Source organism: Stegodyphus dumicola, chromosome 2, assembly GCF_044657685.1.
Source record: "Stegodyphus dumicola isolate Sdum_Otavi_A_Nest chromosome 2, ASM4465768v1".
Classification (NCBI taxonomy): domain Eukaryota; kingdom Metazoa; phylum Arthropoda; class Arachnida; order Araneae; family Eresidae; genus Stegodyphus; species Stegodyphus dumicola.
The window spans coordinates 171,541,524-172,118,239 of NC_140769.1; the positions used below are offsets into that span (position 1 = coordinate 171,541,524).

Here is a 576,716-nt window from a genome sequence, read left to right on the forward strand (position 1 = left end):
ACAATGCATGGCTAATTTTGCAATCCTGTAATATGTCTTAATCAGATTTTTCAAAACAGATTTTTTACCTTGATATCGTTCTCAAGTAAGGAACTGAAGATTAGAAACGAAGAGTTCAAAACATAGTCATTCAAAATTAACAGGAATTTGTATTAGCAAACGTAAATATCATTAGTCATTTTTGACTCGTTGGCGTGTAAGAACAGAAAATACATTTTCACATAACAAAAGAAAGCATTCAGAGGGAAAAGAGTAAACCCTTTCTTTATGTTATACTATTAATCATTATAGGAATGCAAGTCCTCTTTGAGATAGAATGGAATGAAATGAAACACAAATGAAAATATTTTAGAGTAAGCAGAATCAGATCAAATAAGATCTGTAAGCCACTTCTATGACGACATTTTTTAAATGTGTTCTGCTATATATCACATTATAATGCAGGGGTGGCCAAGCTCCTTAATAGTTCGAGCCATTTTTCAAAATTTGAAATTTTTCGCGAGCCGCAATTAAATACGTATTTAAAAGGTATGCAAGAAAGATATTAAATTTTTTTACAGAAATTATATTTATTAAAATCATATAAATAAAAGTACAAAATATGCGCATATAATTTAAATATTAAAAATTAAACACATTTATTTTACTTTTCTTGCTAATTCTTTAAAATTTGGTGAATAATTGGTGACTGCACTTCTCGGTAATTCTTTGAGATGCTGGTTAGTTAATACTGATCGGTGTTTGGATTTCACGAATTTTAAAGTGGAATAAAATGAATTACATAAGTCCGTTGTTCCGAATATTGAAATAATTCGACAAGCAGATTTTTTTAATTCAGGACACTTCGACTCTGGTACAAATTTCCAAAATTCAGTAATCGGCGTCGATTTATATTTTAATTGTAGAGCTTGATTTTCTTGCATCTCTATTAATTCTAATTCTCCAGATGCTTTTTGGGTCATAATTACATTGGAAATGGAAAACTCACCTTGAATTTTGTTAATTTCAAATGGATTTAGAAAAAAATGAAGGGTCGATGGATGAAAATGAAATTTGTTACAACGTTGCACTTAGTCTTTCATATTTGTTTCTGTAATTTAAAAGACATTTTGAAACACATACGGAACTATAATAATTTTTTAAAATATAATAACACAAAAATGAAAAGGGAACTGGAGTACATTTATCGAGAGCCACAAATAATTCTTCAAAGAGCCGCATGTGGCTCGGGAGTCGCGGGGTTGGCCACCCCTGTTATAATGTAAAATCATAAGTTCTTGTTGTATTGGCATACAATGAATGGCATACGTCGAACAAACAAACGAATCGCTTTGTTTGGGATTTTCTTATTCAAATATTCTCTTCATTTAAACACAGAATATATAATACATGCGATAAAATATACCAATATATGAAGTAAATATAAAAATGCACGGAGAAAATGACACATGCTCAACTCACTTACTATTAATTTATCCACTCATTGTTTGTAGCATTCTTCATTTGTTGATGAGCGCCACTGTATTAGAACGAAAGATACAGATACTGATTCATAGCACAAAAGCATGCATGAAACATAATCATACTACTGAATTGTTCTGTGCCATATATACAGTTACTGTCTAATACAATTTCTGACTTACAAACAAATACTGAATTGTACAAACCAAGCTTAGTGTACTGTGTGTGTAATCTGATTACTTTGTGTGAAATTTGGACATGGCGTGTGTTAGTTCACACTGAACAAGTCATACTTTGCTTACATACATGATACAGATGATAATTGATAAACATAATAGATAAACATACTGATTCATAATTAGCATACATAATACATAATAGATAAACATGCTGATTCATAATAAACATACATAATAAGTAGTAGATAAACATACATAATACATAATAAACATACTGATTCAAACCTTTAGGACGACAAAACCGTCGTCTTAACGAAGCTTAAACCGATAACCAACTCAGTAGCAGGGAGTTGTAGCAGAGTAACCGATCAGCGCTAGTTGCCAAAGGCTCTCACTCGAACGCAACAGTTCTGAGCTTAAATACATCAACTGATTTCATCTTGGTGGTAGAAAATAAAAGTGAAAAGAGAGATAAAGGCAAAATAATAACACATTAAAAAGCATAAAACTACATTCTGAGACAAGAAATAATCGATTTCAAAATTTCTTAAGACGATGTACAGAATTTCATGAAAGCAACTTTTGTAAGGGTTCCGTAAAAACAAAATTTAACTTTTTCGATGATTTTACTAGAGTGAAAACTCAATTAATGAATATTTATAAAGCATAAATTAACTAAAATTAAAATTTCCAAGCCATGATGGAGTAAAATTACCGAACGCATAATTAATAAACATTTTCAAGGTGCCAACTGCAAATTTATTATGAATGCATTACTTTAATCCAAAGAAATTTTTTCTTCTTAGCGCTTTGCTAAATTTGCTCTCAGCTCTTTAAACTTGTGTTGGAAAACAATATGGAAAGTGGCATAAATTAGTAAATTCGTTCTTAGAATTTTTTTTAATTGAGCGAGAAATGTTTCTCTTTACCAAATAAAACATACCAAATATTTGATTTTAATTAGTCAAGCATAATTTCCACAGCATGAAAATTGTATTAAAAAGTCACATTTTTATTTTTATGTAGACCTATCACTCACAGAACTCCCACTAAAAGTTTTCTTAATGGCAATTTTTACTGCCATAGTTGTAGGATAACTAACTGTTCTAGTCTACTAAAACAATTTATTTACGAAAAATTATAATTTTGTATTAAAATTTGTCCCTAGGTAATTGTACATGTGAATGAAATATGTACTAAATTTTTATTGCAGTCTTCGTTAAAATTAAATTCTGTGTTCTACGGAACTTTGGGAGAGCTATCAGTTTAATGAAATACATCCTTAGTGGATTTGGAAACGCTGTCTCATTTTCAGATTCAATCTTATCTCGATCTAGGCGCTTCGTCAACGTCCATGTAAGTCACGGTCTTCAATTCTTGTCTTCAGATTCCTTGCGTAACACAGTTAAATAAATAAATAACCGTCACCCTGTTGGATCATTATCAAATCTCGGATGAATTACATCAGGAAATATGCTACACTGAATATACTGATCATGAAGATATAGAAATTTTCATAGAATAAAGGTGTTTTTCGTTTCACGCCTTTTATTATCTTAAAAATTGAATGATAAATATCCAGAAAACACAGGATGATCCAAAAGTCAATAAACTTTAAGAAAAATCCGTAATTCAGTCATTTACCCCACACATTGATACAGTTATCTCAGAATGCGTAAGAAAACGAATTTATTTATTCTTTAGCCGAACTTTATTAAGAAAAATTTTAATTGCATAGCTGCATCTACTTTAGAATTTAATTAAGCGTATAACGCGCAGCATAAAAAATTCAGTTTAAGGGAACTACAAAGGAGAAAACATTTAAGGAGACCTATGAGCCTGTTCTTGTTTACAAGAAGTGATAGTATTTCTGAATCTGTTTTGCACTCTTTAATTCATAAAGGTAACCCTGCGGTTAATTTGTTTCGGTATTTAGATATTAGACAGAGACATTGGAAAAATCCCGACATATAGGATGACAATGCATTTAGAGCTGCAACAGACAGTTTTAAATATTCATTTCGAACTTTAAGCCAAAACATTTATTACTTCAAACTTTCTGAAAACAAATTTTGATTCTCATTCAGATGATAACTCAGTTACTAACATTGGTTTTCAACAGCTTCTTTTATGTATTTATATGTGTTATAATTATATTTTTTTTTGTCGGACGGAAAAGAAAGGAAAAATTAAAAAAGAGGCTGGAATGTAGTTTAAATTCTGGCAAGAAAGTATTTAATATTGATATTATTGATCCACATACATAAATGTATTTGGTAGAGTAAAAATCCTTTCCTCATTTCAATATAATGAATATTGAATCTTGTAGGAAGAATAAAGCTAATTTTTCAGAATAAACAATATACTTTTATTTAAATTTTAAAACAGAACCAAAAAAAAATAAATACTGCAGCTCTAAACTATCAAAATTTTAAACTGTTAACTACTGCAGTTAAAACTCTTACAACTATTAAAATATATTAAAAAATCTTCAACTCTCTAAAACAAAATATATATAAAAATCTTTCGAATCCTCTTCTTGTTGCCACACCGTAAAATGCAAGTTCTTGTCCTATTATTTATATTTCACGTTCTCTTTAAGTCACGATCTTCACAAGTCATGATCTTTACAAGTCACGATCTTTACAAGTCTCCCCACAAGAAGCACATTCGTCACCGTAGAGACAATGTTGCTCAGAGTTCATTGAGAGAGAAAGAGTTAACAGCTAACCTTGACAAAGCATCAGCATTCCCATGTGAACTTCCTTTGCGGTATGTCACAGTCATGTTATACCGTTGTAACGCTAAGGCCCAACGAGGCAGTTTAGCACCATGAGGGGCGCTTTGGGTCAAGTAGGTGAGGGGATTGTGATCAGACACAATCTGCACTTTGGCACCGAAAATCCATGTGTCAAATTTTTTCAAGGCTTCGATGACACAAAATGCTTCTCGTTCGATGGTTGACCATCGTTGTTGACAGGGCGTTAATTTCTTGCTGAAAAATGCTATGGGCATTTCTTTGCCATGTTCGTCGTTTTGAGCTAAACACGCTCCAATTGCGAAAGCAGATGCATCCGTATAGAGTTGAAAGGGCTTGCTGATGTCCGGAGTATGCAGAGATGGCATTTTAATCAACTCTTCTTTAAGTTTGTTAAAAGCTGCTTCTTTTTCAGAGTCCCATGGAATATTATTTGGAACACTCTTCTTTGTAAGGTTTGTTAGAGGTAAAACAATCTCAGAAAAATTTGGGATATAATCCCTATAGTAGCTTGCTAGCCCTAAAAGACTCCTGACTTCTTTTTTAGTGATAGGCTTAGACAGATTTCTGATGACTTCTACTTTCTCAGGATCTGGAGAGTGAGTGCCAGAACCTATTACATGTCCTAGAAACTTCACGTGGCTCTTTCCGAAATCACACTTTTCTAGATTTGCGGTTAGACCTGCGCTTCTCAGTGTCTGAAACACTTGGTCGATGTGATAGAGGTGGCCTTCCCAAGTTTCAGAAAATATTGCCACATCATCAATATATGAACGGCAGTAGTTCTTATGGTTTGCAAGCACCTTATCCATCGATTTTTGGAAGGTACTTCCAGCATTTTTCAAACCGAAAGGGAGAACTTTCCATTGGTAATGGCCGGAATGAGTGATAAATGCTGTGTAGGGTTTAGCTTCTTCTTTCATAGGAATTTGCCAATATCCCTTGGTTAAATCGAGAACTGTTATGAATTTGGCTTTCCCTATTTCGAATAGTAAATCTTTAGCAATCTTCATCGGATAGGCGTCCGGAATTGTGAAGCTATTTAAAAGCCTGAAGTCTATGCACAGTCTAACGCCGCCATTCTTTTTTGCAACACATACTATAGGATGTGCCCAGTTACTGTCACTGGGTTCTATAAGATCCCATTCTAACAGTTCTTTAACTTGACGATCGACTTCCTCTTGAAGTGAAACAGGAACACGGTAGGGCCTCAATCTTTTCGGATTACATCCTTCTGTAACCTTGATGTCATGACCATCAACATTGGCTTGACCAGGTTTGCTACTGAAAACATCTACATAAGATTTTAGTACTTTAAATAGTCCTTCCCGTTGGTAATATTTTAAGTCACCTTTCGAATTTTGTAAATGGGTCCAGATATCATCAGCAGATTTATTCATAAGATCTGCTGGTGCATAGTGGATATCTCCAAACTCTTCATCTTGGTTAAAAATGATACCAACGTGATCTACACGAGCAATATATGGCCTTAACTTATTTATATGGAGTTCCCTAATACTTCCGTTTTCCATTTCGATTTTGGCAGAGTGTGGCCTGGTAAGTTTGATCACGGTAGCTGGTCCTTGCCACGTGTTGAGCAATTTATGTGATGATGATGGCATTAACACGAGGACTTTGTCCCCAACATTGAAAGTCTTTTCTTGAGAACGTAAATTGTATCTTGAAGTGTACTCTTCTTGAGATATTTTGGAATTTGCTGATGCAATGTCATGAGCTTTTCTTAATTTTTCTAAAAGGTCTTGTAGATAATTTTCAATTGAACGGGAAGCTGTAACTGGAATGCTACGTTCACCTGTCCATATTTCTTTCAGCAAAGATAATGGTCCTGGTGGTATTCTTCCATATACCATCTGGAAGGGAGACAAACCAGTGGTGCTATGTGGCACTTCTCTGTAGGCAAACAGGAGATAGGGAAGATTCAAATCCCAGTTTCTGCCATGTTCTTGGATATTTTTGTTCATCATCTCTTTTAAGGTTCTATTCCAACGCTCGACAGCACCCATACTCTCGGGGTGCCCTGGAGTGGAGAATCGTGGAGACACACCAAGTAAGTTCTCAAAGGCTCGGGTGAGTTTGGCTGTGAAATTAGTTCCCTGGTCGGAACAAATCACTTTTGGAAATCCAGTTTGAGTAAAAAACCTCATCAAAACGTTGCATGTTGTTTTCGCACTTATGTCTTTGACGGGGGTGGCTTCTGCCCATCTGGTGCATAGGTCAACTGCACATATCACAAACCGATGACCTCTCCTGGATGGAGGTTCTAATGGCCCGATACAATCCACGCTCCATACTTCAAAGGGTGTTTCCGGCCTAACAATAGGTTGAATTGGGATTCGATCTTTGTACGTAACTGTTCTCCTCAATTGGCATTCTTTACAACTTTCACAGAATTTTTTAACATCTTGCTTAATAGTAGGCCAAAAGAATGAGTACTTGATTCGTTGAATTGTCTTTTTCTCACCGAGGTGGCCGGCAAGAGGGATTTCATGTGCCATTCTTAGGACTTCCCTTCTTTTTTCTAAAGGTAATACAACTTGCTTAATGTTTTCACCACAGATATATTCGGAATGAAGTAATATGCCATCATCGAAAGTATATGAATTTTGATTTTTATTTGCCCATTCAAAGCATTTTTTCAGAGTTTCGTCTTGTTCTTGATGTGTCTTGAATTCTAGTCTTACCTTGTTCGTTGTTTTCAGAGACTCTATGTTTTCTTGGGAAATCTGATTAACAACAGCCAAATTTGTAGTAATGTCTTCAACTGGTGAGGGTTTATCATCTGTCTCTTTGTACTCTAAGAGGGATGCATCCCAATGACGATCACAGTTCCACAGTTCGATATTTCCACAGAGTGTTTCATAAGCTGAAGAAATCAATAGCAAGTCGGTAACTAGCTTTTTTGAAACAGCACACTTAATGGACACTCTACCGTGAAAATCATCGTCAATTTTCATCTGGAAAATCTTTAGTGGAGTAATTTCGTTTTCACCAAAAGAAGAAGATATCTCTATTTTACTTTCTCCTTCGCAAGGTATGTTGTCTACCAATTTCTCACGGACTACTGAAATTTGTGCTCCCGTGTCATTTAGAATAATATCTCCACATTTAACTTTGACCAGTTTTAATTCATCTATGTTTCTAGATACGTCTACTGATTTTGAGACAGGAATAGAGATCTTGGCAGTTAGCACTTCTGGTTTTTCTTTTTCTGTAAGGGGTGCTTGTGTTTGTATTAAGTTGTTTTGTGCTGTTACAGAAGCACTTCTTGGTATCCGATTTTTGGTACATAACTTAGATGTATGACCTTCTTTTCCACAATTATAGCAAGTTAGTTTGAAACTAGGCTTTTGTGGTTCGTCACTCTTACGGGATGGGTACACTCTTGGCGTGTTTTCAGCGGACAGCGATTTATTTCTGAAAGCTCTTTCTGGAAGAGGAGAATGAGGTTGCCATTTTTTATTAGTTCTGTCTGCTGATGGATTACCACCAGTCCGTTTTGAGATATTACGAACACTGTCATATTCGTCAAGTTTATCAGCTAATTTGGTTGGAGAAACGAACTTCGCCCAGTCGTCCAGAAGATGGTCTCTTACTTCATAGGGTACTCTTTTCTTAATTTGGTCAGTAATAATCAAGTCTTTTAACGCGGCAAAATTTGTGATTTCAAGACCATTGATCCATTCTTCAAAATAACTTGTAATTTCGTAGCAAAAATCTCTCCATGATTTTTCAGCGCTCTTTTGGTGCATCACAAATTTTTTTCTAAAGCTTTCAGGATTTAATTTAAATCTCTTCAATAAAATGGCCTTAATGTACTCATAATCTTCAAAATTTTCTTCAGATTCCCTACCAATTAATTGAATGATTTCAGATGGCATTAAAGTCAATAAACATGAAACCCAATCTTTAGGATTAATCTTTGTCCTTTTAGCTTGTCTTTCAAATAAGGATAAATAAATCACAATATCATCGTGTCTTAAATTGAATTTGGGAATAAGCTTAATTAAATCAAAATTATGATGTCCATTTTCATTTGTTGGTGGAGTTTGTGTTAGTCGAACACGAGATTCAATTTCGAGTTTCCTCAATTCAAACTCCATTTGCTCTCTTTTCTGCTGTGCTTCTAATTCTTCTTTCCTTCGCCTTTCCTCAAGCTCTTCTTTCTCCTTTCTTCGCTGTTCCTCAATCTCTTCTTTTTCCTTTCTTCGCTGTTCCTCAATCTCTTCTTTCTCCTTTCTTCGCTGTTCCTCAATCTCTTCTTTTTCCTTTCTTCGCTGTTCCTCAATCTCTTCTTTCTCCTTTCTTCGCTGTTCCTCTTCTTTTCTTTCCCTCTCTTCAATAATCGTTAAAAACACTTCTTTAGCAAATGCTTCATCATATGTATCACTTTGAATTATTTCATTTTTTATCGCCACGATTTTCATACTTGGATCTACTTGAATTTCTAATTCAGCAGCTAAAGCCAGCAAATCCTCTTTTTTCCCACGTCCCATAAAAGCCATGTCTCGATTTTATTCAGCCAATAGACTCTTAGTTTTATGAAAAGCTATTTTTTTTTCTTTTCTTTTTCTATTTAAATATAATTCACAATGAATTTAATTTTATTCGACACGAAAATCAATCAGTAGAATCAATACTTAATGTGTTGTTCACCTACTCTGACGAGTCAAATGAAATTACATTTGAACACTGGCGTATTCATTACTTTGACAAGTAAATAAACTAAGATTCCGGAATCAATACTTAATGTGTTGTTCACCTACTCTGGCGAGTCAAACGAAATTACATTTGAACACTGGCGTATTCATTACTTTGACAAGTAAATAAACTAAGATTCCATGACGGAAACAATAATTAACTTTTCATAATCTTAATTAATTATTTTACGTTTACTAGGTAAATTGAGCTCTCACCTGAGTTATTTTGGTTCATAATTATATGCGGGGAAACTCCGATCCTGTCGACTGCGCCAGTAAAAATCCTTTCCTCATTTCAATATAATGAATATTGAATCTTGTAGGAAGAATAAAGCTAATTTTTCAGAATAAACAAAATACTTTTATTTAAATTTTAAAACAGAACCAAAAAAAAAAAATAAATACTGCAGCTCTAAACTATCAAAATTTTAAACTGTTAACTACTGCAGTTAAAACTCTTACAACTATTAAAATATATTAAAAAATCTTCAACTCTCTAAAACAAAATATATATAAAAATCTTTCGAATCCTCTTCTTGTTGCCACACCGTAAAATGCAAGTTCTTGTCCTATTATTTATATTTCACGTTCTCTTTAAGTCACGATCTTCACAAGTCATGATCTTTACAAGTCACAATCTTTACAGGTAGTATTCCCTTTGATTTGCATACTGGTGGTAGTATTCCCAATGATTTGCATACTGCTTTCATCTATCTTCATACTGAAATCGAAGTTTTTGATAACTGTAATGACCATAGCCAGGTGGCATAATTTACAAGTGCACATCAGTATCGCCACTGAGGGAGGGGTTTAAAAATGGACCAATGAGCTTCTATTACTCTTGTGACGCCAACTCTTTGAAACTGTGCATATTGTTGCATACGTTTTATTTTACATTCGTTTCGTTTTTATAAATAAATAATGTCTAAATGCTGCTATCATTTTAGCTGAAAATCTCGCAGTGCTTTCATTTTTTAAGTTTATTTAATCGTCAACATTTCACTTATCCCGCACTGAAATAATAATTAACATTAATAATTAATTAATAGTGATAATACGCCACGAACATTTATAATTAATGTACGTGGCTTATTATCGCTCTTTGTATCGGAAAATGACTCAAGCTACAATTAGCCTAGAATATTATGCATTTACTAACAGTTGTGGATTAAGAGAATTTAAGTTAATAATTTTTTATTGACCTGAGAATAACTGGAAGTGTTACAATGAATTTAATATTTTATTATCCCATTGTTTGCATTGCTTTGATTATGAAAGTGTAAGATTCAAAATATATATTGTGAATAATCCGGTTATACCTGCTGTTTACATTAAAAGTTATATATGAATAAATGAAACATATTCGTTGTGAATAAGATAAATTCATTCTGTTTGAAGAGTACTTCTTATGCAGGCAACACATTTAAGACTAAATAGTTATTAATGTGAAACTGAACATACTAAGTGCGTATAAATTTAAATTAGGTAAGTTCAATTTGAATAAAACTAGGCATTGGAGCATAAAAGAATGCTGGTAATACATCTTTAAATAATATGAATTCAGAGCTCCAAAAAACCATTTCATGCTGGCTTTACTTATTTACGTAACGACATAAATACATCTGATAATGATCTATTTGATAATGACCCATCATTACACGCACTGATATGGATAAAAAAAGCTGCGAATTTTGATTTTGGAATAGAGATGGCTAATAAAATTTCTAAATAAATAAGATAAAATAGATAATATAAAGATAGATAAAATAAAGAGAAAAAGATAAAGAGTAAATAATAAAGACGAACGGAATAATTGGTAAAATAGTTAAATTAACGATTTGTTGCTGACTAATTCACATAATGTCACAAATACCTTTGACAACAATACAATTGATTTATAGTACACTGATAACGAAGGTAAGGATTTTCATTTTGATCTTGAATCAGGGAAGGATAAAGAATTTTCTAATGTTGCTAGTAGCAATATTTTCGCTGAAAAGAATGCTGGTTAAAAATTCTTTCAGGAGGATGAATTAAGAGCATGAATAGTTGCAATAAAATAATTGATGCGTACTTGACTGATTCACGTATAAGTCCTTTGATAATGATACAACTGGTTTACAATATACTGAAAACGAATATAAATGTTATGTCAGATCCTGGAACAGGGATGAGAAATTAATGTTCTAAGATACTGATTCCCGTATTGGCGCAAATCTATTCCATTATGACACATCCAATCTAATAAAGAACTCCATATCACTCTAACAACGAAGGTAAAGCTGTTGATTCTGATTTTGGAACAGAGATGGCGATCGAATTTTCTAAGATTGTTAGAGCAAACAATGGCGCAATAAAACATCCTTAAAGAGTATGAATGAATTCAGCTTTTAAAGTTTCAATAAATCACGGGATAGTGTCTTTTTATTCACATATTGACGTAAATGTTTTTGATAATGATCCAATTTATTTACATTACAGCGGTAATGAAGCTAAACCTGTGGTTTCTGTCTCTGGAATCGAGATAGCTATTGAATTTTTAAAGAATGTTAGAACAAATAATGACGAAAACATTTTGAATCAGAATGAATTCAATTTGGATAGCTGCAATAAACCATTTAAACCTTACATTACTGATCCAAGAATTGACATAAATGTTTTTGGATAATGATCCCTTGAATTTACATTACACTGATTCACATGGTAAATTCTGATTTTGGAATCGAGATGACTAATGAATTTTCTAAAGCTATTAGAGTAAATAATGGAGCAGAACAGAATATTTGTGAAAAGAACATTAAATAGTACGAATTCAGCTTGAGTAGTTGCATTACCCATTTATTGCTGACTTTTCCAATTCACATAATGACAGAAATGTCTTTGGCTACGATACAATAATACAATTGATTTACAATATACTGATAGCGAAGATAAATGTTTTAATTTTGATCTGTAATCAGAGAAGGATAATGAATTTTCTAATGTTGTCAGTCGCAATATTGCTGGAATGAATTCTGGTGAATATATCTTTAAACAAGATTTAATTCATCTTGGATATTTGCAATAAAATAATTAATGAGGACTTGATTGTTTCACGTATAATTATCCAGTTGATTTACAATACTGATAACGAATTTAAATGTTCTTAAATCGGATCTTCGAGCAGGGCTGAAAAATTAATTTTCTAAGATCGTTAGTGCAAATTAGGGAGCAGAAATCAGTGCTTTTGAAAACAACGTTAAATACGATGAATTCAACTTGCATGCAGACATTAAACCATTTGGTGCTGATTTCGCTGATGCACGTAATGACACAAATGCATCTGACGATAGTGATTGCCTTACAGTACCTTGTTAACGAATGTAAAGCTGGTGGTTGAGATGGATAATAAATTTTTTAAAGTTGTTAATGTAAACAATTTGGCAGAAAGAATATTGGTGAGAATTTCTTTAAGCAGAATGAATTCAGCTTGGATAGTGGCAAAAATATTCGATTTTGATTTTACTGATTCATATATTGGCATAAATCCATTCGATTATGATCAAATTGAATTATATCACATTATATATATATATATATATATAAAGAAGATTGAAAGAGATGGCGATTGAATTTTCTAGCATTAGTATTGTTAGAGAAAACAATGCTACAATAAAGCATCTTTTAAGAGTATGAATTCAGCTTGGATAGTTGCAATAAACCATTTCATACTGACTTTATTGATATAGATGTTTTTGATAATGATCCAATTGATTTCCATTACGGTGATAACGAAGCTAAAACTGTGCATTGTGTCTTTGTAATAGAGATAGGTATGGAATTGTTTAAGAAAGTTAGAACAAATAATGGAGTAGAAAAAGATGCTGCTGAAATCATCCTTGAACAGTAGGAATTTAGCTTGGGTGTTTTCATTAAACCATTTGATGCTGACTTAATTGATTCACATAATAACATAAATGCGTTTTGACGATGATGCAATTGATTTACATTAAACTGCTACTGATGAGCAAGTTGTTGTCGTTTCTGATCTTGAAATGAGATGGAAGATTATTTTTCTAAGACTGTTAATACAAAGTATCATAGGAAAATGAGTTCCACTAAGGACCGTTATTAATTGTTTTGAATTTGCATTTAAGAATAAAGCAATACGTATACTAGAGATGGAAACGAAGAAAGATGAAGTTGAACCCCTAAGAGATCAGAAAATTCCACAGAAGAAGCTGTAGTGCGTGTTTTTTATAGCAAGTATAATTTTAAAATACCTTACAATATAAATGAAGCAGTCGCATTTCATCGTGGAGCAATGTATCTTTATTCATTCCTAGAGATACAGATGGAGGAGAGGTGGAACTTTCGAAAACAGTTATTTTATTTTTTAGTCGAAAATGTATAAGGAATAATTTCAGTCAACGGAACAAGCTTATAAAAGTAAATCTTGTAAAGATTCAACGGGACAACCTCTTCACGGAACAAAATTGTATTATTTAAAACATTAGATTCCATTTATACATATTCATATTTAAGCATTACATTCACATTTCAACAAACATTATATACGAGGATAGTTAGATTCTATTGGTTTATAAATGCTTTGGTAATCTGTTCTGCAAACAAAATGTAAGTATCACTTCTGTCTATTATACTGGGTTCTGATGTTTCTGTTTGAGATACTACGTAAATACCTTTACAAGATTTACTTTTAGCGTCGTCATATAGTAGCTACAGTTCAACGCTTTGTTCATATATGAATAGTTTTAGAGAGACTTTTATCAGATCTAATTCAGAATGGTTATATTCTAAAGGAGGTAAAATTTAATTTTCAGTCAGTAAGGTTTTCTTCCTAAGTTCGTTTTCAGAATTTAACTCATCTGTTTATCTGTTGAGCCTAGATTTTCTGTTATTCTAGAAGTTGCTTTTTAACACGAGTTCGTTTATAATATGAATATGAAATTCTTCATTTCGTTTTGCTTCGTCAAACAATAAATCTGTTTTGTTGCCTGCGTTCCTTCATCTAATGAATCTCTCAAGATTACAGCCTTTATTATTATATAACCAAATTTACATTCAAACTCTACCTCAGCCAAAGATAAGCACCCTGGATATTCTTCCAAAGGTGATCGTATCCACACAGTTTCACTCGTGTATATGAAAGGTTTCACACACACTCACACAAACACACATATATATATATTATATATATGTATATATATATGTATATATATTGTACTTACAGTCTAAGTACAGGTATTTCATAATTATTTACTTCACCTAGGCTGGTGTATGGAGACATAATATTCTTAAAACTATTTTTGGAAATTCCATTTGAGGCTACATTTTCAAAATTCCTCTCGAGTTTATCACACTAAGGTCGGAGATAAGAGCAGTATCTGCATTCATAATAACGAGGTTGTCTCTGTTATTCAAAAATCCTTTTCATGAACCTTATTAGCAAATTCAGTTTTAATTGCAAGCTTAGTATGAAAATATTTTGAGATTTCTTTAGCTTTGCATCTACTGTGATAGCTACTTTGCATTCTGTTTCCATTTTTTTTACTCGTTTGGAATTTTACACCCTGCTTTCTATGATTTTCCTTCTTAAAGTTTTGTTTAATATTGATATACTCGTCTAGGTTTTTCGCTAGGTTGAGGGAGGGTTTAGGGATGAGGTTTAAAACTCATCCCTAAACCCTCCCTCAATTTTACTGGAATTTTATATTTAATTTGCTCGCTAAATATTCAGTCTTTCAGATTCCAAAATATTTTAATTTCTAAATCTTCATTTCACTCCAAAACATATACGTATTTTTCAAGACTTTTCAGAAGTCTTTTGATTTTGACAAAAGCACTATTTCGTCTTTTTGGTATTAAGTTTATGCTCTTTTAATTATAGATTTTCCACATAATCATACTTAGTTGCACCCTCCAGTTCTGTTCCAGTTCATCTTTTTTTCATCAATATCTGGAGTAATTTGTGACACCTGGATTTTATTGCTCTATTCTGCTATATTCGCAGGTGTCTTCTAGCTCGTACTTCTTGATTTTGCAAATCAAGCAGCTTCAAATTACTCTGAATGTTCTTTTCACTTTTCAAACTGTTGCCACCAAATACTATCGCCCTGTATTATATTTGAGGAAATTAAATAATGAAAAATCTGCGTAAATGTATGTATGTTTCTTGCATTGTGATAAAACAACGGTACCTAGAGCCATCCAATTTTGAATGACGTAATCCTACTGCGAATATGGGCATATGAAAGCCCAAATTTGGAACTCTGAATTTAATTTATTATCGATTTCATATTTTGTAAAACTTTATGAATTTTTAATTAACAAACTGAAAGATTTCGAAACGAGCGATGGCAACGTTGTACAGAAAAAAAAAATTATCCAAAGCGCGTGAGACTGCGTATCGGAAATTCTAAATATATGCTCAATTTAAAATTATTTTGTGATATTGCTGTTGAACTGAATTTTATAGTTTAAGTGCAAAGAGTATGATAATAAATAAATAAAGGTAACACACAAAACGTTAAAAAAACGCTTCTCTGGACGTAATTTAAAACCTGAAATCTTTCAGATATTTTTTTAACTTTTCATAATATTTTTTTTTTTATTTCTGGGACCCTAGTAGTGAGTGGCACACCTTCGCGTAATTCTTCAATATTTGTATTAAATCTTATTTTCTCCTTTGGCAAGAAAAGACATTGTTGAAATAGAAAATTCTTGGATTGCGTATCAAAATTTATTTTCAGATGCAGTTAGTCAATATTTAAAAGTTCGAATCAACTTGCACAATCTAGCAATTTATTATTTTTATTGTTATGAATACAGAGCAGCTTCTTATATGCCCAGAACTCGATAAAGAGTCTCAGAAATGGGGTGAAATAAGTAAACTATACTGGAATGCCAGAGCTTTCATGAACTCTTTGTAAAGACTAAATCTCTTATATTCCTTTCCTTGTTGTTTAAATTTTTATCTTTTTACTCTTGTTCCCATGTTCATTTGTTCTTTTTCTTTCTTTAAATGTTTGTTATTTTTGTTATATATTCTAGCCCTTGTGTGATACTTGAGCTATTTTTTATGTTTGGATTGATCCTTCTTGTAAAGCCATATGTAACAACAACCACATTAATATTATTACGCAAAATAAATATATTTGTAAAATTAGAAATTCAAATAAGACACAAAATATATTCAAAGAAAACTGTCACGCTAGTTACATTGCAATAAAACGTCCAATAAAAACTCTGGCAAGATTACTGTTAATAAATGAACATTAGAGTAATTAAAAAAAGCTTCTAACTTACTTCACCCAACAAAGTTCTTGATAAGATATCTAACACAAGACTTAAATGGATACCAAAATGGGTATCTTCTGATATTATATAGTAAATCTGCCGCTCTAATGCAAAAGCTCACGTTTATTCATACAACAAAATACTTTTGTGATATGGAACTAATACAGGAGCTCAAATTTGAAAATCGAATTATTTCACTACTGACATAATAAATTTGCCACTCTAACACGAGAACTCAAATTTGAAAAAGAACACTCTGAACAAATTAATAAATTTGACATTTTAATACAAAAGCTCAGATTTAGAATATCACATTATTAGTTGAATTCAGTTAGGAGATGAAAAATTTTTATTAAAATTGTCAGCCTTTTCATTAAAAGACCATTACTCCCGCTTCCTGCATTCCTTTTATATTTAAACACGAAGATTGGTTTACATTTCCGATCCCACCGCTACCACCAGATGCCTTTTAGTCTGCAGTGAAGTGTTTAAGGCAATTTCATCATTTTGGTCGAACATCAAATTTTTATTTTTCACACAAAAACCTAAGACATTTCCAATGCGAGGAGCTTTAAGCGCTAGAATTTTTAAATTTCTCGCTGCATATTTATATGGCAGCGTAGCAACGTAAAGACGTTTTACAATAAGCATATTTCATCTTAGACACATCTGATATTTCATATAATTTAACAGCTGTTAATAGCCTGTCTTAAATACTAGTGGAAACAAATTAATTTAATTTCGATACTCACCATCCAACAACTGAAGTAAATGTTGAAGACTACTGACACTGAAGCATCAAGTCACAGGCTTCAAACAAAGAAATATTGAATCATCTAGGAATGATTTATGTACCACAACTTGTCTAATATTGTAGAGTCATTGGGTTGTTTTCGAAGCAAGAGACATGAAAAATGAGCAATGAACTCCACAGGACTCGAAACTGGACCTCTCGAATACGTGCTAACCGTTACACCACGAAGGCATTCAACAAGGAGGGAGAAAATACCTTATAATATTTTTAAGCAATTCTTTTGTGCCATAAATAGCCTTGATCTTCAGGTAGATTCCAATAACAGTGCAACGAACAGTTCTGATTCAAACTTATTTTTAAGCAATTCCTTTGTGCCATAAAGGCAGATCATAAAGCTGATTAATAATAATAAAGTGTGCCAGTTATGAAGAACAGAAAATGGTACAACGGTTTTCATTCCTCTTACGTCTTCTAGCATGGAGACAGAAGGAAATATCTTTCAGGATTTTCATTTATGCTCCCATGACAAGACTATGATACCAACATTAAATATTTTTTGACTGCGTCACATTTGGAACAAGAATCGGACCAGTATGTGTCTGCTCACATTCATCGTTTCAGTTTTAATCCCACAGGGCTTTGGAACACAAAACTTTAGCAGCAGGACTCAAGTCAAAAAGACTAAGATTCAAAAACTTGCCAACAAACGAATAACTTTTATTCATCATCATATCACCTGGCACGAATTGAACACCCTAAATGTTTAGAACTGCGATGTTTTTTCCTTGCTTTCTTTTCTCTCACGATGACTTTTACGGCGAAGTTTTCGCCTTGCGTTGTTTTCGAAGTTTTCATTGTGTTGTTGGCAATGTTTTCGTTCGCGATATTGTTGCTGCAATGTTTTCGGCGGGCACTGTTTCGTTAGCGCTATTGAGACAGATGCGTTTTGACAACGTCGCTAGTCACGGTTGTTTCCTAAATTTCATTGTTTTCATGGCCTCAGTTTTTCCGTCTCAGACTTTTGCCTGAAAATAAGGGCAAGAAAACAGGAAACCATACATAAATCACAAAAAACATAAAACGGGTAAGCAATTTTCACACACTGGAGTGAAAGAAACTTCATGGTCTTTAACTTTATACCTTGTATAATCATATCATAATCAAAAATGGTTAGATGAATGCCTTGTTACTTCCTTCTACGAAGAAAAAAGGAAGTATTGTAATCGCGAAAAATGTCGGGTATCATATTTCAACGAAAATATCCAATTTGAGCGCTATCGAATGCAATTTAACGATGTTTTTGCGTGACATCCGTACGTAAGGACAGAATAACCGACTATTTTTTCCAAAAAATGTTATAAAACTGATTTAAAATGAATTCTGAAGCGATGTTTTCGTGGCATCTGTACCTGGTGTTTGTCGTGGCGAACATAGTTATGTGAGATACATACGTACGCACGGTATGTATGTATGTATCTCACATAACTCAAAAAACGAGTAGCCTCAAAACGTCAAAATTTTGTACATAGGACTGCTATAACATGAAGATGTGCATTTCCCATTTTGGTTGCAATCGATCGCACCAAATGTATGTAAATATATGTATATAAATATATATATATATATATATATATATATATATATATATATATATATATCTACTCTGTTACTCGGCTGAGTGAGCTCAGTTTCTTTGTTCTTATATGTTTGTAAATTCGTCATCTTTTGCTTTAAAAATGATTGAATTATGCTGTTCTGATTAAGATTTTTATGCCTTTAGTTAACCTGCATGCAATAATTATAGAATTATCAACAATTTAAAAGCTTTTCTAAGTGTGGCTAAGCCTACTTTTTGATTAGCATGGCAGCCATATTTGTTTACATTTGAAACATAGCAGAATAGTGGATTTGTTGCCAATCTAGAGAAATTAAGCTTCGCAACAACAAAGTAATGTCTTCTTCTATTAAGGCAAATTAATTAATGCTTAATTCATTCTCGAATTATTATTTAAGTTATTAGCCGGTTTTTGCTTAGAAACTGTAATTTTAATTGTAAAAAGTTTTTTTTAACTGCTTTAACTGTACTTGGTGTTTTATGTTTTTCTATATCTTTCAATTTTCAATGGAAAAATTTTGAATTTTTAAGCATTTTTGCCTTGCCGATAGGTGAGAATTGAATTAATTAGGAGAGCATGCGCATTAGGTAAGCGGTGCTGAATCGTCTGCGAAAAACTGTTTCTTTTTTATTTGTTTAATTTTTTTTATACATCGTTTTTGATTTATTATAGTAGTTGAATAGAATATGTGGTAATTCCTTCAGATGATACAATTTTTGTGCACTCTGAGTTATAAAATGAATGAGTTGTTAAGTGAAAGTAGCGCCGAAGTGTCGCTATGATAAATAAATATATTGAACTTAAAAGAGTGCATTTATTCTATTGTGGTTTATGCACTATCCACGAAGTAGATTGAACTTAAAATTCATTAACTGTTTATTCAATATGTTTAAATTAAAAGCAGGAAAATTTCGCATAATTTAATATTCCGTACAGGGAAGTCATGGGGTGTACATATCAGATATTTTTTATACAAAAGAAACCGAGACTAAATGTGGAGCCAAAAAAGTGACTTTGATTTGGTAAAAATGAATATTTCGAGCATACTAATCGTAACTCATTATTTTGTTTTCCCTTTTTACAATTATTTTCCTAATTAAAATATTTTTAGTATTTCTTTATTATAATTCACTTTTTATCATAATTTTATTTTTTGCTTTCTTTTTTTTATCTACATTTTTATGTTTTCCTTTTGCTTAATTATTACTTTTTATTATATTCCATTTTTATTTTTTATTTCTTTTTATTTTTAGTTACACATTCATTATCATTACTACTATTATTATTTTATGTGTGAAATTAGCTTTATTATTTTTTGTTTTTTGTTATATTTAACCCATTAGTTAACACTTTTTTTCTATGTTTATTTCTAAAATGTTTAGGCTTTTTTCAAGATTAAAATAAATTGCTGATTGTTAATAATTGTTGTTGATAAAATAAACTGTGTACAACTAATACTTCCGGCCTGTAATTAAAATTTATTTACTCATCTCTTCTTTTTCTTTTTATTGAGTTTTTAATTCATTTATTATTTAATATTATTATTGTATACTTTATTACTTCCTTTACTTCGTAAAGGAAGTATTGTAATCCCGAAAAATTCTGGGTACCATATTTCAATGAAAATATCTATTTTTAATGCTATCGAAAGTAATTTAACGATGTCGTTGCTTGACATCTGTGCGTAAGGATAGAATAAAGGACTCGTTTTCACCAAACGAATTATAAAACTGATTTAAAGCGGATTCGGAAGAGATTTTTTTTTTCATGGCGTCTCTACGTACGTACGTATGTATGTATTTCGCATGACTCAAAAACGAATAGCCTCAGAACGTTGAAATTTTGTATGTGGGACTGCTATAACATGTAGATGTGCACCTCTCTTTTTCGTTACAATCGACTGCACCAAAAGTTTATAAATATATGCATATATGTATCTACTCTGTTACTCGGCTCAGTGATCTCAGTTTCTTTATTCTTATACGTTTGTAAATTGTGCATTTTTTGCTTTAAAATGATTGAATTATGTGGTTCTTATCTTCCTGTTAAGGTTTTTATGTCTTTAGTTAACCTGCATGTTGTAGTTGTAAAATTATCAACAATTTAAAAATTGTTAAATGCGGCTAATCCTACTTTTTTTTACCAGAGCAGCCACATTTGTTTACATTTGAAACTTAGCAGAGTAGTGGATCTGTTGCCAATCTAGAGAAACTAAGCTTCGTAACAAGAAAGTAACGTCTCCTTTTATTATTGCGAATTAAATTATGCTTAATCAGTTCTGGAGTTATCATTTAAGTTATTAAATTAGGCTATATATTGACTCAGCATAGCGTCCACAACAAATTAAGTCCACTTTTACCTCTTCAGTGTCTTTTGCGGAGCGAGACCAAATATCAGTTTTGCGCACCGAAAAATCTGTATTCTTGCCCGCTGGCCAAATTGCTTGTTTTTGCGTAGAAACTGTAATTTTAATTGTAAAAATTGTTTTTTAATGGTTTTAACTGTATTCGGTGTTTTATGTTTTTTATATTTTTCACTTTTAATATAAATATTTTGAGTTGCGTATCTTTGACTTATCTCGAAGTGAGACTGAATTAATTGAATGAGAAATATATCTCTAATGAAATTGGAGGAAATAAGTTTAAATGAAATGCAGAAAAAATGCGTAGAATTTAATATTCCGTACAAGAAAGTCATCTGGTTGTTAGATCATGCAGTAACCTTCTTTAATGTTTTGGAATTTTGTTTCTTATTTTCCATGTTAATAATTTGAAGTGCACGACGAAATATATGTCCCATGAACTTCGAGTCATCTTACATGAATTCGAATTTTATCTACAATCACTTCAAAAAATTAGTCTGAATAAAAATTTAAGGGAAACACTGCTCTCAAGACAAATAAAAGGTATTTATTTTTCAGAGATTTCATGCACTTTTATCTATTGAAATATAAGATAAGGGTAGTATACCGTTTTACTTTATATTAGTACTTTAAAAATGTTAAAAAAAAGATAAAAGAAAAACTTCAGACTTCCAAAGAGTTTTGCCATTGATTTTATGATGCCTTACTTTTTACGCTAATTTCACAAACTTTTAAATTATGCATTCAAAAAATTTTTTTGTTAGAAAGAAAGTAACTTAAAATGAAAATTAGCACTTTCATTGAATGTATCACAGCATGACATTCATCTTGACATTTAAAACACAGCAGGTTCTCATTTTGTTGCCCTTTTTTTCCTCTTCCATTTTCGCAAAAAAAGTGACTTAAGTCAGAACTCCATATACCTTTCTTTTTCTTCATACTCTAAACATTTCGTATAGTGTCATGAAAATAGTTAACTTTTAACAAGGCAACAGTTAGACTGCTTAACTTTTAATAAGACATAGTTAAATTTTATCAAAATAAGATAAAGAACACTCTCCCAAGGAATATGGTAATTACGCTTCCTTCGCAGAGTATATTAAACCAATAAATTCTCAACATTATGATACTTATTTAATGTTTTGCGACATCAGCCTTTTAAGTCCTCAGAGTAAACGCAGAATAATGAAACAATGAACAGTTATGGATCATGTAGAAAAATATTGCATGGATTTTGTATTATTTAGCTATTTTAGTAGAATTTGTAATTAAAATTGCTTTATATTCCCGTGCAGCTCAGCACGAGACTTATTTGAAGAGAAAACTACGCCGAAAAAATTAAAATGTAGGAGCACGTGGCATTTAACATTTTAATAAATAGATATCTCGCAATTGTACTTTTTTGCTTTCCACAAACCTCGAGAAAATACCAGAATGTTCTCGTGCATGATTAAAAAGTTTATAAAAGCGGAGAAAACATCTCAGTTCAGCTGTTTACTTAGTTCTTGTTGTTGATGGTAGCTAATTCGTGGTGAGATCGGATTAGCTTTCTCTGCTTTGAATTGAGTTCTGTTAAACTTTTTAGTAGTTTAAAATATATCTACTGTGAGATAGTGCGATATTGTACGAATATCTCTGAGGAAATTTCGGCATTTTGTTTTATTTGTTGCGATAATAATAAATTTTATTCACTTTTCATCGGACTTGGGCATTCAATTTATTACGAACACGTACGCACGCAACAATATAATGCTATCTTATGGCAAATTAGATAATTTCCATGTTTTTCTCCGGGATTCGGATTTGCGCCCTTTGGAATCGCAGCTGGCTCCCCTAACCATTATACCGTCTCAGCGGCTGAAAGCAAGTCTGATATTTTTAATCTGTAAAAGTAATTCCTTAAAATATCTTCAAAATACGGCATTATGCCGAAAAAAACCATTAAAGTTAGTAGAAAAGAAATGTCATTTAAAAAATGCAAACGTTAAAACAACGGGGAAAGCAAATTGGTTTCATTTAATACTTTTAAGTTTTGCTAACAGTCCTTTGTAAAATTAAAAATAATCTTCAATATTTTAATAATCGTTTCTATTTGATTTAAATTCCTCTTCGGATCATTTTATAAAACGTAATTTGTAAAATTTTCATTAATGTTTATGTCAGTGCCATTTGATAATTGTTACTTATTCGCAGCAGATGATATTTCATTACAGTATTTTAATTTTACAAAAGGTATTAAAAGTTAAATTTCTTGTTTTCTGATGCATTCATGAAGTGAAATTATGAGATATCAGCTTCATCACATTACAAATGAGCTTCCCGCGAAAATTAAAACTTATATCCTTACTGATGGAAACATTAAAATAAATATAACACTGTTAAATGTGTGCTGTCAATAAATTTATAGAGTATTAGTTTTAGAATATTAATTGAATAGTTATGCATTTAGATCACAGGGCTCGTTTCGATACAAATGTTATTAAAAGAAATCTGAAAGGTTTCAGATTTTAAATTACGTTCAAAGGGGCGCTTTTTTAACGTTTTGTATGTCACCTTTATTTATTAAATATCATGTTCTTCGCACTTGAACTATAAATTTCAGTTCAATAACAATATCGCAAAATACTTTTAAAATGAGCCTATCTTTAGAATTTCCGATACGCAGTTCCGTGTACTGGAAATAAAAAGGTCATTGCTCGCTTTCAAATCGTTGAGTTTGTTACTCAAAAATTTGTTAAAGTTTTACAAAATATGAACTCGATCATAAAACAAATTCCAAATTTCAAATTTGGGCTTCCACATGCCTATATTCGCAGCAGGATTACGTCCATCAAAATTCGATGGCTCTGTGTACCGTTGTTTTATCACAATGCGAGAAATACACGTACATTTATACAAATTTTTCTTTATTTAATTTCTTCAGATATATAATGCAGGACTCTAACATTTGGTGGCAGCAGTTTGAAAAGTGAAACGACATTTATAGTGATTCAACGCAAAATCGCAAAACGAAAACAAAGTCCTTCAGGAACAAAGCCCCTTTGGACTAAATAGTACACTTTTCTACTGGCATGAGCACAAAAATATTGCTTTTTACTGCCTTCTATTAAATCTTTCTGAAAAAGAATCAAATACAATTAAAAGCATGAAATGTTTGGAATTTTGCAAATGTGCTACGATATGAAATCAGCACGTAAAAATAGGTATTGATTATTTGAATTGATAAGTATATGACAAGTTGTAGGACTACTTAAAGATAAAATATTTTATCATTTTTTAAGCAATGCTTTTAATAAAACGCCAATCCATTGCATTGTTCAAATAGCCATGTTTTATGCTTCTTAAATCTGAGAAATATACAAATGTAGTGTTAATAGAATACATATTTGAGATGTAAAATTTGCAAATATAGGATACAGATTGCACCAGAAATCACCAGATGTTTTAGAAACACACAAAAATTAACAGTTTATTATTTGATAGTACAGTTTACATCAAAATTCATGTCATAAATTCGAACTTCTGTGAGGGAAGGGGCGGGAAGAAAAATATTTAGTTGAAATTTTGTTTAATAAATAGTCATTCTAGTCCTCAGAGAGATTGCTATTTAAATGCTGTGTAGTTGCTTCAGTTTCACATTGGAAAGTATTCAAAGTGTTCACTATTACGGCAAATTTATTTCTTTAACCGTATAAACATATCTTACTCTGATGCACTGAGCATATCTGCGTCTTTGAATACGACTTCGCAGTGGTTTGAATTGTTCAGATTTGCTAAAGATGATGGAATGATGGTGTACAGAGAGATTCAAAGTAATTTTACAACCAAATACCCATGGGCATCAAGGCCGGCAAAATTAAGGAGAGCAAAGACTTGATTGAGGAATTAGTCACTCAGTAAACGGAATAAATTCTTTTGTGAGAAGTTGCTTAAGAGGACTCCTATAAACATTAAGAATTAATGACATAAATGTTGCTGTAAACCCATCCTCCTGTGACAACTCATAAATTTTATTAATTTTTAAAAATGTCTCGTAACTTTTGGTGCACGCTGTTTAAACCTGTTTTGACCGATCATATTACACTGATGCTGAATACAGTATTTAAGAATATGCATTCTAAACTAAGATTTTTAAAAAGTTTCCAAATTATATATTGTGAAAAAAATAATGCTAAAACAACACATATTTCGACATCAAAGTTTTAAAAAGAAATATAATTAATTTTAAACATAAGATAAATCTTAAAATTCTTTATTTTAAACTAAATAGTTTGCAAATTCTCCTGACGTGAAGAATTTGAACAAATTGAGAGTGATAATTTTGATTCTGTTATTTATCATAAGATATTAATAATGGATGGTATACTGGAATTTGCTTTTGCGTGTTTTAATTCCTGTTTCGAGTATAGCGACTTAATTTTTTTAGCGAGTACAGTAATTGTTACTTTACTAAAATTAATCTACAAACAAAATTACTAATAATTACTACAAAATCCGAAGCGTGTTAAAGACAAGTAATCAATAAAAATCAAAAAATATTTTACATTGATGCGGTATGGAGAGTGCGCCTTGACATCGACAATGAATGCTTAGACATCGAACAAATCTTGTTTTGAAATACATTATACTGTATCACAGTACACTGAAATTCGGTTTGATACATTTTGATTTCTTTTTCAAAATTTCAAACGTTCAAACGCAGAATTCGAATACTTTCACATTATTATTTTTCGTATGATATGGAAAGTTGAATCATGCGCATGGAAAGTTGAAATGTGTGTAAAGAAATGACACACTGTGATCAGTTAAATTTACAAAATACTCACAGTTGTTTTAGAATGTTAATTAAGTCTAAGAAATTTACATTTAATTTAGCTACGTTAATATAAAAGAGATTTAATGTGCTGATTTAATTATACTGTTATTTAGCATTAGAAATTAAGAAACATGATTCCCAGTTATAATTTTTCGGAAATAAATAGCAAAAGTTTGAAGGCGAGCCCTCACATTTTCACACCGAACTCGATGACTATCTTAAATTTTATAACAAAAAGAAACATGTATTGTAAGGATCTTAAGTTTTACTAACGTTTATTTTATTTTAAATCTTTACTATCACTTCTTATTTTCTACTTCCGGCCAGAATTAAGCGTGAAGGAGTTTATGCAAAGTTGTCTGGCGAACGCCAAGTATTTAAGTGTGGCCTTTTTGCCAAGAGAGAGAGAGGAAGCAGTGAGTTCGAAGCAGGCCGCTTACCTTAGAAGTTACGCAGTTGCTATTTGCCTTCCAGGCCCGAGGTTTTAATCCTCTTGATAAATTAAACGTATTGTAGTGTTGTTCACAGTCTCTGTGCTACATACGCTTCCTGTTATTATAAGGCCAATCTTACACGTGTATTATTCTAAAGTTAAATTTGAGTTTAGTTTTATTTTTAATATCTTTTACGTTATACCCCGAGTGGAGGGTCATTGTATTCCGAAGTACGGAAGTCATTGTATATAAAGAAAAAAATAAAGGGTTTTGTATACCCTTCGTCTGTATCCTGTCTACTTACTACAATTAGTGAACATAGCTTTAGTAAGCTCTCTGTTCTAGTCAGGTCATTGTATGTTTCCGAAGAAGGTTAGAAGAAACATTGAACCTGATAGTGGCGCCCGACGAAGAATAACCATGGCCGAGTTTCAGGAAGAACCTGTGCTGCCTGCAGAAACGGCTCAGAATCCAGAAATGCCAGCTGCCGCCCTGGAAGGATTTGGGTACATCGTCCAGGCCATGCGCGCTTCGATGAAACCAGAAGCAACATTTAACGGAAACTCACCGGTAACCAGTTTTTTGGAAAAATTGGATGACCACTTCATGCTCTACCCCGTGCACGAGTTTCAGAAAGTTACCTTAGCTACCAGCGCTTTGAGGGGCCAAGCGCTTAACTGGTTCAAATGTATCGGCAGAAGTCTCTTGGGTCAAGCAGGAAGTCCCACCTATACTTACGAGAATTTCAAGACTGCCCTACTAAAAGCCTTCCCTGTTGTAAGGGATCGTGCGAAATTAGAAACAGAACTTTTCAGTATATATCAACAAAGAATGGAAAACTTCTCGAGCTTTATTTTAAGAAAAATTCACGTTTTCAAGCTCTTGTATGGAAACCGTCCGGATCCTGAAATAATTCAAGTGATTTTGCCGAGGTTACTACCCCAAGTGCAAGACTTTATTGAATTACGAAATCCGACTACACTGGAAAAGTTATTTGAGCTAGCAATGCAGTTTGAAAGTAGAAGAACGGCGGACGTCGAAAGAAGACGCCAATATCAACAGCGAAACCAATTTGGTACGCCAAGACGACAGCAAACTCAAGCATACGGCTACGGAGAAAAAGCGAATCAGTGGGCAAGGAAACCCGAGCATTCAAAAACAGCCGGCGAACGTCGACAGTTCAATAGCAACCCAGGAAAAAAGTCTCAAGGCCAGTGGAGAAAGAAGGAAAGCACCGAAAGGAAAAATAATTTAAACTAAAACGGATTTCTGCTGACGAGAGGGTGCGGAAATCCGAAGGCCACGAAAACCCCTCTTCCTACAAGTTAAATACAGTAATGGTGAAAAATTTAACTCTTCCGAAGATTGAAGTCTTGGTAAATAATATCCCGGCCACCGCACTCCTGGATACCGGCGCGCAGTGTTCCTGTGTGGCAGAAGTCTTTTTTAGAAAGTATTTTCGCAAATACCGCATATATAATGCGGATAATACAACAGTATTAGCGGCGCAAGGAGAACAATGTAAGTGCGTAGGTAAAGTACCTTTGTACATCCGTATCAAGGACGAACAAGTAAAGGTGATGTTTTTTATAGTAAAGAATTTGCAAGCAAATTTAATCCTAGGAATAGACTTTCTTTCAGACGCACAAGCTACACTGGATTTTAATGCAGCGTCCCTTAAGCTGACGATGAAACCAGTGCGTGTAGAAAAGGTTGAACCGCCAAGGTTAAATCTTGACCACCTGCCTAATGACGAGCAAGATAGAATCTGACAAGTGGTAAGTGAATTTGCTTCCTTATTTAGTGATATTCCAGGATTTACCCAGGTTACTAACCATAGTATTGACACCGGAGATGCATTGCCGGTTCGTCAAAAACCATACCGGTATGATAAGAATAAGGAAAAAATTATAGAATGGCATATTACCGATATGCTACGTAAAAAGATCATAACGCCTATCTCAAGTAGTTATGCTAGTCCGGTGGTTTTATGTAAGAAAAATAATGATTATCCTTTGGAGCATCCAAAAAGGTGGAGATTCGCTATTGATTACCGTAAATTAAATTCCATAACGAAATATCCGGTATATCCGTTACCGATCATAGAAGAAATTTTAAGGAACATAAAATCAACCAAATTCATGACGACTTTAGACTTAACGAATGGTTATTTTCAAATAGGGGTCAGGCCTGAGGACGTGCCTAAGACTGCTTTTATAACCACGTCTGGCAATTATGCATTTTTGCGTATGCCGTTTGGCCTTTCAGGGGCCCCGGCAACATTTCAGCGATGCATGGACATTGTGTTAAGACCTGTTCTTGGAAAGTCCACATTTATCTATTTAGACGATATCATTATTACTAGTGATAATCTAGACCGACATGTACAGGATTTAAGACAGGTGTTTTCTTTATTAAATGAGGCCGGTCTAAAAGTTAATGTCGAAAAATGCAAATTTGCAGCCCCTGAATTAAAATATTTAGGTTACAAAATATCGCAAAAAGGGATCGAGACAGATGAATCAAAAATAATCGCTGTACAAAAGTATCCGACTCCAAACACGGCAAAGAAGCTCTCTTCTTTTCTAGGACTTTGTTCATATTATAGGTCCTTTATAAAAGATTTTGCGGCTATCGCTGAGCCATTGTTAAAACTAAAAAGGAAAAAGGCAAGATTCTCGTGGACGGCTGAAGCCAATAGTGCTTTCGAAAAATTAAAACAAGCATTAACGCAAGCCCCTGTGTTGAAATTTCCTGAAAAGGATGAAAATTTAGAAATTTCAGCGGATGCTTCGGATTATGCGGTAGGAGCGGTACTTTCGCAAAATCAGCAGCCCGTGGCATTTTTTAGCCGAACTTTAAATCAAACACAAAGAAACTATTCCGCGACCGAGAGAGAGGCACTTGCAGTTCTGTTAGCAGTGCAAAAGTTCCGAGTCTATTTTGGAAAGGCGCCGACAACAGTATATTCTGATCATGCGGCGGTAACTAGATTGTACTCAGGGAAAAATTTATCCCCAAGGTTAATAAGATGGGCACTCAAGCTGCAAGAATATAATCTGGTAATCAAGCATACCCCCGGAAAGGAAAATATCGTAGCAGATGCCCTATCACGAATTAAATTAGACGAACAGGGTAATACCGTAAAAGTTGCAATGCTGACAGCGTGTACAATAAATTCCCGAGAAACTGTAATAACCGAACTGGGTAAGGATCCTGAGTTTGGAAGTATTTATGAGTATTTGAAGGATCCTGAAAATTTTAGCCACCAAGATATTGTGGCGATAAGAAATAGGGCGGCCCATTACGAACTAATAGATGGTCTATTATTCTACACAAAAACTACGAATTCCAACAACGAATTTCGACCTGTTATCCCAGCTAGTCTTAGATTAAATATCCTGCAAGAGCTCCATGACAGCCCTTTAGCTTCTCATGCTGGTATTCGAAAAACTACTCAACGCGTACGCGAGGCAGTCTACTTTCCTGAATTGCAAAAGTTAACAAGGGCGTATGTCCAGTCCTGCCCAACATGTCAAGCCGTTAATTATATTAATTTCCGCCCGGCCGGGTTTCTAAATAGTATTAAATCCGAATTTCCAAATGAAATAATCGGCATCGATTTATTGGGCCCTTTCCCAAAAAGTCAGTTAAACAAAAGTCGCTATCTCCTTGTTATAGTTGATCATTTTAGTACATGGACCGAAATTGTTCCCTTAAAACGAGCCTCCGCGAAATTAGTTACCGATTCTATTTTAAATAAATATATTTTAAAATACGGGGCGCCCCTAAAAGTTATATCGGATAATGGTCCTCAATTTGTAAGTAATATATTTGAAGACATGTGCCAAAAACTGGGCATACGTCATTTAAAAATGGTCCCGTATCGGCCGCAATCAAATATAGCGGAACGGGTCAACAGAAATATAGTGAAAATTATCCGTAGTTATGTTAAAAATTTTCATAAAAGCTGGGATAACTATGTCAATGAATTTGCTTTCGCCCTTAGGACCGCAAGACATGATACAACGGGCAAAACTCCTGCTGATTTATTTCTAGGCAGAAAGGTTATAACACCGTTAGATAAACTATTTTATGTGCAACAAAGAGCCCCAGAATTTAAAATGGGTGATATAGAAAAACTAATAAAAGAAGCAAAAAAGAATACGGAAGTAGCACAAAGAAAACAAAAACTGTATTATGACTTGAAACGACGGGGAGTAACTTATAAAGTAGGGGATGAAGTACTAAAAATTAAGCATTCACTTTCTTCAGCACCAGAAGATAAAACTGCCAAATTTTTTCCACGCTTTGAAGGACCATAGGTTATAGAAAAAATAACTCACGCTGTTGTAGTGTTAAAGGCAAGAAATGGTGAAACCTGTTTCGCAAATATTGATCAAATTAAACCCTACTTCGATCGTAATAAAATGAAAATCTTTTCAGATCTTTTGCAGGATCCGGTACGGCAGACACCGCAGGTACAAGTTCCAGAGGTGGGAAAACGACAAGTACAAGGGCAAGCCAATGAGAGACAGAAGCAAGTGAAAAGAAAATTGCCCCGCGGAAAAACTGAAGGTAAAAAGAAAAAGAAGCCGTTCCACCGTCCAGAAAACAGAGTTCACGAACACCCCAAGAATGAAGAAGGGAGAAGGACGACGTATGTGGAAAGGACCGGGAGAAAGGACGGCAACTATAACCCGGCGGTGAAACGGAAGATGGACTCATCCGACAGAACTCTCCGCAGCAAAAGTCGCCGAACTGCGGAAGGGCCATCAGCGGCGGAGGTAAAAGTACAAGAAAAATTTGAACGGCCAACAACGAGGTCCAAGCAGGATCACGACAGAAGTTTCCCGGTTCCACCAAGACCAGCTGCCTTCAAACGACCAAGACCACAAGCAGAGCACAAAAGGAAGGTGTTCAAGGGTGGCCGTAGTGGTGAAAAACGGAAGCTTCCAGAGGAAAGCACTGAAGGGCGAGCCCGTACAAGAAGGAGGATCAACCAAGCTACTGTCTGCTATACCTTTAAAGACTGGGCCCAGAAAAGGATGTCTGAATATTACAAAGATAAGTAAAATTTTATGTTACTTTACAAACTTAAGTTAATCTTTCATTCTTACTGCAAGTGGCAGATTTCAAGAAGTTTTACCTCATGCGAGGTCTACCTTTATCGCCAAAAGGGCGAGAAATGAGTTGCGACCGATTTTCTTATTATGTTTTTCAATTACTCGCGCGTAAAACTAAAGTTGATGTATAATAGCGTTGTGTAAAGACTTAAATATTGTAAAAAGTTATTGTATAAATTTTATTTAAAACATTCTAGCAAGAAAGAAGTTTTAGTCTGAAAGACTTTTTGAAATGTAGTATTATTTCAATGTAGAAAGAATTGGCACTTGCTTTGAAAAGAATAGAAGTTAACAATGTACTACTAATGTATGTTTTCAAATCTGTAAAATCAACGGCATGTTGATATGTTCTTATATACATGTGAACTGTTATTTTAAATGTTAAGAAATACCGTGATATGGTAAAAGTGAAAGTAATGTTAAAAATTTGTTATTCGTGTGACTGTAAAGATTAAATCATGGTGAATATGTGTTAAAGGTTGAATGATGTAGTTAGGCTCTCTGACGCTACACTTTAGAGTTAGCCACTTTCAGAATAGTACCTCAGGGTCGAGAGTTGAAATTAGGGTGTGTTAAGAGGTCTCGTATGTTGAATTTTAACACGTTAGTGTTTTGATTGTAGGAGGAAGTGTGGCACACGTAGACAGAAACACATTCGTGTTTGGTGTTCTTTTACAACACATGTCAGAGAGCACGGGGAGAGATAATTAAAATAGTCATGAATGAAATAAGAATGTTAAGAGAAGTATATTGTATATGTTATTTGCAATGTCATTCTGTAACATTTCATTAAACTAGTTTTCCTTCCAGATCTCTGGAAGGAACCAGAATTGAATAAAGCTCCTGGTTAGATGCAGTACAGATGAAAAAAAAAGAGATTGTTGTAGATCCTGGGAGCTGCTATTGTAACAAATTTCTTTCTTTTAAATTTTCTAGTTTCTAGCGAAGCATTTTTTTGTAAAAGGTTGGCCTCGCGTTAGATTTTAGAGCTAAAAGTTTTCAACAAGGTCGTTTTAGACCTCAGTTTCAAACTAATTAACTCTGGCGGGAAGTATGTAAGGATCTTAAGTTTTACTAACGTTTATTTTATTTTAAATCTTTACTATCACTTCTTATTTTCTACTTCCGGCCAGAATTAAGCGTGAAGGAGTTTATGCAAAGTTGTCTGGCGAACGCCAAGTATTTAAGTGTGGCCTTTTTGCCAAGAGAGAGAGAGGAAGCAGTGAGTTCGAAGCAGGCCGCTTACCTTAGAAGTTACGCAGTTGCTATTTGCCTTCCAGGCCCGAGGTTTTAATCCTCTTGATAAATTAAACGTATTGTAGTGTTCACAGTCTCTGTGCTACATACGCTTCCTGTTATTATAAGGCCAATCTTACACGTGTATTATTCTAAAGTTAAATTTGAGTTTAGTTTTATTTTTAATATCTTTTACGTTATACCCCGAGTGGAGGGTCATTGTATTCCGAAGTACGGAAGTCATTGTATATAAAGAAAAAAATAAAGGGTTTTGTATACCCTTCGTCTGTATCCTGTCTACTTACTACAATTAGTGAACATAGCTTTAGTAAGCTCTCTGTTCTAGTCAGGTCATTGTATGTTTCCGAAGAAGGTTAGAAGAAACATTGAACCTGATAGTATGATAGCGTAATTTACTCAAACAGCATCCATATTTATTGAAATTCATACTTTTGTATATAATTACTCATAAATTTAGTTCTCGCTTTTTTCTATGTTCATTAGAATCACCTGAAGAAAATGAGAAAAACACTGTAAGATGCAGTGCTATATTTATTTTCCCTAATCATACATATATTCTACTTATTTCAATAACACGCAGTGTTATTCACTAAACGGATGCGCAATGCCTTATTACCATAACTGAATCATGTAATAACAGCACGGTTTATAACACTTTCTCTCCAAAAAATCTTCCTCCCGGCATGGGTCTCAATAGTTGGATTTGATGTTACTCCTGCGTAGGTTTCCAACTAGTTGGATTCGTTTTCTGTCAAAGACACCCTACTGTTCAAGCCTGTGGGGTATCATCTAAAAGGAAAGTGTGTTAGTGGACTTGTAATTGGATTCTGAAGATCATTCGCAGTTAAATGACGATTACGGGTTCGTAATATCGGTGCGATTGTGCTGAACACTCCTGTCTTTTTCCATCATTTTCCCTTTATGAAAAGCACGAACAGCCTTAACATACGTCAGTCAATATAATGAAAAATGCTAATAGATTTTTAGATGCTCTATGTAATTGTTCCTGTCAGAGACTAAAGCAGTTGCGGAACTATGGAATTTTACGAATAACTTTTGCGCCACCCAACCGGTATAGCAGTTAGTGACCGAAACGCCATCGTATGGATATCTCTGCACCAATCAGAGTTATGCCCATGCGACGGAAAAAGAATCTACCATATACCGCCGGCGGCATTCATTGAATCAATGATAGTAATATTACAATAATCCATATGAAAAAAAAATATACATTAGTTAATCGTCACATTGTCATGGATAGGATCTATGCTGTGGAGAGTGGAACTTATATTATATATTAGCCAGTCTCTAAACTTATATGTTTACTTCAATACGTCATAATTTCGTGTTCTTATCAGTTACACATCTAATGATTTGTGTCCATACTATTGTTGCAGTTATCCACAGAGTAGGGCAGTCACATCAGCTCAGGCAGTTGATAGTTCCATAGCCCAAAGTTTATGATGTTGTGTAGACTATTCTATGTTCATATAAACTGGATTCTAAGTTAACTTTTGATAAATTCGAAGTACACTTTTGTTAAGTTCATTATTCACGTAAACACTGGTCCACTTCGATGCATTATAAAATCGTGTCCTTAGCAGTCTGCACACCTCATTATGTGTGTCCATAGCAATTTGTATACTGTATCGCAGTTATCCACAAAGCAATCAAGAAATTGCAGCTGGGGAATTCGTAGTAATATGTACACTATTTTAATATTATCCACAGAACGATGGGCACAGGCTCGAATCCCGGAGAAGCCATGGTTGTAACTGTCCGTCCTTGGTCGCCTACTAGTGCTTCTATAATAAAAAGGCTTCCACTTCCGGCCTTTGTAGTGGCGCAAGGCTAACGGCTATTGAATAAAGCGCTCGGCCATTAAAAAAAACCTTATAACTTCGAAATTATCGTTTCATAGATATTGCATGTATTCAGATAGATGCCTAAAGTCCATTCATATTTCCATAAATAATTTAGAACATCAATATACGGAAACATTTATTGGTTTATTTAAATTATTATTTTCATTTGAAAGTTTAGATTTTCTATATTTTCATTACAGTTACTGGCAAGCCCGATTTGAAGTTCTAACATATATGAAAATCGTCTTTCATCGGTTATATTATTGTTTTAAAGTGCCCCTATGACATCATTTCTAGCAATATAACTTTCTAAATGCTTCGATTTTCAGCAAAATCTAAAAATCAGTTAGTGTCGGATTAGAAGAAGGTCGTAGTCTTTTTAAATAGTGCTGTTCTTTGGGTCATAATGGATAGGATTTTGACCTTCACTGTTGCCAATATTCATTGACAACTGTGTCTGTTGCGCCAGAAGACAGACTATCCAACCATTTGAAAGAATTTAACAAAATCTCTTTTTAAATTATTTCTAAAAATTCAAATGCGTATCTGTATCTCTCTGCCTACCTATAAGCTCAGGATGCAAAACATGTTCTGTCTAAATTAACAAGAAATAAATTCTAGATCTTTGTATGAAATCTAATTTTGAGGGCCTGTTGTGACAGAGATGTTTTTCTAGGTATAACAGAATAATAATTTTAAATATTTTAACATAATTTATCTAAAACTTACCGCCATGCATTTGTCTACTGGAAAAAGCTCCTCTTAAGTCTGGTTTATTGTCAAAATTGTGCTCTTAAATTATTACTGTTGATAATTTTTTCAATTTATTACAAGTTTGAAGTGACATAAGAAATGTTTCGTAACGCGGGAAGTGCTAATGAGCATTTTTTGCAAGGTTTAACCTCTACTCGATTGTTTGTATTGATAAGGGATAAAAAAAGTCATACTTAATTTAATTTCTTCCCACTCATAACTAGGTTGTGCCAGTCTTGGCAAACGAGTATGTTTGTCACAGACACAACATGTAAATGCATTTTCAAGAAGGAGTATTGAATAATTACTGTGTGGTGATGAATAATCAGCAGTCATTCATGAATATTAAATAATTACAGTCTAAATAATTTCTAAATCCTAATATGCATAACACTTTTAAGAAATGCTGCTTTGTATAGGATAGAAGAGATACTCAGATACACACGGTAATTTTTCAGATTATGTTTTAAATTAAAGGAAGTAAATTTTAATTTATTATAATGTACTCGTTTAAATGTAATCCGTTAAAAACGTAATTTTGTTTTGAAATTAAATTCTTTTTTTTTAGTTTCAGGTTTCTGTAGCAAATAGTAATCCAAGTAGTGAAAATATTTTTAACTAAATATTTATAACTAATAGAAATAGTGCATGCAGGAATAAATAATTTCTAGAATTTGTCATGTATTTACTTGAAATTCTTATTGTAAAGAATTTTGTATATATGTAAATAATTTTAAGGAATTTTTATATGAAACTGTAATACCTTTCGTATAATGTAACATGAAATACTTAAAAAGAAAAGCTGAGCTGGAAAAATAAGGTTACAGAGGCAAGCCTATTTAACATAGAGGTAAATGGCTATCTTGCTAAATTGGCGGTAAATCGCCAAGTTGGCGATAATTTCTGTTTCCAAATTTGGCGAGATCTCCAAAAGTCGCCGAACTAGGTGACATTTTGGTGCGGTTCCTGTCTAAAATGTAATTGGTAATGTAACTGAATAACTGAAATGAATCCTTACATGTAACTGTAAATGTATCCTGGTCTTATATGTAACTTTAACTGTATAAACCTTCCAGTAATTTCGAGAAATGGAAGGTAGTCCTTATACTTTATGACTCTTCAGACAAATGTTTCCTTTTTTCTTTTATAAGCATTTCCTATATTTTCTGAGTTTCTTGTCTGTCTAGCTTCTTTCACCACGCAATTGTTAGTTTGTCGCTACTTGGAATATACTACAAAAGCTAGAAAACAACAGTGATGATTACAGTAATAATAATAGTAGAGCCGAGTAAATATCGATGTAATCGAATCTGAAGAATCGTGTAAATATCTATCTGTCCAAACATATTAAAAGCTTTTATTTGTTTTAGTAGAAGAAAATTGTTAAAGTTTACAAATTAAAATTTTAAAAATTAAATATTGTCACAATTCTGTATCACGGATAACTTTGTATCAAATTTTTCAATTGATGAATTCCTCATGAAGAAGAGAAAGCAAGCGTCTGTCATAGCCAAGGCCTTTGGCATCGTACAAGAAGTATGACTTTGCCTGTTCCGTCCCAGTTTTGAAGGAGGATCGCCTGGGTATGAATCCGAGGATTTTTGAACTCTCCTCCTCCTACCACCAGCAATACGAGAGGACTTTCTGTCGATAGTATTTTAAGTGCCTCTACGCTGAAAAGACAGTATAAATTTGAAAACATTCATTATTCTCCGCGATTCAAAGTTGGGACCACATCTATGGCAGGTGATACGTCAACAGTTTATTAACGGTTTAACACAAAATGTTTACAGAGTTAATTTCTAGTTTATTAAGGATATTAATCAAGAATCAAATGGAGAGTATTATGAATATTAATAAAGAATAAGGTTGAGATTATTTTTCATTATTTAAACATAATAGCTAGTCATATTTGTGCAGAGAATCTTAAATTCTCCTTCCCCTTATTTATTTTTCACATCAATAAATTTAATAAAAACGTTATTAAGTTTATTAAAGACATAAAACTGGAAAAGAAAATTTATTTTGAATTTAAATTATCGAATTAAAATTGACACATCGTCTGAAATCCCATTGTTCCAGAGACTAGAGACAAAAGAGCGTGTGAGATAACATCTGAAAATTATCACATTTCATAAATTTCTGTATGCTTTGAATTCCAGCTCTAATCGAAATATGTATTGTGTTTATTCAATATAACGTTGTCTGATTGAAATTTTCTTCTTTAATGTATTACGAACATGATTTATTATTGTAGACAAAACAAAAAGAAGAGTGGACTAGGAATGCCATTTGCATTGTATTAAGATTAATGGAGTTTAAAATGGAATGATAATACTCCTCTCCTCAGGTATCTTCTTTTATGAAATAAAGGCAGCATTATGAATATTTTTCGCACTTCTAGGATAATTACAAGTTAAATTTTGCAATTATGCAAATTATTGCTGTTCGAATGATTCTTGTGATAGCGAACGAAATAGAGGGCGAATATAACTCCTTTAAAATAAGTTTTCTCATAATCTTAAAAATAAGTTTTGATGGTGCAAGGAATCATTGCATTTTTCCCGTATATTCTATTACAGTTCAGTGGTTAGGAACCCAATTAGCATTGGTAGATTCTTGGTTTAAATCGCGGCTAGTTTAGTTTATTTGGTTATGGCAAAGCATGCGAAGGCTGTCTGCCTAAGAGGAGACATAACTTCTTGGTAGAACTTCTAAGGGAAGCTGGCTTGTATTCACGTTACGCATCGTGAAAATTAATAAAACATTCATACAGCCAGCTTATTCATTTGGAATCTAACCCTAAGTCGTGCTACCAGTGTTCGGTATCTTAAATGCTCGGTTGTTAGAGGGCGTTTTAAATTCAAGTAAGCGCGCTGTGTATTTTTGGGGGTTTCTTGTTTCTAAAAAGGCTAGTATTCTGAATAGCGATGCCAGAAATAAAATGATGTGGACATTAATTCGTCATCATCTGGATTTGGTCGGCAGGGTATCTCGCCTCTCCTCATTTGGCTTTTAACTCCTTCACATCCAAGTCGCCCAAAACGCCCGACCATTCAGATATCGTCGGGTCTCCTTTGAACGCCTGAATCATTTTCTACCTAGTGCTTTCCCTCGTCACGTTAATGCATTGCTCATTGCTTTCGGGAGTTGTTCAAAGGCATGCCAATCATTCTTTAGAAGCGAGTAAAAGTAGTTCTGTTACTTAAATACACCTTTCTTTTCCTTTGTTTGCTCTCGTTGATGCCCGAAATTGCAGTCGTGTCCCAAGCGAAAATTGCATGGAAGTTGTCGCTTTACTTATCTAGGTTATTGTTAGCGCTGTAGCATTCTACTTATCAATGGGGTTGGAAATCCATTCCGACAAAAATACATACATATGAGTGTTTCAGATGTTTGAGTGAAATAGATTTTGGCCTCTACCGATGCGAAAGAGCTAAGTATGAGAGAATGTAAGGAATAATTGAATTCCGTCTCGCCTATGTTAACGATGCAGAAGATTAGTGCATCCAGCAAGTACTGTAAGATCCGTGGTTCAAATCTCTGCGAGAGCACAGCTGATTTTTCGCGTTTCCCCTTCCCGGAATATCTAGCAATATCTGCAGCATCTTTTAATATCAGAATACATTTAAAAGTATCTCTATTCATACGCTAAACTCGGCTAAATGGAAACTATGAGCATTAAAACTAATTTTCTTTGTAAACACGAAAATTTTAAAAATAACTTGTAGAGACATTATGTTTGTCTTTTTTTGAAAGCAGGAGAGATGAAAATGAGCAATGCTCTTGCCGGGGCACGAACCATTGACCTCTCGAATATGCGCCGAGCGTGCTGACCACTACACCATGAAGGCATGCTAAGAAGGTGAGAGAAATACCTTCTACACTTATATAATTTTTTTACAGTTACATAGTGCAAAAGTCTTGTAATACACAGAACTATGGTGTTAGTAGAAGCAAATTCAACAGCACTGCGAACGGAAAAGAAGCTTCTATTCTGCAAACTAACAGATTTCTACTTCAGGGCATTTTAAGAGGAAATGAATATTTAAAGCAGCAGCATGTGATACAGGATATCGAGAAATACCTTTATGAATGCAGAAATGCATAACGCAGAAAGGAAGCGGTCTATTGAAATGCGGTTTGCGGTGAAATAATAGAATAACTGAAAAAGGTTTGTTTAGAGCAGATGTTTCTAACAGTGCTGAAAGTAAAGAAAAAGCGTGATGTGCATTGTGGTTAACTGACATAAATTTGGTTAAAATTGCTGAAAAATTGTGTCTCAGTTCAGATGCTTAATGGTATCATCGCAATTTATGCTTAGATACAAAAATTTAAAGACACTGGACGATTTTATCATCGAATAATGATAATTCCTTATTGGCATTTGCTCACTTTATCAAAAACGTTGCAATATATTGTATAGAAAACTGTATTAATCTGCCAAAATCCTTAGACACTTTATGTTTAGCTAAACAAGTCAATGTAGAAGTTTATTGAAACTACCTCTAATAATTTTAGCTTTAGTATTAAGAATTTTTTTAATAAAAAGCTTTTTAAGTGATTTTGTATTCTTTCACCAAAAGGTGCGTTTAAGTGCATTGCTTAACAAGTTTTATTACGTTATAATAAACAGCTCGGTCATTTATTCTGAACACTTTTCGTCTGTAAGGTCTATATTTCCCATGACTTTAGTATCTGTTTCTAATATTGAGTGATTGTCTATCAGTAGCTAGACTGACATTCTACATAGAGTTTTTCCCCCCCTCCGTGTGTAACATAAATTTTTAGCAAGTGTCTATTAGAAATGCTTGTACTAAGCCGTATTAGTCCTTCAAACAGACAACTGTAGCAATCATTGTCATTTATGCAATATAAACAAACTATTCTAACTGCGAAGCGGCTCACCAGTGGCAGAGCGGTGAAGTCGCTGAACACTGGTAGTTCAGTCCGAGGTTCAAATCCCGCGAACGGGCTGGCTGCATGGGCATTTTCGTATATTTCGGCATTATTAAAGTGTATAGGAGCAAGTTTTCCTTAGAATGCTCTCCACGAAAGCATCCCTCCCTTTAGGCAGATAGCCCTCAAGTATTTTGCCATTATCTAATAAACCAAGCCAAAGTAACTGCGATGCTATTAATTTCTAGAATAATTAATCATTAGGTCGATAATTTGATAATATTTACAATAGCAAAACTCATGCTCAGGGAGCTCACAGTATTGTGTACAATGTAAAAAATAAAATAGGTATACTCAGTAAACAGATATATCTGCCGCATCAACACATGAAAAGAATTAGCTTAGAAATTTTAATTCTAATGCTTAGTTTATACTAAGAAAGAGATAATTGATAATTATTTCTCAAATTTAAAGTAAATAGTCCATCATATTTTCCTGAATCTGGATAAAATATTATTATATTTCTCTTTTAAATTTTTCTTCACATTTTTCTTGGAGTACTCCTTTTATAAGGTATTTCTCCCGATTTCTTAGCATGCATTCGTAGTGTAGTGGGCAGCACGCTCGACGCGTATTCGAGAGGCCCATGGTTCAAGTCCCGGCGAAGATTTTTCATATCTCCTACTTCGAAATAATCTATCTCTACAGTGGTGCCCGAACTAAAAGGTGGTGAATGATGATTCTTCACCACCAGGATTTGGCGATTGGGTTCCCCCAAGCCCCAGTCGCCCTTTAAAAGGGGGAGTACGTAAGGTATTTCTCCCGCCTTCTTAGCATGCCTTCGTAGTGTAGTGGTCAGCACGTTCGACGCGCATTTGAGAGGCCCGTGGTTTAAGTCCTGGCGAAGACGTCGCTTATTTTTTATGACTTCTGCTCAAAAAAAAAAAAAAATCCTAATGTCTCTACAATTTCAGTTATGATTCCAAATCAAAGTACAACATAAACATAATAACTCGAAGTACCTTAATTTATAGAATTTCTTTTACAGACTTCAGTGCATCTAAAGAAAATAAATGAATGATTATCCGTTCATCGTAACTGTATTTCCTAATTCATTTAAATAAATATTTTGTCTGTGTTTTGTAATATACCGTCAAGCGAATGCTTTGAGATGGTTACACAGTGAATGTTTTGAGTCAAATTATTGGGTAAAGTGACTGTTTCGAGGCATTTAAGATAAATAAATAATGAATCTGAGAGTTAGCTCAACGGCATATCTTCATATCATTATTCTTGAGAGAAAGATCCTTCACTGCAACGTTCGTGCACTTAAGTATCTCAACAAAAGTACACCCCATAGCCCAATGAACAGAAAAAGTTAACAACAAAGAAAGGGAAGACAATAAAACTCAGCCTGTTTATATTGCATTTCCGCCTCCGAAACACAGACAGTCACAAAAACCTACATAATGAATGACTTTGATACTTCGCATCAATGAGAGCCTGGCTATTATAAAAAGGATTACAACCTCAGACTCTGCAATTAAAAGGACTTTAATAGAGGAACACATGCTCATTTTTTATTTCTAATTTTGCAGATCCTTATTCGCGGATCTAATAAAACTTTCATTACCCTACCATTAAATATTATCGGAAGAAACTATCAGAATCGTGGCGGCAGTTAATTTGAGATATTGAGCTTGTCTGCCTTTTCAGGACTCTTGCGATCTTGTTCCATCACGCCTTCTGTAGAAATAGCTGTAATGGCTATATTGTAGTTGCTATAAATTGCTTCTGGATAATTCCTTTTTTGGAAGTCTGAAGATAGTTGTCGAAGAATCTGAAAAAAGAAATTAGGTTTTATCACGACATAAAGTAAGAGAAATAAAATAATTGCTAGAAATCAGACATTAAATTACATTTGTCGAAACTCAAAGAAAGCAATTCTAAACACTGCTTGAGAATTTTTACATTTGTTTACTACTTCCTTTTCAAATGACTTATAAATTAAAATTTTATGGTTGGAAAATGTTTTTTTTTTCCTATCTTGCTAATCATATTACTATAAGCGCAGTGATCATCTTGTGAAATGGTGGATTTCTTGATTTCACTCATCTTTTTCTCTAAAATTCCCTGAAATTCACTCATTCAGGTTCTGAAATTGTCAAGCCAGTTACTCAAATTTCTTACTTTAATAACCATCTAAAATTTCTGCAAAAATATACGTGAAAATTCCTAATTCCAAAATATTTTCTTTAATTCCTAGTTTTTCAATTTCCCATATACGAGTAAAAGCGTCGCGTTCTTCATAATACTCATCATCATCCTAGAAAAAAATCTCTTTATTAAAAAACTACTTATCACTACTTATCTGAATGACCTGGTCTTGAAATTCTCCCTAATTTTAAGATTACATTTTACGCGGGTAGAAAAACTTTAAAATTATAAATAGCAGGCGCATTTTAAAGTAAATGTAAAATTAGTGGAAAAATGTATTTCGAATTCGAATTTCAAGCATAATAATCATCATAAAAACACTTGCTTGCATTAATGTAATTCCTAATGAGAGGCATAAATAGTAGAAATGACGCAAATGATCCTCACAAAAGCTTACAAAATATTTATGAATGTATTTAGTCAATTCAAATACGCTCTAATTATATTTTTGGTGAAATTTACTCAAAAAATATATTTTTGCTTGAGAGTATTTTTTTTTTTAATTTCCAGTGGCTAGGCAAAAATTTACAGAGAACCAAAATCTTATAAACACAGGTTACAAACGATAGAACTAAAAACAAAAAGACCGAAGTCATTGCCTAAAGAGCGTTCTTACCTTCCAGTATCTCGACTCTTCTGTAAGACCACGAATAGCCCCACATCGAAGCAGGCGACCACTGTTCATTTCTTCTCCAAATTCAAAAAGTGGGAAAATAGGATCGCTCAAAATGCCTATGCGGTGCATGGCGTGCAATCATGAGAAGTTACTATTCTCATAATGTCCATAGACAATCATGGCAAATAGGTGAGCGGCAATCATGTCCTATAGACAGACTAAAAGTCGCAACTGTATTGCGTCTTGGTCTGTGGGGACTGAGAGAGGGACTTAACATTATCCAACTTTTTAAGGCTGTACGAGTCTGAAGATCTCGTAAGGTATTAGATGTAAATAAATTTCTTAAAATCAGTTTAATCCTCCAAAAAGGAATGGCTGTATTAGAATGTTGTAGTAAGATAGCACCTCCTTTTGTAAGGAAGTCTGCTTGTTCATTGCTCCAAAGACCACAATGGGCAGGCAGGCACTGGAGAACGATTTGTTTTCCCTTTAAAGTGAGAGTTCTTAGGAATTCTTGACATTGCAAAATTGCAGGTGTTAATGGGTGTTCAACACAGCTAATTGATTGAATCGCTAAGTGAGAATCAGAAAAAATGACTGCATTTTCAAGCATGTAATGGATATAATAATTGCTTTAGGCTATACATATGGCTACTACGTCACGATCAAAGGAGGCATAAAACGAAAAAAGATTCGAAAACACAGACCAGCCCTAACTTTAAAATGACAGTCAAGCTAAGAACCATCAGTAAAAATGTGCGGCCACTGAGTAGGTGGATATCTAGACGAAATGGTCTCCAAAATGACATTTAAAAACGCTTGGTGCAACATCTCTCTTTCTATGGATGGTTTCCACCAGGTATAGCCTTATTTCGACATTAATCACCCCCAAAGGGTTTTTGGTTGTCAAGAGTTGTTATATATTACCTAGAATCTCAAGATGTTTCTCAATATTTTGTTTTGATCTGTTTGAGAATATACGTAATTACTTTGAGAGGAACACGCTGTTTTTTGAAATTCCGGGATGTATGCCTTCGAAGAGAAGGCATTGTTCGGGAAATTTTTGCAAGTGATGTTTTAATCATTGAATATACCTAAATTCATTTAAATTAAATTATTGTTTTTAGTAAAATAAAAATGCCTTTCTATTTAATTCAATATTTTAGCCTTTACCTAAAAGTTCACTGAGGGAATTAGTTGATTGATTCACTGTTATAAATTTAGTAAAAGATCTGGCATATCTGAAATAAACAGTGGTGTATTTTTTAGAAAATAGATTTAAAAATATTAATTAATTTTATCACAAATATATAATTTTATCACAAATATATAATTTTATCACAAATATATAATTTTATCACAAATATATAATTTTATCACAAATAATATGAATTACAAATAATTTTGAAATAAGATTTGAATACACATATAAAACTATTATTATTATTTGGGGGAACGAAGGAGTAAAATATTATATTTCAAATATGTGAAATTACTAATTATTAATAGCTTTACGCATAAACAAATGAGTCTCATAACCTTTATTTACGAACGAAATGAAAAGAGTATAAATGAAAATTATAGTGTAATATTATGCTACAAAAAGAGTTCCCTCCTTTTTTTACGATGTAATATTCCTGCACTTAACATATACTGGGAAGAGATCTGTGTTTCAAAGACGTTCGGTGATGTTTACCGTCCGTAACGCTGAGAGGATCACATTAAAGAAATTTTGTCAGCTTTCAAAGGATAAACAACAATATAATCTGAAGAAATGACCTAAGCAAATCTGAGGCTAATTACTTCTAAATTATGAAATAATACGTTATCACTTTAATAGAATTATTTCTTTTGTTTTGAAAATATTAAATTTTCATATAGGCTTACATATTACTAAGATTTGGTTAAGTGCATTTAAAAGCAAGTTGCGCCCAACCTGGATAGTGATTAGCGATGCTGATTACAGTACGATGGGCCCGGATTCGAATCCCGGAGAAGGCATGAATGGTTGAGGTAAATATGCGTGAGCCGAAAGCCCTCTCGAGAGGTCGATGGTAGAGGAAGTTGGTGGTTGGGAGTGAGAGACTCTAGGATCCGTTCCCCGGAGTGCTCTCCATCTAAATTGGGCGTAGAACTGAAGAGAATTGGGAGTGGAAATCGAACTGTCGGCTGTATGGTGCTCAAGGCTCTTGCAAACGACATCTTGCACGCTTTGTCACTTTGTAAACATTTTCTGATGTTACCGTCAGAGCAGTAAGATAAGTCACAAAGACAACAACAAAAGCAGGTTACATGTGTTTCTATTCATGTTACTAAATAATGAAGAAATTAAATTAAAACTGGTTTGTGAAAGAGCTTAAATGTTCTACTCTACAATCCGAAAGAATTTTAACCATTATGACATTTTTCATCCAGGAAAAAATAACTTTCAAGATTATTTCTTTGATTTTTTAATATATTTCTCCCTGCTGGATTTCCAGAATAATATTTTTCAGAAAATGTTTTTCAATGTTCAGATTTTACTGACAGATTTTATATAAAACGGTAACTTTATATAAATTCCAAAATCGTTGTGCTCATTATTTATGTGGCAGACACATGAAAATCAGACTTGATCGAAAATGCGATAGCTAGATTTAATTAGACAAAAGAAGTGTCTTCTTCGCTTTTCCAACCATAGAACTGATGCTTATTCTTTATTTTTTTTAAAAATTTGGTACTTGAACCTTTGTTTTGATTTGTACTTAAAATTATACTGTACTTAAAATTATGTTATAAGGAATAATCCTTAAAATAAGAAAAAAGAACGTGAGGGATATCAAATTTATTTGTAGAAGTTAGGCTCTGAAATAATTGAATAAATATAGCAGGAATTCTTTACGTTAGCTTGTGAGAAAAAGGGAGGAAACTATAGCTATGTCATCTTTCCTTTTCCATAGAATATATACAAAAGAGGTATAATTTTGTCAGAATCAAGAACTTCAGCTAGCTTCATATAAAGTCAAAATTAAGTATCAAAGATAAGTAAGTAGTAATTCCATAATTTTATTTATATATTGATTTAATTTTGCTCACCTATAAAAACAAAAAGGGGACTCACCAACGGACTAACGATAAAGCCACTGCATGCTACTTGTTCGACTCGAATCCAAATCCTTGGGAGTTTTCGCGGTTTTTCCCATGAGTAACGTAAATACGAGAGAGAATTTCTTTTAGAGTTTGTACAAATATGAGTATTATTTTAGAAAGTTCTTCTGGAAGGCATCCCTCCCCTTAGGCAGATGGCCCTCGAGTGCTTTGCCTTAATCTAAATTGCTTTACCGAATCAATGAAAATACTAAGTCTCTCAGATGATATAAATTACTTAAAGAAAAGGTTTACATGTTTGTAATACTTCTTTCATCAGAGACCCAAAATTGTTTGTATAAATACAAAACAAGATTTTATAAGGGATTAAAAATTTTATTCTGTTTATACAATAAATTATTTTTTCTGACTGGGAATTAGAAAAGCTGCTCTTGAACTATAAGTGTCTCTTGATTCTATATACTGTTTTAACATAAAACATAATGTGAATTATCCCAGCAATTGAAATTAATTGATATTTTCTATGCATTTTGTGGAATTCAGGTAAAATGAATACATATGTTTTATAAATAGAACTTTTACTCTAATTTATTTTGTTAAATAATTGTGCAATCATACATAACCTCATTTATAGCACATAAAACTGAAAGTACGACTTTATAACCCCAATGTAATGATAAATGTGATGACACAATGCTCAATTTGTTCTTCTTAAACTGAAATATTGTTATATAATTCCAGGCCAGGCATATACAAATTTCTTATCATACTAAAGAAAAGAAATAGATTCATAAATTCAGTTAAGTGGATATCTTAGGAAAGAGAACATGCGGTCCTTTATTTTAAAAATAATGTCACGCTATTTAAAAATAAATAAACGTCAATTTGAAGAGCTGAAGGCACATACAAAGTAATCATCATTAAACAAACATACAAATATGAGTATTATTAATTAAAGAAAGAGGCCATTTCCAATTACCACAATCACTCTTAATCCTCTATTAATCACCAATCAAAAAGTTCCTCCGATATACATTCAGATTGGACATGACCGGAGTGAAGATGGACGTGATCGAGGGAGCGAGCATCATGGATTCTGGACACGAATTGGCCGTGTCATTCATTGTGAAGTCTAGGAGCACGCGCTTTTAAGAGACCATAAACACCTGGATTACACGGTGCGCCATGGCATCTAGTAACCTCCGATGAATACTTAAGTAAGAATCCCATTTGAGTAAACGTCGATTTCCCCAAGGGCTGTACAAGTGATGACTGTGTCAAGAGGTTTTTATTAGATCTCCCTTTTATTTTGAAGCTTCAGTGCTTTGCGGCCATTCAGCATCTCTTTGTGCGGCTTTTCAACCGCATCAGCTTCAATGGCTATTAATCGGTTAGTGATGCCAAACTCCTCAAGAAGCAAAGAATAAAAGTCTTGATTTAGGGTGTGGTAATCGATCGCTTTTACTGACTCTTCACACATTTTTAGTCGAATTTTATTGTATTTACGGAAATATTTTACATAAAAGTTTTGTGTTTGATAACCCTTATTCTTCACTATTTTTCCACACCGTAGTTACAAAAAATAAAGCTTTTTTAGTAGTGGAAGAGGTCTTCTATTCCATTCCTATTGAACAGCTTTCCGAAGTCCAAGGAGGATTGTAAGTCCACGTTTGGACAATCCGCTTTTTGAAAGTCCAGAAGTTCCCAAATTCGCGGGGGATACGTTAGAATATTTAGTAGCGATCTGAGTGAAGGGTAGAGGCTTGATACCCGTTTCTTATTTCATTTTCTCCAGGAAATTAACAGTGGATTTTAACGTGTGACTGCTTCCTTTGCCTTGATGCAGTTCTACTGTTATGACACTGTGGATAAAGAGGTATTTCATATTTGAAAGTTAGGTATAATATATGTTCCTGATAATATGCGAAATTTACCTTAATGGCTTTCTGCACACTCTTTAAGTTTTATTTGTTTTTATATCAAAATCCAACAACAATCATATCACTTTGGAAAACTATCTTTACATTCTTTGAATCATGTTCTAAGATTTTTCTTCTCTTTGATGATAATAAATTTATCTCTTTTTATTGCGGTCATTTAAATATATCCAAGATTCATCATTCATTCAAATACGCGTCGAGTGTGCTACCATTACACCACGCAGGCATGCAAAAACTTTAGAAGCACTTTTCCGACGAACTTTAAAAAAACGAGTCAATGAATTAGTGACACAAACCTAGAAGGTTAAGTAATCACACATGTAACGGAAGTATAATTGAAATACTTTTGATGATTAATATCTTAGCCGATGCATCAAACGAAAAAAAAATTACAACTTCTGCAGACAGCAAATGCTATTACGTATGCCTAGACATAATGAAGAATCTCAAGTATGTCTCTCTCTATATATATATAGAATTTTTTCTAATCCTTTTTTCTGAGAAGATAATCGATCAGCAGATTGTTTTCTATTCTAACATACCAAAACAGGAACCAAATCGACAGTCAGTCAGACAATTTTCAGGTACTTACTTAGGAAATAATTTGTTTTCTGGCCTTGTCTTCATGCGTAGTCCACAATCTGTCAGTCACCGACCGACTGTGGTTTCATCTTTTAAACTGAATTGATCTGATGTTTCTGTAACGGGCCATACCTCCGGAGTGAGTTAAGTTAAATAGGGAAAATGGCAATTAAAAGGACGCAGTAAACGAAATCTTTAATTAGCCAATTCACCTTACAGTTTTTGAAAGAAGAACAAGAAGAAAGAAAGAAATAAGTAACATTTTTTAAAACAAATACTACCCTTACGCACAAGATAAAACTCCGAAGAAAAGAAATAGCTTAGCAAACACTAACATGTAAAACTAGAGAGGAAACAAGAAAAAGAAATAAAAATAAAAATGAAAAATAAATAAAAAAAAATACCTTACAACATAGCTTGCAAACACTGTTTGCTTGCGGCAAAATATTTTCTTGGAGCTAAGCGAGAGTTTTCTTCCTGGCTGGTATTTCCAGTGAAAAAAAATCACAAAAACACAAATGCGGCATGCCTCATCCAATGCCGTAGTCAGCATCGTTTATAAACGCTCATTTACTGTATTGCAACATTTCTACTGTAAATTATGTAAACAAAGGAAATTCTACATGTTTTGCTAAATAAGATAGATCATACATGTTGAGAGACATATAGCAATAGATAGAGATTATGGAGAAAATAAGTAGACAAGAATAGATGAATATAACAAATCTAGTATGAAGTTCAGAGATAGATGTGTGTATCTAGTATATATTCAAGAGACATATGAGAAAGATGGGTATATTTTCACGTTGCACTAACTAGAAAATCTGGTATGAAGCTGAGACAGATGTGCATATGTAGTACGTACTTACAAAATAGATGAGGCAGAGAAATAGACTTTCAAACTGCTGTAATAAAGACATAGTGCTCATTTTGAGAAATAAAGAATATTGGAACAAAAGACAAATAATATAAGAAAATAAATGGAAAAGGTCATATGAAGGTGCATATATAGTACATAGTTGAAGAGGCAATTGAGATGAACGTTGCAAATCTCAACTGTATTGTAAATATGCGGTTTACTGCGTTGAGACATTAGGTTATTTCTAAGCAGGAGAGATGAAAAATGAGCAATGCGATCGCCGGGGCTCGAACCACGTACCTCTCGTATACGCGTCGAGCGTGCTGACCACTACACCACGAAGGCATGCTAAGAAGGCGTGAGGAATATCTCATATACTCCTTCTTTCAAAGAGCGACTGGGGATTAGAGGCCCAGTCGCCAAATCCAGGTGGTGGAGAATCATCATCCGCCACCTTTTTTAGTTCGGGCTCCATTGTAGACATTAAGTTATTTATATGCAGGAGAGATGAAAAATGAGCAATACCCTCGTCGGGACTCGAACCACGGACCTTTTGTATACGCGTCGGGCATGCTGACCACTGCACCACAAAGGCATGCTCTGAAGGCGGGAGAAACACCTTATAACTGTAAACGTAAACTGTGAACGTTGCACAGTAATAAGTCTAGCACTCTTGTATTCGCAAATGCATATTTTTGACTACAACGTAACAGTGCTTAGTGATAGGAACTTTCATATGCAAACTAAATTAAAGAAATCATCAAGTTCTAAATAGCTCATTGAACTGAGCCTTAAAAAGGTGTACAATTAATACTGTAATTAGTAAAGTGTATAGTGAAATATGTACTGTTAAATTAACTGTATGAATTGCTGCACTGTATTAATTAATTGGAAGATTGTTTAAGAACTGTACTGTTATATGTTGGCTGCAATATATCATATTTGAAGATAATTTATAATGTTCAATGTTAGGTAACTACTTAAATTTATCTATGACTCAGTCATTATGTAGAGTCACTATGTTTATATTAAAAACTACATCCCTCTGTGAAATTCACCTCTTGTGCTTGATCCTTTCTGGAGTTACACCGTCAGATTTTCAGTCTCCTGTGGATGTAGTCGGTAGCTGCTTATTAGGCAATAGTTTTGACAGGTCTCACTAAGCGAGCTAAGTGTAATGTAAGATAACTGTTTATGATGTATACAGTTATCACGTGTATGTTGAAAATTATGCCTCCATTGTGAAATTCTTCTGTTATACTTGCCTCTTTTTAGACAGATTGTCAACCTCTTTTGAATTTAGTCGGTAGTGTCTGTTAAACAGTACTGTTCACAGGGTTCAGCGAGCTGAAATGTTTCAGCATGTGGAGCAACTGTCTTTTTGACAAACAAATGTGAGGAAACGACCTGTCAGCCTTTGGATATCATATACAATCTTGATCTATGTCGAAAATACCAAAAATGATAAATGTGAATTTAGAAGTTAAATTGCTTCACTTCGCAAGCATTAAAGTGTATTAAGAATAGAAATTTCTGTAAGCAGGTGGGCTGATATAGAGACGAGGCTACTAATACACTAAACAAGGTATCATATAAAGGTATTTCACAGAAACAACAAAAATGCACAACTTGACATTTGTTCAAATCGTATGAGGAAAGTTTTTGTAGACAAAGAGAAATGTGGATACCAAGGAAAATGGTTAGCTGCTTATTTTCTGATAACTAGCGCAAGAAAATAATATTTTTTAATTTTCCTGCAATCCTTTTGAGCGTAAGATCATCCAAATGATATACTCTGGTTATCACTAATTAAGAAAAAATCACAAAAATGACGATTACTCAAAAAGGTATATGTAAAATTTAATGAAACTGAAAACAACACAGTATACAACACAGTAAATAAAAAGCATATTTTCAGCGTATACAACACAGTATACAACACAGTAAGGAATAAAATTACTTGAATAGAAATTACCAGACAATTATGGTGTTATAGAAATTATCATATGTATAAAATGAAAAAATTGGGTGTGTTAGTTTGGTACAGGAAAATCATTTTCAATATTTCAATATGGAGTTTATCTGCCCTAGAAGCAATACAGCACATACAACGATGTGTGATGCTGTGAATTATACGGTCTTTCAATTCTGTAGGAAGTTGAGTCATTGCTCTTTCAAAGCATTTGCAAGCAAGATAAGGGTCTGAAGAAGAGGACTAGGAGCAGTAATACATCTTCCCAAATCATTCCAAACATGCTAAATAGGATTCGGGTCCGGAGATCGAGCTGGCCACTCCATGCGCTTAATTATTTGCCGTTAAACATAATCATCCACGATACGAACCCTATGCGGTCTAGCGTTGTAGTCCTGTAACAGGAAATCATCACCTAGTATTGTCCCGGCATAAGTGCCCACACGGAGATCTGCGCGTCCACCCAAAGAGATACCACCCCCAAACACAAACACTGCCTCCTCCGTATGCATCTCTTTCACAAGATGATAACGGGTTCCAAGTTCTCTCCATATTAAGTAACGCGTATTATCGCTTTGAAAGCTAAACCTGGACTCATGCATAAATACAACAACCCGCCACTGATAGATATGTTGACGTGCCCACCTGAAACGTTTCATTTCATGACGTGACGTCAGCCGCACGCAAATAACTGGTCGTTTCGGATACAGAGCTCCTCCGTGAAGCCATCCACGCACAGTTGATGCTGACACCACCCTTCTGGTGGCTGAAGCAAGGTAGGATCTGAGTTCAGTCGGAGGAGAGGTTCTATTCCCTCGTGCGCATAGCAACAATTTTCGGTCATCAGGGCTCGTGGTAGCGGTTGGTTGTACTTGGCGGAACCTCTTGGATGCTAAAGCTGTGGTTAGAAGTTCTCGACAAAGTCACAGGACTTACATTTAGCCATCTGGCCACTTCTCTCTGACTTTGTCCTGCCTGTCTCGTAATTTTCCATCGCAGTTCTTCTGTCAAATGATGCCTGTATTTCATTGTTATGAATTAGCTATCCCAGATTTCTTTTCTCAGTATCACAGCGAAATTTATAGGCTTTCTCTCAAATATGCAATTTTATGCTTCTCGCAGATGACATATTCCGATTGTAGCGCCACTAATCTGCATATTACAGTTTTACTCAACAACTCTTATTTTACAACATGTTCAAATTTTATACAGATTGGCGTATTTTAGCTATTTTTATGATTTTTCCTTAATTTTTGGAAACTAATGTATTTAAGGCAAGAGAAAAATTGTAAATTTATTTTCTCCTTCTTAGAATTTGGGACATATGCAGTTCATTGATAGTACTAATTTAAATTTTATCTGTTTTCGAGCTACCATGTGATTCCCTTCTCAAAATAATTACAAATTTTCATATTCTTAAAATTATTACTGCGCATATTTTAACTCTGAAAGCGAAATTAGTTGATTTGTCAGCCTGCAAATAATTTGGATACCGAACTTTATCCTTAAGTTAGGGATACTCACCTATATTCATGCATTGAAACATATTTAAAATTGCACTCACCCTTTGCTGAATTCTTTGAAGCAATATAATTATACTCGTGGCGTTTTAGTGTATTGAAAACAAAAACTTCGAAGTTTTTATGTTTTTTTAATTGTTTTTCTGTCTAGATGGTGCGTCCTAAAAATACACATTTTATCCAAGCTTTTTCTTGCTGTGTAATGCCGTATCTGTTGCAGAGAAAAGGATAAGAGTTACTATTTTGAAGACAAGCAGTTTTGTACTTGAAAGCTCTGTAAATCATGGGCTTTTAATATTTTCAGGACATAACGAAGTTATGCTGCATTTTAGATCATGACATTATTTTAGAATCGTGAATTTTAGACTTACGACAAACTTGCTCAATTTATACCGGGTGTTCAAGATAATAAACTTATTTTACAAAGTACATCTTTAGTAGAAATACTTCTGAACACGTTTTTATCTTTGATTAATGTACGTAAACAAAACAATGGGTGAAAAAGACAAAATAAAACGGTAAACAAAGGCATTCATCTATAAGTTTAATCCCTTCGCATCGTGTGAAGCAGCATCGCCAACACTCCTCACGTTCCTCACGTACGCGAAATCCTCTTCTCTATTTCACGGCCCGTGCGTTGTCCGATCCAAAGCAAACCAAATACGATCTCCCTTTCCCCTGCCCAAGCATCAGCTAGTGATCATTGTAGGTCCAGATTCTCTCTCGTATCGGATTTATCTCCGTCAGCTTAGCTGTGCTATCAGATCCAGAGGTAACATTCTGTCACATAGCTTCTAGGGTTTACACGTATTGAAATTCATCTCAGCAAACTCAGAGCGGAACGAAGTATCCTCTTTATGAGGCTCTGTCACCAGACGACCCTAGATTTTTCTGTTATTTTCATTTTCCATTTTTGCTTTTGACGAGGCTGAGTTTCAGATGACATGATACAATGACAATTGAGTTATTGGAAAGTGCTTGTCATTCACATTAATGACAACACGGAAGGCGTTGAATATAATTGATCGATAAGGATTTTGATAAGGAAGGTAATTTGAATTAAGTGATTAATTTTAATTGCTTTTCCTCTATAATATGACGGATTTTATTTCTTACTGGCATGTTTCGTGAAGTTGGAAAAAAATTTCTTTTAAATTTAAAATTTTCTATTACGTTTAAACAATTTAGAGAGATTAACCCTTTCATTATCAAGCTTTTTGACACCTTTATTTTACTTAGTGGGATATTTTTAGTTAGAATACCCCGCTTGGTAATGCAGTGGTTAACAGTAACTTAACAAAGCTTATAACCGAATAAAGTTTGCTCAAAAGAAAGGAAAACTGAGAAAATATACGAAGGAGAAAAAAATAAATATTTATATTATTTTAGGTATGTTTCTTGATAAATGTGGACTTCAAATGAAGATGAATTCCGACTGTCTCCTTGATACATAGTTAACGCACAGTATATAACAGAGTCATTGTGTATAAAATAGACTTGTCTACAAGGACTATAGTACATAACATAGACTTGTATGAAAATAACACATAAACAATAAAAAAGGAAAAACATTTCATTATTAAAAATAAAAACAAATTCTTTTTGTACGGCGGGGGCACTAGACATTTTTAGGCTTTCGCCACTACTAAAATGTGAAGCGGTTGTCATTTAATTATGGAGACAGCAAATAGGCAACTACCATTACCCCCATGAAGGGACAAATAATTTACATCCATGCCTTTGCCGGGATTCGAACCCGGGCTCTTTGATAGCGCAGCAGGCGATCCTAACTACTATACAGACTGTACGGCTCTTCTGCAACTAGGTTTTTATCATAAACTTAATAAGGCTGTTCAGTGTTTTTTCCATGAAGTGCAACCTTCTGTGATACAGTTAATTACGTAACTACAATGAAGGAAAAAATTAATTGTAATTGAATTTAAAACTTATATGTATAGATATTGTCACATGTGTAAATAAAACTTTCCTATTTGCATTGCAATTAAAAATTGTTCCATGGGAGGTTTCTGCCATGTATTTCTTCTACAACATTATGGTATAACAGCCAGTAGTATTTCCTTAACATTCATTCAGAATCCTTGAAAATTTTCCTTCACCAGTTTTGTATCTTTACGGAAACTGCTCATCTCTGATTGTATCTAAGTAAACAGGAAAATATTTTGTAGTGAACACATACACATACTTTGTTGTCGAATATGTTTTAACATCATTCCTAATTCCTAACATAAGCTTAATTTTAATTCATACTACTAAATGGAAATATTCTTGATCCTGATCATTTACTAAATGTACGAAATATATTTGTCATGTCAATTGCAACTTCATGTTATCGTGGCTTAAGTGTGAAAGATCCCTACATACAGCAGACTACTTTTGTAAGGATTTTTACACTGAAACTAAGAACATAATATCACTCTTTTCGTTAAGTTTCTCTAGGATAAAATGAGTGGTGGTAAAAGCTGTATAATTCATGAAAATCACTAAAAAAATCACTAACAAAAACAATTCTTCTAAATAAAGTAACTTAAAAATAATAATAATAGCAAAGAAGGAAGCAAGTCTTAAATTTATTAAAAAAATAATTACATTATTTTAGTTATATGTAAACCAATGCAAATTTAGCATATAGTAATTTAAAAAATACCTGCAAATAGTAATTTAAAAAAAATAAGTAAATCTGTAAAAGCATCTAATATAAAGAAATATGCTTCGTGTTAAAAACATGTAACGAGGCAGAGAAAATGTGATTGCGTATTGGAAATCAGCAGAACAAATCCTTTTAATTTCGTCTATTTTTGCTCTGAAGGGTTTTGACTGTTGACCATTGAAATCTGCTGTCTACATAGCTGATACCATTGCCGCAGAAAGTATCTTACATAATAAAATAGCAACACTGTATCTGAAAAATATCTAAACATTTAAGTTCAATAAAATTCTGAATAACAGTAAATAAAAATGAAGAAAATAACACGAATTTTATGATCCAATAACGAATTAAATAATTTTAAGGTTAAATATGTTCTCCTCTAGTATAGTAGAAAAAGTTGAAATATAATTGTAAATTTTTTATGCAAAGTGATGGGAAGTTTGCAGCTCAAGTTAAAATGACTGTATATCTCCAGCTGCAATATCTTCGTCTCATTTAATTTATACTTTCTAGAAGGGGGTATATAGATTAAAAGTATTACACAAATTTGCTGGTTATGTTTTATAAACTGTTGTCCTATTCTCCATTCGAATTAAACGTTTTATACGTAACTCAAAAGACCATTACGTTTTCCTTCATCTTCGTCATATTTCAGTTAGAATCATTTGCCCTCAGGAAAAAGGAGAAGAGGCGGAAATTAAAAAAAAAGTTTGCTTTTATAACTTAAAAATAATATTCAGCATATCATATAAAAATTTATGAGTTGTGTATCACAGGAACAAATTTCCAAGAATACGAAGTAAGAACAGTAGTATCTATATATTTATGTACATAAAATACATATTAATTAAAAAATGAAAATAAATTTAATTTACTTTAAACTATTTGTATTTAGAAACAGCTTTACTATTTTTAATGATGTTAATACATAGCTGTTAGTCTTTGAAACTCTACTTGCGGTTTTTGCCTCCTGAATTACTCCTGAATTTTAACTTGAGACTCATTGCGAGAAGAAATGTGGCAATAATGGCATATAAGCTTGCATGAAGCATAAAAAATCTATTTTCTGCGAAGTGTCTTATAATGAATCTTGACACTATATAAGACTAACATGCTACATCTGCAAAGAATTAGGATATTTCTTCCAAGTAGTCTTGATATCTAACGGTATAAGTGGATTTCGATTCGAGAGAATTTCATGAAATTTCCGTATTCTAATCGTAGAAGATATATTGTTTATTTTTAATTATATCTCTTATATAATTTCCTTATTTATATTTGATGGCAAAACTAAACATCGTGGACTCTAATTCATCACTAGCTCGGAATCGTTGGCTTGGGGTCCTCCTTCTGTAATCAACTTCAGGTTTCGGGAAGGGGAAAAATGAAGATAGTTCTACTATCTATTCTCAAAGTGTAATGATCAATACCTGTATTCAGTTATTTGAAAATATCATGGTCAATTCTATATAAGATGCTATTTATTTTTTTCTGTTTCTAGCTCCCAAAAATCTTCTTTTCTTGGTAAATCTCAACTAAGAATTACGTACAGATGTTACAAAATATAGAGACATTTGAAACGAAATATAGAGATATGAAAGACAAAATATTAGAATAAAATGGATACAGAAACAACTGAAGCTATAGATCTTAATGTAACATAAAATGATACAAAGATTTGATAAGCAGATAAAAGTTAACAGTTTGAATGTGCAAACATCCAGGTGATGCTAATGTAGTAAAAGGATGCACATTTATAATGTAAAGGTTTATGCAAGCGTTTATGCGCAATATATGATTAGAGATGTAGTCAGAAATGTGTATTGTGAGAATTCGAGGCAGATAGAAAAAATATAAATTCTTATCAAAAGATAAATCGCAGAAAGTGATGCAACGATGTATAGAAAAAGAGAGATATAGCTTGAAACATAAAAACATTGATCCGCGAACTTTTCAAAGTATGAAAATACGAAGATCTAAATCTAGCTACGTACATGTAAATAGAGATTAGTTTCTTCACCTGAGTAGGGCATAGCTATATGAAAGAAAAAACGAAACGCGGACACACGAGTTAGAATAAGAGAGATATACATCGTTAGATACAGAACAAGGGGCAAAGTAAGTAGAGATGGCTAGATAACATGCGCACATCGAGTACGTAGCTAACAGGTATTTGAAATTGATATGCATATCTACTATGTAGTTAAAGGATAGATGAAATAGAGAATCAGATTTGCATTGAAATATTATGCATGTTGAGAGATATACAGCGATAGATAGAGATTACGAGACAAATAAATAGACAAGGGTACATGAATATACAAATCTAGTACGAAACTGAGAGAAAGATGTGCATATCTAGTCCATAATTAGGGGAACAGGGGAGTAGCTTTTAATATTGCGCTAACTGAGACATATTGTTCATGTTGCATCTACGTGTATCAGAGAGAGTATGCAAAAAGTAAGTACGGATAGATGAATGTGCATATCTAGTTCGTGGATAAGAGATTTGTAGATAAGAGACAGCTGTATATTCTATAACGCGGCTAAGAAATAGATGAGGCGGGAGAAATACATTATCACGTTGTGCCGTTAAGATGTGTTTAGCATATCGAACGATAGGCAGGAACAGATAGAAAATATGAGAAAATAAGTGGAGAAGAATAGATGAATGTTTGTGTCTAGCACATAGTTTGGAGATAGAGGGGTAAATATAGATTCAAAGGAGAATAAAAACAAAGAACCTTCTTCGTTTTATGTAACAATTTTACCCAAATAATATACCTTCCCTTTTACAGGAAATAATAATATTTTTTCTTGAAATGTTTTCGTTACAGTATACTGAGCTTTTAACGATAGATAATTAGAAACTTTAATTTTTGCTGTCAAATTCTGTTATGTGTTGTAAATCACGTACCGTAACTCAAAATAAATATGCTTTTATAGCAACTGTCTGTGATGTCAATGCGAAAAATGAAATAATGCCCACAGCGATGTTTAGCAGGAAAGGAATATAATTTCACGCAAATTACTGCAACTAATTTACTGAGGTGTCACATGTCCACCGGCTTCCGCTGCGTAACTTCACTACTACGCAAACCTTGCTGGGAAACATCCTGCAGACAGATGTCCAAAACGTGAAAACGAAAAAAAGAAAGAAAACAGAATTGATCCGTAAGCCCAGAGTAGCTGTACGTTATTAATCAAAAACAAACCTCAACCAAAAGGCAATAGAGAGGAAGTAACCCAAATCGTTCTGCAAGAAAAATAAAGGGGAAATGACGAAGTAGGGGTGGGGGTGGAAGGGAAATAAAAATTACCATTTCAAAACGGAGGAGTGAACGGATGGACAACAATGGCTAGAGTCGACTCCAATCGCAGATCACGTACATTTTAATGACCCCGACTTGAAGCAAAACATTAAAATAAAAGCAAGGAAAAATCATTCTTTTTCGTACTGTGATAGGTAGTTTTAACTCTAACCACGCCTCTGCACGTCCAGCGCTAATGAAAGCAGAGAGTACAATGTCGCATGCACATCCGGAGACTGTCGCCAATGATAGACACGTATAATGCACTGTTGGGGGATGAATTGTTTGGGGGAGCACCCCGCCTTAGCGTGTTGTAATTACCTGCGTCATCCATTGTTAACCCCGATGGGAATTGGACGATTATGAAGGGGGTATTGAAAAAAGTTTGAGGGGACTCAGGGATGCGTAGTAGGCAACGGTTAGACACGGCTGGAAAGCGTAGTAGTTGGACGACCGGCAGAAGAAAAACGGTATAAGTCATAAAATTCAGAATCTTTTCTCTATTATATACAATATGGTAATCCATCCACGTACTTGACGAAAAGTACTTCACGTACTTGTAAAGACAGCGTTTAAGATTCCGATTGAGATTTTGATGGAACACGAACCATTTATTTTCTCGTAACTCACATAAAGACGTTTTGTCATCGTAATGAACTAGCATTTCACTTACTTTTATGATATGTTCCAAGAACATATTTGTTCGTTTTGGAGTATCTTTTTTTCTTCTTATAAGCTGCAAATTCGAATATTCAATAGTTCGTAAATGTGAGAAGGTACGGGATTCATTATGATGAGTCAAATGTTTTAAGAGTGCGTGCCTAATTGTAATATTCCTTTTCAGAAAGTAGGTCAATGACGGTTTTTAGAAATTCGGAAAAAGGTGTAAGTTTCTGTAGTTGGAAAATTACAAAAGAAATGTATGCCCCAAATTTAAAGTAGTTCCAAGGGGTTTTAAGCATTCTTAAAGTAAGATTTGTTTGATGGTTTTTATAGCATCATATAATAAAATTATTTTTGAATATATTCCTGTATGTTGAAAACAAATTGCTAAGATTCGTCTCTCTCCTTACCGCATGGCTTTGTGGTGTTATTAGAAAACACGTTCAGCAAGCAATTGGAAGGTCCGGGGTTCGAATCCCGGTGATGGTATTGCATGTTCTCCACATCTCTTGCTCCAAAATAAAATACCTAATCACTCTACAAGTAACGCCCAAACTAAAAAAGGATGGTGGGCCATAATTCATTACTGCCAATGTTTGGCAACTGGATCCCTTCCCCAGTATCCCTCTAAGTACAGGAGGATGTAAAGTTGTTTGCCTCTTTGCCGGTATCTTCGTGGTGTAACCGGAAAGCACGTCTGGCTATCAAACTTAAAGTCTGGAATTCGAGTCACGGCAAGGGCATTACATATTTTTACAACTCCTACCCCCCCAAAAAAAAATTCCTTGGAAAATTATTAAAACATTTTTCTACTACTATAACAAGATAAAAATATACCTGAAACTATTTTTTCGCGTTCACAGTATAACATTCTCTCTTTGGGTATTCATATATTGTATTTATATTTATTTATAATGCTATTCATTCAAGAATTAATACAGCCCTTTGTGAGTTGGTTCAATCAGTGCATTAGTAAAAAAAAAAAAAAAAAGTTACTTTATTTTTTTATGTCATGCAAACAATTAATCCTATTGCTTTGTTGTCTTTATGTTAATTAATCCTATTGCTTTGTTAATTAATCCTATTGCTTTGTTAATTAATCCTATTGCTTTGTTGTCTTTATGTTAATTAATCCTATTGCTTTGTTAATTAATCCTATTGCTTTGTTGTCTTTATGTTAATTAATCCTATTGCTTTGTTAATTAATCCTATTGCTTTGTTGTCTTTATGTTAATTAATCCTATTGCTTTGTTAATTAATCCTATTGCTTTGTTGTCTTTATGTTAATTTAATGTTTATTTCAATTAAATAAAATCCTTTAAGAATTTTTGCTTACATACCTTTTAGTGCAATAACGTATCAGATATAATTTAAGTTAACTTAGACACAATTTAAAATTCGTTACTTTTTATTTGAGCCATAAATGCTGGCTATTCTGTAAGCACGAAAACCACCTTCTGTTAAACTTTTATCTGAGTTAAAAGGGTCTTTTATATTCTCCATACGTTTCAGTCGTAAATTAAAGACATAGTGATAAATCAAGTTAGTCTTAGAGTTCTCGTTTTTGCTGCCAAAGAAGCCGAAATTCTAGAAGAGACCACATAAGAAATTATTAATTATTTTAGTTGTTGGCATGACCATGATATTAGGAAGTTCTCCATCTATAGATATTCTGCTGGTATCATTTTTAAAAGTAGAATCTTAAAAGCGAGATATTTACTCTGAGGTCGATTCCGGTTATTTATTATGGAAAGCACTTGATAAATACTTACTTTAGTACATATGCATTCGTGGGTGATTTCCTAAGGGCAATTGGTTTGCATTCATGTTCTACGTAAAAATCACAAAATCCCTATGCAGTTCAGATGATTACATTGAATTGCAAAAGAGAGTTCTTGTCGTTCACACTACGAGTAAGTCTAGGTTACTGAACTCAGACACGTAGCAACTTAGTAACATTTTGTTAGTTCTACTTAAAATAGTAGTAGAGTAATTATTATGATGTATTTCTTAACAGAAATATAAGGATACAGATATTCGTATAATCTATTTCTAGATATTAAGAATACAGATATTCTTATAATCTATAAATAGATATTCTTATAAATATAGATATAGAGATGATATAGATATACAGATACATATTTATGATAATATCAGCTATCGCAGACTTTACAAAATTGAGTATGATAGGCGGAATATCATATATTTTCCCCATTAGGTACTATTAGTGCTGTTGTGATAAAAGGCGAGATTTCAAGAAATATAAAACATAAAATAAATCGATTCGCTTAACCATTATTAGACATTTTCAGTACATATTAATCCGATAGACTTCAGCTCTGTACTATTAGCGCTCAAGATTATTGTGCAAGAATACTCATGATACAAAGTCTATTTCAATATTTCAATGTTCATGAAATTCTTTTATGCAACTGAAGTACTTGTCCTCGAAATAATATTATAATTATGACGCAGTTTGTGGACATGCAGCATAAGCTTCTCTTTTGCGTATATGGAATGCAAGCTAAAGAGAGCGGAAGCGCATTGCAGAAGCCTGTAGGCACTTTATTTTCTACATTTCAAACCAACCACTTTATTATTATGTGTCAATTTGATGAATAGTAATCTTTAACGTGACTTTTCAAAACTACATTGCTTTAAGAGAACTACACATTAATAGTATTACCGTAATGATTTATAATTTATTTATGTAAAAAATGGGCATGCAAATTTAACTGTAACTGAATTAGTAACCATAATGCGCCGTCTAGAATAGCGCGCAGATGAGTAAGAGCAACGATGGCGTATGCTGACAGGTAATGACGGTACGATTCTTCTTCTTTTCCTTTTAGCGCAAAGGTGCAATTTGCCCACACTTTTTAAATTGTTGCCACCAAATATTAGAACCCTGTATTATATTTCAAGAAATTAAATATTGGAGAATCTGCATAAATGTATGTATCTTTCTCGCATTGTGTTGAAACAACGGTATCTCGAGCCATCAAATTTTCAATGACGTACATCTTCACCCGACAATGGGCATTTGGAGGCCCAACTTTCGAATTCGGAATTTGTTTTATTATCTATTTTATATTTTGTAAAGCAGTTATGAGTTTTTGATTAAGAAATTCAGCCATTTCAAAGCGAGCAATGACAACAATGTAAGTACAAAAAAACAATTTTATTTCCGGCGAGTGAGACTCTGTATCGGAAATTCTAAAGATATGCTCATTTTAAAATTATTTTGTGATATTGCTGTTGAATTGAATTTTATGGTTTAAGTGCGAAGAACATGATATTTAATAAATAAAGGTAACACACAAAACGTTAAAAAACGCTTCTTTGGACGTAATCTAAAATCTGAAAGCTTATAGACACATTAGGTTAATTGGAACCAGGAGAGATAAAAAATGAGCAACGCCCTCGCCAGGAATCGAACGACGGATCTCTGGAATACGCGCCCAGCGTGCTGCTCACTACACTACGAAGGCATCTTATAAGCTTTGAGATTTTGTTTTCTTTTTTTTAATCACTTTTAATTCTCGTAAATAAATCTTAGTTTAGTAATAACTTGATAGTTAATGATGTTTTTCCCAAATTTAGAACACGCTTATCTCATAACAGTCACGTGACAGCTTGAGTTTAATCAATGAAATTGAAATTTGCATTTTCTTTTCTAAATCATTCATTTCATTAGGCTGGGTATCGAAATGTTTCAAGTATCCCTTAAATTGAAAAGGTCCCAAAAGATCAGCAGCTCAAATTTGTTGTAAAGGCAACTGTCAGAGAAGAACGCTCCTCATTATTCTTTCATGTAGTTTGATAATCTTTAATATTATCTCTGTTTCAAGTTTCATTGTAAATTTTATTAACTTACGCCATTTTTCCTAAGAATTGTCAGCTTTTATAGTTACGGACATACGATAGGATTTTTATTTATTGATTCTCCCATATCTATGCTCATTTATTTCGTTGCGCATGAGCGGTTGGAGCTTGGTTTTATTATTATTATTATTATTATCATTATTATTTCACGCTGAGTACGCAGAGAATGAAAAGTAATTATTTGGTAATTTAGCAGAATCTCCTCTACGCATACGTTACCACTGTTGCGGAACGGTTATGTTGTTCAATCCAACCAATCGGAATGACACTGACGGCAGCGGGTTGGATTGTTTAAGAATGGGACAGCAATTGGAAATGAAGTTAGCATAGAAAGATATTAATAATTGCGTATATTACAGACATTACACGCGTGTAATAAAGGAATAAATGCTTCGATTATCCAAAGATCTTCAATTCTTAACGTACAACCGAATACCTGGGTTAAAAGCTTTGTTTCTGGAAAAATGTCGTTTTCAGTGAGTTGATTGTGCATTTTGTTTTTCTCAGTTTCAAACAGCACAAGACCTTTCAAATTTCAAACGTACATGATAAATCTAAGATATATTTTAAGCTATTTATAAAAGATTTTTATAAAAGTTTTCAATGCATTTCCAAGTACGTTCGTAGTTTAATTATCGAATGCTCCCTCTCAGTTAACCTAACAATTAGAAGCTATTCGTGTGATAGGCCTCTAAAGGGTTTTGTCTCAAATAATTTACGCAGCTCTATTGTTCCAAGGATTTTTAACAAACCATCAAAAGAAATCAGTTCTATTGTCTTATTTTCAACATTCATTTAATTAATAATTATTCTTAAAGCGTGGAACTAATTAAACAAAGAAAAGGGAAATATTAATCACATAGAAATAATAAAAACTAATTAAATAAAGCATACGTATTTATTTTTTTTACTTTTATTTTCTATTCATATTGTTTGCTACACTTAAGGTGAGAAATGTTCATTTTCAAGGAGCATCTTTTCTGTAATAAGCATCGAAAATGTAAAATCTCGTATGAGCAGATAAATGAAGACTGTAACTATACAGTTATGTAGTTTGTAAAAACACATGGATGGAGTCAGCTGTACTGTAAGAGAAAGCGATTAATATTATGTGACCTGAATATATAAGAATTGTTATATATGAAATTTACTTTGCCCACTTCTGTTTCTCTCCCGCTCCCTCATTATTTACTGAGCAGGGAAAAGTCTAAATACACTTTATAAGGTGTTTTCTCCTTCCTTCCGTGTAACGGTAGCACCGAGGGCACGTATTCGAGAGGTCTAGGTTCGAATCCTGGCGACGGTATTGCTCATTATTCACATTTCCAGTTTATATATATATAAACCTAATGACTCTGCAACGTTTCTTTTTCTTTTTTTTTTTTTTTTTTTTTTTTTTTTTTTTTCCAGAGCATCGATTTGCAAATTCATGATTTTCAAGTAGTAATGAGGAAAGATAAAGATGTAAGATTTTGATAATGTCTAAGGTTTATTTGATAATGTAAGCTTTGGTAATTATTTGATAAATAATTGGTGGAAGGTAAATATCCAAATACTTGCCACCTTGGTTGCATTTAAGTAAACCGTACTGTGCAGCGAATGTAAATTAAAATCCTTTCTCTTAATTGGCCCAAACGCAAATGACTGTGCCTGGTAAGTATCGCCAATGTCATCCGTATGCAGTATTTCCTTCGATTTGTTTTCGGTAAGTAATAATGTTAGAATAAAAAACTCTTATGTTCTTTTCTTTGTTTATGGAATAAATCCGTTAGGAGAGTTATGAATTAAGCAGCCTGGAACGCTGACTGTTTCCTTCTTATTCTCTTATTTAATTTTTACGCCTTAATTATTAAACAACAATATGCTTTAATGCTCTGTTATTAATATGTTTCAATAAAACAATAATAAAGTACATAAAAAACTAACGTTATAAAATAAAACTTTTTTTTTTTCATATGATATACCAATATCAATCACAGCTAACTATGTATTTTTATATAAAAATATTTTTTTCATAATGCTTTTCACTAAAATGATGTAACTTAAAAAAATGTTATATCTTTTATTTCATCTTATTAGCCTATAGAATGCTGTTATTTATCTTATAAGACTTACCGAAATGTCTTTAAAAATTGTCTCTAGCAGACTGATTGCTCTAGCAAAAATTGTCTGTAGCAAAGCTTTGATAATGGTTCCGTAATATTTGGAATTCAAAACCTGATTTGGCAGTGTTAAGTAGCGGTAATACGAGTTTGGTTGATGTTGTTAAAAGATATCTGCTACAGAGGAAAGAAGCACTTTCTTTTAAATTCCCGATAGGGTTTTTAAAGTTTAAACCTACACAATCAAGTAACATATACCAAGTTTTCTGAGCATTGGTAGTACTGACCGATAATTAGATGGCCAACAAAACAAGACGAATTGACTTCGTACACTTTAAATAATGTTGGATCAAGGTGCTCTGTTGTCCAATAAACCTGCTGTTTCATATATTTATTATTCATTTAAAGAATCACTTTGAATTGCAGAACTTTGATATTCATATATTTCTTACTAGTGATTTCAAAAAGCTCGATAACTTCTGTTTAACGGTTCCAGAAGCGTGACAGTATATAATTACCTTAAGTCTTTTGCAAATTTAATGCGAAAAGCAGTCTTACAAACATGGTCTAATAAAACATGTTATCTGGCAAAACATTATTACCGCACAGTGAAGGCAGCAACCGCTACGAATTTCTTAGTGATGAATAAGAATCTTTGTAGACAACGACCATAGAATCTGCCTAAATATTTAGTTGAATATCTAAGGTCTTTTATTCCTCCTCACCGCGTGCCTTGTAGTCTAATTGAATGACAGCTGGACTTAAAAGCTCAGATTTTGAATCCCTGGAATACGCGTCCAGCATGCAGACCACCACACTACGAAGACAGTCTAAGAAGACGGGAGAAATACCTTATAGGGTTACTACACATTTTTCATGTTTCCTTCTAAGAAGTATATTATCTAATGTCTCTATGAACAGAAGGAAAATTTTTCTTCAGTAAGATTTCAAGTATAATCGAAGAAAGTAAAACTCATCGACAAGATCATGTTGTTTATCGATCGGAGGCTTCCCTTATGATGAAGAAGAATTTCTCTAAGAAGCTAATACGAAATATTATTTCTTGTTATGTATATAATTTTATGAGTTGCATATGTTTAAGTTACACGTTTGGCTTTTACAATACAATCACTGTAAATCTAGACTCTCTAAACGGTACGTGGTTAGAAATTCACTTAATAAAAATATGTCCCTTAACGGCATTCCACATGTTTTCTCTCCATATCATCACATACTAAACAGAAACGGGTATTTGTGAGAATTTAAAAATACAGAAATTAAAATTTCTGGTTTTATAATCTTCTTCCATATTTCTCATTCTATATTCAAGTTGTGCAAGTTTTATACTATAGAAAATATTAGTTTTTTTCTATTACTATCAAAAAATCGGTTTGGGTTTTAAAATAGAAATATGCATGAATGTAAAAAATGAAATAACGCTTATTATTTTTAATTAATGCTTCAAGTGACAGTTGTCTTAAGTGACTAATTTGAATAGAAATCAAACTGAAATTGTTGAAATTTTAATTACAATTTATTCTCTGACTCCAGTTTTTTTCTGGACCTACACAGGCTGTTCGCACATTTTTAGACGATATTTATTGCTATTACGGAAATATTTTACCTAAACGTTTTATGTTTTAAATGTTCTTTTTGATAACTATTATTCTTCACTATCTTTGTACACCATAAGTTTCAAGACAATAAAGCCTTTTTGTAATATCGGAAGAGGTATTTTATGCCATTGCTTTCGAACGGCTTTCCAAAGTCTAAGGGGATTGTAGGTCGGCGTTTGGACGTTGTTTGAAAGTCCAAAAGTACATAAATCGGTGAATGATACCTCAAGAGAATTAGTAAGGATATGAGTGAAGGGTATGGTCTTGGTAACCGTTTCTTGTTCCACTTTTTCCAGAAAACTAATAGTAGATTTTGAAGTGTCGCTTTTTGTTTTGTCTTAATGCAGTTCTACTGAATAATCACACTGTGGGTATTTCATATTTGAAATTGGATATAAAATATGTTTTTGATAATACAAGTATGTGGCGTTGATCTTAACATTTTCTCCACTCTCTTTATTTTTAGTTTGCCCTTATATGAAAAACCAACAACAATTATAAATCTCTTAAAAAACGTTTTTTAAATTCATTGAATCGCGTTTTAAGATTTTTTGTTCTCTTTAATGGCAATAAATGCACCTCTTTTTATTCCAGTCTTTTAAGTATACCCAAGATTCATTTATTGTGACAACATATTCCCATTTTTATCCGGATAAGTACTTCTCATAATTCTGCAGTGCGTGATGCGTTCGGCGATATGTCGTGGAGAAAAACGATCCACTTTAGATTTTTTGCCTTCTTAAGATTCAAATCAGCATTAATAACTTTATTTACAGTTGATAGTGAGCATTTTAAAAATTGTGCAGCTGTCCTTTGACTTCGTGGATTTTCTTTTAACATTAAAGATTTTACTTTATAAGGTAATTCTCATGCCTTCTTAGCGTGCTTTCGTGGTGTGGGGGGTCTGCACGCTGGGTGCGTATCCTAGAGGTCCGTGGTTCGATTCCTGGCGAAGGTGTTGCTCATTTTTCCTTTCTTCCCGTTTAAAAAATAACCTAATCACTCTACAGTGGCGCCCGAACTAAAAGGGTGACGGATGATAATTCTCCACACTCAGAATTTGACGGTTGGGTCCCCTAAACACCCAAGTCGCCCTTTAAAAGAGGGGAGTATATTAGGTATTCCTCCCGCCTTCTTAGCGTGCCTTCGTGATGTGATGGTCTGCACGCTAGGCGCATATTCCAGAGGTCCATGGTTCGATTACCGGCGAAAACGTTGTTCATTTTTCAATCTCTCTTGCTTTCAAAAAATCCTAATGTCTCTACAACTTTTACAATGTTCGAAACATTATACTCTTCGTTAGATAGGTATTTGGAACGATATTTTCACTTGAAGCTAAATTTTGACTTTTTTTTTTTTTTTTTTTTTTTTTTCATTGTTGTCGACAACATTACCTATCGTAGGTTTAGATCTCGAAAAACCATGTCTTTCACATAAAGTTAAGTTTTTTAATAACAAGATATTAATTATTTTCGTCGGAAACAACAAAAATGTAGCCTTCCATCCACTTTTTCTTTAAAAGCGACATTTATACTTTCAAAAATATAGCAGTTAAAAAACCGTTCCAACCAGACGATGTTTTTTACAGCAAAGCAAAGTCGTCCAAAAATGTGCGAACCGCCTTTATAAAGGGTTATAAGACCAAATTTTTGGATGAAATGTTTTCCGTAATCACTCCTAAATACTGTACTTTAAACATGATCTATCTATCCTATTCTATTCATATTAGATAATGCCCAAGACATCTTATGTTCTAGCTCAAAAATGAACTGAAACTTTGCTTTAAAATACTATCAAAATGTATCACTTATATCAAAACGTTATATCTTTTCTTTTCATTAAAAAAATTTCACCAGACTCTTAATGACTACCTTTCTTCATTTCTTGTTTTAAAGAAAGCACGAAGAAACGAAACAATAAAATGGCAAAATGGTAATTTATTTTACCTTCTTTGCATGCATGATGAATGAATATTAATAACTTGTCACGAAAAGTCACTTGTCAGCATTTTCTCTCACAGTGACATGTTCTTCTGTCATTCTCATCTCAGTGAGTTGAGACTTCAGATAAATTTACTTTAACGAGTATATGGTAATATATCGATGGAAAATAGATAGATATGACATCCTGTAGTAATTATTTTTCTAGATTTCACATTTTCCATTGAAAGGATAGTAAAGATTTTGATCTTAGAATCGACGTCCCATCCTTATCTGTAATGATATTCAGTTTTTGTCTTTTATCTAATCTCAGTCGGGAAACAACCTGTACTTTAATGAAGATGAAAGCCTTTAATGGAAGTTTGGAGCTACTATAAGTGTAGGTAGATTTCCTAGTTAATATTCAATGACTGATACATGATAAATTATGCAATCATTTAATAAAGCTATCCTTATCACTTTTATTTGCTAAGAGAGGGATGAAAGCAATTGGAAATGGTGGGAAAAAAACGATCTCCATGTATCAAAGTACAAATAGAACAATTTACCCGAGGTTTCGTTGTATACATATTTCTACCTTTACAGAATTCTTGTCATCTGCCTCTTTCTTGGAAACTGCTATGGAATTAAAAAATAGGAAAATTAATTATTATTGCTTTCCTTTAAAAATATACCAGAAAACAGGCTACCGTATGGAGTACATATTGGTTAACAGAAATTCATAGCAGCAGGAGAAAATGATGGATGTTCAGTAGCCTCTCGACTTACGTAATTTTAAAGTTACGTAAGTGCGCGTAGGGAATAGCATTCAAACTAAATTAAAAATTGGGACAACATAAACAATTTCTTCTTTTCCTCAACATATAGTTCTTGCATTCAAACAAAATTTGCGCTGTTATTTTAGTCACTTGTTTGTTATTAATCTACCATTAAAATCACTAAACCACTAAATCGAATGACTTTTTAATTAATAAAAAACAAAAGGTTTTCAATTACTTTTGAGAAAAGATGAAAATAAATTTTATGTCTAAAGACAAGAAAATTATATTGTTACATATTTTGTATATATGTAAATAATGTTAGTAAAATTATATGAAATTGCTGTATCTCTTGTAAATGTAACATAAAAGGCCCCAGAAATATGAAGCGTTGCCAGAAAGATAGTATTACAAAAGTAAGCCCATTTAACATTGAGGTAAATAGCTATCTCGCTAAATGGGCAATATAGGCTTGTCTCACGAAATAGGCGAGACAAGGTGGAGATGGTTTTGATGACTAATTTTTGTCTCGAATTTGGCGAAAGATCGCCAAAACTCTCCAAACCTGGAGACCATTTAACGACATTTTGGTCCGATACCTATATATCTGTAACTGGTCCGACGTGTATGTAACTGTAACTGTATGTGCGTTTCAGCAATTTCGAGAAATCGAAGGTACTGGAAATTTCTCGGAATACGGGGAAAAACTTTATTCAGAGAGAACACCAGTTTTTTTTGTTTTAGTTCAGAGTAGAATTCATAGTTATCTCAGAATGTTTAGTTGAGAGATCCCTCTACGAACTTATGTATTTGAGGCCTTTTATATCTGTCTTTTTATCTTGTGTTTAGCGTTTATAGTAATTTAAAGTGGTAACTACTGATTGTGCTCTGTCATACTAAGAACTATTATGAAAAGTTCCAGAACTGTAAAGTGGTTTTTGGAAAAAATATAATTTACCAAGCTGCCATCGGTTCTATGTGCATTCAGTCTATTATGGACCCGTACGCGCGTAACAATATCAACAATAGCTATGTATATAAAGCCCTATTTCTAAAGTGAATAAGGAAAGCTAAACTTTGCATTCTTAAGATATAACAGTTAGAGTGAGATTGAACGGCATAGCCATTGCTATTATTCGGCTTAGTTTTCAAAGATGGATCAAATGTTCTCCCGCTGGATCGAGCATGTATCACAAAAATGATTATCTATACAAAGAGTATTCTATACACTACTAGACATCTAGGTCTTTTAAATGTTTGCAAGACCTGCATCACAGGCACAAACAGTATATCTAAATTTAGTGCTGGACGGCTTGAATGATTCAAGAGGCATGCAAATCTGCACAGTACTAAAGTAACGGATGATACAACAAATAATTTTCGGGTACTGTGAAGATTAATAGGCAACAAGTAATCTGCACAGTACTAAAGTAACGGATGAAGCAACAAATAATTTCCGAGTACTGTGCAGATTAATAGGCAACAAGTAATCTGCACAGTACTAAAGTAACGGATGAACCAACAAACAATTTTCGGGTACTGTTCAGATTAATAGGCAACAAAAAATCTGCAAAGTACTAAAATAACGGATGAAGCAACAAATAATTTTCGCGTACTGTTATGATTAATCAACAAGTAATCTGCAAAAAACTAAAGGAATGGATGAAGGATCATCTGGAAGTAAATTTCTGGAACTTCTGGAAGAAATAGTTGAGGAAGAAGAGTATTTACCTGAGCAGATGTTTGCTGTTGACGAAACGATTTGAAGAGGATACCAACATGAATATCTATTGCAAAAGAGGAACGTTCTGTTGTATTCAAGGTCGCAAATGATTGAATCACTATTATGAAAAGCGGCAATATTTCAGGAGACCGGAAAGTTAAACCAGTTGGTCAGTGAACAGCATTTCTCTTCACAATGATCCACCTTCCGTATCTCACGAGGGAGTCTGTTGTTGTAGTTAAACTTTATTTCATTAGGAAATAAGGTTTTCCTAATTAACAGTTTTCCTAATTAAACTTTATTTCATTAGGAAAGTATTATTTTAGTTAGCTTTTGCATTATTTTATGTGTATTTTATACTTTTATAATTTATATCCTGGAAAAATCCCTTGTATCAGTATGTTCCTGGAAACAAATTAGAGTGAGTGATTTTCTCGCTTTCTTCTTCCTTTTCAGTTACCTAGCAATGAAAAGTTTTCGAGAGAATTTCGTTCTCAAATCAAATTTTTGGAATTTTCTGATTATCGTCAAAAGGAAGTCCATAAAAATCTAAAAGCTTGTGTTATTGAATTAACTATAGACAGAGAATAAGGTCTGTGTAGGAAACGCGCCAAATAACTCCATCTGATTTGAAGTTGTAAACTTTTTTCCTTGTAAACATTTATTTAATTCTGACATTTTTTTCTCTTTTAAATTCCTGAAGATACTTAGAATAATGTTTTTTAAATAAGTCTACCTTCTTAAGTCTTCGATTAAAACATTTTTCTCAAGTTGCGCAGATATGTCCAAAATGTAAAATGTGTATTGTTCAGAGAAGGGGAGAAATAGGGCAAGCTATTTTTTTTTCAAATATCTAATATACGAATTAACTCGTTAGAAATACCAAATTAAAGTAGCAGTAGCATGTATTTTGCAGATAGTTTTCAGACAATACTAGGCATAGGTTAAGGTTACATATAAAGAGCTTACCAGTGCAACTGCATTTAAATTTTGCAGTCGGGAACGTGTCCATGCAGTAAACATAATGCCGGAGCCGGAGGTGTTCCAAATTTCATTCATTTCCTTTTTTATGGCAACTTTAGGTTGTGTTCCGCTATCGAGGTTCATTAACCAGCAGACCTGCTAGATTACCATTCCCCAGAAATATTGCCATTCTAAGCTCCGTAAAAAAGTTATTTTTCAGACTGTAGTAGTACCCTGCTGAACTAGGTGAAACCTTAGTATACGGTACGGCTTTTACTGTTGCCAACACCAAAATGACGATCAAACTTTATCGCTTCTCTAATTTTGCCAAATTTCGTGTGTACCGTATACTAGGATTAAACCCTGTAGGATATCTGTGCGACTTAAAATCCGGATATGAATGCGGAAATCTGTGCGATTTACAATAAATCAATGCACGTCTTAAAAATTGATATCCTTAATTTATCTTTAATAATGCCTGCGAAAGATGTAATTTATAAAAGAGTGTTACATCGTATACGACAATAAACCGTTTAAAATTCTTGGAAAACAAACTTTTCCAGGTATTTACGTATTATCGCAATCACCTTAGGAAAAGTCGACAGCTTTTCAGAACTCGCTCATAATACAACTACGTACGTAACGGTGCTTTATGTAACCATATCCATTGTGAGTCGCAATCCAAAAATTCCTTGAATCATGTTTCCTTCTGTAAAATAGCGCCAAACTGCGCCAAACTGATTGCGCTAATATGAAAGTACCCTTTTCCAATCTACATAAATGAAGAAGAGTGTCTGCGTGTTTATCTTTCACGCACATTACAATCTTATTCCAACCTTGAAATTTGGTACACTTGGCCTTCGAAACAAAAGGACTGTTTATATAAGATCACTGTTCACTGTGTCACTGTTTATATAAGATTTCTCAAAAACCACTTCACGGGGAAAGCACTCCTTATATGCATATATTTTTGGCTAATTTAACGAATTTTTGATTCAAAACTCAGCAATTTAAAAGCTTTGTGTTGCCTCTCTACAAAGCGTAAGATATTTGTTTTTCTAATTTAATCGGAAAACTTATCGATATAAAAAGAAGTGTGTTGCCACTCAGAGAAAACGCAATATATTTATTTGTCTTTCTAATTTAATAAACGAATTCAGGAATTTAAGAGAAATGTGTTGCCACTGCTCAAACTAAAATATTTTTAAGTGTATTATCATTCATTAAAGGGTTAAGATATTTAATTTTTCTTTGAAATTTATTCTGTTATTAATTAACAAATTAAGCGATTAAAAAGCAATAAATGAAGATTAATTTCAGTTAATTATTAATTACTTGCTGCCAACAATAAATCCAAATCCCTCCATGGGATTAACTGTGGCCGTCGAGACTTCTGACGTTGAGGGAATCACACTAAATATTGAAGTTTCCTGTGACATAGTTCTTCTTATTGTTCGGGAGCCAATATAGATTCTCACATTTTTTAGGTAGAATAGCATAACCTAGCGAGATCTAAAAGAGTGCATGAGGAATTATCCTCAGGTCTTAGTTACGACCAAAAAAATCACAAGAAAAATGTAAAGAACTCTTTATTCATTCAAGATAATTTTCCAGATAGCCCCACTTGCTCGTACGCAAAGACAAACACTTCTGACTTAACTCAAAACAGGTAACGATGAACTTAAAATGTAGTACGTTTAACCTAGCGGTACACAGGATAATTTAAAACAGGATAATATTATGGTTTGTAAGCAGCAACAATATATTACTCGCGTGTGTTTTTTCCTCTTTATTATTTCTTATCTTACCATGAAATGTAATAGAAACAACCAACGGTATGCGCTGCCTATGTGTCGGCGAATGAGCAAGATGGCTGCATTTGGAATAGTGTAACAGTGGAATTAGTTTTTTCAATTGAGTATTATAAAATATAACGCTCTTTCTTTTTATTGTATTTTAATTTATATATATATATATATCGTATTTATTTTCTTGTTTCATTTAATATGGTTTCTGGTCTTGCTTGCGCCTATAGCTAGCTCAAATACACTAAATTTCTCCGTATCGCCACACTTCTGATCCGTAGTTTTTCGGTTTCTTTTTCCACATTCATAAGTAACAAATGAATGTTCAAGAATGCTCAAACGTTCGTAACGAAACATGGCAAACACCATTTTTTAAAATTATTCTTCACAATAAGTTAGTATCACATAATTCATATTGTTAATAAATGTCCAGCCGCGGTGAGGTAGCTTCTCCTCAAAGCAGGTTTAGGGTTGCCAGAAAATGAGAAAGGAAGACAGAGTTGTGATACTTGGCGAGAAATCGCCCATTTTGCGACAAAATTGATGACATGCCATTGACGGATGGAGAACTATCTGGAAGGAATTCTTACTGGTTTAGCACAGAATGTTCTCGAACACAAGCCAAAAGCTATATAAACCCTGCTGGTAAGCGGAGAGTTAGAGAGCCTAGTCGAGTCAGTTACTATTCAGTGAGCAAGTGTCTCGTAATCTATGTCGATTGTAAACATGATTTGAGCTATCTTGAATAATATTGGCTAATAATTTGTGTTTTGATACTTCATCAAATGTTGTCGTTAATCACTCCAAATCCAAAAACCTGTAGGTAAAGAAGAAACGTAACAAGATTTACAAAACTCTCTTGGGAGATATAATACATGATGAGGACACATATGTTGTAACTATTCATTGTACGCTTAAGCTCATTTGCTAATAGGTGATTTTCTGGTTGTCTTCTTTTTATCTACCATTAGGTCCTCCTGTTCTTTTTTTAACTACGTTTAATTAGGACCTTTTCTTTTTTTCCTCCTATCTTTTTTACATTGCCTTTCAAACCGCATAAAAAATGCGAAATTTTCTTTCTTGCTCTGAAAAACGAAATTATCCGCTGTATATATTCTTTTCCTTCGCACTTAAGTTTGATTTTTCGCCCTGGCTGGCGAAAGACTTAGAAGGGGCAAAGCAAGATACCCGTTGTTTAATGAAGATAGTCCGTTTGATTGTGCGTTTGTTATTTATACAAATCTACCCCTTTATTCTGATCTTGAGGAAGTTTTGCACAGACCTTCAAAACAAGAGGAAGGTCACTTTCTACATAATATTTAGAAAATCACTTCAAGAGGTCTCCAGTTTTTATACAAAGATAGGTTTTGTGAGAAATAAATTAACTTTTAATTCAGAACTCGGGGATATAACCGCTTTTTGCTACCACTCTCCGAAGAGTAAGATATTTATATTTCAAATTTAATCAGAAAATAAGCGATATTAAAGAAATGTGCTACCAGTCGGGAAAACGCAATATATATATATATATATATATATATATTTAATAAAAAAACTCCGTGTTTTTAAGGAAACATGTTGCCACTGCCCTAATTAAAATATTTTCCTGTTACACACGTCTTTGCTTTGTCGTTCAGCGAAACGTAAGTCATTGAATTTTGCTTTCAAATTTTTTCAGTTTTTAAACTACAAATTAAGCAACTGAAAAGCAATGAACAAGGATTAGCTTAATAACTATGAACAACTAGCTGTACCCTTGCAATGAAACTAGCTGAAGTCATTAAAATCATCAATAATATGAAAAGATGAGTATTGGACTGCTTGTGTGTGTAATTCACACAGTTTTATTTCGAGCTTGACAAATTTTTGCACATTTGACCTTCAAAACAAGAAGGGTACTGTTTATATAAAATTTCGAAAATCCTCGCCATGGGTTCCAACCTTAAGGCGCATATATTAACTAGAACGTTGAACTGACAACATATATCTTAGGTTCACTACCCCGCTGTTGCGTTTCCCCTATTAGTTCTTACCATAACCGCTAGATGGCGCCGCGTTCGTTTACTCATTAGAACAGAGTAGAACCTAAAGAAGAATTTAGGTATACTCTGTGAAAATTTCTAAAACAGTAAAGAAATCGGTCAAAGTGGATAGTGGTTTTCTGGAAGCCGATTTCCAAAAAATGACATAACCGATAACAAAGCAAGTATTAGTTCTACTAAAACTGTTACATGGCTCCGTGTTAATTCTACACTGTTCTACAGTCATATTTGAGCAAACGTTTCTCTAATTCACCTTGAATTAAAATAGGAGAAAAATCATTCTCTGCCTGAAATTTCGAAAAAAACTACTCCCAATCCCTTAATGCTTGTCTTCACTTTGCGTAGCTCGGGCAACGACGAGTACTTCAGCTAGCAAGAAATTAAGGAAAATAGTTTAGCCTTTCTTATAAAAAATCCTGTTATTATTATTATTATAACATGGCTTAATACTGAAATACAAATCAGACATTGCACATGATACTGTACATAAATGTTTTTGTACTATTCAGATCAGAAGCAGTTTTCAACGCGCTCTAATGTCTCTGATCTTTGTTTGGTAATCGATTTCGCACCCTTCGCACGGTTAGCCGATTTAAGAACATCTTTGTTTTTCACACAGTGAACATCATCGTTTTCGGCATATGATATGCAGTAATTAAGTTTAAGATACGCATGTTATCTTCATACTTTTCAACGAACACTTTTTCACCTCCATGGGTGATTCTAATTTTCTTCTTTGCTTGAATCTTCCCTTAAATATCCTAAGAATGAGAGTTTTTTTGTAAACTCTTTAAAAAAGTTATTGTTAAAAAAATTTACAAAACATTCACGCAAAAGAAGAAAAGTCACGGGGAAGGTTGTTTCCTGAATAGTAGCAACAGGCGTTTTGACGCTCCTGAACAGTCGTAGCACTTTTTGAAAGAGGTAAACAAAGAGGTTGTTCTTCAGCCCTTCTTTCTTTTGTTTTCTCATTTTTGGGGGTTTATGTTTTTAAAGAAATATGGGGAAAACAATTCTGCAGAATTTGTTTTCGCCCCTGAGAAAAGGAGGACTTGTGTCTAATTTTCAGAATCGATAAGGATATTCAAAATCTAAACCAAAAACTAAGGTTGCTTTTTAAGCTAATTTTAAATGTTTTGCTAAAATTCGAAAACAACATGACGACATAATTCTTTCTTGGCAACTTTTTATACATTATTGACAATTTTTGTACTCTATTTGATTTTATTTGACGGCTTTATCTCTTATTTTGTAACTTTACTTCAGATAGAAAAATTATGCGATAGAATTTTGATGACACTAAATGAATTGTTGATGACAATAAAGATACACTTTCCATTTTTTTATGTGTAAATGGGCGGAATTTCGGTAATTCGATAACAATATCCGAATGATAACGTTGATCGCGATCACATAAGCGGTGCCTCTTCTATATCAAAGCGGACGTATGCCAAATTTAACTTTGTATACCTAACAGTAACATTTGATGATTTGTATAAAAGTTTGTACTATTATTATGATTAAAAATGATGTTTATTGTGCTACATATTTCGTATCCTGGGACAGAACAATCTTTTGAGGCTCCGCAGAAACAAAAGTTTTATTATGATAAGTTTTAAAATTTAAAAAAATGCTAATAATGTTTTTCGTATTAATTTGCCTTGCAATTTATGAAAGGATGTACCTTTGGTACACAGGGTGTCCCATAAATGTTGCGATAAACTTCTGGCGGAAGTAGAGCACATCATAAGAATTAGGAATTACATAGGAACCCCTTCTCAGAAAGTCAATGTATGCCGCCAGGGAGTGTTGTACAGGAGAGTCCTAGTGGAAAGTGAGGATTGCCTCATTCGAGCGGTAGGCACCATACGAAGAGCGTGGAACGCTATATGAACGGAGAGCTTGTGAATATGTGGCTCCAACATGATGGGGCGCCTGCTTATTTTGGACTGGATGTTCGTAGCCATTTGAACAGATCATTCCCGCATCGATGGATTGGACTTGGTGGACCGGTTCTCTGGCCTCCCCGCTTTATTTATTTTTTATCGAGCCTTGATTTCGTTTTCTGGGGAGCCACATCAAAAGTGTCGTGTATCACGATCCTTTTGTGTCTGAAATGGATCTCGTGGCAAGACTCGCCTGCGCATCTGCTACAATCAAAGAAACTGCCGGTGTGTTTGAACATGTCCAACAATAAATGGTTCGTCGGTGTCAGGCATGTTTGATGTCTGATGGTGTAAACTTGTAATATTCAAGCTGTCGTACACCATCTGTAGTAATATTCAATAAAATGTTTTAAATTTATCTCTCAATTGTTTCCTTTCCCATCTTCTACCTCTGCTACCATTTACGGGCATGGGTTCCCATGAAATTCTTAATCCTTATGATGTGCTCTACCTCCAGAAGTTTGTCGCAACATTTACGGCCCACCTTGTATAACACGATACTCACAGGGTTGCTGCGAACTGGTCTTGTTCTAATAGGTTGTGTGAACAAAGCTGGAAATTTAAAATTTAATTGAAAGCAAACACTCCTAGAAAAATCTAGAAGAAAGTAATTTATATAATATAAATTTAGGTATATTATAATAAATTTATGTATATTAGAGTAAAGCAATGTACTTCCAAATACATTTGATCAAAAAGTGTTTTTTCAATTTTTTTGGCATACGGGTGTGAAAAGATTACAGAGAAACAGGGTACATTTCTTACGGATAAATATAATATGTTAAGAAGAAAAGAAAAAGTCCAAAATGCCGTATGAATCTTTTATTCTTTATCTCCAAATCCATAAGCATAGAGATAAGCACAGCTAAACAACTGGAGTTGTGTTAGAAGAAATTAGGGAAAATTCATCAACTGGGACAAAACTTAGGAATATATAATAGCATACATGTAAGCTTAGCTGAACAACTGGAGTTCTATTTACCATGTATAAAAAAAGACCCTACATTGCAAAATGTTAGAGTAAAAAAAAAGATATGCCATGGAAACGCAAATGAACGAAAATAGTATTTCTCTCTTAAATACACTGAGCATAGGAACTAAATTTTTACAAAAGAAAAATTAGAAGATGAGGTTATTTTGATAAAAGAAAACGCTCTCTTTTAATAATGCTTTGCAGTGACAAAGAAGCAGAAATAAGCGATCGTTATTTAGCAACAATATATAATTTTATTCTATTAATTTATTATGGCTATTTTTAATAAAATATTTTAAATAGTTTCAATTAGAAAATGTAGTTTAGTAAATTTTTAGCCTGTTTTCTTCTACTAATTCCTTGCTTCGTATACTAAATTTTCAGATTATTTTAAAAATAGAACGATCATATGCTACAAATTTTATAAGAAAGATCGCACATGCTGCCCGCAGGACACATGTACGATCCTGAAAACATGTAAAGGGTAGAAATTGTTTTAATAAAATAAAAATATATTAATTACATTTTAAATATTGCTTACTAAATATTTTTCGAAAGATACATAAATAATAATAATAATAATATCGCAAAGGAAAATTTCAAAATTTTATATATTTTCTACCTGAAATATAAAATTAGGTATTTGGAAGACATTTTTGCTAGTTACGCTTTGTAATAAAAATATATTTATAGCTTAATATTACATTTTTACACTGACAATTATTTAAATAAGTTTAAACAAGTTTATTCAATCGTTAAAAAACTTTGTTTAATTTAATCTAAAAGTAAACAAATTATGAAAACTTTCAAATTTTCCATAGAAGATTTACTAAGTGGAACAAAACTTTGGAACAAATAACAACAACATAGAGAGCCATGTTTATTTCATTTTTCTTATAAATAAAAACACATATATTTGTATGTAAATAATTATAAATTTAGTTATTTTTCCTTACAACATGATTCTTGATGAAGTTTCGATTCTGCTAAAATTTGTAGCCTTGGACAGAAATTACTAGAAATGTTCTTCATCATGGATTGCAGATGCTCTTCGGTCAATCGGTTTTCTTATTATTAGTTTTCAAGTATGAAAAAACGTTATTCACACGTAAATGTATTCCCGAATAAAGAATTATTCTTAGATCAAAAATTCGTATCTGATTTATTTTTTAAGAAGTACGAATAAAAGTTAACAAAATCTGTATCTTCAAAACTTTGGATAAGATTTAAACCTCAGTCTAAATAATTTAGCTCTGTTGATAGCTGTTCTAATTTACTCAAGTTAGTTTTTGATGTTAGTGAAATTAATATAAATTCGGAATTCAAATAATTAAAATTCTGAAATCTTTGTAACACTGTATTTGCAACAAAATCACAATTGAAACGTATTTGTGGGCCTCATAAACTGCTTCGGGGTCCGCCAGTTTTAGACCGCTGGCATAAGCCATAATAAATTCAATGAGACCTAGCTCATAAAACATCAAACATAATACATCTAACAGAACTTTCCTAAGTACATTCCAGATATTTTATACTTATTAATAACATTATTTATCTATCATAGGATTATAGAATTAATATCGTCTTTTGAAACTTTCTGAAAGTTCAAAATCAGCAAAATTTCAAAGGCGATATCAATCCTATAATCCTTTCATTTATAACTTCCGACCTACACGCTACTTAAAAAGGTTTTCCAAATAGGTTATTAGGCCCAATTAAATCTTCCAAAGGTGGACACTACACTCTCATTACCTATCTCTGCGGAACAAACTACTAAGAGAAAGCTGTTATCTTTGTTGCCGGACAAAAAGTTGAGACTTTAAAAAGAAAAAAAGAACAAACGCTGTTTCTTTCTAAGCATCTATGAGAGTTAAAACTGTTTTTTACGGTATGTTGGAACAGATACGTGCTTCTGACACCAGGTGTTCAAATCGAAGATCTCAGCTGCCCAACTTTAAGACTCGGACGTGCTTCGAGTGTTCGATGGCCTTTTTTGATCAGAATATCTCTATATGCCCGTTAGCAATAATTCATCTATTAGGCTCGGCGTAAACCATCCGGTTCTAAAGATGCAGTGAAAGAAAGAAGTGGAGAGGACACAGTCTTTAACCCGAGGAGAAACGGCCAAAGTCACGTAGATGCCATTTTCAACGTCGCCCGAACTTAGGCCAAAGAGGGCGACAGTTTTGGGGGGTTTAGAACAAATCAAATTGTCGTTTGTCGCGCATGATGGGTTAGAGAATTATTATGCTATTGACTTGCTGTCATGTTACTTTGGTCTCTCCGCCGGCGGCTTTCCCTAATAATGGATAGTGTATTGATAAATAGTCTAAAAGCTTCTTAGTACACATAATATTGAAACTATGTATTTTGTAGATGCAATATACAAAATTTGAGCTAAGGGAAAAGTGACGTATTTCATGAAAACACTTTACAAAATGTCATGATATGAGTAAATGTAATGCATGATAAGTCTGTACCGCTTAAAATAAGATTGCAATGTATATTCCGTTAGACCTCAAAAAATTATCCGTGAAAGAAAAATGTAGTAAATTACGTTACGGAATTCTTGTTGTGTAGAGAAAGAAATTTTACAGTTACCAATGCTTATTTTCTTCAAAATTTACAAATATATCGCTGATTCTTGTTGTTTGACGTGCTGTGTTAACCTAAATTACTAATGGTTATTTTTGTTTATTTTCAACTCTCACCATTATTAGCCATATCAAAGAACTATATCAGTTTTGATGTACTTATCAGTAGAGTTTGATTAAATGTTAACAAGGAAGAACTCCTTTAACCAAGATTAAGTATTTTTAGGACAAGACATGATTTCCATCGACTAAAGGCAAATATTCCTCGAAATTTACGAGCGAATACGTTTCTGTTTATGCTTGAATAAAAATAAAATATAATTGAATATGAAATAAATGTGTTGATAGACGGATTAATGAACTTTTTTTATAGAATCCAATGGAAATTCCTACGGTACATATCAATATGTTTACAGAATACTTCAGCATATTCAGTGTGATGCTGACATTGTATTTCCAGGAGAATTATTATAAATATAGCTACTTCTGTTTTTAAATGGTATAAAGTTTTAAACTTTTATTAAATTTTGATGACTTTTTAAAAACTTACAATACTAATATTCCACCGTATCATAGAAATAAGCTCCAACGGCAGTCGAGGGGTTAATACCGCTGATTACTGGTAGTTCAGGATTTAAACCCACACAAATGTCTGCATGTATGATTAATTTTTATGGTTTTCCCCACGCGTTTCCCCATGCGAGAGAGTTTCCTTTAGAAAGCTTTCCCTGGAGACATTTCTCATTTTAGGCAGATAGCCTTCTAATGCTTGTAATACTTCGAGTGCAATAGAAGAGAACTTTTTTAATTTTATCACTGAACCAGATCATCTTCGTTTGATCATTGAACCAGATAAGTAGGGTCATAAGAAACTTGAATAATTTAATTAACATGATTTTATTTAATTTTGATTCCCCCAGAAGCCGAGTGTTTAAGACAGCTGAAAGCTGGTAATTCGACCCAGGTCTGAAGCTAATCAAACGGTCTTACTGCACAGATGCATTTCGTGGGTTTCTCCAGGTATAACGTGAATATGAGTCAGTTTGCCTCATGGAGTTTGCCTCAAGTCCTTCATGGAGGGCATCCTTTCTGTTAAACAGATATCCCTTCTGTGTTTTGTCACATCCAAATAACCTATTCAATACTACTTTAATTTTCAGGATTCTGCTATAATTTTATTTAAACGATCTGCAATAAAAAAGCATTCACATCATAAGGTTTCTTAGGTTGGTATGTTCAAGAACATTTCAGACGTCTCCACTTTCAATATACTATACGAAATATATTTCAAACCTGTTGCATTATCGACCACCTACTCAAAAAATGATCGTAGTTCTATCAAATAAAATATGAAAAAAGTAGACTTTCAGACTATGATAATTTGACTACATTTCATCTTTTAGTAAAAATAATAGGAAATTGAAATATTTGGACGGCCTTCTTCTAAGAATGTCAAAATTCAAAAGTTGTTTCTTATTCTCCTAAAGATTCTTCAAGGAAAGATACTTGGCATAATTGACCCCGAAGAGACTCATGGCTATTTATGCCCAATTTAAATCCCGTTAATATAAAAAAAGTTTACCTGAAATAAAGAAAGTGCCGAATTGCATCTATTTAAGGACGGCAGAAAATTAGATAAAATCAAAATTTGAAACGTTAGCAATATTGCAAATGATAATTTGAAAGTTGTTCTTATAGTTAATATTATCTTAGAATCATAATTATAAATTTTTGTGCATGTTCTTGTTATGTAACAGTAGCACGTAAATCCGTGGTTAGAATCCCGGCGAGGGTATAGATGATTTTTTTCGCATTTTCTGCTCAGAAGGTCCTATAAAGATAGCTCTATAAAGATAAATTTAAAAAAAATATATATATTCAACACGGAAGATTGCCCGTAACAATACTTTGCTAAATCACAAAACATTTTAATAATGCTATCTCTGGTAATTTTGAGCTTATTTGATCAGATTTTCTTTGCTTTCTTTAAAAAAGGACTTTTTTGATTGATAATTGTCTTGGGAAAGGTTTTCACAAAAAATTACATAAATAAACTGAAGATTATCACGACATTAGGACCGATTTGTCTATATGCTTGCCTTATTTGGTGCATTCTTTAAATTGAAGCTATATGTATTCACGATAAATTTAGTCGTGCAATGTTCTTCAACAAAGCTTAAAATGCTACATTTGAAAAACGCTAACCAAATCCAAGCAATCAAAAATATGATGTTGCTAAAATATATTGGATGTTTAATTGTGAATAATAATATATAAATAATATGGCTTATTTTTCCGCATTTTTGAAAATTACTTTCGATGTATGAAATTAGCAAAGATTTCATTATACTATACTTACGTACATAGTTTATTATATTTTCATAAGTTATTTCGATGAACTTTCTAAAACAGTATAAACAGCTTTTACTGTAACGTTTATAAAAAGCCGCTGTATTGATGCAGTAATAAAAAAAGCATGATTCCTTAGAGAAGGACCCTGTTTCAAGCAGTAGGTAAGGCATGAAATTTTTGAGTGTGGAGTCTATGCGGAACCAGGTCACTTAAATTCTGTTTATTTCGCTAAGAGGGAAAAGGCGCAAAAGACCCTTAGTTTCCCCTGTAGCTAACATAACATGTACTTTATGTATCAGATCATTTGATTTCTGTATAAACAGGGTTTTTTTAATTAATTTTATTATTGGCACTTCTCATAGCCATCTGTAGCTAAATCTATCTGCTGAAATAACACCAAATTTAGTAGGGGGACTAATAACGACATGGGGAAAAACATTCAATGAAAACAATTAGTTCCGAAAGTCGTCGATAGGAGAAATGTTACAGTCTACATAACTGAGAATTATATAAATGAATAAAAAAGAAGAAATTTCAGTGCAACACCGCTTTAATGCAGTGAACGAACTGCCCCAAAGGGTTATAGAGATGATACATCAGTACACCATCTCATTTTATTTACTAAAACCACTTCTTCGGCAAGGACATAAGCCTCTTTATGGACCACACATTGCATCCTGTTCACAACATTCTCGATGGTCGAACGTAGCATGTCACCAGGAAAACTCAGCATAGCAGATGATATGTTGACCTATAAGGTCGTCAAGGTTGAGACCTCACTAAGACAAACCTTAATACCTCACTAAGACAAACTTCAAATAACATTACAGGAAAAAGTCACATGAGAAGCAAGGCGGTTATGTAGGGGGGAAAAGAGACTTATGATCTTTTTTTCTGTAAAGGGATGGTACAGCATCTTCTGTATCGATAGATTTATGTGCGATAGGCCTCCATCCTGCGTAAAAGTTGCTTGATCCAGCAACTGCGTCTTCTGAAGCTGTGCAATGACAAAACTAGTCAGCATATCATGGTCATCTTTGTGTGAAACGATACAAGTCTACGGTCCTCTCAGAGCAATATTTTCAAAAACGAATGATCTGATGTTGAAATCTGCTGTGAAGCCACATCAAACAGTTGCTTCTGATGAAGGCAATGGGATTTCCTGAATTGCATGGAATTGTTCAGATGCCCAGATTGTAGAATTGCGAGTGTTAATAATCCTATTTAGGTGAGAGTGGACCACATTTTTCCAGAGAATTCTCTACGGCCCAAAATCGTCGACCTACATCCTCTCAAGAAATGTCAGATGTACCTGTTTATCATAATCGTTGCGTTTTAATTCCTGTACGCGGCTTATCTTGTACGGTTAGAAGCGGAGAACTTTCCATAAGATTTTTTCATTTTGTATTTTCAAATATTATCTGCCTTTCAAGCTAATTTTCATCTGTACAGACTACAATTTCCCGAAACTTTCCTGCATCGGCGACTTTCTGAACTATTTTTTTCACATTTCTTCATTAAGTTCCCTAACGAATATGGTGGCATTCTATCTGATAGATAGAGCTAAGAATGCTCTGGATATGTGGGGGGGGGGGAGTACCGTATTTAACAATTTGAGTACGGCAATAATGTAATTGCTCTCGGTTTATCAATGTATGTATTATTCTTCATTTTCTTCAAAAGGACTTCTTATTTAATTAACTTCTTGCTTCCAGTCAATTAATATAGTGCCTTGAAGCAAATTTTCTAATATATATCATAGCTATCTATGTGACGTTTAAATTTTCTTTCTCAGTATTACTTTTTCGAGTTTCAAATTGGTAGATGTTGATTAAAAATTTATTTATTTTAATGAAATTAAGATTTGATGTCTATGTAAGTTAACGCTAACGTTGATTTTATGTAACGTAATTTTAAGAATAATTCGTGTACCTGCATATTTATGTAATATTACTTGGAAACATAATATTTATATTCATCTAACTCTCATGATATATAAAATTTATCATAATATACGTGCAAATTATAAATATTATAGTTATAACACTGTAACTTGTAACAAATACACATCAATAAATTCCGATAATTGACATCAAAGCTAAAAGTTTATAAAATGGCACATAATATTTATTTAATGCAAAGATGTTCTTTGTTAAAGCTTCGACTTAGTTGGATAAACGTATAATGTCAGCATTGGTCCTAACATGAGCTGTATATGCATACAGAGATTTGTTCTGAAGCATCAAAGTATGACTAATGATAGAATTCAAGGTAAGATCAAAGCAATCAATATACAAAGTAAGGATATGTAAAATCAAATCGCCTAAAGTATGCTTAAAGCATTGATATTTTCCTGCATAAAGGTATGGTAGATTAAATTACAAAATTAAAAAAAATCGTCATGCTTCTAGCCGTATTTTCTGATACATTTTATATTTTCTAATTACATGGTTCTGAAATCCAGGTGCTTATGCATCATAAACATTCAGAGAAAACACTGTTTCAGTTGAAGCATATGATTGTAATTTATATCAATGTATGTATGGATGTGTATGTATACATATGACTGTAGGTTATTCAACGTATATTAAAATAATTATGCTTATTTACAGAATGATTATACGTAGCATTAATACGTCTTTTTCATATGTTAGTGAAAAGCATAGTACAGCTGCTGCCTGAGGATATAGGAACGAATCCGGAACTCTAAATTAAGCATGCAGATTATCTGGTGATACATCATTTCTTTTCAAGCCTGGTTAAATACCTTCTCTGTAACCGCATGTGGAGGACTGCGTAGGCATTTTGATCTCGCATCTTTTCCTGCAATTAAACATTGTAAAATGGAATTAAAGACCAATTACGCAGCATTCTTATATTCTCCAATAATTACATTAAATGATTTAAATATTCATGAGCAGCTCATTTTGTCATTTATAACGCTTTTGTCAAAGAAAACTACGAGAGAAATACTTTAGTTTACAGCGGAAATTTATTTCTTCGTGTAATTCATTTTTTACAGCATATTTATTCTCATATGCCTGAGGATATGTATTTCTGGTGACAAGATGTGAGTTAACAGAATGTGAGTGCTAAAATTGGAGAATTGGTATTTTGCTTGTGGCTCGATTACTGAGAATTGTTGTTGTTGTTGTCGTGTCCATATTACATGGAACAATGGTTGCCAGAGCTACTCCGAAGAGAGGTTGGACTTCTATTTTCCACCCCCAATTTTGAGAAAGAGCACCCCGAGGGGGAGATCCGGGGGTCTCCCACCCCTTTGCACTCCCACCAATCCACACGAGAGAACTTTCGGCTCGCAGCATATTTAGAGTGCCGCCATGCCGCACCGACACTTTACATTTACAAACATCCATGTCTTCTCTGGGATCCGAACCCAGGCCCTTCGGTACCGTAGTAGGCTTTCCTAACTACTTGCGTTCAATTAGCAATTACATGACGTATTTCCTCACTGGTCATGGGCCCTTTCCTTCATACCTCTGCCGCTTTGGCTTGAGAGAGAATGGTAACTGGGAATGTGGGGAGGAGGGTCATCCAGATCATTTTGTGTTCTCTTGCCCACACACAGCACTTAACAGCCTCAAGCAACCAGGAGCCAGATTCTGGCCAAATTGGTTCCAGAATCTACAAAGTAACAGAGTTGCCCAGCGGAAACTGAAAACAATAATTGACTACTGTACTAGCAATTACTCTTCTGACACTGGAAGATAGTAGTCATAAAATATAAGCTAGTTCAATATGTCAGCAACAGAGTATGTGATATGTATGTTCAATATTTAATTTTGTATTTATGCTGTGCCAGGTTCTCATACATATAGTTCGTACTGTATCTGAATGCTGTAATGTATCTGTACATGTTTATATCTTTTATTTATGGTACCTAATTTATACTAAGGATCACGCGTACCTCAATGGCACGCTTCTTGTAAACTTTAACTATCATGATAACGTATATGTATGGGTGTATATATCAATATGAGTGAGAGTATGTATACTTTTATTTGTTTCGGAATATATATGTATACAGATATGTATATATCTGTATATGAGTTTGTATTTATATGTATATACATATATTTTGATTGCACTCTTCTTCAAGTGCCTTATATGCATATGTATATCTCTTTTTTGCCTTTTATAAATGTCGTCTGCTCAGCCGGGGCTGCCCAGGGCTGCGGCCTGGTAGCTAGTGGTTGACTCCCGCCGAGTTGGTAACCAATTCTGCATGGATATATCTATACCTGGGTCGGAAGCCAACTCAGCAGTTTACTTCCCTAACTACTCTAACGTCCGGGCGACGATTACTGAGAATTGGTCTGTATAAATTACCATTTTCAGAATTTTCCCTCAGCGTAAAACTACTGTTTCACTTAGCAACTTTGTAAGCAACAAAGTACTTGGAGCAACGTTTATTTACCCATCTGTTAAGTTGCTCTCAAGCAATGATTCTCCGAAACAGCAATTAGAGGAAAGAAAGATAATCTTAGTAGTGTTTAACTATATCAACAGCGTTTTTTGACAATGCTTTATTATTATGCCATCCGAAAACTTTTTTGAGAGGCTGAATTGCGCAAAAATTTGTAGATTCTGATAAGGCCGGTTTTACTATGTGCAGCACAAACCAGTTTCCTTTGAAAGTTTTCTACGAAAATATTCTTTCCTAAGCTAGAAAATCCTGAAATGCTTGACTATAGATGCCAGTCTTGCTTACTTGAATGCAAACCTTACGCAACGCAGCATTAAGTTACCGTTAAAAGTTCTTATTTTAATTTCAGTTTTCAGCTCATATAAAAAAGGGAAATTGTAGCTGAAAGAGAAAGTTAGGATATTAAGAAAGGAATCTTACATTAACAGCCAGAATTTATCTTTTGGTTCATTATTTACATCTTTCAGATATAATCGTATGCACAGCATATCAAATAAAACGCATAATTTATAAGACTTTTCTCTCTCTCTCTCTCTTTTACATAATCTGTTGTAAACATAGAAAGCTACCTTTATTTTTTGGTACATTTCATTATTTTAGATCTCTGTTAGACTGATAAATACATTTGTATAAGGCCGACACTTGACATTCTACGCATTTTTTAACATAACCAAAATTATCTCAACCAACCAGTTTTTGGACGTAAACCGATAAACGTAACCAAAATTTAAAAAAGAAATACTTCAGAATCGTGCAATAAGTACCTTGTGAAAGTAAAAGATTCTTCTAATGTATTGAAATTTTAAATCAAAAATATGTGAATTGTCTTTTAGAAAACATTCTGAATTAATTAAGGAATTTGATTATTTAAATTATTTTTTAAATATTTCTGTTTGATGGTTTCCTCCTTCTTTTCTCCTTAACCTACCTAGGATTATGCAAATATAACGGGCATCAAGATATGATATAGCAAGTTCTTTTGCTGTTTTTACTTTGGGATGAGTTCTGATTCTGCATCTGTGTGTAAACACATTTAGTGATTAACAAAGCAATTTGACACTGTATGTTAACACATTTAAAGAAAGAGTGAACATTACTATCAGTTGTAAAAACAATACCCTAGTTTAGAGAATGAGAAAATTTTGATTTAGTTATCAATCCCTTTGACAAATCCAAGGGAATTAAATTTAGTTTGAATTTTGCTGTGGTAACTATGTTGAGACTCTGAGAGCTCCAGTGACATCTTTATTTACTCGTAACTTAATTCTACGCTTCTTCCTGCCCAAATTGTGAATTTCATTTTATTTGCATGATCTTTATTTTAGTAGATTATGCCTATTGAAGATATCTTCAGAAGCGGTGTTATCTTAATATCTCTAGTTAATAATGATCCTTAACACACTTCTTAAATTGTGATAGTCAAGTGGAGGGTAAGGTATTTTCACCCTCCTTTCTGCATGTCTTCGTAGTGTGACGATAGCACACTAGGTGCGTGTTCGAGAGGTCCAGGTTTGGAGTCCCGTCAAGGGCATTGCTCATTTTTTATCTGCTCCTGCTCAAAATAACCTAACGAATCTGCAGTGGAGACCGAACTAATAGGTAGTGAGTGAAGATTATTCACCACCAGGATTTGGTGATTGGGCCCCCTTAATCTCCAGTTGTATTTTAAAAGGAGAAGTATATAAGGTTTAAAATGCATGAAGCCATCCGAGAAGACAGCCACTCCCAGTCAACTCAGAGAGATTGAAATGTTTCACAAGCACAAAATGAGAACTCAAGCACAGCGGTGGACGGCATTGCATCCACCGAAAAGAACAAATTTACAGGTAAGACATCGTCTGTCCCTCAGCATTGACCAAGGGGGAGTCCATCTCCCAAGAACAACCTGCAAAATCAAACTATGTAACACCCCCACAACCAAGGAAAAGGCAAGACAGTACCAGTAAGGTCCCTGCCGAGCTCGAACCTACCACCGAATAAACGACAGCTCTAGTCCTTGTGAAGACAATTTATTTACTCTAGGAGTGGAGTGTATTTTCTCCCTCCTTTCTACATGCCTTCGCTGTGAAACGGTAGCACACTCGGCACGTATTCGAGAGGTCAAGCTTCGAGTCTCGTCGAGGGCACTGCTTATTTTTCACATCTCCTGCTTTAAAAAAATTCTAGTGACTCTACAATATTGCAATGAGTAATTTCAGTTACAGCAGAGCTTTCAAAAGCATCATCATGCTCCTACACATATTTTTAACCAGCAATTAACTTTCAGATTATTATAACGTTGTGCTATTTTTCTTTCAGAGCGTAATGAAAGCACTTTCTGTTCCAATAACGCGGAAATAAATAATAATAATAATAATAAAGAAAAGAATTCTCTCAAAAACACAGAAAATTAGCAGAGGAAACGGATAAATAAACGTATTTCTCAATATTTTATCTCTAAAGAACAGAAAGGCATCCTCCAAAAGGAATCGGATGTAGCCAAGAGCGAAATTTCATTTAGTAAGAAATGAATGAATACAAGGGTCAATGCCCAACTTCAGACTGACTACGGAAATCAAGGATCTTCTGAAGAAGTGGACATTAGATCAATTCTATATTTCTTAAAGTGTAAATTATACAATTAGAAAGAAGAAAATATCCAATTATCAGCTAAGCAGCGTCATCCAGAAAATCTGATTAGTCCAATGAGAACTGCATGCAGTACTTTGGAACCATCTTGATCTCTTTAGATCAAAGTAAATAAAGAAGTTGATAACTTTAGATAAGGTCTAAACCAACTTCTTTAGATAAGATCTGAACTTCTATTTCATGCAACTTCTTAAGGTGTGAACTTATTCCTGCACCTCCCATAAATTTGACAGTAGATACGTAGGATGGGTGGAGGACAACTGAACCTTCAGCCTTCAGTGGCAAATTGTGAAAAGACTAAGCTAACTAGGAAACAGTGGGAGTGATATCATGTACAGTTTGTTGAAGTATATTTCATTGTTAATAAATTAGTAAATTTTAGCATTTCAGATACTGCCAATTTTTGATAAATTTTATGAAATACTTTTATGATGTTTCATGTTTTGGACCATTCTGAAACCAATTTTAAAATATCTGAATTCATCAAAATTATTTCCTTAGTAACCCATGGGAAACAGTGTCTGGCAAAATGAACACCATCTCGAAATGGATTGCGTTAATTATATAAGGCACCCTTTATAATTAGTATAGTAAAATAAAATTCCATTCTAAAACCAAATTTAAGGTTGTAGAGACATTAGGTTATTTGGAAGCAGGAGACTTGAAAAATGAGCAACGCCTTCGCCGGGAAACGAACCATGGATCTTTTGAATATGCGTCCAGCCTGCAGATCACCACTGGGAAAGGCACGCTAAGAAGTGATCGCCACAAAGGCACGCTAAGAAGGAGGAAGAAATGCCTTATATACTCTCCATTTTAAAGGGCGACTGGGGTTTTTTTTAGAAGACCCAGTCACCAAATCCTGGGTGGGGTAATCATCATCCATCACCCTTTTAGTTCAAGGGCCGCTGTGGAGACATTAGGTTATTTGGAAGCAGGAGATTTGAAAAATGAGCAACGTCTTAGCCGGGAATCGAACCACGGAATTGTGGAATACGCGCCCAGCGTGCAGACCATGACACCCCGAAGACACATTAAGAATGCGGGAGAAATGCCTTATAAAGTATTCGAACTGATCGAAATTATTTTCATAATAACCCATGGGAAATAGTGTCAGGCATAATGAACACCATCTGGGAATGGATTGCGTTTATATAAGGCACCATTTACAGTTAGTATTGTAAAATAAAATTCCATTCTAAAACCAGTTTTAAGGTTTGAAGTAAGTAATTTATGGTCTAATTTGAAAAATAACAGTATAACTTATTCATTATATTGTTAAATTAAAATATAACGATTCTCAAAAATATACGTGAAGGAGGCATGCATATGTGTTCTTTCTGCTTCTTGCATAGCAAGCATATTAATTTATGTTACACGTTGGAATATTACACTTTATAACTAGTGATATTTATCAAACAGTAATGGAATGTACGTACTTGCTAAGTTACATTTAATTTAAACTGCTTATAATATTCATTGATAGATTTGCAGTTTTCTCTTACTGCCTGATTGTGTACGTTATGGCTTGCATTTCATTCCCAACAGTTTAGGTTAGGAATCCTCCGTAACTGAAGTTTTTTGAGGGAAAATAAACGTGACAATATATGAAATTTTAGTATCACGTGATAAAACACATTGAAACACTGACCTCTAGGAATGCAGTGATGTTAGGTCACTGTCAAGTGAATTTGGCTTCGGTGACCTGACCTCAATGGAAATCTGCTTCTGACTGTGAAGTGCGCATTCGCTTCTTGAAGCACGCAATGGTCATCTGAAAGCACTTTGAAATGCATTCTAAAATACTTGTTATGACAGCTATTAAAATAACAATGAAAGCGTAAACAACTAACTCCTTTCACTTCATCGTTATAATGCATTCAACGCTGTTTTTACGATTGTACTAGAACTGACTTCCCTTTAGTGTCGTTAATATCGTTGCAATTCCAAGGCGGTAATAACACGGTTTATTTTCTAAAAAATAATACTTGTTAAAATTATATGCTGATATTATGCAATAAACATGCTTCTGTGCTCATTAGTTGTTTTTAATAAGGCAGCGAGGGTTAACGTGCTTCTGCTGTTAGTATTCTTTATAGGAATTATGTGAAAATTTATGACGCATTCTTAAATTTTAAAACATGTTTAGGAAGTGTTTAAGATACTTGAGTACAAACTAACACAATAAAAATATTATATTCTTTGGTTTCGTAGAAAATAAAACTTATTTTATTTCTTACTAAAGCTATCAGAAGTAGCATATCTATTGTATATTTTAACGTTAAGTCGATGGAATTGTTAGAAGAGTTTCTCATTTTGCTTTAGCTGCCTCTTGTAATGTTTATGTTTTACAATTGTTTGTATTTATTTCAGGTAATCATCTTATAGACTGACTACAAGTTTTTGAAGCAGAAGAGGTGAAAAATGAGCAATGCCTTCGCCGGGACTTGAACCTGAACTCTCGAATACACGCTGAGTGTGCTACCGTTACACCACGAAGGCATGCAGAAAGGACGGACAAAATATCTTATATATATATATATATATACCTCTCTTTCAAAAGGCGACTGGTGGTCAGGAGACCTAGTCGCCAAATCCTGGAGGTGAAGAATCATCCACCACATGTTTTAGTTTGGGTGCCACTATACTGCCATTAGGCTTTTTTTTTGGGGGGGGGGAGCAGGAGAAGTAAAAAATGAGCAATGCTCTCGCCGGGACTCGAACCTGGATTTCTCGAATACGTGTCGGGGGTGCTACTGTAACACAACAAATTCATGCAGAAAGGAGGGAGAAAATATCTTATAATCTGCAGTTTTAGTTTATCTATTCTGTGTCTCTTTCACTTCTGAAACTTATCCATTTTTAGCAGAGTTCTCAAACCAATTGCAAACAAATGAAGAAATTCAAAGTACAAATCAATATGAAATTTATTGCTGGCTTCAGTTTCGTAGGAATTCAGTTCGTTTTACTGTTAATAGGTCCAGTAGAAATTGTATAATAGAAGCGGAAGTGCTCGATTGGAAGAGCGAAGTGGAAATCACAGCAGTTTTCCTACAACTCTGACCATTGAGAAGTTTGAAGTTGTATTCTCTTGATTAATGATGAAAAAGACATTTTAATCTAAATTCATTATTTTGATTCTTTAACACTATCAGAAATTGATTATGGTTACCTCTTTCAGAGTTCTTTACATTATGGTAGCAACATTGTATATTTAAAAATAACATTTATACTTATCATGATTTTATCATAAGTCAAATAAATCAGCAGAGATAAAAATCTGAATTTCGTATTTATATCATTTCTTATGGCAGAGACGATTTAAACTAAAAATTTAAAAATCCCTGTCTTATCGAGAACCTTATACAAGGCGTTAAACTATCATCTTCATAACAGAAGTTTATCCACACTTAATAACAAGAAGAATTAAGACCTATTATTTAATTAAGCTTTTTGACCCCCACCAAAGCAAAAGGTTTTTCAACAGAAGCAGTCTTCAGCACTTTAGAAGAAACTGTAAACTTTTTCACTGAAAGTATTTCTTCATCATAACGATGACGATTAATTATAATTATAATCAACACACGATGATTTCAATTATTCAAAATCTGCTAAAGCTTTAAAATTATGAAGCATAGTTGAGGAAATACAGAATGAAAATATCATTAAAAATAATATATGTGCAATTTTTTGCTAATTTTTAAAACAATATTCATTAACGAAATGGAAAACTCTGTTAAAATATTATATCTAAAATGTGTAAAAATAATTACAGATTGCTTTTAAATTTTACTGCATTAAACTTTTCATATAAAAAACAGTTCAAATGTACTCTAATTTTATTCAACTGTTCGAATAACTGAATATTCAAATTTCTTCAATGTTCGAATATTTTGTTCAAGCATTATAAACAAATTTTAAAAAATACATGTCCCTGAAAACAAATTCAATTTATTCAAAAATAGTGTATGCTTAATGAGTATTATATACAGGGCCTTATTCTCAGGAATTTTTATAATTATCTTCAAGTACTTTAAAGATAAGTTTTTTAAACATAATACTGATGCCAAATATTAATCTTTAAAATTATTCTGTGTCTTTAGTTTAGTTTTAATTTTAATGCGTAACATAACATTTTTGTTAATTTAGGAATACATATTTTAAAGCTGTAATTATATTATAACAATTCTTCAGTAATCGCGTGGCATACACTTTCATATGGATTTCCACTTAAGAACTTACCAGATAATCCTAAGAATAGTTATTTTGAATATAGTTATTATTATTAATATTATTATTATTATTATTATTATACTTAGAATAAGCATCGTAAACTTTTAATTACTTGCAAATCCTTTTCACAAATTTCAGGTCATTCCTTTGTTAGTAGGGTAGCTCTTTGCAGAAACATATCTATTCATGAAATCCCAGAAATACAGTTTGCACTTTAAACAGTACTGAAAACTTAACACTTGCCATTAAATTCCGTTAGTATAAATGGACAAAATGTTAAGTATACGACAGAAATTCCGGTCTTCTTTCCACCGTACAAAATTCCATGTTTTGTCATTATTATCTGAAGTAAAAATTTTCAAAAAAATTACCATAGCAGGGCAGGAATAACAATCAGAATTTGTTAATCTTAACTAATTTCTTTTCAAAAAACAGCGCTGAATTTATCAAATATTTCATGTGTCTTTGAACGAAATATAACGTAATGTGAACAGAGAAAATACGTGCATCTCGCGTACAGGTCTATCTCCATATGATGGCGCTTAGAAACAATACGCCTAAATCTCACCTACTCAGAATGGCTAAATAAAAATAAAACCCCTCCATTCCGATCCTTGAAGACTGGATCCGAATATTGATCAAAACTCAACAACTGTTATGAATGCGAACAGGATGATAGTACATAATAAACAGATAAAATCCAATTATAGGCTTAATGTGCTATGCGTAATACTAAAGGATAGGGAAAGTAAAAACATTATCCTTTCTCCATTACTACATCATCTCTATAAAACCCAATTACTGCTTTTTAAACCTCAAGTTCAAGTGATTTTTATTGTATCTGTTGCGGTAGTTGGGGTCAGTCAGTAAAGGTAACGGCCGTTATGTAGGGATAGCACGTAGATGCTCTGTGCGTAGAATTCCATCAAGGCTTTTTGTTTTATTTATTTTTTTAATATGCTTCTTCATACGCTCTTCTCGTGATGATGATCAGAGAAGCTGACCATTTACCGACGTGATCTGCAGCATACTTGTTAGTAGGGTTTAGTTTCCATATAGCTACTGGGCTTAAGGCAGTCATGTATTAGTAATCAAGACCTGTTACGTTTACTTTTTTTCCTTTGGTTGTTTCTTTATATGGAGTCTGTGCTTGCTTCCGATTGTGGCACTTGGCCTCAGCACGTACGGCTGGAATGCCAGAAAGCCGATGTACGTGCATCAAATGTTGAAAATGTATTTGAGATTTTTTTTTTCCTTTCACTTGCTGTTGATAAGCGATTTGGTGTTTTGATACTAAATTGGAGATCGATACTTCATTGATACTTTATTACATTTTGAGTTTCTAGGGCAGTAACTACAGATTTTTAATATGCTCTTGAAAATAACTTTTAATTTGAATATTTATAGCAGAAAAAATTTTTAAGTAGTTTTGTTCCTTAACAAATTTTTAACAACAGATTTTTTATATATATACTAGAAAATTAACTTTTAATCTGGAAAATCTGTTAAATTAATTTTATTAATATTAATATAAGAATGTCTTTTTATATTTTATTTTAATTAGGCTTTTCATGTTCATATTCTCCTACCGAATTTCAAGTGCATTTTATTTTATAATAAAATCTCTGTTGTCGTAATTGAGAATACTCGAGTGTGCAAATATATGAGGCAGGACGTAGTTACTATTTACGCTCTCAGATCTCGGCCAAAATTCCACCTGAATTAGATTTTTACTTAACATTAACATTCAGTAAATGATTAAGATTTTCCGTTCAACGGGGACATTTCTAATTTCTGATCAACAGCTTTTTTATTAATTGCATCGCAATCAGTAATTGTCCTCATTTTTTCTCTCTATAAATCTAAAGTGGTAATCTTTTACACTTCTCATTTATTTGAAACTTGACCTTTCTATGATTTATTCACAAAGTTAATGAAACGTCTATTTATAAATTCAAAAATTTCTAACGTAGCTGTGTGCTACCAAAAGTTCGTTTAACCTTCAACATGGATACTCTTACAGAAGAAGATAATACTGCCCTCCAAATGAGATATACAGTATTATTTAATTTTTTAAAAATTATTTACATATACCTTGTGTAGAGAAATTAGGTTATTTCGAATCAGGAGAGATGAAAAATGAGCAATGCCCTCCCCGGGACCCGAACCACGTACCTCTCGAATACGCGTCGAGCGTGCTGACCACTACACTACGAAGTCATGCTAAGAAGGCGGGAGAAATACCTTATATACTTCCCATATTAAACTGACTGCAGCAACGCCACCAGTGATCGAAGACGCATCTGGGATGTGTGAAAGGACGACCATGCTCGAGGAATGCATGTTAGACGAGTAATGGGCTGTGATACATTTTCTATGTTAATCCACTTCCAGAGACAAGGACTGTATATGACAACTGTATCATGCTGCGATGTAATGTTGTAGCTTGGAGAAACATTGAATCAATTCGCCGAAAACCATTCAGGATTACAGAGTCACAGCGTGTTGTCTATCACAGATTTGTAAGTATGATAGTGTTACAACTTTATGATACCATTTGAAAACCTCATGATTATGTCTTGTCTGCCAAAAGCAGTTTGTAACTTCTGATCGTTCTTCATTTTTCTTGGTATAGTTCGACCGTCTCAAGCGCAACCCTGGTTGGCATTCTGCCAAAACACATAGAAAGGGGAGTATTACTTGCTGCGACGTGAAAGGTCTTGTCTTCTCCGGAAAGAGCTATGATGGAGGGAAAGAAAGTCCTCATCCTTCCATCATATTTTGGGAATAATTCGGTCCGAATGCCGCATGCGTGTTTGCGCTCATGGTTGCGGAAGAAGTGGTCGAACTATACTATTGCTGCAGAGACTGAAATATTTTAAATTTAATTTAAAATTTAGTGTGGCTATATAGGGTTGGCTTTATGAAAACAATTCCTGCATTGTTAATAGAAGAATTCTCTGAAAATCTAACTTCTGATATTTTCTGTAAAACAAAATTTCCAGTTAAAAAATATTCATTATGTTGATTTAGAAATGAAATATTCTGCATACTTACATGTAAAGTTTCAGAGATATTCATAATAAATATTCCAAGCTACTAATATGGTAAGATGCAAATTTTAAAAATTCAATAATTAATAAGAAAAAGGAGCAGCGCTTTTTTGAGATTTTATTTATTTATTTTTTTAGTTATCTTTATTCCTCCCCACCTACAAATACTCCGTGCATTTATTCTTGGAAGTCTTAAATTACATCAGTAACAGTCATAAAAAACTTGAACCAATTTATAAACATTTTTCTTGAATTTTGCATGATGGAAACCCTTATTTTATTTTTATAGTATCCTACTGTACAATGTGCTGAATTAAGCAACATTTTCTATACTTTTAGAAGCTTTGTAAGGATCAAAACCAAGGAAATAAAGCTTGAAACCGCTGTTTTCGGAGTCTTAATAAAAGGAGCGCAATTCTTTACAGTCATTAATTTAGGTTCACAAAATGTTTATTAAATTTGCACGTTTTGCATATGCTGCTGTAAACTCTCTCTCTCTGCCTTTAGACTCAAGTGGACTCAAGAGTTTTGCGTTTATTTATACTTTAATTCATGTGCATTCTGACGGAGGTTGATGAAAGAATAAGTGAATGTACAGCGAAAATAATAAGGTAAGTAGATTAATTAACGTAAAACCTTATAAACGTGCTTTCGCTAATATGCAAGTTCAGATTCTAAGCAAAAAGCTTCATCTTTCCTTTTTTAAACCTCTCTCGTCAGTCTTTCATTCGAAATATCTATATTTCTTAATATAATAAAAGTTCAGAATCAAATGATATGTTTCGAACTTAGAAATAAAGGTCTAAAGAAAAAAAAATTTGTATATTCGCCTAATGTTTTGAAAGTTATTAGAATTGTAATGTATCTTGTCGTCTTGCTACGGAAGAAAGTTCTGTTGGTTTTTGAACTGCTGTAATAAAAGAATACATACACACACGCACAAAAAAAGAAAAAGGCAAATAAAAAATGAAAAAAAAAAAAAAAAAGAAACAAAGAAAAAAAAAAAAAAAGAAAAAAGAAAAAGGTGCTCTATGTCACAACCAGTAATGCTACCTATCTATCAATCATTGCAAACCAATCAGTCCCTGAGGGGGCACATCAGTGAATGCAAACCAATCAGTCCCTCAGTGAGAAATGTACTTCGAATGGTAGCCGCACTGTCCTAGTCACTTAAGAATTAAAATCGTCGCGAGTATTGAATTAACCGTCAGATCCTTCTCAGCATTCTTATAACGTAACTTACTTTGTAATCATGCTATCATGCTATCATGAGATTTGGTTCTGAATGCATTCCAATAATTTTCGTTTATTCTTATACGACTTTTACAAATATCTGTTATATTTTTCATCAGTTTTTCGGTTTATAAATTCTATAAACCGACCTTCTTGCTCATCTTATATATGTAGTGGTACTCCATTGATATTTACATTAGTTATATAGCATTTATGTCATTTAGTTTGTTTTATGTAAATTACTCATAAATAGATCATATATTTTATTAATATGCTTGTGGATGTGATGCTTTCATTGCTTATTCTGGTATATAGCAGGAAATTATCCTGCTATTGCCAGATCAACCAATGAATCCCATTTGAGACTTAAATTTTATCTTATCTCACTCAATCCCACTTGAGCCACATGGGCCCTCTTAAAGGTTCTTCACAACTGTATCACCATTAAAGATGAGAGCAAACTGGTTGGTATTAATATGCACAGAATTCTCTTTTCTTTTATAACTGAAAAAGCAGAGTTTCAATCAAGATTTAAGCATCGTTTGTTTCAGAAGATGGCACTTTTCATTTCATTTCTAGGCTCAGCTTAAGTATTGTATTATCTACAAAATATTTTTCCATAACATGTAGCTCATAAGGTTCAATAAACACAAACTAGAAATTTAGAGCAAAATTTACTCCATAACTTCCCTCAAATAATTAATCCTACATAATGTGGGATTTTATTAATATTTTTTTCCCAATGGCAGGCTCTGGCCATTTGTAAGTGTTGGTCAGTACAAGGTCGGAAGCAGTGGTGACTATTTTTTAGAACACCTAATAGGTGGGCCATCATTGCTTCCTATGTAGGGACGGACAAATTACATCGCTGTCTTCTCCGGGATTCGAACCAGAGTCCTTCGGTATGGCAGTCAGAGTTACTAATCATTTTGCCGTCTGGGCGGCATATTATTAACGTAAATGTGTGTTAAATAACCATGCACGTGTAGGAAACCTGCAATATGACACAGTTGTTAGAGACTTTTAAAAAATTCCGTGTCGTGCTAATTAGTGTTACATGAATCAAAGAACTAATATAAAAGTCAAGATTAGTTTCCCCCCCTAAAAAAAGAAGTGTTATATTTTTTTATTTTGTAGTTAAAAGAAATGTGTTTATTAATACAGTAATGGACAAAAATGTTAGGTATTAATATTACAAAATGTTTCATTATGAAACGGCATTAAGCGATGATGTTTTCTTTTTGAAGAAATATCCTCTTCTCAGCTTTTTTTTTTCAGCTACATCTTGACTTCTGTGCTGCACCTTTTGAAGAACACTTATTAATTATTTTTGAATTTTTACTTTTATCAGATTCATCTCATAATTTTTTATATGCACGAGCAAAATAATAAATTTTGTGCTTCTTTTAGAGAAAAAATCTTCGTTTAGAAAATATACCACCAACTGTTCCACTAAGTGCAACACAATTAATTGCTTTTTTACCCGAGCCTTTTAATTTCCTCCTGATAATGGTTACTCTCAGCGTTAAATTGTATGCCCTCTGAGGTCAAAATATTGACAGTTCTGCAGAGATATTCTTCTATGAGTTTTCTTAGTCGAGCATGTGAGAGGGAAACGATGTTTAGGAAATGACAGTCAGATTTCCTTCATCTACAGTGACACTGAGTCAGAGTGACAATCAGTGTGATTAGACAATGATTTCTCCAATACCCGAACCGTGTTACAGTGAATTCATACTGAAAGAATGCCATAACATGTATGGGAGCTGCACTTGTATATTATATTTAGTATTAAAAAGTTATATAGTCGTAAAACTAATAAAGGTAAAATGTATTATATATCGTTACATTGTTTTCATATCCATCAATTTATTACAATGATAAATAATACATAATTATGATTTAATAGACTATAAAATATTTATACCAATCTGATTGAAAATAACTTTAAAAATAGACGCTGGGCAAGTCTGAATTTCCGTACAGAGTATTAAAGCAGATGAAGACAGTGTGCACGATTTTAGTAGTACAACCTGAAGCACTTGAAATAGAAATAAAGCTTCGCAAATTATAACTTATTTTAGACACTGTCAAATACATTTAAAATTTCATGAATGTATGTGAACTGTAGGAAACGTGTTTTTATTCATAAAGCATTAAAGAGATTGTAGAGTTATTATATTATTTTGAAGCAGGAGACATGCAAAATGAGCAATGCCCTCGCGGAGACTCCAACCCGAACCTCTCAAATACGCTCTGAGTGCGCTACCGTTACACCACGAAGGCATGCAGAAAGGAGGGAGAAAATTCCTTATATGTTCCCCTTTTAAAGGCCGAATAGGGATTAAGGGACCCAGTCGCCAAATCCTGTTGGTGAAGAATCATCATCCACCACCTTTTAGTTCAGGATCCACTTTAGATTCATTAGGTTCTTTAGAACCAGGAGATGCAAAAAATCAGCAGTGGCCTCGCCTAGACTCGAACCTGGACCTCTCGAATACGCGCCGAGTATACTATCGTTACACTATGAAGGCATGCAGAAGAAAGTACCATATAAAGTGTAACTAAAAAAAGGCATTAAAATAAAAATTAACTTTTATGCTTTTCCTATCTGTTAAATGATGCAAAAGCTCTTTTTTTACACCAAGTGCTATCGCGTGATCTCAGCTAAATAAAGAAATAATTACTGAATCAGCACATGCGTATGCAGCGTATTTATTGAATCAATATCCATCGTCATCCATAGTTTAATGTGCCTTTCCCCAGAAGGAAAATTTTGAAAATTAAGGAATAAATTATCTTTAAATTACATGCTTGCAGCAAGCGAGTACGAGCTTTTAGACGTGGACTGGCAACGAAAAGGAATATTGCCAAAGAAAGACAGTACTGTCAAAGGAAGATAGTATTGCCAAGGAAAGACAGTACTCCCAAGGGAAGACAGTACTGCCCATGAAAACGGTTGCTGTTTTCCTTGACTAAAGAAAAGAAGTATCCCTAAACGAAGAGAGTACTATCAAGGGAAGACAGTTCTCCCAAGGGAAGGTAGTACTGCCCATGAAAAAGGATGCTTTTTTTTGGGGGGGGATCAGGTCCGATGATGTGTCGAAGTATCCATACGTGTTTCTGGCTCATGTTTTATTACTTAAGGCACTGAAGGAAAAAACATAATTTTTATTGTTTTACATACAGTTGAAACTTCATGTAATAGTATGCAATACAATATAGCGTTTTTGAATGCTATATCATTTCTTGCGTATTGGGTTGAGCATTCATGATTCATAGTTTTGCTTGCATAAAAGACAGACCGAAAGTACATTCAATGTGCAATGAACCTAGAATTTTAACATGCGTAATGTGTTACCGTACTAATTAGCAGTATGATTTGTCAGTCAAACTATTTTCATAATTTACGATTTAAAAGGTACTTTGTTTTATGTCAGCTTGTTTATGTAGAACTTGTTTTATGTATGTCAGCTTGTTTTAGAAGTAATATTAAGTATTATACAGGGCTTCACGAAACCGCACGTGAGATCATGGAATTGTAATCATGGATCATTGAGATCATGGAATTTGTAAAATTTGGAAATAAGTGTTTCAAATCAACTGTATTTGTATTGAAACTTAACGAACTGACAAATGAAGCATGTTTGTGTATTAAGTTATTGGCTCTTTTCCAGAAATTCACAAATGCGTTCAGAACACGAAAATTTTTCAGATATCTTCTGAGAAAGTACGTACCGACTTAAAGCACAAAGAGACAAATTATATTTCCAGGAGAATACTGCAATTCATTTCGAAGTCTTAGTTTCAAATACAAGTCTGAAGTCCGATGTCTTTATTTGTGAGCCATCCCCTTCCGCAGACGCTTCGAGATGGCAGTCGAATAGCTTCGATCATGAAGCAATAAATCATCAATAATTAGTACCTCCAAACCGATCATTTTGATCTCTCTGGAACGGGAAATAAAATATTCCTTTCTTCTCAGCCTTTTGTTGCTCCACTAGTTGAATGACTTGATTCTTTTGCTGTCCCCCCTTTTCCTAGTCCAATTTGCAGCTCTCTGTGGTCTCTTCAATGGGTTCACAGGGTTGCACGGAGTTCTGCATGTAGCAAAAATTAATTGGGGCGTCAAAATTAATAATAAGCAGAATACTGCAGTTGTTTATGAAACAAAAGTAACTGGAAAGCAACTTCTTGTGGCTCGTAGTTTAATGATTATTAAATTTATTGCCATCGCTTTTTATTAATATTTGTCCTATGACAGTAGTTCTAGACATAAGCGGGAATACTTTTGCCATCATTTCATGTGGCAATTTTCGTTAAATTTCATATTACAAGATGTTTAATGAAATATGCTTATTGGAAAAGAATTTGATTTTAATCAAATTTTGCCTTTCTTTTAATGAAGAGCGAAGAAATTTTATTGAGCAGCGGAAAGAAACAAAATCTGAAAGGTTTCAGATTTTATATTATGCCCAAAGGGGCTTTTTTTAACATCTTTTGTGTGTTACATTTATTTATTAAATATCATGTTCTTCGCATTAAAACTATAAAATTCAATTAAACAGCAATATCGCAAAATAATTTTAAAAAAGCATATCTTTAGAATTTCCGATACGCGGTGTCGCGCACTGAGTTAAAAATAGTTTTTTTTTCCGTGGAGTGTTGCCATTGCTCGCTATGAAATCGTTCAGTTTCTTAATTAAAAACTCATAAATGCTTTATAAAATATGAATAGATAATAAAACAAATTATGAATTACAAATTTGGGCTTCCAAATGACCATATTCGGGTGGAGACGTACGTTATTCAAAATATGTTGGCTCTAGGACCGTCGTTTTATCACAATACGAGAAATATATATACATTTATTTGGATTCTTCATTATTTAATTTCTTTAAATATAATACAGGGCGATAATATTTAGTGGTAACAATTTGAAAAGTGAAACGCCCAAAACGAAATTAATATCCCTTCTGGGCTAACGCTGTAATTTTAGACTCTGAAATAATTTTAATAGCCTTAGTTTGTGAATTAATATAGTATTACGAACTTACATTAAACAGACATTATTACACGAAAACATGCAAATATTTCTACATTAAGTAATTCAAAAGCCGCAATGGAAGCACAAACGGTCATGCGCAGAGGGAGTTCCTTTGCGGAATGATGAAGATTAAAAATAAGTTTACAATAAAAAAAAGAAAAAAGAAAGAAAGAAAAGAAAAGAAAAAGAAAATCTGAAAGGTTTCAGATTTTAAATTACGTCCAAATGTTTTTTTTTTTTTCCCCTTTTGTATGTTACCTTAATTTATTAAATATCACGCTCTTCGCACTTAAGCCTTAAAATTCAGTTCAAGAGCAATATCGCAAAATAGTTTTAAATTGAGCGCACCTTTAGAATTTCCGATACAGAGTCTCGCGCTCTGGAGATAATTTTTTTTCCCCTGTACAACGTTGCCATTGCTCGCTTTGAAATCCTTGAATTTGTTAATCAAAAATTCGTTAAAGTTTTACGAAATTTTAAATCATAATAAAACAAATTCCAAATTTCAAATTTGGTCTTCCAGATGCCGATATTCGCAATGGGATTACTTCATTCAAAATTCGATGGTTCTATGTACCGTTGTTTTATCACAATGCGAGAAATATACATACATTTATGCAGATTTTTCATCATTTAATTTCTTCAAATAGAGTGCAGAACTCTAACATTTGGAGGCAACAGTTCGAAAAGTGAAACGGACATTTATAATGAACCAACGCCAAATCGCAAAACGAAAACAATAGTCCTTCAGGAACAAAGCCCCTTTGGACTAAAAACTTTAAAAAGTTAGCAGTTTTTCAAGAATCTAAACGTTACCTTTCTAACAAAATTAATTACAGAGTTATAAGCTATTTGATTAGAAATAAAATTAATATAGTGCAGTTGTACCTCGAATATCGGGCGTAATCCTTTCCGTAAAGGCTTTCGTTATGCTCGATTGGTTATTAGGTGTTAGCTGTAATCTGTTCCCATGAGCAGTCGAAAATCGCGAAATATCGTAAAAAAAAATACACAGAATATTAAAAGAATCATCATTGCTCGAATGCTAGGTATTGGTCAACTATTAGCCATATAAATATTTCCAAGTACTATGCATGTAAACGTTTGCATTACTAATAATTAGCAAATCAATAACTATGCAAAATTTTTGTACAGTTCTCACGATTTTATATAGTGTCTGTAGGGTTTTTTTTGTTCTTTCTGAATCTTTCGAATTATTCACTGAAGGTAGAAGGCTCAGCTTCCTTTAGCTTCTTGCAAATTTACTTTTGATTCCTTGGTCTTTCCAGGCTTCCAGGTTTTGATTTTTTTTTTTTTTTTTTTTTTTTGTTAAAGCTTTAGGGGTGCCAATAAATCAATAAATTCGAAACTCACTTTTTGTCCGTATCACTTTTGCATCCAATTTACTTTTCAAATTGTTACCACTAAATGTTATTTATTCCCATGTTTTATTTCTTAAAAAATATGATGTGGCCCCCACATCGTATCTTTTATGGTTTATTAAATTATACACATTTTCATGATGCATTTCATTTCATTTTCTGCTACATAAATTTATTTCCTCGAGTTTCATTAGAGATATATTCCTCATTCAGTTAATTCAGTTCTCAATTCAGCTATTTATGTATGTTCTTCGCGCTGAGGAAAAACGACACCACCGACTTGAAGCCATCAGCTCATTTTAATATTCATAATCTCCACCCAAATATTTGCACCTTGAAGCCTGAATTTTGAATTTGTATTTGTATTTTATTTATTGAATGTTTCCTACAAATTAAAAATTTAACAAACTTGGCGATCTGAAAGCGAGAGTTCGAAATATGTATTTCGTGAATGTAAGATCTTTGAACTTTAATCAACAAACTCTGCTATTTGAAAGCAGTGTGTTGTCACTGCTGGAAATAAAATGCTTTTACTTTTCATACTGCAGCATGTTGCCAGACAATAAAACTTAAGATATTTAACTTTCAGGTTTAATCTGTAAGGTTACTGAGTAACAAACTAAGCGATTTAAAAGCAATACAAGTTTCAGAATATTTTTCTGCTTCTTAATGTGATAATTTTAAATAAAATTACATTAAAATTCTGAGGCATCTTATCAGAAATATAAAATATTTTTTGAAATTACATTAACTAGACTCACTGAAGTCATTATATCCCTTTTTTCAAGATACTTATTTTAGGGTGCTGACCCTGCAAGTAGCTGTGTATGGCAGCCTCTATCGGGAATTCTACAAACACAAAATATTCTAAAAACATGCTTTTTTAAAATTTATTGTGATTTTGAGGCTGTATTTTAAGTGACTTAATTGCTAAGATCATGATATTTAATAAATGTAGGTAAACACCCAAAAGGCTAATAATAAGAAGACGAAAAAGGAGTCCTGTTAGTAAGAAAACTTGTATGCATATGGTGACTTGAGAAACAATTGGAAACATAGAAAAATGTATGGCAACACTTAGCATTGTATAGGGAATAGTAAACATATGCTCCTATGCTGCTTTTAAAATTTTATGATTTTACTGAACTGTATGTGGCGTAAATGCGAAGAAAGAGATGCTTAAAAATACAGATAAAAAGATTTAAAAAAAAACTTGTGTTACAAAGAGTGAGTCCAAAATCAGGCTGGTAACCTGCAATGCTCAATGAGAGCATAAAAAACCTTACCAAACTATCTGGTGCGTAGCTCAAATCTGAATCCTTCCAAATTTTCTTTCTTTCTTTCTTTTTTTACTTCATATGGTTTAAGAGTTGTTTTTGCCTCAAATAGCTCTCACGATACATGCTCTTCATATTAAGTATAACGTATAATATTTATTTTAACATAATTCAATATTAACATTAAAAATGATAAATAAGTATCATTTTAATCTGTGGAATGGAAATTTTATCTTGAAACCTCTATTTTTAACGTGACTAACACCTACTGTTTGAAGAATTTCTATATTAAAATAATGTTTCATGATTCAATTCAGTAAGGTATCAATATTTTTCACATAAATGTGAAACCAATTTCTGTCTCCGCACGCAGTCACGTTTATAATAAATAATATTACTACAGTGCACGAAGACCATCTAGTTAATTATATTCTGGCAACATTTCAACTTCTTTAATATGTCCTCAGGCTTAAATTACCTCTAAAAATACGCATAAGTAACTTTCTTAACATCCAGAATAAATTAGACAACATTAGTATTTTGAGTTTTGCCCTATTATCGTAAAAAATAATATGAAAAATATCCACCGCTTAATTTTTCCTTTCTTCATTTACGGTTAATTTACTGTAGCGCCGTGACCATCATGCTGAACAGAGATGTTAATGTAAAGTTAATGATTTGTGTGCTAGCGTGAATGGTTAATGTTCTCATTAAAGCCAAAACTCTAAGTTTGCACGCATGGATCCGTTGAAAAGCATACCTGATTGCGACTGTTTGAAAAATTTGTATGCGATGGAGTTTCTGTGATAATGTTTCACGGGCTCCCCTTAGCTGTGCAATAATGTGATGGATTCCGCATTGGCGTGTTGCCTTGATGTGTGCAAGTATTAATGTATTGTTTGCTTTGATTTTTTCCAAGCTTATCTCATGATAATGCGAGTACAACGCCACAGATAAAATCTATGTAAATAGAAAAACAGTGCCGGAAATTAAACTACGGCTTCTGGTTTCAGAACGAACTGATCTCTGAGATTTATACAAGCTATACATAAATACGCCGGAGATAAATAACATGTTTTCGCAGTTATTTATAGGTGGGCATTCTTGAATGGTAATTAAATCCAAATAAGAACCGGTGCTAAAACTTCTGTGCATCCGGAAAACTTGACTATAAATTAATTTTAAAATGAAAAATTTGAAAAATGATAATAAACTGAATATACTACCAATTGTAGAACTGGTTCTACAATTGGAATACATTGTCTGAAATTAAAGCAACTGCTACTTTAAGTAGCTTTAACGAAATTGTGGCATTTCAACGCTGTGGAATCTAATCTTTAACAAGACTGGCTTCTAGAAAATAATGATCTCATGATACGAGTGGATGCTCTCGGTGTCACTGTAGATAGTCTCCCTGTTTGAGTTCAATTCAAAGTTTATTAAAAAGCTGTGTGGAATGTTTTAACGATAAAAATTTAAATAATGCCTGTTTTTTCATTGCCATTATTTTACGCATATTCAGCTGTATGTCACTCATGTCTCATTCACATAATTTGAGGTTCCAGTGCATAATTTTAGACTATCACATAAGACAGGATTGCGTTTCTTTATCAAAAGAATAAACAAAGAAATATTTGAAATTTGTGTAGTGAGCCTGTATGCCAGAAGACTCAAACCGCCACCGAATGTTTGACACATCGAACTAAAGGATTCGTCGTCGTTGTCAATAAATGGATTTTGTCTTTACGAATGTTTTTGGAAAAAACAATTATATATAACGCAAAACTTCGATATAAAATAAATAAATGATAAAAATAATATAGGAAATAAAAGAAATTAAATTATAGGAACTAAAATTGTCCGTCATTCCAATTTGACATTCTACAATTTTCATTGGTTTAAAAATATTGATATATTCTTCACAACCAGAAAATGATTAATATGAACAACGTATGTTTTTTAATAAATTACCTATACGAACAGGAAACAAGGTGAAGTACAGCAAAATGACTTATAACTATATTTCAAGTCAAATAGTATTTTCATAAAATAAACGCAATTAAGCAGAGAATGCATTTACTTCATTAATTTCAGAAGTTATAAAATAATTTACTAAATAAAATATTATTGTTTGTTATTTTTTTCATCATCACAAGCTCTCCAGTGGTTGAGTGAATTGAACCACTGAACACAGATGTTTGTCTCGAATTCTGTACTCAGCAAACAAGTTGTCTGCATCATTAAACTGCTTCCTCCCATGTGTAACATGAATACAAATCACTTTCCCTTCAATAGCGCTCCATGAAAATCTTCCTTACGTTGGAGGGATAGCCATAGTTTGATTGCCCTTAATAAGGTAATCAATCAACTAACGTTACCATAATTTGCATTATACTGATTAAACAACATCTGTTATCATAAGTGAAATGGTTTTCAGTTTTACTCAAAATTCATAATCACTATTTCAGAACACAATGGACTATTCAAAGCTACTACTGTACTGAATTATAAAATACCTTTGATAATCTACCTGATGTAACAGATTCGTTTTACACATACGTTTAAGATTTCTGCCCACTGCTGCAGGACATCTGGTATCAGGTTCCAGAAGATCTGATGGAACTATTCTTTTTAACAGACAGACAGTAGACCTCTTCATCAGTTAATTAAATGTGGCAACATTTGGGCACTAGCAACCTTTCCGTATTAATTAACTGAAAACAAATGGAAATTTGTTTGCTGGCAAATAAAGATCCTGTTTTGTCCAACGTTATCAGAGAATTTCCACTGTGGTTAGAACAAGGGGCAGGTTTTTTTCTTTTTCCTATCTTTAAAATCTGGTCCCTGTGGTAATAATTTCGCGATTTAGAGCAGCATCTTATTAGGTTGTAGACACATTAGGTTATTTCGAAGCAGGAGTCATGAAAAAGGAGCAATGCCCTCGTCGAGACTCGAACCATGGACCTCTAGATACGCGCCGAGTGTGCTGACCACTGCACCACGAAGGCATGCTAAGAAGTCGGGAAGAATATCTTATAAGGTAGACATGCGGAGCTGTAGGTATAGGCATAAGATAGTAGCCCCTCCTTAAAAACATAATGAATGATATTTAGAATTAGGAAAAATTCATTCCTAGATTGACACTGAATTCACAGAAAAGCTTTGTGTATTTTGAGGGAAAATGGATTCTATGTTCTGCAAGAAGCAAAATACTCTGCGTTTGAAATATAAACATCACTTAAATAAAAAAAAAGTAAAAATAAATTAAAAAAATATAGGTAAAATAAACGAAAATTGATTTTTTAACTTTGTCTGCTAAACAGAAAGTAATGGAAAATTACACGCTTAAGCATTTTAAGTTTATGCATTTGGGCATACAAATTTTACCAAATTAAAATTTAAAAACACACAATTATAAATTTAAAAATGCAAAGGAAATGCTACAGATTTCGGACCCAACTGAACCAATCAGGAATCCCATTCCTGCTTTCAGTAATATCCCATTCATGCTTTCAATAATACCCCATTCATGCTTTCAATACCGTCGCTCATATGATCCTTTTCAAAATTTTGAAAAAATTCAAAAGCTTAAAAAGCAAATTTTACGATATTGTTTATGGAATTCATTACGCAGTTAAATCAAGCAACAAATTATGTGAAATAATAATTTTTGTTTCAATGTACTTAAATAAGCAGCCATCATTAATAATTCCTAAGCATTCATAACTAATAAACTCTAAAATAATTATCAGTCATTGATAATAATAAATCTCTCAAGAAATAATTTGTTATTGATATTAATAAATCTCCTTAACTTAAATAACAGCCTGTATATGTTACTAATAAATGATCTTTAACGCCAAAGGAATATCTTGTTAAGTAATATAATAGACCCGAATTCCTTTTCGATTATGGATTAAATTTCAAGTATTCATTTAAGAATAATTATTGTATACCCTTTCTCCCATAAGTAAGAATGATAAATTACTACTGAGAAATGACAGTGATTCAGCATCTGCAAACATAGTATCAAACTCTGGCAAAAAATGAAGCAAGTACAACGGAAAAAAGTAACCCGTTAATAAATTAAGTCGCACTGCCTCGTTGACTGAGAAAACGCACCAGGTGCCAAGCATTTTTTATCCAGGTCAAGAATAATTCCTCTGATATAATCGGAAAAATTCGCCGCCAACCCAGCTGCCTTCGCGTTTGTGTTAATGGGGTAGATTAAGGATGGCCGCTTAAGTCAATGGCCATATAAAGGAGTCAGCTGGCGTTTTAGAACGGGTCTTTGATCCCAGATCGATGCTACTGGTCAAACGTCTTCAAAGGAAAAAGACTTCTTTTTTGAAGAATGGTACTGTGCTCTGTACTGGGCGGAATTTTTGTCAATGCATCGACGGAGCTAAAATGAAGAACAGACCTCACCCATTGTTAAACCCAGTTCAACGAAATTGCGCTGAATAATGAAAACTGCTAATAATACGGAACTGACAGCATTCTGTATTTAATCACAAATTAAATTATTGCAAAATAAGTCTAGAACTAGAGGAATAATACCGTCTGAAAATGAGAAATTTCACCCCCCTACAAGCGCCTTTCTGAAGTTGGGTTTCCAGGATCCTAGGCTTCATCAAAAAATTGCTAGTTACTTCGAAAGCTAGAGAATGAATAAGGGCAAAAACATTTATTAGCCAGCGATCAAAAGATTATTCTGCACTGAAGTATATAATGCATAACGTTAAAGTACCTTTTATGAATTAAAACACTGGTGCAAATGCTTATAAGAAATTATCTTAAAATGCGTAATTAATACATATTAATATTAATGATTATAATTAATATATATTAATATCCATAATGATAAGTGATCATTAAAATTAAATTTATAATATATTTAATTTATGTAATTTATAATATAACCAATTTATATTTGATATGAATCATATAAATATAAAGCGTGATATTTAATCATTTATTCTTAAAGATGAACCAAGAAATCACAAATATAAATTAAATTAAGAGGATATGTTTTTAGAATCATCCTACACTCTTTACTACTCACCCACAAAAAGAAACTGAAAATAAAAGGAAAATATAGCAGCAGTAACCAAAATAAATAATAATTTTGTGGCTAACTTAACACGGAATTTTTTGAGTTGTATGTATGGAAACTACTAGAGCCGTGCATGACTGCATGGTGGAGAGATAGCCATAGTTTGATTGCCCTTAATCAGGTAATCAATCAACTAACGTCACCATAATTTGCATTACACTGATTAAACAACATCTATTATCACAAGTGAAAAGGTTTTCAGTTTCATTCAAAATTCATAATCACTATTTCAGAACACAATGGTCTACTCAAAGCTACTACTGCAGTGAATCATAAAATATCTTTGATAATCTACCTGATGTAACACATTCGTTTTATACATACGTTTAAGATTTCTGCCCAATGCTGCTGGACATCTGGTATCAGGTTCCACGCTGCACAGAAGATCTGATGGAACTATTCGTTTTAACAGACAGGCAGTAGACCTCTTCATCAGTAAATTAAATGTGGCAACATTTAGGCATTGGCAACCTTTCCGTATTAATTAACTGAAGACAAATGGAAATTTGTTTGGTAATTTTGCCAGTAATCCAAATATTACTGGAAAAATTACGTCACTCTTCATTCATGAGATCTAACTGCACTGCGTACAGAAATTTTGAGCATAAATTCATTATTGCACTTTTTCTGCTAGTATTCTATTAGGATGAGTTCTGGAGAAACGTTTGGCTGATTGTTGCATTACGAAATTATCCTTCGTGTTTCCTTTAATTCTGTTAAATGAAGTGATGGAAATTGCTTTATTTTCCCATGAAAGTGAAGCTCTATCACGGAAAAAATTTTTCCTCTATACATCAAACAGCCGAGTAGAATGTTTAAAAACATTCATTGTAACATCTTTTTTTATTCTATCACTAGCTTCTTCCTTATGATTTGTGGTAACTTCTCAGCTTTGCTATATCAATACTTTTTCTAAGTAATATAGGAAGTGGAAGCCGCATCATTTTAATACTAGATTAAATGTGTTTTGAAGCAGGAAGTTTGAACCTATCCTCATCTGCTAAAATATGCACTTCTATTTAAACGTTTCCTTGAAAATCATGCCCTGTGCTTGAAATTTTCGGTAACTGATTCAGGCCACTAGAAAGAGCTATCATAAACTACACAGAAGAAATACATAAATTAAATTATCTGGGATAATATATTTTATGCTGCAGTGCAAACAGTCAAAGAAATTTGGACCATTCAGAGAAATGCTGCGTTTTGGTATGATGTACAGATGAAACCAATGAAATGCTAATGAACATTTAATTAGGGGAAATAATGCTCAAACGCTAGGTATTTCCATATACGCAGTTTATATAAAGAGACGCTTTTGGTTACTGGCTGACTGTCTTTTAATCCTATATTTCTGCACAAAGTAATCACTAAATAATATAATTAAATGGTATAATCACTAAATGATGTTTCTGAGATCTGATTAAATTGTGGAGGCCCACCAGTGGGCGAGCAATAAAGTCGCTACACATTGGTAGTTCGGTCTGAGGCTCGAATCCCGCGAGCAGACTGGCTACATGGGGGGCTTTCGTTGTTTTCCCCATGTTTTATGTGCATACGAGCCAGTTCTCCCTAGAAAGTGCTTCATAAAGGCATCCCAGACAGTCCTCGACACTTTGCCATATAATCACATAACCCAAAACAAAACTGATGAAATTTTGGTTTTTAAATGTAAAATTCCACACGAAAATGTCAGCTTCTGATACTCCCAGTTTCATATTGGATATTGCAGGAAATTGAGTCAAAGGCACAAAGTAAGAGGGTAACTTTTGAATTATACGAAATACCATTTATTCGTGGCCTTTCGGGAGCTTTAAGGTTTCAGGGCAAAATCCATAATGCTTGGAGGGTTGAATTAGACACTCATTTTGTCCAGTTAGGGTTAAGTTAAATACTTCTTATGTCAATTGATCCATGGAGCTAACTCCTTGATAAGCATTTCATTAAGAGATTCTATTAATTGCGTAGCCAATGCACCGAATGAGGAAAATTTTAATTAGTCCAAAGTATGTCTTATATGAAATAAAAGAAAAAAGATCGCAATCCCCTTTAAGTATTATCACTGTAACTTAAAAAATCTAAAATGTTTTCCCAAATTAGATTTTTCTAGTTTACTTATGTTTCAATATTGTATCAGGTTCAATGTTCCTTCTAACCTTCTTCGGGAACATGCAAGGACCTGACTCGGAACAGAGAGCTTACTAAAGCTATGTTCACTAATTGTGGGAAATAGACAGGATACACAAGAAGGGTATACAAAACCCTTTATTTTTCTCTATTTACAAAGACTTCCGTACTTCGGAATACACAGACCCGCTACTCGGGGTCTAACGTAAAAATATAAAAATAGAACTAAACTCTAATTTAACTTTGAAATAATAAACGTGGAAGATTGGCCTTATATTACTTACATATTGAGGACCATTATCCGATATAACTTTTAGGGGCGCCCCGTATTTTAAAATATATTTATTTAAAATAAAATCAGTAACTAATTTCGCGGAGGCTCGTTTTAAGGGAACAATTTCGGTCCATTTACTAAAATGATCAACCATAACAAGGAGATAGCGACTTTTATTTAACTGACTTTTTGGGAAAGGGCCCAATAAATCGATGCCAATTATTTCATTTGGAAATTCGGATTTAATACTATTTAGAAACCCGGCCGGGCGGAAATTAATATAATTAACTGTTTGACATGTTGGGCAGGACTGGACATACGCCCTTGTTAACTTTTGCAGTTCAGGAAAGTAGACTACCTCGCGTACGCGTTGGATAGTTTTTCGAATACCAGCATGAGAAGCTAAAGGGCTGTCATGGAGCTCCTGCAGGATATTTAATCTAAGACTAGCTGGGATAACAGGTCGAAATTCGTTGTTTGAATTCGTAGTTTTTGTATAAAATAATAGACCATCTATTAGTTCGTAATGGGCCGCCCTATTTCTTATCGCCACAATATCTTGGTGGCTAAAATTTTCAGTATCCTTCAAATACTCATAAATGCTTCCAAACTCAGGATCCTTACCCAGTTCGGTTATTACAGTTTCTCGGGAATTTATTGTAAATGCTGTAAGCATTGTCACCTTTACGGTATTACCTTGTTCGTCTATTTTAATTCTTGATAGGGCATCTGCTACGATATTTTCCTTTCCGGGGGTATGCTTGATTACCAGATTATATTCTTGCAGCTTGAGTGCCCGTCTTATTAACCTTGGGGATAAATTTTTCCCTGAGTACAATCTAGTTACCGCTGCATGATCAGAGTACACTGTTATTGGTGCCTTTCCAAAATAAACTCGGAACTTTTGCACTGCTAACAGAACTGCAAGTGCCTCTCTCTCGGTCGCGGAATAGTTTCTTTGTGTTTGATTTAAAGTTCGGCTAAAAATTGCCACGGGCTGCTGATTTTGCGAAAGTACCGCTCCTACCGCATAATCCGAAGCATCCGCTGAAATTTCTAAATTCTCATCCTTTTCAGGAAATTTCAACACAGGGGCTTGCGTTAATGCTTGTTTTAATTTTTCGAAAGCACTATTGGCTTCGGCCGTCCACGAGAATCTTGCCTTTTTCCTTTTTAATTTTAACAATGGCTCAGCGATAGCTGCAAAATCTTTTATAAAGGACCTATAATATGAACAAAGTCCTAGAAAAGAAGAGAGCTTCTTTGCCGTGTTTGGAGTCGGATACTTTTGTACAGCGATTATTTTTGATTCGTCTGTCTCTATTCCTTTCTGAGATATTTTGTAACCTAAATATTTTAATTCAGGGGCTGCAAATTTGCACTTTTCGACATTAACTTTTAGACCGGCCTCATTTAATAAAGAAAACACCTGTCTTAAATCCTGTACATGTTGGTCGAGATTATCACTAGTAATAATGATATCGTCTAAATAGATAAATGTGGACTTTCCAAGAACAGGTCTTAACACAATGTCCATGCATCGCTGAAATGTTGCCGGGGCCCCTGAAAGGCCAAACGGCATACGCAAAAATGCATAAGTGCCAGACTTGGTTATAAAAGCAGTCTTAGGCACGTCCTCAGGCCTAACCCCTATTTGAAAATAACCAGTCGTTAAGTCTAAAGTCGTCATAAATTTGGTTGATTTTATGTTCCTTAGAATTTCTTCAATGATCGGTAACGGATATACCGGATATTTAGTTATGGAGTTTAATTTACGGTAATCAATAGCGAATCTCCACCTTTTTGGATGCGTCAAAGGATAGTCATTATTTTTCTTACATAAAACCACCGGGCTAGCATAACTACTTGAGATGGGCGTTATGATCTTTTTACGTAGCATATCGGTAATATGCCATTCTATAATTTTTTCCTTATTCTTATCATACCGGTATGGTTTTTGGCGAACTGGCATTGCATCTCCGGTGTCAATACTATGGTTAGTAACCTGAGTAAATCCTGGAATATCACTAAATAACGAAGCAAATTCACTTACCACTTGTCGGATTCTTCCTTTCATTAGGGAGGTGGTCAAGTTTTAACATCGGCGGTTCAGCCTTTTCAGCACGAACTGGTTTCATTGTCAGCTTAAGGGACGCTTCATTAAAATCCAGTGTTGCTTGTGCGTCTGAAAGAAAATCTATTCCTAAGATTATATGTGCTTGCAGATTCTTTACTATAAAAAACATCACCTTTACTTGTTCGTCCTTGATACGGATATACAACGGTACTTTACCTATGCACTTACATTTTTCTCCTTGCGCCGCTAACACTGTCGTATTATTCGAATTATATATGCGGTATTTGCGAAAATACTTCCTAAAAAAATCTTCTGCCACACAGGAACACTGCGCGCCTGTATCCAGGAGTGCGGTGGCTGAACACTTCAATCTTCGGAAGAGTCAAATTTTTCACCATTACTGTATTTAACTTGTAGGAAGAGGGGTTTTCGTGGCCTTCGGATTTCCGCACCCTCCCGTCAGCAGAAATCCGTTTTAGTTTAAATCCTTTTTTGTTTCCATGCTTTCCTTCTTTTTCCACTGGCCTTGAGACTTTTTTCCTGGGTTGCTATTGAACTGTCGACGTTCGCCGGCTGTTTTTGAATGCTCGGGTTTCCTTGCCCACTGATTCGCTTTTTCTCCGTAGCCGTATGCTTGAGTTTGCTGTAGTCTTGGCGTACCAAATTGGTTTCGCTGTTGATATTGGCGTCTTCTTTCGACGTCCGCCGTTCTTCTACTTTCAAACTGGATTGCTAGCTCAAATAACTTTTCCAGTGTAGTCGGATTTCTTAATTCAATAAAGTCTTGCACTTGGGGCAGTAACCTCGGCAAAATCACTTGAATTATTTCAGGATCCGGACGGTTTCCATACAAGAGCTTGAAGACGTGAATTTTTCTTAAAATAAAGCTTGAGAGGTTTTCGATTCTTTGTTGATATATACTAAAAAGTTCCGTTTCTAATTTCGCACGATCCCTTACAACAGGGAAGGCTTTTAGTAGGGCAGTCTTGAAATTCTCGTAAGTATAGGTGGGACTTCCTGCTTGACCCAAGAGACTTCTGCCTATACATTTGAACCAGTTAAGCGCTTGGCCCCTCAAAGCGCTGGTAGCTAAGGTAACTTTTTGAAACTCGTGCACGGGGTAGAGCATGAAGTGGTCATCCAATTTTTCCAAAAAAGTGGTTACCGGTGAGTTTCCATTAAATGTTGCTTCTGGTTTCATCGAAGCGCGCATGGTCTGGACGATGTAACCAAATCCTTCCAGGGCGGCAGCTGGCATTTCTGGATTCTGAGCCGTTTCTGCAGGCAGCACAGGTTCTTCTTGAAACTCGGCCATGGTTATCCTTCTTCGTTGGGCGCCACTATCAGGTTCAATGTTCCTTCTAACCTTCTTCGGGAACATGCAAGGACCTGACTCGGAACAGAGAGCTTACTAAAGCTATCTTCAACAATTGTGGGAAGTAGACAGGATACACAAGAAGGGTATACAAAACCCTTTATTTTTCTCTATTTACAAAGACTTCCGTACTTCGGAATACACAGACCCGCTACTCGGGGTCTAACGTAAAAATATAAAAATAGAACTAAACTCTAATTTAACTTTGAAATAATAAACGTGGAAGATTGGCCTTATATTAACAGGAAGCGTATGTAGTACAGAGAACTGTGAACACTACAATACGTTTAAAAGTTATCAAGAGGATTAAAACCTCTGGCCTGGAAGGCAACAAGCAACTGCGTAACTTCTAAGGTAAGCGGCCTGCTTCGACTCACTGCTTCCTCTCTGTCGCTTGGCAAAAAGCCACAACTTAAATACTTGGCGTTCGCCAGACAAACTTTGCATAAAAACCTTAACGCTTATAATTCTGGCCGGAAGTAGAAAATAAGAAGTGGTAGTAAAGATTTAAAATAAAATAAACGTTAGTAAAACTTAAGATCCTTACAACTGTACCTCGGAAAAAAAAAGAGCTTGAATACAATAGAAAGTATTTTTATTATTATTATTATGTGATATTATTTACATATAAAAAAATATTAAGGTATTGAATGACACAAATAATCATTACAAGACAAATTTCTCACAAAATTCATGATTTAGAAAATTCATATAGCAGTTACAAATGAATTTCGTGATACATATATGATCTCAGATTAAATTATTACATATTTTTGAGTAACATGATTAATATCATTGATAGTGAGAAATAAAATTCCTTTGCAACAAATATTTCGAAGGAACGTATAATTTGTCATTTGAAGAATTCAAATTGTTCTTCGAATTTCTATACTCGATTAAGTTCTTAAACGTCAAGATAAAAATTAACCATATCAGATAAATCTATGTAATGTGTGTAAAAGTGGTGCTTAGGTTTTCAGAACTTGAGACAATTTGCAGTATCTCAAGTTGACAATGATACGTATGTACTAATACATAGATTGAAGTGTTAAAAAACTACATATCTAACTTGTAATGTGCAAATGTTGGAGGTACACTATAGGTATTCACTAACGTGTAGTTCCTCCTTTAGAGATAATATTATGGTTATAGCATGACATCAGCTGAACGAAGTCTTGGAATCATTGTCAGGATGTATCACCAGGATATTCTATAGCTATTCATCGCGTAGCTTTGGTTGTTGTTGTCACTGCAATGCCGTCTACATTGTATCATATAATTACGTAGCAGAGTCTAAATTTTGCAATAGAGATCTGATGTTCAATAGAATGTTCATTTGGTCAATTCTGTATCACAGAGATGGGGATTTATTTTTGCTAGTACCAACGTTTTTCACAGAAAAAAGTAAAAGTTCATGAAAGTGTGTAAATGGTCTTCTGTGATATGTGTGTTATATTACTAGTAGTTTTTTACGCATTCTAACAGAACATATTCAACTTCATGAAAAAACGCCATTGTGCCAACAGAATGAATTCATAGCCTTATGTGGCTTCGTGCACATATGACCTTTTCCATATGCTCGAAAACGATGGAAACAAATATTTGTTCTATCAGATTACATGATTCCAGTCATTCGCTTTTCAGCGATAATATTTTCTGCTTACAGCGAAATGAACCGAAAATGTAATGTCATCATTGATTCTTACTTTAATCGACAACTGGCAAATCACATGAAATGTGGTCTATAATGAACAATCCGATAGATGCTGGTTTTAGGTCATCTTAAAAATTGAATTAATTCTTTAAATGTTCCATGTTTTCAGAATTACTCGAATCGGTTCCATTCCTGCTCCACTTGAGGACATCCACTATCGTAGTTGTAAATCACATTCGATTATTCACGAAATGCTGTAAAATTTATCCGTAATTTCCATGCCATTACCAAATCATTATTATAGTTTTCTGTGAAACGTCAGAGTGTTTGGCATCTCAGAGATAACGCCTCAAATCTGCCCCTTGTTCATTTGAACAGTGACAGAGCGTCCAAGAGTAACATGGCTATTTCTCTTTCCAGTTTCCACTCTTTCAACAGGTTACCTGCATGGACTTCTCTCCAGTTGCCAGTGCTTGAAAAAGTTGGTTGCATGAACTTTCCGTCGATTTTCTCATGTACTTAGGTAATTATTAATCATTTTCTTTAGAAAAATGTTCTACAAAGTTTTCACAGTCAAATAGCCTTTATGCATTTTGTCATAATCAAATAATATATCATATTCTTTATTAAAAGATAATAATCATCTACACATCATTGTCTATCAAATACCCAGCATTCGTCTGTGATCTGAATATTTAAAAAATTAAAGCAAAGCGGCGCCTAATATTTTGATACTTAATATGTTTGTAAAGCTTGTCTGGGTCTGATTTATGACGATTTATAATGCATGCCTGATTTGAATGACGTTTTTATGAAGCTACATGAACTTTTTTTCATGGAGGTTCATAAAAATGAGTATTGTCAATGAAAATAATGAATATCATAGAGTGTTCAACAAAAATGATGACTGTAAAAGTAATATATTAAGATTAAAACAAAACTTTAGAAGATATTTAAATTTCAGACATAGATAGCATAAAACGTCGTAAATGAATACTGAAATCAAAAGTTTTCATTAATTTGTGAGCACATTGATAAATAGCTTCATTATCAAAAAGAATATTCGTTAATCATTATAATACGGTACTTGCCAACATAGATGTAACTATAATTTTTCCTTTTAAGCGTAAAACAGTTTGACCATCATATCTTGATTTTTAGGTTCATTGAAACATATTTGCTTTATTTCCAAAGTCGGGTATTCGTTAAGGTTGGGCATTTACATCTTTTAATTACCTTTTTATATAAAATAACTCCAATAAATTAAATTTATACGTGTAAGAGCATATTATATGCTCCCTTTTTCTTTATAACGCCTTAAAATTACAGTCACATTAAATATCGTCACTTTAAGTCACTTACTGAATGAAATTAATTTGTATTCTAATACTACATTTTAAGGTAACGAATGAAATTACCAATAAATGTACATGGAGTTCTCTGAGGCAAAGCATTTCTCAATAATTGCCCCATTTTCTTAGATTTCTTTGATGACGTAGCCCGGAAAATACTTTAACGCTATACTTTCACATAAAACACAGAAATTTCCAAATAACATGCATAAAAATGTTCTTCAGCTTTAATATCATATAAAATTAAATAGCAGATTGGCATTATTTATTCATAAATATTTTTATGGTAAGCTGCCATAAAAATATTTATGAATTTCAAGAAAATTGCAAGGCCTGTTTTGTTTAAGTAATTATTCTGGTACAAAGCATTTCGGGGAAAATCCCAAGTTGAATGAAATAATATTAATATAAAGATATATCTGTTTGAATATAGCGAAGTTTATCTCATACTTCTGGAAATATTAGTTATCAAATCTTCAAGTTAACCTGTTCCTACTAGTGACATAATTAGTAAGGTGTAAGTAAATGTATTTCCTGCTGTTGACAATATAAAACTTTTTGTCAGAAAGAAGAAACCCCAACCAGAAAATGCAAAAGCTTTTTCATGTTTTGAAATGTAAAGATGAGAAATTTCTTCCGCTTTTGCTCTTTTACACAAGCGAATATAACTTTTCAGAGCTATTTCGTTTTGAAACTTAGCAATTTCGTCAGCTTCTTGAACATGAGCCGCTGTTATCGACACAGCCATAAATAAAGCTAAAGAATATATACCATCCATGAGAATCCTGTAGTTCACTCCATATTCAATTGTAATTATTGCAAGGGATTTAAAAATTTTCAAAATTTCACTGAACACCAGTAAGAAAATTGGCAGAGAAAGAATATTTCTAAGTGCTTTTAGAGCTTGAATAATTAACTCGTATTCCTCGAAATACCTTTCCACCAAAACTAAGTTGAAGTTCTCATTGATATGCGCCATTCGCATATTGTAAGCATTTAGAAGTTTTATTGCATTCCAACATACATTTATGAAAAGAATTGCAAAATACGTTGAGAATGTACAAGAAAACGTATAGCGAACAGTTAATATAATGTAAAGTGCTACAGAATTGCAACTATTTATAAAAGAAAATTTAGTGATGTCCTCAAGAAAGAACAATTTCAACGCTTTTTGGCATTGTCTGTTGTTCAATAGATAAATCCTTGCTAAACCATAAATGTAACTGTATAAAATGATAACAATAATCAACATATTAAATGTGGTTGTTGATACTTGAATGCCTAGCCTATGTCCTTTTTGGTTCAGTTTCTTTATTATGAGAAATATTTGATCTCTTTTTTTGCGAAGATTGCACCATAAAATAAATACAATTACATCTATTAATAAATGAGAGTATTTAAGTACTTTTTTCCCTGTATTCTCATTTGCAATGATGCCTAACGTGAAAATGGTATGAATAAGAACTAAAATCCATATTATAGTAGTACACTTTTGATATACGTCAAAAGCTAAAACATTCACGTTAGTTTTCCGTTCATAAAAATCTATTCCAAAGGCAAACATGATCTTCATCATCAATGATGAAAATAAATGTTTTTTCTTATGCGATTTTCTGAAAACGCGACCTTGACTTTCCATATTTCCGAAACTGGTTCTTATAGCATGATTGAATTGTCGCCTTTCAAAACAAAACATGTTATGTTTTGAAAATACAACATAAAATCTATATTAAGATCTTGTGTTATGGATAAAATTTTCTATTTTTAGAACTGTTAGACAAAATGAAACACATAAAATAAATCTGTGTAATACTTAAATCAATTTGAAGCAGATAGTTAGCTAGAATTTTTTATCTTCTATGAAGTTCTTATAGTTTTCTAGTAAACAGATTTAAAATGAATTTAACAGCAGCTTAGATAAAATACAAAATAATGCGTTAAAAAATTGTAAAAAGCACATTTTTCTCATTCGTATTATAAGATTATGCTTAAATTTTAAAAAATAAATTAGATTAATATTTGGTATAAGGTTAAAACCCCAATACCTGTATCATAAATTAATATCTATCAAATGACTGAAAAATAAAAATCGTAGATATCACAAAAATATTTAAAGATTTGTTGAGTGTAAATATAAGGGAGGTGTCAAATAAGAAGATGTTTAGAAAAGTTCAGTTCATTAAAGATTTAGGCAGCTTGTTTCAAGATAATAGTTCGCTGAACTGAAAATTTACATCCATACACATAGTAGAAGACTTAGACTATTTTCTTGTATTTTTTCTACAGAAATGTAAAGTTTACATTAAACTACAATAACTTTTGAATTTCAATAAAAATAATTTTTCTTCACCATCGTGGACACATTTTTCACGTGCAGTTTTTAAAGCAGATATGCGTGAGTTCAGATTAGATAATTGACAAAAAATGACTTAATAATAATAAGGCAAAATATTCTTAAGAGTATTTAAAATATATGGATATAGCAAAAATTATTTTACTACGAACATTAAACCAACATCACGTGTTACAGGTAAGCAAAGCCTTTCGTATGACACAAGAAGTTCGTATAATGACATGCAAATATTCTGATGAAAGTTAACATAGACAAATAAATTTTTAATCTAAAAATTTGATAATTAAAGAAGTATGTAATGATTTACGTAATAAAAAATGAAGAAAACAATCTTCTAATGACGTCTATATTAAAAGTGATTTAACTTACGCTTTTAAAATGATATTTTGTTTTTCACTATATAAAATACACGGGTATGGAAACTAAATAACAACTAATGAATGTTTATGAGTATTGTGAACTCTTAGGCGAGGACTCGAATATTTTAAATATTGTGTACTGTATGTGCATGGGTCGTCTTCGTATTGTAACTATATGGGATCAATGCTTTGAAATCGAAGTGTAGAGGAAAATTGGCCAGTACAGTAACGCCAATATAGTATGCTCATTCGCAATCAATAGCAGTAATTATTTTTCAAGCAATAGTTTACATTTCTTGATTAAAATCAGCTTTTTCCGAACGATAGCAATAATTTACTTTTAGTAGGAAATTTAACTTCCAATCAAATGACGTGATTACATTATACTAATTTGAAATAATACAGTGTTTAGTTTCCAGTCACTGAAATCTTTTTTACAGCAGATACAACAATACTGAATTTTGAAATGTCAAAACTTTCACAAATCGCACACATTTACAAAACTTAATAACAAATGATCCTTTAAAACTTGCTGCTTTGTTTTCATGTGACGGGGAAGAATTTTCAAGTAATTCTCATAGTTGTAGCTGTATATTCATAATTCAATTCATGTACTATAATGGCATTTTTGAGGTAATTGGATTAAGCTATTGAGCTTACTTGAGACAACGGCTCGGAGATTTTTCTTAGAGCTCCTACTTCTTGAATAACTAGCAAGAAAAAAAAATCCTCTAAACAATATAAAAATATGCCGAAAATCCTATTTTCTAAAGTCAAATCTGCTAGAGCTCTTGGTTGTTGCTAGCTTTCTTAGTTATTACTTTTTCATGTGATTTTAGAGCAACAAATAACAATTACAGATTTTGTCATCATGCAAGAAATTCTGGAATTGAAAAAGCTTTCAAAATATGAGCAGCTAATTGGGTATTAGTGAGAATAAAAGGTTCATTGTCCGCATAAATGTTGAAAGTATCGAAAATTAAAAAGCAATGATTTTTTTTTCAGCCATGAATTATTACGCTAAATATGCTGTCTAAGTAATTGCATATCTACATAATGATATTTTTGTTAGATTACGTGTTTATCTACTTAGAAAAACTGAGAACCAATAAAAATAACACATTAAGATAAAAAAAAAGTTTATAAACGCATTTGAAAGTGAAATTATTATTGTTTCCATTTCTAAAAATGTTTTTTCTTGTAAGTGATATTAAAATCAATATATTGATTTCAAATAAATTAAATTAACATTTCTTGTTTATCTCATTTTTATAAATCGCGGGTAAAATCATGTATCGCGGGTTTGGATGTTTTAGAGTTTATACTTTTATAGTTTGAACTTTCCAGTTAACATCCTCTTGCCTGCTCAGCCAGAGTTTAATTCCGGCTTTAACCATGTTCGCTAGCCGACATTAAAAGTGCTCCGTTAGTTATTTGAGTCACTTTTCGTAGACCATTTTGAGCAGTCTCCGACTTCAATACTTTAATTTAAATTTCAATGTATGTTGTTTTAAATACTCGCAAGTGGCGGAGTTTTTTTTAAACCAGAAGTGGTACCTTCTTTAAATTTAAAGAGTAAATAAGTTTCTACATAAGTCTACAAACTAAAATCAGATATTGCTATGAAATATAGGTGCAGGGAAAGAGTACATCAGATGAAGGCGATAATAGACCACTAAGTGCAAAAGCAATGTTCCATGCAAAAGCAGTTTTCCTGAATTTGCCATAACGTGTTTCTCTTATGTCTTGTTATACTTGTATTAATCAGTTATTCAAATAAAAGTCTGTATCATGATTTTACGAGGCAAAGAATCAAATACCATACCTCTCTTAATTACAAAAACTTGGTGGCCAATATCTTCCTAGTAGACTTCTGTGTTCTTAAATTATAGATTCGAGGAAATCCATTACGCTGAGATCATGTCGTCTTTTTTCCTGTTTTGAATATCGACTGCTGTAGTCCATTTCTGGAAGGAAACGAATTGGATTCAATTTCATTCAGTTAGATTTTGTGGTCAGCTCTTTAGCTAACATTCGATCATTTCTTTTATGTAATGTTATTATGCAATTCTAGAATCTTCATTTGGTTCCTTTTTATAGTTTCTTCCGTCAGCTATTTGTTTTGAAAATTTACCGCAATCGCCAATACATTCTAGCAAAAATGCTTCTGTGAAACCTATAGAATTAGAGAAGTTTTGAAATAAGCTGATAAGCTGAAATAAGCTTTTATACATAACTAAGGCAGATAATGCTTTTGGTTCAAAAATTCGATAGGAAGTTTTTAATGAATGAGAACAACGAAGGAAAAAAAAGAACACAATAGATGTTTTCAAGGAGAATACCGTAATTGCATATTTTTTTATTCAATTCTATTTTAAAGAGTACACCAAATACCATTTCATTATTTAAAACGGCATTTTTTTTTCACAGATGTCCTAAAAAACAATGTTACAAAAGCATTTTTGAATTACCCTTTTTTTTTCAACTGTCTTTGTAGACCCGTACGAATTAGTACGAATGAATAACCATTATGATATATTAAAAAATGGTGAAAACAAATTGACTTATAATAAATTATCGGGATTCTGTTCAAAATTACCATATTTATTGCAAGAAATGGCGAAGACACGTAACAAATTTGAGAACAGAAGTAATAATCATCTAAATACCTTTCCGGGAGTCTAACAAATACGGTTCCTTTGAACATAAGCTTGTTTTTAATACTCAATATTTTCTGAAAGAGCCAATAGTTTTTAATTAAATTCTGCAAAATGTCTCTAAAATGGCATAATATGCTGATTTAAATCATTTGCCAATTACTGTACACTTAAAATAAATGAAAATTGGAAAAAGGAAGGGAAGCTGTTTTACTCGGTTACTACTCATTAGTACGTATATTTCTTCCTTCAAAAAAACTTTACTGCTCGTTTAAAAACTAAATAAATAAAATTTAAAAAAAAAACTTATATTACGCTCAAAGGGGCCTTTTTCATTTACATGCAAGGATACCTTTCGAGACCATTTGGCCTAATGTTCTTTGTGTTAAAAATATTTTAAATCAGCCTAACTTTAGAATTTCCGATAACATCGCACGGTGGAGATAAAAATGTTTTTTTCCTGTACAGTATTGCCATTGCTCGCTTTGGAATTTCGGGTTTGGTAATAAAAAATTCGTTAAAGTTCTATAAAATATGAAACAGAGTATAAAACAAATTCGAAATTCAAAATTCAGGTGTCAAGGTGCCCATATTCGAGAGCAGGATTACGTTATTCAAAATTTGATGGCTCTAGGTACCGCTGTTTTTTTCGCAATGGAAAAGCATACATTTATGCAGACTCTTAATTCTTTAATTTATTTAAATATAATACAGGGCAATAATATTTGGAGGCAACAATTTGAAAAGTGATTTAGACTTTTATAGCGATTCAACGTAAAATCCCGTTTTGAGACTAATAGTCCTTCGGGCTAACGATCCTTTGGTTTAATGAAAAATAAAAAAAGTTGATATGTACACCACATGACTTCCTTGTGTGGAATATTAAATTATATGCATTTTTTCTTGCATTCCATTTAAACTTATTGGATTGAATTAAATCTGCTTCGTCGATAGTGCATAAACCACAATAGAATAAATGCACTCTTTAAAATTCACTATATTTACCACAGCGACATTCGCTAGGTGCACTTAACAGCGTTACATCTCATTCATACTACAACTCAGAGTGCCCAACAATTATATCACCTTAAGAATTACCACATGTTCCATTCAAATACCATAATAAATCTAAAACGATGTATAGTACAAGAAATTAAACAAATAAAAAAGAAACAAATTAATTAATAACAAATCAAAATTCACTATATTTGTTTAGTATAGCGACAATCTGGCGCTAGATTCACTTAACAGCGTCATATTTCGTTCATATTATGATTCAGAATGCACAAAATTTATATCATCTGAAGAATTATCTAACCGTTGCCCCATATTCTATTCAAATACTATAATAAATCTAGAACGATGCTTAAAAGAAATTAAGCGAACAAAACAAAAAAGAAACAGTTTTCACAGACGATTGAGTATTTCTCATTCAATTCAGTTCTCACTTCGTGACAAGGCAAAATACATAAAAACTCAAAATATCTATATTAAAAATTAAACACTTTTTTCCTCGAAAAATTCCAGAAAGGATTAAGCATGATTTAATTCGCAATAATAAATGAAGGCATTACCTTTGTTGTTGCGAAGCTTAGTCTCTTTAGATTGGCAACAAATCTACTATTCTGCTGTTTCAAATGTAAACAAAAATGTCCGCAATGTTATATAAAAATTAGGCTTAACCGCACTTAAAAAGCTTTTACATTGTTGGTTATTGTACAAATATTGCTTGCAGATTTACTAAAGGCATAAAAATTTTAACCGGAAGATAAGAACAATATAATTCAATCATTTTTGAAGCAAAAAATGCACAATTTACAAACATATAAGAGTAACGAAACTGAGATCACTGAGCCGGGTAACAGAGTGGATATATATATAAATATATTTATATACGTTTGGTGCAGCCGATAGCAACCAAAATACGAGGTGCACATCTACATGTCATAGCAGTCCTATATACAAAATTTCAACGTTTTGAGGCTAATAGTTTTTGAGTTATGCGAGATACGTACGTACGTACGTACAGATGCCACGAAAAATTCTATTCAGAATTCATTTTAAACCAGTTTTATAATTTTTTTGGAGGAAAAGAGTCTTTTATTCTGTCCTTACGCGCAGATGTTATGCAAAAACATCGTTAAATTGCATTCGATAGCCGTCAAAAATGGATACTTTCGTTGAAATATCATGTTCTTCGGAGCTAAATCAAATAAAATTCAAATCAATAGCAATAACACAAAATATTTGGAAATATCATACCTTTAGAATTTCTGACCAAAAAATCTCGCAAGCTGGAGATAAAAGTGTGTTTTTTGTACAGTGTTGTCCATTGCGTGCTTTGAAATCGTCAAGTTTGTTAATCAAAAATTCATTAAAGCTTTACAAAATATGAAATAGATAATAAAATAAATTTGAAATTCAAAATTCGGGCGTCCAGGTGCTCATGTTCGGATGGAGGATTACGTTATTTAAAATTTGATGGCTTTAGGTCCAGTTGCTTTTTTACAATGCGGAAAACATACATACATTCATGCAGATTCTTCATTGTTTATTTTCTTTAAATATAATACAGGGCGATAACATTTGGTGGCAACAATTTAAAAAGTCATTTTCTGTTTATAATGAAACTCCGCGAAATAGCGTTTTGAGATTAATAGCCCTTCTGGGCTAAAAAGAAAAAAAAATCTGAAAACTTTCAGATTTTAATTACACCCAAAGGGGCGTTTTTTAGCCTAAAGGAGCGGTATTCCAGAATGGCTATTAGGGAAATATCAAATATAAATATCAATATTTGCCAATTTTTGTTGTCGCAGGGATAATAAATGTAGTGTAGCATAATTTAGCTTAGTAAACCAAAAATGTTAACAGGTTTCATTGACGTATTTAGAAAATACGTTGAGTATGGTTTTAAAGGTGTTTCCTGTTTTTAATTTTATGCGTTTTGTGAAACTATTCTTTAAACCGGAAATGAATGTATATATTTTTGCTCACTTTAAACTGAAAAAATACTATACAATCAATTTAAAATATGTTTCAAAAGGCAATGATTTAGCTTTTAAAAAGTATATTATAAATAACATGTTAAATCAAAACAGCTTCCAAGGTCGATAACCCAAATTTCGTTTGCAGAGAGAAGAAAAAAATCCCATCTTGGAAGCCAAATGCTTGTTGATGATTGAAGAGCTAAAGGTGAAGGATATCTTCCGTCCTTGCACCTCCAGAACCGAGTGAAGCATTTCAATACCATTTTTTTTCCTCCAGCTACTTTATCAATCCTTTTCTTTTTCATGATATTACTGAAAGCTTTAGAAAAGGAACTATATAGCGAATGGCAGTGACGATTGTAGGGTGCAGGACTTTTCAAATCAAAGCATTAAACTTTTTGTATTTTTTTTCCAAAAAATTTATTAAAATACCTACCTTGAAAATTTTATTTTGTCCTATTTAGTGATTAATAAAAACTAATAAGCCCTCCATATATTCACATGAATCAAATAATCGAACACATAAAATTCGCTACAGTATGAATTGCACGAGAATGAGAATAGAAGAATTAAAAAGTAGAGAATAAACCCAATTTTAAAGTTGCACATGAATTTTGAGAGTTGGAGATTAAGATCTTTATTAGCCCAAAAGGTCTATTATTCCCGAAACGGGATTTGGCTTCGTTTCACTTTAAGCGACTGAATCACTTTTAAAATTATTGCCATGAAATATTATCGCCCTGCTTTACTTTTAAAGAAATTAAACTAAAAAGAATCTGCATAAATGTATGTATATTTCTCGCCCTATGAAAAAAGGTCTGTACCTAAAGCTGTCAAATTTTAAATAACGTAATCCTCCATCCGAATACGGGCACCTGGAAGACCAGATTTTGAATGTCGAATTTTCCTATATCATATTTTCTAAAATTTTAATGAGTTTTTAACAAACTCAAAGATTTGAAAGCGAGCAGTAGCAACACTGTACGGATTAAAGCACTGTTATCTCCAGGGAGCGAGATTGCATATCAGAAGTTCTAAAGATATATTGTTTTAAAATATTTTGTGATTTTGCTAGTCAACTGAATGTTATGTAAGTGCGAAGAAAATGATATTTAATTAATTAATTTAACACATAAAACTTTAATATTAGAAATACACACGCAAAAAAAGGTGTTTTGCAAGACATCTTACCGAGAAAATATGCCAAACTAAGAAAAGACTCAACAAAATAGTAAAATGTATGCCAACATTTAACACTTCATTGGGAATTCTAAACACACCCTGCTTTTAAAATTTTCTTAATTTTGCAGTTGAATTGTATATGGCGTAAATTCGAAGAAAATGAAGTTTAATAATAAAGCTAAAAAGACTAAAACAAATGGGTTAGCAGGAGTGAGTGCAACAGTAGACTGGTAGACTGCGAGCTCAGCGAGAGCACAAAAAAACCTTAACAAACCCTTTTGTGCGACCGTTAAAATCTGAGACCTTTCAGATTTTTTAAAACTGTTTTATTTTAGAACGTAATTCAAACATTTTACAATAATGAGCTGTAATGATTGTAGGAACATTAGGTTATTTCAAAGCAGAAGAAGAGAAAAATCAGCAATGCCCTCGGCGGGACTCGAAGTACGGACCTCTCGAATACGCGCCGAGTGTGCTGATCATTACACTACGAAGGCATGCTAAGAAGGCGGGAGAAATGCCTCGCATACTCCCCCTTTTAAAGGTCGACTGGAGCTTAGTAGACACAATCGCCAAATACTGGTGGTGGAGAATTATCATCCACCACCCTTTTTTAGTTGCGGCGGCCGCTGTAGAAACATTAGGTTATTTAGAAGGAGGAGAAGAGAAAAATGAGCAATGCGCTCTCCGGGACTTGAACCACGGACCGCTCCAGTATGCGTCAAGCGTGCTGACCACTACACCACGAAGGCATCCTAAGAGGGCGGGAGAAATACCTTAAAAGATAACAAAATAAATCAAGTTTTGAAAATTAATTAAAATATTTACCATACACAATGTTTCAGATGAAACCAATGCTACACTGATTAATAAATATTGATCAGCAGAGTGATCAGCATCGCACAGATTTTCTCTTTGCGCCTTTTCTAATATAAGATTATGAAACAATTACTGTTAAAATTACTACTAAATTTATAGTTCTAACTAGAGCAGGTACTAATGTAACGGTATTTGTCGGACTATTTCAGATGTATAATATTTTCTAGACATTTTACTTTCTAATGAAATTAGTCGGTCTTAATTTAGAGCAAAGCACGCACATGCGCGATGGTTATCTATCACAGAAGAATAGACAGCTTTTTTTTTTTTTTTCGATTTTTTTTCCCTCTTCAACAAATCAGTGTTCAGTTTTCCTATTAAAAGACCTACACAATTTTTTCTTTTTAACTTTATTTACTAAATAACGCTTTCTACGTTCTTTCACAACATAAAATTCAACAACAAAATTCAACAACACTGTACGGATTAAAGCACTGTTATCTCCAGGGAGCGAGATTGCATTCTTTGAAATCTATTGATTATTTTGTCCTTGCAGTAACAAAATAATCAATAGATTTCAAAAGCAGCATATCGTTAGAATTCCAGCTCGAAGTGTTGCCGAGTTCTATTTTTTTAAATATTTGCTATATTATTTCCTTAAATATAATATATAGCAATAACAGAAGGGGTACTTTTACGGAAGATTTTCTAAGGTAAACGGGTTCGTATTTTCACTACACATAAGGAAAGTCACGACGAATACTCCCATGTTAGCTTGTTCTTTTGGATGCAAGCTCAAATCGAATTTCCATTTTTGACGGTCTTTTCCTCTTAACTCAGTAACTGGTAGTTGTCTTCTGATAAAGCTTATATTATAAAAATTCGGTTCTGAGAATAATTGACTCATATTTAATTGATTTTAGAAGAGTCAATGGCAACATTCTACAGTGACAGTAACATGAATGGAAGAAAGAGCCCGTGGAAATTAAAGTGATTTTTCGAAAACACGTTCTTTTCCAGAAGGGAGTAAGGTCAATACACAGCTCGACTGATGTTGCTAACCAAACTCAAGAGAATATACTATCATTAACCGAAACTGCAGTCTTGATATTATTTCTGAAAGAACATGAAATAGTGCTTCAAAGTTTTTGTATAAAACAGGTTGATTACGATTAGTAGAATTTTTCTTGCGATGCTGAAAATAAATTACAAAATAAAAAAAACAGTTTTAGAGCATTTTAATGCTATTTAATCCTGCAATGTAATAAACAGTTTTTATGAAAAACATATTCAATTTACAGATAAAGTATCGAGTATAATAAACAAAAATCGATTTTTTTTAAATTTAATATCTAAAAAAACTTAAAAAGGGAAGAAATTAAGTATAAATCAAGTTCTAATTCAAACTGTAGAACCATTAGGATTTCTGAAGCATGAGCAATGCCGTCGCCGAACCCCGAACCCCGAACCTGAACTTCTAGAATACGAACCGACTGTGCTAACGTTACACCACAAATGCACGCAAAAAGGAAATTATTAAATTTTAGACTTTATATAAGCTGTTCTGGAATGACAAGCAAGGAAGTAATGATATTATTTCCTTAATTCCTATTACAGGAAGATATTTAATTTTTTTTTTTTCATCTACACAGCTGGCCATTAAAATTGCAACACTATGAAGGAAAGCAAAAGTTGCCATCCCTGGCAGCTAAAACAGCCCTTAACCGGTTAGGTAGGGAGCCAAACTGGGCTTGGATGACAGAAATGGGCAAGTCATTCCATACTGCTTCAAGTTTATACCACACTTCATGAACCATATTAGCTGCAGAGGGGTGGCTGACCAGGCTCTCATCAGCAACCCATGACCAGATGTTTTCAATGAGGGACAGATCTGGAGATCGTGCAGCCAAGGCAAGCAGTCGAATACCCTGAATATCGACGAAGGTCAGAACACGACGCGCAACATGCGGTCTTGCGTTATCTTGTTGGAAGATGGCGTTTGGCAGGCCTTAAAGATAGGGCACAACCATTGTTAGAAATGATCTGCGTTCTGCGTTCAAATTATCGTCTATCCGAACTAGATATGTATGTGTCGTGTACCCAATGGGTGCCCAAACCATCACACCAGGTGCAGGGCCCTTATGTCGATATCGAATGTGAGCAGGCAACATGCAGTCTCCTCGGCGACTCCAGACACCTGTCTGGCCATCAGAATACTTTTTTTTACTTTTACACTGCTAAGGAGGACTACTGACCGGGAACAAGTCCTTGCAGTATGATGTCCGCCCTGCAGACATTTATTAAGTCTAAATTAAAAAAAAAAAAGAGTACAGAGTCACATCTAGATAGGGAATACAAAGGACTACCTTGAATACATATGACATTCCTGATAGTATAGGTTACAAAAAAAATAATAAATAAAAAAAATACTTAGAAGTACAAAGCTGCATTGATACAAAACTGGTAAAGGTAAAACAAAAACAGTAAAATTTAAGACTAACATTGGAATTTCAACCTGCAGTTATACATCACACTGACTTACTATTATACACTTACTATAATTCCGCACATTACAACATATTATGCAATATATTACTATAATACTGAAAAACACACTAACATAGTAAAACTGATACTACAAATAAAACACACTATATACACTGCTCGTATCAGAAAAGTACACACTGACATAGTAAAGCTGATACTACAAATAAAACACAACATATACACTGCTCGTATCAGAAAAGTAGACAATTCTGTACATGATGCTGTACTGTAACGCTAAAACTAAAGAACACTAGACAATAACCTTTGGAAACAGTCACAGTGAAATTAGGAATATAATATATTGTAGCAGAGTTAGAATACGAGTCATTTCAAACATTAAATCCAGCAAAATATTTCAATACATATTTACAAAGTTCTACAACCAAGAAAGTCTGGTTCAATACTACTATTATACATCACATTTACTTATCATTATACGACCCTAAACTATTATACTCCACATTAATAGAAAAAATTATACAAGATACTTAATGGAATACTGTATATACACTGAAATAAAATGGCGAATACTACAAAATAACAATCAATATACAATGTGCTTATCAGAAAGTTGGTTCTGCGGCCACGAATATTTGTTATAAACTGTTGCATTTTGCACAATACTAGAAACTGTTACAAAACATTTGCACACAATATTTCATGGTACTAGCCGAGAGCTCTATATATGTATTTACTATTATACCGCAAACTTAATTTAAAAACATAATACAACGCACTTACTACTTAACAGGTCAATACACTAAGACAATATGTAAATTGAAATACACAGAATGCAATACAAAAATTAAGTAAACACAATAAAATTTAAAGATTAATAATGGATAGAAGCGACACTGAAGTACAAATATACAGACATTGATTGTGGTAATCTGCATCTAGGAGGTAACATGTTCCAGCAAAGTTATTCATGTACTGCACTAAACATGGCTGTCATGCATATACGTAACATAGGTACAATGGCATGCCATTAGTCTCTGAAATTGTCCTAATTTCAGTAGTTGAATATTATCGTATATAATAAGATACCAAATTTGTAAGGTAAGAATTATGAAAGTTGTTGGTAAAGAATTGCCTGCTGTAGCTGCTGTTGACACCGCTTCTGTTCAACAGAATTCACGAGCCCAAATGTCCATTACTCACAAATGGCCATCAGAATACTGCACGCAGAACCGGAACTCGTCTGAAAAGACGACATCCTGTCACTCCTGTATCCAGCTTTGTCGTTTGGAGCACCAGAGCGTTCGTCTCTCTCTATGCTGGATTGTCAAGGGAAGCCAAATTAATGGACGCGGTGCTGATAGTCCACGCTGTTGCAAAAGTCAACACACCGTAGAAGCGGATACTGGGCATGCTACAAACATGCCCATTTCTTGATTAATGGTCCGTGATGTGGTTGTAGAGTTTTGCAGGGTTGACATCACAATACGTCTGTTCTCTCGGGCTTTAATCATGGGAGGGCACAGAGATCCTGCATGCCGTTCTGTATCACCCTCAGACACCCACTGATTGCATATTCGCATGACAGTGGTTGGATGTCGACCAGTGCTACGGGCGATATCACGGAACGGCAATCCACACTCTAGATAGGCAACGATCTTACCTTGATCGAATTCCGACGCTTACTGGTAAGTATTTCTTATTATTATTCGATACATAACACGATGTTCTGAGCAAACTCAGACCTTATAAAGCGCTTTCAGAATGCGAAATCCACTATAACGTTTTCTTTTTGCAGTGCTGAAGATGTCGTCTGTCCCTCCTGCGTCGTCTAAGCTTGGGATATGCTGAAATACTAATCATTTGCATATCCCAAGCTCTTCTTCCCTTCGAGTGATTTTGACGTTCGTCAAATCATTCCTTCTTGGTGTTGCAATTTTAATGGCCAGCAGCGTATATACATAAATTGTTAGAATTCTTCCTACGTAAAAACTTTACTATCAGTTCTCTGTATTCTTCATAAATATATAGTCTTGAAAATATTTTCATATTTTATTCACTCTTAAATGTGGATATGAAGATCAATAAACGAATTCCATTCATTTGGAATTATCGAGTGGTACTCACAATGTCATTTTAAATATATTGTTTTTTTTTTTTTTTTTTTTTTTTTTTTTTCAGATCAGCTTATGGTATATTAAGTATGATATTTCTTTTAATGGACAATTATATTATGATTTTATAAGATGGTTAATTAGGCTTGGATAAATGCTTGACTATTTTCTTCACAGCGGGTAAACAAGCTGCATATTTGCAACTTGATTGCCTGCTGTGAAGAAAACAATGTTAATCGTAATAATCATAATAAACACTGAACCCTAATAAAACCAGGAGGGTAGGCTAAACGGGAAATTTCTGAAGAGTCGTTTTTACCCTCAAATAAAACGGAAGCAAAAGAACATGAAAACACAGAGTAAATAAGCTAAAAGTTATTTTATTTAATGAAATATTGAAACAAGCTATAGAAGGAAAAAGAAAGTTCCTGTGTTTGAAGCAAGATAATATTAAACGTATAATAAAGTATTCTTTCATGAAGTTACAGAAATATGTCCCATCCGGTACAATAAGTCTTATACAAATTAAACTAGACAGGATGATTCTTTACATCCTATACAAAGTTCTGGAAGGGTAGATAGTAATGCAAAGTTCATGCTTATGTGCAAAGCGATACAAAAGAACTTTACCAAACTTTAAAAATTACAATATTAAGATGTTCACAAAGAAGGTGTTCGAAATTTCGGCAATCATTTGAAAAACGAGCCTGATATTAGCTCTGCATATAATGGCGGAAGTATATAAGTATTTGATATGAATCGCAGACTGCCGCGGGAGCTGTGCAGATGCGTACGTTAAAATCCTACTTTTTAATGGGTATTTTAGTCTCAGTCCTAATATATGACAGCAGAAAATACATCCTGAGAGAATATGCCAAACAATGGTGCAAGCCAATGAATTGAATCATCAACCCTAATCCAATGCAGTCCAGATGTCGCACTTAAATATTCCAGAAAGTCATGGTTTAAGTTGTCTCGGGCCCCATCATGGTGGAATGACATATCATGCCGCAGGGACTATTGAGACCCAATAGTTGCTGGTTATTCAACTGATAGGACAAAATTTCGTCTAAAAAAATTTTGTAACATCGCCCATCCAAAGGATGAGGTAAACGATATGAGTCTGTTAACTATGAAACCTCAAATGCTTGACAAAACACTGACAGCTAACTTGTGTTATGTTACACATGTTCGTGTAGCATGGGGATTCTCCATAGCCCATACATACGTAAAGTTGAATCATTCCCTGGTGAAACATGTCTCGTCTGGGAATAACAGGTAAGCCTGTAAAGGGGATTCTATCACACTCTTCTTCGGATACATTGTGCAAAATCAATTTCTACAAATAATCATTAGGCTATACTCACTGCTCGTGAAATGGGGACAACAGGTTCGTGTTCAGAATCTTCTAGAATGGTTGCTTAATGAAGATAGAAGCCAGTAGCAGTTGCTCATGTGCTGGTTCGTGAAATGTTTTATGCATGACAAAGCATCATCTCTTTGTTATCATCCTTGATCTGTGCCGTTCATCCTTGATACGTCTCTTGGAAGAACCCGTTTCGCGTAATATGTGATGTTGTTGTGCAAATAGATATCTTGCTGTGGTTCCTAGTATGCCAGAAGTAGTCCTTCCGATATAGTAGAGTATTTTTAATAGCTCTCCCTATACAGGCAAATAACGGCTCGTTCGTTACAATTAGCCGCTTCATATTCAGCTCCAGATACATATCTGATAATTCCGTATCGTATAACTCTCTATCTTACTACCTCTGCGGCGTTGTCGAAGGCAGTTTTCCTTCGCGGACTTCTTACTCTTCCTCAACACTTCTTTTCTTTGTTGCGTTTAGATTACATTTCCGACCTTCCTTAGTATCTGATTCTGATTCGCATATTAATAATCTGCCTTTTTTGTACACGTTACATCGAACCAACCCGTCTGTCAAAAATTAAACAAAAGCAATATACTTATAGCTTTACTTACAATAAGCGGATCATAGTAAATTCTATTAATACGTAAAAAAACTGGAAAGAAGTATATTAGAGTGATACGTTATAAGATGTAATTTATCATAGCAAAAATTTATTACAGAATACTATAGTTGCATTATTACCGTATGTGCATATGAAATACCCATTTTTATTACAATACAATGAAATTGCATGTTCTTATAACAACAGTATAAGTCGTTACTCCTTTATAATATGTAGTATATACTAGTAAAATTTATTACAGAATGCTACATTTACATTAATACCGTACGAGCATAGAAGGTACACATTTACTCTGAAATACATTGAAACTGCATGTCACTTATAAGAAGAGTATTAAAGTACAAATCGTTACTGACGTAATACATTACATAAAGATATGCATGCTCTCACTATGCATTAAAAATAACAAAAATAAAAGCACGTTATTACAATTTCATTAACAGACATAAAATGAATTTCAGATTCAAAAACTATATTTAATTTTGATTTTAATAGAAACAGAACCTAACAGAACTATGAAGCATACTATTAAGCTCAGGCGTTATAATTTATAAATGAATTCAGTTTCATCTGAAATAAGACTACAAACTAATAGTGAAATTTTATATAGTGGAAAATATATATTTTATGAAGTGTAAAGCATTCTTCAAGAGTCTTTTAATACCAAGATTTTCTGTTAAATAGCTTTTTAGTATAAAGATTTTCTGCTGAATTTTTAAGCAGATAACCGGATGGTAAGATTATAATAAAAATACAGTACAGTAAAACCCCACTTAACGCGGGGGTTACGTTATATGAAAGTAGGGCTTTATACGAATAATGATGATAATCATCATGTAAATAATGAGGTTAGGGGAAAACGGGTATAAAAGTTAAAAAAACTATCCAAGTATTCTGTTATTTAATTTCATTAAATACGTTTTTTATTAAAAAAATTATTTCTTACAAATATTGAAAGATAACAAATAAATAGATATAAATAAATAATATTTTATGTTACAAGGTATTTCTCCCACTTCCCTAGCGTGCCTTCGCGGTGTAACGGTAGCACGCTGGGCCGGTATTCCAGAGGTCCGTGGTTCGATTGCCGGCGAGGGCGGTTGCTCATTTTTCATCTCTCCGGCCTCAAAAAAAAAGTCCTAATGACTCTACAAGTGGAGCTCGAACTAAAAGGGTTGTGGATGATGATTCTCCGCACCCAGGATTTGGCGACTAGGTCCCCTAAAACCCTAGTCGCCCTTTAAAAAGGGGAGTATATAAGGTATTTCTCCCACTTCCCTAGCGTGGCTTCGTGGTGTAACGGTAGCACGCTGGGCCGGTATTCCAGAGGTCCGTGGTTCGATCCCCGGCGAGGGCGGTTGCTCATTTTACATCTCTCCGCCCTCCAAAAAACTTCTAATGACTCTACAATGTCACCATTTATATTTTAGATCATTCAGATTTTTCTGCACTTCCAATGTTTTGTATTTTTATCAAGAATGTGTCTACTATTTATTTGCATTTTTCTTTTGCGCTCCGTAAGAAGATGTCAATAAGAGGACAAGGCATTCATGACACTTGTCTTGCCTCTAAACTCCAATCAAAATCAGCTTCATTTTCAATAAATAAATCCATAATTTCCGTTATGGAAGCTAAACCGGTTTTTAGAAATGCCTTTTTGCTCTTCTTCAGAATAGCTATTTTTAATATTTTTGTGTTCTTGAAAGCAAAAACAAAAAATGGATATCTATAAAAAGTAGAAAAAATTCGAAAGGATGTAAATGATCTAAATCATAAAATCATAGAAGAGAAAAAAATAATTAAATTGACAGCCCTTCCTTCTAATGCACATAAAGGAAAATATCCAAATTGGATTTGGTCGCGTTTAGTTATTCTTTCTATGTATAAGCTGAAACTTTTTTCACTGATTTCTGTTTAGTATATCTTTTCCAATGGAACTCAGAATAATGGAATTTCTGGTTTTTTCAGAGATTTTTTTTAAAACCGAAATGCTTACCATTTTCATAAATATTTTCATTTATATTGAATATATATATGAATCTTTACTTTTTTTCTGAGGGAAAAGTATGAATTCATTTTGTCGTAGGCAGTACGAATATTTCTGCTTTGAAAAATTTCGCATCATTACACATAATAGCATTTTCTTCCTAATAAGCTGCATTAATAAGTAACAAACAAATATTTTATTATACATTTTAGGTTTCATAAAATCTTGCGTTGAATATTAATTAAAAAATATGCATCCACTCATTATGAAAACTCATGGCAATCATATGTTTTGTAAATTATAAAAACTTATCCGTCCAACGATTCTTTCATATACTGCTATCCTAAATCAAGATGTTTTTCATAAATAATATGCTTGAAATACCTGCTAAGAATTTGTATTTTAAAATTTTCTAATACATTGCTATTTGAGCACATACACTGATTTAAAAGAAAGCATAGCTTTTCTTAATTTGCTCATAAAAAATTAGATTTAAAGAAAATCAGAAATCCCACAGTCCACATTGGTCTTATAAATTAAAACTTTTCAGCCATTTTTCCTGTTACCAACTTATTGGTTCTAAATGTGTTACTTGTAACACATAATTCAAGTTACTTGTAACAAAATCTTGTAATATAATTAACAGTTAAAAGGATTGTTCCGATAAAAGAAGTGTTCCGGTTCTCTTCATCCATTTATTACATTGAAACAAGTAAGAGTAAATGATATATTTAAATAAGATATAACATTTATTGAAAAACGAAAAGATGCCATTTGTGTTAATTATAGTGAATAAGTAGGCTGAAAATGAAAAAATTAATTAGGTTATATTGCTTACCTCACGAAGCTAATTCTATATCTACGCATGATAGGAATGTAGTAGAAAGTTAAATGTATTAATATCATTAAGGTACACTGATAATGTAAAATTCGTGTACGTGTATATAATACCATAATATGCACAGGTGTAGTAACAGTATGTTATATTTGTTAATAAAATTAATGTGCAAGCTTTTAAAAAATTAATGTGCAATTATTTATTCATGATAATAATACATATCTGTAAGTAAAAGTAACCCGCATTTAAAGTATCGAGATAATATTGTTTTTCCGTCATTAATGTTTATCAATTGTCATAACCAACAAAGTATTCGAGAGTACGCTACCGAAAGTAGATAATATAAAATCTTTCGTAATATAAAAAAAATTTTAAACCCTGATAGAAGGAATGGCTCATGCGGTCTTAAGAGCCGAACAAGTACATCTTCATTTATTCTCTCCGCTTTTAAGGAACGAAGATAATTCTTGAACATCATTTCATTTTCTGATTTTGCTGCAACATCAGCTTCATTCACCTTTGCGCAAGTCAGGCAAACAGTCAGAAAAGAAATTAAGGCTCGGAAACCAACAAGGATTGCCTCGAAGGTAAAGCCATCATGAGAATGACCCTTGAACTTTGCAGTAGTGCTGAACATATCTATGACGTCTCCAGTGACCAACAGAAAAATAGGATAAGATAAAGTACTTTCTAGAACATTCAAGCATTTAAGAACTGACTCGTAATCATCAATAAATTTTTCGATATGTATTAAATCGATGTTTTTTGCCTTTTGGGCGATTCTCTCCTTGTAAGCAGTTAGAATTTTAACAGCAAACCAACAAAGATTGATGCAAAGTGCAGCAAAGCAAGCAGGGAAGGCATAAACAAATATACTTCTTCTAGCTGCAGCTAATGTACGAACTATGGTATGACTGCAAGTATCATTGCCAGTCATAAGTCGAAGAGTGTGAAATGTAAGATACTTGGCGCACAGTTCACTGCTCATTGATGATGTACCGTATATACTCGCGTATAAGTCTATACCGCGTATAAGTCGACCCCCCCCACTTCGACATAAAAAATTCGTAGAAAATGAGAAACCCGCGTATAAGTCGACCCCCCACTTCCGAAATCGATCGAGAAACTTCGAAAAAAATTTTTTAAGTACTACATTTATTCAAAATCATCTGAGAAAAAAAGTAAATATACGATAAAAAATACCTTGGTAAATAAAAAAAAAATCAAAATCCTTCAACGTCTGATTCATGGTCAGATTCGCCAAAAATTTCATAGAACTCTTCTGTCGTCATTGGCTCGTCATCATACATATTTTCAGTCTCGAACTCTGTATTGTTACAATCACTACTACAGCCTTCGTCGTCATTTTCACTTTCAAAAACAGTATCATCTTCCGTGCCGTCTAGTTCTTTGCTAATCATTTTTTAAATGATTTTATAATCATTCAGAGGGTATTTCGCAGGCATTCGCATTTTTCAGGGGCAAAAGCATAAAAATTTCCAAAAGTGTGCACAATTTTGGCCATCACTGTAGTTCGTAACATAATTTAAGTCATAAAATTACTTCAAGTAAGTGACTTATTTGATAAGTCGTCCAATTCGAGTGCGGGAAAAAAAACTGCATTATACAAAGAAATTTTTGAACTTCCGATTCTTTTAATTTTTTATGGCCCCGCGTATAAGTCGACGCCTCCCCCCACTTTGAAGTCTTTTTTTTTGCCCAAAATATCTCGACTTATAAGCGGGTATATACGGTAAGTGCTAATACATAAAAAGGGCAAAATATAAAGGCTGTAAAAGACGTTATTTTTACAACAGTAGTTGAAAACTGACTTCGAAATTCATAACCTATGCGACTCATTTTATCAATTAATGCATAAATGTTTTTACCTCTTCTACGGAGGCTACGCCATAAAGCAAAAACAATTAAATCCATTATCCTTGCAGCATAATTAAGTCAGGTATTTTTCATCAGTTTTTATTGCAAGCATAATCATCGCTGCAATAACATAAAGAAAAAATGAAATCCAAAGTAAGGCAATGCATAGTAGGTAAGTCGCGAAATTACTTTCTCTCTAACTTTCTCGCAAATATCTGTACCTGAAACATACATAATCGTAATAATCGGAGAAAGTATGTTTCTGTATATTTTTGACTCAACATTTATTTTCTTTTTAATACCATCTTCACTTGTCTTCTTGGCGTTCAGAGACAAATTCTTGGAGCCGTACATTTTATGCTCCATTTCTTCCGATAATTCAGAGAAACGAATCATATTTTCCACTCTCTGAAAAATGTCCGAAATTTTGATTTTCCTTTTCTCAAAGATAAAAATTATTTCATTATATATGCTGAGTATGTGCGAAATTATACATATAGCTACGTATTATTTATTATGTATGTAAATATACTTCGATTGCTTCTAATCTATAATTCTAATTTCTAAATTTCCAAATGTTCAAACTCAGAGGTGAACATTAAAATACACGAGTTTTAAAGATTACTATTACTTTGCCTAAAATAATGAAAGGAAGCATTACTTATATTATAATTAACTAATAACTTAATTTGCATTAATATGGGTTACTGATCTGCATATGAAAAGGTATACATACGCTAAAACATTAGTAATATAACAGAAATTAGGGTTAAGACAAATTCTGATCTGTACAAGTCAAATCACTATTCAAATTATCCAGTAACTTTATTCTCGGATCAAATCATACTATACTTTTATTATATTGCATAATTTTATGCAAAGTCAAGCATTGATTACGATTTGACATAGGAAACATCAACATACGGCTTTCGTATGTTTGGAAAATCATAGCACAGTTCACCAAATATTTTTAATGTAATTGAAGGAATGAAAAATTGTTTTTCCTGCGATTATAACTGAAGAAATTACAACTCCAATTCAGACAGTATTACAAACTGATATGCTAATCATATCTTCATATCAATCCAAATTAGACAGTTCAATGCAGACATTTTTACAGCATCATTTTTATTCAATAGTTATCACGTGTAAATTTTAATTTCTTATTCATATAAGATCACATAAAATCACATGAAAAACTGCATAAAGAATTAAATGCAAAACTAATCGTAAATTTGAAAAACACGATGACCTGTCTATATGTCAAATTATCCTGCTCTTAAAAATGACTTACGCTTCTCGAAAACAAAATTTACATACTAAAGAGAGATATATTAAATAATTAAAAAGTCAGATAAATCGCAAAGTATAAATCGTAAAATATACAAAACCCATACAGTAGCATACATTCAATATACTTTCAGTAATCTCTCTTAAGCTTATATTTAATATTCTACGTTGTTGTCAACAGCGTTGTTGAGAAATATTTACAATGATGCTTTCGTGAAGTATAATGATGAATTCTGGTATAGAGAAAAAGCCAGATTTTAAATTCTGTCAACCTTTCCCTGAACATCCCTTTTAAAACCCTGCTCATTAAATAAACTCTCTTTTCATTTATTGAAGGTTGCACAAGAGAATTTCATTAAAAGAATAAATATGCGAATAGAATGCTTTAGCAAAATGCATAAAATATATAGTATTATTATACACTTTTAACAGACTAATTTCCATAAAAATTATGTTGTTTTCATGCCTTATTGAAACAAGCAGTGAACAATTAAACAAGTATTTCAGTTTTATGGAGTTCCATACATCATACAGTCGCGTGCTTGTATAACGTGTTTAATAAATTCACAAAGATTAAACTCCGAGATTAAATGTGAATAAATGAATTTGAAACTCTTTTCAGATATTTAAATATATTATTTTCAGATTCGAATCTCCAATATCCTAAACAATGGGAAGTACATTTCTATGGAACTTTTTAGAAGGCAGAATTGAGTAAAATGAAAAATTCAGTTCTTCCCTAAATAATTAGAACAATGATTAAGTCAAACGTAGTAAATCTAGTTAAAGTTGTTAAGGTTGCTTTATACTCAGTTTGACGAAAATATATTTTTCAATGTATAATAAAAGCAGCCGCCCAACCCGTATAGTGGTTAGCGTCGCCGACTGCCGTGCCGAAGTGCCCGAGTTCGAATCCCGGAGAAGGCATGGGTGTTTGTAAATGTACAGTGTGGGTGCGGCATGGCGGCACTCTAAATATGCGGCGAACCGAAAGTCCTCTTGTGTGGTTTGGTGGAAGGGGAGAGGGGAGAGGGGTGGGAGACCCTCAGGCCCGTCCTTCCGGGGTGCTCTCCTTCAAGGTTGGGGGCGGAAGAGCTAAATCGCATTGTCACCTGTAAAGTGCTCAAATCTGTTGCCAAAGACAGAGGCGTATCTTGCTCCTTGCCACGAGGTGGCAGACTCATCGATCATTTAAATCTCTCACTGTAGAGGTGTTGCCATATGGTAGACCGATATTGCCCTCACAAGAAGAAACAGAAGACACACACATTTAGCCAAGCCTTACACGTGGTTCAATCCACGTCTTCGGTTTCAGGCTAACAGTCAGCTGTTAATAACTAGCATACAGTCCACATCAACAGTTATTCAAAAGGGCATATATTATTTTAAGCCGATCAGTTTGTCACCCTACTTATAGTGCAGTTTTAATATTACTTTAAAAAATATATTAAAGATTTTTTTTCTTTCAAGAATAACAGTTTTAGAAATTAAAGCTGCGCCATTATTTCAGCGAAAAATAGCGAGAACTTCAACATCTCAGATCGCATGGAAGATTAATGTATATATATTATATACTATAATATATATATTATAAATATAGTATTATATACTATAATTCATCGTATCGAACGTAAAATGGTGCAAAATGGTGAAAGACTCAAAACAGAAATTTCTGGTGATAAGAAGGAAAAAACTAATGTAAAGAGCTGACGAAAATAACTTTTTTTCCTCCTCCTAATTTTAGCAATTAGGTATAGTTAATTTACGAATTAAACTGCTCTTGAAATATGAAACACCGATGGTATAAATCGTGAAAAATAACATCTATAAAGAGTCAGATTAAAGAACCAATGATTCAGAAATAGATATTTTATTTTTCCACCTCTCTTATTTTCTGCATTCAGTTTTATTAAATGCACGTCTTCCGCTAATCCATTATTCTTTAAAACATTTCCTTTCGCTAGCGATTATCATTCTAGGTAATTAGATCGTTGAGTTCTAATCTTCCTAATGTACAGTGCATATTACACGATACCTGTTGTTTTCGATAAATTATCTCCTTTTAATACTTTATAAGGTATTTCTCCCGCCTTCTTAGCATGCCTTTATAGTGTAGTGGTCTGTACGCTCGGCGCGTATCGAAAGTATCTTATCGCGCGTATTTGATCTCTCTACAACTTATTAGCATAAGTAAATTTCTGGGATTTATTCTTCAAATAAAATCTAAAAATCCCAAAATACACATATATCTTACATCATTTCTTTGAGTTTAGGGAGCTCAAGTATACTTTTAAACAAAATTTGCTTATAAAAATTTTTATAGCTATTTTAAAACAGTCTGAATGAGCAGAAGTCTGGCGTTCAAAAACGTGCTTGTTTTGCTTCTCAGCAATGTAAGATATAATTTTTGCTATACATTTTAGCTTATAATCCATCACATCGAAACATTATAAATAAAAAAACTTTCATAAACACTTAAAATAACAAATTGATGAAACGAAGGACAAATTACGATAACACGCTAACATTACTTGTTTTTCTAACTTTCCCCCTTATCGACGTATTTAATGCATGCTAAATAATTCATAATTAATGTAAATTAATAATTACTGTGAAAGGAAATTGATCTACTCAGATAAAATGTATTTAAATTTATGCGAAAGCAATTAAAACTACTTAATAATAAATAAATTTTGCTACAGAATAAATTACAGAAAATAAAATATTATAATAATATCAGTTAATGATGCTTAGTACTAATTATGCAAAAAGAAAAAAATTAATAATTAATGAAAAAGCGACATGCTAACATTGCTTAATAGAATTTTAAAAAGGGGGAAAAAATCTAATATTATATTGATATTCAGTTACAGTAAATCTTTATACATTTAACGAATGATTGGCAAGAATCTCAAGAAATGCGCAAATGTCAATGCTAAATTTTGAAGTTAGTTTTCACCCGATTTTTTTTATAATAGCATTCAAAGGCGTATTATCTTTATAAAAGGTTCAGTGAATTTTTTATTTCTTAAATCTAATCCTCTGAAAGTGAAAAAGTGTTTCCCAGAAAATAAGAGAAATATTTATTTTCAAAAAGCTTTTTTTTTTAATTGATAAATGAATGTCTTAACAACAGTTTGTTATGCTTAATAAGTTAAATGCAATTAAATTGTTTAAGAAAACTTTATGAGCTATATTATTAAAAAGTTAATGTCCGTTAGAATGTGAGTTCGTCGCAATTAGGAAAGACGATATCACCTGGATTCATGAAATATGAAATACATGCAGTCCTGCACCCGAACACATGAACCTGGAAATCCAAATTTAAAACTTCATTTCTTTTATTTTATGTTTTGTGAGAATTCAAAGAATTTTATATTAATATGACTCATTCGTATATTTTATCTTACGCACATAGTTTAATGGTGTAGGTGTCTCTGAAGACGCGAGAAATTAAAATTTGAAAATTTCACTGAATAAAAGTCCGAAGCACCAAAAAAGTTATGTTTAGAGCCGTTTATTGGTAGCTTTATTAGTGAATAATATGTAGCCTTTTTTAGCCCAAACGACGTTAGCCCAGAAGGGCTATTAATTTCGTTTTGGCATTTTGCGTTGATTCACTATAAACGGCGAATCACTTTTTTATATTGTTGCCACCAAATATTAGAAACCTGTATTATATTTAAAGAAATTAAATAATGAAGAATCTGCATAAATGCATGTATGTTTCTAGCAGTGGCATAAATCAACGGTACCTAGAGTAATGAAATTTTTAATAATGTGCGTTTCCACCCGAATATGAGCATCTGGAAGTCCAAATTTTGAATTTTGAATTTGTTTTATTATCTGTATCAAAGTTTGTAAAACTTTAACGAATTTCTGCTTATCAAACTGAACGATTTTAAAGCAAACAATTGCAATATCGTACGGAAAAAAGAAAAAGAAAAAAAAAAAAAAAAATAAATAACAATCTCCAGCGGGCGAAACTGTGTATCGGAAATTCTAAACATATGCTCAATTTAAAATTATTTTGCGGTATTGCTCTTGAATCGAATTTTGTGGTTTAAGTGCCAAGAATGTGATATTTAATAAATTTGTTTTTTTTTTAACAAAACGTTAAAAAAACGTCCTTTGGGCGTAATGTAAATCTGAAAGCTTTCAGGATTTTTTGTTTTGTTTTGCTTTGCTTTGCTTTGGTTTTTTAATATTTCTTTTTGTTTATTTGAAGTAATTTACTGACATTACTTTATTTTTCAGTACAATAGGTTACTTTATTTTTCAGTACAATAGGTTACTTTATTTTTCACCACATAAAAACACCTTATTGTTCAACAATTAAATAAGGTTAAAGTAATACAGAAGAACTTATTTCTTTGCTTCAGATCTCAACTATATTTAAGCTATTTTTGTATATTATTCTGTTTTCTCTACAATCTGGTGCTATAGCTTAAACATGGATTGTCATATTTTCCCTTTTTACTTCCTTGTACGAAGTAAAAAGGAAGTATTGTAATCGCGAAAAGTTTCAGGCAGCATATTTCAACGAAAATATCCATTTTGACCGCTATAGAATGCAATTTAACGATGTTTTTCCGTGATATCTGTACGTAAGGACAGAATAAAATACTCTTTTCCTTCAAAAAAATTATAAAACTGCTTTAAAATTAATTCTGAAGAGAATTTTTCCTGACGTCTGTACGAACGTATGTACGTGCGTACGTACGTATCTCGCATAACTCAAAAACGAGTAGCCTCAGAACGTTGAAATTTTGTATATAGGACTGCTATAACATGTAGATGTACACCTCGTATTTTGGTTGCAATCGGCCGCACCAAACGTATATAAATATATTTATATATATATCCACTCTGTTACCCGGCTCAGTGATCTCAGTTTCTTTACTCTTATATGTTTGTAAATTGTACATTTAATGACTGAATTATGTTGTTTTTATCTTCCGGTTAAGGATTTTATGCCTTTAGTAAATCTGCGTGCAATATTTTTAGAATTATCAGCAATTTTAAAGTTGTTTAACTGCCGCTAAGCCTGTTTTTAATGGCGGCCATTGATGTTTACATTTGAAACAGGAGACTAGTGGATTTGCTGCCAATCTAGAGACACTTAGCTTCGCAACAACAAAGATAACGCATTCATTTATTATTGCCAATTAAATCATGCTTAATTCTTTCTGGAATTTTTTCGAGGAAATAAGTGTTTGAGATTTACTTCGTAATTTTTAATATAGATATTTTGAGTTTTTATGTATTTTTGCCTTCTCGAGAAGTGAGAACTGAATTAATTAAATGAGAAATACTCAATCGTCTGTGAAAAACTTTTTTTTTTTTTTTGTTTTTTTTGTTTGCTTAATTTCTTTTATACATCATTCTAGCTTTATTATAGTATTTGAATAGAACATGTGGCAACGATTAGATAATTCTATTCTTTAAATGATATAAATTTTGTGCATTATGAGTTATAATATGAACGAAATATATACGTTAACTGTTATATAATTATTGGATTATATAACAGTTAACTTAGTTTCCGTTATATAATTATTATATAAGTTAACTGTTATATAATTATTAATACTGTTAAGTGGATCTAGCGCCAGATCGTCGCTAGTAAACAAATACTAGAGTGAATTTTAAAGAATGCATTTATTCTATTGTGGTTTATGCGCTGTCGGCGAAGTAGATTTAATTCAATCCAATAAGTTTAAATGAAATGCAAGAAAAAATGCGTATAATTTAATATTCCAATACAAGGAAGTCATGTGGTGTACACATCAGATTTTTCTTTATATTGAGAAATTTGACTATAATTGGATACAATAGTCGTTCTGTAGCAATCATCAACTCTGTTATTTCTTTGTAATCTTGCCAATAAACACTATCTTGAGCTGAACTAAAATTTTATTCTTGCCTAATGTTACTGAAAAATAGCAATGCAACTGCAAGCTGTATCCAAAGGAAATCATGAACAAACTATAATTACTACATGAATCCCAGGAGAAAAGAAGTCTTAACATTTGGAATGAATGTCTTCTACTATTTCCGCTGTTTTTAATCTTTAATGACTTATGCCAAAGCGACAGCTATTTGCCTGCTACTGGAGATCTTCGTGGAAGACCTTTTAAAAGAAAATAGCTCGTATTCATGTTATACAAGGCCAAAATCGTATAAGCTCTAGCAATCGAGATGATTTATGAGAATCCTATTGTGAAAGTTCAGCAGTTCTGATCCATTGGTCACTGTAGCCATGTACCCGTGGTGTCCGGATGTGTGAATGGGAGTGCAGGTGTTTTCCCTCCCTGTGCACTGAAATTTGTTTGTCAACCAAAACTGAAGATCATCGTTTTAGTTTGCGTAGAAAAAGTTTTTTGCATTCAGAGAGAGAAATCTAAAATAATAAAAGTAAGATTTTTTTTAGATTAAAACGTTACCCAAATAAATTCAAATAAAGTAAATTACGTAAATTAAATTAATAAAATTGGAAAATCCGGAAGACCTGTAAAAAATATGGAAATAATGTTTGCCGTGATGGATCATTTATCTGAGACTCCATATTCTGAGATGTAGGAGAGTGCAACGTAGAAGGTTCGATTTATTTCATTATGACATAGCTCTCAAAAGCTATCTGCCCAAGCGGAGGAAGGCATTCCTGGAGAAAGTTTTACGGACAACAGGCTTGTACACACGTTACACATAATGAGTAAAACCACGAAAACCCCCATGCAGTAGCCCATTCGCCGCGACTGGAACCCCAGACCGAGGTACCACTGTTCTGCGACTTTACCGCTCGGCCGCTGGTGGGCCTACAACGCAGAAGAGAGAGGATAATTATTTGAATCCATTACGTTGTAGAGAAGCTAGGTTATTTTGAAGCAGGAGACATGAAAAATGAGCAATGCCTTCGCCGGGACCCGAAACTCGGACCTCTCGAATACGTGCCGAGCGCGCTGACCATTACACTACGGAAGCATGTTAAGAAGGCGGGAGAAATACCTCATATACTCGCCCTTTAAAGGGCGACTGGGGATTAGGGCACCCAATCACCAAATCCTGGTGGTGGAGAATCATCATCCACCACCTTTTTTAGTTCGGTCGCCACTGTAGAGACATTAAGATTTTTGATGGTGAGAAACTTGAAAAACGAGTAGTGCTCTCGCCAGGACTCGAACCCTGGATCTCTCGAATACGCACCGAGTATGCTGGCCGCTACACCACGAAGGCATAGTAAAAAGGCGGGAGAAATTCTTTATAAGGTATCTAAATGCTCAGTTTTTTTTTTATTATTCATTGGCAGAAGTCGAGATCTGATATCTCTTCTAACTAATGTGAAAAACTGAAATACGACAACTTTGCTAGATAACTTAAGCTAGCACACATCTTTTCTTCTACACTTTCTTAGGAAATGACAATATCATTCAGAAATGGACTTAATATTTCAGTGTGAGTGAGTTAAACACTGAGCACAGAGCTCTTTTTTTTTTTTTTTTTTTTTTTTTTTTGGTATCCTAGTACCTGACTCTGTGAACTTTACAAAAGAATTACCAAAAATCCAAAATCCAAAGAACAATTCTACAAATCAGAGAATTAATTACATTACCGTACTCCCTTCGGTGTACAAACAGAACATATGGCTTTTACGTCACTGGCAACGCCAGTCCTTTATAACTTTTCTTAGGTTCTTATTCTATTTAAAACTCCTCTTATTTACATAGCTGGTAAAAGCAGACCTAATAGTAGGAATGTAAGATAGATTTTAACATGAGCAAGATGTGTTAAATAAAATAATCTTTTTAAGTAGTCAGTTATTTTCGTGACATTTGCATTCATATTTGTTTAAAAAGGGTATAATATTTTAAGCTGCAATCAATTTTATAATAGATTTAATAAATTTTAATTCAAGCAAATGCGGCAACATCACTTGCAGCAGAAAAAAAAAAAAAAAAAAAATTATTAACTTTCAAGCGGCATAAGTCAGATTGCCTTTATATCACTACATTGAAATCAGGAGAAGAAAAATAAATAAACATTTAATTAACTGTTATAATAGCTCTTCATCATGTAAGAACCCTTTGTCCATCTGCGTCTGCCCACGTGCCTCTCTCGATATCCTAGACTTGCCCTAATTAAGCTCGTCGAGAGAATTTTCTCTGCCACTCAACTCCGCACGAAACCGGAACGGCTCTACTTGTCCTCCACCCTCCCTTTCGCTCACGGTAGGGGGTCAAAAGGTTCCCCAGGGGTTGCTACCTATCATCTTTGATACTTCTAGTTATTTTTTGTCTCCTGTCATACCTCCCATTTCGAGTTCAGGTATATGGTTTAGATGGTTCCGGGCTGTAGTTGAAAGCACCCTACACCAAGTACAACGGCAAAGTAAATAATATTGCTTTTTTAAATGTTGCTCCGGATTCGGTCAGTGGGAGGATCCAGGGCTGGCTCGAATGCCTCATACGGGTAATTTAAAGTTTTTACTAGCATAGTATTGAGCAGGTAGGGAGTGATCCACTAATGGGATTCTCTATGACATTTAACATATATACAAAACACATTTTTTTTTTTTTTTTTTTTTTTTTTTTTTAAATTTTGGGCAAAGTACGGATTACGTAAGAAACATTAATCAGTGCGAATTTGTAGGTTATGTTGGAAGATAATTGTTGGGTGCTATTATTACCAGCATTAAAAATGGCATTTGATTTGTTTAAGCTAAATTATTTGTATACTGATTACTCCGCATGGGGACTACTTACTTACTCTCTAAGGTAACCGACAGCAAACTTTAATCCATCACCAGTTCCGAACACTGGGGAGAAGAGGGAATCAATGGCTTAAATTCCTTGGTTATTTATTAGCTTAACCGATGAATGACGCTACATAACAAAGAAATATGTTTCAAGAAGGATACGTTTTGCATTAGAGATAAAATATGCAGAGAAAAAATTATATTAATATTTACTGTAGCACGCCCTGGGGGAAAAAAATTGAAATGCCAGCGATTAAAAATACATTTTCCAAATAATTTAGGATTTCATAGGATATTATTTCCGATTTTCTGTTATTTATCTGAAAAATAGGAAAATTGCAATTTCGGGGCAATAAATTCCCAAATGAGTAGAATCAAGTTCAAATTAAATAATGCTAAATGAATTAATGTTGTCTACATTATTTAAATTTGTCATAACATCTATGTTTCTTTAATTGTAAATATAATTAATTTCTAGGTTTGCTTCTTTAAGTAATAATTTCTAATGTTCTTTAGAAATTTAAAATTTAAGAAATAATAACTGGTTCAAACTTAGAATAAATTAATAAATAGCTAAAATACGATTATGAAAAAGCACTTTTTATTTCCTCCCATTAAAGAATTGGATTTGTATGACATCACATAGACACGGTGAAATATATAGTGCAAGTGTACCGTCATGTAAAGTCACATACCTCAAACACAGAAAGCAGGATACTCGACATCTATGAAGCATAATAACAGCTACTGTTATGTGCAAAGCTAGTGGCCTAATAGACTCGAAAAACGGCGTAGTCATCGCTACTGAAACCAATATGCAAGCATGCCCGAAGTCTAGAAGAATAGGAGAGTGTTGATGACACGACGCTAAGTGCAGATTCCCGGTACCACTGAATTCAGACACAAACGCTGGCTGAAAAGGTTTTTCAGGAATGTTTAGTAAGCTCCTGTAAATGAAAAAGCTTTCAGTCAGTATTATGACTGTGAACCAAACAACCTCCAATTAAGTTTGTAAACGTATCGCAAATCAACTAGTAGTATCACTAGTAAGATCTACTACATAATCAAGCCTGATGGGGCAATACGATGCGCTTCACATTCTGAAGCAGATGTTTTATGACAGCACCTGTGAGAACCGATAAGAGTTGGAAATCTCAAGCAAAAACGTCACTTTCATAACCATACCGTAACTACTATTCTCAGAGATCCTGACTAAGTTGCAGTGAGTTTTCCTCAATGAATCAGGATTTTTACTCCAGTGAGTGAGTATCAGGTCTAACGCTTGAGAACAGACGTTCAGACATGATTGTAAGACATCAGAAGCCAATAGTTTCAGTGATATGATCTGAGCATTCTTTCATGGCATATCTGGATTTAAGGATACCCTTAAGGTCATGGCATCTCAATTTAATTTTGTAAGGGTTTTTTGCTTTACTTAAAGTATTTTAAGAAAAAAAAATGAGAAAAATTTCAGACATCAGATAGTAAAAAAAACTTCAACTGCTTATTGAAATTACCTTCATTTTAATTAAATATTGTTTAACTATAAAAGAAAACTTAGTATTAAGTATGAAAGGCGTGTTATCACAAGCAACTGAAAACGAATTTCGAAAATTACAATTGCTTAATAACCAACTTAGTAAAGAATGAAGTGTGATAAAATGGGTTATCTTTTTTATAAATTCCCTGTATTGAGACAGTGTGGAAAGTGTACAGCAGGTTTTCAAGCGTTTCATTCCTAAACTGTGGTTGTTCTTTCATTTGATGGTTATTCATTAAACTGAATATGCTTTTATAGAATCTACTGGGTCCAAATAATGTCCCATTTTGATTGCTACTTCCGTAATAACAGCAAATTGGCTCATTTTAGTTAATTAACTCCGCAAGTTTTCTTGATGTAGCAGCCTTTTTAAAGAACTTAGTCATATTTAGCTTACTTATGAAATCACATATTTTCAACGCCATAAATGGGAAACCAGTCCTTAAAATTACAAATGGGAGTTCTGAGTTTCGCTGTTAAAAAAAACCTCTGAAAAAAGTAAAGAATAGCAATTTTATCTTCAAGTTTCGTTAATCTTGAATTGGATTCCAAACTGATATCAAGCAAGACGTAAATAACTCTGCTTTCTATTATTTCTTCATCCTGCTTACCAATAGTAGACAGACAGCATTATATTAAAGACCATTACTGATTGATCCCATGTTCGATTCTAAGTGAACGAGATGACTGTATGTAGCTTTCACAGTTTTTTTTTTTTTTTTTTTTTTTTTCCAACACATATCTTTGTTTTTTTTTCCCTTTTGTTACAAATTAACAAATTAGCCTCTTCTATTAAAAATGATTTGTTTTCTATACAGAGTTCTTGAATGTTGAAGGGAAAACCAAGATTATTATAGTAAAAATTTTGAATTATTAATTTTTTTCTTGAAACTTAAGACAGCTCATTCATATTTTACCTTATTTATCTCAGATTTAGACTATCAAAGTATGAAAAAATGTCATAGACAAGATATTTTTCTTGATGTAATCTGTAATTTTGAGTTGATATGAATTTGAAAATTGTTTTTTAAGACATGATTCCTCTTTTGATAAGAGAAATATTTCTCAGATTTCGCACTATTTTTAACATGTGGCCAATCCGCAGCCACCTCGCAATGTTATACAAAAGCCCACATAAAAATTAAGAACTAAGATCCTTTAGAAAACTTGCAGGTTTCTTTCCTAAGAGTTGATTTTGCTTCAATAAGTTGGTTAGTTCTTTGATTTTAATTAGTCACAGCTTCCTTTATACGCGCCATAGCTGTCCTCTATCATTAAGTGCTGACAATTTTGACGGAAAGGAATTTTGAAATATCAATAAACATGAGTACTTCAGCAGTTTATTTATAAAAGATTTATAAAAGCATTATATTTTTATCGTAGCCGGAAGCATGAAAAATCAACAGTGCCTTCTCCAGGATTCGAAGCCCGGACTTCCCGAATGCCAAACGGACGTACTTGCAAATTCATCTGGGGAAAACAAATATTTTATGAAAATATTGTTGCGAAAGAACCAGATGCGGTAAGATAGCTTCCCCGCAAAGCGGTGTTAAAGTTGCCAAAAAGTGGCAGAGAAAACAGGGTTTATCATATTTGGCGCGAAATCGCAAATTTTGCCACAAAATTAAATATATGCCGTAGACGGAGAGAAACATTCTAGAACGCGTTCTTAGCTGTTTTCCTTGGAAATGTTCTCGAAGATAGCTTATGCCGTGCTTGTACGCGGATAGAACAGTATCTTGAATTCAGTAATGTAGTAGTGACTTGAGTTCGCAGATTAGCTTGAGAGCGATCGACCGTGTCGGGAGCTGTACTTTAGTGTTTTGTCTTGAAACTGTTTTCACCGTTATAGCCTGAAGGTTGTGTTGCTGACTATTTTATCGTCTTTATAGTAGATTTTGGACAACTGTAAACATGTCTTTGGAACTTTCATGTCTAATACTGGCGAATAAACTGAGTTTTGATTTTTTATAAATTGTTGTGAATTACTCCAAATCCTCGAAAGAAATGTCGTTTTTCAATTTCAGGATGTCTTTATCTTTAGAGTTTAATGCATTCAATGTTTCTCAAGTTAAGCAAGAAAACAGAAATCATATTTTTACATAGAAGCTAGGAAACTTTTGAACAGGCTACAGTACATTTTTCTTGACCTGAGATTTTTCCACGTGTCACTGAGTCTTTATGCATGTGGTTATTGTATGATACTGAGTTTTCTTTTGAGAAAGAAGGAGCCAGAAAGAAATCTGAGCTGCTTGTGCTGTTTTGGGTGTTGTTCTTCCAAAGCGGCATGCTTTGCTAAAGATATAAATACTTCATTTGCGTTTGTCTTCAAGGGAAGTTTTCTATATCTATTTTTAGTTTATTGCATGGCTTAAATATATTTTAATAATACAAAATTAAACATGTTGTAAGAAATTGCTTATTTTTATCTAATCAGTTGTTTTTATACTAAGCAGTTTTACTGTCCTTCTCCCTTTCCATTTCCTGAATGCTAATTTTAGTTCGCGTGTATTCAAATAGTGTAAAAAGAGATAGCGTTTAAGGGAAGGTTTTTAGATTGTTTAATCAGAGCGTTTTAAGTCTGCTGAAGGCTACGTTACTAGCTGATTTCTAGATAGCGTTCCTGTCTTCGGCATTGCTTTATTCTTGCCCATAGTGCTTGTCACACTGGTGTAGGTTTGAGAAAACTTACAAGTTAATCATTTCTTCATAGCCTTTGGCTAACTTAAGACTTAGACTATGAGTTATGCCATAAATGCTGGCTGATTTGTAAGCACAATAAGTACCTTCTGTTAAATCATTCTGAGTTCTAAATAAAGAGTCTTTTACACCTTTCGTAAGTTCTGTTTGATCTTAGACATAGCAATAATCGTTTACACGTCTATTCAAGGATTTGTCACAAGTTACACTTAGTTGCAGGCACAATACTTGCAACATTACTCTCCCACTAGCAGTATAACAAGATAACGTAACACGCTTTTAAGGTAACACGCAAACAAACAATAAGCAATATGATTAAGGAAATCAGCAAACTCGTTATGAAATATAAGTTTATAGCCACTTCGGAATACAGGAAAACTTACAAACTACGTCATCTGGAAGCTTCCAGTGGAGAAGTCTTCGAGAAAATTATTGATTGTTGATGGTTTCCCATTTCCTTGGAAGAAATTTGCTGTATGTAGAAATATCTTCTTAATGTTATTGCATTTCGTACATTTCACTGCGAGATATTCCAGATAAGATAAACGATATAAATTAATAGAGTTATGAAGAATTTTTAAGAAACCAATGAAATCTACATTTTTATATATTATAGAAACAACTCAATTAGTTCGGAAACCTATAATTTTATTAAGTAGTACACCATAATTGTTTAATATTTTATTAAGTATTATCGATATTGTTATGGAATTGAATCTGAAAGTTCTATTTAATAAAAACTGGCTTTGCTGGCATTTAAGTAACATTACCAGAAACTATTTTCATTTGATTTCAAATTGTTTTCTTTTGGAGATTTTCTTAATTGGAATCAATTTTAATAGATTAAATTTGATATAAACTAAAATGGAGAGAATACATATTAATCATGAAGGAAAAAATAGTAAAATTTCAAATTTTTAAATAGCGAAACAAAATGAAAAACATAAGTAGAGCTATTTTTCTTTACGCTTGACTGGCAGTGTCTATTGTGAAAACTATAAAAAAGGATGATGGAACAACATGCGGCTGTAGAAAAACAGTAGCTGAGATTCGAAAGTTCTTTTAAAACAAACTCTCAGGTCACGAAGATTTCGCTATTCAGAAATAATAGTTTAGATTAACATTCACGAGAAAGGTGAGGACCAGAATATGGGGATCACTTCTAGACTGAAATCAGTAAATTCCCTATACACGAATTCAATAGCTAAATAATACGTTTTGTTTTCGCCAGGGCAAATTAAAACTATACGTATTAGATAAGAAGTGAGGTTATTCAATTTGGGGCGCGCTTCGTATATATTTCTCCTGTCTGTCATTCAAACGGCTAATTTCTAAAATTTATAATATAACATCTTTAGAGGCAATACATCATGCAGCTGGATTAGTTTGCTTTTGCTCATTACTTTGGCTATCAAGGCAATAAGAAGTCTCGAATTAAAAAGCTTATCGAAGTTCGATATATAATATTACAACATATGAATACAGTATAACTATATACAGTAGGAGTTACGTTTTTAGGCTAAAGAGTCATAGTTACGCCACATAGAATGTGTAAATAAAGTACCATCGTCTTCCTAAACGATATGTTAGTCATAAAAGCTGCTCTGGGAAGTGGTCCAAAGAACTTTTGTTGCATTAATGGTCATAAAAGTGAATTTTCATCAATTTTTTATGCTATAATAAAACTGTCCTATTTAGCACAGAAGATTTACTCTAAGTAACTACTTTTTATTCTAAGACGCGGCCACTTCGGTTGTAGAGACATTAGGTACTTTTTGAAAGCAGGAGTGATGAAAAATGAGCAACGCCTTCGCCAGGAATTGAACCACGGACCTCTGGAATACGCACCCAGCGTGCAGGCCACTATACCACGAAGGCACGCTAAGAAGGCCGGAGAAATACCTTTCAAAGGTTATCACATTTTGTGCCCAGCAAGTCATTTAGAAGGATAATTTTTTGTTACGTGTAGTTAAGGTTGTGCTCTTTGGACAGGTAAACGAAGCTCACACCGTATTCAGTAGTACTGTCTTTCATTCATGGCTAAATTCCTAAAACAACATTATGAATTTTTAAAAGAATCCCCCTGATGTTTCCTTTATTTGCTTAATTATGCACATCGAGCTGTAACCGAAATGTTCTACAATACATCTCTGCCAAACCATCGATGACGAAAAGAATGCAATCATGTCCTCGGGACACCCACCAAGCACCCGTCACTCCTCTTCAAAATCTCGGCGGGAGATCCAACACCAGCTATTATTAAAATAAAAAACATTGAAAAGTTTTGAAAGATAAAAAGGTAAGATAGGTTGGGTTCCACCATATACGACGAGCATTCCTGATAGCGCGGAACATCACCGACACGATCGCGGGGGTGGCCAAGAAAGGAAAGAAGAGGAGGGGGTTGCTTACAGGGTTGTGATCTTTGAAGTCGCTTAGTAACGGTTGTGAAGAAGAGCTGATGTTATTTTTTTTTTCCTTGTTCGTTAACCTTGGAGCTACCAAAATTGTCTGAAGGTTGTTGAGGAAATTTCTTCGGAAATATTCCTTTGTGCAATTTCCTCTGGAATTCTTGAGTTCCACCCTAGTGAAAGGTAACCCTCTCATGTGGTTTCTAAAGGGAGAAGGATATGGTCCCCTAAACCAGGTCATCCTAATCTGATTAATTTTTTTTTAAATAAAAAGTTTGTTACTTTGAAATAACAGGAAGTAAAAGCTGTAAAAATGAAATTTAATTTTCGACAAGAGCATAGGTTACAATGTGTAGTTCATAATTCTAAATTAAGACTGACAAGAACATGGGTTATGGATATAGCTTAAAATTGATTCTGAAATATGACGTTGAAATTTGACATTTTACAAAAAATAAGTTAAGATCCTACGATTGAGAAGGAATGTTATAAGAAAACATATCCACACGTTCCAGAAATATAGTGTGGAATACGCTTCTGAATCGTTCAGGCAATGTCTTTACTCACTAGGTATCACGGGCTTAATCTCTACATATAATAAAAGAAAGAGTCTGTGTGTCTTCTCGTTCGTGCTGCGCGTAAGCTAATAGAGCAGGGCTAGAAATTTGGTATATAGGGACATCTAGACAAGAGTCAGTGCACCTCGAAGCGACTTTTTCCAAATTCGAATCAGATTTTTTTTTATTTTATCTTTTCGATTTTATCGCAATATTTTGAATAGTTTCATTCTTTTAGAGATGGGGTTTTGGCAACAGTTTTTCATTCAATTGTATACTGCACTGCTGACTGTTGAAAATCAGCACTGCTGCCACTTGGAAAAATGAGGGCGATAATTATGTGCAGTTTTTAAATTTAATGTTTATCTTGGATACTGAGCGTTTGTTGAGAGAAAGCAACGGGAAGTTGATTAATTTATTTATTAGGATAATTAATATTTGTAATAAGGTATATTGCTTATTTCATTGTAATTTTGTTATATGTAATACATTTTTTTTTAAATTTGTGTGGATTTTTTTATGAAGTTGTTCTGTAGAGTAAAATTCTGTGCAGTTTTTAAATTTAACGTTTGGCCCTTCAGGCATTTTTCCGGTACATTTAAAAGCCAGATGAAGGCTGGCAGCGTAGCTGCTAGTCTGAGATATTTTGAATAAAATTTAATGTTTTTACTGAGCGAGTATCATAGATGCAATCCAAGAAATTCGGTTGATTCATTATGTTCGGTATTCAGTCCATCATATTTTTGCTTGCCTACAGTTTCGTGAATGCACACAGACTTGATGAGATTGAATGCACGCAGATTTGAGGAGAGCTTGATAAAATTTATTTTACCAAAAGGAACACTTCACAGAAACAGTCATACAGCTCTTCACAGTATCATATAGTACAATGAGTAATTACACTTCAAACTCAAAGAACGTTAAACCCAACGCAATGCAAAGCGTGATCTAAACTAACAACTACTAGTGAGAGCAGATGCTCTTTGCGGTTTTATACAGTTTTTCCCCAGCCGTTGAGAAATCTCTAGTGCATTTCTTGAAATTAATGGAAGGTATATAAGGTTAAAGTTACATCTAAGTGCCAGATACGGCTACAGTTACATATATAGATTAATTACATATATTCAATGTTACAATATCCTTTACAAATATAAAGGCGCCAGACCAGAATATCGCCAAATAGTCTCCAAGTTTGGCGACTTTTGGCGACTTTTTTCCAAATTTGGCAATAAAAATTAGTTTAAATTTTGGCAATAAAAAAGCAAATTTTCAAATTTGGCAATAAAAAAAGCATCGCTAACTTGGCGATATCTCGCCAAATTAGCGAGATAGCCATTTACCCAATGTTAAGTAGACTTGCTGCAGTATCCTTACTTTTCCTGCATGGCCTCTTTAGATTTCCATATTATATTATAAAAAATTGCTTTAATTTCACATATAATTCCCTACATATAAACAAAATTCCTAACATTATATAATAAAATAACTCAGCATTGTGACAAATTTGTATAATTTATATTTTTGCAGCATTTTGGTGCTTTCGTAGAGCTTGAAAGTAAAATAATAATAATACAAATGCATCTGCTATAAAATTATCGATATAATGTCATTCCATATGTGTTTAATATAAAATCACATGTAAATAATGCGCTCGAAAAGCAACGCGACTAGTTAAAGTTATGAGGTATTTTCGCCCTTGTTTTCGAGTACTTTCTTGGTGTAATTGAAAGCACACTCGACGCGGTTCGGGAGGTTCGCAGTTCGAATCCTGGCGAGAACACAGGTGATTTCTTCAGATTTCTGACATCGGAAAATTCTAAAAAACTGTAAGTGGCAACCTAACTAAAAGGTGGTGGACGATAATACTTCATCACTAGGATTTGGCAATTAAGTTCCCGAATCCCCAATCGTCCTTTAAAAGGTATTTTCTCCTTCCTTTCCGCATGCCTTCGTGGTGTAACCGGAGTACGTTCGACGCGTATTCGGAAGGTCAATTTACACTACGAAGGTTCAGCACATTTTTCTCATTCCTGTATCGATATAACTTAATGACTGTATAGTTTTGAAACACTAGCTTCAAGAAAAGTTTCTACTTCAAGTCATTTAGAGCACCGGTCGTCAACCCTTAGAACTTCACGGACCACCACGTATATAACTTTATATTTGGCGGACCACTAATATGATTTCCAAAAAAAAAAAAAAAAAAAAGGTAAATGCATTTATACAATAATAATCAGCAAACTACACATATTTCGTTCACACTGAAAAATTACATGAAAAGTACAAAAATTTTATTTTTTTTGTACAGAAAGCTTCACATTTCCATATCACTGAAAAGGAACATCACGAAAAGCAAGAACAAAGCGGCAAAAGCAAAAGCGGCAAAATCAATAAACTGATAGGGTTATGCCGCCAGTTTTTAACTATTATAAACATAATAATCATCGCTTACTCAACAATGGCGCCATCGATCAACAGTTAGACAAAATAAAAACGTAAACTTCCAGTGATGCAATTATAAACAAGAATGTGGATGAACCATCTGCATTCTTGTTTATAATTGCGTCACGTTCCATCCATAAAACTTCATCAAGTTGTCTATTGACACGGATTAAAATTGTGTTATTAACGACTACAATAGCATATGTTTGTAATTCAAAAGGAAAGAGAATTCCAGTTCGGGCAATATTGATAACAGCAGCATATCCATGGATGCCAACTCTCACTTTTAAATGTCGCTAGATACACCTGCAAAAGTAGCTAAAAAGTCGCTAAATTCAGAAGGAATTTCGCTGAAAGTAGTAGCTAAAATGTTTTAAAAATTATAATTCATATTCCGTAATATGTTTAGTTACTGGTCATTTTTTAACTGAATTTGCATAAAAGTATTGTTACGGATTTGGTAATTAAATAGCTAATGTTAGTAGAATTGTAAATAAAATTGTTTTATTCCCCGTTCAGTGAAGCCCGTGACGAATATTAAAAGAAAGCTAAGCCGGAAAATTAAAAATACAAGAGCACGTGCATTTAACATTTAATAAATATCTCTTTTTGATTTCGAGAAATTGCTAGAACAATCTCGCGCGTGATTTAAAAAGCTTATAAAAAGGAGGAAAACCTCTCAGTTCAGTTAGTTGTTGTTTTAAAACTTTGTTCAGAAAACTTCTCTTGTTGACTGTAGCTAATTCGCGGATTAGCTCTCTTTAACTGTGTGGGATTCTCACTTGCGTATTTCTCAGATACTGTAGAAAGTAAATAATCTTAAGAACTAGTAAGCGAATAATCGCTTGAGTTCGTGCAACAAAAAACAACAAGATGGAAGGGTAAATAACCTTTTATTATTCAAATAAGATTTAATAGTACTCCGTCTTGGAGTGTACAGTAAAAGCCGGCACTTGGACTTGAAGTTAAGAGACTAAGAAGTAAACTAAAACTAATCTAAACTAAAAAAAAAAAAAAAAGAGAGAGATAGCTGAAGCTATCAAAATTTTAACGTAGTTGACCCCTTAAACACGATATGACTGCGAAGCTATCAAGGGCCTGAGTACGGCCGAGCGTAATAACAGCTTTGATAGAGAGTAGCCGAAAAGGCGGACGCGCTCTAATCAGAAACTCTAATTCTCTGTAACTCAGCAAGTAGAGCGTCGCAGTTAAATACCGCTCCTCCTCATTATATATTCAGATGTGATTCTAAAACTACGTTCTGGGCGAAAGCAAGTAAGTTGAAGTTAATCGACAGGAAAGAAGTTTAACTCAAAATTTAACTGTTAATAAAATTAACAACTGTTTTGAATTAAGTTCTTTTGAACATTTGAGTAGTTCTTTTGAACATTTGAAAGAAGTTTAACTCAAAATTTAACTGTTAATAAAATTAACAACTGTTTTGAATTAAGTTCTTTTGAACATTTGAGTAGTTAAAAGATAACTACAGTGGGATAGTGTAATACTGAACCAATATCTGAGGAAAATTTAAACAATTTGCTTTATTTGTTGTGATAATAATAAATTTTGTTCATTTTTCATTGAACTTGTGCATTCAATTTGTAACGAACCCGTCCGCACGCAACAATATAAATAATGTCCCGATTTTTCTGCGGACCAGCAAAACGTTATCACGGACCACCGGTTGGCGACCGCTGATTTAGAGCTCCATGTCTTAAAGCTATAGTAACAGTGTGGTTATGCCGAAAATTAGGACGTTAAATGACATTAATGGAAATTCGTGTAATTTTACAAAATTTTAGTACTCTAGAAACAGAAATGTAAATAGTGAGCTCATTGTTAGGATACGCCTGATATTCAAGAAACTGCAAAATTCTCAGAACAGTAATTTTCATATACACTGTAAAATGATACTGCTATTAATCGTAATTCAGAGATAATCTAAAAACGTATGCTTAACAAATTCAATACTCGAATGTTAAAACCGTATAGTTTCTGTTATTATGCATTTGTGGCCCTAAACCTTATATATTCTGCAGTTAGAAATTGAATTTAAATTGAGTATTCATCCTAACGGTTAATTACAGAATAATTATAGTTTCTTTGGGAATTATCAACATTTGCAGCTATTTATCTGTTAGCAGAAACACAAGTCCATTGAATCAAACACACATTTATTTAGCTACTTCTGAAGATTTATAGATAAAAAGATGCTAACACAAACTAAAACGATTTCCTTATCGTTACACAAACTTCAAGATGAAGCTACTTGCTATGGCGTTATGATTTAAATTATTTAAAACAAGATCCTAAATTGAAAGGCTTATGGTTAAGAATAACTTCCTACTGTTAAACAATACCGTCTGTCATTAAATTAGCACACTGTTCTAGTCTGAATGAAGACAAGAGTTAGAAAGAGTTAGAAAGGATAGGATAGCATTTAATCAAAATCAGATTGTTAGTAAAATATAAGGATAATTATTACAGCAGTCCTGAAGCAATTTAACAGGACATTCCTGGAAAGCAAAATATAGCTGTTTTTCAAATGCCATCAATTTTCCTATGAAGATAGCAATCTTAAAAACATGCCCATGGTCGTTGATTATGTTGTCTCTAAAAGGAATAATATTCTCTTCATTGGTCAAGGACGACAAGCCTTGAAGATATACGTGTCAAACTCTACATTCTGCAACAATAACTAGATATATCCCCCAATATAAATAAATACTGAGCCAAGAGTTAGAAAGGATAGGAGAGAATTTAACCCAAATCAGGCTCTTAGGAAAACTTAGGGATAATTGTCACAGCAGTCCTGGAACAATGTAACAGGACAGTCCTGGAATTGTCCTGGAAAGTAAAATATAGCTGTCTTCATGGGCCACCATTTTTCTCTATTACGATAACAATCTTAAAAATATGCCCTTAATCGTTGATTATGATGTCTCTGAAACATGAACCATATTCTGTTCATTGGTCAAGGACGACAAGCCTTGAAGACGTGTCGAACTCTACATTCTGCAACAATAACTAGATATATCCCCCAACAGGCAACAGGTCTGAGAATTCGAAGAAGCTAATACAAAATAAGGACACATATTATATTTCACGAATATGAATTTCATCACTTTAGTAATTGATGCAATCTGTATTCTAGAAACATATAAAGGAAGATTCTAAATGAAAACAGAACATGTATTTCTTATAAACTGTTTGGATCTGCATTCCAGATTTTATCATTTTAGACAATCTTTCCTCTTTCGCACAGTTTTATCGCTACAAATATGTGACACATTAAATATTTCGAAAAGAAGAGTTCAGGGTAAATATAAATCATAAATTATGGCGCAAAATTCCTTGAATAAGTAGTAAAAATTCCGTTTTCGTTTGACACTGATTTCAGATGGGGAAATTATGAATAATATATACCTGTTTTATTCGACAGAAGAGCTTATACCTTCATTATGATGCATGGGGCAAAGGAACTGATACTCTGACCCGAAATACTAATTTGCTTCTGCAAAGTGGAAAAAAAGAAGTAATAATACATATTTGGTTAAAACTAGGATAAAACGAGGGATGAATTCTGGCATATTTTCGATTGAAATCATCTCTAAGTAAAGGCTGAATTTTTCCAGTTGTTAAAAATCATCTGTGGTATGTCGCCCTGCAACGCTGCTATATATTTTTGGTTACAGCCGAAAATATCGCGGCAAAAACATCGCTGACTAAAACGTCGCGGAGAAAACAACGCAAGGCGAAAACGTCGTGATACAAAACATCGTGGGAGAATACATCGTAGTTCTAAAACATCGTGATACAAAACATCGTCCAAAATAAAGAGGTTAAAAAATTTCGCAGTTTAAAAACATCGTCGTCGAAAATATCGTGGTAAAAAATAAAGTATCTACAAATCATCGCATGGCGATAACATCGCAGACATGCGTTTTCAGGCTTTAATAATTGTAAATGGATATTTCCATAATGATTTATGAGCGCAAGATGGAAAGAAGGATAATCTTTACTTTCATATTTTTTATTAACTAATAAATTTTTGCTGAAAAAGTAAGAAGGAAATTTAAGCATAGAAAATTAAAGCAACTTACAGCACTTAATAGAACTTTAAATTGACATAGTTAACTAACAAAGATCATTAATAAATCATTTTTTATAAAGTTTTATCGTCCTGCGATGATTTATCGATACTTTATTTTTTACAGCGATATTTTCGACGACGATGTTTTTAAACTGCGAAGTTTTTTAACCGCTTTATTTTCGACGACGATATTTTGTACCACGATGTTTTAGAACTGCGATATTTTCTCTTTGCGATGTTTTCTCCCACGATGTTTTCTAGCACGATGTTTTCGCCTTGCGTTGTTTTCTCCGCGACGTTTTCGCCGCGATGATTTTGCCGCGATGTTATCGGCGGACACCATATTTTTCCTTCATGTGTCTTGGTAAGTTTGCCTTTGAACAAAACAAGAGTTTAATTAATGTTCCCTGCGCTTCACACACACAAATTTTTAATTCATCTCCTTGCAAAATCTTTAATTAATCTTCCACGCGTCCTGGCAGGTGATCAGTCTAAGAGTGCTGCTGTTCAGTAAAGCTTAAGATCATTGATTTTATCTTTCAAATTTCATCAGTTTGTAATTTCTTAGTAAAATAAGTGATTTAAAAATAATAAATTCATTTCTTACCAATATGTATTCATATTTCGGAGTCAGACAAGCTTTTAGCGAAGTTTAAAAAATTATTATGTAACGTTGTGTATTCTTTGCTAACATAAAATACACGCGGCGTTGAAAAGACTGTTTAAGTGAATTATCATTAAATCTTTTAAAGTACTACAAATTCAGGAGAAGGGTATAGTAACTCAAATTTTTATTAACTTTAACCCTTTATTAACTCAAAGTTTAACAGATAGCACTAATTGGTGCTTAGGGAAACCAACACATTTGGGTTTAAATGAAAAGACAATGGATTAACTTAAAATTTATGAAGTTTAAATATAGCATAACGGCGTCACAGTTTAATTGGCGCGCAAGCTGGCTGTGACCGAAGTCGGCGTAAACAAGCTTAATGGCAAGAATAACTCAACACCGCAGAATTCTAATCAAAGTTAACAACGTGGTCTTCAAGCATGTAGAACACGCTCTGATTTCACCCTCTAAAACTGCCCTTTAAATGTTTTCTTCTTTCTACCTAATTTGCATCTTGGCAGGAAAATGAAATTACGCTTGACAGGAAAGTCATTTAACTTAAAATAACGGGCTAGAAAATTAAAATGATCCCTACAACTTGATTTTTACTGGCAAGTATTTCACAACCAAACACATAAATATTTAGCTTTTTCGCACATAGTCTAGCAAATAGCCGCTTTTAAAGTGTTGCTATGTAACGTTTAATTTAGCTTTCTATTTATAATTACTTAATAAGCATAAGCAGTAAGAGAAATTCACGGAAATCGTAACAATTTGAAACTTCGTTTTATTTTTTTAATCATGCACATAGCTGATGCGATTTAATTTATTAAATTGACAATTTTTATGATTAAGCATAGAACGCATTTAACTGATGCTTGTGGCATAATCTGTAATTAATTAAAAAAAAAAAGCTTCTAATGCCACATACTACGTATTGTATATTCAAAATAGAATCTCTCCCCCCCCCCCAGATCTGTGAAGTAAGTGAAGAACTTTAAGGGCAAGATATTTGAAATTCTCAAATCTTAAATGAGTATTTTACCTTTAATTATATGGACGCCACACGAGTTCCTTTCACGCCCTGTTCTTTCAATAATAATAATAAACTAAAATTAAACATTATTAGATATTTAAGACAATAAACTGACACTAAATATGGTTAGTTATTTATTGTTAAACTACATATATAAACTCTTATTATGTGAGTAGCTAAATTTCGTTATTGGCCGAAAATTAATTTTTTTTAAATTTGACATTGCCAAAACATAATTATTTTCGTCATTTAAAATACTTCTGAAATTGGAATAATTGGAACTATATGACTATATGAACTATATGACTATATGATCAACGATTTGGAAAACAAAAGACGGGTAAGGTCTTTTAAACCGGGTAAAAGGGTGACTTTTGGTACAGCTGACTGTAACATAAAAAGAAAGTGTACACCTAGATGTTATAGCAGCCCCACATACAAAATTTCGGCGTTCTACAGCTAATCTAAAAGAAAGTGTACACTTAAATGTTATAGCAGTCCCATATACAAAATTTCGACGCTCTACAGCTAATCGTTTTGAGCTAAGCGAGGCACCTACTTACAAATGTAAGTACATACTTCACGAAACAATCCCTTTTGAATTCATTCTACAACCCGTTTCGGAAAAAAGAGTCCTTAATTCTGTCAGTAGGTATTACTCAGACTGAAGAGGTAGTCTCCGACGTGAGGAAGTCTTCAGCCACCAAAACAGAGAACGTCAGTAGGTACAGATGTCACAGAAAAAATCGTTCATATGGATTCGTGTACGGTCAAAATGGTTATTTCTTTTATAGTACTTCCATTACTTCGTACAAGGAAGTACAAATCAATATCGAAGATGAAGAAAGAGTACTAAATTAAATACTTCCAGATTTCAGAGAAAACAAGCTTTAAAAAATTTCTTAAATATTCATGTTGTAGAGACATCAGGTATTTTCGAAGCAGGAGAGATGAAAAGTTAGCAACCACCTTCGCCGGGAATCGAACCGCGAACGTCTGGAATACCGGCTCATTATGCAAACCACTACACTACGAATTCTCGCCAAGAAGGTGGGAGAAATGCCTTATAATATTATCTAATTTTTACGAAGTATGTTACAAGCTCTAGAAATCTACGCATACGAAATTACTTGAAGCGTCTGAAATCATATTCGCTTTATTATAATTAATCAAGAAAAGAACCCTTACATTTGTGTTTTACTCAGTGTGAAGATGGGGAATAAAAAGAAAACTACATCTCATGTTACATCAACTCTCATCAGCAGCCCGCTGATCTCTGATCCTTGTATCTTTATTCAGTCGTGTCCACAAAGGTGATGACAGCCTTTTAAAAGTTCAACAAGGTCATCATGCTTTACTACGTGACCAGCCGAAAACCATCAACAAGCTCTGAACGCTACTGCATAAATCCTAACTTCTTCCACTAATTAACGAACAGCTCATCCCCGTCCATCGATAAAAACTAGCCATATCTCTGGTCACATCCTGGGAGGGAGAAACTGAAAGGGGAGAATTCTACCACACCCGGATAAATAAGAATCAGAGCCAAGCGGATGTAACCCCATACCAAATCTCTTTTCAAACTCCTTTTTACGATATCTTGCTGACAGCAGACCAGATGATATTCATAAATGGATAAGAAAGGCAAAAAGAAGAAAACAGTGGCTATATCACCTGCTCACACGCTACACAATTATACGACAGTTAAAAACCATCCCTATAGGCTATAGAGGAAAAATAGTTTCGATGAGTGTATAACGGGGTTCTGAGCTTTTACATAAGATTATCAACTGCCATTATATTGCCCACTTCCGCTGGAGAGACCTCATTAACATTCTATGCACCGACCCGAGATTGAAGATGGTTTTTGTTGGTGGACTTCCTCTGTACGTGATGGGGGAAAAAGTGAAATTGAACTTGTGATTAGAGACACTAGGGAGTTTGCTGAACTAAGAGATACACGTGCGAGTTGGGAGTCATTTATTTGCCAAAAATATAAAAATTTATATTTATTTAAAAGCTGAAGTAAAATTCAATAGCAACTAGAGAATATTGTTGCGTGCGTACGGGTTCGTTATGAAATGAATGCACAAGTCCGATGAAAAATGAACAAAAATTTATTATTATCACAACAAAAATGCTTAAATTTTCTCAAATTATCATGCAGTATTACAATATCTCACAGTAGTTATCTTTTAACTACTCAAATGTCCAATAGAACGTAATTCAAAACAGCTAAGGAACGCTAATCCGCGAATTCGCTACAATCAACAACAGTAGTTTTCGAAACAACAACAAACTAAGCAACTACTACAAACTGAGATGTTTTCCTCCTTTTATAAGATTTTAAAATCACGCGCTAGAATTTTCCAGTACTTTCTCGAAATCAAAAAGAGATATTTATTTATTTAACGCACGCGCTCTTGTATTTTTAATTTTTCCGGCTTAGCTTTCTTTTAATATTCGTCACGCGCTGCACTGCGCGAGAAATAAAACCATTTAATTTATAATTGAACTAGCATTAGCTTTTTAAATACCAAATTCGTAACAATATGTTAAGAAACACACCATACTTCATTTGAAATCTGAAACAACAACGAACAAAATACAGTTAATTAAATGATTTTAAAATGAACTGGAGAACTTTTGAATGCATAAGCATAAAAAAGACCTACCAATTATATTTATATCGCTAATACTGTTTTAATTTTAAATATTCTACATTGACGGAAAAGCAAGAAAGTCGGAGAACTTCTTTAAACATAAAAGTTCGGGCTAATTTATAAAAAATGGCACGAAAGCAGCTATTTTATAAATTATTATGAGTCAAATTACATTACATATGTGATATAATACTATTCGATATTCAGCCATCTTTGCATGGTCATATTCTTAAATCTTATGTAAATAATGTAGAAGTGATATGTAATATTTTGTAAGGAATATACTTGTAGCATTGGGATTTGGATTTATTAGATTAAGGCAATGTATATTACAGCTATTTGTCAAAGGCAAGAGATGCCTTCGTAGAGGACTTTCCAAAGAGAACTGGCTCGCATTAATCTTCTGATAGTTATCAGGAGAACTCAGCTCACATTCCACTTGCACAGCGCCCATACAGCTAGGTCGTTCACCAGGACTTGAACTTCGGTTTAACTGCCAGTGTTTAGAGGCGATATCCACTCGGTCTCTGGTGTCCATGCATCATTGGGTTAATACATATAATAACAAAATAATCATCCTTCAAGCATGCAAGTTGCTCCTTATTAAAAAAGCAGTCATAAAATAACGTTTCTCTCCACTTGTATAACATGAATATATGTGAATTTTCCTAAGAACATCCTCCATGAAGATAGCCATCACTTGCCGATAGCCCTCGCGAACTTTGCTTTATTTTAAAACAAACAAATCAGATCTATAACCAGCAATATTTCATAGTCTGCCGAGACTATGGGAATGTTGCTGAAAAAGTCTACCACCAACTTAAAAGGAAATTTAGTCTGAGATAAATTCAGAAGTATTCACTGTCGGAAATTTAATTTTGTAGAAGAATATACAGACCAAGAACAAAAAAAAACTGAATCTTCATTAATAAATCAGATACATTTAATTAAATATACGAAAGTGCAAAATCGTGCATTTGATGATTTCGATTTACATAGAAAATTATGTAGTTTCAGTCAATTGTGTCCAAAAGCATTTTGGTTTGTCTCGGCTTTTAAGAAGTCTATCCGTCTAGAACCAATTATTTCTAATTTTTAATTTAATATGAAAGAAGTGGTTTCTTTCATTTAGTCATTTAGATACTTTATATGATTCTGATTATTCTGTTATAATGACTCCTAGCATGCCAAAGGTTATTATATGGAGAACTCAATATAATTACACAAGCTATTCGCAAATTTTTTAGATGATTCTACTTTCCTGTAAAAAAAATCTTCTGTTTCGATTTGTTTTTAACTGCAACTATATTTTTAAAGTATAAACTATCTTCTACTACTTGACAGTTTTGTTTTCATGCAAAATGCCGCTTTAAAAGAAGAAACGGAAGGAAGGCTATGTTTGTGTTCTTTCGGAGGAAAATCATTCGTATCTAGTTATTAAAAAACGTTGTGAAAGCCGTGGGTTTTCGCTACCTAAAACTACGATAGGTAATGCTGTCAACAACAAAGGAAACAAACGCCAAAATTTAGCTTCAAGTGAAAAAATTGGTCCAAATACGTATCAAAGGAAAAAAAACGGAATGTTTCGAATGTGGCAAAAGTAAAATCTTTGATGTTAAAATGAAATCCGTTAAGTGAAAGGACAGTTGCAATATCATAAAATGCTCAATTTCAACTGTAAACAAAGTGATTAAAGCTGATTTGAATCTTAAAAAGGTGGAAAAATATAATGTGCATCGTCTTTCTCCACGACATATCGCTGAACGCAGAACGCGTTGCAGAATTCTTCATGAGAAACAATTATTCGGACAAAAATGGAAAAATGTTGTCGCAATAGACGAATCTTGGGTGTGGTTAAATGTCTGCAAAAAATAAAGATTAATTTATTATCATCAGTTTGGAGAAAAAAATCTTAAATCATGGCTCAAAGAATCTAAAGAAAGTTTTTCTAAGAGATTTGTGATTGTTGCTGTTTTTCATATAATAGAAAATTAAAAATAAAGAGAGTGGAGAAAAATGTTAAAATCAACTCCACATATTATCCAAAACATATTTTATACCTAATTTTCAAATATGAAATGCCTTCTTTTTACACACAGTAGAACTGCATCAAGACAAAACACGCAGCGACGTGTCAAAATCTACTGTTCATTTCCTTGAAAATATAGAACAAGAAACGGGTCTCAAAACCATTCCCTTCACTCATATCCCTACTAAATTTCCTGATGTATCACCAATATATTTTTGCGCTTTTTGACTTTTAAAAAGCGGGTTGTCCAAATGTCAACCTACAACCTCTTTAGCCTTTGAAAGGCTGTTAGAGAACAATGGGATAAAATACCTCTTCCGATACTACAAAAGGCTTCGAAACTAGGGTGTACCAAGAGAGCGAAGAATAAGGGTTATCAAACAGAATATTCAAAATATAAAAATTTTAGGTAAAATATTTCTGCAATTATAATAAAAAACGTATAAAATTTGTGCAAACAGCCTCTGTGAAAGGGATTTAATATCCCTATAATTCCCTATAATATCCCTATATATATTGCTGAATAGCAGGTAGAATGAATGACGATTCTAATTTAATAGGTTAGAGTTTACTGCTTTCAGCAATATACATATAGGTACATGTAATGTTGTAAAAATGTCGGCTGTGTAGATAGATGTTGAAGCATGCATAGAAGATCCAAAATGAACAGCAAACTTGGCAACAGAGGAGATTTAAAATTCATTTTTACTTCAATTGACATTTACGCCCACAAATGACTACACTAAGCGAGCCTAAATTATCCAGAGCATTTACATTTTTGATAGCTTTCCGTTATGAAGAAAGCAACAAACAGCAATTTAGCTTGGCCGAGAAGCAGAAGGAAAGTGCGATGCCTACGCGACAAAATTTTAATTCAGAATGGGTTAGTTCCGATTTCGATTTCATTTTGATTGGATAATTATTGAAATTTTAAATTTTCTATTGGTGGTTCAAGGTTTATGTGACTTATTTTCATCAGAGGTACATGCAAAGGTCACAGGATATAGATAAATCTAAAAATGACGCAGTCCGTAAACGTTTATCATAAACTATTACTATTTTTAGAATAGAAAAGGGAAATACCCAAATTAAAATGAAGAATTAAGGAACTATCGAAAATTTAAGTTAGGTTGATTCACATATATTTTTACCTTATATATATATATATGCACTGCTGGCCATTAAAATTGCAATACCGTGAAGGAAAGCAAATACAAAAAAAGATATTTATTACACGTAAAACAGTATGGCATGAAGACAAAAATGATTAAATTTGTAAGTATTTTGGAGGTTTAGAGGGGTGGGAAATTAGTAGAAACAGCTGCCACCCTTGGTAGCTAAAACGGCTCTTACTCCATCAGGTACGGAGTCAAATTGGGTTTGGATGACATAAATAGGCAATTCAATAATAACAGAAACATAATAATAGGCTAAAAATTAAAAATACTTTTTTAAACCCATCCTGCGCTATGGTTGCAAGATTGAAGTAGAATAAACTTAAAGCATCTAGAGTTGATATTAAATTGGAATCAAAAGCAAAGCAATCCCTCAACAATATTAATAATTTCAATCGTGTATAAGAGGTTTAACACAATATCATATTTATATATATATATAAGAAATGTCATGAAGACGGACAGGTTTTTTTTTTTTTTTTTTTTTTTTTTTTTTTTTTTTTGTTTTTGTTTTTTCAAGCATTACTCACGTTTTTAATCTGCTTGTAAGTTTAAAAAAAAACGAAATCACTTAAATTCGGTTCAGTAATTTTAAATAATCATTTACTGGATTTAAAATCTATGTTGATTGAACTGTAATCTGGACTCTAAATTACAAAGCAAATGGGACTGTAATGAGTAATGTAAATGTGATGAGTTTTGTTTTTTAGAATGTGGACTATAAATTCAGACTTAAATTTATTAGTTTAACTGGACCTTGCAGGCAGAAAAACATTCAAATTCTATGAGATAATCAATATAAGCACCAAAGTCATATACTTATCTTGAGCAAATTTCATTTCAAAAGAAAATGAAGACAACTTGTATTTTTGCAAACACTGAGAACGAAAGAACACTTTAAGTTCTTCAAATTCGAAATTATTACTTTATAAAATCTGGCAATTCAAAGGTAGTTTTCAAATAAATTTTTAATTAAAGATTCTTAAAGATTTATAAATACTTTTTCCTCAAATTGATTTGAATTCGTTCAACTTTTTTCTCCTTTCCCTTTATTTTGTTTAGCATAAATGTTTTTCAACTCACATTCATGCCGGGGCGTTTTGAGTGAATTTTAAGTATACTTAATTCTTAGAGGAATTTTAAATAAATATGCTTCGCATTGTTAAACATCTTGGGAAATATTATGTGCTACTAAAACAACTGAAAAAAGACAAAGTTGCGATTATATAATTTGTAGGATTCCCCACTGTGTAATTCTAAGTTACTGTGTAGAGTCTTTAGGTTAATTGGAACAAGAAAAAATGAAAAATATGCAACCACCTTCGCCGGGAATCGAACCACGGGCCTCTAGAATACCGGCCTAGCGTGCTACTGTTACACCACGAAGGCACGCTAGAGAAGTGGGAGAAATACCTTATATACTCCCCTTTTTAAAGGGCGACTAGGGTTTTAGGGGACTTAGTCGCCAAATCCTGGGTGCTGAGAATCATCATCCACAACCCTTTTAGTTCGGGCGCCACTTGTAGAGTCATTAGGTTAATTGGAAGCAGACAAGATGAAAAATATGCAAACGCCTTCCCCGGGAATCGAACCACGGACATCTGGAATACCGGCCCAGCGTGCTATCGTTACACCACGAAGGCACGCTAGGGAAGTGGGAGAAATACCTTATAACTGTTGGAAGTGAAGAATCTTAAGAACTGATAAGCGAATAATCGCTTGAGTTCGTATGACAGGAAACAACAAGATAAAAGTTTAAAATAGCCCTTTATTATTCCAACTAAAGTTTAACAAAACTCCGTCTTGGAGTTGTACAATACTCGGGCTTGAACTTAAGAAACTAAGAATTAAACTAAACTAATCTCAACTAAAGAGATATAGCCGAAGCTGTCAAAATTTTAACAGAGTTAGCTAACGGTAATTGACTGCAAAGCTATCAAGGGCCTAAAGTACGGCCGAGCGTAATAATAGCTTACGAGATAGTAGTCTAAAAAGGCAGAAGCGTGCAGCCAAAATATCTTGTATCTCACTCACTAAGACTGTAGAACTTCGCGGTTATATATCGCTCTTCCTAATTAACATTCAAACGTGCTTCTAAAACTATGCTCTGGCCCGAAGTGGTAAGTTGAAGTAAAAATCGATAGGAAAGGAAGTTTAAATCAAAATTTAACTGTTAATAAAATTACCATAGTCCTTACAAATTAAAGAGCTAAAATTGTATTTTAATAATAAAACCATATTCTCAATTTTTAAATAATATATATGTATGAAACTTATTATTATATGTAAATGAGAACTACTAGAAATAGTATAGACTTTAGCCTTTTTTTTCCTTTTAACTCAAAATTTTTTTTAACTACAGGAAGAATTTAAATGCTTGTATTTTTAAAGGCACTTGATTATTTCTGATACATATTTTTTGTCCTACCGCACGAAAAGCTCTAGGAAAGTAAGAAGATAAGGAAATTATAAATATTAGCAAAATTTATAATTACATCATGAGGGAAAAATTATATATAATGGATTGGATACCAAACTAAAACTATTTCTTTTATAAAACTGAGAAAAAACTGAGAATGTATATATATATATACATCAAATACATTAGTTATTCGACTTAGATCTATTTTATCTAAATTAAAAACAAAATGACACTTTTTGTAATTTTAATTGTGGAAGCTCCACTTCCTACTGAATGAAGACTTTAGTTGTTATGCCGATGGTTTCAATTAAGAGAAAAAATATGGTTTCTAATTTTGAAAAAATACCATAAAGTTTATTGAAATTTGGTGTGAATGTAGGCATATATGAGACAGTAGTCTGTACAGTATAATACCCACACGTGAGCGTGAACAATCTTATGAGGGAATTCCAAAGTGACATGGCAACATGCATATAAAATGAGCCCATTGGGGTTTATGGTCATCTCTAGCAGACACACAAGTTCCACAGCGAGACGTTATAATGTTAATGGGAAAACTGATGAGCTACTCTCACAATTTCAGTTATTCTCGTATCGAAGCAATTTTCAACTCATAAATGGAACTCGGAGACTATTCTCAAACTGCAGTTGCTCATCCAAGACCATCCCATACATGTTCAGTCCGATTCAAGTTTGAAGATATTACTGTCCTATATGTACGCCAAAATCCTCTCTTTGAAATCCTCTTCCATTTGAGCACTGAATGATCGAGCATCCATGAAAAGGAACTGAAAGTAGTTGAGTCAAGCATCATTCATCCATTGTGCTGTAAAATCTCGTTTTTATACCTCTGAGAAGTCATAGAGTTTATGTGAAGCACATGAAATGACGTGCGATCAAATGACGCCTGCCCAGATCATCACATTGCAGCTAGCAATCATTTATCCCTCTCTGTGATATTGCAGGAACAGTATTGTGTACCTTGTTTCCCATTCATGAAGTCACATCGGAAATTAGTGTCTAACTTGAATCTAGATTCGTCACTGAAGAGAATTTCGATACATCATAAGACCAAATATTTTTGGCTCTGTGTTTAAAGTTGATGTTCTCTGCCTCATGCCAGACGCGTTCTGTTGTGTGAAAGTGTGAGCGGCATGCAAGCAGCAAGCCTTCTAGCAAAGGCCCTCTCTCTTGAATTTTGGGTGAAATAGTAAACCTTTGAAACTAATGAAACTAAAGTTCCAATCGTACTAATGACTTCAAGAGAGAGTTGTGTGGTTGTAGCATCCTCAGGCAGTTGTCTGAAAATGCCAGTTACCAAACTTCACTGCGCGTCATGGCTGATACGCTTGCTTTGGACTTCTGGATCTGGAAGTGGTCTTGCAGCCAAAATCTGAATGTGCCCTGCTCCCAGCATATATCAACCCTCCTATAGGGCAGAAGCGTTAATAAATACTGCTTATAAAGCGTCAGAAATTCCATCAACTGAGCATTAATGGCTACTCTTTCTACATAGCTGCTTATGAAATTCAACAAAAGTTTACAGCAAACGCTGTGATAACGCCTATGCATATGAACCAAGTAGGAATGGAACAAAAGCTCGCTTTTATACCTAAGATTACCTCAGCGTCTGCTACATTTGTAAAATCAATATTTATTCTACTACTGTTGAAAAGGTTACTGTTTTACCGTATACATTTCGATTTTAATTGAGTATTTGTTCAGAAATTCTAAACGCAAAGCATGTTAATCCTCTTATTTTTGAATTACAGCATACGTACGAACAAAAGAACTGAAATCCTATATTTGACAACAATTAAGGCTGTAAAGGATGCTTATTTTTCAAGCAGCATACAGCAGCTTAAATACGAACTGCTACAAAATATTACGTTAGTAGTTTAATGGAGTCTGTTGGGCGTTCGAATACTTAAATGTGCTTAAGAAGAAAATAAGTGAAAATACGAGTCCTTATTCTCGCAGATAAATACGCTTCTCCTTTTCACTTGTTACTACCCCAGTAGATGATTTGACAGCTATGGACACTTTCACCGTCATAGCCTTTAAAGCGCAAAAGGGAGTCACATTTGTAAACACTTCCCGCGGAAAACACGTATAACACTTTCATATCAAGGTGTCTAAAATAGGTAAACATTGTATGAAAGGTAATAAAGTAGAGGTGACATTGTGTAAAAGGTAATAAAGTTACAAAATTAAGAAAGTAGAGGCTTTTGAGCACAAAATTCAGGTATTTTTACTTAAATTAGGCAGATGGTATTTCAAATTTAATACTTTCTAGACAAGAAAGAAGAAAAACGTAAAACGTCCGTAACATGAAACACGGAATGATTTGCATCTAAAAGACATTCATGTTCTCAATTAAGGGTAATTAAATAAATTAATACAATCCAGTCTATCTTTGACTGAAGCTAGATAAAGAAGCATGCAAACAGAAAGTAAGTAAATTTGTACGACTGATTTAATACGACTTCAGTTCCGCCCTCAATTTTGAAGGAGAGCACCCCGGCAGAGGGAACGAGTCCTAGTATTTTAGTGCTGCTGAAACCATACTAATGCAAGTCGACAGCAAAATATCCAACAGAATATGAAGCAAATGAGAAGACATGGTAAACTGCAAAATACAAAAGTAAAATAGTAAGATATGTTTGTTTATGTGATTATGGCGAAGGCTCAAGAACTATCTGCCTAAAGAGAGGGGTGCCTTCATGGAGGACTTTTAAGGTAAATTGGCTCATATACACATTACACATGAAGAAAACCACGAAAGCGACTACGCAGCCAGCCCGTTTGGCGAGATTCAAACCTCGAACCGAACTACCAGTACTCAGCGACTTTACCGTCGGCGAGCGTAAGTAGGGCATGAAAAACATTTTGATAAGAAATTGTCTATCATTCGCTGTCTCATAAAAAAGTGATAATACTTAAACAATTTTGAAAGCTATAGCCTTCACCTACGTGAGCAATGAAAAAGTGCAAAACCAAACACGAAATACAAATTTCGCTGAAAAATTAAATAATAATTCGCAGCTATGAGAAAAGGTAAACAACTGTAAGTTACTAATTAACTAAAAAAGAGCAAAAACTCTGCTTCTAAACATGTAGAAACCAATCACAGAATGTATATATTTCTTCTGTATAAACATATATCAAAATATACATGTAACATAAAAATATGTAAACCAAAATTCTAACTTAAATTTTCAATAGCTTCTTGACGTTTCATCTTAATTTTAATATTTTCTTTTTCTGTTTTAAAAATAGTAACTGCTTATAATAAACGTCTTTAAATTTTGTCCTTTCAAAGCTGATAGTCACCATCATATGACTTTTACATAACGTTTGTGACGTAAATGGTATGGACGTAAATGGTGATTGTGAATTGAAACTCAATCAGTCAATAATAATTTTAGATAATTATTAATTAGCCGGTCAAAATATTATCGAAATCTAAACTGAATCATTCTAAATTAAGATTTTGTCCAAGACAAACCATACTTCACTTCAGCATATTTTGCTCACAAGATCTACCAACACTTTCTCTTTTCAAAATTGTTTTTTCAAAATATAACGCTACCGATTTAAGTCAACGGAAAAGGATGCCTAATTTTTTTTGTTGGCCTGTTGAAATGCTTTGTCAACTAAATAAAAAAAGTAATAATTAAATTTGCCGAATTTGCAAAGCTTATTCTTCTTCACGGATCGACATCTACGCTATCAACATTTCTAAATGCATATATATTTAATGCTTTGCGATTAAAAAACGTTACTGTAAAATATGTAGAAAATATGTTTTTGTTTTAAAATATTTAATCTTAAATAAAAATGCTTTATTCCAGGAACAGATGTTTAGAATTTGTTATTATTTTGGTTTGTTGCGACAGAAAAAGAAACAAATTTCAAAAGAACATGACATTTTATTTTTCTTCTTCTGTCTTTGTAAGTTATTTTAATCAACTTCTTTAATTTAAATTAATACAATTTAAGTGAATGAAAATATAACGCTGATTTTAGCACTGTACAATCCATCCAGATAATCAATAAAACATCTAGGAAAGAAAATGCACAATTGGAAAAGTCCTTGTATTAACACAGTTCAAGATATAATGTTTCTGATTTTTACGCGACCCCTTTGTGGTCAATTCTATCGGTAGTTCTCACTCGAAGGGAAAATAGCCACTGGCAATCACCCCACTAATTCGATTCTCTGATTACCAAGTCAAGTTTCGAAGGAAGTCGTCATTATGCTATTTAGAAGATTCCTAACTCTTTCTTCCTCCGCAAGAGAATGCTGGAAAAAAGACTTCTTTTACGCAGACTTCATGACACGTCTCCATCGTCTTATTTTATTTACTTCTACTGTTTTTTCCTAAGCTCATTTCTAAACCATTCAAGGCCGAATTGATGCCTGGTAATTCCTTACATTATGGTGACAGTTAGGAAGGATTGAATCTACTCTATCCGTTAGCGTTATTTTTCTTGTGCTCATCGATAAATTGAGCCAAGCCGAATGTCCGGAGATCATTAGTGTTATCGTGGGAACAGGTTGATTTTTCACACGATTAAGATGATGGGAAACTGGAGTTCGTTAAATTTTTACCTTCTGATTGCGCAAGATATCGAGCGGATGTAAACAAAGTATACAGTTGACCCTTGAGGAATGTGAGTTTAAATTGCTCGGTTGAGCTTACCACGCGCAATTATTTTTTTAATAAATATACATTGAAAAATAGTTTAGACACTTGTATCAGTTGGAAAACCTCGTAAAGGAAAGCATTATAACAGCCATATTAAAATGCAGTTAGATATATCATAAAGCGTAACTATGATACTGATCTATTTCATCATTTACTTCCATAAAATATGAGAAATTACATTACATAAACCTTTTCACTCTTGATGCTTAATATCTGTATTATTTATCATCATTTAAAACAATATAATAGTAAGGTAGCAATACGCTGTTATCTTCACTTTGTGATATCATATTGTTGTGGTTTTTTTTTTTTTTTTTTTTTTTTTTTCTTTTCTGACACAAGTTGTTACGTTATTTTCTTCTTTCACGTTCGTACGGGGTTCGTGAGCATTTGGAGTGAATAACGACGACAGCATTTGATGGAATTTCTAAACACACTTTATTTACCAATATTAATCAGGACAGCTCCAAAACACATTTACAGTCGCCTAAAATCTAATATAAACACGCTGACACAATCAGCGACACAGCCTTTACAACTTCGCTGCAAAGCACCAGAGTACAGCTCCCGACTCTGCTCAGTCGTTCCCAGAGCTTAACATATTCTTTTGACGATGCACTAACCGCGATACACTAAAAGACTCTTCGATGCACTCGAGGACCGACTCGGCACTCGCTGCCCGGCTGTCAACTCGAGACTAACTATCTCGCACTCTAGACGAGGCACTAACTGACTGCGGACCAGCAAGGTTCATATACTAGCTTTTGGCTTGTGTTCGAGAACCTTCTGGGCTAAACCGTAAGAATGCGTTCCAGAAAGGTCTCCATCCGTCCATGGCATATCGCCAATTTTTGTCGCCAAATATCGCCAAATGGGGCTTTGCGTTGAAGCCATCTTACCGCGCCTGTACATTTGGTAACAATATAAAGCAACATTTTATTGATATAGGTATAAACATCGGGTATTTCATTCGAAACAGAGAATGTAAATTTAGATATGCACTAAATACCACACTACCTTGCAAAAATCTGCTATATATTACAAATCTCGTACTATCCCTTGTAGAGTCATTAGGTTCATTGGAAGCAGAAAAGATGAAAAATATGCAACCGCCTTCGCCGGGAATCGAACCACGGACCTCTGGAATACCGGGCCAGCGTGCTACCGTTATACCAAGAAGGCACGCTAGGGAAGTAGTAGAAATACCTTATACCCTTTTCCTTATAATGAATCACTTTCTTTAGCCTATTTAGTAAGAATACAGTATTTCAATATTTTTGTTAATAGAGTACTTTAATTATCAGTAAGGTTTTCGTACAACAATAAACTATTGATAGTTCAATTTCTGAAGAGTCGCCGATTTAGCAAATGGAAAGTTTGCGGTAATTCTGCAACAAGCCAGTTTGTCAGCTAGCCAGTCAACAAGCCATGGCCTGTCAATGATTGAAGCTGACCATTGAACATTGGTAGCTAGATTTGGGTTCGAATACTGGCGAATGGGCAGGCTACATGAGCGTTTTAAGTGTTTTCCTAGTGTATAACATCAAAACGAAAAAAATTTCAGTACAGAATATTTAACGAGGGCATCCCTTACTTCAATACAGTAGTTCTCAATTTTTTGACTAACGCGTACCATCTGAACATAAATTGAAAACCCTTAGTACCACCAGTACAAAGTACTACTACCAACACAACTCTTGAACAAAGCTCAGATCGCATAAATTTACGAATGTTAGGGGGAAACCTCAATCAAGACGTTGGGGTTTTAATTTTTGAATTTAATGTTGAAAATACTTTTAATTTTGCGTACCACCTATTTTTCTCTTTCGTACCAGCAGTGGTACACGTACCACCGGCTGAGAACCCCTGCTTTAATAGATAGCCGTCGTGTACCTTATAATCTGTGAGATAAGAAGACAATTGTTAGTGCTATTTAGCAAATCTCATTTTCTCGCTTTTCTATGCCACAGTCTAGCATTTCTCTTGATACTTCAAACTGCTTAATTATTAATTTATTGAAATGATGGCAAAATGGTAGATGAGCAAGAACACATAAGTATTTAATCACTAATGAAGAATTTATTTCTTAAGTTGTCAGGGTAATATTATTTAGTATTGTCCAATCATGAAATTTTTATATGATGAATTTGTCTTCTTTTCAAATTCTATAAATTTTCTATATTTCTATGTGCCCTCTTAATTCTCGCAATTACTGCGAATTCTTTTTACACTTATACTGTATTTAAATTATCAATATAAATAAAATCGCAAGATTGCTTCTAGTAAAAGAAGTCAGATATCGTTTCGACCCAAAATATCTTCTTTGTAAAGGGAAAGACAGGCCAAATTCATAATAAAATTCTTTTACTTTTTAGTGTCATAGCCGGACTGCGAAACGAAAGAAAACTAAAGCTCTTGAAAATGGGCTAGCTCTCCGAAATCTTAGTTTAGTTGAGGTTGTGAAAGCAAAAATCGCAAAGAAAAATTAAAGTGCGCCTTCATTAATGCACGAAAGATAAGAAAACAAAGGGAGCATATTGTCATAAATTAAAATTAAGCTTCTATGCAAAAATTTTACATGGCCTCGTTTACCTGCAGAGACTCGAGCAAGTGATAATTAATGTCCTTAACTGGTATAATCATTAATTTTCCAGGCATACTTGTATGTTTTATATTTTTTAAAATATTATTTATTATTAAAATATTATTATCAATGCATACTACATTATTTTATTTTCCATTATGGTTTCATTATTTTTTATTATCTTCTTATTGCTATTCGAGCATTTTTAGTTTAATTATTGATATTTCGAGTTTTCTGATATTTGCTTTTGTTTCACCAGCAATTGGAAACTTTGTAGCACTTTCTCTGATATATAATATTGCTGAAATTAAATTGTGATATAATATATTTTGTTGCCTTAAGAAATTAAATTAAACTTATTCCTAACTCTTTGATAAACAGCATTCTTTATAGCAGTGATATTCAATTATAAGGGTCGCGACTCTTAGACTGAATATCAAATTTTATCAAAGTTATAAAAATTTACATAAAACAATACTAATTTAAACTTCAAAAACTAGACTGTGCCCAAGTAAGACAAACGGCTACAGCAAGATATTATGTATGAAATGTATAAATATGACAAGTCTCTAATGTAAAAAGATTTTAGATGTGTGCTAACAGGTATATTAGTTCAAGCCTAAATGGGGTACCTTTCTGAAAATCAGAACTCATTACGGCTCTCGTCTGTTAGTATATATCACCGGTAGAAGTTCTGTCTTAATTAGTTTCCATCGTATGCGATGCAGTGAGCCGCCCAGACATGGTATAGTGGATAGGGGAGGTTAACCGCTGAGTTGGCTTCCTACCCAGGTATAGATATATCCATGCAGAATTGGTTACCAACTCGGCGGTAGTCAACCACTAGCTACCAGGCCGCAGCCCTGGGCAGCCCTGGCTGAGCAGACGACATTTATAAAGTGCAAAAAAGAGATATACATGTCCATGCAAAGCACTTGAAGAAGAGTACAACAATGTCCAAAGAAATATATACATGCGCATACAAGGCACTTAAAGAAGAGTACAATCAAAATATATGTATATACATATAAATACAAACTCATATACATATATATATACACACTTACAAACATAGATATTCCGAAACAAATAAAAGTATACATACTCTCATATTGATATATACACCCATACATAAACGTTATCATCATAGTTAAAGTTTACAAGAAGCGTGCCATTGAGGTACGCGTGATCCTTAGTATAAATTAGGTACCATAAATAAAAGATATAAACATGTACAGATACATTACAGCATTCAGATACAGTATGAACTTTATGTATGAGAACCTGGCACAGCATAAATACAAAATTACATATTGAACATACATATCACATACTCTGTTGCTGACGTATTGAACTAGCTTATATTTTATGACTACTATCTTCCAGTGTCAGAAGAGTAATTGCTAGTACAGTAGTCAATTGTTGTTTTCAGTTTCCGCTGGGCAACTCTGTTACTTTGTAGATTCTGGAACCAATTTGGCCAGAATCTGGCTCTTGGTTGCTTGAGGCTGTTAAGTGCTGTGTGTGGACAGGAGAACACAAAATGATCTGGATGACCCTCCTCCCCACATTCACAGTTACCATTCTCTCTCAAGCCAATGCGGCAGAGGTATGAAGGAAAGGGCCCATGACCAGTGAGGAAATACGTCATGTAATTGCTATTAGTTTGGATTGTTGTCTTGACCTTGGCAATGAGATTGTAAACACCTCTCCCTGTGGAGGCTTGATCCCAACGTTCTTGCATATTCTTAGGAGCTGATGGAATGCCCGACTCTTTAGGTACGAGACTGGCCTAAGGGTCGGGACTTCTCGCAAAGTGGATGAATCCGCTACTTCCTTTGCGACAGCATCTGCTCTCTCATTTCCTTCTATTCGCGTATGAGCGGGCACCCAGATGAGTGAGGGTCTTTGCGAAGCAGGCATGTAGGTTAGAATGTCTCTAATGCTGCTGACGATAGTGCTGCGAGAACGAATTCCAGTTAACGCAGCGAGGCTTGAGGCTGAGTCTGTGTAGATGATATTGGGCGTTGTCGGATTGTTCTTCAGGTGAAGAAGAGCTGATCTGATTACTATGAGCTCCGCCTGAAAGACAGAGTTTTCAGAAGCGAACTTTCTTATCCACTCATACGTTAAAGCTCCTCCAGAAAGTACACAGAATCCGCTTCCCGTGTCCCCTGAAATTTTAGAGCCATCAGTGGAAACACCATTTACAAATCCCGAGTCCTGTGTTCTATTAAAGTAGATAGTGTCCACAAGGTTATTTTTAGCAGGGTGGCAGGGAGCTTAGTGGATAGGGGAGCCTACTGCGATAACGAAGAGCCCGGGTTCGAATCCCGAAGAAGACGTGGATGCTTGTAAATGTATACTGTCTTTGCGGCATGGGATCACTCTAATTACATATCGAGAAAAAAGTTGTCTGGAGAGGTTAATGGTAGGGGAAGAGGTGTGGGAGACCCTCGGACCCCCCTGGTGTTCTCAAATTGTGGAGGAACTGAGTGATGTCATTCAGTCACCTGTATGGTGCTATGCTGTATCCACGGTACAAATAAAAAGGTAAATACTATTGGCACAGAGATTAATCAGCTGAAACTTAATATCAGTTTTCGAAAGCCTCCAAACTTTTTTCTGTATTATTTATGAATTAGGTTAATTCTCCGCAAGAGCATCTTTGCTCATTCGCAAATAATCCTCTACGGTCTGCAGAAATCAATTAACCAGACCATCAAAAGTCACGAAAGAGCTCAGCTTTGAAGATTCAAATAGAAGAATTATATTGATCATGCGAAGATTTCAGTCTGTAACTAAAAGTAGTAAAATTAAATGTAGTAAAGCTAGTGAAATTTAAATGTTTACATAGATGTACTCCTTTTCCGAAGCATAAAATATAACATAATGTCTTGTATTTATAACAAATGGAAACCATTGCCCAACATATCCAGTAAAATAACAAGTAAAGAAAAGAAAAATCTAATTTTCGCACACTGATGTGAAAACATCCCACATCAAAGCCATCTAAACGGACTATTTCTTGCAAGACAAAAGCCTGCTTTGTCGAGGAACTGAACGACCATTAGAGAGCCTACCCGATAGCTGTCCACTTTTTGATGGATTATGATTGAATCCTTTTCATTCCTCTTGGTTCAGTCTGATGATGCTACAGACAGACCTCCTGCACTCCTTGCTCACAATGGGACCAGGGAGATGTCACGTTACATTTCCACCTGCGTAGTGAGGGATAGTTTAAATAACAGAGAACGGCCAGAATGAGGTCTTGCTGATGGGTATTTTCCTTCTTGTTTTGACCACAGAGTTGAAAAAAATATAAGTTTCTTTTTCTTTCTTTGGCTGAAAAAGTGGTGAGAAATTGAGATTTGTAAATGTCAGTATTGGATAATGGGCTGTGGTATACCGCTGGGGATCAGATTAAGAGGTTATGCAATGTAATTCGGTTCTTGATATGTAGCAATGGCAAAAATCTTGTTAGAACGGCATAGCTTGTTTACATTGTGGAAAAAGATTTGACTACCATTCTGCTTGTAATCGTATGAATAAGTAATAAATTCAGCTGGACCTAACTTGCGCAATACAGCACTGGTAAGTTCTAAAATCATATTTCGTTGCTCTTGTTACAACAACAACGTTACCTTGAGTTGAGAACGGATATAACTTCCATCTCAGTACATAAATCCTATTATGATAGTGGGAAATCGCTTTGTATATTTCATTCTGAAAAGCAGAAATGAATGTAAATTTCATTGAAAGACTTTTCGTCACTTATTGGACAGTTGTCCTATATAATGTACAAATCAGCTTGAATGTTTAATCAATAAAAAACGCAATAACTTTATCCACCTGTCTTATTTTAGTCCATACTAGGTAGTTATTTAACAGAAAGTGTAGAACCTTTGGCAATCTATAAATAAATAATTAGGTGGGAAAAATGTGTTCAAAAATGTGTTGATATTAACATGATTCACAATGCAGGAAATTCAATACTGTGTAATTAAACAATCACAAATAAGAGTTATATTACACAAGGCAAGTGAAGACACATATATGCATCAATTCTCAATGTTGATGTGCCTTACAAAATAAATTTTCGCTGATAGTTATTTACGAAAATTACAATTACATGTAAAAGCTGCAGTAAAAAAATTTCAAAGGCCTCAAACTTAAACTATTACTCAAAAGGATTTGTTAAGATTTTTTATGCTCTCCCTAAGCTCAGAGATTACTAGTATGCCGTTGCATTCACTCTTGCACTCCTACTTTTTGGCTTTTTGGCTCTATTATCAAGTATCATTTTCTTCGCACTTATGCCATATACAGTTCAACATTAAAATCACAAAAGTTTTAAAACATCATAGCAACATACGTTTAGAAAACCGATGTTAAGTTTAGCATACCCTTTTTTTAATCCAAGGCCCAGAAGGCCTGTTAGTTTCGAAACGGCATTTTGCGCTGTTTCACTATACATGTCTGTTTGTCTCTTGCACTGTAGAAAAACGACGGTACCTAGATCCACTAAATTTTGAATAACGTAATCCTCTACCCGAACACGAGCATCTTCGAAGCACGAATTTTAAATTTATCTTATTATCTATTTCATATTTTGTAAAACTTTAACGAGTTTTTGCTTAACAAACTTAACGATTTCAAAGCGAGCAATGGTAACATTGTACGAAAAATAGTATTTTTATCTCCAGGGTGCGAGACTGTCTATCGGAAATTGTAAAGCTATACTGTTTTTAAATATTTTGTGTTATTGCTGTTGAACTGAATTTTATGTGGTTGAAGTGCGAAGAACAATATATATAATAAGTAAAGGTAACACAAAAAAAGAAGCCCCTTAGGGCGTAATATAAAATATGAAAGCTTTCAGATTCAGTTGAACAGTGAAATTCAGTTGAACAGTGAAATCACAAAATGTTTAAAAACAAAATATCTTTATTATTTTCGATAGACAAGTCACACACGCTGGAGCTAAAAATGTTTTATTCCGTACAGCGTTGCCACTGCTAGCTTTCAAATCGTTAAGTTTTTTAATCAGTAATTTATTTAAAAGTTTTACAAAATATGAAATATTAAATTCGAAATTCAAAATTCGAACTTTCAGTGCACAACACTAAATGAAGTACTACGTTATTTAAAATTTGATTGCTCTAGGAACCATTGTTTCTTCACAGTGGGAGGAAGATACAAACAGACATGATTCTTCATTATTTAGGTAATAATGTTTGGTGGTAATAATTGGAAAAGTGATATAGCCGTTCAAAAAGGTCTATATAAAACCCCGTTTTGAGAGTAATAATCCATTTGGGCTAACGGCCCTTTTGGCCTAACCACTATTTTAAAGTAAATAAGAATATTTGTGTACATTAGTAATATGCTCTAAGATTTCACGCTTGTATTTGGAGCCGTAGATAATAGCGAACGCTGCATATAACAGGACATTCGTGTAACACAGGAAGTTACTGTTAGGGTTAATTGTTAAGTTCTGTATTTTAGGGTTATGTTCATTTGTACTAACAGCTGTTTTAATTTTTGAAACTTTTCTGAATTCTCTTATTCTCCTCTCGCCTTTCCTCGCCAGGGTGCAAATTAAGTAGGTGAGAGAGAATATTTAAACGGTTGAAACGAGAAGGTTAGACTGAGTGTGATTTCGCTAGTGAAGGATGATTCTTGATGGAACATTGCCTTTTTGCTCCGAAAGGTATATAATTTGTAGTTTATCCGTATGCGTCTGTATGGTAGGTATGAATGTTCGTCTTCTTTTAGGACTATTCGAGTGGTTAGAACAAAGCTTGGTAATATTCGTTTAAACTACCCATGTAAGGTATTTCTCCCTCCTTCCTAGCGTAACTTCGTGGTGTAGAGGTCAGCACACTGAGCAGGTATTTCAGAGGTTCGTGGTTCGATTCCCGGCGAAAGTGGTTGCTAATTTTTCATCTCTCCGGCTTTTCCTATTAGCCTAATGTCTCTATACCCATTTTTGTCTCCTCCCAAATTAAGTAAAGTCGCTGAAGACTGGTATTCGGTCCGAGGTTCGAATCTCGCGAACGGGCTTGCTGCATGGGCGTTTTCAGCCACTTTCTTTTTACAAAGTTCTCCACGCCCTCCCCTTAGGCAGATAGCCCTAGTGTGCTTTACCATAATTAAATAAACCAAATCAAACCAACCCAAATTAAGTGCCTTTTTTAGATTTTTGCGGTTTTCTGCATATATAACATGAATATGAAACAGTTTTCCTTATAAAATTTTCCACGAAGGTAAATCTTTTCGAGCTAATAATATACCTTGGGTGTTTGACCACAATCAGTTCCAAATGGCTTATGAACCGCGAAAAGCACATACAAGTTCTTGTTAAATAATAAATAGACTTATATCTGTATAACTTAATATACATATACATATAATTATATCTGAAACATAAATATGCAATGATATTATATAGAAACTTTATGTTTAAAATAAAAACTACTACACGACGCACACTACGTTTTAAAATCATTTTCACGTTGTAACGAACTATTTTTGTTAAATTCATGTTACTTCTGAAAAATCTATCTGCAGTCATATTAAGGTTTCTTCTTTACAAAAGTAAATTTAATTTCTTTCAAAATCATGTAACAATCACTTTTAGAAACATCAAACTTAAGTTTAAAAGAATGACGACTATATGGACAAAGACGGTTTGTGATTTTTTTTCTTTCGTACATGATATTCTAGGATGGCATGGATATCTAGAAAAAGAAAAAAAAGAAAATACAGACAACGAATATATCTCGTGCCCCGAAACCAAAAATGAAATCTCACCAAGATGCCGAGTCATGTCCCGCCATAAAAATGCATGTAGGCTTTTTTTACCAGAACTCGCTTATGAATATCTTTTCAATATGACACGATTGACTTTTACTTAGAAATTGGAAACTGTAAAAAAAATTATATGTCTATTCTACCACAGTAGCACAAGCTAATTCAAATGACTGACCTAATTTTAGATGAGCATAAGACCTGAAGTCGCGTTAATCATGAATTTATTTGATATAATACCAAATATAATATTTGATATAAAATCTCCAAATCTCCGAGTTTTAGATATATAACCAAAAAGAGATTATCTCTACTGTTCTCTTGCGTCAAAAATCTGCAAAATGTTTTTTTAATACAGTTACATAACAGAAGGCCATACATGTACAATAAGTTTTAAAATATAAATAAATAATCCTGTTAACTATATGGATTTGATCTACGATTCACTAATCACATTGGTGGAATCATCAGTTCCAGTGAATAGGATAAGTGTAAAGGTACAGTGACCGCATGATTACAGTATGTGGCTGCAAAGGTAAAACGATTTAATAATAGCTGGCTCTTAGGTCACCAAACCACGCACCTTTTGATATTTTTCCTTTCAGATTGATTATATTGAGGATGCTGTAGTTGTATCATACGTGCCTGCACTCCTGCATGTGCTCCAAATCTGTTGGAGAAATTGCAGTAATTAAGCAACCGGAGGAATTAAGAATTTGATTGCACTTTGTACATTATTCATACAATTAAAAAAGATCCACATACTTGCTAGTAAATTTTTGACGGTTTCTCTTTTCCATTTCACATCAGCTATCATATATTATTCACATTACTCATGCTAATTTTTTATGTTATTTACATTATACATCACTTGGTAAATTTCAGAAGATAAATCATTTGAAAAACCTAAATTTGGGACGTAAAGTTAGGCAAACATCAGCCTTACTTTTGCGTTTATTTTGTAGAAAAATATATCAGTTTTGAAGAAATCTATTAACGAGGTGCTTCTTCTTCAAGACCAAAAAGTATTCATCGTTTACTGAAGAGCTTAAAGCGAAATGAATAATCGAAAAAAATTAAACTAACGTAAAATCATCGATCGCGCAAAATAGAAGCGTTAAAAAGGAAATATCAGAAACTAATAACTTAATTTTTTTTTTTATTTCTTCAAAATTTTGACCGGAATTATTTTTATGAATTAAAAAAGGTGGAATTCTGTGAGCGTGGAAGATGTTTAGAAAATCGAATTTATCAAATGAAGATGTTTTCTGAAAAATTTTAGTGAAACTAAAAGCAAAGCACGTTTCAAGGATCAGAGTGTGTGTGTGTGTGTGTGTGTGATTATGGCAAAGCCTCGAGGGCTATCTGCCTAAGAGGAGGGATGCCCTCGCGGAGGACTTTCTAAGGTAAACTGGCTCGTATACACGTTACACATGGGGAAAACCACGAAAACGCCCATGCAGCCAGCCCGTTCGCGGGATTCGAACCTCGGACCGAACTACCAGTGTTCAGCGACTTTACCGCTCGGCCGCTGGTGGGCCTAAATTAGCAATCAAGGATCAGAGATGATAAGCTATGGAAGATTATTTACTTTTGCCTTTTGGACATAAGATTCACGTCTTTTAAAGCAGAATCTAAATGCATGACGTGCTTAAAGAACGCTATAAATTCCCCAAAGATTAAAATTTGATGAGGTGTTTAAGGACTGAAGAAAGACTTTTATTAATAGGTGATTTATAAAAAAGAACTGGACAATTCAACTCCTGAGAAGTGCTTTTTTTTTCAACTTTAGAGTGAAAAATTAGGATGATAGTAAAATATTGCTGTCAGCATAAATGGCAATAAAATTTTCTTTGATAGCATAACTTTATTATAATAGTAAGAAGAAAAGTATTTAAAAAATATATCAAAAACATGTAAAAAATAGTTTCTCTCAGCAGCAACCTGTTTCAAATAACAAAAGCGTCTAAGATCAAATTACGGGCCATTGGGGTTAAAACCTGCAATGCGTCATAAACACGAGAATAAAATGAAGCCTTTTGTCTGTTTATTTGTCTAGCTTTGAAATCAGTTATTACATGTAATTAGGATGTCAAAGAAAAACAAAAGAGGTTCAGAAATTCAGTTTCAATTGTGGACTTATTTATTGGATCAATAGAATTCGTAACAGAAAAAGCATTTGTTAAATTCTCTTTTTTGAAATCAAAAAGTGCAATAGGCCCATACTTGTTTAATTCCTTTGATTTGTGATAGAATTATTTTGGAAAACAACAAAGTAAGTTTAATAAAGCAAATTCATTCCTCAATTTCAGGGTGAATTTACAGAGCCTGGGTCTGAAATATTTTTAACACTAGTAAACTGGAATATTAAGTGAAACGCAAATCATCATTAAAAAATGTAGATTGAAACTAAGTAAAAGTTTCGAGTATATTAACAAAACCAAATTAGTTTTTGATAGAACGCTAGAGTAAATTTAGTAATAATATTTTTAGCTGCATTCTCAAAATTAAAAGGTATAAGAAGCTTTGGAGTTCCTGTTTCGTGAAATGTTGAACAGGTGGAATTATTATACAGTTGGTTTTATTATTATATACTAGTTTGAACATGTTGCCTAATTTTATGATTGACACAGGCGTATATCTCCGATATAATCTATATTTCGTAATCAGATGGGTACACATTACTAGCCATGAGACAACGTCGCTCCCACGTAGAATTTTAATAACCTCGCGACTTTGATAAAATTTATTGATTATGGTTGGGGGAAGCTGACAAATTTTCTCTTAGCTGACAGAATAAGTAAATTCCAATGAAAAGCATTGTTAATGGGTATTATTTATTTGAACGTTTTCCATAAATCAATCTAAGACGAATAATGATACTGTCATTAATTAAAAAGACTCAAAATATAAAATGAAACCTTGTTATATTAGCATAACTTTAAATAATAAGGAATTATTAATAAAGAACTATTGTCTAATTGCCATACAATTAGGAACCGGTTAAACAGAATAAAATAAAAAAATCTCCAATGTAATAAATAATATTTCTGACGAAACAGCAGCTGAGTGTCTGCTGAATGCGCAATAATTTACATCGGATAATAAGAAGAAGCAAATAAGTCAATCAACTAAATGACAATATAACATTGCGATATCCGTCAACTTTTTTATTGCATGTGCATAGTATTCCAAATGGCTTGGAATAACCGCAGTAATTGAAATAATTAATCATCTCCTTTTATGCTTTAATCATCAACAAAACAGTTCTTTGTCTAGCGAATGAAATTCTTTTTTTAAAACATAGAATATTTTTGCAACATGCGCTGTAGGTATATTCGGGCTTGTGCGAGAGCATAAAAGCAATTTCGGAACGCCCTTCTGGGCAGTTGCGTTATCCCACAGGTAAACGCAATTAAAACTCTGAACAATTTATTCATTGCAAAGTACAATTCGAAGAAGTGACTGCCATAAAGATAACTTAGTCATAAAAGTTTGAATAATTAATAGAATTATTTACACAACGGTTGATCAAATAGTGGGCGTGGCAATCGTTAAGTCGCGTTTTGACATTTACAAATTTCGTCGGCACATTTCCTCAGTTTTAATTGGATACTTTCAATTCTGTAACCCGTAATCAAAGTTTTCATGATAATAGTAAACAAGAAGTTCGTTTCCACACTTAATGCAGAAATCGTGTTCTAGCTGACCTTGGAAATGTTTTTGCGGTATTTTAGCACATGTTATGTACTCTTAGAAACTAAATATATTCAGATGAAATTCACTCAGTTCAAGAACTATTGTCATTCACGAATACATATGCATAAATAGTCAGTACAAAAGTGATCAGAGTCAATTCATAAAATTTCGTAAACTCTGTTTTAAATGGTACTTTGCAAAAATAATTGTAAGCTAATTTTACGAATTCTATAAATAAATTTTAAGGTAATATACATTACGTAAGATTTCAAATTAAGTGTTTTAAAATAGCATGAAGATTAATTTTAATTTAAATAAACTTGTATTGAGGAAGTTTCGCATCTGATTGATTTCTTATAAAAATACTGAGCAGAATATGTATCAGAAATAGAATTTTAATACACAAACATGTTACAAAATAAATAACAATTGAATCAAAAATTAACTAAAATCATTTAGTTTAAAAACAGTTGCACATGATTTAAGTCATAAAATGTAAATCATTAATTTAAATTGTATTGGAGTGTCTTCTGTAATCTTTTGTAAAGGCACACTATCTACCAGATAAAAGAAAATCCGTTTGTGTGTTCACTAATAGGGATTAAATTATTCAGATTATGACAAAGCACGCAGGGGTTATCTGCCTAAGGAAAGGAGTTCCTTCATGGAGGGCTTTCTAAGGCAAACTGATTCGTTTTCTTTACGTACCGCTAAAGCCACGAAGATTTCCATGCAGACCTATTCACCGTGATTTTCATGGATCCAGTAGTTAGGAGAGCAATGGAAGGTTTAATTCTTCCTTCCAAGTCCTACTAAGCATTGCGGGAGCAAGCCCGGTGAGTGTTTCATCCTCAGTTTGGTCTCGAGGGCGGGAACATGAGTTCATAGCGGCTTAATTGGTAAGAACATCGCAGTTTTGTTTTCAGAGAATAGGCTAATTGCGTGGGTTTTTCATAGTTTTCTTATGTGTAACACGACTATAAGGTATTTACTGTTACAAGGCGAGCCATAAAGGGACCATCCCTGGCATTCTTTGACTTTATTATATTCTCAAGACGATAACTAATGAAAATTCTTTTTGCTCATATAGTTTACTGCTTAATAACTAGCAGTTGATTCTTGATTAAGACTAAGCAGTTTTAACTCCATGGGTACGACGCATAAATAATATGGCTTCAATAGTTCTCTGTATAATTAATAGCATATATGTCTCTATTAAAAATATGTATACTTTTTCAAATAGTAACTTCTTTTAATTTTAAGTACATTTGGCTCATTCTTATCAAAAACCGTTTGCATGCCAATTATTTTTAATATATGTATTTAAATGCGGTATGTTTTTCAAGTATATATGTGAAACTGTGTGTATATATATATATATGTGTGTGTGTGTATCCTTTCTTGCTAAATAAATTTAAGGGACTTTCACATTTTTAAAATTTAAATGCCTCTTTATGAATGCTTAGAAAATTATAACAAATATATATCACAGTAGAGTAAGAGCAATTTAATTATTAATGCTATTTAAATTTTCTTCATAATTCATTTCCTCTCCCCTCCCCTTTTTCATTTACCAAGGGTGTCTGAATGTGCTAAATTTTATGAATCTGATATGCAACTCACGATTAATATTTTCGTATAAGATTTTGGCAATGAAAAGATTATCTTCTTAGAAAACAGAAAACATTTGTTATTCAGTTTAAAAACTGAAAAAAAGTGGTTAAAAATGCTTTTTTTTTTTTTTTTTTTTTTTTTGGTTGTTGTTGTTGTTGTTTTCAAAGTTTCTTTACTGTGCTTTCAATCATTAGTGATTTCCGCCTAAATTATGATTTTCAGTAATTAAATTCACCAAATTCACACAGAAAAGTATCAAGTTATACTTTTCTGTATTTACTTTCGTAATCATTTACTTGTGAACTCATAGAAAGACTGATAAAAATCTCTCAGTGCATATGTGCAATGTGCTCTTTGCACACAAATGTGAAAATCCAAAACGAACTTTCTACAAAAGCATTTTCATGAGTACAAAGCTTCTATACTATTAAAAATCTATTGGTGTCTGTTTGTTTGTTAATTTCTTTGTTTGTGTGGGGCATTATCTATTCCGGAACGGCGGGGAGTTGTGTGTCGAGAGAGGTATCCCTGGTTTCCAAAATTCCATATAACGCCATTTCGCCCATTGTCATCCTTGTACGACTTTAATTGCTGAGATATCAATTAAAACTTTGAAAAAACTAATTCTCGCCTTCATTTTTCCGAGTCTCTCGCGCTGGAGATAGAAATCTGTTTTACTTCGAAAGGTGTTGCCAATGCTAGCTTTCAAATAGCAGAGTTTGTTAATAAAACGTTTTTAAGCTTTACAAAATATGAAATAAAAATAGCATTGTCAAACATTAAATACATTATTATTATATAAGTTCATGTTCTGACATTGAAGAAAGCACGCGATTTCATGTAACGTCAATGTATATCGAAAATATTTCGTTATTGTCAGCATTTTAAATAAATAGTTCTTGTTGGCAACTTTTTTTGTTTCGGATTAAGAATTAATAGTTAATTTTTTTTTTTTCAGTTTTTCAGAGCATAGAATTTATAAATCTTGCTTTGGCTGTAGCCTGGCTAGTATTGATTTAATGTTTGACATAGAAGTATAAACAATCTGTATCCCTTTGTAACGAAAAAAAATATATAAGTGAAAATAGCCAAGAAATAAATATAAATGTTAAAGCCAAGAAAAACATACAGTGTTGATTTCTTTCTCGTTAGTAATAAAGCTCTTTATCTTCTCCTCTCCTTCCCCCCCTTTTTTTTTACTTTCAATTCAATATATAGCTCGCACAGTAAGAACTTTAATCACTACTTAAATAATTAAAATGCCAAAATGGCAAAAAAGTAAAAAAAAAAAAAAAAAAAAAGACAGGAAAAACAAAAACACAGTAACACTTTTTAATAGCCTTTCAGATTTTATGCCAGAGAAATACAGAGAAAACGTTCTGTGAACATTTTTTAAAAAGACATCAATAGTGACTTACTTCATTCTGCTCATAACTTAGTTAAAAGTGAGCAATAATCGCAAAATAAGAAAAACTGAATGCCTCAGGTCTTTCTACAAAAGCGACGCCTGGCGTGATTTCCAACAGTTTCTCAAACAGTCGTGACCCACGACGACCGCTAAATGAACACTCTAAGAAATGAAGAGACCAGTTTCTTTATTATAAAAGCCGAAATCTTTATTACACTGTTAATTACGAGCAGACGCGTATAAAAAATTTTCTTGCCAAAAATTGAGAAATGCTCGCCGTTTGGTTACAATATACCAAACGCGAGAATTGCCTGAGTCTTTTGTTATTATTAAACTCGGCACAAAAGGAAGGAGGACACAGTGTAACCATCAAGCGCAACAAAGCCTTAATTCTGGAAATGTGATTTGTGACTATTGGAGTACAATAGAAATAGATTACACGCTTATGCCGTAAAAGAAGGTTTTTATTATTTATTTATTTTTTTATAGTGCTCAGTTTCAACAATTTATTTTCATTTTCTTCTCCTCCCCTCGCTTTTTGCTATCATTTTTGTGTGTAAAAGGAAATGTATGTGCCACCATACATATATTTTAAATATATAAATTCTGAAAAAATCCTTCATGAGCTTATGAAAATAAAAATAACTAGGTTTCACTAATTTTTTATGAATTTTAATATTTATTTTAAGTCACACATAGATGAAGAATTCGACGCTAATTTAATATAAATGTATAACAAAGTGCTTAAGATGTAAAATATCATACGAACATTTCGTTATTCTGTTAAAAAAACACCTTATCCTTTCAATAAAAGTAATATCTTACGTTGTCAGTAGAAGTATATTATGTTGTCAGTTTATGACATTAAATCGTTATAGCTGAATAAAATTAATTAAATCTGTATTCGAATAGAATTTACATTTTGAAAGTTGTAAAATTTATTTCGGTATTTTTTACAGTAAAATTGTACAAAATAAAAACTATAAGAATATAAAATCTCTGTTAGCATTTAGACAAATTAAAGAAAAGAGAAATACATAAAAGGAAATACCTAAGAGGCTTCCAATCTGCATATTATTCAAAAACTTTGTCATAAGCTATTTATATTGCAAACAGTATGTACACAAGAAGTAGACTTCGAAATTTTGCAGTTGACGATTATATGATCTTGAAAAACTTATTCATTTACGACACGCATGATATAAAATAAAAATTGTTAAAAAAGATGAAATATATCAAAAAGAGCTTTCAGATTTTATATTACGCCCAATTTTTCATCTTGCCTGCTTCCAAATAATCCTAATGTCTCTACACCCTGTTCTCTTATTCGGTGATGTGACAGTGCTAATGCAGTCCTTTCTATCTGTCAGTCCGTCCGTCCTGCATTCATAGATTTGATATTCTCATGATTCATCCATTATGAACACTAATATCTCGAAATGCTAATCTGCAGTCATTATAAGCCACAGTTCTTCCTCTGTTAAACTCACTCTTGCTGGAATAACTGCCATATTTTCGATAAAGTATACTGAAGTTTTCCACGCAAAAGAACAGCGAAAAAATACACAGTTCTAGTACTTAAAATAATAAAAATATGCTGTGATATAATACATTTAGATAGAATTGTGGACGAAAGCCTTGCCTTAGATAATTCTAATAAGGAGCCTTACAAGTACGTAATCTTACGTAAAGGTCCCATGACATGTTCGAGAAGAAGGCTCATTTCGCATTTGCTAGATGCTGTGCAAGTGCATAGCTCAGTTGAACCGTTACTTGTTCCGGCAAATAATGTCTTAAAGGCTGGTAATTCTGATGTCCAAACTAGTGTATTTTTAAGTAGGAAACTACAAGAAATGTATTTAAAACCGTCGATTATAATTTTGCTTATGTGCCCTGATGGACGACCTTAATAAGCGAGGCGACAAAATTAAGCTTCTGAGGGTACATGATTTATTAGCGGGTGAAGTTTTCAAGAAAAGACGAGGAGATAAGATAAAAGGGGAAGACTATTGTCTCATGAACAGCAAGGTAGTCAGTGAGGTGAAAAATGACAAAAACCAAAAGAGTAACGCCACGCGTGAAGTAAATTACAAAATATACAATGCGGAACGAAAATAAAGTTACAAATATTTAGAATACATAAATTCAGATTCTAAAAAGAGAATTAAATAAACTATATATAAGATAAATAAGATATATAGGATAAAAAATATATTAGATAAATAAGGTGTATAACAGATTATTTACGAGCTCCTGCAACTCAATGCAACTACTCGGCTGGAGTCCCATCTGAGAACCCCCATATTAAACAAGCTCTAGTAGTTCAGCAAAAGTCGCCTTGGGTAACACAAAACCATTAGCAAGCCCCTGAGTCTCACAACGAGGTCATACAAATTTCTAAAGTCACACCTACCGCAATTTCGAGCCGGGCCGAACTGATCTCCACCCCCTATTCTCGGCGCTACTTGTACCGGCGTGACCTATTCGCTTGGAAGTTTGACTGGTCATCTAAATACTCCCGCTTATACTACGCGGGCTACCCGTCACCGAGGCCATTACCCAGCACACTCGTCGTACCGAACTATTTGTGCCATGGGCTCTAGGTCTTACGCCATACCCTGGATCTGACTGTAATGAAATGATCGTCCCAAAGTTCTAGAATCACCAAACTCATGAATTTTATACTCCCGGGGCCGAAACTGCCTGGGTACAGATCCTAGCTAGTAGCTTCACAGAGTTTTTTTCCTCGACTCCGGGAGAGATAATAAAGTGTATAAGATAAAAAATAAATTGCGTATAAGATAATCGAATAAGAAAGCGATGATGGTAAATCGAGCAAGAAGTAACTAAATATAAGTCAACAGATGAGGAAACTTGGTAAGTGGCTTGAAACAGTCTGCATTTTCTCCATTTTGTATTTTTTTAAGCGGCGTTTGCACTGCAATGCTAATAATTTTCATATCCCATTGATGCCTAAGTGTGGTGCAAATTTCAAGATTTTTGAATGCTTTCTTCATAGTAATACACTTTGGATGCCCCTCAATGTACCTGAATTCGTTGTATTTTCAAAGTTCATATTTCACGGAGAAAGACAGGGCACTTTCATTCCGATGTAAAACACATTTCAAATATTATTTGATATGTGTTTTATAAGTACATGCATGTTCCATTATATACACCTTACAGTGGAGGTAAGTATTGGATGAGCACTCCTGGTGATTTTGTACATGCAACTGGCAATAGAATAACTAAACGTTATGGCATTTGTTGGTAATTCTTGCCTTGGGAGCAAATAAAAGAAAACACTTTTATGTTTCCTTGTTGCATTTTAATATTGGCTTTGTTCTCTCAATTTTAATATTGTACTCGAAGTAAGCGTCCGTTAAAAGTACTCATTTGCTTAGATACCGGTTACTATATGCTCAACTTGATTATAGGAACTCCATCTTTCTTGAATTATTATTTGATGGGCTATTCAGCATTATTAGGGAATATGTTTTAGCCCATTTCATGTGTTCTCTTACATAAAAATATAATCAACATGTGTAGTGCAATTCTTTTATAAAGCGCAGAAAGAATGGTCAGATATTTATTTACCGGCATAAATCATTCATTCATTTTGAAAAGCATATTTTCAAACGTATTACAAAAAGATATATTGAAACAGCCACAAACTTACCAAGTTTGTATTGTGTATTCCAGGTGGCAGTACGAGTCCATTATCTTTCAGATCGGGTGCGGCAGTGTGGTAGTACAAGGATAGTACCTGTCGAAAATGGATGGAAAGCGAGAATAAAGTTTTTGTGTGTTTGAATATGCCAGATGTTTGTCTGTTATCACTGTGCAGCGCGTTTTCAAAAGATATTATGGAAAAAAACGGCAGCAACGGGTAAGCAAAGCCCTTTTGCAGTGGTATCCGCAATTCAAGGATACTAGTTGCTTGTGTAAAGGGAAAAGCGCCGGTCGACCAAAAGTATCAGAAGAAATAGTAGAGAGAGTGAGGGATAATTTTCCTGCATAGTCCAAAAACCTCAACGTCCTGGGTGAGCCATGAACTTGGAGTACCACAGAAAACTGTGTGGAAGATTTTGCGTCAATGCTTTCATTTCAAACCGTATCGTGTGTAGCTCCTGCAACAATTAAAGCCAGAGGATTATGCCCGTCGACAAGAGTTTTGCCTTAATATGCAGGAAGCATTAAAGAACGAAGATTTTTCCGCCAAGTTGATATTCAGCGATTAAGTAACATTCCATTCCACTTATGCGGGATTGTGAATCGTCATAATGTGCGATTCTGGGACACAGAAAATTCACGTGGAGTCATGACAACTGAAAGAGATCGCCAGAGGTGAATGTTTTCTGTGCAATGTCACAAACAAAGATGTATGGACCGTTTTTCTTCGCTGAGCAAACTGTTACCGGTTCATGTTACCTGGATATGTTGCAGTTGTGGCTGTTCCCACAACTCAGTGCTGACCTAAGGGATTTTGTCTTCAACAAGACGGGGCATCCCATCATTGGCACATCCCATGTTATAACTACCTAAACGATGAACGGCATCACTGGATTGGGCGTATTGGTCAGAATGACCTAGCTGTGTCCCCCTGGCCTCCCAGATCCCTTAATTTAACGCTCTGCGACTTCTTCCTGTGGGGTAGTCAAGGACCTTGTTTACATACCTCCACTACCGCAATCCTTAGTCGAGCTCAAAGAGTGCATCAGTGCTGCAGTGCAGACAATTAACAGGACGATGCTATAAAATATATGGAATGAGCTCGATTATCATCTGGACGTGTGTCGTGTCACAAAAGGGGCACATATTGAACATTTGTACAGGGGTGTATAAATTCATTTTGAAAAGCATATTTTCAAACGTATTATTTGATATGTGTTATATATAAGTTTGTGGTTCTTTTCATATATCTCTCATGTGTGTATGTGTAATACTTTTGGGAATATAGCCTTTTGAAAATGAATGAATCATTTATGCTAGCCCTGTATTACATTTTTGACCCTATTTGATCATTTGAGCTTGATTTATTTCTCTGATATATTTATTGACAGAATTTTCATTATTCCATTTATAAATCTTGAATTTAAATATTGTCTGGAGATTGCGATTGAAGAGATAGCCCCCCTGCTCATATTAAGTTAGTATTCGGCAATAATTTTTAAAGTTTTAAAATTTAAACTTTGAGCATTGACAGCTCCCAAATATTTTAATTTTAATTTTTCAATTTTCTTCTTTTGATTCCTATAGTTGCATTTTTATATAATATAAAGTGTTGCAAATAATTAATAATCTAATTAGTTTTTCAATATATATCTTAGTCTTATTTCCTGTTGGTACGTTTTAATAAAAAAAAATTTTGGAATATATCATTATTAATCCATTGACAATAAATAAAAAAGCTTGTAAGACCCACATTAAGAGCTTATGCTATTACTCAGTTGTTATCTGAATGAAAATTTTTACATTGAGAGTGATTTGCTGTATAAACACAGTGACACAAAAGCTTAATAAAATAAATATAATTAAGTAATGATCGAATGATCTGAGGTTTTCTTTTTTTCTACCAAAAAAAAGAAAGTCTCAGGTATTTCAATGCCATCTATCTCAGATTAATGCTCATCTGGTGAGAAAAAAGATGATAATTTAGTATATACTTTCAATTGCATTTAACTATGAACGAATACTTTTGCAAACATTTTTTGTGTGTGTGTATGTGTGTGTATGTTACATTCATTTTAAATGTGAGTGTAAATTGACGCGTCTAAAGACAATTTATATACACCGCTTCGTATCTAAATCTCTATATCAATATACTTTATATAAGATTACACATAAGATTTATAGTATATTATATACTACGTCAAATAAAAATAAGCATATTACCCGTGTGACAGCATCTGACAGTGTAAATTTACGATATATATTTATTTTTATTATCCAAAAATATCACAGTAACTTTCCCCCGCTTATCATCTGTGCTCTTAATTAAAACTCAAATTACCTATCACATTTCCGGATATTAGATCACAGTTTTGACATTTTGTCTAATATCGCCATCTGGTGGACGTTCGCTGTACTATTAATTAATCACGAAAGGTTTTTATTACCCGCCGTTTGAAACATAAAAGAACGAAAAGTTTTTCAAAGATAAAACAATTTCCATTGTAACTCTGGACTCAGTCTGAGATTATTTCCCGAGTAATCTTGAAGTGGGGGGAAAATAAAAAGCAATTAACCTGTAGGGTGGCGTTGAGCACGCTAAGAGTTGCTATATTTTATACGCTATTAACCTTTGATCTTTTAGAAAGTGATGGTGGAAGAAAATGTTTTTGTAGGTTTTGGATTTATGAAGTGAAATAATTTTTCGGAAGCAAAATGTCGTGGAATGTTTTTTGTAATCCTTTGAAGTTCTTTTTTAATGCTGTTTGAATCATTCTCACACGTTTCACACACATTTTTCGAATTCTAAATTAATTATTTAACATTGATGTGATGGTATATTTGGTTAAAAAATAACCATGAGAAGAGTTACATAGAGATAATATATGGAAGATTGAAATATATATTGAATAAATTTAATTAAAAGCGCTTTTCTGATATTGCAAGTATTCCATGAATAATCTAATTTTTACCTTTATGCGGCTGCATATGAGGACGCATAAAATATTTTAATTAAAATAAAAAAAAACAATATTAAACCTTTGAACACTAGTGATTCGACGCAGGTTGAAATTCCGGCGAATAGGGTGTTTGCATGAAAGTTTTTCTAGTTTTCCCCATGCCTTTCGTAAATAAAAATCTGCTTTCCTCGTGATTTGTTTCGCAGTAGCTCGTCTTCCGTTAAGCAAATAGCTCTAATGTTTTTTATAAGCTAATAAATTAAAGCAATGAATTTAAAAAATAAGTAGATTTTAAATGTCAGAGGTAATTTTGTGGTAATTTTTAAACATTTTCCACTTTCCGAACTGTTTTAACCGTTAGCGTCACGTTAATACGTTAAAATACTAGATCATTTAGCATTTTTCAGCCTGAGTAGTGTTGCAGTTGCACGAGATATTTATTTTATACACCACATCTCAAATAGCCTGTTTCAAAGTATTGCCCTTAGATTTGGCATACGATCTTTAACTTCTTCCTAAATAATTAATAATTTATCTGCTAACATGATTTTAAATGCGTTTAAATTGTATTGTATCTAAATGGTAAATTTTATGAACATTTGCAGCATTACTGGAATTAATAAAAAATGTTTATAACATCACATATTATGTATGGTACAGAAGCTTTCGGTTCTAAACGTGTTTCCAAATAAAGAACAGCTTTTTAAAATTTTTCTGCCCGATATGTCTGACTATAAAGATTAGTAGACCTTAATTAATATTTCCTATTTTTATTAATGATTTGTCCTAATGCTTATGCTTAGACTGAAATGTAATTCGATTTTTATTTTATTTTATAAACATAGAAATGAAGTAAATCTAGAATATTAATACCTCTCAGAATAATACGGAATTTCATTTTTAAAATACGTATTTCGGAACTGACAAAAATTGAAAGTCTGTACTCTGAAGATGCATTCTACAGAGCATTAAAAGTATCCGTTACTGATAATATCCGCTGCAATGTTAAACATTCGTGTCCCACAATGCACGACCGGTTAAGCAAATTTAATGTAGATGGGCTATTTCCATCATGGAAATGCAACTTTAATGGCTAATAGTTTATTTAAATAATAATCATGTAGTAATAGCTTGTGCTGCAGGTATTTAGATATAATTTCTATTTAATTGTTAAAACATTAAGCCTGCAAATATTTATCCGGAAAGAGAATTTTCTGTTTCCAGGCCTATTTTGTTTTATTTTACTAAAAATTAAATGGTATGGCATTAGATAATTTGGGTACCTTTCAAGCATGCATATTAATACACGGAAAAAAGTTAAAAATCACATAAAATCTATTTTACTTATTTTTTTCGAGTATATTTGAAACGCATATTGATTAATAAAGAGTTTGTATAAGATGTATAATACTCTTTTTTCTAATATTAAATGTTAAGTAATTGCAAGTGTTTCATAGTTGAACCTTCAAGAGTTCTATTTTTTACAGGATGATATAAAACGCTTTTTGGTTTTTGTTTTTTAAAGAAAAATACTAGCAAAGGAAAGTTTTATTTTATTTTCTCATTACAACTACATGTCCATCTTTACCAATATTACCAGTAAAACAAATACCTATTTTCGATATTATCGGCAATGGGCAATAACGCTAACACTGTTCTACATGAAAGTCCTCCCCGCCAAAGTATCGTGTTATTTGGATAATTTCTATCTGTTTTCAAATTGTTGTATCACATAGCAAAATCTAGAAAATATCAGCAACATTTCCTAAGCCTACTGAGTGGCGACAATTTGTTAACTCTTCGAAGACAAGTCTAAAAGCAGTTCTATTGTTTAATGGAAACGAACAACCATCTGTTTCCGTGGGTCACGCTGTAAATATGAGAGAAATGTACGCGAACATGCATGTATTACTTCAAAACATAAATTACGAAGACCATAAATGGAATATCTGTGCCGATCTAAAAGTTGTTGCACTGTTTACAGGACTGAAGAGTAGCAATACTGAGCTGGCTTACAGGACTGAAGAGTGGAAGAGTGGCTATTGTTACGAAATGTACAAGCGCGGTAAGATGGCTTCCCCGTAAAGCAGAAGGTTGCCATAAAATGGCAAAGAAGGGCAGGGTTGCCACATTTAGGGAGATATCGCCCATTTGGCGACATTTGGCGACAAAATTGGTGATTTACCACGGACGGTTGGAGAACCTTCTGGAACGAATTCTTACCGGTTTAGCCCAGAATGTTCCCGAACACAAGACGATCCATAGTCAGTTAGTGTGTGTCTCTCATCGAGAGTGCGTCTCAGTGTGTGTGCCTTGTCTAGCGAGCTGATAGTCATTGAGCGAGTGTCTCGAAGTCTAGCGCCGAGTTGGTCGTCGAATGCATCGATCTTTTAGTGCATCGTCGAGTTTTGTCTTAAACTGTTCTGAGTCGAGAGCTATACTCTTGTATATCGTCGAGTGCATCGCGTGGAGAATCTCGAGAGTACGTGGAGTTCCGAGAACGACCAAGCAGAGTTGGGAGCTGTACTCGGGTGTTTTTCAGTGAAGCTGTCTCCACCGATATAACCTGATAAACGGAAGGCTGTGTCGCTGATTGTGTAAGCGTGTTTATAGTAGTTTTTCGACGACTGTAATGTGATTTTGCAGCTGTCCTGATTAGTACTGGGTAAATAAAGTGTGTTGCGATACTTCATCAAGTGTCGTCCTTATTCATTCCAAATCTACGAACCCCGTACGAACGTGAAAGAAGGAAATAACGTAACAACTGGTGTCAGAAGGAAGAAGATAACGTAACACTATAGATATTGTTGTTTTTTCCGCGAATGGGACAGCAGAGCCAGAAACCAACATTATATTGTTAAGGAATGGCCGTTACATGAAGATAGGGTGCCTGGTCTTCAAAGGGAACCAAAGCTTGAAGAAGGACTGTTCCCTGGACCGCAAATATGAGAAGTTTTAAAAGATGAAAATTTTGAAACTACTCTTTCAAGAAAAGAAAATAGGGAGTGGACTGCCTTCAAAAATTTATGTAGCAACTTCCTACGTAGCAAGAAAATGGATAACTACAAAAATATAGTTAAAGAATTTATCTAATCTTACAAGCCGTTACAGCATGTCATTTAAGCTGCATTTTCTTCACTCCCATTTGGATTTATACACTGACAATTTAGATGCAGTTTCAGAAAACACACGTCGAAAGATTTCACCAACAAATTTCTCAAAAGGAGAAGCATTATTGTAGAAAATGGACCCCAAACATGTGAGCGGACTACTTACTATTGAACCTTCAAACGCGAAACCGATCCAGGCGAATACAAGCGCAAAAAGGCAAAAAACAAGCTAATTTTTTTTTATTTTATTATACTTTTTTCAATACAAATTTAAGTATATTTTAGATTTCCTATAGTTTGGGTTTCTCATATTTTATATTATTCTTCCCTTCTATGAAACTTACAGATGATAGGTAAAAACTGAGCTCATATTTGAATTCAACACATTACAGTAGACATAACAACGCAAAAGAAAATATGAGGAAGCTGCAAAAAGTTTTAAAATGCAGAACAGTGTAATTTGCGGCCCTTATGGCGAACGTCGCAAGGCATCAGATATCGGTGCCCCAGGGCGATACACTGCTTATTAGTTTTGACATAGCAGCTTATCAAACATTACTTATAATTTGTCTAATCTATAGATGGTTCGAGAGTAAAGTGCTTACGGGTTTTTATTTCCTTAAATATTAGTGTGAGACATACACGTCCAGTCACAGAAATTTTTTAAATAAAGCAAAGAGTTTTACAGAAATAGTTTTATGGTGCGTTGGTTTTGTAAAATTAAGTGTAACATTTCATACAGGTTCCACATAATGAATATTCCTAAGTTACTCTTCATGTTTTAGTGAGTTAAAAACGAAAAGACCCTTACCTGCGGAATTCATAAAAATATGGTATAAAGTGCTTTGCTAATGAGATTTTTGTGGGTGTGGAACGAATGGGGAAGTTTGTTTCTAGATACGAGGAATTCGCTATACGACCTCAATGCTTGAACGAATTAAACTCGTATCTCGAGGTTCCACTGTAATGAATATCGGCCAAAACCGATTCATCCTTCTCCTGCAACGTCCTCGGCTTCCCATTCGATCCCGTTTCCCATTCTCCCATAAGCCTGCAAATATTGCCCTCTAGCTGTCACCGTTCGCATTTTCAGACACAAATTCCTGTGTAAATCTTGTTTGTTAAGGTATGACAGACCAGTATGTTAAGTTTTTGGCAACGACATTTTAAGACAACCTGTATAAAATACTACTGTAAGTATACAATACTGCCTAAAGTATTTTAGGAGGCATCCAATTTCTTAACTTTGAAAATATTAATTACAAATACACGCTGGTCGAGGTCTAGATTTCCAATTTATTAGCACTTGTTTTAGAGAACGTTTCTTATATGTATGTGTATGATTTGTGAAATGCAATAAATCAAAACTCTAACAGTTTGATACTGTGTCCATTGTTGTTTTGTAATCAAAGCAGAAAATGAAAATATCTTGAATTAAATAAAATACAGAATGTTACACTTTATCAAACTAATCTCTACTGCATATCTCATATTTTCTAGATAATACATTAAGCATTAAAAAATCTGAATTGCGAAATTACGAGCATAAAAGTAATTACTTTAGTTTGATAACACTCGTTACTGCCAGGGTTATAATTATGCCTCACTAAGAGGAACTGAATATTTTTCCTTCTTGGAAAAAAATAATAGTAATAATAGCCCAGACAAAATGATAAAGAACGGAGAAGATGAATAACTATTACAGTACTTCAGGTTTTAGAACTGACAAAATACTGAAAACTGTTAATAGCCTTTATTCAAACTATTATACAGAAAATTACATGTGTTTAATTATTAAATGCATGGAAACTATCATTTCCAACATGAAGATGTTTCTTAACCGTAATATTTATTGGCTTTATGGTAAACTTTTTCTGTTTATCATAAGCCATTACTGTATTTTAAAAAAATCCTTAATTCGAATTTTAAGCTTGTGACCGTTTTCCAACCAGCAGTGAGCTCTGGTTATGATATTTATAAGCCATCAGAAAGGGCGTTGATGGGCAGGTATAGCATGCTCCCATTTTTATAACTAAATTTGTACGGGGATAAAACTGAACAGTCCTGAAGAGTACTAAACGTAGCAAATTTGCTGAAAGTAGAATGCAGTAGATTTTAAGCAACGACTTATGAAGCAGAATCTGTTCCCAAGGAGGCCTAACATGTGTTTAAATCCTCATCATAAGAGACTGAAGGTGTCTTTTAGATACACGATCAAATAGTCTTCCTGATTATACGCAACTAATGCATATTTTTTAGTGCATTACGGTGGACTAAACCAAATTATAATGTTAGATAGATTAGGTGCATTGAATGATTGTGGATTTAACATCTTTGCAACTTGCAATGAATTTATCAAAACGTAACCCTATCGTATTTCAATTAACAACCATATTTTTATTTTATTATGAATATTCTTTTCTTTGATATAGTCAGAAAATAGTAATTCAGTCGCTATTAAAGTTACTTTAGTGTTTGGAAACCAGATGGCATGATATAAAACTAAACATCTCGTCAATCACTTAACCAATACATTTTCATTGTCTAAGATTTTAAAACTTTTAACCTTTACTGGTGAGAAAATGAGCAATAAAGAGCAACAGAACACCCGAGTAGGAACAAATTTCAAAATGGCATTTTTACATTCCACCGAAGTTCACTCAACTTGATCATAACGACTTTTTCCCGCCTTTTCTTTTTGGAAATCAGTAGGCGGTCTATGGATGGGCCATTCTATAAAATTTTACTGTCAATAAGTGACTGTGGTAGGGGACAAAACAATAAATCATCTCGTTTACTACTTAATCCTGCACGGCGATAATAAAGGTTCGACACAGGCTGTCACTTAACCGAGTAGTAAGATGTTACAAAAGAACAATGTCTTATCATACTTGGGTGGAACGGTTGCCCATCACATTCTTGTAGTAAACTAAATCATTACTTAAAACTATTGTGCTATCTGAGGTAAATTGTGCTTCAGAATTGCGGAAGCTAGAATAGAATGAAAGATGCCACTTACTAAAACCTAACATTATGAAAATGACTAAACAATTCAACTCAAATATTTTGATTTTTCGATATATTTCTTTCAAATTCTATAATTAATATATTAAATTTGTTTTGATGGTTATAGTCATTTTTGGAGCATGACTTGATTTGCGGTCTGGTTAAACTGAAAAAGAAGAAGCTGTTGTAAAGTATTTTCTCTCTCCTTGCTACGTTGCTTCGAGGTGTACGTGGAAAGCACGTCCGGCTAGAATCGTAAAATCCAAAGTTCGAAGCGGGAGAATGGCATTGCACATTTTTCATGTGTATTCCTTCGATATCCTAATAGACTCTAGACTATTACGTTAATGATTAGTCACAAGTTAGATTTTTAAAGGACTGTTTCAATACATTAGCCATCAATTTGCAAACTTCATGTTGTGCAGATTTTGAAATACGTTGTATAATTTGTGTCTCAAAAAATGCAACTGAAGTGATTTTCAGAGTTTTTCGCTGCATGGTGTTATGAAAACGCTTCTAAAACTTTAAAACGTACCATAAACTCTTAATTTTTTTTAAAATTAGGGTATGGAACTTCAGAATGTTTTTAAATTTTTCATACTTTAGAAAATGAGTTATTGCTTATATTTTACTCTCGAAAACTCAATAAATAATACTTTTAATCAACACTTTATTTTCAAAATAAACGTGGGAATTAGCGTATTTTTTAATTTAAGTATATAATTTATAACTAATAATTTATAACTATTCTTATAATTTAACTATTACGTTTATAAATATTATAATTTAACCATATAAAGTATTATTGAAAAGATGTCTTTTTTAAGACATTTATATTTACTTTTTAAAAGTATGACGCTTTTGCTATAATTCAGAATTATTCCTTCTTTCTGGTACTTAAGACATCTTTCTTTTCCAGTAAAAGAAAACCCCTTTTTGAAAAAAGAGTACTTTTGCTTACGTAAATAAGTAATACTGCCGTACTAATAAATGTTTTATAATTTTAATAAAATATAAAGAAGATAAGAGAATACTTTAAAATCAAAGGTCACACGAAACAAAAATTGTTTCTGGCATAAAAATATCAGCGTCTAGTGACTACTTACCTTGTCTTTGAGAAGATGATTAAAATTTACCAATGTTCTTCTAGAATAAAAGGAGCAGGTATCTTCGAATATTAAAAACCGGAATTTGTTACAAGAACATGAAATTATCATCAGTAGGGCTGGGCAGACTGTATTGTTGGACCCAGGTCAGAATATGTTCATTTTCAAGCATATAATTTTTGTCTGCAGATAATTATTTAGCCTCACACACAATCAGATCTTTGTGACGTTGGGATGAAGTAGAAACATTGCAAAAATGGAAGTTGTACCTACCAAATATTCACCAAATTGTACTTAGTTGGCATCTTCATATAGAAGGGAGAGTTTGAAGGAGCACACACACATCTAACATTCTAATACATACAATTAAATATATATACGATATATATAGATAGAGAGAGATGTCGCGCAGTGATAATATTCTTGTTTGTAGTAAAATAAAATCATAAGATCAAATTCTAAGCAAAATCCTGATCTTTACAAACGGTAGTTAATTCTTATCGGCCTTTTGGAAACTTAGAATAATTATAAAATTTACCCCCTTTTTTTTAAAATCAAGTTCTTACATTTTCTCATCATTTCGTTCGATATCGTTTCAATATATGTGCAAATGCAGGTGTTCGCAAGTGGAGCCCAAAACGATACTGTTGTTATTGTTGTTGCTTATGCTCACTTGTCTGACGTAGTCAGTCCAAGTCCACGAAAATTCTCGTGGTAAGGAGCGCTAGAATACGCCTGCCGTTGGCAACAGACTTGAGCACCATTCAGGTGGCAATACGATTTAGCTCAGTTCCTCCCACAATTTTGATCGAGAACACTCCGGGGGACGGGTTCGAGGGTTTCCTACCCCTCTCCCCTTCCACCAAACCACAGGATAGTACTTTCGGCTATCCGCATATTTGGAGTGCCGCACCGACGCTATATATTTACAAACAATCATGCCTTCTCAGGATTCGAAACCCAGCTTTTTGGCCCGGAAGTCAGCCATCCTCACCACTATACCGTTGGGGCGTCCAAAAGGATACTGAAAGTATTAAATTTTAGTTTATTTTTGCTGTCTTCTTCGGTCGTGCCATGGCTTACAGGCTTATTTTTCCTCCTTAAATTACAGTCCATCGTTATCCATCATTCTTTTCCTTTCTTTTTTTTCTTGTTTAATATAGTATTATAAACAACGTAATAATGTAGTATAATGTACATTTCACTGAAATGTTTCGAATTTTGAACTTAGGTAATTTTAGTAGAATTATAAGTAAAATTGTATTTTTCCGTGCGATGTAGCACGAGACAAATTTTAAGAGAAAGCTTTGCCGGAAAAGTAAAAATGCAGAGGCAAGTACATTTAACATTGTGTAAATGGGTATCTCGTAATTTGACGAGATATCGCGAAGCTAACAACGGTTTAGTGACTAATTTTGTCGTCAATCGCCAAATGTCACCACATTTAGCAACCCCTTGGCGACATTTTGGTCCGGTCCCTGTATCCCTGTAATATGTACTGAAATAGAATAAATGTAATTGACCGCTATGTTAGCTGTAATGGTAATTACACACACACTCTTACTGCTTTCCAGTAATTTTTAGAAGCAGAAAGTAGTAGAAATATCTCGCGGCCGGTTTAAAACCATTTAAAGCCGAAGAGAGAGGCCTCTCAGTTGTTTAGTTATCCGGCTGTTATTATTGTTGCGAATTCAGGGTCAGATCGGATTAGCTTTTTCTTTTGATATGCTTTGCATTGCGTTGTGTTTAACTTTCTAAGTAGTTTGAAGGTAACTGCTGGTTGCTATACTGTAAACACTCATACAAATCATTTCTGTGGAAAATTCCAGAGTTTTGAAATATTTCTTTTGATAAAAATAGCTTTTTATTAATCTATTATCGGACTTGTGCGTTCAATCTATTATGAACCCATACGCACGCAACAATACGTCTAGTAATTTATATAGTGTATATTTAATAATGTATAAAGTGTATATTTAAAAATATCCACTATATATATTTAAATATATACATAGTGTCTTTTTAATAATGTATATAGTGTATATTTAAGAATGCTTTTGATTGTGTGTAATTTTACAGATATAACTTGCACTTGTGCCATAACCTAATTTTCGGAAGCTTTCTTTACTGCGACTATTTTATAAAAGTATATTAATTTGGGTGATTGTAAAAGAAATTAATCTTCATCATTGAGCTGTGAGTATTTACTTATTGCTATTATAAGTATCACTATTATTACCATCTCAACCTATGCAGGCCCACCAGCGGCCGAGCGGTAAAGTTGCTGAGTACTGGTAGTTCGGTTCGAGATGCGAATCCCGTGAACAGACTGGCTGCATCGGCGTTTTCGTGATTTTCCCCATGTGTAACGTGCATACGAACTAGTTTCCTTAGAAAGGCATCCACGAAGCTTAGCCACGAAGATACTCTTCCCTTTGGCAGATAGCCCTCGAGGCTTTGCCTTAATCACCTAAACCAAACCGAACACAACCTATGTAAGAATTCATTAACGTCGGCAGCTCATGCATGTTCTTGATTTGTCTCTGACTGCATTGCAACCAGCCCAAATTTTGGCGACACATCTGCAGACCATTCACTTTTATTATACCATAATCATTTATTAGGAAATCTTTAATGTAACGTCGTTTCTTCAATTAATAACTGCTCAGAATTACACACTGCAAATAAAATTTAATAAAAAAGTTTAATTCTTTTAAAGTTATATTTTTATAAGCTATTTCTTAATATTGTCCCTTTATGTCATATGCCATCTTAATGTATTTTAATAATAATTTCGTTACACGTCTGTGTATTATATGTTATATCAAGCATTAGTTATGTAAGGATGATAAAGGAAGTTGAAAAATGTTTTTGAATACTATTCATTTCTTAAAAATAAATTAACAGACTTTGCTTTGGTTAGCCTTATTGTCAATATGAAATCGTTTTGAATATTTCATCCAAAAAAAAAGGGGAATACAGCATATTTTTATGTCATTTATAAATAGTTCAAATCCAGAAGTTGAGGAAATAGAGAAGAGATTATTATTTATTTATTCGTCCCCTCCAGTCTGCATATAAAATCAGCTTTGATTGATTCATTTAATTTATCTTTATGGTTGAGGAAGTTTTAAACTGGTCTCGGGTGTTTTTATTTGCAATTTTCGTCCATCTAAACCAAGAATATAGCAAAGAAAAGTGACTGTGAAAAATCCTTTGCCGACGTTATAAAAATGAGGTCCTGCTCCTACTCTAAAAAAGTTACTTCAGCTCCGCATTAATGAAGATACTCTTCTAAATATTTAGAATACTTCAACCGCCTACTGGAAGCATTAAACCTCCTCCAAATAAATGAAGGCCCGAAGGAACAAACCGAACCCAAAACCTTCACCTATGATGACGCGGGCCATAAATAAAAGTTGAAGCCGAAAATAAAGTATGTTGGACGCCAACTTGGAGGTCAAATCCGAGTACTTGGACTTAATGTAAAAGATCGTTCCTTAGCTGTAATGAAACAAGGTGGAACGAGTCTCTGACACTTGGCTCTTAAATCTGGAGAAATATATCACTGTGAGAGATTATGCTGGTACTTGGCCTTATAAGGAAGTTTCGGAGAATAAGGGTTTGGAAGTTGGATCTACTGCAAAATCCTTAATTTGATTTTTCTCATTAATCATAAAAATCTAAGAATTATTGTTCCCTTTTGAATGTGGTAGTTTTGTTTCTAAGACCCTAACATACAATACTACAAAAAGCTACAGATACTCAATGTTGCCAAAATTGAGTGTCTTTATAAACTTTTATCTAGGGATTGTTTTTGGTGAACTATTAAAGGATTTTTTATTGGATTGGCAACACTTTTGTAAATACCAGTATCTTGAAAATATATTTCTCTTATCTGGATTTAAAGACTTAATTTATTAGATTAAATCTTTTCTGGATTTAAAGACTTAATGTGATAGACTTAATGACTAACTTTCTGGATTTAAAGACTAAGAAACAGCGGACACAGCTTTCTTTAGCTCTTGCAGCTCGAAAACCAAGAACTAGTTCCGAAGGTTGCCCTTGGATTAATAATGTTTTTCTCGATCAACCGCTTGTATTCAAATGAACTGAAAAATGGATGTTGTTCCATGTTGAACTGTATATTCCTCTGATATTTTATGGTATTTGAAAATTATACTAAGCAATACTCATTTTTCTAATTTTTAACATTCCAGTTATTTTATAAATCGATAATCCTTTCTATAACTACTGTTAATCTTTTGTTTTGGACCACTTTTCATTCTCACATGCCTTCTTATTCCAAATGCAGAGTAAATCGGAGTTTTGTACTTTAAAACACTTAAATTTTATTACACTGTAAAACTATGAATTTAACTATGAACCATCAATTTATGAAAAATTTCTCTGTCTGAAGTTTTTGATCTCAGACTTTGCTTTTTGGTGATTAAAGTTGTAAAATAATTAGGCTATTTTGATGCTGGGCACGTGAAAAATAAGCAATGCTCTCGCCGGGATTCTAACCTGGACCTCTCGAATACAAGTGTGTATCTCGAATGCCAAGTGTGCTACCGTTACACCACGAAGGCATGCCGGAAGGAGGGAGGAAATGCATTATAAGGTAAAATAACGATGCAAGTTTTACATAACCTTTCGATTCTCTATCTTAATTAGTGTAATATGAAACTGATCTTTAAGGAAATAATTTTTACCATTATATGAAGAAAAGATGTCTCACCAACTTCTATATTTTTTGTTGTATGGTATCCATATACTTTCTGGACTGAGTTTCATTTCTAACATTTTTTTATTCTTTTATTTTTCTCTAATATTTTTGTAAATTGTAAATTTCTGATCGCATTTTTAGTGTTATAAGATTTTTATTTCTGAAATTCATGTGCATTCACATAAACCGATAACTAATCTTTTTCCTGAAAAAAAAAACTTAAAACAAAAACAATTAAACTAATTCATACAAAATATGAATTTAAGTTTCTAGCGTTACAAATGATGCTATATTTTTTTTTCAAAAACATCATCCAGCCAGTCTGTTCCGAGTCTTCTCAAATTATTTATCAAACATCCCTCCATTCTTATGCACTCCAACTACAGTCTATGGACCACACCTCTGAAAGAATCGGTAGTTCATCTTAAGATTTATTAATATCCGTCCAACCAAATAAATAAATGAAAAAAGAAAAAAAAAATGAAAACACCCCAGTACATCTCAGATCTTGAGTTTATGATTCAGATCATAAATCTGAGAGCACGAGCGCTTATTTTAAAAGGCATTTAATGTTTCTTAATTTGACGTAATTGTCCAAAGCTCTGAAGATCTAATAAATCTGAAGAATCTGCAGCATGAGAGTTACTTTCTTTTATACTTAAATCTCATTGTTGGCAGGAAGCGATATAGAGCAAATTCGGGTGTGGTGCATTTGGGAGTTAGAAAGGCAACTGGTGAGCCCTGGATCTGAATTAGCGTTATCTTAATTTTGTTGTAGCTATGTAAATTATCAATAATATGGGTATACCCTTCTGATTTAGAAGGTTGCAACCTCGCTAAAATAAGCAACAGAACATGCTCGTTTGCTTTGAAGCCTTCACTTCATTTGCTTGAAGACGTCACTTGACAAGTACGTTTCGGAATGTAGGATACTTCTCAGTCACTTGGGAAACTCATAAATATTATGTAAAAAGATACTTATTGAGAATTCTGTATTATATTTGTGAGGAATAATAAATTTTATAACAGCGTTAAAAGTGGATTGCTTACAGCTATTCATAAATCTGTTGATTTTTATGTTTGCATCGCCTTCTTATATTGCAATGAAATTGTTTGATTTCAGGCGAATATGAAACTAATTTCAGCTCTATTCATTAAAATGCATTCCAAGTCAAGCCAGTTTTTGAATATTTGTGCCTTTGTTTTAACAATTCTGATGTGGAGACCACATGATTTCCTTTTACAGCCTATTAAATTATACTTTTTGTGTGTTTTTTGTTTTTTGATGCACTTCGTTTAAACGTATTTCCTCGATTTCATTAGAGATACATTTCCCATTTAATTAATTCAGTTTCCACTTCACGACAAGGCAAAAATATATAAAAACTCAGAACATCTTCATTAAAAATTGAAAACTATGGAAAAGCATAAAACAATAAATACAGTTAAAACAGTTAAAAAAAAAACAATTTTTACAGTTAAAATTAGACTTTCTACGTAAAAGCAAGCAACTCAGCAAGTAGACAAGAAGGCAGATTTTTCAAAACTAAAGGTTTAGGTTTGATCCCACTCGGGAGAAAGACGCTGAAGGTGCAGAAACTGACTTAATTCACTATTCTACTAAGTTTCAAATGTAAAAAAATGGCAGTTCGTTAGGCTTACCTTGCCATTTAAACTTTTAAATTGTTGATAATTCTACAACTACTGTATCAGATTAATTAATGGCATAAAAACCTTAACTGCAACATAGAAACACATAATTCAATCATTTTTAAAGCCAAAAATCTGTGCCAGGCCGCCGTTATTTCTTTTCGGATGGAAAAAGTTTCAGAGACATTGGTGTATATCATATATCATTTATAATTGCTCTTACTGAATAATTATGAAAGACACTAAACTGTAAATTCACAATCTTTAAAAAATCTCTATTTATTTTAGTTAACACCACAATATCTCTTCAATATGTAATTCAGTACCGTTAGCGTCTCCGACTGCTGTGCGGACGGGCCCGGGTTCGAATCCCGGAGAGGGCATGGATGTTTGTAAATGTATACTGTCTCGCCCTACCCGGGGGCTCTCCATCAAAAATGGGGCGGAACTGAGCTAAACGCACTGTCACCTGTAATTAACCTGTAGCCTGTAAAGTGTTTAAGGCTGTTGCCAATGACAGGCGTAAATTTGCGCTCCTTGTCACGAAGGATTATCGTGTGCCTGGGCTGACTATAGGTCAGACAAGTGAGCATTACAAACAACAACTCAGTCAAGAATAGTTGTAGAAGCCAATACATTTTTTTTCAGTTTGAAACGAACAACAAAGCCGAAAGAGAAGGCAGTAAAACGCTAATTTATACTAGTAGTTTTTCTGCTATAAAAAACTCAGCTTCAAAATATCCTACTAAAATACGTCTAATTAACGATTCAGATGTGCTCAAAACCCAACATACGATTTTAAACTTTATGAGACTATAAATTAAACTTCCCGCCATTAATTTCGAAAATTTATGTTCTTTAAATTATAAATTATGCAAACTCTTCAATAATAATCAGTGCTGGAGTTATTTTCATTGCTTTCAAAGTGCAACTCCTTGTTTATTATTGAATGTTTAGAACATTTCTTTTGCGTTTAGTTACTTTTTCTTTCATTCCATCATAAATCTACCGTATTAATTTTTGTTAATCATGTTTGTTGTTATCTCTTTACTCTTATTTATAATTTTCCTACTCTCAATATCTAAATACAATTTTGTGTCTTAAGTGGAATCCAAATGTCCATAACAAATCACAGCTTTTCAAGTTGATGTCTTCCTTGTCATATTAAACCATTTTTATTAAAGTAGGCTTAATAATTTTAAACTTTTAAACTTCCTTTCTTTCTGCCTTCCTACTCTTCGCCTTGATGAAAGTAGAGAAAATGGAATTAAAAAGTCCCATTTACCAATTCTATAAATTCTTAGTTACATAATTGCAGTACATAGGCGTTGCACACTTAAAATAATAAAGGGTTATATGCGATAGGGAGAATATTAGCTGTCATTCGACTCAATTTTGATTCTACTTGATTTTGCCTTACATAATTTTTGAGTTAATTAAGAAAAGTTTCCAAGCGATTTATCTTAGACTTATGATACCTGGAGGAGCAAGAAATGGTTTTAGCAATTGATTAGACAGACGCCTTGCTAGGTTTGATAGCAAATAAGTTGTTTTACCATTCGCTTGAGACCAGTTTTATCCTCTGCATATGATTTCCTGAAGCTTATTTGTGTTTTGCGTGTTGTTTTTAGACGGCTATGTAAAGCTATTACAGTATGCTTTTAACTCAATTAAACTGCAACTAAATCTTTAGTTTGCAAGTTCATGTCTATTATACCTGTTCGATTCTGAAGTGGAGTGAATTCTCTGGTGCCCCATGCCCTTTAACTTGCATAATATACGTAACGTATTGGGTTTGTAGAGACATTAGGTTTTTTCAAGCAGGAGACGTGAAAAATGAGCAATGTCCTGGACTTCTCGAATATGCGCCGAGTGTGCTAACCGTTACACCACGAAGGCGGGCTGGAAGGAGACAGAAAATACGGTAGACTCCCGATTATCCGCGCCTGCCGCACAAAGTCTCTCTTTCTCTTTTTTTTTTTTTTTTTTACAGGCGTAAAGCAAAGAAAATAAAAATGGTCACAAAACTGAGCGAAACGTTCAATTTGCTAACATCGTGCTTATTTATAGCAAAAATATCCCAGGCCTTCTCGGAACCTTCCCCTCTGATGAGTAAGTGATTTTTTACTCACCCTTGCAGTGCCCGCTCCCCCGCCATCTCTTGTCTTACTGACACGTCCACTTCCTCCCACTCGCCATTGTTAGTTTAAGCCTGATGGTGTTTGCGAAACGGTCGGAGTTAATTTCTTATCTCTTATTGTGCTTAGTGCTTGTGCTTTTTGGTTTCGTTTTGTGTTTTTCGTTACCGATTTAAAATGTCAGGAAAACGAAAGAAGGTTGTGTTGACGATTGTGCAAAAACTAGAATTAATTTCCAAAGTAGCAAACGGCGCTACAAGGCAGCAGATGGAAATGGAATATCGAAAACAACAGTGCGTGACATTCTAAAGCAAAAAGACAAACTGGTGAACTTTGCATCAATGTCGGACAGTGCTTCCGCAATGAAAACGCGAAAAACTATGAAGGCTTCTACCTTTGATGAGCTAGACACGGCATTGACAGAGTGGTTAGCTCAAGTTCGAAAAGAGGGTACTCCTGTAAATGGTCCTATCATTTCGGCGAAGGCAAAAAACTTTTTTGAGTTGTTAGGCCTGAAAGGAAATTTTGATGCGTCTTCTGGCTGGTTGACGCGTTTTAAGCAGAGAAATTGAACTTCATGGGGAGAAACTTAGTGGTGACCAACAAGCAGCCGACGATTTCCACCATGAATTTGAAGAATTTGTTTTAAAAGAAGAGCTATCTTTTGTTACAATGCCGATGAATCGGGACTTTTGTGGAAATGTCTTCCCACTCTCACTTTAGCATTTGAAAGTGAAAGTAAAGTGGCGGGTCATAAAAGCAGCAAGGAAAGGATCACTATCATGTCTTGCAGCAACGCTACCGGTGGACATAGACGTGTTGTCATTGGAAAGTAAAAAAAAAAAAAAAAAAGAGAGAGAGAGAGAGATTTTTCAAAGGCACAAGAATAGAAAATTTGCCCGTTGATTACTTTAACCAAAAAAAAAAGGATGGATGAACCGAAAAATTTTTCAAGAATGGTTCAAAAAAATCTTTGTTCTTCAAGTGCGTAAACATCTTAAATCGAAAAACCTGCTTGTAAAAGCTGTGCTATTGATCGAAAACGCATCTTCTCAAAGAGCAACAAGCGTGCTAAAGTTTTTTGATGGACAAATTTTTGCAAAGTTTCTCCCTCCAGACGTTACTGCGCTAATCCAACTCATGGACCAAGGAGTCATTGCAACAATGAAGAGAACATACCCAACCAAGCTACTAATGACCAAAATTGAAGAAGGTTATGATCTGAAAGAGTTTTGGAAACACTACACAATCTTGGAAGCATCTACGACATTGCATCTGCATGTGACTCAGTGAAACCGTCAACCCTCATAAAATTATGGAGAAAACTCATGCCTAATGTTGAAGCCAACAACAACCTAACCCCTTTGAGTTGTGAAGAAGAGAATGAAGATGTAGACACGCCCACGGCAACTCTTGCCGATATGGTGAAAACAGTTCCGGGTGGTGAGACCGTCGATGCTGAAAACATTAACGAGTGGTTGGAGTGTGACGTCAACGAACCTGGCTTCGAAAGCTTGACAGATGACGAAATTGTGAAAAAAGCAAGGGGAGAGACCGAGAATGAGGGTCAGCGAAGTGAAGGCGAAGAAGAGCCCACTGTGCAGATGCAGAAGACTCACGAATGGGCTTTGCAACAAGTCGACGGACTGCTGAGCTATTTGGAAGAACAAGACGACGCGGAGTTGGCAGAGAAACTTATGCTACGAAAAATGCAATCTCGGATCAAGAGAAAATGCTTCCAAAGCAAGAAGCAAACACAAATGACTGATTTCTTCAAAAAGGTGTAGTTTTACAGTTATGCTTTTGTAATTACATAACACAATACAGTATTAAAACTACATACGTATTAATTTTTCTGTGTATCCTTGACGCCTCTCGTAAGTATACAAAGCACTTTTCTGTTTTCATTAACAAAGTGCATTTTAGTTTAGTTTTGAGTGATATACTAAAATATTAAGCGTTAGTTAAACATTTTCTGCTATTTATTTTACGTTTTATTGTACATAAAACAATTTTTCAAAGTTGGAATGACTGTTTTCTCTTTTGCTATACTCGTTTTTAGCTTTTTTCGGCTTATCCGCAATTTTTGTTGTTTGCGGCGGCCACACCACCCAATTCCGCGGATAATCAGGAGTGTACTGTACCTTATATACCTTATACATACTCCGGCGTGGCCTGTTGACCAACTTGTTCGGTTAGGTGGGTCGGGTCACGCCCATTTCTTTCAAAGGGCACTGGGGATTAGGGGACCATATCGCCAAAGATGGTACGTGATGAAGAATCATCATGCACCATCTTTGTTTTCTAGTTCGAGCGCCACTGTAGAGTCATTAGGATTTTTTTTTTTAAAGCAGGAGACGTGAAAAATGAGCAATGTCCTCACTGTGACTCGAACCTGGACCTCTCGAATACGCGCCAAGTGGGCTAACCGTTACACCACGAAGTTATGTTCGAAGGAAATATCTTAACCGTTACACCACGAAGCATGTTCTGAATTGTTCTGTATACAGGATTTTACATTTTGGTGAATTTATCGTATCATTATCTACTAGTTTACGTTCGTAGATGGTACACATTTTACTTAAAAAGAAGTTTTTTGAATCTTGAATTGCTATCTTGAAATGACGTTTCTCATTTAACCTTTTTCGGTTTACTTACTGCTTGATTTTTATTATTTTTAAGGCCAATAACTTAATTTTATTGATTTCTGCCAGGAGCAACTTATTTTTTGTTGCTAGAAAGGAACATCTGAAGAGAGCTGAACCTTCTAATTGTATAAGGTAAGAAAACTAATAAAATATCCCATACTGATGCATATCCACATCACTCGCTTGGAAAACAAAGTCTAATGAATGACTTTGTTTCATCTCGTAAGCCTTTTTTTCACAGCTTCTGAGTTAGCCGACAGTTCTTAACAAGATAAAACATTCAGATGGCGAAAACGAAAAGTGGTATAACAAATGTTATAATAGATAAAACTACCTCTCTGAATTATCCCAATCTAGTCAATGGGCGTCATTCTGGCCACTGAAGACGCGATTTGTATTTTTAACTTCTTCATTTTTTTCTCCAGTTAGATCTATAATTTCCTTCTCTGTCATTTTTAATCCTGCTGGATGATTTATAAACCCTTTCAAAAATGCTTAAGAAAGTGTCATATCGCGAACCGGATCGAAGATCAGATTATGATAGATATGCAGGTAAAGGAGGAAAAAGAAAACTCCCTATTTGACTGCTTTTTGTGAAATGTGATTTGAATCACTTCCTGCCAAAGTAATCATTTTATGTTCTTTTTATTGTTTTATTTTCAATACAGCAGCAACATTTTTTGAATCACTTCAAACTGGTATTTTAATAAAATGTTTCGTTAACTTAATGTTGTTTTTTAGAATTCTTTCAAATGTTTGTTTTCGAATCCTTCTAAAAATGTACTGTTTTAGGATCCCCAATGAACGCTTTACAAAGGCCCGCGGTTTAGACTGTCTTCCGATGTAATTAAATTCAACATATTTGACATGTAATTTATTTAACAATGTTTCACGTACTAAAGGTAGAATTTTTATCCTTTATATAATTATATATAGAAAGTAATATAAAATATATTGTTTACTTTCACATTGTTTGGAAATTATACGTCTTATGTTACTTGCGTTACGTTACTTTTTACTACGGTTTTTTTTTTTTTTTTTTTTTTTTTGATAGTGTATTTAAAAATTTACAGAATTACCGGTTCGCATTTCGATAACTTCCAGTTTTCAACAGTTGTTTTTAGGTTGTAAAAAAAGGTGAATTCCTCTATATTTTTGTTTAACTACAGACGTGAACAAATTATTAGAAGTCTAAGAAAAATAATTTTTAAATTATCTGACTTAACGAGACTTTTAGGTTCTCAGTATCTCAAGTTTCAACACACGGCGACTCAGTACTCTTGGAGTATTTCTGAATGTACACATGACAGTAGCCAACTCATGGCATGCGCGTGCTACGCATGTGTTTCAGAATCATAGATCATGAATCAACCACATTTGGAAGAGCATAAGCTAAATATGTTTCGTCGGTTTTAAAACTTTTAATATTAGCCATATAAATTTTTGTTTTCTTCCTCACAAAATTTCTTGTTTCTTATCAAATGCTTATTTTTATTATTAATTGGGAATACAACATTATCTCTGAGCTGTAAAAATACCCCAACGAACGCTTTTCATCAAGTCATAAAAATCGCCGCCAATGAACTGGAGATTTTTCTCAGAAGTGCGGATAGTTAGAAAGTACTGATTTAGTTTATTAAACTAAAAAATTTCAATATATTAACCATAACTTAATAAGTAGTTTACCGAAACACATTTTTTTCTGAACATTAAAAATGCAGCAACTCTTTCACATTATTTTTAGTTAAAAGATTAAAAACATTTCACACAAAGCATGAAAAGACAATTTTATTTTCAAAATATGAGACTCATGCTTGAGGCAAAAACCTTGCTTTAAATACATTGATCTATTTGTCTCATAGTTTCTTCTAATAGCATATAACTGTAACAGGCTTTGCTCGTCATAGTCCAGAGCATGACTGACGTTGGGTGCTTTACAAAATTCTGCAGAATGTACTCTACTTAGGAGCTTATCGCAGTGTTTCTCAATTAATAGAGACAATTAGTTCGTCATTAAAACCATATCTGAAAATAATTAATCTCATTTCCCTGATTTTTTTGCTAAGAAAATATCCAAGAATATTAAAAAATAAAATTTTTTAAAGTTATTAAAAGTACAGGAGATTAAATAAATTAAATAATAATCATTCAAATATAGTAAAATATCAATGATGTTTCACTGACTTAAGTGCATTCTGTAATGGTTAAATAGCAAAAGCTATTTTTTATCTTTAACCTTCTTGCTGACCAACATCAGTCATGTCAGTGTAGCTGTGTTCGAGCTTTTGGCGCTAAAGGGTTACTTTAATCGTCAAAATCTTACCACGTTAAAAAAATATTAATATTGGATTTTTAAGTACACAGCTATTTATCTTGAAATGTGTGCAGACAGTTAATAGCATTATGTGTTGGATGAATCTAGATGGATTGCTTATATTTGCATTTCAATAAATTTCTAAATCCTCTAAACTGTATTTGAACCTACTTCTGAATACAGTTTTATACAGATATATAGCTACGTATAATATGAAATTTTATCTTACGTATAATATAAATTTATACGTATAAAAATAATATAATGATATAATCTTATACGTATAATATAAAAGTTTATCTATCAAATCTGAACATTGTAATTAAAATTTCAAGAAAATCTGATGAATTGTGTAAACACTGTGTCTGTATAAAATAGTCAATTTTTAGAACTAAATTTGAAATCATATGAAAATTTCGACTTATCACTTTTCATTGCTTTAATTAGAATTATGAATATTATAGATGCAGGACTGCTTAAAAAAATAAATCATAGAAAACTAAGTGAATTTTTTTTGGAATGAACTTAAGTTTCGAAATATGAAAGGAAGAATCAAGTAAGTTTAATAAAAAAGTAAATTTCATCAAGTAAATTTCATCAAGAATCAAGTAAATTTCATCTTATAACTAGCTTATGCCTTTACGTAGCAGATGCATCAGCGACAGCTTTCAAATTAATAATTATACTTTACATCCCCCAATGTCGATGAGAAGAAAATTGTTTCCGGCCTTTATTTTCCCATGATTTCTATGTTTTCCAGATTAATCTAATAAATGTTAAAAAGCATAAGGAATCACAAAGAGTTTATGATGCGGATTGTCTAAAGTTATTATACTGCAATCTTCCTAGCAACAAAAAAATACACATGTTAGAGATGACGCGAGAAAAACATGCAGAAATATAATTAAATAGGGTAAAAGAAGGACAACAGACACATAATATTCCATTAAAATAAAAATTTTACAGAATTTTATGTTACATATATTTGTTACATATGTTCCTAAATGACATTCTCTGAAAAATGTTAATTTTGCGCATTTCTCTACAGTAACTAATAGAAATAAAGTTAAAATTTGGAATAATTATATGTTTTATTTGCTTTCATAATAGCAATTTTACTTAAAACATCAGTCAGTGTTTCATTATTTTAATAATTTATTTATAATATATATTACCTTGTTTCTTTAACAACTTTTGGATAGTGTCATCCGAAAGATGTCAGGCTTATGTAAATTTAGTTAATATCATCGGACAAACAATTTGCCAAAAGTGCAAATCAGTGGTCTAAAATTTACTTGAATACATGGAACTTCAGCTCTTTTAAGCAACTGAAGTTTCAATTGCATATCTGCTAATATGGACTACGTTTGTGCGGTAGAATGTCAGACCTTTCGGCGTACTCGGGTAACTTGTCTTTTTTTCAATCCGAGTGACGTCTTTAAAGAAGAATCAATGAAATGAGTTTTCTTCACATTGCAGCGAAACTCATGATAATGAAACAGTTCTGATTACAATTTGGAGACAAGTAGAAGATAATTACTGTTTGGACTGAAGCACCAAGGCAAATATTCAACGCATAAATCAACAAATATGACGTCAGGTAGTATCAGCCTTTACAATTCACAGCTGACACCATTCCGTGAGGTATACTGAGAACTAAAATCAAATACTGAAAGCAGACAGTTTTGCATTGAATGGTTGAGGTAGGTTTGTATTCAAGCATTCTTTTCAAAGATTGCCAGTAAATAACATTACATCTGAACGCTTGTAGTAGTGTTGCTTCAGGTTTAACGTAAAGTCATGAAAACTACAGTTGAGCCTGCTGTAACAGTTATTATTAATTATGCTGTGATAACTGTGTTGACCTTTCTGTAGCCACTGGACATCACACAGCTCGTCAGGGTTCAGTCATGCTGTGGTGTGCCATCAGCATCAAAGTAATATGTATGTAAAACAAATACAGTGATGCCAAAATGATGATTATGAGGTATTACATACTACTGCACTCAGTGTATAAAATTATGCTTTCAGAAAAAAAAAATAAGCATGGCCACCTCAAGCTAACATCAAGGAGACATTATTCGTTAAGTGTCTCAATGATTCCCTAGGCAACACGAATCGCAGACTTCGACAATCAAGAACTTGTGAAACGAGATTGTTCTTCAAGTGAATGTTTTACAATTACCAAGTTTTTCTTATTTTTTTATGGTGTTATGTCTAATCTGTGCGCATTTAACAAGATACTTAAATGCAGATATTGTGAGAATAATACAAGTATTACAGATATCTGTGCGCTCGTCTGTCAAGGAAAACTTTCAAAGCCTATAGTTATTTATTCATAATGTGCATATTATTTATTCATAAATGTAATAATTTTCTTCCGTATAGTTTACCTAATTGCAAGTTCAAAACGTACAGTCATTAAACCATGTATGACATACCATACTAACATGTCTCCTCAGTATACTCAGTTTAATATTCACTAAGCTTGCTTAAGCACTTCAAATCTTATTTCTAATCCTTCTAAGATTTATAAATTTTCAGTTAGAAAGATTACAACAGATTCTATCATCTCTAACAAAAACAACATGTATGTTGTAGAAAACAAAACAAAATACACACAAATAATGAGATAAAAAGTCCTGTAAAAAATTTTTATTAGGCAAAATAACAAAACAACTGATATTTATCAAGTGTACATAATTCGTTAAACGTGAAGCGATGACAAAATAGCTACAACAGGACATACAAGATTTCCAACATTATATAAAAACTCCCCACCAAAAATAACTACCAATTTAAGAAAAACTAACACGAAGCAACAAATATATATGGGTTATATCTGATAAAAGAATAGGTGTAATATGAATGAGAATGAAATTCTGAAAACAAAAAATTTACACAATACCATGAAAATGAAAAGAAAGTTCGCTACGTGTAACTTTAATAAAAATTGATTATGAAATATGTATATTTCCGATGTAGTTTTTTATACATACGATACGGTGTTCATGACTAGAATTCCAGAATCGTTTGTGGTGAACTGGTGCATGAAAAATGCATAAAATACATGAAAAATGTACAATGAATATGTTTTTACAATGTGTAAAATTTTACAATGTTTTTATTTCAAAAATAATTTAGACAGTGTTTTATACGCACATTTCCGTTCTTTTTTGAGAATTCATTACTATTGACTTCTGAAATCAACAATTAAAAAAAATTATCATCACTGATGAAGCATATTTCAGTCGCAGATGAAATTCTTTATAAAATGTCAAATTCGTTGTCTTCATAAAATATCTTAAGGTTAATTAATACATATGTATAAATTTAAAAAAAATCTGCAACTTTAAAGCAAAAATCTGTTAAAACAAAAATTTAAGATTCAAAGAAATTACTTTATTATTCGCAAGTCAGAATTACACTGATTACGACACAGACGGAACAATGGTTAATGCATCTTCGTTTTTCGAAAATAAAGAAACACATCCACTAAAGGAGTTATAACAATTTACACTACATATTTCCTTCATTAATGTTCTGTGTTTTATTATTAATTTGTTACTGATTTATAAATCATCTTTTTTTTTTTTTTTTTTTAAATTTCTGTTTTCATTCAACATTTGGACGTAATAAAATTATTGTTAGCATGACAAGACCCAAATTTCTGTAATTTCCAACTAAGCACGATTATTTTATGCAAACATTCTTTTAAAGACAAAATTATTAGTTTCTTTTTTAATCTACACATCCAAACATGTATTTATTAATTATATAAAATACAAGTTAACTGTATATATCGATAATGACTGATTATTCAAATTAAAGTATCTCTGAAAGTTCTTAAATTATTTTAAGCATTAAAAAATAAATTTCATTATGGGCTAATTTGCATATACTTACTTAGTTTTAAAACTGTATACAGTATTAAAAATGCAAATGTTAATAAAACATGCAGTAATTAAAGCTCCATAAACATATAGTCTAAAATGATAAAAAAGCATCATAATGGAAGTTCTTCAGAATATCCCAAAATAGCAAAGAAGATACGGGAAGTAGTTGCGTTTATTTTAATAATTCGAACTAATTTACCAGAAATCTGATAATTTACTAGTTGACAGTGAACGAAACAAATAATACCTTAGGCTCTTGCAATAATTATCATGATAATTAAGCAAAGCTGGATAGTAAAATGTTGATTTATATAAAAAAGCAAACTTAAAAATAACTTGAAAATAAATTAAAAAATTTAGAAATTTCTAATGTTATCTAGTTTTCTAATATTATAACTGTTCATTAACATTAAAATCTATAATACCAGTAAATTATCGCTGAACTAATTTAAAATAATGTAAATTATTTTAATTTAAATAATTTATTTATTTCATAAAAGTTTAAATATTATATTCAAATGTCCTCTTAAATTATTTTTATTTTGAATTGTAAAATAAGCTAATTTTGAGTTTTTTTACATTTGTTTATTAAAATGAGCTAAGTTTAAACAGTGCGTTCATAATAGAATATTAATAATTTCTAGTTTGTAAGTTTCGAATTTTGTAACTATTTTAAGAATTTGCAATCAATCTTAAAACAAGAAGTTGAAAATATTTTTGAAAACGTTCAACTAGTCTTCCATAGCTGAAATATTATAAAGTAAATTTATTTAAGTTATTAATATTTCCGTCAGAATACAACTTTTCAAATATGAAGCTGTACAACTCTTCAAGCATGAAATCGATAGGAAAAGAAATTAGTTTTACAGAAATATTAAAATTATGCTTACATTCTTAGCATAGTTATCGAAATAAATTATACACGCAAAAAAATCATTAATAAACAAAAACATTGCATTTTAAACAAATGTAAATTATTCCTTAAAAGTGGAAAATTTGCCAAAATTTTATAGCATTTTAAATATTTCAAAAGTAAATGAATTTAAAATGCTAACGTTAGAAAATTTTAATGCACTTTACATGTTTGAGAAATAAATGAGTTTAAAACGCTTTTAATTTACTAATTTATGAAAGAGTAAAATGATTAATACAATTAGCTTTAGAACTACGAATATTATTTTTAAATAAATAATTTAGAGAAACACGGAACATTTCAAAAATTATTTTATATATTCTCACGAAATCTAAATAAAAAAGCAAACTTGCAATTTTAAATGCAATACTCTACTCTTCTTTGTTTATACATTAAATCAATATGTAGAGGAATAAATAATTTATAAATTATCAATTAGTATATTCAGAAATTCAATTTTTTTAACTCCATTAGTGCTGTATAAGAACTTTCTGATTTCTACCGCCTTTTCAGACAATAATATTTAATCATCTATTTATTTTAAACATAAGATGTTATTATATTTAGCGCAATTCATAATAAAAAAATTTAAATTCTATTTCATTATTAAATGCAGTATATAGTAAACAGAATAAACAAAATTATATGAAAATTTTAAATTTAAATTTTTAAGCAGTATTTTGATTCATTACAAAAGAAATAAAAAATACCTGAAAGTTTCGAGACATGAAAAATTACAAGCACATACACATAAGTGACGCATTAAAAATGTTATATACAACTCTTATTCGGACGGTTTGTTGTAAAAGAAATTATATATTTTTACAGATTTTAATATTTAAAATACTTCAAACCGGCGGTGGTCCATGAATATAGCGGAATTGGGGCGTCAACGAAAAATTGAAATTATTTAACATATCGCAGCAATTTGGCTCCAGATACCAAGCAATACAATACAGTAGAACCAGGGCAAAATGCACAGGAACAGCAACACGGATAACTCGCCAAAACCGAGATGGTCTGCTGCTGGTGACGTTGACATCCTCCATTGAGCTGTCAGGTAGATGGTCAGCTGCCATTTTGAAATCGGTCGCATCGTCACAGGTTTCGTAGCTTTCTGACTGGAGCGCGTCTTCGAAGTGGTCATCTGCACCGTCCTCAACTGATACGGAGGAGTTCGGATGATCAACACTACAATTGGAAACAAAATTAGACTTTTACAATAGGTTACAATTTAAATACTTTATATTTTTTATAAAATACGAAGATAATAATTAGTGGTTACAGTTTATGACATAGCTTCAAACTACTGCATTCTATAACACTTGTAAGAAAATGAAGGTGACCTCTTAGGACCTAATCGGGTTGGGAAACGTTTCGAGCAACTCGCAGCTGCAAGAAACCGAACTGGATAACCATTCGTATGCAAAAGACAAAATTATTAGTCATTATTTAATCCGTAGGATGACAGTGACGTTAATTTTGGATGATCTTTACATTTTCTCTTCACTCAGTAATTAAGTTGCTGAGAGCAAACGTCCTCCCGGGGGTCAATTGGGAGGCAACTCCCGGAGTTCTGGCTAGGACCCCAACCTACACTGACTCGACTTCTAGGGTAAAATTAACAGTCCTCAAAGTGACTAGAACCATTGTTTATTCGGTGGCAAGTTTAGGGTCGGCAGAGACCATATGGTACTGTCTTGTTTGCCCCTTGGTTGTGAAGACGTTACATAGTCAGATGTCGAAGGTTGTCTTTGGGGGTTTGGCTGCCTTTGGTCAATACTGGAGAAGGTCGATGTCTTACTTTGTTCTCTTTGATTTTACGTGGATGCGCTGCCGTCCATGATAGACTTGAGTACATAACCCAGACTGTGTGAAACAAAATGGTCCTCCTGGGTTCACCCGGGGTTAGTCCTCCTTGGATCGCCTCTAGGGTTGGGACTGGTTAATTGTGTAAGGCGGCTTAAATGCTAGCCAGGTCAGGGTACCCCTTCCTCCTAGTGTATTGTGAGCAGTCATTAATTGCGAACTACAACTTTGATCCCAAAACATAAATTTGAGGCTAGAACCTAGTTATTCGAGATGTTTCCATGGGTCCGCATTACGTCCAAAGAAAATAATCAAGCGCTTTTATGCGCCTGGATGTACTGGGAGTACACCATATGCGCAGTCGCATGTTCGCATAGAATACATACTTGCGCATGCATAGTTAACAAAGTAATTGCAACTAATGTATTAATAAAACCAATAAATTAAGTTAGTGAATTAGATAATGAATAGACAGCTGATGTTAAACTATAAATGCGTAGGATTAATTCTTGAAATCTTTCAGGTATATGAATCTACGATGATCTAATCTCTACGACTGTTAAGAATTATTACCATCTATGTCAACAGCTGAAGTGATTTCGCACACTCACATACCAACAACATTCTTTTAAATCACATCATCTGCCACAATTTCCCACAATGCAAATTGTTTCAGAATGACCAAAAAAAAAAAAAAAAAAAAAAAAAAATGTTTTAGCTTGTACGAAGTAAAGGAAGTATTGTAACCACGGAAAATTCCGAGTATCATATTTCAACGAAAATATCCATTTTTACTACTATCGAATGCAATTTAACGATGTTTTTGCGTAATATCTGTGCGTAAGGACAGAATAAACGAATCTTTTCCCCAAAAGAAATTCTAAGACTGATTTATAATGAATTCAGGAGAGATTTTTTTTTTCGTGGCGTCTGTACATATATGTATCTCGCATAACTCAAAAATGAGTAGCCTCAGTTATTCTTATCTTCTGGTTAAAGTTTTTATATCTTTAGTTAATCTGCATGCAATAGTTGTAGAATTATCAACAATTTAAAAGTTGTTTAAGTGCGGCTAAGCCTACTTTTTAACCATAGCAGCCATATTTGTTTACATTTGAAACTTAGGATAATAGTGAATTAAGTCTTTCTGCACTTTCAGCGTCTTTTTGATGAGTGGGACCAAAAGGAACTTCCAGTTTTGTGCACCGATAAATCTGCCTTCTTGCCTGCTGGCCGAATTGCCTGTTTTTGTGTAGAAACTCTAATTTTAATTGTAAAAATTGTTTTTAATTCTTTTAACTGCATTTGGTGTTTTATGTATTTCTATATCTTTCAATTTTTAATGAAGATATTTTGAGTTTTTATTTATTTTTGCTTTGCCGCGAAGTGAGAACTGAATTAATTGAATGGGAAATATATCTCTAATGAAATTCGAGGAAATTTTTTTGCTTTGTTTTTTAAGTTCATGATTTATTACAATTATCATTATTATCGTTTGTTTGTATATGTACTGTCATCTATCATGGCTCAGTCAGAGATCTGGAGAACTAAAAATTTAGCTTCATGAAGTCCCCAGACCATTAATATGTCATTATTCTCCAACTCATATATGCAATACCTGCGAATTCCTTACAAAAGCATTTTATAAATCTACATAATATTAAACCTTTGGATAATGACCCAATGGACTCATATCAATGATCACATGCTGTCATTCGTTGCAGTTATCGTCAAGAATAATGAGGTCTCAAGGCTATTTCAAGGAGGAATAAAAAAAATTCCCAAGTTCCCTATTTGAAATCATATGATTGAGTCCCACGAGTCTCATTATGTGCAAGGTATTTAGAAACACTCCCGCTGTTCGATGGAAGTGATCACATTTAATTTATACACTCAATCTATGCATTAGCAAGCTGACAGAACACAAGTTCCTGATTCAGGATTATTAATGTGCGTCAGTACCCGAGTAGCAAATAATAAGAAAAGTAGGCATAACCAAAAGCCCTCTCGCTACTACTCCGATCGGGCACCCGTAACTCGAAAATACTAGCACACGTCACACAAATTAAAAAAATAAAATAAAAATCGCAAGCCAGCACTCCTTCCCTAAGGCCGGAGGGGCAAGTGCCCCACCTCACATTCAATTACTGCCAAGGCAGAGCCGTTAAGCTGGCGGTAATGGTGATGTTCTGGTTTTGGGGGGCCTCGCGCCTCCACGAGCCTCTAACAATAGACGGAAGACAAATTCTAGTTCTTGTTTCCCCATGTTGTTCTTCTTCAGCTTGTCTACAGAAAAATACAATTAAGGGTGTGGTGAAGGCTGCATGTTTATGTATACTTAAGATTTATATATACATAAGGTATCTATAGATTGATAGTGATACGAGTTGTGCAATGCTGGCAAAACCTTGGGATGGGCAAATTTCATTGGATATGGTCTCAGATGGAGCTATTTAGCAGAAATTCATTAACTGTACTGTAGGTTTTCGAACTTACTCTCAAACTGTACAGAATTAAAATGACTGAAACTTCCTACAAGTATATTAACAACAAATCGAGCTGAATGAAATTTTATGGTATTCAGTAAATTACGGAAGATAAGATCATAATGTAGGAATGGAAAAAAGACGTAGCCGAACTTCGTGTTCTCTCCTCTAGCCGCTCCTGTTCTAAATCTTCACCAATAAGTTTGTAAGATTCTCACAGTGTAATTCTCAGTTACTGTAGAAAGTGGCGAATCTCAAAAACTAGTTAGCGAATAATCGCTTGAGAAGAAACAACAAGATGGAAGGGTAACTAACCCTTTATTATTCCAATAAGATTTAACAAAACTCCGTCTTGGAGTGTACAGTACAAGCCGACACTTGGGTTTGAAATTAAGAGACTAAAAATGAAACTAAAACTAAGATTAACTAAAGAAATATAGCCGAAGCTATCAAGATTCTAATCGAGTTGGCCCCTTAACTTTATTTGACTACGAAGCTTATCAAGGGCCTGATTACGGCCGAGCGTTGAGAGAGAGACTAGCCAAAAGGCAGACGCGCATAAATCAGAAACTCTGATTCTCTCTAACTCTGTAAGTAATTTTACGGTTTAAATACCGCTCCTCCTCATTAAGTATTCAGAAAGATTCCAAAACTACGTTCTGCCCGGAAGTAGTAAGTTAAAGTTAAGAATTTGACAGGAAAGGAACTTTAACAGGAAATTCAACTGTTAATAAAATTAACATAATCTTTACAAGTTATCTAGCAAATATAATTGTTTAATAATTAACTAATTCTGAAAGAATAAATATGATAACCTCCCGTTAAGACTTTCTTAATGGAAGATAAAATTCTCACTTCATATATACGTCAGAATCACTAAGAATTTTTATCCTCTTGAGTCACAGTCAAAGAAAAATATTTGAGAGAAGAGATATTATTTTTAGTAAGTTATACAACTATACTTTTTCATGAAACTGCAAATGTTAATTTCGCGTTAAAAAGAATTAAAAAATGCATTGGCTACAGTGAAGCAAATGATGTGATTTATTTCTTTCCCTTAATCATGAACAAACAGCAGAAATAGAAGAAATGACCATCTACTAAATAACTGAAATATTAACTGTTCTACTTCAGAATTTTAGTACATTACAATAGGCAGAAAACTATGAAAAAAGGTTATACATAAATAACCTACAATATTCATATTATCTAAATATTACATCATAATTATAAGCAACCTAATAAGCTACTAATGGCAATAACGTAATTATAAGGAATCTAATTATTATTCCACACATAAATAATGAATAATTTGACGGTAAAGTTCTCCGTATTTTTATCATTTATTATAAAATTCCTCGCTACGTCCTCACTTCCTTCAATAAACACAAATATGTGTTTTAAGAAGTTATATTAAGCGAACATTTATTATCAAATAATTAATAAAAAGGCAAATCACCATTATTAAAATTTCATATCTTTTTATGGTCGCAGGTAATTTTACGCTCGGATTATACTAGTTTCTACGTTTAGTTTATTCTCCATTAATATTTAGCTGCCCTTTGAAATGTTTTAGAGATATGCATAGACGGATTTCATCCTATTTGCTCCGGCTTTTAACGGCCCTTCTATCACCAAGATTTTTTTTTCCCATGAAATTTCCAATTTGAATTTCAGGAAAGTGTAGAGTGGGCTCACTCTATTCAGGAAAAATGTAACATTCATCAAGTAAGTAAAGTTAAATAAGAATACTAATACTCATTCCTTTTTCCTTTGAAAAAAACCGTTGGAGCTTAAATTTCAGTTAAGAGTTAAACTTTACTTTTTAATCGCAGTCTTTTCATATTCATACTTTTACTTGCTAGTTCTTTTTGTTTTCTGAATTCATATTAATTTGAAATCATGAACTCGAATAAGTTGAACGAAAGGTGTAAACTGATAAAAGGTAATTATGAATAGTGAGATGCAGTGACGACAAAGAACCTGTAAATCGGCTTGTAAATAAAAAAAAATGCTAAAATAATATTTATACACAATTTATAAATGCCATTTTAATTACTTCGAATAAACATCCGAACTAATTTCGGGTCCTTTAGAGATTGCTTAATGAGTATTAATTCTTTCGAAAATGTTTGGGAATACGAGACATTTTTCTATCTTTAAGTAAAACAAACTGCAACTATTTTACGGTATACTTTCCGCATTACAAGCCGAGAATTAGCCTAGAGATCAAAGCCAATAAACAATGCAGTTCGAACTTTATTTCCAACAGGTATTTCCTGAAATTTTCCCTGTGTTTTCGAACTATGATAAGTACTAATGGAGAGACATCCATTCCTTTGTGGATATACCTTGGGTAATTTTGCCACAGTAAAATAATTCGATCCATATATAAATTATGGTTTCTAAAAGCCGTACCTTTTAATACTAGCAGTATTATTACTAAATTTTGCCTAATAATAATAAGAAAGACAGTAACACGCTTCCTACTATTACAAAAATGATATTGATTTCGCTTGCAGCGACGTGATGTATATTACAAACATCTTTACTCGTCTATAAATACACATCAGCTTATTCTTTATTTTTAGAGTAAAGTGAAATGAAGGCACCAAATTCCACATTCTTTCGTCTTTTTACATTGTAGGTAATGGCATCAAGTTAGCCAAGCCTATGAGGATACATCATCCACAGAGTTTAAAAAGAAAACACACAAAACTCCAACTCCCGCCGTATACATTATTGCGACAAACCCTATAGCTTCTGAATGGCAAGAAATATATGCAGGCGCACCCATTATCTATTTATACACTACTCCCACCAATCACGTCCTTCGAATGAGGGAGCATTAAAAACTAAAGAAATAAAAACAAGCATTATAAGCATGAGACATTAATGGCACATCATATACTCTATGGCTCTGTGTCTTTCTGGGAACATTTGATGAATATATACATATATATACATAAACATTGGGTCACAATACCTTTGGTTATTCGTAATGCCTTCGCGAAGAAGGATCTGCTAATAAATTTTGGCTAGTTCGATGCCCAACCCATGTAAAGGTTCATTAATTTTTTGGAAGGATTTCTAAACGTATGGATGGTTTAAAAATAATCAGTAGTTTGAAGCCAACTTTTGTCTCAAGGTAATTGGAGGATGTTGCTGGTAAAGTTCGCATCCATCATTTGGTTTTTGACTGCTGTTAAAAACGTTTCTATAGTTTATTTAATTCTTTAAAAATGAGGGCAGTTGATACGTTAAAGTGTAGTCTTATGAACATCAGCTTTAGCTATCAACAGCTAAACGCAAAGCAGGTGTTCGTGATGTTGATCCATAATTTAATAGGCCAATTTGGATAATTTAAGAAAAATTCATAAAATATAACTCGACACGGTTATTTATATTCAGCATTTATCGATATCCCCAATTTCTGTATCAAAAGCAAAACTAAGCGGAAATTGTTTATGTTGCTGTTGTTGCTATTAGAATGTTTCAGTACGAGAAGATATTTTGCTTTGAGAATACTTTTGTTTTAAAAAAATATCAGTCAGTCACATAGCTTTCTTTTTTAATACGTATTTGAAATTCCCTTTTTTAAGAACGTCTTTTGGCTCTTGTTGGTAAGGTAATAACAATTTTAAAATATGCCGATGCGATCATATAAAGCGCTCTGATAGCCATCGATGGCTCAATGAACAGTACTTTTGCTTTTTTGTAAATTTCAATTTGTTTTTGTCCATCTTGTTTTTAGCTTCTGAAAAGCTATCATTACGAAGCTATGCTACAAACACTTGCAGAACCAAAATAAAAAATTCTCCAAGTCAGAGTTATTTTTATAAAGAAAAGAGAACAGATTAATGTAACTACTAATATTTCCCAATGACGGAAAAATGATTACCGTTCCAGGTTATTTTCATTTTTCTTTCACAGTAAACTGTGAACGCACATGGAACAGGAAGTTTATGTAATCACCTTATTAGATCGACTTCAAGGAAAAACATTTTACTATTATGAAGGGTTCATAAAGCAGTCTTTAGACTAAATTCATTAAAAAAGGAAAAGGGAGAATAAAAGGCGATATTTGAAAAAACTGTCTTCACCACTAATTTTTCTGCACATTTCCTTCTAATACCGTACACCTTTATATAGTTTCTGGATGCTTTCATAAGCCACTTATTAGCAAATTCTTCTCCGATTCTACAGTTATTAGCATATTCTTCCCCAATTCTACAATTATTAGCATATTCTTCCCCAATTCCGATTGTTTTTTAAAACTGTTCGAAATACTTTTGAAGTGCATTCCTTTTAAAGTTACATTTATTTTAAATAGAAGGAAGTAGTCAGATCCCGAGTGCAATTATTCACAGTGCAGAGAAACTTCTCTATGTCTTCCCATTTTTTAAGCCTTTGTATGTAAAAAGTATCAACCACATAAGATTAAAATTTCTTCATAAAGTTACTTCCATAACAAGATGATATTTTGAAGAAAGCATGTTCAAATGTAATAATGATGTTCAAATGTAATAAAGTATGCCTGATTTAGCATACTTTTGAAACCTTCCCTGCGCATTGCCGGAATGACTGTCCTAAAAATTCACTGAGTTATAAGATGCAAAATACAGTACATAAATTACTGAATGAAAAGACATAGAAAATGTTATTGCAGTCACTGCTACAGGAAGATTATTTTGATACGGTACGAATCTCTGCTAATATATGAAAGTAAAAGGTCATCTGTATGTTTACAAACATAATATGTATGTTTGCTACTCAATCATGCAAACACCAGTCGACTGTATGTAAGATCTGTATGTTTTAATTGGGTAATCTGTATAAAAGTAATCGGCATGTTTGGTACTCAATCATGCAAACATAGTCGACAGATCAAAATGAAATTTTGTGTTTTGATATATAACGAGTTGGATTTGGATAAATGTCATTTCAGCATTTTTCCAAAGTGAAGTCCAAAGGAAAACTGAAAAGGAATTTCAGATATCAACGTATTTTTAATAATCCGTTAAATTCGGAATATATGAGAGAAATATTACACCTGCCTTGCACTAACCATACAGTCAGGCTCATATGAAATACGAGCTACAGTTTGGTGAAATAACATATTATGATAGTCCTATCGACAGAATGAGTATATTTAAAATTATCGATGAATGGCAATCGCATTACTTTTTATTACTATTCTCTGAAGTAATTTTGACTTTGATTGAAACTACCGAATTCGGATTTGTGTGAATGTAGCAGCGTTTAGTATGCTTCATAAAGCTGTTACTATTATTAGAATTGTATAACTGTTTTTGAAAAGTCCGAAAATCAGATGTATAATTACACCGTTTCTACAATAATGCAAAATTTTTGCAAATAGAATGCGTTAGGTTTACAATCCGCCGTGGAATCAACAAAAATTTTATTAAAAGACTCGCTGTCATTACCTAACTGCTACTTCATCACCGTTAAGAATACTATATCTAACCATGAGAAACTACCTGGTACAGCTGGTTTAAATATATTTTCACTATACCCATTGAATTTTAAAATGATCAGACAAAGAAAAAAATAATAAAGGGATGAGATTAAAAAACATTACAATTTCTTCTTTCATTTGTCTCCAATGTGGCAAGGTAACTTCCCTAATGAAGATTATTAAGAAGGATTTTTGAATCACCTCGCGTTATTAGATACCGCTAATTTTCACCAAATTTTCGAACAGACCAGAATTACAACATGCCAAGACAATCCAGTAGGAAAACTGTTACGTAAGTTCTATGGACACGCGAATTCACGAGAAACAACCTGTACCTAGAGATGATGAGAGGGAGAGGCAAGGAAATAGGTGAAAGAACCTTAAATGCGACTATTTTATAGCCCCCCGTTTCCCAAATTCCCACCATTTAGAAAGATTGCACCCCTGATTTGATGGATTGGTGTCCCTCCTGGCAAAATAGACCAAACTCTAATGATAAGCGAAAACTTCATGTAATTACTGGCGCAAGTTTTACTTATACACATTTAGAGCATTAGCGCAAATATAAAAAATTAACAAAAAGTAGGGAAAATTATAAGAAAGTAAGAAGAAGAATGACACAGAGGAAAAGATTAGGTCAGGGGAAGAGTTCAGATAAAAAAGATAAATAACATATACAAAAGAAACACGAAAAAAAGCTTTCCAATTGAAAACCCTGCACAGAAAGTGACTTAAAGAGAGAATCGTGAACTAGGGGTTGAAGTACTTATCATCCAGATTTAAGACAGAAACATGCATTTATATTGCCTCACTTACTCATTGTAAGGAATTTTTAAGACTAAAATACTTATAAAAACGGGTAATGAATTTTTTCAAGAACTAAGTACAAACGCATGGGCTGATGAATGCAAACAAATACAAAATGGTTATAATTTGTTACTAAATTGAATTCCGAAAAAGACTACAGGAATATCTGACAATATTTTTTCTCCAACGTGTAAATTAAACTTAAATGCCTCAGGTACAGGCATATAATGTTGAATAGGCAAGCTAAAGTTCAAGTTGCACAATTTCCAAAAATGCATAGTCGGATTTTATACATTTAATGTGGTACCAACGTTTGTATGTTCTTACATTCCTAAATTCCTAAATTCTTCAAAACTACAAAGGAAAATGTCCTCGCACACGCACTCGAAGCAATGACAAAACTGATCTCTCAATATTCTGATTTAGTTTAATTTTCAAGATATTTCCTTTAGTTTGCAGATCAAATTCAATTCTCTATTAATGTTTTTTCCATAGAATTCTACTTTAAACTGTCTTCAAAATTAAAAATTAAAATAAAGGAATCTTAAATGAAAGAATGAACAAAAAGAATTCCAGACAAAGACGACTACGATGACGAAAGGAAGTCAGAATCTCATTTGCACGATACGGCACTTCTCACTTAAACAGGGGTAACTATTATTCTATTAAATTCCTTCACGATATAGAAAGCAGATAAATTTACCAATACACAGCAGTAAAGGCATTTAAAATTGTGAAAATCCTTTCATAGCATTCTGCTGCTCACAGTGCCGATAGCTAAGGCCATGGAATACTGGTTATAATTACAAGTAACATAAATGTGAGCTAATTTTCCTTAGAAGACCAACCACGAAAGCATCCCTCTAAGCAGGTAATCATCAAATGCTTGGTCATATTAATTAACTATTTAAAAATGTTGGCAGAGTAAGCAATTAAAACATAACTTCCAATCATTAGTACAGCCATTTCCATTTTATTATTTTTAACAATAACCATAGTAACGCAAAAACTGGTAACCATGGTAATGCTTTGTGTCTGCGCAGATAGTCTCGCAGACGATGTGCTAGCGCGTATCGCAGCGCAAATACAAAAATTTTAACCATTAACTACCATTCACAATATCCTGCAAAAATAGATTAATATCTCACGCAAGATTATAGAGTGTTATTTATTCGCAAGCTTGAGTATACATTCATTTACTAATTCTTCATTCTTTCGCAAAGTCAATGCAATATATCAAATACATTTGACATTCTTCCCTTTCTACTTTTTCGTCAATTGAACTCCAAATCCAAATAACTTTAAACGTGAGGGCGAACTCTGAAGAAAACATAAGTAACTACGCAACTTTGTTTTGGGTAACGTAAAAAATTGATTCATGTTCTTTTTTTCTTTGGTCGTAGGCAAAATCTATTTAATAGTTTTTTTTTTTTTTTTTTTTTTTTTTTTCCCCTCCTTATTTTGCCTTTAAACTCTTTTGTTGCTAAACATCTCTCAAATTCAAGGTCATATGTCAGCCGATCCCAAGACACACCTGCATCGGGGATACTATGGAAATGAGCACTCATTGTAATAATAGTGAAGGAAATGTTCTATAGTGATTTATGAAGCAGAACGCATTGGGTCGATCTAATAAATAAAAAAACTTCTATCGGACTTTTCTAATAGTCTCTTCTACCTCTATCCATAATATAATTTTTAGTACTAACATTTAAGAAATATTTTGCGAAAATTTGTTTCACATTTTATTTTTTCGCCTAACATGAAGAAATCGAGACAATTTGCATTACGCAGCTTTCATCAAATCACTCAGAGAAAATAAATGTCTATGCTTTCCTTGGATGATTTCAAAATACAAGGTTATTTAAAATGGTTTACCTGTAACTAAGCACAATGAATTAATTTAATTTACATCAAATGAAGAAAGAAATATGACTTTTAGAAGGTATCCAAAATATTGCTGTAGAATGTCGCGTTATTTTAAAGACCGGGACTGCATTTGGAGGTCATGGCTAGGAGCTCATTGTGTATGCACGAGGGAAAACTCTAGCCAGGCTAAACACTGGCCTCTGTTCTACAAACTCCATTCTTTGCTACTCAGGTAGTTTTAGTGATCAGAGGTGCCTCATGCATACCTTTTCTGGGAGAAACTCATTTTGCTTAGTGGCGTATTGTATAAAGATAAAAACGAAAAGCACATCTGAAGCAAATATGGCAAGAATATGACTATCATCTTTACGTCACTCATGAAATTTAAGTCTCATAGAACGTCTGAGAGTAAAATACGTGATCAGTTTGCTTTTCATTTCGTTTCAAATCAAATTATTCTTTCTGAATAACCCTATTACCTTCGCTCCTAAAAGTGCCAAAAATATTTCTGTGACTTCACCCTGGGATTTCTTTTGCCAACCCTAATTAATTTTAAGACAGACTCATGTTTAATCGTATAAGCACATTTACGCTGAAAACAAACTTATACTGTGAGTTAAGTAGTGCTCAAGAATAAGAATTAAATAAAAATTAACCAGCGTATTTTGCCAAACTCCAGGGATCAAATGGAAAAATTTTTATTACTATTCATAATTATTAATTTGAATTCACATGTTTCACCTAAATGCAAATAGGAGTTTAAACATAAGAATAAAAATAGCTTCCTAAAATTACAGGCTTATTGGCTAATAGGCTAATTAAGGTTTAATGCAAAAATAACGAATCCATGTTTTAGTTGGATAATAATACCCTTAATATTTATACTTTCCATACCTCTAACTGCCCATCGATGACAATACAGTCACTGAATACAAACAGTTTGATTTTGGCACAAATCTGAGTGAGCGAACTGGCTACATAATCCCCCCGCCCCATTTTTTCCATCTGAGGTTTTCTATATGTGCAATGGGAACATGACTCAATTTTTCTTAAAAGGCCTTTCGCGAAAACACCGCTCTCTTTAGCAGACAGGGCCCCCCTGCCTTTGCTTCATTGGACTAAACAATTTATTTCCAATCTGTTCTTCCTTTACGTCTAAAAATTAAGATTTCTTTTAGATTCAGCAGAATATCTACGAATGCTGAGCTTCCTTAAAACATATTACAATTACCAATACCTTTGCAAAATGTCACATAATCTATATTTTAATTGACTATTATATTAGATTTTCAAAAACCAATCACTTATGTAAATAGTAATATATTTTAACCTAAAATCGCCTATACCAGAGTAACAGTATATTGTATACAACGCAATGAGTTTTAACGCCAAGAAACATTAACTACAAATTTCATTTCTCGAAAAATATCAAAAAAATTTATTTAGGCATACTCTGTACTTTAATCATCTAATAACTATGCAAGATTATTAATTTGTAAGGAAAATTAGAGAGTTGTTCAGAGAATTATAGATTTTTAATGTGTTAGGCGTTGTATGTAGCATAATGTGAAACATTTCAGCTCAAAGAAAGGAAAAAAATAAAAATGATTTTTTTTAATTACTAACTTTCGATCTTGTAAGACATACACGGCTATTTAGTGGGAAGTCTTTTCCTTTGTACAACAAAAGCAAAGGTGATAATTTCCCTCCTTCGACCATCAGAAATTTCAACCTACTTCTCGTCCGACGTTTCTTATTCCTCAACGATTAAATTAGAGCAATTCAATACTTCAGAAGAGTAACTAATGTTTATCACAATATCACGCCAATAAGTCATTCACTACAATACAACAACATTAAAAATGTGATGCATCGCAAATAATTATAAGCCACAGAAACTTGAAAGCAGAACAGGAGGCACTGCCCATGGCGCGTGTCCTATTTTTTTTTTTTTTTTTTTTTTTTTTTTTCAAAACCCCCGCATATTTTTCAGCCTCTGCTTTAGTTATAATTGAAGGAAACTTCGACATTTTTCTCGATGGCAAAATAATAGAGATAAAATGAGGCCCCATTATAGAGTTCATCCTCAACACACGACCTTTCAAGGCCAACAGCAGGCCTCTTCGGTCCATCATTACAATGCCCACATAATAAAGCGTATCTGTCGTAAAGTAACCAGTTGAGGTCACACAGTGAACAAAATCTGGCATTAAAAAGATGCATTCTGACGTGATAACTCCAGTAGCACATACACACAGCAAGCTGGAAATATTTTTTTATGCTGGGTCACAAGACACAAGTTACATTTTTTTCTAATAAGTTACACGACGTAGCAGTAGCACAAGGATTTGCATTAGTGGTAATGAAACAAGTTATAAGCAGTACTCATTTTCATTCCTGTATACTCTTTTAATATTCGTGCATTATTTGCAATTTTAAATTTCAGTCTGAGCAACTTAGTGTGAAAAAAGTATAAGAAATTACATTTATACATAATGTTATGTGCACTCTTTACAGAATATTCAGCATCCGAAGAACTCAATATTGCATACAAATTTTCATCGTTGAAAAAATAGTAACGTAAACGAAAATAATATAAGGTAAAGTGTCATAAAATGACACAAAAAACTTGTAGATAGAGAAGTGATATCTAAAATTTTGTAATAATAAAATTATGGTTAATTTAATAACGCAAAGTAGAACTTTAAACGGTATTCTTAATTTTTAGTTTTGTATAATTTTATTCAACAGACTTCTTGTGGCAATGCTCATAAAATGTGTATACGTTTATAACAACAGTAGCTACTTGTGCTGTGAAAGTACAGTTTCTAGCACGTTCTTCATAATAAGCAGATTTATTCAATCAGCTGTACATTTATTTTCTGTTATATATTGTATATAATTAATTGATCTATAAAATTTTGAATGGAAGATGAAATTGTTTTTAATGCACATCATAAGCAGAATTTTAAACTAGGTTACGTTTATAAACATCAAAATAATACCAAACATTTTTTAAAATATACTCTAAAACTTTTCCTTGAATAATCGAAAATAAGATCTAATGTTAAATATATATATAAACGTAAAGAAGTGCATTAATTTACATTCTCTTAATTCTATCTCGTTTACCTTGAGGATTAGGACATTTTAGGTTGGTAACTCCAGCTGTAAGTTATTACTAATGCTGTACATAAAAAAGGATGAGGTTGAAAGATGTACAGACATCTTCCTGCGTCGTAATAAATGATAAAATAAATTAGTATCTGCATATAATAGCCTTTTAGTCTTCCTATTTCCAAGAGGCGGGGAAGATATTTCTATGCTACATGGTTCGTTTACAAGTTTTCCAAACTGTTAGTCTATAAAACTTTTACCGATATATTTATTCAAAATAAAAAGGAATATATATGAAGCCTTGTAATGCAAACCAGAGTTGAACAAAGGATAACTGTATGTTCTTCTCATTTTTTTTCTACTTCAGATATCAGAAGTAACAGAAAAAAACCAAACTCGAGCTTTGTTAACAGCTATAGCGTTGTCCGATTGTCCTAAAACCCCAAAATAATGACTCCGTGACGAACTCGTGTAAATATCCCAGGCCATCTGAAAATAAGGAGAAAAAAAATAATGTTAACGAAAAAAATAATAGCCCGTTAAAAGCCAAGCAATAGGGTCTTAAATACCTATGAAGGACACCCTCATTTGAGCCGAAATACACTCACTCAACGTTCACGTTTGGTGAGGCGTGCGTTAACTCACGACTCCAAGTGGCGTGATAACTAGCCATACAAATCTTTTGATATCCCGCCATGAAAAGGAAGATACAACGTTCATTTCAAACCCGGGCGTGAAACGTAGCCCACCAAAGATGTGCAGCGTCCAACCACACTATTATTTTGTCACTGTAAAAACTCCAACTATCCATAAATAAACCAAGGGGAGGGGATAAACGCCCCCTAAAGACCCCTTATATTTCGATATCACCTCCTTTCTTCCATTCCCGAACATATGCGTGAGTCTGTATAACTTCTAAATAAAAGCCCCCTGAAACAATAAATTACGTAATGGGGTACTTTGCCTCGCCGGTAATAGAGGCAGATATTGCAGTATTATGCATATTGGCGTGTTAGCGGAAAAAGTTGCGCTATTATGCGAGTGGATGTAACGCGTCTAGGTATCACTAGTCTTATATCTAATTTATTCGTTATGTTGGCTGTAACCGGCAAATTGGTAGGGTAGTTTCCTTTTTTCTCTCCCCAACCTATCATCGCAACAAAAAAAAGCGTTTATAGTTTAACACCATCCGAATGGTATCTAGAGGTTCATCTTTTATAAAATTTTGTTGCGAATCAATAAAACGCGGAAATATTTCCTCATCTATTATGAAGCTGTATGGAATTTTCGAAGAATTTTGATGCTGAAAACTGATGGTATACTAGAAAGGGTTCTGATTTTGACAATTGGGGAAACATAAAATAATTAGATAATGATCGGAATCCAAAATTAACATTTTAAGAAATTTATTAGCAAATATTTGCGTGTAAAAATCTTGTGCTAAGAAAAGTATCAACAAATATTTGCGTGTTAAAATCTTGTGTTAAATATTTTCAAACATAGCTTCTAAGATAGTGATATTCCAACGTTTGCAATTTGCAAATTCAAATTCAGAAATATTGCAGCGGAAAAGCAAGTAATAGCACTTCAAAAAATACAGCTCTAAATTAGAACAATATTATTAAGTTTTATAAACTAGAAAATTAATTTTATATGTGCATAAACGTACTTCTAGTTATTCAAAAAATGTAAAATATCTTAATTACCTTTCATTCGTTTTCAAACCAGTTCAAATCATTTGTATTTTACGTTTTAAAACAATGGTAAACCCTTGCAGCCTGTCCTTTTGAAAATTGCTTGCTGCAACCTACAATAAACAGTTTTTAACCTGCAGCAGACAGTTTTAATCACTTCAGAAGATAATGATGATACCATCTAGAGGAGGAATAAGGACATTATTTTTTCTGACATACCAACGATTAGGAATGTTATATACCTATAATTGATATGATACCAAAGAAACAACTGCATTTACTGTATATTTAAGTTGAATTTCTATGTAAATTGGCATAATGAACTATATTATTGTATGCTTTCATTATTTGTACTTATTTTTCTTGATATCGATACCTTAACAGCGTGGGCTGGAAAGTTAAAAATTCTTATCACCCAAACTAATCAGTTTTAGCAAGGCGATAGTAAATACTTAAATAAAACTGATGTTATATACCACGTCACGTATTCAATCAATAGGAGGGATTACAGGACTGTTCTACATGCTGTAACCAAAAGCATCTTGAACTAAATATTTTACAAAACTCACCTTCGTGACGCGGGTATCTTGTGCGCTTCTTTCTCTATTCTTTCTTCTAAAACTCGCAAATCTTTCTCAACTGTCTTCCAAAGAGGTCCATCCTTTAAGACACTTTTCAAGAAAATGGCATCGTACTGTAGCTCTTTCAGCCCCTTCTGTAAGTTAAGCGAGCTTTCTTCTTCGATCTTAAAAACGGAAAAGTACAATATTAGAACTCATATTTTTAACAGTTCTACATATTCGCACTCTAGAATTTAAGAATTACCTTGTTCTAAAATAAGTTATAATCTATACATATATAAGCGAAATACCACTGATTCATCACAAAATCTCCGAAACTATACACCCGTTTAACTTGAAATTTTGCATAGTTACTCATTCCATGATGTAGACGCGCACCAAGAACGGATTTTACGTAAATCCTGTCCAAAATGGATTTTTGTTAAACAATAGTAGTTTCTCATAAATTTAGTTTTCAAATCCAAATTCAGAATTTTCTTTATTGTTGCCAAAACTAGATACGAAATACAATGCTGCGAATGAATGCATTTTCCTTTAAAATCATTAAATCGGTAAATAACTTGCATCTGTCTATCCAATGAATACAAACAACATTTAAATGATAAGATTAATAATAACATTTATATTTAACTGTTATCATAAATTTAATGAAAATAAATGTAATTATTAAGAGAAATGTATTATTGTGATACAAAATAAAAATGTTGTTGTTATTTATAAAAATTGCGATGCATAAAAAATCAAGGACAAATAATTATAATTGTTTAAGTTTGATAACAAAGATAACAACAACATTTATTTTCATGAAACTTACGATAAGAGTTGAATATATATAAACCTTAGTTTTATGTTGGCAATTTTTTGTGGTGTAGGCCAACTGGGGATCCCACCACGTTAAATCATGGGGACGCATCCCAATACACAATACCTCATGGATGATGGGGAAATCTGTGTATGACAGATTCACTGGCACTATATTTCCCGACTTTAAAAAATTTGCATTAATTATCAATTCTAAATTAGACATTTCGTCCATATAAGAAGTCTAGGTTCACATTCAAATAGATAATGTGCCCAACAAAGCGGGCGGGTATCAGCTAGTATCTCTATCAAATCATACCATGACAATATTTATTTATGATAGCAAAGGCAGCGAAAATTAGCACCTCACAATCATTTAAAAGGCATAATCACTTACCCCATTCCTATCTTATATCGAACTTTTAATATTTATGAAGAAAAGAGATCATTTTAAAAACCCACAAATACGTAGTTGATAACAACAACCTCAAAAGTAACAGACTGGTCACAGCTCTCAAACTTTAGGAAGTCATAAGACACAGTCCTCTGAATTTGTAAAAGTCTGAATTTAAATTTGATAAAATTTACAAACTCTTTTTACAAAGAAGTCTTTTTTTAGCCTTCTAAATTTCGAAATGGAATAACGCAGTGAAATATAAGACTCCACTAATGCCTGAAATTGCAGTTTCAGAAACGTAAAATATGAAAACTCTCCAATTCACTATAATTTATTAGTTCCCATTCCTATACTCATTCCTCTAGCATGTTATATAATGCAATTACATATCGGTGTATAAAGTTATAAAACTATTATTACGTGTTAAGATCTGAAACTAATCATCTTTGATGGAAAAGCTGAATATAACAGAACGAAGCATTACTAGGTTATAATACTGCAAAATATTCTTCAGTTTCTAATTTATTTTCTATATAATAAGACCAGAAACTATTTCTCTATATTTCTACGTACCTGAAGCTACACGATGGAATGTTACCGCAAACATCAAAAAGAAATTCCACTATCAAAAGCGATACTGGCAGTATTTGAGAACATTTTAACATTCGTAAGAAAATTTTCTAAACTATTAAAACAGTCTTATTAGCCCAGAGGTTAGTTTGCCTGTTAAATGACATGTTATGAAACAGTCAACCATAGTAGTGAAGAAATAAGAAAAATGGGAACGGGGAGAAGCATATCACATCAAGAATCTTCAATAAAAGACTTCTCATTTTTAAAAACAACTAAAAAAAAATAAATAAATAAAATCTGAAGGCCTTTCAGATTTTATATTACACCCAAAGCACTTTTTTTTTATTTACACACTCATAAACGTTTAGAGAGCCGATTCGATAGCATTTGGGATAACACCCCTTTGGGCTAAAAATATTTTAAAATAACATATCTTTAGAATTTTTGATAGACAGAATCGCGCGCTGGATATAAAAATTCTATTCCGTACAGTGTTGCTACTACTCTCTTTGAAATATTTGAGTTTTTTATCAAAAATTTTTGAAAGTTTTACAAAATATGAAATAGGCTGTAAAATAAATTCGAAATTCAAAATTCAAGCTTCCAAGTGCCCATGCTCGGATGGACGACTATGTTATTTAAAATTGGATGGCTCTAGGTACGTTGTTTTTTTCCCAGTGTGAGAAATATACATACATTCATACAGATTTTTCATTATTTAATTTTTCTAAAAAATACAGGGTGATAATATTTGGTGGCAACAATCTGAAAAGTGATTCAATGCAAAAAGCCGTTTCGAGACTAATAGCCCTTCCAGGCTAACGCCCATGTCGGCTAAAAAAATTCTAAACCTGTTTAAATATTTACAACAGAGTTGAAATTAATCACTAACCCTCCCCCCCCCACCACACACACAATTTTTCCCCTTAAATAAAATAAGGAAAACTTAACAAAGGCATACAAATCGGATTAGAATTCTAAGTTATCGATCTTTCAAGAGATCAGTCAGGACAAAAATGCCAAATACAGCAAACTTATACCTGATACATTCATGAAGGTCGACAGGCAGTCAACCAGACGTTCGACGGACAGACCAAACCACACACCTTCTGACACATAATAATCACAGACAAATCCATTTCCAGATCATGAAACCACCACTGTAACTGTACATTAAATCTTATTCTTCTCGTTTGAAGATTTGTTCACGGCATCAATTACGCCGCAGCTCGCAATTAGGAATGTATAATTTACGGAAAACAGAAAGTCGAAAGAAAGAAGAAAATATTTCGAAGAAGATTTCTTTGTAATGCTTTTAAGATCTACAGCAGAGTTACTGCCAACTTTTTTTTTCCTAACTCCTATATATTAAGGATAAACAAGGTACTATTTTTTCCTCAGAAGTATTTGATAGGAAATAATAAGGACGTTAAGCACACATAACCAACAGAAAATTAAAATAATAATTATTATGCCTTATTGATGTGCCATTATTACCTAAGCATTTTTTTAATCGTCAAGGCGTTCAGCAAAATTAACCTAAAATAAAAACCTACGTATTCCTTAAACGAAAACCGGCTAAACATAAACATAAATTGCAACAACTCACTGACAAGTTGGTCTACCATGGCTACCTTGTCTATGAATACACAGAAGCTATAATAATACGTCGTAAGATGGGTGATTAAAACTCTAAAAACCTGTAATTTACAAAGTATATACGAAGCAGCTTACAGTTATTAAAAGTTTTTTGTCTTCGGACAGAATATAGGCAACTTTCTAAAAGGGAAAATTCATACATGCGTGTTCTAAAATAGGAAAAAGAGTTCCCGCCTTCTCTCAATGTAAATTAATTTTTGAAATCCGATACAATATAAATTGTTTTAAAGTTTCGATATTCGATTGTTTTTAAATTCGTGATTTATTTTTTATCTTAAAAAAATCAGATCTCAAATCATTGCAAATGCTTCTCATATTATATAAGGAAGTTTGAAAACGGTGCTTGCAAACTAATATTTTCTTAAATATTAATCCTGAAAGTGTACTTCCAATTTTGCGAAGCTTCTTTAAATAACGAAGCGAAAATTGTCCGGATGCTGTAAGTAGGGTTATGAAAAATAACATATAAGACTAAAAATTATGATTAATTATATACTCGAGAAGTCACATGTATGCAACCAAATAAAAAATAATTTTCAAAAAGAAACTAAACTAAAAATTAAACTGATTTTGAAAAGCTTGATTATAATTTCCTTAAATCTATTGATGCTTCTTCTTGCACACAGATTGTTAAATCCATATATTCAATATTTAAAAAAATAAATATAAATATAAATAAATTTAACAAACAAAACACAATCTGAAAGGTTTAGGATTTTAACACTCCCCAAAAGGGCTCTTTTAAAGATTAATATGGTTTATCATTAGAGATAGCCCAGGTGGAATAGATAACAATTTTATAGGCTACTAAACAACTTGTTCTTATATTTAGACTATATATCTATAGAAAGCTATATATCTTTTTGTATTTGAAAAGTGAAAAAATACAAAAGTCTATAAAAATATTTATTGTACTTAATTAGATATATCATAATTAAATACATTTTAATTAGCTGAACTTGCCGTCAAACGAATCAAAGATAATGGGACAGCATCGTCAAGGTACCTTATTTGTTCTGATTTTCTTTCTTCTCTTCAGCTTTTTTACCAGCTGCGACTAATTAATTATCGAAACCCTATTAACTGTTAGTTCGCTTAGCAATAGAGGAAATGATATCTGCTTTGCTTATGCACGTGCTCATCACGCTTTCTGTGGAACTGAAAAAGTTGTTTTCTTAGCTAAAGGTGCCTTAAATTTAACCATCGATATCAACATTAGGATTCCAAACAGCTTTCATTATTGGAAGTCTTTCATTATAAGAAGCTTTTAGCTAAGTGGAATGAGGAATATATTTCATCTTGTAAAGCTGTGGTCACTAAAATGTTTTTTCCTTCTATTTACTATAGACTGTATTCCAAGTATTTCCTCTCAATTAATTTTAAAGTTTCTCAGTTTTTATCTGGTCACGGTAAATTTGCAAGTTACCTGTTTCGTTTTAATCTAAGATCAAATAATTTGAGTGAATGTTCAAAAAGAGTACCTCAAGATGTGGAACATTTGATTTTCTCATGCCCTATATTTGATGGCCCTAGATTATGCTTGCAGAACAATTTGAAAATGTTCGAAGTGACTTAGCCAGTGACCTTATCTGTTTTCGTGAAGTCCAGACTGCTCTTCTCTGCTTTTGTTCGTTTTATTTATGCATGTAACTTTTGATGTTTTAGATAACTTACTTCTGTAAGCCCCGTGTAATACATCTGCGGTGCACGGGGAGTCTGTATGTTTTCAAATAAAAAAAAATCAGTCAGATTAAAAAGTTTAAATCCATTGCTTTTGAACAGCTTACTTTGTTGAATAATAACAGACAAATTCAGTTTGAAAGATAAATAATACCTTACATATTGATGAATGGCGGCAGACTTGAATGAAAAGTGAAACAACGAATTTACTATAGGACATAAAATTATATGCACTATAATTTACCAAAGTGAATTAATGCAAAATCGTGTCTCCAGACTAAGAGCCCTTTTGGGCTAATAAATAAATAAAATAAATAAATAATTTCTAAATCCTGAGCTTACCACTTTGAAATTATTCCCTGTTTCTCTCTAAATCAATCAATAGATAATATTTAGCCCTGACCTCATGGTGCTTATATAAAGACGGTTGTAGGCAGTGTCGCTTTGGGCAAAAAGACGAGCCTGTTTCTTGGATTATTTAAAAAACTTAATCAATTATCAGAAGACTTAAATACTTAGATTATCGTACAACTTCTACATCAGTCTCAGTAAGTTCTCCGAATATAATGAATTTTACCTTTTCCTAAATCTGTTAAATCCTGAAACGTGAAACAACTTGTTCTTATATGTCGCGCTGTGATAACGCCCGTAAGAAATATTTACATTTTTGAAACATTAAAAACAAATATAAAAGGAGAAATACTCACTATAAGGCAAGTTTTATCACAGTTTTTCTCTACCGAGTTCATTTCAGCTTCTTCTAATTTGCACCGTAAATTTTTATATTTTTCATTGTATTCTTTCCATTTTTTGCTGAAGTTTTCTAACTCTGTGAGTTGATTGCCATTTCTGGAAAAGAAACATAATTAATAAATAAATTACGCTGTTTTTACATCTGAATGGATAATTTTTAATTGTACTTATTCTTTAGAATATTACATTACAAAAAATGTTCATATACCTATTATATTTAACATTAATCAGTATTTGCTGATATATAAATACAAAAGTGATTAGTTATAATTCTCATACATAGCATGTTTATTTAATCAGGTTATTTGCAGCATCGATCGGTACTGTTCTGCTGTTACGTAAATATAAAGGTCCCTCACTTTATGACAAGATGACGTTCTGATAATGTTGAAAATATATTGGAGTTATTTTGCTATATACCGAACCGCTCCAATAATTTGATTATATATTATTTGATTATAATATATATATATATAATTTATTTCCTAAACAATATTGATTAATTGATTATATTATCTCCTAAGTTTAATTAAAGTAGAATTATTTTAAAAGAGTGAATCCATACTGTTAAGTTATATTTTGAAAGATTGGAATTAAATCATCATGAAGAACAAAATTTCAATTGTAAAAGGAAAAATTAAAAACATGTAATCATTGTCATTGATCGGAAATTAGTTGATTTTTCAAGGGGAACAAACCAACTCCCGTTCAATGAACAAGAATTAATAAAAATACGTAAATACGAAGGTGTTTCGTCTTTACTCGAGTTATAAGGTAAAGCCAAATCGGCAATTCTAGTCAGGCCAAATATTTCCGCGAATAGAAGGAATTACGAACCAATGCTGATACTCAAAGAGCTTATTCTTATGAAGCATTTTAGCCAATTCAATTTGGAGTAAAAAGCAATTTTTGTAGAGAAATCAGAAAAAACTCGAGTAACCGTCCCCGACACCCTCATGTTTATGCATTTGAGTTCTATATTATTTGTAAAAATTAAAGATTGGAAATTGTCATTATGAAATAGAATTCAAAGTAAAGTTGAAATAAACATAGAAGATTACAAAATAAGATAAATAATGCAAACTTTGTAAAAACAAATCAAAATATAAGAATATATATATATATATATAATATTATACATTTTATATATATATATATATATATATATATATATACATAGGGCCAGAATTCCGATATATTTTATAATCAGATAAGTATAAAAAAATACTGAAAGGTTTTTAGATTTTAAATTACGTCCAAAAGGGTATTTTTTAACATTTTGTGCGTTATTTATTAAATATCATGTTCTTCGCGCTTAAACCATAAAATTGAGTTCGAGAGCAATATAGCAAAATAATTTTTAAATGAGCATATCTTTAGAATTTCTGATACAGAGTCTCGCGCGCTGGAGATAAAAATGTTTTTTTTTTTTTTTTTTTTTTTTTTTTTTTTCTGTACAACGTTGCCATTGCTCGCTTTGAAATCCTTGAGTGTGTTAATTCAAAAATTCATTAAAGTTCTATAAAATATGAAATCGATAATAAATCAAATTCCAAATTTCAAATGTGGGCTTCCAGATGCTTATATTCGCAGGAGGTTTACGTTATTCAAAACTGGATGGCTCTAGGTACCGTTGTTTTATCACAATGTGAGAAACATACATCCATTCATGCAGATTCTTCATTATGTAATTTCTTTAAATATAATACAAAACGATAATATGTGGCGGCAGCAATTTGAAAAGTGAAACAACGCTTGTAGTGAATGAACGCAAAATGCCAAAAAGAAATTAATAGTCCTTCTGCGCAAATTGCCCCTTTGGACTAATAAATGAAATAAAGTTTAATAATGGATATGCAATTACAGATGCTTTCTGACAAGCGAGAAGGAAAGTTTACAGTAGGTTTACAGTAGGTTTACTACGTTTCTTCGCATTGTAATAGAAAGACAACTACACTGAGATGCATTGTTGACGCTCTTTATTAAAGCCTAATTCTACAATTACTAGACTCAAATGTGTCCCATAAAATAACCCCAGGGGGCAAAACATTAAGCAGGAAAAAAGAATCGTTTTCCCAGGTCACATTAAATAGCATCAAACGGACGCCACCTTATGACAGATGCGAGCGATGCTCAAGCCCCCACACACATCTTCGTTCTCTACCCCCATGCTCATTTCGCCAAGCGATCTTTAATCCAGCCGGAAGGGGGATGGTTCGCATTCAGGCACGTGACCCGAAAACTGATAGCCCCCCTTTTATATTTTTACCCACCGAGCTATAATCCGCTCACGTTCAACCACGTTCAGCAAGTCAGCGTATGTCGGCCATTGGGAATTCTTCCCAAACTCTGCGCCTAGGTGCGACAGGTCGCGAAGCAGAAAATAAGAAGATTTCGAATAAGAACTAAAAAAGTGTAAACATTTAAAAAAATCAATACATATATATATATATATATTGTTACGCGTGTACGGGATCGTAATAGATTGAATGCACACAGAACCGTTATAGCTAGATAAAATTTACTGTGCCAAAAGAAACACTTAACAGTTCTGGAACGTTTGACAAAATTACTCCTACACCTCTTCTCAGTATAACAGAGCACAATCAGTAGTTACCACTTCAAACTACTAAAAAAGTTAAACACAACGCAATGCAAAGCGCATCTAAAGAGCGAAGCTCACAGGGAGATAATACTAATTCTCCGAAGTAGTCATTGAACTGAAAAAAAGAGAACTGATACTCTCTCCTGCCGTATACAGTTTTACCCCAGCTAACGAGAAATCATTAGTACGAGTATCTTCCATATCTCGAAATTACTGGAAGGCATATACGATTAAAGTTACATATAAGAGCCGGATGAGGTTACAGTTACATATAGGGATCAATTACAGTTATTCAACTTTCAGAGACTTTTCGCCTAATTTGGCTACAAAAATTAGTCGCTAAAACCATCGCCAGCTTCGCGATATCTCACCAATTTAACAAGATAGTCATTTACCTCAATTTTAAATACAATTACAATTGCAATCTTATTTTTCCGGAAGAGCTTCACTTTTTTGAGGAACTTCGTGTTAAATTACGCAACAGATGCTATAATTTTAGATATAATTTCACTAAAATTGTTTACATGTATAGAAAATTCGTAACAATATACAACATAATTCCTTTTAAGACTAAAAGTTTTCTCCATTACGACTTCTTCATTACAAATTTCAAAATCTAATATTTACATACACCAGCAAAAGTTATGCACATACGTATTTTACAGGAAAGCCATTTCTGTGCATTTCCGTCAATGAAACATAAGAAAAGTTAACAGAATACACAATGCACATACAATCACACGTATGTATGTAAATCAAAATCACACCATTAATACGTGCATTTTTCATAAGCATGAAACATCTGTACGTATTTTACCAAAAATTTGTTTGTAATAACATTTCTGAAATTTTCAGCCATGATTTTATAAAGCTTTAAATTTTTGTGCCAAGTTAAAAATTACATTGCGTATACTTGTATATAATTTCAACCGAATCCAACTTTGGATTCGGAGGCGACAACGTGTGTCATTTTGAAGTACGTCTGTTTAATGAAAGAAATGTTGATTGCTGATGAATTAGCATTTTGTTGCTAAGAACGTTATTTGGAGACACATTACCTATAAATAGTTTTAAGCAGTAATGTGCTATATCAACGGTATTATAGTAAGGAGTAACACAGTTATACCTAACCCAAAGACAACGACGGCTGGCGAAAGAGAACTACTCAATTTTTGAAATGGTAGAAGAATGACACAGATGCTAAGCAAATTTTTATATCCACCCTCATCATAGAAAAAGTAAAAATGGAGGTAAAGCTATTACCAGACGTAGTAGCATATTAATCAAAATTTAATAAAAATTTAGGATGATTTTTTTCCACACGGATATCATTTTTGGTTAGTGTTATGGCTATTCTTTAACTAACATGATTGATTAATCATTCGTTTTACCGCAGATATAGTAATCGTGATAAATGAATATAATGACGAATAATTATGCGAAGGAAATATTTAATAAACGCTTATATACCTGCATAATATACTACATAAGTTACTTACACACTACAAAAGTTTTTGTTGCTAGAAAACAGGTTATCAAGAAGATTTCGAAAATTCTCTTCCTCCTCTTCTTTCTTATATGTATAACTTCTACCATAAGATGCATAATGACTGTTTAACATCTAAAGTGCAGCTTTTGCATGACAAAATTAAAAACTAACGAACATTCTTGCCGCGAATACAAAAAAATTATAGTGTTGCGAAATGTCCAGTGGCTGAGCAGTGAGATTTCCCGCCAAGCGGTGTTAGGGTTGCCGGAAAGTCATATGGAAAGGCAGGGTAGCTGGATTTGGCGTGAAATCGCCCATTTGACAATAAAATTGGTGCTATGTCATTGACGGAGCAAGAATATTCTAGAACGTATTTTTAGCGCTTTTCTCGGGAATATTCTCCAAAATAGGTTAAAGCTATATATACCTTGCCTATATAGGGAGAAACTTAGTGTCTTGAGTTCAGAGATTAGCTTGAGAGTGATTGACCGAGTCGAGAGCTGTACTTTAGTCTCTGCCGTGAAGCTATCTTCACCGTTATAGCCTGAAGGCTGTTGATTGTTTCAGCGTGACTGTCATAGTTTTTCAACGAATGTAATCATGTCTTTCGAACTGTCCTGTGCTTACTATTTAATAAATTGTGTTTTGGATTCTTTATCAAGTGTTATCATCAATCACTCCGAATCCACGAACCCGTAGAAAGCAACAGTAGGGACTCATTTTTTAGTATCAGTTAATGGACAGTTTAGCGGAACTATTTTAAGATATGGATGCATTACTTTTATTGTAATAAAAGAAATGCAAAACAAGCTTTGAGGGAAGCGAAGAATTTTTAATGTTTTTTAACTTTGATAAAAACTGAAAATAATATTACAAATTCATTTTTAAATTTTATTTTACAGTATATAAACGAAATTGCTGCGACCCGTAAGAAAGTTTCAAGCAGCTATTTAATAAATTAATTAAAGATGGAAAGGATGAATCAATGGATGAACACAATTTTAAAATTCTAAAGCTATTTCAATTTGTTTACATGTTTGTGTTTGTGTTTGTTTGCTTGTTAATTCATGAGGCATGATAAGTCACGAGACACTTATAGGTCAGGGTAGTAAATAACCATATTATTCTTCAAAAAGGGGAATGTAAGACATTTTATGCAAATTCAAGGTTTAAATAATTAGTAAATCCATTTGCACAGTATCAAATTATTTGTACCTTTGTTTTACGCGTAACTAATCATTTGTACATTTGTTGTACATGTACATGAAACTAACCTGGATGGATTTATGACAAATGTGCATGTAATTCATTTGCACATTTTTTGTAAATCCATCCAGGTTACTTGCATTTACTAAACTAGTCGTAGTGGTTATATTTTAAATGAAATAAATTCAAAATTTTGATTTCTAGTTTTAGAGACACGTTTGCAATTGTTCATTGCATAGCCACATAATAGACCCATGCATGAAACAGCTATTGATTAAGCACTAAAGTTTTGACAGATTTCAGATATTTTAACTGAATGATTAAATGTGTCATAATCTCAATTAATACCTAAAATAACGTAAATTTTTAACTACTAAATTAGACAAACCAAATCTGAGAAAAAGTGAACTACATTATATTCATAAACAGTTAATTAATACAACTTTATTACTTATGTCAAATTACGTTATCGAAATATGCATCGTAACATTAATTTATTCAGGATGATACATTAACATTTATATGCACTATGGTAACACTAATTCAGCATGATTAGCGCCTTTGAACGTACATACTTCAACAACTATATTCTTTTTTTAATATTTACGGTTACTTCATAATTAATAATATATGAGAATCTAATATAGATCCCCGGAAAATAAAAAAAGGAAAATGTTAACTGTAAGCCTCGAAGGTTAAGGATATATAAAATAACTTTATACTAGAATTATTATTTTAAATTCCTCTCCTCATAAATCCAAAGTAGATACTGCTCGTAAATTTCGTGTTGAAATTAATAGACCCTTAAATTACAGCAATAAAATTTTATACTCTTCGACAACAGCAATAAATACTTTTAATAATTGCCTTATTATAATTTTAAAAAAAAGACGAAAGAAAAGAAAAGCGCTACTAACAGAGGCGGTTAAATAAACAAAATGAGAAAAAAATTGGGAAGAGGGAGAGAAAAAAAAAATCTTTGAACCGTAATACCGGCGACGGAAGCTAAGATCTCAGAGTTTGATTGGATGCCTATCACGTTCATCTTAAATATCGAATCTTCCATTGGTCATCCAAATCACGCACACATCGCACATTAGTGTCACATCTGGAGATCGAATTCCGAACACATTCGTATTTTATCTTTTGTTTCACGAGTATGAAATATAATCAGTTATTCAAAAAGGAACCTACGTTTTCCGTTTCCAAGCTTAAATTTTATAGAGTTATAGACAATTCAGAATTTTATACAAATAGTAGAAAGAAGAGCAGAAATACCTTTCAAGTATTAAAATCATATTACAAACACATTTAGTACCTTTTTTTATTTTGCAAAAGTCTCACCTCTTAAAGAAGTCAGTTGGTTTCCTAACGCCCCAGGTCTTCCAAAAACTGAATATGCCGCTGTAAATAACTATTTACTTTGCATCTATAAATTATTCATTCCCCTTTTCAGGTATCAGTTGAAATATGCTTGAGTTATAGAACTTACAGAGCATTCAGATCAGTGTAAATGCTAGTCAGTAGTAATATAGCAATTGTTATAACGTATCGTTTTGAAAAAAATACCAGTAAAAGCCTACCTTGTACAGTTCATACAACATTTATAATAGAAACAATCATAAGCTTAACAATGCCCATTAATGTACACTAAATATCAATATATATATATATTTTCTTTTCAGCATGCTTCATTATGATATGATATGCAACGAGACCCTAAGATGTGTAAAACATTCAATAGACACTCAATGGACAAGCTCACACAATTTAAAAAATTTTTTATTCTATTCACACGTAATAATTTCATATTTATTTACTTCATATTTAATTTAACATTTAATTAAATATTTAATTTAGCAACGTAATAATTCGTTTCGACCGCTTCTGAATACTTTTGTAACACATTTATAATTCAGTACTTTCAATAAGAATACATGTGTAAGATATTTGTGGATGTAAAAGATAAATTGTAATTAAAATTAGAAATAGTCCTTTGATGCTTACGCTTTTTTATTCTTAAAATAGTAAACTCTTTTTTACACTACGTCATTTCGAGACTAATCCATGTCATATGACTCTTGCATAATACTGATCATGTAAACGCAACTAAAACTCAAACAGCCAATAATAATTTTACAGCAGTATTAATTATCCAATCAAAATGCACTGAGAACCAAAATGAACTCAGTTTGAAATAAGATTTCATCCTAAACACATCATAATTGCTTTCTATGCTTCGGCCTAGCTGGATTGTCACTGCTACTCTCTTCCAACTGCAAAGCTATCAAAAATATAAACATTTAGAAAATAGGCACGGGTAGTGTGCGAAGTTGTTTGTGGCCACTACATGTTTTTTGAAATAAAAATGAATATTGAATCTGCTAGACTGCTTAGTTTCCCCTTCATTACGGAGTCAACATTATAACGTATTGCCTACGTTTCTACGCCATCGATACCGCAAAGTCTATTTTATTAAACCCCCCCCCATATATATATTAATATACATCGAATATACATAAAACGTAACCTCCATATCCATCGTCAGGGTTATCATTTTGGAACGACGCATGACTGAAGCTAAAACTGCGGAGGTATTAAACAATGGATGAGGTAAGAAGTGGAGGTAGTCAAAATTAAAGTGGGAAATTACATTTTTCGGATTACTTATAAAATCCATAAGACGTAGAGAAATTTAAGATAAACCTAAGCCTATGAGCAAGATCGAGGGCTCACAGGCTTTTAACCGCTCCGCAACATGTGTTTGTTAAGCAGCTCTTTTCGTAACGATAAAACGCTAAAAAATTTAGATTTTTCATTATGTCATTACATAGAAATACTTGTTTAGAATTTATGAATTCGCTTGTAAAGTAATGATTTAATGAAAAATAAGTGCTATTACCATCTTTTCGTGCATGAAGCAAATTTGCTGATAATATTTTTGTGGATGTAGGGGAAAATCTTCCCAATTCATTTCCTTTCTTGCCTGATTGTTTTCACAAATGTTAATCTCGCTCCTTTGCAGCACGAATTTTCCTCCCTAATCAAAATGAAACGATTGCACGAATACTGAGCTGTACACATCTCTGTAAAAAGATATTTTTAAGAATGAAATAAGTAAAATCCCACAATAGATTGGTATTGGAAATTGAATTTTAGTAGTACACTTGAAAGGAACGCAAACTTTGGAAATATAATATAACAAACCTTGTAACTTTGATGAAAAGGACCTTCAGATGAGTGAAATAGCTCACAATTCATTCAACTCATTTATAAATTAGTGTTGCAAATATTAAATCCACGTTCTGAAATGCTGTTATTGTGGCTAACCTTCCTGATTTAGGCATAATACAGAACAGGTTCACGAATTCATAGTGGTCATGAGATAGACAGTTGCGTTTGTCGTAGGCTTACAGCTTTGGGTACTTTATAAATGATAATACAAGTTTGCCACGCTGAATCCCAATTTTAATGCAGAATAATTTGGATAATGGATTCAGAAGTCTTCTCTCTTTTTCTACCATCAGCACCTCGAAGGGACTTTCAACTCGATCCCCATGTGGCAAACACAATGCACTTTCACAAACATCCACGACTTTTCCGAGACTCGTAGCTGAATCCAATGATGCGGAAATCAGCACTTCCAACCGCTACGTTAGTCAAATTGGCAGTTTTGAAATCCACCAATAAGAGATCTGTAGACACATTTTTTTTTTCCTTATTAGTACCCTATTTACAAGAACCTTCGGTCTACCTCTTGATTTGCAAAGTTTAAGAATATCTAATATATGGCTTTTAAAACGGTCTAAAGTTAAACTAATATTTAGTCCATTGAAATGACATGATCCGATTTTTGACATCAAGATATCTATTATCTTTTCATTCATTAATTTTTTTATTAATCTTAGGTATATTTACATTTTAAAAGCATAAAAATTTCCAAATTTTTACAATATCATTGAAAAGAATAAAAAAAAAAGTAAGAATTTAAAAATCTACATTAATAAGTATCTCGAAGCAACGTAATAAAGAAGTTTCTTCGTGGTTCTTTTCTATAAAACATACCATTCATTTAGCCAGAAATATAACCGGTGATGGTAAACAAACTCGCTGTCTAACCCAATCCCCTCGTCGGAAACTTAAAAGCTATATATACAAATACATGAGAGATAGAAAAGAGAGATAATTGCGAAACTAACGGATACAGTCTGAACTGCTAATTAAAGCTCGCTACAAAATTATGATAATAATTAAATGACATCAGCTAATTACTATTAGAACGGTTATAATGACCAATAAATGATAGCTTCCTGAATGAAGCTGCGATGGTAGTTTCGATGAAGGCAAATTCTCCCGCTCAACCTATCTACCCCCTTAAACGATCGTGCTTAGAATGCTCACCTTGGCTTTAATGGGCGCCCTTTTGCTTCTAAAGTACTCCATTAGCGAGATCCGCCATGAATCTGAAACATTAAGCTCCTGGCTAGCGTGTTTTCAATGAAATCATCTACAGCAGATGCAGTTCCTTACAGTGGATTAAAAACACAGGAAAAATCGTCATAAGCGAAAGAAAGAAGACCACATATACACGGTGGCCCACGACGATGTTACCTCTTAACGTAAATGGCAGTTTAAAATGAGATTGAGCAATATATTCCATATTATTGGAGTTAGTTACTATTGGAGATGAAATCTTGCCAGCTCGTATAATACTGACATTACCAACAGGCTTTTCTTTTTTTTTTATTCATGTTCCTGCGACTTTTGGTTATAGGGGACGGTGAAAGATTGCAGTTATGTTGTGAAACCGAAAGATCTAAACGACCTTCGTCAACGAATTACCAACATGATTCATTCCGTACTAGTCGTAATATATTACCGTGTCATGGTCAGGATAATCTAACGAATGCATGTATGTGTTCATCGAGAATGTGGTGACGAGGTTTGAGGTGTTTAGTATTTCAAGTGAACTGATGCGAAATGGCCTGCATTCGACTTTGTAGTATTTTCATAGCTACATCCGTACATTTTTATCCGGGTTCAAATACCGAAGAAAGCATGAATCTTTGTAAGTGTATAGTGCCTGTGAGGTAAAAGGGCACTCAAAAAATGCGGCAAGCCGAAAGTCCTCTCGACAGACTGGTAGTAAGGGAAGACGGCTGGGAGATCCTTGGATAGCCCGGGGTATTTTCGCTCAGAATTGGGGCAAAATTGCACAGGTAGCGTGGCAAGTCTATACCTGTACGACCATTGATGAAATTTTGGTGTCCTGCCCACTTCTACCGGTATCTTCTATATATACGTGATAGATTCTTTTAAGTAGAAACACCTTAATGGCCCATCCTGTATACTGCACAGTTAAATGTCAAATTTTTACCATAAATTAGTGACAATAAATAAAACAGACTACAAAACTGAAGACACCGAAAAATCTAAGACTAAATGTACAGTAGCTAAAGAGTAATTCCAAAACAAACTTTTGCTGAAATTATAAGGAATTCCCCCCCTTTCTCGCGGCGTGCCTTCGTGGTGCAATTGCTAGCACGACCGGCTGGCAGTCGGAATATTTGGAGTTCAACTCCCAATAAGGGCATTGCTGACTTTTCACGGTTCTGCTCCAAATCTATAAAATTAAACAAACTACAGAACTGATACTGATTTTTCATACCGGATAAACAGATGAATGTTTGTGCTATATCATGTTTCTGCGTAAAGAGAACCCTAATCCATCGATACAGAAGTTACCACGAAAGGTTTTTCATCATGAGAAGAGGAAAAGAAGAACGTCGAACTCCCATTCCTACGCTGCTATCAGTCAGAACTGAGGGCCAAGCCCAGCAAAAGATATGAAAAGCGAAAAATTCGGTTTCTGATCTAACGCAGATTATTTATGAAACCTTTCGTAGCTCAAATGTGAGATAAAAAACAGCAAAAACTAACTCCAGATTTTATCTTTAGTTTCGGTTTCCTAGCCGATGCTAAAGGAGGAATCAAGTTAGTTTCTAAACACCAAAATGTGGAACCAAAGTTTCTAAACGCCAAAAAGTGGAATCAAAGTTTTAATTTCTGAACAGCAATTCGCAGGCAATCGTAGACACGGTAGCTAATTCTTGTCGTCCAATACAACTGAATATGATCGATTAAATTTAAATGGTAAAAAAAAAAAAAAAAAAAAAAAAAAAACTTTTGAATGACTGTACACCAGCCATATGTTGCTGGAGAATTTTGTTATTAATGTTAGGCTTTATTTTTAAATGCAACTGAGTCGTTTACAAGTAGGTGAGTAAAACATAAAGCTAGTAACCCAGGCACAACATAACGACGACGCATGACTTCATGAAATATTTTAAGGAAATTATACTAATGATATAACTGTATAGTAAATAACTAACATTTACAAAACTTTCAAAAATTCTGTCTGCAGATAACAATTAAAACACTGCGTGAAAGCACCCGTCTAAACAGGAGATGCTCTAATTATAATCTCATTGAAAAATATGAAAATGTTACCATATTGCTCCTAGCCAGTTTTGCTACACTAATGAATACTGAAATGTTATAATTTGGAGGATAAGTTAATTTCTCCTTATTAATGCTTATGCAAACAACATTCTTAGCATTTTACCACTTCCCCAACGCCCACTTGAGGCCGAGCGGTAAAAATCGCTGAACACTAGTAGTTCTGACATGGGTACGATTCCAGGCGAACGGGCTAGCTGCATGGGCGTTTTCGTAGTTTTCCTTATGTGAAACGTGTATACGAGCCAGTTCCCTTATAAAGTCCTTCACCAAAGCATCCCTCTCCTTAGGCAGATAGCCCTCGTGTGCTTTGCCCAACCCCTTCCCCAAGCTGATTAAATTCGATGGGGAGGTTAAATTGACCGCCGTGGCAATTCAAGCTATCGCGTCACTAAACTCTAGTCTCAAGTATTATTTATTATGGGATCTTAAACTCTGCATAAATGCTTTAATGAGTGTTAACCAAAGTTGTGTAATTTTTCCTTCGAAATTAATACATATATTTTAGGAAAAAATAAAGAAGCGCAGTTTACAGACTGTCAGCTAGAACACTGCAATGATCCTAGTATAAACTTCTCTAGAACTGTTTTTTAATAAGTGATATAAATTCATCTTCGAGTCTAATATAATTTAGGAAAAAAAAGTAATAAATAAAGAAGCGTTGTTTATGAACTATTATTTTGATCACTGCCTCAATCCTAACATTAATTTTAGCACTTAAATCTGTTTATTATACACACATTTTAAAATTTACTATAACGCTTTTCTATTCAAATGTTTTCATGTTTTTGTTCGATTTATAACATGAATTTATAACATAATATTGTGTCAAATTGTTTCTTTCAGTTAAAAGAACTGCATAGTTGATTTTCATTTCTACAGTAGCAGATAGCTCACCACACCTTTGCAACTCATAATTTATTTAATTTCTAATAAATTATTAATGAAATACTGTTCAACTCACTGCTCATAAATATCTTCCCATTGTCTATATAATTCGGTGACGTCATCTTTCAGAGAGCGATCTTTGTAACTCCGGCTGTTCCCATATTCTGTCATGAATCGATGTACCTGGAGGTTTACTATGCGGAGTTTCTCCTTTGTTTCTTGCAGCGTCATTAGCGCCATCTATATACAAAAAAAGAAAGTGGTATGAATACTTTGTTTATAGGATTGCGACTTTTATATGTATTTATTATGAATCTTTCTTAAAACTATATTATGGGAATAACATTACAAAATACATTTAATCTTGTCTTTGAAATTTGAAAGACTATATAAAAGAATTTTATAAATCTTGGAAAATTAAAATAAAATACAAAGATTTTTTTTCCAATTTTCACATGGGAATTTCCTGTCATTTATAATAAATGTAAATCATGGCAACATTTTCTAAATTGCATTTTACTAGAAACACTTCAGATATTACATCGCCGATCGCCCCTTGCTTTCTCAGTCTGAAATGGTTTTGTTAACTCATTACAAACGGAGAAATGCTTAATTTGATGGTCGAGAATGAACGTTTCATATTTGTTCCTTATCAAATAAAACAGAAGTATGATTCAAGAATTACTTTAATATTCAAATATTGAAATAATTCCTACAAAATAAACATTATTACGTAAAAAAGTACAAGCGAAAAAAATCAGAAACAATTATTTTAAAAACGCTCGCCCTCGAAAAAGAAAGAAAAATAAATTACACGACACAAAGCACAACATTTTATTCAATTTTTTGTTCTTTAAAAATCAGTTGACGGCATTTAATCTAACCTACCAGATTTTTTTTTTTTTTAATGCGGAAAGATACTGAAATTTATACTCAAATTCCAAAAGGTTAATATGAAACGTACCCTATAATACATAATTATTAGTGAAGTAGTCACAGTCAGATTTTGACCTGTAAAAATGTAGGTGAGTATGTAGTAGCAGAATCGTTCACCTGCTCCCTTTTATAAACATGATAACTATCGTCTGACGACTATTAACACACGGACATAGTCACGCTCTTCACTTAACTTTTTTCCCCCTTTTTAAATCATCACATCTAAAATTTGGGCAAATCAATTTTCACGCCGTTAGTGTGAGTGGTACTAAAACGTAATACACTCTTTCAGATTTTCGTTCACAAAAATTACAATGTTTTGCTTTCGCCACTACATAAAACCCATTGAGGAAAATCACGATTTTGCGATTGTCATTGTATTGTGCATTGAATTTCCTAATGGCTCTATTCTTAAAAAGCAATTATTTCTAAGGGGAACAAAAAAAGATGAGTGGGAAGCGATGCATTTTTTGTCTCAAAGTCTTTAAGGAGAAAATAGAACCATTTTGTGGTTTTTAAAAGAGAAATGATATTGTTGTAGAGTTCACCTTAAATAACAGCCAAGACAAGAAATTTTTGAAATTCGAAACTGAAATACTGTTACAGTTAATGTTTAGAATAAATTCTTCTATACCAAAAATTAATCATGGAAGAAAGGAACCATAATTAATAATTTAAAAGGCTTGGAAATATTAGCAATTACCTTCATTTTTTTATTTCTAAAAACGCAACTCGTATATGTGCATATATTTTCAATTTAAGTATACAAATCCAATTTAAATATATATATACAAAAATTTTAAATTTATAAATTATAAGAAAATGATTATACCATCCTGGAAAAATATAAGCAGCTTCAGGGCTTGACTTTAAATTTGTTTAGTTCCTTTTAGATTTGTCATTCGGTTTTTAAATTCTTTTTTAACTATATATATATATACAGTTAAAAAAGAATTTATATATATAAACTATATATATATATATATATAAATTCTTTATATTCTTTATTTAAGAACTATATATATAAGATTGAATTGATTGAAATTCATTGATATCGAAATAAATTTTCTAATACTTGCGCAATAGTTTCAAAGTAATGTAATAATAATTTATTTACTAATGGATTATTGAGTATATTATCTCCGGGTCTGGGTCATAATCCCGACAGCCGAAATCCCGACAAGCCAGAATCCCGACAGTCGGGATCTCGACTGTCCAAAACCCCGACAGGGCCGAAATCCCGACAACCCAAAGTCCCGACACGGTCGAAATCCCGACAGGGTCGAAATCCCGACAAGCCAGAATCCCGACAGGGTCGAAATCCCGACTGTCCAAAATCCCGACAAATTAATATCTAAATACAAACACTCAATTTAGCTTAATAAAATACAATTTTTAACTAACTATTACATATTACTAATTAAAAGTTTAAATCAAAAAATCATAAAAATTATGTCATTACTTAAAATAATTTTTAACAAATTGAAATGACCGTTAAAATTTGAAATGAAGATTTATAAAATTATTTTTATAAAGAAAAAGAAAACATCACTTACACATGCAAACGACATATTTACAGTGACACATTGTGACGAAGATATTCCATCACAGGTCGATTATCACGATCGTCCACAACAGTCATAATTCTCTTTTCTCTGTCATCATCTACCTTCCTACGTTTTGGTTGTTGTTCTCCGCGAAGAATGCATTCAACTTGGTATTCCACATGCTCCTGTTGCTTTTTGAAATCCTTCTATGATGTTATAAACGCCAACATGGCCCGTCCAATTAAGGTCTCCCATCTTCTGTGCCAATCCTAATTGGCAATAATAATAATCCATTGAGTGCGCGGAGCATTTATAGCTGCCTTTTCTAGATCACTAATGATTCTAGGCCTCAGTTCAATATTAATTTCTTCAGCGAAATCAATTAAATCTTGGAATAATCTTTTGTAATTTTCTTCAGATTTGCTAGTCATCAAAGCATATACTAGTTGCAGCTGTGGAAGTATGTTAAAGAGTCATTAGGCCTTATTGGGATTTCGCCCGTGTTGGTATTTTGACTCTGTCGGGATACTGGACAATCGGGATTTCGACCCTATCGGAATTTTGGCTTGTCGGGATTTCGACTCTGTCGGGATTTTGGTTTGTCGGGATTTCGACCCTGTCGGGATTTTGGCTTGTCGGGATTCCGTCTGTCGGGATTCTGGCTTGTCGGGATTTCGGCTGTCGGGATTATGTCCGGATATCATTATCTCCTTGTATAAAGTAAGTAGAATAGTATCTCAATGAAGTAACCGAAAAGCATTGAAATTTAATCTCGAAAATATTTTTTAAAAAAGGAAACTTGAATTTTAATCATGCAAGAAAAATAGAAATGGAAACTTTTAAAATGAAAATGAATAAACTAAGTAATTATCGTCATTGATCGAAAATTCGTTGACTTTTGAATGGGAACAACTAACCTCCGTTCAATTAACAACAGTTAATAAATGCGAAGGTGTTTGGTCTTTTACTCAAGTAAGAAGTATGATGCCAAACTTGTAAATTGAGTTTAATCCAATTACTGAGATTAAAGCGAGATGAATTAATGTTTAGAATTCATTATGAATGCAGCAGTTCCGTTAAGCTAATGATTTTTTTAGATATCTTGAAAGATTATTGCCAAATTGAGCAGTAGTAAAAAATTTCTTTGTTAAATTAACTATAGTAAAAAAATTCTCTTTTATTTAAGTGTCCCCGACACCCTCGCTTTCTACTACTCAATTTGGCAATAATCTCTCAAGATATCTAAAAAATTCAGTAGCCTAACGGAACTGTTACATTCATAATGAATTCTATATGGTCCTCCATCTCACTTTAATCTTACTAATTGGCTTAAACTCAAATTACCAGTTTGGCATCATACTTCTTGAGTAACAGACGAAACACGTATTTATTAAGTACTGTTAATTGAACGGGGGTGGTTTGTTCCCCTTGAAAAGACAACCAATTTCCGACCAATGACGATCATTACTTAGTTTACTGATTAATTTTCATTTTAAAAGTTTCGATTTCTATTTTTTTTCTATTTCTATTTTTTTTAAAAAGAAAATTCAATTTTCTTTTTAAAAAAATATTTTCGGGATTAAATTTCAATGCTTATGGTTTACTTCATTCAGATACAATACTACTAACTTTATATAAGGAGATAATATACTCAATATTCCATGAGTAAATAAATTATATATATATATATATATATATATATATATATAAACAAAAATAGACCAGTATTTTTTAACTGTTCAAGAAGTTCAAAGTAACAGATATGCGTAAGATTATATGCGTAAGATTATATAACATTATGCGTAAGATTCTATAGTTTTCAGGAATTTCAGGAGTAATGGAGCTAGTAATATACAGGAAATAAAATAAAGAATTTCATATTAATATCAGATAAATAAGTTAACAGGCATAACAGAAATTTTGAAAGTAGCCAGTTGATTACCAAATTTCTATCAGACAGCTTAGGTTTTTCAGTTTCAATTCACTCTGAAAATTTTTAAGAATTCGTGTGAATGGCGTACGTCACCTTGTTTAAGTATTTGTGACCTTTACCAGTTAAAATATTTTATCTCAAATCCTGATTTAAAAAATCTGATGTGTACACCACATGACGAAATATTAAATTATACCGTTTTTTCGTGCATTTCATTTAAACTTATTGGATTGAAATAAATTTACTTCATCGATAGCGCATAAACCAAAAAAGAATAAATACTCTTTTTAAAATTAACTATATTATTTACTATAGCGACAGTCTGGCGCTAGGTTCACTGACAGCGTTATATTTCATTCATATTATAACTCAGAATGCACAAAATTTATATCATTTGAAGAATTAACTAATCGTTGCCATATGGTCTATTCAAATACTACAATAAATCTAAAACGATGTATAAAAGAAATTAAGTAAACAAAACAAAAAAGAAACTGTTTTTCACAGACGATTCACTATTTCTCATTCAATTAATTCAGTTCTCCCTTCTCGCCAAGGCAAAAATACATAAAAACTCAAAATATACATATTAAAAATTACGAAGTAAATCTTAAACATTTATTTTTTCGAATAAATTCCAGAATGGATTAAGCATAATTTAATTCGCAGTAATAAAAGAAGGCGTTATCTTTGTTGTTGCGAAGCTTAGTCTCTCTAGATTGGCAACAAATCGACTATTCTGCTGTTTCAAATATAAACAAATATGTCCGCCATGTTCTTTAAAAATTAGGCTTAACTGCACTTAAACAACTTTTAAATTGTTTATTAATTGTACAAATATTGCTTGCAGATTTACTAAAGGCATAAAAACCTTAATCGGAAGATAAGAACAACATAATTCAATCATTTTTAAAGCAAAAAATGCACAATTTACAAACATATAAGAGTAAAGAAACTGAGATCACTGAGCCGGGTAACAGAGTGGATATATATATATATAAATATATTTATATACGTTTGGTGCGGCCGATTGCAACCAAAATACGAGGTGCACATCTACATGTTATAGCAGTCCTATATACAAAATTTCAACGTTCTGAGGCTACTCGTTTTTGAGTTATGCGAGATACGTACGTACAGACGCTACGAAAAATTCTCTTCAGAATTTATTTTAAAGCAGTTATATATATATATTTAAACAAATTTAAATTCTTAACAAATACGTATAAAGTAAAAAAGCAAACATGTAAAAGATTTAATTCTCGAACTAATCCACAATATCATTTAAATTCAGAAGCATTAGCAAATCAAGTGCAAAATCTATCCATGAAAATAAATTCAATTTATTCTTATGAAATATTCAATTTAATATATATTCAATTTATTCTTATGAAACAATTATATATATATATATATATATTGATGAAAAGAGTCTTTTATTCTGTCCTTACGTACAGATGTCATGCAAAAGCATCGTTAAGTTCCATTCGATAGCCGTCAAAATGGATATTTTCGTTGAAATATGATGCCTGAAACTTTTCGCGATTACAATACTTCCTTTTTACTGTACAAGGAAGTAATAATGGTAAATTAAAAAGAACATTAATGTAACTCCATAAAAATAATTCTACTTGATAAATATAAGATCTGGATGTCGCATACGTTACAGCTATATATCTACATAACTACTATCAACTATCATAGCTACATAACTACTATCATAGCTATATACCTACTATCAAAAATTGTCAAATTTACTACAAATTTTCTATTACAACTCAGCTGACATCAAGGGCTCTCTTCTTGGGAAAAAATGAAAAGATTTAATCAGAGCGTAAAAAAACCGTTCTTAAGTATAAGAAAAATACATACAGGTACTCCCAATAATGTGAAACGATGATCTGTAATATCATGTATGCAATGGGCCGAGTGGTTTACTGCCAAAGCATGTAATGCCTATTTGCCTTAGGAAAAATGCCTTCTTGCAAAACTTATTTAGAGAACCTGCCTCGTATTCACCTTGAACGCAGCTACACTGAATGTGATAGTGAAAAATCTCGCAAGCAGCAAAGTTCACAGAAGAACATACAAACACATTTTTAATAGCAGTGTACAGCCAAAACGTAATATCTTTCTTAAGAGCACAGTTGACTACTAATAAGTACTCATGCTAATACCTCTTACTAGCTATCAAGAATTTAATCAGAGGAGACTAAAATTGATTTTCTTTACTACAACATTCTCTCCATAGGCCAAATTTAAAGGGTACTTAAATGGGCAATTCTTTGCTGGCGATAATATGTTTGGTCGTTGATCTCAAGAAAGGGTGTTAAACCCTCAGCACTTTTCTGTTTTCCTTCCTCTACCTAAAAAAAAAAAAAAAAAAAAAAAAGCACGTATATATCTCTTCCTTTCACTAAAACTTTTATCACCATTTCCAGAGTTTCATCTCGCTAGATAACATGAACATTCACGAAAATGAAACTTGTTTCTTCGGTTTTCTTCATCGGAAGAGGACAGAAGTAGGGCATCTATAAGAAGGACGCGAAATATTTACTCTGTTAATTAAGAAAATTTGAATTGCTCGGTTTGATGTAAGAAAAAAAAAGAAAAAAAAAAAAACTACTTCTACAGTCATTATTCAATTTTTAGTTTGTAACAATAGCAATAAATGAAACTTATGGCTGCTGTTATAGATATTGTTTAAATTTTTCACTCAGCAGAAAATTAAGAAATTGCTGGTAAAGTGTGAGTAAATAAAGATCATTTTAGCTTTCTTCATCACAATCGAGATCTCATTATAAATAAACACATTACAAGGAATTTTGACGTTTAAGACAATGACGTTTAAGACGTTCGAAAAAGACAATTAAAATCGAAACTAACCACCTATATTTCTTCTCATGTTGCAACACGGTCAAACATTACTAGCTTTCTCCGATTCAATTTCCATTCATCGCAAATATCAAGAACTTTCGTTTCTAAAGTTAAGCATTTTGCTCTCCTGTAAGCGTCGGATTCCATGTTTATTATATACCTAGTATGTACAATTATTAAAATGAAAATCTTTCAGTTTCAGAGGCAAAGTTTATTAACGCCCTTATCAATATTTTATAATGTAACGATGGAATTTTCATACTGACTTAATAAGCACTGGCACTAGTCTCTTGCCAGAGGGAACGAAAACACACAAAATACTACTACAAAATAGTATGCATTAAAACCCTCTGAATTAATAACACTTCCTATATAATAACTTACTACCTTAAGCAAGCACATGATTCTCACAAAACAGTCTTAATGACAACAGGGGACGTTCATAAGATAAAGCCCCACAGTTACAAGATCAGAGCAAGGAACCGGGGCAATGTAGAAAAAGGCTAGAAAAATGGACAATATAGGAAAAGCCACGATTCACATGTCATGACGTTCTGGCTCGATTTCGAAGCTCGGAATGCAGAAAGTAAGACAGAACCCAGCGTTTTGGGGCACCGGTATTGCTAGGTACGTTCTGATTCAATACAACTGAGTAAAAATTAGCTATAAGTTTATAAATACTTTTCTGTACATGAACATATATTTTCGGCTTTAATTTTTTTTAAAAAAAGAAAAGGTGTCAGAATACATACCTGTAATTTCGAAATATCCTTTTGCACATCTTCCCAAGAATTAAAGTTCTTAGTTTCAGAATCAATATCAGAGGAAAGTTCCGACATCATGTGAAATAAAGCATCTATATTTTCTTTAGCTTTAACATATTTCTCTTGAACATGGTCTTGCGATTTTTCATACATTATAGTGCTCTTTTGCAAGATATCCCACTCTTCAATCAGATCTTTTTAAAATAAAAAGAAATCAAATAAAAATTCAGTTATTTAAAATGAACAGCATTTCATATTTTTAAATATTTAATGCAGTTAAAATATTTTAAAATATTAATTGAAAATGATCTATGAAAATTCAATAACTAACAAAATAAAAGCAATATTATTGATAAATATGATAGTTTTTAAAAATAATTCTTGATTAACTGAAAATTTATGGGTACACAATTTAATTTTCCTTTCTTTTCCCCCTTTTTTTATTTTATTATTTATTTATTTTATATAAAATATTAAAAGGTTAGACTCATCTAAAAGCTCAGCAATATATCATAAAAAAGTTCATTTACTTTTCATTTTAAAGACATTCGAGGAAATATTTAAAACTCATCTTTAACGATAAAAGAAAAAAGCAATTTATCACGTATTTAGAATTTATATCAACATTAATTTTACGTTACTTTTTCTGTTCACATTGAAAATAAACTTAGTACTTATCTAGTTTCTATATTAAGAAATAGATGGCGCCACTCTCCAAAAGAGATTTCTATATTTTTTTCCTATATATCAGGCTGCTCATAAAATACTGAGCTTAAAGCTAAATTAAATAAATATAATATTGCATACATGTAAACGAATAAGCTTTTTCTACTGTCGTTAGAGAATAAATTATATTTAAACTCACCAGTACTAAATGCCGTGGCCGACTAGTTACGTCACGATAGTACATAAACCTTTCGGTAGATGGCAGCATGACATTACGTTATTTTGACGTGGATACATTAATAAATAAGCTTGGAATTGACTGATTGCCAAATTTCACAAAATCCGGAATTTGGAATGATATGTCTAACTCTCACTATAACGTTTTTACAAGGTACTAGACACAATGAATACGCATTCATCAATTTTTATCTTACGTAACTAATGAGAATTCTCTTCAAAACATGTATGAACACAATTCTTTAAAAAGCATTAACATTTGCGTAAATTCAAATAATAATATGTAGAATAGTTTTCATATAAACATCACATTACTGCATGAAAATCGGAACTACTTGAAAGGAAAAGCGAATGAGAAATTCAGATAATGCATTTTAGACGATAAGAGAGTTTTTGCCAGTCCAATATCTGCATGCATTTCAATTTGAAGAATATTTTAAGAAAATTTACCATGAAGCCTCTTCAAGTCACAGCTCGGGAAATTGCTCTCTTTGCCATCGATCTCTATGCGCTCGCAGATTGTCTGTAAACAACGCAAATGAGTCCCACATGTTGCCAGAAGTTCAGCCTAAAATATAAAATACGTTTGATTTTTTTACGTATAATAAAATAGGCTTAAAACATAAATAATACAAACAAAACAAACACTATGATGAATAACATAAACAAAAATACAAGAGAAGAATTAAATTGCATACAAAAGAAAGCATATTGCAGCGATAGTATTGCTTGCATGGTTGTTGGTTTTCCTATATTAACCAGAATTATATATAATGGATTAAGTACAGGTAATTAAACACATATTATTTTAAAGAAAACAATGACGTGATTTCTGAAAAGCACATTTTTGAAACACACGCAAGAGATTTCTTAACATTTGCTGGGAGAAGGTGCTCGAAATGTGTATTTTCTGCAAAGCAAAAGCTATACACACACACACACACAACATATAAACAGAAAATAATTGTATAAGGCCACTATAGCTGAATAATTTGATCGTATTAAATAACTAAGTATGTGACTAGGAAAATTATTTAATTAAAAAATTGTACTTTTCAACTAATATATGAAAAAAACTTTAAAATATTTCATATATGAAAATTAGTTAATTAAACTTTAAAAACACACTTTAATTAGATTATTAAAAATATTACAGCATTTAAAAACATAATATGCTGAACATCCATAGTTTAGTTGAAATCATATGTAACCACTGCAAATCGATTTCATAGCGGATATTCATATTACTTTCAAACAAATTCATTCTTATTTCGGGCCCACCAGCGGCCGACCGGTAAAATTGCTGAACACTGGTAGTTCCGATGTGGGTTCGATTCCAGGCGAATAGGCTGGCTGCATGGGCGTTTTCTTGGTTTTCCCCATGTGTAACATGTATACGAGCAAATTTCGCTCAGAAAGTGCTCCACGAACGCATAGGCAGATAGCCCCAGTGTGCTTTTTCATAATCAACAAAACCGCATAAAAAACATTCTTATTTCGTGGCTCCAGCTTTTAATAATCAGTATATAATCTCAATGGATGCTGAGTAAATGATGTAAAATAAAAAAGTTGTTATAAATTGCACTCATATTGTACATAAATTATAGTAAAAGCAGTGGTACTTTTCATACCACGTGGCTTTTTCAGCAATAGTGATGCTATTTTTCTCAAACCTCAATTTTTGTTCGTACCACTTTTCAAATGTTGCCACCATATATATATATATATATAATGCAAAATTTAACACTTTATCGTGAATCTAAAGCTATGCGGTATAACATGATAATCCAATCCGATATACGAAACGTGTGTGCTAACTTTCACGCGCCATTTTGCAAAGCATAAGATAAAAGCTTTTCTTTTAAATTTTAGTGCACCTGTACTGATTAACAAACCAAGCGATTTAAAAGCAAACACAAACAGTTCTTTATCTCTTTTATTAATTACCAACTCAGCTCGTGAAATAACACTAACTGGATTTATTAAAATCTTTTTTTTTTTTTTTTTTTTTTTGTAGTAACTATATTAGGCGGCTGGCCGCTTCAGCGGCTAGTTAATTGAAAAGTCAAACGGACAACAAAGCGATTCAACGCAAAAGTGATAATAGTCCTTCTCGGCTAAAATATGTATGGCAATACTTGACACTGTATCGGGAATACTAAAGATATGCTGTTTTTAAAAATTTTTTGATTTTGCTCTTGAATTTTATGTGCATAAGTGGGAAGAAAATGATGTTTAATAATAAAGTGTAAAAGACAAAAAAGTTATGTCAGCAGAAGCGAATCCAAGAACAGGGAACTCAGCGAGAGAATAAAAAACATTAACAAACACTCTAGTGCGAAGTTAAAATCCGAATCCTTTCAGGCTATTTGGCTTTAACAGAAACGTATCGATATTTATAACAGCAGTGGTTAATAATTTTAAACATTAAAAAGAACTTTCATATATTAATAAATTGTGTATGATTTTGTAAAAAAGATTTCAATTATTATAATACGTTTTTGATGAAATAACATCACATAAAGGCTTAACAAAAGAAAAGGCGTAAGTATTATTTAAAATAATTAATGAAAGTGCAAAATCGTTTTTAAATTATATTACTTTTCTCCATGTATTATCATTTAATTTATAAACAGACGTCTCGAATATAAAAATAATTATCAAACGAAGATAATAATGCACAAAATAATACAAAAAATATTTTTATTTCAGGTAAGATATAGAACTAGTATTATTTATTAAAACTGCATCTTTAAGTCACTCAAATTTTACAGCAAATTTCAACATTAAGATAAATCATAATAAGAAAATAAATGTGCAGCAGGATTAAATACTTTAAGTACATGAAATTAATTATTTATTAATTTAACACATTTACCTAAATACATTTTATCTCTTCCTTTCGCTGCAGAATGAATCTAGCAATCATAGGAAGTATTTAAAAAATTAGGCATTCAAAATATAATATTATGCAATCTATTTAAATTTTAACAGAATTGTCATTGCTAGCCAAGTCATAGAATTCTTAATTTTTAAGAAATGTTAGATTTATTTACAGTCATTGCTCTCGCGATCAATAGATGGCACAGCGATCGCCGTAAAATTTAGTATTGTTTAGATAACAAAGCTGTCCGTTTCACAATATCCTATGAAATACAATAAGTAATTTCTTTGCAATTCATTAAGTATCAAGAAGGACCTATGACTAAAATTTGCTTAACATGACCCTCTTTAAATTACACATGACGCAAGTGCGGTTTCGAAGTGAATGCTTATTTGTTATACAATTCACATTGTTTTGGTCAGAATAAGAGAAAGAACATTTTCGGAAGGAATGGCGGTGTGCCAAATATAAAGTGCGAATCAAGGATCAAGGACCATTTATTCACGTGCGTTTGGTCACGGTCACGTGAAAAGCTGCCTTGTAAACACGAAATGACATTCAATCGGGACTGCAACTATAACACGGTGGTACCGTGATACGTTATACGGCATCAGATTTTCACCGGATTATATGGTTAATTCGTGAAACGTTCCCCCACATACGGCAAATGAAATTTCATGTCGAAGAAGACTAAGTTAAAGCTGCTTTAATAATTTAATATTATTATACTTCCTTGAACCAGTTCTCCGTATTTTAGAAGATCGATTTAAGGACGGTTTGTTTATTAATTATTAAATAATTTATTTGAATCTTAAATGTGAATTTTTATACTGGCTCAATAACATGGCTCGGTTTAGGGGCCATAGGCACAATACTTCTTCAGGGTACCCCAAAACCCATTTTTCTTTCTTTCATAGAAGAAAAACAGCATTTAGAGAAATTATAAGGTTTTGGGGGGTCCCCTAAAATCTAGAGATTTAGGCTTCGGCCTAACTAGTAATCGAGCCCATAGCCTTGGGCCTGGGTTCGAATACTAGACACATACACATACACTTGTATGTGCATAGTGTTTTTTCGGCATGGGGGCATTTAAATACTGTCGAACCAAATGGAGACCGTCGGATCCGTCGCCCGCGCCCCGCGCGTGGTTCTTCATCAAAATTGGCATGCAGCCTAAACAACGGCAAGGTAAATGATACGTTGAAACTCAAGACGGCGGGCTCGTCCCGTCGATGGTTGCAGAGTTATGCCACCCAAACATAGCAATTAAGATTTTTATCTATAAGAGTACGTTCAGTTTTATTTCTTCCTTTTTGCCATCTTTGCATTAAATAATTTATTTTCGCTGTTACTGGTTATTTCTAAAATACGGAATCATAATTATTTAATAACAAATGATTTTTTAACTTTTCGAACAACAGCAAATCTCTATTAACTTCAAAAGCATCTTTATATTTTCATTTTTAGTTCAAAGGGGCTTTGTCCCTGAAGGACTATTGTTTTCGTTTTGCTATTTTGCGTTGAATCACTATAAATGTCCGTTTCACTTTTCAAACTGTTGCCACAAAATGTTAGAGTCCTGCATTATATTTGAAGAAATTAAATAATGAAAAACCTGCATAAATGTATGTATATTTCTCACATTGTGATAAAACAACGGTCCATAGAGCCATCGAATTTTGAATGACGTAATCCTACTGCGAATATGGGCATGTGGAAGCGCAAATTTGAAATTTGGAATTTGTTTTATTACCGATTTCATATTTTGTAAAACGTTAACGAATTTTTGAGTAACAAACTCAACGATTTGAAAGCGGCAACAATATCTGCGGGGAGGGGGGAAACCTTTTTATCTCCAGCGCGCGGAACTGTGTATCGGAAATTCTAAAGATAGGATCATTTAAAAATTATTTTGCGACATTGCTATTGAACTGAAATTTATGGTTTAAGTGCGAAGAACATGATATTTAATAAATAAAGGTAACTCACAAACCGTTAAAAAAACGCCCCTTTAAACGTAATTTAAAATCTGAAACCTTTCAGATTTTTTATATTTTTTTTTAATTATTATTGCACAGGTATGCAGGGATATATTTTATGTAGAACACGAAGTTACTAAGGATTAGTACAGATAATCATAAATTTCATATGTACTTGCGGTATACAATTTGCGTTTTAAAGTAAATTTTTTGAACGGTTTCTTGAATTCAGAAATAAAGCCAAAAATATTCTGTATAGTGAAACACAGCGTAGATAAATTTACCACGTGCTCATATACATCAAAATAGCTTACCGAAGGTATCGTAAATGGTCTCCATCAGCAGCAACTGAACTCAGTTTAGTCCATCAATAATTCTAAAGTACTCTAAACCCTAACACCAGGCTTTACATAGGAGGCTTTAACATATCAGAACCAGGAATAGAAATAGAGAAATCTTTTCTCGAATATCTTGGAATTTGACTTGCAGTAAGTATCCCACAAACTGACTTCAGTTTCGGTGTCTAACTATCCTAGATATTTGGGTTATATTTCATAATGCCACCAATTTTATCGCGAAACAAACTATTTGTCTGAGAAACAAAAAACGCAGTACAATACATCGCTGAATAGCCATTTTTAAGACACATTCAACTATATTTACAATGCTTATCGCTATAGCAATGCTATTAGCATCAAAGGACACAGAAATTTCTCAAGCCTCGAGAAAAAATGTTATGAAATCATTTCTACGACTCTCTAATAGCTTAAAGAAAGTAATATATTTATTTAAAATTTTCATTTTATTTTTTGCATATTTTTATTTAATGAGAAGAAGGAATAAAACAATTAACTTTACATACCTGAAATATCATTAACTACACACAATTAATTAAACTGAGCATAGAGTCAAAATTTCTGTTCGGACTACAGATGTTCAACTTCTAAATAGCACACCTAATCCCAACTCGACAGTAGTAAGGGCGTATTTATAATTCCTTCTGACAGCAAAGGGAAGGAAAACTTGGAGGATATCCACCAATAGCAACAAAATAAACTCTTTATGTAATTTAGAAACTTTGCCAACACCATGACAGCAACAGACCTTGAGATTACTTGGAACATTTTAGATACGACTAGGAAGTGACACATTTCCACGTCTAACATTGAAAACAAAAATTTCTGACAGTCAGCAAACAATGAACCATTTCATTCAAAACTTCTGACAGACATGTATATTTAATGTAACAACAATTTTCAAATGCATTGAAACTCTGGGAAAAAATAACTGATGTCAATAAACAGAAAAATCAAGGAAAAATAACTACAGCATACATATGCCATGGAGGCTTATTATTTCAAAATTTTAATTACATAAACAGCTATTTATGTATATAAATTAGATTTCTTATAAGAAAGCTATTATTATTAATTATAATTTAATTTTTAAAAACATATAAGAAAGCTATTATTATTAATAATAATTTAATTTTTAAAAAATATCTATTTTAACACATTTTGGCAAAAATATGCTGAAAATTCCAAATTGTTAGCCGAAAGAGGCAATTTGCGCAGAAAGGCTATTAATTTCATTTCCGTATTTTGCGTCGTCCCCTATAAAACGGCGTTTCACTTTTCATATTGTTGCCACCAAATATTATTGCGCTGCATTATATTTAAAGAAATTAAATAATGAAGAATACACATGAATGTATGTATGTTTCTCGCATTGTGAAGAAAGCAACGGTACCTAGAGACATCAGATTTTAAATAACGTAGAATACAAGCACCTAGAAGACCAAATTTGGAACTTAGAATTTGTTTCATTACCTATTTCTTATTTCTTAAAACTCTGAATCTTTGATTAACAAACTCAACGATTTCAAAATAAGCAATGGCAACACTGTATGAAAAAACATTTTTAACTCCAGCGCGCGAATGAAAAAACATTTCCATAGTAACTATCAAAGTAAACAAACGCTAAAATTCTCAATCATAGCTATTGATAAAATATTTAGATACTGATGTTGACTAAACCATCACAAGTAAAAATCAAGAGTTTAATGGCACTGGCGCACAAGACACTTGAGAGAAAATTGAAAAGCACAAACACTGGCGCAGAAGAAACATTCGTTGTTAGATAGGTGATGATTATTTATTTGCATTACAAAATGTTAAGTTATTGGATTACACAAATACAGAATTTAACAAAATGTTTATGTTATGCATGTGTTAAAGGATGGCAAACTTAAGAAGTCAGGTGCCTTTAAAATGTCAAAAAGTCTCCAAAATGCAATACATCTTAAACGTGACCTGGTTTAAAAACGTGAAATTTTGTATAGTTATTTCGATACCCTTAATAATATGTTTGCTACTTTTATTTTATATTCCAAACATAAAAAAAATATTAAATAAAATACCTTTCTTGTCATCCACATAATACTGTAATTTGTACTGCACGCAGTATTATAAAAACGAATTAGTATTTTTAACTGATTTATTTATTTATTTCAAAATAGAAAGTAACATACGATTAAAATGACCAACGTTAAAAATAACAGAATTATACTTTCTTAAATATAACATTATTTATTTGTTCATTCTCCTAGCACTGAAATCAATTATTTTTTTAATTTCTAAAATTTTTAGGCGAGAGGCTTACGGTTACTCATTTTAAATTCACTCAGGGTTTATACAATTAGTCTTTTTTTTTTTTTTTTAATTCTGACCAATGGTTTCAGAGAAATCGTGCGCGCAAACAAGAAATTACCTTCAAATCCAATAAATGCATATTACTTTCTTAATAAAAAATATAAAAATATATGTATTGTAAATCATTGTAGAAGTTCGTAAGTACAAATAGTTAGATATTTAGAAAATATTGCGTACATACGGATAGATAGTGGCGAATGTTTGCGTTTAGATATTTCAATAAGAATGACAGTCATTTTACGTAAATGTTAAAAAAAAAAAAAAAAAAAACTCGGGGGGGGGGGGAATCTAGTAATACATAAAAAAACACTCAGCAGAAATGGACACTAATTAAGAAAAATCCTTATAAATACTAAATCATAAGACTGACTGATTGTTTCTGACAACCTGTGTGCAAGTGTCACTTAATGACCCCGTAAATGGTTACACCTGTTAAAAAATTTCCTGTTCCGGCAGGGATGATGCGCTCAAATGTCATTTGTGCGGAATTCCATGTGCGCAAGTGTCACATCACGAGAAATGAGAAAATAACATTTTAAAATTTTAAATATAAATTTGATAATCTGATATAAGGATATAAGATTCCCCAAGCAAGATTAAGTCTCCCCAAGTAAGCAGACGAATCAACGAACCCATGATCCAAGCATTGTTTTTTTTTCTTTAAGATGAAAACCTTCTTTAGTTAAAAATTTAATCACAGTAAGATACTGCATTTTAAACATCTGAGAACAAACGAGCACATTACTTCATTCAGTAAACAATTAATTCAGTTACCAGATTTAACACTGCAGTCTACTTCTTCTCCGTATAGGGAAGTCTCACTGCAAAGTTCATTATTTCGATGGCGCTAATAAGATTCAAGAAACCGTTATCAGAGACTTCAACAGTTTTCCAAAAGATGAGTTCTGACCTTGACTTCCGTAAAGGAATCAAGTTAGCTGTGAATGTGGCCAACTATTTTTTTTTTTTTTTCTTTTAATTAAAAACACAAAGAATTCCCCGTGTACCACAAAGTATCACAATGTGTGTCAAACGTTGATCAAGATTATCAAGCGTAGACTTAGTAAGCCAGGATAAAAAGCAAAAATGTTACTTTACTTAGGATAAAAAGTAGAAACGTTGGTTTCTTCAACTTTCTATTTTTTACAAACTCCTTAAATTTTGTAGACAGACACATTGCGCATAAGGTGCACCTTTCTGAATCATAACTTTTAAATTCAACAAATAAAAATTAACAATACGGGCCTGTGATAAGGTTACATAAAGGAAGAAGAAACTGAAGGTTAATATGAACAAGGATGTCTGGAGATCATAAAATGAATATTATTTTTATTTAACTTTTATATGTTTTCAATAGTTGTTAAGTTGAATTAATTGTTTTAAAAAAATAAAATTAATATTGGCATTGTTTCAAACGCAGGCTCAAGCGCCACGTATTGCTCTCGCACGTAAAATGTACAGAATTTGAATTTGTTTAAATAGTTAGGTTTTTCTCTTGTTGATTGTATGTAGCCATTTTGGGGAGGGGGGGCGATCAATAAAATTTTCCTGCGGTGTTCCATCATTAGAGTTTTAATTGGAGTTCAACACCACACCGTTGAAGCACTAACACTACACCACAAGCCATTTTTAAATAATACTTAAATCTGTTCGTCTTCAAGACATGTTTTAACTTTTCAGCGCTTCTTTCTTATTTTCCACAGTCTACACTGCATGGTTACCGGATTAAAAATTTCATTTAAAACCAAACAGAAAATAGTTTAAAAAAAAAAAAGAAAATTAAATGTATATTCTTCAGATACAGAAAAACCAAAAGAAAATTAAATACGCTCCTTAGCCTAAGAAAAGAAATTAAATACATTCTTCAGATTATCAAAATATAAAAATTTCTGTATCTAAGTTTACCATTCTTAATAAAACCTGTGGAATTCCTGGCATAAATTTTGTCAAATGTAATACTTTACTTGTAGTTTCTGCAGATATAATTACGTTAACACTTAAGAGGTTATCACATCTAGCGACGGTCCCTACTAGACGAAACTATTCTGAGAAATGAGATTATGGTAGTAATGGTTTAAACGGGAGGATTCATAAAAAAAGAGCTCCACTAGAAACGAAGTCCAGCCTAACTACGGAAACGATGTCCCGGCTACGTGGGATTTTTTGAAACCTGGGCGAGAATGTTTCGGCTGGAGCTCTGTCCCGCGTAGAGGTCAACTAATCAGACGAAAGTTCTGCTTCTGAAGGATCAAGTGTTCCTAACCTGAGCAATGATCGATTACTATTTGGCATTCAAGCCTTTGTAGTAAGTGAAAATGGCAAAGAAGATTTCTTGCTTTTGTTTTAACTGAGGATAAAAAATAGAATACAGTTTTAATTAAGACATTGACAACTAGAATTATATAAGACAAGTGAAGATCAAGACGGGGGGAGTTAAATAGTATACTATCTACAATGATAAACATACACACACATATTTCGGAAGTTAAAATCAAATCAGCTTTTGAATTCTTATTTTGCTATCACAACCACCATACAGCCAAAACGTTTCGGTAACTAAAGAGTTATATATTGAAAGTGCTTAATTTTGGATATAAAATTAGTTTTTTTTTACAGTAATGTTTTGAAAAAGGAATTACAGTGAGTACTGTAATGAATTTTTTACTAATGTTTTCAAAAAGAATCGTAGAAATTTTACATACGATTTTTATGTAAATAATTATAGTTTGTAAAAATAAACCGGGAAAAAAAGGCAAAAATCCAAATGAATAAATCTTAAAGCCACGAGAAAGGGTTAGATTTCTGAACTTGGCTCCAGAAAATAGGCTTTTCTAGGAACTTTGATATGTAAGAGGTCAAGGTCCTTTCGGATTTCAGTGCTTTGCTCTATACAAATCAATATCAAACATGCAAATTATCTTATGTTTACGGCATTTGCTTGACATCTACTTTGGCAAATACACATATTCTTTTACGTCGGTTCAATAAGCACATAATCTACAAATGAAGACGTATAGAACTTAATCTTTTACAACTGCCAAATACTGGACAGCGATAGCAAATATTTTATAGTAAGTCTAAATTTGTCATGATGTTTTCCATTTTTTAAGAATATCATAAACGAAATAAAAAAGTTCTTAAGAGTTCTAATCTGCAGCTTGGTGTTACTGCAGCAATGTAAATAATATTTAAAAGCAAGAATAAGTTAATTTCAAACAGCATTTTCAGCTTGTACGAAATTTGTTTAAGGCATTCGGTATAAAACTATTCACAAAATTGTGAATAAGTAAATCATTAATGATTTAAATATCCTACTGCGCCTTCAAAAAAGGATTTTAAAATTTTAAAGCAAAGAAAAATTAAAGTTGACATTTTAGATTAAATACAATCTAGTAAAAAAATCGTTCACCGAATATAAAAACAGCCGAAAAATCATTCAAATATAAAAACAGCTGAATGTAACCTGTTCTCAAATCGATTCTTCACTGCAAACATTTACTGCACAGAATGATCATTGTTTTCCCGCTTATCCGTACGATAAAGGAACATAAGCTGCATCTTGGTACTGTGTTGGATTATCCAAAACAAACTGCGGTACGCAACAGAACAAACATGATACTCAAAAAGGTTAGCTGATCTCTTGGCAGTTGGCAAGGCTTAACTGGAGAATGACGTAAGGCCAGACAGGTGGGTGTTTGGAACTGGTTATGACTCGTGAATAACTTTCTGAACGTCATGCCTCTTATTTTATCTGACGCCTTTTTGTGTTCAGTGGAACTGACAAGCGAACACAACCAAAGTTTCTATTTGATTGTAGGTTAAAAAAACCATTCCTAAAAGGTATTAAATGTCAACCTATGCGTGACCTTGTCATTTTGCGGAAGTTATTGTACGAGGTACATGAACACACACACAAAAAAAAAGAAGTAAAACCGGCAATTTTCGCAAAATTATTACTGCCTCATTATTCATTTCGTAGATTTTAGTTAACTGGACATAAAAGAAAGTTCTAATAATCCCTAAGAAAACTGAAATATTTGCAATTCTTGTTTTCACGCTTGAAAATGTAGAGGTGACGATTTTTCAGTTCATTCTTTCACTGCCCTGCGTTGGTAACTTAGCGTTAATGTATATATCGTTTTTGGAATGCATGATTTCATTTTCGTATCGCGCATACATCTTGTCAGCGCATTTGTTATGTGTAAAAGAAGTTCTTAGGTTATAACATATTTCATACATTTTTCCATACTAATTATCTGAGCCTTTTCCTTGTCACCTGCCATCAACGATTCTAAATGAAGGTTTGAATCAGTTTGATGTGGGTTTATGGATCGAATTAAACAGCTATAACATTAAGCAATTAATTAAAATTATAACTCCGTAATCGAAAGATACGGATTTCACCTACATGTTACCCAAAACCTAATGCGATGAAATTCCGTTTTTAAATTTTAAAAAAATTGTGAAAAATAATTCAGTTTTTAGTTGATGATAGAGGTTTATTTTAATATAAAATTTAATAAACAGCACAGTTTCCCCTCTCTTTGATGCTAATTTGGTTTTACTTCTAAAGAAAATATTAAGGAGCCTCAGAAAAATCAAATACACCTAACAACCTTATCGCTGCCAAGAATTAAATATGCCGGCGTCTAGATTCAACATATACCTCAAGTACAATCTTCTGAGTTATTCGTTATCAAGTTTACTAAAAACCTTAACTAATGTTTGCGCAGCTGAATCTTTATAATGCATTTCCAGTTCGTTGCAAACGAATACAATGAAAAAGAAGAATAATTTCACTGCACAAACTTTACTGCTATAACAGTGCTTAAATTATTATTTTTTTTTTTTATACAGTCTTTGAAATTTCAGGGAAACGAAGTCACTTCAATTAATTTCAGCCTTATTCTGGGGCTCTGATAAATCACAGTTGGAAGAAGACGAAAGTAATAATTCTGCACAGCTTTCTAGACCCATCCGTTATTTCAATGCGCAAAAATATTTACATCAGTAAAATTCTTACACTAAATGAATAAATACGGTTAAATATTTAAGTGATTAAATAAGAAACAGGCTGTAGATGTGAAGAAGAACAGCAGACACATCACAGCTTATAAAAGTCCTAATTGGCTATCAAATATGCAGTAATGTCTAAATAACACTACCCCGTCCATTCCTCGATGATCTTTCTAATCTCAAATCCCATTAATAAGTTGCATTTTTCTCCTCTCTTTTAAACACATAATAAATGAAGGATTCGAAATATTTGGAAGAACGATGTCAATAGAAATTAAGGGTGTCGGATGATGATTCTCCGCACCCAGGGTTTGGCGAATGGGTCCCCTAAAAACCGCGAAATTTCCCGAAACTGTCACCACTACTAATTGCTGTACCTTAGTCCAAAGTGACTGTCGCTCGTCGAATACAAGCTGTAACTTATTTTCGGACACTGTCATTAAAACCCTCCAGCCTTTTCCAGAACAGTTGTTGATAAATGGAAATGGCGGTTTGGAAGTTTAGGAAAAAAAAAAAATTAGATGTATGTCACACGGAGTTCGGTCCGGGCTGTATGAAAGGTGTGGCATGCATTCTATCTTTTTTTCGAGCCAAACATTGGATAACAATAGTCGAAATGTGAAGGCGTGATTTCCATAAGCGCCAACCGAATGTTACACCCGGTCAACCTGGTTTGTTGCAATCTGATTCAACAATACCCGAAACGTGACGGCGTGCAACCTGGTTTGTCGGATCTGTTCGCTCGATTTTCACAAAACTGTCGGATAAATTGACCAGTAATAGTTGTATATTCAGCCATTTCATGTTAATAACCTATTCCATGGCAGTCTAAGAAAAAAACACGCATTCTTTTTTTCTGCCGACTTTATAGTTTTGCTCTTCTTTGACGCGAGAGAGCTTCATGATTTCCTATGCTGATGCTAGTCTGATTGCTTTCATGATCATAATGATATAACTAAAACTTACTTGCAACAATGATGGATTTAAATATGTCTACTAAGCTCAGCTATAAGATTACGAAGTTTCCGACACCATATCTCTCTGAGCTTTCTTCTTAACATTTTTGGCACAGACGCATCTCTCTGCAGAATGGTAAATGCGTTTCTATGAGAAATGTGTAACATATCCGCCAATCTATATGTTTACCTACTAGAACAATGACTGAGGTTATTTTTAAGATAATATGCATTGTCAGAAGAATCAGATTTTTTTTTTCCAAAGAAAAACACACTCTTCTTTAAATTGTTTGAACCACCTAAATGCTTTTGGTTGAGGTAAAGTATCTAATTATTGCAATATTTGTTTGACATTCCGTCTGCAGCGGATTTCTGCAAACGAATACAGAAGTTCAAGGTTGCATATCAGATGCTCATCACAAACAACTCCATTTCCCGCCGAGGCGAGAACTGAACTACGGTATGTTTGGAGTATCATTAGAACTAACCATTGCCAGATTTACTTCCATTTCCCCTTCCCCCTTAAATCCGAGCTATACGAGAAAATTATTTAGCTACTGAATATCATACATACTGTTAAAAACTATTTTCAATATATATGTATATATACGTCCCCCCCTTTTTTTTTTTTAAATTTTTATTTCCCTACATACTACAAGTTTCAATCTACACCGCTTTATTTTATCCCATCCGAGAAGATTAAAGAATCATATATTTTATACTGTCTTAAACAATCTAACCATGCTAATAGGGAATAGGGAATAATATAGGGATGTTATATAAATGCCTTAAAAGACAATCATGCTGGGCAAATAGGCCTAGTGTGCTTTGCCATAATAAAATAAAAACAAATAAAACGGCGTTCGGGAGAATATTATTTGAACCAAATATAAATTCAAAGACTTCCATGACTTTGCAATCAATTATTTGTTACTAGTCTATTAAAAAAACAGTTCCCCTTCGCTTTACGATAATTCTCTCGAGGGAAAAAAAAAAAAAAAAAAAAAAAAAAAAAATGTCCGATACTCTGAGATATTTATATAGAACGAAATCATGTCTTGCATGCAAGCTAATCAGAACCAACAGACGTTTCATACGCTCCACTGACCAGTGCATCGAATTTTTCCATTAGGGTAACCTTAAAAATTTCAGACTAAAAAATACAAACAATATCTCAATAAATAACTAAATGATTTGCTGGATTTTCCAGAAACCTTGTGTAAGTCTTCGCATTTAGAAACTAATGGCTAGCTGGTAATAAGTCTTACCACTGAATCTGCACTTAAACCTCATATACGTTTTAATTTAATAAATGTTAAATTAAGTAAGTGCTGCAATATTCCGGTTATTACCCTATCTGTCTCTATAAGTACTAAATAAATAAGTAAATAAATAAAATCTTGCCTCTCACAACATTTTAAAAAATAAAAGAAGGGTTGTTTAAAAATCATTTCTTCAACAAATTAAGTATGTTTTGAACTGACAAGTCAACACCAAATTGATAAAGTATACATTAAATTTAGAAGTACAAATAATATTTTTACAAGCCAAAAGAAAACACAACGCAACAAATAAGCATGTGTAGGGTGAAAACACAAATATCACAATTTACTATGAAATCACGTGAACTGAAGCTATAAATTAGCATAAGTAAGTAATTAAAATTACCAAATACAATAATTAAAATTAGTAACGAAGTATAATTAAAAATTAATGTACTGCTTTAGTGAATAAAAATATATTAATGTTAAATTAATATTTTCAATATACTTGTACTGAATTTCTTACTCTTTTAAATAGATATATAGATATTTATGATGTAAAATGGAATTCTACTTCATGAGTAATACACTTCTATAAAATTAAAATCAGAGTGAGTAAATCTATAAATAAATCTTATTATCAGTAATTCATCAAATGATTCGTTTTAATATTTCCTTAGATACTATCACCCATAATACATACTTATAATACACATTTAACAAAATATTTGCTTCACGTTTTCCTGTGAGAATACAATATAACAAAACAGCTAATATCAATTAACGGACATAACAGTGAGTAACAAATACAGACACAGAAACCCACCGCCTGGAGATACTACTACCCTCTACCACTTCCTTAAATCCTTTCCGAGCGATTCAAAGTGCGCCTTTAGTGGTTATTTATAGGCACTAACATTACTTCATTCACTGCAATTGAAATCAAAAGCCTCCCATCAAAATTATAGCTTTCAAACAAAGTGTAGTTTTAAGAGTTTTAAGTATTCATTCAATATTAGTTGATATACTTACGAATATGTGTCATTACCAACCATCGCAACAGAAGAATGGGGAAATAAACAAAAAGTAAAAAAAAATACCCCGGAAGAGAGAGATGAGTGCTTAATGGTCCTCAGTCCCACTCAACCTTAGAACTACTACTCTTGAACGTGGCGCCATCTGTTAAATGAATTACAAACTAACACGTCAAACAACAGCTAGTTCTTTTATATTGAAGTTAAACAGATGGAGTTGCTTGCAACGTTTCCTTTCTAATGCAATGACAGGAAGGGGTAGCATGTAAAGTAAGTGTGTTTGAACTTCGCTTTCCTTATCATAGTTAATCTCTCTTATGACGGAATTTAACGAAATTAAGTGCCTGCTTTTGGTTTCCTGATTTTTTTAAGTATTCATTAAAATTTAATGGTGAAGCTTAGTCATGCTAACTTACTATGAAAAATATTAATGAAATTTGAAAAATTCAATTTTCTGCGAAGACCCAACTCCGATTAAATTATTATTGCAGTTTTGCTCAGTGGAAAAGAGGAAGTACGGACAGTACATACAAAGATGGAAAAAATTATACTATAAAAAATAAAAGATAATAAAAATATTTATCATGTTTTCATTTTATCATGAATTATGAGACGAACCAAATGTGATTAAACATAGTTTATCAACACGACCGGTTTTAAGAAGGTTTTTTTTTTTTTTTTTTTTTTTTTTTTTTTTAGTGTTTGAAGGAATTCTTCAAATAGAAAAATTTCTAAATCTTCAGAAAACTACTTTTTAACAAGTTTTTAACAAGATTCATTCTTTAACAGTGGTATAGGTAACAGTAGTGGTAGGATATGGTAGTCAAAGGCATGTGACATGGGCGCCTCTGGCACCGGGTTGGATTTGGCGCACTCGGGTCCCTGAACCTAAATAAAAAATCGATAAATATAATTTTCATATTTTAAAGAGGGCGCAATTTAAATTCTCGCCATGGGCGCCATTTTACGTAAATACGCCAATGGTCTTTAAGAATGATTATATTGAATCCAGCTGCCACAAACGTTGAAAAAATTGTTTATCTTCGAAGTAACGGGACAGATTCTAGTGTAACACTTCATTCAGATGTCACAGTAGATGTTATTTCCAAACATACTTTCAGTCCTGTGGGGAAGTATGCAGGAAATGCTACAGTTAAATTAAAATTCGACTTGAAAACATACATCGTTAAGTGAAGTGCCAAATTCATCTCTAGTTTTTAGAATGATCGATAACGTTTTATAAGCTTTCATTTAATACACTTAGCGGTGTTTTACTGTTAGTGCAATTCTGCCATTGATGTTCAACCCACTTCCTGATAAACTATCCAGTTCAAATTTTGTACACACACTATTTGTCGATGATAATGGAACATCATAAAGTGATTTTTTTTTTCAAAATTCCATTTAGATTTTTTTTTTTTTAAATGAATGTCAGAGTGATTTTTCGCACATAACTAAAAATAACAGAATTCTACTATTTGCACCAACGAATAAAGCGGAAAAGAGTCTTTTCAATGAAATTTCTATGAAAATTATAACTTAATTTTTGAATTTTTAGCGAATTTTTTAAAACCGTTCGTTGTATATGTATCTTGTTGTGTGCTAAAAATATACGAAGTTATTTAATTTTTTATGGTGTTATGAAATACATCATAATATATTCCTTAAAGCGGCTAATATTTCTTTCATTTATTCATCGATAAAGACAGATATTTATTCTCTTAACAAAATTTCGCGATTTAAACTTGTTTATCGGAATGATAAGAAAGCTTTTAATAAAAGTGTTCAGTTTGTTTGACAACACTACAGAAATTTCATTTCTACCGCTAAATGTGCAAGTTTCTATACGTATAAGACTATTTAATGTGATTTTTTTTTTTTTTTAATCGGAAAAGGATTTCTAGATTATAGAAGTGACTGAGAAGTCGGAAGTACTCATCATGGAGATAGGAAAATACATCAGAAGCTTTAACATTTGAGGAAAGATAAGCTTTACTGCGCAATACTATTCCTTTTCTTCCACAAAATAAACACCTTACGACAGAGTTATTTAACAGGAGAAAAATACATGGAGGTAGGAAAGGGAGGAGGGGCCATTCCGCGCTAGAAGTGAAGCACTGCTTTGAAGCTTGGGTCACCAGACGGGATGTTCTTTGTTTACATTCAGAAGCTCGCTTGACAAGATTCTGATAGTATTTCGACACACGACAGTTCCATAGAAATCGAAAAAGGAACACTCTCGCATGAAAGAAACATTCATAGTGTGATGGATAATAGCAATTTGTATAGTTTACAGACATTTACGCAAAAATCGCATCTTGGTTATTTTTCGATAACTAACAACAGCAATTATGATTATGAATTTGTTTTATAAAATTCTAAGCTGTTGCACTACAAAAATATAGATTTTAAGAAAATTGCTAAAAGAGATCTGCCAAAATTTATTTTCTAGAAGATTTGAAAAGTTTGAAACTTGATGGCTAAATGTAAATATAAAATTATGTATGATAAAATACTTGTAATTAGGCACATAGGTCAGATTAAGTTTTTATTAAATAGAGTAACGCATGCAAGGGCTATCTGCCTAAAGAGAGAGATGCCATCATGGAGGAATTTTGAAGAAAAACTGACCTTTGAGTGGGTATTAAAAATAATACTTATAATTTTCATTCAAATTATATTCATATATATATTTTTTATGTAAAACTTTCGGGTGTATGCTAAATTAGTGTAAATTACTTTACACGAAAAATATAGTGAATGCACAGAAATTAAAGATTTGCACATGCCGGAAATGATAAATATGAAATATGTATGGGTATTTATGCATGTGCTTGCAAAAAGCATGTATCTGCCTTTGACAAAATACTTAAATATTCATTAAATTATTTATAAATGTATTTGAAATGAAGAATTTATTCACTTATAAACAACTGTGAAAGTACTGTGAAGAAATCTAATGATTAAATGTATCTAATTTATAATGATTATAAATGTTATCTAAATATATAATAACCTGAATATTGAATTGTAAACACAAATTGAAATCCTGTTGACAAATACGTTATAAAACTATTTAAGCAAGAATTGTTCGTATTGGAAAGCAATCTGTTAAAAGGTATTGTAAAGCAAATGCTATGAGATGCGCACTTAAGAACGTAATAAAGAGTTTTGGAATATGTATTGTTGAAATGAAGGGTAAAAAAAAAAAAAAAAAAAAAAACTGATAAGTATAATTAAAAGAATTATTCCCTTTACATTTTATAATAACTCAGTTACAAGTTTTAAATAATACTTTAAAAAAATCCTTATTTTATTCCCTTTCAGAAATGTTCAGAGAAAGTTAAGTACTATTTAAAGTATTTCGCTAATTTCTAATAATTCTCTAATTTAAAATGAACCGAATAGAGCATTAATTATAAATTGACTTACATTTTTCGATTTAAAAGAAGCCAAAAAATCATGTAATATTTAAGAAAGTATTTTAGGAAGAAGCTCTATAAATAGAAAAGAAATAATGCATAATTTTAATATTAATAATACAATAAACTTTGATCTTAATTTTTGTACCTTAACCGAATAAAATCGAATTACCTTAATTTTTTTTTTCTAATGTAATTAACGAAAACTTGTGAAAATATTTCATTCAAATTAAACCATTCTGAGAAAACTGTCCTGTGAAAAGTATAGCATTTAATTCCGTTCAGAATGAAATGTTTAAAAATATGTTGTTTTCACATACTTAGGACTCTGAAGTGTTGTAGAAAAAGAAAATATATACATTTATATGTATATTTGCAACGTAATTACAAAATATTTACACCCGAACGCGTCAAATCCCATAGAACTCAATGGTAAATGACCCAATGTTTTGGTCACCACGTAGGGATCGCCGGTGCTTCAGAGCGGGGTACGGAGAAACTTGTTTAGGGCGACTCCATCTTACTTCCTACCTCCATGGAAAAATACTTAGAATCTCAACTATTACGGTCTCCCTACCAACAAATTTTATATCATAGGCATGCAAGATAGTATAACTTTCTCTGACAATTATGAATAATGCTTAGTTTTGCTCTTCTACTTTCCTGGTGATTAAACAGCTGCCGCCATCTGTAGGACAAATATACTACTAACACTGCTAGCAGTAAGTTATTTATGAAAACCTAAAACGATGAAGAGTAGGTAACTTTTACGTTAACTAAATAATATATATAAAAATATTTAAAAAAGTCTCCAATATGAAAATTTGGAATCACACTTTTATAGCTCAAAAAGATCCCCATTATAATTTCAAAGAATTACAAAAAGTATTCTATAAATTTGAGTCTTAACATTTTAAGATAACTGACTTGCTTGACGAAACTGAAAATAATTTGATACTGGTATGCTTAACTCAAGCAATTGCGAAAGATCTTCCAGTTAAGAACCTCAAGAAATTAAGGATGTGAACATAAAATACCATATTTAAGATCAGCTGTCTAAAACAGCGAGACAGAAGACTAGATATCGGAAGAAAATTGCTGTGATATTATTTCATTGTAAATTTATGTAAAGGGATTTATGCATTTATTTAATAAATAAAAACTTAATTATATAAGACATATTTATCTCACCGGTTCCCAGGATTACAACGACTATTTCTCTTAACTAATGATATTTTCTGTTTCGCCATTATGTAAAATACATGAATTGAAAGCAATATATACCTTAAAGAGATTTCATTCGAGGCATTAAACAACTAAAAACTAATAATATAGATCCTATATTATTCAGTGAATTATTGAATTTTCAAATGTTAACGGACTTTTGGGTCACATATATTTTAATTTTTATATTTGAATCTTCAGTCTTTTCCTTTGTTTCTCACTACGCTATTAAATATTACTTTTTGTCAAAGACAGAAGGAAACATGAAGTATTCTAAAATAGTGCTTTATCACTATGTCTTCCTGAATTAATCTCCCAATTTTGCACATTAATAATTTCACTTCAATAGTTTGAATAAAACAATACTATCTATTTATCGCAAAAGTATCGTGAATTAGTATTTAGTGGAGAGGCTTATTGGAGAATTTAAACATTCAACAATAAAAATTTTTTAGACAAATTCTTGAAATTAACTCTTATAATTTTATCTATTATTGAACCTATCTTTATATTCTAAAAAGCTAGCTACATCTGAACAGAAGATTTATTTTATTATTTACTATTTTCAATCCGTTAATACTTAAAAATAAATCTGTAAATACATAATTTTTCAATACAGGATGAATAATGAACGTTATTCTATTCAATTACAACTGGACTTCTGCACCATACCTTTATTATCATTATTTATTCACACATTTATTTTTGTTTCATTATTTTGCATTCGATGATTAAACTATCGTATTGTGGCCCTAAGCTAGATAGAAAATTCTTAATTACATAGATAGTAGGTCACTTAATCACTGAACAGAAACACGAACAAACAGAACAGAAACAAGTTTAATAATTAAATACCAGCTTCCTATTACGCGTTCACTGTAAATTAGAAAATAATAAACACATAAATAAATAAAAATTATAAGTTAAATTTTATTTCAACTCACGTATTCGGCGGAAGATAAAAAGTCTCCTGACTGCCTCCTTTTAAGTGTTCCTCGGGCAAACTGTAATGCTTTCGCTGTTTCCTCGATGACGTGATGAAGATCTTCGGAATCGGAATCCGAATCGTTACTCAGACTTGACTGACGTTGAGATGGCGGTAAAGAAAGAGTCTATGCAGAGAGAAAAATAACGATCAGTAACAATAAATGAATTGATGCAGACATGCGATATTTTATTCTGCTTCAATCGAAGAGAATGAATTGATTCAATTGAAAAATTATCAGTATTAAAAAGTGTAAAAGAACAAGGTATGATACATATGAATATGAATAAAGACATTCATATTATCCAAGCGGTATTATTAGAATTTTTATTACCATTGAAAATACGTCAGAATATTTATTTGACAGCTGTATAACGGGATGATTGTTGTGCACCAAGTGAAACTACATTCACATACAATACGTACATCTAGTATCCATTTCTATAACTTACGTTACTGCTAGGTTGTGAACAATTATTTAAATAAGAACGTTTTGAACTCCGCTTCATATATTAAGAAGAAATAAAAATGTTGATGTGATCAGCACTTTTGTCTGTAAAAAACACCACAGTCTGTGACATTATTCGTACTTTCGGTATCCAAGCACAAACATGTTACATAGCGCACCAGCATACTTGTGCAAATTAGAGTTTTGCCAGTTTTCTGCTAATATTAAGTGAATCCAATGGATTTCCCTTTAAAAAATTTAAAAAATCTTCGAAGGCTTTGCTTCTGGCACTCAGACAACTGCTCTTTGACAAGCAAAGAAAGAAAGTACTTATAGTGAAAAGCAAAGAAAAAAAGTACTTAAAGCGGTAGAAATTACTTATTTGCTGCTTTCAAAAATAAAAATAAAAAAGTTCAGTTCAACCCTCCTTATATCATCACATAACTGGAACCATAGAAAGAAATTCTGTCGTTAAAGGATGGGGCAATCGAATCCTCAATTCGCATAAATTCCAAAAAGAAGTCAAAAATCGAATACTTGAATTTTACCTTTTATTCTTGATTCACATATTTCGAATCCTATTTGAAAAAAAGTGGTAAACCTTTAACTCGGAAAAAATTAGTTTTTATAATATCCAGCGAAAGAATTTATTAAAAAAAAAAAAAAGGTTTTTATACAATAATCTTTTATTTAAAATGGATTTGATAATTAATGAACAAAACGGAAAATGCAATTGATCAGAGTTCATCCATAGTTTTATACCGCGAATAATAAAAGCCTGGGTATGCATTTCAATATATGAGGGTAGATCAAGTATGAACAAGCCTTTTTTAAAAAATAAAGTTTATGTTAAAGCGTTAATTGTTCTAATTCAGAAGTCAAACAACAAAAATCAGCGTTATACCTACAAAATTTTCACAGGACTAGTTTCGATGGTTTTACCGAACCATCATCTTCAGCTGCAAAACCGCAAATGAACAAGATAGGAAATAATGATTAGATAAGATAAGAAAGCCTGGACAAGAATAAGCAAGTGGCGCCATCTGTTGGCGAAACCAGAACTAAAACATAATTTCTCTAAAAGCCGAAGGCAAATTTGGATTGGAATTAGGATCGTTAACTAGAACAGAAAGATTTTTATGAATGTGAAATGCCTCTAGAAAATCCAGTTCTCCAATGGAAGATGTTTTTTGAATAATTTTGGCAGCAGAAAAATTGAAAGTGTGATTTTCGGACGAACAATGTTGAGCAACAGAAGACCTCTGTGTTTCCTTTTTTCTAACATATGCCTCATGTTCTTTGACGCGAAATTTTAAGGCTCTCTTAGTTTGGCCAATGTAAATTAAACCACACTGGCAAGGAATCCTATAAATACCCCAGGAATTCATATCCGGAATGGGGTCCTTGAGTATAGAAGTTGGAATTTTATTGATGGGAGAAAAAACAACCCGAAAGTTAAATTTCTGCAAAATATGTGCAACTTTATAGCTAATTGATGGAAAGAAGGGAATGACAACAGAATTTTTATAATCTCCTAAAATAAGAGTGTGGCTTTTAGTGTGTTGAGATGAGAATTTTTTAACTGCTTGATTAATAATGTTGGGTGAAAAGCCCCTGTCAATAGCTATTGCTTTTAAATAATTTAGTTCTTCATCAAGGGCTAGTTTGGAGGAGCAAACTTGAAGAGCACGGAAAACATAGGAATAAAATGAAGCTAACTTTTGTTTAGTCGGATGACATGATTTAAAGTGTGGTGGAAGGCAAACCGATGAAGGTTTACGGTAAACTGTAGTACTGAAGTTGGATGTGTTACGTGTGACCAGAATCTCGAGAAACGGAAGAGAATTGCAAGTCTCAAGTTCAAAAGTGAACTGAATAGCAGTATCAATAGAATTCATTGTTGAAAGAACTTTATTTAAATCATCTTTATTACCTTCAAACAGGGTAAAAGTATCGTCTACGTAGCGGAACCATGCCGGGAAGTTTAAAGTTTCAAACAATTTTGATTCATAATAATGCATGTAGATATCAGCCAGGATGGGACTGAGGGGACTTCCCATGGCTAATCCCTCAGTTTGCTTGTAATATTTATTTTGGAAAACGAAATGTGCTTGTTTCAAACAGAGTTGAGTGAGAGAAATTAGCTCATCAATTTCGATGCATTTCGTTAATTGTTCTGTCTTACGCTTTGTATAAAGCCGGGCAGAAACTGTGGGTCTGCGCCGCCGAGGACGAGGTCTCTGGACCTTGGATAATGCAACCTGGTTAATGCAACACCAATATAGCAGGTTCCTTTGAGGTTCCCGGGAAAGAGATCCAGGTCTAGCGCTCTCTGAAAAGTCCACATTTTTACGAAGTCTCCTTTGTTCGCTGGTAATGGAGTTTTGGCTTGCATGCTGTTCCTTCGCCTTTCCTTTTCAATTCCATGCTTGCACGCTTTGATTCTGGGCTATAATGATGCACTCATATCTCGCCACAGGTTACGATTTTATCCCTCCCCCCCAAAAAAAAAGCTTCTATTTCTTCGAGACGAATTTAAAATAGTTGAGAAATGTTAATTCGCGCAGCATCTTCATCATCATTCAGCAACATCGCTCATCATTTAGCGACGGTGACAGGGATGAGCTTAATTTGCAACACGGCATTGCTTAAATGTTTAACACCAAACCTTCATTCTTGACTATGAAAGGGTTCCTTTCTCAAACAGAGCCTACAATCTGAATTTCTCCTGGTTTCACGTTTTCGCTGTTGAGGAGCTCCCAAATTATGCGCTGCTGAATATTACAATTATGCGTTGTTCAGCTGAGACGAGCATCTCTTCTCACTCATCGTGACGACTACTAAACGAAGCTCGATGCAAACCAACTGATTTGGCTTCCTTTAATCTAGGCAACCTAACATAACGATCTTGACAGTCCATTCACACACAAATACCCTTCCTAACGCTCAACCAATAAAGGCTCATTCATAGTTGTTCACCCTAGTTATGTAGATGAATTTAAATTAATTAAAAGCAGCTTTAAAAATTTATTCTAATTAAAAATTTTTAATAACAAGTAAAGGTTTACTTTTCTTCTTTTTATTATTCTTATATGAAGGATATGAGATATTCGAGATACGAAAGGTACCAAAAGCTTCTAAGATTCGGATTCGCTAAAATTTAGAACTCGCCTCGCCTTCCATTTAACATTTATTTGGGACATAAGTTTCATTTCCAGTTTCTTTACAAATGTAAAGAAATGCAGATGAAAAATTATCACAGTTAAAGATTAGAACTGTAAAGTCAGATCGCTCATTCAGACATCAGACTGCAGCATCACAATACCAGCAATATCAGGGCAACAGCTGGATTACCCTTTTAAAAGCAATAACATCGTAATTTTACCTTTGACTACGACTATATTCCTGAAGTATTTTCATATAGTTACAGCTAATTAATCGTGTGTAAGTTTCAGAGACTAATGACTTAAACAATTTACTTTCAGAGTTTCGATCCAGTAAACAACAACAAAGGACTCTGCGATTAAAACTGAACCATGTCTGATCTATAGCCACAGCAACTGGAAACCTGGAAACATCTATAAATATCATATTAAATGAAGGCTTGCTAAAAGAAAATAAAATGAAACGCATTAACATAATTACAGCATTAAGAAATAAATGACCATGATATGTTAAATAAAAAATTATTGGTCAGTTAATGCATTTGCATTTGGTTAAAGCTTAACGCATTTGCTTAAACAATTTTTGAATTGAAGCAATCCATTTTACGGTTAATCAAAATTCCACAGCACGTTATTTAACGGAAGGCCTGTTCACGGATAATTTACTGCCTAATGAACAAAAAAATTCTGTTTTTGACTTCCTTATTTTTCATAAAGAGTTTAGGAATAAAAAGAAAGGAACGAATAGCTCTTAAACAGCACAATAAGGGTAAAAACTTTATCAGCATTCAATAAATAATCCTCAACTTCCTGAAGCAAAACAAAATTTAACCAACATTTGAATGAGTAATTGGGTTTTCTTTTAATAGGAAATCATAGCTTTTTCTCTATACCTTAAATCTGCTCTCGTAAAACAAATATAGGCATTTAAATAAACAGACGACTTCAATTTTTATTTTCATTATTTTTTTATCAAAATTCTAATTGCATGTTCGTTAAATATTTTTTTTTGTCCCATCGGGCTTAAAAACTAAAAATATGAAAATTAGCAACACTCACCTTTGATGTTTTTTTGGAAGGCAATTTGGAAATTTCTGTTTTGTTGTTGTTACCGTCAGCAACGTCCAACAAGCGCATGGGTTGACCAATGGCAGAGCCGTAGTCATCACCAAATTCTATCAGCTTCCTGATAGCGTCCTCGTCCACCGTGGTTTCAGAATATGCCTCACTCAAGTACGGCATGTCCTGTATAAAGGAAAAGGGTAGCATAAAAAAAGGTAAGAAGTCAGCATACAAAGGTACTTAAGGCACTATCCTTGTCCACCATTTTTTGCATATAAGTAAAACTTGTCGCCAAATGGTGTGATTTAGCGCCAATAATAGGTAAGCCTGATATCATAACCTTTCGGATCTTCGCCTTGTTTTTATGTAACCCCCGATATATCCTAAATAAAATAGTTTAGTTTTGTAAAGAAGGATACATAACTACTAGTTCTCTGTTTTTTCTTCGCATTAAAAAATTATTAAAATTTCGGGCCTGTCTTTTAAGACCCACCATGCAACAGAGCCATTCCAAAGTTATAGGATTGTGACATTGAAAAAGTGTGAGTTATATGGTATAGTTATTGTGTACAATATGTTATTTGATTTGAAAACGAATAAAAAAATGACAAAGCAACCCTAAAATTGTGAGAAGCAAATATTCATTAGAACGAGACCCGAGCAAGAAACGAGACCCGAGAACAAGGAACGAGACCCGAGGGATCAAGAATTACTAAATAAACATCGATCTATTGTTCAATGCTTCTGCGGGAATGAATGGCACAAGTTTGGCGGCGTTTCCGCAGACTTTCACGTTCGACAGGAAAGTACGTAAATTCCACAAATTTATATACACAACCAAATATACATATATGCGCACGTTTCGAATCTGTTTGCTCGACACAATTTATGTGTTACATAATTGTAAGTATTCAAGGTAGCAAAAGGAATTTTGATATCGAGACTAGAAACAGTTCTGTTCCAGGATGCTATTTTATATGAACTGATATCTCAGTGAAGCTCAGAGCCGCTCTGCATAAATACCTTGGATATTTTAAGTAGTTATTTATAAATTTGCCACCTCTATTCAGCTGAGAAAATCAGTGTGAAACTTTTCACGAACCGAAGTTCTTGCCACAGCTATTTTACATAATTTTTCATAACAAGGAACAGCGATTTCCTGTTGTACCTGAGATTTGAAATCTGCACTTTTGTTCACTCTTAACAAAAAAAAAAAAAAAAAAAATGTAGAATTATACTACTGATATTTCATTAAATCTTAATTACCAAAGTTTTATGTTATTCGTATTCTGAATATATTTTACTGCAATACTTTTTTTTAAATAGTTTTTGTCCCATGTTGTAAAATGTTAAGCTTCTCTATTTTGGTTAATAAGAGCATAGACAAAAAAATTATTATATATACGTAAATATTACTGTAAAAACGGTTAAGGTAATTTAAAATACATGCTTTGAAAAAATTGCTTTAAACTTCAATTAATAAAATTTTTATGAATAATATACTAATTTCCGTAATTAAGAGAAAATGAGTATATGGAAAAATTCCAAAATATTTAATTGATTGATTAAATTTATTTTTCATTGGTAAAGTCTTTAATAACATGCATTTTGAAATTTGACGTAAGAGTTAAGAGAAGCTTTCGAGACTGCAATTCTAGATAATATTAGTATTTTTCTATCAGAAAACAGTTTTTACGAAGGTAGGCATTTATTTAATAATTTCAATCAATAAATTTAAATGCACATTTGTACATAAAACTTTTATTTAAATTAAATGAAAATTCTGCGTTAAAGACAAATATAGAAAAATTAAGGGAACATTTCTCGTGCATTAATTAAAGTACCCCTAAAATAAAACAGTGAAAATTTTAAATTCTGTTTTCTTACTTTTAAAACTTGAAACCTTCTATATGTAAATATATGTCTACATCATATAGTTTTACCTGCACATGCACCATTTCAGACATTAAATCATAAAATGAAACTATAATGGTTTATAAAGCACACCCTTAATGTTTTTCAGGATTAAGTAAAAAATAGTTTCAAATTAAACATGTAAACAAGAGAATATATTTTAAAATTTGATACATGCAAATATAAAACATAAAAGCATAAAATTAATACACGTATAAAATTAAATTTCTCGTTTTATACAAGTACGAAATTAAATGCAAGAAATATGCAAGAAAAGAAAAAATTAATTTCAAAGTTTGATTCAAGTGACAAAAAAGACCAACCAACATCAAGGAGATAAAGTTACCAACAAGCAAACAGCAGAAACTAAGCTAAGTAAAGCAATGCAATGCAAAAAAAAAAAAAAAAAAAAACTCACAATTCAACCTTTCTCCGTAAAAGTGACTAGCAAAATGCAATGTGTAAATAAATTTAAGGGCACACATTACTAAGACGTAAAAAAAGAAAAAATTAAGAATATTTAAAAAAAATATTTTCAGTCTTTTTATAACAAAGAATAAGAGTAATAATAATAATAATAAGGAATATAAGGTTTAATAATGAGAAATATTGAATTATTTGAATCTTAAATTAAAAACAAAACATAAGAATTTTAAGAATTTATATTTTAACAATAACTGCAAAGTGAATAGTGAATAATTACCACACTGACAAATAAATATTTCGATATTCATACCCCTCCCAAAGAACTTCACTCCGTTAGATGCATCTGTTTGAAATTATAGGATATGAATGTCATTCAAACGTTCATCAGCTAAGACGAAAAAAGAAACGAATTCACCCATAACGAAGATAATTCAGGAATAATTTCTTAAAGGAACACGATTTCAAGGAGGAGAGGAAAGGAAAATTAGGTTAAGATAAACAATGCCGGTGCCTAAATTGAATGCTTATCCTACGCGGGAAAAGATCATCTAGGACGACATGAAGATAAAATTCTGATTTGGGGATACTTTCTAGAACACATTCAATAAATGTGATGATAATGAAGGAAGAAAAACTTTAAAACAGAAACAGAAACATCGAGCTTTTTATCGGTTTGAGATGTCTGCACCCTAAGGGAACAATGCAAGAATAGTTAATACTCGGAACAAGTACAATTCGAACAACATTGGTACTTTAAAGGAACATAACTATATTAATTTCGATCATACATTAAAATAATATAATATGTATTATTAGCTAAAACAAATCATTGCGTACTATTAATGCTCATTCAAGTATGTCTCCCACTGACCTTTTTGGTCTTCTAATGGAGATCATTCTTATCCAAAGTTAATCATGTTCATTAATTTCTTTGTCTTAGAATCATCTTCTTAAACTTCCATTATTCGCACTTTAAGATCTCCTGACGCATTCTAAGTTTTTGTAATATGATACAAGTATATTCTCAAGTGTCTAATTTAACCCTGGATACATCTCAAAAAGTCGGTGTCAAATAAAAAGATGTGTGAAAAAATACTATTAAAAACTGAATCTCGAATGACAACTTTTTTTACTCCATTTTTAAAGCTCTTTGTTGCGTTTTTAACTGGCTAATGTTTAAAATAAAATTTTTCAAAGTGAGGATGTTTGTACCCTTAGAAATTTATCGTTGTGAATCATCCACATATGAAAGATAAATTTTAATTAAAAATGTTAAAAACAATAATGTGATTTAATTTTTATTAAGAATTTAACATACTTTATTTACTTTTAAAAGTGTAGGATTCACAGATTTAAATGCAATAACATTAGGGGATATTCAGATTTAAATACAATAACTTTAGGTGATATTCAGATTTAAATTATGAATAACTTCAGGAAAAAGCTCTGTTTATTTCTGACACTTGATACGAGTTTGTCTTCTTAAATAATGCATCGCTCTGTTTGCTCGTGAAACATATAGTCCACGAAATTTAAAAACAGATATCTGCATAAATGTTTTTCGAATCAGCAGTACTGCAAGAAATAAACAAAATTCAAAAATACAAAATTAGCAATAATTCTAACAAAATACACAGACATACAGTAAGTAATAATATTCTTGACCATGCAAACATCGGCTTTCGGTTACTTCTTTCATAAAATTTATACAGCTCAAAAACTTTCAAAAATAGACTAAAATTATTTTAATGACTTTGCTTCTTACAGAACCTACAAAATCATAGTGACGTTTGAAGTTCTTATGGTATTATATTTAAATGCATAACAATATAATCAAGATCAAAAGATTCCCTACTAGCGTTATGTATTTTATTATCATATCACACATTATTGTTCATCTAGTTTGCTTCCAAACGTACCCTTATTGATTAGTAACTTACCGTATTGAAATTGTCGATTCAGAGGTAAGTTTAACAGTAAACCCTAGTCTATGAAAGGTACGCTCACTTGGTAACCCTCGCAGTTTACTTTCACTCATGCTAATATCAAATACCAAATGAGGTAAACCACTATATAAACCGAGTTTACATAGAATCACACTCACCTGGTAGCCATCCCAAACTTGGTCAGACACTGTGCTTTGCTCTTCCAGTTGGGTCAGGACAACATCGCTCTCCACAGGAGACAGCAGAGAAGAGGAATCACGACGTTTGATATTTCTATCCTCCAATTCAATGTTTAGATCTTTGCAGTCCACATCTTCGGCAGCAGATATCTTCTCCTACATTCAAAGAACAAAACGACTAATAAATCTAACTGGAAAACTCCAGGTGTTTCACATCCCATGAAACATATTACTACTAAAAACACATTAATTAATAAAAATTAAAGGAATAAAACGTTGTAAATAAGAAAAATATCCAATAACGCTTCTGAAATCTGAACATAGAAATTCTGTTTAAAATTTAACTTTTTTATATTGGTCAAAATAAGCTTCGTGAATATATTTTTTAGTTTACAGCTGAGAATGCATTATCATAATTACACTCTATTAGCAGCTTTTTCTTTACTTAACCCGTCTTCACACATTTGAATTCTAATTTTCTTTCTTTGCTAAACAAAGAGAGAAATGCCAACAAATGAACAATTTAGGCCTCAAGCATGCCCCATTTCCTGTATATATTATACTTACTTGATGCCAGTGAATCTGCCACATCCCCTTATTTCTGGTAAAATGATATAAATATTAATATTTGTTTAACACTTGCTTAATGATTACTAATTTCAACAAAATAATTAAATGACTTCTTAAAGTATATAGCAAATGAATACCTGTTAATTTAATCATAATATGCATACATGAAGTTATATTAAATAATAACGGAAAAGCTACAAAATACATTTTGAAAAATCAGTCTGAATCTAAGGAATTTTTAAGGTAAAAAAAGCAAACATTCTTAAACTGAAAAGTAATTCAACAAATGCGTCATAAGACTACACAGTACTTCCACTTCTACTCGCTTTTACATTAAATTTCGTGAGGCAAAAAAGGTTCTTTATTTGCTTTATCCTATTAAAGAATTTTGAATTTAAATCCTCAAGAATTTCAAACATATATCTGATGAACCAAATGTATCTTTTTTTTTTAGTCCAAAGGGATTTGAATCCCGAAGGACTATTAGTTTCGTTTTGGCATTTTGCGTCGGACTCATAAATGTCGGTTCACTTTTCAAACTGTTGCCACAAAATGTTAGAGTCCTGCATTATATTTGAAGAAATTAAATAATGAAAAATCTGCATAAATGTATGCATATTTCTCGTATTGTGATAAAACAACGGTACATAGAGTCATCGAATTTTGAATAACGTAATCCTCCAACGAATATGAGCATGTGGAAGACCAAATTTGAAATTTGAAATTTGTTTTATGATCGATTTCCTATTTTTTAAAACTTTGACGAATTTTTGATTAACAAACTCAAGGATTTCAAAGCGAGCAATGGCAACGTTGTGCAGAAAAAACATTTTTATCTCCAGCGCGTGAGTCTCTGTATCGGAAATTCTAAAGATATGCTCGTTTTAAAACTATTTTGCGATATTGCTGTTGCACTGGATCTTATGGTTTAAGTGCGAGGAACATGATATTTAATAAAGAAAGGTAACACACAAAATGTTAAAAAACGCCCCTTTGGACGTAATTTAAAATCTGAAACATTTCAGATTTTTTTTTTGGGGGGGGGGATTGCTAAGTATCTATATTAAAAAAATTCAATAACAGCATTATTTTGTTGCTGTGACTTATTACATTTGTCTGGAATAAACATCAAATCAAGACCAAGAATTTTATCATACCCAAGAATCGTTGACTTAGGCCTCGGACTCATTAATTTGAATAAATTTGCCCAGCTCTGTTTTTAGGGGGAATTCCATGAGAGACGGATCTCAGAATCTGGGAGAAGGATCCGTCTTCGCCTTCCACCTACCTCTCGAAAAGATGTTACGCTCGATCGTATTTTAAATTCCTAAATTCCTCAAAGGCACTGTACACTTACAAACTTCCATGCTTTAGGATTAGAATCTGCGCTATCTTAGCCAGATCCTCTATCACCATGCATACAAGCTTTCAAATATTTACTTACAGCAATATGTGTCAATACGAAAAACCACATAAAGATATCTCGAGATTCACTTTTATTTCTAAATGCCTTAAAAATATGAAATAAATAGGATTTTAAGCTTAAAAGACAGCATTTTCACAAGAAACATAAAGTTCAGAATATCAACAGTCAGTGTTTAAACAGGATGTTCATTAATACATAAAATGCGCTTTTAAGCATGACAGCGGGTCACTGCAGAGTTCAGATAAATGACAACATAAAGCGTTCAACCGTTTGTCCCAACGTTTCCTTGCGGAACAAAAGGTAACATTCCTGTTGAAAGTGTTTAAACAGGAAGCATGAGGATCGCGCGTTTATATGCCAACAAAGCAGCGACAGAAGACATGAAATGTCGATGTTGTGTCATATGGAACGACATGACCTCTGGGAGTTACGTTTAACAAGAACAAAACTTGGGAAAGGCTCTGCTATTTAGGAACTTATTGTTCTCAACGCAGTGCATTGCAGAGAACAACATAATGGCAAGGAAGAAATGAAAAACAGTAAATGCGGTTCAGAGCTCGTAATCCTTGTTCAATTACATGATTCATCATGATATTATGATGCACATGATGTACAATGGAATATTTGGAAATTATTGCCTTAGAGAAGAAAACCGAAACTCTTTAAGCTGAAGTTCTGCCCCGAAATTCTGCTAAGTAATACTACGCCTCAAGGGTAGAAAATACTTTTCTACAGCTCTTTTTATGAAGTGCTCTACTTTAACACTACCGCAAAATATTAATTTTAGTCCAATGTTACATGCTTGTAACCGAAAATCACATCTGAAGAAACATGAACAAATTTCCAGGTATATATTTTTTTATTAATTTCCTCGGATATTTTACATTTTGAATTTTTGTTTTACTTATTTAATTGCATGAATTAAATATTTCTCAAACCGAAGAGAATTTACACATATCATAGATGTGTATGCTCACACAAAATTAATTTATTAAAACAAAGTAAATAAATAAATATAGTAACAAATTTGTTTTTTTAGCTGTGTATTATAGTTTGGGGGGGATTAGTTACTTTCTGAATAGCGTTTATACTCAATTAGAAAATGCAATTATATATTAGTAATAACTCTGCGAATAACTATTAATCAAGAGCGGATATAACGGTTTACTCATTCGACAGCACATTCAATAATTCATTGGAAATTAAGCTTGCCCTGAAATTTTTTTCTTTGGTTCAATTTAAAAGTAGCTGAAGTACCCGTATTGCTCGGGCTTTATGTACAGCGAAGAGGCTTCATTTAAGGCAGGGATGTCAAACTCATAGGTACACTTGGGCCAAACAAACAAGGTTTAACTTTAGGCGGGCCGCAAAAAAAAAAAAAAAAAAAATCAATATTCATAGAAACGTAGATTTATTTCGAATAATACAATAATAAACATATATATATATATTTATATAGAAAAGAACAAGAAAAATTTAATGTTTAAGTCCTGATACTTGACATCTCTTCTCTGCTATTATCTTTCCTATTTCGGGAGAAATTCTGTTTGCAGTGATAACTTTCAACGCTGACCCAAGGTGAGCATCATTAATACGGTTTCTAATAGGAGACTTATTACCTTTCATGACTGAAAATAACTGCTCGCACCGATAAGTGCTACCAAACATGGAAATAATTTCATATGCGAATTTTCGAGTATTTTCAAACCTGGCTGGTAAATATTTGTAAAATTCAGGCACGCCCACTTCAATGAATTTTGCTTTCAAATTTGAGTTGCATTGAATCTCGATCACCTCCATTTGCATATGGCTGGGTACTGAGTCAATACTTATTGAGAAAATCGAAGAAAACAAAAAAAAAAAAAAAAAAAAAAAAAAATTGTCTTCGAGGGAACTAAAATCATTAAACCTCGTTTCAAATTCAGTTGTTAAATTTGCAATCTTTTCTGCGTATTTTTGATACGAACAAGTATCATCTAAACTTGATTTGTTCATGCTGCACGTCGGGAAGTGCGTCAAATCTTCATTTTTAAGTTGTTTTTTCCAAAGAACTAGTTGACATTTGAATGTTTTAATTATGTCAAACATGTTCGTAATGATATGATCTTTTCCTTGTAACGATAAATTTAAATCGGTTAAGTGTTTGGTTATATAAACCAAGAAAGATAAATCTTGTATCTATATTGGATCGTAAAACAAACATACGTCTTGATTTTTCGTTTTTAAAAACTGACATATTTCTTCTTTCGAATATCAGAATTGTTTGAGAATCTTGGAGCAAGATAACCAACGTACCTCGGTATAGTAGGACAAACCCGAATATTCACTATCTAACTCACTTAAGAAAACAGTGAATTGACGCTGATTTAAACCTCGAGATCTTATAAAATTTATAACTTTTTTTATATATGACAAAACATTCTCCATATTTATTACTTTCGTGCATAGAACTTCTTGATGTATAATACAATGCATATGATGAATGTTTGAACCGTGAATTTCACTAAGTTTTTTTCTTAGTAATGCTACGAAGCCCTTGTTTTTCCCGGTCATTGATGGAGCGCTACAGAATTTAATTTTGCCAAAGGTAGATTGTATTTCTGCAGAAGTCCAAAAACACAAGTAAATATATCTTCCCCTGTGGTAGCACCAGTCATCGGTATTAGTTCCAGTAATTCCTCAAAAATGTTAAAATTCTTGTCACAAGAACGAAGAAACACTGCTAATTGAGCTTTGCCACTAATGTCCGTGCTCTCGTCACAGGCAATGGAGAAACTTTCGAAACTAGATGATTTTGCTTTGATCTGATCACTTAAATTCGCTGCTAAATCAGTAACTCTTTCCGCAACTGTATTTCGAGACAATGAAATTGATTGAAAAGCCTTCACATTTCCAGGACAAACAATTTCTCCAGCTTTCATTAGACATTCCTTGATGAAATCACCTTCAGTAAAAGGCTTCGAATGTTTAGCTATCAACTCGGACAAGACGTAGCTTGCATGTACCGCCGCTTCACTTTCTTGCAATACTTTACTAAACATGGACTGTTCCTTTTTCACTCCTAACTTGAGCTCTTTCAACTTTTCTTCTCTCATTAATCCTTCGTAATTGTTATATTTCGATTTGTGTTGTTCGTAATGACGTTTAATATTATATAACTTTGGTACATTAACAGTATTATTACATATCAAGCAGATTATTTTATCTTTTATTTCACAGCAAAAATATTCTAATTCCCATTTTACTTGGAATATTCTATGTTCGTCAGCGATTTTTCGTTTAATTTTACTACCACTTGGTTTTGATATAGACCTACTGAATACAAACGGCTGGAATAAACACGGTTAAGGTTAAAAAGTTAACAAAAATTTATTCTTTCCACAAGAGATAAATCAAAATGCTGAAATATTTCTTCAAAAATATTCTAACAATATCACAAAATGTCAAACGTTAAGCAAAAATCAATTCAAAACAGAGAAACTAATTCTATCTCACAGCGAAATCGCTAAAAATCAATCACAGCATTAAGTAAACAAACAGTTCGCTAGAACTACAGCTACTACTGAGATGAGTTGTTTGTTCTCGGCTTTTGTAAGCTTTATAAATAATTTCTCGAATATACTGGAAACATCTATAAATATCTGGATTTTTGTGGATGGGAACAGCAATTACGAGATATTTATTTATTAGGTATTAAATGCACGCGCTGTTCTATTTTTAACCTTCCAACGCAGCTGTCTTTTCAAAAATCGTCTGCGTTGCTAAGGCAACATGAAGCAAATGTAATTACACTTCTAAATAAAAAAAGAAAAAAACTAAATAAATAAATAACTATGAAATCCGTAACAATATGAATTAAGTAATAATTAATGATAAAGCAAAGTGCATGCACATGCATGCACCAATACTATATCGTACAAAACTATGATTGGAAAACTAAGACCATGAGTTCGGCCACATTCGGCTATCTGGGGATGCGTACAAGTTCTGAGTGCACGTGTCCCCCAAAAGCCGAAGGTAGCTGAACGCAAGCTACTCACACGCATTTGTAATTTAAGTAGTGTGTGTGTCAGCTCGCTGTGAGTAATCTAACAACACTGAATAAATTATCGTTAATTACTTAGCAGTAAACATTTTATTTTTTTCTTCGTCGATATGTTATTTTATTATCATATATTATTATTTGCCGATATATTGGCCGGGCCGCAAAAATATTTGTTGTGGGCCGCATGCGGCCCGCGGGCCGCGAGTTTGACATCCTTGATTTAAGGGGTTAGAGATGCTAAGACAGTTATATAGAGACATAAAGACATAAAGAGACAGATAACCCCCGCTACTTGACGGTTTTATTAAGAACTGATACTTGCTTTATCATTATATTTATCATTATACATATCTATATATAATTATCATTATATATATCTATATATAATGATAAAGCAAGTATGAATTCTTAATATCTATCATTATATATATATATATATATATATATATATATATATATATAATGTTGTATGATCTTAAATTGATTTAGTGCGATATTAAGTTATTGCACTACTTGCGCAATTGCTGCAAAGTAAGTTAATAATAATTTATTTACATATTATATGGTTTACATGCATAATTCGTGTCGAAGAAGTACCGGTATAGGTAAGGGTTTCTAAATTACTTTATACTCTTAATTGATTTATACTCTTAATTTCTTTAGCAATGTACCTTTAACTAATAATTTTGTTTCCTAGTCGATTTGCTTACTGAATTTCTCGAAATTCTTTTATAGTTAAATTTCTTATTTAAGCAGTTCACTACTTTTGGTTTTACTTTTGGTTTTGTATAGTTCTTTACCCATGCCTATATGGATGATGAAACACGAATAGAGTAATTGAAGAGTTAGGTTTGGAGGTAATTCCCCTTGAAAAGATCAGTCTCCTGCCTGCTCAACAATTATTCACTTTATGCAAATTAATTTAGTCTTGAAAAATTCTTTAAAATTTTTAGGATTAATTTTTTGATTATTAAATATTTTTTCATGTTTTTAGATACTTGCCCGTAATTTATATATGCTTTCAGAATTTGAATGACATTGCAAATTAGTTCGCAGTAATAGTTTATCTTTTATTTGCATACAATTGAATTTTCATAATTGAAAATTTAAATTAGCTTTATATGAATGAGAGAATATTTGTGAAATTCAAATTTATATATATATATATATATATCATTCTTCGGAAAATCACCATACACTATCGCCGATTTCTTCTCCGTTACCAGAATATTCACAAAAAACTGATAGAGATCTCACTTAAATTCTGCCTTAAAGGTTATACTCTCTTTTGGGAAGTTCTGTACTCTTAATAGAAAATGAACATGGTGCCATCTAATGGTTTTCTTAAGAACTGATTGCAGGAAAGTAACAACGGCGACCTGAGCCTATGACGAGTGATATGGTTTCAAAAAACTGCAACTGTGCAGAAATATTGATATTTTTTTAATTTATTGTAAAAAAGCACTCCTGAGTTTCTTGCTTAGCATGTATGCCTTCCATTAATAGAAGGAACGAAACAACAAAGACATGAACCAACATATGCGCAAGGTGGGCGTCGCGAGAGCATCGTTATATATATATATATATAAGCGGCTAAAGTGTGTGTCGCCGATAGTTTATTGTTCCCACTTGGAAAAATGAGCGCGCAAATGAACGTTTCCGCAGTTTTTAATTAATATCTCGGCCGATTTAGTGCCGATTAAGTCGTACGCAGATGAGAACGGTATCGATGGATTCGGAGAATTTTTTGAATCCGAGGATACATGTCTCGAATTTCAACTCGGCGTCGTTCCGTAGATACTCTAGAAAAAAGAATTTGGCACGTAGCCAAATCCCTGTAATAGGGAAAACACAAGAAAGTGGAAAATGTAGGGAAAACGTAGGGGAAAATTAGTTTTTAATTAATATCTCGGCTAATAAAAGTCCCAAGAAGACGCGAATGGTCAAAATGGCGTGACACGGACCTGCGGAATCCGACGGGGCGCATCGCTAAGCCCGGGAGCCAGCCGTTTCGGAGAAGATGATGTTACTTCATCCCATATATGCGGCTTAAGTGTCTCTTTGTCGCCGATAGTTTATTGGTTGCTTTCGTAACTGGGTGAAGCCAATGGGGTGAAGTTGCCACGGCACAGGGTTGCCGTTTCAATTGAGACGCAGACAATTTTCTGTAAAACTTGCCTTTGCTATGACCATCCATAAGTCTCAGGGCCAACGCTTAAGCGTGTTGGCATTTTTTTACCTGAGCCTACACTTGGACACGGTCAACTTTATGTTGCCTGTTCAGGAGTTCGTGAAAGAAAAGACGTAAAATTAAAAATAATGGATGGTCCTCTGCAAGGCGAGCTTAAAAATGATGGACAGATCTACACAAGAAATATTGTGTACAAATAGATCTTTAACATGTGAATTAACATTTCATTATTTAAATCACCTTTATTTATTGAGCTAGCGGTGGCTCTTAAGAAATTTGCCGCCAGTGGTTTCCTTCATTGCACTCTACTTTAAGCAATTAAGAAAGTAGAAGGGGGGAAACTCCGTGGGGCAGTAAGCAAAGGAGCGTCTTCGCCGCCTGCCCTGGGTAATTCAGTTTAAATTAGCAGACACCTTTGCACAAATCATTTTAATTACAATTTATAATATCTAGAACAGCGGTCATTTCGTATGACGGCCGGGCTTTCTAGTTAAATATAACTGAAATAAATCTACGTTTGTAGCTTTTAAACTGCTTTTATGTTTTAATTAATATTAAAATACATTAAAAAAATAAAATACCTTACGCTTTAAGGAAAGATAACTTTAATAAAATATTTTAATTTGGGCAATGGGAGTAAATTTCTCTTAAATTCCTGAGTTCGTTTATTAAATTCAAAAGTCAAGTAAATATATTGCATTTCTCTGAATGGCACCACGCTTCTTTTATACCGATAAGTTTTCGGGTAAAATTTGAATCGTAAATATCTTACGCTTTGCAAAGTGGCAACACAAAGCTTTTAAATCGCCGAGCTTTTAATCAAAAGTTCGTGAAATTAGCATAAAATACATGTACATAAATAATGCGTACTCAGGGGGTGGTTTTTGAGAAAAAGACAATGTCTTCCCTCTTGTTTTGAAAATCAAAGTGCTAAGTTTCATCAAGATGAGAATTTAAAACTGTAGATTTGTTTGAAAGATAACGCACTGATACCTTTATTTATACGGATACTGCGAATCGAATAATAAGCCTTTTAATATTTCAGACCGAAAGCATTATTACAAAACTACCTTTGAATTAAAAATACATCTCGAATGTTTTCAAAGGCAAACAAAAGCACTACTGATTAACAATTAATATATTTTGGGGGCATTATCTTAAATATTTTAATGTAGCTACTGGATGCTGGATATAATAAAAACATTAAAAAATACTCCTTGCACAAAATTCTTAAATATACTGATTTTTCAAACAAGAAGATCTGCCATATCTGCCATCTTTCTGCGCTTCTTTATTAAAATCTTTCCCTTTTGTTACACAGATATTTATGTATATTTTAACATAAATCCGTATAAGGGCAGTAGGCTCTTCTAGCTGCGATCATCATATTATTGCTAGAAAAAAGTACACTTTCGAGCATAATTTTCTTTTAATTTTACCGGTGCAAATTATAATTACATACGCTATTTGATTCTTAAATCAAACGCAATTAACCTTGAAGCATTAAACAACAAATAATAAAAAATTACTTTGCTAAAAAAATTGCTTTATAAAAGATGCAAAATCTACAAACTTCTTAACAACAAGAATAGTAAAAAAACTGTAAAATTTCAAATACCTTTTGATCTGAGGCCTCTTTAAAAGTGTCCAGTTTCATGTAGCAATATTTAACAATACTACTGAGAATCAAGATTACGATATGTTGCAGTGGCAATTATAATGCAGACCCAATTATGCAACCTGGTGTTCATACACTTCATTTGAATGTACTGCGTATTTATGCCAAAGTAGTATTGTCCTTGGTGTAGGAAACAAATTCACTACTTAGGGAAAATGCATAAATCATCAGATCATGATGATTAAATGTTTCCTTTTCAAAGTAAATGGAATTATTCTTTTTGATTTTCCTTAAACAGATTTTATACGAAAGGGATTATTTCACATTCAAATTTGATTTTTCATTGGGAGGAAGAAAAGAAATAAAGAAGACACGCGAATCTTTGCCTTGACAAAAGCTTCACAATATTAAAATGTTTTATGATCTCATCAACAAAGCTGAAATCCAGTTCTGATAAGGAAATCTTCAGATTCGAAAAGGTGCCACAGAAATGTAATAAAAATTAAATTACTTAGGTCGAATTGAAAACTTTACAGACACGAGATTTGTTTTATGGCAATGAAGCGAATAGCAATAAAAATTATCATTAAAAAGACATAATTATTAATAAATTAATTTACTATGCGATAATGTGAGGCATTTCAAGGAAATGATTTTAACTACTGTCTCCATCTTTATTCAATGTCTAATCAACAGGTAGTTTCTTTACTATTATTTTTTTATGTTTTGGAAATGAAATAATTATATTTTCAGTCAAATAGTTTTCCGCCAATCTTTATTTAAATTTAATTTTTAAAGTAATTAGCACAATGTGCACCCGATACGTATAGCTTTCACATATTATTGAACAAACGAAAGAAACGTGAGGTGGCAGATTGCTATTGGTTTAATTAAAGTTTCGATTTAATTTTAATTGGATAAAATATTTGACTTTAAAATTTTGCCTTAAGTAGGTAAACACATTATTAGCCTCCCACCCATTTTCAATAGAAACATGAAGACGGAACAATACATTTTCTAGGTAAGACAATCTTGCACAATGTATAAAACAACACTCGCTGCAGTTCCTTTCATATGGTTCCAATGTAAAACTAATTGAAGTTTAATAGTTTTATGTATTCATGCAAATTTAGCAAACTCACACTTTAAGACTTTTTGAGACCACAACAGTACTGAATTTCTATTCACTTACAACTTAAGATGAAAACAAAGTATAAAAATTTCCGAAATCCATTTTAGGTTGGCATAGGTTTTTAAGAAAACGTCCATAGTATTCGGAGGAATTAAGCAAACGGTACCTTTTATTCGTAGACATATGTTTACTGCATTGAGGAAGGGGTGGGGGCGCGAAGTGAGGAAAAAAGCTAAAGAAACAGATGAAATGACTTAAACGAATGCAGTACCATCTATTTGGAAACACAGAAATCAAAGAAAAATTACAAACTAAAAGATAAACTTTAAAAAGCTCTGGGAAAACTGAACTGGAATCAATATTATTAATTAAAGTGAGTAGATTTTCATAACTGTGGGTGACTTTAAGGAAGTCTAATAACCCTGTAGAGACATTAGGATTATTTCGAGCCGGAGAGATGAAAAATGAGCAACGCCTTCGGCGAGAATCGAACCACGGACCTCTGGAATACGCGCCCAGCGTGCAGACCATCACACCACGAAGGCATGCTGAGAAGGCTGGAAAAATACCTTATACCCCTAACGAAGAAATTTTCAGTTAATTTTAACGGAAATAAAATCAAAAGCCTCATAACTTGAAATCAATAGTTTGTTTTTTATAAAACCATTGTCATTCTAATAGTAGTTTTTATCTAATCTTATGCCTGACGTCGTTGGCATGTGTGTCTTATAATGGATTAAACGTTTTAGAAAGATCACAAATGTAGTTGAAAGGAATGAAAACACGCACGCATATACCTGTCTCATAAGAAAATTTAAAAAAAAAAATACTTTAAAGCAAAAAAGTACACTCACATCAGATAACCGTATCTCGTGTTCTGAGCGAACATTTGCTTCAGAATCACCAAAGAAATCGGATCGCTGAGAGAAGTGTCGTCTTCTGCTTCCACAAAGACTGACAATCGTTGTTGTTCCTCCTGTCAGTGTTCTGGACCGATGACGAACGCTGTCTCCACTGTGCAGAACACTCCTGGATGACCTGCAAATGGAGTTGTCTGTTGATTATTGAATGTAATAAACTAATCCCTTGAACAAGCAAATACATAGGCAAAGAAAAAGAAACTCTCTCTTGTTTAGAATGTAGGCCACCTGCAAGAGTGAAAGAATGGCACGAGTGTTTCGCTCATTTTATCTGTCAAACAGGTATTCCGTACTAAAAACAATGAGTTTTTGTTTTAAATTCCGAGCTGTTTTCTGTTTCATTCTACTTGCATATATTTAACGCATATACGCTCTTAATTTAACGTATAACAGTTAAAACAAAACATCATAACACAGCATTGCCCATTTCTTAATATTTAGCAATTTCAAAGAAATACATCGTTAAATTGTGCACACATTTCTGTTGTTTTGCTCTCTGATATGGACACTGCATGACTTCCTCGTACGGCAAAATTAAATTACAAAAATTTTTTCATGCACTTCATTTAAACTTATTTCCTCGAATTATTCTAACTTATTAACGGTTTAATCCCTCAAGGCAAGTTGAAAATGACATCAAAAATTGAAAATTTTGAAATTAAATATCCCGGTCAACTTTTGTCGTGCGGGATCAAACTTCTCGTATTTTTATTTTTTCATAGCGAATATAAAACGTTCCCGAATATAAGTATAGGATCCGGGAGACCGCATTAAAAGTCAGATTTCGTTATTTGTCCCTTTGCGACCAAAATATGAATATTTTCGTCATTTAAATCATTTCTGCAATTGGAAATATAGACTACGACCACGGATTACAAAAATAAAGGCAGGGTCAAAGACTTTGAAGCCAGGTTTTGACTTACGCGAGATACATATGTATGTGCGTACAGACGTCAAAGTCCTTTATTCTGTCCGCACGTACAGACACGAGGCAAACAAATAGTCAAAATGAATATTTCCGAAAAACTGATAACTGAAATCTTTCGCGTTTGCAATACTTTCTTTACTTCAGATAAGGAAGTAAAAAGCGTTGCTTCAGAAAATTTCCCGAAAACATTTGTTTTTCCATCCAATTTGGGTATTATTAGCTGCAACAAACAATGAACGCAAATGAAACTGGAGCATTCTATTAAAAGTTGACAACGAGAACGTACATCTCTAAAGATGAAAATAAGTAAGCTGGTTAGCATATTATGAAAACAGGCAAGAATACACTCGTGAGAAATAAAGCACCTGACGATTAGACATGAAAATCTACTACATCTACCATAATGAAAACACGTGGGAATGATAAACGCTGGCAATCTTATAAACTACTTATAACTACTTAAATATGGCTGGCAATCTTATAAACTACTATAAACTACTTATACTACTTATAGACTTACCCAATCAGCTATTATTCCTATAACTTGTAAGGATTATGTTAATTTTATTAACAGTTAAACTTTAAGTTCCTTTCCTGTCAAATTCTTAACTTCAACTTACTACTTCCGGCCAGAACGTAGTTTTGGAATCTTGCTGACTATTTAATGAGGGGGAGCGGTATTTAGACCACGAAGTTACTGAGTTAGAGAGAATCAGAGTTTCTGATTTACGCGCGTCTCCCTTTTTGGCCACTCTCTCTATCAAAGCTGTTATTACGCTCGGCCGTACTCAAGCCCTTGCTAAGCTTCGTAGTCAAATAAGTTAAGGGGCCAACTCGATTTGAACCTTGATAGCTTCGGCTATACTTCTTTTAGTTAATCTTAGTTTTAGTTTAATTCTTAGTCTTTTAAGTTCAAGTCCAAGTGCGGGCTTTGCTTGTACACTTCCAGGCGGAGTTTTGTTAAATCTTATTGGAATAATAAAGCGTTAGTTACCCTTCTATCTTGTTGTTTCTTGTCACCGAACTCAAGCGATTATTCGCTTATCAGTTTTTAGATTCTTCACTTCCTAATTCTTCTATTCTTCACTAACTTAGAATTCCGAAGTGAGGAACTCTACAAACTGCAAATAAATTTTAAGGGGCGAGAGAACTTATTAGTCCAAAGGGGCTTTGTCCCTGAAGGACTATTGTTTTCGTTCTGCGATTTTGCGTTGAATCACTATAAATGTCCGTTTCACTTTTCAAACTGTTGCCACCAAATGCTAGAGTCTTGCATTATATTTGAAGAAATTAAATAATAAAAAATCCGCATAAATGTATGTATATTTCTTGCATTATCATAAAACAATGGTGCATAAAGCCATCGAATTTTGAATGACGTAATTTTTCCCTCCTGACTGTACGGCAGGAGGGCAAAAAAAAAAAAAAAAAAAAACTTTCTATCTCCAGCGGACGCGGAACGGTATACAGGAAATTCTAAAGATATGCTCATTTTAAAATTATTTTGCGACTTTGCTACTGAACTGAATTTTATGGTTTAAATGGACAGAACATGATATTTAATAAATAACGGTAACACACAAAACGTTAAAAAAACGCCCGGACGTAATTTAAAATCTGAAACATTTCAGATATTTACTTCCTTGTACGAAGTAAAACGGAAGTATTGTTATCGCGAAAAGTTTCAGGCAGCATTTTTCAACGAAAATATCCATTTTGACCGCTTTCGAACGCAATTTAACGATGTTTTTGCGTGATATCTGTACGTAAGGACAGAATAAAAGACTCGTTTCCTCCAAAAAAAAAAAAAAAAAAAAAAAACTATAAACTGCTTTAAAATGAATTCTGAAGAGAATATTTCATGGCGTCTGTACGAACGTATGTACGTACGAACGTATCTCGCATAACTCAAAAACGAGTAGTCTCAGAACGTTGAAAGTTTGTATATAGGACTAGAATAACATGTAGATGTGCACCTCGTATTTTGGTTGCAATCGGCCGCGTCAAACGTATATAAATATATTTATATATATATCCACTCTGTTACCCAACTCAGTGATCTCAGTTTCTTTACTCTTATATGTTTCTAAATTGTACATTTTTTACTTTAAAAATGATTGAATTATGTTGTTTTTATCTTCCGGTTAACGTTTTTATACTTTAGTAAATCTGTATGCAATATTTTTAGAATTTTCAACAATTTCAAAGTTGTTTAAGTGCCGCTAAGCCTTTTTTTTATGGCGGCCATTGATTGTTTACGTTTGAAACAGCAGACTAGTGGATTTGTTGCCAATCTAGAGAAACTTAGCTTTGCAACAACAAAGATAACGCCTTCATTTATTATTGCCAATTAAATCATGCTTAATCGTTTCTGGAATTTTTTGGAGGAAATAAGTGTTTAAGATTTACTTCGTAATGTTTAATATAGATAGTTTGAGTTTTTATGTATTTTTGCCTTCTCGCGAAATGAGAACTGAATTAATTGAATGAGAAATACTCAATCGTCTGTGAAAAACTGTTTCTTTTTTTGTTTCGTTTGCTTAATTTCTTTTATACATCATTCTTGTTTATTATAGTATTTGAATAGAACATGTGACAACGATTAGATAATTCTATTACTTAAATGATATAAATTTTGTGCATTATGAGTTATAATATGAACGAAATATAATATTGTTAAGTGAATCTAGCGCCAGATCGTCGCTATTGTAAACAAATACTGGAGTGAATTTTAAAGAATGCATTTAATCTGTTGTGGTTTATGCGCTGTCGGCGAAGTAGATTTGATTCAATTTAATATGTTTAAATGAAATGCAAGAAAAAATGCGTATAATTTAATACTCCGTACAAGGAAGTCATGTGATGTACACATCAGATTTTTATTATTATTATTTTATATAATTTCTTTAAACGTGATAAAAATTATGTAGAGTGCATTTAAGAGAATCGGCATTCACCATTGTACGGAATATTAAATTATACGCATTTTTTCTTGCATTTCATTTAAACTTATTGGATTGAATTAAATCTACTTCGCCGACAGCGCATAAACCACAATAGAATAAATGCATTCTTTAAAATTCTCTCTGGTATTTGTTTATCATAGCGACACTCTGGCGCTAGATTCACTTAACAGTATTATATTTTGTTCATATTATAACTCATATAATGCACAAAATTTATATCATTTAAAGAATAGAATTATCTAATCGTTGTCACTTGTTCTATTCAAATACTATAATAACGCTAGAATGATGTATAAAAGAAATGAAGCAAACGAAACAAAAAAAAAAAAAAAAAAAGTTTTTCACAGACGATTGAGTATTTCTCATTCAATAAATTCAGTTCTCACTTCGCGAGAAGGCAAAAATACATAAAAACTCAAAATATCTATATTAAACATTACGAAGTAAATCTTAAACACTTATTTCCTCGAAAAAATTCCAGAAAGGATTAAGCATGATTTAATTGGCAATAATAAATGAAGGCGTTATCTTTGTTGTTGCGAAGCTAAGTTTCTCTAGATTGGCAACAAATCCACTAGTCTGCTGTTTCAAATGTAAACAATTATTGGCTGCCATCAAAAAAAATCTTAGCAGCACTTAAACAACTTTAAAATTGTTGATAATTCTAAAAATATTGCATACAGATTTATTAAATGCATAAAAACCTTAACCGGAAGATAAAAACAACATAATTTAATCATTTTTAAAGCAAAAAAATGTACAATTTACAAACATATAAGAGTAAAGAAACTGAGATCACTGAGCCGGGTAACAGAGTGGATATATATATAAATATATTTATATACGTTTGGTGCGCCGATTGCAACCAAAATACGAGGTGCACATCTACAAGTTATAGCAGTCCTATATACAAAATTTCAACGTTCTGAGGATACTAGTTTTTGAGTTATGCGAGATACGTACGTATGCACGTACGTACATACGTTCGTACACACGCCACGAAAAATTCTCTTCAGAATTAATTTTAAAGCAGTTTTATAATTTTTTTGGAGGAAAGGAGTCTTTTATTCTGTCTTTACGTACAGATACTACGCAAAAGCATCGTTAAATTACATTCGATAGTGGTCAAAATGGATATTTTCGTTTAAATATGCTGCCTGAAACTTTTTCCGATTACAATACTTCCTTCTTACTTCGTACAAGTAAGTAAAAATTAAAAAAAAGAGTCCTATTTAAAGTGTAATTTTAAGTAGATAGAATAACAAGAGAAAAAGCGTTTGGGGAAAAACTCAATTTTACGAGTCAGCTTATTTTTAATAGCAAAATAATTATTAATAAGTGACTAGCTAAATAAAAAAATATTATTCCACTCGCTGCCCGAAATTCAAAAGCTATAGAAAAGCATAAAATGTTTTCCCGAGCATTAATGTTAGGGAAAATAATTGCAGTTTAAATTGCATAATAAGAAATCTGCCTAGAAGTAAATACCGAAACAACTGAAAAGTAATAAAAATTGCCTATTTTAAGTCTGTTTATATAAAGAAGCATTAAAGTCTGTTTGATATAAAGAAGTTTGGAAGATTATAAGTAAACTTAAGAAGTTACCTGTTACATCGTATCTGTTTAAATACATATTTTCATGAAAAGACTGAAGCGACTCTAATACTTTTGCAATTATTTAGTGCATAAAAGTTAAAATAAAGAATGTTTTCATTTAATTTAAAATATTGTGTTTCGCAGATGTAATGTGAAATTCCTTAACTATGATAATCCATTGCAATACATTCTGCCAAGACATACATTACCTATTGGAACTGGAAGATTTCTTTCGACTACGTCTTCGTCTACGCTTTCCAACGTCAGATGAACTAGACTGGTTACGTGATCCTGGAATACCATGATGGCAATAAGGATCGCAGCATTTAGTCTTCATTTCGTTTCGATAGACTGAAGATACTTTGAAATCATCATCCGAACTGTGAGAATGACGTCGTAACACATCAGGTAGACTGGATGATAAGTGGGATTTCATATCTGGTAGAGGATTATATCTCTTATCCTTTTTCTTCGAATCTCTAAATAACATAAACAACATAAAATGTTACTGAAAAACAGAAGAATAAAATATTTTAATGTAAGAGATATCTATCAAAAATATTTTGAAGACTGAGGACATTCTAAAGTTTAGTCAGTTCCATACTTATTTTGACTCATATCAAGACACAACTATAACTATGCGTTTCACAGCTATTCATTTACATCTGTTAATCTCAGTTGCCTTAATTATGATTACTTCTGTAGCTTGCCAGTTTCCAAAGCGTTCCGAAAATGCAAAAATAATTTTAAATTTAAATACGATATTAAACTTTTAACTAAGAAGCTGTGAACAGTTAAACAATGAAAACTCAATAAAAACAGTGAAATGTCATTTGTTAAAGAAAACAATTTGTTCCTGCTAGCGTTCATATATTTATGTGCATTGTTCTTAACCTTACAATTAGGAGTTTTCTGTTCAGCTTTAAACATAGTATAAATAACAGTTACTCATTTTACTTCAGCTTTAAGCTATTCAGCTTTAAACACAGTATAAATAACAGTAATTCATTTTAAAACAACTAATTATAATACATTTATATACTACGAGCAAAAATAATACACGGAATAATCATACTTGTGTAATTAAGGTACAGTATGAACATTTCTCAATAAATACACGAACATATTGTCGAATGTATTAAAAAGACTGCTAATAATAGACTATAGTGAAATCAAGATAATTTGCAAGAATGATATTATTTTCAATCTGATCTGTTAAGCCTTCTTATAGTTTTTATAAACAAAAATTCTGTACGATTTAGTGTATGATACATTAAAACATTGTAAAATGATGAAATTTCTATTTTTAAAACGACATTAAAGGATAATAAGAAATAATGTTTACTTCAGTTTATTTAATTTAGAATTCAAACAGAAAAAATCAACGTTATATTTACAAATTTTGGCAGGACTAGTTTCGATAGTTTTACCGAACCATCATCCTCATCTGCCAAAGCGCAAATGAACGAGATCAGATATAGTGATAAACTAAGGTAGGATAAGAAAGGCTGGACAAGAGTTGAGCTACTGACGCCATCTATTGATGAAACGAGAATTAAAGCATAATTTCCTCAAAGGCTAAAGGCAAAGAGTGGAATTAGGGTCGTTAACCAGAACAGAAAAATTTTTTTGAATGTGAAACGCGTCTAGAAAATCTAATTCACCAATGGAAGATGTTTTTTGAATAATTTTGGCTGCAGAAAAATTGAAAGTGTGATTTTCGGACCAACTATGCTGGGCAACAGTGCTTCTGTGTTTCCTTTTTTCTAACATATGCCTCATGTTCCTTAACGCGAAATTGTAAGGCTCTCTTAGTTTGGCCAATGTAAATTAAACCACTTTGACAAGGAATCCTGTAAATACCCCCAGGAATTCATATCAGGATTCATATCAGGAGAATAAACGACCCGAGAGTTAAATCTCTGCAAAATATGTGCAATTTTATAGCAAGAAAGGAATGACAACAGAATTCTTATAATCTCCTGAAACAAAAGTGTGCCTTTTGTATGTTGAGATGAGAATTTTTTAACTGCTTGATTAATAATTTTGCTTGAAAACCCCCTGTCAATAGATGCTGCTTTTAAATAATTTAGTTTAGTGAGTTTCTACAGTTTCTTAAGAAACCGAATGAAATAATAAGAAGTGTTCAAAATTATTTCCATTTTACTAATTGCTTTTATATTTTTTATTAAATGTTTTCTTGAATGTTTAAATAAATACATTTTTTTCTAAAACTGCATACTGTAACTGCGGGTGGAATTCCTGTCTTTCAAAATAAAGGCATGCATCGTGTTGGATGGGGGGTCATAAAAGAGTTTGCACTGTAACAATAATTTATTACAATAGTTAAGTTACACACGGACATAACATATAATTTTGAGAAATATGCAGAGCAGAGGTCTCATACAACCTAACAGGTTCATCACCTGGCCTTTACTGAAGTCTTTCTCTGGCTATACACCAGAGGACACCCTCGTTGCTAGAGTGAGTCTACCATAGTTCATATTAACATCAGAGTTTGTATGAAAGGATTGGTTACACATGGATTTTATTTTTTAACTTTTAAGAATGTAATTCTCATCAGACTGGAAGAAATTTTAAATAATCGCATAAACTGTTAAAATGTTAAACAAAGTAAGAGTAAATTCTTTGCTTTTTGCATAAAGAACTCGGTTAGTTAAAATGCAATGTGTGCAATAAAATTAAATAAGTTCCATAAAAAAATAATAAACAGTAATTATGTGCTTTTCGAAACTAACGTCATCTGATTAAGAGCAACATTAAGAGGATTTGAAAAGACAGAACTGGCTAAAGAAATCAATTTTTATTTTATTTTTGCGTCCGATAAAGAAAAATGCTTTCTTTCTCACCTGCATTACAGCAGCTAATTGACGAAATGGAAGTTCAAAGAAACTGAGTTTTTCCTCGCAGCATTTTGCAATTGGCAGATATTAATTAAAAATATTTCCACTGTAAACCTCTTCATCATATTTTTTTTACTTTGATGCTTTACTGTCCACGGTATTATAATTAATACTGATTTTTCATATATAACTCAAATTTTACACATTAACATATTTTTAAACCAAGCAGTAAGATTTAAAACAAAATTTTTTAATTTTATTTTCTACTTTTTCGAATGTCAGCAATGGAATAAGAACATGTGTATAGTAGCTCTTTATATTTTACGATTAAAATATGTAAACAGTTGATAACTGCACATCATTAAAATTTGTAGGTACTTTGTTTATAATAAAAAAGTAATGGGATTCTTAATAGGTGTTAATATATATGTGACACACTCAAAAACAAATTCCAAAATAGGGAATTGATAAGACGCCAATTGATGAGAAATTTAATCAACTATTCTAAGTAATTCACAGACTTCATTCAAGCAGTATGATGAACTTGATTAGAAAAACTGTCTGGATATAATAAACTGAATTTAAAATCAAAATAAAATGGCGAATAACGTAATCTGAACTTGTGTACTGATTGTTTTATATCACTTTTATGTCACAATTTTGACTAAAAAATAATAAGCATAATGCATAAAACTATCACCGTTATATACTTAAATAGTATAAAAATTCCGATTTCTAAACATTTTCTGAGAAAATATGCATTAAAACTGATAAAGTTAGCGTGAAAATTACTTTACTAACGGTACACATTCTTTGCCTAAAATGTAATAAGAACAGCATGATGTTAAATGAATTTTAATCTAATAAAAAACAGATTGTACGTTTTTTTACAGACACACCGTGATCTAAGTGAAAGAAACCCTAAAGTATTCAAATAGCCCAACAAAGTCAACTTAATGTACACAGTAGTTGAAAGAAAAAAGGAACACTTGCAGGTCAACAACCTTTTAACAAACACGACAATATCGATCCCTTATAAGTGCGTATAGTACAAATAAAAACAATTCACGTTTTCTTTTCTTTTCTTTTTTTTTTTTTTTTTTTTTTTTTAGCTGAAAACAGCAAACCAGCTTTTTTTTTTTTTTTTTTTTTTTTTTTTTGAGAAACAGAAATTATGGAAGGATATGCAACAGCGACTGCAGGTTGACTAGCTTCTGTCTATTACAATATGCGTCATTCAAAGCAAAGAGGTAAAATTAAATACTCTTTACTGGGCAAAGTACGGTTTTTCCAACAATTTCGTCGCTGAAGCAGAAAATTTAACACTACTTACAAAAGTTTATTTTGGAAAGCTTCAAGATCATGACGGATGTATCTAATAATGATAGCTTAAAAAAAAAGAGGCATTCCAATGAACGAGAACTTCTTGGCAAGAAATAAATAATTTGTACGTTATACCTTGACGTGCTGGATTGCACGCTGAGTAGCAAGTTTTTTTTTTTTTATATTATAGACGACAATTTATAGACGGGAATGAAACTGAAACTAATTCTTAGACGGAGGTATAAGAAAAGAAGGTAAAAAAAGTACTTGATAGTGATTAGGCGAATAACTTCCGGTTCCGCAATACTAAAAGTTTTACATTTGAATGGTTAAAAATGACTTATGTATAATATACAGACTACAAAAGAGCATTACGATGTGTAATTTATAGATTTGTGAGCAATTTTGCGCAGGTTCAGACAGCAAAGTTCGTTCACCTAAAATAATAAGACACAAGCAAGTAGATTTTTAGTGCAGTACGTGATATACTGCATTAAAAATATCTTTAATTTCAGTAATAGTATAAATGTTCATAAGAAGCATCAGCCGAATGTATCTATAAATTATATCAATTAAATGCACTATAAATTACGACAATAAATTATATTATTTGAAACTGAAAAATATGAATTTGTAAGAAAGCTCGGTTGTTAAATAACTTCAGAATCTAAAAGATAAATATCTCCTGCAATGACAAAACTTGTCATTTCGCGTGGATGATAACTATCGTGGTACCATAACATAAACATAATGTATCGCTTTCCACCAAATTAAAAAGACTTCGCAAGAGTTTCCGGCACTAAAACTTCAAAGGAACTGTTTCAGAACTGAAGTACTGGGGTGAAATTTCTGATTATTTGCATGACTTAAAATAATTGGCTGAATTACTCTCATAAAGGAATAGTCTGGTTTATGTGATTATGGCAAAGCCTCGAGGCTGTTTGCCTAAGAGAAAGGATGGATGTCTTTGTGGAGAGTTTTCTAAGGGATACTGGCTCGTATACACGTTGCATATGAAGAAAACCACATAAACGTCCATGCAGCCAGCCCGTTCGCGGTAAATACCGCTTCACAAGTTCGCGGGATTCGAACCTAGGACAAAACTACCAGTGTTCAACGACTTTACTACTGGTGGATCCTCATAAAGCGGGAATTCTCTTTTTATGAGGTGCGTTAATAGGTTCAGAAGCCGGATGTGATGTACAAAAGTTTAAGTTTAAAATATTTTTGCATTTACTTCACTCTACGTCGTTTGGAGGTCTCTTACCTTTACATTGTACACTCATAAGGTTTTTTGATTTCCTCTTTGAAGCAGGAGACGTGAAAAATGAGCAGTTCCCTCTCTGGGACTCGAACCCTGGACCTCTCGAATACGCGTGAAGTATGCTTCCAATTACACCACGAAGGCATGCGGAAAGTTGTAGAAAATACCTTATAACCTTAACTATGAAATAATTTCACAAATGTAAAATCAGCGTGAAATAATTATCGAAAAAAAAAACTGCTTCGCAAGTAAATTAATAAAAACAAGCTTCTATGTGTTAACTAAATTAATAACAGTTCAGCAACTGCAACTTCAAGACATGGTCGATATACAGTTAGGAATTACTATTTATAAAAAGACATAAGAGGAAGATTAATGTGTTTAGAGTTATGTAATAAATACATTATATTACGTAATCTAGATTCTGTAATGTTAAAAGAAAGCAGAGCTATATATTCTACAACACAAGATCGTGATATCTCTATATCACGATGTGATTCACAATGAGATCGCGATACCTGAAGTGAAAAGGGACTAAAAACAGAAGGGGCTAGCAGAAAAACGTTGATTAATACTAGCTATAGTGCTTTTTTATAAAAAAGAATAATGAAAACTCTATGCAAAAATGCCTACAGAAACTGCAGAATACATTCAGACAACTGCTACAAGCTAAACTCAACTTCAAGAATACAGATTCGACTACAATTCTAATTCCAAATCGTGTAATATAACAGTGTCGAAGCAATGAAGGTAACAAGCTATCCCAAGATGCATTACAGTAAAAATGGAAGACAACGATCTCAAAGGAAACCACTGCTAGACACCAATTAATACAGAAACCGAAAATATGTTCGCTTAGAAATCGCTTCTGTTCTAATAAGACCATATATGAGGACGCTGAAAATTTTCATGTAACAAAATAAAAACGCCTGTCACATTTTGAGAAATGTAACTAGGGAATAAATTGAAAATGTCATTAAATCTTATTTCGTTGTATTAATCTGTTCCTTAAAAAAAAGCAGAAATGCCTCGCACTTTTACTTATTTTGTTAATAATTACCAGGATGTCTTTGCAAATGACAACTGCTTTGAATGTCGTTTACCAAATTGTAGGATAAACAGTGTTTTCCTTATCAAAGTGAGAGGGAAATATTCTTCTCCTTGTAACTACTGTCAAACCATTGAACCAATATAAAATTTTTTAATTCCTCTTCACCCGATTGAATTCTTTGACAAATATATTGCTTTTTGTATAATATTAATGGAAACCTTCGCAATTCTTAAGTCTATCAGTATCTCATTTATATGACATATTTTCAATCCTATTTCACTAAACACAGCATCAAAGCTACTTAGAGTCTCACTATTTTTGGAAGCATACAACGTGGATTCTACGTAGAAGATGAAGTAGCGAATACTCTTTGTGTCTTTGAAAAATAGATACAGCAGAAGAAGGTTTTAAATAATCTTTTTATTTGCGTTAAAATAAACAGCTGCACTCACTTGGTGCTCACAATTCAACACCACTTGCTGCTAAAACGTAACGAATCACAATAAATTTAAATGGCTAATGACTGGCTCCTTAGCTTATCTAAACCGCTAAATCGGCTGCACACAGCAAAGCTAATCCTGGATATCAGTATTAACTAATGGGTGCTCAACACCGACGAGACAGTTTCAAACAACATAAACTCGGATTAACTCCGCTACTTCCTTACGAACTCTTGAAACGCAGCTTAAATACTGCTTCTGAAACATGCTTAGATTTTATGCTACGTCATTTAAAATTTACATTCCGGCAGGAAACTGAAATTAGGAAGGAAAGGAAAGTAAGACTAAAAATAATTGATTAGAATAAAATAAGACTTTACACTACGAGTGCGTTTTTAGGCTGATTTAAGAAACAAAATTAGTTAGAGAGATTTAAAATTGCTTCTTTTCACTGTAAAAAAAGGAATGTTCGCAGGGTTATCGAAAATGGAAAACCATTTCAAAGAATCATAACGGTTCAAGTATCGTTAATTTCATACCCTATTTACTTAGTTTGGAAAATAATGATTCATTTCCAACTGAAAATGAAAGAATATTTAACGTAAAACTCACTTGAACTTCAACTTTCGCAATTTCAATTCTTCGGCAATAAGAGAGAGAGAAAAAAATCTGATGTGTACACTACATGACTTCCTTGTACGGAATATTAAATTATACGCATTTTTTTTTTTTTTTGCATTTTATTTAAACTTATTGAATTGAATCAAATCTACTTCGCCGACAGCGCATAAACCACAATAGAATAAATGCATTCTTTAAAATTCACTCTAGTATTTGTTTACCATAGCGACACTCTCACGCTAGATTCACTTAACGGTATTATATTTCGTTCATATTATAACTCATAATGCACAAAATTTATATCATTTAAAGAATAGAATTATCTAATCGTTGCCAAATGTTCTATTCAAATACTATAATAAAGCTAGAAAATGTATAAAGGAAATTAAGCAAACAAAGCAAAAAAGAAACAGTTTTCCACAGACGATTGAGTATTTCTATTCAATTAATTCAGTTCTCACTTCGCGAGAAGGCAAAAATACATAAAAACTCAAAATATCTATATTAAACATTACGAAGTAAATCTTAAACACTTACTTCCTCCAAAAAATTCCAGAAAGGATTAAGCATGATTTAATGAGCAATAATAAATGAAGGCGTTATCTTTGTTGTTGCGAAGTTAAGTTTCTCTAGATTGGCAACAAATCCACTAGTCTGCTGTTTCAAATGTAAACAATCAATGGCTGCCATAAAAGAAAGGCTTAGCGGCATTTAAACAACTTTCAAATTGTTGATAATTCTAACAATATTGCATACAGATTTACTAAAGGCATAAAAATCGTTAACCGGAAGATAAAAACAACATAATTCAATCATTTTTAAAGCAAAAAATGTACAATTTAGAAACATATAAGAGTAAAGAAACTGAGATCACTGAGCCGGGTGACAGAGTGGATATATATATATATATAAATATATTTATATACGTTTGGTGCGGCCGATTGAAACCAAAATACGAAATGCACATCTACATGTTATAGCAGTCCTATATGCAAAATTTCAACGTTCTGAGGCTACTCGTTTTTGAGTTATGCGAGATACGTACGCCCGTACGTACATACGTTCGTACAGACGCCACGAAATGTTCTCTTCAGAATTCATTTTAAAGCAGCTTTACAATTTTTTTGGAGGAAACGAGTCTTTTATTCTGTTCTTACGTACAGATATCACGCAAAAAAATCGTTAAATTGCATTCGATAGCGGTCAAAATGGATATTTTCGTTGAAATATGCTGCCTGAAACTTTTCGCGATTACAATACTTCCTTTTTACTTCGTACAAGGAAGTAAAAAGGTATTTTTCAAAAATTCAAAATTCAAAAATTCAAAAATTTTTTAAGTCAAAAAAATCTTAACCAGGTTTCTGGAGAATCCTGTTTAAGTTCCGTAAGCATGAAAATGCTTATCATAATATCTACATACTAATCAGATGTAGTGTTTTATGCACTACGTTCACATATAACGTTTAATGTGTTAAACGCAGATTTATTCATAAGCCCCTAAAACGTTTTAAAAATTCATAAAAAGTCATCTACGCGATATATTTCGAATTTCGGTATACTAAAACAGAAGAAATTTTATTAATATTATTACTATTTTTTTACATATTTCACAAATGTTTGTATCCACCTTTGCTAGTATGGCGGACGGCAGATATCTATGCGAAATTAGCTGGACTTAGCGAACATACTAGAAAGCTGGCTGATGCCAACATTTGAAAGAAAACTGCGATGATTATACCTTTTAATCTCTTTCAACAAAACAATGGTCAAATGACTAAGACCATTATCAGATAATCTTAAGTATTTCAATCAAACTTTTGCTCAAAAACAGAGACTATTTAGGAGAACATTAAAATTAGCCTAGTAAGACACACAGAACAAGGAACTGACGGGTTAATGCGGTGGCCATCCCAATCTTCGGATTTAATACCTTGTGTTTTATCAAGGATAGACCAAGACCAACCTTGTGTTTTATCAAGGGTTTATCAAGGATAGACCTCCAGTTCATGTTAATACACAGAAGCTTTGCAACAGTATCACCGGTACTATAACTGCCGTTAATCGTAATATATTTAGGAACGAAACGGTTTACCTCACTGACGACCACTGTATTAGTAAGGGTGGATACATTGAACATTTGTTAAGTGTGTAGAAAGTTTACTATATTCACATTTATTTCAGCATAATAAATTTGCTACCTTTTCGAAGTTTATTTGTTATGTATTTTAAAAATATTTCATGGCATTATAAATAACAATGAATATTTTAATTATAATTATTGCTATATGGGAAACGTATAAAAAGTTAGAATTTATGATTCCACATACAACGTTGAAATTGTTTCCACACAATTTTCTTTCCTCATTTTGAGACATTTTGCGACTGGAAGCACATATTTGGGACCAATATTTAAGGAAATAGAACCTGTATCACATTTTTCTAATACTCTGCACACAATTTGCAAAGTTGCTGAAACAAATTATATTATAATGATAAATATTCTTGCAGTCGTTAGGAACTGCTATATAAATATATAACTATTTTGTATTCTTATTTGTTGCTAAAGCTGCCAATAAAAAAGAAAATCAATTTTTAACATAAATGTAAGAAAAATCCGCCGTACAAACCCTAATTAGTGTTTATAAGCCTTCGCCACTGTAATTATTCTACAGATATTTTTTAATGCTTAATATTATTAATTTCCTATTATTTTATTTACCTATATTTAAGAATTTTTGCAACATGTATATGTAAGATTTGACGGTTAATTAAAATCCTATTATTTATATATTAATCAAATTTGTTTTGATTCCTGGGTAAAATATTTCGCTCAGTTATGAAATTGTAAACATTTTTCATTACTAATTTTCAAATAATAGGCAACTTACACAGATAATATATTACGAGGTCCACTGTTGAATCTATGGAATGATCCAGTCTTGCATGTGGCGTGGGTTCTAAGGTCCCCTTCTGATGACGTTTTCAAATGAAACTTTCTTTTTGCATGATACTTTCTAAAGCTCCTTTTACAACACCCACAACTAGTGGAGCAAGTAGTTGTTGCTGGAGGCGATGGCGGCAGCTGAGAAGTTTGTGCAGTTTCGGAATCAGTCATCAAATGTGCGCATTGTTCACGTATCACAGTTTCGAAAGAACCTTCCATGCTATAAGAGTCAAGGCGTCCTTTCTGTTGAAAAGAGTCTTCTTCGAAAAAATAAGATGATGATGAGAAAGAAGTAGCTTCATCGGCACTGGAAGACGTATATTCACAACTGGCATCACATGAAGATAGATCCTCTCCAACGTGAACCTGCCTTGGACCTTGATTACAATCGTCACCTGAAGAGTGCCCATCACGGAATAAAGATTTCCTTTGGAATGTTGAATCTGAAGGAATAGAATTCGAGCACCGATTTAACCAAGAACGGACGCGGTTCGTCATTCGTCCACTGCTTTTCCAAGAAGAGGCAATGACTGTGGTGTCTCTATCCCGCTTTCTCTTCAGACCTTGCTTATAGCTTGTATTTGGTTCCAGAATGTCTGGTAAATGTCTTATTGGGGTAGAGCTAAGGATTTTCTTGGGCCGTGATGATATCTTCCACCATTCCCCAGGGGAATTCGTATACAGAGGTAACTTGTAAGTTTCTTGCTCCGAATCAGAACTCGAAAACTTCCTTTCCTTCCGAGACACTGAAAACCCTTCTGCTGAAGAGGATGCATTAGTTGTGGTTTTCTGTAAGCATGGCAGTTCAGTTTGGCACTCCAGTTCGGTAGATGAATCAAATTTTTGAACATTTTTATCATCGATGTTGCCAGTATCCCCTGTGTGTAAACATAGTTCACCATTATCACTGTCGACAGATATCATTTTGTAGAAAACTTGAGCAGATGTTGTAAAAGAACTCCTGAAAAACATTAAGTTCAAGGCAATTTTTATTTAGTATAAGAAGCAATTTGAATAAAAAAACTATTTTATCTCTTCTTACCATACATTGCACAAAGACATCTAAAGCAGCGTTGTTAAACATTGAAAATTAACACGGATGAATTACATTGCAAATGTTACTTAAGAAAACACATACACATTATAAATTAAACTTCACAAGAACTAATAGCAATTTTGACACAAGGGAAAGCAAGCACTGAATTATATATGTAACAAAAAAAAAAAAAAAAAAAAAAAAAAAAAAAAAAAAAAAAAAATTCATTACTTAAAAATCAGTTATAGTTCTATAGGTTATAAGGTATTTCTCCCACCTTCTTGGCATGCCTTCATGCCTTCGTGGTGTAGTGGTTCTGCACGCTGGACCGGTATTCCTGAGGTCCATGGTTCGATTCCCGGAGAAGGTGGTTGCTCATTTTTCATTTCTCCGGCTTTTCCAAATTACCTAATGTCTCTACAGAGGCGCCCGAACTAAAAGGGTGGTGGATGATGATTTTTCCCCACCCAGGATTTGGCGATTGGGTCCCCTAAAAACCCCAGTGGCCTTTTAAAAAGGGGAGTGTAGTATATAAGGTATTTCTCCCACCTTCTTTGCATGCCTTCGGGGTATAGTGGTTCTGCGCGCTAAGCCGGTATTCCAGTGGTCCGTGGTTCGATTCCCGGCGAAGGCGGCTGCTAATTTGTCATCTTGCCTGCTTCCAAGAATATACCTAATGTCTCTACAAGGTATTAAAACTGTCCTTTATGTTATACAAATGGGCAAAATTGAAATAGGATTCAATTTTCTGAATATGAATTTTCAGGTACTGTAAATATGCTTTGTCATTTATTAGCTTAGTTATTAAAGTACGTGCTTTTTTAAAAGAATGACTATTTGTAACTAGTAATTTATTACAAAAGAAAAAGACAATGTAGGTTAAAATAACACGCCAAATAATGATTATTGGAGAAGTAAGTCAAACGACAAGAATCGGCGTAATATTTATAAATTTTGCAGGGTTAGTTTCGATGGTTTAACTACAGAACCACCTTTCTCAGCTGTTTAAGAGCAAATTCTTGTTGTTTAACATACTTCTCCAATAAAAAGAAAATATGCTTAAGCATAACGTCTTGTCTTATAAGGTTTATGAATGAAAAAATAATGAAATTCAGATTTCGGAAGCATATCGATTAATTTAATGCCTGCCATAGAAACCTATGCACTGAGAAATGATATTTATTTATTTATGTTAAATTAATTGTTTTACTTATTTATGTATTGTATGCCAATTAAATCAACAGATAAAAATATTATACTTAATTCATATTTGAAAAAAATTACATGAATGTAAAACTAAGCTACATAGAATTTGCTCATAAACTGCTTATCAAAATAAAATTTTACTTGTGGGCTGACAAATATTTAGTAAAAACATAAATTTTACATTTTAATAATTAAGTAACTGTTAGCCTAATTATAAAACAGACTCAATACACGACAAATTAAGAGGACTTCGCAGTTTTCAAGTTGCTCTGTATTTTAAAAGGCATTTAGGGTTAAAAAATATCGTCTTACATTCCGATTAATATCGCACTTTTTTCCCTCAAAGAAATAAGGTATTTCCGTTTCGTATGCTAGGCAATAAATCTACATTTTTTTCAGCATACTCAAAAGCCTGAAATTTTCGTACCTGTTATGAAAATTGTCTGCAGCATCGTCACTCTCTATACCACTTAGAGTGAAATGCAGCTCATCCGATGCTTCCAGCTTACTACACTCCTCCTCACCACCTTCCGGTCCAAAATCCATGCACGTCTCTAAAACTGCTTCTAGATAATCAGATTCGTCTTCCAGGCCATACAGTTCTTCTTCACCCAAACCCACACACTCTTCACTAGGATCAGCGAACTGATGCATGGAAAGTGATGTGTCTACAGTGTCTCCAACAGCTAAATCCGTAGTCCCGAATCCAGAATCGTTGAAAGATGTACCCGCAGAGGAAGAACCCAGAGATGAACCCAGATTTTCTAGTTTTCCACAGTTTGAATTTTCTAGCTCCTCCTTCAGACTGCTAAAAGACTTTGATGGAGTCTTATTGGTGTTGTAGTTGTAGACGCGTATGTTGAAATAACGGTCTCCTCCAACACCCACACCATCGTCACCAGATAGATGAGTCGAGCTCTCACTCGAATAGCCGATGTCCTGTATGATCTCGAAGTTCGTGAAATCGTCACCATATTTTGCCTGAAATACAATACAATATAATCGTACATACTTATGTTGCAATATATCAGGTAGGTGATTTAAAGAAAAATATAGAAATACCATTCCTTTCCGGTCTGTTTGTAGTGTCAAGTCTTAGGGATTCATTTGTGATATTTTATGCTATATACTTTCTAAATGAGATAAGGTAAACGAAAATAACTTTATTATTGCTTATGTACATTTAGATTATGACAATGCTGATAAAGTTGGACAAAACGAAATCGTAGATTTCTTAAAAATAAAATAACACTTCCTGCGGTTGCTTATTTACTGTAGTTATGAAAACAGTTTTTGCATGAAATACCATAATAATCATAGCTATAATTTCTTGAGAAGTTAATTCTTTTGAGCTTTCTTAATGTTAAATAACAGCAGTTATCAAAATCTGATAATAAATTATGAGCAAATTGTGTACGATGAAAATAGAAAGAAAAATAAATTTTTTCCATAAATTAAATAGCATGAAGTTAAGAATAGTAAACTGAAAATTCACTTACATTCGTTAATCCTTCGTTATTCAACCGAAAATAATATAAACAGGTTAAATTTTATTGAAAACACGACTGTTGTCGCCATTATGATTCCTTTATTTCAACAATATTAGCGATTTAAATAACTACGTTTCATAGAGAATACCTAACCGAATATTTGATATCGATCTCGAATTGAATTACCACGTACAGATCCTCAAATTTATAATGCGTGACATATAAAAAACATTGAACAATATATTACAAAACATTAATATTTCCATGCAATATAATAAAGCAAATAAAATTAAATACAGAACTATCATTTAAAAATAATATGGATCTACAAAAATATTTCGCATAATAACGCTTTGACATTTAAAAGCTTTCTTTCATAACACATATAGTTAGTTATGTGTATAATGTATTGAATTAATTTCATTTTTAAAGGAGTTATAAAGACATCAAAGTAATTACCTTCAAAGCAGCGATTCCAGTCGTCCCAACCATGACACACTTGTCATTCACAGGTACCAAATCGCTGCATAATATTCCAACATCTCTTGTTAATAAATTACTTTTCAATCCGTCTCTGGATCGCAAAGCTTCACCTTCACGACGAATCCTGTCCATATTTACTACCGAAGATACTGCAGTCCAGTGGTTCCAATTGAGTCGTCGATGCTTCCTTAATGGTCCCTCATCGGTTTCGAAATCTGAACCCTCCTTTAAGTTTTGTGCCTGTAAATACAACGGACAGAAATTAAAAGTGGATACTTCCAATGCAAGAAACTCTTTCATCAAGGATAATTCACTTAGTATACATTAGTGTAAAGAATAAGCTGTAGATAATTTGATAAAAATTTGTTAATGATCGTTGTTAGAAAATAGTTTTCTGTGGACATTTTAACAATAAGTTACACCTTGTGCGGTTCGTTTCTTCTTCAATATGAAAGAAATTATTTTTGAAGAAACCGTCTGCTGAATATCGAGATAATGAGTGCTTCCTTATCTTCCTCTTGGATAATAGTTAAAACGCCATAAGCTTTTACTACCGAATATAGCCCTAAAATTTTTATTATCAGTCACATATCTGAATTTCGCTTTTGCAAATTTCGCAATGGTTTATTATAAAAATTGATCCCTTTAGTAAGCATATTATACACTTCAGCGCTTACAGTTTTATCCTGGTACTACGCATGTGGTAGATTCGCAGAATCGAATGTGGGTTTTCATCATATATAAAACAAGAATAAGTTTAAATTCCACGAAGTCTACTTCTTCCCTAGGTAAAGAATACCCCGTGTTTTTACTTTGGCGTTTGTAAGTTTATTCCCGACTTAAATTAATTAATTAAATTAATAGAACTTAATGGATGAACTAACCAGGAGTTACAGTACTGAAGCAAAGAACGTAGAAAATTCTTATACAAAATCTCATAGGAATGTTTATGATATGCACAGAAGGCTTCTCATTAATTTTACGTGTCACATCTATTTCTAAGCTGATTTTTATGACTAGATAAATTGGTTGTGAAATGACAGAACTAATAAGCAGAACCGTCATGACTAATTTCACTAAGTACAAAGTTATCATTGTTTCATATTACTTATAACATTAAGATAAGTCATAAGAAAGAACATAATGTAAATGGGAAATGAAAACTACGTATTTGCAACGTCGATTACATTGTATAATGCACATTTATTTCACAAATAATTTTTGCTCGTTTTCCTCCAGTGTACGGCTTAAATCAAAGTCTTAAAAGAGGAGAATTACATGGAACTTAAGCCATGAATCTAAATTTTAAATAAGTATATAAACGAATATAAAACATGAAGAATCAGATTAGAAAAACTGATATACAGACAAAGTTCTTGCAAGATTTAGGTATGCAAAACAAAACTTCAAATTCTTACTCATATATACTTCTCAGGATTTCGAAAACAACGATAAACACAATGGAAGGAAAAAACACACACTTTCAAAAACGTTAAAAACGTATCATAAAACTGAAACAACTGCTGGACGCTATGAAAGAAAACTGCAGAGCATACTAATCACGTGTACTAAGAATTTCTCGTCGGCATTTTGAAAAAATAATCTCGTGACTGGCCGGTTAGTCAACCGGTTTTCATCTTCTCCTCCCACAACTAATTGCTGTTTCTTCCACTTATCCTCTTTTCTGTTTCTTTTCGTATTCAAAGTCAGGCAGACGTAACAAAAGATGGGTATTAAAAGTTTCTTAACCCAAGGATATAAACTTATCAGTGCAATTATGGAACAACAACATGTAATTCGCAATTTCATTGCTTCTTTAAAGCATAAATATATATTGAGGTTAAAAAAAGGATAAATATTATATATTCCTTTTCGTCCTTACCCTACCAATCTGCTATATATAAACAGTTGCATAAAATGGCCAGTTCGTTTAACATTTTTGTGACAAAGTAGGTTTCCTTTGCGATTATGCACATTTGCAAGAATTTCATAGTTACACAATATCTTTTATGGGCAATATTGCTGCTATTTACATAGCATCGAAACAAAAAGCCATTTTAATGCATTGACGAACCCGCTTGTAATCTTTCCACTTCATTTGTAGACAATATTTGTTAAAACATTTGTGGATAAGCGATATAACAAAAATCACAACTACGTTTTGGATGATTCATTAAGTCTCTCTTTATCAATTAAGTTTAAAAATCTCCGAAAGGCGCTGATTTCTGATGGTAGACCATACCAGTTTTTCTTCTCTATTTGCTTGGATTGCTAATTTGATAACTTCGATTTTAATGTAAGTACCTTGATTTCTGGAGATTAGTTCTCAAAACAGATAGGCCTACCTTAACTATTTATCTTAAACCAACATCCTACATTTTTAACCTTGAAGATTTATTATAAAGCAAAGAAGGGTATAAAAGACACCATTTTATTTATTTATTTTGTTTCCATTACGTACATTTCATCAAATCTACGTAATTTATAAGCTTTTTTTATGAGCTAAACTGCTATTTATTTCTTCCCAGTTTTTCAGGTGTCGCAAAGCATGTAAAGGTCTGTCGCATAAATAAAATATATGCTTTGAGAAGGATTCTTTAAGGCAGTTTTCTCAAACTTTTGATACCTCTGATACCTTTTGATGTGACTGCTATTCAACGCAATCCGCATGCAAATACTCGCAATTTATACCAACCAACTTCAACAGAAAGAAAAAAAAGGAAGATATGAGATTCCAAGAACAAAATAATATATTAATGAAGTCATAAATAAACATGTGTAAGTATTAACCATAAGCTGATAAATATAAATAAATTCGTAACTACATGTTCATATATATATATAGTACCTGTTAGAGTTTTTCGTTAAGCATGTTGCTACGCGCTTTGCTGTGTAAATAAAGTATATTTTTGTAGAAAGGATGTTCTTTACTCTCTAATGCGAAGCACTAGGTTAGTGCACGATTCTCAACTGATTCAAAATCCATTTTTAAAATGGGGATCACCACACTAACAGAAATCAACTCGCATTTTCATTACACGCGAAACCTATGAGAACGCCCGCAGCGAAAATACTGAAGTCCAAGCAAGAATACTACAAAATTGTTACTTGCAATAAATTTTAACAATGAAAATAATACTATGTGTGGAATCAATGAAATGTTACAAATAGCACAATTATAAATCATATTTTGCGATAAAAATATTTAAAAAATGCTATTTGCAATAAAAAAATTCCAAATAGCTCAATTAAACATAAAAGCAAATGCAGAAATATTATTGAAGAATTTCACAATCGGCAAACTATAGTATGTATCATTATGATGTTAATTTCTAATAATAAAATACCTGCTAAAACTAGAAACAAATTATTCATAAAAATGTTTTTACCAAATTATTGTTTTTAAAAAGTATATATATTAAGAATATAACCATCATAGATTAACACAATCTAATTCATAAAATATAGGTAATTTGCTAAAAAATAAGTTAACTCCAGACTTAGCAATATAATTTCGAAAAATTATGTATATATATATATATATATATATTATTGATTTTTGAAAACGTCTTTAACCTTTTGGAGCGGCAGCTCTTGTTAACTTTTAGGCGAGCTTTCTACAATTTTTATTTTTTACTTATTTTGCAGCATATTGCGCAAGATGTTTTCTTGACCAAAATTGTTTTTACTGCTTTGCTTGATAAATTATATGTGTATATATATATATATATATACACATATTACATATATATATATATATATACACATATTACATACACTTAAATATTCTCACTGCGATTAATAATAAAAAATTGAAATAAGAACGGGCGGTTATTAAAAGAGATTTTAATTAATTAAACAAATTTAGTTATTTTGCTAGAGTTAAATCATAAGCTACGAACCAAACTCAATAGCAAAATAACTTATTTGATCCTTACTCTCTTGGAAAAAAGACGAAATGCTCTCACTTTATTTGGTTATTGTTAATTGATAGTGGATTTGATTTGTTCCCCTTGACAAGTCAATTAATCTACAGTCAACAATGGCTACCTTTTTATTACTTTAAATTTTACTATTTAGAATTTTTCTGGTTCAAGGACAACCATCTGCGAAAAACCAGGGCAACATTTTAACCTAATTGCATATAAAAATCGAGATATAGTAAAAAACCGTATTCTTAAATGAGCTTAAGACTTATAAATCATAAACGACACTTATATAACCCTTTAAACACCAGTTAAAGATGTTGCTAAATTTACAGCTCATATAAAGAGGTAGCTTACCTATTGTATTATTTTAATAGTTCGATGCTATATACTAAATTACTGACGCGGAAAAAAGAACACATTTACATTAGCATGTTTGCCTGCAGGCCAATATAATTTTTTTTTTTTTTGAAAATATTTCGTTTTCCTTAGCTACATAAAACAGCACTTTGTATGTATTGGAGATTCACAGCATAATTTCAATATTTTTTTGTGTTGAAATATAAATATAATGAATTTATCTAATTGCTTTTTCACAATTATCTACATCGAGGTTGTTCCTTACGCATAAATATTTATGTACAGTGAGAAAATGTAATTGCGCTGTGATACAAAAGGTTCCAGCTAATAAGATGATAGATATTAAAATGTTCTTATGAAAGTTTGTGATTATCGAAGTTCATCGATTAGGAATTTTCTTTGATCGCGTACTTGCAGTCTCAATTAATAGGCGCAGAATCTTTTATTTTGTAACATGTTTCATTTTCAAGCAAATGATGACTGCAGGCATTTTTTTTCTTAAATATTTATCTTAAATTTCATATTTTCTTTATTACTGATCTTATGTACGTACTTACAATAACAAAGTATCTCAGAATAAAGAACATAGTTTACAAAATGTTATGAACATTTGTTCAACACTGCGAAAGCGCTTTGTCAATTCAAAATGCAGTTTTTTTTTTGATTCCCGTAGATTAAGAAATTTAATAAGTACTATGTTTATTATGCTTTACTAAATTAAATATGGAACTTTATATGCAAAATCTGCAAAGATACTTTCAATGCTAAGTAGTTTCGAATAGATTTTCATCAGATTTGGCTTGACAGTACAAAATAAATGTTACTCATTCCGGCTAATAATGATTCCATTTTGGGCAAAGAGCATTATTTATTATTAATTTTGTATCTCGTCTTATCAAACGACTATTCAACTGTATTAACAATTTTAAAAAAATCTGAAAGCTTTCAGATTTTATTTTACGTCCATAGGGCGTTTTCCAGTAAACATTCTGGCGCGCTGGAGATAATTTTCTTTATATACAGTGTAGCTATTGCTCGCTTTGAAATCGTCGAGTTTGTTAATCGAAAATTCCTTAAACTTCTAAAAAATATTAAATGCACAATAAAATATTTAAAAACAGCATATATTTAGAATTTCCGATACACAGCCTCGCGCACTGGAGAAAAACTTTTCTTACCTGTACAGTGTTGCCATTGTTCGCTTTGAAATCGTTGAGTTTGTTAATCAAAATTTCGTGAAAGTTGAACAAAATATGAAAAACATTGAAACAAATTCGAAATTCAAAATTCGGGTTTCCAGGTGATCATATTCGGGTGAAAGACTTATTCAAAATTTAATACCTCTAGGTACCGTTGTTTTTTCACAATGCGAAAAATATGCATACATTCATGCAGATTCTTCATTATTTAATTTCCTTAAGGGCGATAATATTTGGTGGGAATAATTTTAAACGTTTATAATGAACCGATGCAAATCGCCGTTTCGATACTAATAGCCCTTCTGTGATAAAGGTTCTTTCGATACTAATAGCCCTTCTGTGATAAAGGTTCTTTAGACTAATAACATACATCAAATTGTAAATGTACCAGACACACAATCATACCACTATAATTTAAGCATAGATATATGCGTGCTTTTTCAGACACAGCACAGCATATATTTGCGTTTAAATTGGGCTTTTCAGACACTGCATTTAGATATCGAAAATGCACTATTTTATCATATTTCAACACAAGAAGTAACAATAATCCTACGTTTTAACTCTCAACATATCAATTAATTATATCCAGATACTGTGCATAAAAATTAATTAAATGGCTTCATTGACGATCATTATGTAAAAGAAATTCTGGATCCAATGTCAAATAACACTTTGGTTTTCTCAAATCGATATAATTTTCGAACGCTTTTAATAAACGTAGGAAATAATTAAGAATAAGAGATTTCAATGTAGAATTTCACACTCAACATCATTTGGCCAGAAAATTTAGGCAAAGATTTAAAGTATAAAATACGGAAACTTACGAGTGCAGCAAAGCCTAGCATTCTAACTCTCTTGGCGCTTCCTTCCAATACTAAACGGCAACAGGTGCTTATTTTTTCATTTTGTTAAGGCTATTGTGATAACGCAAACGAAACTCGCATTAAAAATGCGATAAAATTCGACGGAGATTCGAAAGTGTTGTGATAAAATATTGCATTTAAAGTAGGCGTAATACTTAAGCGATAAAGCAGTTCAAACAGTAAAACTCATATCTTAGAAAATGTACCAGTACTCTCTCCTCCCGTCTCCCTATAAACCAAAACACAGTATTTTTAATAAAAGACAAAACAAAACCTATAATTCTTACTAGAGGTATAATTTACGTTTTCAAAATTACATACATACATTTTTCATACAGAGTGCATACACAGTGCGCAAAGTTTTCAAAATTGAACATAAATTATGATCTACTTTTACGAAATTATAAATGATCTCAATAAATTTTACAAGCTGCAGGGTTATTATTATTATTATTATTATTGGTTACCAGTTATTTTATGTTTTGGATCTTTACTGTCAGTTCTCCCTTCCGTTCCCTCGCCAGAATGCGAATCAGATTGAATATTTAAACTGAGACTGTTAGATTACAAGACAAAGCGTGTTTTTGCTTCTGGAGGCCACATTACTAGGTTTTTGCTAGATCAGTTGAGATTATATAATTCAACTTTGCATTCTAGTTGGCGATATTTAAATTGTTTCGCCGGTAAGAACAGTAAGCCAACTTTGCGTTAAATCATTTGTATAGCCCTTGGTTACTAGACTAGTTTAAATTTGAATTCATTGCTACTTTAGGTTGCATTGCCACAAGTGGTTGGCTGACTTGTGAGCATGAGTCGTGCATTTATGGATTGTATTGAATTGGATTATTTAATTATGGCAAAGCACACGAGGGTTAACTGCCTAAAGGGAGGGATGCCTTCGTGGAGGACTTTCTAAGGGAAACTGGCCCGTATACGCGTTACACGTGGGGAAAACCACGAAAACGCCCATGCAGCCAGCCCGTTTGCGAGATTTGAACCTCGGACCGAACTACCAGTGTTCAGCGTCTTTACCGCACGGCCGCTGGTTGGCCTCGTGCATTTATGTTCACAATTGTAGTCTAATAAAAATATTTATTTAAACCTCTTCGAGACTCTGTAGTTATGTCCAGGCACAGCGATAATTCGCTTAACTTCGATTAGGAGTTTGATACAAGTTTATGCTACCAAAAGAAGTCAAACTTTATGAAGCAATTACATTTTCTTCAAAAAAATCTATAGATTATGTAGTACTATAAACATATATAATAAATAATAAAAGTTACCAAAACCTGTTTCTTAAAACATAATTTCTCGCAACATTTGGATATCGTCTAAACACAATTTCGCAAAATACCCTTTTAAATCTCCTTGTTTTGTTTACTACACTGTCTTTCTAACGATTTGATATGGAAACACCCTTCAAGCAACACTCCTTAGCTCTATAAACTTAACATAAAGCTTGTAAAATATATTTGGCAAAAAATGTTCGGCTTTACTTTTACTTCCTAAATATGCATAATGGGTACATTCTCGCAAAATAAATCATGCGCGAAATAGGAATTTCTGTCATAAAGCTATCAAAAGTCATTCAGGCGGCAAAACTTCAAAGGCGTCTATCTCCAAATATGATTGTACCAATACTGGAATCCCAGACGCATTTTATCTAAGAAAAAAAAAAACCGTCGGTGGAAATACAAGGGAATATTTCCATCCGAGTGGAACTTTCGCGGATAAATTCCTTACCATACTAGATCGAATATCTTTAGAAGAAACAGGATGGAATGGCGATGGTTAAATACGAGTATTTCAGCATTGTTTTCGTACATCCGGTCACGACATGCGGACTCTGGATAACAAGTCGCCCCGTCAGTGTCATTTAATGTCTACAGATCATTGTTTCTTGAATCAAGTAATTTCCACGAAACATCGGGCCTCATGTTTAGACCATGCAAGGATTTTTAACGAAATTCTAGTGGACAAATGTATTCATTCACATTTGCATGCATTAAGCCACTTTGAATTTAGTTCGCATTCAGTTGGACACAGAAGCACGAAATTATAATAAATTGGCAAGGTTTTTTGTATCGTACGAAAAGCAAGGAAGGAATAAATTAAAACAAATTTCATTATCACTAAGCTATTATTCATAAAATTCACTTTCTGTTAAAAAAAAAAAGATATCGAGCATTTAAAAGAGAACAAGGCTGTATCATTAATAACTCTTGTTATGCGTTAGTTATAACCTTCTCAGTTGCCTTTAATGTGGCAGATTGTACAAGGTTATCAATCCCAAATAAATGATGTGTCCTGGGGTTTGCGAAAAAATCTTAGTGATAAAAAGGGGTCACGATTGGAAAACGTTTAAGAAACCCTGATCTAAATTTATGATTCCTCATAACTGCGATACTCCATTTCTTTATTTGCATCATAGTTATATTCTTGCTGTTACAGCATTAGATTTTAACTGTTTTTCTATTTATTTCGTTAGATGATGCAAGCGTTGAACAATTCGCTTCCGTCTCACTGGGGGGGGGGGAAGCGTAAGAAAAATCCCCTTTCACTGAGCACCGAAGACCCCAGTGAATCCAGTGTCGAGCATACCTATCTAATTATAAAGCAACAAAACCCAACATTATCAACAGAAAAATACATACCATGATATGCACGCATTAGATCGAAATTCTATTTTGCTGTCTGTCACATCTCAACTGCAAGCATTATCTCTGATGATAACTAACAGCATGAATTCAAAACATCATGCTTGTTTAAGATAATACACTTTTTTAATGCGATATACGTTTAACTGTTTTTTGTAAAGGGATTCGTTTGGAAAAAGTGAAAGAAAACGCAACAATAACATAAACTTTTTCTCATTTTAGGTAAATTTACTTAATCTTGATTCAGTTCCCTAAAGAGTAGATGATTTTGCTATTTCTTGCGGCACTTATGATTCAAATATGTACTTTCCAAATTTATTAAGAATTTTAAAAACACAGCTAAATTTTTGACACTGTATTACTTATCTACATTAAGGGAAATCTCCTAGCATGTCGATGAGACTCTGTAATTAAAAATAACTACCTGTGTCCAGAATACATTAAAGAAGAGAAAATGTCCATTCAAACGACTGCTTTTTCAAGCTTTTCACTCCCGTTATTTGATTTTCACTGTAGTAACTCTTATGAAATAACACATGGACGTGCTATTACACGAGTACTGATTCTATATTCTGCAGCATGAAGTCGTAGTTTCTTGTTAAATAGATACACTTTAGGGTAGTGAAGGTTTTAAGAGGCCCGTGCTTTTGAAATCTGTGTTTGTATAGCTAATTTATTTATAGGTCTATAAATGAATAATGCAAAGAAATTTAAATGGATGAATTAAGTAAATGATTCTAATAAAATCTGTCTCCCTCTTTCAACATGTTGAATTTAAACACTTATAGTTTGGATTTTGATTTTAATGTAAAATTAGCAGTTTGCCCTACCAAAATATGTAATACATTGAAACACTTAAGCCATATGAAAGTCAAAAACCTTTTAAAACAATATATATTTAAAAAATAAATAAAATCGATCAAGGTGTACTGTTTAATTTTCAGTTATAAGCTTAGTCAAAATTATTTGTTTTTTTATTTAAATACTATATAAATTTGCCAAATTACTTTTATATCAGTCAAAATTATTTATTTATTTTTTAATTTATATTATTTAGTTACAAAATAGTGTCAGAGCTCAAAGCTGAAAAAAAATTCTGCATTTTTTTTTTTTTTTTTCTTAACAATTATTTTTTACTGACACATTTATGCAGCGTCTAATTTTACGTAAAAGGAAATGAATACATATGATTTGTGAACAATGCTTTTCTATTGAAATACAAAGATAATATTATGCTTTCTATGACTATAAATGACGTAAATGGTAAATATTTTGCAATTTTCAGATTTTCTCATTGAAAATAATTCAAATATTTTTAAAGCAAAAATTTATTTTAAAAATATTGGCACTGGAAATTTTTAGTTAATTAAGTAATATTTAGACTGTAATCAAGGTAGTTTATTTGCGTAAAATAAGGCTTACATAACAATTTGTGGGGGGGGGGACCTTAAAAAATGTTCTTCTCCCTGAGGATTTATTTATTTACTTTCTGCAAACTTACATTTGAATATTTTATGATCTAACCTTTCTAATTTTATGGCTAGAATACATAATTTATTTAACATCCATTGCCCTAATGATGATCGCAGATAATTTATAGTCCGTTTAAAAAAGATGTTTCCTCCGCTATAATTCGAGGTACAAGATGACCATATATAATCGTTTAGTTGTTCTTATTTTGGGGAGCGTGTATTCGATTTGCGAAGATAGTTTTTGTTTTTTAGAATACGTTTAGCTTTTCATAGGGTTTCATTGGTTAGTAAATTTATGTGCTTAAATGCGAAAATTCTACAACTAATCCTCTTTTAAAATCAGTTGAGCATTAATTATGAAAGTAAAATTCCTCAATGTTATTTCTTTCGTGATTACCCCACATAGTCCGTCGGTATATAATCAAACATTTTACAGCACGATCATCATGTTTTATCCATAATTTTGGAGAACTGACCGAACCGAACGCTATCCGGGTAACTCATTGTTCAAACAGATACGCGTAATAAAATGCCAACAGTGCAGCCGCAACAGGAAAGGATTTACCGGTAAAACCTGGAGAATTGGTAGCTATGAAATTACATCATTCATAAAAACTTAAATGCAATAAACGGCATTTACTTTATTTCCTTCACGAAGACCCTAGGAGTGTTTAGAATGCCACACATAAACAACATAAATCCATTAGATTTTCATCACAGACGAGAATCAAAGCATTTCCAGAAGTGAATGACACTAAACAAGTATAGAAGAACCACAGATTCAAAGATTAGCCGACTCTATTTTTACAACTTTACTGACTAACTTGCTGTGACAAATGACCAAGAACGATGGCTGCTGGATCATTAAAAAGTCTAAGCAGCGTTTCACCCTTTAAAAATGAATGGGTAAGTAATGCAAAATTTTCCAGCCAGATGGAAAATTGCAGGATAGAAGCACTTTGCTATAAGGTCTGACAGATTAATACGTAGGAATTTTCCTTTTAAAGCTTTCCTGGGGTGTGAAATTCGGAATTTTCTTTTGAAGCGAAGACAAACTGGCGAATGAATGATGGTTTGATTGCACCTGTCCATTGTTAAAGCGATGTAAAATGGAACGCTAATGCTCTGAAGAAAATATGTATGATCACACTTCGATGCTAAGTCTATTTTAAATCGAGGTTTGTCCCTCTGTCCTATAAAGAATCAAAGTAACTTACGATAAATACCAAAAATATTTTTTACTTGTGCATTAAATGTAAATTAAAAAGTAAATCAACAATGTTTCAATCATGTTATTATACATCAAAGGAAATAATAAGGTTCACAATTTTGTTATTTGTCAGATGTATTACTTAGCATGGTGCAGTTGCAATTAACCTAAAGGCTTGTTGAACAGCGACTACCTGAAGAAAAAGCATGCGGAAGGAACAAAACAGCTTTTAACCGAAAGACGAACCGTCATCCATTATGTAACAGCTGCTTTTTTTTTTTTTCTTTTTTTTTTCATGTCTATTATATACAATGTAAATAGTTATGGTAGTTTTATACAAGGAAATGTTACGTTCTATGTACATAATTACCTGCACTAACATTACACGCAAAATATCTTAATCTTTACAAATATATTCTTTCGAATTTTACAAGCAAAAAATATTTTGCATACATAATTTCTTCCTGTAGCATTACAACAAAAGGTCTGTAAACTTTACAGGCATTATCCTAGTTTCATTACTAAGCATTTATAGTAATTGTTATTTAAAAAGTCAATAGCATCTCAGGTTTGATCCGTTTTTTTAGCAGCATTACGGCATTTTTTACAATGTAATGTCATAATCAGTCATTCTCTTTCTTTTTAAACTGAATTCTTTAATTTTTTAATATTTAAATTGTTTTTGTTTTCGAAAGGTCCATATTCTAGATATACTGAAATTAGGCTCAGCTTTCTCCAGCAAGAATTAATTTTTCGTTTACCCAAAGTTTTCACATGATTCCGCAACAGGAAAGAAATAAACAGTAAACTTACAGACAACATAACTCTAGTAATAATGGATTAGTCTGAAGAGGCAATATAGCTTATGTAGTTTTAGAATTTGTATAAAGAATTAACCTAGGCCATGTGTAACTTATTCGGTTTTAAAATTCACACAAAGATTTAGTATAAATGTAGTTTATTCACACAAGCTACACTTCTTCAAAGTGAGTTTAGACTTCGACACACAGAGATGTATTGTTGCTGTTAAAGAAAGGATAATTAGTGGACATTAAGCATTAAATGTACACTTAAAAGCACAGTAGAGCTATCTACATAAAAGGAGTTACACCTTCGTGAAGGACTTGCTCATATTCACGATACTCATGAGAAAAACCAGGAAAGTTCTCACACAGCCAACCCGTTTGCAATGATTTTAATTCGGGTTGAACTACTCGTGTTCAGCGGGCTTATCGGCCTATCCACTCATTGACTATTTCAGGCGCGAGTCGTACCTTGGTTAGATAGACGTTGAGTTGGATCATCAGGTTTTTCACTAAATGCTGAGAAAAAATTACGCAAGAAATCCTCATGTGTCCCTTGTCCCATGTCCCCTTATAAATGATCCAAACGAAACCTTTTATTAAAACATTATTTTGCTGTGCCCTGTTTCATTTACCTTAAACACAGTGGTCACGTGCCGGCGTCTATTAAGCAGATTAGGAGAATAAGAAAGATTAATATGTCAGTTTGTATTGCTTTTAATTCCAGGTTTTCATATTAAAAATGTTTATATACCTTATTTATTCCGTGCTTTTCTACCTTGATATTTTTCAACATTTTTTCTTTCTGCTACTTCGTTCAACAGATAGTAGAACATATCTTCCGTATTTAAGACTAGGAATAAAAATTTGTGCATTTGATCTTGGGAAATTTGTGCGGAAACCATTGGTCTGTTTTTAAAAATTCATTGAATCTCTTAGATTTAGATTAATGCCAAACAAAAACTGAAGTTTGACAATTTTGAATATTGAGTTATGCTTACGACTGCATGATATGAAAGCATATTCAAACCATAAACGCCAAGACATATTTCCTTCTTATTTCGAATTTGAAATTTTTTGTGTGTTTTTTGTTGCAAGTACAGGAAGTATAAAGGGCATCAATCTGAATAAATGATTTTGAAACACTATTCGATCAATCATTTTTATTTCCTGATCAAATTCTCATTTTTATTTCCTGGTTTACTCGAAAAATTGTTCCAGAATACAATTCAATACATTTCTATTGAAAGCAAATGAAGCAAAAGCCTCGTCGGATAAATTAATACTCTTTTCAATAGGAAGTGAAACCAGTGTCAACCTAAATGACAAAACAGGTAAGTTGGATGCTAGGAACCGAAAGGCTGCAATACTGGTTCGGACACACAAAACTTAGTGTGAATGGACACTTTTCTTAAGGTCAACAATACGTTGTTCACGTAAATTTAGAAAGGAAAAAAAATGAATCAAAATAAAATAAAGAAATGAAGTGATTGGCAGACAATAGTGATATCAAAATAAAACAATGAAGATGAATTGGAGCAATGTTATTGTGCACTGGATCATCAATTTGCTTGGAAAAGAACAGCAAGCAGGAAGTTATATTTGTATGATGCATGGTTCTTGAAAAAGAAATAATTCATTTTTTGTGCAAACTTTTTAGAAGGAAACCTTTGTCAGCCTACATAAATGATACTGATCTGTTGGAAATATTTTTTTATTTTTATCAGGAACTAGTTTAAAATAAAACTATATAAAAATTTGCTCTAGAAGCATAAGTTCTATAAAAAGAGTTCTAAGGTTTCCTCATTTAAACAGCAAATTCCTCATTTTATAAATCCTTTGAATTATATTCTAAATTCTATCTATATGAAATTTCATGCAAATACATAACTACCGCATGATAGAAAATTTAACCTATTAATAATATAACCTATCCATAACATTTTTTTATTAATTTTAAGAAAGTAATGTGTTTAAAAGATTTCAAAATAATTTCAATTTTCAATTAAAATTTCATAAAAAATGTGATTTTCATGTTTGGGTGTATAGTTTCTCTGAACTGGTTAATTAGAATTTTAAGAAACTATTATTAATTAATTATGTAAGTATACGTATAAAATGGTGAGTCATTGCACTTTGAGTATCAGAATTTAAAAAATATAATTAAATATCAAAATCATCCGATGACAGTCGATATTTTTATATCGTGCGCTTTTCCTTTGCTTATTGTGTGCTTGCTTTTTTCGTGTGCATTGTGCTTTTCCCTTTCATTATGTCAGTTAAAACTATCATGGTTATGTATGCAGCAGCACTCTGTAAGTATATAACTTTGCATACTTATAAACTTTAACTTACAAATGTATTTTTGTATTTCTTTATTAATATTCATAAAACATTGTACATTTACAAGATTTGGAGATAATTAGATCTTTAAATTAAGGTTTTTCTAAACTATAATTTTTCTGCATACGCACATGATTTCTCTAAAATCGTTGGTCAGAATTTCAAGAAGTTTTCACCAATTGTATATAAACCCTTTGTAACTATAAAATGAGAAATATGCTGCTCTTGCAAACATTTTAGAAACTACCTTTAACTTTATGCTAAAAGCTACTTGACTTTTGAATCTCTAAATTTTTTAAAAAAAATACTATGTTTTAAGAAAGTATTAATTGATTATTTATAAGTTGATAAATCTAATTATACATTGTTTTCTAAGTTGGGGAAAATATCAATTAAAAATAGTGATTTTATTATCGATAATACATATTATAATTTTATACTTTGTATATATTATAATTTTATACTTTGTTTTTATTTAAAATATTTTAATATCATAAAATAAATCCACAAAATAAAAATTATAAAATAAAATAAATCTATAAAATAAAAGATAAAATACAATATATAAATACTTAGAAAAAATTTCACCTTCATAAATAGTTATAACGGTAGTTATGAAAAAGCTGAATTTTAAAACGCATTCTATTTTTTGTCATATTTTGATATTTCAATTTGACAACAATAAATAATGAAAAATAGCAGCATAGAAGGCTAGATTAATTAATTAATCCAATATTTCATTTATTTCAATACGTTCATTTATTTACGTTTCAATAAATATAAAGTAACCCTTAAAAATAAATTTTATTACTTAAATTATACATTTAAACTATTAAGTTTAATGACTGAGGATTATAATATAAATGCTGAAAGTTCTAAATCTGCAATTTATCTCGATGAATCCATCGAAACTTCAAACTTCATTCAACTACATATATATACATACAGTATATGTATGTAGTTGAATAAAGTTATACATACAGCTGTCCAGATACAGTATGTATTGTTATAATATATACAGTATGTATTGTTATAATAATAGAGTTCTTCGAAGCTTACCCGTATGCCAGTAGTACACCGGATGAAAAAATTTTTATTAAAAGACAATTCATTTTTCAAGGAAATAGATTTTAAATAGAAAATATTAAAAATATTTACCGACTGTTAAGAAGCAATAATGAGAATAATTGTTATATCTAAAGTCGAGAAGATGAGCAAAATAACTATTACTTTTCACTCATGGCATTAGTCGAGATGATTAATGGCTAAGAAAATTTTCTGTAGATCGAAATAGGGAAACAAAAAAGCTATAAGATGCGATTTTATCAATTTCCTTAAAAGTTGAGCATTTAATAACAGCCTTTTGGAAAATTTAAAGGTGAAATGGAATCCAATTTCAGCAAGTTTCTAAGACATACTACAAAATGATGGTCGTCAAAGGAATGAAAATTAGGATGACTAAAATAGCTTCAAAATAAAGTAAAGATATTTCTGACTGTAAAATAACTCTACTTAATGATATTTTTTCATTATGAAACTGATTGCGCTGTTTTTCACACATATTGAGGAAATCAGCGTGTACAGATTCGTGCAAATGTAATACTGCATCGGATTTCATTGGATGTTCAAAACGGGACGGTGAAAGGTCACAGCTGTTCAATTCAGTAAATCAAATTACTGATAATCCAAATCGGAATTAATGTAGATGACCCATCAAGACAGAGAATAGGTCTCAAGCAAATCACTGCTTGTATTGAATCCTTATCAGCACTCCTACTCTCAGACGGTATAGTGGTTAGTGAGCCTGACTGCTGTAGCGATGAGCCCGGGTTCGAATCCCGAAGAAGGTATGTTCCGTCCCTTCATAAAAGGCAACCGTGGTCGCCAATTAGGTGCTTCCATAATAAAATGGCTACTACTTCCGACCTTAGCAAGGCTAATGGCTATTAAATTAAGTGCCCGGCCATTGAAAAAAAGTACTTTAAGCCATATGCAGCTGAAGAGATCAAGTGGATTCACATTCAATAAAATTTCAGCAACTAGAAGATCCAATTTCACTGAATCTGGTTTCATTTTTTGCAAAACATATGCCTGTAATTTGTAGATTTTGGTATTTGAAGGATTTGTAACATATAAGCGCGAAAGGTCGCCCATTAAATTAATAACATTGCGATCATAATAATTTGGATGCTAAGTATCTAATTAACTGTAGAAAGTATAGTAAATAATGAAATTAAGTAATTTTTCATACAGTGATGTGATACATAAAATGACAGAAAAGTATCGATTTCTAAAAGCATCTTTTCGTATATTTTTATATGACTGTATACGATTCTAATTCATCCGGAATAATTTATTTCACCAGGTTTTATTCCTCTTTACAGAAGGAAGTGGAGAACTGTGTGCAACGAAGCAACCCAAAAATGTCTAATCTTGAATGAGTCATGTTAGGTTATACGTAGCGTCATATATTTTGAAGTGTCTGTTAAGTTTAATGCTTAGAAACATCAAACAAAAGTTGTCTTTTCAAGCCCTTTCCCTTTTTATCACTTCTTTGAAAGCATTTTCGTTATCAGCCGTATTTAAGATTACGTTACTGGGTGTGACAGTTGCGGGTTTAGCAAAATAAAGAAATCAAAGTGTTTCGTCCCCTTCTCAGTTGAATCCGATCAAACATCTGGACAGCTGCTTTGCCTCTACGGATTTATCTTCTGTCTTGAATATTTACTTGAAAGGGATGACGTAAACAATAAGGCGTTTACAGATATTCGATGTTTATATAGGTAATGTAGATATAAACTCAGCTTGAAATGGATAAAAATAAACTTCAAAATAAGAACAAAGTACAAAGACTGCCATCTTTTTCGATGAAGAAGACGTAGATAAAGTTCATGAGAAAATATTAACATTTTTAGATTAAGTGAAAAATTGAACTTAAAATAACAAGTCTTTTCCAGACTTGCTATTTATACACAAAGCTTATGAGAGTATGCAGTTTTCGTCAGAAACAAAAACGGAAATACCATTAAATACTTTCTCAACAATCAAGAATGTTTTTAGCCCATATATGTCCTGATTTACAAAGTCTATCAATTTTAATGGCCACAGCAAAAATCCTAAATTGCATAATTCAGGTACGTAAATGGAAAAATAAAACTGTATTATGCTTGAATAATTAGGATTTTTAATTGCAAGAGGTTATTATAACATTTTTTATTAGGAAAATAAATATTTTTTATTTTTCAAAATCATTTTATTTACACGAAAACGTTCATACTCTGCTGAATTTAAAAAGATATCATTCGAAATAAAAAAAATTATGTTTGTGAACGCCCTTTTATCGCCCTCTTATCGTAATCTGCAATAATCATTTCATGACATATATTTTCTTTATAAAATAATCCAACAGTCTTATCCTGAAGTATTATATTATCTCAACTTTAATCTCATATATGTCCTTCCTATCTTTTATCGTAAATATTTTCATTTAAAAACAGTATTCTTCATACTTTTTATAAGCTTAGAAATATTACACCTTATACTTCAGCTTCGGATAAGTTAATTCACTAATCCTCAGCATGCTTAGTTTCATCCCCTATATTCCATATAGTTCCCTAAGCCTTCTTTATAATTCGAGAATGGGCATATCAATGAAAAGCTTTAGCACGGTCATTTGGAAAACCAAAAAAAGTTTAAAGTAATGTAAATATTAAGCATGATAAAAAGTTAAAATATTTTTTTAAGATTATCGTAATTAAAAGCCAATTAAAAAATAATTCATTCTTGCAAAAGATGTAATTTTGTCAGTGTTTACTTCTTTGCACATTAATACGGTGAGGCCTAAGCATCATAAATTTGAGTAAAAAATTTCTATGATGTGTCTTTCTTAGCAGTATTTAAGTGTCTATTATTTTATGTAATAATAATACTTCAAATAAAGCTTAACAATACTTAACAGAAAGCTTAAGCTTTTCCATGAATCTGGTTAAGCTTGCTCAACAAATTCATGGAAAATGAAGGATGACTAAATAATTACAAATTTTACTTTAGTTACAAAATAAATAAATTTTTCCAGGCAAAACGAAAGGCTGGTGTCTTAATAAATACATCAAAATTTTAAAAACATATTTTTAAGTTCCTTCTTCATATTTCATCATATTTCCTCACATCACTTTGAAACATCCCGAGAACTTTAATATCTTTCTCAAAAGTCCATACTTGGTCACTTTAGAGAGGGTTCTCAAACTAAAATAATTTGGTTTAAAATTTAATTAATTTTTTACAGTACTTAAACACACACGTCCAAAAAAAAGGAATCTAAAATAAATATTTATTAAGGTACTCAGCAACACGTCAAATTCCTTAGTGATATTAGTTAATCTACACTCAGACAAAAATCACTGACTGTTCCAAATTTTTGGGTTCGGGTTCGGGCATAACTTTGGTATTTTAAATGGACATGACCCGAATTTGCTTAGTCTCAAATTAATGAGTTTTATAAAATTTTAATTCCAATTAATAGCAAACATATTTCAGTATTTTGTCCATAATCCAGAGTCTCCTTTCAATGATACACTTCGGCCGGCTTTTTGTTGTTCTAGATTGGAAATTCACAGTTAATCAGAAAAGCTTTATGCATCCAAAAGTTCAAAATTTTACTTGAGCAATATTACGAATATTTTGATAAATTTTTATACAAAGAATTGTTTTTCACAATATTCTGTTAAAAAAGGAATTAGTAACTACGCTTGCTATAACTTTCAGTCAAGAGATACAAAAACATTTTAACAAAAGATATGGATAAAAAATTTAATTAATTTTAAGAGCAAATCTCGGTTGAATAACCTCTCTGACCTTACAAGCAAAATCAACTTTACACCTGTGTTTTAAACCTCGCATCCTATTTTGAAACAAGTGAACAATCACTCTGACCTTCGGACCGTTTCACAATTAAACTTGTTCACCTAATTTCCGCGTGCATTCATTCGACAGGCAAGTATATTGTGGATATTGATGCTAAATTTTCTAACGGTTCATGGGAAATTTAAATTATAGAGCAACTTTGCATTACAAAATTAAGAAGTCTATAATGTTTCACACAAAATTAAAATGATTTTAACGATTCACATCACGCTTAAATCAGTTTTATGAAGCACCTGTGCTAATAGTATCAAAATTTTCAACAGAAGTAACTTTCGTTCAATACATAAAAACATTTGTGCCATGCGTTTTGCGGGGAAATTATCAAAAAATGATTAGTTTCGAAAATGCAATGGAAAAATAGATTCTATAATCCGGGTGCGACTTCCAATAAAGCAAATCGTCATAAGTCAAAACTAGAATGTAAAACTTGTAAGAGGTAAATTTAGTTCCACACTGATATTATACATTACATGGGATATGCTCCCCCCCAACTCAGAATGGAAGGATGATTTAAAGATGTGTTTTATATTATGGCTTAAGTACCCTAAATTGCATGGTATAAATACAATTTCATTGTTAGTCAAAGCTTGGTATTTAATCTCGATTCCAGGCACAAATTCTATGGCATAGCAGTCAAGGATATTCAATTTTGTATTAACCTGAAGCGAATTGATTAATCCCAGCTAAACTGGCGGTGACTTCATTTATCTCTTGCAAGATATAACATCTTCCCTGTTGTATTAAATAATATCACCACCTTTAACCGTGAAACCTTCAAAGTTTTGATATTTTTTATTGTACAAAATATGAAGCCACTAAAGGCTTTACTGAAGTCGTGATGCAAACAGCCATCGGAAAAAAGTTATTGGAATTTTAGAGTTCATGCAAGAAGAACAATAGATCTGGATGATAGTTCAGTAGGCTCAGTGTCATCCTTTTTGGTTTGGTTGTTGTTTAGATTTCTTCCAAAGGTTATTCTAAATGACATTTAAGATTAGTGCCTATGAGAGCTGTTATATAAAAACACATTTATTTTATCTTTTAAAATTCATCTCAGACTATTAGGATTAGGGACTCATTGTCGCCTAGGAGAACAAGGCCTAGGCCTAGGGTTCCCATATATCCAATCATTGTGAGGCAAAACACAAGATTTTAATTTTTTTTCCATAAAAATTATGAAGGTGGAAACTGGAGACCCAAAAGGAACTGCGCTTAATGTGTAAGACTGTCTTTATTTGGCCTTACTTAGAAGTCCATTTCAGGGTTTTTAATGTCAGGTTTTAGAAATGAAACTGAATAACTGCTTCGATACAGATGCGCTTCTACTGAAAGTACGTATAGCAGGATCATATTTAAGTACCTTAAGAGCACTCAAGTAGTAAGTTTAAACAGAAACTTGGAAAGAGTACTCAACAGCTTTGATAGGACAGCGTGGAAAGCAGACTTCTACTAGAGTGCGCTTATCTCCAGATATAAAAGAATTTGGCTTCACTCCATGTGGAAGCAAAATTTTTTACCAACGCAAGAAAAGCCAGCAAACATTCCATCCATATGCATACTAAAGAGACTCAAAGCTTTATTCCAAATATAATATATTTATTTCAGTAAGTATACTATACAATTGACTACTCACAACATAAATTCATTATCAGTGTATCTAATATATTTACATCGAAAGTCTTCATTATATTTTTCATTGTGGATTCTATATTTTGGACAAAATTCTCCAGATACAAAGATTAAACATAGACTAAAAACTCTAGAATTAAATTTAGTCAAAGCTTAAATATGAAATGCAAAACATAAAATATATTAATACAGCTGGTCGGCCGTGACATTTTGTTCAAGCGGAATCAAACAAATTCAAATGAATCGAAAATCAGTAAAAATTGGATTGACGGGGAAAAGAAAGGTTTACGTGACAACGAGTCACGTAGTCTCAGAAGAGTGAGAAGGTGGAAAAGAGCGAAAGTAGCACACACGCGTCCTGGCAGTGAACATGTCTCAAGGTGATCAGAAAGTATTCTTCGAACTAATGAGAGTGTGATATCTGTTCACAAAATCTTTAAAGATACAATTTTTGAAAAAAAAAAATTAGAAATAAAAATTTGTATGGAAATAAAAATTTCTGAATTACTGTTGAAAAATTATACATAATTCCAAAAAATAAAAATTTTCTAACTGATTACTCTTTGCAGTACAATAGACTTTCTCAATTTAAAGCGGATCGTGGGATAAATAAAATTAAGCAAATATTTATTACAGTCTCTGGTTTTATAGTCACAAAACCTGCATTAAAGTTTACAATTTACAGCTAATTCTTAATCTCCAGTCTATTCGTTGAAACATGCATTAAACAAGTCCAAAAATTTGCATTTCTAATGCAAAATGTTGAAATTTATTGCTTCAAAATGAACTTAAAATTGCATTCAGAGCGAAGTATAACCAATGCAACAGTTAACACAGGTCATGTATATTATTAAAAAGGTATATATTTTTAAATCGAAGTGTGACTAATTTATTTTACAGCATCATAAATTGATGATAAGATCATTATTTCAAAGAATACTAATTTTATTGCCTAATGCATAGACTTATCTTGATCAGATAGTTCTTTACGTCAAAGGTAAGAGTATCACAAAGATTTGAATTATATCTTTTCATTAGTCAGCTGATCCTTAACATAAAAAGGTAAAATATAACAGACTGATTTGAATCTATTTCAATTAGTTGAAATATCAGAAAATTTCTTTCACTATGAAATTGATTTATATATTTTTAATTATCCTATAATGCTATAAATTAACATATTTTAATTATATTCCTAATTATATACTTTACAAACAAATATGAACAACGCGGTGCATATAAAAAATTTAAAGACTATAAAAAGACAAGAGATCTGCAAAATCTTTTAGGAGGGGATAGTAAGAACTTCCAAAAGGTAGCTCAAATGATAATAAAAATAGTTTTAAATTATTAAATTTCCTATTTAGTTACATCAATAGAACAGCTGCTGTCAGACTTCAGCAGGATATGAAGCATCACAAACTCACCTGCTGTATCATATAGCATATTGTTATGATAAATTCATGAATAAAGAAGAAAGGGGAAAGGCAGGTTTGATGGCAACCGATTTGTATAGACTCTAAAAAATTCAGATTGGTTGCCATATGGTCTACCTGCATTTTCATGTGTTTGAAAGTTATTCAACCGTGTAGAAATTACTTATTATTTTTTGCACGCAACGTTTTGAAAATCATCGTTTATAATTTCACGCCAAAAATAACTGTAGCATATTTAAAATATTTTGGAAATTTGTATAATTTTCGGCATATTTGAGTTAAATATTTGTATAATTTTTGCCATATTGAGCTTAAAACTGTAATCCTACTGAGTTTATATAATATCCCGAATGTTTTTTTTATTTATTTTAATGAGAAAATTATTCTCAAATATTATTAGCATGTAAAACAGTAAGTACGGTTTGTACAATTATATTGTGAATGCATAAATATTTCTTATATTTAGCAATGTTTTCCTTATTTGTTACTTTCAGCTAAGCATTTCTTATTTTTGACGAATTTACTTCTGTGTGAAATGAAGTAGTTAACATAGAAGATAAACCGAAAAACACGTTTTCAATGTTTAAGGGAATTTAACTACGTGAGCATTTTTCATATATATGTAAAGAAAAATTCTTATCACATCCTCATCAAATGTTTTGATAAGAAAAGAACTTTGATTGAATGGTGCAAAGAGATTTATAACTAAGCCTTAAGAAATATTTTAACGAATTTCGATTTAATGAAACTAATGATAAGAAATTAGCTTTTGACGATGAAGAAATAAAATGTAAATAGTTAAAACAATACTATAAATTAGAAAAATATACACATATTTACAAAATATGTATGGGGCCCACCAGCGGCCGAGCGGTAAAGTCGCTGAACACTGGTAGTTCGGTCCGAGGTTCGAATCCCGCGAACGGGCTGGCTGCATGGGCGTTTTCGTGGTTTTCCCCATGTGTAACGTGTATACGAGCCAGTTTCCCTTAGAAAGTCCTCCATGAAAGGCATTCCTCCCCTTAGGCAGATAGCCCTCGTGTGCTTTGCCATAATTAAATACACCACCAACACCAACAAAATATGTATGATCCTATTCACTTCCTCTATTAAACGATTATTATAAATTAAATTTTCTAGAAAAATGAATATTTAATAAAAGAGTCGCAATATTCTAACAATATATTTATTTCCTATCACAATAACATATAATATTTTGCAGATAAAACAACATGTTTACTTTCACATAAACGTGACGTACCTCCCCCCCAAAAAAAAAGTTGATTACACAAATTCAGTATAGATGGACGAAAAGATGTGTATTGAAGATATATAATAGGAATGTCTATACTTAAGAAGCAGGCCATTGGGTTTCCGAAATAAGAATATTTTTCCCATGCTATTTAAAAAATGCCTTTAAAATTTCCTCTTGTTTCAAAAATTTGCAAATAACAGTGCTATACTGACAGATTACAGTGGTACTTTGCAGAATACATTTAGCTAATGCTGGAATCTTGTACAAAAATTATGAGTATTTTTGCTTTATACATGTAAAATAATTTTAAAAAATAGTTCACTTTTAATTTATCAATTCAAACTATCTTTTGAGTACAAAACGTTAACTGAGGTTTCTATAATGCAGCCAATATTAGATTAACATAGAATTGTTTCAAATACAACTTTCGTTAGGTTGTTAACTGTTCGTTAAATTGTTAACATTAACTGCTTTTTCCTTCTATAACAGAAAATGCAGCAGTCATGGCTTTGGCCTCGAAATGAATCACAGATGTTTATTTCTCAGTACACAGCTGCGCACTCCAAACCATTTGACTCCGATATGTGCAAGCAGTTTACAGTTACACTAAATATATTTTTAATTTCCTTTCGCTGATTTATTTTATAAATATTAAATTTAATATAAGATTTAAAAATAAAATAAATAATAATAAAATAAAATAAAATATAATAAAAGGGCAATTGAAATTATTCTTTCGAAACAAATAGTCTGAACGTGCATCAACAAAATTATAATAAACTATAAATAGTAATAAATCAAAATAAATAATAAAATAAATACATAATCAAATTTATTTTTAAAAAAAGTAATACTATTGATAAATGGTACATACATTTATCAATAACATTTCATGACTATCGTAATTCAATGCAATTTCACTTGCTGTATAGTCTTATTTCAACATACAGGAAACTATAATATTAGAAAACAACTACTGCTTAAGAGAATCCATAAACAAACTAAGAGTTAAAAAAAGTTTTGAGTTTTAAAAAATTAATAAAATCAAACTATAAGCAGATAACAATTTCAACTAATATAATTGATTTAATTGTTTTTTTCATTTGCAATTATTAATATTTCATAATTTAGTACATCCAAAACAATTCTACATTTTCTGCTGTAATAATATCAACTTTCTGAATATTACATTAACTAACAAGATTCAAGAAAGCATTCTAATCTTTGACTATTACTTCCCTTCTGAACATATTCAAATCCTGGATATGATGAACATGAAATGTAAAAACACAAAAGAAAAGCAAAATACCAAAGTACCGCAAAAATGCAGGGAAGATCCAAATAAGTAGCATTTATCAATGCGAGAAACACTTCTTCCGTAAAATAAATTTTATTTCTCTTTCAGCTGTTTCTATCTTAATTTTTTTTTCTGGTGACTACGATGATATGATCCATTTAGAAAATATTTAATGATTTAAAATACTTCTTACCTTGAATAATAACCAGCATTTTTGGAGGGCTGATATAACCATTCGCATTTGTTAGCATGCATAGTACATGCCTTAAACACATGAAAGTGCAGACATACAGTCAACGTGCCTTTCGTTGGCCGTTCATTTTCATTCGTGCCGAACGGTAAAAAGCAAATAAAAACCGCGACGTCACAAACTCGGGCTCTCACCTGTGAGTGCGCGCCGGGCCACGTGGTTCCGTGACGTCACGGTTAAAAACAAAACCAACCAAACTCTGTTCTACAGGTCAGAATCGAATAAGTAATTCAGTTTTTGTTTGTTAATTACGATATTTTTGCGACTGATAGTAGTCTAAATTACATTCTCCACTTGCTGCTTTAAATATGAATAGAAATTGATGTAAATTCTATCAAATTTTACCTTTTATGAACATAATAAAAGATACATCAAAGCACTCAGACATAAAAATCATACGTAATAAAAGCACTATTTTAAACGAATAATTTATATTTGTTTTGTATAATCAGTCCAAGGGTTGAAATAGGTGATTTTAAGGTGATAGGTGATAGTTAAATAGGTGATAATTATCATGCTAAATAATTAATTACCATATTAGATTCTTTGTCATAATAATTATAATTCTGAAAATTCATCTCTTTTTAGAAACCTTTTGTGGAGATAAACTGCTACTTTTACGCCGTTCATATACATACATGCGGCAGTGCACACATGTTTTTCTTGTGTATGCAGGTATGTGTATGGGGGTTCAACATCATGTTATATACCTTCCGATAAACATATCGAAAACATGCATTGTAAAACCTGCATCTCATTTAAGATCTCACATTATAAAAATCGGCTCATTTACAGCAGAAATCAAATACTTATTCTCAAAAACAATAAAGCATATATTCGATGTGGAAATTTTCATATTTCTCATACTTGCTGTTTTTAAGATGTTCTACTGCACGTATAGGAGACGCATGCTCGCAAACACGTATGCATATGAATATGAATGACTTTAATACGTCCTCAACAATGAGTGACCTCAACTTGCTGAGGCACTGATTCAACAATTTCTGTAGAGCATGTTATGAATTCAGACACACGCACATGTGGTCAGTTTCTTTCAGAATTTTTTTCAAACATATTATTATGACAAAATATAAATACTGCTTTTTTAATACTTATAAGAAGCTCTTGAAAAAATAAGAGAAACGCATAAGCACGAATATGCAGATACAGTAATTTTCATTAGTAACATTAACATGAGGTATCTTATCGACCTCATCAGTGATCTTTAAGAATGTGTTCCAAGCAACGGTGTTGTTTTATGTAGTCAGGAAGATAAATTGTTAATCAGTATTATAATAAAGCTTATGCTGCATTTATTGTAAAAACTCTGAATTCTTAGCCTATTAACATAATAAATAGTCTAGTGTGCTACTTTTATACATTAAGTAACTTTAATATATATATATATATATATATATATATATAATATGGTGTGTGTAAAATATAAAAAAATACGATGGCTTTGCTCTACGCGAACAGGTAACCTCTAATTAACTTTTCGAAATTTAGGATCTCCCCCCTAGACCAGTACCTTCGAGAACATTCGAGCTTATTACGTAACCGCTAGTATAAATAACGAATGCGCGTCATTTTGCGAACAGAAGCTTCCCTCTCCCCGTGCTGTTAAAACCTAAGCTGCTGCTCCCATCTTCCTTTCCTCTATGACGCAATAAATTTAAAGTAATCTTATTTAGTAACGAATATTGATCTGCTTCTGAAATTGAAATAAAGATATGGAATAGTAAAAAGTGAAATCCTGTGTCTTCTTTGGATACCGCCTTAACACTCTGCTACAGAAATGTCTGGACTTTGATGCCAAGCCACGACTGCCGTATCACCACACACACACACACACACACACACACACACACACACATATATATATATATATATATATACCTTTAATATAAATATACTTTTAATATACCTTTAATATATATATGATACAATAAAAGCAAGGAAAGGACGGAAGTCTGTCGATGCGTACTTAGATCCATATTGAAAAGGAAGAATTCTGATTGCGTAGTATACTAATATGTTGACTTCGTAATATCTAAGAAATTTGGCAGTCGAGACTGTTTTAATTCCATTTTTATTTTCCAGTTGACGTTTGTGGCCACAATTCACTTGGCACTATTCAAGAACATTTACATTTTTGATATTATACCGATAGCAAACAAAACAGCGAAATTACATCCTAGCAGGGCAGAGAGCGAAGCTGAAATGCGTAGTTATGCAAGATGGAAGCACGCGAAGAGAAAGGTTTTGGTTTGGGTTAAAAGGGTTCAGAAAAGCAGACTGTCTACAATTATTACAATTATTACGTCATCAGCGGTGCGCAGGCCACAGAATGAGCTAGAAATGACGCAATCCAGTGAAGTTATTACGATTTTTAAAACAGAGAGGGAGAATTAATGTTTTACCCATTAGTTTAAATTTTAATTTTGATTTACATATTTTTTATCATATATATCCCCCTTTCAAAGAGAAAATAGCTTGGCGACAAAAAGAAACTTTTTAGAAACAAGCATTACAGAATTAGCGAAGCAAGGGAAACGTAATTGCTTTTATTACATTATATATATATATATATATATATATATATGAAGTAATGATATTTATATATATATTTAAGATTACTGTCTGACTAAGTGCATAACCTTGGTTGGCCCTCTGCCGAAATTCTTAGGCTAGTCCAAAAAGGGTGAAAAATAACCAACTGACGAAACATTTGCTCGTATTCCTGAGACGCATATTAAAAAAATCTACTCACAGCTTCTTTTTAAATTATATATGCGCCTTGACTCTAATGTATGATTAAGTGAATTTAGGAATTAAAATTAAAAAAAAAGTTTCCTGCATTGATAATACCCATCTCTCTTTCTCTACAAATAAATCGGTTCGAATACAGCGCTCGTATTTGCGCTTATAATAGCACTGATACGTTCAGATGCAAAATAATCCTTTTTTTTTTTTCTTTGAAATAGAAATTAAACAGTATATTATGCAAAAATGGGTTACACAAGCAGTTTTTTTTTGAACTACCGCGTAAATATTATTTTTTCGATATATTGAATCACATAGGCTAAAAGTTGCTTTCTTTTACTTATCTAATAATTCTGAATGCTACAGTTTGAAAAATTTAGAAATATTTAAATTCATTCGAGGTTCATTAAGGTATTGTTAACAAGTCTTGATATTAACTTTGAAGCGTGCAATCAAGATAAGCAGACTGTCTATAGCAACTTATAAAAAGGAAATTAAAAAAAAAAAACACCAATAATCAGTTTTAAAATGTGGCGCTATATTTTCTTCCTTCTTATTTCCCCCCCCCCCGCCCATGTAAAATTTATTCTACATTCTCTTTACCCCATAAGGAATTATGCAGTTCATCTATTCCTTTAAAATTGTCATTATTTAGTTACATATAAAAACGCCACCAGCGACTTATTCCTTTTTTGTTAAGCTGTAGCATTCGTAATAAAAACTAGAATTTAATATCTTTTACACATTTGCGATGAAACTATGCTTTCACGACTTCACATTTTCAAGTAGTTTTTAATTTGTAGTTATTTAAATGTGCTCATATACATTTCATTAATTATATAATATATACACATACATATATATAATTATGTGTGTTTGCAGTCAATACTTTCATATTCTGTAGCTGTGAAAAACTCATAAAATGTTTCATCAATATATTTGTTATTTACTATAAAAAGTAGAACTGATTTCATTAGCAAATAGATGAAAAATATATGCAATTAGTCAGTATTTTCTTTTACTAATGTTAGTTAAAGTTATACTAATGTTATTTATTAATTTTTAAATAAATTATACTATAGTTAAAACTTTGAAGTCAATATTTGTTACAAAATTCCTTATCATGCAACAGTTTGGCTATTTAGACACTGTAAATTTATAACCCAGAGTAATTTGACCAGAATTTATGACCTAATTTTACTTACCTGAAAATTTTCAATAAATGTCCCTGAAATCGTAAAAGAAATAAAATATATTGTTACTGAAGTTCTGAGAAATAGGCTACACTCAATGCAATTACATGTGATTATAGGAATCATTGAATCATGCCATTAAATTTCAATGAAACTCAAATTTAAAAAGAAACAAATTTTGAATGGTTACTTAATCTTAGCTACAGTCAGTAACCATGACTGTTTATAAGAATGATTCACTCTATTGTTAAGATTTTTAAAACTGTCAAATGTAAGTCTCTGAAAACTTGTTCAATGCCACAAAATACTGATTTTGAGAGAAAGTGTCTGTAATACCATATAATCGTAAACGAAAACATTGGGATAAAAGTCGAACAAACGTTCCAGTCTTAGGTTATTCGTTTTGAAGATATTTATTAACGCGTCACAACAGTAATAGAATATTAACCTCTAACTCGTACGACTCGTCCCAGGGACCACAGTATCACGTTTGACCCAAAGAATTTTTTTGGTTTACCACGTAATTGTATGTGTACATTGGTAGCTTCATCCTTAACAATGAAGGTAACGATCGTATTTTATTTTCATATAAAATTTTTAATCAATACAAAGATAACTGGTTATGCATTTGAAAAGTATATAAATATGCTCGAATTAAATGAACTCATACAGATATGCCAAGCATATCAGTTAATGAATAAAACTGCAACAGAATACTCAAGATTTGTGACTTTTGTGCATATATTATGATATTACAAATTCAAAACATAAAATAAACCGGAAAGTTCATCTTCAACATCTATACTTAATGCAAGAGATATTTTTGCCATGTTCCCTCCATCCTTTTAGAATTGGAAAACGATCATGAAAATCAAAATAATTAAATAAAAGTGATGTGAACAAGTAGAAGTGTTTAATGTATATAAAATATTCCAAAAGCAGATATAAAGACAGTCGACTGTTCCGTCGCCCGTTGAAAACTTATCAGCTTTTTTCAGAATTCTGCTTCCTATACTTTCAAGATTAAAAAAACCTAATTAGGCACCAAAAAACAAACAATTTGACAGCAAAACTCTGTACCATTAGCAAACAAATCGTAGGAACATATTTTAAGAGAAATGGACAATTTACAAGAATGTGGACTCTTGCTGAACTCTGCAGCAACAAGTGTAGTCTATACAGACACAACGATAAACTACATAGAGTTAAAGGTTTTCGTTTGGTTTCTAAGGAAATAATCTTTTTCCTAGTGTTATCTAGAGGTTCTTAACCCTTCAGAAGAATATTTAGAGAAATATGGTTTAACATTCACAACTAACTGAAAGCAGCATATCTGTTTTCTTTCGTTTCAGTTGAAAATTTGAACCACACAATACAGAGCTCTAACTCTCGAAAGGGAAGGCCACATCACTTCGGCTTAAATTAAGCAAGCAAAACCTTTAACCTTTGTTGGAGACAGAATACAATGCTTAATTCAAGAAAAGAAAAGGAAAAAAAAAAAAAAAAAACGTATTTTCACACAAGGCTTAATTTCATCTTGACAAACACTATACAAACCTTGGAAAAGAGGAAGTAAATGAACTCACGTGTTAAAGAAATATTTAGCGATTTAAAAAAAAGAAAGGAAATAATGCGTGGGATACGCAGAAATCTGACGCACAGGTGATGGTCATTCGAAAAGGTATTTAAACGCGCAGAAAGGGAAAGCTGATTCTGTCACAAACAGAGAATTTTATATAGCGACACTTTACGTTTGTCCCAAAACAGTGAACTTGGTCCTTGTTTTTCGATCAGAATACTAACTCAAAAGCAAAGATTTCAAATCGTAAGTAATTTAAAATTATTTTTTAAAAATTTTAATTGGCGTTTTCAGATACAAATCTTAATATAGAACAGATCGCAACTTTAGAAATATAAAAATGTAAAAACAGGTGCAACTGAACTTTATTTAACCAAACTTCGATTAATCGCAACAACGTCTTAACCGAAGAAGCGGACAAAAGTAACATTAAGTTCATGGAAACCAAAACCAGTAACTTCAAATTTTACATCAATTTTATGTTTCATTATTTGGAGATAAATATATTTCATCTATGGAGAAACAAAAGGCTTGTAGGGTTCTAACCTTTTATCTAATGGCTAAGCGTGTGGGAACCTCGTGAACAGGTAAGCGAATATTCGCTTTAGTTCAGAAACAGGTACGTAAAACTCAAGAAGGGTTAATTATCCTTTGTTTCTCAAAATAAGAAATGGCTCCTTCAAAGTGTACAGCAAAGCTTCCACTTGGGCTTGAACTCAAAGTAATAAGAAGTAAAACTTAACTAAAGCTTAACTAAGAGATATAGCCGAAGCTATCAAGAAATATTTAAGTAGTTGGCCCTTAAATATCAATTAAGCTGGCGAAGCTATCAAGGGCCTGAGATATGGCCGAGCGTAGCTTAGAGAGAGTGTAGCAAAATGCTACAGACTTCAATATACAGTATACGAAAATAGTGAACTGAGAAATATCAGTTCCAGGAGCTGATTTTCAAATATCTATGTTTATTAATAGATTATACTACTTGAGATTTGCTTTATTCCAAAAGAGTTACCTGAACATGGATAAGCTGTCAAAAGCATAAGAGATTTCAATGAATTACTTAAAATTTTTTAATATATCCTAAGTGAATTTTCATTAATCAGTAACGAAATGTATCCGTGAACTCAGTTGTTATTAACAATATGCCAGAAAAAATTTCTGAAAATAAACATTATGTTTATTTATAGGTTTGTCTATTTCTGTTTTACATAAGTTTTGTTTCTTTTTCTGCAAATATAAATTCATTTCAAGTGTTGTACAAATACGCGCTTTCCCAATTAAGTTTAACAGCTTAAAAGTGGCAATCGTAATAATAATTTAGTAATTCTTTAGTTGTAGCAGGTGCATATTATTTATATATGTAATTATATTATGTAAAATGAAATGAATTGCTTAAGGGCTTATAACTAAATATTTCACTTCATTTTAACTCCTTATTGAAATAAAAAAAAGAGGTTTAAAATTAAAATTTTTAAGCTTATATCTTATGCAAAACGCATATTTCTCCTCTTATAGATGGACACATGTTCTTTCAGCATTGGCAAGCAATGACTGAACCCAACGATCTTTATCGAGAATGTTTCCCAGAGTGCACCGCAGAGAACAAACTGACAATATAAATGCAGCAATGCAGGAGGCAATACGAATATCCATAGATTGACACTATAACTTCAGCAAGGCAGGATACCGTACAAATATTCACGTCTTCTACGGAATTCGAACGCGGGAAAACAACGCTACTGCAGCCAGCTCTTCAACCACCATCGAGACAGTGCAAAATGTATATTTATAAATAATATTTTTACGGAGAATGATTTGTTCAAAATTGAGCGGTTCTCACTTTTTCAGATGAATAAGGACTTCACCATGTTATTCGCATCATCCAACATAGTTTTGCCATTAGAATTACCGATAAAATGGGTTCTGCTATATAACTATCATTATATAGATTATATTAAGTGCTATACAATTCTAGTTACATACACTACTCTAAAACTATAGTCGTTATATTTTCTTTTTGAATTTTTAAACAATACGTCTAAAATAATTTATGTATCATTGTCCAGACTATTTTAAATGAAATAAGCAATAAAACAGCTCTTTGAAAATGGCTTTTAAAAAGACTATTCAAAGCTAAAACTAATATTAAGAGGAGAAAGGAGGGAAAGCTAAATTTTCTAGAACAAACATGTACTGTGAAACACTATTAATGGTTTAAATACGATTATTAAAAGTATCAATAATAATGCTATTAAAATGAGCTTAAAGAAGCTATAAATAAGTAAAATAACATTAACTTAAGTAGAAACTAATTGAAAGAAATATAAAATTAAGTAACACAATCTATGTCTGTATAAGTGTAAAATGATATACGCTCTTCAAGTGCAAATTTACACAGAATAACCATAAAAATCATGATCATTATTCTTAGCAAAGAACAAATGAACTATCGCATTGTATCGGAGAGAAAAAGATGTCTAAAAAACTTTAAAAACATGATCACTTTGTGATGATCTCTTTTCTCATTACCCTTAGAATTCTGGCTTTCTTTTAATGACAATAAAAATAAGTTTCACTGGCAATGTTTACGCATTTTCTTCTCGGTAAACCTAGAAATATTTCAGTTCTCCATTGGAAGAAAAGAAAATTACAGATAAACAACAGATAACAGCTACGTGGTAAAAAGAAGAAGGCCTAAACTTCGGCACATTATCATACCATGCTCTGTTTCAAACGAGAGAACAACCTGTAAGTATTGTCAGCGCTCTTGAACCTTTACTGTTTTTTTCTTTCTTAAATATTGTTCGTTCTTAGAAAGAAAAAATGGTAGCAAAGGTAAAGGAACTGAGCATAAAAATTGCATAATATGTGAGACAGTGCATGAAGGTAGTTGATCCAAAAGATGACATTTTATTTTCACAACTATTGAGACTAGTCTAACTGGAATATGTCATCATATGTGCATCGTTCCGTTTCACATTCAGCAGCTATGATTCGAGAAGGTATTAATCTCTGTATTTTGAATGAAATGACTTATTGTTCGATGATGGCAAAATCTTCAGAACTCAATTGTATTACGCTAAGTTTGAAACAATGCTCTTATAGGAGACAACTGGATAGTCAAAGCTGTAGAAATTTTCCAGCAAAATCAAATGAAATGCTTAATGACTTATAAAACAAATAAATATTTCGCTTCATTTCCACAGCTTACCAAGTAAGAGCGTCACATCTGAAACACAGTCTTACCTGAGTGACTGGAATTTTTTATTAAATCAACGATTTTTATTTATCATTCCTAAGTAAACTAAAACTTATATTATGCCAAAAAAGTAAAATACTCCATTATTTTACTTTACATACAGATGTTTGGTATTCTACATTTGAATTTTTTTTTAATGTATTTTTACATTTAGATAAAAATGCAGTATATTTTACCCTTTTTTTCTATTAAGTAAACAAGAATAAATTGCAAACAGTTCTATTGACCTCCACTCAGCCGAAAACACAATACTCGACAAGACGGACAAGGTCAGTTCTTTCAGTGGACACAAAAACTAATATAAATCTTAAGAATCAAGTTTTGCATTTTAAAACAAAAGTCGACCTCAAGGTCGTTTTAAAAATCTGTTAAAATCGAGTTGCAATTCACTGAATCAATAATATACAACTCATTATATTGTTCACATACTGGATAATTAGATTAAATGCAAATGCAAGGGTATGTTTGTATCTTTCAAAACTAAAATGTGATGTGCACTTTACCAACCATCATTGCTACTCATAATTCAAAATAAATAAAAAAATCCCTTGCTTACTCATACCTTGCATAAAAATTGCTTACGCATTGCTGTTATTTGACTTCATTGTTACAATGTAAATCTGAATAAATATATACTCTGCAAAAGGCCTTAATATTTTTTATAATACGTGATATAGACAAATAAATATGTTAGGCAAAGCAACAATTTGTTTCTGTTTGCTCTTAAATAAATATGTCCACGCCAAAACAAAAATTTTGAATTTTTTTAAAACTTTCACTTACTTCAAACATTATTTTTTGATATTTTACATTTATATACTTCTTTTATGGCCATTTCACCAGATAATATATATATAAGGAAACCCATAACTTAAATTTAAAAATTTTTCTCAAAACCAAATATGCCGAGCTTTCTAATAGAATCTCCTCTCCGAAACAATGACTCTGTAGATTTGTGAATCTGAAGCACTGTCCATGATATCACTTTAATAATATATAAGAAATTGTGGATATAATTACATACTACCATAAATATTCGTACTTTGATAAATTTTAAAATGTAGGGGTGCTAAATGCTAAAACTAAAAATTAGTAAACAGAAATTAGCGTAACTTTAAGTAAATGCAGTAGTTCCATAGCTTCGAAGGTCAAACAAAAATTTCTTCGCCTATCAGTGTGGAAATGGAACGGAAAGAAAAATATCCTCACATGAGAAACAAAAGAAAACTCCAGAATTTTCTAGCCAAATGTTGGAAAACGAAACCCTTAACGCCATCTGTTATCGAAAGAGAAGCTAAACTGAGAATCAGGTTATTTAAAGGCTTTCTTGTTCACTTTTCCGTGAATAGATAACGACAGCGCTTCGTTTCCTGGCAGAAAAACTCTCGAATCTCTAGAGAAAACTCACGAATTTTCTTCTAATTAACATTAGCGCTTTTCTTTTCACTTCATTTTCATATTCGCAGTTGAATAGGAATTCGTTTGAACTTTGAAACTGCAGTACTACACAGCAACGATTTATCGTGATAACGTTTTAAATTATAACATTTCTTTTCGCCAGCCAAATTATTCCAAATATTTTTGAAGCATCACACCAGGCAGCCTAAATCCTCGCCTAAGCACATACAGAAATCATTTTTTGAAAATCCAGAGGTAATTAATAATTTGGTACTACTGTAAGTTTTCTTTCCAAAGTGTTACATAAAACTTTTTCAAAATAATAGTTACTCTTTCTGAACGTTAATAATAGAGAAATTACTAAAAATGTCCTAAGTGGACATTTTGTATTTAAAGCCTCAATATATACGTTGAATGTGCGCGTGCGTATGCAGGCATTCTATTGTTATGAGTTCTTTCACAGTCCGCTTGGAGGGAGAAATCAAGAGTACACTCAAAAGCAGAGGTGGGCACGTGTTTCCTTTAAAGCAACGCAAGTGAATTTTAAAAGCGTTATCGGTAGATAGAGAATGCATACAAAGATGAATAGAAGACATAATTTGATACTCCGCCATAGTGATGTGTAACAGCTATGGGATTACGTGACAAGTTTAAGGAAGAAGGTAGTGCGTGTGATCTGAGGAAAGGATGATGCAGTAACAACAGAAAAGGAATGAAGCATGAGGACAATGTATTACAGACTTTCAGTGTATAATCCATAGAATCACGCATACGGGATAACATGAGACATACATATGCTTCCCTGCTGTTGAAACCAAATCCGTTTTTATCGACTTGTTCTGTAGCGTTGCAGGTGATTTTTTGCTGCATAGAATTCTTTTTTTAATATTTATAACTTTAAGATATGTGTTTTCCCCAAAACTTAATCTTGTCGTTCTATTGTTTTTTTTTACTGTTAACGTTTAAAGAGTGTGAAACATTGTTTTGAGATTTGTGTAAATGATAACAACTATTGTACAATCATGTTAATAGTTTTTATCATCATGTAAAATTATACCTTAAGTGATTATACAGACTTTACATCATGCTAGCATACCGAATCGGACAACAGCAGTAGCTTCAGCTGTGCGAAACTGGGAGAAATTAATTGCTAACTTTGATTTTTAACATTTTGAAAAAGAAGCTGAAAAGTATTCTTACAATTTCAGAACCTTATGAATGCGAAGTTTGTTTGGCTTACTTCAGAAACAAGATTTTTATAAATATTTCTGTAAACATTTGAACGTTACAAAAAAACTGCATTTTAAAACAAATAAAAACAAATCGTTAAGAAGTATTTTAAGCTACTGTTATTAAAATTATGAAGCAATATACGCTCTTAAAGCGCACCTTTGTTTCATCAGATATCATATATTAAGCTTAAACATTTTAAAAAATACACATCACAAAACTCCATACATACTATATACTTCACTATGTCTAAGTATTTCATTGTACGCTGGCATTTTTGCCAAAAACAACTAATAAAAATACTTCAGAGTTTTTAATTTTTATAATTCGTAAAAGCATAAATGAAAATGATGAATCGCTTGATTTAGAGCTTCCTCTCTTTTGATTAGAAGCAAGCAGGAATTTTATTTGAGGAATTTTTGCAGCTAATGAAATTCTGAATTTATTAATTTCAGTTTCCTCTCAAGTTCGAAATTTTATCAAGGATTTGCTATTTTTTCTCTCCCCAGTCAACCCAAAATTTTATTTCTTCTGAAATGTGTATCTATAATTAAACTTCATATTTATATTAATACAAATTTTGTGCAAAAATGATTTACGCAGTTTTTTTTCCACAGTATCTCTTCCCATCTCTGAATTTCAAGTCTTACCATTCTTTATCTTCTTTTTTTTTGCCCCTTATCCGGTGTGCAGTTCCAGTATAGATTTGCCCTCGGAACTGGAAGGTTGATGGGATAAAAAGTATTTCGTACTTCCGCTGTGTTTTTCCTTCTTTTTCTGCGGATATATTCTCCCTCTCCGTGTAATGCTCCCCACCATTAAACTCCATTTTGTGTATTTGAAGACATGTGCAACATGCACGCGAAGTATCAGAGTAATGTCACAGGAAGCCACATCCGACTTTAACTTCCTATCACACACATCTTAACGTGGTCAGCATATTACTTCCTCTATCTACACACTCTAGCGTGAAAAGAATGGCCGTAAATACAGTTTTTAACAGAAGCGAAGAAATAATAGCAAAGTTTAGTGTAATTTTTTATCTAAGATTTCTTATACGTGTTTCATGCCAATGTATTTAAGGCTTTATATATATATATATATATATATATTCTCTTCCTTATACAGACTGAAAATAAAAAAAGCTCACTTCTCTTATCCTAAGCTACCGATGACGATAAAATTGCACGACCAAAACATTATTTTCCCAGTCATAATAGTAGGCCTGTTAACCTTTACACCATAAGTAGGAATTTTCCAGATTTAAATTCATATTCCTTTAAAATCATCAGAATAAAAAAATAATGTAATAACATGCAAAATCTGTGTTTGTTCTCTAATAACTCAGTTACTACTATAGATACATGAAGCTGCAATTTAAATATTAAATATCATTTCACGATACTTATGAAGAAAATATATTCAGTTTTTAAACAAATTTTAAATTAATATTTCAAAATTAGATGGCCCTAGGTACCGTCGGTTTTTTTTCCTCACTGCGAGGAGCATACATACATACATGATACTTCATTAATAAATTTCTTTGAAAATAATACAGGGCGATAACATTTGGTGGCAAACAAAAGTGATTCGTCGTTTATAGTGGACGACGAAAAATCCTATTTCGAGACTAATAGCCCATTCGGGCAACAGCCGTTTTGGGCTAAAAATTAAAATGCAATTTTTCTGTATGAACATGGAAGGAGGTATATGTTTAGGAGTGTAATAAAAAAGCACGAAAATAAACGTTTCGTAGGTCACATATTTATTAGATTCTTTACTATTCGATTCCGTAGCTAGCAGTTTATGATTCGGCTGTTCATCTTGTGAAGCCACACTTGAAGGGCACTATTCATGCAATGAAAGAAATAACAAAAGTAAAAATTAATTTATTCTGAATATATACATTATGTATCTCTATGCGATAAACAATAGAATAATCTAAAATGCAAGTAAGGATAAATTATTCAGTTCTCTAGACAACAGCAAAAATCAGTGTAACTGAGCTGTCATTTTTATTCGTTGTAAGTGGAATTTTCAACTACTGTGAAGAGAAGACATTGCAAATGCGAATATTCTGTGTGGCTGTGTTTCATAATTGCGTGAAACAGCAGCAGTGCAAAGCTTGAATATAAACATAATGTTTTCGAAAAAGGTTACATTCTGTACCACTTAATAGTAAAATCATTTCATTACCGATAAAGATCATTTCGATAAATTTGGACTCAGTTTTCACCTGTGAACGGATTCAACAAAAGCTGTTTAAACCAATCATTTCCGGTAAGAAACAGGACAAATATCGATATAAAGAGGAAAGCCGAATAAAGGCTTTTTAAATAATGGCTTTGGAAATTATTTCATAATTCAGAGAATATGTCCAAATGATTAGATGAAGTCACGAGCGGATAATAAGCACATTACTAAGAAATGACATTGTCTAAACCATAATTAGAATTTAGCATAAACTCAAGACAGGTAAAGGGAATGGCACTCCTAGTGCCTCAAAAAAATAAATTGTGCATTTCATTTAACATAGAAGGAAGGAGAAAAATTAGTAATGTGTTCTTATGTTAAGAATGAGCTGCACATGAAAGATAAGAGTTCAGGTAGGCATTCCAAACAATGAAACTTACGATTACTTCAATTAGGTTCTGTGACAATTTAATTACATCGGGTTGACGAAGTATTCTTTCCTCTACTTTTAGGTGCAGCGGACCCAAAATTTAGGCTAATAGTTGACAATGGTTAGTACTGTGAAATGATGTTCCGGAAACGAAATGCAATCATGTGGACTGATTCGGAAAGTTCAGCATCTAGAAGATGTTTTCAGGAAGACTAAAAGCAATTTTTTAATCCCTTCCTAGTGATTTCTTTCCATTAAAAACATACATATATGACACAAGCTTCGTGAAAAATATTCATATGAAACAGCTGAAAAAGCTGAAAATTCTGGCAATCAGGTAGTACGGCAATCAGGTAAAATCTCACTACATGTTTATGCTCATTGTTTTACATTTTCGTAATGCTGAGTAAATAGATTTTTCTTTCTTCATTCTCCCCAAGTATGACCTAATATGCTAAAATCAAATATTTCTTTAGCATTTGAAGCACCTTTGGCTAAAATACTTTTTTAAACTTTTTTCTTAAATATTATACAGCATTTCAGAGTAATTTGTTTATAGAAAAGCATTTATTTTTACAAAAGTTTCCTAAAATTTTTTAACTGTTATTGTAAATACACACACCATTTTATGTATGCAGTCCAAAGTATAAATTTGCAAGATATTTGACCTTAATTTTATAACCCAGCCCCGCTTCCCCCCTTTTTTTTACCAATCCGGTGCTCTCATGTTTTCCGATCACGCTCACAACGGTCAGGTGATTCTTCTTTCTTCGAATCTTTTGACCCCAAAAGCTTTAAAAGGAGGTAATCAGGGGTGGGTGCAGAGCTATTGGAATGGTTTCATGCAGTTATCTGATTAGTACATTACTGTACCGGAATAAGTAGATAGGGGGCTGTGTATAAATTATCTCTTTGATATTTAGAAAAGAGATTACTTTCTGCATTGGAAGAGATATGTTTCTTAAATGCAGTAAATAGATTATACGTGCAAGCTTATATGATTATATAAAAGGGAAATTCATTTTCCGTATATAATCGTATAACCCATGCCTTCATCATCCTTCATCGTCCCATGCCTTCATCAGCATTACAGGTTCATTTCAGCAATTCATATGACACAGCGTGTTTGTACATTTTGGACTTTATTCACCATTCGTCTGGCGCGTAATAACCTTCAAAGTTTTGTGCCATAGAAAGTCAAGCAACCAACCAAACAAACCAATAATGATTTAGTAATAATTCTTAGTTTACAAGTTTTGGACTGACATAATTTACTTTAGCAGCTTTCCTAATTTGCTTGGATTTAATTAATAAAATGAAACACTTTTTCTTAAATGATTTCCCTTTTGTAATTTTTTATTGATATCGTACAACAGAACTGAAGAGATTACTATTACTTCTAATAAGTGAATGTTTAGTGTTTATATAATATCATTTAGTTTAACTAATCAGTAACTTAAACATCAGCAGGTATTCAAATAATTTATTATACAAATGATTTGTACTTTTTCGGATATCCGTAAATGTTAACCTAAGTTTTAAAGATTACACGCATGTTCACATTGTAAAATGGAAGTAAACCTAATATAATTAATAATTTAAATATATTATTAAGTTATAATAATGATAATATATACGATAATTTGAATCACAAATAATATCTTCTATATCATAGTATTATTTATTGTTTGAAACTATCTATTTTTTGAGTTTACCTTTTAATAATGCTGAGTTTGCGACAAGCGCTTTTAGATTTATATCCTACTTCATGTTTTTATAATTGGAACTTCGTGCAAGCTTAAATTAATCTAATTCTGACGACTGAATTTTTGTAAATTTATGACGTTATATCGAATAGGAGGAATATGCGTATCAGGTTTAGAGGGCAGAATAATTTGAATGCTTCGAATTCAGAACTTTCTTCATGATATCAGACTAAAAAAAGTAGATAGAGGATAAAGGTAAAATTTTTCTCTTCGATAATTTAATTCATGCTGCATAATTATAAAGTTAAAAAGAGTTTAGATAACACTGTTTAAGAGAAATCTATTCAGACAAATACAAGAGGGTGAAACACCAGAATTTCATTATTGGTCGTACAGATAGTTCGACTAAGTTAATTGTGCAGTTTCGCCCCAAATTTGATAAAAAGCAACCCTGTAACTTTTATAAAAATTCACTCTAGAAGCATAATGCATGAATCGAATTTAGTAACTTTGAGAAGTGCAAGGCTTAGAGCAGACGATCCAGTTGTTCCAAGTAAAACATTTCTACCCCGCCTTCACACCCAAGTAAGTCCAAAAATTATGCATGAGTAATCCTTTGTGAAATTGTCAGTTTCACTTATGCTTCGCTGTCCTCATGTGCAACTTTTATCTGATTTATTTCATATCAAACATATTTAGATCAATATTTGCATATATTTCAACTTGATCATAATTTTACATTTAATTATTAAAATAATTAAAGGAATCTCGTTTTTAAATCAAAAATGGAAGATTTATCGGCCGTTTATGTATAAGAAGGAATCATAAGGAAGTTCTGCAAAATTTTGTACCTAGGGATATCAATTCATTCATGCTTTCAATCAATGAGATACGTTAAGCAATATCGATAGGCACAAAAATAGTTTTCTTGCCTTATTATTTTTTCTGCTTGATTACAATTTAATTAAAAATATGCATAGAGTAGAATAGGAATTTTATAATATATGAATTTTTGTATCAATTACGTTTTGTAATTGAAGAAATTAGTTACCATATATGAAAGATCCATGTGAAAAATAAATATCGAGTTTAGCTAGTTTTATACCGTTTGAAAACTGTAATTCAGACAATAAGATTCCTTACAATCTGAATAATTTTCTTGTTACAAAAAAATATGCAAATATACCATGCGTTAAGACTTGAGACATGTTAAGTAAAGAATCATTCAAACGATAACTGTAGGTTTTGCATAACAAAATAAACACCGGTACAATTTCAAAATTATTTACTATCAATATGAAAAATAACCCCATTAATTTGAAAATAACCTTGAATATAATTTTAAAAAAAAAAGTGAATAATTTTGGGAAATAAATCAATGCGTCTTTACATGCAGATCTTTTCATCTGTAGGACGAAACATAAGAAAATATTTTTGGATGTTATTTTATTTCAAATTGTACACTAGATGGTGAATTTGTGTTCCTTCATGCAGTGTTTCTTCTACTTCACTAGATGGCAGCACACCTACCAAGCCAACATCAACAATGCGGCAAAATAAAGCTACTCGCTCGGTTTGGCCACGGCCAACTGGATATTCACGAAGGTCACGGTTTGGCTAACATATTACTCGGAAACTTGACAATGTCTTCGCTCTCGTTTTGGGTGTAAAATAATCTCGGACTACGCTTTATATAAAGAAATGGAAAATGACCGAAGAGTTAGGCCATTGTGAGGCAAATCCTCTTTAATTGACAAGCCAAAGATGGCATGATGACTGTCTGACAAACTGTAACTAATCAAAGCAACTTTACAGAAATATCGATCATCTCTGAATCACGAAATTTCACGTAGCACTGACAGAATTAAGTGAAGTGCGCACATAAATTCTGTAACTTCATAAGATGATATAACATTTTAAATTCCTTTGATCCAAAAAAATCTGATTTTCTAAGACATGTACTACGTTAGGCAAATCCAAATTTATCTAACCAAACACATATCTCATAAAATCACCGATAAGCAAGGTCTAAATGGCATTTAAGAACAATCCAAATAAAAATATGTTGAATTATTCAAACCTTTCAATTTCATGTGTGCTCTGAAAGTCTTCTGTAGGATACATATTGCGTGTCGTATACAAATCCTTCTAAATAATAACTTCACGAAAATATTTTGGAAGAATAGCATGGAGCACCTGCGCTTCACTGGATGAATAGTATGATGGCACAGTACCTGTATCTTCACATGATAACGTTTTGGTATCCCGTATCCCGTATGGTTATTCTTGCCCTACCCTCCCTATAAAAGAAATCCTCGGAAAATACCTTTTTCAGATTCCACCTGTCATAAAATTCTATCGTATGTAACCTGAAAGAGATTTTGCAGCTATTCCTAAACTCTTTTTCTTTTAAAATTTATTCTTGTATGTATAACATTCCTTGAAATCGAAGTTTTTCCGCGATTTCTCTCCAGATTTATTCTTTGTATACACATATCAGAGAATTACATGGCATACAGGGAAAACAAAATGCATGAAAATTAGTTATATTCTAAAACAGCTATGCTTTCTTTTGTACAAATATAACAATAGTCTAAGATTAGGCTTCAGTCAAAAAAAAAAAAAAAAAAAAATCGAGCACTTGGAAATAAAACAACTTCTATTTTAATCTCGAATGAGAAAATAAGCTCCTATATGAGAATCAAAAATCAGTCATGTGTAACGGTTCTCAAGAAAGGTGACATCAGAAAGTTCTTATAATGCTAAAGGAAGAAAAATTTTGATATGATATTTAACCCAGAGCTTTGTGAGACCTGAACTCAGAAAGAGTTAAGTAAAGAATCTCTACCGTAAATGCAATTTAAAGAAAGAACATCAACTATTGCATCCACTATTAACCATGGGATGAAAAAGCAGCGAACAGAGAAGAAACTTAAATCTCGAGGACAGGAAAGTGTTGAAAGCAGATAGTGAAGTGGATCGTTGTTTACGCTTCACGGTAATTATTGCTACCACTGAAAACGCAATGCCGTTATTCATGACTAGTAATTAGGTCTTAATTTTACAGACAGAAAAATGCTGCCAGAAAAATGCTCTAATATAGGGAACAGCATTGCTTTTCTTTGTACATGATCATATACACTTAATATTTAATGAGAGAAGCTAAATTAGCTAATTATTCAATAAATCTTATTATTTAATAACTGTTATTTATTTATTATTCGAATTAAATGCATTGATTTTTTTAAATACCAAGTTATCAAAAAACATTCACTCAATTTCTGATGATAATAACTCTGTAGATATTAGCAATATTTGACAGTATTAGCATTTCGAGTTTTAGAATATTGCCAAAATTTTGTGTGGAATATTTATGTTTTCAAACCCGAATACTGCTATCGCATAGGATAAGTGACAAAGGACTTAATGATAAACAGTTGTCTGCAATATCACCGGATCGAAATATCTGTAGTAGCAAATAATATACTCGTATTACTGTCATTTAAGCAATTCAGGCAGAGGCATTCGCGAAATTTTTGTCCACAAATTTATCCTCAAAAACTGCGCTGTTGCATAGCTTTAGAGAAAACAGCAAATGACATACTGCTGCTGTCTTCAAAGAAGTTCATTTCAAATAAAAAAATATTATCATATTGAAAACTTCCCTTCTTTTGCATTGTAACAACATTCCGGTGACACTTCACACACATCAGAACTGCTAACGTTATAATTGTCTTCCATGCATTCCCCCCCCCAGATTCACACACTTGTTTAATACGCGTAAGATATAGGCAAATAGAACAATAACTCATGAAACAAGAAGCTTAGGAATTCGTTTTGAAATTTATTTCAAATTTTATAAAATTTTTGGAGTTACACATAATGATTTAAGGCAGATAAATGTTAAAAAAGTTAAGATTATATTCATATGTAATACACTTTCTATAAAAGGTATTTAACATGCGCTTAAAAATTAATGCTTAAAAATTAATGCTATGTCCAAATAGTGTGTTTCTTAATTTATCTTAAATGCTGTTTGAAATTATTTTTACTTAATTTTATGAAATACACATCATATCTAGCAGAAGTATAACCTATACAGAGTTTTAGGAAACACAGCAAAAACTGGACTATTGATTTGTCATTGTTCGTGTAATTTAAGAAAATCGCACAGAACTCTTGTACGTAAATTTTTATTTCATTCTTTCAGATTTGCCAGGTAAAATTTAAAAAAAATAAAGCTAATAAAAATAAAAATAATTCATTAAAAATTGAATAATATATTTTGAACAAACTAATGTTATAATTACGTTAAAACAGATTTTGTTTCAAAACAGTTAAAATAATAATATTCATAGATTCCAATGAATATTACTTCGTAAAAAGTAATTTACAATAAGATTCCTTACAATAAGATTCCTTACAATATGATAGTACTTCACTTAAAAACACAGGGGAAAAAATTGGTCTGTAGCTGTGAAATAGAGAAGAAAATAGTAGTTATTTCGGCCCATACATTCTCTTTGTACATACAAATACAAAATCGGTGCTCAGTATTTTACCATCTTTAGAATTACTGCCTGAAGATATCAAAGCACCTGAACGAAATTCATCATTCTTCTCTAACACACTTAATCAGCATTCACCCCTCACCCCCCATGGCGAAAACGTAGTCCCTTCGACATTATTCATTTCACGCTGTATATTCTAAACAGGATTAATGTGAGGACAGGACTGACGAGGAGTTTCCAAATAGTGTGGAGTGCAATAAAAAGTTGACAAGCAAAAAGTGTTGGATCTATATTTAGGATTATTATTTTTCTAAAACATTCACTTGAGTGGTAGTTTACGTTTCTCTGCATTTTTATTAATATTACATTTCGAAATGTGCAATTGCTTTAAGCTCATCATTGTCCTTTCTACGATGTGAAAATTACCAGGAATAACTATATTCATGCTTCTCTCATGTCATTAACTTTGAAGATAAAACCCCCGCTGTTTGAAAATTCTTTTTACTTTCTTTGCCTTCGTTCACATTCACCATGCTTTAGAGTAGTCTCCATTTAGAGCAATCAGTGGAGAATATATAAGATAATCTCTTTATAAGATATCAATTTCATTTACGCGTCGTTTTGTAACAGTTTGCTTGTAATACTATAATTACATTATAAGGTATTTCTCCCACTTCCCTAGCGTGCCTTCGTGGTGTAACGGTAGCACGCTGGGCTGGTATTTCCAGAGGTCCGTGGTTCGATTCCCGGCGAAGGCGGTTGCATATTTTTCATCTTTTCTGCTTCCAACTAATGACTCTACAACATACAAAATTGTATTAACGAATTCCGATTATTTGCGAATTAATACTCGTTCCAAACGCTTGTTCTAGCATAAAATCACGCAAATTGTATTAATATCTTCCCGTTTTACTGTATCAGCTTTCAAATATTGCAGAGTCATTTTTCTTAGGATACCGGTTTTCATGTTGCGTCTAAGATGCTCGTTTTCCAGCATTCATTTACAGTGCAACTTATAGCAGAATGCTGTTTGTTTTTCAGCAAATATACACCACTTTTATAATGTCAAAGCATCCTTCAAAACGTCGATGCAGACAACTAAACCTAAAGGTGCAATACCAACATTTAACAAGCGTTCAAACACTTTTGGTAATTTTCAGATCCACAATATTTAATTAATTGAACTTTTACTAGATTTACTTAAATATTTCATTCAATAAAATAAATTATTTGGATAAATCGAAAGCTTTGAAAAATATAATCAAAAAAGTTATTCATATTTTATTCATTTTTTCAAGCGTATTTCGTGACTGTGAATTGGCACATCATTTTATACCAACCTTCAGAAGCGGGAATGGCTTAGCGCCGCTTTCAGTCTCGCAGCTAAATAGGCACACTAAGTTTTACGCAACATGAAAAAATCAATAAAGTAATTAATTGTTGGGATATAAAGTATAAATTAATTAGATTAATCCCTAGCTCACGCGACTTCCTTTCGAAATAATTTGACGTCAATTGACTGACCACGTGATCGGTTCCCATAACAACCAATAATATGACCTAGCTCAAACTAACAATTTATATGCAGAGGGAAAGGTTTGGGCCATAAAAACGTCACGGGAGAAATTTAGCATTAACCCTATGGGCACAAAATCCTAACCACCTGCACTATTTTTTTAACTTCCTGAGTAACATAATTACGTTTGTGACATAGGGAAATGATTAGTATCATTAACAAAACTGCGTAAAGAGAGACAGCAGTGGTAATATTTCCCGCTGCGGGCGATGTGTTTTACAAGTATCACCAAAAGCGAAGAGTTCAGTAATTACACAACATTCAGAAATCGGAATAATATATTTCACTAGCCTTTGAGTACCATTATTCAGGTACAGCGACATTAAAGACAGAAAGGTTTATAGACGCACAATGGGAAAAATGATTGAAAATGCTGTTAACGAAATTATTCGCCACTGTTTTAGTGACCTCTCAATTAAACAGTAGCAGGTCACCTTAAATTAAGAAAGTTACTCCTGAATTATTAAATTAAGAAGGTTACTAAATTAAGATGAATTACTAAATTACTAAATTAAGCGAATTACTAAATTAAGATGAGTATTGCAAAAAACGTTTAGATTAATCAATCATACTAAAGATGCAAAAAGAAAACAAAGTCACAGGGTTCGAAATAATGGTATTTTAATAATAAAAATGAAATAAGCATTCAAAAAGCGTAACATTGTATATGAATTGGGAAAAAACAAGAAATTTTCTATGCATCATATGAAAGATTCATTAATAAAACCATTTTCTACAGAAATACAAAAATCAATTACCTAGTACTGGTAATATTAATAGAAAAGATAACTTGGTTTCCATTTTTCTCATTTCATTTCCTTTTTTATTCTCCCAAAAGCGGAACAAAAACAGTAAGCGTCTTCAATATGTATTTAGTACCTCTCCTCTTTATTGCAAAAATCAACAACAAATTTTAACTATTTATTACGAAAAAATTTAAAACATTGGAATCCTTTAATGTAGTTCCATGGGTTCAGGTCTACGAGTGACTGAACAGCCACGAAATATGTACAAAATTTAATTCAGATTGTTCGAAGAAGTCCATTGGATTTTAACAGTTATCCTCGTGGTGTAACGCTAATGCAACTGGTTTCTTTAAGATGTGTATACGAAGCGTTCCTTTCCATAGACAGACAGTCTTATAGGTCTTCGACATAAATAAACCTACATTTCTATAGCTCTCAAAAAAGAGTTAGTGAGCTCATCCAATATATAAATTTTATAGCATGGTAAAAGCCCAATTATCCTACCACTGCCATTTACTAAGTTAGAAATTTTAAAGAAACCAATGTGCTACACGTATTCAAATTAAAACTGTTGTTGTAATAATAAATTTAGTGACAGACACAATTAAGATACGAAGTAATTATATGCATTTTCGATTATAAGGAGAGAATGAATTTAAAGAGAATATTTGAGAATATTTTACACTACAGAAGTAACCCCCAAATAGGTCGTAACTAAAACAGCTTATTCTCAAATTTGTTAAAATGGATACTACCTTTATCTACGAAGGTACAGGATTAACCAATTAGTTTAATATAAAAATACTTTAAATAAGTTCTTGTAAACAACTCATTGTTTTCAAAAGCCTTATGCTGGTCAGCATTTATCATCAAATGACAGAAATTGTTATACTACCACATATGCATTATAAACAGCTCAAACGGAAATTGGACCACAAGGTTCAGAGAGATAGCAACTCGAGTTAAACGAATAAATCTATTAAAGTAAACTGGAAATGAAAACACTTAACAAACGCTATTTGATGAGAAGATGGACTTCGAATGTGCTTAACAGAAAAGAAAAAATGTCCTTACCCAGACTCGAACACGAGACTTGGATAGCCGGACCGATGTTCTGTCAACTACGCCCAAACCCAAGTGGAGGAATGAGTTAATTTCTTACATACGTCAAAAGATAAAAGGAGGAAGCTGGGTCCTTCCTAGTCAATGAATCCTGGTTTGGTGACAAATTACCGTAGAATGCGGTATTTGCGTGGCGTTAATTTGAAGTGAAAAGAAACAACAGACTTCAAAGAGAACTGTGAGGTTTCAGACACCAGTAATTGGCAAACCTCAACCTGCGTATGTCGTTGATTTCAAATAAAAGCCTCATTATATTTCAAAGAGAAGGTTCATTATATTTTAAACAGACATGTGAAACTGTCAAACCTTAACCTTTATTTATAGTCCATTTCAGAAAAAGTGAGTGGGGAAAGTTCTCCTCTTGCACGTCCGCCGACAAACAACGCGATCGAACAGTATCATTAGTATCTCAATATATACTGAGTCTTTCTTACTTAGAATTGACGTCAAGCAAAGATTAAATTCATTAATTATTAAAACTTTTGAAAGTTCAAACGACGTTATAAAGTTTCATGAAAATTTTAAGTCGCGGCAGTTTTTGTGAAAATAAGACAAATGAAAAGAATCAATCTCTATCATTTTAATGGAATTTATCAAAAACATCTAGTTCCTTTAAAGCTGTATTACAGCTCTAAATACTATTAATTAATTTAAATTATGTTATAGATGTATATATTTAAGAAAGAAGATAGTTTTTGAGATTAACAAAGAAGTTTAATACAACTTTTCCCTAAATATCGTATGAAACAACTGAAACGTCTCCAAGTGACGTTTTAAAACAAATTTCAATATGATGTTAGAAAAAAGCCTTAAAATTTATTATTTTAGTACGGCAAACATATGCCACTGCAAAAGATAACAGAAAATTGAAGTTCACTACCCTTCCCCTCCCCTCCCCCGAGAAGAATTTTTCGAGCATTAAAAAAAAAAAAAAAAAATATTCTTGTTGATATATCTTTCTTATGACTTAAACAGCTTTGTTATCAAGCAGATTAATGAATCTTATTAGCAATAAATGAATCAATGAATTAAAATAGTACATTTGGTTCCCGAATAAAATAAATTGTGGGAAAAAATCTGTAATTTAAATATCTAAAGAATTAAAAATTGTTATAAGCTGTCAACATCTATTGACAGAGTTATAAATTAAATAAACTACGTTTTGTTTAAAACCTTTAACATATAATGAAGTTTTCCCTTCAAAGTTACCTAGAATTATTCGGAATTTCTGTGTACATCAAATTTACAGTGCTTTAAACTATTACATTATTTAAAATAGAATTATAAGGCTGACCTTTCTGTGCCTTAATCTTACAGGAATCAGCTAATGCATTTAATATTAAAAGTTATAAAAAATTAACACACATACGCAAGTCAGTTTTTATGTTAAATTATTAGTCTAATTTATCAAAGGTTAAAAGAAATCTACAGAAAAAGATATGTAAAATTTAAAAATTTTAACCATACATTCAGACATTTATAACGTACGAATAAGGTACATGGAACAAACAAGAATTTCCATTGGTTACTAAAGGTCAACACGTCTATTATTATATGGGGAGAGGTTTTCTTACAACGAGAATTTTGGCTTTTCGGATAACCTAATTTTTTTAAGTGCATTTGTTGGTACCATATCAAATGTATTAACACAGAAAACCGTTGCAGGACAGAGTAGAAAAAGCGACATAATGCCAAAGTTGTAACCCATATTTTTTACACGAGAGCATACATTTTGTATATGCACTTGTTCCCCGCAAAGTTTTTTCCTACAGTAGGGCGCGTTGATGAATCCATTGTGATTTACGACTGGTTGCATTTGCTCCCCCTGTCTTCTGGAATGTAGGAGTTGAGCTGTATGAATAAAATATCGGTACAAGGTGTTTGCGGTATCAATAATACAGTTCTCGCCTTGCTATTCTCTGGTCAAGAAAGATGATGGAATTTTTATTCGTTAAAAGTCGTTTCTTTATGCTTTGAAATACAAGATGAAGACATATTGCTCGATTGATAATAATAATAATAATAAAATATATTATAAAAAATTATACATCAAATTTGAAAGGTGTCAGATTTAAACGGTCGTCCAAAAGGGTTTGTTAAAGTTTTTTTTACGCTCTCGCTGAGTTCACAGTCTACTTCGTCTCTGCTGTTGCACTCATACCTAATCCATCTGTTCTTCCTTTTAAGATATGGCAACACGTTTTACACTTCTTTCTATCCCTAGGAGCCTGCCTTGCAGGTAAATATGAAAAGAGAGTAATTCAGCCTTTACTCTCTTTTCTTCTTTTCTTTTTTTTAAAAAAAATCTCGACTTGATTCTGACAAAACGAAAAGATTATAATTATAGAAAGAAGGCTGCTTTAATGCAGAAAGAAAGACCTAGAATGTGGAATAAAGAATGCATCATTATTACAAAACGGTTTTACAGCGAAATGCAAGCATTAACAATATATCAACGATGAAACAAAGTAGAATTTTGGGGGAAAAGCGGACTTCATGTAATAGAACCATCAAATAACGAGTTTTAAATACCCAAACCTGATGAAACAGGGAAATATTATACCCATAGATTATTTTTAATTCGTAAAATTAGGACTCTTGTTCTGTTCTGTTAATTAAAATTTAGTATTACATATAAGTCAGACAGCTAAAACAAACTTGTGAATTTTACGAATCTCTAGCTCCCAAACTATTTCATTGATTCTTAAAGCCTTTATAATACTATTTATATTTAAGAACTCTCGATTTTATAAACAGAATTTAGCGTTTGTGCAATAATAATTCATTTGGTTTGGCTCGGTCCAATTATTTGAATACGGCAAACCACACGAGAGCTACCTGCCTAAGCGAAGTGAAGCCTTTGTGAAGGACTTTCACAATAACCAACCATGCAATCAACCCTTTCACCTACCTAGGTTCGAACCTGGGTTGAACTACCAGTATACAGTGGTTTTAGCCAATCGGTTACTAGCGGGGTAATAATTCGTTTTCGTGTTAAAAATTGAGGTTCAATTGCATTTGTTTTTAGTAAGTTTAGTAGAAAACAGTTACACAGCTCCTAAGTGAGTATTGGTAAAATGTGAAATTTCTAAATTGTGAATTTGTAATATAAAGAAGAGAAGCGTACCAATTTAAAAATTTTAATTTAAACAAAATTTAATTCAAAACAGACCGCGGTTTCATCTAAAAATTCTGCAAAAACAAAAATTTCAATTGGAAAATATTTTCCGAAACTTTCCTTATTCATAAGATTTATTCTATTAATGATTTACAATTCAATCGTAGGGTTTCCCCACATATTTCTAAAAGATAATAATTTTTAATCCTTTAATATTTTGTTCATTAGATGGCGCTACAACTGCTGTTTTCTTTTTATTCTACAGAACTACAGAACTATTTCTACAGAAACATACCTGCGCGAATCACGGACTATGTAGAGATTTCAATGATATGACAAAAGGATTTCAGGATAATTAGGAAAAATATATTTTACTGTATCTCAGGGTAGGAATAATGAAGTGAAAGATTTAAATCGAACAACAATTTTTAAAGATTTTTTATATGACAAAAAAGTACCATTGTTGGAAAAAAACAATGGCAATTTTACTGTAGACAAATGATAATGGACTATTTTATGACACAGGTATAGGCAAACATTTACATCCGGAAATAGTACGTACATGACAAAAGAAAGCGAGCTACAAATGATTTTAGAGACTTCATGTCATTGTAGCTCACGCGATATAACGATTTACTTTCTCAATTATTACTCTGATGTATTAATGTTATAAGCAACGCTACTACGGACTTTCCTGTGAAATAGTAAATCGTTATCTAATGATCTTAAGAGCAATTATCATCTAATTACTATAATCGATGCAATAAATATCAAAGTTCAGAAATTTGCCAGCCTAATAATTAATTACGCATGTAACATACTTAATCACTTGATAGTTAATATAGTATTATAGAACGGAAAATTATTTTAGATTTTATTTCTTGTGTTAAACATTAAATACGATGTAACTCGATCAATAAACTTGAAAAATCGATCATAAAATCAAACATACACGCTTCCAAAATACGTCACTTAAATATGGACCCAGGTTATATCAGTAACTGTTATTCTTATTATATCTACGAATTAAAATGTTAAAAAAATAAAATGTTAGGTCTAAAAATGATATATTTATTATAAATAAACTTTATTTTTTGAAAGCAAACGGTATATAAATTTAATGTTACTAAACATGCAAAATTAAACTTTATATTAGGAATCTAATTTAAAAAAAATTAATAAAATCCGAAAGCTTTAAGATTTTATATTACGCCCAAAAGATCTTTTCTTAACATTTTGTGTGTTAACTTTATTAAACAACATAGTCGTCGCCCTTAAGCCACATAAAATTCAATTCAACAACGTAAAATATTTAAAAACAATATAGCTTTAAAATTTCAGATACACAGTCTCGTGCGCTGCAGATAATAATATAATTTTCTCGTATAGTCGGATGTTGAAACCTCATACTCTCTACTTCCCATTTCGTTATACAGCTTCGAAGAGCGAAGTTTTCAGTTTGACTGATGCATTCGGCATTATAGAATTTCGTAGATTATTATACACTTGGTATTTTGCATGCGAGCATATACGGTACTTAACAATTATATATGTAAAATAGTTCATAAATTTGCCAGCCTAATAATTAATTACGCATGTAACATACATACAGTTATTTATTTTCATTACATCCATAGCTCCATTTCATACAGTATTAGCATCATAAGCATAGGCAAATTAATAATGCCAAACTTTGCGTACAAATCAGTATCGATGTTTTAGACCAAGAAACAATTTGTTATTGCAGATTGCAGCTTCACTGTCAAGAATGTAGTTTATTCAACCACTTAACGGTTTTTGCCCTTTAACGAATAAATTACCAAAAAAAATAATAGAAATTTTCAACATAAATCCATACATCTTGCATACAATTTAGGTTTTTTTCGCTTAGTTTACGGCACTTATCATTAAAATGTAGTCACGCATAACCTGTTGCAAGAGCAAATGTTGAATACAAAAAGAATAAAGTGCCTCACCTTGAAAATTTTCATCCGTTGGGGAAGGTGACGTCATGTTTGCACAAAGGTGGTCGTTGGACCAATGCTTGCACGTACGTGTTTCTCTTAAAAAACTTGAATGGGATCACATTTAAATTGCCAGCCACGTTATACGCACGCTCACTGCTACTTAAAATTCGCTTTAGGACAGCTACTGCTAAATGGCTACGATTACTAATCTGAACTGATTATTTACTAAGTTCCCTTTAAGTTTACATCTGTAAACATATTTAATGTATTATCACACATGTATTTAGAATGTAAGTGCATTACACAGGAAAGAGCTAAAAAATTAATTTATTATGTCGATCGAATGACCATCGGAGAACAGTATAATTCTGTTATGATTTTTGATTCTTGACTTTAAATTCATTGAGCGACATTTTGTGGATACATTAGTTATCAACATGGAATGCAAGGTGGAGTTTCATTCACACGATAAAGTTTGATCTCTGTCTTTGAATAATAAGTCATGATGATACTTTGTAAAAATAATATTAATTTTGCATATTTTTGGCAAACGGAACCCTAATTGAATATTTTCTAAAGCTATTGGGAATAGAAAAGGTTAGAAAGAAAACCTACACGCATACCTCTTATTTCTGAATGACAGAAATACAAGAAAAATCTTTTTTAAGCCCGATGGCAAGTTACAGTTTCCATACGGGAAAATTAGGGAAGCTATTAAATCTAACTCTGAAACAAGATAAATCTCTTTTAAAAAAACTGAGAAGCCCGATGGAAAGTTACAGTTTCCATACGGGAAAATTAGGGAAGCTATCAAATCTAACTCTGAAACAAAGTCAAGCAGTAGAAATTGATTAGTTAAAAACTTATAATAAGCATCTCGCATCCTGTGAGTGAATGGGCATCCTGCGAAACGCATTAACAAGCAATAATTACTATTTATCTGTCATCAGATATAAATCGATTCCAGATCACATTGATTTGACACAAGGGTTATGGACGAATTTCTATCATATTTGATTATATTTCGATCATATGTGATGAATAACGTGCTATTTTTTAATATCTATACATTTTTAGGAGTTAATTCATGTGCTTCTCTGCTTTTTCTCGTGATTAGGCTTGGAATGGAAAAGACATATCCCAAAACTAAACCGAGTTAGCTATGTCCGCTGAGTCTGGCTATCGCAAGGCTATTAAATAGGCCGAATCGTTAAGTGCTCAGTTGTTAGGGAAAGGGAGTTTCTTTAATGAAATTTCCTTGAAAAGAAATCTTTAATCAAAAGAGTCCAAATGCGCCTTGTAGTAATTTTATTAATGTAATTCAGAAACATATTAAAATGGCTTATCTATGGATATTAGAAAATATATTAAAATGGCATGTGCTGGCAGGTAAAATTAAGCGATGAAAAAAATTTTAAAGTGAGGATAATAATTAAAAAAACTTGCATTTTTAAGCTTCTTTTTTTATATCATTGCAAACTGTTAGCATACATATAACAAAACTACGTAAAATAATTCAATATATTTTTTTTATCTCACTTAGAATGCAGAACATTCGTGTTAAGTTATTACATGTTGCATAAAATAACTTCAATTAATAAAATTAAAAAAATGTGTAACAGCACTTTTATTTATTTATTTCGCTCGATTTCGATTATGTTTGTCTAATTCGACTGCATATTTTCTTGAAAAGATTTCTGCTTTATTCGATAGATGGCGCTATGATTGCTGCTTCCATTTTTTTTAACATTAATTTGCTTCATTTCGTCTACTTAAATTTTCATATTGTAGCTTACAATATGAGTGAAATGAATTTCAATCTGAAATATGAAATATAAAATGAATTTCAATCTGAGCTTGAATTTTGTCTCGTTTTTAATTTCAGATTTTCAATACATTAGAAGGTGTAATATTTAAAACATACTTTTTATAAATTACTAAAAATAATTATAACAGTTTAATCTATAATTTATAAATATGGTGATATAAAATACATTTAAATAGGAATCCATAATTTAAGACCATAAAAATAAAAATTATAAAGGATGATCCACCATAGATTCTTTCCTTAAAATTTTTAAGTCTAAAAATGCATGTACTTTTGACACACAGATCATGCTATGTACATGCATTTGTGGGCGTTTGGATTTACTACTGCTATCGTGACTAGAATATGACAAGCAGCTGGTTTATGTATGTCACAACAATGAGTTTCAATGCCCCCATTTTTACTCCCATGTTTCAAGTGAACGTTAGCTTTAGGGATTATATCAATGAGACAAGTGACATATTTTACTTCGATCTCAAATACAAAACGCTCGGAAAGAACTCGTAAAAGTTCTTAATGGCCTCGATAATTTTCATCTGACAGAATGGAATTTAGGTACCAAAATAAGATTTAAAAAAAGAAAGTTAAAAGAAAAGACCCTATGAATTAAAGATATTATTTAAAATGTTCACGAAAATACTTAGAACATAGTCCTTTTAAGAGGTCTTAATGATGGAAATACTTATATGAATGAAATATTCAACCAAACCAAGACTTACAGGCAAGTTAACAGAGATATACTATATTGAATATCTATTCTGACGATAATTATGAAATCGAGCAATATTTCAAGAACGTAATTAAGTAACGTACAGGATATTACTTACTGGCAAAATCTCTAAAACGGGCCATACTTACCAAAATCCTCGGAAAAATAGGCAGGTAGTCTTATAGATTTTCATTGTAAAATAATTAAAAAAGTGAAGATTAGGCTGAAACAAATATGTATCCAATATTATACCTGTTATCCGATATTAAACCTGAAAAGGTGTCAAAAGTCTGCTTAAAGGCATGAGGAAATATATACCTAATTTTTTTAAGCATATCAATGTACATTGGAGCAATTAATATTTTTTTAGCTTTAATTTATACTCCACGGATGCATGCAGGGAGTCTTCCAGTTACAGCCTAATCAAAAGCGACAACTGTTTCGTGATTTGAATGTCAATGCATTTCATCACTTGTATGTTATTACCGCATTATAAACAAAGGTGGCCTTATATTTGTAACAGCCGGACAGGCTACCCCCAAGGGAGAATGTTAAATCTATCTTCATAAGGTTTATGAATAGGTTTACTATTTCCTTTTCTAAGATTTATTTTCTACGGCAGTTTTATCTTGTTGGTAAAACTCAATTGTGATGAAAGGAGCAGATTATTTTTTTAAAAATATTGATGCTATGCAGATTCGCAGGAACTGTATATGGATTTAATGGTACGGTTAACTTCCTTATTTTCGTTGCACATAACTTTAAATAGATCGAATAACTTCTTTCGTTCAAATTAGCAGGTCACTTACTGAGGTTGTTACTGCATCTCCATGAGAATTTTTTGCAATAATATTTTCATACCTTGAATCGATGATCGCTGATTCCGTAAGAACAGTTACTTCAATAGGTTCCTTAAATAATGATCAAATAATCATCATTATTTGATTATATTTTATCAAATAATGAGCTGTTTGTTGGTTTATTCAAAGCTATGAAAACTTTCAGTATTTCAGCTTTTAGTGACCAACTTTTAGTGCTAAGCCAACTTTCATTCCATTTCCAGTCCTTAATTTTTAAAAGCATAGCTTCAATATTGAAACATTTCCATTTATAATATTAACACATTAGGTGTCTGGCAAAGTCTTGGGTAGAGTTACTCTAAATACAGGCTATTTCAAGCAAACCTGGCTATAAAAAATGAAGCATCTTACTAATACACATGAACATTAACGTTTTGGTAAGAAACGAACTTGGGACAGTATAATCATGGTTCAGTTTAGGCACAACTGGCTTATTAATATTTTTAAGATCAATTTAGTAACTCCATTTATAAAGGTACTTGCATTTGTCGATGAGTACGAGTTTCTTAATTTTATTTTGCATGTCGTAAATAAATCTGAACTAGACTAAAACGATTTTAAAGAAATACAGAAAGATTAATGAAAGAGTGTTTTTTGGCATTAAATGATAGAAAAGTTGCATACACAGAAGACACTTCCTTACAACTATGCATTAGTTTTTTTCATTTATTAGTGGACAAATGTAAGTTATTTTGCTTTATGACGGGAAAAACTACTTATTAATTTCCATCTTGAGACTATACGTCTGAGCTTTAACTCTTACGGAAAAAACAGAATAAAATTGATCTAAGAGGTCAGTTACTAATTATAATTCTAACGTATGTGTCGTGAGTCACTTGTTTCAAGCATAATCACCATTCAGCCAATACAGAGAATGCAACACACTTGGATACGTCAGTAAGCAAATGCTTGACCTGAATCCTGCGAGCTTGAATTTAAAGTTGACGAATTAGGTAGTCAGTCGAATGTGCTGAACTTTACGAAGGTTAAAACAAGAAACGACAAAAGAATCAAAAAAGAATTCATAAAGATATAGCTGCAATCTTTCTCTGCACGCTCTATTAATTTTTTGAATTTCAGGAAAATAATTCTTCGTACCTTGCTTATGTACTTCATGAGCGTCAATTTTTCATCTTTTCCAAAAAGAATCTTTTATCTTTTCACATCTTCGTAGAAGTAAGCATTTAACATATGAATAGTGACGACAAGTTAATGGATTTCTTGTAAAAACATGTTTCAACATCTATATCTAGTTCTCAAGAAATAGAGCAAATCCAGTGATTAATCTTTTTTTTTTTTTTTTTTTTTTCTGTTTATTTTGTTTTGCAATAAGAATACTTTAAAAATTTACAGATCGAGATACCGTTTTTAAATTAAGTTAAGATTTTTTTCTAAGATAAAATTAATTTAGAACGTGATCTAAATTTAAAACTAAAGCGTAATTCATAATGCAAGTAACCTATGTTAATTTAAGTAACATACTCATAAACGATTTTAAAACATTTTAAAAATATATAACAGATGACTTCTAAACTTTTTTTCTCTATCCATCAGCCAGCTCTAAGGAGCTTTCTTTTAGGTAAGTAGGTCATTTAAGAGTTGTTTGAATTCAAACGATTCATTGAATATTCAGGAAATTTTTTTCTCATTTCCTTTAGAGTTCGTACAGAATCTACACCAAATTTTTATCATTTATTTATGTTTACTTTTCCCATAACGATACATTATGTAACGTTGTGCTACGACGATGCTGTCCACTAACCTTCCTGACGCCTTCCTGGGAAGGCGAACTGCCAATTTATGCGGCATAAGATCTTCTATATAATGTTGCTTGGTGAATTGATAATTCACGCAGCATAAGATCTTTCCTTTACGCGGCATGGCAATTTGCTAGTAAGATTTTTTCATTTTATACGGTCTGGTGAACTGCCAAGTATAAGATATTTCTATTACGGGAACTAGCTTAACAGCCAATTACATAGGCCTCTCATTTTCTTCTCAAATTACGAAAAAAAAAAAGTGCATTGTTTATTTACAAGCGAGCCACTTGAAAGCAATCCGTTATTTTTTTTTACAGCTTGAAACCTTACGATAGCAGTAAGTGTTTTAGGAGCACGTAATAATGCTATCGATAAAAAAACCTTTTTGAAGCTACGTGCATTCTTGACAGAAAGCTTCATTTTACTGAAGATTTTCCATAATTTCAATAAAATAATTACAATTATTTTCGCATATAATTGTTTATACTAAATCTAATTTAGTAGTCTAATTAAGTTTGGTTACATTTTAAATTTAGAAAGAACAAGTGCATCGACTTCAAGGATTAAAACCTATCTTCTATTAAATCAATTGCAAGACAAATAATTTCTTTTCCTCAGTTAAAGCTGAAATTGACTTTTGCATATCGAAATCAATCGGAACAGATAAACTTTTCCAGTGAAAAATTCGATTGTCAAAATAAATAAATAACAAAATATAGTTAAATAAAATATAATAAAATATGTCTTAAAAAGAAAGAAAATACTTTAGCTACATCTTACTGCACTTTTTACGGGTATCGGAAATTATCCAACCCTTGTATAAATCATACATAACTTCACCCATTAGACATTTTCAATAAAATTTCAGTATATCGCCTATTTTACTTTACATATTTTCCAGTTAAACTTCTACGTATCAATAAGTTTGCTTATTTGAAAAGCAAATTGATTTTATACCGTGTGGAGTGCGAAATGAAATCACAAAACATGTTCTGCCTGCATAATGTTATTATTTTAAGGATGGTGAACCCTACAGGCAGATGATTTTGCCTATTTTTAAACTTTAAAGAAAACTATATAGGTCAGTTGGAGAAACAGAAAATTCGAATTATTATAGTTTTTTTATATTTTGCACATATTTTAGCCTTTTATTTTATTTAAAAATGCCAAGATTATATATTTAAATTTACATAGAAAGAAGCTAAATCTTTAGAATTTGGACATTTATGCATGGTACATTTAGAATTAGGATTTTTAAGTTGCATTTATACATTGCTCAACTCCTTAATACTGTAAAACTCGGTTAACAGAATATTTAAACCCCATTTAAGCAAAACGATTGAAGAAAATGAAACTGAATCCAATGAGTCTTAACAACTCTTCACAAGTCATCTTTTTTCTATTGATGCGTTATTAAGAGGCAAAGATATATATCATAATGAAAACATACGCTATAAGTGCAAGCAAAAAAAGTAGACACAATAGAAATAAATTTTCATTCAGCACGTGACTCCAACTTTTGGTTTAAAAAAACTTAACATTGTTACTTCCTTTTGTACGAAGTACGAAGTTAAAAGGAAGTATTGTAATCGTGAAAAGATTCAGGCAGCATATTTCAACCAAAGTATCCATTTTGACCGCTATCGAATGCAGTTTAACGATGTTTTTTCGTGACATCTGTACGTAAGGACAGAATAAGACTTTTCCTCCAAAAAAATTATAAAACTGCTTTAAAATGAATTCTGGAGAGAATTTTTCGTGGTGTCTGTACGTATGTATCTCGCATAACTCAAAAACGAGTAGCCGAAGAACGTTGAAATTTTGTATATAGGATTGCTATAACATGTAGATGTGCACTTCGTATTTTAGTTGTAATTGGCCGCACCAAATGTATATAAATACATTTATATATATATTCACGCTGTTACCCGGCTCACTGATCTCAGTTTCTTTACTTTTATATGTTTGTAAATTGGGCATTTTTTGCTTTAAAAATGATTGAATTATGTTATTATTATCTTCGGGCTAAGGTTTTCATGCCTTTAGTAAATCTGCAAGCAATAGTTGTACAAGTATCAAGAATTTAAAAGCTGTTTAGGTGCGGTTGAGCCTAATTTTTAAATAACATGGCGGACATATTTGTTTACATTTGAAACAGCAGAATAGTAGATTTGTTGCCAATCTAGAGAGACTAAGCTTTGCAACAACAAAGATAATACCTACATTTATTATTGCGAATTAAACCATGCTTAATCCTTTCTTGAATTTTTTCGAGGAAATATGTGTTTAAGATTTACTTTATAATTTTTAATATAGATATTTTGAGTTTTTATGTATTTTTGCCTTGGCGGGAAGTGAGAACTGAGTTAATTGAATGAGAAATAGTGAATCGTCTGTGAAAAATTGTTTCTTTTTTGTTTTGTTTGCTTAATTTCTTTTATACATCGTTCTAGATTTATTATAGTATTTGAATAGAACATGTGGCAACGATTATATAATTCTTCAAATGATATAACATGTACGCAACGAGTGATGGTGTAGCACCGGGGTGCCTGGGTCTAAAGATCCTACTGCCAATCGAAAATACGCTAATTCGAACACAATGCAAAATAAAAATGTGCCCAAGATATCTAATTTTTTAAAATATTTTTAATATATATATATATATATATTTATAACGAATTATGTATTTAATTTTGTGCATTCTGAGTTATAATATGAACATGAGCACCTTCGTATCTTCTATGTTTACTTATCTCTCAACAGATTACGGCACTGAAGCCTCCATTAAAAATCTCTGAATTCTAGCACAGTATGTGGACAATACTTTCCATTCTAGTGTATTCAACTCTCTTGATCCTCAAGACTGACAAAAGTCAAGAATAATAAATTGGTAAAGGCCGCAATAGGCCGATTGCTTCTTACCCGAAGTTAAGACATAAGACATAAAATGAACGTTATATTATGAACGAAATTTAACGCTGTTAAGTAAACCTAGCGCCAGAGTGTCGCTATGGTAAACAAATATATGGTATATAAATATATGGTAAACAAATTTTTAAGAGTGCATTTATTCTAATGTAGTTTATGCGCTATCGACGAAGTAGATTTAATTCAGTCCAATAAGTTTAAATGAAATGCAAGAAAAAATGCGTATAATTTATTATTCCGCACAAGGAAGTCATGTGGTGTACACATCAGATTTTTTTTATAACTATTGAATTGCTATATTTCCCTCCTGTCTCTGATATAAAAAAAAAATCTTACTTTTATCGAAAGAAAAGCGCGCTAATTTAATTCTCTCTTCAGATATCACTTCATTTTTCAAAAACAGAAGAATATATTCAAGATCGCTCTTACCTTGTTGTGACGTGCTCTCCTGTTCCCTCTCCCACATGCGCAACATGTCGGGGGGGGGGGCAGGCGAGATTCAACTAACGGAAAACTAACACTAGCGTATTTATCTTCAGTCACACCGAGCGATTCCAGAGCACGCAGTTTGGTTTCTAAACTGTCGTACAACGATGATAGCGCAAAGTCGTTTTTGGTTGCATTATTATTTATCAACACAAAATTCAATAAATCACGAACGTACGCTTGTATAAGAATATATTCACGTCCAAAACGGTTCTTTAAATGTCCGATAATTTTCGGATAATTTGATTTATTTTTATTTTTCTAGGTTTAGTATTATCTGTTAGCATGTCCAAAAATTATGGAATGCTGCCTTTTCAGGTAATTTGTATTTCAATTTAATTAGAACATCTTGGTAGGCATAATTTTATACTTCAATATTATATACTGTACTATTATGCTTATTATACTTAACAGATGCGTGAATTTGACAGATCAGTGTGCATTGTACATAGTGAATATTATGATATATTTCAAGAGTCGTAATAGAATTAAAAAAATTCATCATTCAGTTAAAAATAAACTACATGCCTAAACATATTGTAATTCTAATTTTGTTATTTTCCGCATTTAAACGTGTTTTAAATAATTTTGCTATGTATACTTATCTGTCATGGCCAAAAATAATTATCCTCCGTTAAAGCTGAATCAAGGATAGAACATGTGAGACATCTACCTCAGGTCAAAACTTCAGAGAGGCGCAAAATTAAAATATAATTAATTTAATATTAAAGAGTAAGAAATAAAAATTATAAAAGAAGCTTAATTTTAAGATTTGCTTCGTTTATTTAAAATCTTCCGGGTTATTCAAAGAAAAGCATTATCCCGTAAAGCTTCTCCCATATAATTTCGGATAAATGATTTCTGATATATGCTTAACAAAGTCAGTAGGATAAAGAAAACTGTGAAACCTATAACATACTTCTGTAGACTGATATTTACAGAATAAGGAGGGTTCTTTTGCCTAGGAAATACCAAATACGTTAATTGGGAAACATATTTTTCTCACAATAATATGTTTTTAATGCAACAGTTCAAAATTCTAATGTTGCATAAGATCGTAAATAATAAAATTAAATAATAAAATTAATTAACGTTATTTACTTCCTTATGAAACGCAACCTCATTCTAGTTTCCGTCACGCTTACTATTTTGTTTTTAAATTGTGCATGTGATCGCATGAATTTAAAATTGCGTGTTTTGCTGGTCAACAGTATGCATTAAATTATATTACTTAATGCAGAAGTGTAAAAATCTGCATATTATAAGCAGAATTTGGTACTTGCAAAAACGTTTACGTATAAGAAAGATAAGAATGTTTCATAAATGACTTCATAAAAGATGCGATTTCGACAGATATTTTAAGTTATAGAGCAAAAACGAAGTTTCCGTTTTAATACATGGTTTAGTGTAGGGCCAACAAAATAGACCTGAGTCACAATTGCAAATTTGGATAAAAATTCATGAAAACATAACAGAAACACGTATCTGCAGATACAATTAAATGCGGAAACAATAAACTTCAAATAATAAGCAATAATTCACGTGAAAAAAGATATAATAGTGTTTTATTTATAGATACTTGCTTCACTTTAAACCCTAGGAGAAATCAAACGTGGCAGCATACCAATGAGAAAGAATTACATGCATTATTCATGAAAAGATTGAATAAACAAACAAGAAAATTATTCTAGCTGTTTCAAAATAATGCTAAATCATTTTACTTGCTTTCCATGAGTTACTATTAATTTTTGTTTAAAGTACCATGCTTGTTTTTAATATTCACCATTATTTAATAAATGAAAAATAAAAATTTTTTCTTTCGACTAATTTTTATCAAAGCATAAATGACTGAAGATATTTTAAAAAACTAGTTAAGGTCATAAAAACAATGAAATAATTGTCAATTTTTTTTCTTTAGAATGTATAAACTCATCCATCATGTACTATACTGACATTGAGAAGATAATCCCAGCTAAATAAAATTTACTAACAGTTAATAATTTTCTGAAAACGTATATTCCAAAGAATTATTTATTTTCTGAGATTTGGTAACAGTACTTTTACAAAAAGCTATACAAAAGATATTATATTTTTAAATTATTAAATTGCATTTTTTGATCCATTCTGAAATGAATCCAACGAATTGTTTCTTATCAATATTTTTGCAAATTTTATATATTTTTTTAAAATTTATTGAATAAAACTCCCAGAAAGAGCATGTTACAAATAAATAAATAAAAAAAAAAATAAAATAAAAATTTTTATCCTGTCAATTTCTTATAAATTGATAGGCTAGAAATTGATATTTAGCTTTTAGAAGAATAAGCACTGATTAGCTGCTTAAGCACATCCTCACACTATTTTGTGTAATAAATAAAAATTAAATGTTAAAAAAGGCTGCTCGACACTGGCAGTTCAACCCGGTTACAAAACCCTGCGAATGGACTAGCTGCAATGGGAGCTTACTCAAGCTATGTTCGTGTGTGCCTGGAATAGACAAACAAGTTAAGAAGAGTTAACTTTACCCTTTTATTTCTCACAGCGTACAGGCGCTCGCGCACTTCGGGATACAGAGACCAACACTTTTGGTCTAAAACGTAAAAAATAAGAAATATTCACTTAATAGCTAACTTATCTAAATAAGAATTAAATGCTTCCAGTTACACCATGAAGGCATGCTAAGAAGGCGGAAGAAATACCTTATAATATGACTATAAAAACTGCAATCAATGTCCTCATTTGAAACTGACAGTTCCTTTTTTTTTTCATCGTCAGTATCTGCATCTGTTAAGGGAGGACATTTTGCTATCTTTCGGTGAAACGACAAACGATTTCGCGATTTTTTTTTCTTTGTTTAAATCCACAGCGCAAGTGTTTTTTTTTTTTTTTCTTGTCTACATCAAATACCATTCCTGCTGCTCGATTTCCATTTTCTCTCGCATTATGCACCACTTACAATTTAAACTTCGTTGTGTAACTCACTCGAGACTTATATTTAACACGCATTAAGAAGCTATTTAACAAGAAGCATTCACTTTTATAAGTTTGTCTAGAATGTTGCTTTCCTTGACACACAGACTTAAAACGATAAGCGCTATCTTCACAAAATTTTACTTGTGTACTCCTCTAGGCCTAATTAGACTGCCTACCATTTATTTTTTAAATCAAAATTCCGACTTTAAAAGGTAGCGAGCCGGAAAGGGTTAAATGTCTCTAGAAAACATCCCCTTTTTAGGCTAATAATCCTAATGCAAGTAAAATAAATAAAATCTAAGAATTGTAGAAGTATATTTTAGTGCTAAGAATAAATTTATTCAAAAGCCGGTTTCTGATAATCCAGAATAAGTTGTTTTCTTTGATTGTTTCTTGAAAGATGGCTCCTGATTAAATTTATCATTAACGCCAAAATATATCGCTTCAAATCTTAGATTTTATCAGCTTTCTGCGATTCCAGTTGTAAAGTCGATAACTTCACAGATTAATATAAAGGTGCAAGTAACAAAAAAGGCAACCCATGCATTTTAAAGCTTTAGGCTTCGAGCAATACGAAACGACAAATTCTTGGAAGTTTTTGTGCATGTGCAGTAAATTAATCACATGCAAAATTTAAAAGAAAAAACACAAACATAAGCAAGTGATCTGAAATAAAGGAATCAGTCCACTATTGTAAAGGAATAAATGAAGAAATAAGTTTTATTTTCTTCATTTTTAATGAAGAAAATAAAAATTTTAACAACTTTTCGCATACGAATACAGATGTACAGCTTCTTTAAATTGCTTTTCATGTGAAAATGCAAGTTTTCTAAAAGTTTTTTATCTCGATGTTTCCCTTCCCATCGGCAAGACAATTCCCACACTGAAAGTGGTGTTAGCAAAACTAAAACTACTTAATTCTGGGTGAGCATGACTCATATTTCCTTTTCAAACTGTTTTTTTTCCGCGATGGTAATGGGCGGTCTGCAGAGTATGCTTGAATAAACCTGAGACACAGACATCAGTACATCTTCTACATTAAGTCACTTTCTTTAAATTTTTTCTTGCAGTCTATATTCTTAGCTTCTGTGTGAAAGTAAACATGTTTTTAGAGCAAAGAGAATATTGCGTATACTTTTAGTCATAGGAATTTGTGAAGAGATGGACAGTGTAGGTACCTAATGCAAAAATAAGTATATTTACACTTCTAATGAATAAAAGTTGCATTCTCTTGTGGTCCTCTCCGCATAAAGCAAAGTACGGAAATACACTTTCTGTGTTTGTAAGGAATTTGGTCTTTCTCCATTTAACTTGTGAGTAGACCTCAATAAGACTTTAAGTGACATATCACTAAGTCTTAAAATCACTACAGAGACTTAAGACAGGTGTAAATGACTCTTTATTTATGTAAATCACTCTTTATTAGTCATTATTTATAATGACTAATGAGTAATACAGGTGAATAGAAGGTACACTTGGCACTTACCAATCAGCTAGCATTTATGGCGAGAGCTCAAAGTAGAAATTCAAATGCAAACTACGTCTAGTTATCTAATGCCCAAAGGCTACGCTGAGTAAATTAATAGCGAATTTGGCTCTAAGATTTTCACCGACGTAAAATTACTATCGGCCGAAGACAAAAACACTTATCTTAGAACAGTAATCCTAGCAACGTAGATAGAACACGCTCTGACTTTACAATCTCAAACTTCCACTTAAATAAATGTGAGGTAATTTGCATTTTAGTGGGAAAACGGAAAGAGAGAAGTGACAGTAAAGATTCTGAACATAAAAATACTGGTTACACAAATTAATAAACCTTACAAGTTCTAAAGAAGAAACACTTCAAACAAAATGCCATGGCGACAAATGCTTCAAACAAATTTATAATGATCCGGCTCCCAGGGATACACAGACTTTTCTAAGCGTTAGAAAACATCGTGGTTACGAAATACCTAAATTAGTACCATTTTAGGTTAGTTACTGAAAGCCAAAGAAAATTTTTATTTTACTGAAAATAGATTCATCTATTTTTTAGTATGGATGGTTCAACGTTTCTTTAATGCAATGACTGCAGAAAAGCATGACTAATTATGATACAGACTATTAGCAGTTTTTGCAAGATATTTTGATAACCTGCCAATAACTGTAGGGTGGGAAAAACCATAACAAACTTAAGAAACAAACATGTTGTACTTAGATATCAGCTAAATTTAGGATAACAAAATTTCAATTTCTAACCATGGTTCAGTTAGGTATAGAAACTGTAAGCACAGCAGTTTCATGGACGACATTAAGATATTAATGCACGGGTGTTATTAAGTACTAATAAATTATCTTTACTTTCTCGGTGCCATACTGCAAGCAGTGTCCCCTGACTACTGAATCTCTGACAGTTCAACGTATCAACCATAGTCACTGCTATGATCTTATTCTCTTCTAAATACTAAGAGGTGAAAGAAATTACATCGTTCATACGTTATTTCTATTTACATAGACTGCTTATTTATTATATTATTGTTCCTTAAGTTACAGTGCTCTCCAAACGCGCTACATGTTTGAAGGAAACTAAACTGGCAGCAGCACCTCATTCCCCTAGTTCATCATTATCCGCTAACTTGAGATTTATTTTTATGCTTAAGGTTGAGATCTAAAATGAAGTGTCATGATCTTCATGTCATAAGCAATATTCAATTCGGCCAAATTGCAGACATTATACCGAACAATGCTCAAACCTGTAATTTGAATCTGAACAGGAATAATTCTAAATAAAAATATATACAGTTGACTCTAGTGTATTGTACTGATGCAAATCTGCATATAACGTTATCCTCTCAAAATGTTTAACTGTTAGGTAATCTGGCGAATTTACAGTAGAAAGTGTTCCGTAGTATATTAGAATATGCTGTTATTGTGCAATGCTATTGTTGTATGTGTTTAGAGGGCTGTAGGAATAGTACCTCCGAGCTACCAGGCTATTCTGCGATAGTATCGAAAGTTCAAGAATACTGGCACAAAAGCAATAACCCTAAACCGACAAACATTTCTAATGAAATAGTGGAAGAAGCTAAAAGCGTCGAGCTAAATCCAGAAAAATCAACAAATCTCTTTAGCCACTATCTTTTAAATTCGGCAAGCAACCATTTGGAAGATTTTGTATTAGGTAAATGAAACGGAAATCATGCCGTTTGCAGGTGCAGCAACATTTATAACCAAATGGATGTATCCGACGAAATGGAACTGGTAATTGGGTGTAAGGAACATAATAATAGGACGATTCTTCAACCTATCAAATATTCAGTGACGAAGTGGCAACATTTCATCCAAGAACCTTCCCATGTCTGGGTACAGGCCAGCGAAAATTGTCATGCTGTCACTTGAAAGAAACGAAACTCATCAAAAACTAAATCTTTTTCGGCGTCCTTTCACAGGCATGCTCGTTTCCCCCTTCCAGAACACTGTGATAGTACAATATATTTTACTGTGTTCTATTTGTAGTTTTTTCTCAAATGAAAGATGATTCAGAAAATTTCATATTTCAGCAAGACAGGGCTCCACCTCATTGACACCATAAGGTACGTCGTTACCAGAAGGATAAGCTTCCGCGCCGTTCAATTGGCCGACATATAGAAGACGACGTACGATTATTCAGATCTATTGCAGAAATGTTTGTTGTGGGTCTGTAGTGCCTTAAAGACATACTTGTATGTCTCCGCTGCAGAAGAATTCCAGGACAGTTGTTTTGGTCACCGATAGCCGGAAAATATTGCAATGCGTGTGGGCAGAATTCGCTTACTTTTTGGACGTGTGTAGTGCAACAAGATTACATGTCGAGCATTTATAATGCTGCGACTAAAATTTGAAAAATCTTTATTTAATTTAACGTAACATTTTTCATTTGCGATACTTCACGAAATATAGTGTTTTAAAACTCAGTAAATAATTTACAATAACTTGCAATTGTATAAATAATTTGCAATGCTATATTTAGAAAGTAAAGCGATTTAATACTTATTTATAGATGATAAAGATTTCAGCACTGATGATAATCTAGTGGCAATATGATTGCTTTATAGTAGGAAGCAAATGTAATCCAAGCCAATATTTTGCACTAGACAATTGTATACACAGTTCTTGAAATACTGTACTATTAAAAAATAAGCAATTTTTTCGACGTCTTCAGGATTTTGTTCTGTTTTGTGGGAGTAGTTCTTATATAATTTGCATTCTTTATATATGGGACTTGTTGGGTTACATGAAGTATAATACAAATACGATGAATAATTAACAAAATAAGAGATCGCGTCTAGATTTAGCAACGCTCAGTTTAAGGAGGAAGAGATCAGATAGAGTTGACCAGCGGTATAGCCTCGGCGTATTACACTTAACCCTGTACGAACAATAGAAGCTAGCTGCAAAATTACGACAACAAGTATATACTACAATTGATTATATGAAGCTAGGATTTATCGCTAAGACTGTTTGCGTTTGTCTCACTGTCAGTGGAATCACATGAAGATTGCTCTGTTTATGTGCTTACATCTTTTTAAATTTTAACTTTTTATGGCAAATAGATTTAAAAAAATAAAAAGATATAAACTGTCTGAAGTTTCTTTGATGTTTGGTTTGTTTAGTTATTTTTTCAAATGCTGAAAGTCTTTGAAAACTTTTCCAGGGCAAATGCATTACCAAAAACTCCGCTTATAAAGTGTCAATTCTAATTTTAATTGTATCTCACATAATGTTAACTTCAGGCTATGTATTAATCTCCCATGATCACTGGTAGACTTTTAATAAGATACTAATAAGTTATTAGGTGGGTCCTTTTTATACTTTTTGAAGTACTCGATGTTTGTCCCTTCGTTCTTCGTCAAATAATATGTTTAGAATAGAAGCTTAGCACTGAAAAGCTAAACAAAAATTTTATAAAAAATACCTAAGAAGTTTCATATTTGTTTCTGATGTGTATGTTTCCAAGGCTGTGAGATAATTTTATGTGAGATACTGTTTGCACGCATCTTTTGTGTGAAATATAAGTCCTTAAGATTATTGAGGTCAATAATAGCTCAAGCAAACACGCAAATCTTAATGAGATCCTTCCTTCTATTCGGCCAATTTCTAAAGGTAAATAATGCACTGAAATCGACCTTGAATAACCTAGTCGTATCCTGGACGAGTTGCTCAATACCTGCAACTTAGGTAAGTATCATAAAATATCATATTAGTATCTAATTATTTTCACACTGAGAAATGGCCAAGGACATTCTGACACGTTCTAGATTTTTTTATTCATCGCGTTCTTATGATGGATATGCATTACCTAACATACTACATTGAGACCAATTCATTTCCTCTAAAGAATGAGTAATTTGCTTAAAATTGTAGCGTGCTTGTAGCATACTTTGTAATAATGTTAAGTATTCCCAATATTAAATTTAATTACCGAAACACTTTGTTAACTAGTAAACGTTAATAAAGTCATTAATACATCCCAAAAGTGATGGAATATTTGAATATTCCAAAAGAAGTATGAAAAGAAGGATATTTTACATTTAAAGTTTTATACTTCTATTTCTAATGCTAATTCTGCAGTTAGCAGATACATGTGTATTTCCATACGATAATCAAACCAATACATAATGGAGTAAATTAAAGATAACAGCATGATCTATCGTACTGAGAATTAAACTAAACAAGAAATTAATATCATAAGTATTTAAAATGATAATTAAAGGTTTCCTTTATGTGCTGATTCATTTGCATACCACAAATCTGATTATTTTGGACATTTTTTACATATAAATTTCAGAATTAATATTGAAACTACAAAAGGAAATTGAAATAAATCTGATATAATATTTATACTAAAAGAACCTCACTCAAACTGATTTTTAATTAAAAAATGGGTATCATTAGTAGAGCCTGTAGAGTTATTTAGAATTTTTTAATGGCAGGAAACTGAAGAAATGAGAAATGTCTTCACAGGAACTCGAACTCTAGAACTCTCGAATACGCGCCGAGTGTGCCACCGTTACACCACGAAGGCATGCAGAAAGGAAAGAGAAAATACCTTATAATTTTTTAAAGGATAAGAATTTTGAATGATCAACCTTATGCTCATCTGGAATCGAAACCGAGAATTTCTAATTTGTAGATGTACTAAAAACTTACTTTATTAGGATACTATAATGGTACCCGACCGCTTCCTCACTTAAAGAGCGAGTGATGGGAGGAAGTCAGGCCCAGCTGCACAAAATAATGTTTTGATAAATTATCGCCAACTATATTTCAGCTCGGGCGCCTTCGTAGGATCGGTAGATTTCCTATGAGTAGGAATCTCAAGGAACAAGTTTGGTTTGGTTATTTAATTACGGCAAAGCCTCGAGGGCTATCTGCCTATGCAAAGAATGCCTTCGTGGAGGACTTTATGAGGAATCTGGCTCGTATATATGTTACACATGGGAAAAACCACGGAAATGCCCATGCAACCAGCCTGTTCACGGGATTCGAATCTCGAACCGAACTACCAGTTTTCAACGATTTTACCACTCAACCGCTGGTGGGCCCAAGAAAGGAAGGACGTGAACAGGGTGAGAATAATACTTATTATGCTGAGTGTAGCAGAAACCAAGAAAAAACAAAAACAACAAACAAGAACAAAAACAACGATCGTCTTCAAAGAAGGTGTTCGAAATTACGACCCCGACCGTGATGCAGGAACCATGCGTCCTTCTTTTTTCTTCTCAACTGTTTTCTCTTCGCCTTTCTGAATCATATTGACCAAGATGCTGATATCACTGCCAACCTCAGACCGATATACCAGTGTTCTGCCACCGCTCGGTCGCTGGTGGGCTACCTCAAGGAAAGAGGAATGAATTAATTGTTTCTTCGCAGGGAATCAAACTTAACACATTCATCCGGTTCCAGCTATTATGTGGGTCTAAACGCTAATAAACACAATCACGCACTGAAACCTACCTCGGCCACGTGTAGAAATCTCAGAAAAAAACCTTTCTAGAGAGTTGCTACAACTCTCCCTGTAAATTGTAAATTCCCTCACTATTTAAAACTCAAACTAAACTTCAGTCTGGTGATGGCAGACCGAAAAAACAGAAAGTGATAAAAAAAAACTAACACTGAAATAATATGTATGCTAAAATAAACCTTACAAACCGCTCTTTGTTTTATTAATATAAACACGCCAAATGAAAGAATATTGAATTTTAATTTGCAAACCAACCATTTACTTTCAAAAGTACAAAAATATATCAGTTGCTCCTTTCATTTATTAAACTTTTCTGACATTAATTACTGTGTAACATTTGTTTCCTTCAATACTTTAAAAACAACAGCATAAAGGAGTGAGAATTAAAAATCAGTTCCTTTTTTCTAAATCTAGGAAGGAAATAACCCTTTGGAAAACCAGTAGAAAACACAGAAATTTACAAAAAAAGCATAAGTTTTGACTCACTAAAAGCTAAACTATGACGAATTCTATTTTCCTGCAAATAACATCTTCCTTAGAGTATGTTAACTAGAGAGAAAAAAAAAGTATTAACAGTTTTCAGTCTTATCGTTTATTTTGACGTGTGAAATGTTAACAGAGGACAATTTTCGATTGATATGCGATACATTACTATTTACATTTTCTTCTGGCATTTATCGTGCTCAATCTCTGTAAAAGAGAGAAAAAAACATATATACAGTTTTTGTGCTAAAGAAAAGGAACTTATTGTTTTGGGGAGAAAATTGGGAATGTTTGCAAAAACCTACCACGAAAAGTAAGATAATACAAGCCGAGGGGAAAAACAACAATGCCGGAACAATCACTTCACGGAAATTATCTTTAGAGGAAACGTATGCGAAATAAAAGAAGAAAGTGTCAAGATGTTATTCTTTGATTAAGACAAAGCTTTCAAGGAACAATTGCATATTTTTTTAAACATTATTCAAACACTATTCTTTAGGAAAATGATTGATTACGAAGAAAAAAATAAAGCGTCATTTCCTTCAATAAGGGTTTTCCTCAAAAGCATGATTTATAAATTATTTAACTGACATTATGAAAGAAGAAATAATAAACTTCTTTTACAAACTTTTCATTAATTATTTTTATTAAAAGATAATTCCTATGGCACTTTTAATTATTCGTTCACGCTATTAAGACTATATTTTCATGCATTAATTACAGATAATGATTATCAAATTTTCTCTAGTTATAAAATTTCACTGAATATTGATTCGCATGATGAACATTAAAAACATATTCTTAAATTATATAATTTTTATTTAATTTGCTTTGATACCATGTTTCTGACTAAATTATACAGTCATTAGGTTTTCCCGAAGCAGGAGAGTTGTAAAATGTGCAGTAATCTCGCTGGGACTCAAATCCTGGACCTCTCGAATATGCGTCACGTATATTTCCAATTACACCAAGAAAACATACGGAAAGGAGGAAGAAAATACCTTATATACTCCCCCTTTTATAGGGCGACTAGAAATTAGGGAACCCAATCGCCAAACCTGGCGGTGACGAATTATTGTCCACCATCTTTTAGTTCGGGCGCCACTTGTACAGTCATTAGGTATTTTTTCTAGAAGCAGGAGATGTGAAAAATGTGGAAAGCCCTCGCCGGAACTCGCCCTAGCATTCTTGCCTTCAAAACCTGGGATTCTCGAATCTGCATCGAGTATGCTTCCAATGATGGCGTGCAGAAAGAAGGGAGAAAATAACCTTATAAAATAAGTTCTAAAAATTGTGGGCTAGAAATATTTTAAACAGCTTTTTAAGAAGCCATTTGATATAACAATGACAGGATTTTGAAATTCAAATTGGAGCTTATTGGCAACAGCTTCCCTCTAAAAGCTTTATTAAGCGGAATTACAGGCATTGCAGATAAAAACACAATCTCTCCATTTCCATATTGAAATTTTCTGAGACGCTTCAATCAACATAAAGTGAAAAGTCCAGGAGTCAACACCAATCTCTTAGCTTCTTTGTTACTTAGCTGCTAGTTAGTATTTCCTTTGTCTGTGTAAGCAAAATTAGGATTTTTCCCTAATTTAATTCTTACTCTGAACTCATACAAAGGCAAATAACAATAAATAACAAAAGATTTTGGTAAGTAGTAAACATATAAATTTTGAAAATCCATAAATTTTGAAAATCCATACTGCTGTTTACAGTTTGAAAAGCATTGTTTTCTATGTTAGAGAGCACAAATTACTTTTTCCAGCTTGAAAAATATTTTTAATAACAGACAATGTCCAACATGAAACATTCTCGCTGAAAAAAGCCATAAATACGTTAAACTCTAATTATGTAGGCTTATATGCATGTACTTAGACAAACCTAAGTCATTCTGCATTTCTGTAACAAAGATCGAAGCCCATAAAGGCAATAATTTGATAACTCCAATATCTTTGAGCCTTCCAGTATAATAAATTAATTTCCACACTTTTGAACTGTTGTTTCGGAAAACTGCGAACGGAAGAGGCAAGTGAAAATAAGTGCTTTCACTAGAGAAAATAAAAGCTTTCAAGAGATTAGGTTAGCCTAAACTTAAAACTTTATTAACTATAATCGGCAAAATACTTAAATTTGTTCACATAAAAAAGAAGCAAAATATTGAAGAAAAATGTATTTATATTATAGTGTTTTAGTTTTTATATGATTTAACAGATAATAATAAAGCTTTAAGAGGTTTTTAAATAGAAAAATTCATTCTGAATGCTTAGTAATCTTCATTCCAAAATATTAGTTTTTTACCATCAGCTATAGAGTTGTAAAAATTATTGAAGCGAAATGAAAAAAATGAAGAAAAACAAATTTATGTAAACACGCTTTAGCTTTTACACAACAAAGAAATCTTTATGCAAAATGCAGAAGAATTATGAATGTTATTCTTCTTCAATCGTTACAAAATAATTGCAGCGAGATATCCTCCTTATTAAAAACATATAAAAGATATGATAATTTTCATATTTTTAATGTTTAAAATTTACTCGTTTTTGCAAGTCTAGGTATTATAGGCCGATAATTTGGCTATAAAAAATATTTGCATATAAGCCAAATCGCTTCCTATTCAAATTAAGTTCAAGTTTAGATTGAACATAATACAGAAGGAACACTAAAAGATCTTTTAAATAATAAAAATAAACAATTAAATAGTTATGATACATCACAATAAGAGGTTCGCAACGGATTAAATGACATTCATATTGAAATAGATGATATACGTCAGTGTTCCATACTGTTCAGAGCGAGTTTATCTTTCTTAAAATCCAGATGCTTTTAAGTTGCTTTTCTGATAAAATAGTATTTTAATAGGACATTATGTAAAAGAATAAATCAAATGAAAGGGATGAATAGGAAACTGATTACAATTGCTGCAATTTCTAAGCTATTTTGCACCTGAATTACTTTAGTAGGAGATAATAAAAAAGAAAAACCATTTAAAATGTAAATGATTAAATAACGCTTTATTGTTATTTTAGTTTTACATTTATTAGATGAAAGCTGATTTTTAAGAATTTGTTAGAAAAAAAAATCAAAAATAAATATTTCTTACAGATATTTCGAAGCAAAGGACAAAACTACTTTTTTTTTCTAAATTCCATCTCGAGTTAAAAAAAACCATAAATAAAATCAAGCATTGTTGAAAGTTTGCAAGTAATACCACGTCTTTCAGACTCAAGGTTATAAATATCATTAAATCTTTTTCTCATTGCACACACAACCTATCCACCCAAAGCCACCTAAGCACTTGAAAAGATGTCTTAATATTTTTTCTTCTTCCCTATTTAAATACTTTTAAGATAAAAGCCGTCATCTGCTTCGATTTGATAAACTCCAACCAAAAGTTTTTCTAGAATAGTAGATTATGAATTAATGAAAAAAATTTAAATAGAAATCTAACTCATTGCCTTTTTTTATTTTCAGCTTCTGTATCATAAAGCTGTAACTACCAGAAATACACTTCATGAGCAAACAATGAATTGTTTTTAAAAAATGATAATTGAAGCATTTACTCATATGCAGCATCTTAAGCTGGTTCACAGAAATTGTTACATACACATAACTACATTATTTGATCTTAAACTGATATTAAACGCCATAATCTGAACTTGAGGCTCAAAACTGAAATCAGAAATCTGCAATCGATGGAAGAACACTATTATGTAATGCTAAACAAAGAATTAACAATATTCTTTGAAATCAAAGCAAAAACCTGAATCAGATTATTCCACTGTTTCTAAGCATTCTTATAAAATAATTAGGTTTGATTTTTAAAATTTATAGGAATAAATTCTTAGATTATTAACATAATTTAACTTTCACGTTAATGCAGACAAGGAAAGATTTAAATTAAAATGAAGCAGAGCCAAATTTAGACTTGGTAAGGCCCTAAGCTATCTGAGACATGGGGCCCTTTATAAGTCTGTTATAATATATTTTAATACTATTTATACTATATGTTAATTTTTTTGGGTGCCCCCAAAAATGTAAGGGCCCTAAGCTATAGCTTATGTAGTTTTTACATAAATCCGGCCCTAAAATGAAATATTTTGTAACGGAGCCTTATACTACATTCATTTATTTTACAACTGAAAAATTTTCACGGATGTGTCAGAATATATTAAAATCAAAATTTTTCATAAACATGCTACAGAATATAAGCGGTAAGTAAAACTTGTATAACCCTCTTTGGTGCGCGTTGTTTGTTTCAACTTCCAGTTAATCTTTCAACAGAAAAATAACGCTTTGTAATATTATCCTTGATGATATCTGAGCCCGGTTTCAGCCTTCCCCTAATCATCCCTCAGTCATACGAGCCCGTACAGGTTAGGAATATTTATTTTCCTTCATCTTTTAATCATACGTGAAACTTAATGACTTCATACATCAGGGCATATAGTCAGAAGAGCTTTGCAAATTTCTCGTAGAAACTTTGAAATTCAGTTTTTACTTATCCCCCATCCATTTTTTCCATTTTTTTTTTAATGTGTGCATTGCGTGCGTGAATTACATTACAAGATTTTTAACGTCACCTGTTTAGCACATATGTAAATGTTTTAATTTTAGTTACTTGTCAAATCACTTTGGTCGGATGAATCTCAAACAATATACGATAACTTTAATAAACAAATCTTCCTCTAAGCAATCCTTTATAACTGTTAAATAAAATGTAATTTACATAAGGAAAATTTTTAAAGATGTGTTACATAATTTGTACTCTATTTATATACAGAACACTAACTGAAATCTATTCAATTAATTAAGTATACTTCTTGGATTAAATTTCAAGCTCTTAAATTAAATTACAGATTTTAATCTTATTCCTGTTTTTATTCTGACTTAGTTATAGTTAAACTTAATGTAATATCTAAGTATAAAAGACAGCTGAAATTATGATCGAAATGTAAGAGGAAATTTAGTGTTTCTTAGAATGATATCTACCTCATCGACTAAGATAGTTTACCATTTTAGATACAAAATTACATTTTATTCTAAATTTACCCAGAAATTCATTCGCTGTTTTTGGTTGCGCACTTTTATATTAGCAGTCAAAAGTATTTGAATTTGAGAATTTCAGTGCTGCTTTTATTCTGACTCATTTGCCTGTCCAAATTAATCTAATTTGAAATTCTAAGTACTTAACACTGATATTCTACCCGAAATTTGGAAGAAAGTTTTATTCTCTCTTAGATAAATATTTATATTTTTTTTAAATCTGTAATTTGGTTATATTCAAAATTACGTTTTGCTCTATGCAAATGTTGAAGCTCTGTAGTTCATTCATGCCTCTGATTTAAATAAACGCATATTAGAAATCAAAAATCTGACGCAAATTCTCTTCTATTGTTTTCGTTACATAAATTTGTTCTTAAATTTATAATTCTCAAGCATGCTTTATCTTTACATATTCACAGAAAAGTTTATTTTAATCAGCAGGTTCAACTATTATATTACTCCTTTATATGTAAATTAAAATTAATAGTAATGAAAACGTTTAAATTACTTGAAAGACTTTCCTTTTTATCTTTCATCTTTTACACCAATACGGGTACTCGTACTGTCAAGTTACCCGCATTTTTCTAATATGCATATGAGAAACTACTTAGTTATATGCTATTACATTGAAATAGAATAAACAGATATTTTTTCTTAAGTATTTTTTCATTAATCGTGGAAACTATTGTATTTGATTGATTACAGAATGGATTTAGTTACAAGAAATTTTTAAATCCAGCTAATTGCAATACTAATTATTAAGCAAATTATTAAAATTTCTTAGACAGTGGATTGCTGAAAAATCCATACTTTAAAATAAAATTAATTAATAATTAACTATGTAATACATTCATTACTTTCAGAAATATGCATGAAAGTCACATATTGATTTAATTTAACAAAATTAACTGTTTATGAAACATACTAAGTCAGAAACTGGCAGACATTACAGCTAGTAGACATTACTACTACTAATGATTTATATATAATGAAAAAATATTTTATATTAATATTAAGGTAACATTATTATCATCATCAGTATTTAAAAAATGAAGGAAGTTAATATAATGATGTGTACGAAAAACGTAACGAAATGGCCTTAAATGAAAAATTACACAGTAATAAATTTCATTGGTACTTTTGATATGCAAAATAGAAATGCGCTATTGCCGACACCTCAGCGAATTCCTACTAGGGACAATAAATTCCAGGTAAAATTTTTTATTTTAAAATAGTTGCTTTTTGGTAAAAACTTGTTTAAAAATCTATTTAATGCTGGTAACTGTTGTAATTATTTTTTTAATGCACTGAATTATTTTATTAGAAAACTCAAATTTTTTACTTTTCAAATACTTAATTTTTAAATATCTGATACGTCATTTGTTTTTTAATTACTGTGATCATTTATTTATCTTCTTGAAAGTCTCCTGATTAAATCATCAAAAATGCTAAGTTATGTAATCCGAAACTTATGTAAATATGTATTCGTAATTTCTCATTACGAATACATTATTTACATAAGTTTCTGTCACAGATTATACTTATTGCATAACTAGTAAAATGAATGTGGTAGTGATACCGTCTGCAGAAAGGTCCCTAAAATTAATTAGACTTGTAAACAACTGCAAACACTTCCGTACCGCCGATTCTGAAACACAAGTATGCAAAACTTTACTCTTTCATATATATATATAACGATATATTTTATCTCGGCTGATTAAAGTTGTACAAAGATAAGGAAAATGGTCGAAATGGCTTCCTGCAAATTTTTGGAAGCCAGAGGTATAGTTCGACCGCCTCATGTGCGACCATAAGCGCAAACACGCATGCGCCATTCGGACCAAATTATTCTCAAAATAGGGTGGAATGATGGAGACTTTCTTTCTCTCTAGAATATAAAACTCTCTCTTTCAGGAGGAGAGAAGTCTTTCACGTGACCTTTCACGTCGCAGCAAGTAAAAACGCCCCTTTGGGACGAGTCTATGTATTTTGGGAGAATGCCAACCAAGGTTGTGTTTGAGACGGTCGATCTCAATTCTCGAAACTCAACTTCCCGCCGGCCCACCAGCGGCCGAGCGGTAAAAACGCTGAACTCTGGTAGTTCGATCCGATGTTCGAATCCCGAGAAAGGGCTGGCTGCTTGGGCGTTTTCGTGGTTTTTCCCATGTGTAACGCGTATACGAGTCAGTTTCCCTTAGAAAGTCCTCCACGAAGGCATCCCTTCCTTTAGGCAGATAGCCCTCGTGTGCTTTGCCGTAAATGAATAATCCAATCCAATCCAACTTCCCGCAGTTGCGCAGATAATATCCCAAATAAACGAACAGACGCGCAAAGATTTTAATAGTACAGTTCTATATAAAAGAGTATACTGGTATGTTCTTTAAAATATAAAAAAGGCACCTGTTTTTTTTTTTTTGATGTGATTATCTGTCGATGCCTGAAATAAATATATGTCAACAAGTTTAGTCGATTTTTGTGCCAAATTTAGATTATCGTCTTTTTCTACAAGACAAACAATAACAGAACTTTAGACTGTTATCTGTTACGAGTGATATCGCTTCAAGTGAAAAAAGTAATATCTGTTTAATTAAGAAATTGTGTACCTGACCGAAACTTAACAAATTATTAATTCAGCTGTAACGTTCGTGTATTGTAATAAACCGAAACAGTATGATCCATGTAAATATTAACGACAGTTTAATAATTCAGAAAGAGAGGGAGAAAAAGAAAGAAAGCGTCTGATAATCAGCTTCTCTTTTGCATCTGTTCACCAGTTCTCATGTACATTTAAACAAACTTAGATTATATCTTTCAGTAAGTTCGCAAAATGTGTCAGGTCCTTTTCCAATCGGTTAGTTTAGTTATGACGTCACATATTTTCAATGTTTACATACAAAATCTCGACCATTTCTACGTTATAATTACATTACGTTATTATTAACTTATAAAAAGGTGAAATAGAAGGATAGCACTTATTTAACCCTTGGTAAATCACTGGTGCAACTACCAACTAACTATGTTACAATTATAAATAAAAAATAAATCTGAAATCATTCGGGTTTTATATCACGCCTTACCCGAATTTTTTAACATTTGTGTGCTACATTTACATACATTTGTGTGTTACATTACCCGAATTTTTTAACATTTGTGTGTTATTTTTAACATTTGTGTTTTTTTAACATTTTGTGTGTTACCTTTCTTTATTTAATATCATGTCCTTCGTACTCAAACCATAAAATTCAATTCAACAGTAATACCCCCCCCCAAAAAAAAAATTAAAAAGAGCATCTATTTAGAATTTTCGATATACAGTCTCGTGCGCTGGAGATAATAGTTTTTTTTTCTCCTTCGTATAGTGTTGCCACTGTTCGCTTTTAAATCGTTGAGTTCGTTAATCAAAAATTCGTTAAAGTGTTACAAAATATGAAATAGATAATAAAACAAATTCCAAATTCGGCTTCCAGATGCCCTTATTCGAGTGGAGGACTACGTTATTCAGAATCTGATGTCTCTAGGTATCGTTGTCGTCCACAGTGCGAGAAACGTACAAACATTCATGCAGATTCTTCATTATTTAGGTTCTTTAAATATAATCTAATATTTGGTGGCAACAATTTGAAAAATGAAACGCCGTTTATAATGAACCAACACAAAACGTTAAAATCAAATTAATAGCCCTTCTGGGAAAATTGGCCCTTTGGGCTAAAAAATGTATCCTTTTTATATATACTTAAAACGAGTAAATAATAAAATCTAAATTACTTTCCATCAGTTTAAAAAGAAACATTACTGATTTTTCCTAAAAAATAGGATTTCAAAGAAACATTTTGGGTTATAGAAAAGCTGCTTGGAATTTTAAAGACGAATGCACATATTCAAGAAATTTTCTTACATTCTTAATTTTTAAAAAGTAAAATGAAAAAAATCTGGAAAGTTTCAGATTTTAACGGTCGCACAAAAGGGTTTGTTACGTTCTCCCTGACTAGTTCATCGCTAATTATATATCTCTTATTTTAATGCATCTTTATTTAAATCAACACATTAAAAAGTAAAAAAAAAATATTAAAAACTGTGTTTATTACTTTTGAATCGTTTGAATTTTTATTACTCAATGACCTTTCAATTAAATTTGAAACTATTTTAGACTTTTCTGAATTTCAACACACTGGCGCCAACACTAAATCCCCTTTCCAGCACTTTAATGTTTAAACTACAGAGAAGATATTTCTTAGCTCAATCACTAATTAAATGCCTGAAATTACTTTTTAATTAACAAAGAGTTCACTTATAATGCATACAATAAATTAAATTAAAATGATGAAGCGATTTTTTTAATGTGCAGGCATCTTTAACAAGTCACTAATTTTCCAGAACACTTCAAGTGAGATGACTACTTAACAGATAAAATCGTGTGCTTGACACCTGATTTATTTTATGGATGAAATACAGTTTCTGAAAATTCTTACCGGCAAATAAATTGTCAGGTGTGGTAATCCAGTGAGACAAGTAACAAGAGGAATAAGTCTTCAGCATAGATATACAACAATGTTAAGTAAACAAAAACTCACGTTGTCGCGTTCCTGACGCTGCTGCAAACGCTGTTCCGTAAGACACTGCTTCTCCAATGACCGGATCCAGATGTTGTGCCAGCTTCGTTCCAAGTGTACCGCGGCCCGACGCAGGCGTTTCGATTCGGCGACAGTGGCGCCCTCCAAAGACTCACATTGTCGAACCATAGAAGTGAGCTCCTTGCCGCGATCTTCGATCTCCCGCTGGAGAATCTGCAAAGAAAAGGAAGTGAGTTTTTGTCATTATAAACATGTAAGAAAAACAAATGTATAATTCACGTACAACAGGATTCTCCTAAATTTTCAGAAATCCCTTTGCATCAGTTTGTTAATCAGATTTAAGTTATTTTTTCAGTAACAACATTTTTTATTTGCACACCAGGCAGCGTAAAGAACTTTTCTCACAGTAATCGGTTATTTACTGATTTTTTTTCACAATGGGCTTTATTTTAACTTTAAAAAAATCTGTAGTGTGATTATCAATAAAAGTAGCATAATATCGTTTAAACAAAACCATTTTCCATCAATGACGAAACTGCATACCAAGATGATAGAAATAACATTCCAAATACAATTTCTATTTCATTTATTTTAAAATCCATGACAACACAATTCGCAGTTTTAAGAAATTATACAGGCATCTTTCCTAACATTACTAAAAGTAACACAGAAATAATAATAATGATAATAGTGACAAACTGCAATTTGAAAATTTCAAGTTACAGTTACCATTACAGTTTCAATTATGGAGTTGTAAAAAAAAATATTTTAAAAGTTAAAACAATAAGATTTAAAAGAAATTCCAGTCTGATATCCGTATTTCAGACTTCAATTGAACATCTGAAACAATTTTAAGCGCTTATAGGTCTACTAGATTAAGAATTAGATGCCTCAGAAATAGAAATACGCAATATAAAGTATAAAATATTGTCTTGCATTTTAAATGAGGTGATGATCAAAATGCAAAGCCAAGTAGTAGGAAACCAATAAAATGGATTAGATTAGGTTAGCAGAATGTGGCAAAGCACATGAAGGCCATTTACCTAAAGCAAGGATGGACAAACTACGGTCCGCGGGCCAACTGCGGCCCGCCAGAAGGTTCTACCCGGCCCGCGGATAGAATTTTAATTTGTCCGAGGCAAATTAAAAGAAATATATATTTATATATTATATATCCGTCTCTTTTTCTGCTTTGTTTAAATATTATTTTTTCCTTCTTTTTTTCCAAAGAACTGATGATCTTTTTACTTTCTCTATTTTTGTTCTACAAAATTGACGGAAATAGCGAGCACAGACAGAATTCAATCGGTAAAGTGTTAAAAGCGGAAGTTCTTTGTTAGTTATAGCTGTAGATAACCAACAAGCGTTATCTCTTTCTCGGGAAGCAAACATATGGGAATCGAATATAGGTGAATTAGACCTTTTAGAAAAAACTTAACTTAAAACTTAATCTGTTTGCTGGGCAGCTAGCTAAGAACGACGTATCTCATTTTCCGAGGCTAAATTCAATACCCTCAGTAAACGAACAGAAGCTTAAGAATTATGAAGATGGCTTGAAAATACTTCATTTTGAATTCGAAGAAGATTTCAAGATTTCAGTGCCATTCAAACAGAATTGGATATTTTTACTATGCCTTTCAACGTGAATTGTGAAGTAGTGAGTTCAGATTTGCAGTTTGAATTAACTGAGTTGCAATCTAACAATCATCTCAAGCAGTAATTTCTAAATATGCCAAAATTAGAGTTTTACAAGTCATTATCGAAATTCAGTTTCCTAAATTTAATATCTCACGCCTAGAAAAGCAGTGCTATGTTTAACTTCATCTTATATATGTGAGGAAATGCTTTCAACTTCGAACCTTAGAAAGAATTATTTCAGAAGTAGACTGACAGATGAACATTTAGCCTCGTTCCTTAGAATCAGTACATCTCCCTTCGAACCCCAATGTAAGGAATTTATATAAAGATGAAATCGCAGTTTCATTCATGTCATTAACATATTTAAATTGTAATACTTGTATATTGTTTTTAAAATTTTAGAAAAATTTATCTTGGCCCGGCAAACTTTTTTTTTTATTTCGATTTTGGCCCCGTGACCGAAAACGTTTGCCCATCTCTGACCTAAGGGAATGGATACTTTCATGAAGAATTTTCTGAGAAAAACTGGCTCGTATCCACTTCAGAAAAACCACTGAAAATACTGATGCAATCTGCCTGTTCGCCGAGGTTCGATCCCGAGATAGGCTATGGTTACTATTTTGCTTCCAAAATAGTAACCAAGAAGAAAATTAATGAAATTAATGAAAGAAATATTAATGGAATTCATTATCTCATTTTATGCAGCTAATACTTGCCCTTATGATCTAATGGCCTTTAAAAGACTGAATACTGCAAAACAGCGAATTTTCATCTCACTTCTACCGTCGTCACGTAGCTTACTGCAAAAGCAATTTTATTAATTATTAAGTTTATTTATTTATAATTATTATATAATTAAGTTTATTTATTTATTAATGCTTGGATTTTGGCACTTAAGACATCAGTCATCTTGGCTCGTAATACTTCTGGCCCACCAGCGGCCGGACGAAAGAGTCGCTGAACACTCGTAGTTCGGACCGAGGTTCAGCTTCCGAGAACGAGCTCGCTGCATAGGCGTTTTCTCCATGTATACGAACCAGTTTCTCTTAGAAAGTTCTACACGAAGACATCCCACCCCTTAGGCAAGTAGCCCTCGAGTGCTTTGCCACAATGAAACCAAACCAAAACAAACCTAATACTTCTGGGTTGCAGAATTAAAATCATTAAACGCAGAACACGCGTTTAAATATTCTCTGTTCACGGATTGTTTCAAATCACAATACCTGAGATTCTGAGATTAGAGAGTGTGATATAAAACGAATTAAAGTTAATACAATTATGTCCAGTTAAAAGACTGAAAGATACTACTGCTGTGAAACCAGGAGCGAGAACGGCTCTAGGCACTTTGCCCTCCAGTGCAATCTCTGCTGCCCAGTAATCTCCCTAAATAAAAAAAATTGCATAGCTTTTAAATTCTACCGCCCAATGCCATTGTACGGATTGAAACAGCTCTGGCACCGGCGCCGACCAGGAGTCTTTCCAGGTATAGTTCAGGATAGCATGTCCAGAAATCATTGCCAAGCATTTCTCCTAGTTTTTACGCACAAATTTGTGTCATGAATCTTGCTGAATTCCATATTTACGAATACTTAGCAGAATGAAAAATCATTAAATTTATCGGTTTCTGGAAGACAGTTATTCCTTTCTTTACCATAAAAACCTGCATTTTCATTTCTCTTACTTCACAACAAACCAGCATCTACTATAATGCTAAACATCCGATAAGAGAATACAGTACATGTGTAACTATTCTTAACGTCATCCTCAAACATCAGATTTGGCACCTGGGAAAGGAGGAAGCTCCATTAACATGTACAGGGATGAATAGTATCAGAAATAATGAATATAACTTCAGATCTTGAACTTTTTATGAATTCATTGTTAAAAATTCTGCAGAGTATATCAATTCTGATTAGGCGATTAAAATTGACAAATTTATCTCTACTAAAAATTTTTAATTCTTTAAAAATTAATAAAATAAAATCTATTCATAAATCTATAAATTTTAATACAAAATTATAACAGATATAAACAAACATACGGAACGCATTTTCTTTGAAAGTATATTTAGGTGCAATTTGCATCAAATGAAAATAATGCGCGTGTTGCAATCTAAATATGCTGTACGCAGTTTAAAGAGATAAAAGATAACAAATATTTCTAATTCAAAAAAACATAAAAAATAACAGTTCTTTCTCTTCTTTCCCAAGCACTTTTCGAGGAAATATTTGTGTGTTAGGAATTAAATGTACAGGAAATAACAGATCACTGGTATCACATAACCAAAACACCGTAAACAATATTCTTCATGATTTATCAGGAAGTCAGATAGTTTGAATAATTTTTATGGCAAAATATTATGTTACGGTTATTTTTATTACTTATTAGTAGTTAATCCGAGGTGCTCTGTTTCACTAAATTACATTTGTCAATAAACGAAAATTTATCATTATTTTATCAGGAAAAATTATCATGTATGATATAAGCTTACAAAAGAAAAATTATCATCTATTATTTCTTAGAATAATATCTTTTCATAAATAGTTTCACAATCTTTTTACTTTGCTTTCCTTGAAAATTTCAGTTCATAAGGGCGCAATAAAGAAAGGGAGCAGTAAAAGAAGAGAAATAAAATTCCAAAACAGAATACTACCTTTTCTTATTTTATACTAGCAACTACGCGGCCTTTAGTTAACCTGAATGTTATAGTTGTAGAATTATCAACAATTTAAAAGTTGTTTAAGTGAAGCTAGGCCTAATTTTTTGGGTATAGCAGTCCTACTTGTTTACATTTGAAACTTAGCAGAATAGTGGATTTGTTGCCAATCTAGAGAAACTAAGCTTCGCAAGAACAAAGTAACGTCTTGCTTTATTATTGGAATTAAATTATGCTTAATCCATTCTGGAATAATCATTTAAGTTATTAAATTATCCTATATATTGACTCAGCATAGTGTCCAGAACAAATTAACTTTTTGCCGAGTGAGACCAAAAGTTAACTTTCAGGTTTGTTTACGCACCGAAAAATCTGCCTTCTTGTCCGCTGGCCGAATTGCTTGTTTTTGCGTAGGAACTGTGATTTTAATTGTAAAAAAAATTCTTTTAATTCTTTTAACTGTATTTGGTGTTTTCTGTTTTTCTATATCTTTCAATTTTTAATACAGATATTTTGAGTTGTTATGTATTTTTACCTTGTCAAAAAGTGAGAATTGAATTAATTGAATAAGAAATATATCTCTAAGGAAATACTAGGAAATAAGTTTAAATGAAATGCAGGAAAAAAATGCATGCGTATAGCTTAATATTCCGTACTAGGGAGTCATGTGCTGTGCACATCATATTCTTTTTATATTGTACATACTTATGAAAATAATTTCATTTTCTAACTCTACATGCAAAACTATAATCGATCTACAACTATTTCATAAAAAAATTTAAAATACTGTGCAAACAACTAAATATTTCCTTTACTCTCCATATTAAATTCTAAATTTCATAAAAATATCTTAAACATGAATATTTTTTTTAAATTTTGCTTTACGAATAATTTCTCTTTTACACATCAGCGTGTTTTATATGTCAGTCTTTTTTTGAATGTCTTTTATATTCTTGTTCCATTTTTATTTTAATTAGTCTCGATAATGATGTACTATCGAAATTTGATTATAACATCTCACTCTAATTTAAATATACTTTCCCGATTTGATTATTCCTTAGAATGTACATCTTGATATAAATACAAAATAATTCGCAGACGGAGTTATTCTTAGCTTTTATTACATTCCAAATAAAATAGCTTTATGGTAATGATCATCTAAAAGCCATAATAACAAGAGAGTTGAGTTAGAGAAGTTATAGTTAGAAAATGACATAAGTCACATGCTTTCTTCTAAACTTCCTTTTAAAATACTGGAATGGTTTTAAAACATTTATAAATACTCTCATTCTAAAGAAAATTCAAAAGAACGGTTTTTCAATTTTCAGATTTGTAGAGGGAAATGTTGCTTGAATTTGGTTTTTTAAAAACGTGAGTGTTACATAATATTTTAGAGGAATTGATTTAAATTATCTCCTGGTCTTAAAATAAACTTTTTGGGAGGAACGAGAATATTTACTGAGAAGAATAAGAATCATTATGATTATTTCTAACCCGTTTTGTTTTAGAATGAAAAAGAATGATTATGGAATCTTCATGATCATTCTTTACTTTCTTACAAACCTCAATTTACATAAAATTCTATATAGATAAGTATTTACCAATGGTTTTAATTCACTTTGGAATTTCTTAAAAAAAAAACAATCTGAAAAGCTTATAAAATAACATTAAAAAAAACATGGAAAAAAACCGAAATATATGACTATCTCTCTCTAACACTGTATACACTTCATATATTTTGAAACTGGACTAAAATAAGCTCTTGAGTAAAAAAAAAAAAAAAAACGGTATGCCGTTTATATTGCGTTGGGTCTTTAACCCTATCATTCACTGTAAGATATTTGGCATTGAATTACTTTTATAAAAATGATGTTTTTTAAAAGCATTCTCTAAATTGTATTTTACTTATTTTTCATAACAATGTCATGCTGAATCATGGAAGAGAAATAACTACTATTGCCATTTCTAACGTCAAATGATAATTTCGAAGAATCATTTGAGACGGTTTCTAAAACAAAGTATTTTTATTTGGTTTATTTGAATGAAAATTACGAAACGTCCCTTTATGAGATGTTCAGTATAGCAATTGTAAATGTTTTTAATATTTTTGTCACATATTCATATTTCTAGACTATTGAAATAAAATTTTCAATTCCGCCGGATGCTTCAGTTGAACTTGTAAGGTACTTTATTTTTTATAAAGCATGTCGCTTTCTTTTACATCCGAAATTATGTATTATTGCATATCGACCGACTGCCTAATGTGAAAGCGAATGACCAGAGACAGTTTCCTTTTAGCGTAATAAGAAATTTTTATTGATAAAGTAAAAAAAAAAAACTATTTTAAATAACTTTTATATTTTACGTACTAAATATTTATCAAAGCATAAATAATATTCAAAAGGAAAAAAATTTAAATATACATATTTATTTTCTGTCTGAAATCTAAAATTTCGTACCTGCAAGATATTTTTGTTGGTGACATTGCATTTCATATATATAGGTAGCTAATTATCACATTTTCAGACTGATACTTATTTGAAATAATTCTAACATGTTTAATTCCTCATTAAATAACTTACTTTAATTTAAACTAAAAATAAACAAATAAATAAAACTTTTTTTTTTAGTTTAAACTTAAAGTTTTCAGAGAAATTTTCCAAGCTGGACAAAACTTGAGAATAAATAATGATATCTTTTTATTTACTAAATTTTTCTTCGAAGCATAACTAACAATACATATCTTTGTGTGTAAATAATTATAATTTCCTTGTTTCTTACTACATGTAGACACTTGATGACGTTTTGATTCTGATAAAATTTGTAGCCTTAAACAGAAATTCCTAGAAATTATCTTCATCACTGATTGTAGAAGCTCATTGGGCAATGAGGTTCTTTTTCTGTGAACTTTTAACTGTGAAAAAAAAGCTGTTCACAAATAAATATATTTCCAAACAAAGCGATTATTCTCAGCCCAATAATTTGTTACAGAGCGCGCTAATATTTTGACGTGTACGAATGAAAGTTAATAAAATCTATATTTTCAAATCTATGCATAAGATTTATATCAATTTTAAATTATTCAGCTCCATTAATAGATTTTCTAGTGCTTTTTTATATTTAGTTTTAGTTCGTGCATTTAATAGAAATGAAAATAATATAAACTCCAGCCCACCAGCGGCCGAGCGGTAAAGTCGCTGAACGCTGTTAGTTCGGTCCGAGGTTCAAATCTGGCGAACGAGCTGGCTGCATGGGCGTTTTCGTGGTTTTTTCCATGTGTAACGTGTATATGAGCCAGTTTTCCTTAGAAAATCCTGCATGAAGACATCTCTTCCTTTTGGCAGACAGTCCTCGAAGCTTCGCCATAATCACATAAACCAAACACAGATTCGAACTTCAAATAACTAAAACCTTGAAATCTTTGCAACACCGTATTGGCAACAAATGCATTATTGAAATGTATTCGAAGGCCATAAACATTGTTTTGGATGCCGCATGCGGCGCGCAAGTCACCAGTTTCAGACCTCTGTTTTATTGTGTTCATTACATACAAGGTAAAAATTTGTCTCCTAATAAGAAAAAAAATTTTTGCCAGTCGACGAAGCATAAGATTTTTCATTTAATTTCTAAATTATGAAAGAAACTTGTTCACTAGCGTAACAAAGCGAGTCATTAAAAAACAATCTATACATCTTTATAACATTTTTACAAAAGTGTTATTAACATTTATATCATTAAAATAATTTAAAAAGAAATTCATAACGCAACTTATGATACAACTCAATGTCCATTTCCTAACTATCTACTTCCTGTGAATGTGTACCTCAAAAGTGAAATGCAATGGTGATGATGAAACTGTCAATTATTTTACCCAAGTTTGTCTACAGTTCTCGTTTCTTAAATTGTATTCAAACGGTGATGTGCTTATTAATAATGTTTTGATATTTTCTATCTGTACTTTTCAAAGTTCAAAAAAGAATGCAAAACGTAATGATTTGGTTCTGTTGGAAGACATGGAGGTACATATATATATAAGATAAAAAATAAGTGAATTAAAATTATAATTTAAACTAACGGTAACCCTTTAATTCTCTCTCTCTCTCTCTGTTTTACAAATGGTAATAATTTCTCAGAATTGAGTTATTTCTAGATCATTCTATTTTGCATGGCCCACGCAGCGCTTAAGACGTAATAAATGGGAACTGAAACTTTTTAACTCAAACCAAAATCTTCCTCTCCGTGTGCTTCCATATTGCATAACTAAGGACTTCAGCTTCGCTGTCTACTGTGCTAGAATGTAATTTTACCATCCTCGCTTCCTATCGCTATAATATCAAAAAATTAAATAAATATTTTTGAATAGGTTCGACTAGAGGGCCAAGTGAATTGTGGCCACAAATGTCAACTGGAATATAAAAATGGAATTAAAACTGCCTCGACTGCCAAGTTTCTTAGATATTACCAAGTAAACATATAAGTATACTACGCAATCAGAATTCTTCCTCTTCAATATGGATCTACGTATGCATCAACAATACTCCGTCTTTCCCTTACTATTATTTCATATATATATATATATATATATATATGTCATAATAAGAGCAAAGGAAATGACGCACCACTGTAGATGCGTGATTAGATCCATATTAAAGAAGAATTTTGATTGCGTAGTATTTAAAGAACTTGGCAGTCGAGGCAGTTTTAATTCCATTTTTATTTCCAATTGATATTTGTGGCCACAATCACTTGGCACTCTAGTCGTGCCTTTCCACAGAAGATTTACATTTTTGATATTGTTGGGATAGAAAGCAAGCCAGCGAAATTACATCTTAGCACAGTAGAGAGCAAAAGCTGAAGTGCGTAGTTATGAAAGATGGAAGCACGCGAAGAAAAAAGTTTTGGTTTACAATTCGGTGATTGGTTGTCAAGAGGCATCTGGTATTAACGGTTACGTAAGATCGCATGATTAATTTGAATGACGCAATGCAGATAAGTTATTACGATTTTAGAATAGAGAGGAAAAATTAATGTTTATAGTTATATTATAATTCTGATTCATACATTTTTATCTTACATATATATATATATTCGTTTAACAAGAGTAGTGCAATATTTGTATTACTTTCCAATTATTTATGTTTCATCCCAGTTTATATAATTTGGAATATTTACAATTCCTATTCAGTGTACACATTATAAGTATGCTGAGTAAGTATTTCTTCTTAAAGGTTCAGTTTTTTAAATTCACCGATTTTTAGATAAGATTTAAATGAGATCATTTTTTATATGTGTCATTTCTACTGTTTCTTAAAGTTCTATTAATACCGAAAACAATTTTTGAATGGTAGCTAACTTTTCTTTTTAGTCGCTTCTCGTGTCATAAAGATTATTCTGACAGCTAAAAAAATTATTTTCTTACTTTTCAGAGCATTTAACTAATTCAAATAACTTTATTTTATTTTAATTTTTTTATTTGCGAAATGTCTAGCTGCAGTAAGATAACTTCCCCGCAAAGCGGGTTTAAGGTTGCCCGAAAGTGGCAAAGAAAGGCAGGGTTGTCAGATTTGGCGTGAAATCGCCTATTTTGAGATATCCCTTAGACAAAATTGGCGATATGCCATAGACGGAGCGAGAACATTTTAGAACGAATTCTTACCGTTTTCCCGAGAATGTTCTCGAAGACAGGGTTTGACCTGCTTTCGAGAAATTCTAAAACATAATATACCCTGCTTGTACGTGGAGTATCTGGAGTGTATCTAGTAGTATGTTGAGTTCAGTAGTAGTGTCTTGAGTTGAGACATTAACTCGAGAGCGAACGACCGAGTCAGGAGCTGTACTTTAGTGCTTTGTTGTGAAGCTGTCTTTACCGATATAGCCTGAAGGCTATGTTGCTGATTGTTTTAGGGTTTTTACCGTAGTTTTTCAACGACTGCAAACGTGTCTTTCTAACTCTCCTGTGTAATACTGGCAAATAAACTGTGTTTTGATTCTTCATCAAGTGTTGTCATCAATCACTCCAAATCCACGAACCCGTAGAACGCAACAATATATTTTAATTTTATACTATTCAATTCAAATATATACCAAAACAAAAAAGAAAAAAAAAAAAAGGTTGCTTCTAATTGTAGGAAGATTATTACTTATTTCACAGCTTAGCAGAAAAATAGAACATTACTTTTCTTTCAAGGTCTCCCATTTAATATTAAATTCGATTTGTTTAAGTTTCTATTCAATTTGGAAACCTATTTTCATCGTCAACTAAAACTATGGAGCAGTTAAAATGAAGATTTAAATCTTTGGTTTAAAATTCTGTTACATTTAAGATCTGCATGCTAAAAATCATATTTTTCAAATACTGTTGTAGGGATTTATATATATTTTCACTAACAAGTTAAACTTTCCTATAAGCCTTCATTCCCCTAATTGTCAATGCCAGAATATTCAAATTTGGTAGCGCGCGTGAAGTAATGCAAATTCTACATTGAGGAGAAAAGGTTTAAATTAGAGTTCTAGAAGGGAAAGTTAGAGAGTGAGGGCAAGGGCTGTACCTTTGTGGCGTGAGCTTCTAATTCTTTATCTATTGCTGATTAGCGTGACGTAACAGCTATTACTTGGCTGCTACTAGATTTCCTCGCGGTTTTAGGTAAAAAGATTATCTCAGCCCTGTAGAGTTAATATTTTCGAATTTTTAGTTTAGTTCTTGTTATTTGAGTTACCGTCCAGGTGAAGCGTATTTTGTTAGCGTCAAGTCGACTTATTGTGAGTTTTAAAGGGTTTTAAAAGAGGGTTCTTTTTACATTTCTCCTGTGTAATTCCTACACGTACTTCAGCTGTCACATAAGAAGATAAACAAGTAGATATTACACAGTCAAAATTCGATACATCCCAGATTAACAATCCCAGATTCTATTAACATATCATTTGGTAGACTATTTTTCGCCTTTTACTCTTAAGAAAAGTTGCCTGAGAAAATTCAACGCTAAATAAACGGAAAGCCTATATCAGATTTTGAAAACACTTTTCTAGAATATTGTACTATGTATTGTATTGAAAAAACGACAGAGAAATCAAGTTAAATAAATTCTTCTACAAACCTAGTTTTTTGATTGATTCGTACATTTCACATTGCTAGGACACAAGTTTACGTCAGCTTTCAGGTGTTGTACTGGACATTGATACTAAGTTAGATTACAACTCTTAAAAAAGAACTTGAAATTTTATATACTGTGTCAGAAACAGATAAAACATCAAATTTTGAGGACATAAATAAAAAACCCATCACATTATGTTATTTAGATAACAATCTGGAGATGAAACTTTTTATTATAAAATTTTTCGAAGACTCAATTCAGCCTTGTAAGCCTAGCAGTATTAATCAACGTTTGATTCCGCTTGATAAAAATCCGTAAAAAACTCTGTCAAATTGAAAAGTGAAAAAAAAACAAAATTCAAAATGTCCTAAATAGTATTATTACTCGGAAATAATCCTCATCTTTTTATCCGATATATTTTAGTGCCAAAAAAAGCATTCTTTCTGGAATTTCTATTTTTGTTTTATTGTGTAACTGTAGTGTCGTATTTGAAACACTTACACTTCAGAGTTCATTGTCAGTGTGTAGTGCACTATAGCGAGAAATTCATCATTTGTTAACAATAGGTCATGCACCAATGACTACTCGACAGAAATATGTTGGCGAAAATAATTGATTATGGAAGTTACTGAAAGATAATTTTAACAATCATAATCGTACCCTCATAGATATCTATGAGTAAAGGGAAAGAAGAAATACGAGGTGTTAAAGAACTCTTTCATATGAGTGAAAACTAAATAAAAGCCATCACACAGAATAGTTCTTTGTAGCATGGATGTGTACGTACATATGAATGGACAATTGAATGTACACGTATTTATTTTTCGGGAATAGGCAGCGCGTTTGCTCAACTCCATTTAGCAAAAAACATACTGTGAAAATTGTCTGAGTAAACATAGTTATTTGATACAATACCTAAACTTCTGCCATGGCTATAAGAAGCAACAGAGCATTTCACAGCATAATGTTTTCGGTTTTATCATAAGGAAAACAAAACTGTGAGATCATGCTGACGCAAATTAATTTTTCGCTGTTTAAAAATTCAAGAATAAAAATTTTATGCATGATAATACTCAAATGCAACTACGCACTTGGGAGTACTACTAACGATAGCTTTTAAATCAAGCCTGCTGAAGAAAAATCAAGCGAAATTTAATGTGATCATTCTTCTACATGGTACTTCCATTATAATTTTGTTATACCCACAATATAAGTTTTATATTGGCCCCGCATGACTTTATTCTTATTAAGCACATATGAACGAGAATGTTATGAGAGTTAAAATATAATAATTTTTTTCATTTCAGTGCTTTTTACTGAAACCATCAAATCAAAAACATGTTTTATTTGACTTTTTCAATTTATTAATTGCGGTAAAATAAAGATAACACGTATCCGCCTTCGAATATAACAAAATTATTACTTCAAATCTGTTTAGCAAAGAAGTATGTTTCAGCCATCTTTTTTCGAGGTCTTTTGATTTAACCGATGGTATAAGATTGCTTTAAATTTATTTAAATTATGTTTGATTTATAATTAATATCTCATCAACCCGTAAATTCATGGATCTGTTCATATGGAAAGGACTAAATATTTGAGCTTGAAAAATAAATTGGTCATTATTAGCAACAACAGAAAAAAAAACCAATAACAAAAAAAGAAAAATATCGAGTGATTTTTGAAAAATTTTCAAAATTTGGTAAATTGCATTAAATTTTCTTAAGTGATCTCACATGGAAGATAATTTTTTATGCATCAAACGTTGCAAAGATTCAAAATTTTGAGAAAGTTTGAACATAGCACCAGGATCTATGAGAAAAATTTAACACTAAACAGAAATAGCTATCTTAAAATTTGAAAACACAGGATTTATAGGATACGTTTGTGTGCAAAATTTTAATAAAATTAGTTCAGTAAGAGAAGGTTAGAGTCGAAATTTGTTCACTAAGGGTTAGAATCGAATTCAAAATTTGATCCAACACAACAAGCGACTACAGAAACCAAGCTAAACACAGCTAAATAATGAGAATGTAAGAAATATATATTTTCTTAGTTAACAGGAAAAATAAGCTTTGAGCATGATTATCGCTTAATCGTCAAAATTCAATGCACTGAAAACCTGTTCATTCATCAACGTATAAATAAATATATTAGTTCAAAACTAAACGTTATTAGAATTTGACTTCGATTTCATGTCTCGAGTTTGCAAAGTATCGCATTCTTAATTTTTAATTAGAGTAAAAATATTTCAGAATTTTGCGTTTTTAGAGGATTAGTGATATAATAAGACTATAAAAGTACATTAACATTTCCGTTATACTTAATGATTAATAAAAGTTTATCTGAATAATATCTCAAAATATAATGCACAAGCAGAAGTACACAACACAAACTTCCAAATACAACATGGTATGCCTATTCAATCGTATAACTGTTTAAAAATTGATTTAGTTTAACAAAGTCAAGAATGTTAAATAAAAATTCTGCTATTTTTTGTGATGCATAGCAGTGTGTTTTAAAACTTTCTTTAATTCTTTAAATATAAAGAATATAAAGGGAAGATTAAGTTTTTGGTATAGTTTTGACCACAGAAAATTCTATCTGTAATCATTGTTTTGAATTCTAAGGCGCAAAAATTATTGATGCATAGATTCGTCACCTGTCGCGAACATTTAATCGACAAGATAACTAGCCAACAGCTTTTAGCTGACAAGATATTTAGCCGACATATATATTTAACCTATAATACATTTAATTTACCACACGTTTAACCGACAAATATATTTAGACGATATCATGCGAAACTGTTTTATTAGAAATTGTCCACCCACCAAAGGAGTTACTTCATGACGAGCAGGTTTATCGGACAAATCCCATAATTTCGTCTTTTTCATTTTTATTTAATTCTATATAAAGCATAAATAGTTTTTGACAGCTTTTACAAGTAATAAAACATGTTAAAATAAATGTAATATACGATATGGCATATAAATAACCAAATAAACTTAAACGAAATGTGGCCGACATGTACATTTGCTGATATACATTTAGGTACGTTTTGGCTATACATACACGCCATTTCGCGCATAAGTATAACAAATATTTTAATATGATTGTTATACCAGCCGTTGCATGTTGCGTCAGACGCATTCAAACGCTTAAAATAGTTTCGTATGTACATGTTGACGAGAGACATATCGGGTAAATGAACTTGGTACTTAAACCGACGTGTTAGCAATGAGCTGTCGACTAGGTGTCATACACCCACGCATTAATGATATTTTTCGAAGCAATACTAGCCATAATTTTTTATCTTTTACATTAACCGTGTACTTTAAATACCATTTAGCCCATTTAAGTTCAAATCAGCTAACAGCTTTTACATATTCTTCAAATATACATAACAATAGGTTTTACAAATCCCAAATATTTCTCTTCTGTCTCCCTTGTGCCATAATTTTCATTTTTTAACTTTTATCCTTCTCATACGCAAAAGGATTAAAACAATATTATTTTTCGTGAACATGCAGCTAAAATTAGAAACACAAAGCTCTACTGTGCATATTTTTTAACTTTTAAAATAATATGCAGCGAACTGAAAAGCAAACAAACGCATCATTATAATATTTGACAGTATAACTGAATTTCCTAGAAGTAAGTACTTTTATATTCACAAACAAAATAGACAGAGAGACAGAGAGTGAAGTATTTTTCGAGTGAATTCACTCGGAATCAAAGCGCGTGACCAAATTTCACATATAATCCATCCTTTCCGAATGTTCCAAAATCTTCCCCCAACGGTATGCAAATGGAAAATCGTGATCCCATTCTACTTACCGTATATCTCTTTAACATCTTTTCTTTATCTCCGCTTCATTGCTTACCTAGTCATGGAAAATGGTTCCAAACTTCTGTTGATTCTAGTTTAGATAGCACTCGTTAGTAGCCGGGCAAGTTTCACTGGATTCTCTAGTGAAATTTGCCCAGTTAAGATTAAACCAAATTTTTTATTTAAAAATAGTGTTTTGTTTTAGCTTGCAATTTTTATCTTAAATCGGTGTTTTCGTTTTCAGTTTTGCTGACGCATCCGAAAGGAATTATTCAAATTGCATCTAAGACTACAAAACGTTAATAAACTATAAAATCATCTTGGCAGTTCGAGAATATATTTCCAAATCGAGAAGTTCAAGAAATATGAATTAGTGCTTAACAAAACAAACACTCAATATATTATTTTAAAATTAAAATTCCTACCCCCCTCCGTTTTGTATCGTATAATAAAATTACAAACCCACAAATGACTAAATCAGTTTAAAAATATAAAAATTAGAAATCACATAAAAATGACTGAACTGGCTCGTTTGATTATGGAAAGCTCATCCATGCTATCTATTTACAGGAAAGGACGCCTTTAAAGAGGACATTATTACTTCAATTATATTACTCATATTTACTCAAACAGCTCAGCGATCAGAACATCACGGGCCGATTTGCCAGCATTTCGCAACTTTAACATTTTTCCGGTCCTTAGTGTATTTATATTAAAAGGAATGACTGATAAAAAAATTCATCATTAAAAATACATATCACGTATGTTAATTAATCACTGAAGTTAAAAATAATCGTAGAAAGAGGTGTTTTAATTTAACGATAAAAATTATTTCTAATTATTTATAAAGTTAAAATTAATTGTTATTATTATTTTATTATAAATTTACAACAATGCATTTTTGATTAACATATCACATTTTGTTTTCATTAAAACGCAATTTAAATTGTCTTTCAACCCGTTTGTTGTATTGGTTTGGTTTCACTTTGCAGTAAACTAACAAGATACTTTGTTCAACTTTATTTAACTCTGTAGATAATGAAAATTTTAAAATATTTACTTTTAACATTTTTCTAAATCCTTCATGAAATCTTTTGAACTCAGTTTAAAGATTTTAATGATGATTTAAGTTTCAGCATTAATTCTGAGAAAGCTAAGATAACACAAAGATGGTAAACTACATAAAATGATTGAAAATTTATGCATTTGAAATAATTTCATCGAAATAGTCTTAATTTGAATAGTCAGTTTGGTCTTATAAAGCTAAATTTTTTATTATAACAGTTTAAATTCTCCATTACATTCAACATATTACCATAATTCCCATTAAAAATATAACTTTTGCATATAAAATTCCCTTCTTTCTGTTTTATCAAGTGCTATTGAAGGCCGCACCAAATGTTGTCATATTTTACACCAAATTAGCAAAATATTTTTAAAAAGCAAATTCATACCATAAATAATCTAGAAAGAGTCGAAGATTGTTTTCCCAAGTGTTCAGTATCTATTTTACACATACCCGATATAATACAATATTGACTTCAAAATAAAATTGCCTCTTTTGTCAGTTTACGAAGGCAAAGAACAAGAGGACTATTCATACTCGCACTACGCATAAAGCCAATCCCATTCAGCCAGCTTGTTCGGCCTCTGGGAATAAAATCTTGGATAAATTATAACTACGCAACAAAATTAAGCAAATTAAAACAAAATTAAGCGGTTACGATTTTTAATATCAATAAATTGCAAGTCCTAATTGAAAATGATGTGGCAAAACGCATTTTAATTGTGTCTATATGTCATGCAAAGACGTTTTTCTTTAATCTAAAACGAACGTTTTAGACATCAAATTTAGATAAACACTGTAACTTTCGATTTATAATACATAGTACTATATGAAAAAAATAAGATAAAGATTCATTTCTTTATTACAAGGTAAATAATGTATTATCTTCTTCGATAAGTTTTTAAACAATTATAGGATTTATGTTTAGTAACTCATTATCTTATTACTTTACAGCTTATTACAGCTTTTTGGCAACGATGACTGACCATCTTAATTCTGTTCTCTCGCAGCTACTAGATTTGCTTGAACCGGATTCAACATTTCCTAGCCGTGTTCACACACGTGAGTCAAGGGCTAAAACTTATAGGCGCAATTAATCTAGTGAATATCATAATAAACTTGACTTTAATTTTTGTGTGTTGTTATTTAGCAAATGTTAAATGTTATGTTTTGTTAATCCTGCTGGTGAGTGACGAAGCAAATAAAAATTCGGAACGATGTCTGTTTCGTACCTGCTACGAGTGGGGAAGACATTGCCTAAAATCACAGCTGGCTAATAAAACGAAAACTTTTGAGTTGCAATTAAAGCAAAAACAAACTGATATGTTCTGATTTTGATTTGAGCACAAATAACCATTTCGACACGTAAAATCACAAATCCCTGACAGCAGTCCCATGGGAAGAAGAAATTCGGTACAGATTATGGGGAAAACAATTTTGATGAGCCACGTATACTTTCCAAAACCGCAAAGAACAGAAAGGAACAATTAATATTTTACGAATCATGTGGAGTTAAATCTTTAGAATAATTTATAATTACTATATTAGGAAACGTGGTGATACGACAAAAAATGCCCGATGAAAACAGTACGCAGCTTATAATTAATTACCTGTAAAGAAACATATTGTAGGGTGACAAGTTAACAATTAAGAAATGTTTCGATCAATGAAAATAGAGCAAATGCAAATTTCTCTATTTTGATAAAACCTTACTTTTCGAACTATTAAAATACTTGAATTTTATTTCAAAACTTAAACTTTTTGTTAACAGTTTTTAGTGAAATGTAGGAATTTTAAACTTTCCATCCTAAATATTTTTCTTATTTAATATTTACGAAAATATGTCTGAAGGAGAAATGAGTCTTATGAATATCGCAACTTTTAATAGATCCAGTTAAGATACTAATTTAGGTACACTAAGATTTTACAATGTCATCACTGTTTAAGTGTCTTTCGCTTGATCCCAGGAATGACACCAACGTTATGACAAAAATCCATGCGGATTTGAATATTCTGTCTTTAGTCTTTTAAATAAAACCGATAATTAGAATTAAATAGTTAAATTTATTTAAAACTGTTAATAAATAAAATTCTACACAGCTTCTGTAAGTAAATTCAAAAGAAAAGTTGAATTTTACTAATCACAAACGACAAAGCTTAATTGTCATTTAAGACCAAAGATAAATATCATCTGCATAAATTTTACCAACGCACTGTATTACTAAAGCAATTTATCAGCCAACCCCTCTTTCTTATGCTGATCTCAAGTGTTGCATCGCATGACGGTATGACATTCATCGTCTTCATCTGAACATCCCTTAATTCAAAGAATTGAATATCGCATGATCTGAACCATGATCTTATGACTTCTCTATCCTATTCTTTGCATTTAGTGTAATATGCAATGACTATGAGAGAGAAGCATTTAGTATAATATGCGTTAGATATGTATTATACTTTTTCAGGCGAATGGTGTTTTTCGGTCTCTATTATGAATATGAATATATTTAGAAAAGCCACAAAACTTTTTGATGATGATTCATTAGTACATAGGCCAAATTAGCGTAACAATTTATACCAATTGCATTTACTTAGCATGCAATTACAAAACAAGCATACCGCCATTGTACTGTTATAAATGTTCTAATCTTTGTACCTTATTATAAAAATTTAGCTAACAGTAATTTTAGAATCACGAAAATAGCATGAATAAAATAAATAAATAAAAAAATTTCGGAAAGTTTTCGGATTTTATATTACGCTCAAAGGGGCGTTTTTTAACGTTTTGTGTGTTACCTTTATTTATTAAATATCATGGTCTTCGCAATTCAGCCATACAATTCAATTCAACAGCAATATCACAAAATAATTAAAATAACAGCATATCTTTAGAATTTCCGATACACAGTCTCGGGCGCTGGAGGTAAAAAAAAAAATTTTTTTTGCGTACAGTGTTGCCATTACTTGCTTTGAAATCGTTGAGTTTCCTAATTAAAACCTCATAATGCTTTACAAAACATGAAATAGATAATAAAACGAATTCCAAATTTAGACTTCCATATATTTGAGTGGAGACGTACGTTATTCAAAATTGGATGTCTCTAGGTACCGTTGTTTTATCACAATGCAAGAAACATGCCTACATTTATGCAGGTTCTTCATTATTTATTTTTTTTAATATAATACGAGGTGTTAATATTTGGTAGCAACAATTTGAAAAGTGATTCAGACTATTAAAGTGTTCGACGCAAAATGCCAAAATAAAATTAATAGCCCTTCTGGAATAACGCCTTTTCGGCTAAAAATATGTATTAATCTTTTTTTGCATGTTATCAATAAAGCTTCTGGTCAACAACAGGCTGTTAAAGCTAGTTAAGAATTCGAAGAGCAAAACATTATCTGCGGATCTGGCATTTAAGTGGTGTGCTGACGCTAATCCTCGCGTAATTTAGGGATCAGATGACAGACAGCCCATGGAAGTGTGCATCTACCAGAACAGAAGAAGTCCGTCAACGATTTAATCTCAGAGATTTTAATAGGCAAAGTTCCCATTTTACAAAAATGTGGTAATCTTGGAGAGCAAGTCGTGAGCTGAAAACTGGCTTTTAAAATAAGGAACAGCACAGAAATCAGGAAGTTAAAGGATTATCAATAGTAATAAAAGATTTCAGAAGGGTTTCATTTGTTGGTCCTCTAATAAAGGCTCAGCTTAAAACAAGCAATTTAAGATTATAGATGACATACTTCTAGAACTCTTAAGTGAATATACTTTACGGTGATCTTTAGTTAAATTCCATCTCTATTTCTAAATTATCTCAGACGCGCAAATAAGTAAATTTTAATGAAGTTTTATTTTTCTCCATTTAATATTACAGGGCTGTCTTATTTTTCAGAAAAAGGTTTCACTGAACAGAATTAGGCTGAGAGAATTTAATTTTTAAGTGTTTTCATTTTGCGTTCAATATTTCTATAAACATCACCTTGACGTTTTCAAGTCTCTGTATAAAATGCAGGTGCAAAAAAAATTATTTTTGCATTTGAAAAGAAACTGGTTAATCTGTTTCAATATAGAATCAGCATTATCGCAGTTATGTAACACCCCCTTTTAGTTACAAATAATTCGATAAATTGTGCAAAATTCAAAAATTAGATATTTAGCGCAAATTTCGACACATAAAAAACTATGATATACGAAGATGATGAGATAATTATTTTGATTTCGAAAAAACTTAAATAAATTTTTTGAACACAAGTTTCTTTGGAGAGGAAATGCAGTATAGAATGCTTTCTTAAAATGCATTCAAAAGTGAAACAGACAGGTGTGATAGGTTTTAAATATTTTATCACTGGTATTAAAAATGGTATAGCTGTTATATAATTTAGGAGAAGGATTATTGTCACCTACCTGTAATGCCATCAACAAATAGTGAACAGAATGTGTACTGTAATAAATATTAAAAATTTTATTTAAAAAAAATCATATTCTGAAGAACCGTTTGCATTTTTTAATTTCTATTTTCTTATATATGGATTTTGATACCTTGTTAAGAAGTCAGCATTCTTAATCGTTTCTGTATCAAAAACTACATGAAAATTGGAACTGCTGGAAAGTATTGGGTTAAAAGCACAAATAGGATACAAAAATAATAGTCTAGGAGGAAAATGAAGTAATAAATATACTCCAAACAACACAATTCCTTTCTGATGCATTTGCGTTTCTGTACTGCCCAACAATAATTCTGAACTCAATTTACTTTTAGCGAAAAGTGAAGCTGCTTTTACTCTGAGAAGTATTTTGAACTCATGCCTTTAGGGCATGAAGAAAAAAAAAATGGCTGTTTTTTCAGTCGCTTGAAACCTTTGATTCCACCTTCGTCTCATTTCAACGCCCAGCCTGGGGTTACGTTTGTTTTATCTCAAAGGCGTAGAATCTTTTTCCTATGGTATCAAATTTTGATTGAGCAAAGTATCATTGTAACTACGCTACATATGTAAACACCGATATGCAGATAAATGCAAATTACTGCGAGAGAGTTTTATTTGGGAATATTTTAATGAGAATCAAAATCCCAAAATCGAATTTTCAAAACATTCTTTCCATTTTTTATAGAGATTTTAACATTATAACAAATAAATGTTTAAAAAATTTAGGCATTTTAAGATGTTTATTGTATTTAATAACAACTGCTCTTAGAAGTATAAGTTTTTGAGAATTAATATTTAAATATTATTAAAATATATCTTTATTATAATTTTCGGGTATTAATATGAATAAATTAAAATATTCTCTCTACTAGATAATATTTACTGTTACTATGAATGATATAAAATTGTAATAAGAAGTATTTGCGAACTGATATCCATTTTGGAGATTTTGTCCCCTCTAATGAAAGGTTCTAGCCGTTTATAGGCGTTGGCCTATAAACCTAAGACCGGAAGTGGTGGCCTCTTTATTATGGAGGCACCTAATAGGTGGGACACCGTTGCCTCCTATGAAAGGATGGACAAGTTACATCAATGTCTTCTCCGATATTCGAGCCCGGGCCCTTCAATACGGTAGTCAGAGTCACTAACCACTTTCCATCTGGACTAAAAGAAATGAATCTGCTCTCATTAATGCCACTGTGCCCACCAGCGACTGAGCGGTAAAGTTCCTGAACATTGGTAGTTCGGTCCAAGGTTCGAATCCCGCGGACGGACTGGCTGCATAGGCGTTTCTGTGGTTTACCCCATGTTAATATGAGCCAGTTTCCTTTAAAATGTCCTCCACGAAGGCATCCCTCTCTTCCGCGTAGTGCCTTAGGGCGGAACACGCAAATAATCATAAGAATAATAATAATACCTTTGAATAGCAACAGTTTCCTTCACTTTCATCACTTGATGAAATACTGCATTTGTTATATTGGGTTCGCATAATTTTTTTTTCCACATGTATAATGAAAACACGCTTTCAGAATGAACCGCATTTCCTCGTAACTATTTCAGTGAAAATCTAATTGAAGTTTTTAAAAACAAACTTCTTGCCTTTGTCAAATTTAAATAAACATGTTTTTAAGTGTTTGCTTAGTCATCAGCCTTAAAATAAGCTTGCACAGAAATCATCGTAATGTGAGGCTCGTAGCTTCAAAATTCAAATAATCATCTTATGGTATTCAGTTATAAATCATCTACAGTATAAGAGACCGAGTATATTTCCTATTCAGAAAGACATACGGAATCTTAAAGCTGTCAAAATATAACCTTTTGCCTTTTCTAAAAATGATTCATTCTTCTAATATTGAGTATTACTGAGTAATATATTTATGCCCGAAGGTAATTAATAACATGCTACAACAAATTACTGATTATCTAAGTATATTTCCTTCCAAAAATGAAGAGACTAATCACAATGAAAGCTACCATATTGAGAGTTCCTGCTTTAATTATATATCTATCGACAACGAGTATGATGGCTAAAATCACATTAAATTTATCAAGTTGTAGAGAGATTAGGTTACTTCGAAGCATGTGAGATGAGAAATGAGCATTGTCCTCGCCGGGACTCGAGCCACGGACCTCTCGAATACGCGTCGAGTGTGATGGCCACTACACCATGAAGGCATGCTAAGAAGGCGGAAGAAATACCTTACATACTCGGCCTTTTAAAGGGCGACTGTGGATTAGGGGACCCAATGGTGAAGAATCATCATCCACCACCCTTTTAGTTCGGGCGTCACTATAGGGCCATTAGGATATTTGATAGCAGGAGAGATGAAAAATAAGCAATGCCCTCGCCGGGACTCGAATCACGGACCTCTCGAATACGCGCCGAGTGTGCTGACCACTACACCACGAAGGCATGCTAAGAAGGCGGGAGAAATTTCTTACAGAGTAAAGCCATGTATAAAATGCGATTTTGAAAGAATGAGCAATCATATGTTGTTGTCAAAGTATGACCTAATTCAACGAATTCTAATGATGAGAAAATTCAACAAATCCTAATGATAATGTAAAGATTGAAAGACGATAGTCGTTCAAGATGTATATATGTATTTAATGTATAATGACTTTAATTTATATGTTTTATGACTATTTGCAGTTTACTTGCAATTAATAAAAGATGTTTTTAACGCCATGTGCTATATAATAATCCAGAATCGTTTGCTTTTTTATTTTTATGATATTTTACATGAAATATTTAATGATGAACTCTTCTTCGAGAGTTAGATTCTATTACGAAGTACTAAGGTTGTAGATTTCTTTATAATAATTGCCACAATTAAATCAAATAATCTTTACTTCTCCTCGGCTTTCCTTTATTTATCAAATTTGTTTTCCAGAATTTCCCACAGTGCATTAATTGAGCGGTTTTAAAATGGCTAATGATAATATGATTTGAATTTTAACACGGCTAACAATTTTAAAACTATTTCCCCGAGACGCTTAAAATTTATTTAAGTTGTAAATGCTAAATATTTTATTTTTCTAACGCTTTAAATATTCATAAAAAGTACTAAGAAACGAGCTTAGAATCACAAATATAACTTCAAGGTCACGCAATAAAATAAGATTATTTTAACTCTTTCTTTAACAAATGCGTCCATTGACTGAAGAATCTCGAATATGCTTTAAAACTTATTTTTTCCTCTCTGCCAGGAGTGAAATGCTGCATATTTTTAAAACTTCGGAGGTAAATTGCGGATTGGTCAGTGCTGAAACCGGAACCAAATACCAATGTTTAATCGCTTGGTTTGACTGGAAAAACATCTTTTATTATTTTGCTGTTAGCATCTTCACGTTTAGACGGAAAAACAGAAGGGGAAAAATAAAGCTTATTTGTAACTGTATATTCCGAAAGATTACTTATCATGCTTTTGAAGGATGGAGATAGATTATTAAATACCTGTTTTTTATCCTTTATGGAAAAAAATATGTGAGGTATTTCTTTCATAAAGCAGCATAGATATGATCGCAGCATAGATAAATTTCATTCCTCTGAACCGTTCAGAAATAATGCAAGAAATTTCTTTTTGAAATTATTCTCCTTTTGATGGAAATTTTTTCTCTTGAGAAAGCCCTACATCTATAGCATGATAAATATTAATAATTAAAAAGGACTTTTAATCCTATGTTTTTACAAAATTTTGGATCATAAAACTCTTCTATTTTAACATTTTATAAATTCATTTATTTATTCATATTTCATAATTTATGTTCACTCATATTATTGTATAGCATTTTGTAAGTTTTCCGTTTATTAATCTCTAAGGCTTATTTTACATTGCCTTACAATTAAAAAAATATGAATTGTTTCGTAATGAGTAAATAAATAATTTTAATAGAATTTTATACACGAGAAATACACGAGAAAGAAAATTTTATAATCACGAGATAAATTATAAACACGAGAAAGAAAATTTTGGATTTATATTGGAAACACAACACTTTTTGCACAACTCTTTCAAAAGAAAAACTATAAATTTCACATTATGATATTCAAGCAAATAATTTCAAGCCTTAAAACTTTCTAAATTTTGCATATTCAAAATTTATGTAAACATTTTATGATTTTTCACAAAGTTATATTTCTCTTGTTAAAGCTCCAATGCTTTCTTCTGGAAAATCTTCCTATTGCTAGGTTCTTTTTCTCTTTGAAGGGGGCATATGTAAGATATAAAATATGTAACTCAAAATTATTAACTTTAATTTAGCAATAGTGCTTTCAATCCTTTGCTTTAATTCGGCTATGTTCCCTTCCTGGAACCTAAGCCGCTTGTCTTAAAAAATAATCTTCATTACGTCATCTGCATAATGATGCCTGGCTCTTTCCAGTCGCCATTCAAAATTTAAACAAAGGATTTAATCCTATAAATACGCTTTGCTGAAATGTGCAAAGTCTCTTTTTCCGCCCGCCTCTCGCTGTGCATATGCGCCTCGCTCATTTCTCTGCTTCTAATGGCTATCCGTTTTATAAAAGTGTAGAGGGTGCTTATTGCACCCAAAATGATGTGTGAACATGTTTATGCTTATCAACAATGTTCCTGAATAAATTAAGATGTTGTGTCCGTTACATTATTTTGTGAACCTACGTTATCTTCAAATCTTCAAGTCATCTACGCAAAATTATCACAAATATATATATATTGTTGAAATTTGACGCTCCGTGAACTCTGCTGATTTAATTTTGGTTTACAAAAATATGCGACCCTTTGAAAATTTTGAAAATATTTAAGTGATGTATCCGAGAGTTTCCGTCTGAAAGTTTGAAAATGGAGGGCAATGAGGATAAGCATTTTGAGTAATAAAAAAATTCGCGTTTAACAATGAATTTTTGATTAACTGGGTTTTTGTCAAACATATTATCTTTCGTAATGCTTAAAATAAAAATATTATTTAAAACTATTTGTAATCAAAAATAACTAGAAATTTCTTGTAATACCAAATCTGTTGTTTGTAGGTAAATGTAAAAAATTTTTTAAAATGAATGAAGTTACCTAGATATAACATTATTTTTTTCGATTGCACCCACTTCCCATCATCTAAGATTATTATCAATTGAGAGTAAAATAAACAAGTCGTACTCTCATCCACTCGCTGATCATTAATCGTGAGAAGAGAAAAATTACACAATAATCTTCCTTTTAATGGAAATTTTTTATTTAGAAATACTAAAAATGGGGCAGCGACAGAAAATCTGAATCAGAGCGCAACGCAAAATGCGTTTAAACTTTATTTTACTCGTGATTGAACGGTGATTATTGATTGTAAATGGCGATATCATAAAACAATAACTAATAGTTAAATATTTCAATTAATCGTGATGGAGTTTTGATAAAATACTTCATTGATTATGTTTTTAAACTGCTCATTTCTATCATATTAATGAATTCTTATTCCGTAATGACCGAAATTCCGTTTCATTATTTGAAACACCATCATCATAATATAAAAATTAATTTCCGTTGTCATATACGAAATTGCAGTAATCAATGTATCAAATGTATCTTTTTAACTTCTCGTTTTAAAAAACATAATGAGATGAATGTAGAAAAATAAAATAATTACAGGTTTTTCAGGAGAAATGTGGTTATTATATGCCATATAAAAATGATAAATCATATTTTTTCATAGGACGTTTCATAAAATCATTTTGTAGTTTTTTTTCCTTACATCCTCTACTCTATCTGCATTAGTATATATATGCAAAAAAATAACATATTAGCAAAGATACGATGTTTACCAACGACGGGTATATATTAGTCACTGACGGTAGTAATGTTTGAAGCAAACACTCAAGACGTTTTATATCAAACAAATCAGAGATAAAACACTTTTGAACCCCGTACTTTAAAATGTAATTTTGTTTGTGCGTAAAATTGTTTGCGTATAAAAAATCAATGATGCACAAATTGGAAATTTTTAAGTTGACTATTTATAGGATGTTACAAACATATTTACGATATTCATGTTATAAAATAGCACTTACTGGAAAACGTTAAGGAGAGAAAATGTAATCTGCTGTCGATTGACAACAAGGTCTGTTAATCGTGTGCCTGATTTTGCTAAACTCAAAACAGGAACACTTTGGAGAGGTTTTATTTCGAGGCGTCAGTTAAAGTTTAACGTAATGTTTCACTAGTGTCTTGCTGACTGGAAAAAGTATTGAAAAGCAAGAGATTCGTCAATCGTAATACAGTGATGGAGAAGTAAGTACTTGGGAACTGAGATTCCAATTTATTAATGAACAAAAGGAAAGTGTTTCTTTTTTTTTTTTACTTTCGTTCTTCCCTTTTATTTCTTTTTTTTTTACAACGAACATGTATAAATATGTAGAAACATACGAGCATGTAAAACTTTTAGTAAATTACTAGTTCAGAGTTCATTAAATCACAACATTTATTGACCATGAAACTTTATATAAACAAATTTAAAACTACATATACAGATTTAAACAGAAGGTCACCCAAACGGACCGTTTTAATGTTCAGTATGGCACATCAGTGGCACAGATTATCAATAAATACAGCTAGGCAGTAGACAGTTATTCCAATAATGAAACATTTTATAGGATACTAGATTAATATGCATTTAGCCTAACATGGGAAGGTTACACATCTGCTGTATATTTTAAAAGTTAATATACACACACACACACACATATATATATATATATATAACGTAATTCTATAAAAATGTTTAATATTTTTAATTAGCTACATCATGAGTCAAATACATTTTTATTTAAATCAATCAGATTCAAAAGTAAAAAAATAATATTCTTAAGAATTGCATCTATTGCTTTTAAATAGTTTAGTTTGTTAATCAATAACAGATAAATTAAACTGAAAGATAAATATCTTAGATTTTACCGAATTGCAACATACTCTAATGAAATGTCAAACAACGCAAACAGTTAGGTTTTTTTTTGGTTAAAAACTTGGTGGATTATTCAAAAAATCTTTTTAGCAATTAACTAGATACAAAGTTATGAAAGCAGTCAAATTTCATCAAAGATAAATTGAAAAACAGAAAGAAATGATGACACATAGCTTTGTTGAACTCCCTAACTAGAATCTGCCTGTGATTCAAATGATTTTTTCTGTAATAACAGAGAAGAGAAAGAACTTAATTGAAGTAAAACTGCTCCTAATGATCTCTCACACGAAAGGTTCATCACTTTTTAGTTTTACACTACTTGGACGATGGATTAAAAAGATAAAATTATTAACTTTCTCAATTTCTAGCTATTACGCACACCAAAAATAATTAAGATTTCCTCACTTGTATTTCAAAAACAACAGTTCAAAGTTATATCGAGCAAATCACAAGTTTAATCCAAACATTTCCGCAAAGAAACTGGGTTATTTGTAAAGAACGTTCCTTTATAAATCCCCACCTATCCTTTGATTCTAACAACATGCATGACATGCCAATTTCTTCAATTACCTTTAAAAATATATAAAAAGAAGAGCAACACTATCATCAACAGTTTCATGAACAGAAGAACAAAAGTTGGTAGAAGAAAAATAGAACATTACGTGAAATTTACTGTTGAGGTACTATGCAGGTCAAACTTTACAAAAAACAGGTTCGTAACTGATTGGTATCTATTTAACCCTCTTATGGTGATGGTAGATGTTGAGATTTAATGGTTTACAAATCTTCTAAATGAGTAGCGCAGAGGCGTTTCAGGAGTTTTGGATAACCGCACAATCGGAACAAGATATCAAATTACTTAGTTGATTAATGAGCGAGGTCAGAATGTTGTAGTTCCGCAACTGGGATACTAAGTTCTCCATACTCATTGCACCTTATAATACTAACTGACGAGCGGGTAATATTTCAGGTATACAAATCTATTACATCTGACAGTTAGTAAACGATGCTCAGACTAATTCTAGTTTGTGCTAATTGAAGTCCCATATGAAAAGCGCATGTCACTGCGGAACAATTCAACATTTATCTGCTGACAGGTGTTCTTCTTCCTAAACGTTCAATTAAACAAGTATATACAGTTTGGTCAAGTAGATTATTGCATCTAGAAGAAAAGATGAACGTAGCCTACAAATGCCTTTCTTCCCTACACCTGGCACTGAAGTCGTTCATTCTCTAATACGAGAAGGATTTACGAAAGGTCAACGATAATATAGATAGATAAGATAGATTGGAAAACTAATCGTTCTCATTCTGCTTGATGACTTTAACATTTTTTTACGTTGAATTATTTTATATTTTTATCGCAATTCGTTCGGCAAAATTTCCCTTTTTTTAACTTAATAACAATTAGATTTAAATAAAAAATATAAGGGAATAATAGTCGTAACAAATGAAAACTCTTCCTTTGTTATAAATTCGGTAGAATAGAATAACTGTTAATTTATAAATTTTCATGGTTAATAGTTGAAGCGCATTCATTTATTTTATGTTTAATTAGATTTAACAATTTAAGTGAAAATTCTTTAGAAAGTTATTCGCACAACAACAATAAGAAAAAGTAAAATGAAACTATTACTTAACAACCTTCATTAATTCTTGGTATTAGGAATATGTATTGCTGCTAATTGATTATTTAATTCTATGAAACAATATTTAACTAAATTGTTAGATGCGGTTAAGCGTAATTATACACCATTTCATTGATCATTTTGCCAGCGTTTTAGCATCAGATTCTAAAGATTTTTAAAATATTCGCATAATTTTCCGCTTCCTCAGTGCGTTCAGAGAACGAGCTTCCCTAAATTTTAGTACGGATCCAACCACGTAGTAATTGTTTTCGTCATACTAACAAAGACAACTGCCTGGAAGATCCCACTGACCCATTGCTTTCTAAATGTTGAAATTTATGCCGCATTAACACAAGAGCCGATGAATCACAGCGAAGTCAACAGGAACTCACATTCAGCCTTCGACTTCACTTTAATCAGCTGCACATTCATTTTTCTCTAAATATTTATGGAGGATTTGAGGCCAAAGGAGTAGCAAAGAGAACAACAAGAACGGGCAAAAAGTTACAGGGAAGTACAAATGAAGCTACCTTATCAGATACTGGAATGTTAATATTTTTTGCATTCTTATTGGAATGTAGATTTCTTTTAAAGCAATATCACTATGAATACCAGTAGTTTACACATAAATACGTTTCATTTGCTACGGTCTTATTATCCGCATCCTTCAAAAATTAAATTACATGCTTAAATTTCCTTCTTGACATTCGGACGATCAAATTAGCATAAGAAATCTGACGTGGACATCCCATGACATCCGCGTATGGCAAAAAATTGTAAAAGACAGAACAATCTAAAACACTAATTACAGTTAAAAACAGTTAAATTTTTTTTTAATTAGAATTAGAATTTCTACGCAAAAATAAGCAGTCTGGCCAGCGGAAGACAAAATTTTCAGCGCACAAAATTGTTAACTTTCAAGAAAGACTTTGAAATTAGTGCACCATCTGAATTCACTATTCTACTAAGCGTTTCAAATGTGAACAAAGGGCAGCCTCTTTAGGCTTAACTCCACTTAAACTTTTAAACTGTTGATAATTCTATAACTATTGCATGCAGTAAAGGCATAAAAACCTTCACCGGATCATAAAAACAACTTATTCAATCATTTTTAAAGCAAAAAAAAAAAAAAAATGCACGTATACGTTTGGTGCGGCCGATTGCAACGAAAAATTGAGGTGTGCATGTTATATTGTTGTCTTGTCAATGAATTCCATGGAAGAATGCTTGCTAGAGTCACAAGGAGGTTGGACTTCTGCTGCCACCCCAATGTTTGAGAGACAGCACCCTGGGTTTTGTCCAAGGGTCTTCCACCCTTTTTTCCCTACCACCAAACCTCACGACAGGAATTTCGGCTTGCCATATATTTAGAGGGCCCCCGTGCCGCAAAGACACTACACATTTACAAACAACCATACCTTCTCCGGGATTCGAACCCAGGTCCTACCGTACCGCAATAGGTTTTCTATTTACTACACCGTCTGGGCAGCACTACATATAGCAGTCCCATATACAAAATTTCAATGTTCAACGATTACTCGTTTTTGACTTATGCGAGATACATACGTACGTATAGATGTGACAAAAAAACTCTTCTGAACCCATTTTAAAGTCATTTTATAATCCGTTTAGGAAAAAAGCGTCCTTTATTCTGTCTTTGAATACAGATATCACACAAAACATCGTTTAAATGTTTTCGAAAGCGGTCAAAATGGATATTTCCGTTGAAATTACATTGATACCTGAAATTTTTCGCGATTACAATACTTCCTTTACTTCGTTTAAAGAAGAAAAAAAGAGGGCAATACGCGAAGAAATTACTTCTAATTTTCGATTTTTTTTTAGTAGAAAGTTTCAAAGAGCCTTGTATTATTTATAATGAAACTACTCTTTTGAATTTAAAAATGTCTAGTAATTTATACTAAATTCAAGTGTTGATTATAATGGACACTTATAAACTGACGAAATCTCAGTTTGAAATTATAAGTGTAAGAGTAAGTGCCTCAGTGTGAGTTGATTTTGTAAATTATATTTGAGCATTTTATGTACATACGTCCGATTATATATGTATAAAATTCCGATTATATATGTATAAAATTCTAAGTATTATCAGTTTATCCAAGAGATGTCTACAAAAGCAAAATCAGTTGCCGCAATTTTTTTTAAATGAGTGATAACTTTTTTATATAATTCAAGAAATGATAATTCCATGACATTGTCAATAAACTGATAAAAACAGCATATCCCTTATTAATTAAGATTGACGAATATTAGTAAGATGGTTACGTTAACGAAGTGTCACACAAGTGCATCATTTAACCAAGAAAATTTATAATTTACTATCCCGCTGAAATAAATTAATTAAATATTTTTAAATAGTAATAAAATATTTTTTAATTTTCACATGGATTTTCTAGTCAGCAACAAAACGGTTTAGTTACAATTACGTTGAAATAAATCAGTAGCATATTTTTACTAATTTCCCTGTAGTTTTAGACAGAATGCAAAATACAAAAGTATAAATATAATTTATTGAAACAAAATTAATTTGTTTTTACTTCATATAAATCTATCAACTAGGCCGCTGAGCATTTGCCTGGTATACGAGAATAACTAGCTACTCGTTAAGACTCTATAAATCAACGCCAAAATTTTCTTTTACTTTTAAATCAGAAATAATTCCAATATTTTTGCATTTCAGCTAAAAAAAGAAATCAAAACGGCATTACCACAGACGCCTTTAGCATGCGATTTAAAAAATGCAAATTTTACAATTCCCATTTTTGCTTTTGTTTAATTTATGCGATTACGACAAAGCCTCAAGGATTATTCGCCTAAGCGAAGGGATGCCTTTGTGGAGGACTTCCTAAAGGGAATTGACTCGTATATACAGTGGATGGATAAAAATATGGAAACACCTTGTGAAATGCATGTTTGAAAAGAAAGATTGATTTTAATGAAATATGTAGGTGGCGCTGGCGTTTTTGAGTACTGACGCCACTAGACAACTTCGTAAATGTGCTAAACAGTTCAGTTGTTGTCGGAGTACTGTTATGTGAGGTTGTCATTGCATTATGTCAGAATTAACAGACTTCGAACGTGGGCAAATTGTTGGAGCACGTATGGTAGGTGCTTCCGTAAGCAAGGTAGCCGAGGTGTTTAGTGTTTCAAGAGGTACTGTATCGAAGATTTATTCCGCATATTTGAAAAGCGGAAAAACATCATCTGCTAAATCACAGCGCGGACGAAAGTGTGTCCTGAGTGATCGTGACAGACGATCATTAAGGGCAATTGTGACGAAAAATAAGAAAACCACAGCTGCAAAAGTTACTGCTGAAATGAATGTTGTGTTACCGAACCCTGTGTGTACCAAAACAATTAGAAGGGAGCTTAACATGGAATTGCTGGCCGTGCTGCAATTGAGAAGCCACTCATCAGTGATGCTAATGCCCGTAAACAGGAAAAGGTGGTGCTTAAGTCATAAAGCCTGGACTATAGAGCAGTGGAAGCGAGTAATATGGTCTGACGAGTCTTCTTTCACATTGTTTCCCACTTCTGGCCGAGTTTACGTCTGGAGAACGCCATCTCAAGCCTATAATACAAACTGCTTGTTGCCAAGAGTGAAACATGGCGGGGGTTCTGTTATGGTTTGGGCAGCCATATCGTGGTTCTCTGCTAGCCCCATTAAAACTGTGTCAGGGCACATGACTGCCAAGACTTATGTGAACATTTTGGCCGATCAAGTTTATCCCATGGTACAAACTTTGTTCCCCGATGGTGATGGTGTCTTCCAAGACGACAAAGCCCCTGTTCACACAGCTCACATTGTCCAGGACTGGTTTTCTGAGCACGAGGATGAGTTGTCCCATCTCCCCTGGCCACCACAGTCACCAGACCTGAATATTATCGAACCTTTGTGGTCTACATTGGAACGGAAAGTGCGTTCTCATTATCCACCGCCATCATTATCTGAACTTGCCACCGTTTTGCAGGAAGAATGATATAATATTCCCTTGGCAAACGTACAGGAACTGTATTTATTCATTCCGAGAAGACTGCAAGCTGTTTTGGATGCCAACGGGTTTCCTACACCATATTAAGCAAAGAAACATGTATTTTTAAAGGTGTTTCCATATTTTTGTCCAACCCCCTGTACTTTACACATGGGGAAAACCATGAAAACGCCCGTGCAGCCAGCCCGTTCTCGGAAATCGTACCTCGGACTGAACTATCAGTGTTAACCGCATGGCTGCTGGTGGGATTACAATTCAGATTTTATTAACGATTTTTGTTTTAATTTAGAAAGGTTTAAAACTTTTTTTTAACATATTCGTCTCTTTAGAAATCGTAACAAATAATTGCATTAAGCTGTTTAGTTAGCAGAAATCAATTAACTCTTATTTATATATTATGTCATAAAGACTGATATTCTAAAAGTTTTCTTTTAACAATAATTCTCTATAGCTAATTATGTTGCAATGGTCGCTTCTAATAAAATCCAGAATATGGAGTTCTATTTCTGATTTTTACCCCAAAGGGCGTTAGCCCAGAAAGGCTATTAATTTCGTTTTGGCATTCTGCGTTGTTTCACTATAAATGTCCGTTCACTTTTTAAATTATTGCGACCAAATATTAGATCTCTGTATTATATATATACAGAAATTAAATAGTGAAGAATCTGCATGAATGTATGTAAGTTTCTCGCATTGTGATAAAACAACGGTACCTAGAGCCATCCAGTTTTGAATCACGTAATCCTCCATCGATTATTTGTTTCATATTTTGTAAAACTTTAGCGAATTTTTGATTAACAAACTCAACGATTTCAAGACGAGCAATGGTAACACTGTACGAAATATATATATATATATATACTATATATATATGTATGTCTAGCGCGCGAGATTGTGTATCGGAAATTCTAAAGATATGCTCATTTTAAAATTATTTTGTGATATTGCTGTTGAACTGAATGCTATGGTTTAAGTGCGAAGAACATGATATTTAATAAATAGAGGTAACGCACAAAACGTTAAAAAAAAAAAAAAAAAAAAAAAAAAAAAAAAAAAAAACGCATTTTTGGGGGCAATATAAAATCTGAAAGCTTTCAAATTTTATTTTTTATTTTTAATTTTCTGTTTCATGTGCGTAGTTGAATAATTAAAAATATTAGCATCAAACAACTTTTTTTCTTCCCTTAAATTTGAGCATCTCATTAAAAACAAAACCCGCTTTGCTTGGCTTTTTTAGATGCGGTTAACTGTTAAAGGTATACAACATATACGTTACATAGAATAATATGTGACAGAATAAGAACACGTTTTTAGAATTACATATTACGTGCATTTATTATACAGTCATTCCTGCCAACGTCAGAAGTACAAAGTTAAACCATCAACAAGTAACCTATATGACACCAAAACTCAGCAAAACTTTCAGAAAAAAAGTTATTGATTTTCAGACTTAAATACTTGCTTTCAGTCTTTTCCCACCCAAGTTCCTGCCAGTGTTCTCAGGCGTGGTTGATTTAACCACATTTATCCAAGAAACTACCCCTCCTCTTAAGTTCTTTTCGCATTCTTTTTACATCTAACCCAGTTTTACTACACACTAAAATCCCGTATGCATCACTTAACGAGGTGGAGCATCATATTGAATAACACATATTTACGTATAATCCAAGGGAACGCCTTTCGAGAATCGACGGTAGAAATAAACACGTGTAAAATTATTAATTACGAGTTAAAATACATTCATATGTTATATTCAGAGTACTGAGACGGTTTGCAATGTTATGAATATGCCAGGGGTGACCAAGCTCCTTAACAGTCTGAGCCATTTTTAAAAATTTGAAATTTTTCGCGAGCCGCAATTAAATACGTATTTAAAAGGTATGCAAAAAAGGTATTAAATTTTTTTTTTCACAGAAATTATATTTATTGAAAACATATAACTAAAAGTACAAAATATGTGTATTGAATTTAAATAGTAAAAATTAAACACATTTATTTTACTTTTCTTGATAATTCTTTAAAATTTGGTGAAAAATTGGTGACTGCACTTCTCGGTAATTCTTTGAGATGCTAGTTAGTTAATACTGATCGGTATTTGGATTTTAAAGTGGAATAAAATGATTCACATAAGTACGTTGTTCCGAGAATTGAAATAATTCGACAAGCAGCCTTTTTTAATTCAGGATACTTCGATTCTGGTGCAAATTTCCAAAATTCAGTAATCGGCGTCGATTTATATTGTAGAGCATGATCTTCTTGCATCTTTATTAATTCTAATTCTCCAGATGCTTTTTGGGTCATAATTATATTGGAAATGGAAAACTCACCTTGAATTATGTTAATTTCAAATGGATTCAGAAAAAAATCAAGAGACGATGGACGGAAATGAAAGTTGTTACAACGTTGCACTTAGTCTTTCATATTTTCTGTCTGCAATTTAAAAGACATTTTGAAACACATACGGAACGATGATAATTTTTTAAAATATAATAACACAAAAATGAAAAGGAAACCGTGGTACATTTATCGAGAGCCACAAATAATCGTTCAAAGAGCTGCATGTGGCTCGCGAGCCGCAGGTTGGCCACCCTGGAATATGCTTATACAATAAGTATTTTCCTTTAAAACTGAAATAAGGAAACAATAGTTGGTTAAAAAATTTGGATGATTAGTTTCTGAAGAATGATCCAGTGTTCTTTGTATTCACCGTTTAAGTTAAAAAGTAGTTAACAACATTTTATTTGTTCATACAGCTATATTTTTCCGGGTATATTTAGAATTAATATCCTTCCTGGTTTTCTAAACAAAGAATGAACATTGTTCAACTAATATTTTTACTTTATACTAATTTTTCCAAGATAAAACTGAACAACATTCCGGAAATGGCGATAAAGTTTCCTTTTATATAAACTATAGGAGTAACTAGAAGATAAAAGCATAGCATCAGAAATGGTTAAAAACGCATCACTGCACATGAGGAGGATTTAAAAATTACCATTTCATGTATAACATTACATTTAAAAATTCAAAAATAAAGCTTCAAAGAATCTTTTCTTTACGAAAATACCAGGAACCCGGGTTCATGAACCCTTCCTCTTCACTCATGCTGCATCAACAAGATACACCCAAAAAATCGAAATAACAAGACTGTTCCGTTTTTTTTTCTCGGAATTTATTGCATTTTGAAAGTACTAGACGGAACTGGTTCACCTGTAGGCAAATAATAAGCGAAGAAAAGAAGAAAAGAAGAATCCTCACGAATTTGATTCTAGTGCCCACAATTTTCGTATATATTGCCCACACCCTGTATTCAGAGCAAGGGTCCGCTGCCATATTGCTAAAAGTTGCTTTTAGACTCCAACACGTGAGATAACTTAAGACTCCGTTTCTAGTGTTTACTGAATGTGCCTGTCATGGGCAGTAAGTAGCTTTTATATTTACGTTATAGAAAATTTCTCGCTTCGCGCATTTTTTTTTTTATATGTTAAAATCAGAGATCGGCATTATAGATACTTCCATTCTAAAACATGTTCACTTTAACTATCCTTTATTCTTTTTAAAATCCAACACTTTTTAAATTAGAAAAAATTATTTTATTACATTACATTTTATTAACACCACAAAATGCTTTCGGTTTTATATAATGTCTATTTCTTTTCTGAACTGCATTTGTAATTTATAAGCACATTTTTTAAACTCGTATTGAAAGTGCATGTTTTAAATTAATAGCAAAACTCGATATATTTAAAAAAAATTCTGAAAGGTTTCAGATTTTAACAATCGTTCAAAAGAGTTTGTTAAGGTTTTACGCTGGGGCTAAGCTCGCAGTCTACTATTCATTGTATTATTTGAATTTGCACTCCCTCTTAATAGCTGTTCCCCCCCTTTAAAAAAAACTTAATTATTAGGTATAGTTTTCTTCGTATTTACGCCGCATACATTTCGATAAAATCACACAGCACATGTTGAGAATTTCCAATGCATGATATTAAGTGTTGGAATACATTTAAAAAATTAAAAAAAATTTTTTCAATCTTTTCTCAGTTTAACATATCAATATTCAGTTTTTTTTTTTTTTAGTAAGATGGCTCACAAAATATTGCTTTTGTCTTTTTCTTATTAACTTTTTATGTGTTAACTTTACTTCTTACATATCACGTTCTTCACACTTACGCCACATAAAATTCAAGTCAACCACAAAATCACGACATAATATTTAGAAACAGCTTATATTCAGAATTTCCGACAGACAGTCTAGCGCGCTGGAGATAAAAATGTTTTATTCCGTATAATGTTACCAATGGTCTCTTGAAATCGTTGAGTTTGTTGATTAAAAAATCATTAACGTGTTATAAAATATAAAGCAAATAATAACACAGTTTTGAAATTCAAAATTCGGACTTCCAGGTGCACATGTTCGGATGGAGGACTATGTTATTCAAAATTTGATGTCTCTAGGCAACGTCGATTTTCGCAATGCCAGAAACATGCATACATACATACATGCAGATTCTTCATTCTTTAATTTCTTTGAAAATAATACAGAGACATAATATTTGGCTGCACCAATTTGAAAGCTGATACGCTATTTATAATGAACCGATGCAAAATCCCATTTCGAGACTAATAGCCTTTTTTGGGCTAAAAAGAAATGAAAGTCTAGGACACAACATGCACCTAACTTACTTTATTATTTTTTTTCTGATTCAAATTAATATACTTGCTTATTTAGGATGTATATCAAATTAAAACGTTATAGATTATCATATTACAGCAAAAAAATTTTTAAATGCTGAAAATTTTCCGATATTTCTAAATTTTGTTTTGTCAGTGGAAATGCCTCATACTTATTACTCCGATCATTCTCTCTAGTATTCGCAGAATTAATGGAAAGATATCCAGAAGAATATGTGAACTTCATAGTATAGTTTTTAATTTCCAGTCATAGATATTTTTCCTCCATCAAAATCTCGTTGTTTTACAGTATTTCATACAGTTTCACAAACTATAGATGAACCCACATGTTTCAGAAAATAACGAGATAACTTATAACTTTTATTTGCTTGTAGATATGTTTTCTACGCGTAAGAGACTACACTGACCTACTGAGCAACTTCCGACCTAAGTTAGCCTAAAGGTAACAAACGGAATACAACCACGGGCATTAATTGTCAAAGGCAAATTTCAAAGTTTTTACATTTATACAATATACAGAGTTATTTGGATACATTGCATACGTTGAAGAAATACATCTAAAGTTATTATATTAAGATTTTCCAGAATAGTTAAGACAGGAATTGACAGCCGTCTATAGTAACAAACATGGTAACAATAATTGCAAAACTTTTAAATAGAAGATCATAGTTAGATAAATGTCAGTCATATATAATAGAGAAACACAAGTAAATGAATAATAAGGATCAACACTCCGTTCAGAATCTGTACGCTATTGAAATGAAGTATATACTCATGAAAGAATCAAGTCTGATCTCTAGAGTCCAAGTGTAAATGAACATACTTTATGTTCTATAATCCAGTACTAAATGTTTTGTCCAAAGCAAAATATTGTGCAGTTCATGCAAGATTCAAGTCATATAACTCACAGGCACTGGAATTTGTACTAAATCATAGTAATAACATCCAAAAGTTCAATCACGAAGTTTGTTGGTTCCAGTACGATTACCAGTTGTCATATAATTGTAACAATGAGTTAAAGAAGATCATACCAGATATACACAATATAGAACAAACATTATGTTTCCATACTTTGTCATAAATGTGTCAGGAGAGAAAACTATGAGTACAATTATACGTCAATCTACACAAGAACAGATAGCATAATATTGAGAGACATGCATTGATGACGTTGAACAAAAGATTACTTCTGATACAACTAAGCACGTGCTGCACACTTTATGCTGTTGCTTTTGAATGAAAAAAAAATGCCATAACTTTTATAAGAAATCAGATGTTACAGTTACTAAAATTACAATTGTATTATTTCGTAGATATGTCATTCCAGATATTCTCTAGTTCATATAAGCCAAAACAAAATTTGATTATGCACAGATTCAAACAAGAATATTTAGCAGTAAGATAGAGCATAGTGTAAATATGGAAAGTTCGCGCCAACGCGTAAGAGACTATAAAAAAATATCAAACGGTATTGAAAGAAGGGTTTTAACTCTTAGGGTACGGATTTATTTGAAAAACTTCTTCTGTTGACTTTTCACAAACAACATTCACTGAAGTACTGGAGGAAACTTGCTCTTATAACTGATACCAATCACTTTTGCCATGAACAAGAACGTACATGTTTAATTTTACCCTAGTTTGAATGAAGATTAAGATTCATTATCCATAACTTAGGCAAAACAAGTGCATGACAAGTCCTCAAATGTACCCAAAGGGTTAAGAACAAGTATGAAGTAACAACCTCTGATTTCGATATTTTTTACATAAAAAAGAATAAAAGCATCTGAAATATTTAAATGTAAGACGGAAAAAACATCTTTTCACATTTTATATGAACATAAAAATAATAAAATAGTTTTAAAATAAGAGCAAACTTTAATTTGCTCTAAACATTAAACATTTTGCGCTAATTTTACTGGAGAAAAATTAATTCTTGGGTACCTATTGTAAGCCATTTCGATTAACTGTGTTGCTACTGTTCTAGTATGAATGATTTGATTAGGGAAGCCAGCTCGTTCACCCTGACAAATCTAGGATGAACAACCAGAGTTCGATGCTTTTAGCCACTTGCTCATTTGTGGGCACTAGTGGAAGGAGATAATATGCAAAGAAAAATTAAACCCGAGCAGTTGAGGACTTCAGTTTGCTTTAAAATTAATTTATTTAAAAGGCAATATCCAAGTTTAACTTGATTCATATGAAAAGATTCAGTCCATTTCGGAAAGCAAATTAATACAGATCTTTCTCCATAAGGAAAGTTAAAAGGTTAAAAATTATTAAGATTACGGATGCATTAAACTGGGTAAAGTCATAAAAGAGTTTATCAGAAAAAATTTAAATCAACGGTAGAATGTGACTGAGTTTCGCCCGCTTTTTAAAGGCGGCACTCAAATATCCATTACAAGCTTGTCATTAATCTTTGCACAGCCCGGAATTTTTAACTTGTATGATCTATGCTACCATCAGTGACAAGCATAATATTTACAATATCCACCGTAAAAATAAAAGTTATTCTCTCAGCGTATTGCAGGTAAAGAGCACAGTTTATAAAATAATCCTAATAACATTTAAATTAAATTTCACAATATTTGGCGGTCAATAATTATTTTAAAATAAACAATTTATAAAATCATTTTAATAATATTTAAATTGAATTTCACAATATTTGGTGGTCAATAATTATTTTTTCATTTCACAATACTGGACTTTTTAAGTCAATGTTGATCTACTCGAATCCTAAACCAATACTGATTTCTTCGAAAATCATATTTATTTTGAATTGTTGCGAAATAATTACATATAATTAATATGTTTTTGTAATCAGATATGTATTACAATTTGAACAGCTCGTTTAAGAAAAGGCTACGTGAGGACCCAGTTATCTGTGTAGCTTTAAACGTGTATGCACAAAACAGTTCTGAACGAAATTTTGTAGATGTTCCTGCAGCTGACAGTGTGGTTTTACGGAAGTAAAAGGCTCTCATCATCGAGAGATTCAGATAGATCTTCGATTGAAATAAGAAAGAAACCAAATAGAAAAAGTTAAGCTTTTAAGCGCTCAAACGTCAACCTAATTCTGTTTTATGGATTGACTACTACAATTACACAGTTCTTTTCACACTCTCAAGAGTTTATTTGATGAGGATGATAAATTGTATGCTGTTGAATGTGCTGAACATCTCCAATCAAAATGTCGGCCCTTTTTTTCACGCAATATATAATTTAAAAACAAGAGCTACCGTTCGGTAGGCATTGTTTCACGTTATCAAACAAGGAAATATATGTGTTAAAAACGTATCCTTAATCTGCAATCGTGAGGAATTTAATGGAATAATTTCAGTAGCAGAAAAATAAGCTACCAAATTATGCCTATAAATATTAATATTTTAGGAAAAAAGAAGTGTTTTCAATTAGTTAAATTGATTAAAACTGTATAAGATGATATATATAAATCTAATAGTCTTGGACAGTGATTTTTATAAAAACTTAATCTTTGTCAAAAAAAAAAAAAAAAAAAAAAAAAAAAAAAAAAAGGGGGGGGGGTTTCAGTAAGCCATGATTAATTATTAATTAAATTATAAATAAAATATCGCAAAACACCCTAAGTCTATTTACTAAAGGAGAACCATGCCTTCATAGTAAACTTTCTTAAGGAAACTTAGTCTTTAATCCATTTCATTTTGAGGGGATTTCAAGCTTCTTATCTACTAACCGTAGCCTTAGTCCCAAAGGCATTGGTAGCAGTTTCACATCTGGGAAATATGAACTAATGTGATATAGGATTGAAGAAAATTCATGAAGTATAGCATTAAAATGCCAGACATCAGAAATTTGATTTACAGAAATATCAACTAAATATTTTCATTTAATAAGGGATTCAAAGTGTGTAATTTATGTTATTACTCGTACTTTATAAAATTTGTCAAAATTAACCTAAAAGACTTGATGTCATTTTGAAACACTCACAGCATATTTTCAGCCCTTTTTGACATACAAATATCTGTTTACTAAACATACTTGTGCAATTTGACTAAAACAACAAACACGTAGTGATTGAAGTTAACAGTTGGCTTAGAATCTACTTATAAAAGTGAATTTATTAAAACTAGCTTCATAATTATTTTAAGGGGAAAATTCAGATATGAATTTTATTTGCATCAACGTTGATATTATGCTTTTCCAGTATCAAATCAAGCGAACGACTGCAATTTTGCTTCATGGCCATTACTTAGCAGTTTTAGCTTTCTATGAAACCAAAGTGATATGAGCTTGAAATTAACATGTGAATTGCAATAGCATTAAAATATTAGACGGCAGATGTAGCATGATTTTAAATCTTTCCTGAGATTTCAAGCAAGTCATTTTCTGCAGCATTTCAACTATTTCCAGATGTAAATGATTCGTAGTAAGTATTACTTGAATGGTTTGGGCTGTGAAACCATATGGTCTGACTATTCCTGGCGGTAAAATGGATGATACGTAACAGTTTTTTGATCTGGTGTATGAAATAAATATGGATCAGTTTTTTAAAACATTCTCCATACAAGCATTCCACCTATAACAGATAGACATATGGTAGTTTTTCCCAATCCAGCAATCCAATCTGTTCCAAAGCAGATTTCTTGTAAAAGATTTTCTTTAATAAATAATCCTTTTTAACCAACAGTAATGAAACTGAACTTTTTCCCTGAAAATGCACTTAACTCAGCTTGGAGGTGTGACGGCAGGAATCAAAACAAGCTAAAATGCCTAATGATGTGTTAAATATAATGCAAGCTACAAATTCTATAACCAACATACAAAAAAGTATGGCATTATATACGTATTTCCAATACTGTAAAACGGAAATGCGCGCTTTTAAAAGCAATTATTATTTTATTAATTTTTTCTATCAAAATATATCAATATTATTAAAACGTACCACGTTTTTAACTAGCTCCTTTTTTCAAATTCTTAAAAATAAGATAATATTATCGAATAAATAAAACTTCATACGGCTTAATTAAATTTATATCGTACCAGACATGGCAGAAAACTGGATTCAGGTCCATAAAGACGTTTATAACTTCACATAACTAGAAGTTTACAGAAAGTTAATAAACTTCAGCTAAACTGATGACTACATTTTACTGCTCATAAAAAAACGCAAAAGATTTCAATGTTTGTATGAATAAACGAAAAATCGGTCTACTGTAAAACTCGGTTTCGTAACTTTTTCTAAAGTGGACTTAAAACGAAAACATTTAGCTTTCCCTTTCTGTCGATTTATTTAACATAATTTAATAATGAATACTTTTACACTAAGTAAACATTTTAATTTCGATGTCAGTTTAATAAACTTATTGAAAACATGTCTGCAGGAAGTTTCCTTTAATGAGTACATTTATTTCTTTCAAAAAGCCTAAAATTTTAAAACTTTCTTTATGAAATCAAATTTTTATAAATTAATCGAAAGTTTGATCTTTTTTCCATATTTCATATGAGATATTTCTATCTATCTTTTTCCCCCTTATGCAAATCTATCAAGAATGATACAAAGTCTTTTGCAACTTAGCAGCTGCAATCTTTTCGACAAAATTCTTCCATTAACATTTCTGCCGCTCCTGACCACCCCTAAAAAAGGGGAAGGTTAGAACAGGATCCAGAAAATGTGAGGTTTAGAAAATAAAATGTTTCAAGTATCGAAGTATGAGACGCAAACTCATTAAAGGAGCAGTTAAATTTAGAAATGATAAAGCTTCCTGTTTGACAGCATGAAGATGCTCTGAGATAACAGTCAAACACATAATCAGTATTTACCTTTCAAGTCTTATATTAAATGCTCCAATTCACGGAGAGCGTTTCATTAAAGCTTTCTTTGCGGACAAATGGTGACATTATTATCTTTGATCTTTCACTTGTTTCAAAATATGTCTTTCTTATTAAAAGGATTCATATTTAATTGTTTAAAAATGTCTACAAATCTTCTTCTACAAATTATAAATAAGGAAGCTAATTTAGATAATTGTAGTGTAAGATGTAAATAAAGTATAGGTGCATGTTAGAAATACTATTAAACGTGTTAGAAATACTATTACTATTACTATGTAAATATTTGCCTGTAAAAATGTAAATATTTTCTATGACTTATTTAATTGCCATATTTCATTAAGTTATTCCAGGAAAGATACAGCTTACATGGTAAGTTCAAAAACATGTTCTGTATTACTGTTGGAGAATTTTGGATGAATTTATAAAGTTAATATTTAAATTAACCAGTTATTTATAATTTCAGCCTTTACTACTCTTTTCAGTTTCAGGCCTACCAGCGGCCGAGCGGTAAAGACGCTGAACACTGGTAGTTTGGTCCGAGGTTCGAATTCGAGGTTCGTGATTTCCCCATGTGTAACGTGTAAACGAGCCAGTTCCATTAGAAAGTCCTCCATCCCTCCCTTTAGGCAGATAGCCCTCGCGTGCTTTGCCATAATTGAATAATCCAATCCAAATCCTCACTAGAATGTAAATGCGTTTAGCTGGCATTTAAATTTGAATTTCAGGATTTTAAGACAGAGCGTATTTCGGGCCTGCGCGCTGCGTTTAGTACTTGCCACTTTGACAGTTGTTAAGTTTCGGCTTTGCGTTCGCTGCAGACAAATTGATTTTGACGCTCCGGTTAGCATTACTGAGCCAGCTTAGAATATTACTTAAATTGCGTAGTCTTTGACTACTTGTCTACTTTTTAATTTGAATTTGACCGTTCCTTTAGTTAATCATTTGAAGCTGTGAATGCATTTATGTTCTATTTTCTGTTTAAATAAAAAAGGTTTCTTTAAAACCTTTCCAAGGCTTTTTGGTTACTTCAGACCTAGTAATAATTCGCTGTTAGAGGTTTTGGACAACTTAACTATTACCAGATCAAGGAAAACTTTACAAATGTCCAGAGGGAAAAAATTACACTTTCCTTAAGAATTAACAATTTATAAATGTTATGATATTACTCAATTCAAGTATTTTAAATAAAATTAATTAATTTTAAAATGATAAACCTATATTCCATACAACAATAAGTATGGTATTCAATATGATCACGCGAATAAAGATGTTAAGATATTACTCAATTCAAATAGTTTAAATAAACAATCAATTAATTTTAAAAAGATAAACGTATATTCCATACAAATAATAAGTATGATATTCAATATGATGACGCGAATAAAGATCGTTCGACAAAAACATTAGAAAAAATTGAGAATTTTTCAATTTACCGTATCTTTTCTAAGAAAACCGGTATATGCAAACATTGTAATTCGTATAAATCGTTAAAAATAGAAGTAATTATGTAGTAATAATAAATAGCGACCATAATTTAAAATATTCATAATTCATCTCTTTTACACTATACGTATAACACCTAATTTATCACATGTAATATATGTTTCAAATGCTCGTAATTTGCATTTGCTAACAGCCAAATATCAAATCTTTTGTTTATACAATTAGAGATATTGATTGATATTTTGAAATGACAATTTTTATTTTTATTTCTTTATTTGCTTGTTTGTATATAGCAACGCACATGAGAGATACCTACCTAATTATGTGGAGAATAACGTTGTGGAGGATTCCAACGGAAATGGTTCGTATATAAATCAAGCAAATTTTGATTTTATAAAAATGTTATTTGAGAGCATGTAGAAAAACTTTGTATAACAGACAGTAAACTGCAGTCAAATGTTTCAATAAATTCCAGCTGGTACATCAAAATAATCCTAATCCCATAAAAAAGAAACTGTTTTGCGAGCTATAAGTGTGCTCCAGAACACAGATTAAGAATTTGAAACTTTAAAACCTCGTGTTACTATTATTATTTACCATGAACTTTTAGTGTTATAGTAATAGAATTAAGGGAATATTAAGATAAGCTATATTTGATTTTTCTTTCTTTGAACTGTTATTCTTATTGATTGTGATCTTTGCATTTTAGAAATATATTTTTGTATTTTATATTTTTTGTATTTAGTATTTTTATTTTACAAAAATTTTACAATTTTAGTAACATTATCTTGTATATATATATTAGTACTTTGTTAGGTGGTGTTAACAATTTCTTCATTAAAAAGAAACATCCCCTTTCAATGTGAAATTATCCTCTGCTTTTCATTCAAAGTTTATCACTTAAAAATGATTCCAGACGGCATCATTTATCAATACCTATGATCTGCCTCTAAGACAGTATTAATATTGGAACATAAAAGAATGATTCTCCATATTGTAAGTCAGAATTATGGATACGCGTTTCAAATAAACTACCAGTGTTCATCGACTTTTCCGCTCGGCCGCTGGTGAGCTTATTTTGCTTAAGATTTACGTGTTTGAGCCTAAGTGAATAACCAACTTCAATGTGTCGATAACACACCAGAATTAATTACGAAATTTTGAGACTGTTAAAATGAGACTTTAAGGCATATAATAATGTTGCCATCCACCTGCAGTTGGAGAATTAAAAGACTGCTTACTGCAAGAAACCATACAGCAAAGATTTTCTGAAAGGAGAAGCAGAAGCAGCAATGCTGAAACATCGATAAGTATTAAAGAAACGTTCGCTTATAAGCCATAAAATAAGAAATAAAATAAATCTATATAGTGTTTTCAGTTCCTATAACCATAAAATTGTCATAATGATGGAAGGCAAGCCATATTTCTGACACACCTTTTAGTTACAATTTTTCTTTTAATTTCTTCACTGTTATTCTTGATCACATCTAAAAATAGTACTTTTGGTTTCACCTAACCAGATCTTTGTAATATACATACCTATGAACTATGTTATTCTAACCATGAATCATTACTTTTATGAATTCATAAATGAGTTATATTTTGTTTACCGTATCTGAAGGAAAGACAGATACACTCTTGAGAATGAGAGTTAATTATATTTCTTAGGAATAATATCAGATAATGATGCCAGTGATGCAATAGAATTTTATTTTGCTTTTGCTTTCATGAACAGCTTTCTGTCCATCAATGAAAGACATATTTCTGCTTCTTTTTCCAATGAGCACTTAAACTTAATATATGAGAAAGTTTATGTTACACACTTATTTTTTGACTAGATCAACATCTCAGCTTAAGGTTTCATAGCGAATTTCGGTCTTTAACGCGTTTTCAATCATAAGAATGATTTTTCCTGGCATTCATTTATTGTTCTATCTGCTGCCCAAAGGGATAGTGGTTAGTGACTTTGTCTACCGTATCGAAGGGCCCGGGTTCGAATCTCGGCAAAGGCATGGGTCTTGTAAATTTATAACATCTTTGACGCACTGGAGCACTCTTAAAATATGGGAAGCCGAAAGACCTTCTCGAGAAATTTTTGGTAATGGAAGACATATTGTAGACCTTCAGAATGCCCCACCCCCGGATTGCTTTCCCTCAAAATTGGGATGGAACTGGGCAAAATCGCACTGTCACCTGTATAGTGCCTAACGCTTTTGCAAACGGCTTTGTACTCCTTCTTCGTGGGCTTATTCTGATTAGGTCATACATGTGAGATTAGTCACAACAACAACTGTTCTATCTTAATTAAGTGTTGATTAATGAATTCAAATAAGTGATTTTGATGATCTTGGTTTTAATGAAGCGTGATACCTACAAGCTAATGTTTTCATTAAGGAAGAATTCTGTGACGTCATGAATAGAAAAACAGCGTGCTATTTATTGGCCTACAAATTAAATGTACAACACAAGCGCTTTTATGTCAGTAACAAACGGCTCCAGAGGCATATTTTACGGATATGAACTACAGCCTTGTTTTGTAGAATTTTAGGTCATATCATATCTAATAAAAGTATGATTGCTGAGAGTAACTGAACTTATATATAGATGTTTGGTAATACTTTTTATACACTACTGTTAAATTTAATGTCGCATTGCAACAAAACAATGTAGGGAAGGTGTGCTTCAATATAGCAATTAATTGTTTGCTCAGTTTAAGTTTAGTATTAATATTATTATTGTATTTTCATAATTATGTTTAATAACCAGTTTTATATTATTATTGCCAAAATATGCATATATAAAAATATTTTAAGACAACATTTATGGCATGTTTTTATTATGTAAAAAAAACAATGTGTTAATTACGCGTGCCCAATTTTACCACGCGAATGATTCACTTTTAAAACAATTCATTGCCTTTCTAACACAGACAGAAATACATAAAAAAATTCTGAATAATATGTCGAGGATGTTGACACAAGAAGGGAAGAGAAGCTGAACAACAGTCCCACCTTAAATCAACAAACTGGATTTAACATTGATATCCGAGCACTTTCTAAGACTGAGGTGGAGTTGGTTTAAGAAATATGGGTTTTCACTTTCACCTTTTAGTTAAATAAATAATTTCCTTCTCTCGCTTCCTGTTGAAGGAAAAAGCTGTAACATTGGAAAATTAGAGTTAAATATTTTTAGTTATAGCAAAAGATAGCAAGATGTGCTTAAAAAAGAAAAGTACTAATTAATTTTTGATACTAAAAACTCAATTTAAGTGAAAAGTTTTCTGAAATGTAACTGGTCTTACAGAAGAACTAATATTTGCAAATTGAAAAAAAAAAATACCTACATTTAAAATTACTATATTAATGCTTATTATTAAATATGCTTACAAAAATTAATACTTATACCAAAATTATTAGTACATTTTTGTGCTAAAAATGATTCTTCCGCTCTTTTGTTTAAAACAAAGAAGATTCTTATTTTTCAAGAGGAAAAGGCTCATATTCAATTTAAAGAGAATTAATAAACTGGCTGATTCTTTCAGAAAACGTTCAAAACCTTTTTTTGGGGGAGCAGGGTAATTTTAAATTGAGGCTTTTTTCTCACATTGTGCTGGGAAAGAATAAGAATTATTGCATCGAAAAAGGAGTTAAATTGCATTTATTATATAAGCCTTTCCCTGTGCCTAGAGAATTTACAGAAGTTTTAAGCAACGTTTTACTTTTTAGTAATTTGATTTTTGATAATTACTAGAGAGTAAGCAGTATTTAATGAAGAAATGATAACTATCAGTATTTTATTTTTATTAAAAATTCTTCAAGGGTAAAAAACATTATTCATATCTTGGTATTAAATAGCAGTAAAGCAATAGTATACATGCTTTTAAAATTCAGCACGACTTATGGCTATTGCTTCAGACATTCCATCAAATGGTGCAATCTTACCACACTAAAAGAAAAGAAAGAGATTTACGAAACCAAGCTCCAACTTTACACCTTGTTTAAAGCTCTCATTCCTCAAGATAAAGTTTTCGGAACATTAGCCACGAAAATGTCACATGCATTAAAGAGTTTCGTGCAGTATTACTCCAATCATTAAGATAGCACTTTTCCTGTCGTTATTTAGCTGCAACAAATCAGCAAGCATCATTATATGTTCATTAATCGCAGGTGTCTAATATTGAATAATAACAAAAACATTATTTTAGTGGAATGAATTAAAAAACTCGCGTGTCTTTGTCGATTCATATCGATGAGATTAGGAAAAATATAATGGTTCAACGAGCAGCCTCTTGATGGAAAGGAATATACATTATATAAAAGGAGAAAGCAGCGCTTCACTTGTTTTAGTGATCGGATCGACCAATACACCATTTAATGTCATAACATGAAGAAGTTTGCGATAAGTATAATTTTGATTTTGTTATTATGAAACGCACTTCAGTTTCAGGTAGTTTTCTCTTTCTCTCGCGTAACTGCCTTAGTGATTAGGGACAGTTATGTGAAAGAAACAGAAATCTATACAAATAACTAAATCAAACAAAGCAAGTATTAAAAAAATTGCTACTATTATCATATAAAAGAAAACCGCATTCTAAATCTTTTTATGACAACACTTTAAGTATACTATAAATTCTTTTAACAGCAACAAATTTGTATGATCTAATACAGCTTGCTTATTATATACAGAGAGACAGCATAATATCTATTTAGCGGTCAATAGTTGAAAAATATTTAATTAAAATATGGTAAGTGGAATATTAATTTGCTTACAGGTGGCTATCTACCTAACATAAAAAAAGTAAGTGTAAGATAAAAAATATGTAAATCAAAATTATAATTTAATACAATCAAAATTATAATAACTAACCCCTAATTCCCTTTAATTCTCCCTCTCCGTTTTAAACATTGTAATAACGTCTCTGAATTGCGTCATTTCTAGATCATGCATGGCCTGAACAGCGCTGATGACGTAATAATTGGGAACTGAAACTTTTAACTCAAACCAAAACCTTTCTTTTCGTATGCTTCCATATTGGATAATTACGTACTTTAGGTTCTGTCTGTGCTTGTACACAATTTCTCTTCCTATCGCAATAATATAAAAAATGTAAATGTTCTTGAATAGGCTCATTCTTGAATAGGCCAAGTGTACTGTGGCCACAAATGTCAGTCGCAAATAAAAATGGAATTAAAACTTGCTCGACTTCCAAGTTTTTTAGATATTACGAATTCAACATATTAGCAAACTGCTCAATAAGAATTCTTCCTCTTCAATACGAATTTACGATCTATCCCATATAGATATTACGCATCGACGCTGCTCCGTCTTTTCGTTGCTATTATTACATATATATATATATATATATATATGTGCGTGTGTGTAATAATAATACATATATATATATATGTGCGTGTGTGTAATAATAATACATATATATATATATAGAGAGAGAGAGAGAGAGAGTGGATGGACAAAAATATGGAAACACCTTGTGAAATGCATGTTTGAAAAGAAAGATTGATTTTAATGAAATATGTAGGTGGCGCTGGCGTTTTTGACTACTGACACTGACTACTGACTATACAACTTCGTAAATGTGCTAAACAGTTCAGTTGTTGTCAGAGTACTGTTATGTGAGGTTGTCATTGCATTATGTCAGAGTTAACAGACTTCGAACGTGGGCAAATTGTTGGAGCACGTATGGTAGGTGCTTCCGTAAGCAAGGTAGCCGAGGTGTTTAGTGTTTCAAGAGATACTGTATCGAAGATTTATTCCGCATATTTGAAAAGCGGAAAAACATCATCTGCTAAATCACAGCGCGGACGAAAGTGTGTCCTGAGTGATCATGACAGACGATCATTAAGGGCAATTGTGACGAAAAATAAGAAGACCACAGTTGCAAAAGTTACTGCTGAAATGAATGTTGTGTTACCGAACCCTGTGACTACCAAAACAATTAGAAGGGAGCTTCATAAACAGGGAATTGCTGGCCGTGCTGCAATTGAGAAGCCACTCATCAGTGATGCTAATGCCCGTAACAGAAAAAGGGGGTGTTTAAGTCATAAAGCCTGGACTATAGAGCAGTGGAAGCGAGTAATATGGTCTGACGAGTCTTCTTTCACATTGTTTCCCACTTCTGGCCGAGTTTACGTCTGGAGAACGCCATCTCAAGCCTATAATACAGACTGCTTGTTGCCAAGAGTGAAACATGGCGGGGGTTCTGTTATGGTTTGGGCAGCCATATCGTGGTTCTCTGCTAGCCCCAATAAAACTGTGTCAGGGCACATGACTGCCAAGACTTATGTGAACATTTTGGCCGATCAAGTTCATCCCATGGTACAAACTTTGTTCCCCGATGGTGATGGTGTCTTCCAAGACGACAAAGCCCCTGTTCACACAACTCACATTGTCCAGGACTGGTTTTCTGAGCACGAGGATGAGTTGTCCCATCTCCTCTGGCCACCACAGTCACCAGACCTGAATATTATCGAACCTTTGTGGTCTACATTGGAACGGAAAGTGCGTTCTCGTTATCCACCGCCAACATCGTTATCTGAACTTGCCACCGTTTTGCAGGCAGAATGGTATAATATCCCTTGGCAAACATACAGGAACTGTATTTATTCATTCCGAGAAGACTGCAAGCTGTTTTGGATGCCAACGGGTTTCCTACACCATATTAAGCAAAGAAACGTGTTTTTTTAAAGGTGTTTCCATATTTTTGTCCAACCCCTGTATATATATTGATTGATTGACGCTATTGATTTGCATATTTGATTAATCATATCTGTATATATATATATGTGTGTGCGTGTGTAATAAAAAGAAATTTTAGAAGTACTGCTATAGAACCGCATAGACGTAGATCGTAGAAACTCTGTTGACAAAGCTTTTAGGTGGCATATTGAAGAGGAAGAATTCTGATTTCGTTGAATACCGAAATGCCGATCCACTGTGAATAAGAAATTTGGCAGTCGAGGCAGATTAAATATTAATTTCTAGAATAAAGAGGAAATACCTTTTTAGCTTTCAAGTTCAGTAAAGTTTCAGATTCACAGAAAGAAATGATTAGGCATCTTATCGCTCATAATGTGAAATTCAATAATAAACCTTTGAAACCAAATCTAACTGCGAGAGAAAGAGCTACAATGCGCGAAATTCATTCTAACCCGGATATTATCATTTCAAAGGCCGACAAAGGTGGCCAGATAGTCGTCATGGATAAGAGAACTTACATTGATGGTGTCACTAAACTCTTAAACGAAGGACCATATAATCCGATCCCTAAAGATCCTTCACCTTCGGACTTATCAAAATAAAAACTGCGATCAAATCTTCGCAAATCATTTCAAGCAACTTAAAACATTCGCTTATCCCATCTGTTGCGAATTGTGCCAGATTATATGCTCTTCCCAAAATTCATAAAAGTGGTATTCCTTTCCGCCCTATTGTATCAAATTTAGGTACTGCCTCGTATCCTTTAGCTAAATATTTAGTGTCTAGATTTTCCACTCTATTAGACAATAACATTTACACCATAAAAAATTCAATAGAGTTTGTAAAAAAGGTTAAAAACATTTCTCCTAGTAATTTACTCATGGTTTCTTTTGATGTAAAATCATTATTCACCAATGTCCCAGTGGAGGGTGCATTAAGATGTCTAGAAACCAGACTTCGAGAATTTCATTTCTCTTGCATCGAAATTGATGAGCTAATTTCTCTCACTCAACTCTGTTTGAAACAAATACATTTTGTTTTCCAAAATAAATATTACAAGCAAACTGAGGGATTAGCCATGGGAAGCCCCCTCAGTCCCATCCTGGCTGATATCTACATGCATTACTATGAATCAAAATTGTTTGAAACTTTAAACTTCCCGGCATGGTTCCGCTACGTAGACGATACTTTTACCCTGTTTGAAGGTAATAAAGATGAGTTAAATAAAGTTCTTTCAACAATGAATTCTATTGATCCTGCTATTCAGTTCACTTTTGAACTTGAGACTTGCAATTCTCTTCCGTTTCTCGACATTCTGGTCACACGTAACACATCCAACTCCAGTACTACAGTTTACCGTAAACCTTCATCGGTTTGCCTTCCACCACACTTTAAATCATGTCATCCGACTAAACAAAAGTTAGCTTCATTTTATTCCTATGTTTTCCGTGCTCTTCAAGTTTGCTCCTCTAAACTAGCCCTTGATGAAGAACTAAATTATTTAAAAGCAATAGCTATTGACAGGGGCTTTTCACCCAACATTATTAATCAAGCAGTTAAAAAATTCTCATCTCAACACACTAAAAGCCACACTCTTATTTTAGGAGATTATAAAAATTCTGTTGTCATTCCCTTCTTTCCATCAATTAGCTATAAAGTTGCACATATTTTGCAGAAATTTAACTTTCGGGTTGTTTATTCTCCCATCAATAAAATTCCAACTTCTATACTCAGGGACCCCATTCCGGATATGAATTCCTGGGGTATTTATAGGATTCCTTGCCAGTGTGGTTTAATTTACAATGGCCAAACTAAGAGAGCCTTAAAATTTCGCGTCAAAGAACATGAGGCATATGTTAGAAAAAAGGAAACACAGAGGTCTTCTGTTGCTCAACATTGTTGGTCCGAAAATCCCACTTTCAATTTTTCTGCAGCCAAAATTATTCAAAAAACATCTTCCATTGGAGAACTGGATTTTCTAGAGGCATTTCACATTCAAAAAAATCTTTCTGTTCTAGTTAACGATCCTAATTCCAATCCAAATTTGCCTTCGGCTTTTAGAGAAATTATGTTTTAGTTCTGGTTTCGCCAACAGATGGCGCCACTTGCTTATTCTTGTCCAGGCTTTCTTATCTTATCTAATCATTATTTTCTATCTTGTTCATTTGCGGTTTTGCAGCTGAAGATGATGGTTCGGTAAAACCATCGAAACTAGTCCTGTGAAAATTTTGTAGGTATAACGCTGATTTTTGTTGTTTGACTTCTGAATTAGGAAATACCTAGTTTAAAAATGAGGAATTAAAAGGCTATTATTAAATTATAAAGCTCTTTTACATATTTTTATCTTACATATATATGATTAATCAAACATGCAAATCAATGCTGATTAAACCCATATATTATTATATCGTTGCAAAAACTTTCAATGTAGCCAATATTATGATTTTAGCGTTCTAAATTGCTTATTACGTTGATTAAAAAGTTTCAAAACAGATTTATTTATTCAGGACAGGTGAAATTACAGACCCTGTAATATTGTTTCTTCTTCCAAACAATCTTTTACTATTGAATTATAATTTTACAATATTTTATGAACAATTCAAAACCCTGCAATAGGCGGTTTTGTGATATTATTAATATTGGTCATTATATTTAGATTTTCCAATTAATTACTATGTGAAATAAATATTAATTCATCTAATTATTTTAGTTACAGTTATTAAATGGTTGTTTTATGTTTCTTACATTAGTGACGAACGAATTTGTATTTAATATTTTACTTATAGCGAATAACCAAATTGTGTTTAATATTTTACTTAATTACTAAAAGATTACTTATTTTAAATGCAGAATTACCATCATTTGATAGTTATTTAATAATAAATATCACCTACAAATTCCTCCTAAACGTAAATTGTTTTAATATATTTGTAAAAAACGCTCAAAAATTATTCTGATGTAATATTAATTGCAGCAAAGTCTCTGAATAGACAGGGGTAGAGTAAGTCAGTATTTTTCTCAATTACTTCGTTATTGTCTCCAGCTGATGTCGTGCATAAATTAGTGTTAAGGATATAGTCGGTCAGTAAGACCTGAACGATAGAAGGGATTTATTTCAAACAAGGAGAAGGATTTGTATGTGTGATGCCAACTGAACTTCCCAATTATAAGGTAATTAACGATTAATTTTTTTTTCAAAAAAAAGGCTTATGTTTTCTGCTTTCTGTAATTCTGCGAGCAGCGATCTAACAATCAGGCTTAACGATCACAATATTATTAAAGCTAGTAATGCAAAGGTTTTACAAACGGAAATTAAAAATCCATCGACTATCAAAATGAGTAAGTTCAGAACTATAACTACAGTCCCCAATAAGCACCCATCAGGAGCAACAATATTCTTAGCTTTATTGCCTTACTGACCTTTAAAGTCACTCGGTTAAAATAACAATCAAGAGCCTATTTTCAAGGAAGAGAGATTTTTAAACCCGAAGTAAAAATAAAGCTATTAGCTACTAAGACAATTAACACATTGATGAAAAGTAAAGTATTACTAAATTCTTAGGGTTATGCTTTGACCCAGAATCTGCGTTTTTTCCTATATAATTTAAGGGCGTGTTACCGCTTCCAGAGTAATAGCAGTATGAGTAGATCTATTATTTTTGTTACATATATTTTAACAATAAGAAATAAAGTAATCAAACTATGTATTTGAATTTTTTAATGATTGTATCTCTATAAAGAAATGCCTGAAAACAAATACGAGAGCCATCATAAAAACATTTTACATTCATTAGACAAAAAAACTTTAAAATTAGACAGAACATTATAATAAATAACTCCCCTTGTTAAAACCTATGACATCTATTGACATTACTATAAATGATAAAATATATAATTAATGATTTTGTTTCAGTAAAATAATAAATAATGCTGATAAATTTTAAATAATTTATACTCTGACTCATTGAAGTTGTACAGACAAAATTAATGAAAAATTATTTCATTTTTGTAAATTCATTCATGTAACTTATGAGAAACATAAATATGTGTAAATACCAAATTGGGGTCAATGTAAACAAAGTAAGTTAATTGTAATCAGAAAAACCTATTAAAAAAGAAATATACTTTAAAATTGCAGGTTTTAATCGAATGTGCTAAAACGAGAAAAATAATTTTTTAGCTATAACAGTATCCTTGTACATATATCTCAATATGGCTAAAAGGAATAATAAAGTACATCTTTACGAACTGCATTATGACACTTACAAGACTTCAGGAAACTACTGAAATTACAGTAAAAAAGTGACTTGTGTAATAATGATTACCTCCAATTCATTTAAATTTCGCTTTGGTATTCTAATTTTAAAATCTGACACTATTAACAACCCCAAGATTATAAATTACGATAAAAAAGGTAGGCAAGAAATTTTTATGTTTCAGCAATTTATATTAAATTATATAATTTAAGTAATATATAAATGTTTTATATATTTTACTTTATACTTGTGCAAAATGACATGTTAACAAAGGCATCTTAAGAAAGGAAAATTATTCTTTCTAATAGAGCATAAAATTCTATTCAGTTAATTTAAATCCTTGTTTGATTAAGAAATCCTGTTACATCAATCACTTAAAATCATGAAACTGCTAAAAATAAAAGATTAAATCTTTTTAAAAAAATCAACCCAGTTACCAACTACTTGATAAGTATAACAAACTCAAATTCGGCATATTATGTTAGAAATTTCGAAAAAATTTCATTTGGAAAACTATTTTCAGCCTACCTAGCGTTGTACACATTAAAATTTTGCAATGATTACTTCGACCGCTAAAAAAGGATCAGTGAGAAATGTTTAGTATTAAATCAAAAAAGTATGTGTCGAATTTTGAGAAACATTTTGTAAAATATTATAGCAACACTGTCTACGCGAAAGTGAAAATTTTCAAGAAACTAGCCAGTGGGGTTTGGTCGAAAATGAATTAATTTCAAGATATGATCCAAGACATTGAAAAAAAGTTAAAGAAAGCCGCGGAAAAAATTTAAACACGGACTCGCGTTAAAATCAGAGAGAAGTTCTTCACAGTAGGAGAAAATCTGACGCAGTTCTTTGATCTACAAAAAGGACAAACCTATAAAGTGCATTACAGATTAATTTGTAGAGACATTAGATTTTTTGAGAATCATTAAAGATGAAAAATTAGCAACGACAAATTTAAAAAAAAAGTTTTAATGGGAAAAAAAGGAAAGAGACTTACCGTATCTTTAACGCATAAAATGCGATTTGATTTTATTATTTTTAAAATTACAAATAAAATAAGTAACATCACAAATTGCTGTCTCAAAACAAGAAGAAAAATTCATTTTTAAGTGATGTATCGCTGATCATATAATCAAAATAATTCTCTTTCCAAATTGCAGTATAATCCAAAATTCAGTAAAGATTTAAAAAACGCATAAAATTGAACGAATAGTTAGAATGCAATGTAGACTGCATAAACATGAATTCAAAGGAGAGCGATATTTTCGGTGAAATGGAAATATTTAAATCAGATTTTCCCCGATCAAAGCGTTACACTCATAGCAACAAATAATAATAAACAGAAAAGTACTGAAAGTGATAATGAGTAGTTTCTTCTGCTGGCAGGTATACTGGAAAATTACCTTTGTAATTTACGACAGATTTAGTATATTGAATAAATCATTTTTGACTATTATTTTGGTTGCCTACTCTTTCTTTTATAGGAAGAAACTATGCGACTATTAAATATCCTAATTTCTATATAATATTAGTGAAATATAAGGATTATATCAAAATTAACTTCCTGCATTAAATACTGAAATTTAGAGAACTTTTGGAACAAAAGAAACGAATAAGTCCATACTAATAATTAGGAAAAATAAGTAAAAACGTAATTTACCGACGCAGTTTCATTGGATTTCAAGCCCATCTTTATCAAAGAGTTAACTATTACGGTGATAAAGAGAGCAGAAGTTATAGAGTTCTATTGCGGAAGTTGTTCATTGATCTTGAACAAAACTGCGGTCAGTGTTGAATTATTATTTGTTTTGCTTATTTATGCTAATTAATATGCTAAACATGTTCATTTGTTTAATATTGAATTACCCAAAAGTTATTTCCCTCATATATTGTTTGTTACATGCTGTAAAAAATTAGGAATTTATGACATGTAGATTTTTAACAATAAGCAACAAAAAATAATAACCTTTTAAAGACTTAAAGAAGAAATACATCGTATAACACTTAATACATAGAGCCATAATATGACTATTATTTGACCTAACTTAATTGTAATAATAATAAAAACTCTTGAAATATGAAAACAATAACCAGAATGTGACATACAGATACTAAGCGAGCAAATGTGGTTGGGCTTAATAAAAGGGGCTCGACTGACTCGGTTAAGATTATCGTAAACCTCCAATTTGTAAATGAAGCAATATTAACTGAGTTGACGTTATAGCCCAATAAAAATATCAGATTACCAATTTTTTTAAAATAGTTTAAGCCGTAACAACAGGGCAACGGCACGTGTCTTGCTGACAAACATATTAGAATTTATTTTTAGCTTGACCTAGTTGATAATGTGAATTCAGCAAGCCCTTTTGAGGTCTCAAAATCAACTAACGAAAAAAAAAAAAAAAAAGGTATCTACGATGAGAGGCCTTTTAACGGGGTTCATCAATAAATCACTCCGGGGGTCTCAGGGTTAAAAAGCAAGAACACCTCTCAGACGACTCATTCGTTTTACACCCACCCGTCTGCACACAGAAAATCAAGTTCAATAGCCGAAACTTTTTTTTTTCGATCTTTAACAGCAAAAGGGAGAATCAAATCCATTTTATCAACCTACGTTTTATGGTAATGCGGGATTTACTTTTTAAGCCCTAAAGTCTATAGAGATCCAGGATCAAATTCTGTGATCTTATGAAACTTCAAGTATTCTTTGTTGGTGTTCTGAAAAGACGATTGGTCGAGAGTTAGGCTATGCGTGTCAAGATTTTCAATGAAAGGCGATGAGAGCTTATATTTCCGTCTTATATGCTGTCACATATTGATTTTTCTTTTCCATTACAGGGCAACCATTCTCGATTGCAAGTAGTAATAAAGAAGTCAAAACCGCTTTTTGACAACGAATCTCGACCCCGTTACTCAGAGATGGGATGCTGCAGATTCTGAAAGAAGTACAGTATAAAATCTGTAATTTTTCACACACTCGTGATAATTATGGTATTATAGCGAAGTATTATACACTTATACTTCTGTATGAGATAACTTTCTGCTTGTAGAGAGATTATGGAAATAAAAGCTATTGAGATTACAAAAATTAATTTTTTACGTCCTTTCATTACATTATACTTATTATTTAAAATATTACAGCCTTCACTCTTACTTTATAAGAAACGTTATATCTGAATTGTGGGGACAATTTGTCAGTGTGACATTGTTTACTTTATATGAAAGAGTGCTCAATTAAATTATTGCTTAATATTCATAAATTATGCAAGTTTTCTTGCATTTATTTTTAATGGGATTGCTGAACTTCTATATCAATTTTTAAGCAAGTACCATGTTTTTTATAGTTTCACCTAAAGATGGTTTTCGGTTGTCTTGATTTTTACGTATAATTGTTACTCAATAATTGGTGATCTCGTCTTTCTTAAAAATTTATATTGTTTTATACGCTTTAAGTTAAGATTTTTTAATAATTTATTTAAATTATACTCTCATATTAAATTTGTAAATTAACCCTTCTGTTTATCTCTCTATCGTTTGTTAACAGCCGTTATAAAAATTATCGTTATAAATCTGTTTTAATATATCTACCCGTATTTATATTTATAAACACAAAATATATAAATGCATGTGTTTTATTTTGAATAAAAAATTAAAATGCGTGTTGTTTTTAATTGCAATAAACATATCATACTTTGTAGTACATTTCATTTTTAAAAGAATTTTCCTTCTTTCTAAGAAGATAAAAAAATATTTGAGCAAGATATTAAAGTCAGATAGACATACGTTTCTTTATTGATAAACAAGCTCTAAAATACTAACAATAAAACCAAATCGCAGAAAAAAATTAAAAGGGCTCTAAAATAGAATTTAGTTGCCTATCTATTTTGATAATATATTAACGAATTATTTTGCCATTCATAAAAAAATTGCCATAATTAGATTTGCCATAAAAATAAAGGTCATTAGTGATAATGTCTCAATTAAACTTACTACTAAAATGAAGGTGACATATAGGACGGGGAACTAACGCGTGATTGCGATAGTTATCAAAATCTTCAATATTAAGACTCAACTGATCATTTTCTCCACGCGAGTTTACAAGGATTACTGTCTTTGTGCCTCTCCTCTTCGCAAACTTTCAATGTCTTCATGGTCGGATCACCTATACTGTGGCTCTTGTCTGTAGTCATACAAGGGGAAAGCGCGTAAGATGAAATGAGCTATCGCACACATGTCTACGGCCTCAAGAATAATGGGCGCACCGCGCATTAAGCTATTTCTATGATTATTTGAAATTTATTAATTATGAATTTCAATTTGAGATCTTTGTAAAATATTAGTTCTAAATGTCTTACTATATATTTAAAGACATAAAGTAAGACATTTATATAAAGACATATACGTAAATACATAGGGGCGCGTGTTTACCTTTTTGCCTCAGGGGAAAAAATATCTTGGAACGGCTCTATGTATCATCAGTGAATTTTATTTATTATGAGCTTTTAAAACATTTCATGAAATAATGAATAACCCTGCATATCAACCCCTATTTTATTACTAATATATAACAGTTAGCATTATTTTGGGAGGAGAAAGATTATAAAAATTTTGTTTCTAGAAAAACATGATTATGCGTTTGACAGAAACAATTCGGCAACGTATACGTCCCACGAGAAACACTTAATCTTCTATAAATAAGTATAATGTATACTTTTGTTTCAAACAATATTCTTTTACCTAACTATAATAATTCAGCCTGCTAATCTATTGTTTCAAATTAGGAAAAATTATAATAAGATTCAATTAGTATAATTTCAGTTATTAAAAGAATGTAATTAATCGCTGCATTTACTACAACATAAGGTGTTTGGTGGTGTATTTAATTATGGCAAAGCACACTAGGGCTATCTGCCTAAGGGGAGGGATGCCTTTCGTGGAGGACTTTCTAAGGGAAACTGGCTCGTATACACGTTACACATGGGGAAAACCACGAAAACGCCCATGCAGCCAGCCCGTTCGCGGGATTCGAACCTCGGACCGAACTACCAGTGTTCAGCGTCTTTACTGCTCGGCCGCTGGTGGGCCTCTACAACATAAGGCTTCATAGCTATAGTTATAATCCCAAAGCATAAGTGAAATTCGTAATGTAAATAGATTTTCTACTATCACTTAACATTTAAGTTTTCTGATAAATTTTTAAGTTTTTGAAAGAATTCCTCTTAAGATAATTTTGTTGGACTAAAGCTATGTCAATTCATTCTTTGCGTCACTGATAAACAAATTATGTAATATGAAAAACAATATACGGAAGCTAATGTTGCAGAAACAGGAAATTAATCAAAACATCCTCGTCCCTATGATAATATTTACTAGGCAAAATTTTGTAAATATAAATCTTAGTCATCTTTTTCTTTACGGAAGTCGGAGCACCTTGTTAAACAAACACAACCAGAGGTTCAACAACCGGACAAGAAAGAACGTTGCAGATGCAAGAAAGAGTTCGTTATATAAGAAACGTGTAACTGATATTGAAGCATAAATGGGTATCTGTTTATTTGGTTTCAGATGTTCAAGAAAACGGAAAATTACCTCGATAGATAGTGGATGTCTATCAGTTTCCAGGTTTTAAGAAAATTTCTTTCTGAATAAGCTGATGCGTTGAATTTTGTTATCTTTAGAGAAATTAGCATGTAAGCTTCATGGATTTAACTTTATGTAGAATTATAAATTACTACATTCATTTCTTTTCATTAACTGTAATCAGAAAATATAAAATATTTATTAAAAAGAAATTTACTTAAAATTTTCAGAAACAATGCCACAGCATTAATTTAATTTTTAGGCATAAATACTTTTAGTACCTACAGAAGTGATTTTATAACTAGCATTTCAACTGAAAGGTGTTTTTTTAATGATTTTTCAGTTTAAAATTAAAATTTATTTTTAAACATTTTCGGAGAAACTATATTTTATTAATAACTAAATGGAAATTAGTGCATGATTCTGTTAGCTTAAATATTATTCGAACAGACACGCTTCTCTTCGAAATAACAAACTAGCGTTCAGAATAGAATTAAAAGGGCTCTAAAATAGAATTTAGTTATCTATTTTGATAATATATTAACGAATTATTTTGTTAATATATTATCAAAATAGATAGGAAAGTGTGTTGAGTTAATTAAAAATTAAATCTGAATAAATAATTTTTAACTACATTTGTAACTACTTTTGTTAATATCAGTATGGTTTTAAATGAAAAAAATTATGTACGATATATAGCAGTTGTCTCAAACAAAAACTGCATACGGCCCAAATACACAGTGTGAAAGATCTGACGGACCAGATTTTTTTTCTTTTTTTACAAAATAGAAAATTTTATTAACAAAATTAAAAACATTTTTAATAATTTTAAATTTCGTCAACTAAATATTTATCAAAACATATATAAAAAAATAACAATAATATCGCACAAGAAAAAATATCAAATTTTTATTTTTTATAAATCTTGTTAAAGTTTGGCACATATGTTGGTTGCACTATATAATTTGAACATACTGGCAGTTAATTATTGAACTTTTAGACTGACATTTCTTTCAAATAATTCTAGGATGTTTTATCATTAATTTACTTACTTTAATTTAAACTAAAAATAAACAAATTATGAAAACTTTCTAAGTTTTGAGAAAAACTGACAAAGAGAAACAAAACATGAGAATAAATAATAGAAACCAAATCTCATTTTCTTATTTACCAACCTCTTCCTCGACGTATTAATAAAAAAATATATATTGTCATGTAAATTATTATAAGTTTCATTATATCATACTATAGTTTGATATTTGATGGCATTTCGATTCTGATAAAGTTAGGTTTAAACGTTTTGAAAGAAATTACTAGAAATTATCTTCATCACTCTTTGTAGAGGCTCACCATTTAGTTAGGTTTCTTTTTTCATTAATTTTTAACTGAAAAAATTTTGTTCGTGTATAAATGCATTTACAAACAAAGCGATTATTCTTAGTTCAAACATTTGTAACTGTGCTTATATATTTTTTGACAAGTATGAATAAAAATTAATAAAATCGGTGTCTTCAGATCTTTGAATAAGGTTTACATCACTTCATTTGCAGATTTTCGGGTGTGCTATGAATGTTCGTTTTCAATGGAAATGAAAATAATGTAAACTTGGACTTCAGATAACAGCTAAAACTTTTTTAATCTCTGCAATAAATACGTAGCGTATTCGGAAACTACAATAAGTACCATGAATTAGTACATTGAATTATCGCAAACTGTGTTCCCGGTGGGTTCCAAAAATGCTCAGGTGATGAAACTTGGGTGTGTCATTTCACACCAGAATCGAAACAACAATCGATGGAGTGGAGACACACTCATTCTCCGAAAAAAGAAAAGTTCAAAGTGACAATGTCATCACAAAAAATCATGTGCACTGTCTTCTGGGATAGGGAAGGCGTTTTGCCTACTGAATTTCTTCCCAGAGGTGAAACCATTAAATGTCGCACGATATTGTGAGACTTTAGCAAAACTAAGGCGTGCCATTCAAAACAAACGATGAGGAATGCTCAGTAAAGGAATTGCGTTGCTCCATGACAATGCTCGGCCCCATACTGCTGGTGTCACTCAATCGTTAATTCGACAGTTTCATTGGGAGCAGTTCGATCACCCGCCGTACAACCCGGACTTGGCGGCGTCCGACTATCACTTGTTCCTGCACATGAAGCGCGAGCTTGGTGGCAAGCGCTTTGGATCTGACGATGACACGAAAAATGCTTTTAAAGATAAACATCAATATCCAAAGTTTCAGAAAATTATGCAACGACTCTCTTCCTACGGCCTAGATCTCTGTCAAGTGTAAGTCCACATACAATTTAAACTTAGTGAACTTTTACATGCTGTGATTATGGACAAAATGGATCCGCTCGTGAACTTTATAAACTGCAGTAAACCAATATATCTGAAATAACCCATGGACACCTACCTCTTTAGCATTATTATAACAATTCATTTAACATTGTGTTGCCAGTAATAATTATAATTATCTCATTATGTTTATTTGTTTATTAATTATGTTTATCTCCTATTTTTGTTGCACCAAATCAGATGTTCAATTTATCTTGTGAATCTCAAACTGTATTCCTATTTTGTAATCTACTTATGCCCTACACCATTATTTTTAATAAATACTGGATGCGGGGCGTACTGTGGAATTGCACGATGTACGGTAACAGGCAAACTTTAGACCTTTTGAAAAGCTTCAGTCTATGCAAATTCTTATAAAACTTGCAATTACCCCCCCCCCTTTTTTTTCTCTCAAAGAGTTAGTATGGGAAGGCATTACCAGTTGACCTATGGTATATCGCTGGTGTCCCCCATACTTTTACCTTTACCTTTACCTGTGGAGTCGTGGTTATCGAAGCTGGCGGGAAGTTTCTTGACGATGGTATACAAAAACTGGTCACCCGCTATGACAAGTGTTTGATCATTGGCAGAAACTATGTTGAAAAATAGTTTAAGACATGTATTTTCATGTAAAAATAAAATTGGATTCGAAAAAATCGTTTTACTATTTTTTTTTTCAAAACGGTACTTAGTTTCCGAATACGCCTCGTACATAACTGATACGTCTTCGCACGCCGCATTACATTACTTTTCCGCCAGTTCGAGGCGGACTAATATATAGAATTTCAAAAGGTATAAATTTTACGTGTTCTATGTGCTTGTTCTATCAATGGTTTGAATATTTATTTTTTATGATATTCAAAAGAGAGATATTTCGTGAACATTTTCTTCTACGTTAAGCATAATATTTATTATAAATTACTTTGACGGATATTAAATATATAAATAATAAATAATTCCTGCTATATAGTATCTGCATAAAATTGATATCCATTAAATATTTTCCTACCTATATTAAATGACGAATGACTTCTTTGTCTGGATTTCACACGGTAAATGAAGTGAATGAATATGTAGTGTTAATGAAGTGAATGAATATGTAGTGTTAAATATCTTATTAGCTATATCAAACGACTCTCTATTAAAAATCCTGTTATACACATATAACACACGAAAATGACTTATTTACACATTCAAAAATCAGTTTTATTTCGTTTTTATGTCAAGAATGTTTGTTTATCAGTATGCAACTCCTACTTTTTTATAACGCTCGATATACACGCATGGGTAATTTACTTTTCTTTTAGCTTTCAGGTGCCAAATAAAAGAAATGGTTCATAGTTTCGCCTTTCTTAAAGTCATTTTTGAAGGAATTAAATGTATTGCGGTTATGAGCTACTATACTTTACTTCTTGTGCTTTTATGAAGCAACGAGTAACATTTGATCCGATAGATCCAATGTTCAACTCCCCTTGAAGGTAGAATTATTTTCAGGTATTTCTTATTTACGAGCTTCTCCTGTCCCCATATCTCCCTGCCAAACTGAAAGGATGAACGATACTTCGCCGCTGAACTAGAACTGTCTGAAGAAGTATCGGTTTTCTCTTATCATTTTCAGGTAGCAGAGAAGAAATTTAAAGAATTTAAGACATTGATTCCATATGTTTTTATGGCCCAATGGACGCGCCGAAATTTTCATATTTGGCTTCGAGATATAGCATAATTTTTTAAGTAATTCTTTCTTCTAAATTCGTTTTTCTATAAGGTGGCTTTAGGTGTTAATGTATCATGACGCGTGCAAGAACGTTTACCCTCTAAACTTTAAAATGCGCTTGAGTATCCTGATGCCTTCAACCCTCTCATACGAATGCCATTTTCTTTAAAGACCTTTCTTCTCGTGAAACTGTAGAGTCATTAGGATTTTTTTAGAGGCAGAAAAGCTGAAAAATTAACAACGCCTTCGCCGGGAATCAAACCACGGACCTCTGGAATACCGGCCCAACGTGCAGAACTACTACACCACGAAGGTACTCTAGGGAAGTGGGAGAAATACCTTATATACTCCCCTTCTTAAAGGGCGACTAGGGTTTTAGGGGACCTAGTCGCCAAATCCTGGGTGCAGAGAATCATCATCCACAACCCTTTTAGTTCGGGCGCCGCTTGTAGAGTCATTAGGATTTTTTTAGGGACAGAAAAGATGAAAAATTAACAACGCCTTCGCCGGGAATCGCACCACGGACCTCTGAAATACCGGCCCAGCGTGCAGAACCACTACACCAGGAAGGCACTCTAGGGAAGTGGGAGAAATACCTTATAAAACAAACTAACTAAAAATGATTAGGGACGTTAGTATAATATGCATTTTGATGGATTTCAATCAGATACTAACATCAAAAGCAATGACTATCAACATCAAAAGTACTTATATGTAAAAACTGGCATGAAATATGTCGTCAGATAAAAAGCGGATAAAAGAATAACAGATTTCAAATTCTCATATACCGAAGCTCATAACTTCGCCATATATTTGATAAGAGGCAGTGATCTCTCTTTCTGTGTATAATATTATATTTTCTTTCTGTAGACTTGCGCATGTTCAGTGCAAAATATATGATCGAATATAACAATTTACTAGACCTCTTCATATCACGCGAATTAAGAGAAATGAACTTTTCTAAGTATAAAATAAAAATCCACATTCAAAATGACAGAGAGACAGATCTCATAATCTCTTTTTGATAATATTATAAGGTATTGATACGTCTATTTGTAACTTTATTTTACTTCTGATTAAATCCATTGCAGTTCTAAGTTTAAATTAGTAAATTCTAGAGAAATACAGTATATTTATTAATATAACGGGGAAAAATTATTTAAAGCTTAGTAATACTTTTATGATCAATCACAAAATGATATATCATCAATTTCAAACTGATAGCGATACGATAATATCTCATTTGTTTCATTATCTTAACTAATTACCAATGACATGTTAAAAGCAAAAGTTTTAAATACCTTTAACAACTAACGCTATACAAATGTTCTAAAAGCTGATCAAAAACAGCAACAAAGGTCATTAGTCTCACAGAAAACTGACTTGAGAGAATTAGTTACACTAAAAGAGGCAAGATTAAAGGAGCGTTATCCTTCTTCAAGATAACGAAGTTTCCTATGGAAGGGTAAGACAGTGACGTTTAAGGACGCGAAACGATCAAAAGTTATTCGAATTTGAGTAGGATTAAAATTCAGCTTCTGTCATCAGCTGCACCTAGAATCAGATCAGATTGTTACGGTTTAAAGATAATGGGCAACGAACTATTAAGAGACAAAGCGCTCCAATACAATGAGTGTGCATTTCGAGATAGTACTACTGGCTGATACTGCGAGTTAAATATTTAACAGGAGAGTCATCCGTAGTTCTCATACCACACGAAAAGATAACCTCGTGATGCTTCACTGCTTCAAAATGAAACGGAAACCTCCTGTCCCTAAAGACCAACATGACTGCACATAATTTGGATTATCTTTGAAATTTACATACAATAAGGTAATGAAGGATATGATTTTTCAAACCTTAACACCATTTTAAAGATTTATTCTGGTATTTGTAATACACAGAATCTTGTTGGAAATTAACTCTCTAGTCGGTGTTAGATATCCATCAGATTGTACTGATATTCTAGGCTCGGCTTTGCTGTATGCAGAAATTTTAGCGGTTTAGAAAGCTAAGGAGCCAGTCGTAGTCATTCAATTTTATTGTGATTCGTTACATTTTTATTTTCTGTTAAATTTAGTTCAGCCACAAGTGAGCACTGAATGCATGCATCTTGTTAAATTTAGTTCAAATAAAAAGGTTATTTAAAACCTTCTTCTGCAGTATTTGTTCTTCAAAGACATAGCGACAATTCGCTACTTCGTCTTCTACATAGGTTCTACATTTTATGCTTCCAAAAGAAGTGAGACTCTATATGATAAGGAAAAATGGTCATATTAAGAAAAGATATATGAACAAAGACAGGAGATTGTGAAATCTTAGCGAGTACAAAAAGAGCAACAAGCAAATACAACTAGAGTAGTTTATGTATAATGTAAAATGAAGAACAGAAACATTTGCCGCGTTAAACTTCGATGAGCTAAGATAAATGCAATTTTAGAAAAACGTATCTGAAAGCAAAGTTAAACATAATGTTCCCCAACTGAGTTCATGATATCCCTAGCAAGATATAATGAACACAGTATAGCACAGGGATGGGCCAACTCCGGCCCGCGGATAGAATTTTAATTTCCTGGTCCGAGAGAAATTAAAAGAAATATATGATTATATATTATATGTCCATCCCCCTTTTCTACTTTAAATATTATTTTTTTCCTTCTTTTTTTTCAAAGGACTGTTAATCTTTTTACTTTCTCTATTTTTGTTCTACAAAACATAAATCGATGGAAATAGCAAGTACAGACAGCTTTCAATCGGTAAAGTGTTAAAAAGCGGATGTACTTTGTTAGTTATAGCTGTAGATTGGTGGCAATAAGCGTTATCTCTTTCTCGAGGAACAGACATATAGGAATCCAGTATAGGTGAATTAGACCTCCCATGTGACAGACTGCGCATTTTTTTTAAGCTCCAGCCAGCGGCCTTTTTTTTTTTTTTTTTGGCGCACGTTCTAATATTATTGATTGCGTATGTATGGAAAGATTGCGGACATATAGCATCATTGTGAATAGTGGTGAAATTACTAAAAGTTAGTAGTTACAGCTTGTTTGGGTTATTCGTAAAATATTTCAACCATAAAATGGCTACTAAAAAACGTAAAGTTGATTTCGAGTGCCGTGCTTTTAATGATGAATGGATCTGGAAATATTTTTTTACAGTTGTAAAAGATGAACCAGTGTGTTTCATCTACAGTGAAGTTGTAGCAGTCTTCAAAGAATATAACATTTCCCGCCATTTCACATCTAAGCATGAGAATTCCGATTACGAAGCAATGTCCAAATATGAAAGAAAACAAAATGCAGAAAGTCTTTGTAAAAAATTATCAGGTCGACGAAATTTTTTCAAGAAGGTAAACAGTATCCAAGAAGCAGCAATATAGCATACAATATTGCTAAAAATAATAAAGCTTTCAGTGATGGGGAGTTCGTTAAACAATAGATCTTCCAAGTTTGTGATGCTTTATGTCCAGACAAGAAAAATAATTTTGAGACTGTAAGCTTATTTTGAAAAACAGTGACTTCTAGAATCGAAGACATCGATAAAAATATGACATCACAATTAGGGTCAAAGATTCGCCAGCTTAAATTTTGCTCCATATCTATGGATGAAAGCACTGATATAAATGATACTGCTCAATTAGTATTATTTATAAGAGGTGTCGATGTGAAATTTGAAATTTGCGAGGAACTGGCGTGCAGAGTTCTTTAAATGGAACTACAATGGGATGTGATATTTTTTGTGAATTTCAGGAAGGGCTTTTAACTTTGAAAGTGCCTATAACATATATATGTAATATTACGACAGATGGAAGACCAATTATGACAGGAAAAAAAATCTGGATTTCTTGGACCTTTTTAATCAAAACTATATCGAGAACAGTGTTGTTTTTCTACATTGTGTGATATATCAAGATGCTCTGTGTAAATCTGCATTGAATATGAAAACCGGGCTTGATGCAGCCGTGAAGTTTGTTTGCTTGATGCAGCCGTGAAGTTTGTAAATAAAATTCGATCTCACGGGCTTACTCACAGGCAATTTCGAGATTTTCTTCTGTCCGTGCAATCTGAATACTCTGATGTACTGTATTACACGAAAGTACGGTGGCTTAGTGCAGGATGTGTTTTCCAACGAATTTGGCAGCTGAAAGATGATATTGTGTCGTTTTTCAATGAGAAACAGTGTTCTGCGAAGTGCGAAATGTTAGAAGATACAAAATGGCTTTCGGACATTGCATTTTCACAGATCTTCTTTGTCATAGGAGTAACTTGAATGTTAAGATGCAAGGGGAAAATCAATTTATCGACGGTATCTGGGCCCATCTCAAAGCTTTTAAACTAAAAGTTAATCTATTTGCTGGGCAGTTAGCTAACAACGACTTGTCTCTCTTTCAGAAGTTAAATTCAATACCCTCAGTAAATGAAGAGAAGCTTAAGAATTATAAAGATGGTTTGAAAGAACTACATTTTGAGTTCGAACGCAGATTTTAAGATTTCAGTGCCATTCAAACAGAATTAGATATTTTTACCATGCCTTTCAACGTAAATTGTGAAGCAGTGAGGTTAGATTTGCAGCCTTAATTAATTGGGTTGCAATCTAACAATCATCTCAAGCGGTAGTTTCTAAATATACCAAAGTTAGAGTTTTACAAATCATTATCAAAAGTAAGTTTCCCAAATTTAATATCTCACGCCTAGAAAATCAGTGATATGTTTGCTTCATCTTATATATGTGAACAAGTGTTTTCAACTATGAACCTTAGAAAGAATAATTTCAGAAGTAGACTGACAGATGAACATTTAGCCTCGTTCCTTAGAATCAGTACATCTCACTTCGAACCCCAAACTAAGGAACTTATAAAGACGAAATCGCAGTTTCATTCATCTCATTAACATATTTAAATCGTAAATACTTGTTTACTGTTTTTAAAATGTTAGAAAAATTTATCTTGGCCCGCCATTTTTTTAAAATTATTTTTGGCCCGCGACCGAAAACGTTTGCCCATCTTTGATATAGCATGAATTATAGCCAACAGCCCATTTCATAATAACGAGCTTGTTTAAGTTAGGCGTTTAGAATAATTAATATATATATATATATTATCATTACATATATATATATATATGTGTGTGTTTAATGATTTTAAAATGCGTAGATGAGAACAGTGGAACTTTTACAGCTTAGATACTGCGTAGATAACCGAGAAGACCGTAGTGGCTTGAAGATGGCAGAGTGAAAAGCATGATGACGCAATTTAGCACAACGTATCTTGAAAAATCTTGAGGTATCTGCATTAAAACGTTACGTAAGATAGAAAAATCTGGAACCTGTGAGAAGAGATGAATTTAGAGGCAGATCAACAAATTTAGAATGTTAATTTTGAGATCGCCAATTATTATTTTTTTTTCTTGAAACAGCTTTTTGTTATATCTTACATGTTTGTTCTTACAACCTTATTTATAAAATATATATATATAAAAATTATTTCTCCCGCTTTCTTAGCATGAATTCGTGGTGTAATGATCAGCACGATCGGCGCGTGTTCTAGAGGTCCGAGGTTCGAGTCTCAATGAGGGCATAGCTCATTTTTCACATCTCCTGCTAAAAAATCCCAATGACTCTACAATATATATATACTTAAAATGAAATGTCATATAATATATGTATATATGTTATTTAATATTATTTTACTACTAAGTTGTACGTATACATGTAAGATAAAATTATATAAATCAAAATCATAACTTAAATTAGTAATTGTCGGTTAGTATTCTATGTACATTTTAATTTGGTACTAATTTCTGCAAGTATCTATGTACACTGCGCAAAAAAGGGGGGGGGACTTTTTTATATTTCCCGTTCTACAGGGCCGATTGACGAAATTCAAATTGCGTTTTTCATGTCTCGAAAGGGCGACTTAGGATATATATTATATTTATATATATCCTTATTATAATATAGGTATTTTGACACAAACTCGGACTCTTTTTGACCCAAAATCAGACTTTTTCTTAAATGACATGCCAATTTTTTTTTCCATATTTCGATTCTACGACTCAAATTGTGCCTAAATATTACATTTTGTAAAATTTGGTGTGAAATTTATGGAGAAATTCAAAAATTTATCTAGGCGAATTTTTCCAATTTACGTCAGGACTTGGTAAACTTCTTAATATATGGCAACCTATTTTCCTTTCCCTTTTTACTTTGTGCGTGAGCGGGAAAAAATTCACTTTGTTCCTACTTTCAAATAATTTTAACAAAATGCCTAAACCACATTTGATGTTATTGTCGCTTTCAACAAATATGCTAAATTTCAAAACGCACTAATCTATAAATTCCCTTACATCTTCGGAAATTTTGAATAAAAACTCTAATGCTTTGCATGTATGCATATATTTAAGTTTCGGGCAAACAATTTATACATTATAATTCAAATTTTTTCCGAAAAATTTATAAAAATTATTTAAAAATATAAAATTTAAAAAATAAATCATAAAAAATGATCGAATTTTATTTGGAATGAACCTAAATTTCGAAATGTGAAAGGAAGAATAAAATAAGTTTACTAAAAAAGAGAGATTAATAAATATATACCAAATTCAATTAACATTGAGGAACTAAAATTTTGAGAGCTAATTTTGTAAAAACTAAACGTGCGATTTTTATAACACTTGGTAGTTTGGCATAATTTGAAATAGGGAAAAAAATTGGTATGTTATTTCAGAAAAAGTCCCATTTTGTGTCAAAATACGTAAATTAGAACAATGCTATATATAAATCTAATACATATCCTAAGTAGCGCTTTCGAGACATGAAAAAAGCAAATTGAATTTCGTCAATCGGCCCAGTAGAACGGGAGATATGTCCTCCCCCCTTTTTATTGCGCGCGCGGTGTACATTTTAATTTGGGCACTTCCCTTTTCTGTTCTAAAAATAATAGCTATTTGTAATAACTTTCTCAGAGTTGCATCATTTCTAAATTGATACATATCATATAACTTTTACATAACGCTCTGACGAAAACAATATCACAGCAGACTATTTACAGAGGATTTTCTGAAAAAGTCCTTTATAAGAGAAAGCTAAAAGAATGCGTTTTGCTACCTTTACAACAAAAGAAGGATCGCTTTAATTGGTGCAAAAGATATTGGAAATGCAGTGAACACTAATGGTTCCATATTCTTTTTACTGATCAGTTAAGTTTTAGTTTAACTCTTCTAAACACTTGAGGGAGTGAGAAAAGCGAAATTTTCTTTCGAACGTTATGGAGCGTGACCGTTTCGGTAATGGAAAAGCGATGGTATGGGAAGGAATAATGATCGCAGACATTCTTCCTTACACGTTTTCAAAAGTAAATCTGTGATCGCCAGAGATATCGGTATATGATTTTATAACTTTAGTTAAGACTTTTCGGAGGTGAATACGGATCTGAATTTTTATGGTCGCTAATACACGCCAACATCGAGCAAACCTCGTTGATGAATTCCTTGAAAAAGAAGACATTGAATGAATACCATGTTCATCAAAATCTCCTGATCTTAACCCGATAGAGAACTTACGGAACTACCCTGAAAAGCAGTTGCACGGAGACACCCTCCTTCTAAAAATGTAAATACTCTGAAGATCGTATTGTTCAAGGAGTGGAATTTAGTTCCCCAACTGTGATTAACAGTGTTATTGCACGTTGTGATATGTACGTACAAGTCAGGGGAAATAATCCCATCCTACATTAAATGGTTAAGTTTTAACATTTTCTGAGTTATTATTTCTTTTCTGAAGTTTACTTGTAATATATTATTTTGATTCTTATGGTTTCATGCTACAATTTTGCATCAATGTTTTCTTTTGCATTTTATATCTTATGAATATACGTATTATCATTCTACATAAATCCATAAACTTGTAGGGTTTATATTTATTTTAACTAACATTTATTTTAAGTTTAAACTATCTTTTCTGTCAAGCCTTACTTTCCCCTGGAATTGCCAATGCCAGAGTATGTAAATTTTAGTAGAACGCACAAGGATTCAAATTATCAGCGGAAGTATTAGGAAGAATATAGAAGGGAAACGAGTTCGAAGGTGCGCTTTCTTACTTCACGAGCGTGGAGGTGGCTAGTTAGAAATTGAAGAACCACGCGTTTCGGCCTGTGTGCTTGCCTCGGCAGTTTGTTAATCTTTCAACGTAATATTCAGAGTTTGCTGAATTATCAGCGGTATTTTAGAACGCGGTGAGGTTAGTTACGTTTAAAGAGCCTCGTAGTTAGTCACTTGTTACTATTCTTTTCTTAGTTTCTTATTTTTATTTTACCGTCGGGTCGGCGTAGTTTGTGAGCGTCAAGAGCACGCATTTGTAATTTCTAAAGTTGAATAAAAAGGGATTTAAACCCTTCTCAAGACTTTGTCTACATTCCAGCTCTCAGCAGTCACCACTATTGTTGCGTGCAGGTTGGAAGCGCGCAACTTTACAAACTTATAGTTCACAATTTCTGAGAAATACGTGACTCCATGCATGTAAAGAAAATTTTGGAAGGAGAATATGCCAGTCTATGATATATGAAAAAAATAGCATGACAAACATGTTTTGACTTGTTAATGATAACAGCTGCATTATATATATCGGGTGCACCCTGGCATTCCATTAAGACTTTAAGCACTTGACTATGATTCCATGCGTTGTTATACAGTGGACATGGCCTGGACTGGAATCTCACGCTCTAACGGACTCCTACTCTCGTTTGTGTCTTCGAAGGCTACATCCACGCCAGCTTTCCGTGCCTTGAAACACCGCTCCACGATGACAAGAGCTACAAGCTACAACTACAGACACGAACATATCCAGTGCTATATCCAATATGATACGTAGCTTTGACTTCTACTGGAGATTATGTACAGTTCACTTATTTTTTTTTTTTTTCAATATTGTGCAGACGCAAGGGACAATGTAAATTTTCCATCATGAAGAATAATTAAAAAATATTAAATTAAAAAACTATTAATGTCGTTCAAAACGCTGCGAAATTAATTTGAATAATATAGAAAAGAATTCCTTTCTATGATATGAATTTTGATAACTTAATCGTACATTCGGAAAAAAATTAATAAAAGTACACTTATTGTAAAATTGTAACTTTTTGGACTTGATAACATGCGATCCAATTTCAATAATGTGAAGTTAGAGTAGAAACGAATTTTTACTTTCAGTTTTTCAGAGACCTATTTCATTTTTTGATTAATTTCAATTCGATTCAATTTATTTAAAACTGAAGTAATCTTATTGGCGATATATTACCACAAAAGAAAAATACATTTTATCTTTTCCCAACAGTATATAGTAATATTTTAATTGCAGAATACATTTAAATATAAAACATACACACAGGCACATAGATACATAAAAATATCGCATGAAAAGATGTGTCGCAAAGTTAGGATTCGGCAAATTACTTACTTCCGAAACGTTTTTATTTCAGAAGTTATTATTACTTTAAAATATTTTTCGATTAGAAACAGGAAGTAAAACTGCAAAAATATTAGCTCTGTTATGTGTTTATTTATTTTTTTATTTATACAATTTTACTACGAAGTTGTAAATCACACAACTTGTTTAATTGTTCTTTGCTATCCTTTGGATCTAAAAAAATTCGAATATAAATCCTAAGTCAGATAAACCTGAAGGCTTAAAATTAATCTCTGGTAAGTAAATACATAACTACTTACACTGGTCAATGCACTCAGAGCAAACAGTTTAGTTTGCAAACATTAATATTGAAACTAAAGCTTTTCTTTTATTCTATCCAAGTACGGCCAGATGTTTTAAGAAGTAATAAATTTTAGCAAAGCTACAAGATAAAAAAACATTGTTAAAATTTTTCCCATTATAGTTTAGCCTTATATTCTTCCTTATGGTAAGTGTTAAGTAAATTTACTCGTTATAATGGTTTTAATTCCCTTTAACTTGGTTACATAAAACGTTCGTATCATTGTTGTATAGATATTCACTTGCGAACCGAACTATCATAATACCACATTATGCTGCATTTGGCAAACAATTAGCATTTGAGTTTTCTTTTACTTCCTCTAAGGTGTAATGACATTCAACAAATTACATTTCAGGTTAAACAGAGATTGGAGTACAACTTAAAAAATTAAACAATGGACAATAAGTGTAGAAAACACTGAATAGTCCATTAGATTTATTTGCTCTGCACTTATAAACGGAATTACCATTGTGAATTTTTTTGCAACCGTTATCATAGAAAACTGTTCTACAAACGTCCGTTATTAAACTCACATAGGAAGTGCATTCACACACGTTTATGTACTAGCTTACAGTCGTTTCTAAAACAGACGCGATAAAAAATTTTGCAGTTAACAATAACTGTGACATAATATATAGCTTAATATGTAGTTGACCAATAACTAAGGATTTGACTTCATGCAATGAGGAATGATTCTGAAAGCATGCGTGATTATTATTCACTGAGAAGGTTTATTTACTAATACTGCTGATAAATGAACACTTTTTAGTAAATATAAATATATGGCATATACCCAGTAAAGGATTTATAAAGTGTGGGCACGTCTCACCTACACTTTGGAGCGACTCTCGATCTTAGCTAGGTATTACTACTTAGCTATAAAAATTAACTAACCTTCTGGGCGGCATGACCGCCTTTACCCGGATACGACAGTTTTTATCATTTATTATTACTTTATTATTTAAAATATTTTGCTTTCTTCAATCAACTAAACATTATTTTAATGAATGAAAGTTTGTGAAAACAGAATTTTAAATAATTAAGTATACAAATGTAGCAAAATATTGCCGTTTTAATACAGCTCTTCATAAAGCAGATCCAAAACGCTGTGATACTGAGAGGTTAAGAAATCCGCCTCTGCGTATATCTTAGAATCTTTGTGGATTTGTTTACCTTTTACAGTTAACAACTTTTAAAATTAATAATCAAATCTTCCTTAGTAATTATTAGATATGCTATACGGGATGGACAGATCTGAAGTTTAAAATTTTAAAGAAGACTAAACATAGCTAAAGTAACAATTTTCATTATAAAATGTGTGGCGGAATATGAAATGTGAACGCAAATAGACAGTAAGTAAAAAATCTGATGTGTACACCACATGACTTCCTTGTACGGAATATTAAATTATACGCATTTTTTCTTGCATTTCATTTAAACTTATTGGATTGAATTAAATCTATTTCGTCGAGAGTGCATAAACCACAATAGAATAAATGCACTCTTTAAAATTCACTATATTTGTTTACCATTGCGACACTCTGGCGCTATGTTCACTTAACAGCGTTATATTTCTTTCATATTATAACTCAGAATACACAAAATTTATATCATTTGAGGTAGACACTTTTGTAGTTCGCGTCACAAGAACACTTTCTGCATCTAGACCTATACTTGCAGGTGTCTCGCAGGGGAGTCTTCTCGGACTCTTACTTTTTAATATATATGTGAACGACATACCCACTCTGAACAACACAACACTCGCAATATATGCTGATGACACTGCGATCCTTACGCAAAGTGCATTTGTGAGTCCAGTTATACAACGGCTACAAAACCACATACATGCATTAGAGACTTGGCTCATCAGATGGAAAATTAAGGTTATTGTGGAAAACACTCAGGGAATCCTATTCACAAAGAAGAAGAAATTCAAGAAAAACCTGCAGATATACGGAGTGTCGATTCCCTGGTCCAGACAAGTCTTTTATCTTGGGGTGATCCTCAGTAAAACTCTCTCATAGACCCCACACATTACATCTATTATCAGAAAGTTTCGAGTACGTAAACATACACTATTCCCCTTAATAGCTCGAAACAGCGTACTTTCTATAGACAACAAGTTACTCATTTAAAAGTCCCTTCTACGTCCATTATTGTGTTATGCTTGCCTTGTGTGAGCTTATTCTAATAGATCCTTAAAGAAAAAGGCTGCAAACCGCACAGAACGGGGTTCTGAGACAAATTACTAATGCCCCGTGGTATGTTCGAAATCACAGACTGCATACTGAACTGAAAATCGACCGTATTAGAACCGTTTACTATCGCCTTGCTAAGAAATTCCATGAAGACCTGGATTCCAATAATAACCCTGTAATTAACATTTACGATTATGACGTAAATGATCAATGTAACATCAAAAGGCCTTTGGCCATTCTTAGTGACACTATTGACTAAGTTCAACTATACCTTGATTACCTTCTGAATGCCATGTTTTTGTCTTGTGTGTTAATGTTACTTCTAACTTATACTGTGTATGTAAATTATTCTATGATTGTACTCATATTTTCTTTTAATATTGCACACTGGGTCTTGTATTTACCAAATTTTTCCATGATTTTTTTCTATATACTGCTGTTTCTGCTCCTGCTAGTAGCTTTCCTGGACGGAATTTTCTCCATGCGATCTGGTACGCTCTCATCGATCATTATTAATCAACCTAACTTATTAAGCCCATACATAATTCGTTATATATATATATATATATATATATATTAAAAATTAGATATCTTGGGCATATTTTTATTTTGCATTGTGTTCGAATTAGCGTATTTTCGATTGCGGGTAGGGTCTTTTGACCCATACACTCCGGTGCTACACCATCACTCGTTGCGCACATGTTATATCATTAGAAGAATTATATAATCGTTGCCACATGTTCTATTCAAATACTATAATAAATCTAGAACGTTGTATAAAAGAAATTAAGCTAACAAAACAAAAAAGAAACAGTTTTTCACAGACAATTCACTATTTCTCATTCAATTAACTCAGTTCTCACTTCCCGCCAAGGCAAAAATACATAAAAACTCAAAATATCCATATTAAAAATTACGAAGTAAATCTTAAACACTTATTTTTTCGAATAAATTCCAGAATGGAATAAGCATAATTTAATTCGCAGTAATAAAAAAGGCGTTATCTTTGTTGTTGCGAAGCTTAGTCTCTCTAGATTGGCAACAAATCGACTATTCTGCTGTTTCAAATGTAAACAAATATGTAGGCCATGTTATTTAAAAATTAGGCTTAACTGCACTTAAACAACTTTTAAATTGTTTATTAATTGTACAAATATTTCTTGCAGATTTACTAAAGGCACAAAAACCTTAACCGGAATATAAGAACAACATAATTCAATCATTTTTAAAGCAAAAAATGCACAATTTACAAATATATAAGAGTAAAGAAACTGAGATCACTGAGTTGGGTAACAGAGTGGATATATATATAAATATATTTATATACGTTTGAAGTGGGCAATTGCAATCAAAATATGAGGTGCACATCTACATGTTATAGCGGTCCTATATACAAAATTTTAACGTTCTGAGGCTACTCGTTTTTGAGTGATGCGAGATACGTACGTACAGACGCCACGAAAAATTCTCTTCAGAATTCATTTTAAAGCAGTTTTATCTTTTTTTTGGATGAAAAGAGTCTTTTATTCTGTCCTTACGTACAGATGTCATGCAAAAGCATCGTTAAATTCCATTCGATAGCCGTCAAAATGGATATTTTCGTTGAAATAAGATTGCTGAAAATTTTCGCGATTACAATACTTCCTTTTTACTTCGTACAAGGAAGTAAAAAGGACACAAACAACGGAAAGCCGTTTAAATCATGTATATTTACAAATATTAAGAGCTTGATATTAACAATAATTGTTCAAAAGCACGCTTAGAAACTGTGATATGTGCATCACAGCGACAAATCTCGTTTGCGTGGCGTAGATTAACTTTCCTAACGAAATTGTCTCTAGAATTAGGGTTGCTGTCGCAGAAGTATGTGAGTTATTTTCAGCCCATCCTGTACTGAAATAAACTTATTAAATTCCATACACAAGTTGCTTTTTCTTTATCAAGATTAGTGAGATTCGAGGATATGGACGTCCCATCCGTATTAATTACAAATGCTTTCGTCAGTTTTAAAAATATATAAATCTCTTTAAAATCAATTCGGAAGTGAAACTGAGTGTATTCAGTGAAGTAATTCATATAAAGAGACTTTTTGAAACATTAATATGATATTATGAAATGACAAATGCTTCATTTATCAAAGGGAAAATAGTGCCTTCCTCGCCAACAAATACTAATATACTAATACCAGAAATAGTCCTTTGGGCGTCACCACATTGCATCGAGACCACCCGTAGACAAATATATCGTATAGGAATGTAATAAATTTCACTTATTTTCTAGATATACGGCAGAACAATTAACCGATCACAGCTGGAATCTTTTTTCACATAACGGTGATGAGAAGATTTCGTTTGGGTGTATCCTCTGAACATCTGTGAGAAGTGACATAAATTACAAAATATTGCAACGGCTGTAGATCAGATGATCGGTTAATGATTAAATTTTTTGTTAACGTAGGTAGGATGGTCATGAAACAATCGTATTAAAAAAAGAGAGTAGCTTTATTTTATATCCATAAATATAATACTGGTTTCTCATGGTGTTCGTTAATTGTAGTCTTTGATCTCGGCAGAAAATAAAAGGTATCCCCAAAAAGAAATTTCCCGACGAAAATTTTTAAAGACAGTTATGTGTATCCGGTAACATTTAGAATTTTATTTTTTGATGCATATGCAGAAAAGATATGTTAAGATTTCTATAGAATGTCGGTGTTTCATATCTTTCCGGTAACATATATATGCAATATTGTGGGAATCAATCTTTGACCTTGAATACATCATCAAAGACAGGAATAATGAAGCTTGGCATAAGAATCCGGACATTGTTGTGGCAAGTAAGGCATCCAATGACGACAGAGAGGGAGTTAGCTACTTTGATTCCACATCTTTATTCAATTCAAATGGCACATCTTTTTTACTTTTTATATGATACGAACTGAGCAAAATAGTTAATTTATTGATGGTGATGATGCAAGTAAGATTTGATATGATGACTTAAATTTGCACTTTTTAAATTAAAAATAAGTGACTTTAGGAATCAAAAATCTTTCATATGCTTTCCTATGAAAATATGTTCTCAGAAAGAGCTGCAAAATATCAGACATTCTTATTTCTGTACGTCAAAAATCCATTTTGTTAACTAATACTGTTAGTGAAGCTCTTCTGTAACAAAAAAAGCTTAACGATCAGCGGCAAGTTTAATACCCAAGGACATTATCAGCCTATTTCTCTAGAGAGTTACAATAAAGTTACACACTTGTATTTTTCTCTCCTACATGCAACAAAAACCATTGCATCATCGCATGAGAAAACTTTAATGACAAGAGTTAACAGAACGTGCCTAATGGACAGTTTTCAGCCACCACCAAGGCCATGTGGAACATTTACATCTTCTGCATTCTAATCCGAACCTGCGATCTTTCGGAGAATCACTGTCATTATTATTTATACACAAAAAAACTCTCCGTATGATTTTACTGTTTGATTTGTCTTTGACCTTGAATACATCCAGATCCAAGCGATAGAGAGTTATCTGTGTAGTTCTGACCATGGGCGCAACGGTACTTAGCACGTTTAGAAACATCCGCGTAAAGCCTTTTATTACACGTGATTCATAGTTTCCAAAGAAGTTCTTTGATGGCTTGGTAACGCAGGGAATGCTGTTATTACAGTTCTGACAAAATCCGTTCCGATGAGTAGTGTTCTCTCATACTTGCATATGACAATGGAACTCTGTATATGTATTTACTTCGCTAAGCGTAGATGAATAGATGTTTTAAAATGCACGATGCAAAAGTAATATAATTTATTTTGCACTAAGTTCTTTTTAAAGTTTAATGGCTTAGACATTTGCTGTTTAAGCATTCATCAAGAATTAGGGCCAAAGCCATAGGTCCTTTGGCCATTTCATTATCAAGAATTCTGCCGAGTATGTAAACAGGAGGTTGAAGTTACGCCCTCAAGGAAAGGAACGATAACATGAATACATCCAAGCCTTATTCGAAATTCGATTTTGCATCTCTGGTGTTGGCTGAGCACCGCCTGAGATAACCACTGACCTGACTTTGTTGTAAAAGTCTTACAGTGTTAATAGTCATCCTGGCAGAAGGGAAAATTTCCTCCGTGTAAAAATATACATATAAATATTACATGGGCATACAAGGCCTGTGTATAAGCATAGATATGTTGATTACAATCATTGTCTTGTATAAGTTACATATAGATACATAAAATCATGACAGCTATGTGTACATTTAAACATTATATGAATTCATATTTACAATACTTTTTCTGAAATAATCAAATTAAACTTGTAATTCATTTACACATTGACTGGATTTTCAATATCATTTAAACTGCTTTACAATATTATTTTTATCAAGTACATACAAATTGGATAGTAATATGCTTACATTACAATAGTTTTGCTCTTACAGTCCTGTTATTATTCTACGGGGTGAGCTATTTTCCTAGTGTTGATATTCAGTTGTTGTAGCATTTTGAATTGTTATTAAAATTATGCTGCGAAGATACAATTCTCAAGAGAGGGGGAGAATTTCTTAGTATGTTGCTGAGCAAAACCTGATTACCTCCTCTATTTTAGTTTTCGTCTGCTTGTTGCCGCGGGTATTCTCCGCCCATTGCGGCCAGTATTCACTGCTTGGCATTTTTAAATGCAGTTTATCGGTTTGTGGGCAGTTGAAGAGGAAGTGATCTGCATCACCTACCGCACCACATTCACACAAATCTGATGCTCGTATGCCGAATCTCTTAAGATAATGTGGGAAGGGACCATGGCCAGTGTAGAATTGAGTTTGTGCTCCGCTGTATGTATTAACTGAGCACGTGACTTTTGGAAAGAACTTGTAGGTTCTCCTTCCTGTGCTTTTCCTTTCCCATCTTTTCTGCCATTCTTGTAAAAGGCTACTGAGCGTGGTTTTTTTTAAATAGGACTGCGGAACACTTACTGCGTTTTCCAATCTACTGGAGTCATTGGCAGCAGATTTCGCAAGCAGGTCCGCCGCTTCATTGCCAGTAATACCCACATGAGCTGGAACCCAGATCAGGATAGGTCTGTCATCTGGTGGGATACTTAGAAGAATTTTCTGAATATCTTGCACCAAAGGACTCCTTGTCTTGTGCCCTCGGATGGACTCCAAACTTGAGGCAGAGTCGCTATATATGTTGACCTTTAATCCTAATTGATATTTTGCCAAATTGATGGCTGCTTTTAATGCAAGAAGCTCTGCCTGAAAGACGGTATTTTTGTCTGCCAGTCGTCTTTCCCAAGTTTTAATCACTTCTCCTTCTTGGAGTACACAGTAGGCGCAGCCTGTGCCTTTCTCCGTCTTTGAGCCATCTGTATAAATAGCAAATGCCTTCTCATTTGGCGGCGTGTATTGCATGTATATTGTGTGCGATAAATCAGTATCTGCAGGGTGTCCAAGCATGATCGGCTTGCGCTTCTCATAGTCTGTATGGTAGAATGTCTTTTGCCACAGAGAGACGTTATTTTCTAGGCGCAATGTCCTTACTAATAGTGATTCTCTCTCCACTAGAAGGTCCAGTGGAGGATACCCGCCAGCACTTGCAGTGCCGCAGTTGGGGATGCTCTATAACCTTTGCATATGATCAAAAGTTGCATTCTTTGTATGGTGAGAAGCTGCCTCCTCATATAGGCAGTAAGCTTCCTTCCCCATATGGCAGCCCCATATAATATGATCTTTTCTGAGATTGTTCTGTACCAGCTTTTGAGAATAGTGATTGGAGTGCCCCAATGAGGTCCTGATGTTCTAACGATGGAATTACTAAGTTGATTTATTTTCTGCTTAAGCTCTTTAATATGTGGTACCCAGGAAAGCCTATTGTTAAATATAATACCTACATATTTAAGGTCAGTGACCTTTTTTATAGAGACTCCATTTAGCTTAATGTTGGGAATCCTATTTCGCGCTCCATGCTTACATATAAACAGTTGTTTAGTTTTATCTGCTGAGATATTTAATTTGTGCTGATTTGCCCAGCTTGCAAAAGTATTGATTGCATTTTGTGCCTTTAACCTAATGTCCGTGCTACCAGAAATGACCAATAAAAAGTCGTCTGCGTACGCCTGGATACCCACTCCTTGCTGTTGGTCATAGAGCGCAAAGGCTGTGTTCCCTACAAGATTCCAAAGTGTAGGTCCCAAGCAGGAACCCTGGGGACAGCCTCTTTCCAACTTGACTTTGAGTACATCATTGTCCGTTGTAACCTGTATCCAACGATTCTGCAAGTAGCTGCGTATAAGATTCAGGATTTCCTTTGGACATTTGATGATGTCTAGGCATTCGACTACGTCTGGCCACCACAACGAGTCGAATGCTCCTTTGATGTCCAACGAACTAACCAGTGTCTCCATATTGTTGTCTTTGTTCTGCTCTATGTTATCTAGCAGTTGTTTTAAGGCATTATCTGTGGACTTTCCTGCGCAGAAACCATATTGTTTTTCGTTTATAGACTTGTTCCTGCACATGTGGAAATTAAGGCGTTGCAGAATTACTTTTTCTAAAATCTTACTGATTGAAGGCAGTAAGCTTATGGGCCTATAAGATGCCGGGTATGACGGATCTTTGCCCTGCTTGTGAAAGAGTGCAATTTCGGCTAGTTTCATGCTTCTAGGGAAGTGGCCGAGTCGCCAGCAGGCTCTGCATAGTTTTGGAAACACACCTGGGAATTCTTTGTGAATTTCTTTAACAATAATATTATCTATGCCATCGGGACCTGGTACTTTTTTGTCTGCTAAGGCTTTGATGATATTATGAACTTCGTGGTCTGTAGGAAGAGTAATATCTCTGTTGCTGCTTTTCCAGCTTTTCCTATTAAACATCTGCCTTATTTCTCTGTGAGTTACTAAATCGAATTCCATCTGGTCTTTAACAAAGATTGTTTCTTTTGCAATTAAAATTAGATGCAAATTTTTGCTTCCATGGTCACTAAATATGTTTTCTTTATTGAGCCAACTAATTCAAGCTAAAATTCAGTATTTAAATTGAAAAAATTAAATGAAAGCATATACACTCTATAAATAAAAAGGTACACACCAAGGCAGAGTTATCCGAATGGGACGAAAATGCGTATGCCCATACCTTACCATAGAATATGAAAACGATTAACGTTTGACAGCCAGTGCCAGACTAGCTAAGACGCTCATCAACTTTACTCTTCCGTACCTAGCAGGATAGCAACTTGCATCACCACCAGAGATGCGCCAAAGCATCATTACTTTTTCCCATTTCCCGAATAAAGCATTCAGTTTCAATGATTCTGTTACGTGTTTCGTTTTCAATACATGTACATCACATCTACTGATTTCTGTCTCATTCGGATCATTCCTTCTTGGTGCACCGCTCTTTATGTGATAAAGTGTATTACAAAAAACCTATATCAAAAAGTTCCCAAATTTTTCCCTTTGGAATAATAAAGTATGCAGTACCAACGTCAATGCATTAAAACCAGAGTTAATTGTAGAGTGATTAAAACAGAGACAGTTATAGTGTTAGCTAATCTAAATTTAAAAAAAAAGGTTTTAACTAGATCAAAAGTGTAATCAGGAATATGAAACTATTTGCTGTTAAATCAGGAAATTAAATAAAAATATGAAAATAATTTTTCTTAAATAATTAATAATGAAATACTGTGCAACAGCTACAGTAGTAAAACCGCAGACATTTATAAGTAAAGCGATCTTGAATTTGTTTCGCAGCAGCATCAAATAAAATACATAATATATTTCGTAATTAATTTCACATGCTTCATCGTACTTTACTTGAGTTTTCAATATATTCGATCTGCTCTCTGATTTTTTTTAAATTTCAGATATTCCCTTCAAATACAAAATACTTTAACTAGAATTTGTTTAATTAAATATTTTTATGTATATGCAACCTGAGACATTAGGTAACGTTCCGTTCCGTCTGCCGTTGTCGCGTCTAGCTTGCAAAAGTGCCAAGCTGTATACCAGGTATTTTCAGTTGTTTGCTTCATGTAGCGATGCAGGGACAGAAATTAAGTGAGTCCTGGAGACAAGATATACTACTTAAAATACAAATTTTTCTCATAAACTGAAAGACTATATCCACAATATTTACAACCATTTACTTTGCATAAAATGAGTGATGAGGATGAAGTCGAAATCATGCTATATACATAGATTCAGCTGAGATTTTGGACAGAGCAGATGTAAAAGCACCTTTAAGCTTGATGCGGGAAAATTTTGGCTATCGCTGAGCATGAAAGCCGAAAATGGGCGCAGATGGCGGTCCTCTTGAAAAGTCTCGTAGCTGAAAAGTTCAAAGTGGTTCATTACATTACATTCTTGTGCTTCCTGACAGAAGCGTTCATTGAGTTTTCTGAGAAACTTCGCCAAGGGTTCGATATTAAGGTCGTCGTGAAGACATTTGTTACGTACATAGAGATGGGCATTTGTAATAATGCGAAGATATCCGCTTTGCACCATTTGAAGCTTCTTAAATTCCTTATCGGAGATAGTTGTCCATGCCGGCGAAGCATGACTCATGAATGGTCTGATAACGGAAAGGTAAATAAGTCCCTTCCTGTTCAGGTCCAGTGAAGTGTATTTTCCAATAATTGGGTATAAGCATTTGATGATTTTAAGTGCCTTGTCACGCACATTATTAACATGATGTGTCCAAGTAAGGCGGTCATTAAATAAAATACCAACATATTTGGCCTGGGAACTTTAAATAACTTTTCTGAGTGATATTCGTCTACTAATTGGCTTTATTTTGAGCAGTGGTAATTAATATTTTTAATAGAAAAGTCCGCGATGAAGATAATTTCTAGTACTCTCTCTCTCTTAGACAACACACTTCAGAATAGAAACGCCATCAAGAGTCAATGTAATAATAAGAAATAAAAATGGATATAATTATTTACATTCAAACATATGTATTTTTATTTATGCGCCAAACAAAATTTAATAAATAAGAGAAAGAGATGAGGTTGTCGATTATTTATCCTCAAGTTTTATCTCACTTGGAAAAGTTGTTCTGAAAACTTTAAAAGTTTTCATAATTATTCTTAATTTATATTAAATAAATTGATTAATTAAATTGTTTAATGATTAAAATAAATTGTTGAATTATTAAAATAAATTGTTTAATGATTAATTAAACATGTTGGAAATATTTGAAATAAATTCCAGTATAAAAATTTGATATGTAGCGTCAGTTTATTTGAATTACAAAGTGTAATCAACAAAAATGTCTTGCAGGTACCAAACATTAGATTTGAAATCGAAAATAAATATAAATTTGATTTTTTTACTTTGCGGTATTATTATTATTGTTTATCTATATTTGTTTTGATAAAATTATGAGCAAAATTTAAAGCTATGAGCGTACTGATTACTAATCATTAAAGTTGCGAGCTAGTACAAAAATGAACAAATAGCTTGGAGACAGAATATGCTTTATAATTTTTGGATGCAGTAAATGCATAATGGTTTAACGCAACTGGAATTTTGTTTTGATTATGGCATAAATATTGGCTTTAAATAGTGAATAAAAGAGCAACCATAATTTCAAATATACAATGCTAACGGTGTCTACAAGCTAACGGTGTTATGCATGATTATTATTCTGCATCTGCTATCCACCCTTTTCTCACTTCTTCCAAACAAACAAAAGCAGGAATGAGTCACACAGTTCACGGTTATTTGTGTCATGCATCTTGAGAACAATCACTAGGTTTCACGCTGAATCTTACTTTCCATTAATGCATAATGATTAGCTGACTCTATACACGCCTGGGCGCTTGGTGTTAATTATTGAAAACTGAAGTTAGAAGGAAGAAACTTTGTGTATTGTTTAGCTCTCTAAGAAAAAAGTTAACATTTAAAAAAAATAAAAGTTTTTTTTTAACTCCGTATTTGGAGCGTTTAGGAAACTAAGATTTTTTTATGGTAATTATACGCTAGTGGACAAATAAAATTGTAATAAAAGGCGCGTGGCTCAATATCCGTTTATCAAACATTTCCGCTTTCATAACATTTGAGATTGCAGGGTCCTCATTTACAAAGAGCTTTAGAAGTAATAGTCTTCACTAAAATGGGTTTCGTGAAATATAAACTACTTCACGAAATACTGATATTTCATGAAATATAAATTCGGAAAAATACTAAATGCTCATATGTTATATATTATTAATAATTAACTAACATTTTAAGGATTATTACTTAATGTCACATTAATAGAAATGTTGCATGCCTAACTATATTAAATACTCATATGATATATTATCATTATTAACTAACGTTTAAAGGATTATTTATTAATGTTACATTAATAGAAATGTTGCATGCCTAACTATACAAAATTCCCATATTACATATTATAATTAATTAATTATTACTTAAAGTCATATCAATAAAAATGTTGAATGTCAAATATTTTATGCAAAGCATGTCACTGTGGTAAATAAAATATATGAGTATTAAAAATTTGAAAGCTAAATGTGATGTTTATTAGCTTAAACTCAAGTATTCGTTCCTTTTATTTTCAAACTGATTGATATATAACTTAACTTTGATATAGAAAAAAATGCTTGTGAATGCGAGAGAATTTAGTGCAACTCTTCATTACAATCTGATAAAATTACTCACACAAAGTATTTCATTTTTATTCTTTTCTATTAAACATAACAATTACCATTATAAATAGTTTAAAAATGAAAAACAATTGTAATGATTTTAATAAATTCAGCTAGTGTTATTTCAAGGGGCCAGCTAGACGTTTGTATTAATATAGATTTAAGAAAATGTTTATTGCTTTTGAATCGCTTTGTTTGCTAATTGGTGACATACAGGTTAAATTTGAAAGAAAAATTAAATATCTTACGCCTTACTGAATGGCAACCCACAGGCGTATGGAAGATAATTTTTAATTTCGGGTAGTGTCAACATATTTCTTTGAAATTGCGTAGTATGTTGATTAAATTTGAATACAAATAACTTTGTCGAAGCGTAAAGAAATTCTTTTTAAGTGCTGAATTTCGTCATTACATTTTTATGATAAATATCTTATGCTTTGCCAAGTGGCAACACATCGCTATTAAGTTGCTTACTGTTTTAATCTTAAAGTCGCACAAAATAGGAAATAAATAAAAAAAGAAATTCGAAATTTAACATTCAGGCTTTCAGACGCATATATTCGGCTGAAGGATTAAGTGTGTTCAAAATCTGACGGCTGTAAAAATGCCGCCGTTTCCCATAATGCAAAAAGCATGCATACATACAGATTCTTCATTTTTTAATAATAGGGATTAGTGAAAAAGGGTAATAGACAATTTAAGGAATGAATACAATATGATAATAGACAATTTAAGGAATAAATGAAATAAGGTAATATATAATTTAAGGAATGAGTGAAATAAGATAATACATAATTTAAGAGATGAATGTATATTAAGATTACGAAACTTTCGGCCTCTAAGACAACTAGCAAAAATATGCGAACTTCAGCCTAGAGGTTAAAAATATGCTGAAAAAATGCTATTCCCATTTGTAAAACTTCTTAAATTCGAAACTTCGAAACTGTGGACTTCCAGAAATTAAATTGCTTCCTCGTACGAAACAGTAACCTCGAAAAATTTCGGGTATCCATTTTTATCGTTCCGGAATCCATTTGGACGATTAATTTGAGTGACTCTGAACGCTGGCTCAGAAAAAATTATTCTTTTTTTTTTTTCAAAATTAATTGTAAAATGGATTCAAAGCGCTTTCTTCGTGATATCGTTCATTCGTACGTACGTATGTTAACCTCGCATAACTCAAAAATGATGTCGTAGAACGCTAAAATTTTGTACATGGGGCTGTTATAACATCTAGTTGGCCGCCTTCCCTTTCTACCGCAATCGGCTTTACCTAATATAAATATATTTTATTCACACACACACACACACACACACACATATATATATACACCCACCTCTTTACCCAACTTAAAAAGTCCATATCCCGATTTTATTTTCGCAATCGTTGGTTATAGTCATATATTTCCAATTAAGGAAGTGTCATGTTTTGTCAGCGTCAAATTTTAAAAAAAAAATTAATTTTCGAGAAATAACAAAATCGAACTTTTAATGTGATCTCCTGGTTTCTGTATTTATATCTGGAAAATTTTTATACTCGTTATGAAAAAATAAAATTATAAGAAATGTTTCTCAGTAACGACAAAAATTAACCGGGATATTTAATTTCAGAATTTGCAATTGTTGATGTCATTTTCAAATTGCCTTGAAGGATCAGTTGTTCACGGTAGAAAAAATCGAGGAAATTATTTTAAATGAAGTGCAGCAAAAAGTGCGTATTATTTAATAGGCTGTACAATGAAGTCATGTAGTGTCCATATCAGAATTTTTAAATTGATATTTCGGATCAAATGAAAGTTCTGCTAGTCATATATGATCTTGACAGATTTTCAGGTTACAAGATTTAGAACAATTTAATAATTTGAGCTTTCTTCGTTGATGAACGGAGTAAAATTATGAAGTTCATATATTTCTATTAAACTACGATACGTGATCAAAACAATCGCAGTCTGAAAGCCTGTCTTTTTTTGATTCATTTCTGAAATGAGAACCAACGACCAAAAACAGTCAAGAATATTAAGTCATGCATCATGTTTTAAACGCCTCATAGTATAAAACAGAAAATTTGTAAAATTTGAATTCACTTATGCACACAGTATGTAATAATTAATCAAAGAATTTTAAGCTTTCAACTGACATGAATGGAAGGAAAACCTCTGCTTTAGAACATCGCAACAATTCATTCTTAACAGTATGAAACAGATATATAAAAACTCAAATTAAAACAGTGAGTGACATTAATACAGAAGACACAGTGTAAGAGGAATACAGAACACACAGTGTAAAGCACACCAAAACTTTCATCAGAAAGAGATGAACTAAAAAAAATTCCTTTGGAAAGTTTTTATAATCTCCCAAAAATTGTTTTAATTTGCTTTCTACTTAAGTATCCTAAGATGTCTTTAACTGTGAATATATTTTACTGAAATCTTCCCCGTTAAAAAAATCTATCAGTTTTTTAAGAGCTTTAATTCTAGTCTCAATTACCAAAAAGTATTCAGAAACCTTTGGCTCATAAATTATATCCTTCCTCTTCTTTTCCTTTCTTTCACCTATTTTTGTTCAATATAGATTGCTGTCTATCCATTAGTATTAGGACAACGGAACTAATGCGTCTGGGCAGAATAATTTTAATGCTAAAGAAAGAATATAGGTATTTTGCTTCACGACATATATTTAGCTTTCCCAATTGGTATCAAAGTCAAAATACAGTTAAAGTCTTTTCTAGTTTTTAATATGCTAACGGTGAATGTTGGTTGAAGCCAGAAACGTGAAAACAAATGTTTAGCCTGAAATAAGAATTAATAATAATGTCGTATTTACCCAAATACCTAGAAAACACCGTTTTATATTGGAGTGGTTATATATTATTTAAAATCAGATAACAAGGTTTCATTGGTTTGTTTTGGTTTATTTGATTCCAGCAAAGAACTAGAGGGCTATCTGATTAAGATTAAGGACAGGGATGCCTTCGTGAAGAACTTCTTCAAGTACACATTACACATGGTGAAAACTCCGAAAACGGCCATGCAGTCAGCCTGTTCGCGAAATTCGAACCGAACTACCAGTACTCAGCGACCAGCTCGGCCGTTGGTGACCCTTAATGCTTTTTTTGGATCTAACGTAAGAGAATTATATTCTCGCCTCAAAATGTCCATCTGAAAATCTTATTAATTTTATATGCGTAGCTTAACGTTTAACATAAATATAAGAAATTTTCATGATTTTCACTCAAATAGTGGTTTGAGATTAGACAAAAAATTGACTTTAATTTGGCATAGATTTTGAATAAAATTGTATTGATTCCGAGGGCAGTCAAACCTAATTCCCTCTTCATCACGGACCAAAACATTTTTTCTCATGATTTTTTTGCTTTTTGAACGATATTTAGATAACCTAATTACCTTTCTTTACGACATTCTAAATATAGCAGGCTTATAAAGTATGTAAAAGCCATTTTATTTACAATCAAACAGCCCTTTTTTCCTCCGTGGAACATATTCAAAATGTTATGCTATCATATTTTCAAACCAACACAAATAATTATCTTGGAAAACTTTCTTCAAAAATGTATTAAAAAATCAATATACCAATTCTGCTTCGAATACAAAACGATCTCACATATAGGGTGATACTGCCTTTCACTAAATACTTTTTAAGAATATAAAATAGCATGGAAGATGGTCTCATATAATGAAATTAATAGTATAACACTTCCAATTAACCACCCTATATGTGACTAAACCTTCAGCCAGATAAGCGAAAGATTAGCTGATGGGGGGAAAAGCATCAATATGATATTTATAAATTGTATATTAACTTTGAAAAGTACTTCATCATCTTCATCACCTTATGTGTATCCATAAGATGATGTCTACGATAAAATCTTAATTTTATATATAAAAGCCCTGAATTTTTTTTAAATTTGATTATTTCCGCTTCTATCTTAAAATAGTAAAATAATTATGATAAATGTTTCAGAAAAACGCTCAGATGGTATAGTGGTTAGGGAAGCCTGACTGCGATACCGAAGAGTCTGGGTTCGAATCCCAGAGAAGGCATGACTATAACTGTCCGTCTCTTCATAGGAGGAGATGGCGGCTCACCTAGTAGGTGCCTCTATAATAAAGAGACCACCACATCTGACCTTGTATAGATTAATGGACTGTGTTACACTGTAAATGTTCACAATCTGCCATTGGAAAAAAAATTTTTTTTTTCAGAAATGCATCATCCAGAATGAATGACAGCCATATTAAGGTTTACATAAAGGGATTCTGATGAAAACTAAAAGTACAAAAGCAAGCTATATACTTTTAGTTTTCATCAGCTACAAGCAAAAAATAGCTAAGCAAAAAATTAGATGTATGAAGAGAATCTATGCACGTAATGCAGTCAGACCTATACGATCTATCAAACACCTACCACTGGTTAGTAGTTGACAGACCTGTACGACCTATGTGCACAAGTCTATCAACCACTAACCACCGAGAACAACTACTAAATTGTAAGCTTTGTAATCTATGATTGGCGGGGTTCTTTGCTTTGCTTTCAGAAACTTCTTAGGGCATTCCGTTCGCTGTCTTAAGGGAATCTACCGTATGTTGAAGGTACTTTATGCGGAACATAATTAAATGATAAAAACCAGCTGAAGCAGTTAAAAAGCTTATTTCTTGGAGAAATTTTAAATAATGATATTACTGGGATTTAAATTTTAATCTATGCATTAACTGCATAAAGAATATTTTAGTTAAATATAACTGCCCAAACACAGAGAGCAAAGTAATTAAAATAAAAAATTCTCTTAGCATAACTAAAGACTTCGTCGAAATGAACAAAAGCATCTATTAAACGCTACCTATCACCTTCTAAAAGGACCGCACCTACCTCAAGGAGAAACTCATTTAACTGGAATCTATTCACGCCGACAATTTGTCATAAAAATATCAGTCAAACATACAATTACTCATATCCAAACAAAACAATTTGTAAGGCGTTTTAAATTTATTTAAAGAAAACAAAAGGGTGTATTATAATAATCGTCATTAAATTTATCAGAATGAATGTAAAATGAATATTTTGACAGTTATTTCTAGAATTTTTATTACTATGGCTGAAAATTCTCATTCTGTTACAGTGATACATTTATACATATTTTAGAAGATTCCAGCTAGATTTGAATATTCGAAAAAGAGTGACATTTTTCTTATGTCTTTCGTATATTTGATAATTGAACTTAAAACTACAACATTACATGTTAGTTATAGTGACAGCCAGATGTTGTTTTCTGTAGTTTATAGGGCGTTTATAAAAATACAAATTCTTCGATCTGTTACAAATACTATTTAAGGTTGTGAGATCTATTTATTTTTAACTTTTCAGTTTAAAGTTAAAAGTTTTTCCTTTTACTTTCTTTTCACCCACGCTTTTCATGTCAGGACGTAAATGAGTTAGCGAGAGTTTATTCATATTAAGGTAGAATGAAGTGCTATTTAAGCAAGAGTTTTAAAAGTTAGTTTTAGAGCGTGTCTGCCTATTGCAGGCCACATTGTGCTGTGGCGTTAGCGTGTTCTCGCCTTTAGGCTTGTCTGAAAGCTTAATACAGACCAGAGCTCTTCCCGAGCGCTTAAGTATTCTGTGAGTCGTTAAACTAATCTATTACATTTTTAATTTATTATTTGTTACGTATTTCTATTAAGCCAGAAGTGACCCAAGTTGGGTGACTTCATTCCTGGAACCCAAGTTGGGTCACTTGTTAATTTTATGCTCGAATAAAAGGGTCTTATACACCCTTTTTCTGATCTCTGTTTTGTTTCACAAAGGCTAGAAGATAATTCTTCAAGAGTACTTTTAAAAGTTTATGTTCCCAAAAAGACGCAGACTTTATAATGTTTTTACTAACAATTAGCTTTAAATTAATTTTTTTTTAATATTCCTTGTCTTGCCACAATACTCGCTAAGAGCAAAGCTTTATGTAAATTGAATGGCGAGCGGTGTGGTTTAAAAATAGTATATAAACTTAATCGAGAGTATACTGAAGCTGATTCGCGATTTTGCGGCCTAGGCGTTGGAAGTCGCTTGCAGAGTTGTAAAAGTGCTACCGAGAAGGTTTGGCTGAGCCTAATAAGCATTCCGTCCTCGTTGCATTCACGAAGTCATCTCTTCATTCCGTCCTCCTTGTGTTGCAGATTTGAGTTAAGAAATTGTTATAATCATATGTAACTTTAGTGAAAAAAGAAAAGCAGCCGATTACTGTAAAATTTGACAAGAAAATCTTAGTTTTATTTTGTTATCATTTCTGTTTGTGAAAACCTCGTGCATTATATCTACCTAACCTTCAGAAATCATTTAAGAATAACAATTCAAGCCAAATTGAAATTTGGCTTTCAACAGATTGATTCCACGAGAATTCCAAAATTTTTAATTTTCTTTCGCAGAAGCTTGTTTTAGAGAATGGCATTTTCCCTTTTTAATAATTAAGTATTTATCAAAAGATAAATATTAAAATATCAAAAGATGAGTATTAAAATTTTATAGTCGCAACTTTTAGTATACACTATAGTTAACTTTCAAGGCGTTAAAAACTAACTGAGAACTGCTTGTCCTCCAATCTAATTCCGAACCATAAGAAGTTATGTTCAATGTTTGGTGAGTTATGTTCTCAGTTATTATTTAACTATTAATACACAAGACTCAAAATTAACACAGATGTTTATTGGTCAGGATGTGCGAATAATACAACTAAAAATAGGAGAAAATAAATTTATATGACTTCCTGTCGACAGACAAGACAAAGCAACTATTTTTTGCTATGGTTAAGACATAATTACAACACCAAAACTTATTCAGATCTGCAATATGCTTTCGCTCGCGATGGAGACAAGGTAGCTTTTTAACACTTAACAAACTCTGCTAAATCTTCAAGTCTAAATTCTTACTCTGCGAGAGACTTTTGGAGCAAAACTGCAATTCTCCGGAACCTGCTCTACTGAACTCCCGATAATATTACATCTTAGTTTTAAACCATGACAATTACTGTAAAATTTACTTAACACTTAGTCTGAGGAGCATCATGACGAAATGAGGCATATAGGAAAATAGGAAAAAAAATTAATGTATAGTTAACTCTTAGTGAAACGTAACATTAAAGAACATTAAAGAAACATTAAAGAAAGTAAGAAATAAAATATCTTAAATTATAAGCTAATACGTGTCAAGTGACAAAAAATCTCATGACTGGATAAAGCTGGTCATGTCACTTACAGGCTTAATGGGCGACATCTCACATCCACGAGTGTATATTCGTCACTTTCGTAACTGACGAAATTTGAAAATTCGGGACGAACAAAAAAATATCAAGTCTCTTAAACCCTTAGGATAAACATATTAAACACAAGGATAAATAAAGTTTTCTTCGCCTTTTGGGAAAAATTACGTAACTATTTATCTACCCACCATCACAGTTTATTGCAGCATTATTTAGAGTTTTGCGTTATCTGTATTTTACAAAAGGCTTTAAGCAGAAGTAAAGAAGCATTCAAAAACGTTTGACAGGATTTTTTTGAAGATAAGAAAACTTCAAATTTTAAACTTGTTTCTTCATAGTCTGCTTTTCTAAACTTGCTTTTTTCCTAGTTTCCTTCTCTGAATTTGCTTTTTTACAGTTTAGAAAAACATTCGTGATACTCATTTTTTTCTTTCCGTAATTCTTTATTACTTTCATTTCACGCACACTTATCCTTACGATTCAGTAAAGGAAAAAAGTGTATTTGTAACTGCTATTTAATACAAAGAGTGACCCACCTTTCAAAAGATGTTCCTCTAAAATATAGTGCTGAGAGCAGGGTGGCGTTCAATTCGCTGAAGGAGATGGCGATGCGTGACTCAATGTGCCACCTCCGCCCTGAAGAAATCCGCCCGTTCGAGACGCGTCGGCGCCACGCGAGTGGCACGCGTCTTACGCCGTATTATACTAGCACTCTTATGTTCCCCCTCCCTTCCTCCAGGTAGCAAGCTAATTGTCTGAAGTTAACGCCCACGATATACGTTGTTCAAGAAATGTTTTTTAAGAAGTGCATTATTTCACAGAAATATTCGGGTCAATAAACTAATTATTGAAGAACTTTTTCCATTTATAAAGTCATCATCTCCGTCTTTAAATGAATTATGCACTCTCTTAAAATCATCTAGCATTTTTACGGTTAAAGGAAACGTACGTTCTCAGGATCTTACTTATCATAGAATGGCATATACTTTGCATATATTTCCTGCTCTAAAGTTAGTAGATCTTTAAATACTTAAGGAAGCAATGCAGAAGAAGTAAAACTCACGACAAAATGATACGTCATATTTCATGTTCTTATAGATTGTACATAAGCAAATTCATATAGAATTTTTTTTATTTGAATGTACCGTATGATATCATTATTTTTGAGATGATTCAGATCCTTTATATGTACAAGGTTTTAATATGTAATCATTATTTCAAGATAGCATAATACACATAGCATATCATTTAATTAGTAATTACTATTATTTACAATAATTTTGCTTAATTAAATGCCAAGCACTTTATTCCTCAGGTAACTAAAATTCTTTTTAAGATAAAGTGTGGAATCTGCCACGTTAAATAAAAGTAAAGACGAAGTATTTATTCGAAATATGCTCTGCCTTTCTTACACAATGTCCACTGTAAAAAAAAAAAAAAAAAAAAAAAGGGGGGGGGAAGGAAAGATAACCAAAGCTAAGAATCCACATAAGCAAAACCGTCGCAACTGGTTTTAAATGTATCAAATAACATTGAAATATTTAATTTGAGAAGAAAATGGATGCCTTATTTTTTTTAACAAAATACTTTGGATTCAATAACATAGTATGCAAATTCCCACCATTCTCCCAGAAAACCTCAAGAGTTCAAATCTCTAAAAGCAATCTTCTATTCAAGGCATATTTTGTAACATTCTACTAGGCCAATAAGAAACAGTCATATAATAATACGCGTCCGGAATCTTATTCAAATTTCTATCTAAACAATCGCAAAACATTTACATAATAAGGGAAACAAATGCACCCTCAGAACACAACGGAATTTACTGTAGACAAAGGATATGCAATGATTTTTCAAAACCGGTAGTCACGATACAAGTTTATAAATATAGGATTGCGTAATTCAGGATTCCTGGTTGCCTGCGCTCAACCGTGTGATTTTAATTCCAATGAAGTTCTATCCAAAAGGTTGGCAACATGTCTGTCACGATATCTGGCTGTTCTTCTTTGTCTTCTCGCTTAATCTTAGCCATTACGTCACTGCCAAGGCTGAGTTCGAGGGAAGGGTCACTATTTTGCATAGTTTGAGGATTGCGCAAACGAGACTGACATAGTTCTTTCCAGTTTATCAAGATTGCAAGCCTAGTGAAATAACATATCTTTATAGAGATTTTAATGACCTCTGAAATAATTTTGAATGCCTTTAAAGAACATTTCATGCTTTTCGTATTATGCTGTTTAAATAGAAGAAAATAAATAAAAGATCTAAAATGAAACCCACGTAATGAAGTCATTCTTCAGTGTTAAGATTTAATTCCAAAATTACCGATGATAAGATATGCCCGTCTTCCAGAACAAAATTTTAAAAAATCCAGGGGGGGGCGAAGAGTGCTTTGATATAAAAGGACTCTTTGAGCTATCTAAGCATCTTTCATGCTTTATATTAGCAGAGATCTTGTAATACAGTACCACTAATAACCTTATATAGAATAAGATTTTAACCTTACTGAAATTTTGCATTTAATATTTGGGTAGAAACTTTCGAAACAATGCCAGAAACACATGTGAGAAAAATTTTAAAGTATACTACGAAAGTCAAGTATTTAAACAAAATTTTTAATCCGAAAACTTAATTTTCAAAGTTTTGAACTTTATCTGTTGCAAAAATTAAATTCTTTTTTTTTTCATACATAGCAAGTGCAGTGGAAATTATCTTCCAGTACAAGATGAGGTTTTGATAAGCGATTCAGTGAGTTTCAAAACGATCTATTTCGTATATTGCGAGTTAAAAAATAAATGATTACTACATGAAATAAAGTAAGTATTCTTAAAATTTTAATCCTGGTATTGTTGTTTTTTTTAACAGAAAAGCGAAAGCAGTTGATCCATATAGTTAAAATGGAATTGGAGCGGACACGGAATACAAAAATCGCACACCTTAGAGTTTCAAACTGCAGGAACTCTTGGTAAAATACGGGAATCAAAGTACGGGAAGAAATAAAATATGGGAATACTCTTAGCCGTACTTAAACAACTTTTAAATTGTTGATACTCTAAAAGTATTGCATGCAGATTTAGTAAAGGCATAAAAACCTTAACCGGAAGATAAGAACAACATAATTCAATCATTTTTAAAGCAAAAATGCGCAATTTACAAACATATACGAGTAAAGAAACTGAGATCATTGAGCCGGATAACAGAGTGGATATATATATAAATATATTTATATACGTTTGGTGCGGCCGATTGCAACCAAAATACGAGGTGCACATCTACATGTTATAGCAGTCCTAGATACAAAATTTCAACGTTCTTAAGCTACTCGTTTTTGAGTTATGCTTGATACGTACGTAAGCACAGATGCCACGAAATGTTCTCTTCAGAATTCATTTAAAATCAGTTTTATAATTTTCTTGGGAGAAAAAGTCCTTTATTCTGTCATTACGTACAGATGTCACGCAAAATCATCGTTAAATTGCATTCGATAGCGGTCAAAATGATATTTTCGTTGAAATAAGATACCTGAAATTTTTTGCAATTACAATACTTCCTTTTTACTTCGTACTAGGAAGTAAAAAAGGGGGAAACTTTATAATATCTCATTTACTTGTATTTAAAACAAAATGAAACCTTTTAATATAATATTTAGATATAGTGAACCGTGAGCACCTTCAGAACAATCCATTCTAACTTAAAAACAAGCTAATTTTATTCCTAAATAATTCATCTTTCAAGGAAATTGCTAAGTGAAGTTCCTTAACTGCAGTTACAGACTTTATTTGCAATTTAGTTACATATCATTTATGCAGAGAAGAAGCAAGCGCAAAGAGAATTTAATATAATCCAGGAAATTCATTATATATATATATCTTTAAAAAGGCATGAATTAGAGCAACTTAATAATCATTAGACTACTTTTCACTATAAACACAAAAGGTTATATATATATACATATATATATGTAGCACAAATATGTAACGCATACTTCTTTCTCTTCTTTTCACTTTAAATTATAGGAGAAAAATAGCCGGGTACTCTGATCTTGTATATAATTACGCATTAACATGTCGAAAGACTACGGTCTACGGCCTTAAAAAAATAAAAATGTTAAGGCGAAGAATGGATTATCACGTATTTCACGTACTTCACCTATAGGTCACAATCCTTTCAATTATATTAACAGCTCAACATTTGCTCACGTAATTTAGTCACGTTAGTTGGGGATTAAATGCTAGCAAAGATTCGTACCCTTTGGCCCATGCTTTTGAAAGTTTCCATGCAGAAATTATCTTTTCAAGGACTGACGTTTTGAATAAGATGTTTATTTGCAGAACAAACTTAAATGAAGATTAATGACAAAAGAGTAAGATGATGGGTAAATAAACTACCTTGTCAAAGGCAAACAACGGAATCCAAAACTAGATAAAAAAACTGAAACAGAAAGCTTCTACACATGCCCATTCACGGATTAAAGGGAACATATCAAAATATGCTCCAAAATAGTAACTGGAAAAGGACAGGCATATGCGAATTAGAATGATACTTTTTTATCACTGATTGTCACTGCTATTGAAAACGTTGTGAAAAAGCATCTCTTCCAGAAAAAAAAAAGCAAATCTATTAATTCGAAAAGGTTGTGAGGTTTATGATATGTAAGCTCACAATTTTAGAGAAAATCCAATCAATATCATCAGTTTATCATTTCAGCATTCCCAAAATTGTTCCCTGATTCAAAGAGACTAATAAGGTATGATGATCGCATGCGCCTCTAATGGCCGACGCATTTCACCGTCCGTATTTGACAACGTGATACGAAGGGAATGCTTCCTCGCGGTTTAATACGTAAATAATATTGCATTTGAGTTGGAGTGTAAGGCCCCAAAGGGAAACCAAGCCTCAAGAAGTAGAAGAAGAAGAAGACAACGTGATAGAGAGATGTGAGGATGGGTACATTAGCTCTCGCTTATTAAATATGTGCTCAGAAACTCGCAGATTAGTACACAGGAGAGTAATGTATCGGATAGCAGTAAGATATTGTATGCCTTCCTTTAAAATTACTTTCTAAAAATCATATCGTTTTAAATGCGGAGCTTAAGATTAAAAGGAAAAAAAATGTTTCATTAATTTATCATTTATCACTCATTTGCTCCTTAGACAATTTTTCTATCTAGTTTTACTTAAAAAAATTATTAAATCATTGAACTATTTTTCTTGCAGGATATTTTAAAATAAACTCAGTTGCATGAGACCTTTTGTCATGCAAATCATTTTTTTTTATAGTTTGTTTGACGTCGAGTACATATTTCAAGGAAGAGTTGTTGCCAGAATCTTAAGGAAATTGGACTTCTACTTCCACCCCAGTTTGAGGAAGAGAACCCCGGGAGGGGGGGTTAGTTCGAGGGTCTCCAATCTCTCTTCCCTACCACCAAACTCATGGAGATCCTTTCTTACCTCCATGACCAAATTGCAAGAGAGGATATATATTTAGAGTGCCTCATACCACAAAGACCATACACGTTTACAAACATCCACACCTCCGGGATTCGTACCTGGGCCCTTCGGTACGGCAGTCAGGGTCACTAACCACTGTCTGTCTGGGTAGCTTTTACCCTCGTAAAAAATTTGTATAAACGTAGGGAAAGAAATTAGCGATTTTACATATTTTTTAATTAAACAGCTGAAACATTTAGGCACTGACATATTTGATTTATTTTCTGCAATGAATTCGGCATACTCATTTAGCTAGTTTAATTCGCTATAGCAAAAGGCGATACCAGAGGACTTGAAAATTCATTAGTACCAACCTGATCACATGACTATTTTTAATAAAAGAATTGACAACAAAATTGGTGTCGTAAGAGTCATTGGTTGTTCGTATGCTTTGGAATTACCAATAAAATTATGAGAATGTAGAATGGAAATATTGTTTGAGAAATCATTGCTTCTTCTACGCTTCGATAAAGCCAAAGCATGTCGTTTAATAAATGATTGGACATTTAGTGCTACTTTTTAGATTGGAATGCTATCGAGGACATCACACGTATGCGTCGCTTTAGATTCATCTTGTATGTGAGGCTGCCTGATGATCGAACCAATACATTAATTAAAGGTATTTTAATTAAAATAATATTGTGCAAGGTTCAATCTCATGTAACCTACAAGAAATGACGGTAAAAATTAGCTACCTTCCATCTAAATAAATATCTCAAAGCTTAAAGCAAACTTTATCTGGGAATTTAATACTTACAACTGGAGTTTATTATTATTGATTACAAGAATAAGTAGAATTCAAAATTTTTTTAATTATTATGGTGTTTAAAGAAACAACAGGATTTAAAAGAAGCTATTTTTTTTATTTAATTGCATTGAAATGTAGAACAATAAGAAATTCAAGCAGTATTTGCTAAACGCGCAGCAAAATGAAAACAGTAGCAAAAGTAATAAAGTAATGAAATGAAAAAATAATATACTACTTTGCAATTGATTTTGGGGTAAAGGTTGTAATGTACTTTATTATTACTAATGAACTTCGAATTAAATTCTCATTAATTTATTACTTCAACTACTACAACAAAACTGTAGTCATAAATTTATATTTGCGATAAATATACGAAATGTAAATTTGACTTCTAATTTTGAAACTTTAGAAGAAAATGTCTATTAAGTAACATACCTATAGAGGCTAACTAAACAGCTGTTCTAGAATGGAGGTGGGCAAAACTGCTCATTTATGGGACCAGATCAGAACCGTTCTCTCACTGAATGATTCACCGCTCACTAACAATAATCTTGATGAATAAGATCTGGAATGGGGAGTGAATCAAGAACAGCCTGCGATGATTGAGCAAAGAGCGGAAGAAATCCAAAGAGCAGCGTTACGAAAAATTGACTCAGTCGAGCTGTTGACTTCCTGTGCCGACTTTTTTCAGCTTCTGATATTCTCTACAATCTCCTTTCTGTATAAATCTAACAATAAAATACTAGAATAAAAAATGTTAAAAAAATTAGAAAATGATTAAATCTTAAAATAACTTTTAACATGGATAAACACTCTTTTCTCCTCTAAAATGGGAATCGAAGTTCGATGTTCTAAAATGGGAATCGAACCGATCTAAAATGGGAATCGGAATTCCCGGCACGCTCTTAACCAGAACTCACGGTGGCTGAACCTTAAAAGAGCTACCACTCTTTTTTGACGAATCATATTTCGCTCGCTCAATAAAGTGAGTCTGATCCTTGAATCAGTTCGCGAACGAACAGTACATCTCTATTTAGTAAGCGGGGAGGCTTGAATTTAGAAACACGTAAAAATATTTCTGCAATCACAATGCAGTACTTTTGAAAGCGAATATTTATGTTTTTTAATCGATTAGAATTTTACGTTCTTGAGTTTTTTCTAATTATAATATGTGTCATGAAAGTCAAAATTCAATAAGGCTGATTCCCGACTGATTATTTTCGTTACGCCTGTTCAATACAGAGGAGCAAGCACAGATTTATTTTAAAGGAATAAGATAAGTATTCAAAGGAAATTTTAGATGTATATGAAAATGGCAGAAGAATAGAGAAACCGATTGCCATTAAATTTAAACCCCATGAAGTGTAATTTTCCGGCTTCCATCTCTCTCTAGAATTTTTTTTTTTTTTTTTTTTTTTTTTTTTTTAAGTCCAAAGGGGCTTTGTCTCTGAGGGACTAATGTTTTCGTTTCGCGATCTTCGGTCGAATGACTCTAAATATCCGTTTCACTTTTCAAACAGTTGCCACAAAATATTATTGCCCTGCATTATATTTGAAGAAGTTAAATAATGAAGAATCTGCATAAACGTATGTTTGTTTCTCCCATTGTGATAAAACAACGGTACCTAGAGCCATCCAATTTTGAATGACGTATCCTACTGCAAATATAGGCAACTGGAAGCCCAAATTTGAAATTTCAAATTGGATATTATTATCGATATTATATTTTGTAAAACTTTAAACGAATTTTTGATTAAGAAACTCAAGGATTTCAAAGCGAGCAATGGCAATGTTGAACAGAAAAAAAAATTTTTATCTCCAGCGCGGGAGATTGTGTATCGGAAATTCTAAAGATATGCTCAATTTTTATTAAATTATTTTGCGATATTGCTCTTGAACTGAATTTTTATGGTTTAAGTGCGAAGAACATGATATTTAACACATAAAGTGTTAAAAAAACGCCCCTTTGGAAGGAATTTAAAATCTGAGACATCCTTTTTTTTTTTTTTTTTTTTTTGTATAAATAATTAAATATCCAAATTCAAAGACATCTGTTTGAAAAGGATATTATTTACTAAACAAAAGCTACCAGTTCACAGTACTGCATGGAAATTCAGTTCTGAATGCATTCGTTTCATGTAGACTAAATCCAAAATAATACTAAATATAAACTAAAATTAAAAAGTAACATTTTAAACTTGTGAGCAACCTCATCAACAAAGCAATCTAAAAGCTATATACATAGCATATCTCTGATATCCTTTGTTAAACAAAGAGATAAAATAAATCGTTTCTTGCTTTCCCCAAGCTGGCACGAATGTTACTAAGTGTAATAAACATTGATCGTTTGGGAACCCTATCAGTACTGTAGAACAGTTGCTGCACAATGCAGAAAAAGCAATTCAGAGAAACTTACGCCCACCAGGTGTATGCAAAAATTGAAGATGAATAATAATAAAAAAAAAAAAAAAAATGCACTTTTAGCGTCGCATGGGCGCCACAGTTGTGTCAATTGACAACGGGTCTCCAGTTACAGTAGCAGGATCTGTGGAAATAATTGAGCATTAAACCTTTCTATCTCCCCACACCCATACAATATAAATAAACCTTTGCAGAGATCATAAAATGGCATTTAGAGAATATTTTTCTCTTCGTTCTTTAATAAACACTATAAACATTGCTATTTTCGGCTGAGATTAATGAATATTCTTTGAGCTTTGGCATTTTTATATACGTAGTTTGTTTTTTCATCAGGGTGGAATACCATTTTTTTATTCTTGTTCATTTATTTATTATTTTTAGTAGTTACTAGTGAAACGAAACAATTGTAGGCATTGGAAATTTCAGTGTTTGATTAGGAAAAGTTCAGTCACCTTCCAGTAACAATGCTTTTTTTCTCCTTGTTAGCGATGAAAATGACAGTAAAAAAACTAACAAGAAAGAAAGAACTAATTTGGTACATCCGCTTGCAGGGCTTAGGATAGAACAGTTGATGTATTTTTCACAGTTTATATGCTACAACAAATGTCTAACACATTAACGGAAATGTAAGAGAAAATGAATATAAATCCAATGATAAAGATTCCTATTATGCGCAGATCCAAATTTCTACAGAAATGTTTTCGATATTGTTTAGAACTCGCTATTGATTCGTATAATTAATTTACGCTAAGAGAATTGAGTCATTTGACATGTTTGTAAAGCACAACCTTTTCATAGATCTTTTTAGCTTTCCTGTTAAGTGGTGATCGCGGATGAGTTACTTAACTTCAAAACTATAATTCATATTAATAAAAAATGCACACGTAAATGAATAATTATTTAAACTATTATTTTGTAGGCAGTATCTATCAATTATTTGAAGTAATTAAAACTCTAAATTTTACTGCTGTCAAGCCAACAATACCTACTTAATTGATAACACACAGTAACTATGTAGGAACGATACTTACGATCTCTATGGGAATAATTTACTAGATTAACTCTCACCAACTGTAATAAAGTTAAATGACATTTACAGGTATTAAATTAAATGATATGTACAAAAAGAACATTTACAGAAATGTTTCATGTTACAAACCTTGAAAAGAAGTTTATTGTTCCCAGAAAGAGGATTTCGTCTGCTGGGAAGCAAAAAAAATACCGCCATTTGAGGGAAAGATTTGTTGTAAGCCTCGTGCGAAAGCGATTCGGTTAAATTTAGTTTGTTTTAATTGATTACGGCAAAGCACGCGAGGGCCATCTGCTTAAGAAGACAGATGCCTTCGTGGAGGGCTTTCTAAGGGAAACTGGCTAGTATACACGTTACACATGGGGAAAACCACAAAAACGCCCATGCAGCCAGCCCCTTTCGCCGGAATCCGAGCCCCGGACCGAGCTACCAGTATTCAGCAACTTTACCGCTTAGCAGCAGCTGGTGGACCCGGATTCAGTTAAATAAATGCATAGCTATATGTCTTGAATAATTCAAACTTTTCTTTATTAAATAACTAGACAAGTCTCTAGGTGGGGATGATTTACCATTAAATAATATTACAGCATTTTTCTCATAATTTGGCTTTGCCATCATTTTAAATATAAAATTTTATACCCGGTTTCTTTAATTTCTAATTTTTAAACTTTTAGGCCTGTCGTAACTGTTTAGCTTAAAACTGCTCGGAATTTTAATTAAAATCTGCATTTAAAAATAAGACTGCAGTTTTATTCATTTTGCGATTCTCATATTTTTGAGTTTTTAAATATTATTTTAATATTTTAAAATTTCAATACAAAATTCTTTGAAAACTTAGACTGTTATCTAAAGTTTTCAAACTTCAATTTTGTTTTTATATTTTACAGTTGGAATTTTGCTTTTAAAATTACCACAGGAGCAGCTACGTAAGTTTTCAGCGTACTTGATTAAAATATAAAAGCTATACATTTCAGAAACTTAGTATGTCTACTAGAGCACACACTTGGTAGATAGGTTTCGCTTTATCTTTAACCGTTTGACACTTCTTCTTTTACTGTTTCTCAGTTTAAACAACCTTGAATTACTATATCATGAAAGGTCAGACAGAAAAACGGTCAAATGTAAAGGATGCTTAGTTTATTGAATTCACAACTGAGTCTTAAAATATCAAGTTTAAAGTTTGATGCATACGCGTAAGCCAGCTTTAATACTATCCGAGCTAATAGAAATCCCCATGACATTAATTTGTTGAAATTAGTTTCGAATGATAGAAACCATAGAGAATTTCGAGACACGGAAAATGCACTTTTCACGTAGAAATACTTCTGCTGGTTAGCAAATCATTATTTCTTTTCCATGAGCATATGAATTTGTAATTGAAGAAGGGAAACTAGGTAATTTGCATTTCTGAATATATTTTATTATAGATCATAGATTTTCAATTACAGATAAGGTAATTCATTATAGATGAGAGAACATCGTCATCGATGAAAAGCTTAATACTTGGGAAAATATGAGAAAGTATTATCCAGTTATAACATTAACTGTATGAGATATAAATAATGTTATAACTGCATATAGTTTCTATATAAAATTATACTTTTTTATTTATAATTTTGAAACGGCTACAAGGACTGATGTGTTTTGCTTACACAAACGAAAAGAGAAAATGCTTGATCAAGAATGAACGATTTAAATCAGATTATATTCAGAGATAAAAGTGTAATTACACTAGTAATGTATTTACACTAGTAAGCTCCGATTCTCTAATTTATCGAATAATTACAATGATCAACCAATGTACATGCGTCCTACGCAACGTTTCAACCCTTGTTTTCAGTCCGCAATGATCTAATTCGAATAAATTTTTGATGAGTTAATACTGATGCTAACTCGCGTCGAGTGCACAGAGAGAGCTAATTTTTTTTTAACTTCTCAATGACGCTTTCCAAATTGTTTTTGATTCCTCTCATTTTCACAAACATTACTTATAAACGTTAACATTGATTAGCTGAGTGTGTCTGTAGTGGTTTAAAACTGAAATGCCAATTTATTTTCATTTTCTTAGATGTATATGCATATTTATGTACGTTTGTATAGATGTATTTCTTACGAACATATGCATACATTCATATTTTTAAACATAATATTTTTATACGTGTTAAATTTAAATGTTTTGTAATCTCAAATGATGAAGAAGTTGCAATCCTGTTTCATCAGTTCAGAATAAAAAAAAACCTTTTGAAATAATATTAAACCAAAATATTATTAAATATATTTTTATATTATTAAAGTATCATTAAAAATATTATTAATTATTAAACTTTAAAATATTATTAAAGTACTTTTTTGAGTGTTTTCTTTTACTAAATAAGAAAGTACGCAATTATTATTTTTGGAATGCCGCCAAGTGCAGGTACACGTGTACACTACACACATGTTTTTTTTTTTTTTTTTTTTTCCCCCTCTTAGCCCTTCTTTTTTTCTTCGCCATTTTTTTCTCTTCGCCTTCCTGAATCATACTAATCAAGATGCTAATTCACTGCTAACACTAGGAATAATACTTAAAGTAATAATAAATGCTTTAAATTAAAAAATAGCAATAACTAAATTAAGCAATAACTTAAATAAAAAGCTCACGTATTAAAACTCATTAATCTTATCATATCTTAAAAATAACATCAAAACAGAAAATTAGATCATAATAAGGCTTACAATAGACTGTGAAATGTATTATTGGAATCTTAAAATTTCTAACTTTATAATGTATAAAAATAAACACCTTACATATTTTCGAAAATAAAAGTTTTCTAACTTAGGATTAAAGTGCTTTACAATTCACTGCCATCCACAGCTTCAGTTACAAAGACTGATTAAACTAAACATTTTGATACTTTTCAGTGTTTTCATGTCTGAATTCTTATTTTTGTATGTTAATAATTCATATAAAACTTTGTGAATAAACGTGTCGGAAGAGCAAAAAAGAATTTGGAATTAAACAAAAATTTGGAATCATTTTTACACTTGAAAGCAATATTGAGATTTTTAACTGAAAACATCTGCATATTCATCATTCGGATACTTTCATCAATTCAGAAATCCTTCGGATATTTTGATCAATTTTCATCTCAAATATAAATGCTATAGTGAATGTAAAAGAAAGTATGACAAAACACTTAAACAATTGTAAACGTGAACACTGATTGGCTGACTGCGTCTATGGCACACACACTCGCCTTTTCTAATATAAGATTTTTTAAAAATTTATATCTTATATCTTTCAAAATTAGTGTTCATACCAAGCATTCTTTAAATAGAAATTCATTATAACAAAAGCGCTGTTCGGTAAAATTAAATTTATAGTTGGCAAATTTAACATGTGGTGCAAATTTTAAAATTCAAATAGACTTAAACAGCAGCTTTCAGAATTGAGAAATAATTAAACTTTTTAAATTGAATATTTTTTTCTGAATTCATGTTCTGTAACAATTATGAAAGTATGATACTGGTAGAAGGAAAATGATTTTATGACCAGATACCCAATTATCTGGTTTTTGGTCATCCAGGTATCCAATTTTTCGAAATATGAAAGTACGTAAATTGAACTAGAAACGCCTTTTATTAATTGAAGAACGCGGCAGATGTCCACAAAAATTTTCAGACGGTATTTTACAAGTTAAACATATTTTAATTTATAACAATTATATATTTTATTAAAAGAATAAATTAAAGATTTCATTAACTATCTGCGTTTATCACCTTCAGATGGCTCATTTTGTTAAGAAATTGCAGATTGCTTAAATTTGAAAAGCAATTTAATAAATTGTGTTTTCCTACAAGATAGCACTCTGACAGACGGCAATGTTTGAGGCTACAGGGAAAATAAAGAACTTACGTTTCAGTGCTGATACCTTTTCAGGCGAATACATAATACATGCATAATAGTGTAACAGTTTCCCCAAAAACTCGAACGGCTTGACTAAGAAAATTTCTAACGCCTCCCCCACCCCCAATAAAAAACGAACGAGTGTTCCTAATAGCTAAATCTTGAGCTTACTATAAAACTTTGAATTCTTATTATAGTCGTAAAATAATTTTAATTAAAATTAAAAATTAAATATCCACAAATATTAATTAAAACAGATAATATAATAAAATAAAAATTAAATACTGATACTAGAATTTTCTCATTCTTTTGCATAACACCATTCATATCTGACATTGCATACTGATGCTGTCGCAAATGATTTAAGAGAAAAAAAAGAAGAAAGAATACTGTAAGAAAAAAAGAAGAGTGCATGTATGAGAAGCTCTTGGGAATTTAGTTCACATCCTGTGGTAAATTCCATTTCCATATGTCTAAGATTATCCTTTATTCTAAAATAAATGATAAAAATTTTAAAATAAAGGGTTTATTCTAAAATAAAAGATAATAAATAAAATTCTTTTGCATCATAGTAAAAATAAAATATTTAATGCTGCAGTAGCATACAGTAAGGCATAAGGCCACAGTATTACTTTAAGGAATTCTTTTAAATGGAATCCTAATTATAAAAGCATGCCTTTGTTTACAGCATATTTGCTCACTTTGGAGAAAATGAAAAAAAAAAAATCTCTTTCTCCCAAACAGCACCTTTACGTGAAAATAATAGAGAAAATTTATATTTTACTCAGGTATGAAACTTCATTCACCCAGTACTGCCCATTACGTTCACAAGGAGAGAAAAACCTTAACACAAACAAAACTTTAGGAACAATACCTCATTTATCATCATTTTACTCCGCTCCTTTTGATGGCTTGATATAAGCCAAGAATATTTCTGAACCATTTAATGAAAACAGTTTGTTATTTGTCATCCCAGAGCAAGCCAGAGCACGTGAGGTTTAGTAATGGACAAAAACTGACTTTTAATAATAGTCTAAAAGAAGTGACTAATGTGGATGCGTTTAGATATAATAAAGTTTATAAAAATTGTTTGTATAAATTCCTCTGAATTTAATTTACATCTTCATTCAACTTCCAAAAGTGATTATTTAAAACGGTATTGAATTAACCATGGAAGCCAATTAGATGTTTAATTCAGCAGCCTTTAGATGACGGTAATATCGAAGAAGAAAGTTTATTTTACTTCAAAAAGCTTAAACTGTCTACTCGATTGTTGTTCTATTTTAAAATCCTTCTATAATGGATTTTCTATCTTAGAAGAAAACCAATGATTATTTTACAAATGCCCAAGAAGTTCTAGGTTATGTAAAATCAAGGTTGTTGATAACTTATCTATGCTATTTTCTTGTTAAATTTATTTAGATGAGTGTATGTGACATACAGGTTGACTTAATTCATTTGGACAATTAAGCCTATACTATTAACATTAATAAGAAAGATATTACATATTGTATATCAGATTTCTGCTCTTTGTTTATGCTTTGCTACTTTGTAACTTATTGCATAGATATAGAAAGTGCTCCTTTACTAAAAATTGACTAAATAAATGTAATGAAGTTATGTTGATCAACTTTCACAAGAAGAAATTTTGTTTTACAATATGCAGCATTACTATACTTTGTTACTTCCTATTATCACTTTGTTGGACATAGAGTTATTTTTCGGGAATAAAGTTTTATTTTTGAGAATAAAAGGGTTTTCTTAATCACAAAGTGTAATTTTATTGTTTGACTAGTAAACCATCGAAATGGTAGCCTATTATTTTGACAACATTCATTACATTTTGCATTACGGTAAATATGTGTATGATTGACATCACTTGCTACAGTTTGTATTTCAATAAATACGCATGTAGTTTAGTAGAGGAAAGAAAGGTCAATTACATTTCTATCACTTTAAGAAATTAGAATGTTCACACTACGCCAAAATGGAGCAAATCAAAGAATTGATTATTATATAAGAAATTAAATACAAATTTAAGCACTCCATTTAAAACAAATTAATTTCAAGCACTCCATTTAAAACAAATGTGCCAAGTAACACTAAAAGCAAGGATGATACTTTTGGTGAGCTACAGGCTCAAGCAATTTTTTTCAATAACTATGTCAAACAGACATGAACAAACTAACAATTTATTGGAATGAATAACAGCCCATAGCAAAATAAGCAGTTTTAAATAGCTCAAGGAAAGCGCAGAAATGAAGGAAATTCTCCTTAACACGCGAGAACTATTACGGATAACATTATCTTCACAGATAATACATGATTCATTCAACTAAAATTATTTAAACCAAACTGAGCTAAATTTCTAAATTAACTGATTTTTACGGCTCTGATGCAGTAAAATAATGTTTGTGCACTGCAATTTAGTGTAATAATACTATTATAATAGCCTTTTTATATTTAAGCACAGATCGGACTGGTCCGTTGAGAACGAACGTTCTTAGTTAAAGCGTAAGAATGAGAGCACATCGGCTTATGTTTTCCTGAAACAGCATTAACAGTTTTGATGGATGGTTTAAAAATCTTAGTTTCGATTATTTTGGATATCAATCTTTTTTCAATCAAGGTAGGAAATTAATTGTATAATCTTTGCTTTTAATAATAGAGATTTCAATCACTACAAAATAGTACACAATTTTGGAGGAGGAGAAGGACACTCTTTCCAATGACTAAAATTATTGATTTCCCTTAGTTACGTTACTTACATCGTTTATATTACTAGCTATTGTAAAGAAATGTTTTAAAATGCAATCAAATACCAATGTGTAAGCACTTTTTACAGAAGTGGTCAGTACTTTTAATCTTTTCTCTCTTCCGGAAAATATGCATGATATTAAGGAATATTAATTCTCCGACTCAGTTTAAAATTAATGAATTTACTCAGTAAGCACTAGTAAAGCTGCTTTAATCCATATAAATAAAGTGTTCAGAGAAAACCAAATCAGAAACCTGCTCGGAACAGGTTTCTGAATCCTCGTCAAACTAAAATATTACGAAATCAGAGAAAATAGTAATCAAATAATGTCAAAATAATTAGTCCGTCTTCACACAGTCATACCCCACAATCAAAATAATCTTCAAATTGAAAAAGTTGGATTCCATTTCTGATTGAAACATACACATTAGCAACTTTTTATCTTAACACGCAGAGAATATTTTCTGTAAAAATTAATTCCCTAATCATTTTAAAACTTTATTCTCAAGATAGAATAAAGTAGTATGGAGCTAATTCAGTAGTATGAAGCTGAGAGTAAATAAAATTTTCTCTATAAAATACTCTGCAGCGGTTCTCAACCTTTTGACTAACGTCTACCATCTGAATAAAAATTGAAAACCTTTAGTACCACGACTACAAAGTACTACTACCACCACCACTCTTGAACAAAGCTCAAATCGCATAAATTTACGAGTCAAAAACAAAGTCCAACATTAAGAATCAGTGTAAATTTTTAAAAATTTATTTTAAAAAAATTACTCTGATTCTTAATGTTGGACTTTGTTTTTGATTGCTATTCAACGTGATATTTAAACTAAATTTACGAGTGTTAGAGAAAAACCTCTATCAGGATGTTGGGGTTTTAATTTTTGAATTTAATAGTTAAAAGTACTTTGCTTCTTTGCGTACCACCTATTTTTCTCTTGCGTATCACCGGTTAAGAACCCCTGCGCTAGAGATTTTTAAAACTGACATGAAATTGCCTCATATTCTCTAATTTATTTATTTCCTGAAGAAACTGAAAATCTATATCATTTCTTAGAAATTCTAACCTTGTTCGTGAATATAAAACAGAATTACCTATATCATACTCGTACCGAAATAATTTAAATTCTTTGATGTATTATGGCCAACTTTTTATCCTACGTCATTAAATTAGCTATTCAAATAATGTATATAAAATCCTAGGAAATTAAAATATAAAGAAATATTCATTTACATCACGAACGCATAGAACAGCTACTTATATTTTTATACAGAACACCTTATCAGCGACATTAATCTCGTAACCGTCGTTTATACAGAAACGTTAATCAAAAATATTAATCTTGCAATTCATGCAGAACTCAAGAGCGGCTTGTGTAAAACAAACATTAACTTCAAAATGAATGTCCTATAGTAAATCAGTCCCATCTTTCTATATTTTGTCTTATACATGATTACCTAGCAAAAGCTCATTACAAAGATGGTCTCATATCAAAGATAACGAAAACTAATAAGGGGAAGAAAATAAAATGTCTTAGCGTTTTATAGATAAAAATTGTAGTTTAGTAAGGAAGCTACTGAAAGGAATTAAAATGTATGCCATAAACATCCATATTTTAGATATGAAACATATTAAGTATTAATGGAGCGCTTTCATAATGCTCACAAGCAAATGAGCTTTGTAGATAACAACAAATATTAAAACTTTACATCAAATATCTGCATAAAAATAAGAACGCATATGGAACACAGGGAGTGCATATAAGTATTTCTTGCACTTTAGGCTATCGTGCAAAGAAATACGAGAAAGAATCGTCTTAATAAATAACTCTTTGCTTCATTGTAACTTTGCTCAAATGAAACTTTACACAATTCACTAATTTATATGACAACAGAAGTTTATCCAAATGGTTCTTCTGAAATTTTCTTATTTGTTTGTACTATTTATACCGGTAGAATGATTTTTTTTATAATTGTATACTAAAATTTAAATTAAATTACTTAGGTTAGATTAGTTATTTTAGGCAAAGCACACGGAGGCTGCTTGCATAACTGTCAAGCCAAGTTTGACCAAAATCAAACCACGGAACTGGAATCGCTGTACGCGTTTCCACATACGTTTAATCTCGGAGTGGATTGGATTTATTAGATCATGACAAAGCACTCTGGGGCTATCTGCCTAAAGATACGGATGCAATCAGGGAGGATATTCTATAGCAGAGATTCTTAAACTGTGGATCGCGAGACCTGCAGTAGAGGGTCGCCAAAAACTTTTAGCAATTTTGATAGTTCTTTAACTTATTATAGTAATTTTACAATTATCAAATATTTTTACGTAATGTATCTGAAGCTAGATAAAGAAAGATAAGACAATACAAACAAAGAAAAAATGGAAACGTTTCGACGCATTTTTTATAATAGCAGTTCATTTTACTTACATTTACAATTACAATTTTACTTTGCATTTTACTTTAATTTTACTTAAAGTTATTATAAATAAAATTATAAATTACAAATACTTACATTTACAATTTTACTTTGCATTTTACTTTAATTTTATGAATGTAAGCAGTTAATTTTACTTTAGAAATTAAAGTTAATGACCTAAAACTGCAGTAGTATATTACAGTACAAGTAAAGAAATTGATAGTTTCACTCACGCGTGTGACGGATTTGCGCAATGCTTACGGTGTCCCACACAATTTTTGTAAGTATTATGGGGTCCCCACACTAAAAGGTTTAAGGATCCCTGTTCTAAAGGAAAGTGACTCATATTCAATTTACTTATGGGGAAAAGCATAAAAACTTCCATTCAGCCAACTCATTCACAGAAATTCGAATCAAACTACCAGCCTTCAATAGTCTTATCCGCTCAGTCGTTGATAGACAAGCTCTAGATGATAGTTTTGTCTTCCCCTGCTACATGTATTTTAAGAGCCGGCATTCCGTAAAAATCTATAGTTATAAATTCAAGATGATTAAAACATTTGCATAACTTGCCCACACTGTTATAAACAAAATGTTAAGTACTTATTCTATCTAGCAACATCATAAATCCTGCTACTTACCTTCATAAAACATATTAGATGGATTCATACAGAAAGGCACATGCTGCTGATACTGCACTTAAATCAAGTATCAGTAAAATCCTAGATTTGAGAAAAACATGGTTAATGTTTTGACATGTGTCTGTTTTTGAAAAAATAGAGTTTTGACTTCCTTGTCAAAAAGTCAAAACTCTATTTTTCTAGTTCTTTAGTATATTTCTCAGAGAATGTGAATCTCGGGCAATGTAATCAGTTTTAGAGAAATGCAAAACATGGAAAAATTATTTAGAAAACACACGCAAGTGAAAACACCGCAAAATGCAGATCCACGTTTGGGGCATAGTGCCTAAAATGTTTATTTCCAGAATTTTCATACTCCTTTCAAAGTTTTACAAGTATTTTTATTATACTTGTGACTTTATACAAGGTGGCATAAAAACAAAACATCTCAACTATATGACCGTTCAGGCAGTCGAAATTAAATTTCAGGTACTATTATTTGAAGGTATGTGCTCGAGATTGTGATGATCTAAAACAATAGCGCTTTCACGATTACTATTACGTGAACAATTTCAAAATTTTCGAATGGCAATACCAACGTTTTTTCTGCGCAAAAACCATAAATGTCGTTGGAATAGTACACGTATGACGAAAATTGCCGCTTTAAAACACTGCAAAGAGATCATTATCATTTCTTAACCATTCCTAATGAGATATGATGAAGATTGCAGGCGACCGCCTGCAACAACTTTACAACGGTATATTCTGATTTAAATAAGAAATTGCAAGGAAAAGAACAACCTGAAAATAGCTTGTTTGAGGTCATAAGATCCTTAGAGCGCAAACTTAGCACATTCTCTAAAGCTCTTGAAACAAAGAAGTTTAAATATTACCCTTCGCTTAAAAAACACTAGGAATTGACGTCAATTTTTACCGTTAAATTATCTTCCCAAGACAGAGAAATTACATTTAAAAGCTATTTGGATATTTTATAAAATTCAAAGAAAATAGTATCAGCACGAATTTTTTCAATTTCGGAATTGACATAAAACATTGCAGTTTATTTCAAGACCTCACTTTGCTAAAATGGAGGATCTTAAAGAGACAATTTTTTTGAGTGGTTGGATATTGACAATTTAGAAATAGAATTAACAGAATTTCAATAAAATCTTTGTAATAGTACTGTTTACATTGTTTAGGTCTTCATATGCTTGTGAGTAAGTGTTTTCATCCATGAATTTTACAAAAGTCAATTGTTATAAACCGCCTTGGGTCAGAGTTAAGTGAATCTTGTTAAAGAGAAAAATTTATGATCCGAATACAAATGACATGACTAATAAGTTCAGCAATAGGTGTAGCATTAAATGAGATAAAAGGCATTGAGTTTTTGAATGTAATTTTGTAGTATTTGTTTATAATATTTAGTGAATGTACTTTGAAAAGTATATTAAGTAAAAGAGGACACCGTTTTTTAAGTGAAAAAATAAAGGTAATTAATGATATATTTTGAATCGTATTGATATATCTAATTTTTCATGCTATTAAAAAATCTAACATGAATTATCTTTATTTTATTTTTTCACTTACGATAAAGGGTGTCCGCTTTAGGCCACTTTACCTTAATATTAAAGTGAAATATTTCTAGAATCCCTTTTATTCAATTTACCTTTGATGCAAGTTAATAACTAAACAACAAATATAATTAACAAATATAATTCGATAGTTTGAAATCAAAGCAGTAGTTTAAAGATGATTTTTAAAAAGAAATATAGCAAGTGGTAGATTGGACACCCGAAAATAATAAACCGTAATTTAATTGGCACACTAATCGAAACATGTTCTCCATCCCAGATTTAGGGTAATGAATGCACCAAATAACCCTTTATATTTAAGGCAATATAATAACGGAAACTAAAAAAAAATACTGGTCTTGGAAGAACAGACAGACCCGAATCAGATCATGTTTTTCAAACCTTTGTAGGCTTAAATGCTTTTCGAAATCACCGAATTATCACCTATTAAAGTCGAATATTTCGAATTTAGAGCTTGAACTATCATGATCTTTTTACTGGCTTACTTTAACCTCGGCATTTAAATATGTTGTCTGAAAATATTCACCAACGGAAATTTACTCAAATTACAGCAAATTACAACAGGGATCACCTTCAAGAATTTTTCTGAAAATTACAGGTAATCATCTGACCACACCATAACCTGATTTCTCACTCAGCGTTCTAATCCAGGAAGTATTCATTTGGTTTCTTGTTGTCGAAAGAGATATTTGGGAAATATTAAGATCAGTGAAATCATTGCCCTTACGCTGATGTCAGTCGTAAAGCAAACAATAGATCAGGTACAAACAATGGCTACTGTAAGGACCAAACCCTTCTCTTGACCCGATTAGGAGAAAGAACAGTGTGGCTATCACTTTATTTCTTACGGGTCGGTTACTTGACTACTTTTTCTAGTTTCCTTCATCGAAAACACTATCCTTTGGCTGGCTGTTTTCATTGTTCAGGAGCTCTTAATTCATCCTCAGTAGAGGGGCTTAGAGTTGATAAAATATCAGTTTTACGAATGAGTCTTTCCAATTAAAGATGCACGAAAAAAATTTATATGGTTTCATTTGGTCTAAAGCACACAACAAAATGGATTTGAAATCGTGTACGCGAGATTCAAAATAGTTACTTGTATCTTCAAGCTTTAAATTTATTCCTATAAGCCTAATAAAAATTATCATGTTTACTTAGAATGCAATGAAATATGTGTTATTACAATCTTTTCGTTTCTCAATTACTTCTTGCTACTTGCCTTTAACTTAGATATACAAATAATAAAAAGAAACTGTAGTTGCATGCCAATGATATTTGGTACGGAAACCTGTTTTGTTTACTATCAACTGATTTATGACATGCTTGTTCATATATATATATTTGAGGCAGTGTAATGAATATCAATTAAAATCCTTATTCAACAATTTTTTCTTTACATATGAGACTGATATGAAACTATAGATTATCTTAAAAAAATCGTCTTGAAATTATAAGAAACGTTCTAGAGGCTCTAGAGCAGGGGAAAAAGAACACTAACACTGTGCCTAAAGCACCAAATTGGTATAATTGGACTTACTTAATATAAAATAAAAGTTAATGACATCAGATACGTACGATTAAATGTCATTTCATTGCAGAAAGCAAAATCAAGATAGTTTATTTAATTCAGGAATAGTTCATATAAAAATCTCATTGTGAAATTAATTGGTTGTATATTGCCAAAATCATATAAAAAACCTGCCTCACTCTGAAAATCGGGTACAAAAAACTGTTTTCATAAGTAAGAGTTAAAAACCTTTATTTTTAAATTTTAAATACATGAAATCATAAACTTTCATAAAGATTATAACGGATTTATTATTATGAAATTCTAAATGTATCAGCTGGAAGAATCTCCTAACAAATTATAAGCTATGTATCTTTCATTTATGGTATATGAGTAACTCAGCAGAAACTTTATCTGTTTGTTTAATCAGTTATAGCAAAATATGTAAAGCAAACAAATGTGTTCCTGAAGGACTTTATTCATTATTAGAACACGCATCGTGAATCGATGAAATTGTTGAGAAGCCTTTACTTAAAAAATTATTTTGCATAATTATTTTGAGCAGCCATATTTTGATAAGCAAATACAAGCAAAAATTCTATATACGAAAACTTAAACAAAAGATAAAATAATGGCTTAAATGCATTACATATTATGTAATGTTACATTATTTATGAATAAATATACATTAAATGTTTGTGTGTATATTCCAGTCAATTAACCCAGTTTTTCTTATAAGGTAGAAAGTTCAAAAAGTATAACTTTTAATTTGGCAACTAATCTCAACCCTCACAGGATTCCACTAGACTGAATTCCCAAAATGAGCGATTTTAAAATTTTAATGAAATAAAAACAATATTAATAATTCTAGAGGAAGCATGTTGAATGTATCAAAAACCATTATTAATGCTCTTGTAAAAAAAAAAAAAAAAAAAAAAAAAAAACTTCAGAAATTCTCTTATTCATTTACAACAACAGATACGCACTGATACGCAATGTAGTTTAAAATTACTTAGGCGCAAAATTGATTAAAAATGCTCTATACTTTTCATAGAAATTTCTATTCATTTGATAAATATATATATCTTGATGATGAAAATAGATGAAACATTTCGAGTTCTGAATTATTTTCAAAGAATTAACCCTCCGAGCGTTAAGGGTTTAGCCCTGAAAATTCAAAGTTCCACAGAATGTCATTAATGAATGGTGTTTTCTTAAATATAATTTAAAAAAAGGCTCTCCCACTTTGTAGCTTGATTCCTTTCCTTCCAATATATATCCAGCCCGAAATCGGATATATTAAAAGCTAGCAAAAATTTTCATGTGTAACAAATACGAAAGCTACCCTTCCATACGGAATTTTACGTCCATAACGCTAAGAGTGAAGAATGCTTAAATTAATTAGGATGTTTAAATACTTTGTATTAGGAAAATCATTTAAATCAATCGTGATATGAAAAATAATAAAAAGGCTCATAATAAAAGCCATTTTCCAAATTTTTAAAGAACATAATATTTGCAAAGAATGGTATCGACTCTTACGATATACTTACTATCTTTCAAGCAAAAGTATATATACGTCTCAACCCTGTTTTATAATGAAAAAAACCTCATATTTACAAAATGTTTTAATACGAAAGATCCATAAAATAATTGCATTAAATCTGAATATTTAGATCAAAAGCATTTCTTATAGTCACGAATGAATGATTAAATTTAGAAATTTTATTTTTCTAAAATTGTTTATTTTAAATAAATATGATTTTCAAAAAAAATTTTTTAATCATGATGTGAAATGCTGAAGAAAGAAATTCCTACTGAAACATTTCACTTTGAATATTTAACACAGAAAGTTATTATTTAATTCACTTTGAACTAAAGCATTCAAAAAAGAAATAATTTTAATATTTATGATCGCTAACGAAGTTCTTATGAAAGAAAAATAATTTAAAATATTTTCATCCTTATTTTTCTTTATTGTACATGCAGCAGAATGAAGTCTGTCAGAAATCTCACATCTTCGTTTACCTTGGTGAAAACCTGTTTTGAAAATACTTTGTTTCAAAAAAGGAAGTCAAATATCGATAAAGCAAATATTTATGCAAAATCTGTTATGCTTAGGTATTCTTAAATAGTGATTTCAGATATTAATGTTACGAATATGAAGGGAATCAGTAACGAAATAACTGTTGAAATGATAAATGAAAATATTTCTCTTTCGTTATGTTGAAACATTTAGACGATTCAGGCAATAGTTTTAGCACTTAAAATCTTAATAAAAAAAGACTTTCCTGTTACAAGATGAAAAATTTTTTGCGTCATCAAAATCAATACTTAGTTCATTAGTCCAGCTGTTAGATCACAAATTTTAATTTCTTCATAAATTTCGATAGATATAAATATTTTCATTCTTTTTTGTTAAAAGCATAAAAGTAAGTTTTTAATTAATTATAACGCAAACAAAACTATAATGAATCATCAACAGCAATTGCTATAAATCTTGGGCCTACACATACTGCAAAACTTTAACCAAATAATTGGAACTTAATCTAACATTGCTAGACATTCAAATGATTACAATCTTTAATCGATTAGTCTGATGAATGCCAAGCACGCCAGGATTATTTGCTAAGGGAAGGGATGCTTCGTGGAGCGACTTTTGAAAGGAAGTGGCTCATATTCACGTTACACATGGAGAAAACCACGAAAATGCCAAGGCAGTCAGCTATGCCTGGAATCGAACTCAGGTCGAACTGCCAGAGTTCATAACCATTACCACTCGGCGCTTGGTAGGCCTTCGATTAATGTATATATTTATATACATTAATATATACATTAATCGATATACATTAATAATTAATGTATATATTTATATACATTAATCGAATTATGTATATATAACCGATTAATGTATATATTTCTATACCTTCCTTTCTAGAAATAGTGTCCTATTAATACCCAACTATTTCAGAAAACAAAACTGGACCATTGAATTGAATTTTATTAACCTAAGAAGAAATATCAAACGCTTATCTTGATTTCAAAGTCTAAATTAGGAGACTTTGGTAGAATTATTTTGCATTTTTAAAAATAATTTTACCGCTTCTAATGAAGAATAATTATATGTTAAAGGCCCAATAATTAAATCAGTTCCATTTCTAATAATTGCAGACTTATTAATGTACCAGATACTTCCCAATAAAAACATGAGTTAAATCATATCGAGTGATTAAATCACCATAAACATCATTCTTATTAATTCAAATGCCAAAGCTGAAAACATTTAACTACCATAATACTATTTTTCTACGAATATAAAAAAGAAATTCTAAAATGTGAACAAGAAGTAAATCCTACACTAACATGCTTTACAATAAAATCTTCGAAACCCTCACAACATGTTGGTACCTCAAAAAAGATGTGACTGTATGATAAGTTTAGAAAAAAAAGTCAGATAAAATAAAACTATTGTGAAACAAGGATCTTACCCATGAAATACGTTCCCTGAAACAATTGGGAGACGCTTAAATAAGCCTATCAGATACATATGCGCGCTTTAATTATACGCCGTAACACAAAGAGGGGATAATTTAACCAACAAAGTAGGATTCGTCTATTTTTAAAAGTCCTGAAAAGACACATAACACTCTGCAATTAGGGAAAACCTTGTTATTCTGTTTAGACATCCGCGTTTATATGGAATAAGAAAAGATTTCTGTGGAATGGGGGTGGATTTCACTTAAATGGAATGAATATGGAGAATTTTAGAGGAAAGACGACAGTTCAACCTATATAAGAGAATTAATGACGGAATTTCCATGCAAAGTGGATTATCCTTCTTTCTTAATAAGTGGAAAAAACAAACCAGTATTTCCACATTTTGAAAATACTGAATATTAGAGCATAAAAGATTAAAAATCTCTAAATTTTATTCCTTCTTAGGTTTATTTGCAAAGGAAACCTTATTGTATAAGCGTATAATTATTTTTCTCTTTTGAAAATGTTAATAAAATTCGTTTGTTAATAGGTTCTTCTCATGATAATAGAAACAAAGAACATTCTGAACATTGATAATGAGTAAAAGTAAGATAAAATAAGTATTTTATAAAAAAAAAATTGGTGCACGCAGTCTTTGACAGCATAAAATACCTAACCAATATTTTATTGTTACGAATTTTGTATTTTTAGCAACATTATTCTAAACAGTTTTAGTTAAATTATATGTATTATTATAGAATCTCTTGTCTAACGTAACATAAAAGGCCTCAAGAAACAAAGCTCGGCTAGAAAAGTAATGTTAGAGGGGAAAATCCATTTAAGGGGACGGTGGACTTTAAAAGTTAGTTTTTTAAGTTTTTGTTTTTTCAACAAGAAATTTTATACATATACATATTATAACATCAGTTTATAAAATGTATGTTAAAAATTTCAATTTATTTTAAATTAAAATTTTTTTAAACAAATAATTAATTATTTTAATTAAAGATTGGAAAAATGTCACCTTTTTGTCATTTTTTTAGAATTTTACTTTTTTGTCATTTTTTTGGAATGTGTCTTTTTTTTTTTTTTTTTTAAATGTCACCTTTTTTTAAACATTATTACAAGTTTAAACTTCTTAATAACCTCATATCCAAAAATGCAAACCGAATTTAAAGTTTTTCTTCAAACTTTCCTTTAATACATGCTCATGAGAAACAGCAAATTAACTTTAAATATGAATATGTAAACACTAGATAACATTTTCGTATCATTTAACTAATTTTAATCCCATAATATTAAATATGAGAAAAATAAACATATCGCAAATTGGTATGTGATTATAGGTAGAAACAATTTATGCATTATATCCAATGAAACTTTTAAAATTCACCGCATCATATGTTTTACCTTCATTTGTTGCATTTACATTATCTTTTAATGCTTTTCAATATGCTTTACTATTTCTGTTTTTTTCCAAGAAGGTAAACTTCTCTTTTTGCTTTGGTTCAAGCGACGTTTGATAACGCTTTTTTTTTTTTTTTTCTGCGCATACAGCATTCACATAACCAAAATTAAATTCATTAATAGTTGTCAATACTTAACATTTCTAAACTTTTTTTAGAAATGAACACTTCTTTTGGTCAAATATATAAATTAATAACATCAGTAAATAACTGTTGAAATATATTTTTTTACCTCTTCTCCAAAATTAAAAGGGCAAAATTTACGTTGTTTACCACATCATTTTAAATACTTGTAATTTCTTTAAAAATTAGAATATTTGAACTCGGTTCTTTGCATACAATGTAGTTACGTATATGGAATATTACGAGAGTTAAAAAATTTCAATATTTTGGTTGATTTTTAGCTATTTTAAAGTCCACCTTTAAAGTCTTTAAAGTCTTAACATTGAAGTAAATGGCTGTCTCGCGAATTTGGCTATATAATTCGAAGCTGGCGATGGTTTTGGCGATTAATTTTTGTCGCCAAACTTGGCGACATTTTGTTCCAATCCTTGTATAACTGCAACTGATCTCATCCTTATATGTAACTGTAACCGCATCCTGTCTTATATGTAACTATATATGTCTTCTGGGAATTCAAGAAATCGAAGGTAGAAGAAATTTCTCCGCGGCCGGGATTAAACTATATGAGACCGGAGAGAGTATTAGTTCTCAGTTTTAAATTAGCGTAGAGTACTGAGAGATAACTGTGCGAACTTCGCATTTGACGCTTCCTTTTATATTGTCTTTTGTTTAACGCTGTTAGTAGTTTGGGCTTCCACTATTAAATTTAAAAAATAATTATGGATAAAAACGATTAATAATAAATTTAATAAATAAATAAATTGATGAATTAAATAAGAACTGATGTAATGATTTATTTCCAAGGATTATGTAAAGATTTGTAATAGTAAGATAAAAGTGCTTAATGATTAATTGCTGTCAAATTAATCATTGTGCACTTTGCAGAATCATTAATTGCTGTCAAGATATTCTAGATATGTACTAAAAGCCCTCATATGGTTTCGGGAGGAAGCTAAAGTAAATAAATTAGAAAGTTGCTCAGCCCACAAAATCAGTAGAAAACGATATACTGCAAAGCGATATATTTCAGAGTGTAAATACAAGGTGATAATCTATAGAGTTATTAGGTTTAGAATTTATAGAGTTATTGTTTTTTTTTTTTTTTTGGAAGAATAAGTTAATTAAGCAGGGGGGCGTGAAAAATGTGCAGTTCCCTCACTTGGACTTGAACCCTGGACCTATGAATACGCGTCAAGTATGCTTCCAGTTACACCACGAAGACATGCGGAAAGAAGGGAGAAAATAACTTATGTACTTTCCTTTTTAAAAGACGACTGGAGCAATCGCTAGATCCTGATAGTGACGTATTATCGTCCACCACCTTTTAGTTTGGGCTTCACTTGTAAGAGTCATTACGTTTTCCTGAAGCCGGAGACGGAAAAAATGTGCAATACCCTAACCGAGATTTTAACCGTGGACAACTCGAATACGTGTCGAGAATGCTTCCAATTACACCACGAAGGCATGCAGAAAGGAGGGAGAAAATACCTTATAAATCTTTATAAATTTATTTTACAGTTTATGCGATAATGGATTTTAACGGATGATATTTTTAACTTTTTGTAATTATAATAAATTATTACAAGCAGCAAATGCAAAATTAAGATTGAAATGCGTATATTAATTGTTGAAAACTGTATATATAACATGTTTATGCAGAACATTTCAAATAATTTTAAATGCTCTGTTTCTCATCAAACCAAACAAAACTTCAGTATTTTCCTTTCCAGTTATATCGCGATTGGTAACAGAAATCAATTTGTTTAGATTCAATTAATTATTTTTATACAATGTTATCCACGCAACATCTTATTAGATAATTAATCATAATACATCTCAATACACTCTAATTTTTTACATTTGAAAATCATACTACATTTATGTATCTTATTATAAATATGCCATAAGCGATATAAATATAGAGTCGATTGATTATCCAAGTTAGATGGAAAAGCACAGATTCATATGGATAATTTATTCCGGCAATGTTTTTGTTGTTGTAGTTACTTATGTTCACCTGTCTTACGTAGTCAGCCCAAGTCCACGAAATTCCTCGTGGCGAGGAGCGCAAGATACGCCTATCGTTTGCAACAGCCTTGAGCACCTTACAGGTGACAGTGCGATTTAGCTGTTTCGACCCAGTTTTGATGGAGAGCACCCCGGGAGGACGGGTTCGGGGGTCTCCTACCCCTCGTGTGATCCTCTCGTCCTCTCGTGTGGTCCTCCTTCCACCAAACCACACGAGAGGACTTTCGGCTCGCCGCACATTCAGAGTGCCGCCATTTTGCATCAACACTATACATTTACAAACACCCATGCCTTCTCCGGGATTCCAACGCGCGCCGTTCGGCATGGCAGTCAGTGACGCTAACCACTATACCGGTTAGGCGGCGCGGCGGAAATATTTTTTAATTTTTATATTACATAAAAGCTTACTGAAGTAAACCTTTTATTACTCGAATATTACATTATTACACATAGAAATTTATTTTAAAACTCTCTTTTGATTAGACCATAAAATCTATTTTTCAGCAGAATACTTGAAGGAGATGTTAACAGATGATAGCAAGAACTAAGCTGAACCGGACTTTTTAATACAGGAAATAAAGGGTTTCAAAAACAGAACATTTCACAGGGTTTTTCAATCACAAGACTCCAATGAAGATGCTAATGGAATACATTTTTAAAATAAGCTGCTGATTTTTTAATCTGTCAGGATATGTTGGGTTACACGACCTTCGACAGCAAGTTTTCTTATCATCATCTAAAAGATGCAGTTTGGTTCAGCATTAGATAAAAATCACACAAACAACACAAAAAAATTCTATCGAAGATTCATTAAACACAACTGAGAATTCCCATTATGTCAAAGATAACCCCTAGATTTTTGATTAAATCTTCAAACTAGCAGCTTTTTTGTAACCAGTTTACCGATTTACTTTATAAAATTTAACGATATAATGAAACCCTTTAACTTTCGTGATAGGAAGTAAAGAAAATAATTTCGGAATAAATGAGAAGCAGGTGGTTCCCCGAAGTTTATGTATTCGCTTTAGTGAATCCTTTGTCAGCCGAAAGAGCTTAATAGCTAGAAAAATTATTATTTCCTTCGCGGAGAAATAACATTTTTCTCTTACTGCAAAAATTAGTGAATGTAATACTAGATATGACGAAAACATTCATAATATCCTTTTAAAAGTATGATGTTTATTAACATTATGAATGCCCTATAGGGTTGTAGTAACACATAAGTAAATGAAAAGGGCTTCTAAACTCTCTTATATAAATGTTTGGTGAAAACGTTAACTGACAACGAATGTTAACAGTGCATTGATTAGCAATATACAGCGCTAACAGATGTTTCACACTCTCTATAGCATTTCAAACTGTATATTGTTTATTACATTTCTCAGAATAATTTCTCTGGACCAATGTGTAAAAGATTTATACCATTGAATGAATTAGGTAAAACCGATTAGGAAGACAGAAAAAGCGTTTAATGCGCTTATTTGTAAAAATCTCCCTTGACACTGGATAGGCCAACAGACAAGACTATGGGTTTGACATATTGTCTACCCAAAAAATCTAAAATTAACATCACGTGACTACTTCGTTTGGGGATGCATCAATGACCGAATTTTTGCTTATTTTTTTTTAGACATTAGGTTATTTCGAAGCAGGAGACATGAAAAATGTCCAATGCCCGCGCGGGGACTCGAACCTTGGATGTCTCGAATACGCGCCGAGCGTGCTGACCGTTACACCACGAAGGCATGCTACGAAGGTGGGAGAAATACCTTATATACCCCCTTTTAAAGAGCGGCTGGAGATTAGGGGACACAGTCACCAAATCCTGGTGGTGGAGAATCATCACCCCCCACCTTTTTTAGTTCGGGCGCCACTGTAGAGACATTAGGTTCTTTCGAAGCAGGAGACATGAAAAATGTGCAATGCTATAGCCTGGACTCAAACCTCTCGAAGACGCACCGAGCTTGCTGAGCATTACACCACGAGGGCATGCTAAGAAGACGGGAGAAATACCTATAATCTTAATTTGCTTTGTAACATGATAAGTATCATGTTACCAATAGTCAAACGTAAAATACGTGTAACTTAGATATGTAAACTTCAAGACATGCTCATCTAACCGCATAGATATTTCGATTTTGCTATTAAAACTGTTGTTTCTATAAAAGGTTTGAGAGTTTTTATTCCTTTTAGGCTAACCTTGTATTTAATAGCTATTAGCTTTAATTTCAACGAGGATTATCTATTATTTAATACCGTATTTGCCCAAACATAAAACGCTTTACACAGAAAAGGTTTCTATATTTTATGAGAACTTTTAAAAGAAAAACAGGACTTGCATGAAAGGAAACTTCATATACTTGTATATGAGCTTGAGATGCTGAAAATGCGCTTCAAGAAAAATAATTATATGGTCTAAACACGATTATTATACCATTTAAGTTAAAAACCAGGTGAATACATTCTCCATCAATAGATACATGGTAGCTATCTTAATATATTTTTTATGTTGCATACATAAGGGAGTGCGATGTTTAAAAAGACAGATTTATGGGGGGGGGACACTGCCGTATTCGGAGCAGTATATTACACCTATTTTTTCTCCGAAAGCGTATATCATAATTTAGAAACATTATTCCAAATAAAACAGCAGACATTTGTTTTTCCTGTTCTTTATATGGTTCTATATTTACTCGAATTCACTTAGGGATTTCACCAGTGAAAGCTTTTCACTGAGCTCAGGGTCATAATAAAGCTATACAGCTGGCATACTCTCTAAAGGGAAATAATTTATACAAACGTCTCGAATGATAATGGGATGAAACACATTTCCTTGTTGCATGTAAATAAGATGAAAACCTAGAGGGTTGAATTAAATATTCACAAACAGAAACCGAAGCATTAGTAAGATTAACATTAAGATTTTCCTCTTCGGACTGTTATGGTTGCTTTAGACGGAAACCAAATTCTAGATTTACGTTTAATGCATCCCTTTCTTAAAGAATATTCTTTCAGAATAATGTAAGCAAGTTGTTTTTATCTTTTTATTTTCTTTATTATACGTAAAGATCATTTGAAAAGTAATAAGCTGAGCTTTAGAGTTCAAAACAATATTTATATGTAGATTTCATTTAAATTTATTCACCAACGTGACCTGAATGGAAACATGAAATTTTAAATTACTGCTCACTAATCGATACCCGTGAATAATAGGTGCCTTTAGGGAAATATAAATATTCATTTACAATTGATACTATTATGTCACTTTCGTTATAAAGTTTAAACTTACACTTTGAAAGATGTAGTTCGGTTTATACGTGCTTCCAGGTCACTCGAGTAATTATCTCATAAATAAGACTGAGGAATAAAGAAGAAAAAGATGCCAGAAATGTATACTGGTTTTTTGCTATTTTTGAATGTCTAAGAAACTTTAATAAGCCATAATGCATTTTGAAATATTACTTCCTTATTACTCGATGTAGACAGGGAGAAAATGCATAGCGGCAAAACACAACAGAGCTATTTGTCTTGCAAGATATGCCTTCAGGAAGGACTTTCTAGTGGAAGATGATTGTAATTATGTAATATATGAGGAAATTCCTCCAAATTAACCGTAATACCAACCGTTTGGGAAACTCTGAATGCGATCAAGTATAAAACTATAAATGTTCAGGGATTTGATTCATAATCACTTAAAAATAACTCTTGCTTAACTTTTTAAAAGAACTGAAAACGAAACACAATGTTTCTCCCATGCATAAGAACAAGAGATACATTTTAAACGTTCTAATTTATGTCATTTTAAATATTTAATTACGCAATTGATTTATTTGCTATGGCCGCATTTACCCGAGCAAGAGAGTGCATGCCATGACCGCCTTTAAACTAGTAACGGATATTTTTTTCTCTGAACATGTTGCGTTGTCCTATAAAACACTTTTTATTTTCTTTAACTATTTAGAAATCTTTTGTATAGCCGAAGCTTAAGAAAATGAAGAGTTAAATTAATTATTACCAAATTACAGTAATACAGAGCTTCATCTGCGAATGATTCGAAAGTAACATAGCACTAAGCAAAAATTTATTGGGTTAATTCATCATTAAGATAGTTCCTATTTTATTTTTTGAAATATATATAGTATTGTAAACCTGTCTTGGATTCAATTAATCTTAATAGCTCACAATTTAATTTAGGTGCAACACTGACTTCATAGGCAAGTTCTCACAACAAATAACTAAACTTTCAGCAAAGAAATATATGTCAGCTTTAGATTTAATGCATTTCACCACTTGTAAGGGTTAAATTAAAATTATTCGATACAAAACTGTCAGTCAACTGCATCTGGCTGGAACACAAGCTTTTTTAAAACTGTTATAATTTCAAACATTTTAATTTGTTCTAATAGAGAAATTCATCTAAGACCGTAATAGTGATTTGTATTCCTATATTACCAATCAAATTTATGTTTGCTTTTTCTATTTAGTTCGAGACCAGCAGTGAGCTCGCAAAGAGAGAAAAATTTCATAGCAGCATAGGCAGGAATACTAAAACTCTAAACTAAAAACTAAACTCAGTGGCGTAACAGCCCTAATGGGCCAAGGCCTGCAGTGCTCTAAAATCTGCTTTCTTGACCGTGGGCACCGGAGTGCGTAGGCATATGCCCTGAACAAGTGGTCAGCTTGTCGCAGGACCCCCAGTGTTTAGTCCCCAAGCGAACTTGGTACTCATTTTATCGATTTAAGTGATGAAAATCAAGGAATGAAAGGCTGAGTCGACCTTGCCCAGCTCGAGAATCGAACCCAGGACCTGTGGTGCTGCTGCGCGATGCGCTAGCCATTGCGCCACCGAATCTACACTAAACCTCTCCCATACCTATATGCGCAGTTCTTCTACCTTCTAGTAAAACTGCTTACCATGAAAATCTACATAAATTCTGAATTGAGAGAACCTCGTGGCGAAAATGTTGTTTATTCTCTTTCAATTTTATTCACTTCGCATTGCAAAGTCTATCTTCGGTTGTCCCCTGGATAATTCTAAATATGGATCTTGTGTCTAAGTGGTGAATGATCACATCCCTTCACTCCCCTTTCTATCCCTTTTCAGGGTAATTCACAGTGCAGGATTTACGTATAAACTACACAAGTTATAGCTTAATGCTCTACTTTCTTGCACCCCCAAAAAAAATTAAAATATTGCATAAATATAGTATAACAGACTTATAAGGAACCCCATATCTCAAATATCTTAGGGCCTTATCAAGTCTAAATCCAGCTCTAGTAACTCGGTGCACGACAAAATTCCATAATCCAGTGAAAGAATATTGGTGGAAAGAGTCGGGCACGTTGGGTGGAGTTGAACCCACACTTTATACTCTGGGCTAGCATTTAGCTGCCGTTAACCATTTTATATATATATATATTAAAGTGTCTTTAATGTATTCCTTAAAAACTTAAGCACATTTGAAATTGTGATTTTTTTTCCTTTTAAAAGAAAATGTTTTACTTCTTATAAAGCCTTTTCTATTAGTATGCTACAGACCTAGGTAAAAAGTAGTGACAATATGCCAGTAGTTTCGAAACGACATTATTATCTTAGATACAAACACTTAGAATCCCTCAATATAATCACTTGCCAATCACCTTTTGCAAAGTTAATGGGAAATGTAGTATTCCGTAAGCATATCTACTTTTCTTTAGTCCCTCAGTAGTTAACTTTACTATATATACTACTATATCCTATATATACTACTATAATGAATTTCTAGCAATGGTTCTTTCATAGTCTCACGGATTCATACGAAATGAGTATGGTTGGTGATTCAGTAACATCCAACTGCCATTGTTGCAGAAGATCGGTGAGAGCAGGTGCATCATGAACGGCATATTGTCATGAAGGACAATGGTATTCGTTACCAAAAATATTGTCGATTTCTTTTGAGGACGTAAATGATGTCTCGGTGATATTTTCCATACCAATGCATGGTGTCATATTGTGAAAGCTGTATCGGCGATGATGCGAAATACTGGAACACCAACCATATTCATCCAATATGAAGTCGTGTTACTATGAACTTTTCGCCAACAATTAAAGAACTGCTAAGAAGGATACGTTACTGTGAAGAGGTTAACCCTGCCATCGGGCGGTCGTTGCATCAACAGAAATGGACATGTCAATGGTCGACGCTTTTTACTAATGCAGCCAAAAGTGGTAGTCATGTAGGTGATCATATTGAGGTATTGTATGTGCTTGTAATAAAGCATTATGGTAATAAAACAGTTTCGAAATTATCGATATATTGCTATTTTTTATTCACTTTATTTTATCAAACATTGTAATTATTCTGTATGTTGCATCATTTGATGTATGAAATTTGCTATAAAAGACAAACAGTAAAAGAAATTTAAAATAAAATTAAAGAACTTTGATTTTCATGTGTAGCTAAAAAACAAAGATTTATGCTGCACAATTGGTAATAATGTCTGCTTGTCTTACTATTAACAAAAAACACAAAAATTTAGAAAAACAGAAATCTATTTCATTTTCAAATACGTGAGCGATTTCAAGATAATGTTAGTTTTTCTTGTTAAAAAAGTAATTCTAAGCTTGTTCAAAACATGCTGGTAGGCATGAAAAGACAACCTTTTCTGGAAGTCCTGACGAGAATGAGTAGTTATTATTTAAGGAAAAAGATTGATCTAGCACATGATTAATTCGGCTTTTATAATTTATAAGTAAGGCAGCAGTAAATCTATGCACGCATATCTAGAGTTCAAGTTAACATTACCACATCAGCAAGATATAAACTGGTGCAATTATCTTGTGTAAAATTCCTTAAATCTTCAAAAGTTACTTTTTCCGAAATATTTATTTCATTCTTAAAAAATACGATGATGATGATGAAACATATCCTTTAAATGAACTTAGACTTTTTATTCGTTTAAATGAACTTAAATTTTTCATTCATTACTTACAATAATTAGATGCAAAGTAAAATAAATTTCTTGACTTTATATAGCTATATTATGTAGTCAGCTGTAAAAAATTGGAAGTAATTGCTTTTAAAATAAAATATCCCAATTCTTGCAACAGTCCCATATTCGAAGATCATGAGGAGTTTAAGGTGTATGAGTCCCCTTAATGTAGTGAACTGTTACATGCAATGAAGATCTTGTCTTTCGCTTGTTTACACTGTAGGCTCTTGAATTTCTAATGACTCATTTTATTACCATTATGTACAAATCTTCTGTTATCTTCCCAATTGTCGAAGATGAAATTACTCGATGTATGCTACTACTTTTTCTTTGAGGGCTGTGTATTATACGCAGATTTCTTACTTCTGGTATTAGTTTAAAATTTTTGGCTATATAGCATGATTTAATGAAATTTTTCTTCCCTTTTCTTTTAATGTTTTTTAGCGTTCAAAAAATTTTAAATACAAATGGAAGGTAAATACTTCTTGATTTTGAGCCATATTTGTTTACGAAAATAAAAAAAAAAAATACAAATTAATTATGTAAGACAAATGAAATTTGTGCTAAAATGCCCCGTTCAGATCAATAAAAAATTTTTTGGGGATTTACCTTAAATATAGGATTACCCACAGAAAAAAACAGTATGCCTGTACAAGTACCCGTAGGCCAAATCCCCATAAAAACCAGTGGACAAAATATTAAATGTCAATGTCATAAAATTAATTTTAAAGGCCTCAAAATACAATTTTTGATATGAAAAGGAATGAGGAGAGGTGGTCCCTATCCAAAAGCGAGCTGTTACAGAATGTATTTACAGAGGACCCGTTTTTTACTCAATTTGTTTATCTATTTTTACTTCCTTGTACGAAGTAAAGGAAGTATTGTAATCGCGAAAAATTTCGGGTGTCATATTTCAATGAAAATATCCATTTCAACCGCTCTCGACACTATCTGAACGATGTTTTTCCGTGACATCTGTACACACGGACAGAATTAAGGACTGCTTTTGCCAAAAAGAATTTAAAATGGATTCATAAGTGATTTTTTTCTTAGTCTATACGAGGATATGTATGTATCTCGCATAACTCGAGAACGAGTAACCACAGGGCGTTGAAATTTTGTACATGGGACTGACGTAACATGTAGTTGTGCACCTCCCTTTTTCATTGCAATCGGCTGCACCAGTTGTATATAAATATGTATATATATATATATTCCCACTCTGTTACCTGGCTCAGTGAGCTTACTTTTTTATTTTTATATGTGGGTAAATTGTGCATCTTTTGCTTTAAAAGTAATTGAATTATATAATTTTTATCTTCTGGTTAAAGTTTTTAAGCCTTTAGTTAATATGCATGCAATAGTTGTAGAATTATCAACAATTTAGAAATTTAAGTGGCGAATTTAAGCGTAACGAATCGCCATTTGTTTACATTTGAAATTCAGTAGAATAGTAAATTAAGTCCGTTTCTGTACCTTCAATGTCTTTTTTGCTAAGTTGGAACAAAAGTAAACTTTCAGTTTTGTGTACAGAAAACTATGCCTTCTTGTCCGCTGATCGAATTGCTTCCTTTTACGTAGAAACTCTAATTTTAACTGATTTTTTTTTTTTTTTTTTTTTTGTCTTAACTGTATTTAATGTTTTATGTTTTTCTGTATTTTACAACTTTTAATGAAGACGTTTCGAGTTTTAATGTTGAGTTTTAATGTAATTTTGCTTTGCCGTGGGAACTGAATTAATTGAATGAGAAATATATCTCTAATGAAATTCGAGGAAATAAGTTTAAATGAAAAGCAGCAAACAATGTGTATAATTTAATACGTTGTACAAAGAAGTCATGTGGTGTCCACAGTAGATTTTTACGTATGAATTGTGCTTTGAGCACTCGAATGATGACCGCATCTGAAAATTATCAGTATTTCTAAGAACGTAAGCAAGCATTAATATTGAACATTAGCTCACTAAAACGACCACTTCCATAAGTGACCAAAAGCGTCTGGAATCATGAGTGGTCGTCTTAGACAAACACTATATATACAGACAGCCAACCCTTGCGGGGCGATCATCCTCTGTAAAACGATCATCTTTACAGACAGTAATATTTTGGAAACAGAAGCAGTGATATTGAACATCAGCTCTCTAAGGCGACTACTTCCAAAATAGCGAAATTGTAAACAGTTTGTTTTTCTGTGGAACTGGACGCGTTAGAGAAGTAATGCTCAATATCGGTCTTTACTTATATCAACATTTCTCTCAGAAATGTTGATATAAGCGCAAATCCAATAACCCCACTCTTGGTGTCTATCTCCTTAAAGTGACTGCTTCTAAAAGAAACCAGTATTTCTGAAAACATAAGTATATATTGAGACTGAGCATTATATTCTCCATTAATCGTTTCCTAAGGCGCCTTTCTGCACAGAAAAAAATTCTAGATATAGTGCTGTTGGCTTAGAGAGGTGGTGGTGGTGGTGTATTTAATTATGGCAAAGCACACTAGGGCTATCTGTCTAAGGGGAGGAATGCCTTCGTGGAGGACTTTCTAAGGGAAACTGGCTCGTATACACGTTACACATGGGGAAAACCACGAAACCACCATGCAGCCAGCCGGTTCGCGGGATTCGAATCTCGGACCGAACTACCAGTGTTCAGCGACTTTACCGCTCGGCCGCTGGTGGGCCTTGGCGTAGAGAGACCTCAATGTGTATGAATATATATATATATATGTATATATGCATGAACTTATATATGTGTATATATGCATAAACTTATATATGTATATATGCATGAACTTATATATGTATATATGCATGAACTTATATATGTATACATATATATGTATGTATATATGCATGAACTTATATATGTATATATGCATAAACTTATATATGTATGTATATATGCATGAAATTATATATGTAAGCCTCGATTATTATTATTTATTGTTTTCGACGAAAAATTATAAAATAAACGGAAGAAAACGAGCATATATAGCGAACTCTCTCTAAGAAGATAAGGTTATAGTGTTCCCAGGTTTCTATGACGGTCTTAAATGGGTCATGTTTAACGCTGATAATTTATTTATATTCTTAGAAATAGTGTTCCCAGGTTTCTGTGACGGTCTTAAATGGGTCATGTTTAATGCTGATAATTTATTTGTAATATTTTAATGTATTCTTAGAAAGACTGATCGCTTTCAGAGATGGTCATCTTAAGAAATTGAGCGTATCATCTTATGTGGTACGACGAGAGAGTTTACTAAAAGTTTTTTTAACTTTAAATATTTCTATTGGCTGCAAAACTGAAATAATCCTAATAACAGCGCTAGCAAAAATAAATAAATAAATAAAATAATAAAATAAATAAGTAAAAATTATAAAGCAATCAGTGGACAACATGAATGCCAAAGAATTTTGGTTTACTGATATCGGTATTTATTTCCATTAGCTTCGTTGTTTACAAAAGGTCTATTGATATCAGAAAGAAAACTCGTTTAAACCCGTGGACTAACAGAAAGTGTAGTAACGTCCATTTCGATTTAATTATACTAGTAGGAAAACCAGTCTACGTCAATATAAATCAGTATAAATCAATGGAGTGTTGCATTGACAATGATACGGGCTCTAAGAATAAGTAAGAAAAAAAATTTAGATCAATTTAAACCAGTTAAAATTACTAAAAACTAGTACAATTCTATGGGTACCAGTAGAACGCTTTACCGGTTTCTATGAGGCGTTTTTACCAAGAATATAACGTGCAATTTTGTTAAAATGTATAGCAAAGTTCTGATATCAGTTCCCTATAAATTCACTCTTTTTACGTAATCCCGAAAGAAACAGTTCAATAGGACACGATTTAAATTTCGCAGTGAAGGAGCTGATTGATCCCTTTGAAAAGTAACAATTGTAATCAAATCTTTATGCTATTGCTGAAAGTTTCATTCTCGGATGCAAAACTGCTTTAACCTGAATAAATATCTTCCAAGCGTACGATCTCATTTTTGTATCATTTATTTTCTCTTTTCTATAATGACACTGCTCTGAACCAGATTTTATAAGAGAGAAAGTCAAGGTCAAATGAAACAGATCATTGGACTACAAAGTTATTCTAGGCAGATACATTTCTTTGCAAATAAAAAACCCGTCTTTCTTTTTATACATGTCCGGAATGTTAATTCCTGATTCCATTCATGGAAAGTATCTATTTGGAGCTCATTACCCTCCACTAGTATTTACGAATTAAATTTGCTTATTTAACATTTATATGGTTTTTATATATATTATGTACTTTCATTTACCATATTTTGGCATAAAGCCTTAGTAAGAAGATTTGTACCATATATTGAAGCAAAAATTCTAATCAATATAACAATGATTTTAAAAATAAGCGAAAAAAAAAAGAAATATATTAACAGGACTCTTAATCTTAACTGCCTACAATTGGATTTTCCAGTTCTATTTCATGAACGTTTATTAAACAGCGGATTAATTAGATGCAATACATTCGCACTGATGACAGACTGATGCAGCTGATCAACTAGATTTCAACAAGTCAGCCGTTAAGGCTCTCCATAGTTTACATCTTCACAAATTCTGATAGAGAATCCGCTGAGGAGAGGTCTAGTGTTTCCTTACCTTCTTTCATTGCCATCAACCTCTCGAGAGGACTATAGGCTGGCAATTTTAAGTGCATTCATGCAGCCAAGACATTATACACTTACAGACATTCTTCTCTGAATAAGCACATTGAGAATCATGTTAAGGTTTTTATTGTATATGGGACATGATGGCAGACTGCTCCCTTACCACTAAGTCAGCAGGGCGACTCGAATTCATCTCTCTGTAAAAGCAACTGACCTTCACTTATGCCAAAGACACATGGCAACAGAAATGAATTTAGAGCTATGCGGAAGTGTAGCCTTAAGTACGAGGTTAAAAATCGAACCATCGGTATTCTAAAAATGACCTGACATCTCAAAATATGATGAATTATACTAACTATTACTTCCTAAGCGGGTTCGCGCCATTAAATCTACATGAAAACTGAATTTAGCGATCTCGAAACCTAAATGATTGTGACATTGATACTATGCTAAATCGAATGTACGTGAGTAAGGTTGTAACGATTTTGCATCCGGTTGGTGCCCGTATAAATTGAAATTTGCGTTACAGGTAGCTTTTATTGCACCTAAAATTCATAATGGATAATGATATCTGAAAAAGAATTATATTTTTTCAAAGCAAATGCGAACGCATAAGAAAGTACTGATTGGTTCAAACAACAGGAAATGCCAAATGCGAAACACAAATCTAAAATAGGAATCTAATGTATTTTAAATAAATTATTTGCATGAAACAAATACGCTAAACTATCTCTTTTAAGAAACAACTTATAAACTGTCAGCTGCAAAAGCTTTATTTTAAATTTATATGGTTGTTACACTTTAACTATTTAATGTGGAATTTCTATTCTTTAGCTCTGCTGGAATTTTACCACTTAAAGAACAATAATTTATTTAAACTCCTACAAATTTCAATAGTTCCGTTATTTTAATGTAATGGTCTTATAAAAGGTTTAGGATAAACTTTGCAAAATTTATTTCATTTAACATGTTTTGCTTTGTTATGTTTGTTATACTTCCACTGTTTTGTCTAATTCATCTGAATATATAAATGAGAGGAGTTTTAAATACGATAAAAGGAGGAGCCTACTGGTCATAAAGAACTCTTCTGGTTGTATCCGTCATGAGTGATATTTCGTCGTTTGGTTGATTAGTTTCATTTTTGCTATTAGTTAATTATTTCGTAAAATCGGACTGAACCAGGTACTAAAATAGAATTTAAACTTGTTAATTACAAACAATTTAAATTTTATATTGTCTCTTATAGCCATCAGAAGCAGAAGTAAATTTATGGTCGTTAGGTTTAATTTTGTACTCAGAGCTGAAGATACAATAAATTATTAGTTGCTATAATTATTGTTGTAATCATATAACTTTTTGGCACTGTAGTGAAAGCCGGAGCGAAAAATCCTCTTACGAGTTAGAACGGTAGAGTAACTTTAGATTAAATCAAACTGATTTTACCCTTAAGCTTATTTTACAGAATATGTGATTTGATAATGCTAGAAACAATTACATTTACAAAATGCTAAACTTTACGTATATATGTCGTTTGGGTTTCTTCTTTTTCTTTTTTGAAAAGAGATTGGCGACGTAAAAACTTAGCCGAACACTTTCCGGCTGCTGTATTTTTAGACTCATTACTTTATGAAATACATTTCTCAAAAGCATATTATATATATATATATATATATATTCCAAATTAAATTATTAGAGAAATCGCTCTTTGGTTTCTTTATACAGACAAAACCTTAAAATGATTCTTAATTGCTAAGATACTGAGTGGATATATGTGTGATAATGTGTCTCTGTCGAATGATCACTTAAGACAAGGGCTATATTTTATTTAGCTTCACCAGTTGCGGCTTCACCAGCAGCGATATAAAATTAAACTTTTCATCCAAAGAAAGCCTCAAAAATATATGCTGACTAAGTTAAAGCTTACTGAGACATTAGCAATCCCTAATTCTCAACAAACACTGATTTTCCAAACTTGCCACGCGCGTCTTTTATATTAAAGTCGTAGAGGACTTAACTTACAACAAGAAATCGTATTCCGATGTGCAGTAGATATTTGAACACAACGGATCTGTCATTACACCAAATGAACATCTAACAAGCACCCTTTTCTTACTTAATATATACTACTTTCAAAGGCATTTCAATGCTTAAGCCCATACAGTCTAGCATTACCTATTGCCAGCTACAAGTTCCACTCTCATAACTATAAGGTTTGGGGATTGTCCTAAAGATTGCACCCATTGCTGAGCAGAGATGAAATCATTTCTTTGACATGTTACAGGAGGCCGTTTTCTCGCCAATCAATTTACATAAACATTTTTAAGTCAGCTTTCTCGAATGTTCCAACTACCTAACTTGTATTTGTGAAGTTTTTGCAGCCTGCACTTGCTCGCGCGTGAGATCCACTTTTCTGGCTGATATTTTGCAGACAGATGAATGTTCATGCTCTTTCACACAATTTAAACTATAATGTAACTCACAAGTATATAAATTTAAAAGATACCGATAACTATAGAAATTTTTAGTAGAATGTTGATATTTCCACTGCAAAATTAGTTCTTAGAAAAGACTCATTATGGGAAAATGAACTCATTATGGGAATTTTCTGAAGCTGAAAATTGCCAAACCCCCGCAAAAACATCTGATCTCATCAAGCTATTCACATGCTCAAAAAAGAAAATAAAATGAAATATCCTTAAAATTATCATCTATAATTTCAGATTATTTATTCCTGCTATTAATGTGGTCGGATTAAAGAATATGGTTGTCGGTGATGTGCACTCCTCTTACTTAATTAAATTCGTAGAAATATTGGTAACTTTCAGAAATAATGTAAAAATGGTTGCCGAGAGAAGGTTTCATTATGCGTGAAACCTTTTATAATGCACTATTCAAGAATTAAACATATATTCAGAGAATTTATGTGAAATGCTTACTTTAGCGTACATATTTTCGTTAAAACACAAACACAGAAGTTTAATATAAAATTTATTTCCAGGAAAAAACATATTTATCGTTTTGAGAAATCAGTTGAAATTCTGTTTATATTCGTACGTGAAAGAGGCGGATTCATTGCCCAAAGTTTCTATTTTTAGCCCTTAAAATTCACAGTCTGCTTTTGTAAGCAGGAATCTTTCATATAGCTTAGAAATGAAAAAGGAAAAGCCTAAAAATGACATGGCAATGAATACACAGATGATGTCAGTATTCTATAAAACCTCTGACACAAAAAAGAAACCATTTCAGCAAATACTTTCCGAAACGTTAATCTAAATACAATTAATTACTTTACAATCTCATTCAAATCCTGCCCTTTTCACCCGCTTCATCTATGGGGGTTGTAAAACGAACACTTAAAGCAAACAGACCTCAAAAGAAACTATTGCCTTTTAAAGAGGCCATAATTATTATAACAGTCCCAAAGTCTCATCCTACTTTCATACGTAAGTGCACACACCCCTTCGAAAAAAAGACTCGGAAAAAATGCTGTAAAAATAGAATGCTGCCATTCAGTTAAGAAAAATTTATTTGATTCTTCTTTTTTTTCTTTTTAAGAAGGCCTATAAATAAGTTAGAAAAGGTAAGTATTACATTAATTAATTTCAACTGATTATTTAAGCTTCCATAAAAGCATTTGAAAAGTGAATTTAATAAATATTTTTTTAATGGCCGGGCGCTTATAAGGTATTTCTTCCGCTGCTTTCCTAGCGTGCCTTCGTGGTGAAATGGTTTTGCACACTGGGCCGGTATTCCAGAGGTCCGTGGTTTGATTCCCGGCGAAGGCGGTTGCTAATTTTTCATCTCTGCGGCTTCTAAAAAAATACCTAATGTCTCTACGCGCTTTATTTAATAGCCATTAGCATTGCGCCACTACAAAGGCAATGGTGGCCATTCCATTATGGAAGCACTTAATAGGTGGCTCCGGGATTCGAACCAGGGCTCATCGCTACGACAGTCCTCAAGATTATCTGGAAATTATATCAAACTGGGCGCGAAGGCACAAAGTACTTATTTCTATCATTAAAACTCAAACAATGTTGATAGGGTTATCTAAACCCCTCAAACGCAAACCACCTTTAAAATTGCAAGATAAATCTATTAAATTTGTAGGAAGCTTGAGATACCTAGGTCTTATTATTGACTGCAAACTTTCTTGGACGACTCACTTGAAGGCGATCAGAACAACAGTAATGTCACTGACAATTCATGTAAAACGAACAAAAAATAAGAATTGGGGAATCTCATCGCAGATTTTAAAAACATCGTACTTAATGGTTATAGAAAGAATAAACTTACATTGTTCAGCAATATGGGCTTACTCTCTTACGACACATGAAAAACGACTCATTTCTATTCAAAGATCTTTTCTTCTAATGATCAGTCGAAGTCATAGAACACTTCCAATGATGCTTTGCAGGTCTTCTCCGGAATTCCTCCGCTGGACTTGACAGCAGAAAAGGAAGCGGCGCTGGCTCGAGTTTTGCGTCTTCGTCTAGAAAGTAAACTGTGGAATATTTCATACGATCCTTTTAGTTATGAAATTAGGAGCACAGAACTTCTGCGTCATCCAGCACAAAATGACATTTCATGTGCAATAAGGACAATCTTCTCAAATGAATCAAAAAGTTAATTTCAGATTTACACAGATGGATCTCATTCGGAACCAGGAACAGGATGTGGACTTTGTGTAATTCACAATGGCAAACCAATGCTTTCATGGCGTCGAAAACTGAGGCCAGCCAACTCTATTTTTCAAGCTGAACTCCTCTCATTAAAAAGTTAGTGCATCTTTCAAGTCAATTTCAATCACAAGTGGAAATTTACAGTGATTTACTTTCTAGTCTGGAGGCTATAAAGGGAGAAAATTCAAGAAATACAATAGTTGCAGAGATAAAATTCCTTCTTCTTAACCTTCCTGCCCCTTCTAGACCTTTACTGAGCTGGGTTCCCGCTCATAGGGGGATTTATGGCAATGAGTTGGCTGACCAGTTGGCAAAACAAGCGGTGAGAGGGAATAATCTTCCTCAATATTCATTGCCTTTACCATTTTCTTATATTAAGAGATGTACAAAAAAGAACTTACTCCAGCAATGGCAAAAAAAATGGTAACACTCTACAACGGACAAAAAAACTTTTAAATTTTTGCCAAAGGTCTCGGAAACATTTTTGGTTTCATCTAGAACCCAGTCAACTTTTCTCAAGGGTAACAGTCCCTTTGCATCGTTTTTATTCCGATTTCATCTCAAGAAAGATGACAAATATCACTGTGGAACTATTGGGTCTCCAGACCATTTTGCTTTTTCTTGCCCACTCACCACTGAATTTCATCTGCAAGGACCATCAGACTTATACTGGAGTGAATGGACTAAAACACTATTAAAACGACAAATTCTTCAGCGCAGATTAACTCAAATTTTTAAAATTTGCAATGAGATATATACGTTTCTAACAACCTTCGCATAATATTTGCACTATGGGTATCATGAACTACTCCTTTTAATTTATTTTTTTCATTTCACATGTTGTAGTTATAACTGTGTGTTTAACTTCAAATGCATAGAATACTTAGAACTATTAAGCTCTGGATGTGAACTTCTACATGGAAATAAGTTCTGTGGGTATTCATAACTTATTGAGGCACTTGAGAACTGTCACTTTATATGTTAATATTATAGCCTTTAATTACGAATATTTTTGTTATATTATAATTATTATTTTGTTCTTTTTATTATTATTTTTGCCATTTTGTTATTATTATTATTATTTTATTTTTGCATTATTATAAGTCAATTACAATTATTGTTTGCTGGTGAATTGGAATATTCTGACTGTTCATGACAGTTCTTGGAATATGTGCATTTTAAGAAAGAACAAGAATTTAGAACTGTATCTAATTATTTTGTCATTATAATGCTTCCTTGTTATTAGAGTTATAATTAAATGTATGAAATATTTAGGTCTATTGAGTTTTGAGAGAATTGGTAAATGTCTATATTTGATACAGAGTTTGATGTTGAGAGAGGATGTTTTGTAGATTTTTATAGAATCTGGAATTATAACAGCCTTGTACAGAATAACTTTTGTATATCATGTTCATCCCAAATGTGTATAAGTTCTTGTTTTCCAGTAGATGTTCTTAAATTTTAAAGAATTGCACACTATTACAGCCAATTCAACCTAGAGCTGATTCATTTTATTTGCTGGTAAATTGGAATATACTAACTGTAATGAAAAATTGATTGCAGTATTTAAAACATGTACATTTATATAGTATGATGGATTGGTAAATATAGTAACTGTAAAGAAAAATTAGTCGCAGTATTTGAAACATGTGCATTTATATGGTATAACTCACTGATATATAATATGTACTGAATAATTTTTGTATTTCATGTCTGTTACAATTGGGAATTGATTCCTTTTTGTGTAGATGTTTTTAACTACTTGAAGAAAATTATGCACTATTATAGACATTCTACAAGCATGATTAGCTATATTATATGTAGCTGAATAGGTAATAGATTTTTTTTAATATGTGATGATATGTTTTTTTAATTGTAGGAATACCTGTCAATTTGCATAGATTGGAATTGTTTAACAAAAACCTGTTGTTTTGTGCTATTTAGAATTGTATAGCAAAAATTTATTATTTTAACTATAACGAAAAATTAGTAGCATTTTTTTTAAAACATGTACATTTGTAGTACGATTGATTGGTAAATATTTTAACTGTAATGAAAATAAGTTGCAGCATTTGAAATATGTTTATTTTTATGGTATAATTGAATGGTAAATAATATGTACTTAATAATTATGTATTTTATGTCTATTATAATTGGGCATTAGTTCCTATTTTTCAGTAGATTTTTTAACTACTTGAAGAAATTGTGTAATATTGTAGCCTTTTTATAAACACAATTAGATACATGCAATAGAATAAATTACATTTTTAAAATATGTGCGTTATATTATCGGAATACCAGTCAATTTGTATAGACTGGAATTGTGTAACAAATCTGTCGTTTTGCACAATTTATAATTGTATTGAAAAAATTTAAGAATTAGTTTTCTTTCTTTCTTTCTTTTTTCGGGGGGGGGGTTGTTTGATTTTATCTGGGAGTCAAGCCAAGTTATTATTTACACAACATTTGCTTCTATGGATAAATAATAGTAAAATAGTGTACATCTTACTATGAACTTCCCAAATGCAATTTCTTGATTGCTTTGTGGATAACTGCGACATAGTGTGAAAATTGCTATGCACACACATAATGAGGTGTGCAAACTGCTAAGGACATCAATTTACGATGCATCGAAGTGGACAAGTGTTTACGTGAACAATGATCTTAACAAAAATGTTTTTCGAATTTATGAAAAGTTAACTTAGAATCCAATTCATATGAACATAGAATAGCCTACACAAGATCACAAACTTTGGGGTATGGAACTATCCATTGCTTGAACTGATGTGACTGAACTACTCTGTGGATAACTGCAACAATAGTACGGACACACATCATTAGGTTTTATAACTGATAAGAACATGAAGTTATGACGTATTGAAGTAGACAAAGGTTTAAACTGGTTAATATATAATATTAAGTTCCACTCTCCACAGCATAGATCCTATCCATGACAATGTGATGATTAATTGATTGTATATTTTTTTCATACGGATTATTATGTAACAATTATTGCAAAGATGACATTGTCAATTTAGCATTGTAATATTACTAGCATTGATTCAATGAATGCCGCCGGCGGTGAATCGTAGATTCTTTTTCGTCGCGTGGACATAACTCTGATTTGTGTAGAACCTTAGGTCGGAGGTCCATGTGACGACATTTCGGTCACTAACCACTCTACCGGACCTGAATTCAAATCTTGTTAAAATATACACGATATTAAGACTTGAAAGTACTTTAAATATTTCCGTAACACATTGAGGGTTTCAGAATTTGAACGCCAGTATAGTTGGCATTTGTGGTGTTTCCAAGTATATGAAGATACTTTTTAAATTCTCGTTAAAATTAGGATCTGTTTAAAACACAAAATTGCAGAAAAACATTATTACCTTAAAAATTTCTTTAGTATTAAATGTTATTTCTTGCATTACAGAGCCGATTTCGACAGTTAAGAAGTGAATTTAAAATTAGCTAAAAGTGCTAAAAACTGAGAAACTCTAGCAAAACGCAAATATCTGCGGCATGTAATAATTAAATAATCAAAGAAAACAGATTTTCGAACAATATTATTGTAACTCCGAATTATCAGAAAACAATATGGGATTAAAGTTTGACCAAATTTTTTTAAACAAGAGATCAATTTAAAAATTAATATTAATTCATCGATCATACGTTTTGATTACCTTATTAATTATGATAGGTACGTTTTAATTCATTGCAGAATTAAAACATATCTATCATAATTAATTTACCGAATTTTACAGAATCATAATTAGTTTACAGAATTTTAAAATACAAAAAAAGTCTCTTTATTGAAAACTAAAAAAGACAAGGTGTCTAAATAAACTTCTGTGTCTAATTCAACAGAAATTTCATTACAAGTCATCTGCAGCTCAACCTAAATCTAACCCTCAGTTAATGAAGTTTACACTAAAATCTGGTCAAAAGGTGATTCTAATAACAAAGGCTTTATCGTTTTCCCCAAACTCGGTAATTATGAAACAGCGAAAAAATAGTTTTAGGTTATTATCGTAAATTCAACTGTATTCGTTACACCGTTACCTACACTGTTGATTAGGTTGTTTTCTCTTATCCTGGTTTGAATCCTTTTAATTTATTCTTCGCCCAGAATGACCTGTATTATTACTAATAGGGAAAATGATTTAGAAAACTTATGAGAACTTACGCTTTGAGTACTATTAGTGGGATTATACGAAAATAAGGACAGCATGTAAAACTATAATTGAAGTTCTAGACTTCCTTGTTCACTGTATGCAGCATTAGGTTACATAGAACTGTAGAAAAAAAAAGGAAACACTTTGTGGCTTGCAGTGCCCATTTTATAGAATAGCGGCTATTAAAATCCTGATAAAATGAAACAAAACTCGAAAAAAATCTGCTCATATTTTAATTTCTTGAACAAAATGAAAGCTTTAAATGAGTGTAATATATCAGTTCTTATATTGTGATTAAACCATGAATCATTTATTAATAATCTTCAAGAAGTAATGAATAACATCGAAGTACACTTTCTATAAAATTCTTCATACTGCTCTGCACCATAATCTGCTGTTTTTACAGCTTGCACAACGACAATACCTTTAAAACATTATATGAAAGGAAGTCATCCCAATTTGAAATTCAGGTGTAAGCAAAACTGCTTAACATTATGGGTGTTTTATAAACAAACTCTATGCTTTTGAGAATAACTGATATAAATCAGTCTTCTCCCGAAACAGTAACATTTTGCATCATTTTGTGGAAAAGAACAATAAATAAATCTCTTAAATAAATGAAACGCAATTAAATAAACAAAAAAGAAGCAATCATATTGTAGCGCTGTTTGTAAAAAAATACAAAGGAAAGGATTGACAGATTTTAAACTCTGGAAAACTTCACAGAAAAGAGGACTGGAATTAAAATCATAAACTAATGTTGATAAATTAGCTAAAGCTGAAAAATAACTAAAGTTGATAATTTTTAGGAAGGTTTCAAGTAATTAATTCACTAACTGAATTTTTTTTCGTATCAAATACAATTTTGTAGGTTATCGAACTACAGATCTTTAGTTTGCTAGCTCAGTGTGCTAATCATCACTCAAAAACATGCACACGGGAGGAATGGCATAATTCTTTTACATCCAGCTTCACTTTTAAGAGCGACTATGAAGAGGCAAAATATCCAGTACGCTAAATCTAAGTGGTAAAAATTATTGTCCACCACATCTTAGTTCGGCCCATAATGGAGAATATTATCTTTTTCGGAGAGGGAAATGAGGAAAATTGACTGCACGTTCGCCCAGAATCGAACTTCTCTATACTATATATCTTTATATCTCATTCAAATTCTATAATTTTTTACAAGCTGAGGGATTTTAAATTACTTTAATAAGGATTCTTATAAACTCTCCAAAGTCAGTCTAGTACTGAATTCTTCCAAATTTAAAGTACTGTAGTGTTAAATATTGCTTCTTTAACTGTGAAGTTAAGTCACAGCTTCTTTACCTGATTCTTAATTCAAGAACACTTTTCCTTTCTAGAAAATAGAAAATTATCCTTTCAAGAAAATTCTTTTCTTTTCTCATTAGTTTTTTCCCTTCAAAAAATGTGTCACAATAAAAAATTTTCAGCTTGCGTGTAACATTTAAAAAAAAATTACAAATAAAATTCAGTCAAAAAAGGTTTTTTTTAACTACGAAAACATAAAAATATTTAAACTTTTTTTCTTCAGTAAAGTTAAAACATATTATTTACTGAAGAATAAAATTGACATTCAACTCACAAAAGATTAAAAATTCCTTTTTTTTTTTTCTTTTTTTAATTTTAAAAACTCTAGCATTTATTTCTAACTCCTTTCTTTGAGCGTCATAAACAGAAAAAAAGTAGAAGATTATATATATGCATTATCGTTTGAATAACATTAAAAAAACAATAAAGAGAGGGGGATTGCATTCTGCAAGTTACTAGAAAATTTCATCATCACTATTCCATTTTATTTGCAATGCAGATGACATTGTACAAAAAAATACAAGAGATAAAATAATATTTTTATGATAACTGCCAAATGTATTAATACACAATTATAAGTGCTACGTTATAAGGTATTTCCCCCGCCTTCCTAGCGTGGTTTCGTGGTGTAGTGGTTCTGCACGTTGACCCGGTATTCTAGAGGTCCGTGGTTCGATTTTCGGCGAAAGCGGTTGCAAATTTTTCATATCTCTCCGGCTTTTCCAATTAACCTAATTAAGGTAACGGTAGAAAATAGCATTTCTACTAATAAAGTAGAAAATAATTAATCCGAAAACAAGTCATTTGCGTTTTTTCCCCCATATTTATTTTGTTTTCACAATTTTCATTCATCATAAAATAAATTCGTTCTCTGTAAGAGACGTTAAATAACCTTTATATAGCAAAAGTAAAAAAATTGTCTTTGAAATCCCTGACCAAGAAATGATTTTTAATGTTTATTTCTTTATCATCAAAAGACTGCTACAACATGAGCGTTTCCAGAAAATAGTCAGATGATTAGGTATTATTTTAAATAATACAGATTTAGCAAACAAATGAAGAAAATCACTGCAAAAATTAGCACAAACGAATGGAACGAGCGTAAAATTATTCCTGACAGCAGTTTCATTGGAGTTCATTATAAATTTATAAAAGCAGTTATTCTGAATGTATGCAATAGAAGTTGTAGTGTTTTCCATATGAACGTGAACGCTTTGTCAAAAAGGTAAGCATTTAAACTTCTGTGGTCCAATATTTTTTGATCAAGCACTTCAACTACCACAAGTTGCAGTAAAATTTCTATTGCAAATGTTTAACGTGACAACAACAGTTTGCTAAAATTAGGATCGAGTTCCAACACAATTTTATGCTGAGTCTTATGTTAATTTTTTTCATATATTTATTATTAACTGTGTTGATTAAGAACACATTTAACGATAAACGTATGAAGATGCCAGATTAAAAGATGATTCTGAACCATACGACTAAAAGATTCAAGAGTAAATTTGAAATTTCGTTCAGTAGTTTGACTATTTTTGACTGTGGCTCAGTTGATGTAGTGTTTCACTTCCGAAATGGAAGCAAACGAGGATTACTTTTATAAAGCAGCTGTACAATACGGCAGTAAAACCCCATCTGGTAAAAATGAATGCCATACAAAGGGAAGAAATGACGGTAAAAAATTTTTTAAACAATTCTCTAATTATTCGCTTGAGTACTTCCTAGCATACCCCTTTCATACCAAGCGGAACCACCTGCTCTGTGGTAGCAACGTCCAGGAAATGATCACTGTAAATATCAATTTGCCTGCTTCCCCCCCCTCCCCTTTTTGTCTATTCATAATTTTTAAGCGACATACGGTAGCCGTTAGTTGCTATGGTAATAAGCCACTCCTCTTTCGTCACGTGATTCTCTGTCATCATTGCATGTCTAATGTGTTGATAGATTTTTCCCTGGGGTAAAATATGAAAACACAATAGTAATGTACATATGTATCGAATACATTGTTCGAAATTAAATTTCGAATATGTATTTATCGAGATAGTCTTCACTACAAAGAGGTTTTCTGAAGTGGCTTTCAAAGCCGCCTTCTAGAATATTAGATACTTTAAATAAAAATGCTTGTAATAAATTATTAAAATTAATTTGCAGGCTTTTTTGCAAATGATTCATCATGATCTGAAGTCTTGTAATTTCCAAGTTATGCATCCCACGTGTTCTTGATATTTGTGTGGAGAAATAAACTACCTTAAATTTTTTAAATGCGTGCGCAAACTTTTCGGGTCGCGTCTTGTACTGCATAAGCATAAGAGTTTCATTTCCGAAATGGCGAGTCTGCAGAGAAAGCATTTGCCTTTTTTTAACATCCAAAGCATTTACCTATTGTTACTGTGTAATATACGTTTCGAAAGCAACACAATACAGATCCATCAAGGGATAAAAGTATTCTGCGATGGTATCCATAGTTCAATAATACTGTTTGCCTGTGTAAAAAGCAAGAGTTCCGGGTGGCCAAGCATTTCTAATAAGGCAGGGGGAGAAGCTAAATGGAATTCGGCGCATAGCCTACAATAAAAGTCAGCTACCTGCGTTGACAACAAATTTGGTATTCTACATCTAAATATTTGAAATATGCTTCCGATGGCGATTGCAAATTAAACCTTAGCGTTTAAGATTTGTAGCAACATTGAGAACCAGCAACTGTCATGCTCTCGTTGAACAGAAAGGGCGATTCACCTTCTGCGCCACTTCACAGACACAGATGTAAGTACATCTCGTTTTTCTTCCTTCCAGAACATTGAAATGAATCTGTCATATCTTATTCCTCAAATGAAAAATTATTCAGAAAATTTCATATTCCAGTAAAATCAAACTTCACCTCATTGCCACAGTGAGGTAATCGGTATCTGAATGATGAAGTCCTATTGTTGGATTGGTTGATATGGAGAAGAAGATTTAAAACTGTTCAGATGGCCACCAACGTCCCTCGATCTAATATGCAGTAATTTTATTTTCCTTGTAACCAGATATTAAATAGCAATGTGTACGTGGTCCCACTTCCAGGGATATTGTAATAGATTCAGGATGCTTCGGTAATCAGATTGTTTGGGGGTACAGAACAACGTGTATGCAAGCTTGTGTCGTGCAACATGGAGAGCAAGCTTGAATATTTATTGTGTCATAATTAAGATTTGAAAGTGGTTTTACTTCACTTCATGTAGCATTGTTTTATTATTATTATTATTATTATTTGTAATGTTTTACGAAATAAATGCATAAAGTTGTATTTGGTTTATACTTGAATTTTTAAATTTTAGTCATACAAACCTACAAGAAAAGTAGTGAGCTATCACTATGTCTGAAATAGTACAACAAAGATTAGGTACAGATCGTGCTACAGATAAACAACTACTTGTTGGTACAAATCGTGTTACAGATAAACAACTACTTGTTGTGATGTAAATTAAGCAATATTTAATATAAACGTTGATATAGTAGTCTAAGATTACGTAGTCAATATAAATAAATTATGAGCTAGCTCAGTTAACTTTGCCGGTCAGTAAGCCGAGGTAATAACCTTTTCGATACAGCTGGCAGAATTCTAACAAAGCTACGTGAGTACCAAAAACTCTCTCTAGCATCCAAAAAGCCCTCAGCTTAACTACACTTAAAGTTGATTCTGATGAGGAACACGAAAGAATGAGTTAAAGTAAAGGTCAAAATCATAATAACTGGTTAGTTAACATAAGAACCTTACATTTTTCTCCGCCAGAATTTAAGTAATCGCAACGAAGGCCTTAAACGACCTTGGCTAAGATTTTAAATTCCAACACTTAACACATGAACTAGCCTTTACTCTTCAGAATTAAATTTCAATTGTAAAACATTTGGGTTGGAACAAAAATATCATTTCATCTGTATTTAACCGTGTTATCTTTTTACAGGAATCTTTTGCTTATGTGGAATTCTCCCATCTGTTTTTGAAAAAACTGCTTCCAGGTCGTCGGGAATGTCTTTGCCTGGGGAACACGGATTCTTCTGTGCGGTTGCTGACTTTCTTGGTCTTCTGACGGCCGCTTGCATTTCTTGAATGGTCCCAAAATAGTATAGAATTTTCTCTGGAGTACTGTAAATTAGGGTATAGCAAGTATTACCTAATTTATGAATCTTTATTGTCTTAAATTCTGCAGCTATTTTTAAACAACAAAGAAAGTTTATCGAGAAAAATAATGAGAATAATCAGTTTCTGCCAAGAAATACTTCCATGTAATTTCCACATGATAAGATTCTCGGAATGAAAAGTTAAGGAATTAAAGGGAAGGCACATACAGAACTTTAATTTACCCGTATTTATTCACGTATGAGATTCATTAATTTACTTTTATTCCTTACTTACTGTATTACCAGTACATTTGTATTCAGAAAGTGCTTTTGTCCCTTTTACAGCAGCTCAATGTAAGAATATGAATATTCTTTTTGTCAATACGAGCTAACTAAATAAGGCTAGAGAACAAAGAAAAAGTTCAAGGGTTGAAGCATGCAGCCAGAATTCATCGAAAGTCTAAAAATCTACTTTTTATAAAAGATGCTTCATACTGCAGGCTCGCACTGTGGAAATGGTATATTTTTCATATAATAATCAATACACTAATTGTGTACTGAATGATAGTTCAGAGGCGGTAAAGAAACGAATTGATTAGAACAATACTAGATTTTAAAACACTTGCATATTCCAAAGTGAATACAGACAGGGTTTGTCCGGGAAGTAACGATGCCCACCTGACTCTGAAACGACTATATAGCGCCGAGTGGTGTTACCGGTGAAGAAAAGGGACCTTAAGCTTTCCAGCGGTACCGGGGTTAGTCGCCTTCGTGCTCTCGGCAAATCAGGAGGTGCTGCGGCGTGAACCAATGTGTAGTGATCTTCTCGTACTTACGATAGAGAAAACGTTAGAGCAGGGTTACCAGCGTCCGAAAGAAGCTCCAAGGGTCATGCAAACTGAATCATGATAATGCATGACGTCCTACCTGACTCGGAACGGCGTAGCAACGGTTCACTACCCAGTCCCGACCTAGCCCCGGAGGATTTCTTTTTGTTCCCTGTATTGAAGTGGGTGCTTAAAGGACATTATCTGGTCACTGTGTAGAACATCCAAGCAACCCACGATGGCGCTTTTAAAGGCAATCCCGGCCGAGGACTTTCAAAAGGCATATACAGCATGGGCATCGCCATGCTGTATATGCCCTGCCAAAAGTGTATTGATGCAGAAGGTATGTACTTTGAAGAATATTTATAATATATAATAATAATAAGTTTTTTATGCGTATGATCAATAACGTGGGAGAGAAAAAATGAGGCTCGTTACTTTCCGGACAGCTAGGGTTTCATAAGTAGCACTTCCTAAGAAAAAAAGAGGAATAAATCGTAGAATCTATGAAAAAATATATAAATTATGTATGGTAATAATATCCTGTGTTGTAGTAGCTGATATTTATTGCAATAAAATTCCATACAGATCTCTTGGATAAAATTAATCACATTTATGTATACGAACTTAGACAACCAGTAGTGCAAGTCGACCATCTATAGTTTAATTCGTACTGCGTATAAAATTGGAAAATTATAATAAAACTTACTTCTCTGAATTAATTTATTTATACAATTAATTAAAACAATTATCACAAAAATATTTTTTAATTTTCTTGTCAAGTCCAGCCACATAAGCTGGGTACCCATCCCTTGCACTTTAAGCACTATATCGTATGCTCTTCGCGGTCTTCTTTTAAATATTACAGGGAGACAAACACGATGTGAAACAACATGGTTGACCAGGAGGTAACTTGTTTTGCCTGAAGAGGCGCAGTTGGCGTGATATTACGCCTAATATTAAAAGGTACGACTTAAGCGGTGATACGACTTAATAAAGCTTACTCTACTAAAATAATGTTAAAAAGAAAACTGCAGTTCTGCGTTTAAATAGTACTTCTGATCCGAGTAGAGGCAACCGAAAGAAAGCTAAAATGCTTAAGTGATTAAAAAAATTTCAAATACATTATAGTAATAAAAATAGCTCTGTCTGTTTTATATAGACACTATAAATTAAAACTGATTTGCTTTTGATGAATTGCAACTTTCATCGAGGAACTAAAAGCCCATTGCCATTGCTGAATAAGGTAGCACTTTCCTTCAGTAAAGTAAAATACAAAATGATGATTATCAAAATGATGGTTAAACAAAGCTTTTAATCTAGACTAGGCAGTTTAGGATAAATCGAGAATATAACCAAACATATGCGATACAATTATCTTAAAATAATCTATGTCATTTCAAAAATATTCGCCGAATTTAACAAGCTAAAATTTACCTGTTAAATTCAACGGGACTTCTGTACATAAAATTAGTTTCCACACATAAAATCACTCATTTATATTAAGTGTTCTTTTTAATTTGCTATGCTTTCATACGCAACTTCATACATACTATCATCGTCGGTTCCAAGCACAGGCGACATAAGGTGTCAATTAATTTCCTTTCAAAAGCCACAATAAAAGTACATTTCGACCTGAATTAGTTGTACATAATTTAAATAACTTAAATGCTTAATTTAAATACAGAACCAACTAATCATCTTGCCTCCATAGGTCCTCTCTTGACGTGGGGAAGGGATGGCAGCGCATGAGTGGCTGTCCTGCTTATGCGGCTAATCAAGCCTGACCCTCCCCGAGCTGATCACTCACATCGTCCATTATGTTGGGAGTGTGGACAACAAGATTAGTTACCTTCAGAGTACTAGAACCACCGTTTCTCCGGTGGTCTGTTCCAGTTCAGGCTCGACAGGGACTGTAAGGGTAATATCAAGTATATCTCGGTCTGTGTGATCCCTATATATTAAATAATTATAAGTCTTTGTGAGCTTCGGCCTCCATAAAATACCTCTGGGGCAAGAGACTAAAATAACTGGGTATGGGTTACTAGATGGCCTAGGTCTGGGTGGATTTCGTACTGGTGCAATATTCTAGCCGAAGGTCTTGGAGCTTATCTCGCTTACTATGCTATTGAAATTTGCTGTTTGAGGAACGGTAAATTTAAATAGTGTTCTCATTTTAACATTATAATAACTTGATAAATATAGACCTCGATAAGCAATGAATACGCGTATTAAAGCTGCAACAAGGAATTCAAACCCTTTATATCAGATCTCTCATATTCAGATAATAAAGAATTTTACATGCACATCGCCTGCAACTTTAATAGTGTTCAGTCATCCCGAAGGTTTCTTAAAATCTGATTTTGTGCTATTGACAACAGAACCTTCGTAACATCAGCAACTTTATTTACTTCGTAGGGAGGAAATGCTTTGATATACATAATGATCAACTCGTGCTCCAAAATAAACACCATGGAGTTATGCTTTTTTTTTTTTTTTTTTTTTTTTTTTTTAAGTTAAAAACTATCCTTAGAATTTGAAACCATACATTGATGGTTTTGACATTCCGCAAAGAAATGAAAGCCTATCAAATCAGTCTCGTAATAATTAAAATTTTCTTTAGTTCCCGACAGCTACATAAGAATACCATATAGATCAGTGTTTTCCAAGCATTTTAGCACAGCGATCCACATGCATATGTAGCTATCAACCGCGAACCACAAATATATTAATTGTTCTGGAAACTAGAAAAAATGAAAAATGAGAACTAGAAGAAAGTAGAGAAATAGAAACAAATATATATATATATAACTGTCTGACAGAGAAAATCCTACCATGATAGAATGGTCAGAAAGAACCAAACTTTGTGCATAAGCAAACAAGTATAGCACAAAAAATATTTCATTTTGACATAATCACAATGCTTTAGCTGTCTAAAATGCATGGTAACAAATCAAATGTGGGATTTTAGGCGATATAATGTTAAACTTGAAGTGGCATTGATTCCATGAGCATCTGAATTAATATCTTGGGATTTCGTTAACTCTGGATGCTAATCAAGAGTCCATAGTTAATTTTCCTTTCTTACGGGTGAGAGAAAATTCAAGGGATATCTAATCGTGTCCCATAGATTTTCGATCGGGGATTATGTTGGGCAAAAGAAAAACTGATACGCATTGCAACTCATTAGACTGATCTGAGCTGTAAGTGATCGGGAGTAAATTTACTGAAAATTTGCCTATGATAATACATATCTATATATTTATTTCTATCAAAGGCAATTTTACGGGCATATGCTATATAAACATACATATTGGAAAAACATCACTCATCATCATAGCGATACTAAACTACGATGTATTTACGTGAATTAAAATTGATGAGAAAAAGAAAAGATGAATCGTCACATTTGACGTCTGCATTCATCATCGTTAGTCTTTCTCATCTCCGCACTCATTTAAATGGCGCATTTTAGTT

General features: G+C 32.3%; 1 protein-coding gene and 1 long non-coding RNA gene across 4 annotated transcripts; one reads left to right on the forward strand and one right to left on the reverse strand.

Annotated features, from left to right (window-relative positions):
* Positions 1-227,903: 227,903 nt before the first annotated feature.
* On the reverse strand, positions 227,904-421,261 carry LOC118181803 (uncharacterized). 3 transcript variants are annotated; one of them, XM_035351008.2, is made up of 15 exons: positions 421,124-421,261; positions 338,147-338,410; positions 336,625-337,178; positions 333,900-334,916; positions 323,658-323,927; positions 317,893-318,076; positions 306,036-306,212; positions 301,589-301,774; positions 296,877-297,044; positions 275,895-276,012; positions 274,530-274,735; positions 266,561-266,724; positions 253,732-253,873; positions 247,903-248,078; positions 227,904-231,263 (listed from the first exon to the last, which is right to left on the reverse strand). In XM_035351008.2, exons 2-15 carry the CDS (start codon positions 338,300-338,302, stop codon positions 230,921-230,923), a joined length of 3,861 nt encoding a protein of 1,286 aa, XP_035206899.2. In that variant the 5' UTR covers positions 338,303-338,410; positions 421,124-421,261; the 3' UTR covers positions 227,904-230,920. The 3 variants fall into 3 exon arrangements, with proteins under 3 accessions (XP_035206899.2, XP_035206897.2, XP_035206898.2); XM_035351006.2 differs by lacking the exon at positions 421,124-421,261 and adding an exon at positions 363,740-363,877; XM_035351007.2 differs by lacking the exon at positions 421,124-421,261 and adding an exon at positions 344,483-344,562.
* Positions 369,387-480,502, forward strand: LOC118181804 (uncharacterized). The gene is made up of 3 exons (XR_004756952.2): positions 369,387-369,580; positions 466,744-466,811; positions 480,265-480,502. It is a non-coding gene; the product is annotated as an uncharacterized LOC118181804 (long non-coding RNA).
* Positions 480,503-576,716: the final 96,214 nt, after the last annotated feature.

Excerpts from the sequence above, each read along its gene's own strand:
- LOC118181803 (XM_035351006.2), bottom strand. The coding sequence starts at position 363,787 with ATGCGAATGGTTATATCAGCCCTCCAAAAATGCTGGTTATTATTCAAG. Across the intron at positions 274,736-275,894 it reads TGACTTGAAGAGGCTTCATG|ATCTGATTGAAGAGTGGGAT; the intron begins GTAAATTTTCTT and ends TATTTTAAAAAG. Across the intron at positions 231,264-247,902 it reads AAGATACCCGCGTCACGAAG|TGTTGATCATCCGAACTCCT; the intron begins GTGAGTTTTGTA and ends TTCCAATTGTAG.